This window comes from Pogoniulus pusillus, chromosome 35 (assembly GCF_015220805.1).
Source record: "Pogoniulus pusillus isolate bPogPus1 chromosome 35, bPogPus1.pri, whole genome shotgun sequence".
Classification (NCBI taxonomy): Eukaryota; Metazoa; Chordata; class Aves; order Piciformes; family Lybiidae; genus Pogoniulus; species Pogoniulus pusillus.
The window spans coordinates 6,710,969-7,193,828 of record NC_087298.1 but is presented as its reverse complement, the minus strand read 5'-3'; the positions used below and the strand labels follow the sequence as shown (position 1 = coordinate 7,193,828).

At 48.7% G+C, this 482,860-nt stretch overlaps 18 protein-coding genes and 1 long non-coding RNA gene across 40 annotated transcripts; 7 read left to right on the top strand and 12 right to left on the bottom strand.

Moving 5' to 3' along the window:
- Positions 1 to 13,105: 13,105 nt before the first annotated feature.
- LOC135190126 (uncharacterized) lies at positions 13,106 to 15,102 on the top strand. The gene has a single exon (XM_064171087.1). It carries the CDS (start codon positions 13,568 to 13,570, stop codon positions 14,930 to 14,932), a length of 1,365 nt encoding a protein of 454 aa, XP_064027157.1. The 5' UTR covers positions 13,106 to 13,567; the 3' UTR covers positions 14,933 to 15,102.
- Positions 15,103 to 15,562: 460 nt separating this feature from the next.
- LOC135190127 (uncharacterized) lies at positions 15,563 to 26,470 on the top strand. Of its 3 annotated transcripts, none has more exons than XM_064171090.1 (4): positions 15,563 to 15,829; positions 16,299 to 16,513; positions 19,125 to 19,192; positions 22,744 to 26,470. In XM_064171090.1, exon 4 carries the CDS (start codon positions 22,744 to 22,746, stop codon positions 24,097 to 24,099), a length of 1,356 nt encoding a protein of 451 aa, XP_064027160.1. In that variant the 5' UTR covers positions 15,563 to 15,829; positions 16,299 to 16,513; positions 19,125 to 19,192; the 3' UTR covers positions 24,100 to 26,470. The 3 variants fall into 3 exon arrangements, with proteins under 3 accessions (XP_064027160.1, XP_064027159.1, XP_064027158.1); XM_064171089.1 differs by having other exon boundaries at positions 15,812 to 15,960; XM_064171088.1 differs by having other exon boundaries at positions 15,812 to 16,513.
- FBXW2 (F-box and WD repeat domain containing 2) lies at positions 25,379 to 34,958 on the bottom strand. 3 transcript variants are annotated; one of them, XM_064171084.1, is made up of 7 exons: positions 34,639 to 34,958; positions 32,648 to 33,157; positions 31,146 to 31,340; positions 30,296 to 30,429; positions 29,232 to 29,318; positions 28,568 to 28,737; positions 25,379 to 26,858 (listed from the first exon to the last, which is right to left on the bottom strand). In XM_064171084.1, exons 2-7 carry the CDS (start codon positions 33,135 to 33,137, stop codon positions 26,570 to 26,572), a joined length of 1,365 nt encoding a protein of 454 aa, XP_064027154.1. In that variant the 5' UTR covers positions 33,138 to 33,157; positions 34,639 to 34,958; the 3' UTR covers positions 25,379 to 26,569. The 3 variants fall into 3 exon arrangements, with proteins under 3 accessions (XP_064027154.1, XP_064027156.1, XP_064027155.1); XM_064171086.1 differs by having other exon boundaries at positions 32,648 to 33,065; XM_064171085.1 differs by lacking the exon at positions 34,639 to 34,958 and adding an exon at positions 34,559 to 34,614.
- A 140-nt stretch (positions 34,959 to 35,098) lies between these two features.
- SLC2A8 (solute carrier family 2 member 8) lies at positions 35,099 to 44,487 on the top strand. Of its 2 annotated transcripts, none has more exons than XM_064171082.1 (10): positions 35,099 to 35,194; positions 35,490 to 35,551; positions 36,169 to 36,375; positions 37,571 to 37,670; positions 37,813 to 38,024; positions 39,494 to 39,637; positions 40,195 to 40,303; positions 41,077 to 41,250; positions 41,829 to 41,974; positions 42,113 to 44,487. In XM_064171082.1, the coding sequence occupies exons 1-10, from the start codon at positions 35,170 to 35,172 to the stop codon at positions 42,248 to 42,250; spliced, it is 1,317 nt and encodes a 438-aa protein (XP_064027152.1). In that variant the 5' UTR covers positions 35,099 to 35,169; the 3' UTR covers positions 42,251 to 44,487. The 2 variants fall into 2 exon arrangements, with proteins under 2 accessions (XP_064027152.1, XP_064027151.1); XM_064171081.1 differs by having other exon boundaries at positions 35,392 to 35,551.
- A 4,558-nt stretch (positions 44,488 to 49,045) lies between these two features.
- GARNL3 (GTPase activating Rap/RanGAP domain like 3) lies at positions 49,046 to 95,162 on the bottom strand. Of its 4 annotated transcripts, none has more exons than XM_064171077.1 (29): positions 95,037 to 95,162; positions 82,068 to 82,137; positions 79,120 to 79,194; positions 77,823 to 77,922; positions 77,267 to 77,385; positions 76,283 to 76,347; positions 73,937 to 74,000; positions 73,652 to 73,678; positions 72,814 to 72,889; positions 72,155 to 72,253; positions 71,306 to 71,409; positions 70,240 to 70,348; positions 67,048 to 67,093; positions 65,488 to 65,594; positions 64,548 to 64,669; positions 63,296 to 63,400; positions 60,821 to 60,895; positions 59,762 to 59,873; positions 58,960 to 59,058; positions 58,444 to 58,560; positions 57,573 to 57,745; positions 56,646 to 56,804; positions 55,007 to 55,073; positions 54,090 to 54,197; positions 53,582 to 53,700; positions 53,013 to 53,148; positions 51,604 to 51,813; positions 51,197 to 51,308; positions 49,046 to 49,515 (listed from the first exon to the last, which is right to left on the bottom strand). In XM_064171077.1, exons 1-29 carry the CDS (start codon positions 95,108 to 95,110, stop codon positions 49,359 to 49,361), a joined length of 3,006 nt encoding a protein of 1,001 aa, XP_064027147.1. In that variant the 5' UTR covers positions 95,111 to 95,162; the 3' UTR covers positions 49,046 to 49,358. The 4 variants fall into 4 exon arrangements, with proteins under 4 accessions (XP_064027147.1, XP_064027148.1, XP_064027149.1 ...); XM_064171078.1 differs by lacking the exon at positions 95,037 to 95,162 and adding an exon at positions 87,533 to 87,708; XM_064171079.1 differs by lacking the exons at positions 76,283 to 76,347; positions 77,267 to 77,385; positions 77,823 to 77,922; ... (1 more) ...; positions 82,068 to 82,137; positions 95,037 to 95,162 and adding exons at positions 74,781 to 74,944; positions 75,304 to 75,712.
- A 2,724-nt stretch (positions 95,163 to 97,886) lies between these two features.
- On the top strand, positions 97,887 to 100,616 carry CDK9 (cyclin dependent kinase 9). The gene is given in 7 exon segments (XM_064170941.1): positions 97,887 to 97,922; positions 98,928 to 99,115; positions 99,117 to 99,175; positions 99,178 to 99,231; positions 99,339 to 99,487; positions 100,247 to 100,282; positions 100,284 to 100,616. Coding segments are annotated over 7 exon segments (855 nt in total).
- Positions 100,617 to 103,184: 2,568 nt separating this feature from the next.
- On the top strand, positions 103,185 to 108,223 carry FPGS (folylpolyglutamate synthase). The gene is made up of 15 exons (XM_064171099.1): positions 103,185 to 103,278; positions 104,390 to 104,518; positions 104,651 to 104,704; positions 104,809 to 104,873; positions 104,955 to 105,069; positions 105,163 to 105,240; positions 105,525 to 105,586; positions 105,686 to 105,788; positions 105,871 to 105,948; positions 106,019 to 106,166; positions 106,246 to 106,344; positions 106,511 to 106,661; positions 106,758 to 106,833; positions 107,156 to 107,222; positions 107,301 to 108,223. Exons 1-15 carry the CDS (start codon positions 103,267 to 103,269, stop codon positions 107,726 to 107,728), a joined length of 1,665 nt encoding a protein of 554 aa, XP_064027169.1. The 5' UTR covers positions 103,185 to 103,266; the 3' UTR covers positions 107,729 to 108,223.
- On the bottom strand, positions 108,075 to 119,676 carry ENG (endoglin). Its single transcript, XM_064171100.1, has 15 exons — positions 119,571 to 119,676; positions 114,857 to 115,014; positions 112,771 to 112,905; positions 112,013 to 112,175; positions 111,668 to 111,824; positions 111,405 to 111,531; positions 111,000 to 111,174; positions 110,768 to 110,910; positions 110,507 to 110,644; positions 110,194 to 110,238; positions 109,975 to 110,085; positions 109,637 to 109,882; positions 109,364 to 109,427; positions 109,168 to 109,269; positions 108,075 to 108,720 (listed from the first exon to the last, which is right to left on the bottom strand). Exons 1-15 carry the CDS (start codon positions 119,626 to 119,628, stop codon positions 108,602 to 108,604), a joined length of 1,941 nt encoding a protein of 646 aa, XP_064027170.1. The 5' UTR covers positions 119,629 to 119,676; the 3' UTR covers positions 108,075 to 108,601.
- Positions 119,677 to 122,600: 2,924 nt separating this feature from the next.
- On the bottom strand, positions 122,601 to 127,720 carry AK1 (adenylate kinase 1). Of its 2 annotated transcripts, XM_064171187.1 has the most exons (8): positions 127,429 to 127,720; positions 126,622 to 126,734; positions 125,761 to 125,803; positions 124,713 to 124,748; positions 124,109 to 124,272; positions 123,789 to 123,905; positions 123,125 to 123,316; positions 122,601 to 122,820 (listed from the first exon to the last, which is right to left on the bottom strand). In XM_064171187.1, the coding sequence occupies exons 1-8, from the start codon at positions 127,703 to 127,705 to the stop codon at positions 122,755 to 122,757; spliced, it is 1,008 nt and encodes a 335-aa protein (XP_064027257.1). In that variant the 5' UTR covers positions 127,706 to 127,720; the 3' UTR covers positions 122,601 to 122,754. The 2 variants fall into 2 exon arrangements, with proteins under 2 accessions (XP_064027257.1, XP_064027258.1); XM_064171188.1 differs by lacking the exon at positions 126,622 to 126,734 and having other exon boundaries at positions 127,429 to 127,519.
- A 534-nt stretch (positions 127,721 to 128,254) lies between these two features.
- On the bottom strand, positions 128,255 to 132,618 carry ST6GALNAC6 (ST6 N-acetylgalactosaminide alpha-2,6-sialyltransferase 6). Of its 3 annotated transcripts, none has more exons than XM_064171124.1 (7): positions 132,380 to 132,618; positions 131,772 to 131,912; positions 130,790 to 130,854; positions 130,468 to 130,647; positions 129,863 to 130,260; positions 129,557 to 129,664; positions 128,255 to 129,476 (listed from the first exon to the last, which is right to left on the bottom strand). In XM_064171124.1, exons 3-7 carry the CDS (start codon positions 130,802 to 130,804, stop codon positions 129,287 to 129,289), a joined length of 891 nt encoding a protein of 296 aa, XP_064027194.1. In that variant the 5' UTR covers positions 130,805 to 130,854; positions 131,772 to 131,912; positions 132,380 to 132,618; the 3' UTR covers positions 128,255 to 129,286. The 3 variants fall into 3 exon arrangements, with proteins under 3 accessions (XP_064027194.1, XP_064027196.1, XP_064027195.1); XM_064171126.1 differs by lacking the exon at positions 132,380 to 132,618 and adding an exon at positions 132,136 to 132,301; XM_064171125.1 differs by lacking the exon at positions 132,380 to 132,618 and having other exon boundaries at positions 131,772 to 132,076.
- Positions 132,619 to 133,853: 1,235 nt separating this feature from the next.
- On the bottom strand, positions 133,854 to 137,559 carry ST6GALNAC4 (ST6 N-acetylgalactosaminide alpha-2,6-sialyltransferase 4). Of its 3 annotated transcripts, none has more exons than XM_064171129.1 (6): positions 136,689 to 137,559; positions 135,772 to 135,848; positions 135,137 to 135,307; positions 134,563 to 134,975; positions 134,324 to 134,431; positions 133,854 to 134,240 (listed from the first exon to the last, which is right to left on the bottom strand). In XM_064171129.1, exons 2-6 carry the CDS (start codon positions 135,781 to 135,783, stop codon positions 134,051 to 134,053), a joined length of 894 nt encoding a protein of 297 aa, XP_064027199.1. In that variant the 5' UTR covers positions 135,784 to 135,848; positions 136,689 to 137,559; the 3' UTR covers positions 133,854 to 134,050. The 3 variants fall into 3 exon arrangements, with proteins under 3 accessions (XP_064027199.1, XP_064027197.1, XP_064027198.1); XM_064171127.1 differs by lacking the exon at positions 136,689 to 137,559 and adding an exon at positions 136,026 to 136,274; XM_064171128.1 differs by lacking the exon at positions 136,689 to 137,559 and adding an exon at positions 136,149 to 136,273.
- A 94-nt stretch (positions 137,560 to 137,653) lies between these two features.
- DPM2 (dolichyl-phosphate mannosyltransferase subunit 2, regulatory) lies at positions 137,654 to 140,684 on the bottom strand. The gene is made up of 4 exons (XM_064171130.1): positions 140,579 to 140,684; positions 139,979 to 140,068; positions 138,907 to 139,009; positions 137,654 to 138,616 (listed from the first exon to the last, which is right to left on the bottom strand). The coding sequence occupies exons 1-4, from the start codon at positions 140,579 to 140,581 to the stop codon at positions 138,558 to 138,560; spliced, it is 255 nt and encodes an 84-aa protein (XP_064027200.1). The 5' UTR covers positions 140,582 to 140,684; the 3' UTR covers positions 137,654 to 138,557.
- Positions 140,685 to 142,345: 1,661 nt separating this feature from the next.
- On the bottom strand, positions 142,346 to 181,518 carry EEIG1 (estrogen-induced osteoclastogenesis regulator 1). Of its 4 annotated transcripts, none has more exons than XM_064171652.1 (12): positions 181,456 to 181,518; positions 179,438 to 180,068; positions 159,465 to 159,585; positions 159,136 to 159,165; positions 154,980 to 155,096; positions 154,432 to 154,478; positions 151,657 to 151,811; positions 150,416 to 150,520; positions 149,962 to 150,151; positions 149,664 to 149,785; positions 148,523 to 148,592; positions 142,346 to 147,645 (listed from the first exon to the last, which is right to left on the bottom strand). In XM_064171652.1, exons 2-12 carry the CDS (start codon positions 179,581 to 179,583, stop codon positions 147,600 to 147,602), a joined length of 1,149 nt encoding a protein of 382 aa, XP_064027722.1. In that variant the 5' UTR covers positions 179,584 to 180,068; positions 181,456 to 181,518; the 3' UTR covers positions 142,346 to 147,599. The 4 variants fall into 4 exon arrangements, with proteins under 4 accessions (XP_064027722.1, XP_064027721.1, XP_064027720.1 ...); XM_064171651.1 differs by having other exon boundaries at positions 181,257 to 181,516; XM_064171650.1 differs by having other exon boundaries at positions 181,269 to 181,516.
- A 5,703-nt stretch (positions 181,519 to 187,221) lies between these two features.
- NAIF1 (nuclear apoptosis inducing factor 1) lies at positions 187,222 to 191,127 on the bottom strand. Its single transcript, XM_064171218.1, has 2 exons — positions 190,306 to 191,127; positions 187,222 to 189,631 (listed from the first exon to the last, which is right to left on the bottom strand). The coding sequence occupies exons 1-2, from the start codon at positions 190,808 to 190,810 to the stop codon at positions 189,171 to 189,173; spliced, it is 966 nt and encodes a 321-aa protein (XP_064027288.1). The 5' UTR covers positions 190,811 to 191,127; the 3' UTR covers positions 187,222 to 189,170.
- Positions 191,128 to 191,661: 534 nt separating this feature from the next.
- SLC25A25 (solute carrier family 25 member 25) lies at positions 191,662 to 218,785 on the top strand. 6 transcript variants are annotated; one of them, XM_064171478.1, is made up of 11 exons: positions 191,662 to 192,018; positions 211,737 to 211,863; positions 211,953 to 212,040; positions 212,445 to 212,480; positions 212,772 to 212,883; positions 213,550 to 213,708; positions 214,472 to 214,624; positions 214,746 to 214,853; positions 215,084 to 215,251; positions 215,657 to 215,807; positions 216,245 to 218,785. In XM_064171478.1, exons 1-11 carry the CDS (start codon positions 191,728 to 191,730, stop codon positions 216,427 to 216,429), a joined length of 1,578 nt encoding a protein of 525 aa, XP_064027548.1. In that variant the 5' UTR covers positions 191,662 to 191,727; the 3' UTR covers positions 216,430 to 218,785. The 6 variants fall into 6 exon arrangements, with proteins under 6 accessions (XP_064027548.1, XP_064027549.1, XP_064027550.1 ...); XM_064171480.1 differs by lacking the exon at positions 191,662 to 192,018 and adding an exon at positions 202,733 to 203,381; XM_064171482.1 differs by lacking the exon at positions 191,662 to 192,018 and adding an exon at positions 208,950 to 209,310.
- Positions 218,786 to 221,265: 2,480 nt separating this feature from the next.
- Positions 221,266 to 226,443, bottom strand: LOC135190254 (uncharacterized). Its single transcript, XM_064171405.1, has 6 exons — positions 226,309 to 226,443; positions 225,659 to 225,801; positions 224,905 to 224,978; positions 224,018 to 224,128; positions 223,102 to 223,205; positions 221,266 to 221,513 (listed from the first exon to the last, which is right to left on the bottom strand). Exons 1-6 carry the CDS (start codon positions 226,441 to 226,443, stop codon positions 221,397 to 221,399), a joined length of 684 nt encoding a protein of 227 aa, XP_064027475.1. The 3' UTR covers positions 221,266 to 221,396.
- Positions 226,444 to 228,118: 1,675 nt separating this feature from the next.
- Positions 228,119 to 230,996, bottom strand: ORM2 (orosomucoid 2). The gene is made up of 6 exons (XM_064171196.1): positions 230,886 to 230,996; positions 229,644 to 229,786; positions 229,371 to 229,441; positions 228,937 to 229,038; positions 228,586 to 228,686; positions 228,119 to 228,368 (listed from the first exon to the last, which is right to left on the bottom strand). Exons 1-6 carry the CDS (start codon positions 230,994 to 230,996, stop codon positions 228,315 to 228,317), a joined length of 582 nt encoding a protein of 193 aa, XP_064027266.1. The 3' UTR covers positions 228,119 to 228,314.
- Positions 230,997 to 233,720: 2,724 nt separating this feature from the next.
- Positions 233,721 to 403,943, bottom strand: LOC135190255 (collagen alpha-1(XXVII) chain-like). Its single transcript, XM_064171406.1, is given in 63 exon segments — positions 233,721 to 235,193; positions 235,195 to 235,361; positions 235,449 to 235,571; positions 236,735 to 236,953; positions 237,706 to 237,815; positions 237,981 to 238,149; positions 238,577 to 238,642; positions 238,885 to 238,911; positions 239,243 to 239,278; positions 239,665 to 239,682; positions 240,541 to 240,576; positions 241,546 to 241,599; positions 242,063 to 242,125; positions 243,179 to 243,232; positions 245,266 to 245,373; positions 246,800 to 246,907; positions 247,273 to 247,380; positions 247,460 to 247,513; positions 249,038 to 249,091; positions 250,435 to 250,488; positions 251,419 to 251,472; positions 251,593 to 251,649; positions 256,845 to 256,898; positions 257,300 to 257,353; positions 258,736 to 258,843; positions 258,965 to 259,018; positions 274,051 to 274,158; positions 275,602 to 275,655; positions 276,588 to 276,641; positions 279,150 to 279,203; positions 281,535 to 281,588; positions 282,371 to 282,424; positions 282,624 to 282,668; positions 282,833 to 282,877; positions 283,803 to 283,856; positions 292,337 to 292,390; positions 295,513 to 295,566; positions 296,342 to 296,395; positions 299,145 to 299,198; positions 307,271 to 307,315; positions 308,724 to 308,777; positions 310,456 to 310,500; positions 312,917 to 312,970; positions 313,275 to 313,328; positions 315,714 to 315,767; positions 315,915 to 315,968; positions 316,653 to 316,706; positions 323,587 to 323,631; positions 324,040 to 324,093; positions 327,429 to 327,473; positions 332,391 to 332,444; positions 345,667 to 345,711; positions 346,914 to 346,967; positions 349,825 to 349,869; positions 352,238 to 352,291; positions 353,197 to 353,241; positions 358,392 to 358,445; positions 360,342 to 360,395; positions 366,132 to 366,185; positions 374,812 to 374,865; positions 385,903 to 387,344; positions 393,812 to 393,888; positions 403,372 to 403,943. Coding segments are annotated over 63 exon segments (5,598 nt in total). The 5' UTR covers positions 403,428 to 403,943; the 3' UTR covers positions 233,721 to 234,988.
- Positions 403,944 to 403,945: 2 nt separating this feature from the next.
- Positions 403,946 to 423,473, top strand: LOC135190256 (uncharacterized). Its single transcript, XR_010308463.1, has 4 exons — positions 403,946 to 404,325; positions 409,233 to 409,500; positions 413,616 to 413,737; positions 423,403 to 423,473. It is a non-coding gene; the product is annotated as an uncharacterized LOC135190256 (long non-coding RNA).
- Positions 423,474 to 482,860: the final 59,387 nt, after the last annotated feature.

Genomic DNA, 482,860 nt, shown 5'->3' with positions numbered 1-482,860 from the left:
ACTCTCAGACCTCTCTCACCCCATGGACTCGTTGAATGGCCTAGAGAGAGGCTGCCCCTGGCTGTGGTCCTGAGCGTGGCCAGCCCTACCCACTACACTCAGCTACCAAGGGGCTAGGCTCTGACTGCTGAGACCCCAACCCCATCAGCTGTCTTCTCCACTCAGCTCCCAGCTGCTTGTCACTGGCAACACCACCAGCCCCTGCCGTTCACAGACACCACCTGTGTGACTGATTGCCTGTGCTGAAAATGGAAGTGGCCACAGCTGCTTAGAGTTCTATGCCCAGCTTATGCCTTTTCTGAAAGAAAAAGCAAAACAAAACAAACAAAGCAAACCAAAACCCAAAGCATCAAATGCAGAGCAGGGAAGCAGAGATGTGTGCTTCTTCCTAGCAAAACCAGTGAACCTGAACCATCAAATGCAGAGCAGGGAAGCAGAGATGTGTGCTTCTTCCTAGCAAAACCAGTTGAACCCAAAGCATCAAATGCAGAGCAGGGAAGCAGAGATGTGTGCTTCTTCCTAGCAAAACCAGTTGAACCCAAAGCATCAAATGCAGAGCAGGGAAGCAGAAGGAGTGTGTACTGCAACCACTCGACAGGCTTCTTTCTCAGCAGCACAAGAGAGGCAAGACACAACATGTCACTCCAATAACAACACCTGCAGTTACAAGTGCAGCTCCTATTCTGTGGTCCAGTTCACCTCAACACAAGGCACATTCACGAGCAGTGAGAAGCGAGTCAGAAAAGCTTCTGTGTTTGTCACTTCCTCCCCTCCCTTGCTCCCCAGCTGAATTCTGAAGTGAAAGGCAAGCATAAATTCAGGTTCCCTCGGGAAATATCTCCAGATTTGATTGAAAAAAAAAAATAGAATTCAAAGATATTTAACAACAAATGTGTTTGAAATTGCTGACCTTGTGGTTCAGCTGACCAAGTGTGCTGTTAAAGAGGGCCAGAAGTTCTAATATTGAACTGAGCGAAGTCTATGGCTGAGGAAGTGAAATAGATATTAGTAATGTAATAAACTCTCTGGCTTGGTATCAAAGTTACTGATTCCCGAGGCTAGCTTAGGTGTTGGTACCTTGGTTTACTTGAAGTGGGGGGGGAGAGAAAAAGTGTATCAAGGTTTCTTAACATTACCTTTGCATGCAGACCGAGGGGCACAACCATGCACCACTAGCAGCCACACTTCAGGCAGGACGAGTGGTGGGCAGCTCTTTCTGACTGGTTCACTGAAAGGCAATACTGAGGAACTTCTAAGGCAGGTGAAAATGGCATATTTCTTCTCCTGATTTCTTTATGCATTTCCTCCTCACTGTACTGACATATGCAAATGCTCAACTGTAACGTGGCAGAGTGTGGCACTTCTCATCCTAGCAGCAGAGGAGTTTTCTCCCTTACATAAGATCATTCTGTCGCTGTTGGTCCTGCTCCCACACAGCTCAATCTATTCAGCAGTTAGCTCTTCTTGCCCTCCAAGCCAGACTATTCCTTGGCCACAAATTGCCATTGCTGAGTAGTTATAATTTGAATTTCCCCTTCCAAATACTTCTGCTGTAACCAAGCTATCTCTGCAGTTTCCCTTTTTCCCCTCTAAGACAGCTGAAGGTGTGTCTCTTTCCACAGAAATGTTATTAGAAATAACAATTGCAGGTGTCACATTTGCATAAAGAGGGAGGAGAGGCTTTATCTCTAAATAGTTACTAGAATGGGCAAATCCAGTTTGCTTCCCTGAAACCATTCTCATTGTTTTTCATAACCCCTCCTAGTTAATCCCTCTTCAAGTGATTGCTTATATTAGCCATCAATGCAGTTCCACTTCTTGGTCAAGTGTTGACTAAAGTTATATCCACCTTGTTCATACATCTGCTATGGCAGATTCAAGATTGATCTCATTAAACACTAAATCCTATGTTCTGGCCCCACAACTGTGCACACAATTACCGTGTTGACTTTGTGTCATTCTAAAGTCAAAGAGATAAACCTTAGAGAGGACCAAGTTTACCCAAAAGGTCCTCTGAGAAATGCAAGGAGCTATTTAAGATTAGACTGTTGAAATACATTAGATTACAGCTGATCAAATGGGAAGTATTTAAATCTTGAGCTAGATAGATTTCCAAGAACATACACACAGAGACCATGAACTGGGGAAAAGGGATGATCCATCCTCCCCGTTGACAAACATGGTTTTGGAGAGGCTGACGTGGTACAAATACCAACTGAAGGATGCACCATCACATTAAGCCAAAGTTGTTCAGCTGAGAGAATGACAGAACAGAAAGTAAGCTGCTGTGGTGTACAGGAAGCAACCAAGTCACGGGATTTCCCACAGGCTGTCCAAAGTGCCAGCACAATAGTAGAGGAAGCAGATGCTGGGGAATCAGCAAGGTTGCAAGGTCTCTTGTCTCAGTGGGAGCAGAAGGCAGAACTGGAGCACTGTAAAGGATGAAGCCCTAGGCAAAAAGGCTTGAAACTGTGAGTAAAAACACTGCTGTTTGACTGTAGGCATGGGTGTTGCATGGTCTGGTGAACTATGAAGACTGCATATTGCAAACATGGGTTCCCATTACGTTCTTTTTACGGAACGACTGAGAAATGCTGAGGTGGTGTCTCTGCTCAAGAGAGCCCAAGGAGGGCTATCAGGATGACTAGGGGTCTGGAGCACTGCCTGATGAGGAAAGGCTGAGGAACCTGGGACTGTTTAGCCTGGAGAAGAGAAGAGTGAGAGGGAATTTAATAAATATTTATAACTATCTGAGGGCTGGGGGTCAGGAGAGGGGGGGACAGGCTCCCTGAGATAGGACAAGAAGCAATGGATATAAGCTGCAGCACAGGAGGTTCCAGCTCAACACAAGGGGGAACTTCTTTCCTGTAAGGATCACAGAGCACTGGAACAGGCTCCCCAGAGAAGCTGTGGAGTCTCCTTCTCTGGAGACTTTCAAGGCCTGTCTGAATGTGTTCCTCTGTGATCTGTGCTAGATTGTGTGGTCCTGCTCTGGAAGGGGAATTGGACTCAATGATTTCTTTGGGTCCCTTCCAACCCCTGACATCCTGTGATCCTGTGAGCTATTTCAGGCAAAATGGGTGACAGTGTTTTGTAAGGCTTCACAAAAACAGTCACCAAAAGTGAGGCTCTTGTTGTGTGTAAGTTTCTTTTACTTTGTTGTTGTAAGACAGCTTGCAGTAAAGTGTGTTCTGTTTTCTTCTCTGTACTGCAAGTGGTATCAACCTAGACAGGCAGAGAAGTTCCAGAGTTGCTATCGTACCTTAAACTCCTCTTTTAAAGAGGAGAGGCATTTTTTTCAGTTTCAGAGAACACAAAACATCGTTTTCTGTAATAGAGACCACATATCAGACATGTTGAAAGTGTGTGGTCTTTGCTTAACACTGGAATGCCATCTTAAATGAAGGGAGGCTCATTTGAACAAAAGACAGCACAGTGCAGTCGGTACCTTTTGACTCCATGTGTGTAATCCTGGTCAGAAAGTATTGCTCTGACATTAGGTGAGGTGCTGCATTTTTAGACAATTCCATCTCAGCTAGAAAAAGAGAAACAGCATTTTCAGCCACCTCATTCAGTGGGCATCAGCTAATGGTCACAGCCTGTGGATTCCAAACGAGAGGGAACAAACCTGACCCCCAAATCATAGTTTATATTCAGGAACTGATGATGATTTCCCTTCACTGGAAAATTCATCGATCAACTCACTGCCTGTTGAGCAAGTCAAGGTGAAAGTCAGAAATGGGATGAGTGTTAGCAACTCTGCAAGTTTCCAGAAACTAAATTCTCTGAGGAGAAAACAGCAGGTTCCTTAAACAGACTGTACAGATATCTTTGTGTCTCTATAGTTTCTGCAGGCTTATGCCAAAGGGACTTGTTTTTCTCTTTAGTGTTACTTACAGTCACCATTCACACCCTAAGAGCCCTCTGGTTTCTAACAAAAAATGCTAGTTTACTCTTTTCCAGATCAAGTGGATCACAACACTTTGGGCAAGCTAAAACTGCTTGTCGATGGTCTGAAAATAAGCTGTGAGGATGAATTTGCATCGCCCAAATTGGGCAACACAGGCACAGCAAACCCGTGAAGAGAAGCGGCATTGGACGTTTGTTTGCATGTAGCCATACAGACGGACAGCAGAGTTTCACCTGCGAGATGCGAGGTTACAGCTGAGTGAGCTTCCTGCTTTTGGCAGTGCACAGAGAGCTAAGATGGAGCTTCTGTGCTGAGGGGTGCACTGAGCTCTTTTTAGGGTGGCTAGGAAGTAGTGGTGTTTCAAAACAAAGAGGAGGTGAGCGAGAGTGCTTGCCAGGAGGGGATCTGAACGTTAGGTCTGGATTGCAGGAAGAGACTGCTGCTCTCTAGCATGCCTTGCCTCTTCAAACTGCATTTTGCATCTACGTTTCTCAAGGCTAATTTAACAGGAAGTATCCGCAGCATCTTGCTGCCCGCTGTAAGGCTGACAGTTGAAAGCATATTTCACCAGAATACTGTAATGAGTTGTGCACTTTGTACCCAAAAAAAAAAACCCCAAACTCTGAAGCTTGTATTTCTGCAAATGGATGTGACAGACATGAAAGATGAGGAACGTTATTAATGCTTGGTTTCATCTCATCCTTTTGCACATTTGCTGCAGCTCTTGTGCAGCAAATCGTCCTCCACAGGCAAGTTGGCATCAGGATCCTCTGTTTTTTCTCTATTTTTATTCAATCACTTTATCATTCTCTTGGGTGAGAAGACTGGACTCATAAACTACTTTTACAACCTCATTGAGGCTATTGTACTTTATCTTTGTTACACACCTCTCAATCGTTGAACCTGCTCCTATCTCTGTGAAGGATTATGGTGCTTCCTTCCACTTGCACCTAAACCCCATCTCCAATGTGGGGAGGGAAAGGAGGGGGTGTGTGGAGGGGTGTGTGTGGGGTGTGTGTGAAGGGAAAACAAAAGCAGTGGCGCGTTAAAAACAAGAACTAGAACCCGAACTGACTATTCCTCCATATTATTGTCGGCTTCTTTTTCTTTCATGTTTTTTACTCCTGACATTTTCTGTAAGCATTTTTCAATCCCACTTCCCAATTAATGCTCAAAGGAAAAAAAAAAAAGACACTTCACTCAAATATTTTCTTTAATAGACAGGATGTTAGTCATTGTGAATGGTTTCAAATCCAAGCACAGGACTAACAGTGAGTACTGCAAGAACTTCGGTGCAAGCTGATGCCTGCTGATGCAGCTCTGCTTTTCCGTATGCAATGCAAATATCACTGCTTAGCTACTGCTGACCTTGTGACAAAATGCATATTTGAATTATATTAGTTAACTGAGGAGGCAAAATTAGAAGCATTGAAGACAGATGAGGAGGTATCTTCTGCAGAACTAACTTTAAACTTTGTGAGCATGTTACAAACCCCTCTGCACAGGAACTGGTGAAAGGGGAGGATCCACAGCTTGTGCGATTGTACAGAGAACGAAGCAAGTGCTGAACTTTATTGAACGAGTTATTAAACATGGTTTAAAATATCTTCACACATTTTCTTTCGGCCAATAGTGACAAGGAACTTTTGAGCACTGTGCTGGATTTGCAAATCACACCAGGCAGCAATGTTTTCATCACATTCTTCAAACCTACCACTCTGAATGCAGAATAGAGCTGTAACTAAAGTGGCAATTTTGTCTGTAATTAGAAAGCAGTTAATCAGCTGAGGTTAAGTGTATACAAGAGGAGAACACAGTGCAGACAATGATTAATTGCTCTGATGTGTTGTTGTGATGTCTCACATTGTATCATGTCCTCATGGCTGCAAGGTTTGGTTTGCTTTTAATTTGCCTTCAATCTGCAATCTTGATGATTTAAGCATGTGTAAATGACTGTGACTCTAAACTGAAAACCTTCACTTTGTAGAATGATTTGGTAACATCTCGGCAAGGTTAAAAAAGTTCAGTTGCGCATGTGGCCCCAGGGGAGGTTCACAATATTCACACATGGGGTCCCAGGAAAGGTTCACCATAGTCACACAGAGCACAGCTGAAATCAGCTGCTGATTTAGAACTTTGGTCTCACACCTGGGATCTTTAGTAGCAAAAGCAATTCACATTTCAGGTAATTGCAGCCACCTGAGGGACTGAAGAGGCCATCCTTTTCAAACCTCTTTCCCTGGATAATATTGAATAACTTATAATCCTATGAGGTCTTGAAAATATTTTGTTTGGAACTTGAGGATCAAGACATTGAGAGACTATGACAGGATTAGTCCTGCCCAGTTGTGATGGTTTGGGGGTTACCCCGCCCCCCCACACTTTTGAATTTGCCCCAGCTAACTCAGACGGACCCTGGGAATATAGATGAAGCAATTTATTTACAGCTAGCAGAATTTACAAGCAGCTATTTACAATATATACACTTATATACAGTTATATACAGAAATATACAAAGGATAAACAATACAAAAGCACAACTCCCCTCCCAGAAACCTGAGTCCCCAGGAGGGGCTCTCAAACCACCCCAACACCTCCCCCCGACCCTCTCAACCTTACCCCAGTTCTCAGGAAGAAAAGAGGTGCAGCCAAGAGGTTAGGGAGCAGGGTTAGTAGGAGCAGGGTTAATGAGATGTGACCAGGTCTAAGGCAAAAGCAAGAGTGAGAAAAAAATGGAGAAAAAGTCTTTCTTCTTCCCAAAGTTCTCAGCGTGACTGTGGGAGAAGTAGACACAATTGTTTTTCATTTCACTGCCTGTTATCTAGTTCTGTTACCAAAACATTTCAGCTTGCTTCAAACTAGCACAATCCACCCCTGTCTACTTCGCTCAGAGTATCGCTGAGAATTATCCAATCTAATCTAAACCAATATTTTCACTAAAATAATATATACAAGTTCAGTTCACACTTCAATCAGATGTAGGTGATTCAAAAGCTCAGAACAGGGACTCCCAGGTGATGTTGGGTTCGTGCTCACGTACTGTAGATTCTATCGTAGATTTTCTCAGTGTTGGGCGCCGATGTTACCTAGAACAGAAAACTCCTAACAGCTTAATTTAAACTCGCTCAGCTAAGGTTAAATTTCTCTGTGGAATACACTGGATTTCACCATTCTCCTGCATTACCCAGTAGGTGTGACCAGGACCTTCAGCAGATACCACCCCTCGGACAGGTTTCCCTTCGCCCGAAGGAGAAAATACCCAAACAGTTTTCCCTAACAGATTCTTCTCACGTACAACAGGAACTTTATCACCGTCTACTGTTTGGACCAAATCTGATTGTGCAGGTCCTGCTCTGTTTACTGAACCTCTACTATTTACCAACCAGGTAGCTTCTGCTAAATGTTTGTCCCAGTTTTTCAGAGTTCCACCCCCCATGGCTTTTAGGGTGGTTTTCAGCAAACCGTTGTAGCGCTCAATCTTCCCTGAAGCTGGTGCATAGTAGGGTATGTGATAGATCCATTCAATACCATGCTCTTTGGCCCAGTTTTTCACAAGATTGTTCTTGAAATGAGTACCATTGTCTGACTCAATTCTCTCTGGAGTTCCATGTCTCCACAAGATCTGTCTCTCCAAACCAACAATGGTGTTACGTGCAGTAGCATGTGGAACTGGATAGGTTTCCAACCATCCAGTGCTGGCTTCTACCATCGTTAGCACATACTGCTTGCCAGAACGAGATCTAGGTAAAGTGATGTAGTCAATCTGCCAGGCTTCACCATACCTGTACTTTGACCATCTCTCACCATACCATAAGGGCTTGATTCGCTTAGCCTGCTTAATAGCAGCACAAATGTCACAGTCATAGATGACTTGGGTGATAGCGTCCATGGACAAGTCAATTGACCTATCGCGAGCCCATCGGTATGTTCCATCTCTGCCTTGATGTCCAGATGAGTCATGGGCCCACCGAGCTAAGAACAGCTCACCTCGGTGTTTCCAATCAAGGTCAATGTCAAGTTCAGAGTTGGTATCAACTTGAGCAATCTTAGCAGCTTGATCTGCCTTCTGATTATGTTGATGTTCCTCAGTAGCTCTGCTCTTAGGCATGTGTGCATCTACGTGCCGCACCTTCACTGGAGTTTTCTCCAGTCGTGCATCAATGTCCTGCCATAGATCAGCACACCAAATAGGCTTTCCTTTCCTCTGCCAACCATTCTTCTTCCAGTCCTTTAGCCAACCCCATAGAGCATTGGCTACCATCCACGAGTCGGTGTAGAGGTAAAGGATAGGCAAATTCTCACGTTCAGCCACATCAAGAGCAAGTTGAACAGCTTTTACCTCAGCGAACTGACTGGATTCTCCTTCGCCATCTTTCGTTTCGGTAACTCTCCTGGTTGGACTCCAAACCGCTGACTTCCATATTCGCTTGTTCCCAACAAGACGACAGGAACCATCTGTGAACAAAGCATAGTTCTTTTCCTGATCAGAGAGATCACCATAGGGAGGAGCTTCCTCAGCACGAGTTATTTTCTCCTCCGGAGGTTTGGAACAGTCTGTGCCTTCCGGCCAGTTGGTGATCACCTCCACCAAACCAGGTCGGTCAAGATTACCCATTCGTGCTCGTTGGGTTATCAAAGCCATCCATTTAGACCAGGTTGCATCTGTGGCATGATGTGGTGATGAACCTTTGCCCTTGAACATCCAGTTTAGAACTGGCAGTCTAGGAGCTAAAAGCAATTGTGACTCAGTTCCAATCACTTCAGAAGCTGCTTTCACTCCTTCATAGGCTGCTAGAATCTCTTTCTCTGTTGCAGTGTAATTTGTCTCTGAACCTCTGTAACAACGTCCCCAGAAACCAAGTGGACGACCACGTGTCTCATTTGGAGCTCTCTGCCAAAGACTCCAAGTTGGACCATTGTCACTGGCAGCCGTGTACAGAATGTTTTTAATGTCCGGACCAGATCTCACAGGTCCCAGGCCCACTGCATGGACTACTTCTCGCTTGATCTGATCAAAGGCTGCTTGTTGTTCAGGTCCCCACTCGAAATTGTTTCTCTTACGAGTCACATCATGCAGAGGTTTGACAATCTGACTGAAACCAGGAATGTGTAGTCTCCAAAATCCCACCACACCAAGGAAAGAAAGTGTGTCCTTCTTACTGGTGGGAACTGCCATGGTAGAGACTTTGTTGATCACATCCTGAGGAATGTAACGGCGACCATCCTGCCACCGCACTCCCAGAAACTGAATTTCTTTGGCAGGTCCTTTGACCTTGTCTCTCTTTATGGCAAAACCTGCTTGCAGCAGAATGTCAATGATTTTGTTACCTTTCTCGAAGACTTCCTCAGCAGTTTGGCCCCACACAATGATGTCGTCGATGTACTGGATGTGCTCTGGAGCTTTACCTTTCTCCAGTGCATTGTGGATGACTGAGTGACAGATGGTTGAGCTGTGTTTCCACCCCTGAGGCAAACGATTGAACTGGTACTGGATTCCTCTCCAGGTGAATGCAAACTGAGGCCTGCACTCCTTTGCTATGGGAATAGAGAAGAAAGCATTAGCAATGTCTATTGTTGCATACCATTTAGCCTCCTTTGATTCCAGCTCGTACTGGAGTTCCAGCATGTCCGGCACAGCTGCACTCATGGGTGGCGTCACCTCGTTGAGGGCACGAAAGTCAACTGTCAGTCTCCAGTCGCCCGTAGGTTTACGCACAGGCCAGATGGGACTGTTGAAAGGTGAATGAGCTTTCTCGATGACAGCCTGACTCTCCAATTGACGAATCAGCTGATGAATGGGCAACAAAGAGTCACGGTTAGTTCTGTACTGCCTATGATGAACAGTTTGAGTTGCAATTGGCACTTCCAGGTCCTCTATGTCATGATGTCCCACAACTGCAGATTCATCAGAAAGTTCAGGTCTAACAGACAATTTCAATTTATCATCCTCAATCTCTACAGATGCTATTCCAAAAGCCCATTTATGACCCTTAGGATCTTTGAAACAACCTTGTCTCAAAAAGTCAATTCCCAAAATGCAAGGCGCATCAGGACCAGTTACAATAGTATGTGTCTTCCACTCTTTACCAGTTAAACTGATCTCAGCCTGTATCTTAGTTAACTCTTGAGATCCACCTGTGATTCCAAAGATAGAAATGGACTCTGTCCCCTTACAATTAGATGGCAATAAAGTACACTGAGCACCTGTGTCAACTAAAGCCCTGTATTTCCGAACTCTTGAACTGCCAGGCCACCTAATGAATACATTCCAATAGATTCGGTTCTCTCCACTATCCCTTTCCTCCTCCTGGCTGGAGGCAGGGCACCCCTAATGCTGAACATGGCATGTAGGGTGTACACAATGATTGGTGTTGTTGCGAGAGGAACTGCAACTGTTGGAACAACTGCAGTTGCTCTCAGGAGCTGAAGAAGTGACAGCTACTTTCCGGGCATTACTGCCTCTGTTTCTGCCACTCTGCAGTTCCCTGACCCTCTTTGAAAGAGCTGAAGTAGGTTTACCATCCCATTTGTTCATGTTCTCCCTGTATGTGTCACGCAGAAGTATCCACAGTGACGCACGTGATTGCTGCTGTCTGGGTGGAATTTGTCTCCTCCTAGGCTGGAATTGCCTTGCAGGAGGTGGGCGTCTGTTCCTGACTGCAGAAACATGCACCCATTCAGATGATGCAGGAACGGTATCCTTTACCAGATTAGAAATTGAGGTTGTAAGGTCCTCCTTCAGTTCTTTCATGGTATTCTTAATCTCTGTGGTCATAGTTTGTATGGCAGAGACTAAACCAGAATGTGACAAGCTGTCCTCAATCTGCCTGAGCTGATCAGTGAATTCACCAACAGTGAAAGACCTTCCATTATCACTCCTTGCTAGGAATTTACTGGCCAAGATGTTAGCATAGGATGAAGGAGCAAGCTTAATCAGCTTCTTCATGAGACCTGTTCCCAAAGGAATATCGTCAGGCTCATGAGTACCATGATCTCCATAAAGCACTTCCTTCACAGCAAACTCCTTCAGAAGCTTAATTCCCTGCTCAATGGTGTTCCACTTCTTGGCAGCCCATGGCAAATCATCTCGGGAAGGATATCTCATAGCCACAGCCAATAGAAGGCGTGTCCACAAGCTAACCCTACCAAGAGGACTTGCTAGGTGTTTGTCCACTCCACTCTCCTTAGTGAGTGGTCCCAGCTGCTTGGCAGACTTGTCTCCTACCTGCAGAGCATTAGCACCAGTGCCACGGCATCTCACTAGCCAGCTTAAGATTGGCTCACCTGATTCCCTTGTGTATTCCTTCCTAACTTCCCTGACCTCTCTGAGTGGATCCTTGGAGCCTTGGATGTCATCTTCCTCCTCTTCTTCCTGTTGTTCTGGTGGTGCCGGGCCTAACACAATCTTCCTCATAGCATTCCTAAACTCATGGGAACCATCCTCTCTCCTGGCAGCTAACCTCACAGCACTCCTCTCACTTGAGTATTGTTGTCTCAGCACATCTACAAGGTCTCGCAGACTAACTGCCTCCTCTTCCTCCTCTTGCTGCTGATCACCAGAGGTCCCATCTCTTACATCCTCCTGCGAACCACTCTTTGTCTTAGCTTTTGCCTTAGCAGGTGCCAGAAGGGCCTGAGCAGCAACAGACTTGGATGTGTCTGCTGGAGGATTTGAATCCTTAGGGGTCTGACCTGGAGCATTTGAATTATTGGAGGTCTGACTTGGAGCATTTGAGTTCAGATCTGCCTTGCTTTTAACAGGAGGATTTTGGTTCTGGTCTGCTGGCTGGGGGTTCGAATTGGCTGAGCTGGTGTCATTAGGATTTGGACTGACTGGGCTAGCGTTACCAGCACTAGTAGTAGTATTAGCATTAGTGGGATTATTTGCCTGTCCTCCTGGGATGCCTGCCAACCCTGACGTGTTTTGATTGTTGCTAGGGACATTCTGATTTTGGGTACCTGCCTGTCCTCCTGAGGCTCCTGCTGAACTCTGCCTGTTATCATTATTGTTTACGTTAGTGGCGGGTACACTGGCCGTGTTCCCAGCACTTGGAGAAGGAGGGGCAGAGGCTGGCAAGGGGGAAGACGATGACTGTGTTCCCTTGTTTTGCTGTGAAAGAGACTGCTTCTGAGACACAGAATTTTTCCTAGCTCTTACAGAAGCTGGTTTTGAATTTTTCACCAATAATGCCAGAATTAATATGAATATTAAAATCATGAGGCAAATATTAAAAACTGTGAGAAGAAAAACAGTTTTACAAGAGCATGTACCTAAACAAACAGTTGGAATTCCTGTCTTAGGCTGAATAACTCTCATTAGAGCCATATTTAAAGCAGAATTTCCATTGATTGTCACATTATTGACCAGAGCTCCTGTAATGTCCTTGGTAATATTCTCAGAGATATTAAAACCAGCATAACCAAGAATAAAATCACCCCAGCTCCAGAACATATCTGAAACCTTAGCTTTAGCCTTATTATAAGCCAGATCAATGAAATAAGCAACAATTTGAGCTTTTAACCAACTAAATACCAAGAAAACAAAACCAGACCAGAGCAATGCACCAACCAAATACAATAGCTGCTTGATTAGCTTCATCTTAATTCCCAGAGCTAATTTCCACTCACTGAAATATCTAGCCCCACGTTGGGAAAGCCAATAAAAAAATGTGATGGTTTGGGGGTTACCCCGCCCCCCCACACTTTTGAATTTGCCCCAGCTAACTCAGACGGACCCTGGGAATATAGATGAAGCAATTTATTTACAGCTAGCAGAATTTACAAGCAGCTATTTACAATATATACACTTATATACAGTTATATACAGAAATATACAAAGGATAAACAATACAAAAGCACAACTCCCCTCCCAGAAACCTGAGTCCCCAGGAGGGGCTCTCAAACCACCCCAACACCTCCCCCCGACCCTCTCAACCTTACCCCAGTTCTCAGGAAGAAAAGAGGTGCAGCCAAGAGGTTAGGGAGCAGGGTTAGTAGGAGCAGGGTTAATGAGATGTGACCAGGTCTAAGGCAAAAGCAAGAGTGAGAAAAAAATGGAGAAAAAGTCTTTCTTCTTCCCAAAGTTCTCAGCGTGACTGTGGGAGAAGTAGACACAATTGTTTTTCATTTCACTGCCTGTTATCTAGTTCTGTTACCAAAACATTTCAGCTTGCTTCAAACTAGCACACCAGTACAAAAGAATGCAGTTGGAATTTGTGTTCACAGCTCTTCATTTTAGGAAGAAAAGATGAAAGGATACCTCTCTAGTTTTGCAAGCATCATAGAATACCAAAAGATAAAGTTTGGGAGTTTCCACTAATATAAAATGTCTTCACTTTTGAAGTGGTTCAGATTGCACTGTATTGCCATTACTGTATACCAAACCAGCTGACACTGTTGCACTGAGCCCACCTATAAAACACAATAAAGTTCAGAATGAGGAGACTGCAGAGAATGTCACCACTTGTTATTCAATCCTGTATGCAAAGCCAGGTCTTCATTCTAAAGTTTGAAGTATCGAGACAGTAACTATTGTGTTCAGGAGAATGCAGACCCAGAGAAAACTTCCTTCTTCTGAATCACTGATAGTGTGCTTTGCTCTCTGTTTTGTTTTAGAGTAAGCGAAAAGAAGAGTGTAATGATCCGTTAAGTCTCACGATGAGAAATGCAGCAATGCTACACTGTGGAAAAAGGCAAATCGGGGTTGTTCTTGCATGCATTCTTATTTTTGCAAGCCTTTTCATCTGCTACTATAAAGATCTCCAGCTACACAATAACATAACAAGAAAAATCTTCCCCCAGGCAGCTACAACAACAGCTACAACAAAAGCAACAACAACAGCCCGTCCAGTGACTGAGCTCTGTAGGGGAAAACCTGCTCAGAACGCAATAACACCGTTAGAAGATAACAGAACTTTCATTATAACCCCTTACTTCGATGACAGAGAAAGAAAACTCACTCGTGTGATTGGGATTGTTCACCACGAGGATGTAAAAGAACTGTACTGCTGGTTCTGCTGCCGTCCCAATGGGAAAATCTACGTGTCCAGAGCAGATATTGATGTTCACACAGACAGGTTTGAATTCCCTTATGGTGCAGCAGATATAATTTGCTTGGAACCCGAAAACTGTGATCCGACACATGTCTCCATTCACCAGTCCCCACGTGGGGATATTGACCAGCTGCCAAGGTTTGAAATTAAAAACCGGAAGGCTGAGCCCTTCCCTGTGGACTTCACTGTGTGCATCTCCACCATGTTTGGAAACTACAACAATGTCTTGCAGTTCATCCAGAGCATGGAAATGTACAGGATTCTTGGGGCACAGAAGGTGATGATCTATAAGAACAACTGCAGCCACCTGATGGAGAAAGTCTTGAAGTTTTATATGGAAGAGGGAATTGTTGAGATAATTCCTTGGCCAATAGACTCGCACCTCAAGGTGTCTATTAAGTGGCATCATTCCCTAGATGACAAAGATATTGGCTACTATGGACAAATCACAGCTCTGAATGACTGTGTGTACCGTAACATGTGGAGGAGCAAGTTTGTTCTTCTTAATGATGCTGACGAAATAATTCTTCCCCTTAAGCACCCAGACTGGAAAACAATGATGCAAAGCCTTCAGCAGCAAAACCCAGGGGCTGGTGTTTTCCTCTTTGAGAACCACATCTTCCCCAAAACTGTGTCTACTCCTGTGTTCAACATTTCATCCTGGAATGCTGTGCCAGGAGTGAACATACTACAGCATGTTCACAGAGAGCCTGACAGGAAAACAGTTTTTAATCCTAGGAAAATGATAGTTGATCCACAAAAAGTGATTCAGACTTCAGTCCACTCTGTCCTACATGCTTATGGCAAAAGTGTTTATATTCCCATGGATTTTGCCCTCATTTATCACTGTCGAGAGCCTCTTCAAGCAAGCCTTCCCAGAGACTCCCTCATCAGGGATACAACACTGTGGATATACAACTCCTCATTGATCATGAATGTTAACAAGGTGCTGCACCAAACTGTGCTGTAAGCTCATGGAAGGGAAGGTGGAGAGCCAGTGTATGGTGGGGAAGCAGAGGATGCCCTTTAGAAGTCATACAAAGTTTACATTTTGAAGAGATTTAGAGGAGCATCCCTTTTGTACTGTACAAAGATAAATGCATTGGATTTTAAACTTAATAAAGGCAGCCAGGGAATGGATTTTCAAACATAAATTATCTGAGCCAAGAAGGGTGGTTGAGGCCACAGTCCACTGTTTGCTGGAGGTGTATGTGGTTGGTGATGGTCTGATAACAACGTTTCATGCAGTATATATGCAGTAAAGTTGTGTGCCATATCTCTTATCAGGGGTCCATCCCTTCGAAGATAAATTAGGTACCTTGGGCTCTGAAAGCTACCTGCGCTGGGCATGCTACAACTTTTTAAGTGCAGTAACGAAATCTCAAGCTGTTGCAATAGGAACCTAATGTTCTCCCCAACAAAACGCCCTGTATACGTGAGATAATTTATTACACACAGCAGCAAAAGTCTGTCATTCATTGCCTTCACCACTACAACCCCCCCAGCACAGAAGGAGAACAAATGCCAATGTCGCATTTGGCAGGAACGCCTGACATGGCATTTCGGGACCTGGTTTAGGGGGCACGGTGGTGATAAGTTGATGATTGAACTTGATGATCTTAAAGATCTCTTCCAATCTGATCGATTGTTTCTGTAATTCTATGATTATGAGCCTATGACTGGGCCGGCAGTTGCCACCTCCCCGTAAAGTCAAAGTGGCTGTGCAAACGCCTGGCCCTTATGGCCATGTAGTCACCCCATTGCCCTGGACTTCCCCAAGGACTGCTTCACGTTTAGCACACGAAGCCGCTCGCTCGCCTTGCTCCATTCCACGCAAGCGCAAAGCTCCGCGGGGCAGCCGGTACCGGTGCGCGGCCAAGCCCGGGGGCCGGAGCGGTGCCCCGAGACTCCAGCTCCCGGCGAGCGGTGCGGGGGCGAGCGGCCCCGCCCTTCCGGCGGCCAGCGCTGCCGCCGCGCTGCTTCGGCAGCCGGGAAGGGGTAGGAAGGCTCCGGTAGTGCCGGCCAGCAGCCGCTGCCTGTGCGGCGCTCCGGCGGCGGGAGCCAGAGGAGCAGGGCAGCGGGGAAGCTGCTGCCGGCAGGTTCGTCCGGTCAGACTGCTGGGAGCAAGGAGAGTGTCGAGGGCCTGCACCGCTCGCAGAAGAGGCAGGACAGGCTCGGGAGTTTATTTCCACTCAGGGCATAGCAAATTAGATGCTGGGCAGCTGTGGCGCCCGTTATTGCAGTGCTCGTGCTAGCTGCATGAGCGGTAAGTTAAAGCTGCACAGCCTGGCTGCTGGGAGCCTCCACCTGAACGCGCTCCATGCCTGCACTTACAGGAGGCGGCAGGGCCCTGGAGAGCGGCTTCGGCGTGTGCTGTGTCAGCCCCGGGAGGCAGCTGAGCCCCACACAGCTCCTCCCGCCCTCCCCACCCCGCAGTGGGATGGCCAAGGCAAAAGTGAGAACTCGTGGGTTGATAAACAGAGTTTGTGACGCAAAGCTCCGTGCACAGCAAAGCGAATCAAGGAACTGATTCACTGCTTCCCATCAGCAGGTAGGTTTTGGGGCATTTTCAGGAAGGTAAGCCTGCATCACGTCTAGCGGTGACTTGAGAATTCAGGTGCCACGGTACCACACCTCTGCCCCTTCCTGCTCCTTTCCCCGGCTTTCAGTGCTGAGCTTGGTGTCATGTGGTGTGGAAGAGGCTTTGGATAGGTTTAGTTCAACAGTCTTCAGCTGTGCCCCCTGCAAGCTGCTTGTGTCACGCTGCTCCTGCAGGGAGTAGGACCGGCATGGGAAGCTGAGAAGGCTTTGGCACTGTGTAAGCACTGTTCAGCAACAGCTAAAGCATCTCTGTGTTTGGAACGCTGTTTTGGTCACAGATCCAAACCACAGCAGCCTATGAGCTGCTGTGAAGAAAATTAACTCGGTCCCAGCTAAAACAACTGCAGAGTGAAAGACAAAAAGTCAAACAACAGTCTTTTAAATCTTCTTGTGCAAGTTTTATTTTGCCTGATTGATTTCTTTGCCTAGGTTACAAAATCTAGTTGGGAAAAACAAAAAAAGCAGAGGATAGAGGAGAATTTTGTCAAAAACCAGGCTGATTTGGTGGTGGTGGCTTCTTTGACTCTGGATAAACCAAGGATTGGGCTCTGTTACTGATTCTAATCCTGCATATTAATGACTGAAACCTTGCAGTCATTTCTTGCTGCTTGCCACCTATCCTCACCCTGGATTGTGAGATAAACTAATAAACTGAGAGTTATCCAAAATTAAACTCAGTGTGATTGCAAATATACAGAAAAGAGCAGCATAAGAGAACTTGCTTTTATCTCAGTGCAAACACCCTACAGAGGAAGGCTACAATGCAGAGAACATGTGGGAGTGGTTAACAATGACTGAGGAACAGCCCTAACTAAACTAGCACATTGTTCCACCTTTTACTAAGGACAATGTGCATTGTGGACGGTTAAAGCAAGATGATTAAATAGAAGGTCTGAAAATAGAACTTGTAAAGGCAGAGTAAAAGCAGCCTTCCAGTTGCAAGGTGGTACTGAATATTTTTCTATTACCAAAATTCTAAGACAAGCTACTGGAAGACCTGTTGTGGGTGGTTAATAAACGTGTCATGAGTATAATGGTAGAGTGTGGCAAAGCATAACCAATTCCTTGGTATAGGAAGGGGGGGGTGGGAAAATAAGTGTATGCAAGCTTGTAAGGACAGCCTTGCCATATATAACATTTTAGAGTAGATTTTAGAAGGGCTGTAACAAAGGAGATAAGGAGAAATGTGAGTAATTTGAGGAAGATGATCTAATGAAAGATGTCCCTGCTCCCAGCACAGTGGAACTACATGAGCTTTAAAGTTCCTGTCCAAACCAAACCATTACTCTTTACTGTGACTTTACTGCAGAAGAAAACACATTGTGTAACTGCGCTTGGCTGAAAGACTGGGTAGATGTCTTAATCTCTGTCTGATGACAAGCTCAGATGTGTCTGTGCAGTGTGAGGCATCTGTGAAAAATCTAACCCAAGCCTATGTTGAGAAAGATTTCCAACAATGATGAGAAAATTCCCATCCCTGACATGTGCAAAGGAACAGAGATTTCTGGTCTTCTGTGCTGGGTGGATAGAGGTTAATTGAAACTGGGCCAACTGTACAGCAGCAACTGGTTACGGAAGAGTGTTTCTTATGGGGTGGTATTACAACAGCCTGGCTTGTTCAAAGGGAAAAAAACAGGGATGCAAAGTAGCTGTTGATACCATTGACTAAATTTAGTATTAAAGCAAAGCTGCATAATTTGTCTTATGTTCTACTTGAATAGTAATTGGAATTAAAAGACACAAACCCAGGATTAATTATTGCTGCTGTTATTGCTGTTACAAAATAAACTCTTACATATGCTGGAAGCGTATTTGTGAAGGTAAAAGCTTGCCAAGTAGTCTCTACAATGAGGTTACATAAAAGTGATGTTCCTAATCCATCTGACTTTAGGTATTTTCTGCCTGCATATCTGTGCTGTTAATTTCAGGGGATCAAAATCCATGAGTCACATGTTGGGAAAAGAATAAATTTAATTCCTCAATTAATTTCATATTTCTTTTAAGATTCTGGGTTCTGGTGTGTCTTGATTTCTGTGTTTTGCTTTCTTTGCTTCTAGAACCTGCTGTTGGTTCAGCTCTCTCTTGCAGTGCCTCATCAGAATCTATATGTGACTATCTTAATTAGGCCTATAGTAATGTCACCAGAAACCATTTGCCCCCCAAAATGCAGGATATTTTTCTATTGAGTTTGCATCAACTGCAGATCTATCCACCTGCAGGATTAATTTCCAGAAGGAAACTTAAGCAGCCTTAAAAAAAAAACCCAACCTTGGTTTTGCTTCAACAACCACATACTTGAGTTTGTAATTTAGGTTACCTTCTGGGGAGGCAACTGTATGGTTTGCTCAAGAGAAGCAAAACTCGTTTTTCTGGTGGGTGTGGCTGCTGTTAAGGGTATTAAGGAACCCCAGTCCCATCTGGAGTAAAAAGTGCCAGACAGTGTCTTGGGTATCGTTCAAGCGGGGATTTTCTCCCTTCAGTATTGATCTGTATTGAACAGTTCTTGCAGTTTATCTTTAAAAAAAAATACTGAAGTTTTTATCTGGTTAAATAATTTGTAGATGATACCTTAGGAGGAAAATTAAATGGAGGACTGAACAGCGCTTCACTCAGCTGTCTGCTTTAAAAGGTACTTTTTTTCCTATACCAGTGTTCACTCTTTAAACTACAGTTGGAAAGGTATTTGTTTTGTTGTCTGTTATTTATAGCTAGCAAAAGCAGAAGAGGCTAAATTAAGTGTAATAAATTAATGGTAATAAATGTATTAATAGGTAATTAACTGTATTATTTAATGTTGACATGCTTTGATACTTCTTTAGTAAAATGTGTTTATTCTAGAAGACTGATCAATGTTTTAAGCTATAAATAGATGAGATTGAGTTAAAAATGTTAAATGTGATCTGCTCTGTGTAATAAGAAGGCTAAAATATACAGCAGCCTGGAAATTAGGATGCCCAAGGGGAGCAATTTGTCTGAGTTCAGAGTGCTGAATAAAAAGAAGATTAAAGTTGGTCTCAGTCACCAATTGCCAGCAGAAAGTTGTAGGACAGCAGCAGGCTCTTAGCCTGTATTTGCAGTTCTGCTCTAAATTGTAAGGACTTTTAGGGGGGACTTTAGAGACAGAAGAGTTGGTGCTGGCTGCTACTTATTGTGCCTGGGGTGACACAGTGAGATTTCTGTTGTCCCATGGTGTTTCTGGTCTGTAGAGCAATTTCCTGGTAGCTAGGAGGGGTTCTTAGAACTCTTTATCAGCCTTGGCAAATGGGGCATTTTAAGGAGTATGCTGTGGCTGTAGCTCTCATTACTCTGCTTTTTCAGGAAAGAGCAATTGTGAAAATACTGCACACTGTTTTGACAGCATGGGCAGGAGTTTTTTGCTTGAACTCAGCTGAGGTACAGAAGGTAGATTTTACTCATTGGCAAGTACCATGTTGAAGCAGAAAATCAGACCTAGGGGAATTTTTCAAGCCAAGCTGTAAAATTGCCACTGAGTTTTGGCCCAAAGTTGTGAAACCACCGAGTATGGTAGCTGGATCAAGACTGTGGGTTTAGATTCTTTCTGGGTTTGTATCTTTCCTACTTGGCAAACGCTAGATTTTTGTTCCCTCTCAAACCAGTACTGAGGTAGAGGCTCTCAAAATAGCTTTGCACGGCGTGTGAAATGCAAACCAGAAGTGTGTAACATTAGGCTTTGTTATTACTTTAGAATAGAAAAATAGGATTAGAAATTCAGCCTGTGCCTTCTCCCTGAAGATGCATTGATTACTAAGTACTTCAGTGATTTCATTGAGAGTTTGGAGAAGCAGGCAGAAGGACAAGAAATAGGAGAATCTTCCAATATCTGCTAGACGTTGCTACCTGTTGGAGCTATAAAATACATACCCAGAAACCTGGATCCTTCTGGCTTTGTTTTCTGGATCTTTCTGGCTTTGTTTTCTCAGCAGCTGGCTTCGTGCAGCAGTGACGTGCCTACCAGAAGTGTTTTCTTCATCTTGTGCAATAGCATCGGTTTATTCTGCCCTGGTGTTTTCCCCAGCCAGGGACAGTCTCCTTTCCCAGAGCAGTTTTCTGATCTAACATGAATTTGCTTAAGCTGAGTCACTTTTCTTCCAAGGATCATTGTGGTCCAAGCAGGCCTTGGAAGAGACTTGCTGTCAGCTTACTGTTTCTGGATCATACCTGGATACCTAAAGATGATATTGTAGAGGGAACTTTGAGCTCCGCTGTCAGGACTTGCTTCTGGAGAGGGCCAGGAGCTCGCCGTCAGGGATGAGCGCCTGTAGCACATGAGCGCTGCTGGCTGCTTTGCCCACCAGGCTGCTCAGGGGTGCGTCGCTGTCCCTGCAGCGCCGAGGCTAGGGCCTGACCCCCAGAGCGCATCAGGAGCTGGCGTGAGGAGGCCCACATTTAGAGCAAGTGTCTCTAGCAGGGTGGTCTTCCCTGTGAGCTCTGCTCCGTGCCGTGCTAAGGGCAGAGAATGGTAGCTGAGAATGTTTTATACCTGCATGGATTTCAGCTGTCTTCTGGTGAGCTGTGTGAAGTGACCCTTCTCTGTATGTGCTCTCTCTGGTGAGCTGTGTGAAGTGCCCATTCTCTCTATGTGCTCTCTCTGGTGAGCTGTGTGAAGTGACCCTTCTCTGTATGTGTCTCTGGTGAGCTGTGTGAAGTGACCCTTCTCTCTATGTGCTCTCTCTGGTGAGCTGTGTGAAGTGACCCTTCTCTGTATGTGCTCTCTCTGGTGAGCTGTGTGAAGTGACCCTTCTCTCTATGTGCTCTCTCTGGTGAGCTGTGTGAAGTGACCCTTCTCTGTATGTGCTCTCTGGTGACCTGTGTGAAGTGACCATTCTCTATGTGTCTCTCTGGTGAGCTGTGTGAAGTGACCCTTCTCTATGTGCTCTCTCTGGTGAGCTGTGTGAAGTGACCCTTCTCTGTATGTGCTCTCTGGTGACCTGTGTGAAGTGACCATTCTCTATGTGTCTCTCTGGTGAGCTGTGTGAAGTGACCATTCTCTGTGTGTCTCTCTGGTGAGCTGTGTGAAGTGACCCTTCTCTCTCTGTGTCTCTCCTCTCTGGTGAGCTGTGTGAAGTGACCCTTCTCTGTGTCTCTCCTCTCTGGTGAGCTGTGTGAAGTGACCCTTCTCTATGTGTCTCCTCTCTGGTGAGCTGTGTGAAGTGACCATTCTCTATGTGTCTCCTCTCTGGCAAGCTGCAGCTCAGGGAATTTATGCACTGGAGGTTTGATCTGGACCATCACGTGCAGTCTCTGGCTGTCGTGGATTTTATGACCTTGGTTTATACTCCTAAGTTGACTCTGTTCAAAATCTGTTTGAGAAAGGATGGGGGTGTGGTTTTTTGTGTGTAATTTCCGTCTATGCTATGTAGAGGAGAAAAAAACCCAACCAACCCTCAGCCATGTGTTTTGTTTTTAAAATGACTGCTTAATTACTGAATTAGGTGTTCTAAAATTTGAATTATAGAAAGTAATGGAAAGGGCCACAAAGCTGATCAGAAGGCTGGAGCACCGTTCCCATAGGGACAGGCTGGGAGAGCCTGGGGAAGGGAAGGCTCCAGGGAGGCCTTAGAGCAGCCTTGCAGTACATGGAGGGGCTACAGGAGAGCTGGGGAGGGACTTTTGGCGAGGATTTGGAGTTACATGAAGTGGAATGGCTTTAACTTGGGAGAGGGGAGATTTGGACTGGATAAAATTCTTTCCAGTCAGAGTAGTGAGATACTTGAACAGTTGTCCGAGGAGGCTGTGGATGCCCCTCCCTGGAGGTGTTCAAAGCCAGGCTGGATGAGTTCTTAAGCAAGCTGGTCTAGTGGAAAGTGGCCTGCCCATGGCGTGGGGCTTGGAACTAAATGATCTTTAAAGTCCTTTCCAACTCAAACCATTCTGTGGCTCCTTGTCCTCCTGTACATAGACCTCGATCATGTTCTCTCAGAACCCTCCACGTACAGGGAATGTTCAACACATCCACCATACAGAGGCACGGTGTCACATACAGCCTCGTCCACCCCATTAGAGGTGTGTTGTGTGGTTGATCTCTCCTAACAGCAGAGTGGAAGGGTCTCTCTTGACTTACTGCACAGTGACAGAGATATGCCCCTCACCTCGTTTGTGAAAGTCAAGCACCGGTCGTGACTCAATGTTATCTCATGCCACGTGTTTTCTTTTCTGCAGATGCGGCAGCATAAAGTGCAAGGACAAAGATATTTGCATCTACCTTTAGATAAATTCAGAATGGTATGTGGAGGGAAAAAGTCTTACTTTGCAGCTGCTGTAGGCCTCATTACCCTAACTTCGATGGTCACGCTTTCCTACCTTAGGTTACAGAGACTCCCTCACTTGCCAAAAATAATTCAAGAAAGTGGCAGATGCAAAGGGAAAATTGCCAACAGCACCATAACACCATTAAGAGATAACAGAACTTTCATTATATCCCCTTATTTCGATGACAGAGAAAGAAAACTCACTCGTGTGATTGGGATTGTTCACCACGAGGATGTAAAAGAACTGTACTGCTGGTTCTGCTGCCGTCCCAATGGGAAGATCTACGTGTCCAGAGCAGATATTGATGTTCACACAGACAGGTTTGAATTCCCTTATGGTGCAGCAGATATCATTTGCTTGGAACCCGAAAACTGTGATCCGACACATGTCTCCATTCACCAGTCCCCACGTGGGGATATTGACCAGCTGCCAAGGTTTGAAATTAAAAACCGGAAGGCTGAGCCCTTCCCTGTGGACTTCACTGTGTGCATCTCCACCATGTTTGGAAACTACAACAATGTCTTGCAGTTCATCCAGAGCATGGAAATGTACAGGATTCTTGGGGCACAGAAGGTGATGATCTATAAGAACAACTGCAGCCACCTGATGGAGAAAGTCTTGAAGTTTTATATGGAAGAGGGAATTGTTGAGGTAATTCCTTGGCCAATAGACTCACACCTCAAGGTGTCTACCAGCTGGCACTTCCTGCAAGATGGAACTCACATTGGCTACTATGGACAAATCACAGCTCTGAATGACTGTGTGTACCGTAACATGTGGAGGAGCAAGTTTGTTCTTCTTAATGATGCTGACGAAATAATTCTTCCCCTTAAGCACCCAGACTGGAAAACAATGATGCAAAGCCTTCAGCAGCAAAACCCAGGGGCTGGTGTTTTCCTCTTTGAGAACCACATCTTCCCCAAAACTGTGTCTACTCCTGTGTTCAACATTTCATCCTGGAATGCTGTGCCAGGAGTGAACATACTGCAGCACATTCACAGAGAGCCTGACAGGAAGGATGTAATCAATCCCAAGAAAATAATAGTTGATCCACGAAAAGTGATTCAGACTTCAGTCCACTCTGTCCTACATGCTTATGCCGACAGTGTGGACGTTCCTATGGATTTTGCCCTCGTTTATCACTGTCGGGTACCCCTTCAAACAGACCTTCCCAGAGACTCCCTCATCAGGGATACAACAGTGTGGGTATACAACTCCTCATTAATCATGAATGTTAACAAGGTGCTACATCAAACTGTGCTGTAATCTCAAGGGGAGGGAAGGTGGAGAGCCAGTGTAAGCAGAGGATGTCGTTTGGAGGTCACAGTAAAATCTCATCCACATGAAGTTTACATCTTGCAGCGATTTAAACTCCTTTTATGTGCAGTACAAATGTGAACGCATTCGATTGAGGACTGAGACATGGGACCTTGTAAGAGGCCACAGTGATCAAGCGATGGTTAACACAGTTCCTCAGGTAAAGTCTCTGTTGCACCTTCCCAAGATGTGAAGGCTGAGGCATAGTGAGAAGATAGCTATGTCTCTAAGTATGAAAGGGCATTATTTACAGGCCTAAAAGTAACCATGCAGAGATTAGAAACTTAATCTACTGATTTCCAGCTTTCTCTCTCTCTTTTCCCATCTTCATGAGCATGGGCGGATCTTTTTGCTAGTGCAATGAACCTGTGTATTGCCAGAAGAAAGAGTGAAGTGATTTTTGGTTATCTGTATCGTGGTGGACAAAACAAAATCCAACTTTGCTTTATGGTGCCTGTTGAAAGATGGCTTGGGACAGCTTCTCCCAGATGAAGAGCTACGTTGGCATTAACACTGTAACTCCTAATCACGGAGGCAGGGTAAGGAAATGCTCCAGAACTGGAATTGCTTAAGGGAAGTGGGAATCTGTAGCAGATCCATGAGTCATTTAATGATAGCAAGGATCAATGCAGATGGCATTACTTCTGGAAAATGTAAAAATTAGTTTGATTTCAATTAAAAATACTATTTCTCAACTGATTCCAATAATGCAAAGGGCTGTCTATAGTTTCGAATTTATGTACACAAGATAGAACTGTAGTCACTGAAGTTAACGATGCTTAATTCTTGCAGTGAGACAACAAAAGTTCTGAGAGATCATCATTTGTGCTCCAGTCAGTGTGGGTCAAGAGCTCTGAAGCTGGCTTTTAACTGGTTAAAATCCTTGACTACAAACATTTTCAGAGTAAGTTTGTATGGATAAAAGTGGAAAATTTGAGTGGTTCAGACTCTAGCCTTGTGTTCTGCTGCTCCATTGTGACTGCAAGCAGGCCCTACCACATCACTCAAATACTTTATAGGAAAACTCCTCCCTCTCCACCCCTTGGTGTAATTTGTACTGCATGTATCTGGGAACTGTGGCCTTTGTTCAGTGCTAAATAGGAAATTAGGCCTCCTTGGATAATGGGAAAAAAAACCCGTTAACAGTAGTAGTGTCTGAGCAGTTGTATCTATTGAAGGACGTGAACCAATCTTCATGAAAAGAGTTTTCAAGTTGTGGAGGAAAAAATTAAAAGACATTAAGGGGAGATTTTATTGTAAGGGAGGAGGGAAACCAACCTAAAGCGTTTCTAAAGCATGTGATGTCATAGATACAGCTTTTAAGTACATGTCAAATACCACAAAAATTCTGTGGGTAGGATTTGGCTACTGAATAGTTAATTCCTGTGTACACCAGGTCTCCTGTGACAAAGTACAAGACCTTTTTATACTCCTACACTTTTCCTCAGCCTTCAATTTATTTTTTCCCCAAAGACAGTGGCATTCTCACTGTTATTTGCCCTTGCTTCCCAAATCTAGGTGTAGCAACTACTTCAAGTGCATGACTATTAACTGCAACTTCTGGGAAAAGTGAATGGCTGCTAGACATCATTTAATGTAAGAGAGTGGCTCTTGCCATAGAGCTTGAACATCATCTTCCCCTTTGTACCTACCTGCTTACCAAGTTATACCCTCACACAAACTACAGGAAATGTGGTGTACTGGATAATGACTGAGCCATTCCCAGTTACCATCAGCACATATGATGAATACTGTCATGTTCTCTTAAGGTTAATTTCATCTGATGGAGCTTTCAATCACAAAGTTGGTTCATTCTCACTGAGGAGAGTTCACATTGGCATGTTCCCAAACTTAAATTGTTACTGGATTCTAGATTCAAGGATGCATTTGATTCTTCTATTTATTTCAAAGTATTTGAAGCTATCATAAGGGGAAAAAAACATTTTGAAGAGAATCATAGTGGAAAGAGAAAGGTTTTGTCACCTTCTCACTGGAGTTAAGCAGCCATGCACTGTAACCAGTAGTTGCTGTTACATGTACAAAAGCCTACGGTGCTAGAATAGCTTCACCTTCTGTTTGATCAACAAAAATAGGTCAGAAGTCAGGTCAAGCACTACTTCTTCATTTCAGACTTGATGGTGAATAGTGGTTTAAAAGTTACAAGCTGTGCTTCAGAGCCCAAACAGGTATGCTTAAAGATGAGTACAGACAGAAGTTTGTGGTGAATACTGTTAGCATGCTGTATTGCATTATGTCCAAAACAACCCATTCCCAAATGCCCAAATAAAAGTAAATGATTGTGCATTGCATGATGATACCATTAGGTGTGCAACTTTGGTTCATGCAAAGTCTCATTTTTTTTTATGGACACGCTGCTGACAGTCCATAGATTCCTGAAGATTCTGCATATGTGAGCTTCTCAGCCATGTTCTTTCCATAACACCAAGTGGATACTATGGTCCGGCATACTGGTGGCAAAAACCAAGCCCATATCGTTTTGACCATTGAGTCCGTTCAACCAAGACATTTCACCAGCCAAAAAGCTTGAACCTCTCTTGGATTTTCTATACTCTGGTAGAGGCCAGCGGCTTATCAGTTTTTCTGTCCTCAAGTCCATTATATACAGGTATCTGTTGTCAAACAGCAGAGCAAATATCTCTCCAAAGCCCAGCAAGGACACGTTTGAGAAGTCAGGAGGTTTGATAACCCTAAAAAAGACAACATTGTTTGAACCTCTGTTACAGCAAAGTAATAAACCTGCCTTACTTAAACCAAATCCTTCCTTCTATAGAAAATTAAGTGTTCAAACTCATCACTCTGAAAAGATTTAGAAAGAACTGGATGCAAATCTCTCAAGCAACTGAACACAGCTGCAGTTAAGCCTGGAGTTTCAGGCTTTGTGCAGTCAGGACAGAGTCTTCTGAACTTAAGTAAAGGTTAATGTCTGAAAGGGATTCTGTACAGCACAAGGAAACAAAAAAGTCTTGTTTTCAAATACTAAAGGGAAAATGTGTTTGACAGTAAATGTCCACAGGGATTTGATGTGTCAAGGTAAAAACCTCAAGTCATTCTTTTGACCATATTTCTAGAAACTGGAAATAAAGCACAGAAATGCTTTCTGCTTTCTTGTGATAAGAAGGTAAGGACCATGCTGGAGTGATTTATCTTAACAGAGTGTGTTACTGGTGCTTAGGGTAAGCTAAGCATTTTTATCTTGGGGAGAAAAAAAGTATTTGTTAGCTCCCTTGTACCTTTAGGATATTTTTGCCTTAATATATAAAACTTGGAACAGAAATTGAAGGCAATAAGTTTTCTACAACTGACTGAGCATTTGATTGATCATAGCACAGAACTGAGGCACAAAAATGGCAAATAATAATAAAAGAATTCTCTTTCTCTTCTGAAAGATGGGAAAGTAGCCTAAAGAGGTTAAACTACTCTGATACTGATAAGAAGCACTTCTCTTGGAGTAAATCTTCCTATGGTAGATAATCCACAAATATTTGTGCCATTTCAGTTCAGAGTCTGATAATACTTCTAAAAGGCTGGTTTTTTTTCCTTTAAGTCACAATCTTTGGTAGTGTTTCTGACAGATACAGCCTCCCTCTTTACATGGAAATGGATGCCATGCTTACTGCAGGCTGAGAGATTTCTCTTTCAATTCACAGTGTTATGAAAAATGACAGATCAGTAATGCTGTAAGGAAAAGTCTACAATTTCTTGTCCCAAAGGACTCCTTAGAAATGGCTGCCTGCTTCTCTATAAAGCAGTCTCCATGGCCACATGAGCTCCTAGTCACCACAGTTTCACATCCACAGCTACAGCACTGCACTCTGGTTTCAGTCTACGCTGCAACTCCCCAGCTCATGGAATGAGTATACAAAAGAGCCTGTGGCCAGAAACCAAAACAGCAATCAAATGACTTGCATTACCAGATAATGAATGAAAATTAAACCTGGCAAGGTGTGTAAAGTAAGATGTTTACAGAACTCCTTTTGGCCTACATTTAAAGGAAGTTACTAAACCCACTACGTTCTACTCATTACTTTAGGAGGGCCTTATAGCTGCCTTCTAGTAACTGACAGGATCACACAGCAGGGCTGGAGAGAGACTTTTCATAAGGGTGTCTAGAGATCAGACAAGGGAAAATGGTTTTAAGTTGAGGGAGAGTAGGTTTAGACTACATCTTAGGAAGAAGTGGTGAGACTCTGGAACAGACTGCCCAGGGAAGCCAATGGATGCCTCCTCCTTGGGGGCGTAGAAGGCCAGGTTGGATAGGGCAGCGAGCAACTGAGTCTAGTTGAGATGTGTCCCCTGCCCACAGTGGGGAGGTTGGAGTAGATGATCTCTGAGCTTCCATCCAACCTAAGCCATTCTATGATTTGAAGATGACTAAATCTTAAATGGGAAGATTTACCTGAGAATATCATAGCTGGCAAAGTCCCACTGGTACAGTCCTAGTGCTGAACTGCACACGATGTATTTTCCATCAAAGTGCAGCCTGGGCTGTAGGGAGATGCTGCGATCTTCAGAAACAGACAGTGTTTTTAAGCACTTGCAGTTTATTTCCCTTCCAATAGGCCAAATCTACAATGAAAACACAGTTGAAGACCATAAAACATTCACATTCTAAACCATTACACAAAGAGAGGCTCTCTTTAAGCATCAGGTAAATGCATGCATGTTCTTTCAGATGTATTTCTCTTCTTTGGCTAGGAACATCAGTCCTATAGCAATGTACTGACAGTACTGGTGCAGTAAGTGTTGTTTCCAGCCTGAAAAGATCCCAGTGAAAATAAATGTTTTAAAAAGTAGCAAAAAAAATAATAAACCAATCATCCAGTTGGTCAGAAATGTAACAGTTATGAAGCACTTCCTTAGCCATAAACTATTTACAGCACTCTCCAACACAAAGGTTCCCAGCAGTAAGAGTGCTGTTAAGTTCCCAGCTGCAGTTAAGTGCTTCACTGTCAGGTTGGCATATTAGGCATGCACTGAAAGCACCTGGTTTTTGCTTTACCATTGATGTGCAGCTATCACTTAAATCTAAACCTGAAGGAAGTGATACATGTGGTACATACCTTGATTTCATACTTATCTGCACTGAGAAGAATATAATCCCCAGGACTATGCATAAGAGATTTGACTTTGCACTTCTGCAAAACTACCTGGAATTGAAGCATGAAATTATTTATGTGGATGCAATTAAATAATCACACTTAACATTTGTATCTTTCACTTCAGTGACAACCTGCACATTGTGCTCCTGTATAATGGCAACACAAATGACAGAATCATGGAATGATTCTTAGAGTTCATCTACTTCAACTTCCTGCCATCAGCAGGGACACCTCTCAACTAGACTCAGCTGCTCAAGGCTTCATCCAAGATGGCCTTGAACACCCATTGGGAGGAAGCATCCATAACCTCCCTGAGCACTCTAGAGTCTCATCATGCTTGTATTGAAGAACTTCTTTGTAAGATCCAGTCTTAACCTACTTCTCCCTCCTCTTAAAACCACTCCCCTTGTCCTGCCTTCCTGTAGGATCCCTTCAGGTATTGGAAGGCAGCTCTAAGGTCCTCCTGAAGTCTTCCCTTCTCTAAACTGAACAACCCCAGCTCCCTCAGCCTATCATCATAGCAGAGGTGGGAAACTACCCTTCTCTGGTTCCTACTAGTGACAACTTACTGTATTAATAAGCAAACATCTGTACTTCACCTCTGGAATCACCCCAACACCTGCCAAGTTCTGAAATACTCAGAAGAACAATTCTGTTTTTTTTAGTTCAGAACACTTTTCAATCTTGAGTTTTGGTTCTGAAGGTCATTTAGTTTTTCATCATGACCTCAACTTCAAATTAGCTTTCTTTCAGAAACAGTTTTTGTTCAATCTTTTAAGTAAAGAAATTCCTAGTATTATGCCATCTGCTTTGAACTGGAAATGCTATTAGTGGTCTGAAAGGTTTAATTATAGCTTCTTTTAAGGATTTTTTGCCTGCTGAAATGCTGTTTTACATTGATTCCTGATGTTCCTCAGATTCTACACCTAGGGGCAGGCTTAGGACTAGAAAGTGGAAATTCAGAAGACAGGTTGCAAGTTTATTGGAAGTGTCTGGCAAGGTTAATTAAAAATTACTATTCCCACCTTGGTGACCCATTCTGTGTGTCCAGTAAGGGTGTTCAGGCACGTTCCTGTTGATAAGGCCCATACTTTCACAGTGAAGTCTGCAGAGCCACTGACCAGAATATCAAGTTCATCATTGTAATCCACACTAAAAACTACAAGCAGAGAGGGGACTAAATAAGGAATACCAGGCTCTATGCACATGTTTTCCACTAACTAGTAGCCTCCAGATGAATTTAGTAAGTGTGTAAGTGAATTATTGCACTGGACTGCTAAGCTAAGACTGCAAACACACTGATCTTTTCCTCCAAATTAAGAGCATGTACATCAGCGGTTCCAATTTTAGGAGGAAATAATTAATAGAAAGTCAATTCCAGCAGGATTAGTACATCTGATAAAACTCAGTGCTCACAGGAGAATAGATCTACAGCTCAGTTGAAGCTATTTTGCAGTAAAGGTCAGAGAAATTAATTACAAGAGAAATGCAAACGCAGATCCCCAAGTCCTCCTGTGGCCTTTGCTGTAAGCCCATCTCCAGTCTGGGGCTACAAAGCCCTGCTGTTGCCATGCTAACTAGGATTTGCCATTTTTTGGTAGATTCAAAAGTAATGATTAACCACAGCATTTAGCATCTGTTCCATGCAACTGCCAACACTACATGGCTAAGCTTTGGCATTATTCAAGGGCAGACAGAGCTAAATCTGTTCTGGCCACTTCCCCCTCCCCTCTTTTCTACACTTCCTGCCCTGCAAGGTGACTTGGTAGAGAGCCTAAACAAAACCAGCTATTGTGCTGAGAGCTAACTTGAATTATAATGTGTTTGATGATGTTAGTGCAGTGGTGAAATCACAAATGGAAAAGTTCAACATACCTGCACCAGTATGTCCTCTAAAATGTTGTGTCTTCGCCCCAGAGCTCCATTCCCAACAGGCTACTGTGTTATCAAAAGATCCTGTCACAAGCTTTTGTTCATCAAACTTCACTGCAGCACAAGTGTGTGTCTGGATCCCATATATGCACTGACCTGTGCTTACATCCCACAGTTTTGCAGACAAGTCATCTGATCCTGGAATATAAAAGAACAGGGTAATTGGAAGCAAAGAGTCAATAGTATTTCCAATCCTATACCTGTCTTCCATGCTTGTACAGTACTTTCATGGAATCACAGATTGGTCATGGTTGGATGAGACCTCTGAAGTTCGACACTTTCAACCCCCCTACTTAAGCAAGGTCACCTAGAGCTGTCTGCACAAGACTGTGACCAGGCAGCTTTGGAATGCGTCCAAGAATGGATACTCTACAGTCTCCCTGGGCAACCTGTGCTCACTGTCTCAGGGAGATATGTTTTAGATGGAACCTCCTGTTGTGTCCACCACCTCTTGTCTGTCACTGGGTGCCACTCAACAGAGTCTGGCTTTCACTTTCCTCAAGTGTTACATTGATGAGATCCTCCCTCAGTCCTCTCTTCTTTGCAATATAAAGTCCCATCTCTCTCAGCTTTTCTTCATATGAGTGATGCTCCAGTCCCTTCATCATCTTCATGGCCCTTCCTTGGGCTTGCCAGTGTGTCTATGCTTCTCTTGTACAAAGGAGACAAGAACTGGACACAGTAGTCCAAATGTGGCCTCAGCAGTGCTGAGTGAGCACCTCCCTCCATCTACTGGCAACTAAAATTCTCCTAAAGTAGCAGCTCAAGATACCTTTAACCTTCTTGCAGCAAGGGCACTGTGGTGGCTCATGTTCAACTTGGTGTGTACCTGGGCCCCCAGGTCATTTTTCTCCTAAGCTGCACCCAGCAGGGTGGTCTCCAACATATACTGGTGCCATGGAGCTGCTCCTCCTCAGGGGCAGGGCTTTAAATTTCCCCTTGTTGAACTTTTTATTAAATAGTACTTCCAAGCTGCTTGAATGGGGAATGAACCCTAGTTTTAAGGCTTAGAACTACAGCAAAGCCCCTTGTTTTCATGTTAATGAAACTATTAGATGCCTGCTCTTCCACTTTCCTAACACCTTTTTTGTGCCTGTCATACACTCCAGCACTGCCTCTGGCAGTGTCTGCTGAAACAGACACATATGAGTTTTAGGTAATAGATCACTCTCAGGTTTGCAGAGCCACTGGCATTGCAAGCTTGGGTTTGTTTCAGGTATGAAAGGAGTCCACCAAACCTCAGAAGACAGCAAATGAATATGAGGCCCCAAACCCTGCCAGCTTCCTTTTGCTCCCCCAAAATTTGACTCATGTTAAACTGTGTTAACACTGTGAAAATAACCTGTCTGGTAAAGGAAAACAAAATTGTCATTAATAATATAGATGGAGGGAGGGAAGGGGGGGAGAAAACATTGAAAGATTCTGAAGTTCTCTCTCCTTCCTACCTGTACACAGAAGTCCATCTTTATAGTAAAGTGCATATACTCTGGCACTGTGTCCAATTAAAGAGGATGTCTCAAAGGCTTCATGGTCCTTCAGTTGCTTCATCCTTAAAATAGCCTTTAGGTAAACCTTCTTCCAATGCAGAGGATCCTGAACAGAGTCATCTATTTGCCAACCCAAATTCTTACACGCAGTCTGCCACACCTCTGTACAGGCACTTATAACCTTATTCCACTGCTTAGAGACGAGGCAACACGTGAGTAAGGTCTGAGGATCAAGCCATTTTAACAGATAAAAACTAAGTTCCAATGGAAGAAGTTTGAGGAAGTCCCTCTTGAGGAGAATCTCTAGATTATTGGAGAGGTGCCTGAGCTGGACTGCTCCACTCAAGCTAATCAGGTGATCCAGAGTTTCATTTTTCTGCAAGTCCGTCAGAGAAAGAAATGTAATAGAAATGTTATCAAGCCATGCTTCAAAGTCCTTTTTCTCCATAAGGTTATGGAAAAATTTACCTGTGATACATCAAAATACTGTATTAGTTCCGTTCAGAAAACAAGGTAAGCATCACATCTTCATTACTGGTACATCAGTATCCCAAGGGGCATGTTAACACAGACTGAGGTGACCAAACACATCCTAAATATCCACAGGGTTAGGACTAAGCACTTGCATGCACCTGGAGTGAGCAGCTGTCCTGCTTCAGACTTAGAAGTGGACTGCATGGGGGTAGTGAGTGTCAGCATCCGTTATGAATGTTAACATCTTGCCCTAGGTTAACACTTCCATGTTCTGAGTCCAACAAGGTCAGGGTTAGTTTAAGTTTTAAACTCATTATAGCAAATAAGCACTGTCTTAGAGTTGACTCCTGGACTGTACTGATAAAGGGAAGAAACTAAAGCACACAAGCAGAGTGATATGGCAGAATTCACTCAACACCTCTGTCCTGAACTACTTTAAACACAAAGCAGGCAACTGTTGGTTGTTCAAAGAAGATACAGAGAGATGCCTGAAGAAGGGTGATGTTAGCCATCTTTCTATTTGTAGCTTGTGCTGGTCTAGTGTCAGGTTTGACAGGTTTGCAGTGCTTTGACCTAAACATACATACATATACTTATGTATTTAAATTATTAGGGGAGGCTCCCCCTATTTTTTTTTCAGTTTATTTCCAATGAAAATGATAACTGGGAAAATGAAGGTTTGAAATACTACCTCCTGAACTATATGACCTGTAGGTATTTGTACTACCCTGTGGCATCTAAACTATCTTGGACAAGTGATTAGCAAGGTAAACAGCAGGCAAATAGCTTAAAACCCATGACAATTTTGTCTGGAAGACCTAATTCAATTCATTAGACAGCTGGCTGAATTTAATCCATAGATGCTCCCAAACCCAAAGAATTGAGAAATCTGGGTGCCAGACCATTAGATGTTGATTTCTATGCACACATTTTACCTTCATGGAATAAGACCTCAGAGTACACCACGTAACATGGCATGGCAGTACAGAAAAGTGCAGTCTTCACTACGGCAGGCTGCACAGGGCATGCAAGGGTTAATACAAAGGTACTGGGTGTGAAATGCACAGAAACAGCTGTTCCTGTCCAGTCGCAAGTTCTTACAGTAACTCCTGCTGCTGACAGCACTTACCAGCTTCCCTCAGCACCTCTGGCAGGTGCAGTATTTTCTGTTCTAACAGACATGTGTTCTCCTTAAAACTGATACAGATTTCTAACAGGTTCCTTATGAGCAAAACATAGGTGAGCTCTAAGGCTGCAGTCGGTACAGGAAGCTAACGCTGAAACCAAGAGCTGCTGTCAGGCCCCGGAGCCCGTACTCGGAGCTACGCACACCGGGCTCTTTCCTAGGTCCTAGCCGGCCAGCCCCATCCGCTGCTCCCGCCCGATCCCATATACCTCCGCACGCAAACCGCACGGCGAGAACCGGAGACTTTCAGCGCCGCTGCTGCCCGAGTCCCGTGGGCCGCGGCGCTCACCTCAGGTAGCGGCCAGGCGTGAAGAGTCCTTCGGCAGGCAGTCGCCGCGGCCTGCCGGAGCCCGGCACGGGCTGGGGCTTCCCTGCGGCCATGGCTCCCACGGCAGGACGGGGATTCCGGCACTTCCGCGGCCCACACCACAACCCGCGGCCACCCGCGGCAGGCGGTGGCCCTCGGACGGGACTCGGGCGCCTCAGCCACGCCTGGCGCGGGAGGGGCGGGGAGAGCCCCGCGCCGCGGCCCCTGCGCCGGGGAAGCGGCTGCCGGAGGCAGGGAAAGCGCTTCCCGGGACCCGCGGCTCGCCGGAGGCAGGCAGCTTCCGGCGCGCCCCGGTGGCGTCATCACTGCTCGCCGTCACGTGCGACCCGTTTCCGCCCGGCCCGCCCCTCTGGGCGCTGCGGCAGGCCCTGCGCGGGGGATCAGGCCCGGCCCGGCCCGCACCGCCGCCCGCACCGCCCGTGGAGAAGGGGCGCTGAGGCGCTCCCCGCAGGCAGGGCATGGCTGCAGAAGAGTCTCGCCCCTTGCTGGGCTATGCCGCGGCGGACTCGTACCCGAGGTGGGTGATCGCGGGCGCCGCCTCCCGCCGCCCCGCGGGCTCAGGGACGGTGCTGCGCGCCCGGGGGCTCGGCCGCGGCCGTGGCAAGCTCTGGGCCAAGCCCTCTGGCAGCCCTGCTCGAGCAGTCCCGGCCCTAGTGAGGGGCTGGAAGCGGGAGGTGGGGGCGGCGTGATCCTTGTCGGCCTCTTCTGCCTCAGAGTGCAGAACAAGAAGTTGTACCTGGCCACGTTCGCTGCTGTCTTGGGACCGCTTAGCTTTGGCTTCGTGCTGGGCTATAGCTCACCTGTTATTCCAGAGCTGAGGAAAATCAACGATCCCAAATTAAGATTGGACAGCAATCAAGCCTCATGGTTCGGGGTGAGTCGCTGTGTGATGCATTGCCACTGTGGGATTTCATGTGAAAAGGCAGGTTAAGAAGGTGCTGCTGATACGATGAGGGTTTGCAGAGTGAGGAAAAATGCAGATCTGAATAATGTACAGGGTTGTGTCAGGGCAGATTCAGGCTGGATGTTAGGAAGAAATTCCATTCCTGGAGGTGTTTTAAGAGGAGGCTGCATGAGGCACTTAGTGCCATGGGTTAGTTAAATAGAAGGTGTTGGGTGATAGGTTGGACTCGATGATCCTGGAGATCTCTTGCAACCTGGCTAGTTCTGTGATTCTAAACGTGGTGATTGATTGAGATCTCTCCAGAATGACAGTGCTGTAATGCTCTGATAACTTTGTGAGCATATCTGGTAAATGCTTCTCTTACTTCAACTTACTCTGCAGCCTCCCCTGGGCAGCCTGCTCCAGGCCTGTGTCACTCTCATAGCAAAGAAGTTTTAACTTGTGGTAATATTTTCCCCTGTAAGAGCCTGCAGACTCCTGCATGTTCATTTAGAAGCTTCTGTTTACGTTTCAATATTACAAAAGAAATGGCTATCTGATACTTGTTTTTATATGTGTCTAATAAATGTATTCTTTGGTTTTTGTAGTCACTGGTAACATTAGGAGCTGCTGCTGGAGGCATACTGGGAGGCTATCTCGTGGATAAAGTAGGGAGGAAGCTGAGCCTGATGCTGTGCTCCCTACCATATATTTTTGGATATCTGGTTGTTATCTCTGCTCAGAATGTTTGGATGCTCTATTTTGGACGAATGCTGTCAGGCTTAGCCAGTGGGATCACTTCACTTGTTGTTCCAGTAAGTAAGATGTTTTTCTGAGGGGGTGGGCACGTGTGGTGGGGGGTTTGTATAATGGCTGGCTGGTCCTTTCTCTGTAGCAATGCTGTAGATGGTTTGGGTGAATAGCCAAAGCAGCCTGTGGAGTTAGAATGTGCTGCTTTTCATATCATCATGTTTTGCTTGGTTTTCGTTGTGATGCTGTCCACAGAGTCTGTGTGCAGATGAGCTGTGCACTCTGAACCTCGTGGAGAATGAAAGAGTTGGCACTCTTAACAATGAATTAAAAATCTAAAAGGTTCATTGCAAACAGTTCTGTTTGTGGCTTGAGCTCTGTCCAGAGAGGTGATTCTCCCTCTCTACACCGCTCTCGTGAGACCTCACCTGGAGTACTGTGTCCAGTTCTGGAGCCACTATTACAAGAAAGGTATGGACATGATGGAACATGTCCAGAGAAGGACCATGAGGAGGAGGGCCATGAGGACGAGGCTGGAGCTCCTCTCCTATGGACAGACTGAGAGAGTTGGAGTTGTTAAGTTTGGAAAAGGGAAGGCTCTGAGGAGACCTTAGTGTGGCCTTCCAGCATTTGAAGGGGGCCTGCAAGAAAGCTGCTGAGGGACTTTTTAGGATGTCAGTGATAGGACTAGGGGGAATGGATCCAAGCTAGAGGAGGGGAGATTTAGATTAGACATTAGAAAGTTTTTCACCCTAAGGGTGGTGAGATACTGGAACAGGTTGCCCAGGGAGGTGGTGGAATATTTCTAAAGCAAGGCTGGATGTGGCTCTGGGCAAAGTGGAAATTGTCCCTGCCCATGGCAAGGGGGTTGGAACTGGATGATCCTTGAGGTCCCTTCCAACCCTGATAAATCTGTGACTCTGTGTTTATGCAAACCCTGCTCCAAGCTCTGCAATGCTTTATGATGATGTTTCTTTTTGAGCATGACCAACAAAGGCAGCTCTTAGTAATGCAAGTTCATTCACCTCTGGGATACCAATGCAGTGTCAGTGTTCTTCTGGCATAGGTCCTCCCTTTTTTCCAGGGTTTTCCTATCACCAGTACCCATCTATGAGATGGTAGCTCTCTACTCACTACATTTTGCTGAGGCTTTTTCTAAGGAGAGCAGTTTCTAGGAAATGCAGAAATTAATTCCTTGTCAAACCCCTGATCCAAAATTGGATAGAAATAATCATTAGATGTTTTCTCCCTGTGTTTTAGGTGTATATATCTGAAGTATCTCATCCTAAAGTCCGTGGTATGCTTGGCTCTTGTGTTCAGCTGATGGTGGTGACTGGCATACTGGGAGCCTACATTGCAGGTATTTGGGTCGGGGCTTTAGGTTACAAGAGACAATCAGTGCATGGAATGAAAGCACTGCACTGGAGAACTGAAAGGAGATCTGAGTTCCTACACCTGCTCCATGTTCACAGTCCTCTGGTTCTTTTCCTTTTGTCACCCAGGAATACAACTAGGATGGCAGTGGCTGGCAGTGTTGGGTTCTGTGCCACCCTGCATGATGGTGCTGTTGATGTCCTTCATGCCTGAGACACCCAGGTTCCTGCTGAGTCACAACCAGCTCTCTGAAGCCGTGGCTGCTCTGCGCTTCCTGCGAGGACCACAGGCAGACCACGAGTGGGAATGTCAGCAGATTGAAGCTGGTGTTCAAGAAGAGGTGATGGGAATCTTTTACTTTTACTATAGGGATAGTGTCTGATAACCCTACAGTGTAGTTAAGGGGCTTAGTTAACAGCCTTTGCCACAAGTGCTGGTCCAGACCTGCTTCCTCATACAAATAACATGCAGAAGCAAGGGAGAGTCTTTCAGTCTTCCTCTCCCTTTCAGCTGCTGCTGTTGCATTGGCTGCTGTCAGTGTACATAAATCACAGAATCAGACAGGTTGGAAGAGACCTCCAAGATCATCCTGGCCAACCTATCACCCAGCCCTAGCCAATCAACCAGACCATGGCACTAAGTGCCTCATCCAGGCTTTGCTTGAACACCTTCATGGATGGCAACTCCACCACCTCCCTAGGCAGCCCATTTCAATGCCAATCACTCTTGCTGGGAAGAACTTCCTCCTAACATCCAGCCTAGACCTCCCCTGGCACAACTTGAGATTGTGTCCCCTTGTTCTATTGCTGGTTGCTTGGGAGAAGAGACCAACCCCACCTGGCTACAGCCTCCTTTCAGGTAGTTGTAGACAGCAACAAGGTCACCCCTGAGCATCCTCTTTTCCAGGCTAAACAGCCCCAGCTTCCTCAGCCTCTCCTCACAGGGCTGTGTTCCAGGCCTCTCACCACCCTCATCACCCTTCTCTGGACCCATTCCAGTATCTCAACATCTCTTTGAATTGAGGGGCCCAGAACTGGACACAGCACTCAAGGTGTGGCCTGAGCAGTGCTGAGCACAGGGGCAGAGTAACCTCCTTTGTCCTGCTGGCCACACTGCTCCTGATCCAGGCCAGGATGCCATTGGCTCTGCTGCCCACCTGGGCACACTGCTGCCTCATGTTCAGCTACTATCTACCAGCACCCCCAGGTCCCTTTCTGCCTGGCTGCTCTCCAGACACTCTGTCTCCAGCCTGTAGCGCTGCTGGAGGTTGCTGTGGCTGAAGTGTAGAACCCTGCACTTGGCCTTGTTTAATCTCATCCCATTGGCATGAGCAGCAGTCAGGCTCTTGATCTTAACTAGTTGGCAGCTATCTGGTTTTTAGCTTTGGTTGGCAGTTCTGTAGGATCTTGCAGCAGCTGTGGCACTGATTTCCTGTTTGTGTTGTATGAATGCACTTTCTCTTCCTCTTCTAATAGAGTCACTTAGCCTCTTATGAGACATTTGCTTAAACAGGCAGGTCTGACTGATGCAGTTTGGTTTCTGCAAACCCTGAATTCATCCATGTTAACTTTTTTTCTACAAAGTACTGTCAATTTTTGTGTAGAACCTGGGAAAAGGGGAAAAATGCTTCTCAGATACTTCAAATGTAAACATTTTTGCAGCTAAGGAACTTAGTTTTGCTGAAGGGAAGGTGGGGAACTGCCTGAGTTTGAAGAGATTGGAATGTTCTGAGGAGGGTTTGTGGTGTTTTGTTCTTTGGCTTAAAATAGGAGTTTTTTCACCAAATCATCACTTACTCTTTGTTAACAGGAACTGAAACTCTCTGAATTTAAGAACCCCTCCATCTACAAGCCACTTCTTATTGGTGTGGCTCTGATGTTCTTCCAGCAAGTAACAGGCATTAATGCAGTTATGTTTTATGCAGAAACTATCTTTGAGGATGCAAATTTCAAGGTAATTTGGGTGTGTTTCTAACCTGACAAATGTGCTGCAGTTTCAGCTTGGTCAATGCTACAGAAAGTCTGATAACCAGAACAAACTGACCCAGTAATGATCCTGCCTGTGTCATAAATAACAGGCTTTTTGGGCTGGCTGGGATTTTAGATGCCTTCTTGACCCTGCTACTGTGGTATACCTGAGTGTTCTGGTGATCTGGGGGAGAAGGATGTTGTGTTTTGCTGGTCTGAAGCTTTGATACTGACAGAAATTCCTTCCTGATACAATCATCTTCCTATTAAACATCTGTTACCAGAGTTACACATGCAGTGGTGTAGAGAAAGCAAAACTCTGGGAAGAACCTGTGGCTTATGTTAAAGTTTGTTAAGAGACCAGGGTGCTATGTTGATTGATGATGTCTTCTTTCCTTTTTTCCCTCTCCCCTGCTGCCTCCCTCACCTTTGATTTCTGTAGCATAGTCTGTCTTCTTTCAGATGCAAGAAACAAACGCTTGATAAGTGATCCTCTTACCAGCCTGAAAGAGCAAACTCTCCCTACCTCTTACTTTATTTCAGGACAGCAGAATGGCTTCTGTTGTTGTGGGGTCCATACAAGTGTGTTTCACTGCTGTGGCTGCACTTATCATAGATAAAACGGGACGAAAAGTTCTGCTTTACATATCTGGTAAAACTTGTTACTGAATTCTGGTCAGTGAGAGAAATTACTCTCTATAGTACCACACTGCTATAGCATCATACTATGTAGCAGTATTAACTGATGGGGGAATTAAGTATTGCAATGTATGCATTTTTAAGTGGTTTGCTTTAAGATTTGGTGTAACTGTAGACTCCTAAGGGGAAACTATGATGTTATATTTACAGTGTGGGTGAAACTCCTTGAAACTACCTTTGTGTCTTCTTAACAGCCAGTTTTTGTTCTGAAATAGCCATGTCACTGAGACAGTTCTTACTGCTGTGATCACTTTGCTGCTTAATAAGATTCAGTGTACCTTCTTCTACCCAAGCTGACAACAAATGACTATTTCAAAGTAATTTCTCTGTGGCTGCTGCTACTTTCATAGAATTACAGAATTAACAAGGTTGGAAAAAGCCTCTTAAGATCAGCAAGTCCAACCTTTGTGGCACATTATGGTGTTTAGTTAGACAAGAATAAACAATTATGACTTTACAAGCAAATGTGCTAGATAAAGCTAGTTCTGTTTGATAGAGCTGTTGTGCTGCACACTCAGTAGTGATGACTGCTGCCAAGGCCAGTGTTTAAAATGCTTGGCTAACTTCCACTCTTGTCAAGGCCAGTGGTTGTTTCCAAGAACAGTATCTTTTGAGAGACACTTCTGTGAGTGCCAGCATGTCTTCTGAGTTCAAACCAGCTATGTTCTGTCTCTCAGAACACCCAAATAGCAACTAGTGACAGCTTGGTTATTGCTTGCTTTTCAGGGATAATCATGGCTCTCAGTACTGCATTGTTTGGCCTTTACTTTAAAGTGGTGCTTCCAAATGGAAACAACGCCTCAAATCCTGATGTGTGGTTCACTCTAAATGCAGCATCCCCAGGGACAGAAAGCAGCATGTCCTGGCTTGCAGTGGTGAGCCTAGGGCTCTTCGTTGCTGGTAAGTGGAACAGGCTTCTAGGTGGCCTTTACCCAACCCCCAAACTTCTGATGAATGTGTTCCCTTTTGTCACACCGTTGATGAATGGAAATGAGTTATGTCTTTGAGTGACCTTTCCAGTGTCAGCATTCACAGCCCTGCTGGCAGAGCTAGCAGCTTAGTTACATCAGTTCCCTAGAAAAGTAACTGATAGCTCCTTGTGCTACCAGAAGCAGGTTAAACTGCTGGAAAAAAAACAGGCTTGTAGCATCTTAGCCATGCTGAACTCTGCCATGCTGCAAGGCAGCAGCAGGTAGAAGCAGAGTTTCAAGCTGACCAACTTCAGAACCTTTGTGGCAAGAAGTTCTGCTTGTTAAGAATATTCTTGTAATTAATTTGATGCAAAGTGCACTAGTGCTGTTCCATGCTGCCCTAAAATAGCTTAAAATACCTTCTGGGAGCGGTACTTCATTACTGGAATCCTCCAAGAATTGAGACTGCAAATTCTAGTCCCTTTACTTGTCTAACTTGGGCATCATTCAGTCTTCCCTTTAACATGTACTTAACTGGCATTTATTCTCTGCTGTTTCTGACTGCAGGCTTTGCCCTTGGCTGGGGCCCTATTCCATGGCTGGTGATATCAGAAATCTTCCCCCTTAAAGCTCGAGGCATTTCGAGTGCTGCCTGCGTGCTAACCAACTGGATCATGGCCTTCTTGGTTACCAAAGAGTTTCAGGATCTCCTAGTAAGTGTTACAAGCTGAGGGGAGTTTATTAAAGATGCTCCTGAGAGAGCCTTGAGCCGGAGTCTTCTCTGGCAGTACAGCCAGATGTACAGCAGTGAGCTGCAGTAACCTTGAGGTTTGTTGTTTCCCCTCCCTCAGGCTTTCTTAACGTCTTACGGCACCTTCTGGCTCTTCTCCGTATTGTGCTGCCTAAATGTAACTTTTACAGCCTTTTATGTTCCTGAAACAAAAGGACAGACCCTGGAACAAATTGAGGCCTACTTCAGAAGATTTTAAAGCCTACAGCTTTTTATACTGATGTGAACCCTTCCCATCATGGACTATGGTGCTATGGTTGAAACTGAGTGCATCACCTGGGGGAGTCTGTTACTAAACTTGCTACCAAATCATTTTAATGACTTTTGTCAAAGCTGAACTCTTGGGGATTTTTAAGTAGCTGTGGGGAATCTGCACATACTTCTGCATGCTGCTCCCTGTGCTTAATCTTCCTTGTGCAAGTCTTGGGCATAACCTCTTTGATTCCTGTGTTCTTTTTACCTGGTGCAGACTGACAGCAATGGCCAAGGAGAAATGTGAATCTCTTTTTTTGCTTCCTAAGGTGTAAATTAAGATCTAATTTTGTATAAAATGAAATTTTCTTTGCTCCACTTTTCCCTTTCCCTTATAGCATGGTTACAGTGAAGCCATGAGTGATAGAGTCTGGCTACTGCTCATTTTACTTTGGTGTGGCTGCTGCTATGTCTGGAATGCCTGACCGTGGAATAAGGCTTGGTCCCAACCAGAGATGAATGAGTGGCTTTCATGGGTGTGAGTGTCACGCTGTTCAGGAATGCATTTAAATCACAAGGGATGCAAGTCACAGGAGAATGTATTTTAGCAATGCTTTTTCAAAAGGAATTACAAGCTCTTGGAGGCAGCAAGCATATACTCTTAGCCAGAACAGGAGAAAAACTCTATTTTGTAGTGTTAAGGGGTAAAAGATCTCAGACTGGAGCAGCTATGGAGTTCAAAAGATGCCTATAAAACACAAACCACTCTGGATTATAGTTCTTATCAAAGATGGGCAACGCTTCAGACACAAGCACCAGTCTCACACTTATGATACAGCACTTCAAGGAATAACATCTCTGAAACAACATCTCTAAAGAACTCAAATGGAAACAGTAATCCAGAGCTATCTGCAGTTGCTATCTCCTGACTCTTGTCTGCTGAACCATTTTGGAAAATCTATTAGCTCTGCATGTGTAAAAGAAAGGAGTGAGGTCAAATTTATGGTTTATTACATATGAAGGAATAAATCATCTGTTACTCCTTCACAAAGGTGATAAATGGCACTTAGAATAGTTCCAGCTGCAATAGGACTGTTTCTATTTGGATGTCACATCTAAACCACAAACCATACATACTATCACATGACAGTAAAAACAATGTAATACATCAGCAGTTAAGACAAGTGGTAGATAAAGAGTTTTTTGATCACAAACGTAGCAACAGTCTTAACAATATGCAGTTATTAAATTACAAAGCAGTCTGCTAACATTCAAAGACTTGGTTAAACCTGGTACTCCAGGTTGATGACACTTTTTGCATAAACCTTTAGAGACATTAACATTTTCCACTTGACCAGATAAATACCTTGGAGCTATAAATAAATATCCAGAAAATAATAATCTCTTAAATCTTCTCTTCCAATCATGTGCTGATGATTTCCAGTAGCAAACAGGAGTCAGTCAGTTGCAAGTCAGCAACAGGGTGAAGCAGCTAGGCAGTATACAGCTGGTGAAACTGTGCTCAACTAGTATGACTAGAAATACTTTCTGACCTGCATGCAATGCAGATGGTTGCTGCATACTGTCATTTGAGCTTTCCTGTGTTGTTCCTATCAGGTTCTCAGGGAATCATTTGTTCCTCCACAAAATCAGGCTAAGCCTATCTGAGAAAACACTGCCTGGACAGAATGGACAAGCACTGTGCGTGTGAACAGTGACATCAAGCTTAGCAATGACATTTTCACACACAGAAGGCAACAAACCTAATTCTGAAATACCTGGTTAATTGCAGATGGGATTTCCTCAACCCCCTGGATTTACTTTAAATTCCTCTATGTGACTTTTAATCCCTTAAAAGCTGTAGGAGAAATTACAACTATATACACATACCTATGTATAGTCATACATCTATGTGTATATACTGCCAAACCAAACCCCGAGGATCATCTCTCTGCCATGCACACTAAGCCAATGGCTCTGAGCTGCTGCAGCTGCAAGCACAAGTTACAGACCCACACCTTTAGGAAAACATGCATGAAGTGGAGCTCATGACTTGGTCAGTATCTGTAGAACACCAGAAAGTAAATGGCAGGAGCAGAGACCTTGAACATCTCTTAACTGTTTGTGTAATAGTGTTACAGTCCTTGGTGCCACCAGTCCCCTGCCCTACTGAGAACTCTAAATGTTTAGTTGACTGACAGTATTAAAATAAATAAATACATAAATAAAAGGGTTTTTAAAGCACTACTCTGGCTCTACCAATCAATTCCAAATGCTGGCACATGTATAGATAATCACAGGAAGGCAGAGAGCAGACTCACTGCATTAAGGGTGCCACTGTGGCACACGTTGCAAAAACCAACCAAACAAAACCAGCCCTCAGCCCCCAACAAATTGAAACGACCAAAACAAACCAATCAGCCCCCAAAACCCCAAACCAGGAGAGGCCTGTCATCACAATGTACCATCAGAACAGTTCCTACTTGTTCCTTCAGCAACAGAAAGCTGAAAGTATCCACACATCCATTCAGAGTCCAGATCTCTCACTGCCACAATATCACCCAGCCCTCTCAAACTGCATGTGGGTCATTATCTCTCCTCAGAAGGAACTGTTCTGTTCCTTCCAAACACGTTACAAATCTGCCACTAGAAGAAAGCTGGACAAAAACAACTGTTAGGCTGCAGCAGTTCCTTAAGACCAAACTGTCTAGACTGTAGAGGGGTTTGCAGAGCCTCAGCTGTAAAAGCTGTGTATTACGCATGTGAGAGACTTAACAGCTTGTGTGTCTCAGGGCTATTAAGTCCTAGTCACACTTGAAAGCTGTGGTGATGGTTTATGCACATCCTGTGATGTGAAGAGTAACTCGGTATGTTGCATCCTCCTTTTGAACAAACTCGAAATGCAGCATGGCACTGAGCAACCTGACACTGCTGCTGTTAGGAATGGAGGTGCAGGGGTTTGGGCACTGGACTAGATCTGCAGCAGTCCCTTTCAGCCTCAACTACTCTGTGATTGCACGCAGAGGAACATGAGTATGTTCCAAATGAACTGCCTGTAGGGCCTAATGCTTGCACCAAAGTAAGTGACATTCCTACAGTTTAGTCAGACTAAGGCACAGTGCTGAAGTGGTGACAGTACCATAAACCAGAAGGGGATAAGAGCCTCACCTCCTCCAACAAATCCAGCATGTGGGACAGAGAACATTTCTTGCAGAAACTTAGATCTGAGTCCAGAATGATGACCTTAGCTTGAGAGCAAATATTCCACCTGGTACAGTTCTTCCTTCACAGAAAAGGATTTTTTCCATCCACCTGCAGCAAGATTTTCCAGTACTCCTCTGGAATACTGGAGCAACAGCCCACCTTACACAGCTGCCAAGATTAGCTTTTCTCTCATCCATGGTCAGCCAACACCGAGAATGCAGGCTGAAGGCAGCTTTATCATGAGATGTGAAAGAAAGAAGGGTTGTGCTTAGGGTGGCCTCAGCTACAACGTGAGCTCAAGACTACTTTCTAACCTGCAGTGAGGAGTTGCATCAACATGCTGGAAAAGCAGAAGGGGAACAATACGGCTCTAAGACTGGAGTGAACAACAGCAAACTGTCCATCCCAGCAGCCTTCCAACAAGCCTTGCCATCTGACACTGGTCTAAAGTAGGAGAGGTTGCATAGCTGTATAAAACCCTTGCCCTTTAGAAGTGATGCAGAAGAGTTTACATATCACCAGTTGGCGTTTGGTTTGATTTTAATTAGCAGTCTGAATGGTGTGGATCTAGAGAGAAACCATGGCTAGAAGCTAGTTCAGAGCATGCCAACTAGCTGCACCAAGAGGCATGTACCTCATGGCTGTTCAGAGCCCACAGAAAGCACATCTTTGTACAATGGGTATTTGCCCAGCTGTGCCAGCATTTTTGCCTTACTGTGTGACTGTCTTGTGACACAACAAATGGGATAAGGACCTTCACAGAATTTGGTTCTTGTGGCTTGTGTCAAACAAAACTGGAACACTATTACCACACTCTCTGCCTTCTACCTAGACTCTGGGCTGCTCTTGTACTATAAGTAGGTAGTACACTACATATACATGACTGTAAAGCCTCAGCTACCGTCTCTAGGTGTCACAGAAACCAAAGTAATGCTGCCTGGTCCCTCCCAACTTGTTCTGTTTGATCCTGTATCACCTTTACACCCCCACAAGACACGCTGATAAATTACAGAAGCAACAGCTCCAGAAGTGGCAGCCTTGTTAAGGCACTTACATTAGGAATGAAGTCAGGACATTTGTTTCTAGGGTTCAGATCCTTCCTGTCCTATGAGAGTTAGTCTGTTAGGTCTGGTAGTTCCCACTGTGACCTGCTTAATGTGTGAGATGCAGGCTGTTAAGTGGAGCTATAGCAAAAAAATCAGGTGGGAGAAGGCAGTTGCTCAGCTTCTCTCTCCAAACTATACCAACATCCTGTTGCTGAGATGTACCATGAAGCTCATCTGATCTGGTTTAGCTTAAGCAATCAAATTTAATCTGCCTTCCTTACATTCCTGCTGTTCTGTATTTGCTAGATGTCATCAATGCTGTGATTACAGGCAGACCTTCGACGGATCTCACACACTTCCTCTTGCTTTACAGCCACTGCTGTGCTTCTGGTTAAAGGAAGGATCTCTTGCCTTATGCCCCCTCTTGCTGTAATTAGGCCTCAGTTGTGACACAAATGCTACATCTATGCACGTCCTGACAACCATCACAGCAGGTGGTCAGGCCTTCCTTGTTCTTGATGTCTCTAGTGCTCCATCTCTAAAGCTTGTCCTTTCAGGATGTGTTTGTATCTTGTTCTTCAAAGTAAGTATTTAAATCTCCATACACTGCTTCACTTGAGCTATGGTTTAGTCACGTTAAATCATGCTGGAACATCTGCAATAGGTTTAAAATCTGCTATCCTAACAGTGCAAGGCAAAGTTCCCAGTTAAAACTGTATTTTAACTAAAGCCCCAGTTTTGTCACCCACTGCTACAGTCTTTAGAAACGCACACACACACACACACAACCAAAAATGTACACATCAGGAAATCTGGTTACAGAAAAAGATGGTGCTTTTGCTTTCTAAAATCATCTAAGTGTGAGCAGCGCTTCCCAAAGTGGATCCAGTACGTCCACAAAAGTGTTTGCAGCTTCCAAAAGAATAAGTAAGCACCACAGGATACTTTCGAGAGTTTTAAACCTTAGCTGCCCAGATAAATAGGACAAAGTCAATGAACACCATCTCTAGAAGTAACATTCTCGAGAAGAATGACAAAGAATTGCAAAGACTTTGAGCTGGCACTTCCTTTTAGAGGCTCATTAAGGTTCACCCCACACACCTATGGGTGCAAAAGTACTACAATAACAGTAGCCACTAGATTCTGCTCCTAGATTAATTACTGTTGAAAATATTGCTTCTTCCCTCGATCAGCCACTCCAGCTGAGAGTAAGAATTGATCCTTTCAGATAAGGCCTTGCATATTTTCTTAAGGTGGAGCAATGAAGCCATTTTTTTTATATATATATATATCTATATATACAATAAATTGGGCAAAAAGTACTTTGCAAAAACAGTTTTACATTCAGACAGAGCAAGGCTAAAGGCACACATCTCCAGATGGTCATGCCTGGACAGAAAGTGAAATTGTTGACAGGTGAATGATCTCATAAAATAAAATGAAGGATACAGAAGTATTTCTACATATAGAAGAAGAACTAATTGCTAATAAAGCTAAGATCTTCATATATAAAAAGCTTGGAAGCATCACACTTTCATGGTTAAAAAAAACCCAAAACAAACAAAACCCTTTCAAAAATTGATTTTTTTGGCATAGAGGAAAGGGTTAAAAAACAAATAAATCAGAAAATCATGCTGTAAACATGAAACCCTGTCCTTGAACGCAACAAAAGATCTAAGGTGACTATTCCATCACAGAAAACTAGCTTCTTAGCAGTGGAATCTCAGCCTGGATCCAGTCAGAAAAGTATGAGTATCTGGAAGAATGACTGACACTGTTGGTGCAAGTGCAGCCAAGAGCTAATGTTGATGCCTGCACAGGAATCTTTGTGCAGTCAGAAAGAAAATCACAGAGTGTTAGGGGCTGGAAGGGACCTCAAAGCTCATCCAGTCTAACCCCCCTGCCAGAGCAGGATCACCTATACCAGATCATACAGGAACCCATCCAGGTGGGTCACGAGTATCTCCAGAGAGTGAGACACCACAATTCCCTCTGAAAATCAGGGGCTGGCTCTTCAGCCTGTCATCTGTAGGTGCACTGCAATAGCAGTTTTCCAGTAAACAGAGAAAACCAGGGCTTTTGTTGTTGTTGTTTTGGGCTTTTTTTTCCTGCTTGCCTTTGTGATGCTTTTATTTAAAACTTCAAATTCTGAAGGAACATTTCCAAAGTTCAGTGTTTTCTATAAAAAGTCTCTCTGCCCAAGGATTCTTCACACCCAAACGGTTTTCAAGTGTCTCCATAAACAAAAAGGTGCATGGACAGGTCAGAGCAAAGAAAGCAGCATCTTCAGACCTTACCTGATTTTTATAGGACAGCCTGGATTCTTCAGTGAACACACCACAGCTGCATCATTTCAAGGACAGACTGCACTGTTTGGAAAGACTGCACTTGCAAGCCTTTTGTTTCGCTTTGCTTTGTTTTTAAGACTGAAAAACCAAAAGGAGCAATTTGTGTGTTATAAAATTCCTCTTCCCATATGACTTACACTGTTGGAAAACAACTCGTGGTGGTTAAGAACAGCAATTCACTGAGTGTCATTCAGGTACCTCAAATTATAAGGAGGTCAGAACAAGTAACGCTTTTTATTTCCTTCGGTTTCAGCCTCAACCTCTCTTTGATTACCTACTGTTAGAAATGCCACAAAAAGTAATGGTTCATTAACTGAGAAAAGAAAACATAACCTATCTCAGAGATATAAGCATCACCAAATCAGGCTGAGCTAGCCAGAACAACATGGGTTCTATAAAGATTAATCACCAATACTTCCAGCCACATTTTACCACTAGAAGCAGTGTTTGTGACATTCCCATAGAGCTCACAGAGTTGTAAGAAAACGTGAAGTAAAGAAGGGGTTTAAGAGTATCTTCACTTCAAGTCAATGAAGTCTTCATCATATAAAGAAATGGGCTGAAATGGACAGCTGGAGGGTGAGCTCTCCTCCCTGTTTGCCAAAGTGTCGGGATCTGAACTAGTGGAAAGGTGACGGCCTTCAGAAAAGCTTTCAAAGGAGCTTGAGATTATCCTGCAAAGAGAAAGACAAAGACAAATGTTACTAAAGAAGTACACAGGTCAGTGGCTACTTCTAGATTCAAGCAAGTTACCCTAAAGAGAGAGGCAGAGCATTAAAACTTGAGTTTCTTTCTATTTCACTCTACTGACAACTGTCACAATGCCAGGTTAATGAAGCCTCCTACCCAGATGGTCTCCAAGGAGTGAATCAGTGGTTCCAAGCAGTAGTGTGACATTGCAGCAGAGTGTTTATTTGTGTTGGTAATCTCAGTCATCTGTATCTTGGCTGAACTCTGCCACTACTCTAGACAAACACAGGTTATGAAAACAGAGAAAAGGAGACTTGGCAGTCAGGGCAGGCAAGCAGAGCCAAACAGACAATGCTATGGGGCTTCTCTGCAAAACTGATTCTGGAAAGGACAACACAAGAGCATACAAAGGGAACAGCAAGTGAGGCTGCAGAGTGCAGATCTAGTAGTCCAAATCCTAATCACAGAATTAAAATGTTAGGGGTTGGAAGGGACCTCTAGAGATCATCCAGTCCAACCTCCCTGCCAAAGCAGGATCACCTAGGGCAGCTCATACAGGAAAGCATCCAGGCGGGTTTTGAAAGTCTCCAGAGAAGGAGACTTAACAACCTCTCTGGGCAGCCTGTTCCACTGCTCCATCACCCTCACCATCAAGATTACAGGCCCAGTGGCAGCAGGACCTCACAAAAACCCATTTAGCCTTCCTTTGCTCATTAAAATATCTTTAGCAGAAACTACAGAATCAGAGAATTAATCAGGCTGAAGAAGATCTCTGAAATCATCAAGTCCAACCTATCACCTAACCCTTCTGATTAACTAAACCATGGCACTGAGTGCCTCATCCAGCCTCCTTTGAAACACCTCCGGGGATGGTGACTCCATCACCTCACCAAGCAGCCCATTCCAAAGGGCAATCATTTCTTAGGAGTATTCAGATGCTCTAACAAACATGTTAGCATGAAATTCACATTGTCTCAGTCAGCTCAGCATGAATCACAGAATCATAGAATCAGTCAGGGTTGGAAGGGACCACAAGGATCATCGAGTTCCAACCCCCCTGCCATGCCCAAGGACACCCTACCCTAGAGCAGGCTGCCCACAGCCTTATCCAGCCTGGCTCTAAACACCTCCAGGGACGGGGCCTCAACTACCTCCCTGGGCAACCCATTCCAGGCTCTCACCACTCCTCTCATGCTGAACAACTTCCTCCTCACGTCCATTCTGAATCTCCTCACCTCCAGCTTTGCTCCATCCCCCCAGTCCTGTCACTCCCTGACAGCCTAAAAAGTCCCTCCCCAGCTTTTTTGTAGGCACCCTTCAGATACTGAAAGGCCACAAGAAAGTCACCTGGGAGCCTCCTCTTCTCCAGACTGCACAGCCTCAACTCTTTCAGTCTGTCCTCATAGCAGAGCTGCTGCAGCCCTCTGAGCATCTTTGTGGCCCTTCTCTAGACTCACTCCAGCATCTCCACATCCCTCTTGTAATAGGGGCTCCAGAACTGGATGCAGTACTTCAGATGGGGTCTCACCAGAGTGGAGTAGAGAGGGAGAATCACCTCCCTCGACCTGCTGGCCACACTTCTCCTGCTGCAGCCCAATGACCACCTCTGAAAACATTCACAGCCTGGCAGTTTCTTCTCCAACACCAGCACACTTGTGTATTTACCTGTCACTACTAGTTGATCTTACTGCTCCCTGCTTGGGGTCTGACTGTCTTCGAGGAGCCTTTTTTTGCTTCTGTGCGCTTTCTGTCTTGGGTATAGGCTCATCCAAGAGGCCTCAACAAAGGAATAAAAGACTTAATACTCTTAACAGACAACAAAGCATTCATGAAAACACAAAGTTATCCTTCACTGCTTTGTATTATTAACTACATAGTTTCTGCCTGGCTGAGATATGGTCACTTTGTACGTGACCAGACCCCAGCTAGGCTCTCTGCAAATGTTTTCTCACAGTTCCATTGGTTTGTTTTCACTCTTTATTTAGGAATGCAGGTTGCATGTTACAAATGTGACGGTCCAAAGCTCAGAAGTTATATATTTGGCAATACACTGAAGAAGGAGGGGAGCTTACCCAGCAATTCTTTACGTGTCCTGCTTGCAATTTCTTTGATCTCCATACGAGATAAGGACAGTGAGTGAGTAACTGGAAGAGGGGCAATGCCAGTGGGTGTTGTAGTAGTGATGACCTTGGGAGCCAAAGGTGACTTCAGAGGTCGTTCAATGCTTCGCCCAACCAGATTACTGAGAGGAATTTTGTAGAGATTTTTGCATGGAATTTCAGCTGGAAAACAGAAGGAAAACAAACATGTCACACTTCAGCAGTGGAGTCAGTTCTTAAAACCTCCAAACGGAAAGTTAAGAGAGGTTGTGGAGTCTCCTTCTCTGGAGACATTCAAAACCTGCCTGGACCTGTTCCTGTGTGACCTACTGGAGGTGATCCTGCTCTGGTAGGAGGGTTTGGATTGGATGATCATTCCAATCCTTAACGTTCTGGGATTCTGTGAGGAGTTATTCTCATTGTTCTGGATGCTTTTTGACTCAAAGATTGTTCTTGCCCTAGAGATCTTTCAGTATAAAAATGCTAGGATGAGCAGGAAATCCAACCACAGTGTGCAGATTTGCAATCTGACTTTAAGAGTGCCATGGTTTAGCCCCAGATGGTAACTAAACACCATCCAGCCACTTGCTACACAAACCTTAAACTGAGAGGAAAAAGCTGGCTCCTGGTGATGTGATGAATCAGCAGCAGAACAGGGAAGTAAATTCACATGCCTTGAGGCTGGTATTCTGACTATTACACCACAACTCTGTCCTCTGTTCAGTGCTCCCCATGTATTTAATACATTGTTAGTAAATTTGAGCCTGGATTTGAGTGATATAAAACAGAACATGTTTTCCTAATCCCTAGAAGAAAAACCCAACAACTTACCACCAAATAGCACTGCCTTTTAAAAACTGAACTTATGATTCCTTTCTCCTTTTCCCTTCTGCAGCAGCAGACTGAAGTGAGGAAGAGACACACACATCTTGCATTACCTAGCTGATGTTCCCTTGTTTCTCCATTACTGTTTCCTTATAGATTGCTTGTTCACATTATGCCAGATTGATTGTGCAAACTCCTTGGAGGCTAGAATTTCTCCTTACTTTTGGTTTGCAGAAGAGCTTTAACCAACCAGTGGTATTTTGGAGGTTTTTTTACCTCTTTTTGCATCAATCTTGGCCATATTGCCAAAGGCTTATCACAGTACTGAAGCTTAACTCCTCCAGAACAGTGCTATCAGGCATTTAGCAGAGATATTAAGGGGCAGAAGCAGAGCCAAGTGCCTCACATCTGTGGATAAGCAGAAAATCACTATCTTATAGATACTCAAAATCTTTTGCCTGACCAATTTTATCTCACTAAAGATCATCTGCACCAAGATGTGAGAGCTGTTGGAATGATCTGAGATTGTAATTTGAGCTGCCTGGACTCCACATTACCTTCCAGAGAAGAAAGAGGAGATTCTGGCATTTCATGAGCTGCCGGTGTTTGAGGAGAACTCGTTGAACTCATTTCCTTAGAGCTGCTGTCAGATGATCCACTCACAGCAGCAGCAGCTTTAAAATAAATATCTGACTGAAATGACAAATTACTCATCATTAGTACACCCAGACTTCCTTACCCATCTTCCAGGTAAGAGCTCAAACATTTGCCCACTCTGTTTTATCGCCACTATTGCTGTATTGCTGCCCAGTCAACTAAGAGCTGGTCATGGAAAAGCTATCCCACTGCAAGTGGAGGGAACACCTGTAACATTGAGGATAGCATTTGCCCCATCAACAGTCAAGCATCTCAGATCTGCATTACTTTGAGCAATAAAGAACAGTGAGATCAATTCTGATTCTCTTTGTACTTGACATAAATTAAGAGCACACAGACGAACAATTACCATGGATCAAGTAGCACATGTTTCAGGTTTGGCTTGTTTGATTTTTAGTGGCAACTTTTTACATGAATTAGATGCCAACATATGACAGAAACATTCGAACATGATTTTCATGTGTCTTACCCTTGATGCTACAAGTTGAAGCTCAGGCACAACTGCTGTGTGGACTAAGTTCCCATTCACCACTAACCGGATCTCAATGGAATCCGTAGTGAAGGCAAGGATGTAAGGGAAAGCACAGACTGCAGTGAAACAAAAATCATTTGGCAAGGAGAAATGGTTAATGTAAATGACTCCTGGATATGTTCTTGAGTATCTGACCTCTTCTGGCATCTCCCTTTCCTACGAAAAGAGCTGTCTAACATACTGAGCTACATCAAGCCTAAAGAAGGCTTCACTCTCCATGCCTGGAGAAAATGAAGAACAGAAAAAAAGAGTAAGGGAAAAAGGTTCAGCAAAGGAAGAACTTGGCACTAATTATAAATTACCATATGCAGAAACTTAATTGAAGTGGCATCATGAATGTAACATGCTTATTCCTAGCACATATAATGTAACTCCACTAACAGCCAAATACGAACCTAAAGTGTACTGAAAGAACAGAGACAGATTATCTGAGAGTTTTTCTTACCAACAGCATAAGGAACTTGATTCCAGCTGAACTGGAAGTCATAGGCTGATGGCTGGATCAGAGGAGAGCCTCCATTGAAAGGATATACCTTTCTGTATTGGCAAACATCTGTAACAGAAGAGGAAAGAAGCATCCCATCACCTGACACCGCCTGTGCCAAACACCAGCGTTATGGGCAGGCTCTGCAGAAGTGAGGGCATTATGTACATAATCCAACATCTATGCAGGAGCCTCTTCATATCTGAACAGGTAAGGGAAATGTGCTTCCTCTGCAAACACAGCATCTGAGAGATGAAAAGACCTGCATTTTAATAAGTTCTCATATTTCACAAAGTAAGTGTAACTCTGTTTCAAGAGATATCAGCTCCTTATCTTGCAACTATGACAGAGGAGCAGGCAAGAAAAATCCAGCCAGCAGTGTCTGCAGAACTGCACCCCTCTGCCCTTCAAGCAACCATAGGCTAGCAGAGTTGATGTTGAAGACTGTTAAATACACAGGATATTACAGACACCAAGATTTCATCAATCATATAACCTGTGAACCTACTTCTTAGTTGCTGTAATGACTTTGAAATGAAGCCTTTCTAGGAGTCAGACATGAGTGCTGGCTTACACAGCTGCCTACTGGCAATGCAGTTAAATCCAAAAGAATGTATATTTAAAACCATGCCATGAAACACTTGCATTGGTTTAAAATACAGCTCCAGACTCCAATGCAAAAAGAATTCTATATGAAAATTAAGGTATTACCATTTTCAGCCTTTCCTAAACACTTACAGTTATAACACAACACAAGACCAGCTTCACCATCTTCATAGACATCAACAGCTTTAAATCATAGCTCCAGAATCCAATTAAAAAAGAATTCTATATGTAAGTTAAGGTATTACCCTTTTCAGTCTTCCCTAAATACTTACAGTTATAACACAACAGAAGACCAGCTTCACCATCTTCATAGACATCAATAGCTGCAACAAAGTTAACCTGCAATGATGATGGGAAAGAGTAAGTCAGAGGACAGCGAGGGCATTACTACCAGGTTCTGACTAATAAGCAATACAATCAGTTAGAGGAGTGCACAACTATAGAGTTAAAAGCACACAAAAAAAATCCAAAGTAAAAAAAAAACACACAAAACTATCGACTAAGAAGGGAGAAAAATTAATTTATGCTGACAGTAATACTCCAGAGCCTGAAAAACAGGCTCTTTCCTCTATCATGTCATACCTGATACCTGCCTCTCTTGGGAGTGATTATTAGCACATATACCAAAAGAAAAAAATCACAGAATCACACAGAATCACAGAATTAACAGGTTGGAAAAGACTTCTGGGATCATCGAGTCCAACCTACCACCTAACGCTTTCAATCAACTAAACCATAGAATCATAGAATCAACCAGTTTGGAAGAGACCTCCAAGATCATCCAGTCCCATCTATCGCCCAGCCTTGTCCAATCAAACAGACCATGGCACTAAGTGCCTCATCCAGGCTTTTTCTGAACACCTCCAGGGATGGTGACTCCACCACCTCCCTGGGTAGCCCACTCCAATGCCAGTCACTCTCTCTGGGAAGAACTTCCTCCTAATATCCAGCCTAGACCTCCCCCAACACAACTTGAGACTGTGTCCCCTTGTTCTGCAGCTGGTTGCTTGGGAGAAAAAACCAACCCCAGCTGGCTACAGCCTCCCTTCAGGTAGTTCAGTCCCTGAGCCTTCTCTTCTCCAGGCTGCACACTCCCAGCTCTCTCAGCCTCTCCTCACAGGGCTGTGCTCCAGGCCCCTCAAGAGCTTCATCACCCTTCTCTGCACACATTCCAGTACTTCAACATCTCTCTTGAATTGAGGAACCCAGAACTGGACACAGTACTCAAGGTGTGGCCTGACCAGTGCTGAGTACAGGGGCAGAAGAACCTCCCTTGTCCTACTGGCCACACCGTTCCTGATACAGGCCAGGATGCCATTGGCTCTCCTGGCCACTTGGGCACACTGCTGGTTCATGTTCAGCTACTATCTACCAGCATCCCCAGTTCTCTTTCTTCCTGACTGCTCTCCAGACACTCTGTCCCCAGCCTGTAGCACTACTTGTGGTTGTTATGGCCAAAGTGTAGAACTCTGCACTTGGCCTTGTTCAATCTCATCCCACTGGCACTAAGTGCCTCATCCAGTCTCTTTAAACACCTCCAGGGATGGTGACTCCACCACCTCCCCAGACAGCCCATTCCAATGGGCAATCTCTCTTTCTGTGAAGAATTTCTTCCTAATGTCCAGCCTAAACCTGCCCTGGCACAGTTTGAGGCTGTGTCCTCTTATTCTGTGTCACTGGGTGCCTGGGAGAAGTGACCAATCCCTGCCTGGCTACAACCTTCTTTCAGGTAGTTGTAAACAGCATGTCCTAAAGAAGAGCTTACAGAAGCAAAAAGTGATACAGGAGGATCTCTGTAAGTTACACTCCCATAAGGTCAGCACAGGATGTACAGAGAAATGATTCTCTGATGCTGTTAAATTATGGGCAATGTGGTTCTGGAAGAAAATAGTTTGAATGGTTAAAACTTACCTTGTTTGCTTCAACATGATGCAGTCTATAGGACTCCCCAGTACTCTCATTAACTAAATCAAACTGGTGCCGATACGCTACACAGATCATATTGTCACTGTCTCCAGTAGGGCCATCCACCAATGCCATCACCACTGGAGGGTCAGAAAGGCATATTTCCTAGAATACAATAACAGAATTATTCTCTTTTTCACAAGCTCCTGCTGTGGCTGCTTGTAGGTGCCCCAGGAATTCAAAGGGACGTGCTCTAAAGCACAGAAACACCATAAAGAACCTGGAAGGTTTCTTTGGCATATGTATGATGTTGAGTGCTGTGTCCAGTTCTGGGCCCCTCAGTTTAAGAAAGATGTTGAGGTGCCTGAAGGTGTCCAGAGAAGGGCACCAAGGCTGGTGAGGGGGCTGGAGCACAAGCCCTAGGAGGAGAGGCTGAAGGAGCTGGGAGTGTTTAGCCTGGAGAAGAGACCTCATTGCTCTCTACAACTATCTGAAGAGAGGTTGTAGACAGGTGGAGGTGGTCTCTTCTCCCAGACAATCAGTTACAGAACAAGGGGACACAGTCTCAAGCTACACTAGGGCAGGTTTAGGCAAAAGTTCTTGGCAGAAGTTCTGCCATTAGGAAGAAGTTCTTGGCAGAAAGAGTGACTGGCATTGGAATGGGCTGCCTGGGGAGGTGGTGGAGTCACCATCTCTGGAGGTGTTTAAAAGGAGACTGGATGAGGCACTTATTGCCATGGTTTAGTCGACTGGACAGGGCTGGGTGATAGGTTGCACTTGATGTCGAAGGTCTTTTCCAACCTGGTTAAATCTGTGATGGAACTCCAGCATGTGGCTCCTCACTTATTTCCCTGCATGCTCTCTGGCTTCCCCTCAACCCCACCAGCTGTGTGCTGCCCAGTTTAAGGTAATGAGTGATAAGATTGCACTTACTCGGATGTACTGGAACTCCTCCACGGGAGATTCAGATGAGGAGAGCAGAGAGCTGCTGGTAGAACTGGTGCATGGATTGTACTTCTTTGTGACGAGAAGCAGCTTGTTCCGAATGGCCACAACAACCCTTAGCTCACTGCCATGGTGAGTATTAATGGCATACAAATGGCAGCCTGAGGGAATAATGCTTCAGATGGTAAGTGCTTGGGCTAGGGTGTGCTTTTTTGTCCTGTATTTCTGTGATGATGAGTACAACAAAGTTTTGGTGCATGACTTAGCAAAACAGAATTGCAAACCTCCCAACAGGATAACATCAGCTTCTAGAAAAAGACAGAAGGCTGTGACTCTTTGGAAGTTTACTTTTGCCCTTACTCCTTTTGCAACTAAAGGCTAACTACATGGATTTTTGCTATTCAGCAGGTCCCAGCTTTCCAAAGCAGCCTGCTTTTGAAGACCAGAAAATGTTTGTATCTATGAAAATAATTTGCAACACTCAAACTAAATTAAACACTACCATTTAACAGAGATTTGCCAGTGTTCCCCCATTTCAAAATGCTTTTATTTCACTCTAATGTCCCTGCATAATTCTTTTCACACTCCTCAACCCCAAAAAGCAACACTAGCTGCTCTTCAGCAGCAGCATGTACCAAGTAACATGGTATTTTTATCAAGTTTTAAAACCTCTATAAAATGTCTTGCTGGACTATGCCAGGCTTAGTTTCACATATAAGCTTAACAAAGTTTGAATTGACTGTCCAGAGAAAAAACTAAAGCCAAACACTTACAACTGCCTTAAGGGAGCCAATAAGCCCCTGACAACGACAGACATTATACCAGAGTGGATGTTTCTAATATAGGATAATGAAATCACCTTTGGTTCTCTCCAGTTTATTTTCTCTGCAGTCGTATTTGCTTCTTATAATTTGCTTTGTTTCTATGTCATTTTGGACAACACTGAGTCTGAAGACAAGGACACGAGAGTCTTTCCCTGAAGGATGCAAAGAGACAGTTAAACGAGGGAAAGAAAGATGGCAGTAGTTTGACATTAGTACTTCTAAAGACCAGACAAACAGGGCCAAGATAAACAAGGCATACTGCTTCTCTGGGGATGAGCCACAAGGTCACACAAGAGTGCTTATCAACTCCCTAGGTGTTACAATGCTAGTAACCAACTCCTTCAGTTCAGTTGCTGAGCTACTCATCAGGTGGTGCTGCAGCAAAGAATATGAGCCTCCCACCCCAGCCTTTTAGAAAATAGCAGCAGCTGTCTACATGCTCCTTTAGTCCAAATGAAGCATCTCATACACTTGCCACTGACAGACACCACTGCCTCAGGACACCATGAGCCACACTCACATGAGACTCCAAGGACAGGGACCTCTCCTACCTCTGTCTGTTCGGGCAATCAAAAGATTGAGAGTTTCCAAAACATGCATCTGCTTTATTTGAAGAGTTTTATCAAATACTTGCACTGATGGTTGACCATCTGAAAAAGAGACCCAAAACACACATATTTATTCAAAATCCTGCTAAGATTGACTGGTCACCGGGTTTGACCTATTTTTGTCTTGTAATAAAAGCCTCTGCTTTTGAAAATGAAAAGAAGTGCACAAAGCCTCTACCCATACTACAGCATCACAGCTAACACTTCTTCATGGGAGAGTTTTACCACTGCCATGGATCAGATTATGCAACTGAAGCCTACAAGGGACCTTCCTTTGGAAAGGTTAAGACTTACAATTGAGAACTAACTTCATTCCCTCAGTCCTGCTGGCCTTGTATGGCACACAGGAGACAAAGGGTCAAACTAACAATATCACTGCTATGGAAGAAGCAGCCTTTCACTGTCAGCATCAGCCTTGGGCTTCATGCTTAGTACCAAGGGCTAAGAAATCCAGATAAACCATTTAAACTTTGAGCTTGGATGTTACTCCATAAGTCTTTCCAGATGGTCATGAAAACAACATCTGAAACAATAAACCATTTGGAAATCTGAACTAGCACTGGCTCCCTTTTATGGCTTGACTCTGGTGCAGAGAGAATTTCTGCAACTAGGTCAAATAAATGTTAAAAAAATTCACTTGGACTGGTGTCTGTCCCTGTAGGTGAAGATCTACCAACACCTGAGCAGAGCTTATGAACATCAGATACATAACAATTGACAGAAAAACACTGGATCATTTACTAACCATCTATCAACAAGATGCCAACATCTGTAGAAACCAGCAAGGACTGGCCCCAGGAATCTGCACAGACAACCTCATGAGGAAAATTACTGCAGAAAGATTGAGATTCCCAAGGCTATGAAGTAACATAAGGGATACATATTAAGTACACTAAGAAATACAGATCATACAGACACAGAATGTGATGGACAATGGCAAGTGACAACATGTAAATGCTTTTGGCAGGATACATTTCCAAACAATATCTTTTGAAAATATCAAACTTTAGTTAATTCTGCTTTTTTTTTATTTCCAAAGGAGACACTCTCCCTATTAATTGAGTTTGGAGATTACAAGTGTGAGACACATTTCTGAAGCAAAGGAATTAAAACATATGCAGCTGAGAGTCAGTGGAAATACTCAATATGTATTTTACACAGAAAATCCTATGGACTTACAAACCATGTACCACCATGCATGTGAACTTTGCTTACATTTTATGGCTCACTTTGTGATATTCAGTCACTTGCACATGACACAATTCAATCTGCCTTTCTCAAACCATTCTTTCATCATGTGCTCTCAGTACTAGCCTCCCAGAGTCTGTCCCTCCTCCCCCAGTTTAAATATTAGCTGAAGTCTCTGAAATTCTAGAAGGGCTTTTGAAGCTTCTGTATATAAAATGCATGCAGAAAAAGGTGCTCTGCATCTTTCACTCCCTAGTACCCTTAAACCAAATCTGGTACTACAGGAGATAAAAACACAGGTAAATTCTGGTTTAAGTCTGATGCAGAAGTTAAATGAAAAGATGACTGCATATGGAAAATAGCATTTTCATCAAATATTCTCAGATATAAAACCATCCACACTTGCTTTAACTTGAGAAGTGCTTCTGCCTCTAGGTTCACCCTTTATTAATTTGATACTGGCTGCAGAATCACTTTGACACTAGACATTTCCTCTTTGCTGCTACAGCATCTAATTACAAAAGTAAACAAACAGTATGCAGAACTGATATGCCATGCCATACTCAACAATACTTCATTTTTTCATAGCTCTCCTCAGACAGATGGGGTCACTCACCTCCTTTTTACAAAAGCTTGTGGTTGCCAAGTTAGCTGTGGCATCCCCTTTCACAGTGGTTTTCAATTTCAATGCCTAATACAAACAGATGTTTTATTTAAATTGAGTTGCTGTCAGCAATACCCATAAAGACTGTGAAGAAAGGACAATGTGGGACTACAAAGCAGTTCCAGTTTGGAATTCCTATCACATTTCAAGTAATTAGGAAAGAAATGGAATTCTGTGTATCCTGAACAAAGTCTCCATGAATCTCGAGAGGGCTGTTAGAGATTATCTGAGCCAAAATATATGTTGGCTGAGTTTATTTTGCTTTGTTTTTCAAATTGAAACCCACAATCACAAAAATTGGGTCAAACATAACAGAGGAAGGCCTCCACCTCAAATCATACAAGCTAGTCACCTACACCATTCATTCCACAAGCCAGCTGGAGAGGATCCCTCTGTCCATTCCACAAGCTGGCCTTTCCCTTGCAAAAATTAATAACACATAACTAAGTCAAACAACATATATACATTGCCAGGGGTATCAAGGACACACAGCCACAGTACCACAAATTCTTCACCCACAAGTAACCAGAAGTGAGCTGATTCTGAAAGAGTAAAGAACTCCAGAGAGATGCTGTACCAAAACAGCCTCAGTGAGATACACAGTAAGTCTGTTTAAGGTATCCCATGTATCTTCATTGCTAACCTTTACTAACCGTTCCCATGAAGTGATGACAAGTGGAACTGTCAAAGGATTAAACCAAAGGTTAGAAATTACCAAACCAGTTTTACTGCCCTGAAGTCTCCCTGCCACCAGGCATGGTCTGTGAACTGGCAGTGATCAGCTGCATGCACCATTTGCACGTTTGCATTAAGCACGGCTGTCAGCTTAGAGATGCACAAAACACTTCACTACATTAACATTTTTATTTCGCCCCATCAGTCAGCAGATATCACCTTGACAATAAAGAAATGATTTAAATGTACTGCTGAGCCAGTCATCAGGGAGCTTTGTTTGCCATCTGAAAACTCAACTGACTACAACTAAGAGAGAGACACATTCATAGAGCTTGGCATGAATGATGAAGAGCTGCTTGGAATGCCTGTCAACCTGTGTTCATGCCTAGGGTTTGTAACTTAGAAGAAAGTTCTTTTAGGGAAAGGAAAGACTTAAAAGTGAAAAGAACATTCAGGGAAAAAAACACAAACAGCTATCTATGAATTATTAATCCACAAATGAGGTTTCCCTTTGCTAAAGCCCATGCTGGGATGGAAGAAATGGGTCTCAATGAGATTTGTTACCCAAGTATCTCAGGAGTGTTTGTCTTGGGAGAGGTGGAGGGGATCAAGCTTATAGGTTTCTATATTTTCAACAACTGTGTTTTACTTTAACTTCTGTTAAATAGTTAGTGAATTTGGGGAATAAGTCACTGGATACTCCTGTCTGAAGATCACACTCACTTTTGGCTTTGGTGTGAGTCGCTATTGCAAGGTGCTTGGGGAAAGGATGGCTGAAGCACTGAGAGGCAGACTTTGCAGCTCTGCCATTGTAAGCTTTAACAGTCTTGAGATTCTTTTAGTTCTCATCCACTGGGCTCCATCCTCTACTTTTAATTGAATCTGGAACTTCTCAAACTTTTCCACTCTTATCTTACTAACTCAGATAAAAAAAGGGAGGGAAGGGAGGAGGCTTGGGTTTGGGTGGTGGTATGGCTTATTTCTTTGTTTAAGTTTTTTTCTGTTTTGGTTTCCTGCTAAGTTATATCAGCTCAGAAAAGAGATAAGCAACAGAACATTGTCACCAGTCCAGGATGAAATAGAGACAAGCAGGAAAGGACAGGGGAGCTGATGAACATGGACACTTTTTTTTTTGTTTTGGTGCTGCAATGAACTGTCAGATCCCACCAGACTATTGAAATCATCAGGAAGTTTTACTCCTCACTGAATCAAAATGCCAGTAAGCTTGCAGAAGATTGGAATCAGAATTTGGTATATTCAAAGATGTGTAGCAAACTCTCCTTTAGCAAAAAGACTGTGGATTTTTTTTCCTGGCTAAAGCACAGAGAAAATCCATGAAAGATTATGTTTCTCCACGTGCTACTTTGAAGCTAGCTAGAATGTTTTGGTGAAAACGACTAGATTACACTCCAAAGCACAGCAAGAGACAGTATTCTTCTGCTTGGAGGCAAAAAGCACCTGCTGCACAAAGCAAGCAAAGATCTTTTAGGTTTGATCCTTAGGTGAATTTTTTCCAACCTTCCTTCAGCTGATGTATTTGCTAACAATTGTCTTTGTGCTGTGTACCTCAGGTGTTAGAGATGTATATTTCTATTCATATTTTACCTTAAACTAGCTTAAACTAATGGAATACTACAAAACTACTGACCACAGAGAACTGCTTGACATAACCCTGCAAACTAACCAAATCCTAAGACCAGAGGTGACATAGTCTTTGTACAGAGAGGTGCACACCTCCTAAACCGATCCTACCTGACCGAGCCGCACAAACTCTGCCTGCCGAGCTTCCTCTTTTTTCCGTGTTGACTTTGGGGACTCTGGTAACACATCACTGAAGGACCTTCTATTGAGCATGTTCTAAAAGAGAAAACATTTTCATCTGAATCAAAAGTTCTCGTAAGCTTTTCATCTGAGTTAAATTATTGTGATAGAAATTGAATTTTTTTGATTATTATCCTGTAGGGATGAACCTAACTGCACAGCTTCTCAGAGAGGTGGAATTCCAACCCTACCAGTGCTCAAGTGCTTTACTTTACAACTTGTCAGAGTTTATGACTGTCACATTCTAAAAAGATTATAAAAGGGCCACAACCATGAATATATGGACAAAAAAAGTTTAAGCAGATCTACTGTGATACTGTGATACTAAGCTATGTGAAATAAATAGGGGGGAAATCATAGAATCATAGAATCAACCAGGTTGGAAGAGACCTCCAAGATCATCCAGTCCAACCTGTAACCCAGCCCTAGCCAATCAACCAGACCATGGCACTAAGTGCCTCATCCAGGCTTTGCTTGAACACCTCCAGGGATGGTGACTCCACCGCCTCCCTGGGCAGCTCATTCCAAAGTCAATCACTCTCTCTGTCAAAAACTTCCTCCTAACATCCAGCCTAGACCTCCCCTGGCACAACTTGAGATTGTGTCTCCTTGTTCTGCTGTTGGTTGCCTGGGAGAAGAGACTAACCCCACCTCGATACAGCCTCCTTTCAGGTAGTTGTAGACAGCAATGAGGTCACCCCTGAGCCTCCTCTTCCCCAGGCTAAACACCTTGCTAGTAGCACCTTGCTAATTTCAGAAGGACTGAATTTCTTTCTAGTTAGTTAAGAAGAAATCTTCTTCATCTAAAATGAAGCTATTTGTTAACCAAGGGTAAAAATGATCCAAATTAAGAGATAACAGAACAGTGCAGTATTTATGGTGAGGAGGCCAATGCCTGTACTTCTGGAGGCTAAATTTCCTGCCCCTTTGCTGCAGGAAGCTTACAGAAAGTAGGACATAGTCAAGCTTCTCCTCACACCTCTTTTAAGCCAGTGCATGAAGGCCTGACAAGACTGGCAGTTAGGTTTCATATAACCGCAGAACAAGCTGCGTGACAATCGGTATTTGCCCAGCATGTGCAATTCAGTGCTCATTAGGATTAGTCTATTAAAGCAAGAGAACATCAAATCTGGTAGAGAGAAGAGGAAAGCACACGTGAGGGATGCAGAGACTTCTCACTTACATTCACCTTGTGGAGATCAGGCATCATGTCTTGGTACAAAGAGCGGATCAGCATGTCCAGGGTGCGCTGACGTTTCTGAGAAAAAGTTGGAGTTTCCAAGGTGGCTTTCTCCCCATTTATTACTGAAATAGTGTGGGAAAGAAGATACATTACCTACACAGGCTTCGAAGCTTCTACCAACTCTAGATTGCCTCTGTACAAAAACACCTTCTTTCCCCTTAGTTGTCTCCTTGCATGGTTTTCAGTGAATAATTACCTTTAAACTTTGAAGAGGAAAAAAAAAGGAGTAATAGGAGAAATCCTACAAAGCATCCCAATAACCTCCTAAGTAATAGAAAATTAAAGATAAACTGCTAATCAATTGAGGTAATAAATCAATTTAAATATGCAAAATGAGTTATTAGTCAAGTTGCTGTCAGGTAAGCACCTAATTGCAATCATCACAATCCGTTCTCAGAGATCTCTCTCTCGATGATTTAGAAGGGCAAGTAAGGGTCAGAGAAGATTGGAAGAGAATCATTACAGAATTAACAAGTTCTCAAAGGTGCTGAAGGGCACCTATGCAGCATGCATTCTGAAAAGCTGCTAACCTAACATTTTCTGTTACTAAATATTGAACAGCATTAGAAATTCTTTTAGACCTCCAAGTCTCTTAAGGAAATGCAAAGCTAACTACGGCTGCACGTTGTGCAAATGCAGAAGTCTGTTTGTGTCTTGCAGCCTGGAAGCATAATTGCATGGAAATCCAGGCTGTTGCTAATCTGACTGGAGCAGTCTGATAGGATTGACATCCCACCTAGGCTGCAGATTTTGGGGAAAACATTTTATACAGAAGAGCAACATACACAAGAAAATGTGCTGATGTTTTCAGCACCATAAATTTCAATTCATGAAAGCATTTACTACAAAGGTGTTTCCAGCCAAAGAGAAAGTGACTTACATTTCACTAAGACAAAATCCCTGAATTCCTGGTGATTTGTAAACACAGGTGGGGATGGAAGTGGAGGCCCAAACAGAGGAACGCTTTCTTCTGAAAATATTTTCAGCCTATTGAAAGAACAAATCTTTATCTCTATTGAAAGTCACAGTCAAACCCCAACATTTTTACTATTCACAAGAGAGGCAATAAGTGGGTACGGTTACCTGGGTACGTCTTAGGTAAGAACTTGCAGGGGTCTTCACTTGGAATTATTCATGAGAGGAAAATTCTGGTTCCCTTATGCTAACACCAGGACACTGACAATTACAGCAGGCCTTTGTAGTTCTACTCCTAGAATAATGCTTTTAGTGGCAGTAGCAAAACCTAGTCCTTTTCAAAACAGCTGGACTAGACCAGTTCTCCACATACAAACTATTCTGCAGATTTCCACCTTACCTATGCATTCACCACACGCAGGAAGTATTTGAGTCCTTCTGAATAACAGTGGTTTACTACAGCTGAGTCTGTCTCAAGAATAGCAAATTTATCTTCACTGAGAAAGAAACAGTCAGAATCCCTTCCATGACAGCTGGACCTGCTGAGTTCTTTTGATCCATAAGAAAGCTGGCACATCAAGAATAAATGGCAAGTACAAAACCCATGCATACAACATGCTCAGCAAGCCACAGCTTCTTCAAGTGTTCTTTAAGCTTCCCTGTACTAGCACTTTGTAAAGGAGAAATAACAGTGGCAAGTCTGTCCTGTACTGAGAAGTGCAGCACACACTGATAGCTAGTGACTCTTTTTCTCTTTCCTGTCTATTTGTTCCAAACCTACAGAGAATCTCTCTCATGGGCTCAGACTATGACATCCTCCTGCCACTCTGCTTTTCTAAGACTGACAGTTATTTCTAGCATCTCACTACTAATCTCAAGACAATAGTTTGTCTTGATTCATTATTTGGTTAAGGTCTCTTTGTTAAAACCTAGGCTTGAGGCTGCAGAAATGCTTGCCTTTCAGATTCTGGCAAAACCTAACAGACTCCCACTTGGACAGCATAGATCTCCAAGTGTGAGGGTCCCAAGGCTGAAAAAGAGGTGAAGAACACATCTTTTGCCAGCAAAACTCTACTATGTTTTACATACATGATCTCCAACAGTACAAGCACTCTCTTGAGATCCCTGGAAATGAACCAGTTTGCTTAGCTACAACCAAATCCAGACCTGCAAAGATCCACAGCTGTCACTTCATCACATCTAATTACCTTCCATTACACATGGAGCTCACAATGTCATTGATCTCATCAGGTCAGAATGTTGCAGGCACACCTACCAGCATTTTGCTATATTTAAACTAAAAAGTAGTTTTGTTTTTCTCCTTTATCTTATGCCTGCTCCAGAATTTCATTTTCTGACAGTAAGAAACATGAAACTTGTTCATACTGAGTTTACAACCATCTACATCCAGGCCCACATTGCTCTTCAGTTTCCCAGGTTCATTTGGCCAATATAAAATGTTTTCCTATTATCTCTAAACCATCAGAAATTCAGTGTGAAGTTATTTGTTACAACCAGCACCTACCTGTAACTATCATTCTGCTTATTATATCTCACTAAGGCAAAAATATCTGTCACACAGTTAAGGAAGTTAAGCCAGCACTAACGAAGCTGTATTTTAATACACTTTTTTTTGCCTCCTGTAGCATATTGGAGATTTGGTAGAGGTAAAACATAACAAGCAATATACAATGCATAAATGATTCTTGACTACACACATTTTGTCATAGGTTTGTCAAAAAAAAATCAAAGAGAGTGGGGTGTATTAATTACATCACAACAAACACTGGATAACAAGTTAACCATGGCACAGCAAAGTGCCCTTGTGGCCAACATCCAGCAGACCAAGGGAGGCTCTCCTCCCCCTCTACTCTGCCCTGGTGAGACCTCATCTTGAATACTGTGTTCAGTTTTGGACTTCACAGTTTAAGAGGGATAGAGATCTGCTGGAGAGGGTCCAGCAGAGGGCTAAGAGGAAGATGAGGGGACTGGAGGGCACTGCCTGATGAGGAGAGGCTGAGAGACTTGGGACTTTCTAGTCTGGAAAAGAGAAGATTAGAGGGGATTTGAGAAATGTTTATAAATATCTGAGAGCTGGCCAGGAGGGGGGGACAGACTCTGCTCACTGCTCCCTGTGACAGGACAAGGAGCAATGGGTATAATTTGCAGCAGAAGAGGTTCCACCTCAACACTTCTGGGAGAACTTTACTGTGAGGGTCACAGAGCACTGGAACAGGCTCCCCAGAGAGGTTGTGGAGTCTCCTTCTATGGAGACTTCCAAGGCCTGTCTGGATGTGTTCCTCTGTGATCTGTGTTAGATAGTATTGTCCTGCTCTGGCAGGGCGGTTGGACTTGATGATCTATTTGAGTCCCTCCCAACCCCTAACATCCTGTGAGCCTGTGAAATCCTCCTAACAGCAGTGAGGGAAGAATTGCTCCATTTCCACTAAAGTTGACACTGTAAGAAGTAATAGATTGACTCGGTAAACTTCTCTTATAAACAATATTTAGGTTCCCCTAAGATCTAAAGATATAATTTGTATTAACTAGTGGAATACTTTTTCTTCTGGCCACTCCTTTCATTTGGAGTAAAAGAGGTTAATATTAGAAGCTTAAATCTAAACACTAAGATTAGCCATAGGTGGATGAATCTGGCAAGAAAGTGCCAATATTTAGTCAGCCTGAGAACCAGGTTTAGAGGTCATTAGCTTTGTGATTAGTCTTTCAAAAACTCAGCCACAGAGAGTGGGCAGAAACAAAGAGTTTTCTTCTTTCCCATCCATTTTTCTTCATTCCATTCCTTCTAGCCTAGGAGATGCCAGACTGAGGTCTGGAGATCACCAGTGTGACCCCACAATAATCCTAAGCAACTGGCAGCTGATTTTTGGAATCAAATTGTCTTCAAAATGTTTCCAGTCACAAAGTTTGGAAAACACAGGCTGGCAAAAATAAAGAGAATGTTGTTCACAGTCTGAAAGACGAGAAAAACACCCATCTAAACCACACAAATGCCTAAAAGAAACAGCACCTAAGCACCAAAAGGTTATATTGAGTTAATGCCAAGTTGATTCACATCTCTAACAGAACCATTGCTATGAATTCATGCTTTATGAAAATGTATGAAACTTAATTTGTGAAGGGATCCAAAGGCCTTCAATAAAAATACCATTTAAAAAAATCACATCCTTGCTTTTGAAGTTATCTTCTAAGTGGTTCAACACAAAAACTATTTTATGAAGCAGACTTAAGAGACTCCTGCTTATCAAGCAAGGCAAAGGTAAAAACATGCAGGAATGCAAGTGTCTCTTTAACATAGATTTCACTTAGAATCACAAATGAGAGGCTTCCTAATCTCCAGACTCAAGGCCTCATCCAACCTGGCCTTGAACACCTCCAGGGAGGTGTTCAAGGCCAGGTTGGATGAGGCCTTGAGTGACCTGTTCTAGCGGGAAGTGTCCCTGCCTATGGCAGGGAGTTGGAACTGGATGATTTTGAGGTCCCTTTCAACCTAAACCATTCTATTGACGCCCACCTGAAGTACTGCATCCAGTTCTGGAGTCCCTATTACAAAAGGCATGTGGAGATGCTGGAGCATGTCCAGAGAAGGGCCACAAAGATGCTCAGAGGGCTGCAGCAGCTCTGCTATGAGGACAGACTGCAAGAGTTGGGTCTGTGCGGTCTGGAGAAGAGGAGGCTCCCAGGTGACCTCATTGTCTACCAGTATCTGAAAAGGGCCTACAAAAAAGCTGGGGAGGGACTTTTTAGGATATCAGGCAGTGACAGGACTAGGAGGAATGGAGCAAAGCTGGAGGTGGGGAGATTCAGACTGGACATGAGAAGGAAGTTCTTCAGCATGAGAGGAGTGGTGAGAGCCTGGAATGAGTTGCCCAGGGAGGTGGCTGAGGCCCCATCCCTGGAAGTATCACAGTGTCACAGTATCATCAGGGTTGGAAGAGACCTCACAGATCATCAAGTCCAACCCTTTACCACAGAGCTCAAGGCCAGACCATGGCACCAAGTGCCACGTCCAACCTTGCCTTGAACAGCCCCAGGGACGGCGACTCCACCACCTCCCCGGGCAGCCCATTCCAGTGTCCAATGACTCTCTCAGGGAAGAACTTTCTCCTCACCTCCAGCCTAAATCTCCCCTGGCGCAGCCTGAGGCTGTGTCCTCTCGTTCTGGTGCTGGCCACCTGAGAGAAGAGAGCAACCTCCTCCTGGCCACAACCACCCCTCAGGTAGTTGTAGACAGCAATAAGGTCACCCCTGAGTCTCCTCTTCTCCAGGCTAAACAATCCCAGCTCCCTCATCCTTTCCTCATAGGGCTGTGCTCAAGGCCTCTCCCCAGCCTCGTTGCCCTTCTCTGGACACACTCAAGCATCTCAATGTCCCTCCTAAACTGGGGGGCCCAGAACTGAACACAGCACTCAAGGTGTGGTCTGACCAGTGCAGAGTACAGGGGCAGAATGACCTCCCTGCTCCTGCTGACCACACCATTCCGGATGCAGGCCAGGATGCCACTGGCTCTCTTGGCCACCTGGGCACACTGCTGACTCATGTTCAGGCGGGTATGAGGCTGTGGGCAGCCTGCTCTAGGGTAGGGTGTCCTTGCGCATGGCAGGGGGGTTGGAACTCGATGATCCTCGCGGTCCCTTCCACCCCTGACTGATTCTGTGCGTCTATGACAGCTCACTAGAAAATGTAGGGCAAAAGATACGTGTGAAATGAGAGCGGATCATGGACGGCTTGAAGGCTGGAGAGGATTCCTCGCCTTCCTGGAACACGATCGTGACGATGTCATTCCCAATGTGGCGCTTCCTTTCTACCTGGAAAAAAAAAAGAGAAAAGGAGAAAAGAAAAGGGGAAAAAAAAATGAAAGAAGACAGGCACAGTGACTTAAAAGACATAAATAAATTCTCAGACATAAAGATCTACAGAAATTCACAGGGGGAATTTCATCCAAGCTACACAAATCGCTGGAGTATGAGTTGTGTGTTACACATAGGAGCATTCTGCCAACTCACACCCAACTAACTCAATTCCCAGCCTTCCTAAACTCTTTCAGGTAATGGTAACTGCAGCAGTGTAGCACTACAAGTCATCTGAAGAATAGGATACTCGATCACTTCTCAGTCAATCAATTTTGTCCTTCTTCACAAGTGGGTTTTTGTGTCTTAATAACAGTGAGATGATGCATTATCTCCTAACACACACCAGCATGTTTGCAATCTTAGGTTTAATATTGAGGAAAAAATATTGCCAAAGTTGTAAGAAATACAATTCTGAAGTATTCAAAGGCAAGAAATCCTGTGGTTTATTTTAAAGTTTTAGGGGTTGTTATGGAAGAAAAGAAAGGGGAGAAAGGGGGGGACAGGGGGAAGATGGAGGGAAAAAGGAGGAAGAGAAGGAGATAAAGAGGGAAGAGAGGGACATAAAAGGGGAAAGGGGGGGGGAAAGGGGAGAAAAGGGGGGAAGAGGGGGAGAAAAGGGGGGAAGAGGGGGAGAAAAGGGGGGAAGAGGGGGAGAAAAGGGGGGAAGAGGGGGAGAAAAGGGGGGAAGAGGGGGAGAAAAGGGGGGAAGAGGGGGAGAAAAGGGGGGAAGAGGGGGAGAAAAGGGGGGAAGAGGGGGAGAAAAGGGGGGAAGAGGGGGAGAACAGGGGGGAAGAGGGGGAGAACAGGGGGGAAGAGGGGGAGAACAGGGGGGAAGAGGGGGAAAAAGCAGGGGAGAAGGAGGGAAAAGGGGGAGAGAGGGGGAAAAAGCAGGGAGAGGGGAGAACCATGTACCTGCTGTTTGTTCTCCCTAGAATATGGTAACATGGTTGAAACATGGAACATAATTTCATGACCTTGAAAAACTGTATAGATGGAACTGGTTCCTGTTGTATCATCTGCAAAGGAAGACAACATTCTCAGCAGGAATTTCCTTTAACTTTTCTACAGATCAAAAGGTGTATCAGATCCTTTCACCAAACCTTTTTTAGCCATCCTTTTTTCTGATCCATTTTAGCAAATGCTCACATTGCATGTCTGACATGGGTCCAAACCCAAGTTTGCAACCTAATCTGCACAATCACAGGCTTAAAGCCTATGATGCCCTTTCATCTAGCCTCCTCAAATCACACAGGGCTCTTCAAGCCATGAAGCTCTAACTATAAGGAAACAAGTAACATATTGGGTTATTCTTCACCTCATTACAATATAAAATGAAACTGTTTACCTTGACAACACAATTCATATAGAATCATAGAATCAGTCAGAGTTGGAAGAGACCACAAGAATCATCTAGTTCCAACCCCCCTGCCATGGGCAGGGACACCCTATCCTAGATCAGCCTGGCCAGAGCCTCATCCAGCCTGGCCTTAAACACCTCCAGGGATGGGGCCTCAACCACCTCTCTGGGCAACCCATTCCCATATAATCCCATATAAATACTTCTCAAATTCCACTCCATAGCAGTGATTTGAGCTAACCTGACCGTTTCTGGCTGAACCAGAGCATTTGGCACACACATGAGGAAATGTCTTTTGGGACTGCCTTATTTCTACAGTATATATACCACATGCACATGCAGCAAGCAAAAAAAAATGTTCATGCTGCCACTCATCCATTCTCTTGCTCGAGATGAGTTCTTACTTTTAGTGTCCAGTCCTCCTCGGTAGCCTGTCCAGCCTTTCAAAGTGATTGTGTCACCCAAGAGATGCAAAAACCTTTGAAAGCTTTCGCTCCCAGTTTCTAGATGTGGAAGGGGAAAATGTTACAATGGAAAACCACAGGCAGCAATAGAACATCTATAAAAATCCCACAACAGGAGCAGGATCAAAGTTTCAGGTGAATTAGTTTCTCCTCATGTGACCTAAGCCTTTTATCCTTACAGAAACAACCTAAGCATGCGACCTTAAACAGACATCTCTAACCCCAGCTAGAGAATGACCTCTTTAGCTAACTCCAAGACACTGTTCAGGTGCACAGAAGAAAGTGTGAAAATGCAAGAATGAAAGAGCTTTTGCAGTTAATATGAGTTGCTTCCTTCATCTGCTTCCCTTTTGTCAATCCTGCGTTGTACAGTCTATTTCTAGGAAAGGAATTTCAAGTTCTTCCACATTTTAACAGTTTCCTAAATCCATCTTTTACAGAAATAGACTCTAGACTACAGTTTTTCACCCAACACAACATGAAAACCTAACAGAGCTACTGTTGCACACCCATCACCTCCCTCCTAGCTTCCACTGTAGGGCACTGCCCTACATTTTTTTTATTCAAATAAACATTTAAGCTTTAGGTGAAGAACTCACCATTGCTGAACATTTCATCATCTGTAAGCTGTCCATCCTTAGCATAAAGGACTCCAAATTTAAAATTCACAGATCCCTGAGAAATAAAGCCAAGTATTATATGATGGACAAGCAAACAAAAGACCTAAAATGTTTTCTCTAAGGACTTTCATAACCTGCCTCTCTAAACACCCCACACATGGGAATATACATTTCAGACTGACTCCATGAAATGCTGAGGCTGCAGATACCTCATAATTTACCATTGAACTTAATTATGGACTTTGTGATACACTAAGGTGGTGATGGTATTAAGTTGCTGCCTAGAACTACTTTTAATGTTACTCCATTAAATGCTGAAGCATCAGATACCTCATAATTTACCTCTGAACTTAACTATGGACTTTGTGATATACTAAGGTGGTGATGGTATTAAGTTGTTGCTTAGAACTACTTTTTTATCTTATGTATTGTCTTGCAATTTTAACCTGAGGGACAGTAGGTTTAGACTGGATCTTACTTAGGAAGTTCTTCAGTATAAGAGTGGTGAGACTCTGAAATAGGTTGCCCAGGGAGGTCATAGATGCCTACTTTCTCAAGGCCAGGATGGATGGGATCTTGAGCAACCAAGTCTAGTTGAATAACATCCTTGCCCATGGCAAGGAAATTGGAGTAGATAATCTCGGAGGCCCTTTCCAACCTAAGCCATTCTATGACATTGCAAAAAAATACTACCTTTTTACTGCAATAAGCAATTGATTTCTAAGCTGTCACAAGCATGACAGTGCAGATATTTCACATACAAAGCTATATTTGTTGTACAGGTCTGTGTGCTAGGAGTGGTTAAGTTTACATTTACCTCTTGCTCTTCAAGAACCAATAAATCCTGTAAACAAAACAGTATCTTTAGCACACTGATATTAAAGGCAACAAAACCAAAACTGTAACATCTGTGTGTATTTATGTTTTGTTTTGAATCTGCCAGTTCAACTGATAAAGACATTTTGCTTTACAGTATCACATTACTCATCATTATACCATTCTATGATTATTAGCCTGCTACTGAAATTAATTACTTCTTTTTCTAGAATACAATGAAGAAAACCAACCAGAGAACCAAACAACAAAAGAAGTCAGCTCCTACCTTTTGTATCTCAGGATGAAAAATTTCCCTTGGGCCCTTCTCAAATTTGTCAAGACTCATAGCACTGAAATGCAAATGAAATATTTGCTTTACAGGAGGGGGTAATTGCACATTTCAACATGAAACCATTAACTGCTTGCAGTTAGAACTGGTTACAAAAGGAATTGCTCCAAAAGCCTCCATTCAGAACAAATGTTCTGTGGAATAGCCATTTCTTTCCCATAATACTGACCCTCAAGACTCCCTAAACTTCTTTTGGATTTTAAAAACGTTAATTAGTAAGACTCTGCATGGAGATCAGGTTTAAATTGATTATATTTGCTTAGAAAGCAATCAGATTTATTCCATCCCCCCTCACTTCAGCTTTATGCATTATCATTGTAAGCATTGTAAGAGGACTCAATAGTTTGTTCTATTTTGTTAGCTTTTCTTCTTCCTCAGTTCCAAAAGCATTCAAGGCAAGCCACGTGAAAAATGAGCAGTTCAGCATCAAACATGTCAGAGAATCATGCACAGAACTGAGTATTTAAATAAGAACCAAGTTCAGCTGTCTCAACAAACAGAAATATCTAACTTATAGGATATTTTCCCTAGCTTGTGTCTCCCCAGCATTAGTTGAGAGAACTTCACTGCATGTCACACTGTGCCCAACACAGTTTGTCTTGGGGCACAGGGAACTAACAGGGAGGTCAAATCTGATGCAACTTTCCATCATTGCTTGTGCTAGATCACAATGCAGACAGGATTTGGTTTAGTTTCTTTTGAAAAAGATTCAAATATTCAAATTAATGTATAAAAATAACCAGATTTATTAATGCAAACAGTTCCTGGAGATAGTCTGTACCTTGATTCACACTGGCTGTAAACAGCCAGCCAAAGGAATTTCAGTCAGGCCTGAGGAAAGCTCATGGACCATAAAAGCAAAATAATTGTCAGGGAAGAGATTTTAGTCCAAGCCCAAGCAGGCAACAGGAGATAATATCCAGCTGGTTTCAGGTAGCACAGACCCTAGGAGAATTGGGGAACATGGTCTGAAACAAAATACTGGAGCATCACAGGATGGAACACACAAGGGTGTTAGAAGAGTTAGGACCCTAGCTAATAGAAGACAAAGCTTTTCCACTCTGGTGTGCCTGACCAAAAGGTCAGTGAGAGTGCAGGGAGAGGCTGGGTTAGAAAGGGATGTTAGGAAGAAGTATTTCAGTGATTGGTTGGAAGAAATGGAAGATCAAGTGCTTATGCAGGACAGTAAACATTACTGACAATTAGGAGCAGTAGTATTCAAGCCAGTGTTGTAGGATTAGAAGTGTGGATTTAGATCATCTTGATGAGGAAGATGAAAGAGATCTAAAGTGTTTTCAACTCACCATCTTGACACTCCAAGCCAGAGACACAGCCCAGGAAATCAGAATTAAGAAGTGAGGCTCAATGGCCTGTTAGCCTCTCTGGCAAATTCAGTGATGTGGGACCTCCCAGAGATCTTGTGCAGTTGTAGGAAAATCCAGATCTGGTGGCACTGACTTCACATCACAAGTCATGCCCTGTTCCCATCTGCTCGTACTCTCTACAAATCAAAGGTTTTGAAGACCTGCAGACTGCTCATTTATCTGGTACACACTACCTGTCAGCAAATGAAGGCACTTTGTATGGGTTTCTAGAGGTAAAATCCTTACAGAAGATGCATTCAAAGGCATTTCCAAATGAGGGATTTGGGAAAACACACCACACTGTTAGATCTTATAAGCTGCACGTTAAATCTGAATGGACACTTTGTAAACAGGTGCTCTGACATCTCAGCTATTATAATGCTGAAATAAACTGAAACAGACTTGGGCTTGCTCACTTCATCTTCATATGGTGAGCATGTCCATACAGATTCTGCCTAGGGGAAGGCATTTTCTTGGCTTCACCAACAGTGTGTGCAACACACCCACAGGGCGACTTAGATGGAGACAATCAACTTAAGAAATAATTATTGGCTTCTTCCCTGCTTGCTTCCTCTAGTTAAGATCTAATGTTCCCTAGGTCTGTTTATTGTCTATCTAATTTAAAACCACATTTCTTCTCAACCACTGCAGTTGCACTTAGCACCTGTTTTCCAATTAACTTGGAAATGGTCCCTCTGCTGAAGAAGAAGTGCTAGGAATTTGTCTCCATTATAAGTTGTCACTTTGCCTGTTCCAGAACAGGCTTTAAACCCACTTTTTGTTGCCTTCAAAGATTACAATTTATAAACATGTTTCGACTGCTTTTACAAACCTATTATGAAAACCACAGAAGCTCTGAATGACAAGAAAAGAAATGCAGACAAATATCTTAAGTGATAACGTTGTCATAAATACATACCTTAAGATAGATTTCACTGACAAAGTTTTTGTGGGACTGTAAGGGAGACATATTTTCTGAGTACCCTGCAAAGGAAAAAAGCTAGGCAATATTACAGGACATAATGACTTTTGTTCAAATAGGAATAGTAATGAAACAGCTAACTAAAATTAAGAAGAACTGAGGCAACATTTCTATAAATAACACAAAGTTGCAGGCAAGAAGAAATTTACAAACACCTGGTATCACAGATTTCTGTCAGAAGGTTTAGCATAAAGTTATTTCAGATGGTTTAGTGTAATGTTATCTACAAAGCTAGTTTCATCTACCCCCCTCTACACCGCTCTGGTGAGACCCCACCTGGAGTACTGCATCTAGTTCTGGAGCCCCATTACAAGAAGGATGTGGAGGTGCTGGAGTGTGTCCAGAGAAGGGCCACAAAGATGTTCAGAGGGCTGGAGCAGCTCTGCTGTGAGGACAGACTGAAGCAGTTGGGGCTGTTCAGTCTGGAGAAGAGGAGGCTCCCAGGTGATTTTCTTGTGGCCTTCCAGTATCTGAAGGGTGCCTACAAAAAAGCTGGGGAGTGACAGGACTAGAGGGAATGGAGCAAAGCTGGAGATGGGTAGGTTCAGACTGGATGTGAGGAGGAAGTTCTTCAGCATGAGAGTAGTGAGAGCCTGGACTGGGTTGTCCAGGGAGGTCCCATCCCTGGAGGTGTTTAAGGCCAGGCTGAATGAGTCTGTGGCCAGCCTGATCTAGGGTAGAGTGTCCCTGCCCATGGCAGGAACTGGATGATCCTTGTGGTCCCTTCCAAGCCTGACTGATTCTATGATTCTATGATCTACTGTAGTAAAATCAGGGTGTTCTTATTGAATAAAACAAAAAGTACTGGTTAAGTACTGATATTCTGAAGAAAGCAGAACAATAGATGATAAAAATAACCAAAACAACAAAAAAACCCCAAACAAATCAGTCAAGAGTAGTAGTTAATTGTTTGTTTCTTACTGTTTTTCTCCAAAGTATTGAATGGTATTGAGGAACACGCTGATTATTTTGGTCAGACAGCACAACAGAGAGAAAGAAAGGGTTCTTCTCTGCATCTGTACCTATGTAATTCTGGTGAACTGTCAGGGAAAAAGAAGCAGCATTATCAACTGCAAAGATCACAGAGACACACTCATGCACACACATGTGTGTAAATATATTCATACATAAAGCCAGACAGCTCTCTACATCAATAACTATGTGTTTACACACAGATGTGTAAAACAACACCACCAACAAACAAGAGATAGGTTCAGCCTTCAAGGCCAAGGATGGTTTCTAAACATCCTCTTTTTTTGTAGCAGGGGTTCTGTTGTTTACAGAAACAAATCCTCTGTCTTCAGGTTAAAAGTATACAAAAGAAGAGCTCAGTTTTCTGGACAGGGCAGAATATTTATTAACACGAAATTAACACTCTACTTTTCTCCATATTTAAACGATAGAAATTGAGAGCTACATTGCTTTGTCACTGATCAAAAAAAACCCAACATCAATCAACTTGCAAAAAGAGAATTACCTTTCCCTAAAAAATATTTGTAGTACCATCTTGTGTGATACTCTGGGTTTTCCAAATGCACGTCAGTTCTGTGCCAAGTACCTGGAGTGTAGTCTGTGTTCTGAAAGAGAAGAGGCTGTTAGATCAAATGCTAAGTGAAAAAATGGACAACATAATGCAGGCAAGAGACAGTCACAGAATGATGGAACATATCTGGTTGGAAGAGACCTCATTCAGTGCAACTCTCAACCCAAGACTAAAGGGTCAACACTAAACCAAGTGTCCCCAGTCAGGGCAACACACTGCCTGAATACCCCCAGGGATGGTGACTCCACCACCACCCTGGGCACACCATTCAAATGTTTGATTACCCTTTCAGCGAAGAAATATTTCCTAATATCCAGACTAAACCTTCTCTGCTGCAGCTTGCACCCATTTCCTCTAGTTCTGTAGCTTGTTATCAAGAGGCTGCCCCCTCCTTGCTCCACCCTCCCTTTGGGTAGCTGTAGAAAGCAACAAGGTCTGCCTTCAGTCTCCTCTTCCCCAGACTGAGCAGCCCTATCTCCCTCAGATGCTCCTTGCAGGTCATCTGCTCCAGGTCCTCCACGAGCCTTACTGCCCTAAGCAAAGAATTACTCTGATGCCAATTGTTGTGCAGCTCAAATTAACTTTTCTCCCTCTCCTCTTTTGTTTTTCCTCTTTTCTTCCTAAGTCACTACAGCATTTTCCTCCTGCACCGCTGTCACGGTTAGCAGCTTAGTGTTCCACTGAAAAGATCTTTCAATGCAGAATCTGGAGATCAGTGTTTTTTTTTTTTAATAAAATAAAAACAGTAATAAACAAAAGTCTGTCTCCTGGTTTCTTTTTCTCAGTTCTACCTAAACTAGTTCTTAAAGACTCCTCACTAGACAACTGGTTTGGATGGCTAAGGCAAATTCCTAAGCATGTCTCAAGTTCTTTTTCACTCAGAGTTAACATACACAGAGAAAAAGGCACTCTGCATAACCATTCACTGGGTGCATTCAGAGACTCTTTCTGTGATACAAGCTCACCAGCTTTTGAACTACATGGGACTGAACAAAACAAACCCCCAGCTTTTCCCATGGAAAATTGTCTGCCAGGATTGCATACTCTTGAAAGAAGCAGCTAAGTTAAACTCTTACAGGGGGCAATGGGGAACCATAATCTCCCTCCTTTTAGATTCTCAAATTCTCACATTGTTTAGCATTTTTCAAGTGCTCTTCTTTGGTAAGGAAGCTTCTCTGGCTGCATCCTTCAGTGCTGAAGTGTAACTGAAGCTGTATCTTTAGCCTCTTACCTCGCCAGCGGAGCCGTTTTCCACGCGGAACCGCCCAGCTCTTTGAATGGCTCCATCAGCATCACTAGATATAAGCTGCAAGAGAGTTTAAGACAGAGGTTCTAGTTCCAAAAATAGCCACATGACCAGCAAACAAAGCTTACTACGGGGTTTCTTCTCCCAGGGATCACATGGCTATCCACAGAGAAGGAAGGGACGAGCACAGCTATTACTATTTTGACTACATATTTGGAATAACCCAACTGTGATTCTAAAGCGCATGAGCAGGAGGAACAGTCACTCTTTTAGTAGATTCCAGTACTAACCAGAAATTCTCCTGTCTCAGATTTTGGCTGCACCAACACACAGAATGCCTACAGAGGGACTTGTCTGCTTTCCAGAAACTGGTCTTGAAGCTTGCTCCTTTCAAAACCACAGGTCTTAAAGATGTGACGATTCCTGTCCTTTCAGCCTTGCTAAGCCTTAAACTCTGCTTGTTGGCAGTATTACCAGGCCTAGCAGGCTTTTACTGTGTTTTATTTATTGCTGCTTTCAGGAGATGGAGAGCAGTAAGAATCTCCATACATAATGCTCAGCGATGATACTGCACAACATAAGGTACAGGAGATAATCTGGTCTACTTCCAGCATTAGCATCAGAGAATATGGCTTGTCTCCAGCTAAAGACTTCAACACTTTCATAAACAATCTGGAAAGACTGCCTGCTCTATTTATAAGGGAACCCAGGGATTCCAGAGTTAAAAAAAGCTCTTTTGAGAACTCAGTAAAACAGAATAACACAACTCTGAGGGGTGCAGCAACACTCAGCAGATCCCTACAAGAGGAGAATGCTGTCAGTGATGCTGCATGTTACTCCTCTCAGAGCTGTTAAAAATGAGACTGACACATATCATACCAAACTTATGAAATGGGATCAGAACAGCAGCAATGCAGTGGTGTATCCTTCCTTGCTTCCCTCTAGCAGCCCATGTTATCCATAGAATCACAGAATGGGCTGGGCTGGAAGAGACCTCCAAAGGTCATCGAGTCCTACCTCCCTGCACTCAGCAGGGACATCCTCAACTAGATCAGATTGCCCAGAGCCCTGCTGAGCCTCATCTTGAATATCTCCAGGGATGGATCCTCAACCACCTCCCTGAGCAACCCGTTCTAGTGTTCCACCACCCTCACAGTAAAGAACCTGCTCCTAATATCCAATCTAAATTTGCTCTGCTCTAGTTTGGAGCTAACTGCCCCTTGTCCTATCACCACAGGCCTTTGTAAACAGCCTCTCTCCATCCTTCCTGTAGCCCCCTTCAGGTACTGGAAGGTTGCTATTACATCTCCCCAGAACCTCCTCTTCTCTAGGCTGAACAACCCCAGCTTTCTCAGCTTGTCACCAAAGCAGAACTCCTCCAACTCCCTGACCATTTTCATCACCCTCCTCTAGACCTGCTCCATCAGGTCCATGTCCTTCCTATACTGAGGGCTCTAGACCTGGATGCAGTACTCCAGGTAAGGTCTCCCCAAAGTAAAGTGGCAGAATCTCCTCTGTGGATCTGCTGGCAATGTATCTTTTGAGGCAGCCTAGGCTGCCACTGGCCTTCCGGGCTGCAAGCTCACACTCTGCTCATGTCCAGCTTCTCATCCATCAGCACCCCCAAGTCCTCTTCCACAGGGCTGCTTTCCATCACTCATACCCAGTATGTACTGATAGCAAGGGTTGTTCCAGACAATATTCTAGGACAACACTTTCTCCCTTGTTTTGGTGGAAGAGTTGCTGCAATATCCTGAAGTTCTCTTTTTGACTTGCCTTGAAGTGATCTGAGGCTACATCAGGAATAAACTAACATGACCAAAAACTCCAACACATGCTGGTGCCTTCTACATACTGTAAGAGAAATTATATGGATGACTTATCTTACTACTAGCAGAATGTTAAGAAAAGAATATTAGGAAATTCAAATACAAGACCATTTGTGTGACCTTACTGTGAATTCATCATGACCAATATATTTCTCTTTTCCAGCACAAGAATCTAAGTACTAATAATGAAAGATCCTCTCAAGAGAATGCAGTTCATTTGCTATGGTTTGATTTGAAACACCACATTTAATCTGTGGAATGTATGGAAAGGAAGATAGCTGGTGTCCTTGCAATGCAACTCCCAGCAACTCAGCCACCTATTTACAGTCAATTCACATACACATTAATAAACATACTATTGAAGGATTTGGAATTACAGCTATAGCTTGTGGAAAAGTAGTGGTTTCTTCCCATGGTAAGAGAGATGGACTTCAGTTTCCTTATCCCTGTCCACTTCTGTTTGCCCAGATTAAGTTTAGGTAACTTCATTATGGCCTTGTACACAGAGTGACATTATTTTAACTGCCGACTGCTCTTTTCACAGCAGAGAAAGGCTTTCTGTATGAGAATAATGAAGAAAATGAAGAATAATTTCAGATTACTCTGAAATTATTATCCTGACAGATTCTAGTGAACTGTTTTCAATACCCTTGTTTTGACTGGTTCTTTCAGTTTTAAACCCTCTGCCACTACTCTGAGGCACGTACACATAAAATCACATATACAGACATAGAGGCGAGCATGTTGACAGCATTTAACTCACTTAATTGCAAGCACTTCACCAAACAATGCCCTATAATTTTGCAAACCTCATCTTGTAGGATGAAAAAAGGCTCAGTTTCCATCTGGGGGGAAAACACATTACTTATGTAACACTTCCTGTGGTGTTATGACAACATATTTGTAAACAATGTAGTAAAACAATTTCCCAGCATGGGTCTAAAATACCTATTCTGAAGGCTCTTTTTATTACCCTACAACTTCCAAGTCCAGTTTAGAAAGCACATTTTCCAAACTAGATCCATCTTTTAACCTAAAAATAAAAAGGATTTGAGCTCTGCATTATAAGCTGCTAAAATCAAAGGACAGGCTATGCCAACTTACAAGCTCCACAGATCCGTAATGCTTTCTGCTAAACTCTCCACGTCTGCAACCCAGATCTTCAGAGACAGAGCTGGAATAGAAACACTTTATCAGTGCACACAAGTCAGCTAGCCTTAGATCTCCTGCAACACTACACCCTGACATTAACACACGCCATCTCTGCTGAATTTGCAGTGCACAAACTCATTACTGCAGGCAACCTTCCTCACAATGTGCACAGTCTCCAGCAGCCATTGCAGTCTGGCTTTCATATTGCCCCCAGAGGAAAAGAAATGTCTGTGTCCTGACTGCAAGCAAAAGCCACGATTGAATTAAATATTTAGTCACAATGTGATCAGAGTTCCAAAGCAGGTGGTAGCTTATAACCATGTTTCAAATCTGTGTTTAATCTAATGGAAGAAAAACCTTCAGCAAACTCCACATCTGGATTAGGAGAACAGCACTGTGCTCAGTATGTTGTATGTTTGAAAAAGGAGAAACTAAACCTTTAATTCAAAAGCATAAGAACAGTATTTCATAGTTTTCCCTCTACCAACCCTAACCAAAGCCAAAACTATCAAACAAGCACAAGTCTGACAGAAAATGAAGCTCCAGAGCTACACGATTTGTCACATATCTCATGTCACATTAAACATGTGCATACTCATGATGTGCTCTTAGTAGCACCAGTACTTTAGAGCCTCACCATACTTGAGATCAGAAATACACATGTTAAAGCCTGCAGTCCAAACAGCTCTGATTGAAAGTAACAAGAACTTCTCTTTTTCCTCCCATGGCAGGATAGAAAGTAGATGGAGACAAAATGAGAAGAGAAACAGTGTAAAAAACTTTGAGATACATGAATTAGAAACAAACCACGAGAGTCAGTTTCAGTAAGAAGGGCTACTTTGGCTTGCTACCAGAATAAAGCATGCCCTAAAGATGGGAGTTTTCAGTTTATGGCAGTCCATTTCTATCTGTCTTTTCACACTGGTGACACTGAGAACTTTCAGAGTCTTACCAAACATACAAAGATGAAACAATCATAACAGAGACCAAAGGAGGAAACTGTTCTTATGTCAGGAATTCTGATCACCCAGAACTAAGTTAAATCTTCAGCAATCACACACCACAGGGACTTCATATCCAACTCTTCCATACACCTACCACTACTGCTGTAGGACCTTGCCAATGCAATAGTGGCACCTTGCTGTATACAAGCTGTAATGTGGCACAACTCTTAGAGCTCCTTTTGAGCATCCAACACAGACAAGATGGCTCAGAATAGGGAAAAGACTGAATGTAACTAGGAGCTGCACAGCTCAACTTCTGCTGCAGCCATCTTCTACTTCATGTGGTTTTATAGCAATAGCTGACATGCTCAAAGGGTGTTTGAAAAGTGTCTTTTCACTCTGCTCCTACATATCATAAGGAAATAATGCAAGGTTCACATTTTATTGCATCTTTTTCCACCTTTCCAGTATACCTAAAGGGAAATATTAAAAAACAACCAAACAAAATGAAACAAACAAACAAAAAATCCAACCAAACAAAAAAACCCACACACAAATAAACAACCAACTTTTACTTCAGTATGGTTTGTCAGGAAAAAAAAGAAGAATTGAAGCTATTACTTATGACTTCTTTCAGAAGGAAACACACCTAAACCTGGCTAACCATTCTTCTCTGCAGTCATTTAAGAGTAGGTAACATAGAAGTGTTTCAAGATTAGCATCCCTACAGACAAAAATAAAGACATCAGATTTCCCTTTGCCTCCAGATAAAACAAAGAGCTCCCAAACTGAGTTTTGTACAGGCTGAATGCAATCCTTTGCCTATTTACATGTCTCAGAAAGAGAAAACTGAGCAACAATTAAAAGACTAATAATGCATGGAATGCAATTTTTAGACTGCATTTGAGATAGCCATGAAATCTGGCAGGGGTTTCATGGAAAGAGCAGATGCTCCACTTCCAATATATTTGAAGGCACTGTGTGTTTTCTGGGGTTTTTTACTTTCACAGAGAAATCAGGTAATCGTGGCAGCACCAGCATCTTCTTCGAGTGCTGCTTTAGTTCTACAAAATTCATTTCTGTGGCTAGGTGTGCTAGTTGCCTTAGAAACCACTGTAAAAGCAATTCCGATCAATGAACACTTGTCATCGTCAGTACTGGGGGTAGAATCTTATGAGAACGGCAGACAGGAGAGGTTTTTGCTGTGACTGAGCTCTGAAATTCACTCTTTGATCAAATGAAGAAGTGTCTGTGAGATGACAATTGAAGGAGTGGGCAAAAATAACTAACTAAATAAATAAACCCAACAACAGTCACCAGCACAAGAAATCTTTTCAAGTGTGGCAAAAACCAAGTCACTGTTTTGCGTGTCGGACATCAGGAGAACTCCAAACACAAACACAACACAAAGTAGAAAGTGCATCTGGCACATCTGAATGGAACCATCTCTGCCTAGATCAGTTTGAGATACTTTCATCAGCCATGTGGTAGCTCCACGAAGCAGCAGGAAAGGCAAGCTGAGGTTTACAAAGTGAAGTACTTTCTGCCTTGCAGCAAAGCTGACCTTAAAATGCATGAAACTAGAAGAAAATGCCATGTCTTGAGCTGCCTTGCAGATAAGCCCAGGGAGTTAGGAAGGCCTTTTAGAACTATCTGTATGCACACAAACTAAGATGCATACCTTAATTTGGTGATATTCAGATGAAAGTCAGACCCTACCAGGAAAAGTATGCTGAGATCTGAGCATATTAATGCTGCAGAGATAATGAAACTGGGAGCTAACAAAAAGCTTTAAAAACATGAAAACAGTGTTCAAATCCAAACACATTGTCTAAGAAATGGACCCAGGCATACAACAAATGAATGTACTGGTGCAACAAAGTACAGGTTGCTGAGATAAAGGAGAACCATGACATGAAATGCACTAATTTAGAAATACAAAAAGGCAAAATGTGTATTATGATACATTCCAGTCAGCCCAGGTAAAGAGCCTGGAAAGTGATATCCAAAGCATGGTGGCAAAATTAAGATCAGACCAGATAATCTTAATTAAGATCAGACCAGTGTAAGACCATTAAGATACATCCCAACAATGACTACCACAGTAATATTTCTCAACCAGAGAGTCACAACAAAATAAGACAATGAGGTGCAGAGTTAAGTTTGTGTTCCAGCACATAAACCTTTCTTTTCACAGCACGGAAAAGATGCTTGTTCTGCATGCTCTGCCAGGTGTACTCAACATTGCCTCTAGCAAAGTTCTTGTGGTCAGTCAGCCCAACAAAAGGTTCACCATTAAGGCTTCCTGAAGTCCAAGAGAAAGAGGATGTTGAAGAAGAACATCTGATACACAAATTGGTGTGATGTTGTCAGAGCCATATGCTCTATCACATGCACATATCCTCTATTCCAGATTCTTAAAGAAAAAAACCCTTTTGATCTATCACAGCATAGTTATTATATTTTTTAGTACTTCCACAATGATAAGCCATAAAATAGGTGCCCTTAGGAGGCACTCCCAACATACCCAAATATTTCACATTTCACCAGCTTTGCTGGCCACAGAATGACAGGGAGCAGGGCTGTTTCATAGTCTCTCATCATTGCATGATGAACAGTCAACAGCAGCATACATAAAACAACGAGACAGCACTGTCACACTCTGCAAGGAAACTGGCAGACACCTCCCACCACCATTCATCTGGTCTTGAGAAGGATCAATGCAACCCCAAAGCCTACAGTGCAATCCCATGGTCACAGGCACACGTGGAAAAGAAACACTTGACATCCATGCATGTTTTGTAAGGTGAACTTACAAAACTCCATTCCAGCCCAAAGACTCAAGACCTATCCCTGCTAAAGGTACGAAGACTCAACAGATGCAAGGTGTACTCATCCAAAGATGCAGAGAACACCAAGAGCAAGCAAGTTTCATGGGAGAAATAATCTATTTTCAGAAACTACACAATATAGATGGAAACCACAGAAAAGGCATGAAGACCAGTTTGCATGCCTGCGAAGTTCATGCTCCTGTCCTCTCCACAAATTACATTCCAGTAACTGAAGGAAATACAAGGTCTCACCACAAACCATACCCAGCTTCCCAGCAGACTAGCAGTCCTTGTAACAACCAGAATTACACCAGATAGCTAATCTCTGCTTCTCCTCAACCTACTTCGTATCACACTTCAACTTCCTATCATAATTGTCATCTGCTTTGTATCAAGCATGTAAAGCAGAATCTCATGACAACATAAACACTGCACAGACAACCTCCTGACAGTTAATCACCATAGCCTCAGTCTGTGCATAGGTTAGATTTACATTATGACACTGCTTGCGTAAGTGCACATACTCCCCAAGGAATTCCAGCCTCTTTGGCTCTCCATTCTTGGCTACCACCAAGACTTGCACTCATCACCTGTCTGACATCACACATAATCTAATTAAAAAAAAAAAATACAATATGATTGATATCAGCTTGTGTTATTAATTTCCTTCCTCGGTGCCAATCTGATCTACACCAGAAAAGGCACTGTTGCACCAGTTACGCCCATTTGAAAACAGTTTTCATCCTATTAAGCACCAGCAGAGAAAAACTTGTATGAGTTTACAAAGGCTCAGATCAGTCTGGCTTCATAATTTGAAATTTATATTGCAAAGTGATTTAGTACAGATGAGCCTTTGCTCACATGAGAAAATCAATCCAGCCTATGCACATCTGCAGAGCACCCAGGATACAGCCCACCTCGCTCTCCCATCACGTTGGGATCACAGCCGCTGAGGTTCAAACGCGCAGTTATGAGGATGAGGGGAACAAGCCCAGCTCCCTCCAATTTCAGTAGGAGCTCCTATAAACTTTAACAGTCCTGAAAAGCAACTTTAAACATATTTGCTAATCTAACCCAGGCACGTATCTGTAGGATACTTTTTGTCCCTGGCGCTGGAAAGCTCCTTACTCGGGGAGGGGGGCAGCGGCCGAAGAGAGTGAGTTTGCAGATTGCACCTGTGTGATCCCGCACAGCCCGCACGCCGCCCGGCTCCTCGCTCTCCGCACCGCCCGGAGCTGCACTTCCAGTACCGGTTAATCCGCTTCCACTGCGGCGGCAGGCGCGGCTACAGGCTCTCAGCCACCGGGAATCGCAATCCCACTCCCGCGGTACCTTCCCGACCGAGCCCAACACGGACCGAGCTGCAAAAGCAGCTCTGAAGCCGCTCGCCTGGCTCCGCCCGCGCCACCTGCAGCAGCCCCCGAGGGAAGGGGCAGCAGCCCCGGGACTGCAGAGCCGCCCCACTGCCCGAGGGTCAGCCACCCCTCCGCACCGCTGCCTCCGGCCCGGCCGCCCCTCCAGCCCCCCGGCCGGTGGGGGCAACACACAGCAACCGCCTCTCCGCCACGCACACCACGGGCCCGCACCGCATCGCGCCGCGCCCCGCCCGAGCTCGGCCCCCCCGCCTCCCGATCTCCGGTACCGCTGAGTGAGGCCGAGGAACCGGGTGGAGGCCACTTCTGCGCTGCTCAGCTCCATGCAGCCGGCCGGCCGGAGGCCTCGCCCCTCCAGCGTCGCTCTGGCGGCTCCGTCCCGCGCGGGAGAGGCGGCGGGAGCTCCGCGCACACATCCCGGTGCCCCGGCGCACGGCCGCCCGGCCCGGGAGCCACTCAGACGCCGCGCCGGCCGCCGCCAAGGCTCGCCGGGAGCTGTAGTTCCGTCGGCCTGCGAGCGGCCCGGCCCCCGCCGCCGGCAGCGAAGCCCCACCAGGGCCGCGAAGGCGAGCCGAGGCAGAGCCCCGAGCGATCGCCGGCTCGGTAAAGGCGGCCAGGGAGGGGACTCGGCTCTTGTGCAGTCGTTTCGTCGGAGCTAGGGGCTGAAAGGAGGTTGTAGCGAGGTGGGTCTCTGCTCCGCAGTAACAAGTGATGGAAGGAGAGGAGATGGCCTCAAGTTGCACCAGAGGAGGTTTAGGTTGGACATTAGAAGAGATTTCTCCACCGAAAGCGTTCTCAAAGGCTGGCATAGGCTCCCCAAGGAGGGGGTTGAATCCCCGTCCCTGGAGGTGTTTTTAAAAAACATAGAGATGTGGCACTGAGATGTAATTTAGCATAGGATTTGGTAGCTGTATCGTCGTCGGATTTGATCTTAAGAGCTATTTTCCAACTGAAACAATTCTATGGTTCAGTCTAGTAGGAGCAAACCCCTTCCCAGCTTGCTATCCACCCATGGTCTCTGCTGCATGCCAAGAGCCAGGCTGAGCAGTATGGCTCCTGCATCCATAGAGGCACAAAAAGTGGATGTCAGCCTATGCACCTACACCTAAGAATCTTTAGCAGCACAGTCATATCACAGACTGAGAGTCCTTGCCATGGATACAGAATCCCAGCATGATGGGGGTTGTAAGGGATCTCTGCAGATCTAGTCCAACCCTCTGCCCAAAGCAGGGTCACCCAAAGCAGGTTGCCCAGGATCACAATGTCCAGGTGGCTTTGGAATCTCTCCAGAGGAGACTCCACCTCTCTGGGCAGCCTGTTCCAGTATTCTGGCACCTGCATAGGAATTAAGTTTTTCCTTATGTTTAGGTGGAACCTCATGTGTCTGGTTTGTGCCCATAGGCCCCTGTCCTATCACTGGGTACCACTGATTTAATCACAACTGGCCATCACAGTGAAACCTTACTGGGGAAGTAATGGCAGCTCTGTTCAGTGTGACTTCAACAGTCAGCACATTGGGAGAGTCTTTGCCTCGCAAGCCAGCACCAGACAATTCACCACAACTGAGTCTTAAATGATCTCTGCTTACACAACTTCATGAGAGTACTGCAACAAAACAGCAGTGTTTTCCAGTGCATGAAACTCTTCCCTCTGTCTTCTCCCTTTACACAGACCTAGGCTACTGGTCTAGTTTTCAGGAAATACAGTCTGTACCTGGCACATGACATGAACCCTGGAGAGGGGTTGGAACCCCTGCACTGGGACTCAAAAGCATGGCAAAGTGACTGACAGTATTGTGACTCTGTGCAGACTTGACAAGTTCTCAGTAGAAGCTGAAACCAATGTTGCAGTCAACTGTTTTGATTAAAGATGAGCCAATATTTTGCTGGACTAGCAATTTGTATCTTGGCTAATCATAACTGGGATGACTGCATCCTGTTTAGACACATTTCTTCAATTGCTTTTATGTTTTATGATGAACTGTGCTGCATTAGTGTGTGTGATTAACTACTGCAGCCATCTGTGTAGTAAACCATAATGAGTTACTACATGATGTAATTGTGGCTATACTCTTATCTTCCTTTACAACAGTTATTACTTCAGGGAATATACTAAAACTCTACTTTGAGGTTTGAATTTAATTTAAAACTTCTCTAGTGTTCAAAGAAATTTCAGTTTCCAGAATTCAGATCATTCTGAGTCTACTTATTCTGCCAGCCACTAGAAAATGAAGAGTGACACAAGAGGGCAAAGGACACCTATTATGCAGTAGAAGCCACCAAAGAGCAACTTTTAATTAATGCTGATCTAGGCTGGACTCAAGCTGGCGATGTACTGCTGAGGAATTCTGTCAAGCATTAACCTTGCCTTAACCAATTCAGGCAACACAGAATGCTAAAGCTTATTGGAGTTAAGACTCATTTGGATCTTATGTAAGTGAAGTTTCCAACATGCTGATACCTGGGGATAGCTCCACAATGGAGCCTCTGGCAGCAATTCTGCCTAAGTGACTCTGCACCCTCCACCAGTTACTTCTCTTCCTTTTATGTCACAGCATCACCCTTTGCTGTCAATTCTGCCATTGTGTTTGATGAGTCACCCGATCAGCTGCTTGATAACTTGAGATTAAAAAGAAGGAAGAAAAAAAAGTCTTTCAAAAATGGTAGGAACAGACTCTGTGGCTAACCAGGGAATTAACAGGATATGGCTGGATTGTGAGTTTAATGATAGGGTGATATGAGCACAGTGGAAGCATGAACAAGGTGATAAAATTCATTTGGAGCATAGCATAATATAATTATGAACCTCATGTTCTCTTGTACCACCTACAAGATACATGTCCCACAGCTGCTCTGTTTGGCACAGCACCTCAGATCCACATCAAAAAATGGTACCCATATACCCTGCCCCTCACCAGGAACTGGTGTTAAGGTAGAAAAGTTTATCTCTGTCCACACGCAGCTGATGGCCCCTGGTGCTAAAACACAATGAGAATTCCATACATAGGGAATTCTTGGTGTGCTTACTCCTGCACACTGCCTTTTTCCTCAGACAGCTGACTGTAGCATTTCATCATTCTTCCAGCTAGAAATAATGCCATCAAATTTAAACAGAAACCTATACCAACTTTAGGAAGAATCTCTCTTCACTGACATTTCTATTGTGCTTTTTACTCAGTGTTAAATGTATGGACATGGGCCAATCCTCTCAGCCTGTCTCCTGACAAATCCTCAAAGCTGACAGGAGATAGGAATCTGCCCCCTGGCAACTATACATCTGGTTTTTAAAATTATATCTAAATCAGGAAAGAAATACCCAGAAGATAACTGGTGAATGACTGCAAACAACACTTTGTGCTAACTAACTGTATCACTAAATACTGTTTGTGGTTCTGAAGGATTGCCTCCCATGCATGGAAAAGATCTTCCAGGTTTGGAAATCAAAGGAAATCATTTATTTTAGCCTAGTAAAATAACACACTGTAAAGAGTATCTTCTTTGTCTGTAGTGCACCTGCATAGAGCTTATCACACTACAATTTGTATGTCCAAAGAGAAATCCAACTACATGCCTCATGAAAGTACCTTTCAACTACTAACATTGTAAACTCATGGCTGGCTGCTTACATATCAAGAAATACCCCAAGGAACAGAAGCATGAATACCCAGTAAAGTAACTTAAAAGGAACTTCTATACTAAAGAAACAAAAATCTTTATTGAAAGGTATTCCAACAATAACCCCCATTCAGGATTTTGCACTCAACCACAATTTCCTTTCTAAGTATGTGGGATGCTTTACAAGACTGCAAAAAATGAGATTTCATTTCTCTTGTTCCTTCAGAAGAACCTGCTTGCACGGAAATAATGAAACAGAAAGAGCCTCTCACTTAAAGTATTTCAATTCCACTTTAATGCAGTTGTCATTTGCCCCATTCCTCTTCCCTTCTGCACACTAGATATGAACCAGGTTAATACATGTACTCGCTCGCACCTAAGGATTTGCTCTGTGGTGCCTGTCTCCCATTCTGAAGAATACCAACTTTCAATCCACAACTACTCTTCCAATTGCAAAGAAACACACCCTGCTTCTGCAGAGGTCTCAGCAACTGCAACAACAGCTTTGTCTCAGTCAACTTCTTTCCAAGTGTCTCTACTGAAATGGAAAGCCTGGAAAAAATCTGGGCCTGTCTTATGCTGTACCGAAGTCTAACAGTGTGCTAAAACCTCAGCTAGAGTGGAACCCAAGCACAGAGCCTCTGCATGAAAAAGAGCCACAACAAATAAGATTTGAAGTTTGGGGGTGGGCTTAAGTGTTTGAAAACAAACAAACAAACACAACCACTAAACATTTAGATTGTGTGCCAGAATGACAGCACTGCAATAAATCTGGAACACAATAAAGCCCACAACATTCTTTACACAAAGGATTGCCTCTCTTATGACATGCTGCCAGCAATTCTCTTTGCATTTTTTCAGACAACAAGCACACCAGGATAAAAATGAGAAAGGCAGCAGCAAATCAGGAAAACAGAGTGTCTAAAGAAGTATGCTGCAAATGCATTGGCTTGGATGCTGTCAAACTAAAATTTGGGATTCCTGTTGGCAGCTTTTTGCAATGATGGATGTTTCTAGTATCTTGTTGCAGGATGCAGAACGTCTCTGCAGTAAGAGGCTGGCAGAGACACAAACAGTAGAACTGCCTTAGATTTACTTGTAATTACTGATGATTCTATGTCAAGTTCCATACTTCCCCCCCCCCAAAAAAAATAGAAAACAAACAAATGCCAAAATACATTTAAAAAGTATTTCATGATGATCTCATGTAATGAGAAACAAAGAGAGAATATTTAAAGAAAGGGACAAACTAATAAGTCCACATCCTATGAATTATGAAGTCTGGGAAACAGAATTATGGGAGTACTAAAAAAAAAAGAACTTATTTGATAGAAGATACAGAATGGTATTAAAACTGAAGGGTCATCAAAACAAACCTCTGCATTGTTTAATTTTCACAATTTCATCTCCCTTAATCTGGTTCCACCTCCATAACAGCATGGGTCATGCAAGTCCATTTTGTATAGCTTATGTAAAGACTGATGAAAAGCTCAGTTCACCAGACTTGTGATATCTGCACTATCAGAGATTTCAAATGGGACTAGCCTTCTCTCAAAACAAGGGCTCTTCATCATTGCTCTTGTCAAGTCATTGTAAAACAAGCTTACTTCCCAACAAACACGAGGACAGGTGAGATCTTCAGCACCCTGCAAAGGACAAAGAATCCACTTTGGAAACGACTGCAGACTCTCAGACAGGAATACAGTTGGTCTATTTCAGCTTGACAAGTAACAGTACAATTAAGATTTCAAAATAACTCTATCAATCCATTTTATCTTTTCAACTTCCTCAGAAGACCACAAACTCAGTTTTAATGACACTTTAAAAGGATGAACACTGCCTTCATAGCAAAACCATTTTGTAACTCTCCACTGGTGATGTATCTCTCATGTCCTTCTGAAGTGCACTGGACAAAGTACTTACACAGCATACAGTGATCCAAAAGGAGAAGATATGTTCAATTTCCTTTTATTAAATGAAATCAAACCCACTCATCTTTTTCACTAGATAGCTACAAAACCAAACCAAAACAAAAGACTAGTCCAAAACCAAAGTCCTCAAAAGCAGACCAAGCCACCACAACACGAGTTTGAATTGTGGGAGGGTTTCAATCTTTGCAAAAAAAACCTTGGACACATACAGCACTAGAGTAAGATGGCTCTAAAACCACATAACCATCATTTTCTATCATCTGATTGGTTTTGTCCAAGCATAAACATTTCTAGTGCACAATCAAACTTTTTTGCCATTCCTACTTCCAAGCTTCGTACTACATATTCAACAGACCTATGCAGTGGCATGAGCTGACCACTGCCTGAGCAAATTTGAGATTCTACACTCAGTGTAGCACAGTCACCATCTCTGAAAGCTTTCACAAGGCTAAAGTACAGCCTGCTTGAAAACAACCCTACAGAATGAGAGACAAAGTACTTCATGTAAGTTCTTAAACTGGACAAACATATATATGTAATTGCTTTATGAATGGGCAGACCATCAAAATTACAATGATGAGCACAGAGGAAGCAGGAAATTAGTTCATGCTTAGTGAAAGCCATTTCCAGAAAAAAATACAAAGCACAAAGCATGGGATCCAGAAGGAGCAGACCCTCATCTGCTTCTGACTACCCTGCCATGCACTGATCATGTAAATGGCCTGTAAAGGTATAACCTAACTTCAGCCATCTGTAGAGAGTTTTCTATGGAAAGCACACCTATCCAGCATGCCTGGAGGTACCAGAAACTGGTAAGACCCAAAACAGAGCAGCAGATAGGTCAGATTTACTGTAGAATGTTGCCCTCAAGATGCCATGCCAGAATGACTTCCATTCACACCATTCAACCAAAATAGCAGCTCAGCTCACAAGGTGATTTGCCCACCAGGTGAAAAGTGATGGAATCCAAGACATATCTAGACAGCATTGTATGAATAGTGTGGACAAGGTAAGCATCACAGTTTGTGGACAGACAAAATACTACAATGGAAGTTATACTTGGAAGTAAAATAGAAGCCCCACAACAGCATTCCCTGAAGTGTTGCCAGTACCACATCTGACACTAAACAGAGAGAATTTCAGTGTGCAGTACAGAATTTGGTACAGAAATGACAGTTTTGGCTTCCTAGAAATGAGGAAAAAAATCTTGCAATGACACAGCTGAGGTAAAAAAAGCTAAAAATCCAAATAAAACCCAAAGCAAATCAAGTCCAAACCTGAATGACATCTGTTAGGGAAAAACAACAACAACCACAAGCAACTCCAACACAGAGACTAAATCTCAGGGAGTATTAAGAAGACTAATACACAAAATATGTGATTTCTGGAGAAAATAAATCACCATCAAATGGTGTTTATTCTGGGATTAAAAAAAAAGGAAAAAAATGTATTCATGGCTAGAGCTAACTGTCTTCCTAAATGCCCTGGAGCCTCCACAGGACTGACTAAACTTTAGCTATTTTTGCAGGTAACTGACTGAGCCAGTCATTTCCATAAACCAAATTATTCCCAGTAACAAAAATGTTTGGAATGCCTCAGCAAAGCAGTGAACCAAGAAAAGATACTGGGTTTCAGAAGGCAACAGCACAACTTGCTTTTTAAAAACTCTCCATTTCCCAGTGGCACAATTACAGGTTTGAGTTCTTCAGTCGAAGGACAAGACTTTCCTTACCCATGGGCAAGACCTTCTTAATGGCGCTGAGAACACCTGCACAACCCTATCCGCGCAGATACACACGGACAGAAGTGCAACGGAAAACACAGAGAACACAGACGTTCAACGAAAGAAAATATGGCCTTATCAAGAGGTTGGAGGTTGACCCAGACCTCATTCGGAGGTGACTTCACAGTTCTTTAGAGACTTTCTGTTTGTTGGTTTACTCAAGACCGATCTCTGAAAGAGTTTTCTCATGATTCAGGGTCACCATCGGGCAGGCAACTGCGAAAGGACGAGGAGAACGTGCCCCTCATCTGCCCCTCCCAGGCCGGCGGCTTCGGCACCAACCGGCCTCACTGCCCGCATCACGCAGCCCAAGCGAGGGGCCGCCCGGTACCACCACGCCCGCGGCCCGCCCGCCGCCCGCGCTCCCGGAGCCACGGTGCTCCGAGCGGCCACACCGCCGGCCGAGCGCCCGCTTCTCTCGGACGCTCCCGAGCCGGGTAGTTACCAGAGGGCTCTCAGAGGCGCCGGGCACCAGCAGCAGCTGGCGGTGAAGCTGCCCGGCGCACCTGAGAAGGGCATCGAGACGCCTCCCGCCGCGGCGCCCCCACGCCTCCCGTCGGTTCGGGCGCTTTCCTGCTGACGCGGACCAGGGGGCAGGGGCTCCGCCGCGACTCTGCCGCCCTCTGCCCCTCGGCTGCAGCGCGGCGGCACCGGGGCGGTCGGCAGCGGAACAGGGCGCAGGCCGCGGAGCCCCGGCCCGCGCGGCTCGCCGGGTCCTAGAGCCCGCGGGTCCAAGGCGCCGGAGAGGGCGCAGCGTTGTACGTTCGGCAGCTCGGGAGCAGGAAGCCAAGGCCTGCTCCTGGCATTGCCCTGGTCAGGGTCAGTTCCACATCAGCTGAGTCCCAGCAGCGGCTGGAGCCGAACAGAGTTTTCTGAGCGGTCTGGAGGTCTGACTGCAAACACAGGCTGCTGTGGAAGTTACGTGCCAGCGTTCGCTACGGAGCCAGGACTAGGGCTGCTGCACTGGGTGCAGAAGCATAAACGGAGCAGAAGGCTGGGGAGGTGCGGGGTGCACCGGGAGCTGTAGTGCGGGCCATGCCGGAGCGAGCGGCCGCCGCGGCCCCGGATCGGCGGCGCTGGCCCCGGTGCTGCCGCTGCTGCTGCTGCTGGCGGCTGCCGTCCACCCGCCGCCGCCTGGGACCCGCGTACGCAGCGCTGCGGCTTCTCGGCTGACTGCAGTTGCGACTTCGGGCCAGACCTGCGACGCCATGGCGACAGCGGGCCGGGGTGTGGGGGAGAGGGTGGCCCCTGAGGTGAGGGAGGACGTTGAGCGGTGGGAGTCTGGGAGCCTCTGAGAACGGGGACTCCGAAGTCAGGGAGAGGAAGCGGGCAAAGGGGGCTTGGCAGGCAAGGGCGTCCTGGCACTCAGAGATGGGACAGCCGCAGAGCGAGACAAGGGCTATTTCAACTTGCATTTCCCACGTCTTGCTTTGACTTCACTTCAGATCTAGAGCATGAGTTGGCCACAAATCTGGATGGGCAACACCTGGTGAGGCAGGACGTGATGAAGAGAGCGAGCGATTTCCGAAGAACCGGGATAAACCCCTTGTGATGTCCTTCCACCATGACTCAACTGGAGCAGACAAATCCTACCTGAGCAACATGCTCATCTGCTACCTATTCCAAGGTGGACTCCAGAGCCCCTTAGGCTCACGAGTTCTCCAAAATGCTGTACTTACCCCACGATGGGTGGATACGGAGGACAAGGCAGGGGACATCTCTCAGCACAGTACTACTTGACTGGGGATTTTATGGTTATGTCAATCCGGATCCTCAGTACATACATATTCAGGGATGTTTCCTCAAGTGCAGTAAGAATAAAAGCTCTTTGTTTGACCCTCTAAGACAAACACGGCTGAGTGAGTGGCTCCACACACCGGCTGAAGGATCCAGTGGTAACTGATACACTCTGGCACTCAGTGATCACTTTCCTGTTCCCCACAGCAGTCCTTGCCATGATTGTGTTCTCATTCTGTAAATATTTACACAGGCCTTGGAATGCACAAACAGAAGTGCTCTGCTTACATGAAAGGCACTAAAATTCTCCCACTGCTTTCCAAACAGCTTGAGGCTGTGAAAAGCTGTGTATTGCTGGGCTTGTAATCCCTCTTCACAGACCAAGCAGCTCCCGAACAACAGTAGCTCTAGACTCTTAACAGTGCCACTCTTCCTCTTAAAGCTAAGAAAAGGAAGCAATCCAACTGTGAAGCTTAGCAGACTGGGGAGCCAGTGCACCCAGACATTTGCTTTCTGGTGTTTGGAGAAGTTATTTTGTTGTACTGTGTCCTCAAACGAAAGACTCTCAGGAAGGATCAGCAATAGTGTAGCCAACAGGACTAGAGAAGTGATTGTCCCTCAGTACTTGGCACTGATGAGGCTGCACCTTTAATCCTGGGTTCAGTTTTGGGTCCCTCACTCCACAGAAGGTGTTGAGGTGCTGAAGTGTGTCCAAAGAAAGGCAACTAAGCTGATGAAGGGTCTAGAGCTCAAGCGGTATAAGGAGTGGCTGAGGGAACTGGGGTTGTTTTGCCTAAAGTTGGCTGAGGGGAGATCTCGCTCTCTACAACTCCTTGTAAGTTTGCAGCCAGGTGGGAGTCGATCTCTTCTGCCTAGTTACAAGCAATAGAACAAGAGGAGATGCCCTGACTTTGCACCGGGGAGATTTAGGTTGGACACGAGGAACAATTTCTTCCCTGAAAGGGCTGTCGGCACGGTGGAGTTTCCCTTCTGTGACAAGGTCTCTAAATATGAGAAGCTTGCCAAGACTGGGCAGGGCACCTTTGGGTGAGTGTCCTACTAGCCTGGGCCCAGCTGCTTCAGTCCTGCAGCCCACCCAAGGACAGAGTGGCCCTTGCTTGAGTCTCCTCAGTCACTCCTCTGGCACCAGGGAACTGGCCTGGCCCCTGAGCCTGATTTTTCCCACCCTGAGGCCGTGTTCTGTTCCAGCCTCTGGGTCTTCCCTGGAGACAGGGTGGGGACCTGCTTTTTTGCCAAAAATCCTTGTGGGTCTGCGAGAGCCCTGGGTTGGCTAATCCAGTCCTGAGGGCTTTTTGTTCAAAGGGCATGAGGCCAAGTCAGACGGTGGCTGACCACAAAGCTCTCTGTGTGTGCCTTGTTTGGACGTGTTTCTGGTTGGGAGCCCCTGGCTCACTCCTTCCTTGAGCTGCTCACAGATTTCTTTCTGTCATGACAGGGAAGTTTTCACAAAATGCTACTGGGTGACAGCTGATGTTAAAGCCAGACAGCCTCTGGTCAGTCATTTCAGTTAAACACAACCAGAAGTGGCAGGAATCCCATGATAAGGTTTTTAAAACCGTCCAGTCATGAACTGGTAGAAATCTCTGGCCTGGGACCGGGAACTGGAAGTTACTCCAGTACTCTGCTGTGTAAAGATTATTGTCTGAACGGGTAGGATTACAAACATCACCAACAAGTTAATTTTTAGTTCTTTGTTTGATTAAACCAGTTGTGGTGGTGTGTCTGGCATACCCAAGGTAAATATTTTTGTAGGTGTGTCAGTTTTGTTTGAACAAAAGTTTTCATCCAAATCTACCCTGACCTCAATTTCCAGTAAAGGAGAAATGTTGCATTTGGTCTTCTCAAATTTGAGGCTTCTCACTTTTTACCTTTCTACCTTGTAAAGGCACAGCCAGGACCTCCTCTAGCAGTGCCCTCCTGGCTGGCAGAAGAGAGTGGTGTGTTTCTGTGGGGCTTATCCCTCCTTCTCTGGTTGGAGTCAGCAGGTTTTGCTGATTATATCTGATGAAAATCAGCCCTTCTTTTTAATAATGTTTTCCTGTGTGCTCCAGCAACAAGAGTGAAATCGATTGCTTCATTTGAGGTTTCCTCTTATTGACTTCAAATTGCCATTCGAGTTTTAAATCACTTTGATCCTGATCAATCCATTTTCATAAATGCTCTTTGAGGTTGGAGAAAACCTCACATTCTAATGTTCTAGTGAACAGAGTCTCTCTGTTCCTGTGTTTTCCCCAGGGCTGTCTCTGCAGGTGTCTCCTCTATCGCTGATGCAATCAGTGATAGTGCTGGGCTGGCAGCTAGTAGTGTGTGCACTTACCAGCCACAGCTTGCAAGGCATAAACCCCACAGCTGTTATGTGCTTTCCAAGATTTCCATGCCTTTTCCTTGCCTGTGCGACAACTTCCACAACTCCAATGCTTATCTCCTGTTCCTCTATTACTAGTTATATGGTCTAAGTGAGGCCTGCAGGCTGTGTCTGTGCTCCTGTGCCCTGAGGTTTTGTCTAGTGAACACTGAGCAGCAGGGTAGCTGGAAGTGGGGAAGAGCTGTGGTGGGATTGAGAGTCCTTCACTGACAGTCTCTCCTTGCTTCTCCTGTAGCCTCTCCATACAAGCTCTGCAAGAGCAGTATCTACCTTTTGCTTGACTTCTGTGAGCATGACCTTGCTGGCCTCCTCAGAAATGCTCACGTCAAGTTCACAGTGGCAAAGATTAATAAGGTCATGCAGATGCTATCTAATGGACTTCACTATATCCACAGGAATAAGGCATCTGGCAGACTTTGGGCTGGCTCAACCTTTCAGCCAGGCTAAGAACAGCCAAACAAATGCTACACCCACCAGGTAGTGACTCTCTGGTATTGGGCGTCAGAGCTGCTGCTCAGTTGGAACTGAAGGGATCTCCCCACTTCCCCGCCCTTCTTAGTGCCCCAAATAAACTTCACTGCTATCCTTGTTCTCCTGGATGACTAACACAACATCTCTGTTTAGAGGATCAGAACTATGGTCCTTCCACTGACCTATGGATCACAGGCTGCATCATGGCATAGATGTGGACCCATGGTCCCATCATGCAAGGAAACACAGAGCAGCACCAACTTGCCCTTGTGAGACAGCTCTGCAGATCCATCATGCCAGAGGTGAGGGTGAGAGTGTGGGCATGCTGTGGAGCATGGGAGAGGTGTGAAGCAGTGGTGTGGGCAGTGTCTAAGACTGGGTCTAGGCATCCCTGGGACTCTTCCCTGCCCTGTGCACTGCCTGTTGCACATTCCTGGCACTGCCATGTGCCAGCTGCTGGCAGGGAGGCTGGGGAAGCTCCCGCAAATGCTATTTGCCTCCTGGTAGCCAAATTTACAGTGGAACACTGTGCTTTCCTTGCTGCTCAGTGTAAACACAGCTGTCACCTTACTTGTGTTCAGTGTCCTACAGAGAAGAGGATAAATTTGGCCTTGCGAGATCTCCTTTGGGAGGGGCAAGTCACGTCCTTGGTTTGGAGCAGACAGGATGCTGTCTGCTTCAAGTGTGAAAGAACTGAACATTGCATGTGGGAATCTGCTGTAGCTCGTGCTTGGGGGTTGTCTCTAAGATAAATACACTCTGAATTTCTGCTTAAAGAAGAGGGTTTTTTTATTTTGTGTTGAGAGGTGTTTTGCAGAGGTCACCTTGGAAAGCATCTGAAATTTTGGCTTGTGACTTGTCATATGGTAAGCAATTGCCAGGAACTGCCCAAGATCCTAAAACCAAAGAGATACAACTAGCAGAATGGCTATAAAACTGCAGTGTTCTCTCAGCAGACCTGCCTTGCTTTGCCTGAGGGTATTCACAACAAAAATGGCTTGTTCTCAAAAAAAACTTGTCCTCCATGTGACTGTTTCCTCTTCTTTCCTCCCCTTTCCCAGGTTTGGCCAAGCATGGATAAATACAGGCTGTACCAGAAAGCTCCATCTCCCCAGAGGCCAGCAAAGCAAGGTGAGGTGTAGCCTGAAAGCCTACATCACAGACCCCTGTGCACTCAGCCTCATCAGCAAGCTGCTGGTGCTAGATCCTGCCTAGCAGATCGATAGCAATGAGGCACTGGACCATGACTTCTTCTGGTCAGACCCCATGCCCTCAGACCTCAAAAACATGCTGTCCACCCACAGACAGTCCATGCTGGAGTGCCTGGTCCTGCTGTGCAGGAGCCAGGGACACGTGCCACAGCAGCCCTTCAGTTAAGGCAGCCACCCAGCCATCACCAACCAGACTGAGTTCTTTGTCAGGGTATCTTAAGTGAGAGCTTCTCCAGTGGGGTCTTTCCATCTGAGATGGGTCTTTCTTCAAGGTGAAATGCCTGCTGGCTTTCACAGAGCTCTTCTATCTCATCATGTGGCAGCTCAGCTGCCACCAGCTATGTGACTGGGGAGGTGATACCTGTATTAAAGTCTCTTTACTGTAGAATAATTTAATAGAATGAAACAGCAGCTGGGTCAGCCAAAGCTGGATGCCACCAGAGAGGGACCTCAAAGAAAGAAATCTCAGTACCTATATACCATGTAACAGCACGGAGCATCCATGCTTTCTTCAGTGCAAACTGCAATTAGGAGTTTTGCTAGACACACCCAAGCCTGCTGCGTGCTTCCCCACAGTGGCAGCTCCATCAGGAGTTTGATGGGGAAAGGAGTTGTGAGTGGAGTTAGACCCACTGTCTGCAGGGGTTTCATGACAGTGTGGCAGTGCCAGGAACACTGCTGGGAGCAGGGTAATTCTTTAAACCCACGTGTTTCCACTGCTGTGCCCTGGAGGTCTTTGTGTGAGTCTTTAACACAGAAGAGAAGACTTCGAAGGAAGTATTGAATGGAAGATCGCTGCGTTCCTTGGGTGCAGCCAACCACCCAATGCACCTGCCACAGCTTGCAGGGCCAACTCATAGAGAGCGAGTGCTCCTTCCCAGCCTGCAGAGACAGAGGTTGTGGGACCATACAGAGCGAGTGCTCCTTCCCAGCCTGCAGAGACAGAGGTTGTGGGACCATACAGAGCGAGTGCTCCTTCCCAGCCTGCAGTGACAACTTGTGGGGCCATACAGAGCGAGTGCTCCTTCCCAGCCTGCAGAGACAGAGGTTGTGGGACCATACAGAGCGAGTGCTCCTTCCCAGCCTGCAGTGACAACTTGTGGGGCCATACAGAGCGAGTGCTCCTTCCCAGCCTGCAGAGACAGAGCTTGTGGGGCCATACAGAGCGAGTGCTCCTTCCCAGCCTGCAGTGACAACTTGTGGGGCCATACAGAGCGAGTGCTCCTTCCCAGCCTGCAGAGACAGAGGTTGTGGGACCATACAGAGCGAGTGCTCCTTCCCAGCCTGCAGTGACAACTTGTGGGGCCATACAGAGCGAGTGCTCCTTCCCAGCCTGCAGTGACAACTTGTGGGGCCATACAGAGCGAGTGCTCCTTCCCAGCCTGCAGTGACAACTTGTGGGGCCATACAGAGCGAGTGCTCCTTCCCAGCCTGCAGAGACAGAGCTTGTGGGGCCATACAGAGCGAGTGCTCCTTCCCAGCCTGCAGTGACAACTTGTGGGGCCATACAGAGCGAGTGCTCCTTCCCAGCCTGCAGTGACAACTTGTGGGACCATACAGAGCGAGTGCTCCTTCCCAGCCTGCAGAGACAGAGGTTGTGGGGCCATACAGAGCGAGTGCTCCTTCCCAGCCTGCAGTGACAGAGCTTGTGGGACCATACAGAGCGAGTGCTCCTTCCCAGCCTGCAGAGACAGAGCTTGTGGGGCCATACAGAGCGAGTGCTCCTTCTCAGCCTGCAGTGCCAGCACTTGTGGAGTAGACCTGTAGAGAACGAATTCTCCTTCTCAGCCTGACACAGTAGAGCCATTCACTGAACACCTTCCATGGCTGTCAGCTGCCATGAGGTATTGTCTCAGAGAGGCACATGGGTTCCAAGCCTTTCCAAGAAATAATGTGTTAAACATGCGATGGGTGATAACCTTTGGCATTTGATGGGTTGCCTGTTAACTCGATTAACAGCAAGAGCACACCAGTAGCATGAGGTCTCGGGAAAGCAAGTGGTGGTCGAGTTGTTCTTGGTACAAAACGTGAGGATGACACAGGACATGTACAAGGTACCTCTTTTGGTGTGGGGCTCCGAGACAGCATTTGGTTGGGGTTGGGATCATTTGATTTCTTTGGAAAAAAATGCAGCTTGTTGCAAGCCATACAGCAGGATGACTTTTGCTGGTGAACAAACACCATCCTGTTTCTGAACAGCTGGATTTAACCTTGTGTCACTTGCACCCTGAACGGACAACGCAGCTGGAGTGCTGTAAAACGGCAACCCTGGCATGCCTGATGGCAGGTTTGGGTTCAGACCTCTAACTCCCCTCAGGGGTATGCGTGGTTCTGCCTGCCACTGCGCCGTTAACGGGAGGGAGGGTCAGCGCGATTCTGCATGACCACAGCAGCACCGGTATCATGAGCAGAGGAGGGAGGCCGCCAGGGCCAGAGAAGGCCGTTAGGGGCAGCCCGGCTGCTCTGCTGGCACTAGCTGACGGCGACGCAGAGTCCGGGAGAGAGCCCAGAGCAGGCCCCGTGTGAGGCCGGGGCCGCAGAGCTGTGTCCTGAGACACCTCCAGGCGGGGCGGGCCGGGTGCTACGCCCCGGAGGCGGCTCGGCAGAGTGAGGAAGGGTCGCCGCCCTGCCGCCCTTCTCCCTCGCTGCCCCTCGCCAATATGTCGCCCCTCAGACGTGGCGAGGCGCTGCCCGTCCCAAACATGGCGGCAGGGCGGGGGGCGGGGCGGCCCCGCCTCCGGCGGCAGGCACGCGGGGACCGGCGGCGGGCGCGCGGCGGAATGGTGGCGCGGGGTCTGCGCGCGCTGCGCGGGGCGCTCCGGGCCGCTGCCGGGCGCCGGTTCAGCACGCGGCCGGCGCGTGCCCCCGACATGGACTATCAGGTACCAGCGCCGCGCGGAGCGGGACCCGGCACCGAGCGCTGCGGCGGCTGGCGGGGGGGGGGGGGGGGGGGACGGGATGGGGGAGGGCTGGGCCGCGGCGGCGGGGCACCCGGAGGCTGCACCCAACCGGGCTGAGCTGCGGGGCTCCGCAGCCCCGGCGATCCCCAGAACTCCGGAGTCGGGTCACAGGGCCGGGATGGCGCGAAGGCTCCGGTACCATGCGGGGCAGCTCCTCTCCCATAGTCCCGGGCGGGCAGTGTCTCCATGCCGCCCATCTTTCCGGTGGCCGACCGTCGCGCCGCAAACCTCTGTTTCCCGGTGGCAGCCCCGGGGTGACCATGCACCTGTGGAGACGATCCGACAACTGTGGCGCATCCCGGGCAGAGGCTGGGCTGTCCCGGGCCCACGTGGCTTCCAGGCGTCGTGGGGGCGATAGCAGTCCCCCTGCAGACGGACCCTGGGAGACGGGAGCTGTCCAGCCCCTGCCCTGCGCTCACCGGAGCTGGAAGTCAGTCCCACCGATGCCCACGCCGCTGCCTGCTGGGATGGGGTCCGTCTGCTAGAGGTCAGGTGTCCCCACGCTTGGCCATATGGTAGTGCCCTGTGCTAGGTTCCCAGTGCAGGTTTCAGGGAGCTTGGTGGCAGTGTGCCCTCTGGCAGTGGCTGCGCAGCACAGCCACGGTGTCCCGTGTGTTCCATGCACGTGCAGCTCTGTCGCTTCGTTTGCGCTCCTGATTAAGCCCTGGCGGGGTGGGTGTGCGGGCTCTGGAGCACGGCCTGCTTGCAAAGTCTCGTCCTGCCGGGGCAGGGCTGGCTGCTGGGCTGTCCCATGCCCGCCCCTCGAGGCCAAGGGGCACTCAGAGAGGGCTGGGCTGCCCCTGTGGGTAAGTAGTCTGTCACTGTGGTGTCCCTGACTCTGGTACTGCTGGTACTTCCCCTTGGGGCCATGGAGGAGATGCTACCGGCATGGGTGGAGGCAAGCACCAACGAGTGGACCGAATCTGATAGGGTGGGTCAGAATATGTTGAGCACGAGGCTGACTGGCTGTCAGGGTCCTGTCAGAGGCCTTGGTGGTGGGCACCATGCTGACCACTCCTGGGGATCTTTCCAGGATGCCATCCGAACCCTCAACACCCTGCAAACCAACGCCAGCTACCTGGAGCAGGTGAAGCGAGAGCGCAGTGACCCCCAGACACAGCTGGAAGCCATGCGGTTATTTTTGGAGAGAAGTGGGCTGAAGGTGAGAGGAAGATATTCCCATTCCCATTCCCCCTCTGTTCCCATTCCCATTCCCCCTCCATCTCACGAGCAGTGCTGCTGTACTCAGCACTGGCTGCCACAGGGGTCTCATGGGGTGGTTGGCCTCCGGCAGGTCGAGGACCTGGATCGACTGAACATCATCCACGTCACGGGGACAAAGGGCAAGGTGAGGCAGTCTGGTGGCGCCAGGAGGGTTTTGGGGGGTCTCTGACATCTCTGGCTCTGCTTCTGCACTGATGCCAGGGGGATTTAATGCTGCCGTCTCCCTAGGGCTCGGCATGTGCCTTCACCGAGTGCATCCTCCGCAGCTATGGGCTGAAGACAGGCTTTTACAGGTGGGCAGGGGGAGCCAGGAAGGTTCTGGCGGGGCTGGTGGCACTATGCCTGACCATGCCTCATGACTCTGCCCCCACCAGCTCCCCTCACCTGGTGCAGGTGCGTGAACGGATCCGCATCAATGGACAGCCCATCAGCCGGGAGCTTTTCAGCAAGTACTTTTGGCTTGTCTACAACCGCCTTGAGGAGACCAAGGTGAGGCTTGTGGGACCCCTTCCAGAGCTATGTATCCCTCTGCTGGTTGGGGACACCATCATGCCATCCCCTTGTGCTTCCTCTGCCTGTCAGGAACCAGCACATGCCAGCATGCCGGCGTACTTCCGCTTCCTCACTATCATGGCCTTCCACGTCTTCCTGCAGGAGAAGGTAGGTGGTGGTGACCTACAGATTGTGATGGGTTTTGACATTGGTGGGGACCTCAAATAGGGTGGGGAACATGTGGTCCAGCCCTCTTCTGGAGCTGAACGTGCATAGGTCAGTCCGTCACAGCTGTAACCTGTGCCAGGTGCATGGTTTCCATCCATGGGGTGCACATTCAGTCGCATCTTTGAAGGGGTGGTGGCAGGGACTCAGCTCCACATACATCCCTGAATGCATGGAGACACATGGCTGGTGGCCCTATGATGGATCTGGTGTCCCCTTATCCCCAGGTGGACCTGGCAGTAGTGGAGGTTGGCATTGGTGGTGCCTATGATTGCACTAACATCATCAGGTAGGAGCTGGTGGGGACCAGCCTGTCCCTTGGCACTACCAGGGCCTGCTGTCCTTTCAGCAGGAGGACAGCAGGGACACTGGCATGCTCTGTCTTCAGGTCACCAGTGGTGTGTGGGGTCTCCTCCCTGGGCATCGATCACACTAGCATCCTGGGGGACACCATGGAGAAGATTGCCTGGCAGAAGGGGGGCATTTTTAAGGTAGGGAAAGCTTGTCCTTGCCCTGGCTTTTGTGTTTTCAGGGTGTGCTCCCTGTAGTCCTGAGCACCCCTGTCCTTTGCAGCCCGGCGTGCCAGCGTTCACTGTGGCACAGCCAGAACGGCCACTGGAGGTGCTGAGGGACCGAGCCCAGGAGCTGAAGGTGAGTTGGGTGGCAGGAGGTTGGATGTGGGGCACTCTGTGGCAGGGGGCTCAGCCATCTCTTCCTACAGTGTCCCCTCTACCTCTGCCCGGAGCTGGATGCCTTTGAGGGGGACCACCGGACATTGGAGCTGGGGCTGGCAGGTGCCCATCAGCGCTCCAACGCTGCCTTGGCCTTGCAGCTGGCACGGATGTGGCTGCAGCGCCGTGGCTGCCAGAGTAAGGAGGCCAGGGATGGGGATGGTGGACCCCACTGTGGCCTCCAGGGTCACTCAGCAGAGTGCCTGTCTACACCCAGGTCTTGGGGAGCTGATGGAGGTGGCACCAGGCACTGAGCTGGTGGGAAGACCAGTGCCGCTGGCACCCACTTTTCATCCCACTGATGCCATGATTCAAGGTGCAGTATGGCCATGCCCTCTCTGCCATGTCACAGGGCTTTGGTGGGGACCACACAGGGCCCCTGGCCAGTGCTGCCTGTGCTGGAGGGCATAGCCTGGCTGCCTGCCTTGTGGGGGTCCTGGTGCTGGAGGGAGGGTCCCAGCCGTGCCCTGTACCCAACTCAGGCCTGCGGGAAACAGTGTGGCTGGGCCGGACCCAGGTACTGCCCCATGGGCCTGTGACGTGGTACCTGGATGGGGCCCACACCACCAGCAGCATCCAGGCCTGCGTCCGCTGGTTCCGCCAAGCTGCCCTTAACCAGGACAAGCCCCATGAGTAAGCAGGGACAAAAGGGGGCACATGGTGGGGGAGCATGGTGGGAATGGTCGTGCTGGGCACGGGGCATGAGCCACCTGCCCTTTCTCCCCACAGTGGCTCCGAGGTGCGTGTGCTTGTCTTCAACGCCACGGGGGACCGGGACACGGCGGCACTGCTCAAGCTGCTGCTGGTGAGGTTTTGGGCAGTCTGTTGGGTGTCACTGCTGGTGTGCCTGGGCTCTCTGCCTGTGCTGAGACCTGCTTTGCTGTGGGGGTGAGGAGTCATGAGGTGGAGCCGATGGCTTCTGCTGTCTGTCCACACTGCTGTCCCTGCCTCTACTGCACCTCGGTGCCCCCTCTCCAAGGGTCTTGCAGCCACAGGTGCGGTGAAGAAACTCGGATCACCCCCTCCCTGGACCCTTATAACCCCATTGCTGTGAGACTGGTCACAGTGGAAATCCCATGGGTGGGTTCAGAGGGCTCCTGCAGCACCAACCTTCACTCTCCCCACAGCCCTGCCACTTTGACTATGCTGTCTTCTGCCCCAACTTCGCGGAGGTGTCAGTGGCCAACAATGCAGGTGGGTGCTGGAGAGCTGGGGTCATCCGCAACCCCCCCCGGACACCTGATCCCTGAGCCCCATCTCTATCCTCCTCAGACCAGCAGAACTTTAACGTGACGCTGGAGAATGCCCTGACCCGCTGCCTGGAGAACCAGCGGACGTGGACCCGGCTGCTGGAGGAGAAGGAGGGGTCAGACCCCTGGCTTCCGACACCACTGCAGGCAGGGGGGCTGCTGCAGCCAGCCTCAGCTCGAGGGACCCTGCTCCTGGTCCCCCCAGCCCCACGACCCCTCAATTCCCCAGCCCTCGTCTTCCCCTGCCTGGCCCAGGCACTGCGGTGGGTGGCCCAAGGCCGGGACCCCCATCTGGCAGCACCCACTGCCACGGGGGCTCACCCCCACCCCGCTGCCAGCAGCGGGGCTGTGCTGCTGCGGGAGGCAGCTGCTGTTCGTGTCCTGGTCACTGGCAGCCTGCATTTGGTGGGGGGGGTCCTCCGGCTGCTTGACCCTGCACTCTCTCAGTAAGTGGGGGCAGGTGACCCCTTTTGCACCTCTTTTTACTTGAAGCACCTGTTTTGTCCCCAGTGATGTTCAGAGATGGCCATGGGGGGACATGCAGAACCCCTGACTCCATCCCAGCTCGGCCTTTTTCACCCCAGTGCCTTTTGCCTGTGCCCCCCGTGGGAACCCTGGCCATGGAGAGGGATGTTCCCAGCCCACCTTGGTGAAACTGACTGGGTAGCTCCTGGGCTCTGGGGTGCTGCCCCAGGCTGTGTTGGGGTCCTGGTGCCTGGTGGGGTGGGTGGTTTTGGGGGGGTGGTAGGTGGGAGCCTCAAGCCATGGCGAGGCTCAGCATCAGGACACTACTAACTTAAAATAGGAGAGATTTTTATTATTATTAATAAGAGTTTGTAACTTGGGTGGGGAATTGGGGTGGGAGGTGGGGTCTGCCCATTGCCCCACAGTGGGGACAGCAGCCCCGCACCTTCCACCCCCCCAATAAACTTCTTGCTGCTCCCAGTGGTGCCCGCTGCCTTCCTGGGGGGATGCAGGAGAGTTATGGAGGTCACCCCCAGTACTGGGCCATGTCCTGGGGGCACCTACATTTGTGCCCCCCCCTCCCCATTTGATGGGGAGTCTTGAGGGGGGCTTTAGCAATAGCTGCTCTCTCCACCTTCCTGGTGCACCCATCAGCAAGGTTCCCCAGGGGGGTTGCAGGGTGCCCTCACCCCTGGCATGGGCTGCCCTTGGAGGGCCAAAGCATTCATTGAATGAGTAACGGAGGCCCCCTCCGGGCTTGGCCTGAGATTTGGGGCAGAAAACCAGCTTAATTGGGTCAGGCTGGGTCCCCAGGTCCAGCAGCTGGGGGCTGGGTGGGCTCAGGCGGGGCTGGGGTGGTCAGGCCATGCTGCTAGTGGAGCAGGGGGTGCTCTGGGTGCTGCCGATGCTGTGGTTGGTGCTGCTGCTCTCCGAGGCCGGTGCTGTGCTGGAAACCGGCTGCAGTTTGGAGATGGGACCTGGCTCACAGCATGGTGCCAGGGGGAGAAACATCAAAGGGAAACCAGACTCAGGGTGGCCAGTAATGGTTATGGCTCCTCCCCACAGGACCTTCCAGCCCTCCTGCACGAACCCTCCCAGGCTGCTCCCCAGCCAGCTCCTGAGCCCCCAGGATGGAGACAGACATGGGGCACCATGGTGTCTCCAGGAAGCAGGTGGCAGGAGGGACCTCAAGACAGTAGGAGGACCTTGGGAAGCTGTGGCCACTCCAAGAGGGGTTATTTCCATGTGACATTGCCAGGAGGGCTGTAGAGATGACAGCAACACAGCAGCCTGGGGTCTTGCTCACCTGGGTACCTTGGCCATGGAATTTTGAACCAGGGGAAGATACTGGCAGCCCAGCAAGGGACATGCATGTAGCCCACTCCATCCCACCATGGCCGTCCCCAGCAGCAGTGGATACTCACGGGTGTGCGAGTAGATGTACCAAAGCCCAGCAGTGAGGAGTGCCCCGATGAGGAAGGCGCCAAAGGTGATGCCCAGAACAGCAGCCAGCCCCAGCCCACGGTCTGCAGCAGGATGAGGCCGTCAGCACCATTATTTCAGAGGGACCCCTTCCCACCCCCATTCCTGTCCTGGTCCACTCCCCTGTCCCAAACTTACGGTTAGGTGGCCTCCAGTTGTCCTTTACCAACACTTCCAGGACCTTCTCAAAGATAGTGTTGTTCTGTGGAGGTGGATAATGGGGTGAGGGGGGGAAGACCTGCACCCAGGAGTGGCACAGGGCTGGGAGCTCCCAGACTTTTTGGGGACCAGGGATGTTGCTCTTGGCCAGGCCTTACCACCTGCCAGTGAGACAAACACACCAGGCTGCCACTGCCTATGGTGGGGACCAGCGGAGTGGTGGCGTCAGTGTTGGGGGCTACTCATACAGACCTGCAAGCCAGCCTTGCACTTGAGGGTGGCAGAGAAGGGGACGCGCCCATCCTCAGGGACGGCATAGGTGAAGCAGAAGCGCCAGATCTTCCTGCCGTGGCTGCTGGGGGGACCCTCCAGCACAGCCACCCCGGCACTGCGTGCCTTCCCGCCCTGCACCAGCAGCACTGGCTCTCGCCCTGGCACTGCCAGCCAGCACTCCTTCAGCTGCAGGTCAGCCGGGTGGTCCTCCCACCGCATAGATGCCTGCCACAGCAGGGAGGAATAGACACTGTCAGGCTCACCAGCTCAGGGTGCCTGGAGTCTCCCAGCCCCCCACACCAAGCCAGTGGCAGTACCTGCACGAAGGCCTCCTTATTGACCTCCAGCTCTGTCTGTGGCCCCTCGAAGGCAGCCGTGGGGAAGAGGCGCAGGAAGAGCTCCCGTGGGATCTTGCACTTGAAGGCAACCTGCCAGCAGGAACAGTGCTAAGCCCCCACCCAGTACCCAGCAGGGAGCCAGCAGTGGCACTGGTACCCTTTCCCCAGCCCGGGCCTGCTGGGATATCCTGCTCTTACCCGCACGCTCTGGGGTGCTGCCCCCTTGGCCAAGTTGAGGATGAGCTGCAAGAAGGTGAGGAAGGTTAGGTCAGTTTAGTGATCCCTACTGCCATGTCTATTCACACTGGGATAGGAAGGGCATCCCATCCACCTCCCATCTTGTTCGCACCCAAGTGCAGCAGCAGGGCTCAGCCTTGGGCTGCAGCAGGACATTCTGAGCCATGCAAAAGCAAGACTGTCTCAGTGATGGAGGCCCACTGGGCATCACTGAAGCCCTCTCGGGGCGTCAGTGGGGCTGTAGTCACAGTACCCTGGCCAGCTCCTGCCTCACCTCGTTGTTGGCATGGCCCCTGTCCTCCAGCGAGGTGCCACATTGGCTGAGGGGGGTTCTCAGCATGAAGTGAGTAGCGTTCTTCTCTGCCTGGCAGCTGATGTCCCGCAGCGTGATGTTCACCAGGTCCTTGATGAGCTGGGAGAACAGCACTCAGTTTTCAGCCACTGCTGGGGACAGCCCCATGGCACCCACCCTGAGCAACTGGAGCAGGATGTGTCCCACCTGGGTGATACTGGCAGGCATCCTGACCACCCTCACCTGCAGGTGGGACCTTTCAATGACAATCTCCATGGTTTCATCTGTGCACTTCCAGGGCTGGAGCGTGAGCAGCAGCACTCTGGGCATTGAGTTGGCAGTGGGGGCTGTGGGAGTGGGCATCACAGACACCGTCTCAACTGTCTCTGTGGGATGGGAAGATGAGGAAGGGGCTGAGTGGGAGTGGTGGGACTCCCCTCACCCCTCCCATCCTGCCCAGCCCTCTGTTCCTCACCATGGTCTAGGATCTCCAGACTGATGCGGGTGCTGGCAGGGATGATGGAGTAGGAGGCAATGGCACTGCAGTTCATCTCCAAGGCTTTGGCAACAAGGCCTTGCTCTGTGTCAGGCAGGAGTGCCCCATGGATCAGGAATGAGAACATGTGCGTGAACTTGTAGCTCCCAGAGACCTACAGGGAGGTGAGACAGTGTTGGAAAGGGGGATAGAGACAACTGGAGATGCTCAAGGCAGGGACAGCTTCTAGGTTAGTTTGCCTTAGGAGGGCTTGCAGTGAGGAGGCTGCCACCTGCCCATGCCCAATGTCCACAAATGTCCTGCTTCCTGTGACACTGGCATTTCTTGGGCATCTGGTAGCCCCCTTGGAGAGGGGACATGTATGCATGTCCTGCTCAGCCCTACCAGGAGTTGGATGTCGCAGTTGTTGACGGAGAGGGACCACGTGAGGTTGGCCTGGCTCTGCAGGATGAGGATCTGGTTGCCTCTCTCAGGACAGCTCAGGGACAGGTTCACCTCTGTGATGAAGGAGCTGCAAAACCATGAGATTCCTCCCTTAGCATCAGCATCCCACCTTGGGATGGAAAGGGTCTGCATATGAGACATCCCAACCTCTTACTGAACATTTCCAAGCATATCCCACCTGTCTCACCAGCACTGCACATTACCTGGGCTTGGGCTGCATCCGGATGATGTGAGCAGCCCTGGTGCTCTGGGCATCCCCAAGTGAGCAGCTCTTCATCCCATAGAAGAAGACCTCAGCCTCAAGATGCGGTGTGGCATCGAAGTGATCCTGGGGAATGCAATCCATGGGCCTGCTGGCATCTGCAGAGGTGGGATGGTCATCAGACTGAGTTCAGTGGCTGGAGAGATGCTGGGGACCAGGGGTATCTGACCCCATAGCATCTCTCCCAGGACTGTGCTTTGCCCAGGTGGGTTTGTCACCCTCTGGGAACAGGAAGAACATAGTTACCCACTCCAGCCCACCAGTGCCAGGCCCTGGCCTCACAAACCTTCTCCCAGATGGAGCTGGATCTGGAGGGGGTCCCGCAGCTCACTGTAGGACGTGACGCCCCTGTACGTGTCTTGAGCCCAGACCAGCAGCTGCCCCTCACTGGTGGCCACGGGCAGCTCAGGATCCAGTGCTGTGGTCACCTCCTGGTCCAGGTGCGCATCCTGTGGGGCAAGCAGCAGCATGAGCCAGTGTGGGGGATGAGATGCATCCCTTCCTGGCATGGGCTGGTGTGGGGAAAGTGCAGAAAGTCCTTCCCCGGCATGGAGGGTGTTGGTGTAAAGCAAAGCCAGGAGGGCAACCCTGGAGCCCCAGCTCTGTTGTGGCTGGAGGCCACCCTGGATGAATGGGAGTTTTGGGGGCCACGAGCTGGGAGCGATGTGGGCGGCCGGCGGCACGCGGAGGGCTCAGCCCACTTTATTATTAGCCACAAACAAAGCAGGAGGTTTATTTTGCTAACAAACGCCCGGCCCCGGCTCAGCTCGCTGGAGCCAAACCCCATCCCTGACCTTCCTCCCGCCGGCCAGAGGAAACGGGAGCTTTTTCCAGACCTGTGCGTCATTCCCTGCCCAGCCAGCCCCGTGCTCAGTGCCAGCAGCAGTGGCCAGGAATGTCTCCTCCTCCCCAGGGCACCACCAGCATTGTCTCCAGGGATAGGGAGACCAGTCTTCTCCAGGGACTCCTCTGCCAGTGTTCCCGAGGATGGTCCCAGCCCTGCTGCTCCCGAGGTTGTTCTTGGCGTGGGGCTGTGGCACTCACGGTGTGGATGATCAGATCCGGGCAGGAGGAGGTGACAGTGGCAGAGCATCGGGCACACAGGAGGACGAGCACTGGTGACTGGGTGCAGGCACCGGCTTGCGGCGTGACAAACACCTTCAGCGGGGAAACAGAGGTCTGGGGGGAGAAGGGGAGAGTGTCACCACCACGGCCGCTGAGCCCCGGTCTCTGTCACTTACCTGGCTGCCCCATGGCCACCCCTCCTGCCTCTAGAACTGGAGGCAGCAGGGAGAACCCTTGGGCTGGCTCCCAGCATGAGCCATGCAGGAAGCAGTCATGGCTGGGTTTAGGGGCAGGCTGGGGGATGTGTAGCCACCCTGCAGGGCGAACAGCCCCTGGCACCTCTAAACAAGGGACCAGGGCATCTCCACCCCAGTGACAACGGTAACCTCACTCTAGGGCCCCGGCCACTGCCATACTGGGGTATAGGTACCAGGCATCCTTGTGCCTGAAACTGGCTACAATCTGCACTAGACACCAGAGTGTCACCCCACTGTGGAATGGCATGTCCCCACACTGGGGACTGCAGCACCCCTGCACTGGGCAGGGAATCCCGACTCTGGGCACTGGGACATCCACACATGTGTTTCCCAGCCCTATCCCAGCACTGCACAGCTGCTCTGGGCTTGGGACTGGCCATACCACCGCTCAGGGATACCAGGGGCACAGTGGTGGGACACACCATTCCCTGCGGCCAGCACTGCCTGGTGGCCTCCAGCCGGAAATCCGGATGGGGAAGCCAAAACATCAGGCGCTGAGTTTGGCAACTGCTGCCTGAATCACTGCTCGCAAAGTGCTGAGGCAGGCAGCGGGCAAGGAGAACCAGCTGGGGACCTGGCGGATGGAGGCAGCCACAAGTACCGAGCACAAGGCTGATGGAACGGAGCTGTGGGCATCCCTGGCCACGGCCCCATGGCGAGTGTGAGTAGCTTGGGTGGCCCTGGGAGTCGGGGAGGAGCTGGCAGCTGTTTTTCCTGCCTCGTGTTTTGCGAGGCTCCATTGTTTGGCTGTGTGAGCGGCAGGAGCCTCCACGCTGCCCCGACGACGCCTTTCAGGTTCTTTTTTTTTTGCATCGTGGGGATCTGCTTATAGAAAGCAGCTTCCAGTAATTCTTCTATAAGTGGAGACGTGTCCCTGCCCGGCTCCCCCTGAGCGCCGCAGGGCTCGGTGCCGCAGCCGTGACATCAGTGCGTGTCCACCGCCGCCGCCGGTGACAAGCCTGGGGCACCCCCAGCCCTGTCGCTTATTCATGCACCAAGGTGCCAGGACCAGGTCACAACAGTCTGGGGCACAGGGGCCCTCGCCAAACTCACTCTCCTTAGTGGTTCCTGGCCCAGGTCCTGCCTCTTCCTGAAAAGCAGAACTGGGAGAGCTGGGAGGTGACAAAGAGGGAGTGTGGTGCTGGGTGGCCAGGGCTGGGCCAAAATCGGGTGCTGGGTTTGCTGAGGCACAGTTAGTGTGAGGGGAGCTGGACTATCCTGCAGAACAACCCTGCAAGCTCATGTGCTGGTGCAAACCCACCCACAGTGACAACCAGTACCTGCACCAGCTGGGAATGCAGCCCCTGACTCATCTTCACCCAAAGTGGTTATTGCCCCTTGGTAGGCTGTGCCAACATTGATGGGCAGGTCTCTACTTGCTTGGCTGCCTCCAAGTCATGTGCCTCCCCCCATCTCTCCCTCCATCCCTCTCCTGTCCCTCCCTCTGTCTCTCCTTCCATCTCTCCCTCCCAGGGAAGGAGGTCTCCATCAGGTGCCCATGGCTGTGCCCTTCTCCTGAGCTGGGACTAGGCCACCTCTCCAGGGACACAAGCAATTTCTGGGACACCCAGCACAGGGCCAGCCCCAGCAGCCTGAGGTCTTAGAAAGTTGTCTCTAAAGACTAAAGCCCTGACAGGGCCAGAGTCACCCATGGCTATGCTGGAGCAGGAAAGCAACCATGGTAGTGGTTAACCTGAAACAGTTTCGACAGCCAAGATATCCTGTCCAGCTGGGACAGTGCTGGAGTGACAGCGATGGCATGGTAAGTGCTGAGGTGCCACTGCCGAAGTGACACCCCACTCACTCACCTTGGACCACTTGATGCTGAGGATGTGGACTTCGTGGCCGGTGCCCAGGGAGCTGCTGCTGACACAGCCCCGTGCCACCGTGCTGGTGGCATAGGACAGGGTGACGGGCGGCTCCTCAGTCACTGGCTGCAAGTCGCAGCCTTCAGCTCTCCCGGGGTCTGGGCGGAAAACGAGAGACCCTCAGTTCCCGCAGCAGAGACGTGGGGTGACAAAACACACGGGCGGGGGCTGCATCGCAACACCGGCCCCGGTGCTGCCCTCGCATCCCCGGCGTCACCACGGCCCCACTGCCGACACAACTCCCGCGGGACCATCTGCTACGTGTTTGCTCGGGACTCGCCTGCCGCTGCCATCCCCCGTCGCAATCACGTTAATGACCCCCGGATCCGGCCTTGAAAAATCCCCTGTCCGGGCTCGGCACTGCAGCGTGCCAAAACTCGCGCCTGGCCGCCCCGAACGCTGGGGCGGTGGCGGAAGCCCCCCCGCATCCCGCACGCCGCAGGAAAGCGGGAAGCACAGGTATGGAAATGGCTGTAAAGCTCATCCTCCGCAGGCGCCGAGGCGTGAGCTTTGCCCCATCCCAAACCCCCGCGCGGCACGCGAGCAAGCCAAGGGAAATCCTGAGCGCAAACAGCCCTTTGAAGCTGCTTCTCTAAAGCCCTGTTTGCCTCGGCCGCTTCCCCTGCCCGAGGCAGCTCTGGCGTGGCCAAGCTGTGCTCAAACTGGACCCTGTGCCGGGAGGTGTCCTGAGGACCTGCCTGCACCTCCTGGTGCCTCCTTGCAGAGAGCTGAGCAGGATGGAGCCCCACAACCATGGATGGGGCTTCCCACGGGAAAACAGGATCTGGGGTACCCTGTGTTTGTCTTGGAGGTGGCCACTGAGGTCCATCCCTTCGCACTGCATTCCATCCCTTCCCATCCCTGGTGACTCCAGCCACTGCCCTGGCGGGTGAGTGGACCCTACCAGGACCACTCAAGCTGGCCCTGTGGGGACCAGGGTGGAGGACATGATTCTCTGGGTTGTGGAGGCTTGGGATGTGGGAGCTGGCACAGGACCACTCGTGCCATGTCAAACCTATCACAGCACCCCTGGCCCGTGTCTTACCACTGAGATGGTGTGGCTGTGACAGCAGGGTCACAGTGCAGACCCCCCTAGTGACGCTGCCCACATATTGTCTGACGCTTCCTCCCCTCAGCGCAGCAGCTGCATGGCCGGCAGCATCGGGAGGAAGATAAACAGCTGCTTATCTGGGCGCTGCAGACTGCGGCCCTCTTCCCCTCCACTCATGCCCCGACAGCGCCGAGCACAAGCACGCGGCCCCAGCATTGCCGGGCAGAGGATGGGCAGCTCGTCACACCTCCGGCAGCATCCCATGGGGAGGTCAGGCAGGGTCAGGGGGCTGCGGCTGGCCTGACTTCTGGCGCAGGGCAAGGATGCCAGCGGAGGGGATGAAGGGCAGCGGTGCCAGGCAGGCACCGTCTGTCCCTGGGGAAGGCAGCAGCAGGCTCCAGTATTATGTCAGGATCAGATAAGGAGGCTCAGCTGGGCCGCCGGGGCGATCAGATAAGGGCACTGTTATTTTTGTACTCCAGGAAAGGGAAAAAAATAAAAGGGAAGAAAGAAAGAAAATCCACTTTATGTTTTTCCAGCCGCCCGCCCTGTCCCTTGCCCTGCTGTGGCAGAGACGGGGGAGCAGGGATGGTCCCACTGCAGCTCTTCTCTAGGTCTGAAGTTTTTGGGAACAGATCAAAGGTCTTGGACAGAGAGTGATGCCCAAAGGTGCCAGGACCGGGGGTGCAGGGCTGGGGTGGCTCCAGCAGTGCAGAATGCCCCATGGGATGGGCAGAGCTGTTCCAGTATCCCAGCATCCAGCTGGGCCACCTCAGCACTTGTGTAATAAGCTGGCCAGTCTCAGCCTGGGTCAGCAACAGGATTAGACCTCATGCTGAAAACTTAAGAGGAGGTTGCCACCCTCTGAGCCGCCACTGGCTGTTGAACCGTGTGGAGGTGGAATCAGGGGTCAGATGACAGGGCAGCTGTGACAATGCTTTGGAGCTCATAACCTCTGCCTCCCTAAGTCAGCCAGGCACAGAACAGGGACAGGACCAGATGATGAAGCACCATGCTTGCCCTGTGGGAAGCAGCACCAGGAGCTGCTGCTGAAGTGGGAGCATTAAGTCTCCTGCTGTGTCCATGAGCCCCCCTGGCACTGCATCTGCCATGGGCACCTCCAGTCTCTGGCACTGTGCCCACTGTAGGCACTCCCAGGCCCATGGTCCCTGCAAGGGAGAGGCAGCAGCTGGACAAGACACAATAAGTGTGCCACAGGTAGGTAGGACAGGAATCATATATCAGAGAGACTCAGGACAGGGGCCATATAGCACAGTTACTCAGGACAGAGACCATACGGCACAGTTGCTTAGGATGGGGACTATATGGCATCCATGCATAGTTTTGGATGGCATGGCACAGATGAACAAGATATGGTCTATACGAAAGTTGCACAGGACAAGGACTGTACAGGCACAGCCACATCCAACAAGGTCTGTATAGCTCAGCCACATGGGATGAGGGCACAGCAACATAGGCCAGGGACAGTATGGCACAGTTAGGACAAGAACCACATTGCATAGCTACACAGGAGAGTCAGCCCATAGAGCACAGCCATGCTAGTGCAGGGACTGGCACAGCCTTATAGGATGGGGACTGTACAGGACAATTACAAAGGATGCAGACTGTATGGGGCACAGTTCCAAGACAGAGATGACATCCCACAGCTGTGTAGGATGGGGACCAGATGGCACCACTGTGTGGTATAGAGACAATAAATCACTCATAGGGAGGACAGGGCCTCTCTGGCACAACTACAGTGAAGGCAGGTCATACGACAGCTGTAGGATGTGGACTATCACACAGTTACATAGGGCACAGACCTTATTGCACATATAGATAGGATGGAGACCACATGGCACAGCCATAGGATGGGGACTGCATGGCACAGCTACAGGGGACATGGCCCATATAGCAGCAAAAGAGGGGAGACTGTATGGCAAAGCTAAGGAGGACATGGACCTTATGGCACAGCTATGAGACAGGGACTGTATGGCAAAGCTAAGGAGGACATGGACCTTGTGGCACAGCTATGAGACAGGGACTGTATGGCAAAGCTAAGGAGGACATGGACCTTGTGGCACAGCTATGAGACAGGGACTGTATGGCAAAGCTAAGGAGGACATGGACTTTATGGTGCAGCTATGAGACAGGGACTGTAATAGCAAAGCTAAGGAGGATATGAACCTTATGGCACAGCTAAGGAGGACGTGGACCTTATGGCACAGCTATGAGACAGGGACTGTATGGCAAAGCTAAGGAGGATATGGACCTTATGGAACAGCTATGAGACAGGGACTGTATGGCACAGCTAAGGAGGACATGGACCTTATGGCACAGCTATGAGACAGGGACTGTATGGCAAAGCTAAGGAGGACATGAACCTTATGGCACAGCTATGAGACAGGGACTGTATGGCACAGCTAAGGAGGACGTGGACCTTATGGCACAGCTATGAGACAGGGACTGTATGGCAAAGCTAAGGAGGACATGGACCTTATGGCACAGCTATGAGACAGGGACTGTATGGAACAGCTAAGGAGGACATGGACTTTATGGCACAGCTGTAAGACAGGGACAGCTGTGATACAGGCACAGCTACCCAGCACACAGACCTTACTGCTCATCTCTGTAGGATGGGACTGTACGGCACAGCCACAGGGCATGTGACCCATACAGCGCGGTCTCACCAGACAGGGAACCACATGGCACAGCTACCAGGCACTGACCAGGGGTAACAGTAGGCAGGGATTCCATGCCAAGCCTGGCACTGGGGACATTCCAGAAGCACCCACCAGCACTGGCCTCTGTGATGGCCAGGAGAGACTGACCCAGCCAGGATGTACAGTGCTGCTGGCTCTGGCATGATGCTGTTTTCCCAGTTCCCCTTCCTCACTGGTGGGTTGCTCCCCAGGGTCCCCCAGCTTCATCCAGTATGGATGTCCCTGGGCACACTCCCCCTTGAAATTCTCTCTGTGCCTTCACAGGGCCTCAGAGTGCCTTTCATGCTTCCCAGCCTGACTGCTCTGGCGCTGGATGAGTCCTCATCTTTGTCCCCAAGGCCCATGAGGAGTTTCACAGGGTTTTTCCCATTCCATACCCCTGGCTCCTGGTTCACCCCACACAGCCCATAGTATTGGAGTGCCACAGAAGCCCCCCTGCCACCCTGAGTGCCATTGCCTCGACCAGGGCACATCAACTGGTGCCTTAGATGCCTTTGGAGCCCCAGTGACGCAGCCTGGATTCGGGGATCCTGGTGAGCAGCAGGGCTGTGCTGTTCGTCCCTTCCCACCCCGAAACCTTCTCTCCTGGGGCTGACACTTCCCGTGCTGGAACAACCGGGACCTCTCCGTCCGCGGACCCTCCATCTCTCGGCGCGACAGGGTCACTGGTGGCTGCTGCCGCCGCTGCCGAGCAGAGGATCCATTCCAGGGGTCCCCTCCCGAGGTTCCCCGGAGACTCAGACCCCCCTGCCTCGTCCAAGCCTCTCCGGAACGCAATCACGGGTGGGTGCCGCGACCGCTGCCGCCCTGGAGCCCCGTCACGGTGTCCCACGGCGGGGATGGTGTTCCCCGTCCCCAGTGCCCCCTCAACCCCACTCACCCGGGCGGCCGAGCAGAGCCAGCAGCAGCGGCAGAAGCGGGGCGGCGCGGGAGCCCATCTCCGGCTGCGGCCGCTCCTCGGGAGTCAGCGCCGAGTGCCGGGCGGCGGCGGCAGGAAACCGACTCCCTTCGGAGGAGGGTCCGCGGGCGGCGCGGCCCCGGGCCGGGAGGAAATGCCGCTGGCGGCGCTGGGGCCGGGCCGGCGGCGCGGGGGGGGGCTGCCTGCAACGGGGGCAGGGAGGGAAGGGGGGAAGTGGAGGATCCCCCCGGGATGCGCCCTGACTCAGTTTCCCCGCTGCGCGGGGACGGGCAGCGCCTCCGGAGGGTGCGCTGGGAGCGCCTCCACCACCTGCCACTGGCACCCGGGGTGTCACCAGGGACACCCCCTGCCCCGGGCTGGCACTGAGGAGCGGAGGGTGGGAGATAGAAGTTGGGGTGGTCTGTGCCCTCCAGAATGTGCCCATACACACGGCTGCAGCACAGCCTGGCCTGAACTGCGGGGAGGGGCTGCCCCGGGTGGTGGAGGCAGAGGCTGCCCCACGGCAGCAGGAGAAAGGCTGCCCCACGGCACCTCAACATTCAGCCCACACTGCCCCTAGCCAGCACCCCAGCAAAATCACAATGTCCTAGGCCAGCAACTGCCCCGTAGCCCTGGATGCCTATTCTGAGGCCACGGGGCAGCTGGAGGGCCCCTCAGCACTGCTACCTGCATTGCCACTACCTTTGGCCTGCTACAGACAGGGACTGACATGACATCCCTGCTTGGAAGGTGGGTTTGGGGATGGGAGGTCCTCCAGGACAGGGCTGTTACGGTCACAGCTGAGCATCGCCGGCATGGGAGCTAGAGAGCGGCTGAGAGAACCCAGAGAGCCACTTCTGCATCCCTGCCCATTCATCCCACATGTGCCAGCTGCTGCTGCCCAAGGTGACAGCCCTCTCACAGAGGTCAGTGGGGCTGGGAGTGGGTGCATATCCCTGGAGGTGGTCTCTATCCCGAGTTACGGCCATGGGAAGAGAGACACCAAACAAGCCGACAAGGCCTGTCCCCACCAGCCGGAATGTCCCCAGAGATGTCTGTGACCCTAGCTGGGCAGCAGACATCTCCCATGACAGAGCACTGCCACCTCCTGGGGACTGCGGGGATGGGTGCTCACCCAGGGGTGACGACAGGGATGGGGACCAGGACCAGGCACAGGCGCCCGTGGCCCTTCAGCACCTCTCTCTGTGCAGCGATACTGCGAGGAGCAAGAGGTCCTCAGCGATGGGCCCAGGAATGGCATTGGCTGCAGTGTGACAGACAGGAGACTGCCTGTGGCTGCAGAGTGGCTCCACGTGTAGCCGATGCACCCTGTTCAGCTCCAGCACAGCATTTTGCTCTCTTCACAGCTTGTGGAGCATCCTCAGGCTTTCCATCTAGAAGATGAGCATCTAAAACGCCATCACCAAGGCCATGCTGGGGATGAGGGCAGGGTGCCAAGGCCTGCTGGGCACTGCAGCATCCTCTCTCTCAACCCCACTGCCCTGCTGACCCCCTGGGGAAACCATGGCACGTTCACCACACACCCAAAGAGGATGCCTCCATGCCAGGCACAAGTGAGATGGGTCACCCAGCCTCCACTGCACAGTGTCATGCTGTAGCATCCCAAACAGCCTGTCCTCTCCGTCTCCTTATCCCCACAGGCACAAGGCAACTGCCTGCTGGCCTCAGCCTCGTCTCAGCCATGTTGGCAGCACCCCAGCCCCGGCCGGATGGCCGCATCCTTCCTGCCCCACTGCCTCCCCACAGTGCCTCAGCCCCTGCTGGTGGCTCCTTCACCTCCCAGGCATGAGGCTGACGTCGCAGCCTGGCGGGTTTGGGTTTTCTTCTTGAGGATTTTTGTTTTTCCCATTCACTTCCTTCCTCTGCTCCAGCCCCGTGGCCTCGGCTGCCCTCAGTGCTGCCACCTCCCTCGCCCCCCCCAGCCTGCTGGCTCTGTGCCTGGCTCTCAGTAGACCTAAAGCGAGTAGTGGGCCCTGCCTGGGTCACACTGCTCAGCCGTCCTCACTGTAGCTGGATAAATCTCAACCCCAAGCCCCACCACAGTCCTTCTGCTGTGGCATCACTCCTGGGCAGCTCTGCAGGTGCTAGGAAGACCACAGATCCCCATCTCTCACACCAACAGCCCCAACTGCCTGTCTACTGGGCTCCTGAAACTCACCATCTATGAGCACACCCACCCATGGACACTCAGCCAAGAGCTCCCAGGGCATCCCTCAGCCTGTCGGGACAGGGATGGATGCACACTGGGCTGAAAGGTAGCACTGATGACAGTGGGTGCCCAGGCACAGCTGGGCAGAGAAGACCTTACTCCAGGGTATAATGCCACCCTGAAATACCTCACTGCAGCCCCCCACAATTCTGACAGACAAAAGAAATAAGGAGGAAATGTTTTACACTGAGGGTGGTTAGACCCTGACCCACCCAGAGAGGTGGCATATGCCCCATCCCCGGAACCAGTCCAGCTCAGGTTGGATGGAGCTCTAAGCAACCCACTCTAGTTGAAGAGTCCCTGCTGACTGTACAGGGGGCCTGTACTTGATGACATTTTAAAGGTCCCTTCCCACCCAAACCATTCTGTTTCTATGAGGCAGCAGAAATCCCCATCCTGGCATGGCTAGGCCCAAATCCAGCCAAGATGCACACGCAGGATATGGCTCAGACGCTGCCTGCGTCCTCAGGGACACACGCCCAGAGCATGAGGGGGTTCAGCAAGCAGGACAGGATTGGGGTGAGTGGGACCAGCTGCAGGACGCAGCCACAGGCTCCTTGCAGGCCGTGGATTGAGAAGCCAGAGCATGAGGCTGAGATGCTCCCTCCCTTCCTTGGAGCACAGCATCCCACTGCCCGGTGGGATAAACACCCGCTTCCTGCCCTTAATCAGCTTCAGAGGAGCTGGGGGGGGGGGGGCACGGGACAGAGGGGAGAAAAACAAAAAATCTCTGGAAAGAAAAACTCATTTCCTGCGACAGAAGAGAAAGATAAAGTCTGGGCTCATTAAAGTGAACTTTACTGGGGAGAGACGGGAAAGAGCCAAACATAATGTCCTTGAAATTTCCTCCGCACGGCTCCGTCCACGAAAACAGGATAAAGCCTCTTCCGCTGTCTCTGCCGGAGTGTGCCGGGGGGCCTGGGGCTGGGGATTCGCCTACAGGCTGTCGAGGTGGGTGCAGACCTGCTGGAAAACCTCATCCACGGAGGCCTCTGCGTTGAGCTGGGTGGGGAGGGGTTAGCTGGGGTGGGGGGCTCATCCGAGGGCATCCTAAGCTCTTCCAGGGAAGGATTTTGGCCACCAGTGGAGAGACCGGGTTTGATTTAGAGCAAAGCAGTGCAGGGCCATCCTTGGAGGGCATCTCCATGTTGGGAACCAGAGGGGCCAAGCCCACCCCAAACAAGTCAGGACTGATTTTTTTTCCCCTTCCCTCATCACTCTCATCCATCACTTCCCTTTCCCTGGGGCCATGTGCACCCCAAGCCGCAGGGCTGGAGGTCCTGGCCTTGGTCACATCCCCGCTTACCTGGCGGACGATGCCTCTGCTCTTGTAGAAGGCAATGACAGGCTCAGTAGCCTTGTAGTAGGTCTCTAAACGCTTCTTGATGGTCTCCTCGTTGTCATCCACCCGCCCACTGGTCTCACCTCGCTTCAGCAAGCGTTTCACCATTGTCTCCTTCCCCGCATCCACATAGAGCAGCAGCGTGGGGGGGGCGATCTATGGGCAGAAGGGACATGGCTGTCACCACGCCAAGCAGACACAGGTCTGGTTTGGTGTGGGGAGATGGAGATGGTGAGCACAGGGGTCACAGACCCAGAAGTCTCCATGCCTTCTGCCTCCTCCTGCATGAGTTTGGGAGCCACTGGGACACCTCAGAACCATATGGTGAAGGGCAGAGGGACACCACAGCCAAGCCCTGGCTCTCTGCCATCACTATCAAGCCAGCACTGTGGTCAGCCTCTCTTTGTCCAAAGACACTCTGAAGAGATGTCTCTCACACTGTGCTCTGGGCACAGGCTGTCCCCAAGGCAGGGGCATGTGTTGGCTGGAACAGTGCCCAGTTTAGACCTTTTGGGGTGGGATCTTTGCTGGGATTAGGAGGCTGAGTTGCTGATGCCACCATGGAGACTCTCTGCCTGGATGGTGGGTGACACGGCACAGCAGGCCACAACATGGCATGAGTCCTCACCTTCTTCTCAAACTCTTCTCCCTGCTTCACCTCGCGGGGGTAGCCGTCAATGAGGAAGCCCTTGGACACGTCTGCTTTGGCCACCATGGCATCCCTCAGCATGTCCAGCACTGTGTCCTGAGGACGAGAGGACAGAGCTGCCAGAGCTGCTATAGGACATGCCCAGCATCCAACCTCCTAATTGCTGCTGCAACTTCTCCTGGGGGTGGCAGGGGAGTCCCCAGGGCAAATGCTGACTGTCCCATGGTATCTGGTATCCCCACAGCCACCTCTGCCTGCATGTTCTGTCATGTGGCAGCCAGTGACCCGAGTGGACTCACCAGGGGTACCAGCTCGCCCTTCTCCATGATGGCCTGCAGCTTCTTGCCCCGCTCCGAGCCTGAGCTGACCTCTGCCCGCAGCAGGTCCCCCGTGGACAGGTGGGTGTAGCCATACTTCTGCACAATCTTCTCACACTGGGTCCCCTTCCCTGAGCCAGGGCCACCTGCAAGTCATGAGGTGACACAAGTTGCTGGCAACTGGCACACAGGCACCACTACCCTGATGGCACTCAGGGTATCAGCATTCCATTGGCAGAAGAGCATCACCACCACATCAGCATCAAAGACATTTCTCCTTGACAGCACCCAGGACATCACTGCCCGGGTGTTTACTGTCACGTCACTTCAGATGCTGCCACCTTATGCCTGGCGAGAGGTCTTCTCTTGGTCGCAGCACATCCTATCGTGGCCTCAAGGAGGCAGACTAGAGCCACGGCCACCAGAAACTGCTTGGGGACAGCCTCAGCCTCCAGCCCCATCCTCCAGCCCTGGCTCCCTAGCCCTGGGCACCAGCTGCTCCACGTAGCCCCGATCTCAAGAGGTGCAGGGGTGCAGGAGGAAAGGGCTTGACCCCACAAGTGGCAGGACCCAGACCCAGACTTACCCACCACGAAGATGATTTTGTGGTGCTTGAGTTTTTCTGAAGGAGAAAAAGGAAAAAAAATACTTATCAGGAGCCAGAAAGTCCATTGAGGAGTGAGGTGTCCCAGTGGGGGGACAGATCCAGGGTAAGCACCCCCTGGGATGGAGGGGACCAAACACAGAGCGCTGCGGGGAGAAGCTGGAGGGGGAAAGAGCTATGTGTTCCCCTTGTCCTCGTCACTTGGATGGGTTGGGATGGCCAGGCTGGACATGACTGAGCACACAGACTCTGTGGAGTCTTCGCAGCAGAACTGGAACCTCACTGTGTGTGTGGGGTCCTGGAGACGATCATGGTCCATGGCTCCACTACAGGTGGGGACTGGCAACATCTATTCCTGCAGCCACCCTGTCGCTGTGGCAAGCTGATGGAAACTGTGGCAGGCTCACCTCCAGTGCCTGGTGTGACCCTGGGGATCCCTGAACCCCAGCATCAGTGCCTGGAGCTGGTGGCTGACGTGCAGGTGGCACTAATTGCCCTGTCCCCTCTCAAGCACCCAGGCACAGGGTCCCTACCACCTGCAGGATCTGTCCCAGGGCGATGACAGGTGTGACACTGTGGGGGGAGGCAGTGCTAAAAATAAAAGCAAGCTGCTCTGGGGCTGCTCTCCCATCTCCTGATTACAGACGGCTGAAATTTCAACTCCTCTGGCACCCGGTGATCCACAGGGCTGGGGACAGAGCCAAGTGGCTGGCAAGGACTGAGAAGATGTGGGGCACGTGGGGGACAGAGGGGAGTGATGTATGGAGGGACACAGAGGGGAGGTGTAGAAGCCTGAGAGAGGCCTAAAGGGGACCGAGGGGATGGATTCAAGGGATAAACGGGATGGACGCAAGGGGAAGAAAAGGGACAGACGTGGGGAAATGGATGCGAGAGAAACAAAGGGATTCAGTGGGGGAATTGAGGGGACAGATGCAAAGGCAGCTGATGCAGCAGGGGTGGAAGCAAGGAGATTGAGGGGACAGATGCAGGAGGACCAGGGAGATGGCTGCAAGGAGGATAGAGCACTCACCTGTCGACATGCTGCCGCGATTCAGGCACAGGAGCACTTCAGGCTGTGAGAGGAGAGCAGGATGAGTAACTCAGCACAGCTGGGACACACGGGTACCCAAGGCTGGGGTCCAGGGAGGCAACTCTCTCCCTTTCACGTCATGTCAGTGCTTAGCTCCATGACCAAGGCAGGGTCACATCTTTAGGACCCCAGCTTGGCCTTAAAACAGGGAGCCTGGGACCTCTGGTCCCGTGGCCATCACCTACCTGCCTCCCGGCAGCCTCCCGGCAGCCACCCGCCCACCCCATCCGGCTGCGGCAAGGGCTTCCCCATGCCCAGTGACGTGCAGTGACGTTACCAGCTTCCTCTCCTGCTCTTACCACATCCCAGTGCCTGGGGTGCCACCCCACATCCGGAAACTGGCTTGGTTTAACTGGTATCACCAGAACACCAAGTGACAGAGGCAGCATCCCCTGAGCTCCACAGGGTGATTTTTCGAGGGATGTTCCAAGAGGGGGGGCTTGCAGCACCCCACTGCACCCCTGCATCATCTCAGGATGGGATTTGGCCACCTTGCCTGTCCACACCCATGCCTGCAGTGCCTGACCTGCTTGGCTGCAGTGTGTCATCCTAAACTGGCCGGACAGGGTGCTGGGATGGGGCATTCTGTGGCCAGACAAGGCAGCAGCCACCGAGGAGGTTGTGTTACAGCCGGCAAAGGGCAGAGGCTAAGTATGGCTGGGCTGAAACCCGCACCCTGTCACGTCCCACTGGTGCTGTGGGGCTGAAGCTGGGATAGTCCCTGTGGGGTCTGGAGGGGTGCAGGGCCCACAAGATCCCTAATTGTGGGGGGTGCCGAGCTCCAAGACTGCTGACACCGACCTTGGATGGGCCACGGAGGGCTGGGGGCAGCCCTACTCTTTGCTGTGGGCTCAGGGTCTGATCCAGTGCAGTGCTTGGCCCATGGGTGCAGGGTGAGGGTGATGTGGAAGTGCCTGGTCCCAAGGAGATGGGGAGGGAGTGCTGAGCAGGGAGCCTGGTGGGCTGGGGAGGAGGTTGGGTGGAGGGGCGCAGTTGGCCCAGGACTCCCCAACAAAGGCCATTGCAGGATGCATCCGAGGTGCTCCCACCAATCTCGCTCTACCAACTCCCCTCTCCCCACCCTTAGTCCCCATCTCAGTCCATCGGCACCCAGGTCCCCATACCTTCTGAACCCCAGGCCCAGCACTGGGCTGCTCCAGCACCCCTGCAATCCTTTCAGTATCTCCATGCAAGTCCCCCAGCTTCCCATGCAAGCCCTCCAGTGCCCCCCGCAACGCTTCCAGCAGCCATGCGAGTCCTCAGCACCTGTACTCTCAGCACCCCCGGCGATCCCCCCGCTAGCCCTTGCGACCCCCCAGCACCCCTGCAATGGATCAGCTCTCCTGCAAGCCCCGCAGTGTCCCTTGCAGCGCTTCCAGCACCCATGCAGCTGCCTCGGAGCCAATGCCCCCAGCACCCCCTACAAGCCTCTTAGCATCCCCTGCAATGTCCCCCTGGACCCCCTCCAGCTCCCTCCGCTCCCAGACGGTGCTGCCAGCTCCCCTCGCGACCCCGAGCCCCCCAAACGCCGGTGCCGCAGCGACTCCCCTTGCAGGGCCAGTCCCGGGCGGGGCTGCGGCACCGGGAAGCGCCGGTGCGGGGACTGACCTCTGGGCGCGGGGCCGGGCCGCTGCCTGCGCTCCCGCCCGGCTATTTTTACCGCTATATAGAGATGGCTGCGCCGCGCTGCATGCCGGGAGCGGCGGGCAGGGGACGGGCAGGGGACGGGCAGCGCTGGGGCGGGCGGCACTGCCACCCCCGGAGCACCGGGCGTCCTCGGGCCGGCCCCGGAGGCGGTTAACCCCTGCACGGCCGAGGGGCGCGCCCCGCTCCGGCACCGCGCTGCACGTTCTCCGCTCTGCTGGGTTTGGGGTCCCCGGGACATCCCGGGGCTCCCCACGCCTCCTCCTCCAGCCCTTGAGAGGCAACAGCTGTGCACAACCCCACGTCCCCATCCTCACGTCCCGACCTCCAGCCTCATGTCCCCGTTTCCGTGTCCCCATGTCCTTATCCCCACATCCCCATCACTGTCCTTATGTTCCCACTTGCATCTCCATCTCCCCATCCACCTGCAGCACCCTGCCAACCCCGGGGAAAGTGGCAAAGCCCCAGAGGTGCAGTGGCCTTACCCATCTTTAACCTCCTCCTCAATAGACCCTGCCTCAATGTCCCTTGATCCCAGCACAGACGGCCAGGGGTGAAATGAGCTGGGAAGGCCTCAGGTGCCACCTACTCCAGCTTGGTCACCCCACTGATGGGTATGTGCCCAACCTGAATACTCTGGAACTCTTTCCACAGCCTCCCATGTGCCCTGGCCCACACTGCTGTAGGATGGGGGTTCCAAGTTGCCCAAGAGCTCAAGGGGATCCCAATTTCCTGACAGCACCAGCAGCATCCACTGCCCAGCCCCAAAAAAGCAGCTTGGAGCCAGGGCTCAAGGCAACAGACTGCAGCAATATTTATTCCTGTACAAACCATTACAAAATGCAGGTGACCCATGGCTGCTCCCAGTACTGAGTCCCCCAAAGCCCCAGACACAAGGGGGACATGCCATAGGCTGGGGTAAAGGGAGGGCTCAGCACCCAAACACACCAGACTTAGCTGTTTTTCCAAAGCACACTTTGTCAACACTGAGAAATCAACAATAAAATTCAGGGTCAGGGTGCCAAGGGGCACTGCTACCCCCTCACTCCCTGCTACATGCCCACTGCTGAATAGTTTTTAAGTGGTTAATAAACGATGAGGACCCAGGCACAGGCTGCTGGCAGCCCCTTCATTAGGAGAACGAGCAGCCTCAGCTCTCTTGGTCGGCTGGGAAATGCAAATACAAACCCTGGGAACAGAAGCAGGGAGGACAAAAACAAAGAGCCCCTTGAAGTCCCTCAACCCCCATTGCTCAGTTAGAAAAGGTTTTGGCAGTGTGCGTGTGGGGCGCAGTGCTGCTGGGAAGGGGCTGGGTGGTTCTGGGGTGCTGGAGCACTGTCACCTCTGAGGGGTCCCACCGAGAACTGTGGGCTCTGCTGAGGGAAGATGCCTGCGGACCAGGACTGGGATACTGGGGGTGGCAGAGGAGGGCTGAGCCCTAAGAAGGGGCTTCTCCGCCCAGGAGGTTGAGGAAAACAGTCTCTGTGATGGCCCCAAAAGTGATGCAACAAGGGAGTCTGACACCTCCTATGTACTCACAGAGGCTGCAACATGATCGAACCAGAATTAGGCAGGATCTCACCCCCATGCTTCCCTCCCATGGAATGGGGAGGTGACACCCCAAACCCTGCACTCACCATCTGGTTTCCCTCAAAACCCAACACATCTCAGGTGCAAGGAGCCAATGTGCACAACAGTGGTGGTCCTCTGGGAAGCACCCAGTGGCACTCCAATGCTTGGCTCCCTCCACTCCCAGGGGGATGCAGGGAACTCCAATCCATCCTAGCTTCAGGAATCCACCCAGCTGCAGGGAGGGCACCCCCTAGGACCAGGTAGGGTGGGAGAAGGTGATGTTGTAGAGGCTGGCCCAGCTGGCGAAGACCCGCTTCTCGGTGATGAAGCGGTGGTGGTTGCCCTTGCGGCTCCGCTCATTGTGGATGTAGGTTGTGCACTCATCAGGGCCCTTTGGCTCGTAGTAGTGGTAGGGCAGGCGGCGGGGTGGGGGCCGGCGGCTGCAGGGGAGAGGAAAAGCCTAAGGTGAGCTCCACGGTGAGGCTAGAGGCCCAGGCTGGGAGCTTGGGGATCTCTTTACCCGCAGTAGTTCGGTGGCACCATGCCATAGACGTGGACAGCATCACAGAGCTCCACTGCAATCACCATGGTGAACCAGCCAGTGCTGAGCCATGAGTGTGACTTCTCTCTGGTGGGGAGAGAGATGGATAGGAGGAAGGAGATGAGGTGATGCGGGTGACAAAACCTTCCTCTAGGATCCCAAACCTGCTCCAGGAACCCCCAGTCCAGTGCTACAGCCCAACCCATAGAGTGTCTGCGAGAGCCAGCTCTGCCTTGGGGACCTGGAATAAAGAGGGACACAGTGCAGGAGGTGGCTCTGAGGTACCTGTCCTTCCCTGTCTCTCCCCGAAACAGGTCATCAAACTGCTTCATGCGGCCAGGGGAGACGACATAGGCTGTCATGTTGGGGAAGGAGGCGCTGACACGCTGGATGATTTTCAGAAGGCTCTTCTGCATCTTGGCAGGTGGCCCCCAGAAGATGAAGATGGTCTCTGGGGTCTTGTTGACAAATTCCTGGGGCCTCTTGAGGACACGATAGAGGCTGGAGTGGGCCACCACACGGAAGCTGGTCTTGTTGCCCACGTCAACCTCATAGCCCGTGGTGGGAGCATCGTTCATGCGGATGGTGCACTCAGCTCCGTCGATGGCTGTGCCCAGGTGGGTGCCCAGAAGGTGGCTGGAGCTGGTTATGATAGCACACTGGTGGCAGTGCGCAGTCAGGGTCTGGCGATGACAAGTGCTGTGAGGAGGTGACTCTTGGTGTCACCACAACTCAGCAGGGAGGGATGTAGCTGGGACAGAGGACAGGGCACTGCTCTCCCCTGCAGAGCCACTGTCCCACTGCAGGGGATGACATGATTTGGCTGGATGGCAGCAGAGGGCCAGATCCTGCACCCACATTCAGGCCGGACCCCGCTGCCCAGCTCATACCTTGTTCCCACAGACGGGCAGGTACCCGCTTTTCACCCCCCACTTCTTGAGGTCAGGGGGCCGGCGGGCTCTGCCCCGCAGACGGCTGTAGGGGAAGACCTCGCTGCCACTGCCAGAGCTGTAGATGATCAGCAACATGATCAGGGCAAAGAGGACTCCCAGGGCGGCGGCACGCTGGCTCTGCAGGCAGGGGGAGAGCATCAGCTGCTGCCCCACCCCTTGGGTGTCACCATCCAGCCCCTCTCCCTGTAACATTCACAGCAGGATGCCCAGTGCGCCCAGGGAGATGCTGCTGTCCCCAGAGTGATGCCCTGGTACTCACCGTGCTGCCACTCATGTCTCTGTACCAGCCTCAGTGTGCAGCAATTGCCAGTGTCCAGCAAGCACCTGCAAGGCATGAGGTCATCTCTAGTGCTGTGCCCTCGTCACTACACTTGGGCTCTTGTCAGCTCAGTGGAAATATGGGATGAGCTGCTTGGCTATGCTGGAGCAGAGCCCCGCAGGGTGAGTGCCCAGCTGGACTCTGAGTCCCCCTTTCAGGGGGAGGACAAACTCCTGGCACTGGTGCAGGGAAGAGAAGCACTGAGGGTGGAGCCTGGGTGAGCTCTGCTGTGCGAGAAGCCAAACCTGTCCGTGGCTCATGACTGGGAGTTCCCTATGACGGCTGGGTTCCTGGAGGGGATTATCCCCACCGGCGGGGCCAAAGCTGCTCAGATCCCCGGGGTCAGGGAGGGTAAACCTGCCACTCGTGCAGTGAAATCCCATTAAAACAACCAGCCTGGGCCGAAGGGAGAAGAACCAAGACAGGCCCAACTCACCTCACATGTGGGCTCAAATCCAGACAGAGCTGGCAGGGACCCCTCCAGTCCTGGGAGTCCAAGGCATGTGGAGGTGCACAGCCCTGGGGGCTCTCAGAAATGGGCTGACTCAATTCATTTTTCAGCCCTTGTGAGTGAGCCACGGCTGCTTCTGGAGCACTCAGAGCAATTAAATGAAGAAAAATGAAGCCTCTTTACTAATTGTCAAGGCTGGGGTGGGGCATGGGATGGAAAATTATGCAGCAGCCCGGGCTCAAATTCCAGGAGGACTGGGAACCTCAAAGGGCTCTCGGGGCCGGTGTCGATGCCCGAGAAGGTGCCAGCCTGCCCGGGGAGGGAAGGCAGTAGCCTGGTGTGTTGGAGCGACGGGGCCCCACCGCGCATTGGCCGGGCAGCAGCACCGGGCGCCGAGCCGGGACTCCCTCTCCTGCATACGGGTTTGCTCCTTCCATAGCGCTCGGGCCATGGGGACCCCACGGACTTTACCTGGGCTGGAGGGGTCTCATCTGCGGCGGGCAGCGCGGCGGGGTCCGTCATCTCCTTCTGTGCCCCCTGCGTCCCGCGAGGGGCTGTCGGGCCCCTCCGGCGAGCACCGTCATGGCGGGGCCGGGGGTTCACATCGTTGCTCTGGCGGGGAAGGGCTGATCCAAACCCGCTCGCCGACGGCTCCCCAAGTCCCCGCGCCCACCCACCTGCCGGCGTTTCCCTAGTCCCGGATGCAAACCCTCCTGCATCCCGGGAAGTGAATGCGCGCCCCCGGGCTGCAAACCTCCTCCACTCTTACGTACACATCCAACCCCACCTCGCCATGCAACCGCCTCCCCCCCGGCTCCCGCGGTGCAGCACTCACCCATCCCGCGGTGCAGCTCCCGCCCAGCCTCTCTTCCAGCGCCAGCCCTTCCCCCGCAGCCCTGCTTTGCCGGAACCGGGCAGGCCCGAGCCTGGCGGCGCCCAGGCGTGGGTGAATGGGCCCTTTCCCCGCGCATCAGCACCGTCCGCGCACACCCCTCCCACCCCAAATCCACCATGCACCGGAGCAGCGCGGCAGGGGCCGCTTCTCCGGCCCATCACGGTGCTGTTCCACCCCCCCGCACCGGTTAAGCGGGCCCAGAGGGGCCGCGCCAGGTCCAAAGACCCCTCCGCTGTCAGTTGCGACGATGCCGACGCCGATGTCGCTGCCGGTGCCGCCGCCCGGACGGGTTTGCGCCGCGGGGCGCCTAGCACCGCCTGCCCGTGGACTGGGATCGCCGCGGGGGTCCTAGCGCCGCCCGCCAAGGATGGGATATGCCGCGGGAATTCTAGCGCCGCCCGCTCCGAAACAGCCCTGATCTGTCGCCCACTCCCTGAGGCACCGCTGTGGCAGCCGTGGGGAGGAAGGGATGGGGGGAAGGTGGCAGCGCTGCCCACGGATGCCTGGAGCAGCACGTGGTGCCTGGCCTCCTGTCAGACTCAGGGGCACATTTTTGTGATGCCACTGCCTCCCTCGAGATGGCTGAGCGGCCCGGGGCCCCTCTCTGGGGGGTTTCATGGGATGAGGAGGGAGCTCCAGCACTGGCAGGTACCTCCTGGCACGTTTTCAGAGGGATTTCGGCTCAGCTCTGCTAGTGATGCCCTTCCCTAGCTGAGGCTGTCAGCCGCAGCACCCGGCAAAGAGCTCCATGGAGCTGTCTGTTCACACTCGCCTCTCCTGTCCACAGCCCCAGGCTCCAGCCGACTTGCTCCTCGCTGGACCCCAGCACTCAGCTTTAGCGGGGAGTGAGCATGGCTCCCTCTGCTCTTCAGCCTTACCCCTGGTCCTCCAGATACAGCCAGGCTCACCTAAAGGCAAGGCCTCTGTTACGGGTTCAAAGAGCTGCTATGGCCACTCCATGCAGCCCTGCTCATGGTTGTGCATGTGTCTGTGGCATGCCCCATCTCTCCAGGGACACTGGCAGCTGTTCTGCCTATGACCTGGTGGCACTGTGCCCAGTGGGGATAAGGATCACCCCTGACCCAGCACAAAATCCACACCCGGCCAGTGCCCATGCTGTGGAATTGTGACTGCTAGTTCCCAAATGATCTCAGCTTTCGGCATCCTTCTCCACACTCAGGCTCAGCTCTACCCTCCCCGGCACCTCCCCCTCTTATTTATAGCCTGTCAGGGAAGCAGGACCAGCTGCTCTTCCGTCCCCGCGTCCCACAGAACAAGGGGCACAGCATGGGGCACCAGCAAGTTAAAAAACACTTTTAATGGCCATGTTTGCTTTGGTCTGAATCCAAGGGCACTTGTGAGAAGGCAACTCAGACCTCCCGAGGCACACATGGGCCCTGGGCTTCCTGCACCCCATACCCTGTGCCAGGTCGCAGGGCAAGGACCACAGTGAAGCTCAATTCCTGGAAGAGGCACTGGCTTGTGGCCATGGTGAGGCTGAGCTCAGTGTCACACTGGAGCCCAGCAGCACAAATGTTTCATCCTGCATTAAATATTCATGCCAATAGAGCGGGCAGAAAACCTTCATGGTCACCTTGGGTCCATCTGGGCAGGCATTCGGAGATGATGGGGTTCTGTGGGTCAGTTAATGACCCCTCTGCACTGACAGGGGAGGTGCAAGCCCACTCACAAGCTGGGGAAACCAGCCCTGTGCCATTGTGGAGATGGAGACTCCCTGCGCCAGGGCTTGTCAAAAAGCTTTCCACCGTGGCACTGGCAGAGCCAAGACAAGTCACTGTGGGATGAGAGCCACCCTGCCACTGGGGTTCCCCTGCCTCACCCCATGGCTCACACCCTACCCCCCTGCCCAGGATGGGTGGGAAAAGACGATGTGCTTCCTCTTGGCCCAGCGGGAGAAGATGGCTTTCTCAGTGATGAAGCGGTGCCCAGCACGGCGGGCTCGCTCGTGCATCAGGTACATCTTGCACTCATCCAGTCGGCCCTTCTCAAAATAGTGGTAGGGCACGCTCGTGTGGTTCTTCTCCCTGGCAGAAGGTGATGGGGTGAGCATAGGGCTTGGTGAGACACTGGACCACCTCGTGGCTGCCCCTGCCACCCCGTAACGCACCTGCAGTAGCTGTCACTGACCATGCCAAACACAGAGATCTGCTCACACAGCTCCATGGCCAAGATCATGGTGAACCAGCCTGTGCTCAGGAAGGAGCCAGACTTTATCCTGCAAAGCATCACAGCCATGCTGCACAGGGTGGCACAGCACTGCTGCCATCCTAGCCAGGCTGTGGGTGCCTGAGGGGACAGGTGCTACAGTGGGGGTCCCAATAGGAGCTCCTTGGGAGGCAGGGATACCTGTTCTTCCCTGTCTCGTTTTGGAAGATGTCGTCACAATACATCATCTTCTCCTCGGTCAGCGTGTAGATCTGCAGGTGGGGGTACATCCCCACCACCTTCAGCAGCACTTGGTAGGTTGACCCTGCCTTCTCCCGGTTCATTTTCTTCGCTGGCCCCCAGATGATGTAGAGGATTTCTTGGGATTGCTGGAAGAAGTAGGGCTGGTTCTTCAGCAGCAGCGGGACGCTGGTGTGTGACACCACCCGGATGGTGCTCCGGGCCCCCACATCCTCCTCGTAGCCGGCAGTGGGGGCATGGTTCATGCGCAGGACACACTCCTGCTCGTCAATGGCCTGTCCCAGGTGCGAGCCCAGCATCTGCCCTGAGCTTGACACAATGGCACAGTGGCGGCACAGCGCTCGCTGCAGCGGCTGTAGGGAGATGTACGTCAGCCATCGGCTCCTCATCCCCTCCCGCAGCAGCTGTACGCACTGCAGCCCCTCAGCCCTTCCTTAGTGAAAGGGAAACTGAGGCACGCGTGGGTCGAGCTGCCCCACCAGCCCCAGCACTGCCCCATGCCCACCACACACACCTTCCCATCAGGAACACGGCTGTACCCCTGAAAGCTGAGGATACTGGATGCCGTGGGGCTGTCCCACTGCCCCGGGACCTGGCAGCAGGGCCACAGGCAGGTGTGGAAACACAGCAGGACGTACAACACAGCCCCCACCGCCACGCACACCATCAAGAGGAACAGCCGGGCCTGGAAGCAGAGCAGGAAGGTAACGCCGGGCCTGGCCATGTGCACGAGCCCCGTCTCGGACACCAGGGGCCCCGTATCAGGCACCGGTGGCTCCGTGCTGCATGCTAACGCGCCCACTGAGATGGGGCATCTGAGGATGCCAGTGGTCGGTCCCACGTGGTATGCTGGTGGCACTGTGGGGACATGTGGCACAGGCAGTCGCTCAAAGGGAGGTGCTGGGTCGTACTGGCCGGGGTGCAGCTGGGACTGCCGGTGCCGGTGTCTCGCTCACTTCCTGCCGGGGCCACGGTCCCGGTGTTCCGTGGTGCCCGCGGGGACCAGCGGACGCTTGCCTGCGCTCTCCTCAGCACCTCTGTCGGGGTAAGCGGTCCCCCGATGTTGGCCGAGGTTCCCCCGGGCCCTAGCTCGCCCATACCCGCTGGGGCCCCGCTCCCTCCTCCCTCCTCCTCCCGGTGGCTACTCACCAGCGTCTTCATCCTCGGAGAGCTAACGGGTCGCCCGGCGGAGTCCGGGGGTCACCCGGCGGGCGGGGGCTCGCACCCTGCACACAGAGCGGGCTGAGCAGTGGCACCAATGAGTGCAGCAGAGGGGACCCACGAAGGTGGACCCCCTCGTCCCCCGGGCCCCAAAGCCAAGTGTCCTCCTCACATGACTCGCTCCAGCCCCCACCCCCGCCCCGGGGCCAAGACCTCCCCAGAATCCCCCCCGGGGCCAGGACCTCTCCATGCACTCCCAAGCTCCGGGCCCCTCGGGGTCTCCCCTTGGCCCCGTCCCGCCTCGAGGTCCCGCGGGTGCAGCTCCCCTTCCTTCCTCCGGAATGGGCGGCCCCGTGGAGCGGTACCTCCGGTGCTCGGTACCAGCCCCACTCAGCGCGCCGGGAGCCCCCACGGCCGCCGCCGCCGGCGGGTCCCGCATCCCGGCCTGCCGGCACCGTGCTGGGGCTGCGGGGCGGAGCCGAACGGACACGCCGGGACCGGGACCGGACCGCCCCTGCCCGCCCCGCCTCGCCCGGCCCCGGCTCCTGCGAGGCAGCGCCCGTAGCGCGCCAATGCCTGCCTGTGCCTCCGGGGCGGGCGCGGAGTCTCGACCCCGGTACCGCTGCACCAGGACAGATCTCGATGCCCACTCTGTGTTCTGTGGCCGGACAACCTGGTACCAGCCTTGACACCCTCTCCATGTGTCTCTGTACCGATTCCAGCATCGATCCCGTATGCCCTGGTACTGACCCTGACTCCTGTCTCTTCCCAGCACTCACCCTCTGCACCCAGGACTGACTCCAGCACCCATTTCTCTCCACACCTCCTGCTCTGCCTTCTCAGGCACCCACTCTCAGCCTGGGCACCCCATGACCCTTCCCTGTGTCCCAGAGCCCCTCTCTCACCTTGGTGCACCACTATCTCCAACTGTGCTGGATGCAGGTGAGCTCAGGTGTGGTGAGGACAATCCTGAAGCCACGATCCAAAATGTTCCCGGAGTGGGTGGCAGACAGGCCTCTTGGTACCCTACTCGTTGTCTGATGACGCTGGGAGACAGCCCCTTATGGCAGGGCCAAACTACAGAGCATCCACTAGGAATGCCCCCAGAGCAAACCGCCTGCTGTCCACTTGCCCAGTGAGAGGTACTGGACTTTCATTTTCTCTCACTGCTGACAAAGAAATATGAGAAGTAACCTTGAAGCTGGTCCCAAGGTTGTCCCCCACAGGCTTCAAGTGGGAGGAGAGGTGACAGGGGCACAGCTGAGTCTGTGGGGCACACTTGGGAGTTTCTCAGAGACCTGAGTACATTCCCCCCACACATACACCTTTTGCTGCCCCAGCTCAAACCCACCTTCACAGGCTGGGCTGAGACATGTCTATCTATCAGCAAGGAACTGGGAATGGAAATGAGATTCCTCACTGGGAGAAGGAGCAGCAGCAAGAGACTGGCCAAGGGAAAATGAGTGGATGGAGGTACTTGGCCTGAGGAGGGGAACAGCAACAGGCAAGCACAACATAGCACAGCCAGGGAGCATCCGCAAGAATCTCACTCAGGATGCCCCAAGCCACCACCATCACCTCCAGTACGATAGAAGATAATAGGATCTGCTGCTGCCTGTGGGGGGAAGTTCACAGGACATGTGGGAAGGGTCAGAGTGCCCCAAAACTGCTCTGTTGCTGGAGACAACCCAAGCCCTCAGCACAGCAGGGCCTGCACAACATGGGGTACACCCAGCCAGGTTCTCTCTGGCACTTTGCTGCCCTCAGCATGACCTTCCCCAGCACGGCTCTGAGCACTGCCAGGAGCACACAGCAGAAACTGTTTTGGCAGGTCAGTATCATCCCCTTGGCACAGAGGAAGGACAGGGACTGAGGCCTTGTGGACTTTTATTGAGGGTTATCCCACTTGTTGTGGTCTGTGGGAGCTAAAAGGACACTATGGCTTGGGGCAGCAGCTGCTGCCAGGAGAAGAAACCCCACAGGCGAAGGACAAAGCACCACCACACCTGCCCGTTTAGCCTCAGCCCAGCTGCCGTGCAGAGCCTTGTCTGGGTGCAGGAACTCAGTCAGCAGTTGACAGCTGGGATGGCAACCGCACCCTGAATACTTCCTTGTGACCGAGGGCATCTCACCACACCTCAGCTGCACGACTGCAAGAGGGGACACAGAGGGCAGTGGCGGGCACGGTTTCTGCTGCCTCTGCACAACCAGCCTCACAGAGGTCCCTCTTCAGGAATGTAGGAGCCCAACAGTACCATGGTTAGCCCTTCCAGCAGGCCAATGGGGAATGCAAGCCTGCCTTTCCCTAGCCCGAAGTCTTTCCTCCAAAACATCAAACCATTTTAAAAACCCCACATACCACATGTCAACACCAGAAAAAAACACAGAAGGAACAAGCTGCTGGACAGGGCAAGAGCAGAGGGGAAGGACTATCCAGAGTGAGCAACGGGCAGGACTCAGGGCTCTGGACCCCAATGACTCCTTCAGCCAGTGTGGACCAAAGCGCAACTGGTACGGGAGCCCCAGTTGGGAAGCAGGCCCCTCACAGTGGGGCTCTGACCCCTCTTGCAAGGAGCTCCAGAGGTCAGTTTTGCTTCCCTTTGGTCAGTAAGTTGTGAACTACAGGTGGCTGCTTCTCTGGAGGAAGGAATGTGGGAGAACACAGCTGTCTCAGTGCCAAGTGCTCTGGAGCAGGCATCTGCCCACTGCTGCCAGCAAAGTCTTTTCCTGGCTACAACGCTGCAGAGTGGGCACCTTCTTGTCTCAGCTGGGCTTCAGTCCGACTTCTTGGCAGGTTTCCTGCTCTTCCACATGATGACCAATATAAAAACACCTATCATGAGAGCAAAAACGAATTCAGCCAGAAAACTTCCAATTATGGGCACTTTTAAAACACACTGTAGTGAGAAAGAACCTCGGCAGGGCAAGCAAGAAACAAATGCACTGCCCAGAGGCTCCAACAGCCAAAGTTACACATGAACACAACCCCTGTGCCAAGCTATGCTGCAGCAGCAGCCACAGAGGGCATGTTATGAGTGTCACACGTTAGCTAAACCCCTAGCAGCCCTCTTCTCTCTTCCTAATTTAGAAGCTTCTAATTAGAATCACAGAACTAACACTCACCTATAAATAGAAGTAGCAGCAGCCCAGCTACCACAGGGATGATAACTGCATACTCCCTGGGCAAGAAGTACTGGTGGATGCCATGGTCACTGTCAATGAAGGGCTGCAGGAGACAGAGAGAGACATCAGGAGTGAGGTAAATGCCCAACACCTGCATCTTCGTGGTTTTGAAAGCGGGGCATAAATACCAGGTGTGAGAGGCAGCTGATAAAAGGGTGTCCAGACCTGCACCTGGCTCAGCCCACAAACGCAGGGACGTGGCAGCAAAGGCTTGAGTGTTCATCAGACAGGAGATGACTACAGGAGCCAGCACAGGGGTCCCGAACCCCCTAGTTGGGCACGGCTGCTGGCTGCTGAAGACAGCAAACCCCTGGACGCTGCCTTGTGGAAGGAAGCAGCCGATAGCGGCTCTGCCTCAGGGCGATGCCGCCAGGATGTGTCAGCAGAGGCCAGTGGCAGCTTCTGGACGCTAGAGGGCAGTGTAGGGACTCCCACGCAGCCCCGAGCTTCGAAGGGAAGCTGCCTGCAGTTCAGGCAGTAGCCCTGGCCTCTCATACTTGGAGATTTCACAAGGAGACGCTTCTCTGCAGGACGAAAACCATTAATGATCCCAGCTGATGTGTCCCCAAAAGTGGGCAAGCAATTAGGCTCACAGTCACTTTTTCAGAGCTCTGTATTCCTAAAGCTCCTCTCCCTACCAGGCACCAGATGTGATAAAGAGTAGTGCCTTTTCATGTTTCCTTCTAGTGTCTAGAGGACTGCAAATGTGAACATCAATGACAGCACCTCCAGAACAATGAGGTTTCAGCCGAGCCTTGAATCTGGCACCAGCTGGGTCACTATGTCTGAGAGCAGCAAGGGTAGGCAGCATGATCAGTGCTTGGTATTGCACAGGCACATCCAGGAGGTGCAACGGCTGTGCCAGCAAACACAAGAAGCTCTGCCCTTACGTTTTTAACCAGGCAGCTGGCAGGGCACACGGGCACACAGGCACACCGGCACCTGAACAAAACCCAGGCGAACACCTGAGCATGAGGGGACTGCAAACAGAATGGCCAGAGAAGACCCATACCAGTATGATGATCCAGAGAGTGTAATATACGAAGAGGACAAGGCTAAAGGCAACCAAGCCAAATCCAACCACCTGGTCTGTTGCTGTGGCCTGCAAAGGGAGAGAGATTCAGAGTAGGATTCACACGCTGTGGCACCTGGGCAGAAAACTGAAGGGGCTCCTGCTGTTCGCTCAGCCCCAGATTACATGGCGAAGTGTTGAGGGTCTGCAGCCCGAAGGGCAGAGGAGAGCCTCTGCAGCACCGCGAGGTCTGCGGGGAGAGAGCTGGACCCTGCTGCTGGGAGCGCACTCGGAGCTCCCGTCGGCCGCGCCAGACCACACCGCCGCAGCTCTGGCCCGGTCGTCCCAAGCACCGACACCCGCTAGCACCGACGCTACCCCGAGAAGGCCTCAGGAGGCAGCCGGGGCCCAGCTCCCCATCCACGGGCAGGCAGCCAGGCAGCCACACGCTGGCTCCCGGCCGTGATTCAGCCCAAGCCCAGGCGGACCCTCCACGTTAAGGGGACGAGCAAGGGACAAGTTGGAGGGACCCAGGATGGCGGAGCCAGGCCTGTCCCCTGCTCCCGGCACCCCGGAGCGGGGCACACCGACCCCACTCACCATGGCGACCAGCAGCCCGTCCTCTCCGCCAGCGCGGCTGTTCCGGGAGAGGCACCAATCAGAGCGCCGCGCTCCAACGCCGCCCGCCCCGCGGCCAGCAGCAGCCAATCAGCGGCGGCAGCCTCGCCCCGCGGTGCTGCGGGCGGCGCAGGCGCGGCTGGCCCGGAGCATGGCGGCAGGGGCAGGCCCGGAGCGGCACTCGGCCGAGCCCAGCCCCGCCGGCGGCGGCTCCGGCCCGGCGCAACACGGCTGCGGCTGCCCGGGGCTGCGCCGAGCCGCGCTAACCTCCGCTGGGGAAGGGAGAGGGCGGCCGCTGCAGCTCTAGGGCCCGCCTTTGGGGTAGAGATTTGCAGAGGGAAGGCAAGGCCGGATGGGAGCTGATCGAGCAGCCAGAAACAGCCTTTGTGGATGGGCTGTGTTAGAGGCCCCTGGCTGCCCGCCCTCCGGCAGGCGCGGTCACGGCCGGCAGAGAGCACCGTAGGCTCTATGCCGGCAGCTCCCTGTCCCTGCCTCACCCACAGCTCTTGAGGTCTTTTTCCAGCTTGCAGCAAGCTCGTCCTGCAGGGCAAGCTGAGCAGTGAAGCTGCTGACCATTACCAGCAGTGTGCCCAGGTGGCCAAGAGAGCCAATGGCATCCTGGCCTGGATCAGGAGCAGTGTGGCCAGCAGGACAAGGGAGGTTATTCTGCCCCTGTACTCAGCACTGCTCAGGCCACACTTTGAGTGCTGTGTCCAGTTCAGAGCTCAATTCAAGAGAGATGTTGAGATACTGGAATGTGTCCAGGGAAGGGCAACAAAGCTGGTGAGGGGGCAGGAGAGCAACCCTTTGAGGAGAGGCTGAGGGAGCTGGGGGTGTGCAGCCTGCAGCAGAGGAGGCTCAGGGCAGAGCTCATTGCTGTCTACAACTACTTCAGGGGAGGCTGTAGCCAGGACTCCACCCTTTTCTCCCAGGCAGGCACCAACAGAAGTAGAGGACAGAGTCTCAAGTTGTGCCAGGGGAGGTCTAGGCTGGATGTTAGGAGGAAGTTCTTGCCAGAGAGAGTGATTGGCATTGGAATGGGCTGCCCAGGGAGGTGGTGGAGTTGCTGTCTCTGAAGGTGTTCAAGAAAAGCCTGGATAGAGCACTTAGTGCCATGGTCTGGTTGACTGGATAGGGCTGGGTGAGAGGTTGGACTGGATGATCTTGGAGATCTCTTCCAGCCTCATTGATTCCATGAAGCTCTTTGAGAACACATTCCTCTGCCTTTGGTGCTGTCACCTGGTGACAAGAGAGAATGGTCTTTCACAGCACGTGCTCTGGCTTCATCTGCCACCTGAAGTCTATGAGTGCTGATGAGGTTACTCACCTTGAATGCAGCCAGCTCAAAACTAGCTCCAATGGCCCAGATACTTGGATCTCAGCCAATCCTATACAGACGTAGCCAAGGGGAAGGGCAGACCTTGCATGGCAGGGGGCAGGAGGAGGTTAAAGCACAGGCTGAGCCAGAACACCGTTTATGGGAACCCTAGCTGGTGCCCATACCTCGTGCCACCCCCCCTCCCCCTGGCTGCAGATTGTGTGGTGCTGCCAGCTCCCCTCTCCAGCCCTTCTGGCTGCAGAAAGGCTGGCAGGGATCTTTGCTCCCCGCTGCCAAGAAAATCCTAGAAGGCAAAGCCAAATCCTAGCCCCGAGCCCTGCAAGACCAGCAGGTCCCATCTCACTCCTTCTGCTCCCTTAGCAGATACCGAAACACATTTAAACCACGAAACAAAGCACAAAGAATCAGTGTGAAGTACCAAAAAACCCTTTATTTTTCCCCCCAAAACCATAACAACATTTGACATTATATTGATTTCCTCATATATGTTATTTCTCTACGTTAGGAACCAGATACAGAAAATACAAACACGATCTGTTGAATCAAAGACGGCACAGCATTCCGTTAGAAAAAGAAACAAAAAAACCCCCCAAAACTAGAGGAGAGCAAGATAAAAAACGGTGAAAAATAGTCATTCCCTCCAGCCCAAACTTTCCAAGTATCATCATCATCATCATGAAAATAGAGCAGTGGAAGTAGCTTCTCTTTCTATACGCACTTCTGCTTTTAAGGAAAAAAAGTTAGATTTATCTTTAGCTTTTCAAAAGTAAAAAAAAAAAAAAAAAAAAAGGTTAAACTATCTTTTCAAGCAACTTTGGAAGTTTGCATAGACCCATTCCCTTTCCAAAAATACCAGCCATCTCTCTATAGACTCTGATACAAATCTCGAGTGCGTGCCGCAGCCCAGCTCAGTTCGCTTGCAGGAAAATAAACCGCCGTCCCCCTTCCCCCCCAAAAACAGGGGCTCTGCTTTCTGCCTGCGTTCGAGGCAAGTCGCCAGGCTCAGCCACGCCTCTCGCTCACAGCTTCAGCCAGATTCCGTTTTTCCTTTCCCAGGTGTCCACGTCCGCTCCCTCCCCGCAGGGCAGGGGCAAAGCGACGCGGAGCTGTGGCGGGCGTCAGGCTGGGATGGTGCGGGTGGGCTGACAGACGACACAGCTCTCAGGAGGGAAGCGGGAGGGGGCTGGGGGGTGGAACTTGCGTTCGTTATCCCCCACCGAGTGACGAAGTGGCTTTGTAAGGACAAACATCTGCGACCAGGCAGTGTTTGCAGGAACTCGCCCCTGAGGACCAGCCTTGTCCAGAGGGCTCAGTCACCGGAGCAAGAACTCGCTCAGGTAGAGACTAGGGCGGGGGCAGGAGGGGCAGAGAGTGAATTTGCAGCTCCTGGGTAAGGCAGGGAGAAGGGGAGCGGGGACCCCTCTCCGGGAGGGGGCTTTCACCTAGGTGCTCTAGCGTACCTGGAATGAGGTTTTCCCAGAGGTTCACAACGGCGTGTGCAGGGTCCAGCCGCACAGCCACCAGTTTAAAAAGAAACAGCAACGACAAAATAAATTAAAAGTCAACCCCTCCTACTAAGATGAGAACCAAACAGGTATTTGTCAGGTCTGGGCCTGGCTCGGAACCCTCTGAAAATGGGAGCAGACATTTCCAAGGGCTTGCTGACTTTCTGCGGGGGGCAAAGCGATGTGGCAGTGCAGGGGGAGAGATCACACACGTCTGCTGCCCGTCGCACCGAGGGTCAGGACAGCAGAAAGGCCCCCATTTAAAGTGCCAACCATGCCAAAGAAGAAGGAGGAGGAGCAATGTTCCTCTCTCCCTTTTCCCATCACAATTTCCAACTGAAACCCACCTCCTTCACCAGGTCACAACCAAGCCTATTCTTTTGGACATTCACTCAGTTTATACTGGTTTAAAAAACAAAGTTAGTAGAAAAGTTACACTGAATGTCCCAACTCTTTGCAATGGGCTTCCACCAACTGAAAGTCCAGAAACTGGGAGAGCAGAGCCCACACGTTCCACCTGGCCCTGAGCTAGAGCAGAGAGCCAGCTCTGCTCTGCAGGGTCAGCCAGGCATGAGCAGCTCTGCTCGCCCGCATCAGAGGCCCCGGGGACACAGAGTCTTGCCAATAAATGCCTTTTAACTTGCTTAAGCCACCTCTGAATCCTTTGAGAAGGGGAACAATCTAGGAAAGAAAGTCTCCCCCTCAGCCCCCCCAGGAATAAAATATCAATGAAACAATAATGAAGAAGTTGAAGTAACTCCAGCCTGCTGGGTTTACAACAAAAAAAAACCAAACAAAATGTATTCAACGAACTTCACGACAGAAGGAAAAAAAACTAAACACAACAAACCCCAAAGGAAAGCAGCCAATGGTCTGGGTCTGGAAACTGATTCACTTAAATGTACTGAGTCCGACAAGGAACAGATGGCAGCGATGCCACAAGGGAGAAAGTGCTCACCAGACACAGCTGCCCGAGAGGCGGCAGTAAGTCCGTGGGGCAAGGACCCCACTTCCATCACCACCATCTCCTGTGCCCAGCACTGGCCAGGGACCACTGGGCATCACTTGTGATGGACGAGCAGCAGGGCTCTGGGTGGGATTTAGAAACGGGAACAGACTGCTGCTTCCTCCCTCTGGGTCTGCTGTGTCTGGGTGCTCCAGCCCTGGCCGTGCTGTGCCAGGCTTGAAAGGCCAGGGCTGCTCTCTGATTCACAACGAGGAGTAGGAGAGCCAAAAGGCTACATAAAGACCAAGATCTGTGGAATCAACAATAACATGGAGACAAGAAAGAGATACCCTATGGGACAGAGCTATCAAAAACACAAGCAGTGATGTGCCAAGCCACTCGAAGAGAAGCAAGCCAGAGACATGCCCAGGTCGGCCACAGCTACTTGATAGAGCAGGTTACACCTTTGCCAGCCTGGGAAGATGAGACCAGCCTTCTGAAAAGCTCAGATGCCTCTCTTGCTTCGCTGGGAAGAGATCCCTCCCTTCTCCCACTAGGGATTTCGTGACAGGCTGCGCTGCCAGTGCCTTGGAGCAGCTGACTCTTGCCAATGGGAGCCCAGAAGTAAGCCTCGAGCTCCCAACTGCTCTGACAGTGACTGTCATTGTTTTTCATGGGAACAGAAGCAAAGTAGAAGTAGTGAGCCGAGTTTTGGCCTCTTTCCTGGTTTGTTTTTTTGCTCCTTTCAAGTCCTAGTTGGACCCAGTTTCCTGAGAGTCTTCAGTGGCCCACAGAGAGCTGCAGACACTCTGTACTGGGGAGCAGCCTGACTCTTGTGGCCATCTACAGTCAGGGCAGGGACACTCACTGCTGTCTGAGCCTGCTTCTGCCCTCACTCTGACCTGAGCGGAGGGGTCAGGCCAGGCCTGGCTTTCTGGCAGAACCCCAGGGAGAGAGAAAAGGGAGCAGTTCTCCCTTTCCTGCAGACACACAGCATCCTAGGAACAGGGCAGGATGCTGACCAGCCTGCTAGCGAGTGCCAAACCTACCCAGACTGAATTTAGAAGAGATCACCATTAAAAAACACCACCGAGTGTAAAAGAGCTTTTGTTCTAGACAAACTCAAAAGACCCAATGCTTCTTCCCAACACTAAACCAAAGCAAGGTGTTATCTGTAGCTCCTTCTTATCATAATCCAAATTTAATTTCCTTTAAAGGGAAACAGTGAAAGAGATCTGCAACCTACAGGTGGTCTGTCCAAATACAGAAAGAAACCTCTTGACTCAAAGAGAGAAACCATCGCAACAGAGGAAGCAGTTGTATAGCTTTGCCACGCTGCCTAGCACTGTCCTCATGCAGCCAACATGAGTTAGCAGGGCAAGAAAGAAAATAAAATCTATAAACCATGGCCCTTTCATTCCTTGTTTCTCATTCTGCCCAATTCCCTTTTCCAGTAGCTCATCTGCATGCATTCTGGCCACAGAGACCATAATCAATCCTTTTTTTCCCTCCCTCTCCTTTAAGGAAAAGGCTTTACAAGAACCAAGGATTTGGACACCAATGTGACCAGTTACAAGTCTTTTCCTTGCTGAGTGTGTGCCTGTGCCTGCACACGTGTGTCAGGAGGGCATGTTCCCAGCCATGCCCAGGATCATGCCACTGCTCAAGTGCTTGGCCACTGAGTGCTACTACAGTACACTGGCAAAAGAGGAAAGGGCACCTCACAGAAGTAGCTTATAGGCTGGGAGTCCCTGTACAGGAAGGGCTGCAAGCACAGCCTGCTGACAGCCCAGGGCAGGACTCTGCCTGGATCCTTGTTTGAAACTCAGCTGCCAGGAGAATCTCTAAGTGGGAGCTGAAAGGGACCAACATCTCTGCCACACACTGCAAAGAAGAGGCAGCTGAAGTGTCATCAAACAACTGCAGAAACCAAACCCAAAGAACAACATTTGAAAGATCAACCAGAAAACAGTTTGAAGCCTTGTCAGAAGAGTTCACTTGCCACAGAGCAGGTAAGAGCAGCTGCTGTGGCTAATGCACCAGAAAACACCCATTCTGCCTCTGAAGGCAGGGACAGTGGCTTCTCCCCAGCCCCAGAAGGAATCAGCTCAGGCACAGATCCCTGCTGACAGGGCAACAAAGGCTAGCCAACACCAATCCCCTTACTGGCCCAGGCCAGGAGAGGCAATTTTTAACCATTGCCACAACAGAATGACCACCACAGCCAACCGCATCCTGCTCTGGCCCAGGGGAGGGCTATCAGAGAACCAGATTATTTCACAGTCCAAGAAGGGCAGCAGAGCCCTTCCTGAGCCAAAAAGGAAAACAACAACCCACCCAAACAAAAAAAAAAAAAAAAAGAGGCTTTGTATTCCAAGCTCCACCAGTGACCATTTGCTGAATCAGTCCAGCAAACAGGGAGAACGCTTCTGGAACAGCAGGTAGAAGCCCCTTCCAGGTAAAATCTGGAACCTCTAAAGTGCTCCTGCTAATGCTAACAGGTGAACGCTGCCCTTCCATGCCCAGCAGTGGAAGGGTGTAATGCAGTTAGTGGTACAACAGCACTAGCAGTTAACCATTGATCAGCTCCCACTTGCATTGTGGTAGTCTTCTGAAACACACTTTTGGGAGCTATTTCCTATGAGAAGAGGATGTCTGGGGATTTGAGGGTGAGGAAGGTGAAGTGCACACCATAGCATACCTTGTTCAGTTAAACCGTTGCCTTGGAAGGTGATATTCCCTTGCAGAGTCAATGGAATAAAGCATCCTGCAAGTGGCCATTTCACTGTGTCACCAACAAGCAGCTCTTGGTTTGGTTAGAATGGTTCCCCCTCCCCCAGTGGTTTGAAGAGTTCACAGTGGTATAAACCCAATGTTCTGGGGAGATAGAAGCTGAGAAGTCCCCTGTTGCAAGTGAATGGGTGCAGAGTGGGATGAAGATGAGCAACATCCTCTAGGACATCTTGTGTCCAATCAGAAACAGGGGGAAGGCAGGCACTGGAAGAATTGGGAAGCAGAGAAGGGAAATGCCAACACAGGGAAAGTGCATGATCTGGAGTGGTCTCAGAGTAGTTCTGCAGTGCAAACATATGGGGAGGGGCATGGAGAAATCCCTTCTGGAATGCTGGATGATGAGAGGTAAAGGTTGGCATCCATGTGGCAGCGGACTGGGTAGGGGGCCTGTTTCCAGCAGCTCTACCCTGTTCTTCACATTTAGTGGGTTTCAATCACCACTGGCTCGTAAACTCCAGATGAGACCCTGGGGAGGCAGAGAGGAGGAAGATGAGCAAGCCAGGTTGCTTTCCTCAGTCACTTAGAGCAAGCAAGTCCTTACTCAGACCTCTCCACTGGGAACCACCTCCCTCTAACCCCACACAAAACACTGGAAATACCAAGGCAGTGTGGCAAGAAGTCAGCCCTCCTAATACAAACCAGGCAGCTACGTGGCAAGCTAAGCCTAGAGCTCTTGAAAGAGTTGGCTCTAACACATGAATCCTTCTGAAGGACAGAGTAAAAGGAGGAGTATTCTGAGCAAGGAGCCAGTGTTCTTGGCTTTGCTAGGCTCCCCATTTTGTCACTAGCTTGACAGACCTTTACATCACCATTATTACTTTTCTCTTGTTGTTAACCTCAAAAGGTTCTATAAAGGCTCAAACACAACTAGCCAAAACACTGTACTAAGAGCTACTGTGGCAGGAAGACGGTTTAGTTGTTTAAAAGTCTTTTATGAAAGAACAAGCCCTCACGGATGGTGGAGGGGGGACAATAAACCCGAATGCTGCTGTTCTGCTGCAGGCCAGCAGGAGGCAAAGCTCTCTGCCTTCAGCTGGGCACAGGAGCAAACAGGAACCAACTTCTACCATTTTGTCCTTCCACTCCTTACTTCTGTTCTTGAATCCAATGACTAGGATCATGTTATCTCTCTGAGCTCCTGCTGAGAGCTGCATTCGTATTCCAGTGCAGCTGTAGCCTGTCACCAAAGGGATCCCAGGGGTATAAATGTGGGAAGAACACCACTATGTAGCAAATGATGTTGAGAAATGTCTCCTGTAGCAAAAGGTGAAAGTTTCTTGGGTACAAAGAGCTAACTAAGCTCTCTGGAGCCCTTCTGTCTGCCAGCCTTTCAGGAAGCCTACCTGTTTCCCAGCTGAATACCACTCAATGTAGTTGTTCCATCTCTGCTCACAAACAATCTCAGGTTACTGTCTGCAGATAGAAAAGGAAGACATCAAAATCCAGAACCACTGAGGGCTGCCAGGTGCTCCCCTCCCAGGTGCACTACACAGTGCTCAGCACGGGAACAAGCATGTTTCTGTCAATGCAGGTGCCTGCTTTCTGGGGTTCCACAATAACAGAGCCTCATGTACAAATCACCCACACCATTAAGCTTTGGAAGAGTAGATGCAGAGAAATTAATTCAGTGGTACCCCACCAGCTGCTTCTTTTAAGGCAATTCCATTGATGCAAGCTCTTGGTGAGCTTAAACTCATTCGAACAGATGAGCTGTGAGGCTTCCTGCTGCTTCTGTACGCTAAGAGAAGAGGAGACTCAGCCTGTTCTGCTGGTGGGAGGTGGCTACATTGAGTCTAGTTTTAACCCATGCTGAGTGAGGTGCACATCCCCACAGGACAAGAGTGTTGCCATGAGCAACCATCTATGTGAGTAACAGTAAACTCTAGAATAACAAACCTGGCTCAAGTTTATAACTGATCAAAAAACCCCAATTAGATGAACAAAAAATTATTTGTAAGCTAAATCAGAAAACAAATGCAGGAATATTCTTTGTTTTCTTTAACAGATGCTGTGACTGCAATGGAGAAGACCCCTCCTCAGCTCCTCAGACCTGACCACCAGCACATTGGGACCCATCTTTCTTCAGAGACTCGATTTTTACCCTCCAGTTGTGCTCTCTGGCTTTAATGAACACCCTTGGGCTGACCCTGGCTGAAGGCCACCAGAGCAGCACAGACTGCTGATGTAACTAATTTCCACTGCACTGAGGAATCAGTATTTTTCTGCTCTCACCCTGTGCATTTGAGCTACTGTCCAACCTCTGCTGTGGGGTGCAGAACAGCTGCAAGTGCTGTTTGCTAATGGATGTGCAGCTTTCAAATCCATGTGGTTTGTTTATCTACCAGAGGAACACCTAGCAAGCGCTGAAAGCAAACTGCTGTCAAAAGGGGAAGGGAGCCCATAGCAGGTCAGATCTGACTGTGAAAGCCTGGCAGCCTTGCTAAAGGATCAGTCAACAGCTCCCTTTGAGACTCCTCCTCTCACCTTCAGTATTGCTGACATCTGTGAAGTCCTGACTCTGCATTATTTTTTCCACTATGTCATCAGCATCGATCCTGGTGTCATCCACTCGGGTTGGGTGACTCTCCACCGTATCCTTTTTCCTCCTGAGGAGAGAAAATAAAGGGAAACCTTTTCAAGATGCAGACTTTCATATACTGTCCTGCTTCTCTTGGCAAGAGCCACTTGCCAAAAGCAGCTACAATCCAATCTACTGCTGCATTAAGACAAAGGATTCTGTCTTGCCCTGCCAGAGCAGAGGCTTTGCTCTACTGTTGCTTACCGGGAAGGTCTATCCATCAGAAGGGCTGGTCTAGGGGGGCGAGGTGGCTTCTCCGGCTTGTGGTCCCGCTCCCCCTCGGGACACTCCACCGTCATGCTGAGCCCTCCGGACGCACTGCTGCTGGTGGAGGTGTTCCGGCGGTGCGTCAGGTCGGACATGCTCGAGGAGCGGGAGTGCTCCGTGCTGTAACCTGCAAACGTGGGCTGGTTACAGACCAGACCTTCCCCCCTGCCCTGCACCACAGGCAGCCTGGGCAGCTTCACACCAGCATTTCTGCTCCCAGATACAGAGGTTTAAATGTACACCTATGAGCTCGTCTGTAGAGACTGAACAGGAGGTTGATGTTACAGAGCAAGGTGAGAGAGGCAGCTGCAAATCACTCTCCCAAGAGCCTGATGTAGGAATGTGAATGGAGGAGGCCAATGCTGGCAGAGCTGCCTGCATCAATAGTTACCAGAGATCTTGGACTGCTGGCTGGCGTAGCTGGAGTTCCGTGAGTGCCCCGAGTGGAAGACTTCCTCTGGGCTGGACAGGTTCTGATCTGGTTCTTCTGGGACACCTGCCAAAGAACAACAGAGCACTCTGTAACTGTAACCAAGCCAGAATATTGCCCACCAATCCCCTTGGACTGGAGGCCGATTTTGGGATGCTAGAATCTGCAAAGGGCAAGTCTGCTGGCAGAGCCCTGCTGTTCAGACAAGCAGCTGGAGAGTAGGGAAGACAACAATGAGCTTCTCTGTCAAATTTATCACTCATTCAAGCATCCAACACATGAATTTCTAAGCACCTCTGGAAGCTTGAAGGATCTAGAAAGACAGGTGGTATCTGAAGCTGTTCATAGTTAAATGCAGTAAGATAAGACAAAGAAAGCATCAGATGGCTACTGGCAGTACAGTAGTACAATCTCTCTTTTGGTGCTTCTCCTGTTACTCCTTTTCCTCTTCCACTTCTTAGAGGACAGCCCATGCCATTTATGCCACATCTGAGCTTGATGCAAAAACCTCAACATAAGCTCTGCTCCATTGCTACTGCCCCTGCTTGTGTCTCCTACAGGAAGCTTATCCAAAAGCACACAAGTGGGACACATCAGGCAGCTTTTTAAGAGCAGCACTTGCACAGTGTGCTAAGGCAGTGAGGTGATGAGCCTAGAGTGCTATTTTGGTGCAGTCTATCTGCCTGCACATTCTGAATGTGCTAGGAAAGGAAGAAAAAAGCAGCTATGGGAAAATGCAGTGCCCTTGAAAATGGACTCAGAGAAGCCAAAAGAACTCTGCATCAGCAGCTGGAACAAGGCCATTAGACTGCAAATCAACCTCGAAAACCTTCAGAGCAACTTTTGTAGAAGACAAGTCTGAGCCACAGAAAAGCTGAGTGGAGAACACTGTTAAGTGGCATTGCACACAACAGAAAGCAGAGGTAAGTGCAATACATGAATTATTAACCCCCCAGCAAAAAGAACAAATTGTTTTGTCTCCACTAACAGAAATATGCATGTGGCAAAGACTCCTCCTTCCTCTCCTCAGCTGCACTTAGATGGGTTTGTTTTTATCAATTTTCTTAATGAGCAAAGGGGTGAGGATGGGTGTGGAAAGAGACAAGAAATTAAAACTTTTCTGTGTTTCCAGTTGCTAGGAAAAACAAAAGAGTGTCCAGGCACAGCCAAGGCTTGCATGGCTCCAGGGTGGGCATTCTTACCCGAGCTGAGAATGGTAGCTCTTGGCTTGGTCTGACGCAGAGAGCCAATTGTGGCTGAACTGCTGCTGCTGCTGGTGGTTCCCTCACCCTTACAAGTCAGCTGCAGGGTAGAGTCCTGTCCTGGTATGGTGATGGATTTGGCGGTGGAAGGAGGCCTGGAATCAGAAGTGAAGAAGATTACAAACTGGCAGGCAGGGACCAGGAATCACCCCACTGGCACTGGCAATTCCCACTCTATTGAGAGGATTCCCCTGCCTGCCTCTACCCTTCATGGTGGGGGGAAGCTGGCAGCTCTCTGTGACCAGCAAGGCAGGGTGATGCTGGAGGGTTTTTTCCTACATGTGAGTCTCTCTGATCTTCCCTACCTCATCCTGCATCTGAACTGTATCACAAGAAAAAAGTAAGTTTTGAGGTAAGTGAAGGCAAAAAGGAACCATTCAATCACACAGGACAACAGACTCAGAGCCTGTACTAGCTTCCAGAAGATCACCCAGAACTGCCCTTTCACTCTAATAAATATCCAGGCTTCATAAACAGAAACCAGTTTGCTGTTGTCCAGCTCTCAAGTTCAGTGCCCTTCCACTACACCTTTCTGACTCAGGTCAGAAATAAATCTTTTATCTCAGCAACTCTGTCCCTTTGTGCCAGTACTTTTACAACCATCAAATAACCTTCCCATTTTTCAGCTGAAGATGAAACTCCTTTTCAGTGAGACAAAAGTGATTTTCCAGCTGTCAGAATTATTTTTCTGATTCTTCTGTGTGCTCCAAACATCCTTTTTACATGCTGACTGCAGGGCAGAGTGCCTGCAGCCCCCTCCCTTCCTCCAGAAGCGCTTTTGGGTGGAAGCCACAGCATCTGTAGCGTGGCAAAGTGAATACTCCAGTTGAGGCTCTAACCTTCCTGTAGCCTGAAGTATGAACTGGAACTAATAGGTCATTTCATACTTTAAGTGAGGAGTGAGAAAGGAAAACTTTTACATTTTTTCCTCTTGGAGTTCTGAGGGAAGATGGTCCATAAGAAGACCTCTGCAGGATTTCGGGAGCTGAGAATATTCTACATGGACAGCCAAAGAGCTATGCTGTAAGGGTTTCAGAAAACCCAGAGCATGCTTTCACAAGGGAAAAACCCTCCCTAAGCACGTTATCGGTGATTTACATGCACTGGCTACTTCGGGGACTTTGCTCTGCAGGTTAATAAGGCCTTTACAGCCTTAGTCAAACAAGCTGTTCCTGCAGCAGCTGTGGGAGCAGCCTGTGACTCTGTTGGCTCAGGCTATTCTGCCCCCCCCACCACGACACCCAGGAGGAGAAGGTTCATCTGAGCATTGCAGAAAGTCAGTGCTCGGAAGTGATTTCCCAGCACAGCTTAATTCCTGCCTAATCCCCTAATGAGTGCCATTTCTCAGAAAGCTCTACTGATAAAGAACTATTCTACAGGCAAAGCTGCCATTTTTGGACACATGCACACCATCAGCATAAAAGGGAAAAAATAAACCAACCCAAAAACCAGGGCAGATTGCAAAATTCCTTCAATAAAAGCAGGAGGTTTGACTTTCAGCCTGACCCCACTTCAATTAAATGGCTATTTATAGCCAATTCTGTATCACTTTCAGCCACCCTGCCAGTGGGATTTGCTTCCACAGTGGAGAAGCAACAGGTATTTTTGTCAGACACATTTACTGCCAGACATCCCAGTACCCTAGATCTAAAAACATCTGTTCCTGTTATAAAGTTATGGCTTCAGATAGCCAAAACTTCTTTCTTACAATTCCTTCTGAAGCAGAACTGTTTCAGCATGAGATGACACCGCATTTAGGGTTTGAAAGCCTCAGAAAATGCTGCAGCACTACAAATTCCATTCACAAAATAAGCCTGCCAAAAATCATGCAGTGCTTTATAACAAGAATGCCATCTAATCTATACACTTCAAGCCAGCTCCTAAAATTGGACCTTTTAGCTCACAGTATCACTGCTGCAAAGAGGTGGCCTCAAGGTAAAGCTTTCTTCTGCCGCTCTGTTGGGAGCCAACACAAAATATTTCCATCAGCACAAGGCAGTCCTGCTGTGTTCAGTCACAGCTCACAGCACACCACTGCAGGCTGGTTTGGACTGCAGAGGCTTGCAGCTCTGAGCTGCAGCAAGAAGACTGATGTTGCTGGGATGTTTGTTAGCTCATCCCTCAATATTTCTTCAAGCAACAAATCTGCTTTATAGCTTAACTGCGCTGATTCTCTCCTTTCACAATGCGTTTTGAAGTACAACAATGGCAGTTTCTCTGCTAATTAATACAGATTGTGAAGCCAGGCCCCTATATGACAAGGAGAATTAAAGTATTTCAGCCTTGCAGTATTTTTCAATTCAAGATCTTCATCTTGTGTGATTTGTGCTGAAGTGTGTTCATTTCCAAGCCTGTTTTCTTCATTGACCTTTCCCTTCTCACAGGTCAGTGAAACCAAGCCCAGAGGTATGAGAAATTCTATCCTTTCATGAAAAACATCAAGTTTGTCATCAGTGTCTTTTGGTTTTCAAAACCTGACACTAGCAGAGGAAAAACCTGTCCCCAACTGAGAACCAGGCTGGGAAAAGCAAAGTAGAGAACAAACCAGGCTCGCTATGCTCTTCTGGCTGACTCCATCTAGGCTTTCAACCTTTGTACCTCCCAATATCAAGGGCACCTCTTCCTCTCCCCATCAATTTTAGTCTCCAGAAGAGAACAGCAAAATCATCAGATGTCCTGGGCTGGCCAGAACAGAGCAAGCATCCAGAAACTCACGTTTTGAAGCAGGGGTCCCCTGAGAGCAGGGACATTCCGATTGTGACCTGGGGAGGGGAGACAAGGCACATTGTTAGCCATGCTGCAGGGAGCTCCTCACTTCACAGCAGCCAGGAGGTCAGGGGCTGGGCGTAAAGATTAGCAAGACCTAGAGCCTTTCCTAAGGGAATCAACTTTAGGGATTTAGCAAGGTATTTCCCTCCCTGCCTCAAATCACTGCATCAATAACTAACTCCAAGTTGCAGTGGCTCAGCAGGACACCAGCTTGGCCACCCCGACAAAGCACTTAAACCTTTCCTCCCCCTCCTATTTGTCATGTCTTTGATGACAAAGAATGCTGTCAAGGGTCATTGCTTGGCCAAATGGATGCCAAGAAATCAAAGGGCAACTCTGACAATGAGAAGCTTCCCAAGTCAGACTAGAAGCATAAAAGCAAAATCCTGCCTCTTTACATAACAGGACCTTCTTCGAGGCCTGCCACTGCACTCTGGCTGTGATCTTTCCCAGTTCACTGGAAGGATTTCCACTGGCAGTACTAGCTGCTGTACCTTCAGGATGGAGTTGTCCTGTCGGGTGTTCTTCGTGTCATATCCCTCCAGCAAGCAGCAACGCACAGTGGATCCAGAGCCTGCAAATTCTGCCAGGTTTAGGTCAGCAAAGCCCAGCTGTAGTCAAGGAAACAATGGAGGGAAAAGGGAGAGAACAAAAATTATTCACTGAAGGCATGTGCAGTGTAAGGCTGACCACAGGAAGAGAGCACATCTGTGAGGAGGGGCAGAAACAGGAGCTGGTACACAATGCCAGGGCTGCGAAGCCCACCTTCCCTTGAAGATGGGAAGGGTCTCATTCCTAATTCCAAGCCAGGTAGACACTAGGAGGCCTTCAGGAAGCCAGCCCCACGTGGAGGAAGGATGCACAGCGGTGCTGCTGGCCAGGACAGTGTTAACCAGCCCGCAGCCGTTGCATAACCAAGGACATGGAAGGCACCAGGTCAACGATGTGGAAAAAAACAGAATCACACATACACAAACATAATAAGGCACTCTTTGTATTGGGCCATCCCAGAACGCAGCAGAGCATGTGAACCAGGGGATGAAAGGATATTGTTACAGAGGAAAGGGACACCGTCCCAAAAAACAAACCTGAGCCTTTGAGTACAGCAAGCTGGAAGCCCAGAGCCTTGCAGCAGTGCCTGTGCCTCACCCCCACAGATGCAGCTGCTGGGCTGGGGAACTCCTGGAGCAAAGTTCCCTCAACACCGCCAAGATTTAACTAGGAAGTTGTGTGCTTGACAGGCAGAAAGGAAGAGAAATATTTGGAGAGATTTAGTTGTGAGCTCTCTAAACCTTCTCTAACAAAGAGGAAGCAAATAGAGGAGGTGACAGAAAGCTGAAGATCACAGGAATTCTAAGAGGTTCCTGATGCCTCTGAAGACAAACACAATAGAGTACTTTTGTTTTCCTGCTCCAGTTCCTGCCATATTAATGCAGCATTTCAAGAAAAGGTTACAGCTTCTTTTACATTGAGCTTCAGCAATGCAAGCCAGTCATGGCTCAGCTAATCTGATCAGGAAGAGACACTGTACCCTATACTCAGCCAAACCGCCCAAGCATGGCAAGTTTGCATCACTTACATACAGGTCAACTTTCAGGAGAACACAGAGAGAAGGTGGAGAAACAGCAGCTCATCCTGAGCTGTTCTTCTGAGCACTATGGTATATTTCTCCTGCCTTTGTGCTGGCAGCCAGATGATAAAACTGAACAGGGAGCCCCAGACAGCAGAACCATCCCAAAGAGATGTAGTGCTCTGTCAACTGTGGAAGCTGACAGTGAGTCACAGAACAAACCAGTCACTGTTGTGTGAACCCTGGCCCCCACTGTTCCAAATCAAAAGTCTAAGCCATAGTCTGCACAAGACATGACTCAGGGAACCAGGAGAGAGTCCAACAGAGGGCCATAAAGATGATTAGAGGGCTGAAGCACCTCTCTTACGAGAGATCAAGAGACCCGAGGCTCTTTAGCCTGGAAGAGAACAGACTGAGAAGTGATCTTAACAATGGTGATCAATATGCAAAGGGTGGAGGCCACAATGATGGGGCTAGGCTCTGTCCAGTGGTGGCCAGTGACAGTAACTGTTGCCATGTCTCCTAACTAGAACACAGGTGGTTTCATCTGGATTTAAGGAGGATTTCCTCTGTGGGTGCCAGAGCACTGGACCAGGCTGTGCAGAGAGGTTGTAGAGTCTCCTTCTCTGGAGACTTTCAAACCCACCTGGACAATCTGATGTAGATATACTTGCCTTAGCAGGGTGGTTATAATAGATGCCCAGAGGTCCCTTCTAACTCCTACCATTCTATGAGCCTATGATTCAGGGGAAGATTAGCATAGCTGCTTCCTCTATCCCATTCTCAAAGGGGAACATGAGAAAAAGGGGGGGGAAAGTGTGGGACAGAGCAGGGACCTTTCTTCAGCAAAAAACAGAAGGAAAAAGACCCCTAACATTTCTCTCTCTACCGCCTCTTTAAGAATTCCCTTAACACCAAGTGTTTCTCCAGCATTTGCTGTAGACATTCTTCTTTCTCTTCTAGCCAAGGGCTACACTGCTTGCTGAATATTCCCTGATAAGGGAAGAACAGTGAATTTTTATCTCTCAGAGATAAACAGGATGGGAGAAAGCCACAGAGGGAGCTGCAATTCATCACTGTGACAAAACTGGAGGATGGAGGAGATGCAGCATGACCACACCAGAAGAACAACATGGCACAAGAGCGTCCCAGACCAAGATCTCTCTTCCTCCACCACAGCGTTAGCTTCTCTAGGATCATCGACACCAGAGGACAGTGTGGGAGGACTGCTCAGCAACCTATAGAGTGTGCTGAGGTCAGAAGCTCTTCTCAGGAAGCATATTCCCAGTATATAGAGGAAGGATCCCTTAACAAAAGGATGTTTTCAGATGTAACCCTTCAGAATAGTTTCCTCAGTTTTCCAGCCAGCTGATGGTGTTTCTTCCAGCCTGGGGAAAGAGTTTCCGCTGTATCAGTCCTTCCTGCTGGCTTCCTCTCCATAACCCCTGACACTGAGGTGACATTAACGTCACACCAAAAGGTGCATGAGTTGTTGGAAACTCTTGTCTTGAGCACAAACAGTTCCACCACTCTCAGGCCTTGCTGAGGGGGAAGCAGGTAGAGAGGACACTCATTAGATGCCTTTTCCTCTGCATCTGCTGCCATGATTGGAGGAGTTTTCAGCTGAATAAATCTAATTTTAAAAGGTTAAGACTCATTGTTTAGGATAGGAAAATTAGCTGCATGAACATACTCCACAGGCTTCTGCCAGAATCCTTAGGAAGTCAGTTCTGCCACCAGAACCTGCCTGGAACAAGCTTGGTCCTCAGGGCAAGACTGCAAAGCTTAAGCACCCTGTCTGGTGTGACATTCCTCATTTCTGAGCTACTGAACTGCCAGGAGAACATGTCTGTGCTTTTCATGAGAGACTAGTCAGGATACCAGCCCTGGAGATGACAAGTACTTGAGCTCTGGTCTCCAACTCTGGGCTGGAGCAACTGGGTCTCTATCAGAATGTCACCAGACCCAACTGGAGACTGAGTGAAAGGGAAGTAGGTTAGAATGTGGCCTGAATAAGAGCCCAGATGAACTCCACCATGAAGACATGCCTTCAGGCTTCCTTCAGCTCTGCATTCCCAAGTACTGTGGGCACCCTGAGGATGTGCACTGCAGGAAGAAACCAGATGGTGCATTTGCTTTGTCTCAGGGGCATGTCTCTTTCTGCAGCTATGCCGGCCTCCCTGGGCAGGCAGCTTTGCAGAATGGAGGCATAACCTCCCTCCCCTTCAGCCTGAACCTGGTGAAAAGGAAACTGATGGCCCTAGAGACCATGACCTAATTAGCAACAAAAAAGCAACGGTGTGAGCAGCCACATTGCTCAGTGACAGAGCACAGTAGTGCATAGGCATGAGTGCAGCTCACCCTTCAAAGCCTCTGCAGTCTCAGGAAAGGTATTGATGAGAAGAAATTCTTACAAGGTCATGCATGACCTGAACATCTGTTTATTAGAAGCTAGCAGCAGTGGCTCATTTTCAAACAAACACGGTTTCAGGCACTGTGAGAGCTCAACTTCTAAGCCAACATTGTTTCTTGATCCAGCCCAAAGTGGAGAAAGGGGTGGCCTGTTGTCTCTCCTATAAGCACAGGCAACAACACAGTGGGGAACAAACCACAGCTAACATTCCTGCCGATCTGTTTGGGTTTTGCCTTGGTGTCCTCTGCATGTTGGGAGGGCAGAGGTTTCTCCTGTAGTTTCTGCCTGCACTCTCAAGGCAGCGAGGTGCCCATCCCGGCCACAGCTGGCTGCTGTGTTCTGAAGAACTGGAGTCTGTGTCTTTATGAGCCAGACGCTGCCAGAAGCCAGAGAGTTCACATCTGACTCAGAACTTCCCCAAAGTTTGAAGACATGCAGATCATCTTCCCAACCCCCTTCTCAAATCCACATCCAGTGCAATCTGGATCCTGTCCCAGCAAGTCAGATTTTCTTGGGAAAAATCACTTAGCTCAAGCTTAAACTAAGAGCTAATGACCCTCTCTCCAGACTGCCTCCCACAGCAGCCGCTGGTTTCTAATGGGTGGGAAGCACTCACAGAAGACAAGACCATGGCCACTCTGCCACATTTGTCCCTCTGTGCTCTTACCTTTGAGTAGGTTTTTCCGCCCTTCAGCTCCTATAATGGGAGACAAAACAAACAGGAAAAGCAGCTATTATGTGTGCTGGGGAAACAGAGGGAAAGCCATTACTCAATCCTGGAATCGGCTCTCAGGATTTCACAAACCCCCTGGTTGCTCCCACCCTCCATCAAGTACTCTTGCTGGAGAGAGAGGCTCTATTCCACCCACATCCTGGCCCAGAATGATCTTTCCTTCCAACCACTGCCCATGCACCACTTCTTGCTGCCAAAAAAAAGCAGCTAATGACCAACACCAGTGCCCCACTACCTGCCAGAGGCAGAAGGTAGCTGCTCACCTTGCGGACAGACACTCGGCAGATGCAGGGGTCCAGGAGTCCTGTGGCCGGGTTGGCACTCATCTTGCACACAAAGGTGAATTTCTTCTTCCAGCGCACACAGTTTTCCTGGACTTCCTCTCTACAAGAATGGAAACAAACAAAAAGAACTCTTCAAAGAAAGGTACAAAGCTAAATCAATCCCAACTATTATCCTTTTTATCTTTTAAACGACTGGGAATGTGGCCTGTGAAGACCCTCTGCAACCCAGCCTGGCTGCAGTGTGGCCTGTAAAGACCCTCTGCAACCCAGCCTGGCTGCAGTGTGGCCTGTAAAGACCCTCTGCAACCCAGCCTGGCTGCAGTGTGGCCTGTAAAGACCCTCTGCAACCCAGCCTGGCTGCAGTGTGGCCTGTAAAGACCCTCTGCAACCCAGCCTGGTCCACAGCACCTGAAAGGGCACCACATGAAGGTGTTAGGTTAGCATCAAGCTCTTCACCAGGCAGTACAGGTAAGATCCACTGAGGTTCCAGGAAAGCCAAACCATCTCGTCAGCAGAAGCTGCCTTTAAAACTCTCCCAAGCTCTCAGACATTTCCTGCTCAGCCAGTTTAGCTCATGTCGACCAGCCTGGATGGAGCCAGCCTCTGTCACCGAACTGGGCTGAAGGTTTGCACGCTTATCTTCTTAGGAGGTGTCTGTTTTGTACAGCCTCTGTACAGCAAACATGCTGTGTGTCCCAGACTGCTTGTCCTTCCCAGGCAGCCATCCTGCTTCTCAGGCTGGGACTCAGCCAGTGAGGAGAGGCAGCTCAAAGGAGGACAGAAGTGCACGTGGACATGCTCCTAAGTGCACGCAGACAGGACCATGCCAAGCAAGCACTGTGCTTCAGATTGTGGCAGAGGTGTCAGACCATAAAGAAATCCCAGCCAGGGAGGAGGTGGTTTTCCTTGCATGACCTCTCACCAGCCTACCCCAGTCTCCAGGGCAAATGGAGGAGTCCATGGCTCCAGCACAGCCTGAGCCACAGGAGGAAGAAAAGAATCCTTCCTGAACACAGGAACTGCTTCTGCTACAGCCTCAGCAGAGTTACCAGAAGAAACTGGATTTCACCCTTCAAAGGGGGATGGTTCAAAGGAGCCTGAAAACAAGGTTTCCAGGATTCTTCCATGGGGGTGTTTCCCCACTGATCCTCTGCAGGGCCTGATCGGTTTATGGCTCAGAGCCTGGACCTCAGCCAATTAAGTTCTCAAAGTAATGAGGCTTTGTGGGGGGGAAGGGAGGGCACTTTTGACAGCTATGAGCAAGCAAGTTTGTATCTCGCTCTTATCTCTCCTCTTAGCACAGGACAAAGGGGCAAGGGCACTTGATAAAGTGTTTGCTTTAGCAGGGAAAGGGAGGCTTCCCACCATCTGACCCAGGCACAGTGCAAGCCAGAGGGATTGGTGGCAAAGGGGAGAACAAATCAGACTTGCTACTGCCTCAGCTCTCCCAGGAAGGAAGCAGCAGAAGCTGGTGTGCAGCCCAACAAGACAGATACCAGGGACTGGATCCTGACCCAGGAGCTCCCTGCAGAGCTCCAAGCTATTCTGTGGGGCCTGAATACGCTGGTCAAGACAAACAGAGAGCAGAAAAGGGGCAGCTGACAAATAACTGAAACCTGTAATCGTCTGTAATGCAGATAAGGGCTGATCATCCCTGTTTAAAATGTGGGAAAACAGAAGGCAGCAATTCCTTCAAGGCAGTGAACTCCTTCCAAACAGAACTCAGGCTATTGAAGTCGCTGAAAAAGTGAGATGTCTGAAGGCTGAAAATACCTCTGAATCTGGGATTAATTCAAGATGAGATCTGGTTCTCATTGCTCCACTTTCTAGCACTTCAGAGAGGAGAAGAAACACTTCCAGGAGGATTAAAAATGTTTTACTTATAATAAAATACTCACTGAACAGCTAAACAAGCCAAGTCAGATTTCACATGTGAGGTGCCTTAAACCTGACTCAACAGTAGGTATCTCAAATGAGCTAAAGCAAGGAAAACTCAGATACAGATGAAAAAAAAAGGAGTCCAAAAGAAAAGAAGAAAGCTTGCAAAGACACATGCTTCAGAACCAAGGAGGGCAGATGGGATGCACAACACACCAAATATTTTAGCAACATCAGTCTTCTTTAAAAAGGAACTGCAACTAAAGACATCAGAGCTTGAAGCTGAACCTTGGCAGGCAGCTACAAGTGAACGATCCTCAGATACGACAGCAACAGCAGCAAATTGCTGCAAATCTCTCTCACAAACACGGCTCAGAGCTCTAACTCCGGTCACAAGCAAACGCTTCAGTGACTCAGTTCCTGCTCTTGGGCACCCATCGTATGCTCCCCGCAGCTACTTGGTCAGGGGGATCAGTAAGAATTGCTCTAGCACACAGCTTTCCTTACTCATGGGTTCTCACTCATATTACAGTGCAGCCATGATTAAGCATCTGCTGTATGGCTCAAAGTCCAATGAAAGTTAATTACTTCAAAACGTGTCAAAAAGTACAGACTAGAAATAAAGAGCTTCTTCAGAGCTAATTTGCTTTTAGCACAAGTTCTGCTAAGAGATATTCTGACCTTGAATCACAGAATGGCTTATGTTGGAAGGGACCTCAGAGATCTTCTACTTCAACCTGCCTGCCATAGGCAGGGGACACCTCTCAACTAGATTCAGCTGCTCATGGCTTTATCCAGACTGGCCTTGAACACTCCCAGGGAGGAGGCACTCACAACCTCCCTGGGTAGCCTATTCCAGAGTTTTACCACCCTCATACTGAAGAACTTCTTCCTAAGATCCAGTCTAAGCCTACTCTCCCTCGGTTTATAACCATTCTTCCTTGTTCTGTCTCTAGAAACCTTTATGAGAAGTCCCTCTGCAGCTTTCCTGTAGGATCCCTTCAGGTACTGGAAGGGAGCTGTAAGGTACTCTCCGGAGTCTTCTCCAGGCTAAACAACTCCAGCTCCCTTGGCCTGACCTCACAGCAGAGGTGCTCCAGCCCTTGAATCATCTTTGTGGCACTCCTCTGGACTTGCTCCAAGAGCTCTGTGCCCTTACGATAAGGACACCAGAACTGGACACAGTGTTCAAGGTGGAGTCTCAGCAGAGCAAAGGGGCAGAATCACCTCTTACCCTGCTGGCCACACTCCTCTTGGTGCAGCCTAGGATATGGTTTGCCTTGTAAAGATGCACATTGGCTTTCCAAAGCTGCTGTAAATACCACATAGCAAGAGGGATTAGGGAAAGGATTTGAGGAGCAATGTTACCCACACTACTGCAAACACAATCCCGAGCTGCAGATGCATAGCTTGGGGATTTTTGCATCTTCAGGATAGTCTGCACAGGGCAGAAAGGACTTTACAAGATAAAATGCAGAGCTGCTTTCCAGACACAAGTTTCACACTCATTCAACAATGACTTCCCTCATTCTTTTTGCACTTTTTTTGTGGCTTTTAAGGGTGAGGGCTGGAGCTATATTGTGAGACAAGCAAGTGACAGCACTCTTGTTTCAAGCCAAATGAAGAAATTGGTTCCACATTTCCAGAAGTCACGTGGGGAAGTGCTGGGCTTTGACTCTTCACCTCCCATCAAGCTATCCTTAGGCTGGTAACTACAGAACACCAAAATAGAAAAGAGTGGCCTCAGATTTGTACATAGCCCTAGAATATTCTCTGATGTACAATTAGGAGCCATCACACAGACACCAAAACCACACAAGAAGTGTGGTGAGGGCTGTACTGAGAGGCATGTATCCTTCCATCCTAATCACAAGGCTCCTAAAAGCAAAGCAGAAATTAACAGCTTAAAACCAGAAGTGTCTAATTTTAAGTTTTACTCTGTATTTGGAGAGCCAGAAATAGACCAGACCAATGCCTGGTGCTAGATGCCAATTCAACTCAACTGGTCCTCAGAAGTTTTATTCTAAAAAAATCTGTCTGTACCATTTTGCAAGAAGACTCCCAGAAGGTTGAATTCCTGCCAAGCTAAGCTTTGCCCTCTTCTCACTTGAGACTTATTCAAAGATGTGTAATTACTCTTCCAGACCTAAATATACCTCCTCAGAATAAACCAATGCAATCCTGAAGCAGCTTTTGTGAAAAGCAGAGTTCCACAAAGAGCTTCTTGGGGTCTTCCAATGCTGAGGCTCCTCATCTACCTCCAGCTCTCTGACTGGCCAGAAGGGACAGTTCACTGCATCCCCCAGCCACCAACCTACCCTTTGAGAGAAGATTTACCAGAAAAAGAGCAATCAGAAGATCTTTCACCACAGATGGTACAAATCCAAGTAATGGGAGGGATGCACAGCACTGACCCACCAGTTTCCCTACTTTTACAGAAACAGCAGTGTTGCTCAATGAAGCCACCAAGGCCTCCCTGAGTTTGGGTCTCAGGCACAGCCTTGCAGCAGCTCTGGGGACAGGTGGAGAAACATGAAACAAACAGATTTTAGAAAAGCAGCGTTTACCAGCTGTGATTTTAGTGCCAGAGCCACAGCAGCACTGTTAGCAAAAGCCACAAAGCTCACCATGAATGCAAATTAGCTAAAGCAAACACATTCAGAAAGAGGCCATGTATACAGTCCATGCTATCTTGGGCCTCTCTCCCACATGAAAACCTTGCTAATGAAACACCAGAACAGAGATTAAACCCTTCTATTTACAGACTGCAAGCTGAGTTGCACCCAACTGGGTATCAAGCTTCAGCCACCCACCCTGCCGCAACGGCTAGAAGAGCAGATGTTTCACTCTCACTTATGGCAGCACTCACACATGAGACAGCCAAAAGTCTGAAACATCAAAAGGCCACAGCCTTACTAGGAGGGCAAGGACAACAAAAAATAGCTTTCCAATGCCAAACATTTCAGCAGGGCAATGTGTCTCAGTCTGATGCTTCATGTATGGGAGCAGATGCGAGCAAACCTTGGGCAGAATGAGACACCATATAGATAAGCGCATACAAAGAGCTTCTTATTCATAATTCTTCCTCCTCATCCACACAAAGGAGGAGGGCAGGGTTTCCTTTTTCTGATGCCCAATCCACATGCTCACTGTCCCCCCTCTCAGATGTGGATCTGTGTCAGATCCTTCAAGCAGAACTAATCCTCCTGCCTGCTTGCAGCAGACGGTGCTCTACATCCTCCTCCCTGGTTCACCACCGCACTCAGGAGCACATCACTGAAGCAATAACTCCATCTGATAAGGCACAAGAAAGATAACTCCATTTTAAAGAGGACACAGAATGAAGTCCCATCTTAGATTCATTTAATGTGACACTGAAAAGCAGCTCCCAAAAGAGGCCTGACACATGCCAGCAGTGAGTCTTTTGGGGAGGAAGGTAACACAGCCTCAGTGATGCAGGTAGAATCCTCTCACTCACAGAGTGGGGGTGGGCTGGGGGAAAAATCAAGTTATTTCAGCAGAAAGGTATCTTCTACAGCATTTCTTACGTAGCTCTGCTTTCATCTGCAGAGACTGTGAAGACAGCCTCGTCTTGTCCTCAGCACTTAGAAGGCAAAGATGGAATGATCCTGCGTTATACCCCAGAGAAGACAGTTACTATTTTAACAAGGTTATCAAGTGTAAAACTGGAGGACAGACCTTTAGTAAGGGCAAGGAAAAAGTCCTTGAAAAACCTGTTTTGAAGCTGACTTTCTAATATTCTGGGTCAGTAAGTGGCACTCACACCACTGTGCTGGCATGCCAGAATTTGTACCATCCTACAGACACAGCAGGTCTTGCTACAAACAGAGCCTAATCGCTGCCTAGAAAGCACAGAAAATGCAAAGGTGGTTGAACATATGTATAACAGAAAGCAAGCCTTCATTTAGCCATTAGCTGCTTTAGATATGTGATCCAGAACCTGCAGGTATCCCCAAATAACAGGCTTAGGACAGGGCACTTCACTGCTGCAGCACATCTATTATTAAAGAAAACTGCAGCTGCAAGGCTTTGCCATCCTGCTGCCTGGCAAGGAAAAGGAGAGAAATCAACAGCAAAGAAGATGCACCATCAGCAGACATCACAGTAAACAACATTCAGGGAGCCTATCACACCAACAAAGTCCTGAGCTGCCATCTTTTCATGTCTTGTCAAGCTCATGCAGACCAAGCACAGCAGAGGCAAACACGATGCAGCAATAGGTGCTGGGAAGCTCAACGGAAATGTATCCCATGAATCAGAGGTGACACACTATATTCCTCAGGGAACACCATACAGGATCATAAAGAACCACCTGGATGAATGGAAATCCAAGGTAGTTTATTCTGGAGGTGTACAACTTTACAGCAAGTTGTTTACTCAGAAAGGGGTTTTGCCTTCCCTGACCAGAAGAGACAGGGCTGCAAGATGCTCTCAACAATAAAGTTACTCTGTTTTGCCTGGGCTTACATCACTGAGCAGAACAACTGCCAACCAAAGAGCTGAATGTCTCCCCCACTGCAAACAACCCTGTATTCTCCATCTGACAAGTGCTGGTTGTTGTGTAGTAGACATTAGCAGTTATGATGGAAAAATGGCTCAGAGACAGATGATGCAGAGTATGTCACCAAGAGAACTAAAGAAGCCTTTGTCATTTGAAACAAGTCTTACTTGCAAGTGTTTTAAACAAGGACTTCAGTGGCAGGGTCATCACATCTACCACCTACTTGTAAAGTTCACTTCTGAATTCCAAGCAAACCCATTCCTCAAGGCCCTCAGTGGAGAAGGGCACCTATCCACAGCTCCCTCTTGGCACCAGCTTACACCTGGTAATTCTGTTCTCCATTCACAACAGAGGGGGGGATCCCTACGGGCTCTCTAAATGCCAAATTTTGAGCATCAGTGCTTTCAGAATGAAGCATCCACACAGCTCAGCATTTTTTAGGGGGCACATGGCAAGCTCCAATAGTTCTGGAGGGCTTTGTCATGCTTGCTCAGTTCTGCTTCACACAAGGAGATGGACATCCACCTACTCCTGCTGTTTGCTGACACCTGGGGAGGTGGGAGAAGAGCTAATAGGGAAGAAAGAGCAGGAGAAAGTCAGCTCGGGGAACCAGGTTGCACTTACACAGTTAACAGCACAGCCTTCAACTGGACAGGAAAGAAAAAAGGCTAATGGAAGAAAATTTAGCCACAGTTGAGAAATCATGGTAAGGAAGAGTCAAGACCATTTCCCTTGGGGACAGGGGACAATGATGACAGCACCAAGTATGTGAAAGGCAAGAGAGGAAAAGAACTGGAGCAAAAACAATGAAGTAGCATGAAATAAAACCAGAACACAAACAATGATTTTGTAGTCCTCCTTAGGAATAAGCTGGTACCTAGCAGGCAAGTGGTTGACTTTTTATGGCTTTAACTTTATTTCCAGCAGAAACCTATTTCCGCAGAAGCACAGCTTTGGAAGTGCATATCACAGCTCCTCCTCCAAGGCAGTGATCAATCTTGATAAAGGTGCACCAGTACAAGTCAGGGAGAGATAACACCTAGTGGAGAATGGGGGTGGCAGTCAGTCACCAGCAGCAAACTCTCCAGCATCAGCATTCCATGTTGTGTATTAACAGCTCCTTTGCAAGGCAGTAATTCAGTTATGTCTGGACTCCAGTCACATGCATCCAGACATGTGTCTTTTATAAGTGACAGACATGAAATCCAGCACCTCATGCAGATGGTCACATAGGCAAGAGCTTTCCAGCACAACCTGTCTCGTGTACTCCAGATCACTGTGCTGGGCAGCCACACACTCCAGTACACCCAGGGCTTCTAAAAGCCAGCACTAGGGTTTATTTGGGAAAGAAACATTTCCAAATATTCCTTGTACCCAAATCTGAAAAGCTTTATGAACATCACATATGTCAAAAATATCATGCAAAACAATGACAGTTACTAAAACCTAGCATGCAGCTGGTGAGTGCTACAGCAGAATGCAATGAGTGCTACAGCAGAATCTGCATAAAGAAATGTGCCAAATGGAGGAAGAAAGTTACAGAATAATGGCCCTTCAAAACTTAAGTTATAGAACAAGTCAGATGAGTTTCTGGAAGGGTAAGCAAGGGTGGAGCAGGGAGAAGGCAAGGGGAAAGAATTCTAAGAGACTCAAATGATGAGCAGCAAGGGAGATGTGCATGGCACTGTACAGACAGGACATGCCCAGCAGAACCAGTTTGCTGTGAGGAATTGATAATCTACATGTTGGTATCTTGAAGCAGAGAAGAAAAGCCACACATCAGGGAAACAAGGACAAGAAGAGACTGTAACAGTAAATGCTGTGCAACACATCTGCTCTTCCACACTGCACTGAAGACAGAGCAAGCCAAAGCAGCACACATCCAAGGACTTCTTGCCACATCTACAGAGCATGAAGCTGTTTGGTCACAGGCCAGGGGTGCGTTCCAGGACCAAAAACATCATAAGCAAAGAACCACCAAACTCTTAAGTGTAAAGAAAGGCATAACTGGATAGATGACTCAGTCACAGAAAGCCAAGGCTGTAATAATGTGCGTATTGAACGCTGAAAGACGCATTTGCTTTTTTTGAACTCTGATCATACACTGAGTCACCAAACCAACTCCTACTTCTATTGTTCTGATAGACTACGCTGGAGCTGGATTAGCTGAGGACAAACCATGTGCCAGGCTGCCAAGCCCACCGTCAGTGCTTTCCTCTCTTAAGCAAATTCCCAAGGATTCCAGTTACAGAAGAAACAACAACAGCTCTGCACTGTAGCTCTCACTTGAGTTTGCCCAGCTCAGCCACCAGCTACTACACTTGGGCCACTATGTTGGTGCTGTGTTCTGCTTGTCTCAGATGTGTTGCTCCTTTTGCACCCATGGCTGCAGAAGTATTCTTCCTCTGGCCCCCATGGTTGCTCCATGCTGCATAAGTCTGGGCTATCATGCAGTTTACACACAGCACACTCTGAAGAGCTTCTCTAACTCCGGGCATAAATACCTTTTAGATCCAGTTTTCCACAGGTATGATCACTTCATCAAATCTTCTCTATGCATAAAGCAGGCACAGGGACAACTTAAGTAAGAAGGGCTGGTGAACTCTTACCCACACCTCCAGCCAAGTCAGATGGAGTTACAGAGGACGAGAAAACCTAAGCTGAAAAACTTCCATGGAGGATGAAGGACACAGAGGGAGTGGATGTTCAGGCAAAATGCCAAGTCAATAGCACAGTAAAACACACAAAAGTTAAACAGTCAAAGGTGAGGGGTGGGTGGGATAAATAAAAAATCCTGACTCTCCCAGGGCTTGCCTGCCCTTTGGAGAAATCACAATTCAAATTTGTAACAGACAGAGGAACAAAATCTTCAGAAAGTTCCAAATGCTGCAGAAAAACTCTAAGGTTTGTTCTGTGCAGATGCTTACAAGATTAAGGTAGATCAACCCAACATGTTTCAGAGTCAATGCATGCCTCTGTATCCCATCATGATCCAGGCTTTCTAAGCCTTTCCCCTTCTGGCAGACTACAGATGAAAGATGAAGAGTCACTGATTATCTGTTGCTGATATATTTATAAACTTTCTTCATCCCCTAAGTGTTAGCTGTCATTCTGAGAGACTCCAGATTTGCCTTTTGCTGACTAAATATAAACTTCTGGTAAGGAAAGACAGGGACATAAACTGCAGCAAGAAGCAACTCTGATGATATCCCTACCCACACAAGGTACAAGACATAGCTACAACTCCAAGAAAGCTGAGTTTGTAAACAAGATGCTCTTACAAAGTAAAAAGAAAGCTACTTTCTGAAACAAAAGAATACACCACATAGGTCCCCCAAGATGAGAAAAATCAAGACAGCTCAGTATTCCAGGGCTTTGTGGGATATTAAGCCTGGAAAATGAAAACCCTGAAGGGAATCTACATAAGACTAGGAACATCCTTAACACAAGTGATGTACACTTGCACACAGAGACAAATCTTTTTGCCTCTGAGGCAGACTTATAGCCCATTAAGACATACAGATGTCAGAACAGTTAAGTGACATGGTTTTGCCACTGTCAGCCCTGCTTCATCCAGGAGAGTTTAACATTGTAACAGACAAGTCTTTTTAGAGCAAATTAACCTGCACAAGAGACCAAGTTCATTTCTGGAATACTTTCATTAATATCATGTGATGTAACATCCCTACAATTTGGCTCAAGTACACTGAAGAGCCCTTCAGTAAATAAGCTGCCTGAAGTCAACCCTGGTGCTAAAAGTAGACTTAGTTACCCAAGAGGTAAACACCCTGCCGTGTCCAGACGTGTTCCCCCATGAGTCACTTCTATCTGATACACATCTAGTCAAAACCAATACAATAGCACAGGAGAAAGCCCTTTGTATGTTAACAGCAGCTTTTTCATTCTGTGATGAATGCAGCTGCTTTACGATGGTTCCTTTATAAAAGCACAGTTCAACAGCACAAACCAGGTCACTGGTTTTAAGGACAAGGTGCAAACACATTCTCTCTGAACCTCAGTCTCCTCTGTCAGCATTTATCACTGCTGGGATTTAACAGCAAAGGTGGTAAACAGCAGAAGAGGTTTGCAAATTAGAAGAGGCTGTTGAATAAATCCCTGACTGGTCCCATACTGGTGGTGATGGGCTGGGATTTTTAGACCCCAACTGTTCAATGCCTCTCTTCCCTGCAGCCCTGACTCTAGAGTGTGACAGTGCCATGCTGAAGTGTCAGAGCCAGCAAGAGGTGAGAAGAACGTGGCGGAGCAGTCAGGACTGCTATTGCTCCTCTGGAGCCATAGATCCAGACAAAAGCAATTGTCTAAGAAATATTTCTCATGATGCAATTTGTCCTAATCAGAGAAAAGTAAGTTCATAAATCACATCTTGCTTAAAGGCAAAATATGGCTTGGCATTTTGTCAGTGCTTAACCAGTCAGCTCTGGTTAAGCCCCTGGGAGATATAAGCAGAGGCTGCCACCGCTCTGCTGCCAGAAGCAGGTGTCTGAGGATCACAGACTTTTAACCTCCCCTGGAGCTGCTGCTACCAGTTGCATTCAGACACATTCCCTTGATTCTCCCCTACTGAGAGCAAAAGGACATGGGAGATGTGTATGCATCACTTCTAGAGGGAAGACAACATGTGGATTTGCTTTGAAGGGGCAGATACACTTGCAGAGAAAGCAGGAAAAACCACTGCTATAAACCTGCGTCAGAAATGGCCCTTAAAGAGAGCAGTGGCCAAATAGAGCACAATCAGCTACTCCCTGTACAGCAGGAAAAGGGGATTCAGCAAAGCAGAAAGGCAGCAAATGTTAAGGAACAGTTGTAGGAAATACACTCCTCCACAAGACAAAGTTTCCCTTGCGGCAAGGAGCGCTGCAGGCTACTGAAGGCACAAGATGAGCGGCACTGCACTTAAAAGGAATTCAACATTTATGCAGATGCAATTGCCTGGTGTGATGGAAGTAGGAGATAAACCATAAAAGGCTGCTGACAGAAGCCAGGAAAAGTGCTTTCTACGGAAGGGTAACAGCATAATTAATCTGTAACAGAGGCAAGCCGACCAGCTCTGAACAGTCCTGATTGCTTAGCCTGGAAACAGGACACTTGTACTAGCTGGGGCTGACCTGGTACAGCAAGTCAATGTCAAAGTGTGAATGCTACTGGCCTGTTCCAGGCCTATGGAGCATTAACAGATCTGGAAAAATGACTGAATAGCCTAGACTCTTCCCTTGTATTCTGTGACATGCAAGCACATCCTAGGCAATGATGGAAAGAATGGGAATTATGAGGAGAAACAGAAAAAGCACAATGAAAATGTAGCCAAGCTGGTAACCCTCTCCTCAGCCTATACAGGTATGAGCAAAAATCCATTGCAAGCCACCATACCCCACCCAGCTTCACCTCTGCTTGTTTCAAACATAGATAAAACCTGAAAGAATCTGATGCAAGGCCAGGGAGAGAAAGAATTTCTAAGCCTGAGGTTTTTTCCAGACAAGCCTTTCCTTCTCCCTCTCCTGGTCATTTGCATTTTCATTTTGATGAGCAATACTGTCCGATCTCTTAAGGACTGGAAACAATAACAACTGGACAGAGAACAAGACAATTGCGAACCTTCAGCAGGGTTCAGTCTGTTCTCTCTATTTTGTACTCTTAAAGCTCACAACTTGCATTTCAGGAGGAACAGAAACTCCAGCAGCAGGCAGGAGCACAGGTAGGCATGTGCTGACCGGTCTCATGTGGCAGCTGGCTGAGGGAGTCTGTTGATCATTAACCAAGTATCCATTAGTGAAAGATCGTACCACACTCATTTCATATGAAATATTGTTCTGGAAGCAAAATGGAAGTATTTGACTACCCCAAATTGAAATCCTGAGGCCATATCCCTTTCACATGGTTTCCTATTACAGGTCCCTTGATCCCCTTCTCCGCTGCAAAGCCAGACTGGAGCATAATGCTTGGTAATTACTGAAAGGCACTAAACAAGGCCATCTTTTTGTTTTCCACATTTGGTACACTGAATGGTAAAAGAAGGGACTTGCCTCTCTGAGACAATCACACAGCTCTAGGAAGCTGCAACCCCTAAAGAAAGTTTTCCAGATGTAGTTGTTTATTCCAGAGCACATTTTGGGCTAGTCACCAACTACATGCAGGGGTGACAGTTTCTGCAGGTCTCTCAAACTGCATTGCTAATTAGTGCTGCAGCTTTCCAGCCCTTCCAATCCATGTACTGTTTTCCTTCCTCCCATGTAAGCACCCTCAGTGCTGTCAGGCTGAACAGACAAGGGTCATTTCTTATTTAGAATACAACATACAGCACTAAAACTAATTTTAGCTTCAGTCGCATCTCCGACAGGACTCCTATGGGATCTCCTTCAAGGTCTCCTCTCTCCAGTGGACTATGACAACTTCAAAGGAAAGGCACAATCCTGCCCCCTTGACAGCTCACCTACTTTCCATCCATAGGGAAAGCAACCATTACACAGACTGCACATGCTGTTGCTTATCTAGAACATCCTGTCTCTTCCACACTTGCCTCCTCTTGATCCTCTGCTCTCCATGTGCTTCCTCTTCATTTTCTTCCTTACACCCAGAATTTCCTCAATCTTTTCCTCAGCCTTATCAACTGAGCTGCATAAGAGACCCAGGAGAAGCACGTGAAAATGACATCCATGAAGATCAGCAATTTTGAACCCTGCAGAACAATTCCTTTTCTTGGTCATCAGATTAAAAATACACCAAACAAGGAGGCTGTTCATCTAGCGAACACAGGCACAATTGTTTGTCTAGTGGGAAGTGCCTTCAAATCCAGGCACTAAAATGAGATGCTGTGTCCCACTGTATGGTACCAAGCGAGCTCGTGATGCCAAATCAGGATTACGATGGCAGTGTCTATCGTGTCTCCCAGCATATGCTCAAAGGCAAAATATGAACAAACTGCAAGACAAAAAACAAGCCTCTCATCCTGCAGGGTAAGCAGCTGGTACTGGGGTGGGGCAACACATCCAGCCACCTGAAATAACACCTTTACAGCAAGGATTACTGATACGAGGTCACAGGCTGCTAGAGAAGAAACAGGCAGATCCGAATGCTGGTTCAGGGCACTCCTAAAGGCTACTGGTTTGTTATACAATAAGCCAGGGCTACAGAATAATTCCCGACCCATTTCAGAGCAGGCTGTGAGCCCAGTGCAGAGCCAGCAGACCACAGAGGATGCAGAACATATCCTGTTTGAAAGAGGGAGGCTGCACATAGCGCCACATCCGCCCGTCCTCGCACGGATGAGACCTCACAGAGTCCAGTGCAGGTGGATGCCGTGCGATGAGCTCACCACCCTGCTTGTGAGCTTACTGACTTGCCCTGAAGTGAGGGAGGTTTCTGATCTGAAAAGAGACACTAGGTTCTTTCCTGAAACACTACCAGATGTAGCTTCCTGCAATAAAGTAATAATGAGAAATAAATCTGTACCTACCTCATTTATCTAGAAACTGGTACCAGAACAACTTGCCATTGGCAACTCAGGACCTATTAAAATACCAACTGCTGTGCAGCAAGACCACAGGCTCCCGAAGGCATGCAGGAATTCCTCAGAAATACAGCTACAAAGCTAGAGTCAACACTGATGGCAGGTCAAGAGCACAAAGAATAAACAGACTGGAAGCCATTTAGATTTTCCTCTGTGTTTCAGAAATAAAGACATGTCTTAAAGGGTGGGAGCACCCATTTCTGCCCCCCCTTGCCCTTGGTCAGAGCTGGTGGCATTGCCACCTTGCAAACCAAGAAGGCTGCAGGGTTCTAGTCCCTAAGCAAAACGTTAATTTCCAATCAATTTTTTTTTTGAGCCAGGGGATGCTGAAACCAAACAGATAAGGCTGTTGCTAAGAGTTAGCTGTCAAAGCAGTGCCAGTTCAGAATCAGTGGGTACAGGGAAGTTTGAAAAGCTGGCTGTATCCAAACAGACTTACTGATGCTGTACACACAGCGTATCACTTACAGGGCTTTAGACCACAGCTTCTGGGCAACAAAGCAGCCCCTGCCTGAGCAACAGCAGGCAGAAAAGGAGGCAGAGCATGAACAGAGACTGTTCTTAACAGGATACAGCCTCTGTGGCAGCAAAGTTTTAACGTAATTCTGCTTGTCTTATGACAGGCTCCAGCACTGTGACCAACGACAGGAAGAGACAAGTCCAGCATGAAGCAAACCAACCCACCCCAAAGACTCTGGTGAGGAGCTTGCAGATGTACCAGGCACAGCCCAGAAAAGGTGACAGAAATACTCTGCAAACATGCATCTTAAGGTTGGTTGCTCCAGCAACCTTGCAGTGTTCTATCACTTCTGCAGTTTTTCCAACCCCCTCAGCTTATCAGAGGTTAAAACCCATCCACAGCTTCTGCTCTCACAACTTTCACCTACATTTAGCTACATGGCAGGAATGAAACCTCTTCTCCTCTTTGCTGTCTAGTTTCTCTATATTTGAAAGGACAACCCGTGCAGTACTGTGCCTTCATATTATCTTGAACTAGGTTATGTTTTACTGAGAATCATTTATAGAGGCTGCAATCAAATGCCTCCTCTGCTAACACACTCAGCCCACTCCTGAGGCTGCAGCATCTGAAGCTGCTCTGGAGCATTAAAACTCACTCTGTTGATCCATGTATTAGGGATGTATGTATACAGAGAGCAGGTTTACATCTTCAGACACATTTGCAACAAAAGTACTCTTAAAATAGGTCAGCACTCCACAAGCTCTAGCAGAGAGTAGAGCCAAGCAGACTTTGTCTGAAAATATGGAACTAGAACGGTTTAGAGCTGCATTTAAGTTCCTTTCTCTACTAAACCACGGCAATCTCACACGAGTTAAGAACTTGATCAGCAAGCTTCTACTTCCACTATAGCTGGTCTTCTTCCCTCTTGGGGACACTGAACCTAGAAGAAGCTGTTTTGTTACCTAACTTATGTTTTAAGGCAGACAGCGCTAAAGATTTAGATCTCAACTGGGCTGAATCTCTGATTAACTGAACAGTTAACAATTTTCTACTCTGAAAGAGCTAAACTGTTGAATGTAGTTACCTGAAGGATCCTATAATATCAGGCACAGGGACTATTTACATGAAAACAGTGAACTAGTTGGTTTCTAGCTCTCATCAGGGAGATACAGATGCATTTCAGGGGTGTTCTGACTTGCCCCTCCCTTAAAGTTTCTGAATCCAGAAGACTAGCCAAGTGTGAGCAGGGCAACACTTCTCCTCCTTTATGTCCTAGAGAAATGAAACAGTTGTGTACACCACTAAGACAGAAGATACTCTGCACCCCTCTCAGGAAAGCAGGTAGTTTCAGTTCGGTACCTCCATAAGCATGGCAAAGCCACGCTTAAACAAAAGCTGACCTCAGTCCACAGGGAGCTATCAGGATGAAGTGCCTCCCAAATATCAGCATTTCCTTTGGCTTTCTGGATACAGCTTTACACCAAAACCAAACTGAACAAAGCATGCTGAGCAGGAAGTGGCCTTTCACACTTACTCAGTTATAAACTGGAAGGATAAGAACATTCTCGGTCCAGGCTTATGGCACCAAAATACTCTGAGGTGGGACCACCCTAACAGGGTCAGCTCTTCCCAGATCAAGCCTGCATGCAAACAGCTGCTAGGCTGCAAGAAAGAAACACTGTTCTTTAGTTCAAACCGGCACAGGAGGCTCAGAATCAGAAAACCAAGCTCAAATGCTGCACGTGCTTGGAAAAGCACAGTCCCAAACAAAATCCAGTCTGAAGTGTCTTCAGAAGACAATGAGGAAGGTGAGAAATGCCCTCAAAGTTGCTGTTCAAGTCGTTCAATACACCCTTTTCCCTAGAGTCAGCCAAGGGCTTTTGGAGTACAATCCCTTCCTTCACATCCAGAAATACCTGAGCGAAGCTCGGCATGCTAACAGAACAACTTGGCAAGCTAACATCCAGCAGTGTAGGATGAAGTGTCAGGAGTCTGTGGATAACACCTGGCTTTTCACTTCCTTCACCATCATGCACTGACAATGCTCACTGCCAGCATACAGCCAGAAATCAATCAGCAGCGAGGTAAAGAGCATCTGGCTGTCACTCAACATTAACTGACACTGTAAGCAGGGCGGGTGGGGTGTGCAATTTAATCAATTTAATCTCCTCTACGATACCCAAAAATGGGCATGTATGTATTACATCAGTCTGCAGCTTTAGGCACACATTTGGACATCCAGGCTCCTGCCTGCACTGATCAACTAATCCCAAACCTCTCCACGAGCTTATCGTTATCATCTCTCTAGGAACAAAGACACACATCCCCAAAAAAGCTTCAAACTGGTACACAATACAGCAGCCCATCTGCTTTGCAAAAACGGTTGCCATGAATACATCCCTGCTGCTCTCTGCCTGCTATTTTTAAAGATACTTGGGAGGCAACCGAATTCGCTGGTGGTTGTGCTATTTCAGTATCTGGATTAATGCTATTCAAGGAATACATCAGGATTTCTCCGTGGGGAAGCAGAGCACCTGCCTGGCTTACACCTGGCTCAGAAGACCAATTTCTGTAATCTAATGGCAGGGTGATAAGATCACAGACAATAGCTGCTTTTCAGACAGGGCACTGTAAGCTGAAACGGGTGAGTCTTATCCTCAAAAGCCCCGCCACAGTGTAAGAAGATTTTAGAAAGGGAGGGAAAGGACCAGCAAAGGGATGTTTACAGCTGCAACTTTAGTCACTAAAATAAACCCATGTTTTACAGCAAGGCCTGAGCACAGCATGTGTGGGAAAAGGGTACCTGTCTGCAAGGAAAAACCAAACCAAACAACCCAAGAAAGGGAGATCCCCTAAGCTGAATATGCTGAGAAGATCTGAAAACCTTTCCAGAGTGCCTTGAACTCTTAAGAGTGCTAAGTCTTCAGACAGGATCCCCTCCAGCCTGGGCAGAGAAAGTGTGAGCAGCTCACAACCTGGGTGGTCCCAGCCTGGGCTGTGCCCCACTGGACCCATGGCACCAGGCTGCAAGAGGTACCTTCAACTCATTTGGAAGCGGACTTGGAACCCGGACGGGCTGATGGGAGCCAACAGCCTTCCTCTCTGTTCTGCTCACAGGTCAAGTTAATACAGTTCCACCTACCAACTCAGTGGATAGATCACATCCCCACTGCTCGCCACAGACCTGCATGAGCTGTCAACTAAGTCTGCTGCAAATACCTGAAAGACAAGGCTGTCTCTGGGGATTGCTGTGTTCTCAGACAATACTTCTTTCCAAACAATCAGTCACTTCAGAAAAAAGGAAACTGATTCAGTGTGTCCTATGAAGTGTTCTTCTACCTACTTTATCCACTATTTACAGACTCCAAATGACACGGGACACCTTGTTGGTATCAGTTCTTGCCCATATCAGGTCTCTGAAAACTCAAAGGCAGAAAGAGCTACTGATCTGCGTGATCACAGCTGCACAATTCCTATTGCCACAGACAGCAGAAGCAGCCCAAATCGATTGCAGAGCAAACATCAGACTTTTACGCAAGCAGCTCACACAAGATGCCCTGATGGGTGTTACAGCATAAAACACAAGTGTTCTTGGAAGTGGTTGATTCCAGAGGACAATCACAGATCCTAAAGAACATGAAGACTTACAACACGGACACAGCTTCTGCTTCCCTTTAAACTTTCCCCAGATCCAAAGAGTATCATGGAAATGGCTAGAGGAACACAGCTGATCTTGGGATCCTCTCCACTCAGTCATCTCCTCACTGTTCCTGGCAATTCGTCCCTCCTGAAATTTCTCTAACTGCAACAGGGGAAAATATTTGGGAAAGGTCAAATGACTCAATACCACTGAGACTCGTAACTTCTCAAGCAGGAACAGGTTTCCATGTGCTTTCAGTTAGAGCACAGACAGGTTAGGGGAAAGGCGGCAAACCCAAAAGCCAACTTCCCCTCTGCTCGTTTAGGAGCAATCAAGCTGCTTGAAAGTAATGTGTGTGTTTGGTTTAAATTACAGATGATTGCACTGCTGGAACACATCTGCGACGCACCGCGCAGAGCGCACTGCTGAACCCCTGCCAGCTCAGCAAACAACCCAGCGCAACCCCAGCGGCTGGCAGCAGCAAACTCCAGCCAGGCTCCCTGAAGCTGCTTTCAGGGATGACAAGGAGAGAGAGAGGGAGATGGACATTTTGCAGCATAGGCTTTTCCTCAGACCCTGTAACTCTCCAGTTCCACTCATTTTATTACTACTCCAGGAAGCAAAGGGGTTAATTTCTCTCCAAGTTCACATAGTATTTGAATTCCTTAGATAAGCTGCTTCCACCAAACCCAAGGATCTAGCCTCAGGGGAGAACACTGTAAGGAAAAGCTCTTTTGATAGATTTTCTTCAAAAGAAAAAGTATTCAAAGACCATTTTGAGGTGTTCCACGCCCACAGCTTCTATAGACTTCAGACGACTTTGCATTCTGCCTCTGGAAGAAAAAACAAGCTTTGAGCAATCCTCTACCACTTCCATTTGCAAGACAAAAATGTTTTACTCTTGCCCAATAAAATCTTCTTTCCTGAAAGGAGAAAGCTCAACGTGCAGCACCACAAAGAGGAAAACCAGACCAAACCAGGCTTTAGCTCTGAGATAACGCAGTTAACAGCTAGGACAAACTAATCCTGTATCTTTAAAACTGATCAGTCACTCAGGAAAGCAAAAAAACAAGTCCTGAAAGCCGCTGAAGGTTTCCTTCACATCTTGAGGCAGAAAGAAAGCAAGTCTGGGCTGTTATGGAATTTGCTTTGCATAGTGCTAGTGATAATCTATGTGCATAGCTGGAAACAAAGCAAGGTTTTATTAGCAATTAGTAACAGGAATGGGGATAGACCTGCCTGAAGGAATCAGAGAAACGCCAATACATGATGGATGAACAATTTCATAAAGTGTGCAGCAGAATAAGCACACAGGAAAAGAAAACACTGAAGCTGTAAGCATGGAGATGTAACAGGATCAGCTCAAGGTAGATAAACTGTGCCTTTAACACTGACAACTTTTGACTCCAGGCAGCATTTTTCCCTGGCACAGCAATCTGCAACGCAAAGCAAGTTACTTCCACTCTTACCAAAAACACTCATTCTCAAAGAAAGTTGGGAAAGGTTGGTTTGCCTGGATAAAGTTTCCTACAGAGTTCACTTTCGAGTCAGTGTGAAAGGAATAGAGTATAGGGTCTGAAATAATGTGAGCACTTGGGCAAGGCAGGGAAAAAAAATCCCCACAAAACTTAGGAGGATTTAATCCACAACCCCCAGTCTCCACCATGAAACATCCCTCCTGCATCCTCCCTACATCTCTGAAAAGTTCAGTCCAGCTCTGATCAGCCAACACCACCCAGACACACAGCTCTCCAGCTCTGTTCTTCCCCTGCTCCAGAGAATGATGTGGCATGTGGGGCCCTACAATAGGACTATTAAAATCTCATCAAGTGGTAGGCAAGTGGTGGCCATATGCTGAACTGCACAAGTGAAAAATAACCAGGGAAAGAAGCATAGCCAGGAAGCAAGCCTGTAAGCAGCTTCTTACCTGGTAGATAAGCTTGCAAAGTCTCCTCCATCTAGCAGCCTAATTTTGCAAAACAGAACCCCATTCACAAAGGGGACAGCAGTCAGCTCTTCGAGGGTGAAACTTGTCTGAAACTTGAATTTCTTCTTCTTCATCAGGAAAGCCATGGGCAAATTCAGCGTGGAAGGGCCAGGAATTCCAAACAAGACCAGGGAGGAGCAGCTCAAAACACACACACGCAAGCAGAGGAACGGCACTCGTTCCAGAAGCACAAGCAGGGAATAAATTCCAGTTCAGTTACAACAACGGCCCAGCTTCAAACACACAACTCTCCTCTCTTTGGTGGTCGGATCTGGCTGTGGGATCATTGCCACGGTAAGCTTCAGGCGAGAAGGTCAGATTAAATCTCTGCAACATCTCCAAGGGAAAAGCGAGGGAGAGAAGTTGGTCTCAGCTCCAGACCAGCAGGAGCTGTTCCAGTTAGAGGCTGCAGTGCTCAGTCTTCAGCACAAGCCCTCCAGAAGGCATTTCTTGTGGGAAGTCATTTTGGGTCTCTGAAGAAGGCTTAAGTCTGTGGGCAGCACATTCATAAAGGTTCCAGTTTCTATCCCCTCCTCTTGTGCAACAACTTGATACAGGTCTTCAGGTCAGCCTTTGGGAGGGAAATGAGTAAATTAGTCCCAGCCAGTCTTGGGCTCCTCCTCCTCCTCTAAAACCTGTTTGGATAGGTAATATTCAGTCCAGACTCATACCACCACTCTTAAGAGGTATGGCCCCAATTAGCCTGGCCCTAACATCCTCCTCCCCCTTTTTGCCTCGGGCAACCTTCACTGCTATCACCCCCTGCGTAATGTCTGTTTTGCAAAGCAGCTAACACAAATCTTGCCTATTTTCACCCATCCTTTTCAGAAGCAGCTTAGAGAGCAAGCTCAGTCTAACATGCGGTCTAATAAGAGAAAGCAAAAGCCAGCTCAAGAAATGCCAAAGTCTGCTTCCTTTCTGTATTTCCTACCCGCCCTAAGCGTTAGCACCTGTATCTCACAACCGGAGAAAAGAGCACCGAGCAAAAGCAAGCAGGCTGCTCCGGATTACACAGCCTAACAACCGAATCAGGTCATCTGACTGATCCAAAAGGCAGGCCCACAGACGACGCTGCCTTCCCCAGCACCGAGCTGTGCCCTGCAGTTTTGGGGCTGGAGGCGGTCGTTTCATTACACATTTAAACAAAACCAAAGGCAGAGAGGCGAGAGCTGATTCGCATCTAAAAGAGAAGAGGTTATCGACACCAGGCAGTAAACAATCCTCGCCGATACTCAGAAATAATGACTGCAAGCCAGCGCAGGCAAAGTTGCTGCCGTTCAGGGGTGCGCGGTTGAAGACCCTCTCCCTCTCGGGCGGCAGCGGACGAACCCACCAGGCTCTGCCCTCTGTGCCACGGCCCGGGCACCTCTGCAGAAGCATCGCGGACTGTACACCAAGATGTGAACAGGTCTCAGCCCATTTCCGAGCCCAGTCAACCACATACCAGGCTTCACGGAGGTCGCAAGCCCATTCCCTGGCATCTCTGAGCCATGAACTAAGCTGTGGTCAGGTCCCAGCTCGCTTTTCGAGCCATGCAGTGAACGGCGGCCAGGTCTCAGCCTGCCTCCCGGCCCTACGAACCACACAGCGAACTGCAGTCGAGTCTTAGCCCCTCTCCCAGCCCCAGGGGCCATGTACTGGGCCGTGACCGGCCCGCAGCCCAGTTCTGGCCCCACGAATCGCGCATCGAGCTGCAGCCAGGTCTCAACTCCCCTTCTCAGCTCCCCAATAACGAAAGGTCTCAGCCCCATTTCCTGACCTCTCCACCGACCTGCGGCCCGGTACCGGCCAGGTCCCCGCTCGCACCGTCTGCCCTCGCCTCGCACGGCCGCCAAAGCCACCGCTGCTCCCCGCCACAGCCGCCGCAGCTAGCGCTACGCCAACTACGGCCACTACGCCAACAACGTAGCCAACCACAAGGCACAGCAACACCCCCACACCGCTCCGGGAATACCAACCCCGCACTACGTAATCTCCCTCCCCGGGGAGGGGTGAGGGGAGCGCCAGAGTGCCGCTGCCCGATTGGGCAAGCAGCAAGGAAGAGGGACAGTCCGAGCACGACTTTTATTGGCTCTTCCAGCAGGGGGCGGGGAAGAAAGCGCAGCGATTGGGGGCGGGTGCTGTCTGTTTGGACTAGGCCCGCCTCCCGGATGAGGCGGTGGGCGGGAAGCGGGGTCTATGCGGCTCTGGTGCCGGCTCAGCGACGAGAGTGGTGGCAGCGCTGCTCAGTGTGGCTGCAGCTTCGGTCAAGTGGCTGCAGAGGATGTCCCTCGGGCTTCCCGCGCCCCGGGATGTGCTGCAGCCCTTCAGCAGGCTGAGCAGCACGGGGTGGCTGAGGGGATGGCAGGCCTCAGCCCCTGGAGCCTTCAGTCGAAGAGTCCCTGCCTCGAGATGGTGGCAGAGGCACCTTTGACAGACTTGGGCTCTCTATGCATCTTGCTGAGCGCTGCCCTTTGTCCTGTCCCTGTGCCTTCTCTGCCCAAGCAGCATCCACTGGTATCACAGTGGTACATCACACAGTGCTCTTCAGACAGGGCTGCCTTCCGTGCAACAGTGTGGCCACCCTTGCTGTGTGCCTCTGGGTACCACAGAGCGGACTGTGGCTCAAGTTGACCACGGACACTTAGTCTGGTTGTCCTGAAGCAGGAGGGAGGCCCTGTCACCACACATCCCTGCAGGCATTGCAAGGCTGTTCCAGGAGCTGGAGTCTCACTCTACATGTGCCAGATGTGGCAACCAGTTAAACGCATCTCTTCATAAAATGGTGCCCTGTTATTATGTGCTGCTGCTGTGTCCTGTGCTGTGGCTGGCACCCCTGGTTAGACAAGATTCCGTCGTTCAAGGGCAAGCGGAACAAAGTATCTCTCCTTGTCCTGAAGCAGTTTGCAATCATGATTTGCCTAGTTTTTAAAGTCATGGATGTGCCTAAGAGTCTCTGTGGCAGAGAAACTGAGGCTCGTACGGGAAGAACTTTTCCCAAGGCTGATTTGCATGTCTGGCAAAGCTTAGATGAAAGCCTGGGACTCTTCACTCTCTGCCAAGCTTTGATGCCCAGACGCCTTGCCTGTAATCTTTGCCATCTATACAGACAATACCAGAGCTATCGAATAGTTCTACCACAGTGTGAGCCTCAAAAAAAACACCCAGAAACCAAACAGGGAGGGCTAGGAAAAGTATATGGCAATGTACTTGGATAAAAGTTAACAACTGGATTCAGCCAAATGCATTCTTGTGATTCTTGCTTACCAGGTTAAGCAGACACACAGATCTTTGTCTAGGAAAACATTTCATACTGTCACGGTGAAACTAGCACAGGAGATACCAGTCCTCACACAGAGCAGGGTTTATGGAAGCTGCTTTTAAAGGCAGGGCTTGGATCATTCCATCAGTGGATATCTGGTGCTTTCAAGACCTTGCAGTGTTGCTAGCGATGGGCTGGGGGGTTCTTGTTTTCTGTCTCTCATTTATGGTGAAAGAGCTCAGTCTACTAAATATTCAGTATTAATCAAGCTGAGATGCTCAAATACTGGAAGCATCTGAAGGATCCAGCCCAGTCCTTCGCACTTGTTCCCTGAGCACACTGCTGAAAAGACACAGCGATCTTTTGCTTCCAGCACTAGGTGAAGGACAAATGATGCCTCTCTTTGTGGTGTGGGAGGAGGCCATGTGTTATCTGGTATGATTCACTGATAAATAACCTCCTGGGAGGACTTACGTTGTTTATAGCAACAACCTCGAATGCTAGAGTTTACAGAGATTTTAATCCTTGCTGTTCTCATGCATATTTACCCTGCAACTTCATCAGAAACATCTCTTGAAAACCTCAGTGTTTTTATAATTAATTAAATAATGTGACTGATGTTAAAAATAAATGGATTTGGAAAAATGCCCAGTGAGCTGCTGAACAGTGTGTAGTATAGCAACTGGATTCTCAGGGGTATGTATAGTTTCCTCACAAACACAGTCTTGTGACTTAGAGATTAAATCTTTATTAGTTTGAAATTCACCTTGTCATTTTTTTCCCTGTGTTTATACTGCATGATTGCTCCTGAACAAACTGACATATTTTAAGGGGATAACACTCCTCCAAATGTGTGCCTCTGCTGACCATGGAGGGGTGGGTTAGCCTGAGCCCCATGGAGGCACCACAGAGGGATTGTGGGCACAGGGTACCTCTGTCCCTCTACTATCCCACTGGCTTTATATAATTTTCTGATCTAGATCAAATCCATTCACTAAGGGGGAATGGAGTTCTCTGACATACATTGGTTCTGGCTACTCCAGACTCAAAAGCTGTTAATTCCTCCTCTCTGACCTTGTCCCTGTTGCACCAACCTCACCTCTGCTCTGTGGACTTCAGCCATATCACTACCCTATACTGTCCCTGACCTAGACCTTTCCTGATGCTGCTCCCCAGTGCTGCCACCACTTCCTCAACTTTTGCTGGCTCAAGGCATCATCTTATCAGTCTGGGAGAATTTATCAGTGTGGGCTCCCCAGTTAAGTCTGGGCCTCACCTCTGCTATAGCCAGAGGTGTGTCTTATTGGCCAGGGCTGGAATCTCTATGCTCTGCTAGCTTGGAAACTGCAAGTGAGCAGGGATAGAGAAGGCTTTTCTTGCCTCCTCCCCCCATGCTGTGAGGACCAAGATAGAGCAGCAGGGAAGAAACAACGCAAGATAAATTCAGAAGGGACAAAACTCAGTGAGATGAAGTGAGATAGATTCTGTAATGCATTTGGTGAGCCATCAAATCCTATCTCTTATCCCAGGGGAATTCCAGAGACACGAGCAAATTGTCAGGCCCTGCAAACTACATTATCAGTATCTTCCTCTGGAAAACATCATCACAATAATCCATTTGTGCTAGCAGCCAAATGACTAAAGTTTGAAAACTAAATTACACATGTTGCTGCAAAAACAGTAATGGCTCTGCTCTATTACCTCCCTCCCCTTGGCTGTAAGAGCCTTAATGAGCTTCCAGCCTACTTCAGCCTTATCATCTGAAAGGAAAAGATGATCACACAATGTTTTATGCTATAAAGGTATTCTTCACACTGCTGGTGGCCAAGCACCTACAATGCACCCGCTCTAAGGAGCTTCATGGGAGATGAAGGTGCCTTTTCCAGAGTTGCAGGGTAGACCCAAGCCAGGGAGATCCCAAAATGAGGCAGGGGGTGCAGGACACTGCAGCAGTATGAGCTCCATCTGTAGCGTGCAGGCTACTGTGAGTGGAGTGGGCTCTTCTTGCCATTACACAGGATTGTCCTGTGGTGTGGAGCTACTCTAAGCTTGTGGCTTCTCACCCAAATTTAATGACAGGCTGTGAGCTCTGCCTTGATCTGCTTGTATTTTTCACCAAACTCACACTCATAAGGGCCAGAACTGTTTCACTTTCTGTGCCATGCTGGGGTTCCTGTTGGATGTGCATAAGACACGCCTTCCTGATGGGTTGATGACCTGCCAAAATGGGAGATCCTGTTATCCACAGAGGCAAAGAGAGTGCAGGAATCTGGAGTCGGTGGATTCCTTTTCCCGAACATGTGGGCAGACCTGAAAATCCAGCTGCCTGGCTTTTTCTGTTTACTGGTTTCCATGTCTGCTCCAGTATGTCCTGGGAATGTGTGATGGGACTCTCCACTGCTTTCCTGGAGGCCTATCATGGAACTGGAGCTGGTTTTCCCCTTTCAAAACTTGCAGCCTGAAACTCACTTTGCCTGGAGGCCTTTCGTGTTTATGAAGTGTTATCCTGTGTCTGTATCCATCCCAGGAATCACCTTAGCACTCTGATGGCTGGCCACAGGCTTCCCCCCGGCTCTGTACTTCTGCCTGCAGCCCCACAAATGATGCTGTTACACTGAATGCTGCAGAAACAGCTGTAGGTCTGTGGTTCCCACTTGACACAACCTCTAATTTGGGATCCCAGGCAGAAGAAGTAACAGAAACTCTCCCTGCTGGGCCTGGGCTTCTGCCTTGAGTTAATCACCTTGTGGGGCTGGTACTCAAGGATTGGTGAGCCCAGTTTGCAGGTGATGTGGACTGTGTTCCTGCCTGGAAGCTGAGACCTTTGGTGTGAACTTCTTGTCAGATGCTTCCAAGAAACACAAAGAATTTTAAATGCTTTGATTTCCATACTTAGCAGACCACACTTGTGCTGATCATGCTAGCAGTGATCTCTCAGATGGCAACAGGAAAACAACCTCAAAAGCCTTAGAAAAATACTTTGCCAAAACAGGCTTGACACACTTTAAAAACATGCAGGGGGAGCTAAGGGTTGTTTGGGTGAGTGAAATCATTCTGTCCCTTGGCATTGATTTGCTCCCAGAGCTGCAATGTGGCTATGGCAGCACACTGCACCTGGGGGGGCAGGGGGGTCCTAATATATTTATGTGTGATCTAAAAACTTAAAAAAATATGTCTTTATGCTTATAGTAAAAAAAATCGTGTGGGTTTTTATCTTGTCCCTGCCCATTAGTCTCTGCATCGGACTCAGGCCAAGGAGAGCTGTGAGCTCCCGACACTTCAGTGTCCTCTGCCTGTGTTAGTGGGAAGCGGAGGGACCTGGTTTGTGTTCCCAGGGGTTGGTTTGTGTTTCTAGGGGTGCCAGTGTTCCATGTCGCTAGGCTCTGCCTGCCGATTTTCTTCCTCTCCCTGTTTTCAGTCTTGAAATGATTAATCAATGAGAGCAGCAAGAAGGACCACAAAAGGTCTGGACCACAAGGGTCATTTCTGCCTGGGTCCTGCAGTGCTGCAGCTCAGGACGCCTGTGCCTTGCCCCGTTGCGCAGTGCCACCTCCTGGAAAGCCGTGCCTGAGTCGCACACATCACAAGCAGGGTTTTGCTGCTGAAGCAGCTGGTGATGCTGCAGGCAGCTCGGCTGCTGCTAATTGCTGCAAACTTTATCTTCTGACCCACCGAGAGTCCCTCACCAAACGTCTCCTCCACTGGTACAAAGGATGCTACCTGTCACCCTCATCTCCCAGGTACCCTGTGGAAGAACATCTTTGTGAGGCTCATTCTCACTCTGGATGTTAAATACTAATTTCTAGGTATAAAGAGATTAGCACAGATTAACATCCAGGTGTTACTCCTCAACTTTTGTTCTGCTTAGTCTTGTTCCCTGTTAAATTGAATATCCTCTGTAGATGTTCACCCTTTTAATGCCCTGCTTACCTCTTCTCCTAGTTTGGACTCTAAGGGACATTTTTTTCTGTCTTCCTCCCTAAGCTTGATGATTTCATCATGAGCAATAACCAAACCCCTCAACCCAGTGCTTACCCTATGTTTAAAATGTTGCTACATCTTTTTAATGAGACAAAAAACTGTGTGCAGAACTTGGAGCTGAATGCTGCAGCCTTGACTAAGCTCTGTATTTATCCTGAAAAGACAAGCAAAACGGGTGGGTCAAAGGGCAACATATTTACTCCTATGAAACAGCAACACAGCCTGAGTGCTTAGTCACTGAAAAAATGCACACTGAACTTTTTTGAGCCAAAGGCTGGCACTTCCTGCATCATTTCACCCTACTGTGAGTCTTGTGAGCAGCTGAGAGATTGGTACTCTTCAGGAATTGGCCATACCCAAGGAAACAAACAATGCTTCAAGGTACGGCTATGAAAGTTATTATTTGAAACAGCCCATCATTATGTAAATACAAGGCCACAACATTCACAATCAGGAGAAAAACCTCCTGTGACCCATAGCTGCTCATGGCCTGCTTTGCCCCTTTCACAGAATTGTGTTGTCAACCTGTCACAAACTCACTTTTGCCCTGGAATGTATCAGTGAACTGAAATGGCCTCTTTACTAAAAATGTTTTTTTTTTTACTAAAACTTTTATTTGTAAAGGAAAGATCATTACACAAATGAGGTAAACCAATACGTATGACAGAGTTTTCACTTAAAAAATAAATTTCAGTTGAACAACTGATTTGATTTCTCCACATATGCTGAGATGCCGGACGAGGAGGAGAGACGCGGCTGATGCTGCCCTGACTCAGTCGTCAGGGCTGAAGCGTTGGGATTCTTTCAGGGGCTGAAGCCTCCTCATCATACTGTTCTCTTCCTCCCGTCAGCTTTATAGATGAGAGATAAGTAAAGGCTGGAGATAGGCAGCAGTAGCCTCTTCACCTGCTGCTCTACCCAGAGGGCCCCCAGCAGCATGCCCCCATAATGCATTCTGTAAAGGCTTAATTTGATTTTGCAAATTCATTCCCTGATTCATCAGTTGTCACTCACCACATCTCAGCCCTAAATAAGAGACACAACAGAGAGCAAACACCAGCTCTGAAAAAGTTCTATTTTAAAAGCAGTATCTGACAAGCAACAAGCCTGTTAAGTGTGACACACTGCAAGGTACAGTAAGAAGGTTGTGCTCCCTTCTTTTTCTCTTGTTTTCTTTTGAAGTTTGCCTCCATGCATGCGCAAGTGGAGCTTTTAATCTAAAACTTTAAGAAGTTACTGCAAGTCTGCCAGAATCACATTCACCACCCTGTGAAATGAAGCTTTCTCACTGAGGACCAAGGCCACAGCCTTAGCACCTTAGAGAAAAGTGGCTGCAGTTGTATTCTGTATAATGGTAAGAAAGTAGTGAGGTGAGCCTCAGACCCATGTCCAGCAATGTCCCCAAAGGCAGCTCACAGACTAACAATGAAGGGCTGCACTCACTTCCAGCTCCTAACAAGTGCAGGACAAATACCATCATCACCAGCAGAAGCAAAGAACACTCCAAAATTCACTCCATTACATCAGTGGCTGAGAAACTCCCAGATGTTAGTAATTACTGTGTGGCAGAAACTCTGCATTCTGGGTCCACTTGATGAATTACGGAGGTGACAGATTATGCAGAGGAAAGGAAGATGGAGTTTCCCCTCTTAACACCCACCTGAGTGAAACTCATCCAGGCCCTGATGTATTGACTGTGCTGGGAGAGGTGATATTTTGCTTCCAATACATTTCCAGGACAGTATCTAGTAACCAAGACATCAAATTTTCATCACATCTGACAAGTTTATAGTGACATATCATGACTGCACACAGACAGACCATGAGCTGAACGTACTATTTTAATCCCATTGATATCCTCACGGAATGTAGGTTGGATTTAAACCACGTGTAGGCTTTGTACTGGTCTGCACAGGCTAGATGTCACATTACAAAGGCAGTATCCATAACTCTTGGTGTAGAACGAAGGTTCTACCACATCGATACCACGTTGCCAGCAAATGCTTTCAGCAAGAGACAGCAAAGCATTCATTGCCATGTGCTACAGTTTATGGTCAGCAGCACCTTGGCAGCTGGAAGACTGTGGTATCACAAGACTGTCCACGTCGGGAGTCAGATAAAGGCTATTTAGATCTTGAGAGAGAGGTCTCAGGGGAGGTTTTTTCCAAACAGAAATTAAAAAAAAAAAAGTCTTTTTAAAAAATAAATCTATGGTTTGAGGAACTAAAGTAATGTTAAGTTCCTGGTTTATTTCACATCCAGCTAGGGCTCTGTGAATCTGAAAAGGCAGATTAGCATAAGATTAGCAAAGAAATAAAGCTATTTAGGCTCAGCAGGACTCCAGGGCGAGCCATTTTACATTGAAAAGAACTAGCACCCCTCATTCCTCGTGTCCAGTGGCAGCACGGGCAGATTTCTTCCAAAGAAGACATCCCATCACTGTTGCTTTCACTAGATCATGCTATCTTGCTGCCCTGACTGGTTTGGGTCAGCAGCGAACGATGAACTGGATGCACTGCTCTGCAAAAATCGACGGAAATCTTTAATCAAGGGGCGGAGGACCTGGATGAGTGCACTAAGCGCTGCCTGTGTTCCTTCCATGGCTTGTGCCTGCCTTTCCTGGGCACATGCTTGCACCTCCTGTGAGCGACGGATCATCTGAAGCAAGTCATTCTGCTGCTCCAGGTGCTGGGCAATCTCCTTCACGTGTAGGTTGGTCACTCGCTGTTCCTGCAAGAGCTTGGCTGAATTCAGAGCGATTCGGTTTTTCAGCTCCTGGGGTTTTGTAGGCACTTCGGGTTGACGTGCCATCACCTCCAAGGGGGCTTCGGCAGTGACTGTGGTAGTGGCTTCTGTTGTGCAATATTCCACCGTTCTATCCTCCAGATTCTGGTAGGCTGCTTCTGCAGGAACTGAAAACAAAGGACAGAAAGGGGCTATGAAGCAGTTGTGATATGGGGATTTTCATCTACAGGACTATTCAATGAATATCACAGGAATACAGCCTGTTCAGTGAGATAACATACAACGAACAGCAATCCACAAAACTACCTATTTTAAGTCTACTCCACCCTCACTTGAGCTTCTTTCTAGGCTGTACATTCCAAAGGAACAGGACATGCCTTACTGTCTAGACAAAATAATTTCTCAGCCTCCAGCTCAGAACAGTCTTTGCATGGTACTAACCAACCAGCATAAGGGCAAAGACAAGACCCCAAACGGCACTTGTCAGAACATCTGCTCCCAGTTTGGGGCAGACTGGGAAATTAGCATTCCAAATGTTCCTGCCCTGCTTTTGTCCCCAGAGGAGGACACCAAAGAATTTGCAGGGTGCAAAGCACACTTGTGCTCCATCTTTTGAAGGCTGAGCCCAGCTATCAAAGCTGGCTCTCGATAAGTGCACACGTTGCAGCCACTCCCCTAAGCAGGAGGACATGCTGGGAATGGCATTTTCATTACAGAGATGCAGACGTTTCTTTTTGCTGGAGGCTTCCTCTGCACGGGGCCTCCTCACAAGTGGGTGTCAGGACTCCCACATAGCATTCCACACTGAGAACAGAGCATCTTCAGCAGGTGCAGCACTCACTTGGGGTCAGGGTGACTGTGGCAGTTGAGTCAGTGATGGGTATCTCAGAACCATCACCTGCGCTGCAGTCCCCACTTGGCAAACTGATGATGGTGGCTTCTCCCAGCAGGTTGCAGATGCGTTGCTGCATGGGGGTGAGGATAACTGGGGCAGTTGCAGCTCCCGTTGGGTCTTCATTCTCTGGCCCATTGTCATTGGCATTTTGGTTCTCACTTCCCCCTTCCAAAGCAGCCCGGACTTGGGCCACTTTGCGTCGCACCTCGGTCTTGAGGTCGGACCATTTCTTCTTGACCTCTGGCAGCTCACGGTGGCAGGTGGCAACGGCGTTAACGCGGCACAGGATGTCGTGCCAGGCAGCGGCCTTGGTGGCTAGAGGCACGCCTGCATTGAAGTGGTTGATGAGAAGGTGCTTGCCTCGCTCCAGCTCCTCCACGATAATCTCCACCTCCCGCTCAGAGAAATTCGTCTTCCGCTTCTTGGGTGGGGGCGGTGGGGGCGACGCCATGGCCAAGGGGGGCACCGAGAAGGGGGCACTGGGGAACACCTGGAGGGTAAGGGGGGCTGGCTAGGCCCACGAGGCGCTGGGAGAGTCTAGATAGGACCGAGGAGCGGCAGGGACCCCCCGGGCCCGCTCACGCCCGCGGGTGAGGACAAGGGGAGCCCGAGGCCCCTTGGGGCCCGAAGGTACCCGTGCCCCCCAACTCCCGCTTTGGAACCGCCAACGATACGCAAATTGCGTACCGAAACCACTCAACAAACCCCTCTCCACGGCCTCCACGCTGCGACACTGGCGTAATGGCTTCCAGAATCAGCCCACCTTCTTGCCTCTTCTGATTGGACAGCCAGGATGCCCGTCAGACGGCGATCTCGCCTCCCGCCGGCCGCAGCGAACTGTCATTGGCCATTCGCAATGTCCATCAGAGGGCCAAAGGCGTCTCCACCTCGCCGCTTGTCTCAGGCCACTGCGCCTGCGCGAGGGCTCTGAGGGGCAGAGCTCACGCATGAATTTCCTCGCTCAAATTCTATTGGATGCTTCTCCCGTTCGTCAGCAAAACGCGCGCCCGATGTCGGCAGTTACCGGATACGTGTCACGTCCATCAAGGTCAAACCGACTCCCGCTTCTCGATCTGATTGGACACGTTGTAACTTTGCTCCCACCTCCCCGCAGAGAGCGCTTGCCCCGGGCACTTCTGCCGCCCCCTTCCGCCCCAGGTGGCGTTCCCTTCCCGTTGGTGCCAGGGAAGGCGTTCCCCTGCCGCCAGTGCCGCCCACTGGGGGCGGTCGGAGGCGTGGGCGCGGGCCGCTGCCATTGGCCGGCCGCGGTGTGTGGCGCGAAGGCGGAAGCGCCCCGTGTCGGTTCCTCGCGGCGGAAGCGTCGCCATTTGCCGGCGTCGGCGCGTGTGAGGAGCGAGCGGTCGGACGATGCCGGGAGCGCGTCGCTCGCTGGCCTCTCCGGTGGTGAGCGGCGTGCTCTGTCCCTGCGGCTCCCCGCGGGCCGCCGGAGCGGGACCCGGTACGGGAACGGAGGGTGGCAGCGGCGGTGGGAGCACGGGCTCCTGCGGGCGGTCTCTGTGCGAGGCCTCCGAGCAGGACCGGCGCCTTCGCGCCCTCTTCCAGAAGCTCGACGTGAACCGCGACGGTGCTCTCTGCATCCACGACCTGGCCGTGGGCCTGGGCCGCCTCGGTCTGCACCGTACTGAGCTGGACCTTCTGGTGAGCGGCGGGCGGTGGGTTTCTGCCTGGTGGAGTTTGACCTGGCGGTGCTGAGCCGCGCCAGTTTCTGGACGTGCTTTCCTTGGGGGTGAGCGGGCGTCTGGCTGCACTTCGCGTCCTGTGCCCTGTCTGTGTCCGCTCCTCAGCGCTAGTCCGTCTCCGGATCTCGCCTTCATGCTGTGGAGCATCATGCTTGCCAGTTCTCGGGCGCGGGAGGTGGGCTCGGAAGATCCTTTAACTGTGCTTCGGCCAGGGCAGTGGTAGCAGCAGGCATCTGCTTGTTGCGTGCCAACGCTTGCATCTAGTTAACCTTCCTGACGTGCGGCCGAGAGGGCCCTGGGTAAGAAGAAGCGTTTGTGCGATGGGAGACTCCACCGCTCAGCTCTACACCGCGGAGAGCATTTAAGCGTTTCTCAGTGCTGGTCTAAAAGCAGCCCTGCTGACCCGAACGCAAAACCTGGAGGAATCGGCAAACTTACTGCCTGTGGGCATGTGCGGTATTAAATGTGGAAATTTGAGATTGAAAATTTACTGCTTGGACAGGAAGAACCATAAAGAAAAATCCCTTTTTTTCAGATCCAAGGACTAGGAAATTTGCCCACTTACTTAAATTTGTGAAAGGTTTTTGGAAGGGATAGGTGCAGTCAGGTTGTGCAGTTTTCATTGCATCACTGTGTTTTCTTACATTAGTCTGTTTGGCACCACGTTGCTACTGAAGTTTCTTGCACAAAGTGGCTTTACCTGCCAAATTTGTGTATTTAAAAGTGTTTGAGATATCATAAAGTGTATGAAGGCTGCTCTGTTTGTGCACTTTGTATGTAGTATGTGCAATGTGCATTCTACTTCAGTACTGGGAGCTGTGCCCCTTTGTGGTCACACAGCTCTTTGTGTGATACTGTGCGCTGATGATTCCAGGCTTCAAGGTTCTCCATGATGTTGCTGTATTTTACTGTAATTAGTGCCATTTACATCGGTGTGAATCAGAGTAATAGGCTTGTCCTCAATACAGTTTGTCCCTGCCAAGTCTCTTGTATTTTATACTTGAGGACCATAAAAAAAGCTAAGTCTCCTGGGAGGAGAGTAGATAAACACATGGGTGCAGTCAGACATGCACTATCTTGGCGTCCCTCACTCCTGCAGGAAGGAAGAAGAGTTTAACGATAACTTCTGAGTCACTAAAAAGACATTAATTCAAGTGACAGTTCTTATTCTCTCCCTGTTTTGGGAGTGGCGCCCCAGTTTGAGTGTTTTAATTGCACATATCTATCCTTTCCAGATTTGCTAATTCACTTCTAACTTTGAATCTTCAACACTTTAACGTTTATTTTTGGTTGGTATCTTCCTTGTTACTGTAAAGCATGAGCATTCTTTGGCAGCATGGGGATCTTGCGAGTGCTTCAGTTGTGCTTCTAAAAATAATAGTGCCATGGTGATTCTCTGCTGTGAGCAGTTTAGTTGTGAGACCTGGTTATACCCCTTAAATCACCAGTGCCTGCTCCATGAAATGTTGACTAGATGCCACCCTTGGGTACCAAATCCTTTACCTCTGGCAAAAGCCTCCTCCACCAACATGTTCTGTGTATGCACCCATGCTTCTCCTGGTTTGTGTTCCCTTTTATTCCCAGGTATGTTATTCAATCCAGACTGACATTCTCCAGCTTAGGAGGATGCATGATAAACCAAACCACATTTCTCCTTCCCAGCAGATAGTTTCTTTGCCTGCCACGGTGCAGGAGTGGCAGAGAGGAACCATTCTGCGGGGACTGGAGCTGGCTCCGTTGGAGGGAAGCACTGTCTGGATCCAGCTGCTTAACAATCCTGTCTTTCTGCTCAAGCCCTTGTCAGTCAGTATTGTTCTTCAGCCCTCTTCCTCTGCCAGCTCTTCCGCTGTGCAGGAAGTGGCTGGTTAGCTGAAGGGTGTTTTCACAGCATTGTTGGTGCTGCAAAGCATCCCCTTCGGCAGCATAAGAAGCGCCAGTTAGGAACAAGGATGCAGAGTTCAAAATCCTTAAGTTCCACTTAAACATGTGGGAACCAGCCTCAGAGCTGGCGAGAAAACTTCCGCATTGTGTCAGTCTTAGGGAAATCAAATTAACTTCCTGTTTCCCAGGCAGTTCTATTAATAAGTCTTTCTTTTTTCTGCCCCATCCGTAGCTAATAATGGCACCTTGACGCTTGGGGTAACTAATGTGAAGTCACGCTCAAGTAAAGTGCTTAAGCATCAGGATGAAAACCTTTTTGATCTATTGGATGTGGTGTTTGGAGACCAATTTAGGCATAAATCACATGGATTGCTTGTGATTAGTAAATTACTTGTGGCTGTGGTGCGTTTTATTTTTCCTTCCATGTAGCACTTGATATGGGAGTTACCACCTAATGTTTGGGAGACAGATGGAGAAAATATTAGACTCATAATGTGAGGTTATCGCCAGTCTTAGCTGGGAGTTGCTAATCTCTTTGCGTCAGTAGGCTAAAAGTCCTTGTGGTAACAATAATAGTTTTGGGCTGCAACTTGAAAACAAAATGAGCAATATTTTGGCTCCTTCAATGCTTGAGAGTTCTTTCTGAGATAAAACCTTTTGTAGTGTTCTTGGAAAAATGCTGCCTTCTGTTTTAGAGGTGGCCTTCTGGGGTGCTGGAGAGAAGGGCTTGTACTTAGATGTCCTTTGAGGTGGAATTTGCTTGTGTAAACGATGCATTTTTTTTACCCATGCTGTTATCTTTAAACCATTTGACAAATACAGTGTGCCAGACCAGCGAGCCTTCCAAAGAAACCCTTGTTTGTGCTGGTTAGCATGAAGCAATCTACATACTTCACTTGGCTTGAGCAGTAAATTGATAACCATGTGAAACATTTTTTAAAGGCTTTCTTGCTCTGCTGTGCAGAGGGATTGTCTGGCATTATCTTTTACTGCTGAATTACATCTACCTCTGGAATAGCCAGTCTCCTGTTATTGCTGCTTTCTGACTTAATTCAGAAAATATGTCATGAAACTATTTGTGTAGACTTAATGAACGGGAAATATGCATTCCTTGGTAAAAAGGGTGTTTGAACTGGGACTGTTTTCTCTGTTCTTTCTGGAGATACGTACTCTTGAAAGGATGTGTAATGGCAGTATTTGTCTGTTTGCTAATGTACTTGTTTTCCTACTGATCCTGACTGACTGGAGGGCTGGAGAGTTACTCTAAAACCTCATCTCTGCTGCTGAAGTTCCAGACAGTTTGAACTGGTGAAATTAATCCCAGCTGCCTAGAGACAGCCTGAAGCAGTGAACTTTGTCTGCAGCTACCTCTTCTGTGGTTGGTGCTGAGCATCTTCTGCTGGACTAATTTCTCTCAGCTTTAAGAAACAGCAAATGTAACCCTTCTCTGGTTTCAGTTACAAGTGTCTGATTGCCTCTGCTGTAATGAAGATGCCCTCCTTGGCCTTGTGATACGTTCTTCTCTCAAGTTCACCTGTGTGACAGCCTATTGCTCCTTCAGTATCAGCTTCCCTATATGCAACTACATTAGCTCCCGTTCTGATGACATCTTCACATCTGCTTTCATCACTTTTCTTAACCTGCTATCTCCTCTTTCATCTCCCAAGTTCTGGCTGGCTAAACTCCCAGACAGGTTCTGTTGTTCAGTTTTCACATGTCCTGAAGAGGCATACCTGTACTGCTTCAGCCAGACTCTGCAGCATTCTGTTTGCCTCAGGCCTCTCTGAGTGATTCTGCTTTTTAAGTGTGTCTCTGGACCCTTCCAGCTGTCAGAGAGTTCTGTATCTGCTGTTTGGTGATGGTTGGCCAGTTAGCTCTTTCACAAGTGGCTCCATGGGTGGATTGTGAAACTTTCTATTGTAGCAGCTGCAATCATAAGAAGTTTAATCTTGCTTCTGATCAATACTTTATCTTCTGTCATGATGTGATTTAATTCTTCCTTTTAAACTATTTCTGTAACTGTTTTACTTCAAGACTTTTGTATACTCTCTATTATACTGTGCATAATGTACTGCCATTCTCAGCCATTGTATGGTCAGAGGAAGCAAGGGAATCTTTTCTGTGTCATGCTTTCATCTGTTTTCCATTCACATTCATCTGAAAAAGGAGGACCTCAGTTTTTACTGTGCTACAGAAGTCTGTTTATGGTAAAAAGAGTAAAATTCTAGTACTGTTCTGTAATCTAGACTGGAATATCTCTCCAAACATGCATACATTTATATGCAACAGTTTCATTGGTTGTATCTTAAATCCTGCTGGGGGCATTTGTGGAACTTCTAGCCAGGCCTTGGTAATTCATCATGAAGGATTGAGCAACACAAGGTTCTATCAAACAAACGAAGCAGTGTTGCAGGTTGAAATTCCACCTGATACCCTTCCTTCTGCTGAAGGGTATTTTCCAACAGCTTCTCAACTACCCATCTCCTGACTAATCCCAAAGGACAAATGTGGATATGCTGAAACAAGTGAACACAAGGTGAAACTGCTTTCAATAACATGTTAAATAACTCCACACATTTATGTATAATGTGTATTAAATAGCAAGCTACAAGATTGTGTTTGCTGGGTCTGTAGGGAGTGGAGGCCTCTTGTTCTTTGTAAATGATGAAATGTGTGGTTTGATGCAGGGCCTGCTCTCAGGCACTTGGGGAACCTTGTGCAAGAGCAGAACTGTAGGTCAATGATTTAATTGTAGATAAAGCCTTCAAATCTGTGGTTAAGTGGATGAGTTGCTGTGAACTGGGGGTTCTGCTGTCTTCTCTGAGTTTGGCATGCTAAAGAAACAAATGAACTCTTTGTAATCAATCAAATGAGTTTTTGACAGCTTCTTTGAGAAGAAACAGAGGGATTTGCTTTGGCACAAGGAAACTTCTCAGTGTAGTGTGGGTTATTAATAGCCTTGGCCAAAAGCCTCCCAGAGGGAGAACTGAGCTGAGCTGCAGGGCATGTGGTGACAGTGAATGTCAGGAGAGGCTGCTAGCACTCTGGCTGCCTGTGCCTGTCACTCTGCCCCAGCTTGGAGGTGAAGGAGAGGGATGCTGGGGGCAATCATGGTAGTGAAAGCCTACTCAATCTCGGTTTCTGATCATCAGATCTGCCTTGGTGCGATTAATGTGTTAAGCTAGCAGGGCATGTCCACTGGGTGTTCAAAGGGGTGCATCGGGAGTGAGATTTTAGATACAAATACATACAAGAGAAACTTGCTCTTGCATAAGTTTATCTTGCATATGAACAAACAAGGATGGATTAGGCAAGTGTTGCATTGTGTTCATGTACATATAGGACCAGGTATATGACTCCCAAGAGATGCAGTCTTGGGACAGATGTTCTTCCAAGGTCATTTTTGTTCTACCTGGCAGCAAATTGTAGAATCCTGGTGGTTCTCAGGTTTATGTAGCAGAGACCTTTGTCCTGAGACCTTTTGGGAGAGCAAGATGCAACTTTGAATTAAGCATATAAATTTTAAATGTTAATGTTGTCTGACAGCCTTTTTTTGTAGAAAGGCATCCTCTATGACACTAATGTGGCCTTGCAGTGTTAACATTTACTGCAGGATGGACATCTTCTGAACTCTGTAGTGAAGTGAGTGCCTGCAGAGCCTCAGTGAATTGTAGTGCTGTCTACAACTGTCTGAAGGGAGGCTGTAGCCAGGTGGGGGTCGGTCTCTTCTCCCAGGTAACTGGCGACAGAACAAGGGGACACAGTCTAAAGTTGTGCCAGGGGAGGTGTAGGCTGGATGTTAGGAAGAAGTTCTTGCCAGAGAGAGTGATTGGCATTGGAATGGGCTGCCCAGGAAGGTCTTGGAGTTGCTGTCCCTGGTCGTGTTCAAAAAAAGCCTGGAGGAGGCACTTAGTGCCATTGCCTAGTTGATTGAACAGGGCTGGGTAATAGGTTGGACTGAATGATCTTGGAGGTCTCTTCCAACCTGGTTGATTCTATGAAACAACAAATGATCCAAAGCAAGCTATTATGCCTGTGTAGAATCTACAGCAGTGTGGTGGTTTTTTTTTCTTTTTTTTTCACATGTGTTCTGTGGGGCATTATTTAGTGACCAGGGCTAGATGCCTTAGTTAAGTAGTGGAAAATGCCTCCTTATCCTCATCCACACTGGATCATTAGTCAGATTACTGAGATAAGGATAGGTAAAAAAACCCCATCAGTTCAGTAGGCTTATTGTTTCTTCTAATTTTTCTTTTTAAAGAAACAAAACCAGTGATTAATCTGGCTGAATCTTGAGCAGAACCTTTAAATAGCTGAGGAGTGCAAATAGAAGTACATCAAAGCCATGATAAGCACTTGGTCTCCTGTTTGAGAGCCCTGCAAAACAGTGATGCTGCAGTTCTGTGCTCTCTGTTGCATATATTATAACATGATATGGTGTTGAGACGAGTAGGAGGGGGAGGGATGTCTTTTGTTTCAGTCCTACTTGGAGCAAATGGTAAATAAGTCTTTGTTCTTGTTCATGACCTATTGCTATATTTGTCCCGCTGAATGTGGGACATGAGTGCACTTTAATGATGCCCCAGGCTCTGTCTCTGGTGGAGAAGTATAGCTCAGATAACCGATGTTGGTGGGGAAAGGCAACGGAGACGTTTTAGTTGGAGTCATGTGTAGCAAGCTGCAGGGGAGCTTCTGGCAGTTCCAGTGGCTTACAGTGGAGAATTCTGCTATAAGAGAAATTGTTGGAATTTTTAGATCATGAGTTGCTTGGAAAGGCAAAGCTGTTCGGTATGTGAACCTGCATTGTTTAGCCCAGAGGGATCAGGGGTGGTGGTGTGAGAGCAGGCCTGGACCTGGACTGCTGGAGGGCTGTCATTTCTCACTGGCTGTTTCCTGGTTAACTTTCTAATGCCATGAGGCATTAACTTTCCGATTTCTGAGAACTAAGGATGTCTTTTTTTCGTGGTCAGTCCCTGATTCTTCATCTGGTATGATGCGACTTCAGTGGAACTCGCTCTTCCGGGCAGTGATTGCATATTTCCCCCTGCTTGGCCAACTCTTGCTGTATTTATATTTGGCACTGGCCCCCAGCTGCCTTAATATATCACCTAGAATAGCTAATCACTTCTGCCAGGGTTCCTATAATGAGGTGACCTGGGTTTCTTTGTAGTGTTCACTGAACTATGCTGTGTCACCTTAATATATTAATGTAACTGAATGTCACTTAGGCAGTTTAATTATTTAAGCAGCGGTGGCCAAGACATTTAGATCTTATGACATGGTGCAAGAAGCATCATGCAGGGTTAGCTTTGGCTTTCTAAACTAGGAAAAATTTTATGTATGCTTTTTTCTTTCTGAAGTTACATTTGAAAAGATAAGAAGTAACAGAGTTGTGGTGGCCCTTCTTGGCTAGGGCAGGCTGGCTGCTATCTGGGTTGCACACGTGTAGGCAGCGCTCCTTGAGGTGCTTCCATGAGAGCTCCCAAAGGAGGTGAGTCACTGGTGATTTGCATGGGGTCACTTAAGGATCTGGAGTCACATAAGGAACTGGAGATGATGACCGCAGTGTCAGCCCTTCTGTGCTGGAGGAGGGGATAGGTTATTGCTCTGAGCACAGCTCCTTTCTCTGTGCCTCCCTTTCTTTTACCCTCCCTCCTGCATTTTTTACGTGTTAGCTAGCTGTCTGGTGATGAGACTCACATTCTTGCTGGAAAACGCTGCACATTTATTCAGAAGTCTTCTAGAAGCCATCTTAAAGCAAATGATCTGAGTTTGAATTTCAACCAGGTACTACCAGGCTGGAAGGGGCAGGTGTCTGTCTGAAAATTGGAGTTTGACTCAGCAAGTGCTAAGTCATGGCCTGCGTGATGTGTATCTTCAGAGTTTGGGTTTGCGCCTTAAAACAACCTCTCCCTGACATCCTGCAGTACTGAGGAAAATACTGGTTTAATTAAGCAAAACACATAAGTCTCTTGCTCTTTCCTTCCTCTTTTGTCTCCATTTGGATAGATTACTCGACTTTATTGTTGGCTTCTCCTCTGGCTATCTAATGACTATCCATTTCGGTGGTGTAGGACTCTGAGGCCAGCTGCCGCAGGCGCCTTCTGTCCCCTCTGACTGGTGTGCTGGCTGAGAGCCAGTTTTCAGATCAGCCCTGGTGCTTTTCTGCTTTCAAAAGCCTGGATTTGGTTCAGAGAAGCTGCTGGAATTGAAGGGCTGACTGTCTCCTAGTGAAACCTGGGCTGAGACAGCTGCTGCACTGTAGCCTCGGTGTTTGTTCAGGATTTCTAGAGAAAGTGCATTTTCGTATTTTGTGTCACTGTTCAGGCTGGACTCAGAGTATTTATTGTATCTTTTCTTATATGTGAATGACTGGCTTTGTGGAAGGGCAGTACCTCCCTACAAACTCCCTGTTGAGCAGTTGTCTTGCCTCCAGCGATAATCATCTTGCAGTTGTTAGGTTTATTATTCTGACCTAATAAAATTGCCCACTTGGTAAAAGAAATGTCCTTTTTTTTTTTTGTTAAATATGATTAGAAAAGTCTGTTCTCGAGCTGTGTGGATTAGTGTGGTGAGAGAATTCCTCTGAAGTTTCCTTTACTGAGGACAAAGGCCATGGAAGCATTGCTGAGTTTCTGCTTTAATTGCACCCCAGGCATGTTTTTTGCACAAATTATTATTTGAGTGTGGAATGGCTGCATGAACAAAGATGGGGTCCCTGTCATGCACTTACACTAAAGCTAATGCTTTGCAAAGAACTGTGAGCTGTCGTGTCAGGTAAGATCAGCTGATTTAGTGAGTCCTTGTGAGTAGAGCCCAGCTGCAGCAGGCAGCTCTCATGCCCTTTCTACAGGCACTCATGCTTTCTTGGACCTCACCCATCAGTGGCCTCAGCTAGTTACCATAGCAGAGAGCCCTGTAGTTTTTGGCTGGGTTGATGAGTTTGTCAGAGGAGCACAGGAGCAAGGTAAGCTGAGGTAGGTGTGTGAGATGACCTCTTTTAGTGGCATTAAGCTTCAGATCAGTCCACTGCTTCTTGTGAAACAGCAGCCTTAGGCTAAGAAAAACTGATTTTGAAGAACTGTGCCTGGTTCAGAAAATCAGCTTTGTTCCTCCTCTAGCTTGAGAGTATTACAAACTTTCAAATGTCATCTTAAAGGATCTGAATCATTCTGCTTTAGAAAGTAGTTTAACTTCTGTGCTTGTAGTTGTGATGATTGGCAGCAGCTCAAGGTAATCGAGGCATGACAAAATTCCACTCTTCTGTTTGTGCCTGGGCTTCTGACTACATCCCAACTACAACAGGGCTCTGCCATTCCCTCTGAGAGAGACAGAAGTTGCCCCTATCCTCACCCCAGTGTTACTGCCCCTGAATGTTTTTTTTTTTTTTTCTTCTGTTATTTTGTTGGTGTGTCAAATTTTAAGGTAAGCATTTTTGTTATGTACTGTATGTAGACCTTAGGATTAAACAGCATTTTTTTCTTCTTAAGTAACTGAAGAGTAGTTGCAGAAGAATTTAATGTAGTATCTTTTATGTAGTTGTCTCTCATTTTTTCCATTACTCAGGTTGGTTAAAGGAATTTCAACATTTACAAGCTTCCAGAAAGTGTGACGTTTCATATTCTTCCTCTCAAATGTCTTTGGAAATTGCCTTTCTAAAGCTTGAAGGCCTTCCAGGTTTGGGATTGTATTTTCATAGCCAGTATCTGTTACACAAGTTTCCTAAAGTCTGTCACTCTCAAAAGCTGAAAGCAGAGATCCTCTGCTTACCTTGCTGTGCTGCTGTGAGAGCCTTGAGTGATGGAAGACATGGTGTGTACTTGCTTATCCTGCACGTTAGAAACCCCAAACTGTTCTCTTACGGAGTAAGTTTCATACTTTGTAAAGGGAAGCATGCAGTGCCCTCTGTCTGTGGATGCAAAAGGCAGGCTAGAATCTAGGGCTGCAAAGGAAGTTGTTTCTACTTTAAAATGGAAATTGAGGCCCTGCTGTTGTACCTGCCAGATGCAGGCTGCTGGGTACCACTAGGGTGGGATGACTTTTCTGGTGGTGCTGTGATGGAGAGGCTTATAGCCACAACCTTGCAGCCGGAGCTATGAGGGAAGCATGGCATTCCTTGTGGGAATTCAGGGAAATGTCCCGTGTTCTGTCCTTATAGATTGATACATACTTCAGTCCTGCTCTGGCTTGTCCTGCCCTTGACTGTTAAAGGCACCTTCAGCCCAACTCGGCCTGTTTGATCACAATAGTTTAACCACAGGGTATTAGATGGTGCACAGATGAATACCCATAAACGCTGTGCAAGCGTGTCGCTGCGTTGCAAGCCAAATGGCAGGAACACAATGCAGCACCAAAGAGCTATTGTAATGACGGATGAGACTATAATAAAGCAGGCAGAGGCGGCAGTTAGAGGTTAATTTAGCCATGGCTGGGAAAAGCCGTGTCCCCTCCTCAGAACCATCTGCTGCTCCAACAAAGAGCTGCAGCCGAGGCTGCCGAGCCCCAGGAGCAGGGTAGCTAGATGCTTTTGGACAGTCCTGCGCTGCCAGACTGCCTCGGAGCCATGGTCCCCGCGCTCCGGACGCGGCCCACCGAGTCCGCCGCGCCCGTACCCGCCCGGCGCCGCCGCGGGCGCGCTCCTCTGCGGGCCGCCTGCTGCCCGGCGCGCTCCCGGGCGGCCGCGCGCCGCCGCGCTCCGGGCCCCGCAGTGTTGGGCGCCAGGATTGGCTGCGCGCTGCTGCAGTGGGGACGCAGCCTGCCGCTCCGCCGCGCTGCCGTCAGGGTGAGCCGGGACGCGCGGCTTCGCTGGCGGCGCTGGGCAGCTTCTCTTGGAGAGGTTCATCTTTAGCGGTCCTCTTAAGCGCAGAGTCTTGGTTTCCCTGCCCAAGCAGTCTGCAAAGCTCAGCGTCTCGGCTTCTCCGTGCCAGGGGTTTTGTGCTTTGTCTGTTGCCGTCAGCTTTCTGAGGCACTGGTACAATGAGCTGCTTGTCAGGCCAGGCACGACTGCAGTAGCAGCAATTTCAAAAGGCAGGAAGCGTCTGCAGGAGCGGTCTGTAAAGAATCTGAGCCCGTGGAGTCGCTGGGTTGAACCTCCCGCTGGCTGCCGTGCCGATTCCCGTCTTGGGGGTGCTTGGTAGTGCAGTCACATCATCCTTGGCAGCCGGCAGCTCCCGAGCACGCAGGGTTTCCTTGCCTGGGATGCTCGCTGGAGCAGCAATGCTGCAGACCCTTTGGCATTTTCTGTCTAGCTTCCTTCCCAGGGCCATATGTCAAGGTCCTGCAGATGAAAAAGACGATGAGGCCAGAAACACCACCCCACTTCCAGGCCCCGGGGAGAAAGGGCCAAAGATGGTGGGGAAGCCACAGGACAGAGGGACTGATCCTACTGAAAGGAGACCAACTATCCTACTGGTGGTTGGACCCGCAGAGCATTTTCCAAAGGTAACGGGATATCCAGGGGCCTGAGGAGGGGCTGGCGCACATGACAGTGGAGTGTGTGGTCTGTCGGGAGTAGGGGTGTTGCAGGAGGAGTGTGCAAGTAGCTGGGGGGGAGAGTGTGTGCGTGTTTGGGGAGAGGCACAGGAAAAGAGCAGAGTCCAATGTGAGTGCTTGCTAGAGGGGAAATGTGGGTGAACACAGGGAATGGCTGTGAGGAGGTGATGTATTTAGCCTTCCAGACGTGATGTGTGAAGTGTGGGGAAATGGTGTTTAGGGGCAAGGGGGGGAATACGGGGTCTTGAAGGTTCCTGGGCAGCTTGGAAGAAGCGTAACCGAGAGGGCAGAGAATGATAATGCAGGCTAATGGTGAGTCCCAGCCCTGCACTAGAGACCAGCAAAGGATCAAATAGATGCTAAAATGTTCTGGAGTCAGTCTCTCGGTGATCTGGCAAGCCTCCGGGAAAACTAGCATGTTTTGAGCAAATGAGTAGCTGGCTGTATTATTTGAATGGCACAGCCCAAAGAGAGTAAAGCCTGTCTCTGGGGAACGGGTGGCATGAGGCGCAGAGACTGAAATCTGTGTGAGGATGGGAACTTCCTGGGGGGGTGGGAGAGCAGGAACCGGTGAGTGAGCACAATTGGCAGAGCAGAAATGGTGAGGCTTTGTCTGGAGGGAGGTGAACAAAAGCTGCTTTAGTTCAGTGCCTGGGCTTCTGGCACAGTGCTGGCTGACTGCAATTCTGGTTTAGTTTTGATGGGGAGAGAATCCTGCCTGTCTCTCCCGATGATGGAGTGGTTGGTCCCAACTGTTTGTGGCTTAAAACCAAGGGCGTGACCTGGGATTAGGGCAGAAGGAGTCAGGCATATAACCCTTTTGCGTGATGGGAGCTTGGGATAATACTGAAGGGATGCAGCAGCGGTAGAGGTGCATGACTTGCAGGATTCAGCTTATTTGAGAGGGAAACAGGCATGGTTGTTGCTGTGAGCTTTCTCTCTAAAATAGGGGATGAACAGGTTTAAATTGTAGAGGGGATTAATATCTGTGCTGCTGCTGATTTGAATGAAAATAGGCAGAGTGGCATTTTGCGTTCTGGGAGCAGAAGCCACTCCCTGCTTGGATCAGACTGAAAAATGTGCAGGCACTTTTGCCTTCCTCCCTGTGGTTAGCAGTTCGCCCTGTGCACTCTCTTCAAGGAGATGAGCCTGCGCATTTTGAGGAGGACTTTTGTGCACAGAGGGTGAAGAAGGACAGAGTCTGGGAACTCAAGGAGGTTGTGGTGAAAATCTTCTTAGAATAGAGCTGAAAATCTCTGGTGTCATTCAAGGAACAATGGCCCCTCAGTCAGGGCGAGTCCGTCTGTTCACACCTGCAAATGAAGCCTTCGCCGAAAGCTGATACCAGTCTCCTCTTTTCTGTGTGACCCTGGGAAGTTGTGCTGCATAGGAACCCTAAAATTGGCTAGTGGAGAAATACCTAGAGGACAAGGATGTGGTAAAGTGAAGTTATTGCAGCTTAGGAAGTAACTGCCCATCTGCTACGGGGTTGTGACTGTAATTTTAGCTTGCCCTGATTGTAAAGTAAAAGGCAGTGTAAAGCTCTTCTGCTGAGGATTATGGAGATACATTTTACCTTGCAATTGAAGCTGGCTAATGCTGCAGCCAGCCGCCGTGGCTCAGCTGACGGACAGTAACTTGTTAAGCTGCAATGACTTGTTTGTGCTTGATCAGATATCTGTGTTCTAATTACCCCTCTGAAGGAGAAGTGTTGCAAAAAGTCTGGTACAGCCTTAGGGATAGATTATAAACCACTGCGAGCAAACAGCATTATTTGGTGTTCAGAGAAAATATGTGGCACACACAGCTTGTGTTCACTAATGGTCTGTGACCTTGGGAGAGGTCTGCTGACTGGGGTGTCACTTTGTTTTCTAAAAGCTCCTGTAACTTCTGCATTTGCTAAAAATACACAGACTGCCATGCCCAGTGCTAGTAAGGAATTGACAAGTATCAATAAACTCGACCAGAGGTGTTTCCTAGCCCTGGCCCTTCAGTCTGCACCTTGTCATTGGTGTGTTTCTGCTCAGCTTCTTGCCTGAAGGTAACAATTTCAACATGAGGCTGTTTCTGCAAATGTGGGAGAAAATACAGGTTGCAAATGTGATGTGTTGGCCTCTGGGTGTGTTTACATGGAAGAGCAGTATGATCTGCCCCTGATGTCACCATTTGGACTTGTAACTTTGGATCCTTGTGTTGGCAGTGGAACAGGTCACCTTTATGTCCAGTACCATGCAATGTTGTCTGCCTATTTGGATCTGTGTGTTGTCAGTGGAACAGGTCACCTTTCCTGGTTACCTTTACATCCAGTACCCCACAGTGTTGTCTGCCTTTGTCCTTCCCCTTGTACAGCCTTGGCTCTTCATTCTGCTGGGGTCTCTTAAATGATTAACTCCCCTCTTTCTTACGCTTTCCACTTGTTATTTTGTGTGTTGTGAGGACTCTCTGTACTGTACAATTAATTATAAGCTAGTTTCTAGAAATAAAATAATACCCATTCAGCAGAAGCTAGTGAAAACTGGGAGCAGTAGTGGTTCTCTTTGGCCCATGGTGTACTTGTCCAGAAAGATCTTTTGCTTGAGAAGGAGGATGTTAGTTATGTGGCTGTGACGCTCACTGGCACTGGGTATTTTTAGAGACTTTTTTTTCAGCAAAGTATATTCAAAATTAAATAGCATACTTTCCTGCTCCTTGTATGGCTGCATCCTCCCTTTCTTTGGGAGGTACCTTCTGGAATTGATGTAGCAAAGCAGTGATGAAGCAGATGCCTGGAAGGATACAAATGACTTGGAAAGGCTTGTGTTGGAATGTCAGGGTATTCACACTGGTACCTTGTGCAGCATTTAAATAAGACCAAATCCTTTAAATAGTTTGCAGCTTCCTTGATGGCAAGCAAAGCTTCACGGGGGCCACTGGACCCCCTAGATAGATCTAGTGCTCCCTTTAACAGGGGAGAGGGTAATTTAGCTAGTCTGGCTTCGCATCAGCCACAGACATATAGGTCCAACTCAGGCTTCCCTGGCAAAATTGGTGAATGGAAGAAGTATCAGGGAGGACTGACTTGAAAACCCTGACTTTATTTGGAGCTTTGTGCCCTGTCCTTGGTTGGATCAGGAATAGACTGTGATAATGACGGATGTACTGTCCACAGCTCACGTCTGAAGCCCTAGGGTGGGTGTGATGCTGTCGGAAGGGGCTGGAGGAGCTGGGACAGCTCTGTCCTGAGACTTGGGCAGTGAACCTGTACTAATTGTGTTCCCTCAGCCAAGGTTCCAGGCAGCTCTGGAAGGGGTTCAGTTCTTCTAAGTTTGCCAGGATTTTTTAGGTGAAATCCAAAACCTTCTAAATGCTTAAGTTCCTTTTGTCATTATAACCAGAACTGCTGGTATAAACTTCATTCATAATCTCTCTCTCCCCTTCTTAGCTTGCTGTCCTGTAATTAATACCCTGCTTAAAATCCGCTTTCTTAGCCTCATTACCTTTCTCCTTTTCTCTGACGTAGGTAGTAGGGCTTTTTTTCCTAAAATGTGCAGATTTTGCCTTTTGTGTCTAGCTGCCAGCTCCAGAGTTTATTAGGAAGATCTGCATCATGTTGGCATAGCAACTGAGCTGCCAAGCAGCTATAACAGTGATGCTTGGCAACTCGTGGGAAGGACTGTGGAGGATCTTGAGGCTTGATGGGGCAAATCTGAGTTACATTTGTTCACTCACTGTCTGGAGCTGGGGGGAGAGCTGCCCATCTTGGTCAGGCTGCTGAAGGTGTTTGCTTTTGCCTTGTGGTCTACGTAGCATTCAGGTGCTGCTTACAGCATAGGCTGCACTTGGTGGGAAGGTTGGGGTGTGCTGCTGGCATGCATGTAGTGAGCTGCTGCAGCTGATCTTTAAGAGGATCTGGAGTCACTGAGAAGATCCTGTTTTCGTGCAGAGAGACGTCAGCAGGGAGTAGGTTAAGCCTGGTTAGGTAACGAGGCAGTAGTGCCATGGTAGGTGAAGTGTCTGGGGGAGGGTGTAGGAAGCCGTTGCAGGTCACGGTTCTCAAGGGTACCGACTTGCTGCAAGTCGTGATCTATTAAGCTCTCAAAAAACCCCAAAAAATCCTTGAAATAAAGCCCCAGATTAAATATTCCAAATTTGTGTGATTGACTTGCAGCTCCACACACAGCTTACTACAGACCTTGGCTTTTCTTTCAGTCCACAGAAGATGATACCACGGTAAAGACATAAAGGCCCCTTGTGCATCCGAGGAGGGGAGTACTTGCTGGACTTTGCACTGGCCAGGCAGTCTGATTAAACACAGCAAACAGGAAAATATTGCTGTGTCTGCAGTGCTGGAGAAGGCTGTGTTAGCTGGGCTGGCTTAAACTGGTGTAGCAAACACTGTTTCACTTCAAGTGCAGGCAGGATTATAGTGTTTTGGTTATTGGCTGTGGCTTTTTGCACAAGCTATCCTTGTGTGATAGCTTCTCTTTGGCAAATATTAAGACTATAACTTCATTTTGAAATTCATGTTGGCTCTTAGTAATCTGTGCAGAGCAGCATTGTTACTTGCTGCACTTGTTACTCTCACTGTAGTGCCTAGGTATTATCCCATACACCAAACTCCACTAAATGCTCAGAAGCCTGTAATTATGTCCACATTAAATAATGTGTGTGCCACACTTGCTCTTCAGCCTGCCTAGCTCCTGATAAAAGCTCGGGAACTTGCTTACAAAGTGGTTAAATTGTAAATGGTGGAAACTGGAAAATGTTGTTCTGCCCAGGCCACTTCTGGTTCTAACACATATCCAACTGCAGTGTTTAATTGTAGTTGGAAGAGGAGGGAAAACTATTAAGCTGATGTAACTGCTGTGGTTGCTTAGCTGGGAGGCTTTGAAGCAGCTGGGTTTGTTTTGATTTTGCCCTTGATTTTGGTGGTTTTCTGTGTATTTGGCACAATGGCAAAGCTTCTCCACAGGCTTTGCTGCTGCTTGTGTTAGTACCTGCAGAGTGCTGCAGAGGAGAGAAATCTTGGTGAGCAGGGGTTTTGTGCTCCCGGCTGGCACAAGTATGTTTGGGAGAACTTGCAGCTGAAGCCAATCAACCATGGCATGCAAAGTAACCTTAAAAAAGTGGAATTTCAAGGCTTGTGCTTAAGCTGGATATCCCAAACACGTATGACTATAGCAAGTGGCTGGCATCCTGCTTTTCCTGTGTTCTGGAGGAAGAATTTGTGGGAAGAGAATGACAATCCTCTTGTATTGTGTGGTGGGAAAGGTTATGATCAAGACTGGTCCCTCTTGTGCTGCACGTGTAAATCCCCAGATGGGTGAGAACAGGATCAGAAAGTGCTGATCGGATCGAGGACCAGCAAGTGAGCTGTCTGGGACGTTGGCCAAAGCCTCTTGGGTTAAAAGACATGCCCAGTAAGAGTTAACTTGTGGTGAGCGTGATGTAAGGGCTCTGGGCTTAATGGTAGTCTGCTGTTGAGCAATGGGAGCAGCTCACATGCTTCCTCCTGATCCGCTCTCTGGGTGGGACTTTACAACCACTTCTTCCCTTTTAAGTAGAAGGGCAGGGCTTGTAGAGCCAATCCCACCGGAGCCGGCTTTGCTCATAGGCATGTGTCATGAGACTTGCTGGCATTTCCTTTCCACTACGCACTGAAATTAACGCCGGGGAGTAGCTCAGTCCTACTTCCATTCCCGGTCCGTCTGAGCAGGGCAGTTGAGTCTCCAGCTTAGAGATGCTCTGCCTCTGTCTGTATGTGCCAGCTTTCGGGGAGTCGCAGACGGAGTTTCAGTACTTTGAGTCGAAGGGGCTGCCAGCTGAACTGAAATCCATCTTCCGCCTTAGCCTCTTCATTCCTTCCCAGGAGTTCTCCACCTACCGCCAGTGGAAGCAGGTATGGCCCCGAGAGAGGACGCGAGCTGCAGAAGGTGCTCTCCAGCACCGTGAGTGGCTGGCTGGAGGGGAGAAGTTCATGATGTGTAGCTGGGTACAGCATGGGCATGCTTCTGTTGCCCTTGGCAGCGATTGCCAAAGCAGCGTGGGGTGGATATTTTTCTTCTTGCTTCTTTTGTCTTGAATCTGATGAGATCTCAGTGCCTCTAAAACAGTTTAAACCAGTCGACCTGAATGGAAAAAGGGGGTTTTCAGACTATAGATTCCTCTGCTTTAACTGGGCTTCTCAAACAGGTTTCACATCCTCTTCCCTTTCCTTTCCCTTGTGCTCTTCCTGTTACCCCGCTGCTCCTGGGAGATGAGTAATCTGATGACAGCTTCACAAGCCAGTGTGGGCTTGAGGAGCCCTGGTGCAGGTGGGCTTGGTAGCGGTGAGTGGGCTGAGTGGAGCAGGTTGTGTGGAGGGGGGATGCAGTAAGTCTGTAGAGCACTGTCCAGCTCTGTATCAACCACAGCCCTTGCTTAACCTTGCTGCTACCAGCATGATTTTCATGACGAGGCTCTCAAGAGCCCAGATAGCTGATTACTAAACACAAGTGGGGGGGTGTGTAGTGAGGTTAGAGACGTGTAGGGTCCCAAAGCAGGCTGCAGGCACAGCGTGTTACGCAGGTGACCATAGAAACGTCTGCAGCCAGCATAGCAGTTCACAAACAGCTCTGCCTATGAAGTTTTTATATTTGCTGGTAAAGGTGAAGTGCTGCAGGCAGATATTTGTTCATCTTTGTGGAGAAGATGCAGGGAGCTTAGCTTCCTCACCCTTCACACTCGTTGCAGGTTACTGGTCAACAGGCTTACGGTGGTTTTGCTTTGTGGTCGTGGAAGAAGGCCAGCAGAGTCAGGCAGCTTTGATCAGCTGCAGTCTGTGACTGCTCACTGCACATCTCTGCAGTGGTTAGGGATGTGCTGAAAGGGTAGGAGCACTTGCAGAGTCACATCACACCTACAGTGTCTCTGAATTATTCCTGCCTGTCAACTGGTTGGGGGGTTGCGCATCAGAGGAAAGCCCTGATTCAGCTGTTCAAGACATGTGAGGAGCGTTGGTCTATCTTTAGCCTGCAAGTTGAATGTGGGGTCATATCTGAATTTACAACAGTCATTTGATAAATGACAGGTTGAGAATACTGGGCATACCTCAAAGGTCAGGGGCAGCTGGGACAACACTTTCTTATTTAAGATTCATTAAATGATTAGGCATAATCCTCACAGCATTAGGCCTAGTGACAGGACTCGGTGAGGTGAGACAGAGTGGATTTTAGTAGTGAAGTATTTAGTAGTGAAGCCATTTAAAGTGGTGTTGAAACAAAGACTGAAGGCATGTGAAGGTGGCAGGACAAAGTATCACAATAAGCTTAGGTTTGCCTATTACCTTTGAAGCCCAGATAATGAAGAACATGTTGATGAGCGGAGAGCCAGCCTAATATTTGCTCTTAACTCAGAGCTTCCTTAAGGCCCTGCCTGCTCTTCACAGAAATGTTACAAGAATTAGAACAAGAATTTAGGTGATGCAGTAGACTGAATCACACCTCATTTAGTATTGCTCACTGATTCATGTTGAAAAAAGACTTACAGGCTGTCAAAGGCAAGTGACTGAACAAGAAGGGGAGTAGGGACTCCCTGAGCCACATTCCTGCAGTCTGGAAATCACCTCTCCTGTCAACAAGTAGCCCTTAGAACAGTCCCATCTGCTCTTGCCCCATGCTGGAGCGAGTTAATGAGTCGTTTACCTTGTCCTAGATGTCTGGCACAGAGTCTGATCTTGATTTGGCTTTATCTCACTAAAAACCTTTTCTTGTTCTATATGCATCTCATGGAAACTTGTGTAATTAAAGCACATAGCTCTAGGGTGCCTAAACCAGTTCATAGGGGTTTTTATCTTTGTCTGTGTCCATTACAGCTGGACAGGCTATTTCTGGTTGGAGTTAGTTATTGCCAGAGGGAGCTTACTTCTCTGAGGATCATAGTAGACATGAAATTCCTTCTCTTGTTCAGGGGTATTTAATTACCTAAAGTTTTGTGATTCACTTCTTATGCAAATCTGTTGCCTCATACTTAGTTCACGAACCTCCACAGGGGCTTTGTAAGGTGTCAATCAAGATACAGGGCTGGGATTAGACACATGATACTCAGTGTATCCTTGATAAAAGCAGGAGGCATTTCAGCTGTGTAACTAAATTTGGGAGACAGTTGCCTGGAACCAGGTGATTTTCTACACTACTGCTTTGTTCACAGGAGGAGTTATCAGAAATCTGTTGGCTACTTTCTGGAGAAAAGTTAAAGCTGTACAGATGATCTTCAGATGTGGTAGAAGGGGCAGATCTGTCTGAATGAACAAAGGAGCTGACAGGCTTTGATTGTTTTTTTGAACAGAAAATTGTGAAGGCTGGAGACAAGGACTTGGATGGACAGCTGGATTTTGAGGAATTTGTTCACTATCTCCAAGATCATGAAAAGAAGCTGAGACTGGTCTTCAAGAGTTTGGATAAGAAGAATGATGGTAAACACATTTCTCATGCTCACGAGTAGGCTGCTGCACGCACTGGCTTTGTAATTCAGGTACTTGAGCTGTCTGGCTTATCTTGGCAGGCCGCATTGATGCCCAGGAGATTGTCCAGTCTCTTCGGGACCTGGGAGTCAAGATCTCTGAACAGCAGGCTGAGAAAATACTGAAGAGGTGAGGATTCAGATGGCTTCTATGTTTTGCTGTTGAGGCAGTTGGAAGGGAATGTAGGGACATGAAATCCATCTCCTCTTTCTACCCTGTATGCACTTTCCAGACACTTCAGCTCCTCCCTTTTTGCCTATTACTCCTTGTTTTGCATTGTGGAAGGTTATTGTCAGAATCTCTTCCTGACCTATTGTGGGGTAGTGCTTGCACCTGAGCTGATTTGCATCCCTGTCGTGACTGTCGTGTTGCCCCAAGCTTGCTGCTTTGGAGAAGGGCTATGCAGTTGCTCTTTGGAAATGCTAAGTGCTTTGTGCATGTGGCACTAACACATTAACAACCACTTATTTGTGCTGTTTTTTCCTCTTTCTTTCCTCTGCTACCTTCCCTCTGTCTGTTTGCCTCTGTGTCAGAATAAGGACGGGACATTTCTGGGGTCCTGTCACCTAGTAAGTATGATTTTCCCTTCAGTGTCAGTTATGTTCCTAAGTTTGGTAGTGGGGATGTAACTATTCCTGCAGTTAAAGGGGACAGAGAGGGGACGAAAAAGGGAGGCTGCTTCTACCTCTCTGCAATGTGTGAAAATAGATTTCTGAGCTTCATCTTGTGTCTCTTTAGAAGTCTTTTGGTAGTTGCTTTGCAAAGCTTTTTTGGTGTAGGCCTGAATAGTCAAAGGGATGGGGAGGAGGAATTTGTTACCCAGTGGCAATTTGTGCTCATGTAGTGACAAATCTTTTTAGCATGGATAAAAACGGGACAATGACAATCGACTGGAACGAGTGGCGAGACTATCACCTGCTGCACCCAGTGGAGAACATCCCTGAAATCATCCTGTACTGGAAGCACTCAACGGTAAGAAATGGTTCCTCTGCATCAGGTCTTGTCTGCTGACCCCCCAGGAGCTGCTATCAGCAGTCCCTATCTTTCTCTGCATGGTTCAGTGATTGTCTTGTAGCCCTAGAAGCCAAATCACTTCCTGTCCTGTTATCTTGCCACCTATCACTTCTGCAGGAAGATGAAAGTGTTCACTTGGCTCACACCTCTGAAACCTGGTACCAGTGGCCAGCCCCTGCTGGTTCAGGACCTGTTAAGACTAGAAACTGATTTGACAGGCAGCCATCCTTCCTGGAGATATTTCAGTGTGTGAAAATAGCATGTAACAAGATTAAACTGGCTGCCAGCTTGGAAGGTTCCAGAGAGGCCCAGCTCTTTCAGCATGCCACTTGCCAGCAGTTGGTCATTTTATTTCTTTCTACCAGCCACAGTCATTTAATGCAGGCAAACATTCAGCAGTTGCCAGCTTCTTTGACAGAGGTCTCTGAATGTGAAGTTTCCCCTGTGACATGCTATAGCAGTGGCAGTTCCTATAGCCAGGCACAGCAGTTAATGGCTGTAAATAAGCTGTTGTCTTGGAATAAGCATGTGCAGTACTTCAGCACTTAGTGCTAGCACAGAGCAATAAAACTAGGGAAGATCAATAGCTGAGGAAACATTTCTCAACACTTTTTACCTTTGCAGATCTTTGATGTAGGAGAGAATTTGACTGTCCCGGATGAGTTCACGGTGGAAGAGAGGCAGACAGGGATGTGGTGGAGACATCTGGTTGCAGGCGGAGGGGCAGGTGCTGTGTCCAGAACCTGTACAGCTCCTTTGGACCGCTTGAAAGTGCTCATGCAGGTACGATGGAGCAGTTCCAGTTCATGTACCCAAGCAGATTCCTTTAGTATTCTGGGATGCTCAGAAGATGGTACTGTTCATCTGCACAGTACCACACTGTGGCCAGGCTTTATCTCATTGTTCTTTTATTGCTATTTTGGAAAGCTTTTTGGGTTACTTAAATGATCAAAATCATTTTAAGAAGGTACTCTTTGTTGACAAGAAAAAGACAATCTTGTGGGAGGTAGACACGTGAAAGCTGTTAATGGCTTGCGAGCTTTGTGGTCTCAAGCACCGGAAAACCTGGGGTTTGGTGAAACAGGTTCAAGTCTTGTGTTCTCTTGAGAGACACTGAGGCCACAAGAGCTGAGATGGTTGCAGTGCTCAGCTAGTGGAGCTAGTACTCAGTATAAGTATTGCCAGTGTTAGAAAGGAGCTAGAAAAACTTGATTTTGGCCTGCTCTGTCACCATACCTGCTCTTGAGCCAACTGAGAAGCTTACCCTGTATAGCTGCTCCTACACTAGCTGTGGAGGGGGGGGGTCGCCTATTTAGCCTCTCTGATTTCAAAGGGAGGTATTGATTAGATTCATTAGTTCACATTAGACTTTGCAAAAACGAAAAGAAGCTTGCCTTCCTATTGTGGAAGTTATCTGGGAGGGATTAAAGCCTTGGCAGATCTCTGGGTACATAAAAAAGTGCCCTTTTGTCCCCGGATTATGGAAAAACGTAGCACTGTCGTAATCGTGGCTGGAACTGATCCAGGCTGCCTTGCTCTCTCCTAGGTTCATGCCTCCCGCAGTAACAACATGTGCATCATCGGTGGCTTTACTCAGATGATCCGAGAGGGTGGCACTCGGTCACTGTGGCGAGGGAACGGCATCAATGTGTTGAAGATCGCACCGGAATCTGCCATCAAGTTCATGGCGTATGAGCAGGTGAGTCAAAGGACACAGACAAGTCTGGCTGCAGAAGGGTTTGCAGAAGGATGAGCTGACAGAAAAAGGTGGCTGGGATAAGTCATTGAGCCTCAATGTTTGTCTGCTCTGGCTTCTGCAGATCAAGAGGTTCATCGGCACTGACCAGGAGATGCTGAGGATCCACGAGCGGCTGTTGGCTGGGTCTCTGGCGGGGGCCATTGCACAAAGCAGCATCTATCCGATGGAGGTGAGGCAGGTGGCTGATCATCCAGCCCATGAGGGTCATGGCAAGGTGCTGAGGTGGGAAACTGTGGGTAGAACACCAGTGCTGTGGTAGACTAATGAGTTAGTTTTCAGAGGTGCAGTCAGGTAATACCACTTGCATGGCACTTGCTGTAGTCCTGACCATCGTGCTCGTAAGAATGACATTGTCTGTACGTTTTTCTTCTCCTCATGGTGTTTATTTTTGTCTTCTAGGTTCTGAAAACACGGATGGCTTTAAGGAAGACAGGACAATATTCAGGCATGTTGGATTGTGCCAAAAACATCCTTTCAAAGGAAGGAATGGCTGCCTTCTACAAAGGCTACATCCCAAACATGCTAGGAATCATTCCATATGCTGGTATTGACCTGGCAGTCTATGAGGTATGAAGCTGTAACCTCCTGTAGGGCTGTGCTGCTGGTGTAGCTTAAGCTCCTGTACTAACAGACATAGCTCAGTGATAAAATGATTCATCAAAACTTTTTTTGTGAGTCTTATGGGGCACCCAAAATGGCCTAAGGAGAATCCAATACAGTCATTTTCCTTTCCTAGTCAACATTGTGCGTAGTCGCTCATTTCAATTTGCTAATGAGAAACCTGCAGCAGGAAATTACAGAAGAGATTTTTCCCCAGGAGTTAGAGTAGCAGTAGCTCAAAAAGATCTGAGAAGCCTGCTGCTTCTGGCTGAATTTGCACATAGCTTTCTGGGCCTCTGTGCTAGATCTTTTACGTAAAGTGATACTCTGTTGATGCCTCTGCCCTGCTGACATCTGGCTTGTTCCTTACAGACACTGAAAAACACCTGGTTGCAGCGCTATGCTGTGAACAGTGCTGACCCTGGAGTCTTTGTTCTGCTGGCTTGTGGCACCATCTCCAGTACCTGTGGACAGCTTGCCAGTTACCCACTGGCTCTTGTGAGGACACGCATGCAGGCCCAAGGTGAGAACTTCTGTGAACCGTGGGAGCTCCTGTCACGGTCTGTGAGCAGGGTAAAGGTCCTCTAGTGTACACATTGCAACAGCCACCTCCGCTGGCCTGTGCCGCCGAGCAGTGGGCTGTTTGCTGTGCTGCAAGAGGACAGAGGACTTTGTGCTGCCCTCAGCATCTGGGGCCAAGCACCTCCAGTACAGAGGTTTTGTTTTGCTCAGATCAGAAGTTTTGGGCTGAGGATGTCTGCAGAGCAGTTTGGGAAAATGGCTCTGATGTACAGCACAGCCATGGCTTGCTGAGAAGTTAAGTGCTGTCCCCCATGAAGTGTCTTTGCTCTGTGATCATCCACGGGAAGCACGTGAATCAAAACTGCTTTATGAGACAGATATCACCTTAGTGTTTTCACCCTGTAGGCTGCATTATGTATTGTGGCTTTTCTCTTGCAGCTTCAGTGGAAGGTGCTCCTGAAGTGACCATGAGGGGACTGTTCAAACACATCCTGAAGACAGAAGGAGCGTTTGGTCTTTACCGGGGTCTGGCACCAAACTTTATGAAGGTGATCCCAGCTGTAAGCATCAGCTATGTGGTTTATGAAAACTTGAAGATGACTCTGGGCGTGGAGTCACGGTGACCAGGAGATGCTGAGGCCCTGGAACTCTGAAATCTTGGGGTGCAATCCCAAGACGTACAGCCATCTCTCATTCTGTGAATGTGTTGACACTAAGCTGACTAAGCAAAGCTGTGAAATCTTCAGATTGTTTGTGAGTCAGTAAGGGGGAGGGGAGGATCTGGTGTCCTATGCCATCTTGCTACTCCGAGCTCCACATAAACCATCACATGGTCCTTTTTGTTGGGCCTTTTGGGAGACCAGGAAGTGAACTTCTGGGAGAGTCTTAAGGCATGAGCTGCCAAGGTCAGTCCCCAGCAGTATGGCAGAGTAGCAAAGGTTTGAGTAACAGGTCTGCTTTTGGCCTGTTGCATGTGCAGAGCTGTTTGCCTGCAGATGAGCACCTTCTGACTTGCTGAAAGAGCTTTTTCCATTCAAAGAGCTTCTTTTTCCATTCAGTTGTTAAACTTCCTACCCATTATTGAAATCTGTACAAACCTTGTGTAGGAGCTGCTGCCTCACCAGGCTTGTTGTTATGTTTACATATACTCCTTTGGGTAGGAGACATTCATGTTCTGCTTCCAAACTTGACATGAAATGTAACTTAGAACTGTACTGGTTTTGAGGGCTGGTAGGCAGTGGTTTATCAAACAGGTTGAAGGTTACTTAGGCCAGCCTAATGAAGAATTAGGATTATTTATTTTTATAGGTTTAAGTGTGTCTCATAAATCCACTAACAAGATGCACTTACTAACAGAAGCAGCAGACCAGAGCCTGCATGCCTGTATCCTTTGCATGCCAGATTGGCTTGTCCTATACTCAGCAGGGGCTTGGAAAGGAGGGCAGGAGAGCCCTGGGTGAACTGGCACCTCGATGCATGGCTTTAGTGAACAAAAGACAATATTTCACAGCTCCTGTGCAGTTGTGCTCCCAACATGATGTGAGAGCCCCTGTGCAGTATTGCATGGACCTCTGAATTCCATTCTGCCTGGTGCTGAGGGTAGCTGGTGGACCTTTTCCAAGCCCCGTGCCTATGCTGCTATCTATCTCTTTAGACCTCTTTGTAGATCGATGTTCAAGTTTGCATTGGCAGGAGGGAGTCCCCAAGCCAGGAGTTATGTCTGCTGCGGGAAGGGGTGTTAGGCAGAGTCACTGGGAGAGGTGAGCTTTTGGTCCTGCAGACGTGCTTGCTTTTCTTTCAAAGGGTGCTTTTCATAAAGCTAAGGGAAAGAAACGGCTTTAAAATTTCTCTGACTGCATTCTGGGCTGCTTTAGTTGCTAGGATCTGGCTTCAGAGGCCTTGGGAGATCCTCACTCAACTTTTCATTTTGGGCAAAACGGACCAGCGTTGCATTCCACTGTTTTACTGCTTAAAGCATATTTATTTTGTATTTATTTGAACAGAGTTATGTCAGACTATTTTTATAGACTTGTTTAAATATTGTTACTGTGCTTCTATTTCTCCTGTCTTGAAAAGTTCTCTATTTGTTCTATTACGTCACACGGCTGAGTTGTGTGACGCTCAAGTCGCTTGAGTACCTTCCCTCTGGGGCTCGAGCTGCCTTTTGCACGTCTGGGGTTGTTGCTGGAGGGACCTCAGCCCAGAGAAATTCTGTAGCAAGAAGCCATAGGAGAGCAGGGAGCTGGTGAGGAAGCAGACCCTTGGGAAGAGGGGAGAAGGGTGCGCTGTGAGGCTCACCTGAGTTTGGAATTGTCTCTGTGCGTGGCTGAAAGGCTTTCAGGTGGATGGCTGAAGTTGGGAAGTAGAAGGTCTGTGTATGTTGCATGTCACAACGACTAATTGAGAGGGATCTTGGGAATCTTTAGGTAAAAGGGGAGGGGAGAAATCTCAGGGTCTAAAGAAAACACAAGTTTCCAGTGTGATGGAAGGAAACTTACACTTAAGACACAAGCTGCTGCAGTTGTGCTTTGAGGCTAAATCAGCAGCCCCTGCTGCTGACCCACTGCTTTTCACCTGCAGATGGGCACTTTGGAGATGTGAGAAATCAGAGAAGGATTTGGTAGCACCCAGCAGCTGCTTTTTTGCTGATAGATTTTTGGTAGTTCATGGAGAGCCTTCCAGGTGAGGCTCTGCCTTGACTATCCAGTGCTGTCAGTAGTTAGCCACGTGGAAATCTAACAAACTTGGATATTACTGATCTGATTTTTTTCCCACCCCCACTTCTTGAGACCTGTCATAAATTTTTGCAGTGGCTCCTTCCTACCAGTGTGGCCTAATGGGAATATGAATATCAGAATGCAAAAATCAATGCAAAATGACAACCATCTTTGTAGCTGTAACCACAAATTGTTAAAATGCAAATCTAACTCAGATTCTTCATGTAGGGAACAGTCTGCTAATAAAGGTCTATCAAAGAGATACCTGTGTCTGCCTCTCTTTCTCCATGGGTTTATTGGTGCTCTTTGTGGCCAGACTCTTCTTGGGATGGGTTTCTCCAAGGACACTGTCACTGGGAAGTGTCATGAAGCTCAACAAGAGCAAGTGTAGGGTCCTGCATCTGGGACAGAACAATCCTCACCATCATTACAGGATAGGGGATGAGGTGTTAGAGAGCAACCCTGTGGAAAGAGACTTGGGGGTGCTGGTGGATGAGAAGCTGGACACGAGCAGACAATGTGAGCTTGCAGCCCAGAAGGCAAATCATATCCTGGTCTGCATCAAAAGAAGTGAGGCCAGCAGATCCAGAGAGGTAATTCTGGCACTTTGCTCTAGTGAAACCTCACCTGGAGTTCTCTGTCCAGTTCTGGAGCCCTCATTATAGGAAGGACATCGACCTGATGGAGTGGATACAGAGGAGGGCCACGAAAATGACCAGAGGGTTGGGGAATCTCTGCTATGAGGACAGGCTGAGGGAGCTGGGGTTGTTCGAGCTGGAGAGGAGGAGACTCTAGGGACAACGACCTAATAGCAGTACCTGAAGAGGCTACAGGAAGGAAGTAGAGAAGCTGTTTACAAAGGCCTGCAGTGACAGGACGAGGGCCAATGGGTCCAAGCTTGAGAAGAGCAGATTTAGATTGGATTGGAACAAGTTCTTTGCTATGAGGATGGTGGAGCACTGGCACAGGTTACTCAGGGAGATGGTTGAGGCCACTTCCCTGGAGACGAAGCCTGAAGGGGCCCTGGGTGACCTGATCTGGTGGGGATGTCCCTGCTGACTGCAGGGGGACCGGAATAGATGACCTCTAGAGGTCCCTTCTGTCCTGGACCATTCTGTGATTGTCTGAGGACCTGGGAGAACAGAATTCTTAAAGCCAGTAACCCTGGGATGGAGCCTGCTGATGGCTGTGATGAGTTGTGGATGTTCAGATGCAGTTAACCCCTCTGAATGTCGCTGAACTTTGCTCAGCTGTGCAGTATCTGTAACTGTTCAGAGAAGTAAGCTTCCCAGAAAAGCTGGAAGTTCTGCAGTCCAATTATGCCCTCAAAGGAACTTGGCTTACAGAGTTTTCAAAACAAAGGCTTTGTTCAAGTTTTTTTTCCTTAAATAAAAACGCAGCCAGGAGAGCTGCCCTTGAAGGTCATTCAGAAACCACAGCTGGCAGCACAAGTGGCCTCTGATTCTGGTGAACAAAATTTGCTGTGGGGGCCAGACTGGGTTTATTGGTTCCCTATGTCTCTGACTGCAATTCAAGGCTTTTATTCAGCTGTAAATCTACTCGTGAAGTCTGTGTCCCTGTAATCTGAGCTGCTGCTCCCCTGTGGTGTCAGCTGAGATGCTTATTGACGCTCTGGACCGCAGTGCTCAAGGCAGCTGGCAGCATCCCCTCTCCTGGCCTTTAACTGTCTCACTTCTCGAGGTTATGTTGTGTGTCACAAAAGAATAAAGATGTGTCTGAGGCAAAGGCTGGCCAGGTACCTGTGCCCTGAGACCAGGAGGCAACTGGCTGTGCTCAGCCTTTTAAAATTCATGTTTGTTACAGGAATGGGGCCAAAGGCTCAGCACTGAAATAGTGCCCAGGAAATGCTGCTGTACAGGGACAGGGCACCCTGGTGCCACAGAGGGAGGAGCAGGGCTCTTGTCCTCACTCTCTTCCCTCCAGCTCTTCTATTTTTCTGCCTTTTTAAGGAAGAAAGATTATTTTCAGTGTTTAATTACTAGATTAGAACTTGAAACTGAACTACTCTCCAGAAACGCATCAAAAATAGTTTATTTTAAACCTCCCCCTGCTCTAACAAGTACAGTGACAGTGTTCTCCTGCCCTTGGGGCTGGGGGTGTGATGAAGGCTGTGTGTGAGGTGCCCCACAAATGCAGGGGTGTACTGGAGGTGCAATGTCAGTCATGGCACTTGAACCTCACCTCTGGGGTGCCAAGCTTTTTTGGAGATGAGGAAACACGACCTTTTCTCCTCTGCAGAACTGAAAATCCAGCCTGGCTTGGGCTGGCTCCCCCTCCCTCGCTGGCAGGAGGGTGATTTGTCAGTGTCAGCCTACCATGTTGCAAACCTTGCTGTGGATGTACACTACTGAGAAGCTTCTGCCCTGGGTCAAGGCGTTTGGGCAGGACCACCTGCCCCAGCTGGGCTACGTCCAGCAGCCAAACTGCTGTCAAGAGAGATGCCTGTTTCTAGCGAGGCACCTTCTTGCCAGCTGTGCGTGGAGAGAAGTTTCTAGCTTTCCGTAGCTTCCTCACCCATCAAACGCTTGGCACTCCCCTACAGTAGTTAATGATTGCCCTCTTCTGGTTAGCCTCCATCACTGCTCCGCTTAGGCACTGGTGCTGTAGCAGAGCTCGGGGTGAGTCAGCCCGAGAACCTTCCACGTGTCCCCTTGTTTTGCATCCCTCGCTGCTTACGCCTGGCTTTTCCCAGCTCCCGGTTGAATTACACAGGAGGTGAACTGGTTGTTCCATTTGTGGGTTTGTTTTTTATTGAAAGCCCCGTTTCTGCTCCCTCCAGAACCTCTGCTCTCCAACATCTTGGCGACAACAGGAAGCCAGTTTGAGCAAGGCACTTACTGCCTCGCACGGGCTTAGTTGTCTGTGCTCCTGGGCTGCTGGGTACCTGGAGGAGGTGGTGCTGTGCCCACAGTTGTGGGCTCCATGTGTGGGCTGTTTCCTTTTCCCATCTCTTTCACTTGACACAGCTCCTTCCAAAGAGAACAACAACGGTGTGAAACCAGCAGTGCACCAGGAGAGAGCCTAAGAAACAAGTATTTTCCTTTTTGTCTGTTTGTAAGCCTAAGGGGGGGTAGAGAAGCTACAGCCTTCCCTGCCCTGCCCCACTCACAGGTGCTGCTGCCATCTGCCATGCCTGTGCTGTAAGGAGGAATCTGGGTGTCTGGGCCAAAACTGTGCTATGTTGGGGGGTCAGGGAGTGAAGGAAAAGGGGAGTCCAGCTTCCTGAGAAATCAGGATCAAGCTCATGCTGCCCAGGCACTCAGGAGTTCTGCTGCTGCCTTGAGGTATGTGAGCCTCTGCTCTTGTGCTCTATTCATGTCCATCTCTTTCACCCTGATGAAAAGGTCCCCAAAATCTGTACTGCCTTGTTTAATTGGTTTCATCTTACTGCCTTTTAGCTGGGCACAAACCCCTCCTCTACTAACAGTGATCACACCAGGCTCTGTTCTGGCTGATTCTGCCTATCTTGGCCTTCTCTGAATACAATTAGTACTGCCCAAATTTAGATGTGAGCCAGCTGGTGATTTGGAGGAGCTGGGCTCTGACACACAGGTGCTGCCCATTGCAAAAGAGGTGACCTGACCCGCCCGTGCCCCACCATGAGGGTTTTAACCTGTGCCCAGGTCCCTGTTCCCACTTGCTCTAAAGCTGAACCTGGAAGTAATAGTTTTAATTGAAGTCTCTTGAGGCTGGGGCATGTCTGGAGCTGCACCAGGTTCAGTCAGGCAGCTCAGAGTGGGGTTTTGAGCTCCACTGGAAGCTCAGCATCTCCTATGAATAAGTAGACAGCCAGAACAGGAATGGAGGGACAAGATGGGACAGAAAAAGGTAAGTTTTTTTTTCACCCCTCACTTTGCAGAAGGATGCCCCATCAAGCTAACTTGGGAACTGGGTTGTGTGCAGGATAAAACATCCCAAAAGAGGTGGTAGTCTGATGAAAAATAGAAGGAAAACTAAAGGAAAAGGTCTAGTCAAAAAAAAGACTGGCTGAGGCACTTAGTGCCATGGTCTAGTTGACTGGATAGGGCTGGGTGCTAGGCTGGACTGGATGATCTTGGGGGTCTCTTCCAACCTGTTTGATTCTATGATTGTATTTTAATGAGATTGGCTGGCATTGACTCTTCTTTTGATGTCTCCTGGACTGGAAGCTCAGAGCTGGACCCCAGCTCAAAATAAGGGACCCCACCCTGCCATGCTAAGATGAGAGGAGGACTGGCTTGTGCAGTCCTGAACCCCATTTACAGACCAAAATCCTGTGCTGTAGCTATCTCTTCTCTGGTAGGGGAGGCAAACAATTACCAAGGTTCCCCCTGGAGATTCTCAGGTGCAAGTATTTGCTTTGAGGAACCACCTAAGTGCACGGGGCTGTGACTGTAATCCACCATCACTGTCAAAGCAAACTTGCATTTATTTACTCCCCTGAATCATTTCCACCACCTTGAAAACCTCTCTCTGAGTTCCCAATTTGGCAGCTTCAGCATGGGATCTGTGAACCCCTGTCCGAGGTGAGGCCACGGAGGTGCTGCCAGCCTCGGTGCACGCCGAGCAGCCACCTACCGTGCTCCAGGGCGCGTACACGATCGCCTCCGCGCCCAGCCCCTGGCCCCTGGCGTGCTGCTCGAACGCTTCCCGGTGCGAGGTGCTCATGCTCAGCTGTCGGGCTGGAAAAGGAGCAGCATTTGCCAGGCATTAGATAGGGAGCAGTGGCCTCAACGTAGCCCTTTGTGCTGTGTCCTTGCCCTCAATGCCTCACTTCCCCGGGCTACCAGTGAACGCTTGCTGTGGATGTGGTTTCTGCGGGGGTCTCTCGCCCCCACGGTGAACACCTCTCACCAAAACCAGCCTTGGGCGTTGCTTTCTTAAACTCTCTTTACAGTGAGCTCTGCTTCTGCCTGCTCTGAAGGGCTGTAGGGTAGATACTCTCAGGGCATTGGGAGGGACCAAGGCTGTTGGCATTTTTCTGTACATGCCTTCCAACTCTCTTAGGCAACTACTTCGCAGCTTGGAAGGGCAATGGGAAACCTTATCAACCCCCTTATCAAGGTCTAAAAACCTTATACCTTATCAACCCCCTTATCAAGGTCTAAAAACCTTATAAAGGTCTCAAATGCTGCTTCATGGGGTTGTGGGTAGATCTGATCAGCCTTGCCTGTGCTGGTATCACAAAGCCACGTGCTCTGCCCTGGGAGGCAAGTACTGAAAATATTGAGATTTACAACGATATCGATGCTGAGTTGTGTTTGCTTCCTGCTGAGTATTTGTGGCGTCAGTGGGTTTTGTCTTTAACCTGCTCTTTCTCCTCTGCCAAGAGGTTGAATGGGATTTGTCAATCCTCTGTGACCCCTGGCATGGTGGCTGCAGGAAGATCACTGGCTGTGAATCAAGTTCCTGTGTGGCTTTAGCTGAGAATTTCGTGTCTGTGTTTCGGTGTCTTGTGATAGCTGTAAGATATTTCAGGGTGGAGTTTGCATACCGTAGAGATACAGTCCCAGATATGTCCTTTCTCTCTGCAGTTGGTGCTGGATGAGTAAAACATCTTCAGTGCTGAGGTTCACCAGTGTCCCCACAATTTGTTGGGTCTTGGCTTTGAGAAAACAGCGTTAGGGACAGCCACAACATTCAGTATTTTCAGTACTGCAGCAGTGATAAACCATAGCCTGGGTGTGAGAACCAGCTGTAGCCATAGAGTCCAGCCCTTAGCAGCAGGTGAGGATAAATGTCCTGACCTGGGGTGACTTGTTTGGCTCTTGGTTTATTTGAATTGCATTTCTTAAATGTGAAGAAGCCAGGCTTGCCCAGCTCCTGTCCTACTGCTGCCACATGCTGTATGGTGTGGATTGCTGATGTGGCTAGCTCCAAAACCTACGGGGCTGCAAAAATAGGGAGGAACTGTCCCCTGCTCATGGCAACGCTGTCTTGGCTGGGTCACTGAGAGGGTTTGTAACTCCTACCCCAAATGGCTCACCCCATTTCCTCAGTGAGGAGAAAACAATTTGTAATGGTAGGCTCCATTAATTTGCTGAAACCTACTCTAAATGTTCCCTTCCTTTCCCTGAGGGATTGTGAAATGACTTTGCAAATGTCTCCTACGAGGCTGGGAGCAGTTTCTTCCCTTGCTCCTGGCATGGCTTTGCCTTGTAGGGTTTAGTGTGGTGAGATCGTGTGACCACAATCCCCAGGGTGTCCCCAGCCCTGGGGAGCCATTTCAGAACCCACCAAGGCTTCAGACAGACAAAGCAACCCGGGAATGAAATGCATCAGATGATGTAAAACGTGGACACGAGCTCCTTGTGTCTCAGCCTGTGCAAAAAGTGGGAGTAGCTGATAACCCTCCTAGCTGCACCTGCTGGTGCTACTCACCGTGCTTCACCAGCGTGCTGTTACCCGTGGAGATGTCAAAGTAGGTGGAGTTGTTGGTGAGACACTGGTCCCCCCTGGAGAGAGAGAGAGAAAGGGGGACAAGGAGAGTGGCAGAAGAGACACTCACAGTGGGCCAGAAAGGACCAGCAAAGCCCCAGACCTGGGCCTGGCACTGCACAACACGTGTGCCTCCAGCCTTGGCACACAGCTGTGGCAGCTCCTCTGCAGGGTTAACTGCTCTCACTGTCACAGTGAAGCATTTCTCATGTATGTTTGTCTGACCTCCACCTGCGGCTTGTGGTCTTAGCCTTGCCCTGGCTGCTCGACAGCAAGGCATCTTCCACACTGAAATACCTGAAACTGTGTGATGGTTTGGCCTTCAAACTAGCACAAACTGCCTGCATTGGCACAGAGAAATTCATCACCCTAAAGTCCTGGGCAGGGGGACACAGCTTTTGGTGTCTGGCAGAGCCAACGACTATGGCACAGGGATTTCTGGAGAGGTCTTCTCCTTTCCTGCATCCTGCAGGGCTTGGTGTCTACAAGACCTCTGCACCCTGCAAAACTTGTCTAAATGTGGGAAGTCTGGAAATTGAATAAACAAAAGGAGAGGTGAAGAAAGAGGGGACAGGAGAGCCTCTCTTCTGGTAAATCAGTCTGAAACTCTGCTCCTGTTGAGTGCTGAAGTGGCTGCAGGTGCGGCAGCAGGTGCGAGGAGATAGGCTGGGGCAGAGACTCGAGGGCTGCATCTCACACTGCGACGTGCTGGGTGATGAGCAGCTCCTGCCCCCCGGTGTGGGGCTCCACCTGGAGGTAGCCGTGGTCGATGAGCAGCATCTCCAGGAGGTGCTGGGGGAACTGGGCAGCCCCAGCCACGTACAGCCATGTCCCCAGCAGCTGTGGGGAGACAGAGGCAGGGTGGTGAGAGCTTTGGGGCTTGCAGGGTGGGTGTTCGGGAAGAAATTTCCGTCCTCCGCATAGCAAAACTGTTACCTTTCACCTTGGACCGCAGCAGCAACCTGAAACCTGCGCAAACAAAACCAAACCAAAGCAGCTGAAGGTGAGGATTGGGAAGCGGTGCTGGTGCGGACCGCGGGTGCCCCTGCGCGGTGCAGCTGGGTGAGGACAGCCCCGTGCTGCCCGGAGGATCAGCACCGAAATCCACACCCACCCAGCCCCCAGGCTGCGCGGACACCTTGCTGCGGGACCACCAGAAAAGTGGGCAATCCCAGCTGCGGGAAAGCAAAGCTTTCCTCGGCGGCAGGCAGCTCAGCAGGTGTACCGGCGGCGGGGACAGGGACAGAAGGGAGGGAGGGTGTCCCCCTTTCCCAAGGGGCAGTGACGCTTAGCAGAGCACCGACGCGCTCAGTGCAGGCGTGGGGCAGCCCCCCGGGGCTCTCCTACCTTGGCTGCAGTGGTGTTGTCTGGGTGCGGGGCAGCCGTGGGCAGCAGCACCCCAAGGCTGAGCAGGGCAGCGCCCACGGCCGTGGGCGCTTGGAAATGCGGGGCGAGCAGAGCCCTGGACAGACGGACGGACATGCTCGGCCGTTTGAGTCCTGCGAGGCGGGGACGTGCTGGTGACGCAAGCAGCACCTCGTGGAGGCACTGCCCGGAGCTGTGTACCCAGCCCCGGGCGTGCTGCGTCCCTGGCAGCAGACCCTTGGTGAGATGATGCCGATGGGGTGTCTGCTGCACCTAAAACTAAAGTCTGCCCTAAGTTTGCCTTTTGTGTTCCTAAGAGCAGCCGCTCCCTCTTACTTCCCCATCCTTCTCCCATCTCCATTGGGTAAGGCAGGACCTGCTCTTCTGACTTTTTTTGTTTGCCCTTTGCTCCCTGGTACCAGAGCACCCTCACTTGGGCCCTGAATCATAGAATCAAACAGACTGGAAGAGACCTCCAAGATCATCCAGTCCAACCTAGCACCCAGACCTGTCCAATCAACCAGACCATGGCACTAAGTGCCTCATTCAGTCTTTTCTTAAACACTTCCAGGGATGGTGCCTCCACCAGCTCCCTGGCCAGCCCATTCCAATGCCAATCACTCTGCCAACAACTTCCTCCTAACATCCAGCCTAGACCCCTCCTGGCACAACTTGAGACTGTGTCCCCTTGTTCTGTTGCTGGTTGCCTGGGAGAAGAGACCAACCCCACCTGGCTACAACCTCCCTTGTTGTACACAGCAATGAGGTTTGCTCAGAGCCTCCTCTTCTGCAGGCTGCACACCCCCAGCTCCCTCAGCCTCTCCTCATAGGGTTTGTGTTCCAGGCCCCTCACCAGCTTCATTGCCCTTCTCTGGACATGTTCCAGCACCTCAACATTTCTCTTGAATTGAGGAGCCCAGAACTGGACACAGCACTCAAGGTGTGGCCTGACCAGTGCTGAGTACAGGGGCAGAAGAACCTCTCTTGTCCTGCTGGCCACAGTGTTCCTGATCCAGGCCAGGATGCCATTGGCTCTCCTGGCCACCTGGGCACACTGCTGGCTCCCGTTCAGCTACTTTCTAACAGTACCCCCAGGTCCCTTTCTTCCTGGTTGCTCTCCAGCCACTCTGTCCCCAGCCTATAGCACTTCTTGGGGCTGTTGTGGCCAAAGTGCAGGACCCTGGGTAATGTGTTTTTTCCCCACCCTCTCCTCTCTCCCTTGTTGGACCCCTGTGGAAGGCATGATGTTACCCTGTGTCACCCTACCCTGCCATGACCCCTGCTCAAGCCTCAGGTGCAGTGGGAACTTTGTGGGATTTGCTTGAAAATTCACAGTGGGATTTTGGCTGCTAAAACCCCTTTGACTGGTCTGACCTGTAGTGGTGGAGACCCACAGGGGTTGGTGGCTTTCTACATCCACCTGTGGGGTTCAGGCTGATGAATGGATGCTTCCATCACTGTGTCCTGTGCCTGATCTAGTTGGAGGTGTCCTCTGTTCCCTGCAGTGGGGTTGGACAAGATGAGCATTGAGGGTCCCTTCCAACCTGGTGCAATCTGTGAATCTGTGGAGGGAACTCACTGGGTAGGGTGGCCAGGAGGGTCCTGTGCCACTGCAGAACTGCTGGGGGGAAGAAGCATTTCCATGCCTGCTGCCATACTCGGTCCCGGTGGGGTTTTGTCCACGGCTTTTCATGCTTCTCAGTGAGATTGGAGATGCAGCATCGTGGGCAGGACAGGCAGGAGGGGTCCTGCCTGCCCCCAGTGGTGAGGATGTATCAGGAGCAGCAGCAGGTTGTCACACAGGGATTTATTTTGGGTCTGGGTGAGAACAGGGAATGCAGGTGATGCATCCAGGAGGGAAAAAAGAAAGCCTCAACACAAAGCCTTGAGACTGAGCTGAGTCCATCTGGGCCTCTAGGCATGGATGTCCCTGAGGAGGAGCTGAAGGAGGATGGAGTGGCTGACTCAGCCTGAGTGGGTTATCCCAGCTATGACTCTGTGTCACCTTCATCTGTCTTCTCCACAGGCAGGGGACAGGCATACTGCAGGAGACAGGGAGAGTGGTTGTTGGTGCCCCATTTCCCCCAAACCATCTGAAGAGCCAGGGGTGGCCTGGGAGAATGCTTGGGGAAGAGAGGGGATGTGCAAAGGGGCAGCTGTGGTGGGACACCAATATTAGAACACTTCCCCCACCCCTCCCAGCTGGTGTCAGCAGCTGGCCCAGGCTGGGGCTCTCCTGCCCTGAGGAGGGGTTTGGACCTGTTCAGAAGTGAGGAAGATCTCCTCCTCGGTGAAGCCCAGGCAGTGCAGCTGGGCTCTGAACTCCTCCAGGTGCTCCTTGCTCACGTTGGGTGTTCGTGCTGTTACAGAAACAGGGTGGTGAAAGGAGGAAAGGGAGTGGGCAGGCCAGAAAATAGAGTTTTAGAGCATGGGCTTCCCCTTGGTGGTCCCTGTAGTGTTGATGGGAAGGTCACTGCCTGCCCACCTTCATCTTTCCCCTCTCCATACCAGTGAAAAGGGGCTTTTTGCTGCAAGGTCTGGGTGTGCCAGTGCCTATTGATGTGTCTGCAGGCAGAGCTGGCCCATGGATCCAGGGCAGCATCCACTCACCTGAGAGGCTCAGACCTGGGAAGTTGTCACTGGAGTAATTCAGGATCAGGAGGTCTTTGTCACTTTGGATAAGTTTGGCTGTAGCAGTCACATTGTTATCGACTGCAAGACACAGAGAGACCAAGGTCCTCATTAGTGAGTGTCACACTGTGCCAAGGTTCAGCCTGGGCAGAGCTGGAGGGGGCTTCTCATCCCCTTTACTCCAGGAGCCTCATCCCAGCGGGGACCAGTCTGGTCCCACAGTGCTGCTGCACCCATTGCACAAAGAACAAAATCCACCTTCCCCCCAACCCAGATGTGGTTTTTTGGTGTAAAAGGGCTTAGTGCCATGGGCTCAGGCTCCCAAATATCAGGGGATGGAGGCAGGTGGGTATAAAGTGCAGCTGTGGTCATGTCCCCATCTCCAGCCCACTGTGCCCTGGCTGGGTCTTTACCATGCATCAGGGTGGAGTTTTCCCGAAAGACCTGGATCTTGCTGCTGTTCCTCGTCACACAGGTCTCATTCCTGTGGGGCACAGAGGTCAGACAGGGCAAATACCTCCCCCCAAGGCATTCAGAGCCCGAGCTGGGCTGTGAAGCTGAAATGAATTTGACAGAGCTGCTCTCCAGCCCCAAATCTGTGAGGATGTCTCAGCCCGGAGGGTGGTGCCAGCAGATGGAAATGCCTGTGGGGGAGCTGGGTGAGGGGGGCGAGTCCCCATCCTTACACTCTCATGACTTCCACGACGTCGAGCTCATCCTCATGGCTGCCAGGAGAGAGGATAAAACCTGCATATTTGACCACTTTAATCTCCTCCAGGTGGGGTGGGTATTTGGAGGCACCGATGATGTAGAACCATTTTCCCAGGAGCTGCAGAGGGAAGGGGAGTGGGCAGGGGTTGGTGGGGAGCTGTGCTGGGGCACCCTGTCAGTAAAAGCAGATGCTCTGACCTGCTGTGAGCATCCCAGGTAGGTGGCCACCTTGGGCAGGGTTCAGGCTGGGTGAGGGGCTCTTGGTATTGTCCCTTCCCAGCTAAGGCCATGCTCCAGCTGCCAGCTTGTCTCTGCAGCCATGTCCCTCTGCCTGGCTCTCATTGCTCTCCTCCCACTAAACGTCCCCAGGGGACTAAACACTGTTTATGCATTGAAGGGTTTTGAGGATGGAGGCTTGAGACCCGAGTACCCACCACTTGAAGGACTTAAAATAGAGTAGCAAAGCACTGGGAATGGTGCTGCCCAGCCTGGTTTGCATGGGCAGATGGAAGCCTCACCTCAGAAGGTGCCTGCTCACGAGAATGTGGGCACAGAGCTGCAAATGCTGCACAGCAAGAGCTGCAAGTGCTGCACAAGTGCTGCACAAGAGCTGCAAGTGCTGCACAGCAAGAGCTGCAAGTGCTGCACAAGTGCTGCACAGCAAGAGCTGCAAGTGCTGCACAAGTGCTGCACAAGAGCTGCAAGAGCAGCAAGAGCTGCAAGTGTTGCACAAGTGCTGCACAGCAAGAGCTGCAAGTGCTGCACAAGTGCTGCACAAGAGCTGCAAGTGCTGCACAGCAAGAGCTGCAAGTGCTGCACAAGTGCTGCACAGCAAGAGCTGCAAGTGCTGCACAAGAGCTGCACAAGAGCTGCAAGTGCTGCACAAGAGCTGCACAAGAGCTGCAAGTGCTGCACAAGAGCTGCACAAGAGCTGCAAGTGCTGCACAGCAAGAGCTGCAAGTGCTGCACAAGAGCTGCACAAGAGCTGCAAGTGCTGCACAGCAAGAGCTGCAAGTGCTGCACAGCAAGAGCTGCACAAGAGCTGCAAGTGCTCCTCTGGAGATGTCTTGTTTTTTTTTCAGGAAAATGAGCATGGGGAGGCAGTGAGCCAGGCCTGAGCTGCCAGCTGGCTTCACAGCCTCTTCCTGGCCCCATAGCAGCTGGTGATGCCGATAGGAAAGGAAAGGACAGGAGCCCTCACTGAGGGCAGGGCTTACCCTAGGGATGGTGCCATTGTCGAAGGTGACTGGGATGAGCGGGCTGCAGGTGGGGGTCTCGGTGGTGAGGGCGAGTGGCAGCCCCAGGAGGAGGGTGAGGGTGGCCAGCATCGTCTGGCGGTCCGAGGAGAGGCTCCTGCTGGCGGGGATGGCGCTGAGCTGCATCCTTATATACGGCTGCCTGCAGAGCTGAATGTCCCCGGCCCCGACGTGCTTGTTCAGCAGCTGGGCTGTTTGCTCAGGCATGAAGCAATAGTGGGTAGGGGAAATTAAACTTGCAACAACTTGGATTTCTCCAACAGGAAAGATGAAAAAAAACAACCAAACAACAAACCACATTTCACCAGCAAGGGCTTTTGTTCTGGGAAATGGCAATTAATTTTGCCTCTGCCTGGCAGAGAGCTCAGCCAGCTCCAGGTGTGTTTGGAGGCCTGCAGGGAACCGAATGACACCTGGACTTGGCTTTCCTCCACCGGGCAAATAAACCCCCATGGTGGCAGTTGGGTGGTGACTGCTCACTGGCAGGTCTTTGGGGTCTTTGGGTCTGCACCTCGCTCCTCACCAGTGCATGGAGGTGGTGCTGGGCTTCATGTGGTTTCTTTGAGGGAGGAGTGGGGTGGTGTGGATGCTGCTTGGGACAGGGCTCTGCAGGTTGATGCGCACAGCAGGATTAGGCTCCTTACAGCCTAAGATTCCTTGGCACAGCAGAGACATGGACCTGTTGGAGCAAGTTCAGAAGAGGTCACAAAATTGATCTGAGGGCTGGAATGCCTCTGCTGTGAGGATGGACTGAGAGAGTTGGGGTTGTTCAGCCCGGAGAAGAGAAGGTTCTGGGGAGGCCTTCTGGTGGCCTTGCAATACTCTAAGGGGTATCAATAAGAAAGAGTGGGACAGTCTTTTTAGCAGGACATGTTGTGACAGTACAAGCAGTGATGGTCTGAAACTAAAAGAGGCAGATTCAGAGCGGAGAGAAGGAAGGAATTTTGGTTTTTACACCAAGGGTGGTGAGCCCCTGGTCCAGACTACCCTGAGAGGTGGTGGATTCTCCATCCCTGGAAACATTTCAGGCCAGGTTGTTTGGGGCTCTGAGCAACCTGCTCTAGTTGCAGATGTCCCTGCTGACTGCTGGTGGGTTGGACTAGATGACCTTTAAAGGTCCCTTCCCACCCAAACCAGTCCATGACAATTAAAGCCCAAACCCCAACACCCACTATTGCCTTCTTGTCCTCAGTGGTGCCACTGTCCTGCCCCAGTGCCTCAGCCACCCCTACAGCAGCTGAGAGGGATCCCTTAAGCCCTGAAATCTGGGGGCTTTGCCCCTTCCAGCTGAGCTCCCTGTTATGCCTTATCTCAGTCCACCTTTGCAGTCTTAAAGTGGCCTTTGCTCTGTGGCTGCTGACAAGGATCATAGCTGATTATTTTAAGTAATCAAAAATAATTGGCAGCAACTTGTTTAGTAAGTCCTGGCTCGGGGGTGGGTACTCCACTGACCAGTGCCCTCTATCTCCTCCAGCTCTGGCCCCATAATTAAGTGCATTGAGGTCCTTCTGAACCGTGTTTGTTTTCTCCCTGACCACAAGCCATGTGCCCCGGGACCAGCTGGCTCACCTGCGAGATGGTCAGCCCCATCCGTGCCATTTAACTGCTGCCAAAGCTGACCTGGCACCAGTGCCCAGCTCCCTGCAGTACCCAGAGCAGGGAGTCCCTTGGCCCCTCCAGCTGCCAGGGCACTGCCGGGAAGGGCAGCAACACGGTGAGCAAACAGTGCCCAGCCCCTTCCCGCTGCCTCTGATGCAACCTCGCCCAGCCAAGGCACTCCTGTGGCTCAGCCTGATGGGGGGTGTGGGGACCACTCCTGTGTGCCCCTTCCTGGCTCAAGCCCATGGGGGCTTCGCTGTTGTCTCATATGTGACAGATGCAGTCACAAGAGTTGAAGGCTGGGGCTAATCTGGGGCCTGGAGACCTCCTAAGCAAGGAGCAGTTTGGTTTCAAAGCTAGCTTGAAGCAACTGAGATGTGATTTGGGCTTCAGCAATGAAAGAAGTCAGCTCAGCTCTTCTAACTTGCAATTTTTTTTCTTTCTTCTTGCTCCCTGACATTGTCTCAGGATGGGGACCTGGATGAGAAATGGGCTGGTGGCAGTGGTGGGGTGATGTACAGTGGGGAGGAGTCATCAGGATCCCAGCCTTGTCATGCAGTTAGTATCATGCTAAAGGTTGGGCAGGTCATGCTGTGACTGTCAACAGAGGGTGGGTGGTCTTGTGGTGGGAGCTGGGCTTCCCAGGCCACCTGGGGGGTCTCTGGGCTGTCACACAAACACTCATCATCCTTGAGCAATGGAGTATTTTCCCCTCTTGCCTCTTTAGTTTCCCTTGAAGAAACAAAAAACATTATACCAGTCCTGTTTCATTGCCTCAGTTTTAAATATTTATTTAAAGTCCCAAAATAAAACAAAAGGGAAAAGAAAGAAAGAAAAAGGATTAAAGAAAAAGGATAAAAAAAAAAAGGAAGAAAAGACTCTTTAATGAGAACAAACAGTAACTCCAGAAACACAAAACTGATGGTCAGAGGATAAGGCAAAAACCCAGGAGTGTGTGCAGGGGCAGGCAGCAAGCAGCAGATGAGCGATGGAGGTTTAGGCCGGGGGGGTGAGGGTGTGCCAGGGTGAGCTGCCCTGGGGGGTGAGGTATTTACTGAGCAGAGGCAGGGGCTGCATGGAGGGTGAGGTATTTGGGACAGAGCTGGTTAACCTTTTCTGACAGTTGTTGGAAACCAACCAGCAGGCAGTAGTTAAAAAAAAACAAGAAGAAGAAAACCCAAAATGATAGACAGAGACTCACAGATAATCATTTCCTTTTTTTTTTGTTTGTTTGTTTTGTTTTCCTCAAAAAAATAAAATCCATAGCTCATATATGAGACATGAACACTCCAACCAGGCACTGAAGCATTTCTGATACAGTACAGCTCTGATTACATCAATATTATTCCTTATATAGAATTCAAGATTACCATAATTATCCTCTTTAAAAAAAAAAAAGAAAATCCTCCAAATTTACATACAGAGACTAAATTTCTACAAAACTTAACAAAACCAAACCCCTCTAAGCCTGCCAGGTCAGTCTTGACGGAGGGGCCAGACAGAAAGGGTGGCAGAGCTGGGTTTAAATAGGAGCTTAGCCCAGGGAACGGCCGCGCAGACGGAGCCGGCAGGGAGGCGCGGCCGCAGCAAACTCGGACACGGCAAACTGACTCCGCAATAGCTCTCTCTGAGGCTCAGTGCTTCCAGATGAGCTCTATCACTCACTCCCCTCCCAAAGCAGTGAAGTGCTGGTTAGCAACAACAGCAACAGCGACAACTCAGATTGGCTTTTTAAAACATCCCGAAGGTGATCGCGGACACGGTTGGGGTCGTTGCACACCACTGGCATCCGCGGTGAATAAAGGATCCCTTTTAAAGGTGGCTGTTCCTCTGATTTAGCTGAAGGTTGTGACCTCATCTCTTCCTAGAGACATGATCCTGTGGGCTTTTTTTTTTTTTCTCCTTTCCTTTTTTCTGGGTCTGTGGTGAGACACTGTAGCACCTTCACATCCTTAAATAGTTTAAAGTCATATATATAAAATAATACACTTTCTTTTAAAGAGCACCAGAGATTTCACAGTGAGAGGTAGAAACAAATCAGACAAGCCCATCCTCTCTCTCTCTCTCTATTTTAGCACCAATCTCTTCCCCTCCTCCTCCTTCCATTCTCCTCTCTTGGCTTCAGGACTCTCTCCTACCCCACTTCTACACATGAGAAGGGACACTGATGAAGCTCACCCATGGAAGGAGGAACTTTGTTTGCTTCTTCCTTTTTTTCTCTCTCTTTTTTTTTTTTTCTTATTTTTCTTTTTTTTTCCCCTTTCTTTTTAAATCTTTTGCTTTTTTTTTAAAGTTCTTTTTTTGTTTGCTTTAAATAATATAATATATATATTTTGTCTCTTCTAGTATTGCACATCAAAATGCTTCCGGTACACAGAGCAGCCAGATCCAACTTGCAGCTCCACCTGGGAGACCTGATGCAGCACGTGGCCATCCAGAAGGCAACAAGCTCTGAGAGGGAAGCTCTATCCTTTAATTGCTTTTTGAAGGGAAAGAACATTTGGTAACTCAGGAACCAGGTAAGACAAAATGGGGAGGGGGTGGGGGGGGAAAACCAGCCCCAAGCAACCACACACCGCATGTCGCTTGAGGCTTCTCTCCATCTTTTCTTTGGTCGCGAACGAGCTTCGTGTGTGGCACTGCTGCAACCTTAGTCCCCTGATCCCTTGCGTTCCTCACGTCCAGATACCTGCTTCCCCCACGTCCTTGTTAGTCCTTCCAGCAATCTGCTGAGTTCAGTAGATCACGGGTTGCTGGAGCCCTGGAGCCGAGGGCTAGAGCAAGAGTTGACCCAGAAGATACAGCCCAGCTGTCCTTGTGGCAGAGAGGTGGGAGAGCCTGTGTGAAGACATAGGCCAAACTGGGGGTCAAAGCCTTGCAGCCCGGTTTCGATGGCTTTGTTCAAAGGAAGCACACGGGGCCGACCTCGAGGTGGTATTGCTTTCCTGGCTCGGATGGGGGCAGGTTGTAGATGTTGACAATTGGCAGCTGCTGGGGGTCCTGTGTCCGGAATGAAAAGAGAGTCCGATGCCAGCGTCCGTCCTTGATCTGTGCAGCCAGGGGGGAGAGAGAAAAAGCTGTTTAACAGGAGCATGCCTCATGGGGGGTGTGCTGGAAATGCCCTCTGTGAGGCAAGAGGGTGCCTTTGGGCTGGGCAGGTCTGCAGTGAGGCTTAGAAGGCATTTTGGGGAACTCTTTATCAAGATCAGATTGATGGAAACTGGATTTGAAATGGCATCACCAAACACAAGCTCCTGAAGCAGTGAGGCCAGACTGGACACTAGGCTGCCAGCTGAGCAGGGCATTGGGCTGAGCCTTTGGGTGACAGTTCCCCTTCTGCCTTTTATCTGCTGCCACAGAACTTTGGAATGTGATTTTTTGCCTTCTATTTGAAGGCCACAGATTCATCATGCATTGGGTTGGAAGGGACTCTCTCTTGTCCTGCAGTGAGCTGGGACATAGAATCATACAATCAGCCAGGTTGGAAGAGACCTCCAAGATCATCCAGTCCAACCTAGCACCCAGCTCTATCCAATCAACCAGACCATGGCACTAAGTGCCTCAGCCAGGCTTTGCTTGAATATCTCCAGGGATGGCAACTCCACCACCTCCCTGGGCAGCCCATTCCAATGCCAATCACTCTCTCTGGGAAGAACTTCCTCCTGACATCCAGGCTGTACCTGCCCTGGCACAGCTTGAGACTGTGTCCCCTTGTTCTGTTGCTGCTTGCCTGGCAGAAGAGACCAACCCCATCTAGCTACAAGCTCCCTTCTGATCCAACTACATCTCCAACTAGATCAGGTTGCTCAGGTTTGCTGCAGTTTGGGCTTGAATGTCTCCAGGGATGGGACCTCCACCATATCTCTGGGCAACCTGTTCTAGTATTTCACCACCCTCATTGTAAATAATTTCCTCTGATGTCCAACCTGAATCTACCCAGCTCCAGTTTCAAACCACTGCCCCTTGTCGTGTCACCACAAGCGCTTCTAAGCAGTCCCTCCCCAGCCTTCATTGAGGTCCCCTTCAGATACTGAAATGCATCTGCTTAACAGGAGCTGCTGCAGCCCCCTGGCCTGGAGGATGAAAGTGGAGAACAGCTAAAGCAGACCCTTCCTTTTGGTAGAATAAGAAGCACAAGGTGTGGCTCGAGCCTTGTGTGTGCCCTGGGTGGGCTCAGCCTGGCGTTTCTCCCCTGTTGTGCAGTAAGGTACCTTGCAATCATCAGCTGCCACTTCAGGCCTGAGCTGCCCATCTGCCGCGAACACCTGCCCGTTCCAGGCCTTGAAGCGCAGGGCTTTGTCCGACGGCCTCTCCGCTGAGCCCTCCCGCCAGACAGAGGTGTTGAGGCAGTGGATGGTGATGTGCTGCACCACCTCCGAGCTCAGCAGCCGCAGGAAGTTCATCTGGACTCTGCCGATGTCAAAATCCAGCTGCGAAGGTGATGGAGATGTTAGATGTGCCCCCCTGCTGGGGCTGGAGGGAGGGGGCAGCAGGGTTAGTGCAAGCTGTGGCAGCAGAGCTGGTCCCTGTGCTCTGCTTAGGCTGAGCGTGGCCGTGCATGGGTGGCCAGAGCAGCATGGGCACAGGGGCCAGGTGCCAAGTCAGCTTGGAGAGCTTTCAGGAGGGCACAGCAGGGTTTTTCAGAACCAGCTGGCAGGTCCTTGAGTAGAAAGAAAATCATGTGAACTCTGCATGCAACACACCTCTGCAGAGCAGCAGGTTCAGCTCCTCTGCAGGTGAACCCAGACATTGCCAGTGGCATTTTTTGGCACCAAGGAAAACCCTGTGCCATGAACTTTGCTGGAGACTTGTGTATTTAAGCTGACCTTACTTTTGCAGGTGGCAGAGAACAATGTGCAAGGGTGACCTAAACATAAATCAATTCAACAAAGCATTTGAGAGCAGTGTGTTTGTGGAATTAGGGGCCTCTGTTAAGGCTTTGGGCTAGTTAAACATCTCTGGAAACACTCTGCTTTGTCTTGACAACAGTCAACAAGTCTTGGAGGTGCTTTTTAAGTGCACAGGAGCAGTTCTGAATGTTCAGCTACAGCAACTCTGCCTCGAGGAGGAACCTGCTGTGCCACAGCAGTCACCATCTGGTGTCCTGGGACAACAAACCCCTGGGTCAATATTTTGTAATAGTAGTATGGGAAATGCTGTGCTGGAGTGGAGCTGTGTGTACCTTGGAGACGGTGATGGGGCTCAGACAGGTCTGCCCTCCGTTGGTGAAGTTACAGATGACCTTTATGGTGTCTGAAGAACAGCCAAGATTTGGGTCAATCCAGTAGGTACCTGAAGAAGTGGAAGATTTGGGGGTTAAGAAGGACACTTAACCTTTTCTGTGAATGAGAAAAGGAAGTTTTCCCTTTCGACATGGTTTGAAGGAAGGAGGCCCCTCAGGGCTGTGTGAAGTGGCCCTGTGGAGGAAGCAGCCTTTGCACACTGAGGGCTTCCTACCATCGTTCATCTTCTGTTCACAGTTCATGAGGTCTCGACAGATGCGTGCAGGGTTTTCCTTGGTTCCCAGGGGTCTTTTGATGCTCTGAATGAGGTTGCTGAGGTAGTGTAGAGTCTTAAAGATCTCCCCTCCATGGTCCAGCATGAGAAGGTCTGGATGTTGGTAACCCTGGAGAGAAAAGGATGCAAGGTTAGGTATGCCTTGGGGGACACCAGGTGCTGTAACCACAAGGGTTTCTGCTTCATCTGTGGAAAAACTCAGAGGGTCAAAGACAGGCTGTGCTGGCTGGGGTCCAGTGAGCTACAGCCCCTGTGCTGTCCTGGACAGGACATCTCTTAACTTCTGGCAAAGTCATAAGGTCTGGACCTTCACAAATGAATAACTCAGCAGAAGTGTATCCTTTAAATGGATCTTTGCTTGCACAGACCCCAAGACCCCAGATACTTCAGGATAACTGCAACAAACCAGAGCAGTTAACACACAAAGGTGGTAGAAGCTTGAAGCATGCAGAAAGAGCAAGCAGCACTGTGACCATTCCCATCCTCCAGCCCCAGCAGAGACCAGTGAGTCCAGAAGTACCCTCCTGCCCTCCTACCTCTGTCTTGAGCGCGATGTTTGAGTCGATAAGCGTCTGGAAAGCTGCCCCAAAGCCATCTTGTTGCTAGTGTGGGGTGAAAAAGACATGATCTGAGACTGTGAGAAGCTGAACATGCCCTGATGCAAGCAAACGCTTCTGGGTCTGGGGCTGCGGTTCAAGCACTGCTCTGCTAACACAGCATCTCTTGCTGGACCTGAGCGTGTGTCTTCAGGCTCCCAGCAGCTCTTTCTGGATGTCCCATCAGCACCTTGGCTCTGCAGGACTTATTCTCACCATTAACAACCACACAGAAAATGACAACTTACAAAGGAGGCTGCAATTCCCGGCGCTCCCTGGAAAGCAAAGCAAAACAAGGGGCGTTAGTTAGCCAGGGGCTGGGCAGTCGCAACTGCAGACACAGTCAAGGCCCTTTGAAATGCTCCTTCCCCTGCAGCTCCTCGGTGCAGATGAGGGGGAGGCAACAATGCTGTCTCTATAGAGTACTGGGAGGTGGTTGGGGCTCAAGCACAAGAAACACTGCTCTATTCACACACCCACTTTTGCATACGAGGAAGGGGACTAAGCTGTAACTTCCCATGAGTGGAGAGTCCCTCTGGAGGGTATCACAGCAATCATTTTAGCTCGTTTCAATAAAGGCTTTGAGCTCTTCCCACATATACATACCGGAGGGCCAGGGTGTCCTCGTGGGCCTGGAGGACCCTAAGGACAGAGTGGCATCAGTTAGTGAAAGAGTTTACAGTTCTGCTTCTCATGGTTGTCACCAGCATGAATCTGTTCCTTACTAAAATCCTCCACATTTTGGACATCTTGCAGCATCTGCTCTCCCAGACCCTTCAGGAAATAGGAGGTGGCCCCAATTTGCCCATCTCCTAAATCTGGGTGCATCTGTCTGCACTTGGTCCATTCCCTACTGCATCCTCTGTTCCCAGCTTTAGCTCCTTAGCTATCATGAATGCTACAACCCCAGGTACTTACCACGTTCCCTGTGTGCACAATTACCCACTCTGCAGCTTTACATTTGCTAAAAGCAGCTGTTGTATTGAAATATAAGATATTGGTCAGAAAAAGTGGTTTCAGATACTTACCCTTGGTCCTTGCAGACCCTGCAGGAAAAAAAATCAACACAACAAACACAAAAGGAAGAAGCTGTCAGAAGATGTTTGTAAATAACTCCAAATCTCTCTCTCTAGCTGTGTGCTGTTCCCAAGCTGCCTGCACAAGGGCTGGGTGCTCTGATGGAAAAACAGTAAGAAAAGGGTCCCAGCATTGTCTGCCAACAGCAGTCAGGGTTGTGGCAAAGGATGCTGATGGCTTTGCCACCAGCAAATGCTTGCTCTGGGGCTCAGATCCTCATCAGCCTGTTGTCCTCTTCTGTGCCCATGCAGGTGGGAAATGGTGAGCAAGAAGAGCCAGAGGCAGCACCCTGGCTCGTTAGAAATGTTGCTCTTCAGTATACTTCACATTCCCTCTATGGTGACAACACCAAGGAGCTATGAGAAGGTGTAAAAGTCCATCAGAGTTCCTGTAAGAAGGAGCCCAGAGGAGGAGCAGAAGGTGAGGATGTGCTCTGGCACATTCCTCCCACTATTCTGGGGGCTGCACCCAGGCAACACTGCTGCTCAGATGGGTCCTGTGCCCCTGGCCTGGGCAGTGTGTGGCTTTTTGAGCTGCCACTCGCTGTGGTTTGCTCCTGGAGATGCCATGGGTCATAGCTAACATGGTAACCTGTCAGCCTTTGCTGTGCCATTGGGTTAAGAAATGTTGACAGCAAAGTGGGTGCCTGGATGCACACCTGGATGTGCATGCACATGGACAGATGTGTATTGCCCTTGCGGCAGCCTGGTGCCACCACACTGAGCTGGAGCACACACAGGTGCAGTGGAGCCCAGCATGACTCTAGGGCTGCTCAGAGGGACCCTCCCAATGGCAGGAGATGCCCAGGGCTGTGCACCAACACTTACCATTTCTCCACGGCTGCCTTTGTCTCCCTTGGGCCCCTGGGAAAGCAGACAAGGCTGTGTCAGTGACTGTTAGCAAGCTGCACTGCCTTTGGACACAGGCATGGAGTGACAGGACAAGGGGTGAAGATGTAAGGAAGAGATTCCTTGTTATGAGACAATGGAACAGGCTGCCCAAAGGAGTTATGGATGTCCCCTCCCTGGAAATATTCAAGGCCAGGCAGGATGAGGCTTTGAGCAGCCTGGTGTAGAGGAAGGTGTCCCTGCCCATAACAGGGGGCTGGAACTACATGGCCCTTAAGATCCCTTCCAACCCAAATCATTCTATGATTCCCTGTGTTGCCACCCAGGAGCTGCTTGCAAGGACCCAATGAACAAATGAGCTCAGGTTGCCATGAAAGCCTACCCATCCCAAGGCAAAACCCAGCCACTACTGGGTGCTTTAGCAAAGTCCAACTTCATCTTCCTGCTCCTCATCTCTGCCACTGGTGGTCCCTGTACTGGACTCTGGGCAGGTTCCTGCTCTTGCCTTTGTGAAGCCCCAGCCTGATCTCTAGCCTGTGTTCATCACCACTGGCATTTGGGGGCAGGCAGGGATTTCCAAAACTTCCCAGAATGGAGCTGTTGCCAGTTTAAAACATTTATCACTTTGGGGGAGTTTTTTCTCCTGTAGTTTTTTTTTGTTGTCTCACTCAGGCCAAGTTCTTTGGGCAATCTGGCAGCTTGCTTTTGAAAGACTGCAATCAAATTCTTGTCTTTAGTCAGAGCCAATCTCTCCAAACACGTGCACTTAGCTTACTCCTTACTCCTAAGCTGATGTTGTCCCTACAACTAGATAAGCAGCCAGAGGCTAAACCTGTGCTTCAATCAAGGTGTTCATCTTAGAGACCATTTTTTCCCCCTTGATACAGCAGGACTTGGGATTTACATCTGCTGGTTTCAGGCACCCCAGATCTCAAACATGATGCTTTTCTAAAGGGGCAGGCAGCAAAAGGCACAGATACTTACTGGGCTTCCCGTGGGACCTGGAATGCCAAGTGGACCAATAATCCCTTCTTTTCCCTAGAAAAGAAAAGCTGTGAGTGACTCATCCTGTGGGAACTGAGGGTGGATTTTCACCACGGCAGGCACTGAATCTCTGCTGCTTTTCAGCAGCATGGTGGTGGCATTTGCTGTGGTTGAAGTAAAACTGGTTCAAAACGCAGGTCCAGAGACACAAGGCCTCCACAGTGTGGCTGCCAGGATGCATGTAGAACCTCAGAAATTCCAGAAAGAGGAAGATTTCAGTGTAACTGGAGTGGTCTGTGCAGTGGTCAGAGCAACATGACTGTCTCCATGGCAGGAGAGACCCACGCAGTGCACGTGTGGCTGCCTGCAGATGTGCTTGGGTGACTCAGAGGTGGTGCCAGAGGCAGCTGATGAACAGTGCACTGTGCCCCTTAGAGCAAGCACTCTGGAGCCTCACACAGACAGGGCATGGAGGAAGAACATTCTCCCAAACCAAAGGAACTGGAAAATCACTCACCATGAGACCAGGTGGTCCACGTGGTCCCTGAATGCCCTTGAAACCAAGGTCTCCTGGGGGGCCCTGCAAGCAAAAATGAGATGCCAGATCCCTTCAGCCATGCCCCAAACGTATGCCCTTGCTTACATCTCTGCTGCAAGGACAGAGGTGCTGCCTCGTGGGTGGCAATGGGAAGGTCCAATTTTAGATAAACTCATTTTGCTTGGAAGAGACCTTTGAGATCATTGAGTTCAACTGGTAACCCAGCACTGCCAGGTCACCACTAAAACACATCCCTCAGCAGCACATCTACATGGCTTTTAAACCCCACCAGGGATGGAGACTCCACTGTTTCCCTGGGCAGCCTGCTCTAGGGCTTGACAACCATTCTGGGAAAGAAATTGTTCCTCATGTCCAACCTAAACATCTCCTGGTAGAACTTGAGGCTGTTTCCTTTTACTGCTCTTTACCTGGGAGAAGAGGCATCTCCCCTGGCTCCAACCTCCTTTCAGGAAATTCTGGAAGTTGAGAAGGTTCTCCTCAGCCACCTTCTCTCCAAACTAAACAACCCTAGTTCCTTCAGTCACTTCTCACAAGACTTCTGCTCTAGACCCTTCAGCAGCTTCAAGGCCCTTCTTCAAATATGCTCCAGCACCTCAATATCCTTCTCTTAGTGAGGGACCCATTACATTCTAAACATCTAAAGGTGTCCCTCTTCACCTGAGGGAGGCTGGACAAGATGACCTTTAAAGATCCTTTCTAATCTAAAGCAGTCTATGATGCTGTGATGAATTTAATTCAAAGGCTTTCAACATTAGGAACAGGAATTAATGTCTCAGGTACAAACTGATGACCAATGCAGGACACCTGAAAGATGTTTAGGTGAAGAAACCTGCTCCAGAGTTTATAGAGAGCCTTTTTTCCTCTATCATTCACCCATTTTAGCATGAATAAGCTCCAACAAAGCACATGCAAGCACACACTCCTTTAGCAAATGAAGAGGCATGGACTAAAGGTAGCTGGAACCATGATGCCATTTCAGTAGCTTCTGCAGAGCTGCTAATAGAGTCTGCAGCAAATATTGCATTGTCTGTGCCCAGTAAAGAGAGACTGGAAAGCCACAAGGCAGCCTCTTACCTTTGGCCCAAACAGGCCCATGGTCCCTGGAAATCCTGCCTCACCAAAGTCCCCCTGCAAGGAACAGCCAAAACAGACACAAAGGACAGTGGTGAGCTCATATTGAGCAGCTTGGTCACTCAAAGACATGGCAGGAGTTCAGCAGCCACAGAGAAAGAGGAGAAAGAAGTATCAAAGGAACTGGAAAGAGGAATTACACAAACATCAGGCTAGAAGCAGCTCCAGAAGATCTCACAGACCTTTAGATCACTTAGATCTCATAGACTAAGCCTTTTTGGCCCCCAGATGGGAGATGTACTTGCACTACTCCTAGCAGATGCTTGTCTAGCTTGGACCACAGTCAGCAGAAGGGCTCTGATCTTGGAAGTTCATGTTGCAAAAAAAACAGCCTCAAAGCCCATTAGGACAAACTCTCCTTGGATTGACCAACTACTACAGGATCACTTCAAACTGTGCTCATTTAAGCTGTCAAAAAAGTGCATGCTCCTACAGCAACCTCCCCTGGAGCCCAGGAAAACCACGGATATCCCTGAAGGCTTTTCCTATTCAACCCTGCAGGGTTTTTTGCTCCATTTCATAAGAAAAACAAATAATAATAAACTATTTGGAAGGCCATCAAGCTTAGATGAGCAGATAGCATGGCCTCAGATTCCAGAGGCCCCAGTGAGCAGGGTGTGCTTGCTCCAGGGGCCTGATGCAGCAGCTCTGGGGTGCATGTCCTTTGGTGTTTCTGGGCAGCTCAGATGTCAAAACCTGAAATGACTCCACGTCAAAAACATCCCTGGGTCACAAACCAGACACAGAGATGATTCATCTGCAGCCTTAGGAAGATCAGAGAGGGAAAAGGCTTGTTTGGACTCTCAGCAGGACTATGTGACCAGTGCTGGATTGCACTTTATGGGATGTTTTACAATGCCCAGTTATAAATGACTCAAGCGCTGGGGTTTCCGACACCTCTATTGCAAGGCTATTCCAGAGTCAGGCTGGAGACCTCACTGCTAAGAGACCTCTTCCTGCCATGACAATAAGAAACTGCTTGGCAAGAGAGGGCTTGGTTGGACTCAGTGGAGCATAAGAAACTTTCCAAGGATACAAATTCATTTAGCTGCCCATTTATGGATCTTGGAAAGGACAACTGCTACTAAAAGAGGCATAAGGTCTTTCCTGTGTTAGAAGAACCAAGCAAGCCCTCTGTCTAGAGGAACCTCAGACAAAAGTAGATGGGAAATCAAAAGGGTTTAGGTGCCATGAAGTCATCTCAGCTAGGAGGGCCTGGTCTGTAGCTGTGCATCAGAGCAGGCAATGGCAGCACTGGGCAAAAGAACCTGTCCCTTGTGGACATGAGGCAAGATGATGATGTTAGTGTGTTGCTGCTTGGGGTTCATCTCCTCCTTTCTTTTGTATGACTCCTAATCTCTTTTCCTCATATTAGTTTCACACCTGTGGCCTAATTAGACCCTCTGATGGTGGTGTCAATCTAAATAGGAAAAGAATTCTCACTGTAGCCTCAGGCTGCCAAAGTGTGATGCTTCAGTGCTAATCTGGGCAAACCCACCAGCACAAGAAACTTAGGCAGTAAGGACTGGGAGCCTGCTTGGAGGCACCTGTGGGAATTGAGCCTCTGCCTCAGCGTGCTCTGAACTCACAGCTCCACTGCCCTCAGAACTGCTCCTGCACCTCCTACATGTCCCAGTGGAGCCACTTTTGGACAGCTTGGAGTGCTTAGTTCTCCTCCACTCAACGCTTCCCACAGGCTCTGTTCACCACTCTTACAACAGCTCTCCCCAGAGACCGTGCTGAGGGGTGTTTGAAGTGGCTCTGCAGCCTGGCTGCCAGCACACACCGCGGGCAGGAGGATGGAGTGAGCACTGCTGCTGCCCTGGGGAATGCAGGCAGGGCTGAGGCATCTCTGAGCACGGGTGGGCAGGGAGGAGCAGGGAGATGTGGACACCTGAGAGAGCTAATAGGGGGGTTCCTCTGTAAAAGACACTACCAAGGTTCGACCTGATCTTCCAGCCTGCAGGTCTGCTCCCTCTCCTGCAGAGACAGCTTGGAGCCAGGTCTGATCAGCTCTGGCCGCCACTCACCGGCTGTCCTTTGGGTCCCGGCTCGCCAGGGCTCCCTGGAAGGCCTGTTCCTCCTGAGGATCCTCTCTTCCCTGTTTGGCCACTCTGTCCAGGCAATCCTCTTTCACCCTAAAAATAACAGAATTCAAGTAATTCTGAAGGACAGGAGCTAAATATAACAAGGCTCAGCTGAAATAGCCATAGATGGAAAGCTGGGGAGGAGTGGCTCATGGGGAGAAGGAATGTGGCTTCATCAGGTCTGCTGAGGAGGGCTGCTGCAGGATGCACAGCATGAGGCTGGTGATGGGCACGGCCACGTCTCCTCCTGAGCTCCACATGGAGCAGGAGCTCCAGCAGAGTTGTACTGCCTGCAGCAGGGCTATGGACAGCAAGGGGGTGAAACATCTTCTGTTTGCACTTCTCTGTTGTCTGTCCTGCCCTGCAGCTTCTCATCTCTTCCCCCCAGTGGGCTGGCAGTTGATTAATCTATCTGAAATGTTGAAGACACGCCAAGACTTCAGCTGGAAGACTTCAAATCAGAGTGCAAAGTGCACTGGTGCAAAACCAGTGCTTTCCCAGCACCTACTCCACAAGTAAAGACAAGAGAGTGGCTTCTGAGACCAGCATCACATTTTGCTCCCCATCTCTTCCCCTTGCCAAGCACCAGGAGCAACACAAGCCCCAGCTACTTGATCTGGAGCAGACTGGGAGAGAGAAGCAAAGACAGCAAGAGCTTAGAAAGTCTGAGCAGCTGTAAAAAGGGGCTCGGGCTGAGTGTCATAAGGACACAAGGGTCTGTCAGTCCTTTCTGGTAGCAGCCTGTGATTCTACCCAAGGCAGCTGGAGGGCAGCAAGTGACAGTCAGTGATGTGTTAGGGGAGGCATGATTTAAATCAGACCCGGTTGCCTCTCCAAACCCAGCTGGAATCTTTCTATTTACAGAGCCTTTCTACAAACAGCTGAATTTCTGTTGGCCCACTTTAGATCCTGTGGCCAGCCTGGAGCAGGGCAAGCACCAGGAAGAAACTCCAAGGTCACTAAAGAAGCTTGTCCCTGCTTCCACTTAGAGTGATGTCCAAGCCCATACTGGTTCCAGCCGTTCCAATCCAGTAAACATTTGCTCAAAAGCAAGCAGCAGAAATTTCCTTTCAGCAGTTCAGGCCTCACAGGGCCATAGCTAGAGGACACCCGAACTTCCCGTGGAGTTGGTCCATCCTGGACATCCTACAGACAGGCTGCAGCAGTTCTTTTGCAACTTCCCCAAGGCCATGTGTTTTAATGAAAGAAGGATGAAGCATTTGCAGTGTGTGCTGTGCATCTGCTTCTGAGCTCAGTGAACTCTGACGAAGCAGGAAAGGTCTCTGGGACGTTCAGCTGCTGTGAATGTCATGAAAATGGATGGATGGATGATGGGGACAAAGATTCTCTGAGCTTCCAGATAAGCAAAAGATGGCAGCAGGTGATGAGAGTTTATTAGACCTTGGAGAAGCTCTGGAGACAACAGGCTCACAAATTGGAATGCTCGTGGTAGTATATGAGGGAGTCAGAAACATACCTTGAATCCTGGTGGTCCCTGTGCTCCAGGGAGTCCTGGTATGCCAGGGTTCCCTCTTTTGCCTGACATCCCTGTCACACCTTCTTCCCCATCATCACCCTGCTCTCCCTAGAAGAGAAACCCAGAAGAGGTTATTAAATAAGGTGCTCTGTACAGTTTCAGGGTGGGACAGGGGTGCAGTGTGACTGCCCTCAGCAAGCACCATGCATCTGAGCACAGTTGCCTTGCAGAGGTGTACACAAAAGTCTGTGCAGGCAAGTAACTGCCAGGCTGGAAACAGCAGATCAGTAGAGACTTGGCCATGCAAAGGCAGGTGCTGCCCCAGTGTGCATGTGAGGTGTGAAGAGGAGCCTATGATCTGCTGTGGCAGCATGCAAACTGGAGTATCTATAGCTGCACAACAAATGTTTCTCCTGGGCTACCTTTTAGCTGCTTTTGTTCTTGGTGCTGTAAGATTACGACCACAAACTCACCAGCACCCCAGGCGTGCCGTCCTTCCCAGGCACTCCGTCCACTCCAGGGGCACCCTCTTGACCCTGTCTTCCTACCACTCCTCGAGGACCTGGGAGCCCAAGGATGCCCTAAAATCACAAGAATGTCAGTGTTGGAGCTCCCAGGCAACGTTTACTGGGAGGTGCTGAAAATGGAACCTTTACCTACCGGTGAGCCTCTGCTCCCTGCATTGCCCCTGGCTCCTTGCTTTCCTTTTTGACCCTGCAAGTGGAAAAGAAGAAGACATCTAAAATTGCTGCAGTTGTAGCACAACTCTACTTGGCAGCTTGCCTTCAGGGTGAGCTTTTGGATACTGGTTGGGAAGAGTTTTGTAAAAAGGAGATGTACAAAGTCAGTTGCTGCAACGCTGGGGAATGAACTGCTATTTGGTTTTATTGCAAGTGAGTCTTCATATGTCTTGAGAGTTCTAGGACAGAAATGAGTAGCTAGGAGGCAAGGACCTACATTTTCCTAATAGAGAGCAGATGAGGACAAATAGAGCAGAATGAACTCAAAGGAGGACTCAGTGCGCTGGCAAACATTAGAACAAGATGCTTAAAACCTCCATCCTCTGTCAGTTCATTGAGAGCACAGTGACAAGTCCTCTGCAGGGCGTTCAGTAAGAGCTCTTCTCAATGAGGTAGCTCCCTCTGGTTTAGGAAGTTAATGGGAATGCAAAGGGTATCTGTGTCTAAGATCTGCAATGCTGCTTTGTGAATAAAGACAGTAAGAAGGAAAAAAGAATACTCCTGAGGCTTATTAGCTGTGAAAGGGATTAATTTCTGCAGAATGAATGGAAAACTCAGCCTCATCACCTTCATGAAGGCTCTCTTGGTGAGGTCATGCACTAAAGCACTTTTACATTGAAGCACTGCATATTCTGTGCATTGTTTCTCCATCTGCAAAGGACCAGGCAAAGAGTCACTCCTGGAGGGGCTTTCTCTGCTGGTCATCAGACCCAAAGGCAGTTCCAGATTGTCCATGGATGGGCAGAGTTCATTTATCTTCTTGCCTGGTACACACTTTTGCCAAGAACACCTACTGTTGGTTAAACTATCCTCTGGCATTACCCTAGCTGGGTCAGATTAAAGACCCTGACATCTGCCAAAAGGGAGCAGGAATTTGCTGGATATTGTAGCCACATTCTTATGTTTTAACAAATGAAGTCCCTGATCTGTGAGAATAATTAGTAAGCTGCCATTATAGCCAGATGTGGAGGTAGGAGTAGGTTTGAGGTGCCCCAGTGAACCTTGAAGGACCCATGTGCACTGTGCTTTCTGGCTCAATAAAGGCAAGATGTTAGAGGGAGTCTTCCAAGAAAAATAACTCTCTGGATATATGGACATCAAATTTGGAAGGCTTCAAGCCAGCAAAATTTATGGTTCAAGTGGAAGAGAGACACTTGCCTGGCTCTGACCTCCTTAGGGACAGGCAAGCCAGCTGTGGCTGGAGGCATCACATACAGGAGGATGGGAGAGAAACACAACCCATGGCAATGGCTGCAGACCTGCCCGAGATTCACCCATCATGCTGCAGCTGTAATTGTCTTGATCTTCTCCAGCTCCACAAAGCCAGCAAATGGTTGGGTTTGAAATACATGTTTACAGCCTCCCACTGGGATCTCCAGTCTTTTGAGGCACAGAGCATAGGCCAAAGGACACATGCTGGCAAAACCCACAACAGTCCTCTTAATTAGACATCTTCTTTAGACTTGGGACACTGTAAATCCACCCTGCTGAAACCTACCACATCACCTTTGGATCCCTTTGCTCCTGGCTGGCCTGGTGGTCCAGGATGCCCCTAGAAAGCATAAATAAGAAAAAAAAATCAGCTTGAACTTCTCTTCTGGCACTATCTTGCACAAAGCACAAAGAACAGCATTTTTTGCACCCTAACAATGCTGACCGTATGGAAACAACTCAGGGCAACAGCCTGTGCTCAGATAGGCCTCCTGGGGAAGAAGGAGCAAGGAGCTGTCTCCAGAGAGCATTTAGCAGGGTGTCAATTGGAGAAGCAGCAATGCTGCCTTCTCACTTGGGTGGTGGTTGTATTTGTGGAGATCATCCACTGAATTCCAGATGGTGCCTGGAAAACGGCGCTGAGCAGTGGGCAGGGAGGAGCCTGTCTGGAGAGAGGTGCTGCAGAAGCAAGGTGCAGAACAGCTTGTCCACTGACTCCATCTCTAGTGCTGGTACCACCTCTCTCTTGCAGGCTGCAGCCCTTTCCCTGCTTTCACCTGGATGTTAGAAAGCTACCTAAGGAGGAGTAAAGCAGAGAGGCTATTTCACTACTCTCTTAGTGGTCTCTTGCCCGAGACATGTCTCCATCTTTTAATTTGTCCAGCCAGGGGGTTTGATTTGTGTCTGTTTGTGTCAGAGGCCATTTCTGGACTAATGTCAAGTAAATGTAAATCAGGACACACTTGTAGAGCTCTCCTTCAGCTGCTTAGCTACCTGTTTCTGATGAGCCTTTACTAAAGACAATCCAAAGCTCCTACTCTCATCTGAAACACTGACATCAGAAGAAGTCACATCCCCTGGGGAACGCAGCCCATTTCTAGGCCATAGGACAGAGCACTAAGATTTTACCCTCCAAAACAGAACTTGTTCTTCCCAGCAGCTCTACAAAGAAGGGGAATTAATTGAACAAAGACCATTTGCATTGCTGCACTCAGGCTGCAATCATCTCATGTACAAAGTAGGTGCTGCTGTATGTAGCAAGGGAATAAAAAGTTCTCCCCTTAACTTTGGATTTGACCCCATCTTTCATAACTGCACTGGGCTGAGAGGAAACACCACGCAGGCAGGACACCACAGTCTCACCTCACACTGGACCAGCTCTCACCAGCAGCAAGGCAAATGTATCATTTCCAAGCAGATCATCCCACGGCCATCTCCCACTGCCCATCTCTAGTCCTTCTTGGGTCATTCAGAGAAGAGTTTTGGAGATAGGTTTCTGGGAGTGCTCCATTTATTAGTCCCAAGATGTGACTCATGTATGGCCATTCTTTAGGCCAGGCTTATGGGAATGTTGCATTTCACAGCTCACCACAGATTCCCTTCTTCAGCCCTTCCTACCCTCCTTTTTGCACCTGTCTTTCTCATGCACATGACATCAGCTTACAATAAAGCAGCATCTCTTACAGGTAAGCCTTGCTGTCCAGGTTTTCCTCTTTCTCCATCAAGCCCTTCTTGACCCTGAAATAATAAAACAACAGAGTTCTTGGTTAGTTTTGTGGCAATGGGAAACAAAAAGTGGCTGTACCATGTGGGGCAGAAGATGATTTAAGTATCTGCTAATATAGCAGTGTTGAAGTTTGAGTAGTGCAGATGCTCCTGTGGCTACACACTGGAAAAAAACCACCAAGAGGAACTGCTAACCACCACCTAAGCAGTGAAAGTGACTTTCTAACATGTGCCTAAATGCATACAGCACTAAAGTAGAACAGTTAGAAACTGCTGTCCTACAAAATAAGGCAGCAGCACTGCTACCCTGGTGGAGTTAAACTCTTCTATTGCTCTGACCAGCTGCTTTTGCATGGAGGTAAGACTCAGTCCACAGAGCCTTTGCAGATCAGCTTCAGCCAGCTGGCATCTCCTGCAAAGAGGCAATCAAGAGCACAGCAGAATAATTCCTAGCCCTGGTCTTGCTTTTGAGAGCAATCCCAATAGGATTTTAGGAAGCTTCCAAACCTCCAAGGTGAAAGAGATATTCCCATGTAAGAATCTACAGCTACTGGCCCATCAGTCTTGAATTTTGTCCAGCACTGGCATGGCTTTCTTTGGACACATCTTTCCCAGGCTAAATCCTTGATCATCACAAACCCTTCTGGTGAGATGGTCCTGCTTAGTCTTTCAGTCTAATGTGCTCAGGCAGGTGCCTGGCATAGTGAGATGCTGACCTGCAGGGCCTCCACTTGACTTCAACATAATTTGTAAGCACTTGAGGCAGATCTGTCTGAATTCCTCCTTGTCTAAAACACAGCCACAGACAGCAGCTGGTGAGGGACAACTTGGTTACAAATTGTGGCTGCTGGGCACAGGGTAGACCTTCTGTGGGCTGATGCAGATTGGAAGCACCTCCTCAAGACAAGTATTTCTGAAGCAGGTATTTAGAATAAGACTTACAGGATAACCAGGGTCTCCAGGCTCCCCTCGATCTCCTCTGTCACCAACAGGGCCCTACAGCAACATAACAAATACCTCAGTGGCTTGGGGGTGTTCTACAAGCAAGGAAGCAACACCTAATTCCCCAGCAAAAACAAGGTCAGGACTTATTGCAGAAGGGATGCAACATCTTACTCTGTCTCCAGGTGGTCCCTGTGGGCCTTCTACCTTCCCATCATCACCTTGTTGTCCCTGTGAATAAAAATGCTGGCATTAATACAAATTCGAAGGCAGATGCTTTTGTAGAGACCTGACCCAGACCTCCCCTATCCTGGGCTCCTAAGTCAAAGCCTCTGTGGAATTTATTGATTTTTTCCTCCACAGAAAGTCTAAACAATTGTGGTTTGGTTGTGTTTCACAAGCTGGAGGACATCCACTCTTCCCACTGCTTTCCTGGTTCCTTTGGTGGTTGGTTGTGCCTGGCCTGACAGTCTTCCCTCAGGAGCCAGGTGCAAAGGGCTACTCTCAGCAACTCCCCAACCAAAGCAAGAAGCATGGAATTACAACAACACAGGGGATGGTTCTCTGCTGCTGCATGTTATTGCTGACAGGCAAAACAAACTCTGGAGCTAAGCATTTCCCCACCCTCACTGAGTGCTGCCCAGGCTGCCATGGGAACAAGAGTGGTCTGGGTGGCCTCTCTAGATGTGTGCCACCATTGTGGGCTTGTCTTTCACTGACGAGGTGAGAAGGTCAGCCCCTCACGCACTGATTGTGTGAGAGCAGCTCCATAGCAAGAGCTCCTTTGATGTTGCAGCTACTGGAGAGAGGAGGTCTGGAAGGTTCTGCCCCGGCGGAAGCTGCTGCTGGGAGTGCTTGGGGTGCTCCTAGAGCCTTGAATATCCCGATCCATGCAAAGGCAAGTTTTCCACAGACTTCTTAGTTCTCAGTGGCTGCATCAGCCCCTCCTGATGTATTTCCAACTCTCTTTGACTTTGTCTCTAGGCTACTCTGATCTTCAGTTCAAACTGCAGCTGCTGATAGTAAGAGTGCTTGGGCAGCTTCACAGAGGTCCTGCCTCTTGGAGAAGACATCTGGAGTGCTTTGCTGGTATATGATGTTTGGTAAAGGCACATCTGGAGCAGTGAATTACCTTCAGTGAAACAACTCAGGCAGTGAGGCCAACCTGGAGGAAGTGAGCCACAGCTTGGAATCCGGGCATTGGCACAGCTCAGAGGGACATGCTGACCCACACTGACTTCTCACAGGCTGAGCACCACTATCAACATTGACAGCTTGCCAGAATGAGGTTCAAAATTTGGTAAAATCCCTTGTAGTCAACCTCAAGAGGTAGCAGAAGGCTCCGTGCATCTCTCTCCATGACATGCTTGATGACAGTGACATTTTCTCCCTCTGCTGCCATGGGTCTTGGATGGATGTTGTCAGCATTTCATGTATGCTCACAGGTTATGGCCACACTGTCCTTGAGATCATGTACTGGCTGGAGGACTCCAGCATACTTGTCTGGAGTTTTGGGGGAGGTATCATGGTAGAAGAATTACATAGAGAGAAACTGTGCCAGGATGGCCTGAGAATATAATACAGATGGAGAAATCTGGGTGGCACAGTAGGAAGAAAGGAAGGTAATGCTTAAAAGGCTCTGCCAACAGTTTACAGTGCTACTGAGCTTGCTGGGTGAAGTCAGCCACAGAATACTTGGCAACTGGTTTGCTTTCTCACCGCTACCAAAAGAATGGAGGCCAGAAGGGAAACAAAGCCTCCACTTCCCAAGTCTCACCAAACCCCAGTAGTAGCCCAGTATATGTGTTACTATGCAGAAACCTTGGCACTGATTGCTTCTTTCCAAACAGGATGGGCACACTTTGCCATTTGGGAGGTGAGATGAGGATGATGAACTCAAAGAAAGCTCTTAATTCTGGGGACCCTTGTAGAGCATCAAGACTCACAGACTTCCTTCCCAAAGCTGAGCTGTGGGTCTTTTTGTCTCCTTGAGTCTAATTCCCACCTTGTCCTTTGTCTTCTGACTGACAAAATCTTTCAGCCTGGTCACTTCTAGGTCTCCAAGACTGAGCTCCTCTAAGACTTCCTAATGCCTCAGCTGCCCAAGAGGGAGATGAAAGGTCTGCACTAATTCTTTGGAAAGTTGCAGTGCAAAAGAGTTAGAGTAAAGGGCAGCAAAGTAAACATGTTGGAATACAAATGGAAAATGCATGGAGAAGAAGGGAAGGCTTGTTGTTGTTGGCTCCTGTCCCAAAGTGAGATACTCCAGTTTGTAATTTTTAAAAGGATCCCATCTGGACTGCTTTAAGCAGCTGCCAAGTGCAGGCGTCTGCTCCGAGCAAGGCCTCTTTGGGAAGCTGTAAACGTATTAAAAGCGGAGCAGTATGTGGCTGGTACGGCACAAGGGAGCTGGATTCCCCACAGCTGCCTCTCACCACGCTGCTTTCTTCTTGGGGAGAGGGAAGACCTTCCCCACCCTCCCCCATGCTCCTCCAGCACAGCACAGCACAGCACAGGGCAGTCATGCTCCCATCTCTGTTCCCTCTTCATTTCTGATGATTCAGGCTTTCATTTTCCTGTTTGCATGCGTGCAGGAGGTTACAGGTGTCCAGAGGGAGGGAATCTGTGTATCCTTAGGCTGGGCCCAGGACATTCTTAGCAGATAAGGAAGGATGGATAAGAAAACTTATATGGAAGTTTTTTCTGGAGCACTTGAATGCTGCAGGGATTGGTGCTAGAGGCTCAGAATGTGCGATGCTGTGCTCTGCTCATTCAGCTGGAGCTGCCCCCCAGTAAGATGCAAGCAGATCTGCTGACCTTCCAGGAAGATAGGAGCGAGGTCTGTCTGTCAAAGGTCTCTGACAGACCTGGCTGTTCTCAGCAGGACATGTTAAATGCTTTGGTGTTTGTCAGGCTTCAGCCTGGACACTTGCAGATAGAATTCATTTTACTACCCGTGTTGCTATGCTCTCATGACACAAGATCCAGATCATCTCCAAGGGAGTGATCTTCTAGCATCCATTTGCAGAAGAATATTTTGGTGGTGAAGGGGAGCACCAAGTGCTTCAGCTTAGTAATTTGCTACTGAAGCAATGAAATGTTGAAATGATGGGAGCTTTCCAGAAGGTGGCAACTTACAGTCTTTTAAAATAGAAAACCATAGAATCATAGAATCAACCAGGTTGGAAGAAACTTCCAAGATCATCCAGTCCAACCTAGCACCCAGCCCTAGCCAGTGAGCCAGACCATGGCACTAAGTGCCTCATCCAGGCTTAGCCTGGACATCTCCAGAGATGGCGACTCCACCACCTCCCTGGGCAGCCCATTCCAATGCCAATCACTCTCTGGCAACAACTTCCTCCTAACATCCAGCCTAGAGCTCCCCCAGCACAACTTGAGACTGTGTCCCCTTGTTCTGTTGCTGGTTGCCTGGCAGAAGAGACCAACCCCACCTGGCTACAGCCTCCCTTCAGGTAGTTGTAGACAGCAATGAAGTCTGCTGAGCCTCTTCTGCAGGCTGCACACCCCCAGCTCCCTCAGCCTCTCCTCACAGGGCTGTGCTCCAGACCCCTCACCAGCCTTGCTGCCCTTCTCTGGACATGTTCCAGTACCTCAACGTCTCTCTTGAATAGAGGAGCCCAGAACTGGACACAGCACTCAAGGTGTGGCCTGACCAGTAAGAAGAACCTCCCCAGTCATGCTGGCCACACTGTTCCTGATCCAGGCCAGGATGCCACCTGCTGGACTCCATCCCCTCGTCCAGATCATCGATAAAGATATTGCACAGTACTGGGCCCACCACTGATCCCTGGGGCACATCACTAGTGACAGCTGCCAGCTGGATGTGGCACCATTCACCACCACTCTCTGGGCTCTCCAGCCAGTTCTTGACCCATATCAGAATGAAATCTGTAGCTCTGCAATTTAAACCAGAGACACATATCTGCATCTCTCTTGTTCCTTCTGCTGTAAGGCCAGTGCCTGGTCTTGCTTCTGGTTGTCACAGCTCTCGACTTGTTGCCAGGGTGTGGAAGTTTGAGCAATGGGACTGTGAGAAACTTCTGGCCAGACTCTCAGCTGACAGTATACTTGGTCGTGAGCTCTCACATTGTTATCCTGGGCTGGCTGTGCCTGTTATCCTGGGCTGGTTAACACTTGCCACTTCCTGCATGGCCACACAGCAGAGCACACTTGAGGGGGAAGGCTGCTCAAGTCTGGAAGGACGAGAGGTGCAGCTTGGGACGTGGATGAGGCAGTGTAAGAAAGGCTGGGGGTGGAGAGGAAATTCATCACGGCAGTGAAAGAGATGTGGAGCAGCAGGAGCATCACCAGCTGTTCCAGCAGCAGGAAATGAGTGGGAAAGCAGCATGACCATTGTTCATCCCCAGAGCTACATTTCTAATGCGTGTGAATGTCTGAGTTGAGCACAACAGATCACTCTGCCCCACTGACTCCTGGCCACCAGCACAGCGATCTGCTGCTGCACGCAGGGTCTCCAGGCACGGCACAGAACAAACCAGGTGTCCTGACCCCCAGAAACCTGAGCTGAGAGATTCAAAGCCACAGCAAGGCAAGCCCTTGGCATCTCTGTCCCACACACAGAGCTGCCATCACACCTGTGTACAGAGGGAAGGCCAAAGCTCTTGGCCATAAGGAGTGGATGATGAGCAAAAAGAGTTCATCTTTCCTCTTCCCGGGGACTCCCAAGATTGACCAGTCCCAAGTATCATCATTTCCCTTCCCACACCGAGGGAGGGAGCATCACTGCCGCCGCAGGAGGCATGTGTGGGGCTCCGGCAGCACAGCCAAGCCCAGCTGGGCCAACCTCGGAGCGGAGCAGCCCGACGGGAAACCATTAAAGTGTGAGTCACTTCTCCGGCCCGGGCTGGTTACGGCTGTGCTGACTCAGCAAACCGGGAAACAAGCTCCGAGTCGGGGCAGCAGTAGCAAGGGGCTTCCTTGAGGGGAGGAGGGGATGAGCGAGGTCAGGGGGTGGCAGGCGACGAGGCAAACAGAGCAAGGGTGATGGAGAGGAGAGCAGTTCCGCCTCACTCGCTCTGTCAGCTGAGTGAAGCGCAGATGCTGACGATCAGCTCCTTTGTGCGGAGTCTCGCTCTGACTTCATCGCAGAACGCTCCTGCGCCGATTGCCTTCGGCCGGGGGACTGAGCGGGATCTGTGCGACGCAGGGCAAGCCGCTCCGGCTGGCTCAGCCGCCAGGGCCGAGGGCACAGGGCGTCTGCGCAGCAGATGTCGGTGGCACCGCTGGCTCGCAGCGGGAGAGCCGCAGCAGCAGGTGCGTGGGTGGCCACGCTGCAGACGAGGCAGGTAGGGAGGAGAGCGCAGACGGCAGCGGGGCCATCATCCCTGCGGCAGCCCAGCTTCCGTGCCAACAAAAGAGGAGACAGCTAAGCTCCATCAGCTTACCTTTTCCCCCTTTGGTCCTGGTGGTCCGATTGGCCCTGGTGGTCCTGCATGTCCCTGTGGAGAGCAGACAGCATGTGAAGGGACAGGAAGGAGCTGTTTGACTGAAAGTCCTCCCTGGTTTCCTGCCAGATCTCTCGAGCCCTGTGTCATCCATCCTAGTTTAGAATCACAGAATCACTCAGGGTTGGAAGGCACCACAAGGATCATCTCGTTCCAACCTCCCTGCCACGGGCAGGGACGTCCTACCCTAGATCAGTTTTGGAGTGGCATAGGAGTCATGGCAGAGATGAACCAAATGCATCTGCACAAACGATGGTGGCAGAAGCAGATGATAGAGAGAAGCTAAACTGAACTCAGGATCAGAAATAAATCAGTGTAAGAACAATTTTGCATCCTGGAGTGGCAGTTTTATTGTATTTGAGATTAGAAGCTGAAGGATGAAAACGAATCCTCACCTGGTAACCCTTTAAGCCGGGATCCCCTTGAGCACCCATCCTTCCTGGAGCACCCTGGAGAGGCAAGCACACAAAACCCCATGAAAGTGGCCTGTGATTACTACCCTACAAGAAGAAGATGCATTGGGCTATGCAAAACACAGCTCAGCACTACGTGGGAGTGCAGCCACTGTGAGCTTTGCTGCAGCCATCTGAGATGCTCTTGCTTGGCTTTAACCTTTCACACATAGAGACTGATGCAAGGAGTCCACTCTATGTTTTTGCCAGCCTATAGCAATTGTGTCCTCTCCTCATCTGAGTTTCTGGGTGTCTTTACATCCAAATCAGCTTTGTGGTAGGGAGTCCACCAGTGAGACCGTTCTCATGCATGACCTAGACCTTAACTGCTGCGAGGAAAGCTTTCAGTGTGAGTTCTGAGGCCAGGAAAGGAGTTTTCTGTGGTGTGATGAGGGCACTGCAAGTCTTTAGCAGACTGAATGGTTTATGTCAGATCATTAGATTAGAGAGAATTGCAAACTTTGCATATACTCCCATTTAGCATGGGAGAAAGCCCTTCCCACAGGACAGAGATGTGGTTGATCCAGTAGCCTGCTGCTGAGGTACTGCTTTGCTTCCTTGTGACATAACCCATGGAGGCTGTGCCAAAGAAGAGGAAGAGACAATATAAGGAGAGGCTATAATTTTTCGTGCAGGAAAATGTAGAACCATTACTCCATTTGCTACTGTTCTGAAACATCACCACAATTCCTTCTTCATAAATCACTCCTGCTTTTACACTGAGTTCTACCAACTACAGTGCAAGAAGTTTCCTCATCGGGCTGTGATGTGTGAGGATGGACTTTTTACCTACTGCTGCTCTCCTAATGCTTTTTGTCTCACGTGCCTAAAGCAAATTAGCTTTCTTCCCTCCCTGCCATACTGCTGTTCTCTCTGAAAGCCTCACCTTCCACCCCCATCTCAGACCCTTTCCCATGCTATAGTTCTTCTTGCTGCAAGTGTTTCAGATAAGTAGATCAAGAGTGGGTGTAGAAACAGGGCAGAAGTCCAAGGCAGAGTCTGTTACGACAAGACAGTTTGACTTGGAAGCAGCTCTTGCCATGAGTGTGCAGTCTCAAAGGGAAAGATCTGAGTGAAAAATAGCTTATCAGGCTCACTTCCTTCTCAGGACAAATGCCCAGCATTTCAGCCCATCTGGGGAGCTGAGAGGAGTTGTCATGAAGCAACGTGAGCCGGGTTCACGGGGCACCCACACAGCCCCCAGAACAGAGTCTCTTGGGTGCTGCTCAGAGCAAGTGTTCAACTCTTCTGGCCATCCAGACCCATCTCACATCATTTCTGCTCCCTGTCAGGCTCTGCCTCACTCAGGGCTGTGCCCACCACTGCTAGTCACACGTCTGTGTGTTGTGTTCAGCCATTTGCAGAGCTCTTCTTCTCACCATAGGTCCCAGGGTACCTCGGGATCCTTTAGGGCCTTGGTTCCCCTTGGGCCCTGCCTTCCCTGGAGATCCCATCTCGCCGAGCTGCCCCTGGTAGCCCTTGCTGCCCTGCAGAGCAAAAGCACTGACATCAGCGTAGGACACAACTGCTTCTACAGACAGATACCAAGGGTGAGCAAGGAAAATGAGATCCAGAGGAGGAGATGTTATCAACAGGAAATGTGCCTACCTTCTGGCCAGGCCTGCCTTTTTCCCCCTGTTTTCCTGGTTTCCCTTCTGGTCCCTAAGGAGAGCAAAAAAACCTGTTGGAATGGGAAAGTGAAGAAATCCAATCCCAGCCACCCACTCCCAGGCCCCTTCCCTTGTAGACTCAACCCTGGCAAGTATCCTCACCTGTTCCCAAGGGAGCCAACAAGAAGGCTGGGGAGTCATACAGGTAAGGTCACAATTCACAAGGTACTAGAGCTCTTTAGGTGGGAAAAGACCCCTCAGATCGTGGCTTCCATCCATGAACCCAGCACTGCCAGTCACCACTAAACCATGCCCCTTGGCACCACATCTACAAGACTTTTCAGTTTCTCCAGGGATGGGAACTCCACTGCCTCCCTGTAAAGCTTCTTCCAGGGCTCAACAACCTGTCTAGGGAAGAACTTCTCCATAATGTCCAACCTAAACCTCCACTGGCACAACTCAAGGCTGTTTTCTTGTATCCCACTGTTTGTTAATTGGGAGGAGAGATAAACACCCACCTGGCTCCAACCTCCATTCAGGGAGCTGTAGAGAGCAAGGTGGTCTCTCAGCCTCCTTTTCCCTAGTCTAAACAACCCAAATTCCCTCAGAAGACTTCAGCTCTGGACCATTCACCAGCTTTGTTGTCTTTCTCCTGGACATACTCTAGCATCTCAATGTCCTCCTTGTGGCCCAAAACTGAACCCGGTACTCGAGGTGCAGCCTCACCAGTGCTGCACCCAGCGTGGGTGTCTCAAAGGGAGCTGAACCTGCCAGCCCTCCTTGCACACACAGCACAGACATTAGCTGTGGCTGACATGTGAGTATAGCCTTCTCCTTAGGGAGCCCAGGGAACTCATTTTTTGAGCATCTGACCCCACTGGCTGCATGCCTATTTTGCATTTGACAGAAAGAAGCAAAAGAATCACTGAGGAAAATGCCTCCTGTGTTTTGACAACTGTGACCAACTTTTCAACAGCATCTACGCCCCAGCACAGCATCCTTCCCACTGCTCTCCCACCCAGGAGATGTAATTTTCACACCACGATGTTGCAGCCTCATCTGAACAAAGGCAACTTATCAGGTTAGCTGTTTCAGAAGGTTTTCACTCTGATCTGCAACACGGACCTCATAAGTGCCTGCTCTTAACACAAAGAAGTGATTCAGAGTTACTGCAGCCCTAAAGAACTGTGCCAGTTCCTCCCTTCCCCAGAGGGAATTGCTCCACTTTACCTAACTCAAACATTTCCAGAGCCCACCTTGCCAACACTATCAGAGCTCCACAAAGAAGAGTCCTTGCTGAGGAGTCCTGCTCTGTTGTCTCTTCTGCTTGGGGTTTTTCTTTGCTATTTTTTGCTGCCACTTTCCAAGAGATCACTTTTGGAATTATTTTCCCACAGATGCTGAGCAACCACAACACAGGAGGAGCTGTGGGTGCCAAGCCTCCAGCGTCACCCGCGTGATTTACGCTTCTGACAGGAGCACAGAGAAATCCTTCCCAGTGGCAGCATCAGCCTGGGAAATGGCCATCCCCATCCAGTTCTGCAGCTAGCTCACCTCTGGATATGGTACCAGCTCCCTCAAACTCCTACTTCTGGGTTGAGACCTGTGTAGCAAAGCGGCAGTAACATTTGTGGACCCTGCTCAGCAGCAATACTCTGATGTTTAGTGGCTTGAGAATTTGGAGGGTGAATAGAGGAATCCCTCACAAGTTTACTGTCAAAACAAGACATGAAGGAATAAAGACACAACTGGGATTTATAATGAGTTGCACAGTGTTTTCCCATCGGTCTCACTGAACTGTGCACTAAGATCTTTTGGAAGCATGGGCAGGAGATGTTTCTTGTAAATGGGAGAAAGACCTTTTTAAGCTAAATCTTTTCCTTGCCCCAGTGATAGTCAAGGCCTTGATCTTCTCCAGCAGAGTCACTTTGCCCGCTCAGATGTGCTCCTGAATTGCTCTGCTCTAACACTCTTGAAACAAACACTTCCATAGAATCATACAATCATAGAATCAACCAGGTTAGAAGAGACCTCCAAGCTCATCCAGTCTAACCTATCCCCCAGCCCTGTCAAATCAACCAGACCATGGCACTAAGTGCCTCATCCAGTCTTCTTGAACACCTCCAGGAATGGCGACTCCAGCGACTCCAGCACCTCCCTGGGAAGCCCATTCCAATGGCACTTCACTCTCTCTGTTCCATGTTACAGTTCCATCCCCAGGATGTGGATCATTACACAGTGAAAAACACAGACACCAATGCACTGAGGAGATGCTCCCTTTTGTCATTGTTGGGGGCAGATGGATCCCATTCACAGGGGAGGTCATGAGGATCCCTTGTCTGCTTCAGTGGAGCTTGAAGTACAGCCTGGTTCCCCCACCTAGACACATCTCCCATGGAAGCAATGACTGAAACTTCTGCTTCTGCCCAGCACTGGGAAATCTCTCTGCTTTTTGAGAACAAAGGTTCAGGCCTTAAATCTTCCCACGTGAGAAACAAAATTTCCACACTGCTCCTAAAATCCCCCAGCTCTTGAGCTCATGCTTGTAGCCATGATTAAGTACAGATACAGGGCTAGAGTCATCTGGGAAGGAGAAAAAACCCAAACTGCAAACCCAGCCTTGACAGCTCAGGCACTGCTCACAAAAATAAACTTGCTCCTCAGAAGATTGTGCCGTGTTCAAACAGTGCTGCAGCTCTCTCTGAGCTCCTCCAGCTTGTCTTTCCTTGTTGGTGGAGTTCAAACTCAGATGTGGGCTCCCATCAACTCCCTGTACCAGTTTGTCTTTTCAGGACACGTTGGCCTCACTGAGCAGGGCTGTTCGTCTGCTCCAGAAGGCTCTCCTGGGTCCTCCAGCTGGGGTGCGGCTCCTTTTTCATTGCTGGAGAAAAAAAATTGGCAGCATCTCCAACTCCTGTCAGTGATAGTGAGATCAGCTGTCACTTGCTGATCTTCCTTTGAGCCTCCCTCACTCCTCATCTGCTGGTTAAAAGCTTTGCTGGTATAAATAAATGGGTCAAACTGTGCTGGCGACACCATCAGCAGAGACGTGGCTTGGATTTTGCAGGCTAAATCATCTCCTGGATCTGAGCAAACTCTATCAGCAAAGGATATTTCCCTGCTCTACCAGAATGCTTTCTAGGACTTTGGCCAGCAGAGCTCTGCTGGTGAGTGGGAAGCCTACCATATGTGTGACTTTCCTGGATGTGCTTTCTCCAACTGCGCAGGAATTCTGACCAGATGCACTTAGAGGCAGCTCACCACTTGTCTGGGCTTCCCAGATATGTGGTATCTCTACTTGTGATGTTCCAGATATGGTTGCTGCTTGTTGCAATCCCAGATGTTCCCAGGACACATAGGCAGTGGTTTGCAGAGTTCCCAGAAATCCCCCCACGTTACACAGGCCTATTGCCCAGCAACAGCTTTGGTACCATTCAAAAGAGGTCAGACGTGGGTTTGTCTCTATTCTTCTGACTCATCTGCCCAGGGATGGAAAAGGCAAGGCCATAACAGGGGGGAAAAAAGTAATTTAAAAGCATAAAAATAAAAATCAGTGAGATTGTAACTTCATCCAGGGTCTCCAAGCACATCAGGAAGCTGGAATCTTTCACTGCAACGTCTGAAGCTCTTAGGGTTCCTACTCTCTTTAGCAGAGGCAGCAATGAGGGGCAGGAAACGTACAAAAGCCTATACATAAAAATAATTAATTCCAAGTTCTCTTTGCTGGAATCGAATCAGTTGGGTTAGTGTGCCAAGACACTGAACACTTGATGCTTTTATCCTTGGGTTTGTACACATTTTGTTGTTATGCTTTGGGTTTCTGGTTTGCTGAGAAAACAAATCTTCTTTCCAAGCTTCTTCTGTGCGTGGAACTGTTTTGAAATGGTGATTTCTCTTTATGTAGTGAGCTCCTCACTAGCAAAGTGTATCAGCACCTCCAGAAGACATTGATGTTTGGGACAGTGGAAAGCAGTGGGTTTATGAAGTCACATGCCAAAATATCCAAGGAAAGCAAAACCTCAATCATCTCAAGCCCAGCATGTTTAAAATGTCATTGCCAGCATCAGTAAGGACCTAATCTCCTCAAGTTTCTAGTTATTTATTTATTTACCTGAATTTTAGTATGGCCTTAGCTATTTTCCCTAAGGGAAAAGCTGAATGGTTCATTTTCTAATGCAAATTCATTAATTTTTAGGGGGAAAAAAAAAGAGGCTTTCAGCTGCTGCTGGCCTTGGAAAGCAAAGGAAGGTCTCTTGCACAGCACAGCACAGCAGTGATGTTTGTTGGAAGCAAATAAATGAGCAGCCCAGCTTTAAAATCTCAAGACATCAACAGTTGCAATCTATGTTACAACAACAACATCCAGAAAAACAAAATAAGGAAGTTGAATGAACTGCAGAGAGATATGGCCCAAATGAAGCCAAGCAGCAAAGAGCATTAACATCCAGACTCAAACTGCCCCCACATCCAGCGATGCTCTGCACTAGATCTGGGGAAGTGGTTACTGAGACATGACTCACTGCCCTGGTTTGCCTCAAGGGTAACTGTGGCTCTTAGCACTTCAGAGGACAGACAAGCTCCTGCTTTGCTTGCAGGCTGACAGGAGGGAAGCTCTGTGAGAGCACAGCACTGAGGAGAGAGCTGCCCAAAGCCTGTCCTGCACAGGTTCAGGATTGCTCAGGGCTGTTGTGGAGCATATTCACAGGTTGCATTGGGTTGGAAGGGACCCTCAAAGGTCATCTTGTCCAACCCCCTTGCACTCAGCAGAGACACCTCCAACTAGAGCAGGCTGCCCACATCCACATCAAGTCTGATCTTGAATCCCTCCAGGGCCTCAAACACATCTCTGGGAAACTTTTCCCAGTTTTTTACCATCCTCACTGCAGAGAACTTCCTCCTTTTGTCCAACCTAAACCTACCCTGCTCCACTTTCAGACCATTGCCCCTTGTCCTGTCACTACAAGCCCTTTGAAACAGTCTTCCTGTGGGTGCCCTTCAGATAGCTCTGCAATTCCAACAGCCAACCCATATTCTTGAGTTTGTTTTGACTGTCAGTGGGAGAGGATCTGAGGTCACTCTGCTCTACTAAAAAACAAGGCAGGGAGAAACAGAAGGACCAGAATTCAGCTGAAAAAAAGAAAGTGCCAATGGTGATGGGGAAAAAAACAGGGGGGAAAAAAAAGCAACCCAGGTGCTAATTTGAGGCACGGGATGTAGGCAGGGCAGAAAAGCTAAATCCACAATAAAGTTGGGAAGCACAAAACATAGGATGACCATGGCCATGACCATGTTGTTCAGGGCCCAGCCAAGGAGCTCATTAAAAGGGAAATGAAAAAGCCCCATATCATTTCCTACTGCTCAGCAGCTTCTCCATATGAGAACTTCTGCTTAATAAGCTTTGATGGAGGAAAGCCTCCCCCCATGCAGGACAGTTCACAAGCACTCAGGAAATTAGTGGGATTATTTGGGCCAGGCATTTGAAGACATAAATGTTTCAGATTTATAAGAAACACATTTCATAATCACTCTGCCTCGCAGTAGTTTGGAAGGGGAGGAGACAGGGCAGCAGCTCCTTGAATGAATATGGGGAAAAGAAAGACTCAGCTGTTCTGGAGAAGAAAGACCTGATTGTAGTGGGGTTCAGAGGGCTTCACTGGGATCACTGGGAAGTAATGGGCTCCTGGCCTGCTCGTGGAAACCTGAGTGGTGAGTGTAGGTAGAGCTGGGTAAATGCAAATTAAAAACAAGGTGGGCAAATTCTCTGTAAAGGTCTTGGCTGGCAAGACTCCAGCCAGTGTCACTATGGCTTGCTTTTCAGCTGGGTTCCTCAGCTTAAAATGCTGATCCCAACCCAAAATCTTGTATCCCAAGCTCTCTGCTTTAGTAAAACTTCTTATCTGCACACAGGTGTTGCTCCAAAACAGGCCACTTCTGGGTTTGTGGATAAGGAGGTCTGTTTAACTGGGTAAGCAGTCACAGTGCAAGGCAGTAAAGAGGAGCATGTACAGAGCAGGGCTGTGTGCTCTGAGCTTCTCTGGTTTGCTCTGATAGCCCTGAACTGCCACTCACTTGTTTCTGGGAGCCTCTCTGCCTCTATTTCTGGGCCTCTCAGGAAGCACAGGAGACAAAAGTGCCACCAAAAGGCTTGATGGGTGGGTGAGAAGTGCAGGAAAAGGACAAGCCCTCATTCCTACTGAGCTCTGAAGCTTTCATACACGATGACACCAAAATGCTCCTAAGAATTATTAGCCAGTGATGGAAGCTGACAATTGGGGAGAAAAGAATGAACAGAGCACTTGGGCACTATAACTCCCCCTTACACTGAGTGCAGCTTAATCTCTTTTTGTCCTCCCCCAAACACTAAGGGTTAAAATCTTCCTTTTGAAGGACACAGATGCCCTGGGGTTGTGGAAGAGGAGGGGAATGAAATCCTCTCTTGCAATAAGGAGGGGAATCTTGAAGTAACTGCCCAAAAAGTGCATCTCCTTCATCTGAGTCAGGAAAGAAACCGTGCCAAGTCAATGGGATTTATTTCAAATTCTGGCTCGTTTTGACTCCTATTAACTCTAAACAAAGACCAGCTGGGATCAGCCTTCCCCAGCAGCCCCGAGCCCAGGCAGAGCTGGCTGATGCACTGTGAGGGCCAACGGCCCCTCGGCTGAAGGGGAGCAACCTTGGTCGCTGCAAGTGGTGGTTCCCTGGGGATTAGGAGAGCCCTGTGATTCCCAGCAGGATTCCCAGGGCACGCAGGCAACCTCAGCCCACTGTAAAGCTTGCAATGGATTTGGTGAGCTGAGTCAAAGCTACCAGAAAAAGAGACAAGGGGTGGGGGTGTGTGGGGGGAATTCCTGCAATGAAATGTCCCAAGCAAGAAAACCCAGCACATATCACTCCATAAAATGGGATATTTGGACTTCCACAGATGAGGCTGAACCTGAGCCCATCAGTGGTGCACTGAGTATTAAAGCAAAAGAAGGAGAAGCTAATTCATCTGAGGGCAGAGCAGCCCAGGGATGACAACATGCTTCTAGAAGGGGAAGCAAAGAGCTGTGGAGTACAGCTGCAAGAGGCACTGCCTTGCTCTTGCCCTACTCAAAGCAAGGAGTTTAAGCATGTTCAGCTACATTCCATTTGCCTTTGCTTTTTGATGCAAGGCAACTACCTGCTTAAGGCTTTGCTGGGTATTGGTCCTCATGAGTGGTGATGCTCCAGGCTGTTACACAATGACACATGGTGCAGAAGGGGTAGCTGTGGCTTGAGATGAGGATCCTGCACAGGCCCAGGAGATATTTGGCTCTGCAGCAGAGGGACCATGCCCTTAGACAAGCACATCTGTCTCAGGAAACAGCTACTGAGATGTGTGTGGTCTGAGGGTCTCCCTCTGCCACTGACTGACCCCCCTGCATGACCCTGAGCAAGCCACTTTACTGCTTTGAGAATCTTCTGCTAACACATTATTCCAGGGCAAGATAAGGAGTATCAAAACTCATTTCCTAGCTGAAGAGTGTGAGGAGCTACTTGTTGCCACTGACACGTTGCTGGGGCTGCCACTGCCCTGCCCTGCACACCAAGCCCAGTGTTCTCCAGTCTTTCCACTGCTCGGTCAGAGGACAACCTCATGCCCTCCAGTTGAGGCAGTGTCAGAAACTTCTTTCAAGCAAGAGCTGCACAGACAGCCCATAGACTGGGGCACGAAAAGCAGCTTTTCCAGGAAACAACAGCTCAGTACACTATCAAAAAGAGGCAAAGATTCCTGCATGGAGAGCAGAGATTAAAACCAGAAGCGACTCCAGGACTGTCCTTCGGCAGTCTCAGTGTTTTCAGGGAGCTGAATGCCATGCAAGTGATGTGGCATTGCCAGCTGTGGCATTGCCAGCTGTGGCTGAGCTCATGTGCAGGGGCTGAATGGCTGGATTCAGCGGCAGCAGAGCGAGGGGCTTTGTTGCAGAAAAGCTTTGAATTGTGTTTTCAGTAGCAGGAAACAGAAAAGAACAAAGAACAAAACACCACTCTGGGACAAATTCTGCTCTGAGTGGTGTTTGGGTAACTTTGTAAGAGCAGTGTGCTGGAGGAGAACAAGCTCCTGCTCTTCCCTTGCTCTACAGCACCCAGAAACCTGCCCCATCTCAGCTGTCACCACTGCATGCTGGTTCTGAAGCAGGGCTGCTAGCTCAGAGCAGAAGGTCCATCCTGGCCAGAAAGTCCTCCTTTCCTCTTCATGGTTGTAGGATGGTGGAGAAACAGGAACACGATGGGAAGGATGCTCTCCTCAGGCCACCATCCAGCACTGCGTGGGGAGTTGCTGCCTCTTTGGGGAGAGATGTGTCTGAGACCACAGTGCTGTAGCTAAGAGGCACAAGTTCATCCAGCTCTCTGTACTAGGCTGGATAGAGGCTTTATCCTTGAAGCAGTTCAAAGAACCTTCTCAGATCTCCACCCCAGTCCAGCTCTATCAAGCTATCCTCTTGGAGAGCAAATGAAAGAACTTTGGACCTTGTTACATCAAAGCAGAAGGGTTTACCAGCCCTTTGAGTTCTTCTGGTCTGTTGGTGCACATCTGCATCATGCAGCAGGGCAGGCACACGCAGCCAGATCTTCTCTGATGTAATTGTTTATGGTGATTTGTACCACTGGAGCATCTGGCTCAAAGCTCTCCGAGCCCTGACATGGCTCGAATGACATCGCAGATTGGATTTCAGGTTAGAAATTAAGTGGAAAGGAAAAAAATGTTCTGCTGCCCAAGGAAGGATTTTCTTGTTTCAGAGCGTGTTGGACCTCATTACCTGCAGTTGCTTTCCTGGAACTGTGCAAGCTTTGCTATCAGATGTCTGCCCTGTACCACAACCAGCACGTTACAAAAACCACAGTGCATAGCTACGGAGCGCAGCTGGAGCTCCCTCACCTCCCTCCTGCCAACTGCCTTGGACCTTCTGCACAGCCACTGCTGGGCTGGTTGACCCCCACGGGAAGGGCCACAGGGCTGTATTTTCTGTAGATGAAGCAGAGAAGCAGTAGAGAGGAGCAGTTCTGTGGGGCTTCTCTAAAGGACCCGTGTCCAGCTTGCTTGTTGCGCGCTGCTGGCTTCAGCCTTTGGCTCATACCATCCTCTGTTGGGAAGCGCAGGACTGACTGGCAGCCAGACCTTTTCCAAACACATGTTGCTCTCCATCAATGCTCCTGTGGCACTGTTTCCTCAGACAGTTACAGGTCAGCAGATACATCACCTGTTTGTTTATGCAAACTACACCATGGCACTTGCCTTGCTGATGGATGCCTTTCCAGGGTTCAACAGGCTGCTCTATCTTCCAGCCTCCTCACAAACTGCAGAGGTGTATCCTTGCCCTGCTTTGCCCATGCAGAAAGTCTGGATCTCAAGTGGGTAACACCTCCTGCTCTTGACACAAATATTTCCACCCAGTCACTCTGAATGGAGATGTCAAAAACCTCCTTTGTGCCCTGCAAGGGCAAGAGACCTCGGGCTCTTTGCTGCTCAAATGGCCAAGTCCAGAAGAAAGTCAAGATCAAGTGAAGGCAATAAGTTTGTATTAGAAGATGGAAACCACTGAAAGGAGATATGTGAGACAGAGCTCAGCAGAGGTGCACATCTCTGATGTGAATTTTGCAGTCTCAAGTGGATCTTGCACTTAGCTGTAAGTGTTTCAGGAGCTTTGATTTCTTTTTTAAGACCAGAGGGACAACTGGCCCATCCCTTGGCTAAGCAGGAGCTGGAATTGAACAGAGAGCAGTGTGAACTTGGACAAAGTGACCAAAAGATAGAGGATACTTGTGTATCTCAGCTCCAGCTGCCTTGAGTGCTGCCAGCCACAGCTGTGAGACTCATGGACCATCTCAGTTGCCAGGTTTGTTTGCTGAAATCCACTGGCATTGAAGTGTGTACAAACTATCCCTGGAGACTTGGCTGGGGCCTCCCTGCTGCTTGGGTTGGAGATTTAAAACCACAGTGAAACCCAGTTTTCAGATATGTTAATACTGGAGATGGCTGAGCCAAGTTAAAGCTCTTTGAAATATGTTCTTTGAGCACCAAGGGAAGTTTGGTTGTGCTCAGCTGGTGGTGTTGCATTGTAACCTTGCTCAGATAAGTCAGACATGTCCCTGCTCTAGCACTCGATTGCTGGATGAATGTCTCTCTTCTGCATGATCCTGAAGGGCAGCACAGAACCTTTGTGCTGCCACCTGTGCGCCTGTCGTGTTGAACAGGCTGCCCAGAGAGGTGAAAGAAAACCCATCCCTGGAAACATTCAAGATCAGGTTAGAGAAGATTCTAAGCAACCTGATTTAGTCAAAGACATCCCTGCATACTGCAGTGGACAACTCTCATAGTCCCTTCCCACCCAAACTGCTCTATGATTCTATGATCTGCCATCATGCAGGGAGCTCTCTGACTGCACAGACTGAAGAACTGTTAAGCTCTTTCCATCCCTTGTGCTGGCCCATGGCCATGTGGTGTGCAAGCTGTACATGCTCTGCCAAGTTCCCCAGCTTCTACCTGCTCTGCAGCTACATGGGACACTGCCAGCACCAGGCCTTTGCCCCAGGCCAACATGTGCAAACTGGGCTGAAGAAGTAATAAAAGCAGATCATTTCAGAGCAATCAGACACCTCATTTCCTATATATGTCAAGAGGACACTTGATAGTGAAGTGTCATGTTCCCTTAGACATAAGCAAAATAAGGATTAAGACTAAACACGTCCTTGGTGCTAAGGAAAAAGTCTCCAGGAAGTGGTGTGGCTGCAGGGAATTGTGATGGAAAGCATTTTCCAGAGACCACTGCAGTCCGTGGGGGATCTGTTCCTGTGGGTCTCCTCTAGAGCCAAGGCAGAGGGCAACACAAGGCCAGGCCAAAGCACAGGAGAAGCTTGTCTCTGTGTCCATGACTGTGCAAGGGCATCAGCTTCCCCAGGCTAGCCTGAATCTCTTCCAGAAGCAGAAGATGAGTTACACTCCCAGAGGCTGGTTTGTTGGCACAGGCAACTTGACAGGTTGTTGTGTGTGCCTCTCCCACTGGCAGCACAGAAGAATCACCATCTCCCCTGTCCCTTTGCAGGTGAGCAGCTGAATGTACCTGAGCAGAAGTGAAATCAGTGGATCCAGACAGGGATGCAGTGAAGCATGGATGTAAGGACTCCTGAGTGTCATGCCAGGAGACACGGCTGATGCAAATGAAGAGGCAAAGCTGAAGATGAAATTCTCTGTAAAACCATCCAAACTGAGCCCTGGCCAGCACAATACTATCACATCAGATGCACTAACCCCATGTGCAACATGTGATGTGCAATGTGTGATGTGCACGTCCACAGCCATCACGTCTCCTCCCACCAATGCAAGTGCCTCCACACCTTCCCAGAGCAATTCCATGCCACCCTAAAGATTCTGGGCAGGAGCTCATCACCATGCAACCTTGGCATTTGCTTTGGGTGAATACGTCCAGAATGTTGCTTGTCTTTGTCCAGCAGCATTAAAACTCCCTTGTCCATCCTATAGGTTTGGAGTGGGCTGTGCCTGAGGTGTCTTTTGTGGCATGTCTTGCAGAGGATGGGTTGACTTCATGTTCCAGCTTCCAATGCTCAGCTGCAGAGGGCTGCAGTCATCTCTGGTGGTTTGCATCTCTGAGCTGTTAACTTTATCTTGACAGAGGTCACCAATATTTGTACATTTCCTCCATGAGAAGGTAGGATAAAGGTCTCAAAGGTGGAAAATGGGAAGAGAGAAACGATTTGTCCTTCTGCCAGAGGACTTCCATCCTTGCATTACCTCAGTGAGCACAGGACCACCAGCTGGTTAGGTAAGGGCTGGGCATTTGACAGGCGAGGCAGAGCTAGCTGGAACCTGCAAGGCCCCTGAGTCTGCTTGAGTTTGGACATAAGGACATAGAAAGCAGCACATTAAAACAGTAGATGGAAATGCAGCAGTAGGCAGTAAAAAGGAGTGATTATGAGCAGGAATCTTGGCTCTGTTGACTCTTCTTTTGAAAAGCTAAACCAGAAAATGGCATCATGTTCCCAGGGGCAGATTCTGAGAGAATCCATATTTCATATGCTAGAACTTAATATGGCTTTTGCATAAGTTTAGTGTTTTTATTGGTTCTTAGAACATTCACAATGTAAACACGTGAGCCAGCCAGAAGCACAGCCTGTGGAGGGCTGGGCACTGAGGGCAGCTGTCCAGCGGTGCCAGCCTGCAGCTGGGAGGGCACTGGACCACCCCTTGCCTGTGGTACAGTCCCAGCCCTGCAAAGACCTTCTTGTGGGTACAGAGACCTGTGGTTGAAGATGGCCTTATTTGGGGCAGGTCTACAGCCCTGCTCTGCACACTTATGGAGCTGTGCTGCAGTATTAAGCTAATGTTTCCACTTTCTAGTCAAGTCAGCACTCATATCCCAACCTTGGCCCAAAGATAACATAAATCCACCCCCTTTGCTGCTTCCATCCCCTCACACTCTTCTCTCTTCCCTCCTTCTAGCCAGCTCAATGTCACCAAAGGGAAAACCAACACATTTGAAGCAAAGAGCATCCACCCAACTCTCTGAGGTACCTGTTTGCCCTGCTGCCTCCCACCTATCCCAGGCAGAGATTTCAGAGCTGCCATCAATCTTGCTCAGACTTGGGCTGCTCATTCCTTCTGATGTGCTGGGGCTACTCCCATGCCACCTGGAGATGTCTGGTGTGGAAGCCAGAGCGTTCTTTGGCTGCATGAGCAGCAAGACTCATGGTACAGGTGCATGGCCACTCTGGTCAGACTGGCTGCATCCAACTTAACCAGGCTATGGCTTCACAGAAAGGGCCTTGCAAGTCCATCTCTCCATAACTCTGATCCACAACAATGATTACAACAGCATTGTTTTGGTTGGAAGAAACTGTTAAGATCATTAAGTCCACCTGTCAGCCCAGCACTGCTAAGTCATGCAAAGCCATGTCCCTTAGCATTGCACCTAGATGGCTTTTTGATCCCTCCACTTCTTTGGGCAGCCTGTTCCAGGGCTTGACAACCTTTTTTCGGGAAGAAATTGTTCCTCGTGTCCAACCGAAACCTTCCCTGGTGCAACTTCAGGCTGGTTCACTTAATCACAGAATGTTAGGGGCTATGGAAGAGGTCTTGAAAGATCATCTAGTCCAACCCCCCTGCCAGAGCAGGATCACCTACAGCAGATCACACAGGAGCACACGATTTGCCCCTTTCCCATCCCATTTCCCTCCCTGTTCTCCCCAAACTCAGAGCACCTGGACTCTCTTAGAGTCTCCTCCCACTCCAGGTGTGGCCACTTTGCCCTCCCCACCCAATCCCCCTTTAAATTTGGCCCAGGAAAGCAGCAGCCCCAAGCTGCGCCCATCTGGGCAGAGGGATCCTCCTCAGATCGTCACCGGTGAGTCCTTGCTGCGGGCACTGGGTGAATGGTGGAGGGGATTCAAAAGGCCGGGGGGCCTGGTTGGCCCCCCGGTTAGTTAGGGCATACATCTACTCCAACATCACCTGTGAGTGCTGCCTGAGCTCCTCTGTGTGGTATCCCAGCTGCTTGAGGGTCTTGCCCTAGGCTCTGGGATGGGTGCAAAAAGGGTGGTGGTGGTGGTGGAGCAGGAGCTCTTGTCCTGTCTCAAGGACAAATCATGTCATCCAGCTGGTGAACCACTTGCAAGCAGGAGGGTCTGACTTGGCTTGCAGAGCAGCCCACTGGGGCACTGGGCACAGCTACCCTCCAGCTGGCACCAGAAAAGAGACCTCACCCAACTCCTCTGACCCCACAGCTCTCATCTCAGAGCCAGAATCATTTTGTTTTTCTCTCTGTGGCACTGAGCTCGAATTCCAAGTGAGCCAGGTGTGTCTGTGATAGGCACTAAAGAGTCAGAAACAATTTTCTGCTAACCTCTATTTGTTTTCTATATTTAGGGGGAAAACAGAAGTAAGCAAGTAATCATCAACCAGCAGAAAGTAACAGCTGGGCAGTTCCAAACTCCAGGCCAAGGGCAACCGTGGCAGGGGAAGCTCAGCTCCCCTGTATGTCATAGAATCAACTGGGTTGGAAGAGACCTCCAAGCTCATCCAGTCCAACCTAGCACTCAGCCCTATCCAGTCAACCAGACCATGGCACTATGTGTCCCATCCAGGCTTTTATTGAACACCTCCAGGGGTGGTGTCTCCACCTCCCTGGGCAGCCCATTCCAATGTCAATCACTCTATCTGGGAAGAACTTCCTCCTAACATCCAGCCTAGACCTCCCCTGACACAACTTGACTGTGCCCCCTTGTTCTGTTGCTGATTTCCTGGCAGCAGAGCCCGAGCCCAACCCCACCTGGCTACATCTTCCCTTTGGGTAGTTATAGACAGCAACGTGGTCTGCCCTGAGCCTCCTCCTCTCCAGGCTGCACACCCCCAGCTCCCTCAGCCTCTCCTAATCACAGCAGTCACATCTTGGATGGTTTCCTGCCCTAACCAGCATCATGGTTCATTGCCTGCACCTGCCTCTCAGTTTGCCCACAGGTGCTTTGCTGCCATGTGGCATGCCCTCTTACAGTAAGGTTAATGTCTGCAGTAATTGCTACCCTTGTCAAAAAAGCACCCATAAACTCACAAGCAAAGAAGGGGGGGAAATAGAAAAAGCTGCAACTGAGGAAAAAGAAAGAAGCCTACTTACTTCTTGCTGGGGTATAAGCACAGTCCAGTCTCCCAGACACAAGACTGCAAACCTTATTTTGCTCACTTGTTGCAGAAGGATCCCCTCTCCAGAGGAGCTGCTTTGCCTCCTGCAGCTGGAGCTCTGCATGCCTGCTGTGCCCCATGCTGGAGCTGGGGGACAGTGACTGCACCTCCTGGCCCATGCTGCAGCCCTCGGGAAGCTTCCAGTCAACCTGAACACAGATCTGGGCAACAGCAGGGAGCAGTCTGCTGATCCTTTTGGGGCTAGATGTGACTGCTGATTTGGCAAGCAGAGTGCAGGTGGCCCTGTGGAGGAGCTGTGCTGGGGTGATCTGAGATACACACGCTGCTGCCTGGGCAGCTTGGGAGAAGAGCTCTAATTCCCCTGGGAAGCCCACGGACCAGCTGTGGGCGAGCTGGGCTTGCGGACTCACTCGGACACCTGTGATGCCGGGATAGCCTGGAGGCCCTTCCTTCCCCTTCAGTCCTTCGTGGCCTTTCTCTCCTTTCTCTCCTTCCATGCCTTGCTCTCCTTTGTCTCCCTGTGGAAGAGAGGAGGGCAGGAGCTTTTCACACTCGCACAACACAGGGGTCGCTGGCTCTTGAGAGGAAAGAGCCCAGCAGCTAATGAATAGTTCAGGAGGCTGGGAGCAAGGCAGCCTGTGAGCAGAAGGATGAATGAGGGTGACTCACAATACACTTGACATTTAACAAACTCACCAAAACCAGGTGGGTTTGGGTTTTTTCAAAGCCTTTTGGCTGGAGGAGAAGGATCTCCCCTATCACACAGGGTAACCTGAACCCCTTTGCTTCTCTTGCAATACAGCCTGAACCTCCCACATGAAGCAGGCAGGCAGACAAGATCTTAAAGTCACCCAGAAGCTCTGAGCTTGGGATGCTGAATGATTTTTAATAGGATGGGTTTGTCTGGAGCGGCTGAGTGGCTCTTGCTGCCAAATGGGAATCAGCCCAGGGCTTGAATCAGCTCTCTGTGCAATGTCATCCTGCCCCTCAGAAGGACTCACAGTCCAGGCAGTAGGCATCATATCAGGTCACTGTTCTTACAGCTGGTGGCAGGAAACCTTGCTGAGACAATCAAAAAGGCCAATTCTGTACTGACAGCAGCACCTACACTTGTGCACCCAACCAGCTTTGACAGAGTCATTTTGCCACTTGCATTAGGGACAGCACAGCAACATCTGATCCGCTCCCACGGTGAGCAGCTGCTTGTCTGCTGTCCAGAAACACAGGTTGAGAAGATGTGGTTTGGTTCAAGAGCTCTTAGGCACAGTCAGCAGTGGCAAGAAAACACAAAACTCTTTAAGGAAGAGTCTTTAGGTCCAACAGTCAGAGATAAGCAGCCGTAGAGACACATGGCAAATAGCTTAACTAGAGCAGAGCAATAAACTGCATTGTTGTGGGACTGGCTGCTTTTTCTTTCCATGGAACAAAACTGTTGGCCTGTTTGGAAAGGCTGGCTGTGCAGGGACAGAAATTAGAGTCCTGAGCCAAAGGCAAGGTAGCAAACTCACAGCAGTGAAATACTCAGCACAGTGCAAGCCCTGGGTGAGCACCTGAGGCTTTGCCAAAGAAGAAGGGGATCTGATTTCTTCACTTGCTAATCGTGTTCTGGTCAGCCGTGCAGGGCAGTGTGATGGACAGTTCCTGATTTCCCTTGCCAGGCCCAGGAATCCCTGATGAGTAGGAAATTTAATCTGTAAAGACTCCACTGAAACAGACAAATTGTTGGATTTTGAAGAACTTAACCATTTTGGAGCTCTGAGTGGATGCCAAAAATGTGGGTAGAGGAGTGAAACAGGAGGAGTCCATTATGTGTGCTTGCAGAAACAAGAATGCTTAGCAGGAGCAGTGCAGAGGCTCCTTGCATAGGGTAATCAATAAAGCCCTCGACTTCAGCCTTGCCTGGGGAACCATGGGGGCCTGAGTGCATGAGAGCTGAAGCATGCCACAGGAGTGAGGTTTACCTTGGCACCATCTGGCCCAGGTGGTCCATTGTCCCCTTCCAGCCCTGATTCTCCCTGCAAGACAGAAACAAGCACCATAAGGCTGTGCCCAAACCTGCTTTATTCTCTTGCTTTCTGCAGCTGACTTAGAATTGCAGAATCATTTAGACTGGAAGACATCTTTCCTATCATCGAGTCCAGCTGCTAACCCAGCACTGCCAGGTCACAACTAAACTGTCCCTCAGCACCACATCTACAAGGCTTTTAAATTCCTCCAGGGATGGGGAGTCCACCGTTTCTCTGGGCAGCCTGTTCCAGGGCTTGTCAGCTCTTTGGGTGAAGAAACTATTCCTCATGTCCAACCTAAGCCTCCCCTGGAGCAACTTGAGGCTGTTTTCTCTTCTCCTGTGCAGGACAGCAAGTTGTGGCTGCAGTGGCAGGAGCCCCACACTGCCCTTCGACATGTGTCCTATCCTATACCCTAGTGTTGGATTAGCTTTTCCTGAAGCAAGAGTAGGAATTCAGCCACTTGCTTGCTCTGAGCTATGTTTTTTTTCCTCTATGGATCCTGTTGCTATCCTGCAAGCTCTTCTTTTCTGTGCTGAAAAGGGGACTCAGTCTATTCACTTAACCTGGGACTTCCCATCCCTCTCCAACAACTGACCTTAGTCCCAAGAAGGGACGAGAGCCACAGGCAGCTTCAATCTCTGCATTCATCCTGTGCCTGGCTGCCTCCCACAGGGGCACAGTGCTTCCCTGCTTAGTGCTGTGCAGGCTGTAACCTCCTGGTGAACAGGACCAGTGTTCCCACACTGCCCATTTCACACAGGGGGTTGTCACAGCAGCTCTGCAGAGGCTCATGTGGGCTGGTGAACTCCACCAGACAGACTCTGCCAGGAAAGTCTTCCCATCGCTCAGAAGCAGCAAAGGTTATGGCATAACCAGGTCAGGGTCTGTCAGGGAACTGATAAGGCAGAGAAGATCTACTAGAAGATGATTGTACTTACTCTTTGGCCAATGAGGCCTTGCTCTCCAGGGACCCCCAGCTGGCCAGGATCACCCTAGAAAGAAGGAACCACAGACATGGAGATGAGCTGTTGTGCTGGTTTGAGGCCAACTGGAATATTTTAATAGGAGGTATTAAATTATTTGCTGTGAAGAGGAAACAATGGTGATGGCTACTGCACTCACAAGCTTGCTGAGGTGTATAAACCCAAGGACACAAACATAGAGAAGATAGACTCTATCTGTTGGAGTTCAGTGTCTGTGCTTTCTCCCTGGGCTTCTACTGCTCTGCTTGGATCTGTGTAACCCAACTAATGATTCTGCTTCTACTCCACCTTGCTGATCCTCCCAGCTCACCTTGCATGTAAGGCAGATTCTGAGATAAGAGTAGGGGTGGATAGAAGGTGGAAGGGTGGTTGGGAGCCCCTTCAGGGGACTCTGATTTCTGGGAGGGCTGTTGTGTTTCTGTATTACCTTTAACTTGTATATAACTGTAACTATCTGTAATACATTGTGAATATCTGCTTGTCTATTGTGCTAAGCTGTGAACATAAAGCTTCGTTCCTTAACTTCCAGCCAGCTGAGTACAGTCTGGGTGATTCCATTACGTGTGGGGGGTGGGAAACTCCCAAACCATCACAGTTGTTCACCACCAACAGCGAGTGAGCAGGGACCACTTCCTGTTGCAGCCTGCATTTTGGCTTTTCCTTTCCTTCTTCTACACAAACACCTTCACTTCGACTTGCAGGGAAGCCTTAGAGTAGAGGCTGGCATCACCAATGCCTCTGCTCACACAGAGCAATCACACATCTTACAGGCTCTGTTGCAGTGATCATACAACCAGAGAATACCAGGTTGAAAAGGACCTCATCTGGTTCAACCTTTCTTGGCAAAAACATGGTCTAGTCAGGATGGCCTAGCATCATGTCCAGCTGATTCCTGGAAGTGTTGAATGCTGAGCACTCCACCACTGCCCTGGGGAGATTGTTCTAATGACTAATTGTCCCTGTGAAAGTTTTTCCTCCTGAGTCCAACTGGAAACTCCCCAGGAGTAACTTGCACTTGTCTTTAACATGTAACTCCTTGTAGAAAGGGAATCTCCACCTTCTTTGTAGCCACCATTTAAATACTGGAATAGTATTTAAATGGTACTTGACAAAGGACAGGGATTGAGGAGAGAGGTTTGTGCTGCCTGCAGTGGCAAAGCCAGAAAATATTCCCTTGGCATGGCCCTCCAGCAGAAAAGTAGCAATGCTGGGTGCAATGCAGTGTTGCATCAGATACAACCAGAGCCAACAGTTCTTTGAGCCTCAGCATGACTGAGGAGGGTGGAGAGGAACCTGAACCTTTGATGACACCAAGATGAGAGTGAACAGAGGCGATGGAGCCTGGGAACAAATGGCTCTTGGTGTTAGGCTATGAGTTTGCAGTTTAGCACTGGGAGTACAATGGCCTTAGGAAACTACCTCCCACAGGTCCCCATCCAAGCCAACAGCTTTGCAAGGAAGAGAGCTCAGGAAATGCAGAGATGTAAGAGGAAAGAGGTTTGACCCATCCATATGTCTCATCCTGCAGCAAACTGGTCTGCAGGTGATGGCTGCCCAGAGCAACCCCAGTGTGTCCCAGCACCTCCCAGCTTAGGAGAAGGAGCAGCATGGGAGTCTTGCTCCCTGCCTCCTCAGCAAGGACGTGTGCCACTGGCAGCAGGTAAAGGGGTGTTTGTGCAAGCCACTGAATCCTGTGGCTGAGGAGGGCAGCCAGGAGCACAGGAGCTGAAACACTCGTGCAGTATCAGGATGCCAGAGACACGGTAGCTCCAGTGAAGCTTCAGAAGATTTGCCAAGGAAAACATGGCAAAGGATGGAGCTGGGGATGGGGAGTGAAGGATAGCAGAGAGGAAATTGCATTTAATTCCCACACAGAGTCTGTTCAAAAGCTCTGCACACAGGAGCAAACCTTCAAACCAAGTGGAAAGGGGGTTAGGATAAAATAACCTCCCCCTCTGAGCTGCTCAGCACAGGGATCTTATTCAAACAAAGAGATGGTTTTTATAGGCCTTTCCATGTGGACAAGAAGGTGCATTCATGGCTGTGCAGCAGGGCATCCTTCCCCCAGAACCAAGAGAAGAGTTGAGTCCCCACAGAGCTGAGGCTTGGAAACTGTGGTGGACCTTGTCTGAGGGTATTTTTGAGTTTGGGTGCTTCTAAGACTCTTCTTGTTTCAAATTAGAAGCTGCCTGGACCTCTGGGTCTTGAGGACTCGTCACTCAGATTTTGCATCTGCAAAGCAGTAGAGCTTCTTTCCCAAGGTCTTTCAGAGCTCTAGGGGCACAAGACCTCTGTGACAGTGCTTCTCCTCAGCACCGAGATCCTTCCCCTCCAGATGGGGCTCAGGAATTTGTAACCAAGGGCTTGAAGTTAAACTGATTTTGTTTCTCAGACTTTATCTTTTGTCTGCATCTGCTGCTGGAGAGTGAACCTGCAATGTTACTCAGTCCTGCAGGAACAGAAGTTGCTCTGATGTCCCTGTTCTGACTGAGAAATGGCACTAAAGGTTTTTCTTACCTTCATGCCAGGTTCACCTGCAGGGCCAGGTTGTCCTATTGAGCCGGGTGGTCCCTGGAAAGAAAAAAGGAAGAATAATGAACAAGTCCATTGTAACCAAATAGAAAGCAAGATCAAAGACATAATTCCTTTAGCAGAGCTCTCCTGGGACAGCAGAGCCCTGGTTGCAATGTAATTACCTCCCTGGAGCTAGCTTGGGGTACACAGCATCAAAGAGGCCCAATTGTGTCTGGTTTCTGCTTGTCTCTCACTCCTCTTCCCAGCCCCACAGCAGCCCCCAACCTCCTCTGCCAAACACCTTCCAACCTCTCTGCTCTCTGATGTTATTAACCATGCCAAGGAGCAGCATTGGGACTAGTTGGGGAAGAAGGGGAAAAGGTCCAGAATTAGCCCTTCAGAAGGGTCCAGCAGGTTGGCTGGCAACAATTCTCAGCTGTGCTCTTGCTCCTGCTCCCTGTGAGTGTTACCACTGGTGTGAGAACATTGCCCATGCTACTGGTCTCATTTAGGTTAGGGCAAAGAATTACACAGCCCCAGGGTTTGCAGGCACATTGAACTGTCCTGTCTTTGCAGAAGCAGATGATCCAGTCTAGAGCTCAGCTACTGGCCCCATGCATCCAGAAAGTGAGGGGCACAACAGTGCTGCCTGCTCCAGGACAGCTGAAGGGAACCAAGAACAGCAAGGTTACACCAAAGACACCAGCACAAATTTTGGCTTAATTAAGCTTGACATCCATAGCTCACTTTCTCTGGCTGTAATGGGGCAACAAACATCTTAATGCCAACAACTGGGCTTGGACCAAAAATGCACAGCACAGGGCTGTCACCAGGCTGAAAACACTGTCTGGCAGATCAGATGATGTGGCTTATCTGTCTGACCACAGACTCTGGTAGAGGGGTTTGGCATCCCTCAAAGAGTCAAAAATGAGTGAGGAGCTGGAGAACTATGGGAAGGAAGACAAAGACAGTAGATGAGAGAATGACCTTGCAAACTGTTCTTACTCAGTGTCATGTGCAGCCTTGAGCTAGAGGGGTCAGGTTCATTTGCTATCTTTAGTACCAAGATCAGTTGGGAGCTTTAATCTTTGTACATTTGCTACTACCTCTGCATAAGGAATGAGACTTTGTACCACAAGGCCAAAGATGGGACAGCAAAGCTTGTCTTTAAAGGATTTGAGTGGTTTATTTACTCATGGTATTTGCTTTCTGGACAACAATCTCCCTTCTCTTTACAGTGGGGAATAAAGGAAAAAAATAGAGCACACAGTCAAGGGAGCAGTCTGCTGCCCAGGGAATAAAGCCAGCTCTTGGCTTGCTGAAGTGGATTCAGGGAGAGGAGGGGGAGCAGGGTGTGCATTGGGTTTATGAACAAATGGTCAAACCATGCAATGAAAAAATGGAAGCTCCAATGAAAGCAAAAATCCTGCTTTGGTTTCTCTAGAGGTGCCAATGCAGAGAAAGGCTCCTGGAAGAGTCACAGAGTTGAATAAAGCTCTGTACTTTCTTGGTTGGCAGCATCCAGAGTGGCTTGGTAGCAGTTTTCCAGCTCTCCAGTGTGGTTTATCATGCTGAGAGCTCACTCCATGCTGTCTAGCAGCCATGAGAATGGAAACTTTCATGACTCACACTTTGCAGAAGACTGCACTAAAAGCCACCTTTGCTGCTGTTTTCACAACGAGTGAAACTCCACATCCATATTACAGCTCAGGACCCAAGCTACCCAAGGGGAACTGGCACACCTGGCATAAACAGTCAAGGCTATAACACTTCAAGGGGAAAGAAATCAAGCCAAGGCTGCAGATGAGTCAGGAGGAAACCACGGAGGCATCTCCTGCACTCCATCAGGGCAGTTGCTGCTCCTTTGGTTGTGGTGTGTTTGTGCCACCGCTTCATGGCAACGGCAGCCCAAGAGCGCAGTCAGCAGCAGAGGTGCTGCTCTGAACTTTCTCCACTGGCTGGAATGGCTTGTGATGGGACTGTCATAGCAGTCCAGGAGGGCTGACACAGGAGTGTCTCACCAGCAATGGCACCAGTTTTTAGTCTGAATTGCTTTTTGGGCTGTTTCTGCACCCCAGAGCCGAAAGGTGTCCTTGCTGTGATCAGAGAGCCACGCCTGGGACATGCTTGTCAGCAGGATCAGCTTTGAGGTGTTTCTGTTGTTGTGAAGATGGGTCTGTGCATCTGCCAGCTGGGTGTCTATGGCCTGTGATGAAAACCACGCTCAGATTTCTGATTGCCACTGTTTTCTTTGGAAGTTAACTTTCAGACTTGAGGGGAATCCTTTGTGCTCATGTCCCCACGTGTGGAAGGATGTGCCTCTGCACCTCTACTCCTGCCTCAGTCCTGCCACTGGTGATGCAAGGGGAAAACAAAGATCAGACCTACCTTATGCCCAATTTCTCCTAAAGGTCCAGGTGGTCCCTGTGGTCCTTGTGGACCCTGAAAAAGAGAGACACAAGGCTCTTTTCATTACAGCTGTTCTCATTGGTGAAGTGCCATCACTTCCATGGCCTGCAAAGTAAAACAACAGTTCCTCCCATGTCACAGTGGAGTTATACAGCATGCAAAAGAAGGCTGGTGAGATGGAGAGGCTAGCAGTGGGTGTGCTGAGGCACCTTAGCAGGCAAACAGCTCAGAAGGTTCTTCATCTCTGTGGATTCTGTCTAAAACAACTGTAGTTGGCAACCTGAAAATGCCTGATATATCCTCTCCCTTCAGAGTCCAGCTCAGTGCCCACAGACACAGCAGAAGATGATCTCTCATTCTGCTCTGGTGCTGCTACTGGCCCTCCTTGAGGCCTGTGTCTTCACTTGTCACTTCCCAGTGCCTCCCCCAAAGCTGTGGGTTCAGTTCTGACACTATCAGCCTCCCATCCAGTGCCCCCTCTGCTTTACCTACCAGCCCAGTCCAACCCCCCCTGTTACATCTGATCCAAACCCAACCCTGCCTTTCTTTTCTCCCTTCCCTTCTGAAATCCATCCCAGGCTGCATCCTACACTCTCCCTGGCTGATCCATGGCCCCCTTTTACTTTCCATGGGTCTGACCTTGTCTTCCTCATGCCTTCTAGGAGTCTAGCCAAGTCTTTCACATCTCTGACCACACTGGAGTTGGCAAAGACAGAAAAGCTGGGAATGGGAATCAGTGGTGGGGAAGAAACAGACAATGAAATGAAGTGTCTGAGTAAGGAGCATAGATGAAGAGAGAGTGATAAGACACTTGCCGGGTCGCCTGGAGCCCCTTTTGCTCCCGGAGGTCCAGAAGGTCCTTGGATACCCTAGAAAAATCAAACCCACCAAGGTCAGCTGCAACTCCCCAGCAATCTTTCCTGCCTCTCAGCAGTACTGTGCATCTCATGAAATGCTCCGGTAAAAGGAGTGGAGAGGTGGCCCTGGATGTGAGACACCATCCACACTTCTCCTCCTGGACCAGGACTGAGAGGAGGCTGTGCCAAGAAGCAGAGGGGGTGCACTTACCGGGAAGCCTCGCGCTCCTGTCTCCCCGGGCTCGCCCAGCTTGCCCTGTGAACACACAGTTACAGCAGTCAGCAGCCGAGAACACACTGAGATGCCTGCGAGGCTTTGGCCAGCAGAAGCTGCAGTTCCCTGGGCACTGTGTCTGTGTGGGTGTCCCCAGGACTGACACCCTGCCAGCTCTGGCACGCCCTGGCTTTCAGAGTACCTACCTGCAGCCCGTTTGGCCCCAGCTTGCCTGGCTCCCCTGGTCGACCCTGAAGAGCAAGAGAACACAGACGTGGTGGCATGAGCAAAAGGTGTTGGGGATGTTCTTCTGCCTCAGCACATTTGCTCTTGCATTTTTGTGCACCAAATATCCCCTCCAGTTCTCTGCAGCTTTCGAGATGCCAAACGCCCAGCATCCTGCCCTGAGGAACATTCCAGCCAGCAGAGAGCACGGACAATGGGCTGCATGACCTAAAGCTTTTGGAGCAAGACTGTCAGGGCATGGAATCAGGCAGATTCTCCTCTCAGATTTCAACCACAGGGCCTTGTGTACCACGCAGGGGATGGAGTTTGTGATGTTGAATGGTAGGAAAAAGGTCCAGCTCTGCCATTCTACTCTCACATCAGGCTGATGCCAAAGAGAGACATTCTGCCACGCGCTCATCTCAGCGCTGCTGTGGAGCAGGCTGGGTGGGGGTCTGCTTGGGTAGGGTATCTGCCTCTGGTTCTCTTTTCACCAGGCTCCTCTGGCCCTGCATTTTTACCCTATTAACAAACCAAATTAACAAGAAACACATTAGAGCAGTTAAATATTCCCCCAGGCCATATTTTACCATTCCTGTCAAATTGCTCTGATTCTCATGCCACGTTCAGACATATCAGGCAGCACATTCACTGCCAGTTGAGCTACTCCCTTTTCCTGTGAGAGGCTTTCTTATTTCAGCAGAGGTCCTCTCACATTTGTGGACTTTCTCTGTATTTAGGGCCTCAGACCCCAGCAGCCAGGGCCCTGATGCCCACACTGGACAGATTTTACTGTGGCTGCACAGAAGACTCATCGTTGCTGGTTGATCCTCACAGAGCAACTGAACATCCTCTGTTCCTAGAGGACAACATGACCTTGATCCTGCTTGGAGCATTTCACAGCACAGCTAGGAGCAGCCTTGATCAAGCTGGCCACCTCCTGGCACTCACCTTGACACCTCGTGATCCTGGCTCACCTACTGGTCCATCAGGCCCTCTGGCACCCTGGTACAAGGCAAAAGAGAGGCAAAAATAAGAATGAAGGTTGTGTGTCTCACTGGAAAATACAGCAGCCAGCCTAGCTTCGGCCACCAGCAAAGCCCATGAGATCAGTCAAACCCATATTTGCTTGGGTTGAGCACAGCAGCTTGGAGCCCAGGACTCAAAAGATGCTTTCTGTGTTTTGTTGTCTCATTTCTCACCATTATCAGCATGCAGCACCAAAAATACTTTTTATTCCTGTTAAACCAATTACCAAGCACAAACCAGAGGAGAGGGGCAGGCCAGGAACAACCTTATTTTCAGGTGACAGCTACACAACAGTTTTGCAACATGCAGACTTGCAGGCCTAGCCTTATTGTTAGCAAACCTCTTCCTTTCTAGACATCTTGTGTTGCCAGCTGCCCCTGCCCTTAACTCTTGTCTCGCTGCTGTCTCATGGCCACGGTCAGGGCAATAGTTACAAAATAGAGACAGAGAAGCCCCCACTACAGAGTACCTTCACAATTGTGTTGGGCCTCATGCTGCTCCCAAAGAACAGCGTTTGTTTGCTGGCAGCTGAGCTCCAAGCCTCCAGCTCCAGTTACCTGCTATTTAAAGAGCTGGCTGCTGCTAAGGATCAGGCAGGTGCTCATGCATATGCAAGATGTATGCTGAGAGAAGAGCAGCCTGGCTGCCTGCTTTGGCACGTCTGCTCCTATGCCCAGCATCTGCTCCTGGCTGTGCATGCAGCAGGAGCCAGCCACTCAGGAGGTGTGTAGGACACAGCAAATGCTCATGGCACATTCGAGAGTTCAGGTGAGGAGCCTCATGGAGACGATTAGCTGAGCTGGAACAGTTCTCCTTGCACTGCTAGGGGCTTCTAAGCGAGGAGAACACTGGGAAGGGGGGAGAGCTGTGATCTAGCTCCTGGGCTAACTTCAGAAGAGCTGAACACAACCCTCTGCACTGCTTGAACCCCCGCAAACAGTGGGACACACCGACAGAATAAACAGAGCTGTGGGCAGGGAAAACAAGAGAACAAAAAAGGGCTTATCGAGAGACTCTATCATGTTCCTAATCAGGCTATGAGCACAGTTGGGACTCTCAGGCGCTACTGCAATATAAATAACAAATAAAAACAGAGACCAGTGCTAGAATGTAGTGGTGAGAGGAATCCTGAGAGCAGGCCAACGTGGAAATAGAGAAAACAGGAGCCAGTGCGCTTCATCGGGATGCAAACCCAGTGCCAAAAGTAATAACAGGGCTATGGAGCCAATGCGTTAGAAAAGCAACTCCAGTGTGACAGGCAAAGGGAGAGAGAGACTCACAAAGAGCAGCAGTGTAACAGCAGAAGATGTGTGGGAAGCTCAGCCAAATTATTACAGCAGGCAAACATTGTCAATATAAAATAATGCAAAACCTTCTACTGTGCTTGGCAAAGCTCTGTGCTGCTGAGCGTACCAGAGGCTGCGCCTGCGCTGTGTGGCAGTAAGGCACAGCTCTAAAGAGTGCTCAGCCTGGTCTCCAGGGCAGACAGAGAAGGACTGTGCAGCAGATGGGAACACCACAACCAAGTGGGATGTTTTGCAGGTTGGTGCTTCGCTACGCTAATGTGATGGCAGCTCTCAGCAGCCCTGGACCCCGAGCACCCTGCTGATGTGGGTCTTGAGATCAGAGAGCAGTAAGGACAAAATATTGTATTAATCCATGTCCCTGTAAACCTCAGTGCACAATGACATAAAGCAGAAGGTCATTTAAAAGCAGGACTACTGGCAGCTCAAGTCAGACAGGACTGGAAGCTTGAAGGCGTGTGAGGAGCTGTCTGGGAAGACTGGGACACCCAGCAAGCCAGCAAAATGCACAGACCTGTCCTGGACTAGGTACTGGGCTGCCCAAAGAGAAGGGAGATGGCAGTATGTGCATGGCACAGGAACTCTGGGAAAACACCTTGCCACCCAGCTTCTCACCTTCCCTAGAAAACAAAGTGTTCCCCTTCTCTTTGAGCAGCCACTCAGATATTCTGTGCAGTTACATCTTTAGTACTCGAGCTGATGGGGTGAGCTGCTTGTGAAGAAGAGGATGTATGTGCAGAGGGGAAGGGTTCAGTAGTACAGCCATGGTATGTCAGAGACTGCAGGGACCAGAGGCAAGTGGGACATGGAAACAACAATGATAACCCAGGTTAGAGGTTTCCAGGACAGATGTCACCAGGAAAGGAAAGTGTTTAGCTCCTCCACACTCATCTTCTGGGGCCTATTCTGCCCTGTTCAGCCCCTTTGCCAGTGCTGGGCCACTCTGAGCTTGGTGGAGGCTGTTGAGTGCCCTCAGCCCTATAGCTAGGGCAGTGGTGGCTGTGGTTCTCTGGTGCAGCCCTGCATGGCTGGCTGGGGACGTGTCTATGGTATCCTCCTTTCCTCCAGCAGAGCCCTGTCACCAGCATCACAGGATCTGCCAGGCCAATCTCACTTTCCAGCAGCCACCTGCCTAATCCCATCACAACACATCTCATCGGCATTTGACCCAAAGAAAGAGAAAGTGACCCTGTAGTTGCAAACGCATGTGGCAAGCTTCATCTTCTCCAGCCTCCTGGGCTGAAACCCAGGATAAAGGCTTCCCCTAATATGCTCTGACAGGAAAGGCTACACTTAGTCAATTAGTTAAATCTTTAAAACTCTCTTTTACTGACAACGTTGGTTAGAGAAGAGTGAGCAAGGTCCTGGCAGCTCTCCAGGGAGCATCCCATGCCAAATGCTGTGAGACACAGCATGGTGCCCTTCCCCCTGCAGGCCTGGCAGCTTGGCCTTGTAGGCAGGGCTTAGCACAGCTCCCCGGGCTCCCCTTGGGCCCTCTGTGCTTCAAAATGAACTGACCAGCCAGGCATGGCAACCCTGAGAGCAGAGCAGAGCAGAGGGAGCAGTCAGTTGGACAGGAATATGCGTCTCAAAAGCATTGCCATGTCCATCTCGAAGCAGCTCACCTGAGGGGATGCAGTGAGTCACAGCAGAGGGACGTGCCCAGGCAGTCCCACTGCAGCACAGGAGCTACAAGACCAAGTGTCATCACTCATAGCTACCTAGGTGAAGATATTCCCCTTCTGGCTGTCTAGTCAGGCAGGAGGAGCCACACTGGTACTGTGCAGGAAATGAGGGCACTGGTGCTCCAGCTGCTGTAAGCCATGCTTGTGCTGAGCTCCTGGATCTCAACAGCAGCAAGGCACTCGGGGCTGGGCAGAGCCCAACAGCTTTTAAATTCTGATATCAACATCTTTTGTAGGCACATTTCTCATGGTCACCCCTCTGCTAGTCCCCACAGAGATGTGTAGGAGAAACCTGCTATTAAGTCCTGGTAAGTCTCACCTGCAGTCATGTTTTGCCTACTGTAACCACGACTTATTTCCAGTGGAGGCTCCAGCAGTGGTAGCAAGCAGGTCCCATTACTACACAGGTCAAGAGTTGGTTTCCCTCAGAGACATGGAATACTGAGAGGCACTATCCCCCCAGCAGGGGAATTCAGCTCCAGGCTTTGCAGCTCAGGTATACTGCCAGTTCATGTGAGGTGACAGAGGTGCACCCTGCTGCTAGAGCAGAGAACCTCCCTGCAGAACAGAGCTGCAATACTCAACAAGGTGCTTCCCCAAAAGAGTACTGTTCAAACAGACACTCACAGCCCAGAAGCAGTAACCAGCTTCTGAAGAGCAGAAACAGCAGCACAAACAAATGGACAGTAGCTCCTTTCCAGAAATCCTTATTCCTTTATCCAAATATTGATATTCCATGGGCCAAATGAAAAGCAAGCAGATGCCTTGACTGAAGCTGAAGGGACCCATCACTGGCCATAGATCTGTAGCTAACATTCCCTTAAACAATTCTAAAGCATCTCCAGCTGAGCAGAAAGATCCCTGGGAACAAAACAAGAGACCTCTGCTTTTTCTCCATGAGTGACTTCCCAGCTGGGCCTGGAAGTTGCAACAGTGTCCAGGTTTGTTTAGATAACTCCACTTTATAAATCCCAGACATTTACAAATGCCTGCAGCCAGCAATGATGTGGTGCCTTGGGTCTGGGTGGCAGACACAGTGGTCCTCTCCAGGCCAGAGCAGCAGAGTGCTGGGAGAAGAGGTGGCCATGCCTTACCTTCTCTTTGCAGGCTTCACCTGGACAAGAGTTAATGCAGGAGCCTGCTGAAGGAATGGCATGGTGGAAAAGAGAAATATGCTTTGAGGTTTGAAAAGCTCCTCTGAATTGCCTGAGCCAAAACCCAGTGACAGGACAAAACACTGACAAACACCTTAGAATCATTGAATCAACCAGGCTGGAAGAGACCTCCAAGAGCATCCAGTCCAACCTTCACCCAGCCCTGGCCAGTAAACTAGACTATGGCACTAAGTGCCTTATCCAGGCTTTTCTTGAACACCTCCAGGGACAGTGACTCCACCACCTCCCTGGGCAGCCCATTCCAATGTCAATCACTCTCTGCAACAACTTCCTCCTAACATCCAGTCTAGACCTCCCCCAGCACAACTTGAGACTCTGTCCCCTTGTTCTGTTGCTGGTTGCCTAGGAGAAGAGCCCAACCCCACCTGGCTACAGCCTCCCTTCAGGTAGTTGTAGACAGCAATGAGGTCTGCCCTGAGCCTCCTCTTCTCCAGGCTAAGCGAAGAGCCAGAAGAACAGCGCAAGGTCAGCCACTTCCCAGCAGGATTCATGATCTGAGTGGCAAAGTCATGGCTCCCATTGATATTTAACCTTTTGGTGGAGATTCCCAGCCACTATCTGAGCTTTCTGATGTCACTGTCCTCAACAAAGGATGCTGGGGGCCACAAGTTCTCTTGCTGTGAGGAGCTGATTATAGCAATGTGCTACTGAATTCAAGCGAGATAGGGTGAGGGACTTGCTGGATCAGCCACATTTAAACCTTGATTTGGTTAAATACTTAGGTTTAAACATGTGCATAGCTGTCACTAGAGGAATATTAGGCACATATCTAAGTGCTACACTGAGCACAGACGAAGGGAAATCAGCCTAAGTTCACAGGTCCAACTTTCTTGTCCTTAGGGAAAGAGGAGAGGGGAAATTACTTTGGTGGAAGATTCAATATCGGTTCGCTGAGCTAAAGAAAAGACCTGGGAAGGAACAACAGCCCTGCAGTGATTAAAAAGAAGGTTACCATTTAAGAGGGGTTTTCCTGTTAAAAAGTGTCCTTCTCTCCTGACACTAGGAAAGCTATCACGACATAAACACAGAGCCCAGAAAGTCTCCATTGTTCCTCACAATCGAAACCATGTTCGCTATTTAGGTTTCCTTCAAAAGCAAAACGACTTTAATGAAGTATCCACAAACACAGCTCATGGAATCCACCAACATCTGGTGGAGGCTGCATTCATGTTTCCACTCTGAATTGCATTACATCCCTTTCTTTTTTTTTTTTTTCTTTCTTTTAAGCTAGGACAGACAGAGGGTAATGTCTGAAATTACAATTGGGGGATCATTTCCCTAGCCTGAGAAAAGCAAGAGCCGGAATAGCAGGGCAGACTAAGCAAACAAAGAACTCTGTGTGTGCCTGGAATATCTTCTGAGAGCATGAGGAGAAGGAAAACGTGAGAGAGGGATATACAAACCAGAAATCCTGCAAGCAGGAAAGCTGCTGGTCCTCGTGGTACCGACTTTCCCACATCATATCCACTGAAATCTGTAGGATATCAGAGCAGCATCCAAGTTCCTCCTCTATTCTGGGCATCTTAAAAAGGATGTCTGTCTCTCTGCCTGTCTGTCTTGCAAATTCTGCATGGATTCTATTACTGTGGAGCTCAAACACACTGAATCTCCACCACGCCATGGTCCAGCAGCCAGTGTTGAGGGCAGGATCAGTGAAGGGCACCAGCAGCAGATCCAGATGTTTAGTATCCACTGACAGAGGCTTACCCCTCCCTGATACCAGTGTATTTAGGGCAGGATCAAGACCTTGGTGTACTCTTTTCACTGGGTGCTCCCTCCCATTTTACCCCCACACTCTGAACCTCCTGGGTGATGTTTGCAGGGCTTTGCCACCAGCTGGGATAGAGCTACTGCTGCCTTTCTGTTTTCCAGGGCTGGGATGCCCTTTGAAGTCTGGGTTTCCTCAGCAGAGGAATGTCCAGGGGCACAGAGGCTGCTGGACTCAAGATCTGAAGAGGAGGTGGAATGTCTGCACGCGGTACACAGTTCTGAGGACAGTGCTGGCAGCAGTTGGTGTCCTGCAGGATTCCTTCTGAGGCTCTGGCACCCTCTCTCAGGACCTAGCTACACCCAAAGCAAGGTCCCTGCCATGCCAGCCAACATCCTTTCTCAGGAGCCTAAGCCAACTTTGCCCTTGGCTTTACCTTGTGTAATACCACAATTCCACCTGTACAACCTGATCTAGGTGACCACGCATTAGCAGGGTGGTTGGACTAGATGCTGGGTCACTTCCAAGCCCCACCATGCTGGGTTTCTGTGATTCCTGACAGCATAAATGGAGCTGGGAACAGCCTGGTCAGCTGTACTTTCCTTGTGCATTGAGGACTTTAGGCCAATGCAGATGTAGGAAGCTGGAGAACATTTATGCAAGTGAATCTCACCCAACCCCAGAGCCAAACACTGCAGCTGCACATGGCTGCCTGCTGCAAGGAAAGGCTCAGTGCCAGGGGATGTGTCTGGTATCCTTGGCTGGCATGTGGGAAGAGGCAACACTGGGACTTCTTCACTGCACACATTAAAGGCAGTGGTAGAAATGTCTGATCCCCTGGGAGGACCCACCTCTCCCAGAGCTCACAGTTGGCAGCCTGTATTCCTACCGGAGGAGTTTCCTGCTCAGCTCTGTGCTGTAGTTTTACCTTGAGATATTTTCCCACCGTCCATTCACAGCCTCCCATGAAAAGATGCCTCCAGCTTCTCATCTGTCATTGTCATGGATGCCCCAGACAGCTCAGTTAATTGCTGCTATGTAGCACAGAGAAACCTTGCTCCCTTGGGACTCTCTGAGAGTGGAGCTGGAGAGCAAGGTCCATAGGCCTTCCTGCTGAGGAGAACAGAGCCAAGGAAGCTGTTTTTCCCAGCCTCAAGTTAAAAGCTGAGCCCTGATATGCATCTGCTGGTCTTCAATACTACTAGTGCCCTTGTAGCTGTGCTTTCATGCTTAAAGCAGTTCCAGGATACATAACTCTGTGGTTGTAAAGCTTTCTAGTTGGTTATTCCATTTCCCTTTGCTGGTGTCAGCTACCTGAAGAGAGTATTAGCTCTGGTACAGAGAAACAAATGTAATCCTTGGCTCTCTTGAATTCTCCAGGCAGCAGTTGCAGGAGAAGCAGAGACTGGAGGTGGGTAAAAAGGATAGTTTACTGCAGCCTATGTTTATGAAAACGAGGCCTGGAAACAGATCTCCTAAGGTCCTTGGAGGGAGAAATGCAAACCATGTTGTTGTTGGGACCTGCAGCAGAAGCCATGTGCACTCCCTATTCATACCTTGGAAAGCAGCTGGATAAGGAAAACCAACCCAAAGCAGGGATGCTCCTGCAATAAATGTACCACTGAAGAAGAAAGATTGAGGAGCTCAGTGGGACATGGGTTGGATGTCAGAGGCAGGAAAACAAGCAGCTTCAGCAGGTCTAGAGGTCACTCTGCTGTGGGCTGTCACCCAAACAGAGCAGGAAGAACCACACATGAGCTGACGCAGAGTGATAGTGCAGTATTTATGCAGTGTACCATGGGCTTGGAGCACTGTCAGTGGTGCTGGTTAGTGCCATTACCCAGGACCAGGCTGGGGGTCTGCTCTTTCTTGGCAGAGTGAGTGTTCACACATGCTTCACAGCATGGTACTGTTTAGAAATGTAGAGATAAAAACAAGACCTTGTTTTATGAGCTGGAAAAAACCCATGGAGAGACAGAGGACATGCTTAGGATTTTATCTCCTGACAGTGCAAACCACACCTTTCTCTACCAAAAGATATTAATCCTGTAAGATTGAAAGGGAAGACATCAGAAGAGGAGGGTGTCTGGCTCCTTGCCAGCTTTATTTCTGCCTTCTTCACTTCTTGATTCTTCTTTGTAGTGTAACGTTTCCTGCTCTATCTGCTGCTGGTTAAACCACAAGACTTCACATCCCAGCTGCTCTCCATCCCTTGGCAGCAAAGGCACTTTCAGTGGTCTTCTACCTGCACCCTTTTTCCCAGCCCAGATGCATTTTTGGGTGACTAAGCCTTCACCATCCTCACCAGCAGTGCCCCTAACCACTGTTTTGACACTGCAGGTGGCTGGAAAATATGCACTAGACCACTTCCAGGGTAAGCTCTACGCTTGGAACACCTTCTGCCCATACACATCCCCTGCATTTGCAGCCCTTGTAAGACTTGCCCCAGTGACCACAGTCTTTACACACAGCAGACACATAGCTGTGGAGGTGCTGCCCAACTGTTGCTCATCTTCCCCCCCCCGAAGTAACCCAACCCACAGCTGAAAGAGGAGAGAGATAAAAGTTTATGGAAAGCACTCACCCTGCGGCCTTTCACCCCTCTGATCCCTGGTGCACCACGGACTCCTGCCGGACCCTGCAAGGGGGAGAAGGGAAAAGAATTGAAGGTGGAGAAGAAGGAGGAAGACAGCAGATGTTGATAGGATCCCACATCCCTGTGTGATCTGCAGGGGCCTCAGACACAGACTCTTGACCAGCAGGTTGGTTCAATAAACTCTTGCCAAAGACATGAGCAGATTTACTTGCCTGTAGATGCTCTCTCTTTTATTTTTCAACTTGATAATTGTCTTTGGATTATGAACATTTAGCCTAAGGAATCTGCCTGTGGTTTGTGTGCAGCTTGTTGTCTAAGTGGTGTGACCTGAAGAGAAGTTGAACATCCAGAATTCCCTTCAAAGCTATTAAAAGCAGCTGTTGCTCAGTATCTGTACAAAAATAGTAACAACCAGGATCTGCTTTTCAGTTGTTCAAACACAAAATCAGACACCTCATCTTAGGCATCCAAGTGTGACCTTTTCAGTCAAATGCTGATTTTATCTTCAAGTAACTGTTGCCCTCTTAGTGCTGGCAGAGATGCGAATTTTGTTTGGCTTCTTGGTGTTGTGGCTGGTCCTGCTCTTACATTTACTGAAAGGTTTCAGGTTTTCTTCTGACTGGGATTTGCACACACTTGAGTCACTCATGTGAGTACAGAAAATGCAGAAGAAAATGAAAAGCTTTTTTTTTTCCCCTGTTAGCATGTTTCTCAGAGTCAAAATTTCAAGGATATGATCAATTACCAGGACTTATTTCTACATTATGACTTAAACCCCATTCTCTTTAAAGTTAGTCTCTTCCTGCTGTCAGAAAAGAAAAACTGAAATTGCCACATTCCATTCTTACTCTCTCAAACATTCCACATCAAGCTTTGCTATTTATGCACTAATGGTTTTTACCAACTGTCAACCCTGTCAAAACTCTACCAAGGATCAGAACGAAACTGGACCTTGATCTTCCTGCTGCTTCTACCACTAATAAAGATTTCACTTTTGGAATGGAAGCATCTTTCAGCAAGTTCAGCATACAAATGCTTAGCTGTTCTCACTCGAGATGGAAAAGTGAGGTGCCAGTAACTGTGCTTGCAGTCCCAGTAAACCTTGGGTTTGCCAGTGAGTCAGTAGCGACTGGCACAGACAAGCAGTGGATGTGTCAGATGCCTGTTTTATAGAGATTTTTATGATAAGCTCACACTGAAATGAAATTCTTTGTTGGTATTTGGAATATCCTCCTGGAAGTCTCAGCCTCTCCCAAATGCCTTATTAAAACACACGCACGGCAATATTTGTTCTGATGGCAAAATGCAGAGGAAAGTACTAGATATCATGCTGGGAATTTCAAGGAACTGTTTAGGAGAAGATGAGTGACCTTTAGGACTGTTCTATGTGCACAGCATTTTCAACACTCTGTGTTAACAGGAAAGATGAGCCAGGGTGGTGAGCAAGAGGAGGGAAAAGGAATTCACGAGGCTCAGTGCGCTGAAATTAAGGGCAGAGTTTCCTGCCATTGACTCTGCTTTTGCTTCCCACTCCCAATCACCCTCTACTGAATTAATCAGCCATTGAGAGCTTGCTAAGGCTCAAACATTTTAACAGTTCAGGACAAACAATAACAGCATGCCTCAGGTCTGGCTTGAAAAGCAAATAATGAATATTTGGTGGAGAAATAGGCAGAAACAGCTGGAGTTAATGGTTTGGGATCTGATATTAGGAGATTATTTGATTTACTGGCTTTGTGGGGAAGCTTGGCTTATTGAATTATGACTTTTTAAAATGCAGTCTTGGAAGAAACATTTTGCTTGGATGAACTTGCTGTTTGCCTGCAGGAGAACAGGGAATTGAGGGAAGCAGCAGGACCTGGGGACACTCTCTGCCCTAAGAGTGCTGCACAGAAGTTTCAGCATCTTCCCTCAGAGCTAATGTCTCAACTCATACTGCTGGTGTCATGCCCCAGTGAAGTAAGGAAAAAACACAGCTTCAACTGAAGTGGTGCAGTAACCCCAAAGCTTCTGCCACATCTGCCCAGGACACACTCCTGTCTGGCCCATGCTCACAGACATGGAGAAAGCAAGGAGCTTCCCTAATGCTCCAGCTGCCAAAGCCATGCAGCAGCTAGTGTGCTAAGAAAGCTGCCAGGAAAGGGACACTAGAGATACCCACCTGCCTCCTAGACTTCTGCCAATGGCAAGTACTGCTGTGAGGGGCCACAGAGCAGCTGACGGCTGTGGGCAGCATCTTGCTCCTTGCATAGTAAGGGCCTGGCCAGTGCCATGATAATGCTTGTTGGGCAGGGACAGGTTGCCCTGAGGTGCTGCTTGACCTCAGACCTTTTCTTGCTCTTATGTCCATTGACTTGTAGCTGTGAAATCTCTACCCAGGCAGCAGCTGGCTGCAGCTGGTGGACCAAGAGCATCCCCATAGCTCCCTGCAGCGGGCAGAGCTGCTGCTGATCTGGAGGCCAAACATTTGGCACTGCCCAGGCCTTTCACTGCTGTGATCTTCCTCCCAATTAACAAAGCTGTGGGAATTCACACACTGAGCAAAATCCATTGCCTGTCTTTCTGTTGGTTCCAGCAAAGGACACGTAGTGGTGTTTGTGCTGCTGGGAGAGCTGTGCAATGGCTGTGGGAAACTGCAGCCACACGAGAATCTAAGTCCACATCAATTGCACGCTCCAGCCACAGCTGCACATGTACCAGATGAGCCCATCCAGATGGAGGATGCACCTGGAGGCAGCTGCTCTGCTCCTCCTCTCACTCCACTGAGGGGCTCTGAGAATGCCTATGACAAAGTCACTGTGTGCTGGGCTGTGATCTCCATGCTGCCAGCAGGAAGAGACTGCCCTGCAATAACAGCTTGAGCTGGTGAGCTTGTGCTCAGCTGGAAGATGGAGGCTGGATTGTGAGTTTTGGATGCTCTGTTAGGGAAATGGACTACAAATGTTTGAAATCACACTGCTTCTTTTCTCTTCATCCCTCTTTCATCTCTGTCCATGTTGTCCCCACACATGCCCCATTCCTTCCCCCATATCTCTTGTATATATCACACTCTAACTGGGACACTACTGCCTGACTCAGCTGTTTGACTCAGCCTATGAGTGCCCAGGATACGAGAGGCTGATTTTTATGTGTGGCATTATGAGGTGGTGATAGACTTTACTTACTGTTGGTCCAGGGATCCCAGGAAAACCTACTCCTCCTGGTATCCCTGGGTGCCCCTAAAAGAGAAGGAAGAAGAAAATTCCTGGTGTGACTTCCCAGGATTCAAGTAGGAAGGCAGGAAAAAAGTCACAGTTGGTTGCTTGAAGGGTCAGGCAGGTCTGTTGTTTGTCAGGGTGAAATTGCTTGGGACAGGTGGGTCAAACTGCCAAAATCCCAGCTGTAGTCATGCTTAGGAGTGTAAGCATCTAGCTTTTCTGAGCAGTCCAGAAAACAATGGGCTGAAGTAATATAAAACTCTGTCTTTGGGTCTTGCCCTGTGGTAGACAGGAGGTGTCAGAGCAAGACAAGATCTTGCTGGGCATCCCCCAATGGCAGTGCACATAGCACAGCAGAACACCAGAACTGTGCTGGCCAAGCAACTTTGCATCTCCAGCTACCCCTGGCAACATGGTGGAATGTGACCAGCAGATCCCTGTTCCTGGACTCTGCCTGTTCAGTAGCCAGGATGCTTGCAAACAGGCAGCCCTTCAGGTGCCATAGCTTGCAGTTCCTGGTTACACCTTCTTGACACAACAGGTCCTCAGCTGATGGCACTGCAGAATGTGTGTCAAAACCCAGTGTTTCCTGAGGGGCAGACTGCTGAATGTGAGTGCTGGGGAGAGGTTATACCTCAATATCCAGTCAGTCAAATGGCCATTCCCACCCCACCAGAGACAGGATGAGTTCTGCAGCTGTTGTCATGTAACCAAAAGACCAGGTGAAGGTGCACCCGTAGCTAGGGCAGGGAGAGAGGCAGCGGCAAGAGCGAGAGAATGCAGACTTACTCCTTACCATCGACCCCTTGACTCCTGGAGGGCCTGGAGGTCCCACCGAGCCACGGTCACCCTAGGAGAGATACAAGTATGGGGAAGAGTGAGGACATCTGCTAACAAGTATCTGAGCTGGAACGACAGAGATCTAGAGCAATGAGACAACTAGAAGATCCTGGACCTGCAGCCTATGCTGTAAGATTTCTAGCAGAAAGGCTTGCAGTAACAAATGATCCTCTTTCATCACCCATCACCCTCTTTCAAGTGTCCATCTCATCAGAGCAGTTAAAGGACTTCAGCAAGAGCTAGCTAATCCTCCATATCCCCAAAGAAGGGACTTTACTATTGCCATCAAACCAAGGAACAAGAAACAATGCACTCAAGAACACCTTCAACTCCATACAGTGCCAGGACTGGATCCCAGGAGATCTCCATGCTTTCCCACCCAAGGAATAACATCCCTCTCTGTTCTGCAGTTCTGATCCCTATGGATTCTGGCATTTTTAGAAGTATGAATGTGAAAGCTGTGATCATGAGCTCCTGCTGAGAGCAGGCAATCAAGATGGAAAAAGCCAGAAGTGTTGCCTGAAATAGATGGCTGCTGCTTTCAGAAGACTGTAGGTGTCCTGGGAAGACTCCCTGTCCTGCGGCTCACACTGAGACCATAGTGCAAACAACCACTATCTGGTGGCCTGTCTTCAGGAGGCTTCTAAAGCAAGGCACCATTTGGCATTAAAAAAACTTTAACATATCAAAAAATCACTTTTTCATTCCAAAAGCAGAACATCTCCTAGACCCTGCAACCCATCCCACAAGAGGAGATGAGGTGAGCACCATCACAACCTGCTGATGAAAGGACAAGCTGAAGGCGTAGCTCTAGCTACAGGACATCAACTGATCCCTTTTGGAGGCAGTGGCAGTTCCCCACCAGGGCTTTGTGTACTCTGCCTTGCAGCCCCAGTAATGCACTGGGAGTTAGGTGTGTTAAGTCGTGTGCTTGGGAGGATGAGGAAGGAGGAGTTAGCAAATGGTGCCAAGTAGTTTACGCCCAAAATCTGACCTACCTTCCAACAGCCACAACGTAAGGGGAAATGTTTTCTGGGCTCTAAGCAGCTTATTAGAAACAAACCCCAGAGTTTGTGTTGTCACCAGTTGGCCCTTGTAAACCAATGTAAGGGTTTTTTTCCCCTCCTGAATGCATGGATTTTATTAAGTCTGTATTAAGTGCATTGTTCTCTTTGATAATCTTTGGATTCTACTGGCTTCAACCTTAAGTTTTGCAGCTCTCAAGACAGAGATTGCTGACTCAGCTATGTCTAATGGAAGTGTATTTCCCACTTCATTTATCTCATAGGAAGCTGCAGGATGCTATGCCAACTGGAGGCCTGGTTGTGGTTTTGATTTGATGATAGTTATTTCTGTCATCCATAAGTCTGTCCTGGTAGAGAAGTGGTCTGATGCAAATCACAGCTGTGCAGAGGATCTCCTAGGGCAGATTTTCAAAGGACAGCCTGGGTTTGCCTTAACACCGGTGTAATCATGGTGTTACAGAGCCCATCTGCAAGATGAGCAGAGCTCATGTGCTCAGGTCATTGGCATGGAAGTCACAGGGCCAGATGTGAATTTGCTGGAGCAGGGAAAAAGATCTTCCCACGTCTCCTGCATGGCAAACTCCTTATTCCTCATTCAATTCATGGCTGCAGCTGCCATTGAGACAGCTCACTCAGGCACCAATTTTCTGTCTAACCAATTTGGACACATCACAGACTCCTTATCCCTCTGTTTCCCTTCTGTAAAACGCAGCCCACACCATGTCAGTCGTTTTAGTGCTTTTGTGCCTGCTCCTGCTCCACCAGAGGAGTGCAAAGGGCTTCCCAAAGGCTGCTGCAGACAGGCAGTAAAACGCATTTGCAGAGAGCACACTGTAACTGTCACAGAGTCCTGACATCATTACCCAGAGGACAGGGCTTGAAGTAATAAAAACACAAGAGAAAACTGATGTGCAGAACGCATCATTTTATGCTCTTTACTATCTTTATGGCTGGACTGTGAATAATTAAACCACCAATGAAAACCAGCAGTCTGCAGATGAGACCCAATGAATGACATAGATGATTTGTCTTTGGAAGCTCTCCCTGAATAAAATTTGACACTCTAACAGGAAACAAATTAATGTCCATTTACATTTTTTATGGAAAATAAAGCCATTTTTCTTCCTGCAAGCAGCATGCATCTGTACTGTACACAAGAGGGCACCAGCCCTTAGTGGTGTGCCCGGAGCAACCATATGGGCAGCCGGATGGGATGGTCTTCATCAAACGAAAAGGCAAATGCTTGGACCAGCTTCTGCTCAGATAGGCAGGTGGCTGCTCTCTTCTACCTTCTCTGTACCTGAGAAATTGCTGAGATCTCCTGTTCAGTGCAGGCTCAGTCCCAGTCTTGTGTGACCCCAGTGGGCAACTCAGCCTGGACTTGTGAGCACATCTCTGCACAAGTCTGTCTGTAACCTGAACTACTTGGACTCCTCCCCTGACCAGGAACACAGTTCCCTCCTTCCCAGAAAGCCCAGGACTGTTCAGTACAAGTTTTCTGGCAGATTATGAATGAATAAAGCTGAAATTTCCAGAGAATATTTGATAGCATCTCCTTGGAGGGCAAGTGCATACTAATTCCTAAAAGTGAAGTGAATGACTTTTGCCTGGCCTGAGATGAGCTCAGACACCTTAGATGTGCTGCATTCCCAGCTGGGAGGAAATTTAAATCTCCACAATATTCCTCCCACCCTGCAGAAGTTACCACAAGCAACTCATTGTGAGCAATCTTACCTTCTCTCCTGCTATCCCGGGCTCCCCTACAGGACCAATGAACCCCATGAGACCCTGAGAAAAGAGAAAAGCACAATTAATTTTCACTTTCATTTGCTGAGAAAGTAAACCAGCTTCTCTGGTCCAACTTGCTGGTTGAAAGAGCACAGCATCCCTTCTACAGCGCTCAGTAATTCCTACTGGCTACCAGCACGGACAGAGTTGCTCCCGGCCATGGGAATGTCTCACTCCACAGCTGGTTCTGCTTTAGGCGCCAGCTGGAATGGCAGTGCTGGGATCTGCTAGAGCAGCCACGGCACGTGGGATCGGGGATGAGTGAAGCACGTTTGGGAGCAAGGCTGAGGCCACAGCCAGGCTTTCCCCTAGACATCAGCACAGCTTCCCCAGCAGCATCGCTAGCAGCAGCTCCTGGGTTGCACAGTCTGAGCGCTGCCATCGTCTTCACTGCTGTACTGGGCAGATTTCCTCTGGGCTAACCTGAGCTGCCTCAGACTCTCGTGCCAACTCATTTTGATCCAGAAAGGGTCATGCCATTGGGATGTCAATAGGAAACACAGGTCTGCAGACACAGCCAGTGGGTCAGCAGGGCAGCAGATCCATCACACTGCTCAGAAACTCTCTTGGAAAAAAACCCTCAGTCTAAGCTCAGGATTTAACAGCGTTTGGGAAAATGAAGAAACAAACAGACTGCTTTTAATTAGGAAGATGGGAACAGATGCAATCTCAAGATAAGATTCCTGAGAATTAAAACACAGCAGCCTCCCTACCAATGGCAGTGGGTTGCTGGCTCTAGAGATGTAAATCCTCCCTGCCATAGTAGGTGCCCTCTCTCACTGCAAGACTCTCACAGCCTTGTCTCTAGACCCAGCAAGGGTCCCCGGGAGTTAGGTATCTGTATTTAGTTCCTCCAATGAATCTGCAACTAAAAGGATTCATCTCCTGTAAAACTCTTCATAAGCTGCCCCCAGCTAGTACAGGGATGACAAATGAAGCTAGATCTCAGCTTGTTTGATTTAGGTACCAGGAGGTGTGCTGAGCACAGTGGAGAGAGGAGATGGGTTCTCCAGTGATACCACCCTACTCCTCCTCGTTTTCAGAATAACTTGAAGCCTTCATAATAAATTGCAAAGTTCCTCCATGGAAATGCATCTCCTCTTCTCATTTCAACATCAAAGAAGTTTTTGAATGGCACACTCAAGAAAACATTCAGCATTAACAAACACAATGAGAAAAAAGCTACACTAGCAAGGCGACTTCTGTAGTGTGGTCTCAGAAACGGGAGAGCTTTTCACCTTGCTATCTCCTTTCTGGGGACCAGCAAGAAAGGAAGCAAAGGTTCCCTCTCCACTCCTGCTCCGCTGCTTCTTCCGTTTCCAGCTGGCCTGACACATTTGCAGTCTGTGCATTGCTGCAGTTCTGTGCCTGGACAAAGCGATACCAGGGGGTCACAAGGGGAGCATCCAAGCATCACAGCGAAGACTACTCAGGTTGTGCATCGTCTCCTGTCACCAAAAGCCTCTCTCCCTTTATGAAGTCACACTCACAATGTAAAGCTGTAGCACAATACAACCAGTCCCATTGCTACTCCCATATGTGTGAGGCTCAGCAGATCCATTCAGAGACACAAACCACAACTGGGTCACTGTCCAGTGACTTTTAGAGGGCACAGTTTCTGACGTTGACTCCAAACACCAAGAGACTTCATGCATTAAAATTCCTCATGTGATGCAATTAAACAACATCCTTTGAACGCTAGTGGAGAGAGGAGATCCTCAATGAGGCGTGCTGATGGGCTCAACAAAAGCATCTCTTGTGTGGATGCTCAGCTGGCTTCACCTCTTGCAGGGAGCAGCCACACACGCTCTGCTCTGAGTGGCTGTTTACGTCTCAACATGTGAGCAACATCCAGGTGAAAAGTACGGGGGCAAAAAACTCATGAGAGAAGGCAGAGAGCTCAGTGGCTATGCTGGAGCTGGAATTAGATGCCTCCATTAGAAATTCATCCAGAGATGATGTCCCAGGAAACTGGCTTAATGGAAATACTGACTAACCTTGGGAAGGCAGCTGCTGCCAGGAAAGCTCTGCTATCCCATCAGAGGCTTGATGTCACCAACCCTTCTGACATCAGCACTGAAATGACCTTTGCTGTGTCTGAAGCTGAAGCAGTGCTGGTGCACAGGTGTGCTACAGTGGTCAGGCTGCATGGACAATACATGTGTGGGAGCAAAGCAGCAGTGAGCTCACAGCAGAGTGTGCAGGCCAGGAGCCAAAGGGAGAGCAGGTAAATTTGCAATATTGCATGTCAAGGCTGCCACTGGGTGACACTGCTGAAGGCTGCTGAGTCAATTACCCTTTCCTTGGACACAAGGCAGGTTTAGATTGGATATTAGTAAAAAAATCTTTACTGAAAAGGTGTTCAGGCATTGGAACAGGCTGCTCAGGGAGGTGGTGGAGTCGCTGTCTCTGGAGGTGTTCAAAAAACATGTAGACATGGCACTTTAGAACGTGGTTTAATGGCTGTGGTGGTGTTAAGTTGATGGTTGGACTTGATGGTCTTAGAGGTCTTTTCCAGCTGAAACAATTCTATGATTTTAAGTGCAGATACAGAACTGAAAACTGTATCCAGTTACTGGAGTTTTGCAGTAGCTCAAGGCCATAAAGAAGGTAAATGTTAAGGCAGAGGAGAGAACAGTAAAGCAATGAGATGGAACAAAGAAGTGCACTACTAGGCAAAAACAGATACTAAAGCAAGAAAGACTGAATTTATTCCTGTGTTTCCAATTTCTCAGAACTGCCAAGCTCACTCTCTCTCCCTGAGAAGATGCTCTCTAAGATATTTCTGGGTTACTTGGGTCAGTCCTTGCAGAAGAAAAGAGATTTGCTCTTGCAGCAAATGTGGCCATTGTTCAGAACAAGGCTCTTTCAAAAACACCATTGAAAGGCAAAGAACACTCAAATGTGGCTTGAAATTACCCTTCTGGTACCCTTCATGGCAGCACCATCTCCCACCCTACAAAGTGTCTAAGGAATCTGGATCATGAAGCAAGACATACTGCTTGTGTTTTCTAGCCAGCCCAAGTGGTGCTCTAGAGATGGTTCTTAGAGCACTGATCATCCCCAAAGCAGCCCCCAAGCCCATTGACCTCCTGAGACCCCTCTCACTGTCGTGGGTGTGCCATCTGTTATCACAGCCAATGCGAGCTGGGTAGAGGCAAACACTGCAGGGCATACATCAGGATGGGCGAGGAGCACAGCCCAAATTTCTGGCCTGGTTTTCACTCCAAACCTGGGGAAAATTCTGTCTGTCTGTCAAGTTTCTACTCAAAAGATGTCACTACTCTCCACCTATCCAACAAGAGGAGCATCCCATGGTGTGACCATGATGGAGTTGGGACTGAAGTGAGACAGCAGAGCAGGGACCCTGTGACATGGCCAGGCTTCCAGCACAGTAGCTCCATAGTGTTTGCAGCCAATACTGTCTGCTCTGGGCAACATTAACTAAGATTGCTGTGTCTGCAAGCAGACACAAATCGAGATAGATATGTCTAGGCAAAAAAAGTCTCCATAAATTATTGGGAGTGTATGAAACAACTGGGAGAGATTGGGTAATGATCTTCTTTGGCAGCCAAAACAGGATAGACACTGAAGGGAGCACAAACAGCAAAAGATTCAGCTTTCAAGAACCAGAGAAGTCACTGGTGGCAAACATGAAATCACAGCAGCCCTGAGTTGTGGCCATCACACTAAAATGGCTGTGGCAGAACACATTTTGCCCAGGTTCCCAGCCCTGCATGGCACAGCACTGCAGGCAGCGTGTGTAATGATGCTCGCCAAGTCCCAGCAGCGGTGGCTGCCCGGATAAAGGCCCACACTGTACAGCAAAGAATGCAAAACGTTTCTGTGAGAGGGGGGAGTTCAGCATGTCGCTCATGATTCAGTCTGCTGCAGTCCCCGGCCAAGGGCACGGCGGAAAAGGGATGGAGACTGTTAAAGAGTTGCTGGGGGCTTAGAGGGAAGGAAAGGGGGGGACCGGAGGGTTGTAATTCCTAACTCTGGTCTGGCTTACTCCATTTACTGTCCTGCTCTGTCATAATTAAGCCCCCCCCTCTTGGCTGCATCAACAGAGGGCAAGTCCGCAATGAAGCCTTGCATAAAGCATAGCCCATTTGAGCGACAGAAGCGAGGGGCGAGCGCAGCGTGAGCAGGGTCTCGCAGGGACGGCACCGCCAGTCGCTCCCAGCGGGAACCGAGCGCGGCCTCTCTCTCTTGCTGGTTCGCCAGAACTCAAAACAAAACAAACCCGGGACAAAGGACGGGAGGGAGTAAATGTACAATCCTCCCATTCAGATGAAAGAAAGGGAAAGTAAAACAGTAAATATCGCAGTTTAAGGGAGGACGCTCTGACCCGCAAAGAAAAGCCATCCGCTTTAACCCTCTCTGCTCCAGGCTCCCTTGCGGCCCGGGGCTGTGCCGGGGTCCCACTGCCCTCTGAGGAGTGGGGGATGGAAAGGTGGAGACGCGTTCAGAAAACACGGAGCAAGAGGCTGTGTGCACCACAGTGCCTGCACATCCCTGAAGGAGAGGTCTCTGCAGGGGAATGCATGGGGAGAGGCACTGCTCGGGGAGGTGGGAAATGCTGGTGCAGTTCCTGGTGACTCGCTTGACCTCGATCAAGTCAATCCACATCTCCACACGTCAGACCCCGCCTGCGAAACTGGCACTACAGCACATGCTTTGTAAGAGCACCACGAGGAGGATGCTCGAAGGATGCAAGTGATGGCCTTGGTTTCCTTTGACAAATGATTGCAGAATAATTATCTGGCAGAGTGGGACCATCTGCCCCTTCCTGGAAGGAAGAGATACCCCCAAGGGGCCATGGAGCCCCTGCCCTTTCCAGCACAGTGCGAGGGGTGCGTGGCTGACCCAGAGATCACCATGTGAGTGAGCAGGGCTGTCACATCCTGTGCAGCAGGAGGGATTTTGGCTATGCCAGGACCACCTCATTGCCATTGTGGACATAGCTCAACTGCAGCCTCTCTCAGCTCTTCGCTAATATTTTCAGCCTCTGGTGCAGAGCAGGAGGGTCCATGGCATGCTTCCCCAGCTTGCTATCCTGTCTGCTGTGGGGTGTTGCTTCTCCTGCAGGACTGCCTGACCTTCAACATGGACATTTTGGTGGTACCTTCTTGCCCTACCTTCCCAGCTCTAGAAGAGCCCCATATTCGTCTTCATATTCTTCTGCTTCCATCTACTGGCAAGGAAGGGTTAAACCACACATTTCCAGGGTACAGGGGAGCCCAACAGCTGGAGTCCTTCCAGCATATGAAGACAACAAGCATCTTATGAATGAACTTCCTGAGACAGTGTCCTTGCAATGGAAAAACAGCACATCAGGGACTGCCCTGTCTCATTTTTCCAAGTGAAAGCTCAAGTGCTGCTGGCAACCTTACAGAAACTCCCAAGTTTGCCTAAACAGATATCCTTAAGAAAGAGAAGGGAGCTTCAATGAGAGGGATGGCTGATCTTTTCTCCTGCTGAGGGTTTGCTCTCAGAAGGAACCCCTACTGAGGGCAGAAGAGGAAGTCTGAAAAGTTTGGCCACTGTTACTCGTTCCCATGGACTAGAGAGCACCAAGGGCTCCTCAAGAGAAAACAGGAGCAAGGGGAAGGTGTATTTTAGTCTCAGGTGACCTGGGTAGCTCCACCTCAGACATCTGCAAAAAAACAACCCAGCTCCAACACCAAATGCTTAGGTGGAGGCAGGAATGAAAACCCAGCACTCCAACGTTGCTCAGCAAAGGTGTGATGGGAGAGGAGGTTAATTTCTCACTAATCTGGTGTGAGATTTTTTGTTCTTGTGACTTGACTGCTACTGAAATGGAAATTCTTTTTGGGTGATATTCCTAGACAAAGACTAATTGACTAAGAATAATACAAGCAGCTTTCACACTGCTGTGCTGATTTTGGTGTCAGCAGAGGCCAGCTGTGTTTTCTTTTTGGTGAGCAGTGCCTACAGTTTTAGTCCAAGGTCAGTCCTGAGGGACGTTAAAGAATAATAATCCTAATGATGCTTTGCCCTGCAAGGACAATGTCTTATTAAGGATCTTAATGCACTTCTAAACTACTCGTTTTTAACTGTAACAGTATCCACAGATGCCACCTGTGGTGGTAGGCTTGATGGGGCAAACGTGGGCTTGTCCATGCCCAGACATGTTTGCCTGCCCCCCCTCCTTCTGTGCTGGGGAAGCAACCTTGGGAGGGGAGGGCACAAGCCCTGGCTTTGCCTAATGTGGTGAGGCCTGGCACAGTGCCATTCCCATTGGCTAATCGATGCACAATGCCCCACTAGTCGTGGGCTGGATACTGATAAAAGGGATGAGCAGGTAGCAGGAGGCTGCTGCCCCTCATTTTGCATCCCGAATTTGCCTGCAGAGCTGACCAGGAACAGGCTCCAAATGCCTGCACATGGTCGCCTTGCACAGCCCCCAGCGTGACACTGTGTTGGGACCATGCACACCTCAGGACATCCTGCCTGCCCCTGAAAGTCTTCCTGCTAGGACTGCAAGTCCTGGAGATACACAGATCATGAGAGGAGCCGGGGACAAGGTCAGGGATTGTCTGCCTCCTTGCAACAGAAGCCTGGGAGAAATCAAGTCTCAGTGGCCAATGGGACAGACTTCCTCCTGCTTTGGGTGCTGTCTGATTTATAATTGTGTGAGTAAATACTTAAAAGCCTCTTCCAGTACAATATTTGCCTTTGCCACTGTAAGAAATAAGTGATCCAGTTTTGCCTGTGCCCTGCCTGTACACATTTCCAATCTCTGCATTGTTTTGAACCTGTGAGTAAGTTTCTGGGGAGTTTTAATGTTAATAAACAGTTTTCATAGTTACTAACAACCATTGCCTGGGTAGCAAAATTAATACAGATTGTTAATTTTGCATAGTCCTGCACACCAGCTGAAATCACTGCTCAGAGCTGTCTCATGCTTGCCACAGAAGGGGAAACTCAGTCACAGAGCACTGCAAGGTGTTGCCTGAGATCATGCAGAATCTGATAGAGCTGCAACTAGAACTCAGATGTGTGGAAGAACTTTGCTTCTTCATCTGTTTGCTCCTTATGCAGTTAACTGTTAACCACAAAACAGAAACAGCTCTAATTTCCACACAGGAATTACTGTTCTTGATAGGTACTGAAACTTATCAGCTTGCTGGAACTGGAAGGGACCCATCTTGGGTTTGTGGATGTGCTCGGTCAGAAACTCATGGAGGAAGCATGCTCCATCGAGGGGAAAGAAGAGCCAGAGTGGCTGACAAGCTAAACAAAATCTAACCAAACTTGTTGACCACTGGTCAAGGAAAGAGCAGCTGTGTCATGAAGCAGCCAGGGCCAGCTGCTGCAGCCAGCTTGGTGTGGTCATTTAGGAACACAGAGAACATGTTGGAGGTTCTGTGGCTGCAATTTCAGGGCTGGTGGTGGACAAGTTGGTTGCTTCAATCACAGAGGCATGGGGACAACTGTTTCTTTTTCCTTGATGCTTGTGGTTCCCTAAAACCTACAGGGCTGATGCACATTTCCTGCTACCCCAGCAGCATGTTCTCTCTTGCATGACAACGACACTCTGTGCCTCTCTTTTCCAGGGCCTGGTTTCTTCATCTGCCATCTCTCATGCTCTCTAAAAAGATTCAGTGGGACTCAAAACAGCACAGCACCCAAAGCAGAGGATGTACTGTAAAACCTACATAGGCAAAGCCTGGAAATTGCCCTTTTAGAGATAAGAGCAATACACAGACATTCAGCCTCTTTCCTGACTGTGGGTTTGCCTCCTTGAGAAGCACAGCCAGCTCTAAGTGCTGTCCTGCTGCCAGGACTGGCAGCACATCCACCTGCACTGTGACTTTATCACAGCACTGTGACTGTGCAGAAACCTTCAGTTTAAAACAGACACCATGGTCACTATCAGTGCTCTTCACCAAGGGCTTCGGCCAGACTAGAAGCACCCCAGCTGGAGCACCAGGACTATGGACAGGTTTGAGGTGGCCAGAAGCCCCTGGCCACTGCCCTCTGATCATCTAGGTGACATTGTCTGTAGGAGGCTATCCAAAAGACAAGGAGAACAAAGAGTTTACCTGCTCACCAACTTTCCCCGGTCGGCCACGGTTTCCTGGCTCACCCTGCAAGGAGAGACAAAGCACACAGGTCACTTGGTGCTCCCAGCCAGACTCAGTAGATGACTGATTCTTTGCACACCCACGATCTGGGCTGCTCAGTGTGAGTCATGGAAAATCAGGGAACCCCCAACATTTTGCAGACCCAGCTGTGGCTTGAAAGATATTCCAAAGCAAGAACCACAGCTGACACAAACATGAAGCAAACACTTGCTGCTCTGGAGCAGAACGCCCCAGAAGCAGCTGGTCCTGCTGTGGTGAAAATTGCTTCATAAAACCAAGCTCAGGTAGTGAAACATAAGCTGTCCACTTTCTTGTGGCACATCCTGGTTGCTTTATCCCCATGTTTAATAAGGCCTGAGTTCTCATCAGAGATATGCCTGAAGCTGGGGTGCTTCTGACCCATAACATTCCAACCTGAAAGGCCAAGTAAATCAGACAGACGAAGACAGAAGTGTATCAGCAGCAGGAAAGAGAAGGAAGGACTCTGATTATCCAAGGGATATGAGGAGCACCTAGGCAAAGCAAGAGTACAGATGCCATGGGGAGGTGTAGATCCTGAATGCCAGAGGAGAAGGGATCCAAGAGAACTCAGGAGAATAAAAGACAACCCAAACATTCCCAGGAAGTGTTGCACCCTGATTCTGCTCTTGCAAAATCTAACACAGGCACATTACTCCCACATGAAGGCCAGAGAAAGCACCTATTGTGAGAGAAACCACGGTGCAGGATGAGAGAAACTCAGAGAATGAGAAAAGTGAGAGGTGAAGAGAAAAGCAAGAGAAGAAGGAGAATTTCAAACCCACATGGGATAAGGGCAGCTGTGGCAGCACACGAAGGCTGGTGGAGCGTCCCTGGACAGGCCATCCAGAGACCACACTCCCTGCTAACCAGTATTGTCTCTGGGTGATGGCAGCTGCGTTTTCTCAGTAGGCAGATACTCCAGATGTGCTGCCAGACCACATTTTTGCTATTTACTGTTTGAAGAGGTTGTTTTTGTTGGGTTTTCTCTTTCCTTTTGAGTGTGGGTTTGTGGAGCACGCTGCCCTGGCTCCTGCTGCTCGTTAGGCAGCAGAGATAGGAATGATGTGCATTGTTTTAGAACAAAACCATGGAGAAGCAATGGAAAATAAGATGAGCTGATGGAGGGGCGAGTTGGTTAGTATCAAAGGAGGGGCACACTTGTTTATAATAAAGCACATGGCTTAAAGAATGCACCATCATTCTTTTGGCTGAAGAAACCAAGCAGAGACCTCAAAATGCAGAGAAAAGGAGAAATCCTGAGTTCCCCTTGTCCTCTGTGGAAGAAATACCCTAGGCTTGAAGCACTGTAGAGTTGAGAAAATGTATTTCCCTCTTCCTCTCGTCTCTTCTACCCACTGCTTCCCTGATCATGAACGAAATGTTTCCTTACCTTCAGACCATCTGGACCAGGTCTTCCTGCAAATCCCTTGCGGCCAGATCGCCCCTGAAATACATGGAAACCCAACAAACATGGAAACCCAGGAAACATGGAAACCCAACAGACATGGACACCCAGCAGACATGGACACCCAACAGACATGGACACCCAGCAAACATGGACACCCAGCAGACATGGACACCCAGCAAACATGGACACTCAGCAGACATAGACACCCAGCAGACAAGGACACCCAGCAGACATGGACACCCAGCAGACATGGACACCCAGCAAACATGGACACTCAGCAGACATAGACACCCAGCAGACAAGGACACCCAGCAGACATGGACACCCAGCAAACATGGACACGCAGCAAACATGGACACCCAGCAGACATGGACACCCAGCAGACATGGACACCCAGCAGACAAGGACACCCAGCAGACAAGGACACCCAGCAAACATGGACACCCAGCAGACATGGACACCCAGCAGACATGGACACCCAGCAGACATGGACACCCAGAAACATGGACACCCAGCAAACAAGGACACCCAGCAGACAAGGACACCCAGCAAACGTGGACACCCAGCAGACATGGACACCCAGCAGACAAGGACACCCAGCAGACAAGGACACCCAGCAAACATGAAGAGCTTGCAGCTGCCCTCAGTCACCGCAGGGTGTCTATGAACCTATCTGATGCAGCTTACAGACTGTTCCCCATGATATCAGGCTAGGAGAGGTGGTGTAGCCCTTACATTCTTATGGGACTCCATCCCTGGTATTCAGAGAGGATTTAGGTGTAGGACTGTCCCTACAGTGAGGGAAGCCAGGCTGTCATTAAGAGCTACAGTTCAGAGAAGCAGAAATGAATCTGCAGACCAAAAGGTTCATGCTGAGTCTTCCCTTTGGCTAGAAGAACACTCATGGTGCTGGACCCAGGCACTGAAGATCTGAATTTATTACACTGCTTCAGAAAGGAATAAAAGCATCTACCAGAAGACAGTGGAGGAAATGCAAGATAAAGCATTTATTTTCTGATCCACCTAGGAGCTCCAGCAGTCACCAATTTTCAAGCTATCTTCCTCTCCTGCAATGACAGTTGCTGTATGCTACAAAACCCTGAGCTGGCCAGCCCAAGGACATGAGAATATTCTGTGTTGTGCTTCTGTGAAATGTCACTGTGTTCAGAGTCATGTGGAGGTTGGAAAGGACTCTCTCTGGTCTGTTTTCTTCCCCATGCTTTTCTCTCTAACCATTGAAAAATACCACAAATCAAGGAAGAGACATCAGGGCTGATTACAGAGATGGTTTCCAGTCAGAGTGCTCTACTACTGAAATGCTAGGTGAGAGTTCAAGGTTTGAGGCTTTAAGCAAGTAATAAAATCAGAGTCCCTCTCAACACTCTGGACAAGACACTTCCTCGACTTTCAGCCATCCTGCATCAAGCAGTTGTATCAAGCCCTGGACAAGATTGTTTCTTAGAAGGGAGGTAGTAGAGATGCTGTCCCTGAAGGTGTTCAAGAAAAGCCTGGATGAGGCACTTAGTGCCATGGTCTAGTTGATTGGATAGGGGTGGGAGATAATTTGGACTGGATGATCTTGAAGGTCTCTTCCAGCCTGGTTGATTCTATGACTCTATCATTCTCTAAACCAGGAGGTCTGAAGCTTAATGTCAACTGAACGACAAATCCATTGCAGGGCCAACAGAACTGGTAGTAAAGGACTGAAACCTACCTCTGGGCCAGGGACTCCTGGTGGTCCTAAGGGTCCTTCATCTCCCTGAGGTGAAAAGGAATGAAAATAAAAGACTTAGTAGTGTCAAAATTTGGAGTCATCTTACAGCAAGAACAAAAGGTCTGCAGTATGAGCAGCAGTTAACCACGGGCTGTGTGCTCAGCTGTCACATTCTAACCACTGAGCCCTTCTCAGTCTTAGAGCAGGCAGCTCAGCATCTCTGAGGTTTCTCACCTCCCTTCCCCATCTCAGGAAAAAAAATCTCTCATCAAGTCCTGCAGTAAAAGCTATTCAAAGGTTGCCCAAAGTCAATGTCAGTGCCAGCTGATTGTGCCTATCATGGGCTGGAGTTGGCCTGTGTTCCCTGGACACATTCACATGGCTCTGCTTCATTTGATTTGGCACAGATGTGAATGCTGTAGAGCTTCCTCTCTCTCTCACCCACCCTCCCTTCCTTCCTTCCTTCCTTCCTTCCTTCCTTCCTTCCTTCCTTCCTTCCTTCCTTCCTTCCTTCCTTCCTTCCTTCCTTCCTTCCTTCCTCCCTCCCTCCCTCCCTCCTTTCTCTCTCTTTCTCTTTCTTCCTTTCTCTCTCCTTCCCTTCCTTTCTTCTTTCCTCTCTTTCTCTTCCTTCCTTTCTTCTTTTTTCCCTTACTCTTCTCTTCTCTTCTCTTCTCTTCTCTTCTCTTCTCTTCTCTTCTCTTCTCTTCTCTTCTCTTCTCTTCTCTTCTCTTCTCTTCTCTTCTCTTCTCTTCTCTTCTCTTCTCTTCTCTTCTCTTCTCTTCTCTTCTCTTCTCTTCTCTTCTCTTCTCTTCTCTTCTCCCCCCACAAAAAGGGTGTTGCAAAATTTCCCACAGAACCATTTGGCAACTGCATGAAGGTTTCCCTTTTGCTTTCAAACGGGACTGCACATGCTGCAGGATGGAGCTATCTCAAAATCTCACGCAGCAGTTGGACTCGGTCCTTTCCCTTGGCTCTACACCAATTTCTAGTATGATAGGATCAGATCTACAGTTTCTAGGAGACCTTCAATTAAGCCTCACAAAAATTATCTCAAGTGCCTAAAAGCAACTGCCAAGAGAGAAATTAAAAGCGCCCTTGGCAGCCGCAGTTCTGGCTGTTCTCATTTAGGTGGTCAGCCGTGGTAATGAAGTGGCACGAGCTGGCAGGATGAAGATGGACTGGAAGTCAGGAACCCAGCTCAATGAGCTCAGACAAACCACCCACAATATGCCACATTTCCAAAGAAGGTGTAATCCACAGCCCTGTCCTTGGGTAACAGCAGCGGTGAAGGCACAGCGGTGTGGTCTGGTACGCACTTAAAAGTCCTTCAGCACAGCTCTTGTCAAACTCCATGTCCATGTCTTCAGTCTTACTTTTTACACTCACTAACTAGAGTAAATTGAAGGCAGCTTGGTCATGCCTGCCTGAACCTGGAATGCAGGGCTTGCATTCCCTTTGTAAATAGCCTAGAATAATTTCCCCCCTATTTCAGTGCAAATAAATGAGCTAATTTGCACTAATCCTATTTGGAGAAGCAAAAAGAGTTCCCAGGAAAAGTTAAGAATTATCAGTGCTATCAGAAGGAGCTCCTGCAGTCAGTGCTAACTGCACAATGTCTCATGGCTCTGGACAAACAGCTCACACTGAGCTGATAAGAAACTGCTCAAGTTGCAGCAGGACAAGCAGAGGACTCTTATGTCTTCTCTGCTGCTATGGAATACTTGCAGCTAGGACAGGCAGAGGACTCTAATGTCTTCTCTGCTGCTATGGAATACTTGCAGCTAGGACAGGCAGAGGACTCTTATGTCTTCTCTGCTGCTATGGAATACTTGCAGGTAGGACAGGCAGAGGACTCTAATGTCTTCTCTGCTGCTATGGAATACTTGCAGCTAGGACAGGCAGAGGACTCTTATGTCTTCTCTGCTGCTATGGAATACTTGCAGCTCCAGGGCTATTAAATCAAAGCCAATTGTCCTGTCTCAGTGACTGCCAATGGAATGAAGCTTCAAGTTTGCAGGTGAAGTGGTTAAGTGAAAGATGTGAGGTGCTGGGGCACAGGGATCTTTGCAGAACAGCAATCTCGGTTTCTGTGCTTTTTGTACAAACACTTTAAAGTGGCAGAAAGCAAAAGCCAGGTCAGGACATGCCTGTGCATGGAAAAGGGCACTGACACCCATCCTTGGTGTGTGTGGGTGGGGAGGAGCAGACTTTAAAAGAAAGGCCAATGCAGAGTTCAGGGTCAGCAGATGCCAGAAGTGATTAGAAGCAAAGATCACAGAACTGCAGCTTTAGGGGAAGCTGCTCCTCTGCTGGTCTCTGATCATGGAATATAAGCATCTGCTTGCAGATTCAGAGGGACTGGAGGATTTCAAGTCACAGGCACTATTTCAGCATGAATTCATCTTCAAAATTCAACATTATTTCTTTAAATCCAATCTGCCTTTGGTCTGAGGACACTCACCTCTTGTCCAGGCAGTCCTCTTGGGCCAGGTAAACCTCGTGCTCCTGGCTTTCCCTGAGAAAGAGCCAAAGGAAAAGACACTCAGAAAATAGACACCGAGCTCAGAAGGGCAATGAAAACGAGAAAGCCTCTTTCACAGCCACGGGACATCATCCAATGTCAATCTAGTTAAAAAAAAACCCAACAAACTGAAAAAAAAAGAAAACCCTGCACTTGGAGGGACCTCAAGCCAAACAGACCAAGTTGAAAGGTTTGCCAGGACAATCTTTAGGAATCTCCAGGGCTTTTTCTCTCCCCTCGTCCCACTGTTTTCCCTGGCTGCTTCCCACCCCACGGTGATCTTCCCTGCTCCACTTACCTTCAGGCCTTCAGGACCATTTTCTCCTGGTGGGCCAATGTCACCCGGGAAGCCCTGAAGAAAAGGAGAATCGGTCAGGGTGCAGAGACGCACTTTGGCAGCCAGCTTCAGAGGACAGCCTGAGTGAGGGCAGTGCCTGTGCGCAGGACACCGAGCGGCTGCTGGAGGCAGCGGAGCAGGACAAGGGCAGCAGTGCTGCTATGGGCTTGCGTCCGGAGCAGCCTTTCCCAGCAGCTCCCTTCAGGTCCATCTTCTCAGCAGCTTCATTGCTGCCAAGGCCTCCCTGTCATCGCACAGCTAAAGCCGGCAGTTTGGGTTTTAGTTAATCTTTGTGAGTCAGCGCATAAGCGCCGAGCTCCGCAGGGGGACCGCACGCCGCGGCGCAGGGCAGGCAGCTCGCAGCTCGCAGAGGCGCTGACATGCTCGCTAGCTGCTGCCTTCGGCCAGGCAGGGGCTCCCTGCCACCCACCAGCCCTGCGCCGAGCAGACAAAGCAATCCGTAGTTACTTCCAACAGCAACAAAGAGGAAGGATTGCTCGGTGGCAGAGATCTTCCAGACCCAACGACATACCGAACACTGAGGAGGGGAGCAGAGATCAGCAGTTGTGCTGGAAGTGGTTCTCCAGCATCTTGCAAATGTTGTCTGGTTGCTTATGAGGGAGAAAAGTAATGATGTGCTGGGGGAAGCTGATCCTCCCACTGTGGCAGTTTATTTGGTAAGGGCAGTAAGAGTCTTTTTCTACACGAAACAGGATTGGAGTGGGGTGGGGGAAGGAGAATTTGGGGGAAAAAAAACCAAACCCAAACCTCTCCACAGTATCCAGGACAAAAAGTGGAAGGAAAAAACCAGGAAATCATGAGATGCAGAGTCATGAACCCTTCTTGATCCTTCCTACCTCATCATTGCTCACATACCATCATATTAGAATCATAGAATCAGTCAGGGTTGGAAGGGACCACAAGGATTGCCTAACTCCAACCCCCCTGCCATGGGCAGGGACACCTCACAGTAGATCAGGCTGTCTAGAGCCTCATCCAGCTTGGCCTTAAACACCTCCAGGGATAGGGTTTTGACCACTTCCCTGGGCAACTCATTCTGGGGTCTTACCACCCTCATGGTGAAGAACTTCTTCCTAACATCCAATCTGAATCTACTAATTTCTAGCTTTGTTCCATTCCCCCTGCCCTGTGCTTTCACTACCTGACAGCCTAAAAAGTCCCTCTCCAGCTTTCTTGTAGGCCCCCTTAAGCCACTGAAGGTCACAACAAGGTCACCTCAGAGCCTTTTCTCCAAACTGCACAGCCCCAATTCCCTCAGTCTCTCGTCACAGGAGAAGTGTTGCAGCCCTCTGATCATCCTTGTGGCCCTATTCTAGCAGGGAAGTGAAACCCTAGGCTGAGAAGAGGAGGGTAGGTGGGAATTAAGATGTAAGATTCATGAAATGAGTGTTCTGCTCTGCAAAAGCAGGTGAAGAACAGGGCCAGAGAGTAATGTGATGAGTACAAAGACCAGTGTCTGCAGAGACTGGCTGGTTTCTTGGTGACTTGGAGACAGTCTGGGGCTCTATTCCACTAGCTTTTGTCACATCTTTTGGAAGCCCCTTTTATTTTTCTAGTGGCTTGAGATCTTCTGTCTGCAAAATGACAGGATGCTCTGCTTTGCAAAATGGGGAGAAGCTGCTGGTAGTGATAAGCTGTTTGCCAGGTTAGAGGCAACCTTTGGGAACTGACCTTTCTAAGCAAGAATAGAACAAGCTGTTACACATAGGGCTTTTACAAGAACATTGGGAAGAAAAAGGCTTGGAATGGTAGTTGGAGACTAGGAAACCTGAATGCAGGGTGGTTAGAGGATACAGTCTCCCAGTTTGAACAAAAGTGGACCTCAGTTCATTAAGTGACAGCAAATCCTACAGCACAGCAAAGCTGTTCTGCGTCCCTATTGTGCCACTGTCCTAAAGCAACCCATCTGGCTGTTGTTAGCAGAGGCTTTGACCCCAGAACACACCAGTTTGGGGTAGGTAAATGCATCAGGTGTCATGGTGAGCAGTAGCAGTGGCAGCCATCCCCTCCCTCTGCCAAGCCGGGTGGGTGCCCATGTGGGAGGCACCGTTTGGCTCCTGCTCTCTGTGTGAATTAGCAACAGCTCCATGCGTATGCCTCCTAGCCAAAGCCCTGTGTGGGCCTGTCTGTGCACGGCTGGAGAGCTGAAAACCTCCAGCAGAGAAAGGAGATAGGCATCTCTGACAGTCTCTAAAGTGCCACATGGGTGCTTATCAGAGAACTGATTCTCAGCGGGTGGCAAGTGGCAGACATTGAATAACTGCTGCTGCAGTGGCAAAACGAGAAGGGAGAGGAGTTACTGTGTGGGTGTGCTGGAGAAAGGGTGCTGCAGAAGTTACAGCAGACAGGAAACACACGAGGAGCAGGTGTGGGACATACCTCAGGGCCAGGTGGTCCTGGAAACCCAACAGGACCTTTGTCGCCGACTTTTCCCTGCAGAAAAGAACAAAAACCATGGAGAGGAATGAGCTGGCTCCTGGCTTGCCTGTCGGAACAGCACACCCCCGCCAGGCTGTCTTTCCAGCTGGGCACTGAACCTTTACAAAGGGAGATGAGGGAGCAAGATGCTTGATGACTTACCAAGGGGCCTGGCTTCCCTCGTGGCCCAGGGACCCCAGGCAGACCCTGGCTGCCCTGAAAGACACACATCTTCTCAGCAAACACAATCGATCATGAAAAGAACCCTCAGTCCCCCAGGCTCCAGCTCCTCTGCAGCAGAGAGAGGACCACTTTCTGAGGGCTGCACTGAGCCCTACAAGGAGCTGGGCCAGTTGCACCAATGTCAGCGAGATGTTTCAGCTAAAGCCAGGGCTGCATTTAGCCCCGAAGGACACATGAGCTGTTGCAGTCCGCTGTGGCTCAGAGCCACGTCGGCCCCAGAGCAGCACTAAGTATGCTGTTAGTCAGCTGAAGGCAGTATCATGTTGTAGTCACAGGGGAGAAGTCACTTGCTAAGAAGTTCTACACGGTGTTAAGTGCTTCACTGGGTCAGGGTTTAAGTTGCTGCACCCAGCAGACAAAGCCTGCAAGTCTGCAGCGCTGGACCACACACATTGACACCCACCCCTATCGGTCCCAGCCCATCCCTGCCCATTTCTGCATGGAGACATGGCCCCTTTCACAGAAAGCCTCCAGCAGCAGTGGGCTGGCATGATTCTGTCAACTGGCATGGCTTTCATAGAGGCTCAGCATACCCAAAAGAAGAACTACCTGACAACAGGCTCCAGCTCCTGGTGGCTTAAGATGAGCTGAGAAGCTGGTGGCCATGCAGACTGCTGTGTAAGGGGTTAAAATGATGGAGCAAAGAAAAGTAATTACCTTGTCTCCTTGGAAGCCGATATCTCCTGGAACACCTGCTCCTCCCTGATCACCCTGGGTACACATCACCAGAGAGTCACAATAGGCAACAGCAATGGCCACAATGCCCTGGCAGATGCTAGATGGTGCATTGCACAGCAAAAGTCTCAACACTGTCCACATTCAAAACTGAACTGCTGCCAGAATGTAGATGATATTAACTATAACAACAATCCTGAAGGAAGTATTTGCCTCCCAACACTGATTTTAAAGTGAGAAATGGTACTGTAGGAGAGAGAAAAATATGAATTCCTAAGCATTGTGTTTCTACAGGAGTTACAAGAAGAGAGACAATGTTCCTCTGGCTAACAGCAGCCGTGAAGGTGGTGAAGTGTTAAAATTCAGCTGAACAGAAGAGCTAGTTTAGCTTTCAGTGAATGGACCTCTTCTCTCACAAGGCTCTATAGAAAAGAAAACAATACTCATGGATTCTGTGAGCATATCCTGGAGTGCTGGCATCAAAGATCAATGCTCTTCCATAAGAAAACAAGAGTAACTTCCAGGAATGCTTTAGTGTCATCTCGCTGCCAATATTTAGGCTGAGATTTCCTCACAGGGGTAGGCTGGAGTTCACTGGGATGGGGATCCCATCTTTGAGCACACCATCACTGACAATGTTGTTTAAGCTATCCTTCTTACCTCTCTTTCAAGCACTGTGACAGATTGTGACTGCCTGGGTAGAAGTGTCCCTGCAGGCATTGTTTGGAGCAGTGGGCTCTCTTGCATTGCCTCGCAGCCCTGTTGTGAGCAGGCTGGTGGACAAGATGACCTCTTGATGTCCTTTCCAACCTCATTTATTTAATAACTTACTTAAACAAAGGAGAAGTCAATGAGGGGGCAGAGAAAGGAAAATTCTGCTTGGGAAGTCAAAGGAGGAATGGCTATAAAAACTTGTCCAATGACAAGACCCAACAGAAACAGCTGTCAGAGGAGCTCTGTCCCATGCACAGCACATGCCTCTGAACTTGGCTGCCTAGTAAGAGAACAAGCCAGACCAGAGCAGAGAGCTATATGCTTAAACACAGTCCACATGGAAGACATATGGATCGCTGCCACAGAGCCAAAGTCTACAAAGAGACGACAGAGGAAGTCTACTGCTATTCGAGCAGAACCCACCCAGTTGTTATCAGAGAGCTGAAATAGTTCTAACTACTTCAGTACCATGCAGGACATAATGAAGATGTGGATGGTTGAGGCTTGTGCTAGGAAAAGACTTTCTGGAGACCATTTTCTCACAAGAAAGATAATGACCAACTCTGCAGAGTCAACGATGGAAACGTTCCATGGAGTCATGCTAAATCTGCTTGAATATTGGGGTGGATGTTCCCAGGACATTTCATTCAAAACAAATCTTTTCCAAAGCAAAATGGAAACATTGCTCTTACAAAAAGAAAAAAAAAAAACCCTGAATTCATTTTGCTCATTTGGGTTTTAACCTAAAATATTTTAATTTGAGTCAAACAACCAATATTTTGTTTCATCTAAGCTATTTTCCATCCATCCTTTTTTTTCCCCCCCTTCCTCCCTCTTTTTTTCTTTTGGCAATGTGAGCAAATGGAAACAATCAGCTATTTGCACAGCTCCAGTTCAGATGAACCTCAAGTATGAGATACAATGGAGAAGACAAAAAACCCTACTGTATGACCCAGTTCATTTCCACCATTGCCAAATGTCTCTCATCTTTTCTGATTTTTCTACTCATTTTATCTAGTCCATGGCTTAAACCACTGAAACCCACTCTAATTCTGGCTCTTCTCAGAAGACAGCAGGAAAACAACTTTTCCTGAGAGGTTTGCTCTGAAAACTCCTTCTCAAAGGGTCCAAACAGAAAAAGAAAGCATTTTAGTAGTTTTCCATGAAGTAATTTTCTACCTGGACAAAATAATTGAGCACTGAAATACTACTTTAGAAGAAATAGCTACTAGAAGGAAAGAGTTTCTGGAGCAGAGCAATAGGCAGGAACAAAGCTTTAACCCTGACCTTTAAGTAAAGTGGGATAGTGACCACATGACAAACAGTTTTCAAACAACTCTGAGATACAGGCACTAGAGAGGTAAGAAGGAAGCAGGAAAGACAAAACATCTTTATCTTTAGCTGAGCTCTACTCAAGATGTTCACATGCTGCTGCAGTAGCACGGCATGAAGGATCCATCTGCAAAGGCCATTAATATCTCAAACCAAAACTGAGGACTGGAGCATCTCCTTTCACCTGCCTTGAGCACAGTGAAGCTGTGACCCAGGGGGCATGTCTGTAAGGTGAGGGACAAAATAAGGAGGAAAGAGGTCAGGGGTGTTTGAAAAAGTGATGCAGAGATGATGAAAAAAGACTGCAAGGACTTTCCTCATGGGGAGGAGGAGGAATGCACAACCTGAAATTACGAACAGGCTCTGCCCAGGGGATGTTGCCTGTGTCATGTTTCACCTATAAAAAGAGATGCAGCTTTGGAGACCCTGAGGCACTTCTTAACACCAGGCACAGAAGAGGGGCTGGGAGGGAAGTGACAGATTTGCAAGTGCAAGATGTGTTTGCTGTCTGTAGTGTACAGATGGGCAAAAACCTCATTTTACTCTTGTCTGGACATCTCTTTTCCCAAGACTTTCTGCTTAGCAATACAAAGAGGAGCTAACACTGAAAAAATACTTGAGGTATTTTCCTGAGCTCCATCCTTCACAAGCTACAGATGTCCTGATTCATAAAACTCCTTTATGTGAACAAGCAGCTAGGATTTCCTCCACTTCCTCCACCTTTCCTCTGCACTCATCACATCACATGGGCTGTTTAAGGCCACTCCTTATTTCAAGGTTATGCAGTATCTCAGAATCCCTGCAAGCTGGGGGTTGGAAGGGACCTCTGGAGGTTGTCTGGTCCTATCTGCCCTGCTAAAGCAGGTTCACCCAAAGCAAGTTGCCCAGGATCATGTCCAGTTGGGTTTTCAATCTCCCCAGGGAAGGAGATTCCACAACCTCTCTGGGCAGCCTGCTCTAGGGCTGCAGCACCCAGTAATTCCACTTCTCCCTGTAAGAGCAGACACAACCCTCTCTGCCCCTCCTCCTTGCCTCCATAAACACATTTAACTAGACTCAGAAGGATGACACATTTTGTGGGCAAACCAAAGCTGTGAAAACATCCTTCAGTTCTGCGGTACCAGGCTTTTGTGGGGGACGCTGATGGGGCTGGTGAGCACTGGTGTGCTCTGTACTTGTCTGTCTAGCTGCTAGATAGAAAGCTGTGATTTCTCCAGGAGGAGTGGGAGAGTGTCCTGTGTTCAAGTCTATGCCTGGCCTCCACCATGTCATGCATTGGGATTAATGAGCTGCACCTTGCAGAGCACTGAGCAAGGCTTTCTGCTGTCTGGGCTCTGTCTCAGCTCACACAGCATGCAGCACTCCTGGAGAATGCACTGTAGGAAAGTAGCACCAGCTTGGAAGTCTGAAGCAATTTGATCTTCAAAGAGAGCTCAGGGAACCTCATATGCTCATAGAGTGGAACACTGGCATAGGTGTGCTTGAGACATGATGATGTGTGGGGAACAGCTTGCTGCACAGCGGCTGGACTGTCAGCCCCCACTAGTTAGCTGAATTCACCCTTCTAATTGCATCTTCAACATCCAGCAGAGAGGGAGAGAGGGGAACTCTGTCACTTGCAAGGTGAAGAGGCAAACTGCATACAACCATGGTCTGGAAATGCTTCAGGAATGGCAAGAGGCAAACTTCCAGATCCACAGACACAGGGAAGAGGGACAAGATTCAGGCAGGCTGTTTATGTTTCTGGTCATAGCAGTAAGACTGTTTTGTCTGAAGGAGATAATGCACAATTATAATGAAGTCACAATATAATGGACAGAAAAAGAATAGTAGGCAACAAAAGAAAGCTTTAAATATGATGGCACAGCCTAAAAACAGCAGTAGCAGCAGAAACCAAAGTGACACAACTGGAGCCTCCAACACAAATCAATCCCTCTGCTCCAGGCAGGGTCTTTCCTGTAGCCCAAGCCCCACTGGGCACTAAGTTAAGAGAGAGATTCTGTCTCTGCTTTCCCATATGTTGGATTTCCTTAAGTCAGGTATTTTTAAGACAAACTTAAATTAAAAAGCATGTGGCAAAACCAAGGGAGGCAAAGAAAGATTTATGATGGAGCTTCTTAGTAAGGGCTGAGATAAAAATCATTTTCATTGAGACAAGGCAGGTGACAAGAGGAAAGATGATCCTGGCAAGGAATCCAAGAGGCCAGAGTGTATTTCCCATCTTTAGCAAAGCCTTCCTCAGTCACTTTGGTGACTCAGAAGCCCTTACATTACATGAAGGTCTTAAAAGTTTCTTCCTTCATCCAGACCACAAGCTCTTTGAAGGCAGGGTTTTCCCTTTGCTACAAACCAAGCCCAAGCAGCAAGACCAGATACCACTGAAATTTCTTAGTGGTACCAGAAAAGAAACACTTCAAATACAAATGTACACAGGCTCTAAGGAGGGCTGAGTAGTTTTGCTCACAATGCCCAAATCCAAGTGAGAGAAAACAGAAAGGTTTAAAGGTGCCATTCACAGAAGAAACATGGGAGTAAGCAAATGCAGCAGGCTTCTGATCAGCTGCAGAAGGAATCGGTCATAACCTGGGCCAAACAGATGAAGAGCAAGACCAACAAATCAGTGAACCAAGTAACTGAAAAAAAAAACCTCCCCAGAGATATTTCAGGCCAAATCCTCCCCAAATGTAAAGAGATTTGATGAACTTTGTCTATAGTTATGCGAAGGAATACAGCAGACTTGGATGCTTTGGCTAAAAGCAGCAATGTCAGATCTGTGTGTCTAGAATATCATAGAATAAACCAGGTTGGAAGATACCTCCAAGATCATCCAGTCCAACCTATCACCCAGCCCTATCCAGTCAACTAGACCATGGCACCAAGTGCCTCATCCAGTCTTTTCTTGAACACCCCCAATGTACACCTGAGCAGGTGAGACCTGAGGCCATCAATGCCTAGGGAGGTCTGTTTTTCCTTTGCTTTGCATTTCCCAGCCCTTTGGCTGTTGCATTGCTGGGAAGGGCAGACACAAGCTGTTTGGAAGCTATCTCTGACCCTGGAATCATTGTTGGTTTGACCTGAGTGTTTGATTGCATCCAGGATATTTGATCGTAAGTTGACTCATTAGGGATGGAGAAGGTTTGAGGAGGAAGGATGGCTTGCCAGTCTTGGATCAGGAAAGGGCTGTAATGAAGGGCTGTTCTAGTGGGAGATGTCCCTGCCTATGGCAGGGGGTTGGAACTGGATGATCTTTGAGGTTCCTTCCACCCTAAAGCTTTCTATGATCCTATAAAAGACAGCGAGGAAGTCCACCCCATCCAAGATAAATGCAGTGGGAGAGGTAGCTAGGGAGGGAGAAGACCATGGTTTTCTGCACCTCAGGAGAGAATCACAGAATCATTCCAGTTGGAAAAGACTTTCAAGATCATCAAGTCCAACCATTATCCCTACTCTACAAACTTCATTCTAAAACCACATCTTCAAGCACTTTTAAACACATCCAGGATTGGTGACTCAACCACCTCCTTGGGCAGCTCGTTCCAGTGTTTAGCTGCAAGACTAAGCATGGGGTTATTGGGGAAGGATGGATAATTGTGCACTTGGGAGTAATGTAAGGAGAACTGTAGTGAGAGCTTCAAACCATTTGGCTACTGTGAGAGTGATGGCTGGAGAAATACTGGAGATAAAATGAGGGATACTAATGTCCAGGAAAGTTGGTTTTGCTGAACAATGATTTAAACATTGGTGATTCTTAAGATACTCAAGCATTTACTCTAAGGAGCAAACAGAAGAAAGTGTGGGCTATAGGAACTGATGTTGAGTCAAGAAACCAACTACCATATCTCAAGCTTGACCTACAGAAAAGGTCCTTCTCTTGCCTTGTCCCTCCCCTCTGCACAAGTGCAAAGCTGCTACTGTGGAGAAAAGGAAACTGCAGACACAGCAGCCCTGGCAAAGAGCTGCTGTAGCATAAGGAAAGTGGAATCAGCTGGCTTGATGTGACTTCCCCCTTGTGCAGCTTTGGGCTGCTAAATCATTCTCTAAAAGCAAACACCTAACAAGAGAATAAGACAGCAGACAGGAGGAGGAAAATACAGTTAATGGTCATTTTCCATTGGCCTCCTGAGCAATCAGAGCCAGCAATAAATGATTGCAACTCCCACTCTTTCAGACTAAATAAACTCTGCAGCTGAATATCTGTAGGAGGATGGTTCTCCTGACACGGAGACATTTACACAGTTTCGTGCTGGTTTAGCTCAAGCTGCATGGTTTTGTGCCAGCAGCACTAAATCACTGCAGTCAATGCCCTTCTCCTTTTTTCTTTCCCTAAAGTGATTTATATCAATTTGGTATAAGGCAATTTCCTCTCAGCAGGAAGCTGAACTGAGGTGAGTTTCTCCAAACACGTGCAGAGGTGCCTAACACAGAAGAGCTGTTCCTGGGGATCCAGCTGGCTGGCTTGATTCAGGGAGCTGTGCTGCTCTGTTGTTATGTGTTTTCCCCAAACACAATAACACAAACCCACTGTCAGTATTGGTAGGTCTTCATCCTCCTCCACATCCCAACATGTAACCAATATAAAACCATGGAAGCTCAAATAATCTTAACAGTTACTGTCATTATCAGTGGGAGATAGAAGGTCCAGAGGGGACCTGAGCATAACTGATCTATACTCCATGGAGAAGAGGAAGGGGCAGATGTCATAAAAGAAAGAAAAATCAAAACTAGAGTGTCAGGGAAGGAGGAAGGGTGGGAGACTGGGAGCAAAGAGCAGCCAGAGTGGAACCAGTACCATGGTGCTGAATAAGAAGCTAGAAAGGGGATTTCACATGCAAAATTAAAACACAGTGCAATAAGGGAGTATTCAGATCACCTTATCACCTTTCAGTCCATGCTCTCCAGGGTTTCCTATCAGCCCCTGAAACACAAGAAAGTTCAGAGTGAGCCTGAGTTAACTGTGAAGTCTTGCTCAGGTCTATGACATCGGTATCCCTGATGGGGCTGGTGGCTTGGATCAGTAGCATTAGCCTGGCACAGCCCCAAGGCCAAATGGCAGGCTGATCTCAAAGCTCCATCCTATCTTCTTCAAACACCCTTCATGGGCTGGAAGCATGCAGGGAAATGCCCCTGGGGTTCTGCACTGACCTGCACCTGCTGCCAACCACCAGTGGGGTGTTATGTTAACAGTCTTGGGGCTGGGCAGTGTAGGAGCATTACTGCTCACCTTCTCTCTCAGGACAATGAGCACTGCCCAGGGGAGGAGCAGAACAATCTTCAGCCTTGTCATGGAGGCACACGAGCTCACACAGCTCTGTTATTGTCTCACCTTTAAGCCTTTTGGTCCTGGATAGCCAATCGGTCCAACGGAGCCCATGTCACCCTAGTGAGAGAAAGAGAAGTACCAAAGCCATCAGGTGAAAAGCCAACAGGTGTGGAGTGAAATTCCTCTCCTGGCTGGTCTCTCAGTATCTCTGGCTTCAGCAGAAGATAGGAGGCATCTCATCCTGGCAAGGGGGCACAAGACTTGGAACATGTAGATAGTCTCTAAGGAAGAGAAGCAGAAGGGCTTTGCCTGGCGGGCACATGAGGAAAGAAGAGCAGCTCCTGCCTGCATCCTGCCCTTGCCACAAAGCAGAGGCCCTAAAGTGCCCCTTGACACTAATCACTGGAGGTGTGAGCTGTCCCCCTTGCCCAGCTCCCCCAGCCTCACTCTGCTGCAGCTCCCATGGCAATTGGGTAGGGTGCTGGGTGCTTGGAGAATGTGTGACCCTCCTGCTCCTGCACCACAGATTAGGGTGCCTGGGAGTGTGCTCAGGCTCCCAAACCAGGAGCCTGGATTTGCTAAAAAAACAAACAGATAAGGAATTCTGGCTACTAAATCAATGGGAAAAAGGGGGAAAAAAAGGAAAATTAATTAAGAAACCACCTTGAAGTCTGCTACTGGAGTAGGATCTGAGGAACAGCTTTTGGAGTGTTCTTCCTAACTTATGCATGGATGAATTTGCCTGTTCCACTGTTTGACAATTCAAAATACGGAGCTGGTTCAAGACAACCTTGGAGTAGATTCCTTTTCAGTGATGGTTCCAGACAGAACCTACCACAGTATTCAAGTATTCAGTGTTCAAGAAAAGCCTGGATGAGGCACTTAGTGCCATGGTCTAGTTGATTGGGTAGGGCTGGGTGCTAGGTTGGACTGGATGAGCTTGGAGTTATCTTCCAACCTGGTTGATTCTATGATTCTGTTCCCGAGTTCTGCAGAGGAGATCTGAAGGTGTGTTAAAAAGGACACAGACCCAAACGTGAAAAGGCAGTAGTCAAGAAATTTGGGTCACTTCTGAGCTCTGGTATCTGAAAGTGATATGGGGAGAAGAGAGAACAGGAGGTAAAGCCAGAGCTGTCCCATAGCATGGCTGTCCTGCTGCAGCAAGAAGTCAGCAGGGCACTGGATACTGGGACTTGTAGGATAAGCTGCAGCACAGGAGGATGCTGGAGCTCAGGGTTGTTTCGTGTGCAGGCACAAAAGAAGCCTTCAGTAAGCAGCATTTAAAGAGGCTTTGACTGCTCTCTGCCCATGAAGAGAGTCAGTGATTGGGTGCAGCAGCCTTGCCTGCAGTGTGTAAATAAACAGGGCAGGCTCTGCTGAAGGAAGGCTTCTCTGGTCAGCAGTCATGGGCCCGCAGCCACACTGGGAGCACTGGGCTGTAGCTGCCTGAACAGATGTGCTTTTCATACCTCCCCACATAAAGGCTTCTTGTAGAAATGCATTTACTTAAAGCTTTGCCCACATAGCTAATTAGGAGAGCAAGAGGCTTTGGCTACTTCTAATTCTGCTCTTCAGCAGTGAATTCTGCTCTTAAAGTGTGAACCCAGACACCTGTGGGGTGTGTGGAGGCAGTAGGGAGCCCAGCTGGTCCCCAAGGTGGCTGTAGCTGGGAAGGAAGGAAGCAACTGAAAGGGAGTCAGACCAGAGCAAACACCCAAACACCATCTCCATGCCCTGCAGTGTGAACCCCATGCTGCATACCCCAGGGCAGGAGTCTGGTGATGTCCTACAAAGATGACAAGGCAGGAGGGATGCTTGGAGGAGGATGTAGGAGGTCAGTATCAGCTCAACCTCACCAGAGATGCTTCAGCATCCTGAATTTAGGAGTTGTATATTACCCTGAGACACAAGATCTGACTCAGCTGGACCTAAATCTCATTAGTTAGTTGGACCTGAATCTCACTCTGAAATGAGACTAATGTGGAAAGACAGCAGCCAACTGCTACTGCTGCAGCAAGTGATTCCTGACAAAACATCACTGCAAAGGACCAACTTTTTGCCTTAAATGTAGAGCTAGAAAGCAGCTCCCAACAGGAATGACCATTTCTTCATTAGAAAGAAGGGAAGGCAGAAGACAGGCCAGGCTTAGCAACAAGAGGAGAACTGCAAAAAACATGAGCACTTGGGATGCCAGCAGAAAGCAACACAGGACAGAGAAGGTGACAGACTTGAGCTATCTGGTGATGAAGTTGAAAGGTGGTTTAGGACATGGAATGCTAGATTTTGGGATCAGGGCTAAAAATACAGTTTAGTTGTATCTCACACAGAATTTGGGGCCATTTAGGTAGCTGTAGCTAATGTGGGACAGAAACATCATGATCACAAAGGCAGGTTAGAAACCACACACTGCCTGTCCTCATTTCAGATTAGCTCCAGGCAAAATCCTTCCTTCCTGGCCCCACTGATCTACCCCAAGCACAAATAATCAGAGAATCATTAAGCTTGGAAAGGACTTTTGAGATCATTGAATTCAACCTTTGATCTATATTGCTAAGTCTGCCACTAGACCATGTCCCTCAGCACCACTTCTATATGGCTTTTAAATCCCTTCAGATATGGGGACTCTACCACTTCCCTGGGAAATCTATTCCAGTGCTTGATACCTTGCTAGAACCTCCTTTCAGGGAGTTGTGTAAAGTGAGCTGTCCCCCCTGAGCCTCTTTTTCTCCAGACTAAACAACCCCAGTTCCTTCAGATGCTTCTCATAGGACTTCTGCTCTAGACCCATCACCAGCTTTGTGCTAACAGAACCTACCACTTTATGTGCACAGAAGAAAATCTCTTGAAACAAGTACTGAGGTCTAAAAATAAACCATAACACATTCAGCTGGGTATTCACTAACCCCCAGCACAGCTGCCAGAGGATGAGTTGCCACCCAGCCTTACAGTTATTTATCTCCTGCTGGGGAAAGGTGTAATGAAACATGGAATGTGGCTGTGTGCATAATTACCTGCATTAGTGATGGGATGGGGAGAGTGCACATAAAAGTCCTGTGTGCCCAGAGGACAGAGGGTTCCTGCCCACGGTCCCTCTGGTGAATGAGAGCTGAGTGTCCTTGGGACACTGCTTACAGGGCCTTGCTCTCTGAGAGATGGCAGATCCTGGTGTGCAATGAATACTGTGTCTTTGGAGAAACACCCTGGTAAGTGCTATCAAAAGGGTGTGTTATCTAGGAACAGAGGCGCTACCAGCAAACTTTGGTCTGCTCCCTTTTGCTTAGGAAGAGTTTGCCCTTCTTCTCCTCCCTGTCCACCAGCCAGCCTCGTCTCTGCCCCATGCAAAAAGTCATCCTCTTCACTGCCCTGCCACAGGAAGAGGAAAATCTGTGCCTAGTTATGCATCCTGAAAGGGTTAAAGCCGAGAAGCCAGATCTCCATGTTTTCGTACTTACAATGAGTCCAAGGACTCCAGGAGGACCTGGGGCTCCCAATTCTCCCTAGAAGGAAAGACAAACCGACATGGTTATGGGCACTTCATAGGCAAACAGAGGCTGAAAGGCCTCTCAGTGTTTCAAGAACTTAAGGGAAGGGCAAAGACCGTTCCTCCCCCTTCCATCCCCACACAGCCCCTTCCCCAGCCAACACAACCCAGAGCTGCCATCTCAGGAAGCGCTTGGGAGCGCAGCCTCCAGACACAGGGCTGCTTGTTGCTTGCAGGGTTGGCTTCCCCTCTTGGGAGCAGGCTGGGGAAAAGGAGCATTTCACTGCGCAGGAAGGGGAGTGGGTGGGAGCCTGCCCCAGGTGAGATGCAGACATGGACAGGGTCAGAGCATGGTGAAGGATCAGGAACAACACCAAGGTGGAAAGAGGAGGAGAGCTGCTGCTCAGTGTTGGAAAGTTGAGATTTTGGGGAGTGGTTAAAGAGCAACAAAACCCACAAGAAAAGGAAACAGAAGTGGTTAATTTAGGGAGAGGGTATGCCAGCCTCTGGTGCTGCTTGGTGGGTCCTGGCAGTACCCTTGATAACCAAGGTGCTCCGAGGCTGCTCCTTCTGTATCTAAGAGCTGGTTTAAGGTGGGGAGCCAGCAGCATCCTCTGCACTCTGCCTCATCCAGCAAACAGTCATGTCTTTAATTTCCTGGCAAAGCCCCTAGCCTTGGGACAGCAGCTTGCCTGCAGGGAGGTGGCTCAGCACTTCTGTCTGAAGCAGGGAGCTTTCTGCAGGGACTGCCAGCACTTGCTTAGGGGATGAGTCACCTCTGATTGTGTTGTAGAGAGCAGCAGATAGACCAGAGAGATTTTTGTCTTGCACTCTGTGCCCATTTGCCATCTCTTACAGACTGTTCCCAAGCAGGGCATTTTGGAAAGCACCAGCTCCTCTTAGAGGCACCTCAGGGCTCACTGTTCAAGGGACTCACTATCTGGATTGTGGAGCTGGAGTTCGCAGCTCCACCACAAACTTTCCAGCTTTCCAAAGACTTGCACATGCCAGGAGTGCCTGCAGGTGCCTGATGGCATTTCCAGGTGAAGTGCAGCAGAGAAACTGTGTCAGACCCTTGAACACAAATCTGTTCAAGGAAAGACTGCATGAGGCACTTAGTGCCATGGTCTAGATGACTGGCTAGGGCTGGGTGCTAGGTTGGACTGGATGAGCTTGGAGGTCTCTCCCAACCTGGTCTATGAAATCGCTGATCTAGGACTCCAGGCACCTTGGCAATCGTGTGATGCTCAGCCTGTCCTGTGTCTCCCTAGGTGGATCACCTGCTCCTTTGCTGCACTGACAGTGGATTGCTTGTCAGGGCAAGAACCTGCTCTTACATGCCTCCATCTTCAACAGGGCCTCTCAAAACAAGTGCACTGGAAATACTAAACTTCCCCTTGGCTCAGCCAACTCCACCCCTGCTCTGGATCATGCTGGCTACTTCCTTTGACAGAGCAGTTGAGTTTATGGTGCACATCTGGTGTAGTCACCCTCAGTGCAGTAAAGCTCCCCTTTTATGGAAAGATTTGCCTAGTGAAAGAGAAGGGGACACAACATGACCAAACGTGCTCAGCCTGCCTGGGTAAGGGGTTAGGTGTGTTTACTTTATGGGAAGTGGAGTAGGGGACTGTTGGGCAAGCTCACACAAAAAGCATTTCATAATCTCCACCAGTATAAAATTGCTTTTTTATGGCCAGTTCCTTTCCTGCATACTTGGGACATCTGTGGAGCAATTGTTCCCCATGGGTGGGATTTCTGTGTCCTCAAAGCTACTGTAATAAGGTCTGCTCCAAGCTGTATGTAAGTTGAGGCCTGACACTACTAGGCTCAGCAAGAAGAGGGAGTATCCTCAGGAATGCTGAGAACAGGAGCTGCACAGTGGCCTGGGGCTCCCAGTAAGCTCTGCAGGCTCCAAGGGTGACTGGGATGGTTGGCTCTTGGTCACAGGATCGCAGAATATTAGAGGTTGGAAGGGACCTCCAGAGATCATCAAGTCCAACCCCTCTGCCAAAGCAGGATCCCCTAGGGTAGTCCACACAGGAATGCATCCAGGCAGGTTCTGAAAGTCTCCAGAGAAGGAGACTCCGCAACCTCTCTGGGCAGCCTGTTCCAGTGCTCTGTCACCCTCACTCTCCTCAGGTTGAGGTAAAATCTTCTATGTTCAAGTTTGTTGCCATTGCTCCTTGTCTTATTGCTGTGGACCACTGAAAAGAGATTGGCCATTTGACACCCACCCCTTAGATATTGAAACACATCAGTGAGATCTCCTCCCAGTCTTCTCTGCCCCCAGCAGCTGCAGGAAGGGGCTGCTGAGGTTTCTGAGCTGCATCATGTGGGCACTGTTCAAGAAAAAGTAGATGTGGAAATACATAGCCTCACATCTAAGGCAAGAGGATTTCCTCTTGGAAGAGGAGGTGGACTCCCCTGGGAGATGTGGACAGGACTTGTTGTTAATTTGAGTCACTGGATGGCTTGGGGCATGGAGGAGTTAGAGGTGCTGGTCCCTGACCTGTGAGGCTAAGCTGGGCTCTATTCTCCTGTCTTCAGTGCATGGACTGGGCACGGGGACCAGAGACAAGGAGATGAATCAACAGGCCTTTCCCATGGCTAATTCCTGTGATTAAGAGACTAATTGGGGTGGCTAAAGTGCCCTGGGAGTGGGGATCTGGAATGTGATGGCTCAACAGCTCTCAGCACGCTGGTAGGAGGGAAAGGCAGAAAGACGCTGCTGTGGCTGGGACAGCCTTTGCTGTGTCTGGAGGGGACGGAAAGAAGATCAGAGACCGTCAGCTTCTGCCATCCCCATGCAATGAAGGAGGCAGCAGCAGCCTAAGTGCTCCATGGATCAAACAGAGCACGGGCAGCTCAGGCCCCGTGGCAGCCTGCCTACAACTCAGCTGCATCCTCCACCCAGCGAACCCAGCATATTTGTGTGCTCCACAAACAGACTTCTGGCATTTTTCTGCGTCTGTGACTCCACTTGTGACCCTGTGAACCTCCCTTCGAGTCAGCTGAAGCAGTCTGTTTTCATTCTACAATCTCCAAGGCACATTAATATTGAGAAGCCCCTGATAAGATGAAAGAAGAGCAACCCTTCGGGCCGAATTAACGGAAGGGCCATGTGCTTCTTTCCGATGTTCTGGGAACTGGCATTCAGCTAACACTGAGGACATCTTCTGAATGGGGCTTAGAGGACTTGCAAGTTCAAAAGAAAGCAAAACAAGTTATCTGGGATAAAAACATCTTTCTGACCTCCAAGACTCCTGGTCTTCCTGGTGGGCTGACTGGAAATAGCAATACAATCTAGAGAGCCTTCTACTTTGGGACTACTGATTCCACTCTGACCCATGGCTTAAGCTGACTGAAGGATGGGAAAAGTCCTGCAGAAGCATTCCTTGGGAATCTAATCCTTGCAGTTTGCTGCAATTGACACTCATATGCTGAATTCCCACAAAGGCTGGAGTGTGGCTGAGCTTGGCTTGGTGCTTACAGTCCTTTGTGAAAATGACTCTAATGCTGTATATGTGATGAATAGGAATTCGAAGACACATGTGGAGTGGGTTACTTCACAGAAGTCATTCCATCAAACCCCAAGAGCAGCACCATCCCTGGAGGTGTTCAAGAAAAGCCTGGATGAGGCACTTAGTGCCATGGTCTAGTAGACTGGATAGGGCTGGGGGTTTGGACTGGATGATCTTGGAGGTCTCTTCCAACCTGGTTGATTCTATGTCTATGTGAATAACCAAGAGAGCAGGAATTTCAAAGATGATCCAGTGCTGCTCACATGCTCATTGAGGGAGAACCAAAGTAACTCAGGAAGTAATTTACAGTAGTTAATACATCTGAGGACCTCTGCAATCCACAAGGGCACGTTTTGTGAGCAGTGGAGAAGACAGCACATGGGAAATTATTTGGTATTAAGTGCTGCAAGAGCAGAGCAAAAGAAACCTTATCAGCATGCAGCTGCTTAAATGGTCTGTGTGACCATCCTGACCCAATTCCCAGGAGGCACATCCCATTCTTAGAAAGTCAGCAGGGGTCAGATGAAGACCGGACAGAGGCCAAGAACTCAGGATCCTGGAGACTTCTCCCACTGCAGTCCCAGGGCAGGCTGAGGCAAGGGGCAGAGTAGCAGAAGCCCAGGCTATGGAGTCTGTCCCAGTGCTCCCAGACACCAGAGTGGGGAATCTGGCACTTCTTGCACCACTGTTAGTAATCACTTCAGATAAGGAAAGATGCTGAGCTTGGAGTACTTTAGAGGCTTATCTCTACAGGCTGCTAGATGCAAACCAGGTTGCTAACCTGCATTACAAAGTGAGATGAGTTGAAAGGAAAGGAATATGTCTCCATCTCTATATGCCTCAGAACCTCTACACAGCTGTGCACATGGCCTGCTCCTCTGAGGGTTCACATGCACTCAAGTGGTGCCTCGTGATGGTACACCACTCTGTATGTGGGCCCAGGTCTCCCTCCTATGTTCATATGAACCTTCATTCAGAGCACAATAGTCAATAAAGTGATTCCTGCAGCTCTCAAAACCTTTTCATTATGCCCTACAGTATGGACAAGCTCCAGCAACTGCCCACTAATCAGGAGCAACATCCCTACCTTTCCTCTCCTGATTTATCTCCTACTCACACCCTTAGAATGAGAAAACATCAAGTCTAAGGTACAAGAAAGATGGAGATGGAAAGCAAATAGCAACAGGATGACCTGGCAGTTACAGAATGTTTATGCAAACACAGGAGTTCACAGCATGCTTGACCAGGGCAGGGATATATGTTTGTCTTCCAGGAGGAACATACTCAAGATGCTAGCAGCTGCTTCAAAAGCTTCTTTCAGAGCTGATTAACTGAAGTGTGCTAGTGATGATGCAGTACAATGTGCTGTCTACTTCAACAGGAAGAAAGAAGGAATAAAGCTATCAACTTACTGGGTTCCCATCAATGCCTGGAGGTCCTCGTTCCCCAAAATCACCAGGAAAGCCCTGAGGAGAGGAGACAAACATAAGTATTATTGATGGATCCTGGTGTAAAGACAGTCAGCTTAAAAACTTTTCCTCTGGCACTCAGTGCAGCACTTTGGTGGGCAGCAGGTCACGAGGACATGTGGGCCAAGAGCCCTCTTGTTCTCTTCCAAACCATTCTTGCTCCACCAGCACATCCGCTCAGCAAGAAGTCCTGCAAGGCCAAAAGCTCTGATTCATTGCTCTCTCCTGGGGCCAATGAAGGGTAACCAGAAGTATACTTTACAGGGCTCAGTCATGAGCTGCACATTTACTAATGGGAGCCTTGAGAGGAAGAATGAGCAAGGAGACAGGAAGGCTTTTTGCTTGGCCATGCTATGAAAAGCACCCAGTGCTGAGGCTGCTGGATGTGGCTGGTTCACACCTTATCTTGCAGGCTATGCCCAGCCCTCAGTCAGCTGTGCCTTTTCTTACCAGGCTGGGCTTCACATGACAGGCAAGGCTTTTGCAGTGCTGAGTAGAAAGACAACGTGAGTGTGCATAGCAGAGAGAAGGGGTGAAAAATCAGTGCTTCAGTCTTCTTCTGGCTTACCTAAGTACTCTGATATGGCCAACAAGGAACATGCAGCCCTGAAGATTGTGCTGTGCAACTTACATGTTAAATGATCCTCTGGCATTAGAAAAACCAAAGCCTGTATTTACTGCTCCAGTGCTTCCTATCCTCTCTCAGGAAGTAATAACCTACTGAGGGACTCTTCCTTAAAGGTCAATCCCGAAGCTCCCATGTTCTGGAAGAACACATAAACCTCACTGCAATGACTATCCTCAGGAATGGATTGTCAATCTGAATTATTTCATCCTGCCTACTAACACAATCAGTTTAACAGTACCCCCTTCTCAGAGGATAGCTGAACAGTGTCATGTCTGTTGGAGCCCATGCAGATGCTTAATGGAGCTGATCAAAGATGCGTAGTGAATTCACTCCAATGCATTCACGACCTTTCAGCTTGCCAGAGGAACAAACGATTCCAAGCTCATTATGGTCCACACCCCAGAGCTGTGAAAGACCATGTTTACTACATGAAAAAGTCACCACAAAAGACTTCTTCATCATCTCATTATATCTGATACAAATTTGGAAGACTTCAAACAATTACAGAGAAGGGAGCAGAAGTACTGAGCCAGAACGCGACGGCTGTGACATGCTCTTGCTCGCACTGTTGGACAGACCCCGTGCTCCCCTAAGCCCCCCCCAGCTTCTCTCTGCAAACAAATCATACAGCAGCTTGCTCTTCCCTGTCCTGACATGCTCCATCTCCCTCAGAAGGAGCTCAGCAGAGAGGTACACCACTCCTGTGGTTAGTAAAACCTCTTAAGTCACTATGCCAATGTTTTCAAGGAGGAAGCAGTTGAGTTTAAGATGGATTAGACTCAGTTTTCCCCTGAGCTTGAATTTCATTCAGCAGTGGACTGATGGGCAACAGCCTGTGAAAGCTAACAGGGACCAGCTCAAATATCAGCAGCTTCAGGGCTACTCTGAACTTTGGCTGCAGTGGAAGGTGCTTTGGGAAGGTTGCAGTATTGCATTAAGGGAGTGCTCTGACTCTCCATTTCTTTTACTTGCATGGCACTTAAGATGGAGTGGGATAAAATATGACACATCATCCACCTCCTGTGACTCTGAGCTAGAGGGGAAGTCATTGCCTGCTAGAGGAGCTCCCCATAGACAGGATACGCAGAGCCTAAATCCCAGGCTTTGACTCCTGGACTTGGCTAATTCAGCCAGGGCTAAAATCCTACCGGGCATGAGGATGGAAACCCAAGGAATATATTTACATATAAAAAGCTTCCTAGCCAGAGCATCTGCCTCTGTGCTTCAGTTCAGAGTGGGAACTTGCGAAGCAAAGTTCAAATCACTTCTGCTACCACTTCTGTTTATGGTCTTAGAGAGTAGCAGTATTGCTTAGATGAGACTGCACCAGAAGATGTGCTCCAGACACACCAAGAAGCTTCAACTGCCAGTGGGTGCAGCACTTCTGACTCAAACTAGGAGTCACAGTAAAAGTGCCTTACACCCTTCTGGGCTCCACCAGACCATGAGATACAATGGACATCACAATCATGTTGTGGGCTAGCTCAGAGCTAAAGAGATGGGACTGGAGAAGATAGAGAGAAGATGGTCCTTGCTGAGCCAGAAAGATGCTCTCTGTATGGTGCAAACACTGATTACCTCGGAAAAGCAAAGCTGAGCCAACAGCAGCACGTGATCTGGAAACCCACCAGCAACTCTGAGAACTGAAATGGTCACAGTGGACAGAATAGAAAACTACACTGGAAAGCTCTGCAGCCAAAGTTGTCACCCAGGATCTCCCTTCACATTTGAGAGTTTACAAGTTCAAGTCAACAAAGCCAGGTGAGAAGCTGAAGGCTTAAGACAATCAGATCTTTGCCACTGACTTCAGAGCCAGCATTTCACCTCTCCTGTACCAATTCCCTCCATCCTTCAGTAGGCACTCCTGAATGGACACAAGCTATTGCTTTCTTGCTTGGATTCAGTACTTCTATTTTATGGGCATCACCATGAATGGGAAAGTTGTCTGCCTTTTCCTGTCTGGGTATTACATCCCTCAAGCCTGAGCACGTGCCAAGAAGCTGTGGTAAGCAACCACTGGAAAGAGCCTTCTGCCATCTAGAGACAAAGACATCAAATATAACAGGAAGGTGGGGTGGGGACAGGGGGGTGCTACAATTTTCTGTAATGAAAAAAAGGGGGAAAAATAATTCTGCTACATGTTGAATCAATAACATCAGAACAGATATGTGTAGGGAAAAGTCATTGCTCAGGCAAGACAAAAAAAATGGACTGCCTTGGAATATTTTGCTGTTTACAGTCATACAAGTTGCCAAGGAAAATACAAGTGGACACAGACTGATACTGTACTTATGCTCCTCTGGATTTCAGTCACAGCCTTCAGCACTTGCCCAGATGCATCTTTCCTTTCTCATAGGGCAGAGCTGAGCACAGAGTGACCCTTGGATGCCATGGAGCAGCCAGGCCCTGGGGCTGCCGAGGTGCCTTCTGGCAAACTAAGGACTTGCCAGCCTGGGAAGGGTTTACTGCTTTGAATAGTACAATCATAGTATCAGCTAATGGAACACTTGCTCCAGACTAAAAGCATCTTCTAAATTGAATTTAAATCTCATCCAATGTGATGTAAACAATGCACTCCCCTGCCAGAATAAGAGTCCAGATAAGGAACTATTTTATTTTGTATGTTTCCCACTAATCTCTTTTTTATGTCTCAGTTTCCAGTAGTAATCTTGCTGCTTAAAGGTAGAATCATAGAATCAAGCAGGTTGGAAGAGACCTCCAAGATCATCCAGTCCAACCTAGCACCCAGCCCTAGCCAGTCTACTAGACCATGGCACCATGCCTCATCCAGGCTTTTCTTGAACACATCCAGGGATGGTGCCTCCACCACCTCCCTGGGCAGCCCATTCCAATGCCAATCACTCTCTCTGCCAACAACTTCCTCCTAACATCCAGCCTGGACCTCCCCGGCACAACTCGAGACTGATATCTTGCGGTATAGGAGATGAGGCACTTGGTAACATAGTTAACACATCTTTTAGGCAAGTTTTCCAACAGTAGATCTCCAAGCATTAAAAAAGCAGATTATTGATGTGTTTTGAAGGCAGGGAGCTGAGCACCTGATCCCTTAGCCAATGCTATCCAGTAGGCGAGAGACTGAACAATAAAATCCATTCACAACACACTGTGATTCTTCCCACAGTGTCAGGCTTTCTGCTTGTCTTCAAAAGGGGATGGAAAAGAGTTAAAGTGGGAGGAAATAGAGAAGAAAACACAGACTAGCATGGGCTGGCACCATTGTTACCACAGCCAGGCCCAAAACAACATTCAGCAGCAAAGCCCTGTCCTCGCCAACACCTGATTGCCCTTAACACACCATCTGCTCTGCTGGCATGAGCACCCCTCCCAGCCCAGGTTCACAGATCTCTGGGGTGCTGGGTGGTCCTCTGGTACTTTTCAGCCTGAGCTGTAAAACAAAACCCAGAAGAGGAGACAAATGGAAAGAGCAGGTTCAACTGAACTAACCCCAGCATCCTAGACCAGTGCTGGTGCTTGGCACATGAGTAGTGAGAGTCCTTTGCACGTTAAGTGAGACTAAGGCTGGTGGCTGAAGGAGAATATTTCTACATCCACACAGTCTCCAAAGACAAAACCCAGGTTGTGAAACTTGTCCCAACACAGTCCTGTGCACAGCAGGAAACAATCAATCTTGTAAGCCCCTAATAAAAAGAAAGCACTTTCTTTCCATGGGGTAAGCAATAGCAGTTTAAACCACAGCAAGAGTTCCAGTGACCACAGCATCCTAATTTATTGGCTCTCACATGTCTGTAAAAGCTATTTTTTCAGTGCCTTTCTCCTTCTGCCTGAGCATAAAGGACAGAGATGTTCCCCAGGAACAAAACTAGCAACCAAAAAACTTCAACCAAAGCAAGCAGCCTAAGAATTACAAGTGGACTTTGTTATTCCATCCATTTAATTCCTGTCAGCAACAGCACCTCTGCTCCTCTCCCGTGCACTGCTCCAGCAGCCCCAGGAGCCCAGACACATGGGGCAGGAAGCTCATTTTACGCTGCTAGTGGACAGGCAGGTCACAACTGGCAGCCCATTACAGGAGATTTGTGAAAGAGATTAAAGGCCACAGCACATTCAGAGTCTCTTGACCTTCCCCAAGTGGGTTCAGAAGGGATTTTGGTGCAGAAAATCCACCATTTGTCAGGGTGCAGCTCTTTTTGCAGGCAGACTGGTCCCTGGAAGTTATGCTCAAGAACTGGGATGGCAAAATAAAGCTTCCTAGTGAAAAACATCAATGGTATATCCTAGCTACCCTGCAGGAGGGAATGGACATGTAGAGAAAGACTAGGACCAGGAAGGAATGGCAAATAGCAGCAGAGCTAGCAGGACAATGCTTGACTAACACGTTCTGCTGGCCAAGAGCTGGTGGGGTGCTCCTCTGCAGTGGCTGAGGTCAGGTATGACAAAACTCTTGGCTCTATCTCTCGACTGGGAAATACAGAGAGGAGGTGGAGAAAAGTAATCCAGCTGAATGGATTTCACATTGTCTGAAAGAGAAGTTCAATGAAAGGAGCCAGATGAAGCTTGAAGAGGAGATGGAGAAAACCCATGCAAGCAGATGCTCTGCTTTCAGTAAGATCTGGGTGATTCTTTGCTCTCCTGTCCCTAAGCAGAGCTTTACTGTGGCTGTTGCAGTTTGTTCTCATTGCATTCAGTGGAGCTGAGGAACTACTGATAGAGAAGGAACTGAGGAACTGAGGCACTGAAAGATACAAACTGATTTATCCCAGCAATGAGAAGTCCAGAGCTGAACTAGTAGCTAAATCTCTATCTTTGTGATGATCCTACAATAGTCCCTTAATTCCTTTTCATTCACAGTCCCTGCAAAGGACTTCCTTTCATACACCAGGAGCCTCCTGCCGAGAACAACCAGACCTAGACAGACACTGGAACCAGCTCCTCCTGCAGCAGGGGATTACATCCTCCTCCCCTCCCCTTCTTTTCTTCCTCTGCTTAGAACAAACAGAGCAGCAGACCCTTTCTTGCTGATGTCAGCCAAAGGGATACTCGGTCTAAGCAGATGTCACCACTTCTTGTCTCTTGTCCCTGGAAGCAGCTGTCCTCAGGGAAGGGCAGGCCAGTGGGATGCACCACGTCCTTTGCTTCCTCAAAGCCTTTTCAGGTGTGTGCATGTGGGCGTGTGTATTGTATGTACACAACATCTGAATCAGTTTAAAGCTCTCTCCCTGATGGAGTAAGGGAGGCAGTCTGGCAGCTGCTGCTCCAAGGAATCCTGGCAGGTCTTCACGCCAACAAAATCCTTCTCCAAAAATAGGACTTTATTTTCCTGTTGGCTGAAGGTGAAGCTGCTCAGACCAACCAGCCCTCCTGTCTTGTCTACAAAAGACTCTATTTGCCAGTTGGCTCTGGCCAGGTGAATCACTACCCAAGAGTTTCCCCAGGGATGGAGCTTTCAAGTCAAACAATTTCAACAATAATATTAAAAAAAGGTGGTGTTGGAGAAGCAGGGCTGAAGGTGAGAGAAAGCATTTACTGGGAAAAAAAAGGAGGAGAGTAAAATAAACAAGTGCAGCTTGTGTTGGCAGCTTGCATCTCTGACAGCATTCTTGGTGGAGAGAGCAGACGTGACCCCCTTGGCAGGTGGGCACAAAGGCAAACAGGCTGCTCAGACCCCATGCTGGTTCCTAGAGCATTGAGAGCCACCATAAAGGGAGCCTGGCAAACCCCACACTCACTGGCTTTAATGCACTCTGTGATGTGGGAGCATTTTCATCCTGCTCAGTTTAGACCTGGGGCTGCGACAGTTTTCATCCCTGTGAGGAGAGGAGATGTCACACCCAGCTGGGTATGGGTACTGTTGGTCCTGCTGCAGGTCTGTTCCTTTGCCACCCAAAAGGGAGGTTTGCTCTCTCTCCCCAGGAGGCTTCACAGTTCTGTGTCACATCGTCTTTGGTCTAAGATTTCACGGAGTTCCTAATCACACCTCTGCCTGCAGCTGTGGGAGCACAGCCCTCCCGGGCAGCCCATGCATCCAAAGGCAGGCAAACGTCCCCTAAAGCCCTTTCAGCCAACATCACTGACATTAACTGACAGCCTCTCCACCCTCTTGCCCTTTTATGCCTGTGTATGCCTCTTCCTCAGTCTGGGGGGGCCTAACAGAGCGTAGGTTGCTCAGCCCCACTTAGCTAATGCTGAAGAGCATTGCATCTGCCCCCACCCCTCGTTATTTATGGCCCAGATTTCCAATCCAAGCAGCCTGCAATGTAAGAAAGGCAGGCAGCTTTGGTGATCAGAATATTTTCAGGCTCAAAAACGGTAGTGCTTTTTCCTTATATTGCTAATGAAAATAATTCTGAGGCTTGGATCTGATTTATGAATGAACACTTTCCTGAAGAGAGAAAGATGAGCTCCTGTTTAGGAGACTTTGGTTCAATTCTTCCTGAGTTTGGTTTTTTTTTTTTGAATGACAATGGACAAGCCACTTAGGGACATCCTTGGGAACAAAAGATCTCTGAGTTTGTTTCTTTTCTTTCAGTAGAAATGATGAGCTTTGGCACCTTTCAAACTCTTTTCTCTCTGCTTTCAAGCTCTTTGGTTTTCTCTCCCTGTAACAAATCAAATGTGTGCCAATATTGTCCACCTTGCCAGGTTATTTGGCTGATGGAATCATGAACATAGGAATGTGTTCTGATAGCAGAGTGATAAGTAACCATGCAAGAACCTCACCACAGAGATTTGGGAAACTCCAGACATGTGGAACACTTCTTGGGCCAAAAAAAGAGATGGCAACATTTGCTCTGGGCTTGTGCCTGCATTTCAGAGTGGTGAACCAAATCCAGAGGGGAAGAGGGATCAGCTGCCCAGTTTCAGTGTCCAACATAAGCATGAAGAAAAAAAAAAATCATCAACTGCTCAAAACAAATCTATTTAAAAATGTAAGTTAATAAAAACTATAGCAAAGAACTGACTCAGGTGGCTAACAGAAAAAAAATCAATTCACAGAACCACAGAATGGAAAATATTTTCAAAATCATTGAGTCCAATCATTAGTTTCACACTGACAAGTCCTTGACTAAACCAAATCCCTCAGCACATCTAATCACTGTGAATTGCTATGGTTGGAAAGGACCACCAGGATCATCCAGTCCAACCTTCATCCCAGCATCCTTCATCATTAGGTCATAGCCTCAAGTGCCACATCCACTCTCCTTTTAAACACCTCCAGGGATGGCAACTGCACCACCTCCCTGGGCAGCCCATTCCAGTGCTTGACCACCCGCTCAGAAAAGAACTTCCTCCCAACATCCAACCTAAACCTCCCCTAACACAACTTGAGGCCATTTCCTCTTGTCCTATCATCAGTAATTTGGGAGAAGAGACCAGCTCTCTTCATGGACTAAAACTCTCTCAGTAGCAGAGTTTGGTTGATTACTAATTCTCAAGACCTCCTCTTGCCTTTTCATGCAAACAGGTTGTCTAAAAGCATGGCTTGTGGGCACTGAACGGCCACCCAGTTGGGTGGGACACCACTTCAGTCCTACTTCCTTAGAAAATGTTCAATTGCAATCACAATATTTCTTTTAAATGTTTCTCTGAGAACTACAACTCCATCCTTTCTCACTCTTCTTTTTTTTTGCTTAGGTTAAGAGGATCTCAGGTACAAGAGAGACATAGCTGGACCTTTAACAGTCCTTGTTGAGCCATGATGCTCAGTTCTGTAGGTGAGAGCTCTTGGGGTGTATGTCTGTGCCATGATACTGATGAGAAAAGGCAGATGAGCTGCCACTTTGCAGCGCCAGTGAGCTCACATGAGTCAGCTGGAGTTTGGCAATCACTTGTTAAAGAAGAGGTACTTGAAATGCAGTTATCTGTCTCTCAAATCACAACTTGTGTGGTGCAGGAGACTCTCGCTTGGTTCACTGCAAATGCAAGGAAGGAGCTCAGCTGTATCCAAAGCAGAGAAAAGATTGGAGCAAGAATAGAGAAGCTGTTTATCATCTCAGTCTCTAGGGAGAGGAGCAAAATTTATTTTCTCAGTAATTTGTGGTTATGCCAGCCTTGCCAGACACATGGCAAAACATCTCCCCCATTGTTTGCATGGACAACAGCTGAGCTTGAGCAACTTGGCAAAGCCCCGCGTGCTTACTACGCTCTCCACCAAGTTATCTTAACCACATATCAAAAGGCTGGGGGAAGCTGTAAAATGAAACCTTCCCATCCCAAAGGCAGCCCTGTCTTTGGTCTCTGGTGTCTTCCACAAGGTAATGTCTTTTCACACCATGCCACAGCCTACCCATGCTGCTGGGCAGTGCAGGGGTATCACAGGCACTTCTAATGACTTAACAGAGGAAGGAAAAAGAATACTTTGAGACTTGGTGTTCACTGGAGGCAGCAGTCAATAAACAACTTTGTGAGTTAACATGGAAGAAGACAGCAGACATGAAAAACAGCCTGGCAAGAAGGCCCTGCTGTGTTCCACGCTGCGAGCTGGCACAGGGGACCCTGTCTGTGGTCAGCTCGTGGAGAGCGATGCCAGATTCGGCAGCTTGCCACCAGGCTGATGCTCACAGCAAGTGCTGAGGCTACGTTAGAGTGGCTGCCAGATCGCTGCTGGCTCTCACAATCTCCATGCTGTGGTTGACAGGCAGAGGGAAGGAAGGCTTCTGAACTCACCTAGGCACTGCACTCTAATACTTGTCCCCACGCCCCCTTCTTGACATCTGTGCAGTAATCCTTAGTATTTACATGCCAAGTTTCAGCTGCTAAGCTGAAAGGTGAGCTGAGTGTGTAATCCATGTTTCACATTCAGTCAAGAGTGGCTAAGCAGCTTGTCTGATGTGGCATGCCAGAGAGAAATCAGGTCACATAGCCTCTTCCTCCTCTTATTCATTCACCAAGCAATGCAGCATCTCTCCACTTTGCCTTGGCAGTCTCCAGCTGTTCTCACAGGCAGAGATGTCAGCCTTCCTGGCCATGCATCCTGAGTGCCAACCATCCCTTTATGCCTGCTACTTACATGGTCTACTCCACCTGTCAAGCTATCACCTCAGAGCAGCATGTTGGTGCTCGCCAAAGGCTGTGCAGAGCCTGAAGACAAAGCCTACGCTGTCAGGAGGTGTTTGCCTCTCTGGCCTGAGGTTGGCACCCAAGAGATGGTGGGACACAGCTGTGTATTGCTTACAGCTACAGGAAGACCAAAGACATGAGCACAGTACTGAGGAGCACAGCTGGAGAGGCTGGGAAGCCCAAATGCCTACTTGCGGTATTAATGATTTGCTTACACTATTGTACGTCTAAACCTTCCAGCCCTGGGGATGGTCTGATCCAGTGCTGATTTGTAATCCAAACTGATGGACTCTTTGGGCCAGGGCTTTTCTTTCATGAGGTGTTCACTTGGTACCTGACACAGCGAGGCTTTGAGTGCTGCTAAGCTCCAGGCATGGAACCAGCAGCACCAACAGCTTGTCAGAAAAATATAAGGAAACCTCAGTTATGTTTGGCTAAGCTGTGAATAGACCTCAGACAAACCCAAGAATTACCAAGTATGTCTTGGAACTAAACTTTGCTCCTTCCTTTTTATCTCTTTTAAAATATTGCTACTAACAACACACATTGTATGCAAAAAATCAGGCACAAGAGCTGGTGCAGCATTGATACTCTACATGAAAAAAAGAGATACAAGCACAGATCAGTAATGAGAATGAACAAAACAGAACTCAGACTCCTTTGGAGATGTTTCCTGAATATGTCTATAAAATTAAGTTGCTTTCTCTAACAAGACTTGACTGCTGAAAACATTGCACTATTTGAAGCTTAACACAGTCTGCAGTGCAGACACTTCTGATTGTAGCCATCCATCTCCCACAGCATAAGGAGACTGTAGCACTTCCAGCTTTGTGCTTCTGGAGTGATGGCTAACTGTATCTCCTCTGCCTGCAGGTTATCTCCCTGGGGAACAGCACATCCCCTTTCAGAGGATGAAGCAGGACCAGGACATTGCCTATACATGCCAAGGTGGAGGATAGCAACAGCTCCTGTCAGTCCTTCCTTACCCCCAGCACAGTGCAGACCACAGCCCTGCTGCCCTCACAGCAGTGGGGGCTTTTCTAATCCTCTCGTTTATACTTTCTGCCAGCTGCTTAACTGAACACTAAAAATCCACAACCCCCCTGTAAGAAGCTGCTCTTTTCAGTCACTGCATCGGCAAGGCTGAAGATTTAAGCAACCAGCTTAAACCAGCACTTCAGCTTCAGGCCTCCAGTCTACCTTCTAAACCAGGCAGCAGATCCAGAGACTTACAGCCCCGTGTTATTTCAGTCTCCCTAAAGCACAGTGCACAGTGCTTTAATCACAACTCTCTCTCAGCCCACCCCCAACCCTCTCCTTGCTCAAGAGGTCTCCAGGATCCACATGTTAGGAATGCCCTTGCCTCCTGCACTGCTGGGGCTCTGCAGGAAGAGCAGAGTGGGAGGTGGAGTCAGCTCCTTCCACGACAGACTCACCATGTCCCTCACAGCTCTGTGAAACTTAACTTCCCTGGAAGGCTTTCAAGATCTGACTCATGTCCAGCTCTTCTATTTTAATCGTTCCCTCTTACATCATTCTCAGAGGCCCACAGAGTCACATGCAAACTCCCCCAGTCCACTGCTCCCCTTCTGCCCAGCACTTAATCTGTTGCCTACTCTCATCCCAAACAAAACTAAGTAAAGAAATCCATTTGATACCAACTTCTCTGCTCTGCACAGTATTTTCCAGCTTTGGGTGGCAGCTTCCAAGAGCTCTCCTTTGCAATGACGACACTGAAACAGAAGAGCAGTGGTAGCCACACCAGCAAACCCAGCAATACAAGAGACCAGGAAAACCACAGCAGGCTCACTCACACTGGCAACCAGCCTGGGAGATAAGTGCTGGGAAGGGACCAAGTCAGCTGGATCCTACTTTCCATTCTCCCAGTGACTTCCTGAATCACTCTGGGTGTCACTTAATCTTTTTGTTCACGCCGGGAAGCACAAACCATCAACATCAGCCCACTCAAGATCTCTTATTAAACCTGATAGCATGCAACGGGGAGGGAGCCAAAACCCTCTGAAAGAGCTGAGCAGAACCAAGGTGCTGATGTGCAGCCCTTTAATCCCTTCTCTAGATCCCAGCCGAGAGAGATTCCCTGCTGATCTCAGGGGAGCCCCTTCTTTGTAACAGTGACCGCCAGGAGAAAACTCTTGCCTGGAAGATTACAAACCCTAGCCAAAGAACAGCTGGAACGCTTGGAGCCTCCAGCCTGCTCTGTGCAGAAACAAGGCAGAGAGCAGAAAGCCTGCACCTAACGACTGTTGCTTTGTTTGTTTGACTCTGGTCAATGACTCATCCTTGCAGCCACTGGGTCTCTGCAATTATTCATCACAGAAGGTACTGGTGCAACCAGTGCCATACATAACTATAGGATCTGCTACAGATTTCCATTGCTGCCCCCTCAAAACCCCTCTCTCTCCCCCCTCCATTCCAGGGAGAGAAGAGCAGGCAGCTGGGATGAATGTGGCACTGTTGGGACGTTTGCATGGCTATGGCTGTGAGAACAGCAGCGAGCAGTAGGCGTGGGACTCCTGGAAAGCAGGCGTTCGCAGGCGAGGGTGACAAGGAGAGCACTGGATGATTCCGTGTGTGGGTGAGTGGACATTTTGCAAGGAGCATGTGAGTGCAATGATGTCAGGAGGTAGACTCAGGCTAACATGACGGGCAAGGTGCAAAGGCAACAAGACAGCGCAGAGCACAAATGTGCTTGATCTGTTCTCTCCTCTGACTCCTGGAGCCAAAGACTTTCTACCTTTTGCTGAAGGCAACAGGAAGAACCTCTTGGAAGAAGTTTTCTTTCTGTCCTTTACCTGTTTCCTCAACTCCTTCCAGTACTTTCCCCACCTGCTGTTATTTTGCTTTTTGCTACGGTCAGCACAAATCCCTTTCTTCTTATTCACAACTCTCACAGTTTCCACCTTGTTTTCAGCCCTACCTGCAAATACCTCTTTCTCCTGGCCAAGCTCTCAAGTCTCCTTGCTCCTCAAACATGTCTTCATCTGATCTGTGTCTGCTTTAACTCTGTGCCACCACCAAGGACAAGAATGTTTCTATACAAAAGTGCACTTGCATATTGAAATAGGATGGAGAGAATCACAGCAAGGCAGGAAATGTGATGGGACTGGTGAGGGCACAGAGCAGTGGAAGGAACACCAAGTGCAGACACCTGGGGTGCAGAAATCATGGTGGAGAATTAAAAACTGCTTTCAGGTAAGAGGCTGGAGGATAGAGTGGAAGGCTTTGCAGAAGAGCATCTGAAAAGTGTAAGATCCAAGGAGAATCTGAAAAGTGTAAGATCCAAGGGAGAGTGGAGACAGGGAAGAAAGGAACAAAAATGCCTGTGAAGTGAGCAGGGCATGGAAGAAAGGAAGAAAACAATATTTGTATCTTCAATTTTCTTCCCACTTGAGAAAAGAGACATGGAAAGGCTTGTTTGATCTCCCCATTTAGTTCCCATTAGAGGATATGAAGGGACTCAGCCGACAGCCAGAAGTTTTGTTTCCAGTTTCACTCAACAAGGTCTGCATAATAGACGAGGAAAAACTTTACCGGCCTACCCATCTTGCCCCTCTTCCCAGGAACTCCAGGGATCCCCTGCAAGGAAAACACACAGAGAGAAAAAATAATAGGTCTGGTTGAGAAAGCAAACAGCCAAGCAACAAAACAAAACCGGAGGAGAAAGGGGAATGCAGAACAGGCTAATGACTACGGCATTGTTTGGGAATCAAAATGTCAGCTACTAGCAGTCAGCTGTGAGAGCAGAAGACAATTAACCTTCACCCACTAACTATGGCCCTCCCCGAGGAGGACACACGCAGGCAGCATCCACACCCAGGGCAGCAGGCTGCTTAGCAGGAGCAGTCATTAAGCTACTGGTCTGGAAGCGAATGAAGGCCACTGCCGAGGCACTCGCTGGAGAACTCATGTTTATGTTTCTTATTTAGTTATACAAGCATTAAATCAGCGACTGCAGAGCGCAGGGCAGTCCCCTTCCAGGCAGGCACACACACACTCACTCACTCCCACATGCTCCTGGGGCCTCGATCATTTCTGGACCTTGCATTTGAGGGAGAAAAAAGTGGAACCAAAGTCTTCATCTCACAGTGACCTTCCTTGCGGAGGGAAGAAGGGATCCCTGGATGGGTAGAGATCAGGTAGGTGGGGGACATGGAGAAGAAGAGCAAAAATAGGAAAGGAGGTCCTGCAAAGCTCTGAACATATGAGTTTGGAGAAGGCACAATCAAAGGAATGGGAGGAAGGGAGGACACATGGGAACAGCAGTCACAGCTGCCCATCCACAAACCCCAGTCTTGACTTCCCAAATCAAAGCAAATGAAAGGAAAGCTGTTGTCAGAAAGACCCAGGCATTGATCCTTCCAAGAGTCAAGCTCTTTCCAGGCATGTCCAGTGTGGACACCCAAAATATTGGGACACTGTGGCTGGGATGTCATTCCTGTAAGAGCAGGGAATTTCCAGGTATGTGCAGCACCCCACTAAGAACTAGTAAGGGGGAGGAGGAAGGCAAAATTCTAAGTGAAGGAAGATACAGGAAAACTCCTCTCTACTCAACATTGAGGTCTGAGGATCCCATCTGAAGTTAGGTTTTCCTGATCTGAATGTGAACTTCCTACAGGGACACAGGTCTTCATGCAAGAGCAGGAGTAGGCTAAAGAAGGCATGGCTAAACACAAGGCATCCTTTCCTCTTTTCAGGAGCAAGGGATACAGAAGGTTACAAAAGGCTCTGTAGAACTGCATTCAAGCAATATACCAAGGCTTTCTTCATAAAATACTCACTCGTTCTCCATCAGCCCCTGGGAGACCAAACAATCCTGGGAGACCAATATACCCCTAAAGAAAAGAGGAAAGAAGCAGTCAAACACACTTCTCCTTTGTCAGCCAGTCAGTTTGCCTTGCCTGAAGAGCAGAGCATCCTCCAGCGTTGGTCAATGGCAGACGTGATGAAATAAACCTTGAGGCAAGTGTATATGCCCATGGACTGCATGGTGCTGGCTTCCACGATGTAGTCCAAGGGCACATACCCTCACACCAGGGATCATGAGGACTCCAGGCAGGAAGAGGCCAGCAAGAAGAAACCTTACCTGGGCTGGCTCTAAGTGTACCTGAAGGAAATGGAGCTTGGTTCAAGGTTAGCAAAAGTAATCCAGGTTCCTACACCTCCTTTCGTGTCTCCAAGGGCTCTTTGCCTGCCTTTCACACTCATTCTCCACTGTGTTGTGAGAATGTCCTGTTGCATCAAGCCCCTTTTGCTTGTCTTACACCACATGGTGGTCACACAGCCAGCCCCTTCTCATGCAAACACCTCTCCTTGGCACACAATGGTGCCGTGCACCCTGCTGCTGAGAGAGGAGCAAGTCCATAACGGTTCTGCCTGAAGCCTTTACCTGCAGATCCTGTTGCACTATCAAAACCTCTTGCAAACCTTTTATCAACCTGAGCACCAAGGGCTTGGTGAGGCAGGGAGAGGCTGAAAGTGCCATTTCACAGGCTCTTTGGATCCAGTGTATGAGGCTCAAAATGTACATGCAGAGACAGCTGTAAAGAAGCTTTCTTTACACCAATGTATTTCACAAACTCAACAGCAGGCAGCACATTCTCAAGGATGCTCTACATCCTTGAGAGCCTGCTCAGATAAGACATGCTGCATAAAACACCATCTTTTCCTTTGTTGAAGCCTTGTGTTTAATTCTCTTTGCTCAGTGGTTAGGACAGAGTTACCTTGTGTGCTGGTCCTTTGCAGAGGACTAAACTGTGCCAAACAGGCAGAATCAAAAGGAAGTGAATTTCAGCAGGGGGCCCCCTCAGTGGCACCTCACTGTTACAAGAGCCAAGTGTTAACACCGATTTTCTCTCATCTTGCTTTCTCCATCATCACTAAATGTCTTACTGTCAAGCCCACCAACGTTTTTCACCAGTCCATCACTCTCTTTAGGGATAATTCCCAGCCTGGAAACATGACTACATTAAACCCATGCTGTCTGCTTTTGCCTCCTGAACCCCATGACAAACCATGTAACTTCTGAGCTACTTCCTGTAGAAGAAAAATATAGAGGTGGGGTGTGAAGAAAAGTCCAGAGGTGGCTCCCTCAATCCACAAGGTGCAGATAGCACAGGATGACAGGATGTTAGGGGTTGGAAGGGACCCAAGGAGATCATCAAGTCCAATCCCCCTACCAGAGCAGGACCATACAATCCAGCTCAGGTCACAGAGGAACACATCCAGGCAGGTCTTGAAAGGCTCCAGAGAAGGAGACTCCACAACCTCTGTGGGCAGCCTCTTCCAGTGCTCTGTGACCCTTACAGTAAATATGTTCTCCCTTGTGTTGAGGTGGAACCTCCTGTGCTGCAGCTTCCACCCACTGCTCCTTGTCCTATCTCAGAGAGCACTGAGCAGAGCCTGTCCCCACCTTCTGACCCCCAGCCTACAGATATTTATAAACATTGATTAAATCCCCTCTCAGTCTTCTCTACTCCAGACTAAAAAGCCCCAGGTCCTTTATCCTCTCCTCCTCAGGCAGTGCTCCAGTTCCCTCATCATCCTCTAGCTGGACCCTCTCCAGGAGATCTCTGTCCTTCAGGCAGTACTCAAGATGAGGTCTCACCAGGGCAGAGTAGAGGGGGAGGAGAACCTCCCTTGATCTCTGAAGATGTCTCACCTTAGCAACTAACTCTGCATGACTGCATTGGATTGGAGAAATGGTTTTCTTGGGCAGCTGTAAATATTTCAGTCCTCAGCACTCAGGACTGCAAAAAGTGGGAAATAATTTTATGTTCTGCACATACACCACAGGACAATTCCAGGAGGTCCTGGTTAGGCCAGTCAAACAGTCACCCCAGGGCAAACTTCATCACTTGCAGAAGGGAGGTGAGCAGGCCTGTGCTACCTCAACCTTCCTCTCTCTCCTGCAGGACACCGAATGTGCCATCTCCCTTCCCAGCTCAGGAGTACTGCGAGCTACAGGGTCAGTGTTTGTTTGTTCCTTGCAGTTTTCCTAGTGATGAAAGCCAGCTGGTTGGGTTTACAGGGAAAGTATCACATGTTGGAGAAATGGGGGATTTTATTGGCTCTGAATCTTATTGTGAATTTATAATTGCAGGAAAAGAACAAACTGTGATTAACAAGAGCCCTCGCTGGTGAAAAATAACAATCCTCTGCAGTGAGAATGAGCCTCCAGCAATTCAGTTTGGTGAGAAAACCCAGGCAGAACAGAGATATTAATGTTTGTATTTGCACATGGCTTCAAGATGCTGGCTTGCTGTTCTGCATAATATAAATCACTCCCAAAGCCAGGACTGTGCCCAAATGAGCCCATATTCAGCGTGGCTGAAGACTGCTGAACCACACTTAGTGGAACTAAAGAGGCCTTTGGGAGATGGAGCTTGCAGTAAGCTCAGATTTTGGTCTTTGGTAGGAATTTGTGAGCTAGTCTTTCCTCTCCTGCAACGTGAGCTCTGAAGGGGTTGACCTTCTATCAACAGCACTATTGGTGAACTTTGATCTTGGCGCATTCCACATTTAATTGTAAAAGTTTGGTAGTGTTTCAGCTAACAAGTGGTGCACAGCTCAACTCCCCTGAACCCAACACAGGAAAGCAACTAGCCTCAGGACTGCAAAATTAGGCACAAAGTTCCTGGAGAAGACTATGGTAAAAACAAGCAGAGAAAAGCCAAACAAAAGGCTACTTACCCGAGTGCCTTTTGGACCAGCTTCCCCTATGGGGCCAGGTAAACCCTAGAGCAAAGCCAAAAACAAAGACAAATGTGGACAGGCTTTCACTCAAGCTAGCGAGCAGTGCCAAATCCCCAGCACTGTCCCCGAGTGGTTTCAGTGCCGAGTCCAAGGCGTATCAACAAAGGAGAAAAAAAGGACAAAATGATACAAATAACAAATCTCCCTTTGTTGGGCAGCTGGCACTCTGCAGAACCTGAGACTGCTGCACGTAGTGAGCCTTCCCTGGGGCTGAAGTAGAGATTTCTGATCAGAAAGCCCCAAAAGGGTACTGCAGCAGGGTGCAGGGGGTTGTGTTACACTTCAGATGCGATGGACAGTGATGCTCTGTACCCAACAGCTCTTGGTTCATTTTCCTGCCCAGCTGAACACAAGCATAGCAGATGACAAATGTACTTCAATCCTCGTTTAGGGAGCACAAGTGGACCCTGATGCAGTGAGAAAGTGCGTCTAATTTCTACAGCCTACAAAGCCACTCAGCAGTGCAGATACTGCAGTATCTATCTCAAACTCTTTCCAGCATCAACAGCTATGGAAAGAATTGAAAAAGCATTCCCCATTTCACTTCCATGCTTATTTCTGCTTACTAAAGGTATTGTGAAAAAGAGCCCTGTAAAACTGCATCATGAATTTTACATGTTTATTGTCTTCTAGCAAGTTCCCAGGTCGATTTTGTCTAGTTCCAAATGTAGTTGAGTGTTTTTGGAAAGGGAGATTATAAAGAAAGGCTAAATTGGTGTTTTCTGTAGCTGGCAGCACTGCACATGCACCCTGGGATCTGAAAGTCAGGTTGTGCTCTTCCCTGACTCATGCATCATTGCCGAAGATTTCAGCCGTTGGGGTGAAGTTAAGAATTCTGCTTGTGATGCACAATCAAACCAGAGCCAAGTTCTCTCTCCCGTCGTGCTGCAGAGCCAGCACAGCTGACAGGAGTAACAAGTAGTAAAATCTCAGCGAAGTAAACAGCTCTGATGCTGGATACACGCAGCCCCCAGAGGCGCTGAAGAAAGCTGCCTTTAAATCCTGACCCAAATCACATTGTAAGAAAGCACTTTTGTTCTCGGTATGCCGAGGGCAAAGATTTCCCTCTGCTTATCTGATGGGCAGCACTCTGCTGGGAATTGCTGCACAGCCTTCTTTAGCCTTGTATGTCCAACAGAGCTTGGGCCTCTGTGTTAGTCACCTCACACACATCCATACCTGAGAGGTTCTCTGATGTGCAGATCTCTAAGAGCCTTTCAGAGCATGAATGGAGCATTTAGTCAGGTGCATAAAGCTCTCATCTAGCATCTGCACTCTCCAGCGTGCTAAGCAAGGTGTCCACTTGATTTTCAGCTTAAAGTGGATCAGTCATTCTTGATAGTCTGAAGGAGGGGGATGCAGACATGTTCTGCACATCTAGCTCATGTTTAGTCCAATGACCTGTGCTTCTGGGTAAGAACTTGCATATGAACTCAGACAAGTCTGAGAGTGCCTGGGCTCTTTGACATCTGTCTAGCCCCTCAGGTATGTACTTAAAGAGAAAGATGATGAAACACAACATTGCTCTGCCTAGCTTAGAATCATAGAATCAACCAGGTTGGAAAAGACTTCTAAGATCATCCAGTCCAACCTATCACCCACCCCTGTCCAACCACCACGAGCTCATTTCACATCAGAACTTTACAAAGGCCCTTCAACAGATTCCATTTAGTGTCTTATAAATCTTCTCTTTTCATTTTCTTCCTACTACTCAGCCTCTTACATCAGTAAGACAATAAAGAGTCCAGTCTCGATCCATCTCTCTTTGCACACTTCTTCATTCCTGAAGTTTCTCTTGTTTGAAAACAAAGACTTGATTTGCTTTAATCATCTTTGCTTTTGCAGCTGCAGATAATGTTTTTGCACATAGCTGTGGTCCATGCATGTTCTATGTGCATAGCTATATGATTATGCTAGTGAAATGTACTAGTGAGAACTTGTGTAAGTATTTTCTTTCACTAGTACACTTTCTTTCTGTCCCAGGTTTCTAACATGCTCAACATTAAGTGGAATTTGTGCCTGAAAGTTTGCAGGTATGCTTCTCTGCAGTGCTTTTTAGTTATTATTGTTTTCCTCTTTGCCTCCTGTCATTACATTGAAGGAAAAGATTGGTCAGCTTTTGCTGCAGAAATTGAAGTTTTATCTATCTGTAGGTGTAAAACATTTCCCAACAAGCTTAATGTCCCCCAGAGCTGAAAGCCAGTGACATTGATACAAGATCTTGGATGGGGAAAAGGGAAAATATCCAAACACATTCTAGAGGTCTGCGCTGTCTGTAGTGGGGCATGTATTTAGCTACCTGCACACCCAAATCCCTAGTCTGTGCACAGCACGATGAGATTTACTGCACCTGCCTGCCAGGATAACCTTTGGCACCTGGGCTTCCATCTGGTCCTCGTTGGCCCTTTGGAAAGAGAAAAGAGGCACAGTAGGTAAAGTGAATGTCACACTTGGGAGAGCTTTTTAGCTGCTTCATTCTTTAAGATGGAGGGAAAGGAGGATGGAATGGATTAACCAGGAGCAATATAGAGAGGAAGGCAATATTAAGGGTGGACAGCAGAATAAATAAATGAGGGGGGGAACACACAGAAGTCGAGTCAATAAGATCCCTGCATTAAGAAAGTGTTGCAACTTCTCTTTCTCCCTCCATCTGCAGAGAAAGCAGCAGATAGCTTGAAACAAGGAGGCTAAGAGAAGGTGTAAGGCTGCGTGTATGTCTGGCATATGGAACCGTTTTACTGGTGGAGAACCACTGCCAAAATTCTTCAGAACTAAATGGATTCATGTATAATATCCTTTAACATCATTGCTAACAGGGCCTGCTATTCATTGCCTTTTTTCCCCCCCTGAACTGCAAACATCAGACTTAACCAAATAAAAGGCAGGGGGAGAAAAAGGGAGAGGGGGAGTGGGACGGGGGAGGGAGTTTCATGTTAGTACTTAATACACTGTAGTTAGTAAACTCCAGGTGAAATGAATGTGGAAGGAAGAATAAAGGGGGAGTAGGGCAAGGTGGTTATTTCTTCCACCACATAAACTTAACATGCTTGGGCAATAAAAATTAGCAATTAAATTTAGAAACTCCAGGACAGTCTCCTCCCACCAAGCTGCTGATGCTTGGTCAGTGTGTGTGCAAGGCTGCCGGCAGCAGGAGAGCTCACTGCCCATCTCTGTGTGTGCCAAGCCTCCCCTGGCAGGAGAGGAGCTGGCTGTCCACACCAGGCAGGCTACACAGGATCCAAACCAGCATCAGAGTCTGCAAATCCTCCCCCTTTCAAACGTTCAGTGCTGGGAACTGGGAAGACTCACCTGGTCTCCAGGGTGACCTGGTGGTCCAGGGTAACCTTTATATCCCTGTTGAAGTAGGAAGAAAGAGACAAATAATAAGAAGAAAACCCTGAGTAATGAAATAACCTGGTTTGAATTTACAGGTGGGACTAGAGTTCTGAGGAGAGGCAGGCTCTTAGCTATGGGATATCCCTGCAGAATCACACCAGCTTTTATCATGTTGCTTTGTGCCTCCATCGCAAACCCTGCTGGGGTCTCGCCTAGTGGTTACCCGAGAAGGAACTTGCTCCATGAGTAAATGTGACAGTTCTATCCACACTCAGATCTGTCTCTGATCTACACACTTAACAAAGCTACCCTTAATCCTTAGGAAACCACAGGCTTGCATGGTGAAATGTTGGCTTTGGGCAAGTTGGAGAACTCCATGGGTCACATTTCAGAGCACTCACTTCTGCTTAGAATGCCACAGGAAACACCCAAATCACTATTTACTGTCATGGGAAACCTCAGGGGGGTTTTAGCTTGAATTTGTCCAGCTTCCATCTGTTCTAATCTAACTATTACAAGGTATAGAATCATAGAATTGTTGTGGTTTGAAGAGACCACTAAGACCATCAAGTCCAACCTCCAACCTGGCACCACGATGGCCCTAAAACCATGTCCCAAGAAAGACAAGATGCAGAATCCTTCATTATGCTTGCCTAAAATGGGGAGCAAGATGCCTCTTAACCTGCTCTTTTTCTGCTGAATGAGTTAGAAGTTTCTTAATCCAGTTTGCCTGCTGGCAAGTGTTGCAGGCTTCAAATCATTCTCACAGGTCTTTAACAATCCTCCTTCAGTTTTGCACTTGTTTTTTTTTTTTTTTTTTTTTTTTTTTGGGTTATTTTTGAGATTCAGATGCTGGAGCAGGACAAAGGTAGCCTGTTCCACTGCAGCATGTATTCTACCAGAGTTTGCTTCCTCCAGGATTTACCTTAAGCTCTCTTTGAAGGCAGTAAATTCTGGAAATGACAGGCACTTCACATCCACCACCCCCCCCACACCCTTTCCTTTATTATCTTGCTTCAGGTGTTTAAAACAAACTCATTTCCATCAAGTGGAATCAGAGCAGGTTAGGAGGTAAAATTCAGTCACAGAGGTGACTGTTCAGCTGAATGTTTTTGAAAGGCAGAAAAGGTAACTTGAAACAAATGGGGAGAGAAAATAAACAAGAATCAACCCTTGCAAAAATACTATAGAGATCATGAAGTGCTTTCAGGGTGGGTTGCAACTGCTCATTGCAACTCAGCCTCTGTTGCTCACCCTGTCCCCAGCCAGGGCTCCCAGCACACATCACCTGCCTGCAAAACTCACAGAGGAGCATCCCTTGCTCTGGAAGCCATAATAAAGCCCTTGCCAAACACTTGGCCTTTTGCTCCACTCACTAGATGAACCCAGGCCTGTTTCTGCTCCCAGGTCCACACCTCTGCTTAACAGCCTTTTTATTCTTCCCAGGGGCTATTCCAGAGCTACAGCCTAAGCCTTTGCTGGCAGAGGTAAGCAATGCTCTCAGCCATCCTGGCTACTGCCCGCTCCCCTCTGCATTCCTCCTTGCTCGTTAGTGCAGACACTTCGGCTTGGGAAGATGCTGATTCCCCTTTCACCAATTCTCTCCTCTCCAACCTTGCTGACATATCATGGCCCAAGCTTTAGATGAGATGCACCTCCTGAGAAAGTGGTGGCTGACCTGAAAGACCATTTGGCTACTGCCTGGCCCTTTTTTGAACCACTTCAAAGGTCCTTTCTCTGACTGCTGCTAGTACCTTTCAGTCAGCAGCTTACTGGAAAGGCCTTGGAGCTCCTGGAGCAGGACCAGCAGACAGGATTCCCTGCCCCTGTCCAAGAGTATGCCCCATGAGATATTCTCTCGCTTATCCTCTCCCTGGCTCTTTGGCAGAAGCTCAGCATCAGCAGAAAGGAGGGAGGATGCTCCACCCTGGTTAGGTGTCTGGCCTGAAGGTGAAGGCATGTTGTGAAGGTCTAGCCCCACCTGAATGTTCTGGCCAACCCTCCATGTCTTCCAGAGATAGCTGCCAACAAAACAGCCCTGGGTTCAGCATCTCCAGACGTGGCTTGAGATTTAGAATGGAGCCAGTGAGGCCTCTGCACAGCTATTCCAGCCACAGCCTGGAGCAGGAACTACCTTTGTGTCCAGACAGCTGGAGCACCTACTTCCATGGACACAAACACTTACAGATGTCTCTCTCCCTCCACTGATAAGAAGGAGGTACTTAGCTTGGCTGCTCCAAGCCATTCTACTCTGATTGGGTTCCTGCAGAACAGCTATTTCAAGCCTGCATTGCCCACCTAGAGCAGGTGGTTATATAGTAGCCCCTACAGGTGCTGAAGCTGAAGTTTGTGCCAGACACTGCACTGCTGCCTCTAACAGTAAGTGAATGGCACTTCAGTTAAATGCTTAGACATTCCACTACTGTTGCATCCTATTAAATATCCTCCTCATATATAGCAAGCTCTAGGAAGCTTTGGATATGTGTTTCTTCAGAGTGTGCTGCAATATTTCTGCCTCAGGTTAATTACAACGAGGAGAAACCAGAAAAGCTTGAGTGTGCTAAAGCTGGCTGCAATGTGAAAGTGTTTACCTGCTAAAACCTTCCTCAAATAGCACTAAAATGACAGGGCAGAGGGTATGAAAACAACTCTATTTGCTCTTTTATCCAGACACTTCCTGATGATTGCAGGCTGCTCAATACAAAGCACTGTGATTTAGAAAGGAAATTGCACTCCAGTGAAGGATTTACTCATCTGTGATGATATTTATAATCCCAGCTAGCCTAGCTAAAACTGGATCATCCTGCACTTTGGTAGGAAATGTGCAGATCTTCAGGGAAGGAGATCTGCATGGCAGGCTGGGTTTTGAAGCACTGAGCAGTGCCCAGCTCCGGCTTTACTCTTTCAGTGACTTCAACAAAGTTGTTTCTCTCTTCCTGTTGCTGTCTTCTACACTCATGCACTTTATTACAACCATTTTCTCCTCCACAGCACTTGATGCTGGGAGCAATGATGTGCTCTGCTGAGATGTATTTGCAAGGCAGCTGTAGTCTGCAGCCTGCTGCCAGAAGCCAAAGTCCTTGTAGGCACCAAAGGGGACAGTCAAGTCCTGCCACTGTTCCCAAGAACTGGTAGGCAAAAGCAACATTTGCTGTGTGGAGAGGAGAGGAATGAGATCTGCTGCATGAAAGACAGTTTCATATACTCATAGGTTGGTGCAAGCAAGATTACTTTGGTGCTGCTGAGATCAGCCTTCAAGCCTACAAAGAGCAAAACTCTGTTCACAAGGCAGGGGCTGTGGTGTGAGCCACGCTAGCCAGGGGCAGATGCTGCGTGGTTGTGGCTCCAGCTCATGCTGCTGAGCCAGTTGTTTCATTTAGTGAGAAAAGTATTTTGTTTCCTCTGGTGAAATATTTTGCCTATTTGAAAGTTTCTACAAGGTGTTTTCAGATCAAAGCCTTCTGAGCTCCTTTCACAGTCCCTCCATGGAGTGAGCAGGAGGGATGTCCATTTCCAAGGCATTGCTGTTTTCTGGTAGCCAAGATGTGTTGCACACCTTCAGCCAAACACCAGCATATTTTCACTGGGAGAATGCCAGCAGAGAATCCAGATTAAAAAGGAAATAAAAAATAGATTTTTTTTTCCAAACATTTCTCCAACATCTGCATTTTTTTTTTTTCTTACTGCAGGATGCTAATAAAAGCCAGGTTACACCAAACCCACTGCCAGAGCAGTGCTTCTGGGAGGTGGCATTTTAAAGCTGCACCAAAGGAAAAATCTCAGCATCCAACTAGCTCATTACTTGAAGAAACAGAAGCATACCCCTGCTGCTGCCCTGTCCTGGGGGAGCAGAGATCAGATGTGAAGGCCATGTGCTGGACACAGGAATGTTTGTTCAGTCTCCTATTCCTTCTCTGCTTTTTTCACTACGAGTCCTTGCACTCCTGACATTGCATTTTGCTGATCGTAACCACAAGGTTTTGTTTTATGAGCTGTTACAGCAAGAAAATGGGATTCTTTGCACCCTATTGGTTAGAACTTGTTTGTGACAGCAAAAGGTTGGCAATTAATCACTTGATTGCTCCTAGCTCCACACAGCACCCCAAGCCACACAGCACCCCAAGCATGACCAGTCTTGGGATGAATCCAGTCCCCTACCCTTGGCAGTTTTATTCCGATATAAAGCACACAACCAACAGTCAAGGAGAGGGAGGGTTTGTTTCAGCCTCCTCCACACCTTCTTTCTCTCCCCAGAGTCTTAAAGCATACCTGAGTAGGTGTTTGTGTGGAGCTAATTGGTCTGAGGAACAGTATACCTTCAACCACTCATTGACTGATGAAGTGATTGAAACAAGATGCTAAATTTAACTGTTCAGCTTAGTTATGTCAATATCGGCCTGCTGGGGAGCCGTGCTCACTGAGCCCAGCTCTCAAACAGCTCCTTGCAACAGGTCTAGCTTTCAAAAAACCAAACCAACCTACCAACACAACCTGGAAATGGAAAGTCAGCTGAAATGTCCTCGATCTGTGGAAGTTATGAGCTCACTGTATGGACTGCTGAGGTATTGCTGAGCAGACTTGAATGCAAGGCTCTGAGCACACGAACACTGCTGTCGCGTGAAGGCAAGAATGGATCTTGTGCTCTATCCCTATGTACCTTTTCCTAGGCATAGGTGTGCTGTTGGTGATGTTAATGATGTTGGAACATCAGCATGAAAGGAAATAAAGGAAAACCTGACTAGTGCTGTCAGTCTCCAGGAGTAACAGAGAGGGCACAGAGATATTTTGTTTGGAACATACTTTACCAGGAGGGACAATCACAGCTTCCTCAGCATTGCTAAGTCTGTTCTGAATCCAACCTTTGAATACTGATGCTGGTTGTGGATTCACTTAGTTAACACACTGGCTGAACCATATCTAATTTCAGCTTCCTAATAAAGACTTAGCCTCAGGGTGCTGTTCAGTGGGACAAAGAAAGAACAGAAACCTGGATCCAGAGTTTCATTTCATACTCTGACATAACCTTGCTGGTACAACCTTTCTACACCTGCAAATCAGGCATCAGATTCTTTTTCTTTTCCTGGGTGCAAGGACTTGTAGCTTGAGTTAGAGAAGAAACTTTCAGAACAAAAAGAGTGATCTAATTCATTAGAAAAGAATACTCTTACCTTCCTACCAGGTGGTCCAGGGAAGCCAGTCAAACCAGGTAAGCCCACATCTCCCTGCAGGAAGCAAGTAAGTGGAGTTAGTTTTCCCTATGCCCAGTGCACTCTCACTGCAATCAGTTTTGCTGACAGCAGGACCCAGCTATTAATATTTCTGATTCTACTTGCAACTCTTCAAAAACTGCCTGGGTGAGAAGTGTAGATTTAAACAGCATCTCTATTAACTGGCTTGTATAAATAATAAACCCAGTTAATTAATGACAGCTGCTGCATTTTGCCAGCAGAATGGATGCTTTTGTGCTGTGCAGTGATCTCATTCAGTCACATGTTTCCCTTGCCTTTCGATAGGCATTGCAATAGCCAGGGCAAGGAAATTTTGGCTTTTAGATGCAATAAGAACAATAAGCACCTCCTGCCAAACCCAAACCACTCTGGCCCAGCCCGTGGTTCCAGTGCTGATGGTACTGATGGGATAAATATTTAACCTGCCTATAGGCCACGGGTTGAACCTCTGCAGGCTGCTGGTGTGGGAGCAATTTTCAGTGGCCTGTCCTTTTGAGAAGGGATTGCATCACATCCCAGCTAGCGTGGCCAAATCATTGTAGGAACAGAGAAGTGCACTCCTCTGCAGCCTCCCTAATGTCCAATCCCTTTGCACAAGCACATTTTGGCCTCCTCTGATTAGGATCAAAACCCCCTCTAAGGTCTCTAACACTGTGCTGTGCCTGCTTACTGAAAATGCATTTGGAGTATCTAGCTTGAAAATTAGGCATCACTCCAAACTCTTGCTGGAAACTCCTCGTTTCCATTACTGCTAACAGGAATAAAGCCTTGTTAACATGAGCTAAAAGTGATCTGGATCTCCCTTTCTTACACTGAGTGTGCTTGCAAGCAAATGGTTCCAGACTCGGCGGGTGGATGATTTCCATTCAGTGCCATTCCCACCCAGCGCACCAGACATTTCAAAAGGCTTCTCGTGCTGGTTAAGTTAAAAGCAGCACTTCAGACTTAGCCTTCTCAGTGTTTTCTAGATCTGCTCTCCATCTTGCATTTCTGTGGCTTGCTGTGCTTCATGCAGGCATCTGTTTTCAACTGAAGGGTCTTCATGGCTGATGCTTTCTATTAGCTGTGCATTTATAGCCAGGCTTATCATGAAAGGAAAGGAACCAGGCTGCTCGCCCTGGACATGAGTTCTGAAGTATTGTGCAGGCACCACTGAAAGAACTAATTGAGGTAGAAGCTATGGAGCCTTGATAGCTCTACTGTTCATTGCTAGACTTCTGTGAAGACCTGTTGCCTCCATAAAACCTGCTCAGTTGTGAAAGAGCAGAGAATTAGCAGAACTCTGATCCCTAATATCTGCTAAATCAAAAAACCAGCTACACTTGGCATTGATCTGAGCAGACCCTGGTGGGAAGGTCTCTGGTTTTCACGCAGCAGGGATCAAACATTGGCAGAGCTATGGTCTGATCAGCCTCTCTTTATCCAGCAGTAGGACATCAGGGCTGCTCTCCCAGCAGCCATCTGCTGTGTGCTGCATGTGTGACGTGAAGCAAGCCACTGCCTCTCTGCTCCTCGACAGGAACATCCTTCCCTTTGCCTTCAGGGTTTTCAGTGCTTACACTGGCACTGCCTGTTTCTACAGCTGCATGCCCAGAGCTGGTAAGGTGTGGCTGTTCCTCTTCTACACCAGATCAAATGCTTACGTAGCCATGTGTCAGCAGCAGCAGAGGCTAAGCTTGGGCTGCAGATTGTGCGCAAAATGGAGAAGCACTTTGACAACAGAAAGCTCTGGCAGCAGGCACTGCAGGGCCAATATCTTAGCTAGCTCTCATGGGTTTGAGTGTTGATTTTTAGTCTTAAGCCTACATAAGTAGTTGTGAAGCTTGCAACTGCAGGATGGACTCCCTCCCTGTGCATGCATGAGGCTCAAAGCACAGGTTTTGACTTTACCTTCTGTCCATTGCGAGCTTTGCCAGGAGACAGCCCAGGATCACCTTTCTGACCCTGAAATGAAAGACTTGAGTTAATGACATAATCCAGCCCATAGATCATGTTCTGCTTCCACCAAGCCTCCAAATTAGAGAAACGTTTTGTTTTCTCCCTGCCCTGCCCCAGCATCCCAATTGTGTTCAAGTGGCTGGGTATAGCTGCTTTGCTGGCAGTGGTTTTGGTGAGTGGCTGCTGCTAAAGCAGTGAACTTTAAATTGTATTTGACAGTATTAAATTGACTAGAGACAGGATAACTGGAAGAAGGCAATGTCAGGACTTTTGAAACTTATTAGACTAGACAGCTGTGATTTCTTTCTTCCCTACAACTACCACCCCAAAAGTAATTACCAAGGTTATCACTGTGACTAAACCATCCTCATGCAACTTGCTAGATGCTGTTGCTCTTTTAAACTGTGGGCAATGGATGAAACTGCAGAGAAAGTTACATTGATTAGATACTACCAACAGCCAGAGCAATTGTAAGGCTTTTGAGATGGCAGGGGAAGGAGACTCAACTTTATCTTGAAATGGCAGAATTCTTTATTTTTCCTTTTGAACAACTGTAACAAGAGAAATTACAGTCTAAGACTGTGACCTTCTGATGAGCACAGGCTGAATTTTAGCAGTGTTTGAACATCTCGTTCCAACAGATTCCTTTGGAAATCCCAGTTTGTCTATTTAGAAGGCAGAAAGGTAATGTGTACAGCTAACAGGGTGGGAGATAGAAGTAGGGAAAAGCTAGGAGAGGTTTGAAGCATGCCAGATTCTTTTGGCAGAGGAGAGGTGAAGGGTAGCAAACAAAGCAGGGTAGGTCTGTATAACATCTCTTCTGGCACAGCCAAGACACAGGTATCCCAGTATCAGGCAGTGGCTGTTTGACACCCTTGGGATGATAAACCTGTCACAACATCTCTGTTGCCACATCGGCAGCACAGGATTCAAAACCAACAGGCAAGCACAGGACAGCTGTGAAGACTAATTAATGGCTTTCAGGTGAAGTGCTTGGAATCACAGAAACATTCTGGTTGGAAAAGCCCCTCAGGATCACCAAGGCCAACTGATATCCCTACTCTACCAGGTTCGCTCTAAACCATATCCCCAAGCACCACACCCAAACGACTTTCAGGCACATCCATAGTTGGTGACTCAAACACCTCCCTGGGCAGCCCATTCCAATGCCTGACCTCTCTTGCTGTGAAAAAAAAATTTCCTAATGTCCAGTCTAAACCTACCCAGTCACAGCTTGAGGCCATTCCCTCTTGTTCTATCGCTGATTACCTGTGAGAAGAGAACAGCACTAACCTCTCCCCAGTGCCCTTTCAGGTAGTTGTAGACAGTGATGAGGTCTCCCCTCAGCCTCCTGTTTTTGGGATGGAAGGTGAGACCCTACAAAGGACTAACAGTATTTATAAAGTGCTGTTTCTCACTGGCAGCACAAAGGTCTGGTTTTAGGGAGCTGGGCAGCTTTTCCACATAGCTTTACTACAACTGCATCCAACACACACTTTCTGCTTTGCTTTTTACCTTACTGCTTCTCCACCATCCACCACAAGCTGCAAGGGTCAGAGAGTGAGACTATTTGGCTATGGACTGTAGGGAGCAGTGCTGATTCAAGGCAGATGCATCTGCACAAATTGTGAATGAAGGCTGTCTGGTTTCCAAACAGCCTATGAAGTCATGCAGATAATCTTGCTTTGCATGCAGCTGTTATCAGGGCAATTCTCCCACTGCTGTGAGCTTCAGAGCAGTCAGTGGGTGCTACAACTGCTTGGAATAGATTAGAGCAGTCCTCAGGATCACAGAGTATTAATTTCTACTCTGCAAAATGAATGTACTGCAGCAGATAGACACCACCACCTTGCCATGTGCTCAGTGATGGAGCAAACCTTGTGAAGGAACACAAACCTCTAGCATTTTTCTCTAGGAAGCTCCAGATCCCATTAGCAGGCTGCTTTGCAATATGGTTTTGTGATCAGCACTGCAGATGTGGATGCACTGTGTTCATCACACAGATGGGGAACTCAGTCATGGGTAGGACCCTCAGATTAATCAGCAAGATGGCACCAGGGCCAGAGAGAATAGAGGCCTGGATGTGAGGGCTGTAACTGTGGATGAATTGTCCAACTCTTCTCACATAGAAAGCACAGCATGGGAATCAGCCTGAGCCTTGTCCATCACTTAGCCAGTGCGCCCTGCCCACAAGCTTCTCTCTGCCTGAGCACTCTACTTCCTCTTGTAAATGAAGACATTTTTTCTCTGTTTATTCCCTACCCAGGAGAAGTCCAGAGCCTAGAGTCTAGAAGTCTAGAGAGCCACTTAAACACCTCAGCTTTGCAATCCCACTAACAGTATTTTAAACATCAGTGATCCAAACTGCTGAGCTACCTCAGGGTGAAATCATGCACAACAAGGAAAACTCAGTTTTTCCTAGCGTGATAAGAAGACAGGTTTATCCAGAGCAAGCCATACTAACTTCTGATGCCAAAAGCCTCCACAAGGGAGATGCAAACCCAACTTTTAACTTCTGATAAAAAACAAACACCTTATCTGACAGCTAACCCTCCTCCCAATCCCAAATTCCATTACAGCATCCTTGGAGCTACAGCAAGCCATCAGCACCTCTCCTGCCCCTCCAGTAGCCTACAGGTCAACGCAGCCAGCCCCAGCCTCAGCCCAGCAACTGTCTGCAACCATTAAAGAGGTTACCTACTATAATCAGGTTTTGCTAACTAGCAATTCTGCAGCTGCCAAGGACAATGAGCAGAATGCAGAGAGGGGCAAGAAGCCCCCTGGAAGCAGCTGCGCATTATAAATGGTTGAGAAAAGCGCCATGGGCTGAATTCTCAGGCGGCATGAGTGAGAGTAATGCCACTGAAGGCAGTGGAACCATGCCCGAGCAGACCAGCAGGAATTTGGCTCAACAGCCACACACAGCTCTGTGCAAAAGATCAGCTCCCTAAGCACCAGGAGCTACAGGATAGAGATGCAGCAGTCTGGCACAGCACTGGTGCTCTCCAATGCAACACAGCTCACAAGGGACATGCACAAGGCACCTATCTCTGCAGCTGCAAAGCCACATCACATCCCTCACATGCAGCTGATGCCCTGACCTTAGGAGTGCTCTGTTAATGCAGCTGATAAAAACTGTGCTCCTGGGTTCCTTCCCAAGTGACAATGACTTAGTGTTAGTCATTGTTTCCAAACTGTATCTATCTAGGAAACTCCTGTTTCCTTGCTTGGAACGCTTGTTTTCCCCTGGTTTTAACAGCTGTCTGGGTAAGACCTAGTCTAGAAGCCACTTGAACACTCTCAGCAAGAGAAGTTCTAGTGGGGGCTACTTGGGGGCTTTCACTAGTTCATAATTTAGGCCAAGGGCTGAGTGTGCTACAGAGATAGCAGGTTGCAGGTGCAGGCTTGCCAAGCCTGCTGTAAGAGTGTGAGGATCAAAAACACAAGGGAGTGAAATATCACTTCTTTTGTGTGTGTGCATTCCACCCTCTGAGACTGGTGTAACACCAGGAAGATGAAAGGAAGGAAGTCAAAACTCTGAGATCTGATAGACACATTCCAAAAAGTGCTTCTGATGCAAGATCTTGTGATCATTTAGCAGATCTCCCTGCTAGAGTTGAAGTTATACCCAGGTCGGGGCAGAGCCACAGCTCTCACATCCCATTGCAAACTTAACGCTTCTTTCAGTGAAGCATCCTTAGAGTCCAGCAAATGGTGCCACAAACCAATGGCACCAGACCTCTGCTGCAGACTACTACAGCTGTCCATCCACTAAGGGCTTCCTGCTGCCAGGTCATGCATCAAGATGGGGGAAAAATGTTTACAGGAGGTTTTTGCATCTAGTAAATGCCAACTGAACACAGCTGTACAGCTAAATGATGGTTTCTGACAAGGGGTTAGGCTAAAAGCATTTAAAAGAATTCCTAAAGCACAGAAACATTGTTTTGACTCTGCAGATTGGACCAGGCTGAATTTGCAGGACTGGAAGTTAGATAAAAGAACTTTGATTTGACTTATAAAACTCAACAAGTGCGATCTGGAAGTCATTGATGGAGAATAAATGCAGAACACTACGATGTAGAACTTTTACAGCTTCACTTTTCAGGCCATATAACTGCACTTTGGAATTTAAAACAGCTGCTGTTCACCAGCATGTCTCCAGTGCTTAATTTTTAATCACATAGAGGCCATCTGCCAAGTTTCCAGAATCTTTTTCCCAGAGCATCAATAGTGCTCATAACATCTCTGCCTACTGATGAGATCATGACAAGAAGAACTCTTGCTTGCACCTTTATGTTTGGCTGAGACATTCTGCAGCTTCCTTGGTAGTGACAACCTTTATTAAGTACTGCCTTTTGAAACTCCACTGTTCACAGAATGGGTTGGGTTGGAAGGAAACTTTCAAGGTCATCAAGTCCAACTCCTCTATCATGAGCAGGGAGATCTCCAACTAGATTAGGTGGCTCAGAGCCCCCTCCAAGCTGAGCTGGAATGCTGGAATGGTTCCAGGGATGGGGCATCTATCAGCTCTCTGGGCAACCTGCACCAGTGTCTCATGAATGTCAATGCAAAAAAACCTCTCTCTTCTATCTAGTCTGAATGTCTCACCTCTTAGTTTAAACATATCATTCCTTGTCCTGTCACAACAGGCCCTGCTGAAAAGTCTGTGCCTATCTTCTTATAGACCCCTTTATGTACTGAAAGGCCACAGGAAGGTCTCCCTGAAACATTCTTCTCCAGGCAGAACAACCCCAACCCTCTCAGCTTGTCCTCAGAGGGTTACAGTCCTCTAATCATCTCTGGTTATTTTTATGGCCCTTTATTCCCAGGTAGGAGTTATAAAATGTGAATCTATTTCTGTAAGCAATCTCTCCAACACAATCCAAACCACTTTCCTAGGAACTCCACAATCTTTAGGTGACACAAAGCCTCATGCACAGGAACAAGTTGGGAATTAAAAGAGCTTTCTGAAGGCTTTTGCAGCATGCTGGGTCAGCTTCCCTCTGGAGCCACCTCTGTGTTAAATTCCCATACTAGGGAAGGTGGTTTGGCTCGGTGGGTTGACTCCCATTCAGCAGCAGCAAACCAGGGGGAATGTGGGCACAGGAGAAAAGGACAAAACACAGGGCTCCTGGCACTGCAGGAGGAGGTTTGAGACACCTCATGGGGGAGATGAGAACATGTAGAAGAAAGCAGTGGGATCAGTTTGGGAGGACTGATGGGGATTACTGTTCTCAGGAACTCTGGAGAGGGAAGGAGAGACAAGGGAGCTTCAGGAGGAGGGCAGAAGAAGTTCTGCCAGCTCACTCTGCCACTGTCGGGACCCTAAGGTGGAGGAACAGGCTGCAAAACCCAGAGAAGAGGATTGAGAAAGCAGAGAAATCCAGAGCTGCTGAGGCTCTGGAGTGGGCAGATTGCACTACCCTCCTCTCAGCATAGCAGTTTGCCTCCTGGCACAGGCACAGCTTAGGCAGAATCCTATTTAGGCAGTCTGTAAAATGAGGGAGAACCCAAAACTGAGGCACCAACCAGGACTGAGGCACACAGCAGAGCCTCTCTCAAGCACAAGAAAAGGTTTTGTTTGTGCTGCTGGAGGGTCTTTGTATAGCAGAAGGGAGAAAGGGAGAAATGGCTTCTGTCACTTGTCATATTGTATGGAGAAGGGTGAAAAATGCTGCACTTCCCCTCCGGGACATCCTCTCACACAGGACAGCAAAGCTCCTCACAGCAGCCAATACTTACCTTCAGACCTGGGGGGCCAGGTGAGCCAGGGTTTCCATGGGGACCTGGAGGACCCTAAAACCAGAACAAACACAAAATGGAGTTAAAAGGAGTCAGTAGGCATCTGACTAAGTCTTGGGAGCTACAGAAAGCTGCAGGCTGTGGCCAGACCTGAGAGCACCCAGAGCCGTCAGTGGCAGAGACAGCTCCAGGTGAACCCTTGGTAGTGCCTTTGGAGCTGTGAAACTCGGCTGCTGGATCCCAGCTGCCTTCATGGAAAGGGATGTGTGTCTGTCACCACAGACTACATCATGATAATGAAACTATTTGGGTACAACAAATATTCCACTACTGGGGACAGAAATAACCTGGGGATTAGGGGAGTCACCGTCTCTGGAAGTAGGCAGGGGAGGGCAGGGGAGAGCCAAAGTGAAAGAGAGCAGAGGCCATTAATAAAGGGAAGTTGTTCAACTCATTTCCTCTACAAGGCAACCAGGTTTTGACTTTAAAGGTTAGAAAGAGAATAGGTGGCTAGAGAGTAAAACAGAGGGAGCAGAAGTAAATCTATGTCTAAGCCATTTGTATTTCTGCATCAGTCTCCCAGGCCAACGATACTGACAGAGTATCTACCCCAGGGCACACAGCACAGCCTCCTTCCACATCTGCCCCAGGGCACACACAGCACAGCCTCCTTCCACATCTACTCCAGGGCACACACAGCACAACCTCCTTCCACATCTACCCCAGGGCACACACAGCACAACCTCCTTCCACATCTGCCCCAGGGCACACACAGCACAGCCTCCTTCCACATCTACCCCAGGGCACACAGCACAGCCTCCTTCCACATCTGCCCCAGGGCACACACAGCACAGCCTCCTTCCACATCTACTCCAGGGCACACACAGCACAACCTCCTTCCACATCTACCCCAGGGCACACACAGCACAACCTCCTTCCACATCTGCCCCAGGGCACACACAGCACAGCCTCCTTCCACATCTACCCCAGGGCACACACAGCACAGCCTCCTTCCACATCTGCCCCAGGGCACACACAGCACAACCTCCTTCCACATCTACCCCAGGGCACACACAGCACAGCCTCCTTCCACATCTACCCCAGGGCACACACAGCACAACCTCCTTCCACATCTACCCCAGGGCACACACAGCACAATCTCCTTCCACATCTACCCCAGGGCACACACAGCACAACCTCCTTCCACATCTACCCCAGGGCACACACAGCACAACCTCCTTCCACATCTACCCCAGGGCACACACAGCACAACCTCCTTCCACATCTACCCCAGGGCACACACAGCACAACCTCCTTCCACATCTACCCCAGGGCACACACAGCACAACCTCCTTCCACATCTACCCCAGGGCACACACAGCACAGCCTCCTTCCACATCTACCCCAGGGCACACACAGCACAACCTCCTTCCACATCTACCTCCTGCATATTTTCCAAAGACTATTTAAGGAGTCCTCTGGAATAAGCAGCTAAGAACAGTTTATGCCAGGAGTGTATACAGTACAGAAGATCTACAGAAGATCTATTAACCTTTCAAGCAGAAGTAATAACAAGTCCAAGTTCCTGGGAGATGAAACAACCTGAAGATTCAATCCCAAGGACTCCTGTTCTGCCAAGGCTGTATGTGAGCTTTACACTACCAGGAGGAGCACTTTGATGTACCCTCCAGTTAGGAGAAGTGCAGGCAAGGGGATGAAAAGGCACTCAGACACCTTCTCAGTAGGCTGTAGTATTTCCAGTGAGCATTTTAGCACATGTGGGGCCAAAGTCTTCAGGGCCTGATTTCCAAGGAAAATTACTGCACTTAAACATGCGACTGCCACCCAAGTTCAGTGCCCTTGCTCTCTTTGGAGAGAACATGAGTGCACTGAGATCTGCTCAGTTTGGTTTTCACTGCCCTGTAATAGCAAAGGACATTTGTTTATTTAGCTATTGTATCCTGAGGCACAGACAGTTGTTTACTGCTCAGTGCTGCTATTTCACAACACAGGATGCTCCACTGTAAGAGGCTGCTCAGTTAAAAGGCTGAGGATGAACTTGTCAAATGGCATTTTTAACCCAAAGGTTCCAGTATTAAATTCCTCTCGAATTTTCAGTCTGAATTTCTCCAACAGTTTACCCTGGCTGTGAATTTCCAATGAAACTGGAAGCACTTTCACTAAAATTGAGCTGTTTGAGTATCAATTTATCAGCTGAAACCCCATCTAGCTGCTGTAACCACAGTAACTGAGCACTGAGTAGTCCTAAATAAATTCATCTTCCCAGCAAACTGTGGCATCATCTGTTCACCTCATTGAGTGGGACACTGAGATGGAGACTTCATGTGCTTCTTAATGTAATCCAGCAAGTCTGTGGTAGCAAAAGAACTTCAGCCCAAGTCTTCCACGTCTCCAATATGTATGAAAATGAATATTAAGTGACAGAAAACAGAACAGTAAAGTCTCTATAAAAGATGAGTCCCTCAAAAGCTCTTACACGTAAGCAATAATCTAGGTAGCTCTGAACAGGGTTCACAAATCCAGACTACTGCTAGATTTGAGGAGGAAATGCAGCTGTTACTCAGCTTTGGAGCCAGGCAGCTTGGCTCAAAGCCCATTTCAATGCAGTTAGTTGGAATCCACACTCCACTACAGCCTGGAGCAGGCTTAAACCAGTGTCAGACTGGAGGGAACAGCATGATTTGGTGTGACTCCTAGCTAGAAATGATAGTTTCCAGGAGCAAACCTGGAATCACAGCTGCTGATCAAGCACTCCTGGATAAGAGACTAATCACACCTCTGGCATAATTTGGTGCAGGCTCTCCCAGAGCTAAACCAAAGCACAGCAGCAAAATTCACACAAAGCCTTAACCAAGAGGGAAGAAGAGAGAATCAGTCTAGTCCCAGTATCTGGTGACCAAATATGACCTTGCCATAAACTGGAGCCTTTCCCACCAAATTCAGTGACACTCATAGCATGTAGTCCAGGAAAAGGAAGGTCAGAGACTCATCAAGTTCCTAAAGACCAATGTGGCCTAGTGAGAAGTGGCCACATTCTGCTAATGAAGTGACAGTGGGAAGTCCAGTCTGGCACACAAGAAACTGCTGAAACCAAGTGTGGGGCTTGTGCTAGCTGCTTTAAAGTGCTCTCATAAACATGGAGGCAAGGGTGTAGTCTGGCAGGAGTCCTAAAAATGCTATAACATAGCTGATCCTGATGTGTTCCAACATGGTTAGTCCTGAACCTGTGATTCCACCCACGTCCTTGGAAGAGCAGGGAGATGTGGTGTGGTACAGTTAGATGGGCTGAGTAACAACGGGTAGAGGACAGCATCTGCCTCAGGAGGTGTTAGCAGCACAAAATCTGAGCTGGCAAGCCTCTCACAGATTAATCCACACACCAATTTCCAAGCCCCACTAACCCTCAGCACGCCCCAAGCTACCCACCCTTTTTTTATCAAATTAAGTCCAACAATCATTTCTTTTCTCCTACTGTGCCCAGCAGAATTGCCTATTTCTAACCAGCACTCCCAGAAATAGTTCTCTTTCCACAGAGAAGCAATCCAAGACTTAATTACTCTCTAATTCTACAGTTAATTGCTATATTTTACTCAAGGTATCCTGGATTTCATTCAATTTCCCACTGCTATACAGAAATGTGGATTCTTCTAAGTGTATTTATGATCAACACATTCATTTTGATCCTCTTTTATATGCACAGGGTGGGACTGTGAGGAGACCACTGCATAGAAAACTCCTCAGCACATGTTACTGTCTGCACATGTTCACCCACTCCTTTTAGCTCCCTTATAAGCGCTGAAACATTCCAACCTAGCAGCAAAGCAAACTTGCATCTGAAATCTTCCAGAGCCTTGCACCAGAAATTCCAAGGAAAATGTTACCATGGGACAGCAGTAGCCCAAGATTCAGTGGCACAGAGACCAGAACAATCCCTGAATGTGTTCTCCAAGTGAGGGAGGGTTTCCCAAAGGTGACAGGGTTTGTAATCTGCCTGGAATGTCCTTTACTTGAATGATGCTACTTGAGAACTGTTCTGTGCCATCCAGTTCATCTCGGTGACGTGCCTGGAGATGGGACCCAGCTCACAGAAGCGCTTTTATGGCCAATGGTTCACAGCCCTCAAAAATTAACAAAAGTGTAACTGTGCACAGCTCTCCCCAGCCCTCCAGTATTCACAAGGAGGGGGGAAAAATCCTCTGACCTCCTGCAAAATGCTAGAAAGCTTGGGTCAGAGAAATGGCCACCGATTCAAAACTCCTTACGCCTTGGAGTTTCACCGTGTAAAGCAACTGTTTCTGCTCCTGACCTGCAGATCCCACTCTGACCTCTGGCTTGCTGGAAAAGGAGCAAAATATTTGAAGTGAAGCCAAACAAACTGTTTCTTTAAACAGTTCTTTCCAGGAACTGGAAAATCTTCCCAATGAAATGAGGATACCAGGGAACCTCTACAGCTGACTAAGTTGGTGCTTGTTTTGAGGAGGGAAGCCCTGCATTTTAAAGGGAAGGGAGATTCTTTGCAACCACAGACCAAATGTAACAGGGATGTGCTACACTGGGACCTTGCAAACTTTGAAGCTGCTAAGGTTCACAGGAGGATGCCAAGGGCACCCCAAAGCACCAGGGAGTGCATATACATTCTAATGACCCATCCATTTGGATGGCTCCTGGATTGGTTGAATAAAGCAGGAGCAGTTGCAGCACACCAGGCTTTTTATTCTCAGTTCTATCTCTGATCTGTTGTACAGACATGGGTAAAACACTCCCCTTGTACCTGAGTATGCTCACCTGTTAGAGAGGGAGGTCAACTTCCATGGATTGTGGCTTCCTAAGTTACTTGATTTGGAAAGTTTGACCACAGCTCTTCTCTTGCTGATCTGGGAGAGAAGCCAACAACAAACTCCTGCCTGTCACGTAGCAGCTTGCTGCGTCCTTTGTGTTGGAGTGGAACAGATAACTGAGGGTTACACTGTGCTGGTCTGGAAGGCAGCATTTAGGACCAAGTGTCATGGTTCACAGCACATTTCTGCAGACCTGATTAAACTGTGGGTAGCTTTTTGGTCTGTCTATACCAGTGAGGAGTGGAATGAATCACAATTTGTGACCAACATAGAGGTGCTGGCAAAAGCTTTCCCTGCAGACAGCATGGGAGTGAAGCTAACCGAGCCTGGGTGAGGCAGGAATAAGCTACAGTGGTTCAGAAGTTATTGCTCCACTGGGATCTCTTTGCTGACAGTTACTTGTAGAGCTTGTTAGCACATCTCTGCAAGCAAACCCCAGCCCCCGTGGCTGCCTCCCCACTAAACCTTGATGTTTGAAGAAACACAAAGGTCACCTGCAGAAATGATGTGCAACACACATTGCTGCCACAGAACTGCTCTGCTTGGGCTGCTGTGCCCGTACCCAAGTGCCACCACTCACATCCCCAACCACGGAAAAGCTGTCACACTGTATGCTTTCACATGGCATAAGGCTGGGGAAACCCTGCATTGCTAAAACTGCCATCTCCTTCAAGAGGCACTTCAGACCTTACACAAACACTTGCCAAGGCACAGGGCACATTTACTGGAGGAGGAACAGTCTGGACAGATCTCTTGCTTATGCCTCTAATTCTTTACTGAAGACATAATGGTAAAGCTGCAACAATCCTAGCTGGGTACAGAGATAAAACCTCCCTGTGAAGCACACATGACCAATGCAGAAATATCCACACAGGTTTGCAGAGCTTCTGAGGAAGGGTTGTTAGCCAGAAAGTGTTCAGTCATCAGAATCACAACACTTTCCTCCTTCCCCTTGGAATCCCTCATGCCATGAGCAAAAGGAAGATCAACTTTCACTTGTTATATATCTATACCTTCCTAGTCACAGAGAGTAGAGCCTGAATCTCCTTCAGTAGGTGCAAAATTAACTCCATGCTCCTAAAAATGGAGATTGGCTTTTAAAAAAATCAACAAATTCGAGTTTTCAAGAAGACTGCCACTATGCCCTTAGCTCCCCTGCCTTGGCCTGCAGGTGCTGGGATGTGTGCTGAGCACAGCCCTTTCCATGCTTGTGCAAACCTTTTGGTATTGCAAACCAGGTGGCATTGTCTACATGGAGGAGCAAGATTCAGACTGCACAGGCAAGTCTGTGTCTTATCTGCTGGAAACAAGGAGGAGGAACCGTGGGATCAGCCAGATTTTCTTACCAGCTGTCACTGATTGCAACCTCACCCGCAAAGCCAAAGCTAACCAGGGCTTTTAGTGTTCCCTGATCAATATCAGGGAAGAAAAGGAAATAAACCAGAGGGTGTATGAAAGTCAAAGGAGTGGGAATACTGCACTGCATCAGCAAGAGAGCAACTTTATGGATTTCACAGAAGATTGTGAGTCAAATGCTGCTACTAGATTTTCAAATGAGCCGAGTAATTGTATAAGCCTTGAGAATGCAGAAATTATGCAAGATGTGAGGGCAAATATATCTCATGCTTCAGACCATAAATTGCATTGGTGACAAGAAAATATTCTTCCTTTCCCCTGGCACCCAGGACTGCACACTTACATGCAATATTCACCTCCCCTCAGGAGTCTTGGGTAGGAACTTCATGGGAGATCTCATAGGTTCTCCCTGGGCTGGGCAGGAGCAAGAACTCTGCAGCTGCTTTGTCAGAGCAGGAGGTTGGGCAGAGGTAGCACAGTATCCCTGCAGTGTTGCACGTTTATTCTATTTTGCACAACAAAAGCAAAAGTTGCAAGAATTCCCCTAAGCCTCTCTCACTTTCTGGCAGCTCCTCTTCTTTGCAATGAAATCCTTAAACCCCAAAGAGCCACAAGGAAAAAATACGAGGAGAAACACGTTGCAAATCAAAACAACTCATGCACAGAGTAGTTCTGTCCCAAGTGCTCCAGGCCAGACATTTAGAGAATGACCCTTTTGCCCCCTCCCAAAATTAGCATAGCCTCTTTGTAGAGGTCTAAGCCAAGCCAGGCTCAGCTGTGCTGAGCACTTCCTAACTGGGAACTCTTTCTTGGGCTGATTCTCAGCACCTCTGGCAGAGACTGAACTCAGAAATCCTCTGTTGCTTATTGAATTTCAGAGGTTCATCTTAAATATAGGATAGAGATGCTACAGCTGGGGACTAACACAGAAAGTTATAACACAGCTCTCACAGAACTGCTCAGCTTTTGGTGGGTAGTAGGGTTTGGATGTAGAGCTGAGATTTGGTCATTCCCACAGCAGGCAGGGGATGCATCTAGAGTCTCCAGACATGGAGTGAAGTTTGCACACAAGAAGACTGTAAAAGGTAGCACCAAATGCCTCTTGCAAGCAGTGAACTGGGCTAAGAACAAACTTTTAGCCTTGATGGGAACTTAGTAAGAACTGCAAAGTCTGGGCAATTTGCTGCTGTGGTTGCTGCTCAGGTATTTGTAAACAGAAGATGCCAGGACTGTAAATCCAGTCCTGCTGATGTTTCTCTAGACAGCATATCTCATGTGGAACAGTTTGTCCTGTCTATAAAGCCTAGGAGCCTGGTGCCTCATGGCTCAAATCAGTGTTCAGGTCTGTGGATAGCCATGGGAGGTCTTGCAGAGCTTTTGTCTTTTCCTGTTGTAGAAAGGAGGTGTATTTATCCTTGCTGGTTACTGTAAGATTTCACAGCACTGCAACAAGTGTCCTCAGGGAATGCACAGCCTTCTAGCTCTTAGCCTTTCACTTGTTCTTTAAAGACATTACATTGGGTTGAGTTTTAGCCAAGTGTGTGTGAGGAAATGTCCCTCTGCTGCCAGGCCAGGATGCTGCCTGGATCACTGATCCAAGTATGCCCTTCTTCCATCCTCAGACACTTGCATTTTTTGATTCCCAACTCACATGGGTTCAGTGGTCAGGAAATGGCCTTCACAGCAGTACCTTGTGGGACACCACCATGCTACCATGAAAACAGTGCCAACAGGTAACTGTATCCAGGTCAGGCATGTTGCCCAGCTTTGGAAGACTACTTCTGTAGCCTGGCCAAAGCAGAAAGCTTTTCTCTCATCTAGCTGCACCTCTTGGCACCAGAAGTTTGCTCATCATAGCACTCAGTGTTCAAAGATCTGCATCAAAATTTAATGTGAGGAGGAAGAAATGTTGGAATTTGCAATGGATTTTGTAGAACATGTAAAACAGTTTGGGTTAGGGCTTGAAATGGAGTCAGAGAACAAGACTGAGCCTGGGTAGAAAATAAAAGTTCACCCCTGTGTGTTGAGTCCTTAAGTCCTAGACCATGGCAGCACTAACAAGGGCAGTGCGACGGTGAAGGATCTTGAAGGAAGTAGTTTGGGAAGTTGGTGCAAGTGAAGGACAGAACAGAAAGCAGCCAAAAGTAATGTTCAGCACTGGGTTTGTAGGAAGGAATGGATACTGGAAACAAAATGAGACAGACAGAGCTCATTCTTATGACTGCCATTTGGAAACATTTATCCCCAGCCTTTGCTGGTGCCAAACCTTAGTGCAGGGAGGCCACAAATCACCAGTGTGGCCCCTTGAGAACTGTCAACAGGGAATAAGAGAGAAGAGGAAGGCCAGACCTCAACAGTGGGGCCTGAAGCAATCACTGCTCAGCCATAGGACCATACAACAGCCCTTGGAGCAGCAGGACAGGCAGATGCAAGTACAAATGGATAGAACTTCTGAAACTGCTTACCCGGGAACCTCTCTTGCCAGGTGGTCCTGGTAAGCCTGGTAGACCTGGTGGACCCTAGAAAAAGAAAAAGAAGCATTAATGCCAGTTCTGTAACAGGATGGTGCTCCTGGCAGTGTTTCAGAGAGACCCCTAACACAGCCTTTTGGAGATGACCTGGTGAGAAGGGCCACTAGTAACACCACAGCCAGAACTTCCCTTCATCTTACACTAGTAATCATAGAATCAACCAGGTTGGAAGAGACCTCCAAGATCATCCAGTCCAATCTAGCACCCAGCCCTATCCACTCATCTAGACCAACTATAAAGCAATAAACCAGCACACACTATAACAACTGCAGAAGCTTGTGCTTTCATAAAGTAGAGACAGAGAATTCACATCTTTCTGATGTGGATCACATTCTCACTTCCATTTCCTACACCTGTTCTGTAGCACTGGGGTAACACAACTGCCTCTCCACTTTGGAGTTTCCTGCTAGATGCCAGCACATAACAGAAGGGATGTGTTGAAGCTAAGTGATGTGTTCCTTGGTGAGGAAAAAACACTGTGTGTGGTAATACGTACGGGCTGAGGATGTGTAGCTTTTGGTGTTGCAGGCTGCTTCATGAGTTATAGTCACATCCCAGCACTTCATATTTTAAAGCAGAGTGCCATAAAATGTACTAAAATAGTTGTCAGTGGAAGTTCTTTGATACAGCTCTTTAATGTAAGAGAAGGCAACTCATACATGTCAGAGCAGGGGGGGGGTGGTTCTTGGAAGAGGATGTGAACAAAGTGGAGGTATCAGGCACCCAGCTGTGCACTGATCTGAAACAGGTTAGGCAAACACACTTAACCAGTGAGGTTTGAACTCCTTTGAATTTATTAATTTATTTATTCTTTTTTTTTCCCTCACTCCCAATGGCCTGGAGAATTCAGAGTTCTGCAGAGCCATTTGCAACTCCTCATGATTCCTCAAAACTTCTTTTCCCCCAAGCCAAGCATGTCTAACAAGAATAACTGTTAATTAAAGCGTCTCCCAGAGGATTGGTATTCTAGTAGCTTGTTAGAAGAGCTTTCATCACATCCAGGGGAGAGAGAGATCCAGAGAAGCAGGCTGAAGGATACTGGAAAACAAGCTGAGCTCCCCCAACCACATGGTGGGCAGGAGAGCAGGTGCCAGGAGCCATGCTGTGTGGGGAAGATGGGTACCCTGCAGGGAGCGGGCACAGCACATGCCCCACAGCCACACTCTGGCCCCAGCACGGCCTCCTTCCCTCCTCACTGGGTCATCTCTACAGGACCTCACACACACAATGGCCCCGAGTAGAGCCTGCTGAAAGGCTGAGGGATTGCCAGACTGCTCAGGCTCTGCAGAGTGTTACTGACCCTGAGGAGGAGTGAATGGTTTATGATCTCTACAGCGGTTTTCAGGAGTCATCAAGTGTGAGATTCGGTCACAAAAACAATCTCTGGAGCTCCCTGCTCAGTATCTCATGCCCAGAGTAAGATTTTGAACAGAGTAAACTTGCCAGAACCAAACAGATGAATAAGCATTCCTCTAATATTAACCAACTCTCCTGTACATAAGCAGCAAATTACTATGCATTCAAATGATCATTCTAGTGGGAGGTGTCCTTGCCTATGGCAGAGGGCTAGAACTGGGTGATCTTTGAGGTCTCTTCCAACCTAAACCATTCTATGATTCTATGATTTTTAACAGACGCTGATTCAAAGTGAGTACAGTAGGAAAAATAAATCAGGAGTCAGCAAAACTCACGAGTAGGTCTCTCTGTGATACTAATTTCTCAGGACACCACATTAATCATAACATCATTGTTTGTTTGTTGGTTTGGGTTTTTTCCCCTGTAGTTAATTCAATCTGCAGTAAAGATGTCAAGGAAAGAACTGCTTTGCAAGTGTAAGAGCTTACACAGCACAGGATAGCTAATGTCCCCCAGAGACACACGGGGAGGGATGGCAACCACCTTGTCCCTCACTGCTGCTACCCAACACCGCTGCCTGTCCTGGAGACTTCCAGCCTCTAGAGCCTGGAACACTTCATCTGACCCATTGCAAGTGGCTTATTGCTGGCTAACACAGTATTACTGGTCCTTGCATTAACAACCCACACTGCTAGAGCTGACCCTTGTTGTAGCAATAGGCAGAGCATTGTAACCTGCCATTGTGCCAGCTCAGCGCCCCGTGCCTAACGCAATTATACAGCGGTGCAGATCGACACGGGATTGTAGGGCTTTTAAAGGCTCCTGGGTAGCTGTGCTCCAGAATCCAAGCTTTTATGACCAAAAACCCCTTTCCCTCTTAGTTGAGAGAATACCTATCACAACGTGGATCCAACACAGTGGATGCAGTGTTAATAGAGTTTACCAAAGATTAATTCAAGTCCTTAACCTCTTCATCAAATCTCATCCCCATTTTCCCCCTAAATGAAGTAAAAGAGAAGATGCAATTGTCTGAGAACTGTTCTCTTTGTGTAGCAGAATTGAGGTGACCTTTTCCACTTTCCTGCTAACAGCAGCTGCAATTGTACTTGGCCACTTGAGTAAAAAACTTCTCTAAAAATCTGGGCTGCTCAGAAGAAAATAAAACTAACATAACAGAGAGTTAATACCTGAACTGGACTGGAATTACGGAGTTAAGAGAAAGGCATTTAGCTGGAACAGCATAAAAAAAAGCAGTACACAATTTGGGAGTCCCTGGCACAGAATCATGGAATGGTTAGGGTTGGAAGGGACCACCAAAGGTCATCCAGTCCAGCTCCCATGCAGTGAACAGGGACATTTTCCACTAGATAAAATAGCCCAGAGCCCCATCAAGCCTGACCTCAAATATGTCTAAGATGGGGCTTCAACTACCTCCTCCCTGGGCAACCTGTGCCAGTGTTCCACCACCCTCATAAAGAACTTTAACATCCAACCTGAATCTCCTCTAATTTCTAACCACTGCCCCTCATCCTCTCACTATAGACTTTTGTACACAGTCTCTCTCTATCCTTCTTGTAGGTCCCCTTCAGGTAATGGAAGGCTGCTGTTATGTCTCCCTTCTCTTCTCTAGGCTGAACCACTCCTGCTCCCTCAGCCTGTCCTAGTAGCTGAGGTGTTCCAGTCTCCTGTTCATTTTCATGGCCCTCCTCTGGACCTGCTCCATTGAGTCCGTGTCCTTCTTGTGCTGAGGGCACCAGAGCTGGACACATAATCCATGTGAGGTCATTCCAGAGCAAAGTGGCAGAATCACCTCTCCATGCTTCTTTTGATGCAGCCCAAGATGCTGTTTGCCTTCCAAGCTGCAAGTACACACTGTCTGCACTTGCAGCTTGGAAGGATGGAGGTGGACCCACCTCTCCAGCTTGTCTAATTTGCTTTTACCTTCAGCCTTCCTCCTCCCTGCTTCTGATGAGTAAAAGGAATAAGGTGACTGTGGGTAACTGCATTAGGCAGAAGTATGACCATACATAACTTAGTAGCCAGCCAAGGTGGCAAGGGGGGTATCTGGATGAACATAAGTGGTTGTGAAACATGACACACTGCAAGACCATGTTGCAGCTTCTCACACAGTTGTGACTGACTGGGATGTGTCCTGTGCCTTCCTCCTAATTCATTTCTGCTCTGCCCTGTACCTGTGCCTCTGCATCATCCAGCTGAAGCTCTCAAACAAGAGGCCCACGTCAGACAACTGCCTGTGCCTGGGGAGAGCAGTACTGAAATACGCACAAAGAAAAATGCACATCCGCAGAGGCAGCCAAAAAAGAGTAAGACTGGAGCAGGGCCCAGCTGCTTAGTGATGATGGATGCAGTCCCACTCACAATGGAAGGCTCTGAGACACAGAGAGTGAGAGACATCTATCAACGGATCACCACGCAGCAAGCTGTGAATCTGCCAGGAGGTTAGGTCCATGCCGTGCCTCTGCTCGCCAGAGACACCTCTGCCTTCACCTCTAATGTAGAGGCACAGGGAATAGTTAAACTGACCACACAGAGCCTGCCTGGACCTTTGCATTGTACCCTTTGGAACATCCCTGAGGAATTCCATAGGGAGGCAGGAAAGTTTCCTTTTCCTGGCAGCTGGAGGAAAATGTCACTTCTCTGCTCCTGCCCTCCCACTGCACAGAAGCCCCATGGGATCAGCAGAGCTGATGGCCTCCTGCAGTGAGATATCACACCAAGCACTTGGGTTCTTGTCTCCCTGGCTTCTTGCCTGCTCCCTTCTGCAAACTGATGGCAGAGAACACACTCTGTTACCACGCAAAGCAAAATCAGAGGTCAAGGAGAAACGTAGCAGAAGAAGACTCTCTCCTCAAGCCAAACAGCTGAATTGTTAACCAGCCTGTACAGTTCTGTGAAGCAGCTAATGGCAGCCACATCAAAAATTAACCCTTCTCAGTTCTCCCACGGTAGCATTAGCAGCAATGACTGATCCCACCAAATGATTATAGGATTTGTTCTAAGCTGCTGCAGGGAAACTTTCTGGTGCAAAGGGGCCTTTTGTCCTTAGCTTTTTGAGCTTCAAATTGCAAATGGAAAATTAAGCTAAGTTGTCTGAAAGGAAAATACATCAGACCCTGAGGACAAGAGAAATCTCACTGTTTCCTCTTGCTGTCAAGATCAGCCAGTTTATACCTCTGCCTCTCCTGCATCGTGACCCTCTTCAGGCTGCCTCTCTGCTCACAGCAGCGCTGCTGGCAGCTAAGTGCCTTCAGATCTCAGAACCTGAGCAAGGCTGAACCTGTTCTGAGAGGGCCTGAAGGAAAGTGCAATCAGCAGAGGAATTGGTGCTGCGATTTGGGAAGTGACTTGCTTCCTTTTGGGTGACTCCCGAGTTAGCTAGCTCAGAGAGCAAACTGTTCCTGCAGTCCTTTCTCCAGAGGCAAGCATGCTGCCTAGTAACAAATAGCTGATGATTACTCAGGTCACAGTTCAGCTCAGATTCCACACTGACATATCTGCTATTTAGGGTCCTTTTGACTTCTGGTTCCCCTGCCCTGCATCCCTGTACACCTCTAGTGGCAGAGTTCTCCTCTGCTCCAGAGGTGGGCATCCTGCACTGGTGCAAAGCACTGCAAGGTCTGAAGATGGAAGGGAGAACATTCTTCTAACATTCTTCTTTCTCAGATGTGAATGCATGTGGTAAAAGCCAACTTAAAAGGGAGCTCAGAAAATGCATCAAAATCTTCTCCTCAATCTGACATCAAGTCCTGAGCAGGGACATTACTCCTGCAGATGAAGACTCTGGCTTTGTTTTCGTTCCAGCAGACATGTTTCTCGTGCAAGGCCACTGCCACTAATCCACCATTTGGCCTTGTACATCTGGAAAGCACCAGCACACAGGGACTGAGCAACTACAGGGACAGTACTAGAATTAAAAATCCCCTGCTCAGGAGAATAGAAGAGGAGCAGAAGACCTCATCTCTGCCAACTCTACTTCACCTCACTGTCCTTGCTGGGCACTGCGCAGAGGGAAACAGGACCTGGCTTGATGTACTGCCTAAAACTGTACTGCAGCTGGGGGTGGAAATCCAGCACTTTGGTTACTTTCTTTTCCAAGGCAGACTTATCATATTAAATTTGGACACATCTGGGTTTCAACCAGCTTAAAAAAGAAAAAGGCCTCATAATTCTGGCAGGCACTGAGACGCTGGTGGAAAAAAGCCAGTCTTGTAATACAATTTCCTCAATAGACACAGATGCTTACTCTGGGCTTGTGCAACACCTATCAGAGAAAAGTCCTTGTCTACAACTGGGTTCCTAACAGAGTGGCAACACAACACATAACAAAATATTTGTATTCCAGCCTGATGAAAGCAGCTTTTCTACAGAGACATCTCAGGAAGAGTCCCTGCATGAGGCACTTCAGGCTCTTGAGCAATCCTTCCTTCAGGAAGGATGTCTGAAGGAGTGTGAAGACTTAGAGGAATCCCACACTCTGTCACTCACTGAAAACCCAGAAATATTTATTGCAGTTCCTGTATGTATTTACACAATGCAGCCCTACAGCCTTGGCAGCACATTGATCTCAATCGCACTTGGAACTACTGCTCTTCAAAATGAACTTTTGGTTTATGCAAATAGAGCTCCCTGATGCTTAGTCATTTGCCTGCAAAAAGCCTCCCCTTTGGGGACAGTTCTGGTTCAACTAGCAAAAAAAAAACCCCAACAAAACACAAAACCAAACCAAAAAACACCCTAAAAAAAATCATGATCTAACTCTGTGAGGTTAAAACTTTTCCCATGCACTACACAAAGCATGTGATTTTTTTCCCCAGTTGTATTGATATGATTCATTCATTAAGAGACATTCAAACATGTTGTCTGTTCCTTCATTTATCATAGACTGTCAGCTGGAGTAGCCTTTTCTGGTACGAGGAAGACTGGAAACAAGCACTTTATATTTTATCAGTGTTCCAAATCATCTCTCTCACCTATCCACTGATTGAATTGGCAAGGAGTGGTTCTTTGTGGAAGGAACTGGGCTCCAAGACAAACTGCTCGTGTGGAAGATGGCAGCTGGAGCAGTCTAGACTCAGAAACACATCTGCCTTTGAAAGGAGGCTGCCTGCCAGGGTGACACCAAACCTTTGGCTGGGCTTGTGGCCACCAGGGTTTGAAAATGGGGCTCCTGGCCATGCACTGCAGTGGGTGGGTGGGAGCTGAGGCTGCTTGGAGCATCCGTCCAGGGACTCTTCCGATTTGGGCACCTAGGGAGCCACTGGAAACATGCTTACTCCCTCCTCACTCCTCTTGTGTTACTCAGTGCTTCCACAGCCTCGTCATGAACTCAGATTTTCTTGCTCTAAAAATAAACCTTAGACACTTGTCAAGCAAACCAATATGGTTTTTGTTTGTTTGTTTGTTTTGCAGGGGCCCAAAATCTAGAGAATGAAAGCCTTATTAGATAGGAGGAGCTAGGTGAAAGGCTCAGCTTGAGGTACACCATGGTTAACCCAGCTAGACCAGCTTTGCCAGGTCAAGGGGTCTGAGCAGCTTTACCAGGTTACACAGAACATGCACATCCCAGCAGGTGTCCCAGTGCTGATGGGCAATGGGATGGGCTACAGCTCCCTAGAACTCCCATCAGACCTGCTGCTGGTATAGACAAGCAAATGATATTCCATGTACTGAAGGATCCAAACACCTATCACATCACAGCCTTACAAGGGCATGAAGGCTTGACAAGCTGGCAACAGAATACTAGTTTGCAATACATCTGTTTCTTCTGTGAGTGTCCAAGCTGCTCACTGGCACGTGCTGAGGACAGGCTGTAAGCTGAGTGAAGGCTGCTCAGCCATCACAGGCACAGGAGATCTTGATGGAAAGTCAGCTGAGGTGCTGCAGGCAGCCTTGGGAATGATTCAGAGGGACCTTGGCCAGCTGCTGAGTCAGGGCTGTGTAAGTGACTTAGCATGATGTTTGGGTGTTCTTTTTTGCTCTTCCCCCGCCTCGCAAAAGAAGTTTAGAGCAGAGATCCCAAATTCTTGTGGTTATTAATGGTTCCCAAGGAATGGTTTCTTTTTCAAGAACCTATTATCCTCCCTCCTCCAGCCTCCCAGCAAACCCAACATTCCTGAAGAATTATTGCTCTGTCATCAGTTGCATGTGGAACACTGCATTTCCATTTCCTGTTGCTCAGCACTGTGGTGGTCTTTCAGGACAGATCAATCCTTTCAAGACAGCATGGAGGGTGCTGCCTTTTATTGCTAGGTGAGCAGATCTTTCTAGCCCCTTGCTTGAACTCTTCTAACCTTGGAGGCACCTCCTTTGATTGTGAGGGGGAGGCCACTCTGCACAACCAAGATTAGTACTACCAGGCAGTTAGTTTGGTAGCATTCACAAAGCCAGAACTACAGAGAGACCACAGTGCCTGAGTCATTGCTGCCTCATACCATAGCTGTCACTCACATCTTGATTTGAGGATGGTCTGGATGAGAGAAGGTCTTTTCTTTCAGAGTGGAAGTCAGCCAGGTAGGATGCTGCCCATAAACCACTGCCAAGGTGGCCCAAATCCTTGCTGAAAAGGGAGCCAGCAGTTTCCTACACCCCTTCAGTGCCTAAAGTGACAGTCTTCTTGAAGAGCCCGTGCATCACAACTGGGGAAACTAATTCATCACTTTATCCTTCCATCCATGTGCCAGAGTGGGGATGATGTTCCCAGCCCACAGCCTGCCCTGTCCAGGGAAAGCACCAGGCTGCCATATCACAGAGCCGAGCAGGAAGGGCTCTACTGACCTCACCAGAAACGTCTGCCCAGTGAGGCGAGGACGGCGCCAGGTAATTACTCAAGCACACAGCATTTATCAGCACTTGCTCTGAAACATGCTGGCCTGCCCATAGAAGTGCTACATTAATTTCTTAATATGTCATCCCTGCTCTGGTCTTTTCTCCTCTTTCTCTTCCCACGTCAGAGTCATCCAACAAAACATGGCAGAGAGATCGAGAGAGCCACAGGAGCTATCAGCACAGCAGCCAGCTCCAGCCAAGCCATAACCTTTCCCTCCCAAAGTGCCGACTGTTTCCAGCAGTCAGAGAGGAGAAGCCAGACAGAGCCTCAACATGTTCTCCTTTCCCTCAGTTCAGGACTCCATTTGTTCTCAGACAGGATGGAAAAATCCTGCCATCCCTCCCCTCAGGCCTCCACAGCCTGAATCCATTTCTCTGCTGTGATTCACAAGCTGAGAGGGATTTTCCACTCCAGTTCCATAATAAGCTCTTTACATCGCATAGGGAAGCAGGAGGGTTGGGGCCTGGTCACTGCTGTGACACTTGCAGGGCAAGGAGGTGGAAAAGGCTGGGATTTCTCTGGGCCCAGGGAAGGTCACCCAGACTTACCCCTTACAGTTGACTGGCAATACGCCTGAAATGACTCTCCATGAGACACAGAGGATTGCCCAAAGACAAAATCCACTCAAGCTCATTCTGTCTTCTCAGGGGGTTAGCAAAATATCTCCAAGTACACAGCCCACATGAGAGACGTGGGCCTGGGAAGTCAGGCAGGAGCAGAGGTCTGTCTGCGCTGCTTCCCACTGCCCAGGGCAGTGCCTTCTCTTGTCACAGAGCTCACAGAACCCCAGCATGGTTGGAAGGGACCTCTGGAGATCATTTAGTCCAACCTCCTGCCAAAGCAGGGTCATTTGGAGCAGGCTACCCACAACTGTCCTGGCCTGCATCAGGAGCAGTGTGGCCAGTAGGACAAGGGAGGTTATTCTGCCCCTGTACTCAGCACTGCTCAGGCCACACCTTGAGTGCTGTGTCCAGTTCTGGGCCCCTCAATTCAAGAAGGATGTTGAGGTGCTGGAACATGTCCAGAGAAGGGCAACAAAGCTGGTGAGGGGCCTGGAACACAAACCCTATGAGGAGAGGCTGAGGGATCTGGGCCTGTTTAGCCTGGAGAGGAGGAGGCTCAGGGGTGATCTTATTACTGTCTACAACTACCTGAAGGGACACTGTAGCCAGGTGGGGGGTGGCCTCTTCTCCCAGGCAACCAGCAATAGAACAAGGGGACACAGTCTCAAGTTGTGCCAGGGTAGGTATAGGCTGGATGTTAGGAGGAAGTTCTTCACAGAGAGAGTGATTGGCATTGGAATGGGCTGCCCAGGGAGGTGGTGGAGGCACCGTCCCTGGGGGTCTTCAAGAAAAGCCTGGATGAGGCACTTAGTGCCATGGTCTAGTTGATTGGTTAGGGCTGGGTGCTAGGTTGGACTGGATGATCTTGGAGGTCTCTTCCAACCTGGTTGATTCTATGATTCTATGATTCTATGAGTTTGGAGTATTTCCATAGGAGGAGTCTCTACAACCTCTCCAGGGAGCCTGTTGCAGTGCTCTGACACCCTCACGAGAGAGAAGTTTTTCCTTCTAGGACCCTTTGAACAAAACACACTCCTCAGTGACTCCCCACCCGAATTACAAGGAGCTCCACACTGCTTTGAAAGGGGACAGGCAGGAAATTCAGACCTTGCAGGGAAGCACCCATTGAGGGCTTAGCAAAACAGCACCGTTGCACTTCAGGTGTTATGCTCAGCAGCGAGCAGCACATCTGCAGACACAAGAGCTGTTGATCATGCTCCTTAAGCCAGACTCAATCTTTCCATTGTAAACCCTCCTTCCACTATTTAAAGCAGTCAGCTGTAAAAATTTGCTGGAGGCTGGAACTTGGCAACGAGAAGCTTGTGTCTGGGAGAGACTTACTTTACATGTACAACCCCTCTCTCATGTACACAATATATGGAACAGCTCGGGTTGGAACACCAAATCCTCCCAAGAGTTGGCCAGTTTAAGGATCCTGTTTGCATTCTTGCATTTGAAAAAGTCAGGGGTGGGGTGTGGGGAGGAGAAAGCCAGCAGATAAAGCCTCTGGCCTGACTGCTTTTAGCATTACCAAATGTGTGTATACTGCTAGGACAGCCAAGATACACACCTCCAGAGTGGTTATTGTGTGTGGAACGCAGTAGTTAAATTTATAAAGGAAACTCTTTGCACGTTTTAGGAGGTGGCTATGGGAAATTAAAAAAAAAAGAAGAAAAAGATAAATTAACTTGTACCATGAAAACTGAAACAAACCCCAATCTCTGCTTGGGTTTGCTGAAGCAGGGTGTGCTGGTTTGAGCCTAGCTGGGATATTTTAGTGAGAGGAATTAGATGATGGACCGTGAAAAGGAAACAATGGTGATGGCTACTGCACTCATAGGATTGCTGGGATGTATAAAAACAAGAATACAAACATAGATAACAGAGTTGTTCTCTGGCTCTGGCTGCATGCACTTCTCTCCCTAACCTGCTGTCTATGTAACTAATCCTTCTGCTTCCTAAGCCCCCCTGGATGATTCTCCAAGCTCAACTTGAACACAAGGCAAAGTCCTGGATGTTGTGATCCTGAGCAACCCACTCTGGGTGACCCTGCTTGTGCAGGAGAGTTGGACTAGATTATCTCCAGAGGTGCCTTCCAGCCCTCTTTCTGGGGTTCTGTGACTTGTACCAGTGTTTGGCTGCTCCTGCAAGCTGTCACCCTCTGCTAGTCTCTGTAGAACCTCTTGGAGGTTATGGTTTGCCAACCACTTGGCTGAGCTGTGATTAGGAAGAGTTAGCATTAAGTGCCTGTGAACTTACCTGAGGTCCTCTCTCTCCTTTCACTCCTGGATATCCAAGTAGAAATGGAAATGGAGTGGGTCCAAGGAGGTCAAAGATCTGATAGGCATCAGTTGCAGCTGGGGTTGTGAGGTTGAAGGCCTGTGTCCTGGCCCTTGAGGTGGGACGGGCAGATCCCAGGGGCTGTTTGGTGTGCATCAGAAGGTCGTAGCCAGGATCCACTTTCCTGGTGGGGGCTGGCATGTTCTTCCTTGGAACAGGCCTGTTGCTGGGGCTCTGTGGGGTTTGCTTGAGGGTGACAAAGTGGACATTGCTGGTTGTGTTATCAGTCATCCTCCTCAATGGCTTTACAGTATTGGGTGCTTCAGAGGGCTCAATGGTGGGTTTTTGGTTGCTCTTCTTTTTGGTGGCTTGCTTAGACTCCTTCCTGCTGGCCGTGGTAGGGATCTGGCTTGTTGGTGAGGCCTTTTTTGCAGTGGGAAAGGGACTTTTCTCCATGTGTGTGCTAGGAGTGGGTCGAGACACCCTGAGGGTTGTCACTGTCCCCCGAGGAGGAGAAGGGGTGGGTGGCTGTGTCATAGTACTGGATGGAACAGGAGATGGGGCCACTGTGACCTTTGTGGCTTTGGTTGTCAGTCTTGGCAGTGATGGTGGGGATGGTACTAATGTGATGACTGCTGCACCTGACCCTCGAGTCTTGAGAGGTGCAGTGACCCTGCCAAACTCCAAGGATGGGGCAGCAGTGGTCAGGTTTTTCAGACCCTTCAGCGGGAGCTCTGTATGCTGTGGGGAGCTCGGGGAGGCGCTGGGATCCCTGGGCAGGAGGGGCACGAGGGGAGGCAGCTTTGGCCTGTAGGTATCTGCTTGCCTGCACTGCTTTCTCAGGTATTTACAGTAATGATGAGCTGCCTTGGCAGAAGGATAAATATCGAACTGGCAGATGGCTCCTTCAAACTGTACAGAGTGCTGGTTTATCTTCCCAAAGAGGAAAGAGCCCTGTGGGTCCAGTGCCTCGTCCTTTTTAAGACGCAGGTCCGCATGTACTCTGCGCTTCCCGCAAGCAGTGAATAAAGTGACCGCCTGGCCGCGGATCTGGATGGCCACATTGTGCCACTGCCCGTCGTGCACGTTGTAGTCGAAGTACACAGAGCGCCTGTGCCCCACGTACACGATGATCTTCCCAGGCACAAACTGGACCCCCAGCTGCAGTTTCTTCTTCTTGCTCTTGACAGCAAAGAGAAAAGCATTGTTGATGCGGTGGGAGCAGAGGCTCAGCACCAGCAGCAGGTTGGTGCTGGAGCCCGCAGGGAGGATGGCGCTGAGCGGGGCTTCGATACGTGCTCGCTGCGTGAAGATGACCCCTGATTTGAAAGGAATGACTCCTTGAGGAACTGGACGTGATGAGGACCATCCACTCGATGGCCTTTTCCCTGCCAGGCCAAGTCTTTGAAGAACATCCACATCTGAAAGGGAAGCACAAAGAAAATGAGAGGTGCTGGGAATCCAAGGGCTGGGTGGGTATGGTTGGAGTCATAGAATTGCAGAATCATAGAATCAACCAGGTTGGAAGAGACCTCCAAGATCATCCTGTCCAACCTATCCCCCAGCCCTAGCCAGTCAACCAGACCATGGCACTAAGTGCCCCATCCAGTCTTTTCTTGAACACCTCCAGGGATGGTGATTCCCTGGGCAGCCCATTCCAATGGCAAATCACTCAAACCAGTCCATGCAAAAAGGAAACCTCAACTATCTTCACTCAATTATACATTTGGGCAATCAGAATGGAGAGCACATAGCTGTTCTGCACATTCTGGAGGAGCAAATGCATACTCAACTTGGTCACCAGCAGTTGCCAAAAGGCATTGGCCCCCTGGTTCATCTGGATAGTTATCCTGTCCTACCAGGAAACAGTTCCAGATGTTCTGGAGGGAGCTGACCTCAACACAAGGAAATTTCCCACTGAGCACCAATACCCACTTCTCTGGGGTTTAATTCTGAGTACTGACCACACAGCTGGAAAGGAATTTGAACACTAGACTGAATTGGGATTGCAAAATTTTACATCCCCAGAAGGCAAGTAACAAAACTTTCAAAGGGAGCAAACCCTTTGTAGCTGCCTCTCTCTCCAAATTAGTAAAGAAGTCTCTTTTGATCTTTGAGGCTCCAGAGAGTTTAGGGAAGTGTAGGTGCCCCCCAGAATGAAAAAAATTGCACCTAGATTTCACTGAACCACTTCAAGTTCTCATGAGCAGCACTTTTTTTTCCCTCAGTGGATCATCTGACAGCCTTAAATTACTTTTATAGGTTGAAGGAATCAGACTAGGTTGGAGAAGGGCTAAGAAATTAGTTATGGCTGTTGCTGGGCAGCAGAGGCAAGACCTGCCTCCAGCAGTTGCCACCTAGGAGCCAGGTGCCTTGTTCCAGACTGAATGAGGAACTGATGTCCAGAAGCACCTCTCTCTCCCCACCAACTGCAGATGAACTCTGCAGTGGGCAGTCAAGCAGAATGCTCTGGTTTCTGGCCCCAAGGTCTAACAGGAGTCACACACAGCCCAGAGTCCAAGACAGATTAGCAGGCAACAGCAATGCAACCTGGAGCCAACTGGCCAGTCTCTGCTGAACAGCTTAACTGGGAAGGATGCTGAGGTCTACGTGAGAAAAGCTGCAAAGCTAAATGTCCCCAGACCTGGGAAATATGCTCAAACACCCAAAACCTTGTTCTCTTACTCCAGCTCAGACATTTGCTCTAATACAGGATGTTACCTACGTGGTACAGACAGATAAAGATAAGGCTGTAATGATTACCATGACACTACTGCTGCTGGAAATGAGGCAGGATACCTGCATTTCCCTCCCTTTTTCCTGCCCAGAGGCACCCCCATTACTCAATGACCAGCAAACTCTGAAGTGCTGCCTGAGGCAGCTAGTCTGGGATGGACAATCCAAACTCTGACCCAGCAGAGGAAGAATTTGACAATCAGATATCTGGCAGTGCCAAGCGTGGCTGCACATCACCTAACACCATGGGACTGCAGCTTTCTTAGGTTAAAAGGAAAAGTAAATCAAAGGCTGTCCAAAGGAAAAACAAGCTCCTTCTCTAAAGGGGCCTTGGACTTTTGCCTCTTTCACCCTCAGCTATGAAATATTCAGCACAATACCCCATATTTAGAGAACTAGTACTTGAAAGAGATCCTCAGTGTTGGCCAGAAGGGTTGTAGGCTCAAGCCAGTTTGAAGCTTGTAATGTGACCAGCCAGGAAGGGAGAATAACCAGAAAAACTCTGTTCTTTGACTTTGGCAAACCCCTTGGCCATTTTTGTATGTAAGGACAAGTCAATCAATATTTACTTTGTCTGAGCCCAGCTTTATTCCCACCTCCCTTTTTTAAGGCAGCAGAGACTACCCTGGGGAAGCTGCATCAGATGTAGAAGGGAATGGAAATTTCACACTCTATGCAGAGAGGACAATTCCTGCACAGTGTGTCAGTGTTGCTGATGGAATTGCTTTCATGCTGTGAAATCCCAGTGTTTTCCTGCCATATTGCCCAACAGGACTATCTGTCACTGTAGCAAAGGTAGAGCCTTCCCCTCTCTGCACTGACTGAGGGAATCACAGTAGCATCTTCACAAATGATACTCTCCAGAGCCTGTGAAACAGCATAGGGCAAAGACTGGCTTTAGCAAAGTCAAGTGGGACCCTTGCCACAGACTTCAAAGGCATCACGATTTAGCCCTAAGGAAATAAATTTGCCACATAAAGGAGGACCTAGACTGCAGCTTCCAGCGTCTCCATGTATTTTGAAGTCCTCTCCCAGAGACAGACAGTGCTGTGTCTCTGTTGGGCTGAGGTGCTTTGCACTCCAGGAGCTGCTCTCTGCTCAGAGGATGCTGCTGCTGTTTGTAATACCAATCCAACTGCCTCATTAGCAACTGCATCCAACGGTGCTTAAGGACAAGGGAAAAACAGCACAACCCAACCACTCCTTTCCCTCGGAACCCACTAAGGTAGAGCCAAATTCGAGATGCCTACGCAAAAACCCGATTGAAAGAGACCTCATGCAGGACGTGTACGTGGATTTTCCAGCACCAGGGCCAGGCACACAGAGCTCCTGTGCACCCAGCCTGTCTGCCTCTCAGTCCCATGCTGCCTGTCCTGGGCTGGTGGAGCACGTCCCTCGGGGATGATGGGATGTCATCGACTAACATAAAATGCAAGGTAATTTCGACTTCCTTAAGTAGCTCCAAGTTTAGCAAAGCATTTTTTCCTCTTCAAATTTTTTCCTCTGTAGCTTTTTCCATCAAAACACATTATTTAAAAACCCCATGCCCTTAGAGCTGCCTGGGCCCGGGTGCCTGGAAGCCACTTGCAACATTTGAGCAACTGGGAAAATCTCTCCTAGCAGACTCTGTGCATAAAGTGAGATGCACAGAGATTCCTGAACAACCACATGATCATCTCTGAAAGAGGGGATAAAACCTTTTATTGCTTCCCTTCCCATCTCTTTCTTTCCTTCCCCACACAAAAAGTTTCATAAGGAAAAGAAGCCAGAAGGCAGGAGGGAGAGAAATAACTTGCAGCTTGCTGAGATGTGATGCCCACAGCTAAAGCTCAGTTGAATGAACACCATATTTCCCAAGGTTACTGCCTGTCCCCTTAATCAGTGCACACCATAAACTCACAAACTCCATGATCTTTTATGTTTGTAACACTTACAGAAAAACCATCCTCTGCATGCCCTGATTTTCCAGCAGGCAGGATGACTCTTAAGCCTTACAGCAATAACTGCAGTGTTTGCAAAAGCTCACAGCATTGGTTTAGTTTCATCCTCACACAGATCTAGGAACAAACTCTTTCCTGCCTTTGTAAATCTCATTTTTGAAAATCCCAAGTAATAACACAGTCTGAAGTCACCAATGTTTCCTCACAACCTTCACATCTCCTTGGAAGGTTTTGCTTTCTGGTAGGCAGATGAGCAGCCTGTGTCTGCCTGAGGAAACCAAGCAGGATGAACAAAAATGCCTTTATCACAGGGGAAGTCCTCTGGTGAGTCTCTCATCAGCAAGTTTGCAGATGACACCAAGCTAGGAGCAGGTGCTGATCTGTTGGAGGGTAGGAGAGCCCTGCAGAGGGACCTGGACAGGCTGGATGGGCAGATGCCAATGAGATGAGATTTAACAAGGCCAAGTGCAGTGTTCTACACTTTGGCCACAACAACCCCAAGCTGTGCTACAGGCTGGGGACAGAGTGGCTGAGAGCAGCCAGGAAGAAAGTGACCTGAGGATGCTGGTAGAGAGTAGCTGAATATGAGCCAGCAGTGTGCCCAGGTGGGTAGCAGAGCCAATGGCATCCTGGCCTGGATCAGGAACAGTGTGGCCAGTAGGACAAGGGAGGTTATTCTGCCCCTGTGCTCAGCACTGCTCAGGCCACACCTTGAGTGCTGTGTCCAGTTCTGGGCTCCTCAATTCAAGAGAGATGTTGAGGTATTGGAACATGTCCAGAGAAGGGCAACAAAGCTGGTGAGGGTCCTAGAACACAAACCCTATGAGGAAAGGCTGAGGGAGCTGGGGGTGTGCAGCCTGGAGAAGAGGAGGCTCAGGGCAGAGCTCATTGCTGTCTACAAGTACCTGAAGGGAGGCTGTAGCCAGGAGGGGTTGGGCTCTTCTCCCAGGTACCCAGCAACAGAACAAGGGACACAGTCTGAAGCTGAACTGAGGGAGGTCTAGGCTGGATGTTAGGAGGAAGTTGTTGCCAGAGGGAGTGATTGGCATTGGAATGGGCTGCCCAGGGAGGTGGTGGAGTCATCATCCCTGGAGGTGTTCAAGAAAAGCCTGGATGAGGCACTTAGTGCCATGGTCTGGTTGATTGGCTAGGGTGAGTGCTAGGTTGGACTGGATGATCTTGGAGGTCTCTTCCAACCTGGTTGATTCTATGGTTCTAAGTATCTCAGAGGGGAGTTATTCACCACCCTAAAGTTATGCAAACAGAGCAATGTGAAGGATTGGTGGCAACAATCAAAAAAGCACATAGCACTATCCCATAATTATCATAGGAGTACAAGGATGGATAGAGATGAATCTAAATATCATATTAAGATCTGCTTTAAACAACAACAGCAACAACAACAAAAAGGCAACACCAACACAGAGTGTTTATTCTGCCTCTTTCTGAGCTGACATAAAAGTTTGCTCTGAAAAGTGCTTGACTAAGTAATTCAGCCAGATGTTCACCTCTTCTGCACTGAAGCAGAAGTTGGAAAATATTACATTTGTCCAAACTGCTGATGGCAGGGATGTGTTTTTTTGGGTTCCCCCCCCCCTCCTGTAAAAAGTGCTCCATGGGCTGCCTGACAGTTGAGCAATGCCCAACTTTCTCCTATTCCTTCATGTTCTGGAGACTGAAAGGGGAGCCCTGGAGCCTGCTAGTCCACTTATTGTTGTCTACTGATTGCAGAGGAAGCTCTTTGGTTCCAGCATATACCCCTGTAAAGCTGCCATGTGGAAGAGGTGTTGCTATTTTAAGAGGACATGGCTCCTTTACAAACAGATGTTGCAGACATGCTTGGCTCCCACTGCTAACCGTAACAGATGAGTTTATTTTTGTTGACTGAAGATTTCTATCTCCTCTCGTGAGGTCAGTCATTACTATACCCCCAACCTTTTGTCCTGTTCCCATCAGCGCTGGGAGGGGATGCCAAAAGAAGGGGCAAAAAGACAGGTTGAAGGTACATAATCACTACAGAATGCTACCCCTGCCACGCAGGGACTGAGCCAGATGTATTCATTCTACTACCATAGAATCATTTAGGTTGGAAGAGACCTTTAAGATCGTTGGGTCCAGCATTGCCAGGTCCCCACTAAACCATGTTACTCAGCACCACATCTAAATGGCTTCTTAGTCCCTCCAGGGATTGGGACTCCACCACTGCATTGGGAAACCTGTTCCAGGGCTTGCCAATCCTTTGGGGGAAGACATTTTTCCTCATGTCCAACTGAAATCTCCCTTAGCACAACTTAGGCCATTGGCTTTTGGCCTACTGCTTGTTATTTGAGAGAAGAGACCAATCCCTACCTCACTACAACCTCCTTTTAGAAAGTTACAGAGAGTAATAAGGTCTCTCCTGAGCCTCCTTTTCTCTAGGCTAAACATCCCTAGTCCCCTCAGCTGCTCCTCACAAGACTTCTGCTCTAGATGCTTCATCAACTTTGGTGCCTTTCTTTGGACATGTTCCAGCACCTCAATGTCCTTGTAGTGAGGAGTCCAAAACTGAATCCACTATTTGAGGTGTGACCTCATCAGTGCCTAGTGCTAGGGGATAATCTCTGCTCTGGTCTTCTAGCCACACTAGTGTCAATACAAGCCAGGATGCTGTTTGCCTTCTTGGCCACCTGGCCACACTGCTGGCTCATACTTAGCTGCCTATCCACCTCTGTAGAAGTTTTCTTCCTTACATTTGCTTTTACATTTAGAACTCACACCGTTTCTGTGTGCACCACATCCTATGTGCCCACACAGGCATGGTCAGGCTGCATTCAGGTCAAGGAAAAAACCTGTCTGCCAGAGACGCTTAATTCCTTAATGCTCCAGCCTCAAGGGGCACTTCCCAAAGGCAGTTAAGTCCTAGAAAGCACAGGTAGATGCCAGTGACATTTTAGACACATCAAAGTGCTTCATTCCCACCAGTTCCACCAGACAGACAAACACTTCTGGAGGTCCTGTGGGACACGTAATCACCTGTAACAAACTGGTCCTTCTGTCAGCTGTTAACTGCATCATCTGTACCACCACTCCTGCAGTGATCAGCAATAAACACATTGAATTCTCTGCACTAGGCTCAGATCTTACTAAATTGTGGTCCTAAACTGCCATGAAAGAACTTGGCTTCTACTTTTCTTGAAAGAGGAGAGGAAAAAAGAAATAGAAGTGTAGTTTACCTTCAGAATTTCCCTGTGTGAATCCCAGGAACCAGGTAAAACATAACACAGTCCAGAGAAAGCAGAATCCCCTACAACTGGAAGAAAACAAGAGAAAAAAATGATGAGTTTCTACACCACCATTAACAAAAACTGATGCCCCTCCCCATTAAGGGTCTTCTCTTGGATCACAAGTCCAGTGAAGCCAGTGGCAGTGTCTGTGTGTCCCTGGGGAATGAAGAACGGACACTCAGCAGAGCGGTGCTCGCTTCTGACTGAGATCTCACTTTGCTGCTTTAAAGTCATCTAAAAGTCGCTGGATCCAGTGGAAGGTTTTCTCTCTAGTTTTAGGAGGTGTTGATCAAGCCTTGAACAAGGACCAGACCATTGTGTTGAGATGCAGGGTCATCAGTGCCAGGTCAGCAGTTCTTTTACTACTGCTACTCTCTGGCACTTGCCCTGTCTAGGACAGAACATCAGAAATACAAGAGGATGGAGAAGTAATTCAAAATTGGAAGGGTGAGGACATGCCAGGAGAACATGTCTGTGAGGACATGGGTGGGAAATGGTCTGACATGCAGTGGCATGGCACCAGGATCTCAGCAAACAAATTCAGAGTTCTTATGCTTTACCTACATGAAGATATTCTAAATGTATGAAACCCTACATGGCTCTACTCCTGCTTTTACACCCAGACACAAAGATAGGGGCAGCTTCTGCTTCTAACCACTCAGCACCTCATGCTGTTGCCTCTGATGACTTTCTCATTAGCTTGGTAGGGAAATTTTAGAAGGTGCAAGAGCTGCAGAATCCCCAGGCAGTGCTCTCCAGACCCTTTCAGCACACAGAAGGAAAAGGACAAACCTTTCACACAGCTCAGCTTCAAGCCTTGGAGTGCCACTGAAAACAGCAGCAGAGGGGAAAACTTTTAGCAGAAAGGTAGCTGAAACTCCCCCCCCTCCCCCCCCCTCCCAACTTCCTTGATTTGTAGCCAAACAACGAACACAGGAAAGTCTTTGGGCAAGCTCACTAAAAACTGTCAGTGGAAAGTTTGAAGATTGAAATCCCTCATTTTGGGAGATGGTGTTTAACAGCTTTGATCAGCAAGGGCTGCTGCAGAAACAGAGACAAAATGCAAGCTATACAAAGTCCTCGGCCAGAAGAACGCTGTGTGGGACATCCACAGGTTGTTCTTCACTTCAGCCAAGCCAGTGCAAACACTGGGATATGCAGAGCAATGCCAAAGTGAAGCTTGCTCCTCTCTTTGGATCTGGCAAAGACAACTCATTTCTCAAATGGGATTAGAGACCACTCTTCTCCTGACATTGAGCCACAGCTTTAGCACAAGAAAGCATCCTCTGAGAGAATGTATTGGCCTGGGGCAGATCCTCAGCCAGCACAGGAGACCCTTTCCCACAGCTAAAACAAAGCCACAGTGATTTACACATCAGTGGGGAAACCTGGCCTTCACTGGAAAACTCCATGCAGGAATCCAGCCTCTTGTTTAAAGCCTGAAGGGATGAAATACTGGAGCCGCTCCGTATCGGTCTGGAGACAACTGAGATGAACCACATCACTATGCTGTTTCCATTACCCTGACACTGGGCTGCACATTTCAGGAGCTTTGGGGCTGCTTTAGGTTATGCATGGAGAAACAATAGCTTGGAATAGCTTGGAATCAGGGTATTCACTCAGCATGTCATGTAGCTGGCCACGTGCTAATAAAAAAAGCTTCACTATGGTCAGGAGACCTCCAGCTGAGGACACCTAGAATCATAGAATGGTCTGAGTTTGAAGGGACCTCCAAAGGTTGTCTAGTCCAGATCCCACTGCAGTCAACAGGGGCATCCTCAACTAGACCAGGTTGCCCAGAGCCCTGCTGGGCCTCACTTTGAGGCCTCAACCACCTCCCTGGGCAACCTGTTCCAGTGTTCCACCACCCTCACAGTAAAGAACCTGTTTCTAACTTGGTTGTCTTCTCCCTGTTTCATCTCACATGACACAGCATTGGGCTGGAGATGCTGCTGAGTCCAAGGAGTTATTGTCCCAGTGCATTCAGGGGATGTAGGAAAGGAAGGAGAACATGATGATTCTTCATGGCCACTTCTAGCAGAGGTCTTGTCAGGACTTTAAAGAGGCTGAAACCCATTTCATGGGCTCACCTCCAGAGAACACTTGTGCTTTAAGATGAGACACAATTCTATGCATGCATGGAACAAAGACCTTGCTGGGTATCACCAGCTGGGTTTACCTGCCTGAATGAGAGCATGGGAAGATGAGCATGAACACCAAGGGCAGCAGGAACCCCATCATCAAGATCACCTTTTCCCCAGTGAGGATCACGTTTGTGTCACCATGTACGAACACTGGGACACAAAACACACCTATCTGAAGTCCATCTCTTTTTCTGGAAGGTACCTTCACAGCCCATATTTGCTTCCAAACTTCCCACTGACCAACACAGTGAGGGGAACAAGCCTTAGGGGAAAATCCAGCACGTAATTTCATTCCAGTGACACTGACGGGGCTATAAAGGAGACGAATGTGCAGTGCGGGATCCAGCTGGCCTCAGCCAAGCTCCTGGACCCCTTGCAATACCATAAGAGCTGAGAGCAGGGCCCAGTGCCAAAACACTGAAGAAAAACACTTTGGCAAAATTCACCAACTTAATGGAAAAAGCAAAAGTGGCTTCCAAATGGCAGCCCTGTGACTGATGGGGCTGTTAATTATCGGGGGGGTTTATAATGCAGGCTCTTTTTCCGTTACAACTCCGCAGCGACAGGATTGCATAAGCAGCTTGAGCAGCAATAGTAAAGGAAGAGTTTTCTCCTTATATAGAGCTATCAAACCCACCTTGCCTTTATCTCAGCTTCTTTCCACAGCCAGCAATTTCCACAGAGACTCTATCACATGGTCTCCACTAAAGGCAGTTATTGCTTGTATTGCACAGAGCCTGTGGATACCAGAATGAGAACCCCACTGCTATAGTCACTAGGTGAAGGAGGGTCCCTAACCACAGATGGTCTAAGTTCATGGGAACCCTAAAACTTTTCTACTTCTTACAAACTCTCTTTACAACAGTGTGAAGCTACTGACTACTGCTTAATTTTGCTTTGCTACTTTTCATGAACTCCTGTGATCCAGCTGTGGGGACTAACCAATGCCAAAAGAGGAAGGCAAAGGACACCAGAGAGGGCCAGAGCAGCCCAGTGACTGCTAGTAACACTTCAGCATCTTCTCAGTGAGGACCATATGCACACAGGTAGCAACCAAGAAAAAACATCCTGAGGAGTTCCTACAAAAACTGTAGGTACTGTTCTGTCCCCAGAACAAGGGAACAGAGTCTTGAGTTGTGCAGGGGATTGGCATTGGAATGGGCTGCCCAGGGAGGTGGTGGAGGCACCATCCCTGGAGGTGTTCAAGAAAAGCCTGGGTGAGGCATTTAGTGCCATGGTCTGGTTGATTGGCTAGGGACGGGTGCTAGGTTGGACTGTCTGAGAGTGGAGGTCTCTTCCAACCTGCTTGATTCTATGATTCTATGAAAAGAAACCAGGAGGTCCAGGCTCTGTTTCTGCTGGTGCCTCAGGACAGGCAGTTGGTCCCTGCACATGGTGGTAGGCAGCAATTCAGAGACCTGATGAAATCACAACTTCTAATTAGCTTACAATTACAAAATTATGTCTTGTGTTTTCAGGTTCCAGACTCATTTGCTGTCTTCTTACTGAGCACTGAAATATCAGACTGCTGAGAGTGGCAAGTTGTGGCTTAAAAACTAGAGAAGAGTTCTCACCTCTCTAAGTGGCTTGTGCACAGTCTCTTGCTGTGATAGCCCCAGAGATGTCATGTTCAGGGTGGCAACCTCAGTAATAAAAGGAAAGGGTAAGTTCTGCTGACCATATTTGTCATTACCTGACAGGTAGTTGTAGATAGCAATGAGGTCTGTCCTGAGCCTCCTCTTCTCCAGGCTGCACACCCCCAGCTCCCTCAGTCTCTCCTCATAGGGTTTGTGTTCTAGGACCCTCACCAGCTTCATTGCCCTTCTCTGGACATGTTCCAATGTCTCAACATCCTTCTTGAATTGAGTAGCCCAGAACTGGACTCGGTACTCAAGGTGTGGCCTGATCAGTGTCGAGTACAGGGGTAGAATAACCTCCCTTGTCCTACTGGCCACGTTGCTTTGATTGGAAAAGACCTTTAAGATCATCTTGTTTGCTTATTTGATGGATCAAAGCTGAAGAAATTGTTACAAGGGCTCAAAGTAACATTTAAAACAAATGCTTGTTGTTCTTTCCTCCTTAATTTACAGTGGGGAAACGTTTTTGAATCTGCAAGCATCCTTGCAGTGTGGAAAAACGATTCCCCCTCCCCCCACTCCATTCAGGTGCAGTTTCCTTTCCTGCCCAAAAGACCATAAAGCCAGCTGGATGCTGAAAATTGCTTTTCAAGAAAGGCAAATCTACGTTTCTAGCTGCAGGTCAAGCAGTGTATCCTAAAAGCAGAAAATGTGCTGCTTAAGAGCCTTTGCACATGATGGGAGGTGATATTTTACAAGACTCCAAAGCAGTTCTGATAGCCAACAGGAAACCAAAGTCACAGCCTACATACTGAGGCGTTAAACTGCACCGTGACATCGATTCCACTCCCAGCTTTTTGGGGTAGGAGTCTTATTTTGTACTAGTGTCACCCCTTGCATTGCAGACATCTGGTCTCTTGTCAGGGCTTATGGAAACCGTGATATTTCTTCTCTCACCCTTGGTTTCTGGGGAGATCAATGGGAACATACAGTTACATAGATGTCACTGTATCGACCCTGCTGGACCTCTTCTGCAGTATAAAGCAGCTATTGATTCACACCTCCAGTCAGAGACTTTGTCTGATGTATGCAGGCACTGTGCACAGCCCAGCATGCTAAGGGGAGAAGCTCTGAGATGACTGAAATCATATTCATTTACAACCCCCATTAGACATCAGAAAGGAGAAAGCAGATACAGCCCAGATGTAGCCCATTTCCACCGGCACTTAACAACGCTTGAGAAACCTGTGATCTAGAAACTGACAATATTAAGTGGGGAAGGATGAGATTCAGTACCCTTCCAAGATTTCAAAGTTCAAATATCTCCCTCAAAATACTATCCAGCATCAGGTACAAAACCCATTCAGAATCTAACCCACTGCTTTTAGGCACAGGGTGATCAAAACCGATTTTCAGATGCAGCTGTAATGGAGAGGATGCAGTGGGATATCTGCCTGGCTGCCTGAGCTTTACCAGTACTCTGAGCAGAGTACAAAGCAAAGGATGCCACCATTAACACTGGAGACTCCAGCAGCCCAAATGAGGAAATTCCCTTGGATGGGAAACTCTTTAGACCAAACTTCAACCCATCCTTGGGGTGATCCTGGGCAGGAATATCTGAATTCCCCTCCACCTCACCCCAGAGTTTGGAGTGTGTGTGCATACCCATAGTTTCCCACAGTTCCTGTGGTGCCATTTCTGCCAAGTCTAAGCTTCATTCAGGATGAAAATGCCCTCAGTGCTGTGCCTGTAGAGGTCTATCTCAGGCCTTTGGCAACTGTGGTCCAGAAGTAGCTGCTGCTTCCTTTGAAAGGCCTTGGCAGAGAGGAACAACTCACTAGGGCCTGATGAATGGGAAGAACTCTGTTTACAAAGGGGATGGACCTTAGCTGTTGGCAGTGCTACAGGAGCTAGTCTCAAGGAGCTTTCCTCTCTTAAAAGGCTGCATATCAGCCAAGGTCTAGATGTGGAAGACCTGATGTTTGCTCCCTCAGCAACTATAGCTCCTCTTAGGATTTCTCCAGCAGAGAATGCAGATCTGCAGCCCGCAGATGAATTGTCAGTGTGGTAAATCCTCTCTCCTGCAGACACCTTACACCTTGTTCTTTCAAGCCTTTATGCTGTGGTCTGCAGATAAGTGGCTGATGGGTTTCAAATCACTGGTCCTTGTGCTCTGAATTGGGAACTAGAGCTCATGCTTTCATTGCACAAAGCTGGCACTGAGCTCACCAGCTCCTTTGAGCTGCTGCTGGTGACAGCCCACTTCCTCACCTGCTGACTGACGTTGCTGTAACACCTTCCCAGAAATCTCCTACAACAGGGAATCTTTCCTGACAGCCCATCACTTGGTCCCCTCTTTGGTCAGTCACCACCCCTGTTTGTCTCGATTATTGACTTTGCTGCTGTTTGAAATGACCACACTCGCTACTGGCCCTTGCCTTTGTGCTCTCAGTAACTGGAGTCCTCAGCAAACACAAGTGCTAAGCATGATCTGTCATCTAACTCCTTTTTTTGTCCTTCCAATAAATGCCTTTACATTCCTTCAATTTGTGAATGGGGTTTGGCAGAGCCCTTACAGAATTCCCCCTTGCTTCCATTTGCACTTCAGTAAGAGTCCATCATTTCTACCCTGACCCCAAATAAATTGGCAAAGACAGAACAAAAAACAACCCCTACATGCTCTGTGCCTATTTCTGGTCAGAGGTCTCCTCCAACCCTTTCACCACAAGACCTGGGCAACCCTTGGTCAATAACATAACCTCCATAAAACTTGTTTTCAAGCAGTGTGGCTTTTATCCCCTCAACCCATTGCAGGGTGGGGATGGAGCTAGAGCTTTATTAAAAGGACATGCTGAGACACACATTGAGGCAGCAGCAGTGGGGAGACCTGGACACTGGACTTCAACTTGTACCTCGGCTGTGACATTGTCTTTCCCCTTCTGGGACACAGCTCCAAGAGGCTGTGTAACTGCCTCCTTTCTATGCTACGCACCCAGCCCTCACACATCATTTGCCTGCCTACTGAATTGGTCCAGCTGTGCCATACTTTATCCTCAGATCACCTTCCCACCTTGAATCCGATGGTCTTATCCTTTTAAAACAGGAGCCGTGCTGTGTGCAGCTTCGTCATCCAGCACGTGAGCCAGGCAGACCCTGAGAAGCACCACACCAACAACCCAGAGCTGTAACAGCAACCAAACACCCATCAGCAGCCTCCAGAACATCAACCAAGCTGCCTGCACAGCCAACAAGGTGCACTGGGGCTGGAAGGGGCCAAGGTGGCACAACCACAACTGAACAGCACAAGTGCTAAGGTTTTGACAAATGCTCAATTCACAGCTGAATGTAAAACCCTCTTCTGTGGCTCAGTAAGCCTCTGCTCACTAAAACTGCGTCAATGGAAATGATCAAGAGGGGCATTTTAGGCTTGCAGTGCCTGTAAAACTTTGTGCTCTTCTTGTTTTACAAGCTTTGGTTGCTTGAGCCAGGACAAAGCTTCAACACACTCTGCAACTGCTTGTCCTTCCCTGGTGAGCCAGCCCTCCCACTCCCATCCATGGGTCTCTCCTGCATGCCTGGCAGCTCTTCCTCTGGAGGATGCTGCAGGAGTGCTGGGACAAGCAGGACCTCCAGTGCCACGTGGTAGCACACCAGTCCCTTCCCATTACAAGCTGCCTTCAGGAAGCACAACCCGCACCCAGCCCGAGGAACAAGGCACAAAGGTGGCCTAGTGAGCCCAGGCACAAGCGAGCTCTGGGCTCAGAGGCCCCTCTCCAAAACTAACAGCCTCAAGAGGAACATCCAGCTGTGGGGATGGTGAGATGCACAGCACCGCACTCTGCCAAGCAAATCAAAACCCGGCAGCGGAAAGCCCATGGGGAGATAATGCGAAGGGGAGCAAGCGACCTCTGCTGAGGAGGGACGGAGCAGCAGCACGCTGGCGAAGCAGCTAAACCAGAGCAGATCCTGGGAACAAAAGGCATGCATAGTCCGAGTCACCAGAAAAGACCAACCATAAATTTCTCCTGGCACAGCCGCACTCGAACCCTGTGCAGCCGTGCACAGCGCTAGCCTGTAAGACCCAGATGCAAAGCCAGGTACACTGCCTTCTCCTGGGTCCCCATTCCCTAACCCTGTCTCCAAGAAACATCCCATTTGCAGGGATCAAGCAGGATCTCCCTGTCCTCATCTGTAGCACGATTGTGGGCAACTTCTCCATCATGAGAGTGCGTTAAGTGGGTGCTCTGTGTAGCAGCTGTGCCTCATACCGAGTATCCTCAGCATCGGGTCCCTCCCATCACCTCATTGCTCTACATTTTTGAAAGGAGTCTTTATCTGTCTGCTCCCCTTTGGACTTCTCCGTTTGTGACAGTCACCCTCACACGGTCCCAAGCAGGCAGTTCACTCCACACCATCCCCAACATGAAAACAGTGCAACTGGGAGGCACTCTAGTTATCAGCATCTCCAGACGTGCTACAGCCACATCTGTGCAAAAGAATTAATAACATCCTAGAAGCACTGCAATTCAGTCCTTGTGAGTACATAAGCACAGACAAAACTCAAGGGGAGCTGGTTGCAGCCCTCGGGAGCGGTTCTGATCTCTGTGCAAAGCTTCACAGGCTGACACAGAGCAGAGCTTGTGCTGAGCCCACAAAGGAGCTGCACGTCCACCCCTGGCCAGGCTCTGCGCTCAAAGGGCAGCTCTCGGAGCGGGGTGACCCTCGGAGTGGAGCTGCCCCCAAATCCCTTCACCCGCTTTCCACCCTTTCACCCCATCTCGCAGCCCAGCCGAAGCTGGTAGGAGGAGAGGGATCCTGTACACAACTTTTTCAAACAGCCAGGCAGAAGAATCCCAGTCCCTGCAAGGGAGTGTCGGTAAATCATCATTACATCCGAGAACGCAACCAGAGGGATTGTTAACCCTTTGCTAGTCCCCGGGAAAATAATAGCAACAACAACGACCACACATTTCACCACGAAAATAGCGCAAGCTGATCCTAGCCGTGTGAGAAAGAGGTCGGGCAGCGTGTCTGGTTCTTTTCTATCTAAACATAGACAGATAGCAAGAGGCGTTTGTGCGCGGGAGCGGACTCTGAGCACATGAGGCACATGCCGCAGGGCACCCGCCAGCCGCTGCCCCAGCTCAGCCCTCCCCACGGCTCTCCACTGCCTGAGGACCGCGGTGGCCAGCCCCAGGTACTCGTGTCCCCACGGTCCCGCGGGACAGGAGCAGGGAGTGGCATCCCCCCCTGCTTCCAGGAGGGACTGGGGACTCTGCCCGCCAGGCCGGGAAGGGTGCAAGTGTGCGGGGTTGGGGGGTTTGGGAGTTAGGGGGGCTGGAATTGCCCATCCTTGCATCTCGCGTGGGTGCAACACCGGCGCCCACCCCCCGGACCAGTTCCCGGGCTAGGAGCTTCTTCCCCGGGTGCATGGGAATGGGGGGCGGGGGGCTCTCTCCTGCCCTTCCCGGCTCCGAGCCCTCATCCCCTTCCAGTTCTCATCCCCTTTTTGCACACCCCAGCACCATTCCAACCCTCCTGCTGCAGCGTGGCCTCCCTTCTCTCCCAGCCCATTCTCCTCTGCAAGCCCAGGAGTTTTCACATCATCCCCTGGCAGAAGGAATGTCTTCCCCCCACCCCATCCCCAACCACCCGGCAGCGGAGCTCCCCTCTCGGGCCGGCTCTCCCCTCCCGCAGCCCTGCCGGGATCCCCCGGCTCCCCGGGCACCCCCATCCCCGCCCGGGACGCCCTTTCCCAGCGCCGGGAGAAGTCGGACTTTGTACTCACCCCCTGCCTGCTGCTGTAGCTCTGAGTCTGGAGACCGGCTCTGATTCCGGCTCCATCACGTTTAGTGCATTGTCTCTTTCGGGCAATTTTTGCGGCAATCCATCAGAAAAGGGGGGACAGGCTGGTTTGTGGGTACATCCTTCCCAGGAGCTCAGCTCTCTGCCTCTCTAAGGGGCTCAGCCGTGTCAAAGACACCCCCTGGCCCGGACGGCTCACTCCTTCCTCCTTCTCTTCTGGGTCCTTTTGCTTACACAGATCTTTTAATCCCATTTAACTCCCTCTCGGCAGACTGCAATTACCTTGGGAAAAAGGAGAGAGAACAGAAAGTACACGCTAGGAAGCCAGGCTGGCCCATGGTCTCTGGATTTCTTGCCTCTCTCTCTCTCTCTCTCTTATTTTCCCTCCTCCTTGTTAATAGCACAATTTCTGTGATCTCTGATTTCCAAAATCCTTGATTGAAAGTGGTTTGCTTTTTTTTCTTAGCTGTTACTTTGCTGTTGCTGTTTAGTTGTTGGTTGTAATTATTGCTTTTATTTGCAGTGCAGATGTGCCTCCCACCACCTCCCCCCAGGATCTCTCCTCTAGACTTAGAGAGAAGAGGAAAAGGCAGATTTCGAGAAATGAAAATTATTTAAGGATGTCCCTGCTGCCTCTCTCTGCTGCCCTCCTCTGTAATACTGAAGAACTTACAAAAAATAATACAAAGTAAATAAATAATTAAAGAAGAAGTAGAAGGAAAAAAAAAGGAAAAGGAAACTGTTTTGGCCTGAAGAGCTGCTGAAAAGCAACTGAAGATCCCTTCCAGGTTCCACGGAAGACATGCATAGGCCTCTGGTCTGAGGGAGGCTGCTTGATGGAGGTCCTTTTTCCTCTGCCCTCACCTGCCAGAAGCCCTCTGCCCAGACTGGCTTGGACACACCTCACCACAGGCTGGCGAAGGACTCATGTTATGAGGTACTTGACACAGCTTTTCCTTTGGGCTCAAGGCTTGGTGGGGGGCAGCTGGGTGCCTGTGGAGGGGACTCGGGCTCACAGAAAAGCCTCCCCATGCCCCTGCTCCTCTCCTTGCCCTGCCCTGCTTCCACTGAGCACTCAGTGTGAGGCATCTCCAGACCTTCTCTCCTGCTGGCACCAGCTGGTGGCAGAAGCTGCAGCCCCGGAGGGCAGGGAAAGGAGCATGAGTTTTCCTATGCAAGGTCCATCAGAGCAAATCAGACCCCAAGTCCCTTTAGCCGGCTCCACCTGAAGAGAGGACTTTTGCATGTGGGTAAAACCTGCATCCCTGCGCCCTGTCCTCTCCCAGCTCTCGCTAAGCCCCACTAAGCTGGGACTCAGCCGCTCTGCGCACCCCACGGTGACCAGCAGGTCCCTTTTAACCACAGCAGGACACAGCAAACCCCTGAGCTCTGTGAGATCCTCTCAGGCAGGTGAGTGCAGCCCACCACAGCGAGACCTCCCACCTTGTCCCCGCACCCCTGGGTGCCCCTTGGCCCTGCTCCCATTCCCCTGGCACAGCGTCTCTGCCTCGGGCACTTACTTTGCAGGCAGGCGAGAGGCACCTTCTCCTGGCAGCCCTGCGTTCATTTGTCCCAGCAGCTTATGGTAATTTCTACTATCCACTGACAACAATAAAAGCAAGAGGAGGAAAAAAAACCAACTCAAACCCCCCTAGCGACACAACACCCCTAAACAGCAAACCCCAAGCCCCTTCCTCCCTTCTTCCCCTTCAGTCTGAAGGCGTCCCCTGTGCCGGGGGCCAGCGAGCGCAGGCTTTCTTCTCCTGGCAAGCCTGACGTTCCCTCAAGCTCAACAGATAATCCTTCCCCAGGGCTAGTGTGGGCAGGTCCCACTCGGGCCGTCGCTCCCCTCGTGGGTCACGGATGCTGCAAAGATCCAGGAGAGAAGAGGGGTTGGGACCAGGCACTGGGAGGGACATGGATGTGAAAGCGGTGGGAGTTCTGAGCCTGCCCCTGTCCTTTTAAATAGCTGCAGCCAGGGGACTCCGCCGGCGGGCTGGGGTGCTCCAGGTATCCGGTTTCAGCAAACAGCAGCTAATGAGCAGAGACCCAGCCTCCGAGGGGCAGGTTCAGGGCTGCTCTGCAGACAGGGGGGCACCCCGGGCATCCTACCGGCGAGGGATGGGGCAGGGATGAAGCTGGAAGAGGGAGGTGAAAGCTGAGGGTGAAGAGCTATTTGGTCACTGCTGCTCCAGGGTGGAGGGCAGGTTGTAGCTCCCTGTAGCAAGTCCTGCAGGGCAAAGGGCAACTCCTGCGAGGTGCTGAGTATCCAGCACAAGGCTGAGGCACCAGCCTGGATCTGGGTGTCAAAGCTGAGCTACCCCAGTATCTTGCCATGTGATCTAAAGGCTCTTTTTCCAACCTAAATGATTCTATGCTCCAGTGATCATTCCCCAAGACAGGGTGAAGGATCAAGCAGAACTAAAGCACCTTGAATGTGGATATGGCCACTAAGCTTACACACACCCCATGACAAAATTAGAGCCACAAGTAGAACCAGTGTCAACCCAGCAAGTACCTAAACTTGAAGCTAGAGAGGAATGATGCTATGCTTGGAGCAGAAAGTTCAGGATCCACTGGCCTGACTCAGCAATGCAAGTTTTACTCAGAAAACTGACCTCAGAATGTGGACAAAAATTAAGGTTTCCACCACAAATCTGATCTCCCATCCACATGACATCTATTACCATGCATGCTAAGGACTTCTCTCTATGAGTATATTTGACTTGTGGTTGCTTTCCAGGACTGTGGTTTTGTGCCTCCCATCTTCTATAGGCATAAGATTTTGTTCATACCTTTGCTGTTGAGAAGCTGAAATTTGTCTCCTCGCTTGCTGCAACAGATGAAGCTTTAAGGAGCAACAAAAGAATGTGTTGTGGCTGGGGTAGATAACTAACAGCCTGCTGTCCTCAGGAGAAACTTGAGAGTGCAACCCAGTTACACATTCAGATGCTTGTAAGGAACTGGTCTGCACAGACAAAACTGTCTCAAGGCCCAGGAGCTCAGATGGCCCATCCAGGCCAGCCACTGGGACTTCAGGGACAAAAGGCAGGCATGCAGTTTGTCAGGAGTCACACAGGATCTCTGTTTTCCTTTGCTGTTTTCCCCCAGCTGTTTCTCCTGTGTTTCTCAGTCATGCATTCCTCCCTGAGAAACGTGTTCAAGCCAAGCCTAAGTGTTTAAGATAAAGCTTTAATCTACTAAAAAAATGCTTTGCAAAGAAGAGCGTGGGAACTGCTGTGCTGTTGAATACACCTTGTATTCTGCTCTCCTCTACCTTTTCTCTCCTCCAAGCACACCAAGGGTTCAGTAACCTCCCTCCTGCTCAAAAATCCCACTCTGCCAGGAAAGAACAAGGCTCTGGCTTCCCAGGGTGAAACACAGACTAGAAAGGGGGGGTGGGGGGGAAAGGATGTGCTGCATCATTTTGCAAAGACATAAGCAAATGGGATGCGTAGGGGTAACTGACTGGTGAGCACCGGCAATACTTTGGGTCCACAGCACTGTGCCAAGGGCCACCGCAGAGCACGCTTAGAGCCCCATCCTCAAGCACTCTGCACATACTTAAGTGTGCTCAGATGAACACTTTCAAACCAAACCAGTGCACAAAAGCTTTTGCTAGCATGGAGACAGAAATGTAACTCAGCAGTAGGAAAAAGGGAATTAGTTTAAACAAAAGGAAACCCAGCACTGCTGAAGCCAAGACTAGTGCCAAGCAAATTCAGGTTCAAAAACTAGACCTCATTCTTCAAAAGGAGAAAAGCCACAATATATGAGCTGAGTAGAAATATATTTAGCAGATTTATTCTTTTCCTCCTTCCAAATTTAAATAGAAGCCATTTTCAAACACTAAATAAACTGAAGCAAATCAGCACAGCGGTGAAATGAAAAATAAAAGAGGGGAGGGGGTGCTGAAAAAAGTGAATTGGAATTGACTGTTCTAGTTTAATTAGCCAAAATAAGAAAAGTACAGGGGAGGAGGAAATGCCACCACACACCACACAGCATTGGGAACAGGGACCAGAGGAGTTGCTTTTGACAAAATGCACCTCTCCAAAAAAGCAGCATGTCATTACTGCCTGGATAAATACAGCAGCTGAAATATTCATCCCTATTTAGCCAGTTTCCAGAAGCATCAGTACCCACCTCTCCTCAGGATCCATAGCATGCTTAAGCACCAAGGCTCTTATTAATATAAATGTGTCTCTTTGCTCCTCCTGGAAATCCAAGCTTGGAGGCAGCTAGGAGCCATGGCGAGCACGCCTTACAGCTGGGCTACATGACTCACATGCCCAGCTTCACTGCCCCGAGGGACCCCAGACACTAACCTGGGCTTGGCCTCTCGTCTTGGCTCAGCTTAAGGACAACACTGAATTGCAGTTCAATCATTTTCACCTTTTGCACAAGTCAGAAAATCATCCCAGATCGCTGGCTGCCCCCAGAACTCACAAGGAATTACAGGGATATGTTTGGATATATTTAGCTAAATGCCCTATTCAGACTGAAGCTGTGGCACGACCAGACAGAAGGCACAGGCAGCCTGAAACCCAAGGCACCGGGAAAACTTGTGGGAGGGATCAAACAAACATGTGAAGGAGAGGTGGGATAAAGAGCCTTTCACTGCCCTCTGGGCTGGGGATCTGCATCCAGCCTGCATTGGGAGCATCTAAACTTCACACCTGGCTAGGAGTTTGTCCTGGCCTTGCTGGGACACAATCATGGAATAATTTTTTCCTTTTGAGGAAAGCAGTGTATTTGAGGACTGCAGCACCCAATTCAGTGTGTCCAGGTGGGCAGGAAAGCCAATGGCATCCTGACCTGGATCAGGAACAGTGTGGCCAGTAGGACAAGGGAGGTTATCCTTCCTCTGTACTCAGCACTGGTCAGGCCACACCTTGAGTACTGTGGCCAGTTCTGGGCTCCTCAATTCAAGAGAGAGGTTGAGGTGCTGGAAGGTGTCCAGAGAAGGACAATGAAGCTGATGAGGGGTCTGGAACACAAACCCTATGAGGAAAGGCTGAGGGAGCTGGGGGTGTGCAGCCTGGAGAAGAGAAGGCTCAGGGCAGAGCTCATTGCTGTCTACAACTACCTGAAGGGAGATTGTAGCCAGGTGGGGTTGGTCTCTTCTGCCAGGCACCCAGCAATAGAACAAGGGGACACAGTCTCAAGCTGTGCCAGGGGAAGTATAGGCTGGATGTTAGGAGGAAGTTGTTGGCAGAGAGAGTGATTGGCATTGGAATGGGCTGCCCAGGGAGGTGGGAGTTTTGCCATCCCTGGAGGTGTTCAAGCAAAGCCTGGCTGAGGCACTTAGTGCCATGGTCTGGTTGACTGGATAGGGCTGGGTGCTAGGTTGGCCTGGATGATCTTGGAGGTCTCTTTCAACCTGGTTGATTCTATGATTCTATGATTCTGTGACATGGCACTTGGGTGTTGTTTGTGGCCAGCCATGCTGTGTGGGTCTCCACAGCGGACAAGGTCATTTTTAGCAGTTTTGAGTCAGCCAGGAGCTAGAGCCAGGGGAAGTGAAAGCCAGAGCAGGTCACAAACTGGACAGAGGTATCCCATGCCATAAACACCATGCTTGCTATGAATTAAAAAACTTTAGTGGGCAATCTCTTCTAATGCTGACTATCCCTGGGGAGTGCCACCCATCATTCTGCTGCCAAGGTCTGCTCCTCTGTGGCCATTGTGTTTTCACTGGAGCTGTGGTGCCCACAGTACCTGGCATCCATCATTCACAGCTGGGAGTGTGCAGCTCATGACCACGATGAGGGCTGAGTGTAACTTTCTCTTCTTTCTATTGAGTTATTGTTTTATGAAACCTGTTCTCATTTCATCCCACAGGGCTCCTTTCCTTTTTCTGGGATTCCTCTGCCAGGAATGGGAGTGTCATTGGGTGGCAGGACAAGAGACTTAAAGAAGACAGAGTTGCTAGATCCATAGGGAAATGGAACCTACCCTATGGGAAGTGCCACTGCCATGGAGGTGTGACAGTCCCTGCCATCATGGGAGGACACAGGTCTGTGGAGCTGGGGTTGCTCAGTCTGGAGAAGAGGAGGATGAAGGGAGACTTTCTCCTCTCTACTGTTACCTAAAAGCAAGTGGAAGCCAGGTGAGGCCTGGCCTCTTCTCCGACGTGACAAGTGAGAGGCTAAGAGCAAATGGCCTCAAGTTGTACCAGGGGAGGTTTATATTAGTTATTATGAAAAATCACCTTGCTGAAAAGGTCATTGGGCACCAAAAGGGGCTGCCCAGGGAAGTGGAGAAGTCACCACTGCTGGATATGTTTGAAAGATGGATAAGGAGCTCAGGGACATGGGCTAACAGTCGTGTGCAGGGAGATGCTGAGTTATGGCTGCACTCAATGACCTTAAGGTCTTTTCCAGCCGGGTAGTTATATGATTCTTGTTCCCAGTGTGTGCTTTGGAGAGTATTATTTTTACAGGAGCTGTGGAGAAAGCTCAGAATCAGGGAAGGAACCAAAGTCAGTGCCCCAAAGTGCTCCTTCCCCCCTTCTCTGCAGCCTTTCTGGCAGCCTGTCCTGTGCCTGCCACAGGCCAGCGGTGACATGTTTGAACTCCTGCAGCCGTTTGATGTAAAATGCTTTAAATTCCTTGTGGGAACACTGAAGGCTTTTGTCTCTTGACCAGTGCCGTGGGGATGCCACGGCTGCCAGAGACTGATCTTTCTGTGCTTTCCAAGTACTCCCTATCACACCGGGCTGCCCAGCCAGCCGAGAGGCAGCAGTGGCTGTTAATCATTAAACTGAGCCTCTTTCCCATTGCAGTGAAAGGAAACACAATGCAGCCAGGCGAGGCCAGGCTTGCCCTTCCCAAGGAAGTGCTGCCTGCTGATTACAACTCTGACACACTTCTCTTTAGAGATTTTGAGAGCTTTGGCCTTACAGGATGGCTGTAAAGTGTTCAACTGGTGTTAGAAATGAGCAGTGGTGGAGTCACACATCAGCATGCTTTGACAGGATTCTGGCTCCTACTTCTTCATTGTCTTTAAGATATCAGGCAAAGGCTGCCTGGTTTTGCCAACATAGAGTCATAGAATCAACCAGGCTGGAAGAGACCTCCAAGCTCATCCAGTCCAACCTAGCACCCAGCCCTAGAATCAATCCAATCAACCAGACCATGGCACTAAGTGCCTCATCCAGTCTTTTCTTGAACACCTCCAGGGTGAGTTGCTCCACCACCTCCCTGGGCAGCCCATGCCAATGGCAAATCACATCACATTATTTTTGCTGTTCCTGAGCTGCATTCAGTGAATTCTTGGTTTAAAACCGATTAAAGCCATTGGTGCTACTTGGTAAGAAAGAGAGCCAACAATACTGAGTAGGTTTGAGTGTGACCTCCAATCTCAGAGCGAACCAGGCTGTTCCACTGTCCTTGGCATAGCGTGATGATCTTGTGCTACATTTTGAAGTGCCCAGCAGAAAATCAAGGCCAGTTTTCCTCTTTTATCAAGGAGGTTAAAAACAATCCATCAAACCATCAAAATCCCCAGTGGTCTGCTGCACACAGAGCAGCAGTTCTTCCAGCCTGGGGGTTTGCTAGTTAAGTGTAGTAATGCATCAGCGAGCACAAGTGCTTTTCCCACTGGTGTGCCAAAGGACCTTGTTCAGTTAGAGGAGATGGACGTGTGCTGTCCTGGGTGAGAGCAGGTAACATGATCTTCCTCTAAAGAAATAGCACATCTTTTCTTCCTGAAACAGAACCACCCTGAGAGCCTCTGCTCCCGTGGCAAGGACAGACATTGCACCTGTATGCAAAAGTGCCTGATGATCTAAAACATTTCCTGCGTGCTGAGGGACAGCTTCCACCATGGTTGCTGCTACAACAGCACATGACTACAGCAGGAAGCACAAAGCAGTGTGTAAAATGTAAGCCTGAGTTCTGCAAGACACACATATACAATGCTCAGGCACCACTGCCTGCTTCCAGCATGGTCTGTCAGCTTCCCAGAGATACCAGTAGCACTTGGTGCCTGCATCAATGGATGAACACAGAATTGATGTAGGTAGGAGCAGTGAGCCTGACCTGTTCTGAGCATGTTGGACAACGGTTAGGTAGATGTAAGCAGCAAACTTTGGAAGATATTGACCATGAAGTCATATGAAGTCCTTTCAGGGATGCTGTTCACTCTGTAGGTGCAAGTGCATAAATGCGTGGATGTGATGTTTTGGCAACTGGACCCCACAGCCAGCAAGCTTCAAGGCTGAGTTCAAATGGGAGGCAGAAAACAGTGCAAGATTATGGCCTTCAGGAGACAGCACATTACAGTGCAAATGCCTAGTACAAAGATGTTTTTGCAAGACAAACAGAAATTAAGCCTGGACCAGATGCTAAGTAGTTTCAGTGGGAAGGGGAAAGGAAGAAGAGCTCAGAAAACATCAAAACAGCTTCTCATTATGAGCAGCATTTAGGGCAATACTATTTAAAACAAAAAGAACAAGTTTTTAACAAGTAAAACAAGATGGATTTTTTTGGTTGTTGTTTTGGAACTGAGAGCTTTTGGCACATTGTCAGTTCCAGCTGCTGTGGGAAAGATAATTGTCTGCTGGTGCTGATCAGGCCTGCAGGAGCATTGTACTGGTTGAAGAGGAACCGTACCTGCCCTATGTGAGGAAGACACTGAAGTGAAAATGATAAGTCCAGAGCAAAATGAAGGAAGGATGAGACTAGAGAGAGCTGAGATGAGCATCTCCTGGGCTCCACCCTGCACTGGGCTCACTAATGACACCAGAAAAGATTAGTATTGACAAAGATGAGACACCTCTTCTGTGTACACATGAGTGTATGTTAAGCAAAAGATTTTACTCCACTAAATTCTGAGGTATCAGCACAGAAAGAACCCTGCAACCTGATTTGTGTCCAAGAGTAACTCAGAGATCCAAACCAACTGTATCCCAATTGCTTGTTTTAATCTAAGCTGAGATGTACTGCTCTGACACCATTTCTTTCAGTAGTTGCATTCAGCTGTTTGTGCAACCAGAAATGTTCCTCACCGTTTTGCTGACAAGTGCTGTGGCTGGTTAGATGGGGAGAGGAATCACCTCGTTTCTTACAACTGTTTGGTCCCAGATGCCTCACACTGAGCCAGCTGCTCTTCCCTGCTTGGAGGCAGCAGTGTCCAAAGGCTCACAGGCTAACCTAGATCTCAGCAGAGCTTGGGTTTGCTTTTCACTACTCCAGTGACCTGCAGGGTGACCTGAAGCAACTTAAACCATTGCCTTTGTGCCATTATTTTCTTGTCTCTAGAGAGAAGCTTGTGATATAGATCATCTTATGCATAAAGAGTTTTAAGAGCTCCAGACATCAAGTGCTGCCAGTAAACTGTTACTACTTTGCTATGTAGCTGGCAGCAGCCTCTGCTGCAGGAGAGTGCACAAATCTATTTCCCAACCAGCTCTTCTATTCACCACAACCTGCCACCGTCCAGATGCACACTTCACTGGGGATCACTGCACTTTATCTGCTGTAAAGCCCTGTGTAAAAGAAACAAACCCTGCTGATTAAACATGCAGTTTAAATACATCTTCTGGAGTGCAGCAGACAGTTCCTAGGGCTTTATCTGCACCGACTGAAACAGAATCCTTGCTGCTCAGAGCAGAACAATGCTCAATTTCTTCATCCTTTGCCTGAATTGTTAACACATAAAGCAGAAACACAGCCCATTTTCACTGAGAAGGTCTCTTCTGACATACTCAGTGTGTTAACCAAGAGTATCCATGCCTGCTTCAAAGCTATTAGCTTTTTTTTTCCTCCCAGCAAACACACCTCTTCATATCTGCACACTCACACTCTCCCTCCACTTCAATAGCAATAGTATCTGGTAAAGCACTCCAAGCTGGAGCCACAGCAGAAAGACAGTATTTGCCCATCTTGGAGTAAGAACTAATAAGAGACAGAGTTGAGGCTGTTCTTCTAATTCCCCCCACTTGACAAAAAGAAAAAGCCCCCCCCAAAAAATCAAGTCAATATTTATACACCCACTGGTGAAATAAATCCCCCAAAGAAGTGGGCAATAAAGGGAAGGGATTGAAACAGAGTTTCGTGGAAAGGGACTTTGTTGGCTTACTTCTTTTCAGATCTTGGGAGATACTTGGATGTGTTTTGGTGTTTTTGCTTGTTTGTTTGGGGTTTTAAGGTTTTGTTTGTTTGGATTCTTTTTTTCATACTTTGAATCTTTTAAAATGAATTTATTGTCATTTAAATGCAGCTGTACTGTGCAGAGTGCATCAAAGCAGCTTCACAGTGGGACCCCTCATTAAGGACCATAAGCTCAGGAGCTCTTGCATGCTGCTAGACTTCATTACTGGATCTGGTGGACACAAGGCTCAGGTATGTCAGGGCTTGGAGCATCTCCATTTGCACTAAACACCCTCTTGGGATGCACTTGGCTCAGCCTAGGTGAGGCCACACTTGCTGAGCGAGAAGCAGTTAATGTTCCAGCAGGTTCAATACAGTATAAACAATTTGATCAGCATTGTCCCAGCCTTCCCAGCATGGAGACTCCGGCCAAAGGCTGTCAGGGCCAACAAAAAGACTCATATTGACTTCCCAGATCACCAGAACATATTCTTGTGTAGGGCTTGTATAGACCCACAGCTAACTCCAGCACTTCTGATGCACAGTTCTTTTGAAAAGGAATGACCTGCCAGTAACAGATTTGCTCTTTGCCTGTCACAAGCTGCTTTGCTGGCCTTCTCCTTCCACCCACATTAAGGCCCTTGGGCTTGTCTGTTCCGTGTGATTCATAAATCCCTTTGCTAAAGCAATAATCAGTGCATCAGGGACTCTGATCCCACCAACATGCCTGTTGAAGGTAGTTTCCCTCTGCCAAAGGCAAATCCCCTGAACTACGCACCTGGACTGCATCCCACTCAGCTCTGCAGTGCTTGAATTTCCAGTGTGAGCTACCACATGGCAGCCAACCAGAGCATTATGTGTGCAGTGCGATTGGCCTCTCCACACCATCCATCAGGAAAGCCTTTATTTTAGTTAGGATTTTCCTGCCCCAAGTATCCATTCTTCGATCCAGCATAATGAAATAGACAGTCCTATCGTTACTGTTTTAAATAAAGAATTCCAAATCCTTTTACACAAGATACCTCAACTTCTTACAGAAGAGAGAGTCACTGGGATGCATTTCACTGAGCTGCTGAAAAAATTCTTTCCTGGGCTAACTGCTCCAGAGCAGGCAGCACATCAGCATTCCTAACATGGCCTGGGGGGACTTAAACTGCCAGTCTCGTTCTGGATATCAACTGAGAGTGCCACAAACTTCAGATGGGCACCTCCTGTTTGCCATCTAGAGACCTGGGAGCAGATTTCCAAACATTTGGAAACAAATAAGCAGATAAATACTGCCAGCACTCACTAGCACCCTCTCCATGCTTTCAGGGGAAAAAAAAACAACCCAACCAGCCAAACACAAACCCAAAGAGTGAATGTCAGCAATGGAGTGAAAATGCTGCATTTCCACTGCTCACTCTCACAACAACAGAACTGCACTGGATATCTGTGAGCTCAGCAGAAGCTGGTATTTGTGCAACAGCACAGAGAGTTTGGCCCTTAACCATGTCACAAGTGTAGCTGAAGGTCTAAGTCCTTATGTGCAGCATGCAGTGGCATCACTGGAGAATAGGAGGCTCAGGGCTGACCTCATTGCTGTCCACAACTACCTGAAAGGAGTTTGTAGCCAGGTGGGGGTTGGTCTCTTCTCCCAGGCAACCAGCAACAGAATGAGGGGACACAGTCTCAAGTTGTGCCAGGCTGGATGTTAGGAGGAAGTTGTTGCCAGAGAGAGTGATTGGCATTGGAATGGGCTGCCCAGGGAAGTGGTGGAGTCACCATCCCTGGAGGTGTTCAAGCAAAGCCTGGATGAGGCACTTAGTGCCATGGTCTGGTTGACTGGATAGGGCTGGGTGCTAGGTTGGCCTGGATGATCTTGGAGGTCTCTTCCAACCTGGTTGATTCTATGATTCTATGATTACTACAGAGGAGCCATTTTACAGAGCAAATCAAGAGATTTTTAAAGCCTGCTTCCCATTTCCCTTTCCCCCAAAGACTCTGAGATCAAAGGAGAGCCTTGTCATTGATGAGGGTTAGTTCAGGGTCAGTTCTACGCTCCAAAAACCAAGGCAGAACCTCTGTTTACTCTCCCATTTCTCAGAAAACAGTCAAACCCTTCTTCATATGGAACATCTCATTTGTGTGTCATCAGCAAACTTTTCCACTGGCAAACTCGCCATGCTTCAGCATTTGCTTCATATGTAAATGAAATTCATGCTCTAGCAGTGTCATCTCCCTTTGCAGCCAGCCTGAACACTTTCTTCTCTCATACTGTTTCTCTTTGGCATTTCTTTTGTATGGGCTAACATTAAACTATTTCTTGTTTAGATTAAAAAGGACAACTTTTAATCTTATTCCATTGCTCATATCTTGAGATGCTCTTCTCCAAACAGCTCTGACTGTGCCTCCTTTCCCTCCAGAACCCATACTTAGCACAGCAGCCAGACCAAACCTCAATGCAAGACTTGCACTAATCAGCAGAATGGAATAAATGAGACTATTTAGTATTTTACATCTTCAAAGTCTTGACTAAGCAACACTACTTTGTTAATATTCTTGTTGGTGGCTATGCCCCAGGCTTGGAGCAGGTACAGTATTTCCTCTGTACTGCTGCTGCAATGCACCTGACAGCCTGACTGTCAAATGGCTAAGGCTGCCTCAGCTATATATTGATGTGGGTAGTGTGGCTCCCACCTTTGCTTTCCTGCAAATAGCACACAGAAAACACCCAAAGCAGCCTTCCCCATCAAACATGATGAACAACTCGACGGTACAAAACCCACTTTGATGCCTCTAATATGCCTTTCATCACAGCATCCTACAAGCACTTTGCAGTTATTAATGTGGTGCCTCATTCATCCCTCACCCACCCACCCACTCATGTGTGTTTTCCCTAACTCACTAGCTAGATACACAGAAAGCCCCAGATGCAATTCGGAAAGTGCTGGCTGTGCTCTCACATTGCCTGTGATCTCTGGGAGCTGTGCTTATAAGCTCCACTTCAGGAAAAAAACCCAAACAATCAGATCATTAGTAACTTGGCCCATCCTGATAAGGAGAACTCAGTAATCTGTCCCCACAAATCCACAGAGCCTCCCCCTGACACGGTTGGACTTGCTAAGTATTGCAAACCAGGCCTGTCCTATGTATGCGGTCAGCAAAGGGACCTTGTGAGGACATCAAGTTTCTCTGTACTCTCCATTCCTCCGTCCTGATCTGGTTTTGTCTTTTCTCTTTCCCTGACATATCATTATTAAATATCAGGAATAAACTAGTTCCTGGCTAAAAATGTCCCCAAAGTGTCTGAAAGGTAACCAGAAATGCCAAGCTGTCCATTTCCCTCCTTCTTTAAAAGGGAGGGGAAAATATCAGAGAATTTAAATATTCCTAAATGGTTCTGATCTGCATTTTATTTTATAGCTTGGATTTTTAAAGATTTCTTTTCTTTCAGTCCAGAGACCACCCTCTCACCCCTAGCAACACTGGGAGGGGACTATGCTGAAAATTACAGATTCCAGAGTTTGAAAGAGAACTATGAAAGCTTAATTATAGTTATTGACATACCAAACACCCACTGAAGGCTGCTTAACCTTCCCTTGGCCAGAAATAACCACACAAAGTGAAGGTAGCAAACTGGCATCAAGCCACCTCAGCTAGGGACAGCTTTCCACGGGCTGGGGCATGAAGACACTGTGCTCACCTCCTCTCACAGCCTGGGGAGATATCGGTGGGAGCAGCTGTCACTCTCAGCCCACTAGCAGTATCGACTTGGTTTGTCTAGGGGCTTTTTTATCCCTCGAAGAACACTATTGGATGAATTTCCCTTCCAGATGTCTTTCTCCTAGAACAGATCTGAAAGATGTCCTGTGTCTGCTGTGAGATCCCATACCCATGTTCAGCACTATTAATGCACAGCGCATCCCAGACTGTGCAGGTGCACCCATCCCAGACTGTGTAAGTGCCCCCATCCCAGACTGCACAGGTGCACCCATCCCAGACTGTGTAAGTGCACCCATCCCAGACTGTGCAGGTGCACCCATCCCAGACTGTGTAAGTGCCCCCATCCCAGACTGTGCAGGTGCACCCATCCCAGACTGTGTAAGTGCCCCCATCCCAGACTGTGCAGGTGCACCCATCCCAGACTGTGTAAGTGCCCCCATCCCAGACTGTGCAGGTGCACCCATCCCAGACTGTGTAAGTGCACCCATCCCAGACTGTGCAGGTGCACCCATCCCAGACTGTGTAAGTGCACCCATCCCAGACTGTGTAAGTGCACCCATCCCAGACTGTGTAAGTGCACCCATCCCAGACTGTGCAGGTGCACCCATCCCAGACTGTGCAGGTGCACCCATCCCAGACTGTGTAAGTGCACCCACCCCAGACTGCACAGGTGCACCCATCCCAGACTGCACAGGTGCACCCATCCCAGACTGTGCAAGTGCACCCACCCCTGGCTGTTCAAGTGCACCCATCCCAGACTGCACAGGTGCACCCATCCCAGACTGTGTAAGTGCACCCACCCCTGACTGTGCAGGTGCACCCATCCCAGACTGTGCAGCAAGTGCACCCATCCCTGACTGTGTAAGTGCACCCATCCCTGACTGCACAGGTGCACCCATCCCAGACTGTGTAAGTGCACCCACCCCTGACTGTGCAGGTGCACCCATCCCAGACTGTGCAAGTGCACCCACCCCTGGCTGTTCAAGTGCACCCATCCCAGACTGTGTAAGTGCACCCATCCCAGACTGTGCATGTGCACCCATCCCAGACTGTGCATGTGCACCCATCCCAGACTGTGCAGCAAGTGCACCCATCCCTGACTGTGTAAGTGCACCCATCCCAGACTGTGCATGTGCACCCATCCCAGACTGTGTAAGTGCACCCACCCCTGACTGTGCAGGTGCACCCATCCCAGACTGTGCAGCAAGTGCACCCATCCCTGACTGTGCAGGTGCACCCATCCCAGACTGCACAGGTGCACCCATCCCAGACTGTGCAAGTGCACCCATCCCAGACTGTGCAGGTGCACCCACCCCTGACTGTGCAGCAAGTGCACCCACCCCAGACTGTGCATGTGCACCCATCCCAGACTGTGCAGCAAGTGCACCCACCCCGACTGTGCATGTGCACCCATCCCAGACTGTGCAAGTGCACCCACCCCTGACTGTGCATGTGCACCCATCCCAGACTGTGTAAGTGCACCCATCCCAGACTGTGTAAGTGCACCCATCCCAGACTGTGCAGCAAGTGCACCCACCCCTGACTGTGCAGGTGCACCCATCCCAGACTGTGCAGGTGCACCCACCCCAGACTGTGCAGCAAGTGCACCCATCCCAGACTGCACAGGTGCACCCACCCCAGACTGTGCAGCAAGTGCACCCATCCCAGACTGTGCATGTGCACCCATCCCAGACTGTGCAGCAAGTGCACCCATCCCAGACTGTGCAGCAAGTGCACCCATCCCAGACTGTGCAGGTGCACCCATCCCAGACTGTGCAGCAAGTGCACCCATCCCTCTAGGTACCCTGACAGAGGGATTGCAGGGAAGGAGCCTTCGGCTGCAGGAACACTCTGCAGGTAGGGGTGTAACACTCCTGGGAGGGAATAAATGTCTGGACTTGGTCTGTCCCAGCCCAACCCTCTTTGCTCTGGGGCTGCGCTGGCAGGTCCTGAAGGAACAGTGCTTGTGGGCAGCTCGTTGCCCTCCGGGCAGACTCCACGCCGCCAACAGCTGCAGTCACATCAAAGCCTGTGTGTCTAACGCGATGCTAAAAGGGTTAGGGAAGGCGGAAGGTCGGCCGGGGTGCTCGCAGGGAGCCCGCGGAGGCTGCCGAGCATCACTGCCTAGGGCCGCAGGGACGGCGGGCGGGGGCGCTGCCGCGGGCGCTGCTGCGCGGTGCGAGCGGGGCCGCAGCCCCCAGCCCTCGGCCGCCTGGGGCCTGTCCTGCTGCGCTGCCCACGCACAGCCCTCGCACCGCCAGCGGGACCTGGTCACAGCCTGCGGGACCTTGTCATAGCCTCGGGAACACAACCAGGGGCCTGGAGGAGGCTCAGGGGTGACCTTATTGCTGTCTACAACTACCTGAGGGGTGGTTGTGGCCAGGAGGAGGTTGCTCTCTTCTCTCAGGTGGCCAGCACCAGAACGAGAGGACACAGCCTCAGGCTGCGCCAGGGGAGATTTAGGCTGGAGGTGAGGAGAAAGTTCTTCCCTGAGAGAGTCATTGGACACTGGAATGGGCTGCCCCGGGAGGTGGTGGAGTCACCATCCCTGGGGCACTTCAAGGCAAGGTTGGACGTGGCACTTGGTGCCATGGTCTAGCCTTGAGCTCTGTGGTAAAGGGTTGGAGTTGATGATCTGTGAGGTCTCTTCCAACCTTGCTGATACTGTGATACTGTGATACTGTGGCCTCGTAAACCAAGCAGACGTGGCGAAGGCAGCAGCGAGGACTTGGTCAGACACAGCCCAGCCATGTGCTCCCTTTCATTTCTGTCTCAGCGCTGCGGGGAGTCCCCTGCTTTGTCCCCACAAAGCTCAACATGGGTTTTTTTGAGGGGCTGGGGAGGGCTGTTCAACTTGGGCTGTGTTTGCCCCATGTGCTGCACACCTGTCACCTTCCACTGCAGTCACACACCACATTTGTGCAGAGGTTCCTGGCTCTCTCCACAAATAACAACGGGCTGGACCACAAAGCCCTAATTTAGAATGGAGCAAGTGTGCTCATGCAAAAAAAACACAAGGAAGCTTTTGGGACCTGTGGGAGTAAAGAGCTGGCCACAGGAGCACAGTTTTCACCCTCACACCCAGCACCTCGCGTCTCTCACATGGGGCTGTTAAAGAGCACATAAGGAGAGACCAAGGGTTGGATGGACCCCGTGGCAGATCTGGGCTGCATGGTGCTCGAGGGTTGTGGCTATGGGTGAAAACAGTTTAGGCAGGCTTAACGTCAGCTTGCATTTCTTTTCCACCAAGGGACGTTGTCTCATGCACTGTACAGCATGGATGTTACTCAGGCTGCTGCAGCACCAGTCCCCTCCCAGCAGCCTGTGGGTTTCCACACTCTATCTTATGGTGTTCAAGTCACAGGCTTTGATGGAAGCTGTTCCCCAGCCAGTGCACAGGGTAGACAAAAAGCTTTTGTAGGGAGGGGGAGGTCAGAAATAACCCTTTTCTGTAGGGAACTTCATGGCATGTATGTCCAGGAACTTGGTCCAGCATGGCCCAGTGCTCAGCACATTGCCTCTGTGGCTGACACCTGCAACCCCAGACACCACCAAGGAGTTGTAGGAAGATTTCCTGAGAAAGGAGCTGGCTGGTGTTGAGCAAAGCAGAGACCTTCCCAGGAGAAGTGTGATACCAACACCTAAGTATGCAGCTCTAGCAATACTTGGAACTCTCATTTACAAGAGCGATAAAGAAATCTCCCTAAATCTGGAAGCGAGGAAAGAAATGGGATGAAAGCTAAGACTGAATGGGCTAGTTATTGAAAACACCAGTAGTGTACTTATTTATTTCTCCTCTCCTGTGCACCAGCTTTAGTGCACTGAATAGCTACAGAATTCACTGGCATTATTCCTAATTTTACAATGATTTGGGAGAAGAGGGGACAAAGGCAAGCAAACAAAGCTAATTGCCTTCAATGTTTTGTTTATCTGGTTTTTGTTCAGCCAAACAAAGAGGACGTTGAGGTCCAAGCTGACTGTGGAGCCACAGAACTCTTTTGCTCGGCTGGTCTGTTTGAAAACAGTTTGCAGTTTTGGCATCCAGCATCTTCAGCGGCTACCACTAGCACGTACTTTCTTATCTCCATCTGGTCACTGTAGAAACTCTGGTTACTTCAGCCACTGTTTCTACAGATTAATCAACCTTGCAAAGCCCCTCCAAAAGAGCAGGAAGTCCTCTAAGAGCCAATGCCTTGGTCATAAACAACAACAAAAAAGTAAAGCCAAGAGCAAATTAATCACTGGATGCTATTTCCAATGCAAAAGTCCAAGCAGGAAGAAAGTCTCAATTTTAATACCAAACTATGTGCTCTAACCCATCCGTACCAAGATGCTTTTGTTCTTTGTGCCAGAGAGGAGCAGACTGAGCAGAAATGTAAATAATATGGCATGCTGTACAGAGAGAGCCTGCTGCTGGCAACAGGGAGTGGAATATGGATCACTCAAGCCACAACCGACCAGTTCAGCCAGCCTGGGTTGTCTTTGCTGCCTGCTTCGGCCAGCAGCTGAGATTTCCCAGCGCAGTCTGAGCGAGGCAGCAGGATCTGCAGGCACCAAGCAGAGGAGCAAAGCAAAGAAGGGGGAGTTTCGGTGGGCAGATCCAAACTGCTGTGATTTCTAGTCAGGGGTAAAACATCTTGTTGAACACAGATGTGCCAAAGATGCTGAGAACTGAAGTCACTTAAACCTTTAAGAGAGGCTCTAGCAAAAGAAGGTCATCAGAGATTAAGTAACCCAGCAAAAACAGGCACAGCGATCTCCAGATGTCTGTTGAGGAGACTGCAAATCTGTCTCACTGCTGCAAGGTGGGAGTGGACAGGCTTTGAGCAGCCACCCAAAAGAGAAAGTTGATTCTGAATGGTCCTAAAGTGCCAACTGCTCTCTGCAGCTACCTGAAGGGAGGTTGCAGCCAGGTGGGGTTGGTCTCTTCTGCTGGGCACACAGAGACAGAACAAGAGGACACAGCCTCAAACTGTGCCAGGGCAGGTTCAGGCTGGACATTAGGAAGAAGTTCTTCACAGCAAGAGTGGTTGGCATTGGAATGGCTGCCCGGGGGGGTGGTGGTGGAGACCCCATCCTTGGAGGTCTTTAAAAGGAGGTTGCATGAAGCACTTAGTGCCAGGGGTTAGTTAATTAGAAGGGTTAGGTGATAGGTTGGACTTAATGATCCTAGAGGTCTCTTCCAACCTGGTTAATTCTGTGACTCTGAGATTCTATGATGCAAAGGGTCATCAGTTCGTCTTAGACCTTGCATCTTCCCAAACAGGGAGCAGTAGTTGCAGGGCAGGTGTTAGGATCAAGAGTGGTCTGCTACTGACTCTTAGGAGCATGCAACAGTAGTGGTTTCCTAAATTCCTGGGACTGTAAGTATCCTTTTTTGACTCAGAGAAAACTGAGTGTGTTTCTAGAAATGTGTATTTCTAGAAGGAAAAATGAAAACCATTTGAAAAGACAGCTACTAAAACAAAACTGCAAGCCAGAAGGCAAACAAAACCAGCCCCAAATCTATTATCTTTATTATGACATTGTGAGCATGACCTTAGGCCATCTGGAAACTGGCATCAAATACCTCCCCAGGAGACACCAACACAACTCTTCCTGAGTCTCAGCAGAAAGAGCAGTTGGGAGGCTCAGGGCAGCATCGCTGGTACCAGCATGGAGCCTCCAGAACAGGCTGGTGGAGCATGTCCTGCCCATCCCTCACTTGTGCCTCGCTGCTGGCAGCAGCTCGTGGAGCCACTAACACCACCTGCTCCCATCCTGGAAAATAAAGGCAACCCTGAACACTGGCCTTTGACTCAGGGACTGGGTTTCACTATGCTCTCCCAGCCCTCGCTGTGCCTGCTGCCTTTAGCACCTTTCCCAGAGGAGACTTTACAGTAGGAGTTTAAATGCTTCAAGTTACAAAGCTTGGGATTTTGGGAATCATTCTTAAAGTCAGGTTCCTCAATGCTTTTCTGTTTCTAGAGCACAATAGGCTGCCCTGTGGCACCAAGTGGAGGATGGATTTGGATGAGCACTTTACAGTGTCTGGGAGAGACCAGCCAAAGGGTGCCTGACTAGCTCAGGGCTTGTTGCTCAGTAACCAGAGCTGTTACAGTGCCCTCTCTACAAGAATTTGCCATCACTCCTGCCAGCTCAACTATAATAAAGCAACTCTTCTATTATATGATTATTTTCTGTTTACACAGTCTTTTTTTTTTTTCCCTCAGAGTGGATGCAGAAGGAGCAAGGGAAGGTAAAAACCAAGGAGAAGCCAATGCAAACAGTCTGGGAAGGACCCTTTGAAAATCAGGCAAGTTTCAAAGATTTCTCTTTCGAGTGTCCTTCACTCTCCTCCATCAGGGAGGGAGCACAGAAGAATTAGGTCACAGAATCTGGGGAAAAGTCAAACAAGCAAATCTCAGCTGAAACCACTGAGGTTAGTATGTCATGAGCCTGTTCCAAAGGGGAGAGTTTCTGCTCAGTTCCACTGAAATGCAGGCAAAATGGGCTTAGACTAAGGGGGTGGAACACATTAATGTCTGCTCAAATTGCTTTTAAATATCAATGAAAATGAGAAAGAAACTTTTCTTCTAGGGCTTTGGACAACTAACCCACCATTTTACACTGGGAGGAAAGCCAGGAGAGGAAAGGAGAGCAACAGCCCACTCTAAAGTCATGTTGGCCATGGACCTGGGCCTGACAAAGGGCTTTTGGGTCTTATTTATAAGGCTCTTAAAAATGAGATTTGGTTAATATAACGGAAACAAAGCTCTTAATCTCGGTCTGTAAACACAGATGGAGGCTGACAGGCTACTGCCAACGATTTTGAAACATGACTGCTTCAAGGTGCTTCCACTTTTGTAACCCTCCTTGTGATCCCAGAACAAATCCCATTGTTTCAACATCTCTCCGGAAGCACTCCCAGCCCACACTCAGAAATTCTCCTTTACGTAGCAAAGGGTTTCCTACACCCAAAAGTATTCATTTGATGTGCCAGTGCTTTCTCCACCTTTTCTATTCCTCACCTTTTTATGTCTTCTGATTGTAAGACACTGATTGATAAGTGCTGGGCAACGTTTGATTGTTTGTGATTTGAGATTCTTTGTTTCTGTCCTTCGTGCAACAGGCAGAGAAGCTTAGTGCTTAGGTACAGGCTAAGTAATTTACAGGCTTGTGCTCAGCTTGCTGCTCTGTTCCCCTCTTACAAATTACCCCCAAAAGAACTGGATGCTCCCCCTGGTTTCACTGGTGTGGTGTGACAACAACTGCCCTGATAAATGCCTTGGCTGAGTTTGGAAGATCCCTGCTCCCTCCTGGCTTTCTGCCCTCCCTTTAGCCACCAGACAAACACAGGCTCTGGAATGAAAGAGACTTTCACACAAAGCAGCAAATCAAGCTCAATTTTCCACATTCTCTGCACCTTCAGCTGCCAGCCTGTGAAGCTGCCATGGAACCTCACATGCTGGACACACTGCTCCTTCCAGGCTGTCTGATCCTCGCCCTCCCCAAACCCAGCATGAAGGTAAAACTAACAGCATTTCACACTGTTTGGTTCTGGGAGTGTCCCAGGACATCAGAGCACACTCTGAAGTGGCTATCTATCAGCTGCATTTCAGCCTGACACCACACAGATGTTTCCTCAGCACAAGGCTTTGGCAGCTGAGGATTTGCAAGCTTCTTCCTGGTTAGAGCATGCCAGAATGAGCATTGGCAAGGTTTGACTGGAGTTCAGAGATCACATGGGACAGCAAGAGACATTCACAATGGATTTGGGAGGCTCAAAATAGAACTTACAATTCTTCCTGGTCTTGCAGGACCAAGGAGGGTTGCTTCACCACCCTCCTCTTTCTCACTTCTGCCTGTTTGTGCCTTTTTTTTCTTTTAACACATCTTTCCCTCCCATCTTTGAACCACAATAGATGTATTTTTTCTTTTAACATTCTCTATATCATACACATCTTGTTCTGTGCAAACCTCATGAAACCTGAGCAAGCCTCATGATGTTCAACAAGGCCAACATCACAGGTTAAGTTGGGTGGCAGAGCACTGGAACAGGCTGCCCAGAGAGATTGTGGAGACTCCTTCTCTGGAGACTTCCCAAACCCACCTGGATGCATTCCTGTGCAGACTACCCTAGGTGATCCTGCTTTAGGCAGGGGGGTTGGACTTGATGATCTCTGGAAGTCCCTTCCAACCTCTAGCATTCTGTGGTTCTGTGACTTTGGGTTCAGCAGAAGTGATTCTTTTCCTTAGGGCGTGTGTGTGCATACAGCAAAGTATATCCCCTCTACATTGCACCAAAAGAAACCTGGGCATGTCCACCCTCCTGGTGTTAGAGGAGACCCAAGTGAGGCTCTCACTGTGCTTGGACTGGGCAAGGGCAAAGAGACTGATGCCAGCACAGAAGACTCCACAGTTGAAATTTTTAAGTAAAGGTGAAAAGAGCCCCAAGAGGACACTAACCCCAGGTCATGTAAGCTGTGAATTTCACCTCCCTATCTCACTTCCCATACTTTTGGATGAAGCAAGCTTAGAAATCACCCAAGATTGGAGAAGCTGAGCAAGCCCTGCCCAGCACATTTTCCTTTTAGTACACACCCCCCCCCCCCCAACTTTCTCAGGCCGCTCGAGAGTATCATATCAGAGTGACTATTCCCTGTTTAAACATCATTAGGCTGTATGCATGCAAGTCTGGCTTCAGCCATGTGCTGAAGATAATGAGTTGCCACAAATTTGCCAATTTATTTTTGGAAAGTGTCTGATGGAAGCTGATAGCTCCAGCTTTGACCCATTCGCCCAGAGAAAATCTTATTCACAGTGGCCAGAATATTTAAAGAACGCCACCACCAACAGGGGGGAAAAAGGGCACTCAAATAGAGACCTAGAATTCACTCCAGCACCACCACCACCACCAAAATTCAAGCTGCTGCAGATGTGAGAGGGGTGCTGTGGACAGCAGGCATGGCATTAAGCTGCAGATATTAACTGCACCTTCCCGTGGAGCTTGTGAAGGAGCTTTTGGCTCCACCGCAGGTTCATTTACTGTGGAGACAAGCATGGAGTTCATCTATGCTTCCTTGCCCATTACACATTCCTCCCTCCATGTTCCAAATTAATGAGAGTTTCTGCTCACTCAGCAGAAATTAGATTGGTCTGCTTTAAAAAAAGGGCAATTAGGAACCTCTGCTTTTGCTGGGCTTCTCGGGTGCCAGGTGAGAACAATAGGAAGAAAGCAGAGAGGTAGGGCTGTGGGGTTACAGGAGCCTCCAGGCATCCACCTTCTACAGCTATCTCTCAGTGGCAGGAGCCAGGATTTCTTCCCCACATAATGCTTCCTCTCGTCTCCTTTACCTTGTGGTGCAGACATCCAGCAGCAGCAGAGCAGCAGCCTCTAGTTGTCTGTGCCTGGATGAAAGAGGAGGGGGAGCCTCCAAACCCCCACTGCAAGGCTCCCGTCCTTGCTCCTGCTCCCTGACCCCTAGGGCATGCTGCAGAGCCTCTCTGTTTGCTCAGCCTTTTCCTGATCAAAGAAGGGGAAAAGCTCTTTCCATTCTTGGAGCAGGGGAGGAGGAAAGAACTACGAGTGCTGTTGGCGCTGCTCTCCGCCACAATTCATCTTTTGTGTGCAGAGTCCCTAACGCTGCAGTCGTGAGGACAGCCAGGGGTGGGTAACACCGCAAGTGCAGGTGTGGAAGCAGCACAAGCCAGGGAGGAGAGAGGGCAGAAGATGGGGAAAACCATCCAGCACCTCCGGACAAGCTTTCACGTTAGACATGAGAACATCCTCTTACTTACTGCAGGACACAGGGGGATAAAGGTGCTTGGCGCTTTAGGGAGTTAGGGATTCTGAAAAGAAACGGAAACATTAAGGCAGTGATTCAACCCACTGGGAAGCAGCAGCATACTTATGGGCTGGATGTTAGGAGGAAGTTCTTCCCAGAGAGATTGGCATTGGAATGGGCTGCCCAGGGAGGTGGTGGAGTCGCTGTGCCTGGAGGTGTTCAAGGGAAGATTGGATGAGGCACTTAGTGCTATGGTCTAGTTGAGTGCATAGAGCTGGGTGCTAGCTTGGGCTGGATGAGCTTGGAGGTCTCTTCCAACGTGGTTGATTCTATGTTTCTATGGGTATTTTGAAGTCCTTACATGACTGTAAAAAACCCCATAAAATTCTGGTCTGCTACATAAGCATCCTAAGAAGAAAATCACTAGAAAGCTTCATTCTTATCCTTGAAATCTAATTCCATCCCTAAACTGCAAAAATCCAAGCCTGTCTTTAATTAGAAAGGAGTGTCTCTTGTTAGAGTAATTGTGTTGAACTTCTCACGAACTAAAAAGAGTTCAAACGTTGTCTGGAGAAAAAAAAAAAAGAAAGTAGTAAATCTAAAATGCCTAAAAGGATCATTTTAATGACCCTACCTTAGTAGTTCATTGGTTTAGCAGACTTCAGTTAACTCAGCAGGCGAAGGGAAGTGCTTTAGGATTCCTCTTCACTTCTCTACGAGAAGGAACTAGAAATGTTCTCACCTTGGCAAGACTCGATTTCTGACTACCAGCTTCGTCCCCCTCACCCAAGGAACCAGACGCAGCTGCTGCGTGAGAGTGAGAGGAGACCCTGCAGGACACAGAGGCTCCCAGGGCTTGATGGACAACCAAAGCTTTAGCCATGGGTGCCCCCTTGTGACTTGGTGAGTAATTGTGCACAACCCGCAGAGGCGAATTAACGACTGGAGAATCGTTTTGGTTGGAAAAGTCCTTTGAAATCGTCGAGTCTAACTGCTAACCCAGGACTGCCAGGGCATCACTGAACCACGTCCCTCAGCACCACAGCTACACTGCTTTTCAGTCCCTCCAGGGATGGGGACTTCACCATTGCCCTGAGCAGCCTGCTCCATGCTCTGACAGCCCTCTGTGGAATTGCTCCTCATGTCCAACCTAACCTTCCCCTGGTGCAACCTGAGGCCATTTCCTCTCGTCCTGTTGCTCCCTGCTTGGGAGAAGAGACCAAGCCCCACCTCACTACTACCTTTTTTTGTTTCCTGAAGATCGTTCATGTAGCAGTGCTGCAGACATTGGGCTGAGGTCTGGCACTGTGGAGGGCTGCTGGTGGACATGGCATCAGCTGGCAGCCTCCTGCCATGGAGTATTCATCTATCTTCCATAGCTGCATCACTGCATTTCCTTACTTTCCACTTGCCCATTCTTCTCAAGGCCACAGCCATGCCTGCCAGCTGGGTAACTGATCCTGCTGCTTCATCCTCCCACAGACACATCTCTGAGAAGCAATCAATTTGTTTCTAGGTGCAAACCTCCACTCTTGAGGTAATGCAGAAGGGATGTGACACCTTGAGACATCACCGAGCCAACAGCCTGCCCAGAGCACCCCTGCAGGGATATTTCCCAGATTTCATCTTCCCTTCCTAAAGTCAAAGGAAAGTTGAGTCAGCAGCTGGAACACGACTCATCTGACAAGTCAGGGTGAAGATGAGCCATATCCATCCTCAGCCTGCCGTGGGACTACACAAAGGTTGTGCTGAATGTCTGCCTTTCTCACAACAGCATCGTTCAAGGTCTCCAGCATTTTGGCACAACTAAAGATAGATTTTTCTGTTTCCACTACTTGGCAGCTCATTGCCTGGAGCTATCTGTCTCTGTTCTGATATTGCTGCTGCAGAAGGGCCAGTATGAGAACTCCTAATTTGCTCTGCTTTGACTATCACAGCAGAAAGGGGCAGAGTCATGCTGTGCCTCTACATCCAACAACAGTCACTTCAGTTCTGAGCCTCAATCATTACTTTAATGGGCCTAATTTTCTAGCTTTTGATCAAAATGTCTTTAGAGTGGCACATCTTCAGACATTGCCTCTGGAAATAAGCAGAAAGAACAAGATAACCTTTGTGAGCCTTCACTCCCTAAAATCTATAGCCAAATCTACACAGCCTCTTTTTATTATCTCCTTAACCCAGCCTGGTACCCGAGAGCTGGGCAAAGCTGAATGTGAAATAACTTCCTAACCAATCTCTCCATCTGCTAATTATCATTGTGGCAAGGCAGGGCAGTTCCTTCATCTTTGGAAACACAAATGGCTATCTCATCTCTGAAAACCCTGCACAGCCTGCAAATCTGACAGTGGAGAACTGAAGTCCAAGCTGAACTTAGCTGTGACCAATTATACAAGTGGTCTGGTTTTGCTGCTTAATTAAGGCAACTCTTCAGGATGGTACCAAAAATATAAAGCCACTCTAAAACCCCCAAACCATTCTCCTGCTATTTGAATCTCTCTACACAGCCAAATCAGAGAAAGGGCATCAGGGATTTTAAAGCAGCTTTTATTGTTTGTTTGTGTAAATTGCACTTATAATCTGTTCAGTTTTAACCAAACAGACTTCCTTCAAGGTTGACAGTTGGACTTGGTGATCTTGGAGCTCTTTCCCAACCCTAATGATTCCATGAAGTCAGTGCTAGAGAAAACAGAGTTGCTTTAAGAGTAACTTGGAAAGATTATCTGCACTGAAATCTGAGTTAAAGTGTAGTTAGTTCTCTGTCTCCTGTCACCAAAATTATTGCATGTGTTATGTGGTTTTAGTTGCTATAGGACTTGGCAGAACCTCTCCAGGCTTCGTTGCTCTGGTTCCAAAGGTGCAATGAGAAGTCTGGGGAAACCAGTTTTGAGATCCTATCAATCAGCATCACTGTTCTATAGGATGTCTGCTTTCCATAAGCACTTGTTCAAGTAAAACAGCCTTGGTCACATCAAATTAACACAAAGCTGAAACACTGCTTCAGAACTGTGGAAGTGCCAGTGGAAAAGATTTCCAGTGGTTAACAGCAGGTCTATAATGCAGTCAGGCTCTTCTTGCAGCTGGCACTGAAGCTGAGAACAGGCAATACTCTGGGTACCATGAAGCCTCAAGCACTTAATGATGAACCCAAGCTTCCTGATCACTCTTCAAGATTTGCTTCTGAAAAATTCTGGAATGCAGAGAGGTAAGAAATCAGTGTGGAAATGCTAGAGAACACCTCCTGGGTTTGATTCAACTTTTCCTTCTCCAGCAGAAAGGAATTAGAGGTAGGCAAGATTCACAAATGCCTTCTGCTGACCTAAAGTGAACAGCTTTTAGCATGCAAGTGATTGCTCTGGAACTCTTTGCCCACTTCTGAAGATACACATTTGCAGATGTGCCTGCAGCAAGGAAGAAACGCCTGAGGTGGAGGATATGCTGCTTACACACAAGGCTCTGGACCTGTGTTGGCAGCAAGATCATATCCCTGATGCTTTGGTTTCAGCTCTGAGTCAATTCCCAAGGCACAGCTGATGCCTGGAGCCTAGAGCAATGCTGCTGGGCCAGAAGTCATGTTTGTGTGCATCTCTGTTCTGTTTGGTGGGGACATCAAGGCCATTCAAGAGTCCCTATCACAGGTCCCTCTTCCACAAAGGCCTTGTTATGGCATTTGCTATTGCTCTCCAGAAGAGCAGCATCAGCACAGGAGACTGTGATACCAAAGGGGTGCCAGGACTGTTCACACATTAACAGTTAACTATTTTGGAGCAATTTTGGAGATGTACACACAGATTTCTGGTCCTCATTAAAATTAATGAAAGGTTTGTATTTGAATGCCTATGCTGCCTCAGAAACCTCAGTCATTATGGCTCAGAAGCTGTCTCTGTCATACAAAACCTCCCAGGATGATTTATGGAGCTGTACATCAGTTAGTTATTATATTCAAAGTCACAATTATTATTTAAGGTTAAATTCAGTATTGGGGGGGTAAAAAAAGCCAGAAGAAGAAAAGGGAAAGAAAAGGCTTTGGGGACAGACTGATGGAGCAGAGCCAATAAAAGGGAGCAGAGTATTGTAGAGGCTGAAGCATCAATAGCACATGGGCATAAAAAGCAAAGAGAGTGAAAGCAGCTGGACCAAGCACGGAAGCAGACAAGACAGCAGGGACTCTTCTGAGCTGAGTGCTCAGATTTTGTTTTAACATTCACAAAGCTGAGAAAGAAATGAAAGAACAGCAGCAGGAATAGTGCAGCAAGTCCCTCTTACACTCAGGGACTGAAAGCACAGCTTCAAAGTTTTATATTAACCTTGTCTTTTAACACACAACCCTCATTCCTCTCCCCTAGATGATCAGATTTTCATAGTCATCATTTCTCTGGCTCAGTTGCCAAAACCTATTTTACACCAAGCCTCTGCTTTCAGAGACAGTGCAGAGCAGAGTATGAGCAAAAGGAAGCAGAGTCAGGCTCCAAAGATTGCCATTACCTAATCCTGTACCATTACACAAATTTATTTGTTAGGAATATTCCAGGGTTGGGGGAAAAGGCTTACAACAGCTCACAGTGTTCCTGCTGCCCACCACGGACTCTGCCTTTACCCATAGTGGAACCACACTTGCACTCCTACATGGAAAAGACAGGGAATTACAGCGAACCTCAGAAATGCTGAGGACAGATCCCTCCAACCTCTGAGAAGACTGGCTTATTATGTTATTACAATTCCCTGAGAATTGCTACATACTCATCACTAGAGCATAAAATTTCATCAGGAGCCTCTGAAACATTCCTGCCTATGTGTTACAGGAGAAGTTAAAGGAGCCTTATTACACAGAGGTTCACAGAAAAGCTATTATCCATCTACGGCACCAGGGTACTGATCTGTCAGCACAGAGCTTCTTGGAGGCTATTGCAGCCACCCACTAAATGGGTTTTTGATTGGCTACGTTGTTTGAAACCACCACAAACTTTCATGCTAAGCACAGGACTGCCAGGCAAAGGGTCAGTCCCAAGGCTTCAGCCCAACTTCACAAAATTCTTCCACTGGTTCTGGGCTGGAGTTCAAGTGAACCTCTAGATGAGGAGATGGGTTTAAGTTTAAAATTGGCAACCCTGCCTGATTTTATCAAAGTCTCATGATACTTGGCATAGTGCTTAAAACCCCAGCTCTTGGAACCTTGTGTAAGACATTCAACTTCTGCTTAAAAATCCCCAACCCTCTGTTCCATGTAAGGGTTCTGCAAACCTGAGCCCTCCAGAGCTATACATGACGTATCATTTCAGTCTCCTTAGTTTTGGGAAACCTATTTATGACTTCTAAAACCATCTGGCATTAATAATGTGTTTCTGAACTCCTAACATGGCCATTTTCGTTCAAAACGGTGACTTTAACTTGTCTGCTTTGAAATGCTGGGTCTATTAATTGAAAGAAAAATGCAAAAGGACTAGAAGGGAAATGAAACAGCAGCAGACATTCAAATGTCTTTCAAACCAGAAAGAACTATTTCCTCTCTAAGGCAAAGCTACTGCACCACTTCTGCTGTGCTTTGTGCCCTGCAGAAGCTATGGGGTCGGTCAAGGTATTCCTGACTGACCTCTGGGCCATGGTGAGTTGTGCATGGAACAGGACCTTAGACTAAATCCATCTCAAAGTCCTAGTCAATAACTTGCTTTAAAGCTGCATATTGACTCCCAATAATCCCACAAAATCTTCACCAGCAACCATACCTGAAGCCAATTTGTGCACAGTGACTGCAATTTAGAGCCCAACAGAGCTGTACCTGTGATCTTTCTGGCTTCTCTAACACCATTTACTTTCCAGCACTGGTATTATCTTTCTCTTTTCATCCTTCACATCTCTCCCTCCCTTCTCCCTCTCACACAGTGGCTCTTTCATCTGCTTTCAATAGGTGCTGCTCTACCTAATTAATTGAGGACTTAACAAGTGCACTTTCTAATTAATGTAAATAAGCCCATGCTTGGAACAGTGGCTCACAGTGTTACCCAGCACTCCTTCCTCAGAACAGGATATTATGAGCTCCACCTCCTCTGTGCCAAATTAATGCATTAAACTAATAGAGCAGAAGCAAAAAAAGTCTCTTGAAGTGCCATTTAGAAAACGACTCCAAAACAAAAAGCCATTCCCAGCCTCAAACCCCAGAAGCCAATGAAATCCATAAGATCTGGCTGAAGATCAGACTTCAGGAAGAGGGGAGGGGAAAATGAAGCACCTAGATATTAAACCCAGACTCTTGTTTGGTTCTCCCAGTGTGCTGACTGGAGATGGAGCAGCACATGGGCTGGGAGGAGGCAAGGGGAAGAGGCAAGAGAACGGAATCACAAGGGATTAGTTCTGTCATCTCTTCTGGTGCCTAAATGACTTTAACTCTGTTCCATTATAACACCCAATATTCAGCTTTCCCTCCTTCTCCAGTGTTTCTGTGCTGTGAACCTGAGATGAAGATTTAGAGGGGCTGCCTGGAAAGTCCCCATCTTCCTCAGCCTTGTTCCATATGTGCCATTATATGCTGCTCTCCATCTCAGTTATTAAACTCATGCCAATAACCTCCACACACACACACAGAGACAGACAAATGACTCTCAGCAGACAGATTCAGAAGAAAACTGATTATTAAACGACAGCTTCCACTAGGTTAAGCAGGAGCATTCACCATCCCTCTCACGGGAGAGCCCAGCCTGCAGAAGTGTCTCCAAGAGCTGTCAAAGTCTGCGCCTGTGACTGTCCTACTTGGTGAGAGACAGCAGGGCTGGCTTTGCACGCTGGAGCAAGACAGAATATATAGGCCAAATACATCAGACAGTGTTTTGACAGGGAGGAAAACCATTTTTTTTTTAATTCCCCCCAGTACAACTAGTTAAATGAAGCAGCAGGGGTTCTGGGGGTAGGGTGGGGAGTTGGCATCCAGCTCTATGGCCTCTCACGCAGCGGGAGCAGGGCATCAGCTGCACCATCTGCAAGAGCAGCCTGTGGAAACCCAGGCAAAAGGTAGATGCCCCAAACAAAACAAAATCAAATTAGCCACCATCTTCCTCTGTTACTGAACACTTTTCTCTAGCAGAGAGGACAAAACCAAAATTGTGAGGATTTCAGAGTATTCTGTAAACAGTGAAAAGTGCTCCCAAGCCAGCATTTGAATTTGTTCCTCAGTTTGTTTCCACAGATGGGTTGGGAGCAAGACTGTGTTAGTTTAGGCTTTACCTACCTTAAGTTCATTAAGTCAAAAGAAACCTTTGTGTTTTTTCAGTAGTTTTTGGATGAGTTTACAGGTTTCAATAGCCTGGAGAAGAACTAACAGGAAAGAGGGAACAGAGGTGTATGGAGCAATGAGTGCGAATAGAAGGTGGCAAAACTGCATTGTACATCAAATGATTCTCGGCTTGTTGTAAGCTCTTGGCTTTGAGCAATTAGTCCAGAAATAAAGATTTGTTTGTATTTTCCCTGTTGTGGAGACCAGGCAGCCAAAAAAAACCCCAGACAATTAGAAAGTGTGCTCTTCCCACTGCATCTCCTTCAGCAATCAACAACTTCTTCATTTATATATATTTAAGACAACAGCCACACAAAAGAGCCAGGAAGCTGCTGCTTAAATCTCAGTTAGATATGTGAACGTCAGCCTGTGTCCAGGCAGAAGAGCTGGGCAGACCAAGGTTATCTCTCTTGTCTCTAAGAGAAATTTTACCTCATATTCTTCTGTGGTTTTGTCTCACAAAGCAGTGTGAAAGTGAGTGCCCTCAAAACCGAGTCGAAATTGGGATCAGCGCGGCTGCCAGAGCCTGTCTGTGTGCCAGCCACAGAGCCCTTGGAAGGACTGCTGCTCCCTTATGCCACACGCCCTAGATACTGTCAGCAGTTAGGAGCACAGATGTGCCCACTGAAGTAAGTAATTCTTTTTTATTCTCAAGGAATCAGAATTTATTTTCTCTGCACAAGGCTCTCAGGAGCGCTCAGTTTTCCAAAGGGAAGCTGCTGTCTATCAGCAGGTCCAGAGCCCCAAGTTACCCCTTCAAATATGTGGCCACTTGCCTTTTTGTTGGCTAGAATTAAAACCAGAAGAGAAAATAGAACTCTGCTCCTGCCTGACATCCTGAGCTGGAGAGGAAGAGGGAGGTGAAGCAGCTGAGCAGGGAGTACAGTTACATTCAGACTAATGACCAGCAGCTCCAGAAAGTCACTGGGCTTTGTTATTGTGCTAGCACTGGAAGCATTGCACAAAAAGCAACATTTCACTTGCATTATGTTATTAATTTGGCTAGAAGCCATTGCTTTTTCTAGATGGTCTTAAAATAACTCTTCTCTACTGAAATAGCTTCCTTTCTCTGCAGCCAGATAATAAATGTAGTTGGGTTTGGGGCTGTGGAGTAGAAAAGGGGCCCAGGGTGGTTTGCAGTTTTTAGACCTATGGAAACTTAGCAAGACCTCCACAAAAGCCATGGAAGTCCGACAGGCCTGAGTGTTTAGTGTTTGTTTTGGTTCCCTCCTGCCAAAGCAGTGGCAGCTGCCCATTCTTTCCTTTCAGCCTGGCAAACTCACCGCTAGTAGGACAAGCCTCTAGTCTTGGTACCTACCACCGGGCGTTGGCATCCGGTCACCGCTCTGCTGTCCTGAGCTGATCCTTTTATTCCATGGCATTCACCTCAGCTGTATTTCAGCTGGCTTGGTGGCCTTGCTATTAAAATAAAACCCTGGATGAATCACCTTCAGTTTATACACAGAGAGAGTCACAGGCTTGCTGCTCCTGTTAGCCTCTGGTTGTCCCACATGCCAAGGTATCCACCCGCTTCTGGGTGTTTCAGCCACCAGAGTCACCAAAAAAATCCCTTCTTAATCAGGGTGGGCATTTTGAAAGTCTATTTAAGCCTTTAAAAGAAAAAAAAAAAAAGAGAATCCTGACTGCTCCCTGTGGACTTGCTCCTGAGAGCAGCCTTGTCACTAATTTTGCTGTCTAAGTTCTGCATTTTTGGAAATGCTTTCTGCTCATTTGATGCTGAAGCAGGAATTCTTGGGTTAGTTTTGTTCTGTAAACAATGATACTTGCTCCTGCATTGACCCCAAGTGTGATGATCTGCTCTTAAGTGAAAAGAAGGTCAGGAAAGATGGGAACTCAAGATATGCTTTGGGTTTTGCTGCTTGAGGTTTCCTCATCAGAGGCCAAGACGGCTCAGATTCTGTTGTTACTATTTGAAGCCTGACAAATGATTTGGCTAAGCCTGATCCTGTTCTTCAGGTTGTTGTTCCTGCTGCCACTGATACAAAGACTTATAATCACATGGAAACATGGTACAGAGGTCAATGAAACCCCAAAGGGTTTTGTCATCACCTTAAACAGAGCCAGAATTTCCCTGAAAATCTCTGTAGTGGAAATAGAGAATTGTTCTGCTGACAGTGAGGCTTGGGGCTGGTGGAAGAATCATAGAACCATAGAATCAGTCAGGGTTGGAAGGGACCTCAAGGATCATCTAGTTCAAACCTCCTTGTTGTGATGGGCAGGGACACTTCACACTAGATCAGGCTGCCCAGAGCCTCATCCAGCCTGGCCTTAAACACCTCCAGGGAGGAGGCTTCCACCACCTCCCTGGGCAACCATTCCAGGCTCTCACCACCCACATGCTGAAGAACTTCCTCCTAACATCCAATCTGAATCTACCCATTTCTAGCTTTGTTTTATTTCCCTCAGTCCCATCACTACCTGGCAGCCTTAAGAATCCCTTCCCAGCTTTCTCGTAGGCCCCATTAAGATACTGAAAGGCCACAATAAGGTCACCTCAGAGCCTTCTCTTCTCCAAACTGAACAGCCCCAACTCCCTCAGCCTGTTCTCATAGCAGAGGTGTTCCAGCCCTCTGAGCATCCTTGTGGCCCTTCTCTGGACACATTCCAGCACATCCACTTCCCTCTTTCAATAGGGGCTCCAGAACTGGATGCAGTACTCCAGGGAGGGTTTCACCAGTGCAGAGTAAAGGGGGAGGATCACTTCCCACGACCTGCTGACCACTCTTCTCTTGATGCAGTCCAGAATCAGGTTGGCTTTCTGGGCTGTAAGAGCACACTGATGGCTCATTCTGAGCTCCTCATCTACCAGCATCCCCAAGTCCCTCTCCTCAGGGCTTCTCTCAAGCCAGTTATTGCCCAGAAGAGAGAATTGTCAGTAACATGTCAACAAAGCCACTGCATTAAGCAGTGACCCCTGGCCAGGACCCAGTAAAGGTAAAAATGTGGCAGAACAGGTAGAATAGCGACACTATGTGAATGAAAAGCTGTGAGCTCAATGCAGCAAACATTCACAGGGTCCTTCCCACCACATTAAGCTGTTATTGATGCACCTAAAGGTTTGCATCCAATGCATGGACTAACAGCTCAATGACATCAATACAGGTCTGCAAAGCTCTGGCAGTCTAACAGCAAAGGAAGCAGCCCCACAGGAAAGCACAGCACACAGCCAAGCTGTGAAACCCACTGCTACAGGACATCATGGAAAGCAACTGGAAAAATCTGTCAATGGGTGTTAAATTCAAAAGGCAGCATCACCAGCTAGACTGAAGTCACTGGAAAAACATACATGGGGGAAAATGATCACTCTGTATTGACCATTATCCTCCTCCCTAGCTGTTACTGCTAGGGCCAGCAGCACGAGGTTGGGCAGAGCTACACTGTGAGTCCTCCTACATTCTCAGGGTCTTTGACCCCGGGACATTGCCTGCCTTCCCTCCAAATTAGCAGTGCTGATTTTCCTAAACAAGATTAAGGTCAATGTGCAGCTTTGTGCTCTTCTCATTTGACTTTGAGACTGCTTTGCCTGCACTTAGACTTCAAAGCACAGAGGAGATCATTGCCAGGTAAGAATCACCATAAAGAGTGCATTTGCACATCATCTGTTAAAGCTTTCTGGGCAGAGCATCCTGCTGGCACTGGCAGGTCTGACATCTCCCATGCACTGCCCGGGCATCGGGCTGGAGCGCAGGTGTGTCCCTTTCACAGTGCTTTCGACAGCCCTGCACTTGTTTGCTTCTTGTCCAAGCTAAGAAGCTCTGTCCCAAAACAGTGAACAAATGCATTGCCTTTTATCTAATATATTATATAATGTATTATATTAGTGTTATATAGTTTATATTTTAGATATAGAATCATAGAATCAGTCAGGGTCAGAAGGGACCACAAGGATCATCCAGCTCCAACCCCCCTGCCATGCCCAGGGACACCTTACCCTAGAGCAGGCTGCCCACAGCCTTATCCAACCTGGCCTTAAACACCTCCAGGGATGGGGCCTCAACCACCTCCCTGGGCAGCCCATTCCAGGCTCTCACCACTCTCATGCTGAACAACTTCCTCCTCACCTCCAGTCTGAATCTCCTCACCTCCAGCTTTGCTCCATCCCCCCAGCTCCTGTCACTCCCTGATAGCCTAGAAAAGTCCCTCCCCAGCTTTTGTGTAGCCCCCTTCAGATCCTGGAAGGCCACAAGAAGGTCACCTGGGAGCCTCCTCTGCTCCAGACTGCACAGCCCCAACTCTTTCAGTCTGTGCTCACAGCTGGGGGAGCACTTTTGTAAGCACTTCACTACTTCAACGTGGCACAACAGTTCCAGGTGGTGACTGGATTGGCACTAGTCACCCCCTCTTCCTACCACTGCAGCCAAGAGAAGGGCTGATCCTCTGATGGCTCATGCACCCACCTGCAGAGCTCAGCCCCCCAAGGACCAGTCTCCTCTTCCAGCAGCAAATTCCCATGTGCCCTTCCTAAGCTGTTCTGCCTTTGAATCTTCTACTTCCCAGAGCCCTTTAAATATATATTTTTAAATTCCAACCAGATTCTTGGACTTGGCAGATAAACTGTGGGTCCCATAAGAGTTATATTTTCTTTGAAAGCCTTGAATGAAGCCTTTATAAAAATACTTCATTAATATTGCTACCTATATGCCTGCTCCCCACTTCCTGTGCAAATCCAAACAGATTCTCCACACAGAAAGGCTTTTGAAATTCGCATATTTACTTCCCCTAAACAGGGAGAGTGTTACTGAGGAGCTTGTGGTAGAGTTGGTCCACATGTGTGTTGTCCTGCTGGACTTTAAGAAGATGAAGTCTTCCATTCATTGGAGATTTTAAAAGTAGATGCAAAGGGGTGGGGGGGTGGAGGGGGAGGATATAAAGCTGGGGAGTTTAAGGCTCTGGAGTTTTGTGCTTTGGCTTTGTGCCGTTGGCAGAATTTGGTCCATTCTGGCAGTTCTGTGACAGTAAAGAGTCATTACAGCTAAGGCAGTGCAGTATGTGCAAGGGTGTTAAAGTTGCTTCTGCCAGAAGAGTCCAAATTAGTAAAGGAGTTGTCTCAAAAGCATCACTGAACTTTGGGTTGGCTTTTTTTGTTGTTGTTGCGGTTGTTGCTGGTTGTTTTGAAAACAGACAAAATGGTTCTGTTGAATTTAGTCAAGGAATTATCAGTGTGAAGCTAATGACTGGAGCTGATGGTCTTGAAGGGCTTTTTCAATCTAAGAAATTCTGTGCTTCTGCTGAATTCTGCAAGCTGCAAATGCAACCCCCTGGCTTTCAGCACAGCATCCACTCAGGTCCAAACAGCACCTCGAGAAACTATGCCCAGAGAGCAGGTCCTGCTCCTTCCGAAGTTGCTGAGGAAGGGGCTGGAACACAGCTGGGACACAGAGGAAGAAGCAAAAGAGTCTATCAGAGCACAACAGAAATCCAAAGTTCATAATACTCCTGTTTTTAAAGTCAGCTTCTTCCAGATGCCCTGCTCCATCAAGGATTGAGTAGCAGCACCAAGTAGCTAGAGACAGAAAAGGGCAACAGGCAGGCAGCAGGATGGATAAGAGACAGATGGACAGACAGCAACCAGACCAGAGCCATCTGGGACATACCCCAGCTCTGTCATTTACCACCCTTTCAGTTTCCCTTTCCCACTGCAAAGCCAAATGATACGTAACTGTTCATGAAGAGCTCTACATGCCATGACATGCAAGTAATCTCTCTGAAGACTACTTAAATGTTTTCAGTTATTCAGGCTTTTAAACACATCTCAAGGAAAATGATTGGCCCCAAAGCCAACAGAATCTGTCAGACCTCTACATCCACCACACTCAGTGTACAGCTGTCTACAGGGCTAACCAGCCAGGTGTGCACACTCTTAGGGCTCTCAGCAGCTAAAGATCCTCCCTTTGTAGATTGCTAGAGCCAGCACAATGCAAGCAAGAGATGCCCAAGTTGGCATCAAGCTTCCTACCCCTCTAAAGGACTTGGTGCCCTCCTGGTCTAGTTGACTGGATAGGGCTGGGTGCTAGGTTGGACTGGATGATCTTGGAGGTCTCTTCCAACCTGGTTGGTTCTATGATTCCCTTTGACCAGGGACACTTTACTGATGGATTTAGGAATTCTCTTTTGACTCAAACTGTCCAAATGTCTGTCCTGGAGTCCTGTACCCCTAAATTCCTCTCCTGCCCGGACTTCAGGGGGAAAGGGGAAAAGCCGCCTGGTTTCCCCCCCCCCTCGCCTGCCCTGCAGCCGAGAAGGGGGCGGCGACTGCCCCGTGAGTTCCCGCGCTGGAGCCAGGCTGGGATTGGCCGTGCGCTTTCGCGCCTAAAGTGTGGTAACTCTGCCCTTTGTCTAGCGAAGGGTATAAATATTGGGGATCTTCCCGCCTTTGGGGTTCCCGCTTTGGATTTTGCCTGTGCCTGGACGAGTTCGCTCACTCTCCTGTGCCTGCACTGCAGAGAGACCAAAGGACTTGCCTTGGTGTTAGGCACACCTTTGTCTGCCTAACGACCCTTAACGACTCTTAACGACTCCTGCAGCCGCTGGAGGAGGAAGACCGACTGCACGAGCCAGCCTGAGTGAGTTATTTGGCTTAGCTTAATTTAGTAAGAAACCGCTATTAATTAATAGCAGAGTCCTTTTCCAAAAACTGACTTCCAAATATATATAGTCAGATTATTAATGGTATCCTCGTAGAATTCTCATGCAACTGAACCTGTTTATCAAACGAAATTAATCTTTGTATATATAGTTGTGGGGGCGGGTTTTGAAAAAATAAAAAATATCTATTTTTGATAAATTTTCTTCTCGGCCACGAATTATTACTGCCCTCCGCAACAATGTCCAAACTCTTCATGTATTTGGGCAGGTGTCTGGAGGGGGCCGCAGACTAAGTCTGTGGGGGATGTTTCAGATATGTCAACAGGGCTTCTTTAAAGAGTAGTTTGCTTTAAATTGGGCTGCCTTAACTAAAAAGTGGCAAACAAAGGAAAACAGGGAGGGGGCTGGGGGTGGAAATCCATTTGAACTTAATCAGAAATCCAGTTTTCCACTGAGGAAGATTTGTGTGACCTTTAGTTCCAAAGGAACATCAACAATTTCTGAACAAAACCCAAAACATGAAATATCTCCTGGGAAGTTGTAATCATTTATTCAAAAATCCCCTTGCTCCTCAACAGGCAGCATTCCCAGGCACAGAGCATCCCACACAACTCTACTGCTTGGAGCTCCCCATGACACTTGAACCAAGACAGGAGTGCATCAGGGAACACCCAGGGTGAATAAGGAGACCTCCCGAAGATCCTGCAAGAGCACAAAGTGGCACAGAAGAATTGGAATATTCTGGGTTTGAGATTTCCCTACAGAATTCCTATCAGAAGGAAAACATTTTCCAAACAGTTCATTTTTTGGTCAGGTTACAGCCCACTCCAGTTTTGTTTGGTGTAAATAATCAAGATCAGGATTGCATCAGATTTTGGCTGCAGGAGAGAGATAGAGAGTAGCTGTTTGAACAGGGTGGTGGGAGAGCTGACTCCCTCCTCCAGTGCTTCAAACCAATTTGCTGTTCAGCTTGAACATGCTTTGCTTTTGCACCATGTGGCTGCAGAGGAGTAACCTGCCCTGCTCTGCCTGGCAGCACACCCATGCTGCAAGTCTCAGGGACAGGTGCTGCAATCCCTGAGCATGGTTTGTCATGGAAGTGCATAAGAAAGCCACATCCACCCCTGAAGGGAGGCTGTAGCCAGGTAGAGATTGGTCTCTTCTCTCAGGCAACCAGTAACAGAACAAGGGGACACAGTCTCAGGTTGTGCCAGGAGAGGTCTAGGCTGGATGTTAGGAGGAAGTTGTTGGCAGGCAGAGTGGCACTGGAATGGGCTGCCCAGGGAGGTGGTGGAGTTGCCATCCCTGGAGGTGTTCAAGCAAAGCCTGGATAGGGCACTTAGTGCCACGGTCTGGTTGATTGGCCAGGGCTGGGTGCTAGGTTGGCCTGGATGATCTTGGAAGGTCTCTTCCAACCTGGTTGATTCTATGATATTCTATGATATTCTGGGTTCTTAGTGACACTTATATGATGTACAGGTGGGTGAGGAGGTTATTTCGTTGGCACTTGGAGAGCAGTCTGGGCTTCTTCTCTAGAAAGCCCACAGACTTATAGAAGGCTGGTGGAGCTGGGGACTTGCCTTGAAGGCACTCTTTGCTCTGCTTTAGGGAGAAACACAACACCATCTGGCTGGAAAAGACCTTAAAGTCATCGAGCCCAACCATATCCTAACACCTCCCTGCACACAACTGTTAGACCATGTCCCTGAGAACCTCATCCAAATGTCTTTTAAACACCTCCAGGGATGATGACTTCACCGCTTCCCTGGACAGCCTGTTCCAGTGCCTGATGACCCTTCTGGTGCAGAAATATTTCCTAATATCCAATCTAAACCTTCCCTGGTGCAACTTGAGGCCATCTCATCCTATCACTTGTTGCCTGGGAGAAGAGGCTGCCCTCCCCCCTAGCTACAGCCTCCTTTCAATTAGTTGCAAAGGTCTCCTTCAGCTTCCTCTTCTCCAGGCTGAGCAACCGCAGCTCCTTCAGCTGCTCCTCACAGGACTTGTGTTCAAGATTCGTGTTCAAATGAGTGTGTTGAACTGAGTGTGAACACCTGAGTTAAACGAGGAAGCCTTTCTGGGGCAGAGACTCCATCTCAAGGAGAACCACAATACCTCCCCGTGGCACATGCTGTGCAATTGGAAATAACACATTTCACTTTGAGCTGCTGCAGCTGAGGATCAGTGTTCAGCTTTTAATGGGAACCCACTGTGATGGGAGAGAAAACTCCAGCGCTGGTTAGTTCTTTGAAAGGAACAAAGGCCAGGAACATCCCAGCAGAGAGGAGGGGAAGGGTAAATATCCATGAGCAGCATAGCCAAGGATCATTGTTTGAAAGTCCTTTGCAGAACAAATGAAAGGCTGAAATCTTAAGAAGTTTTTTCTTTCTTCTTCCTTTCTTTTTTTTTTTTTTAAGGAAGGAAGAAACATCTGTGGGAAGTATTTATGAGACACAGAATGCACCTCACATAGTACCCTAAGGGCCATCTTTAGAGTGGAAATAAAGCTTCCATACTAGGAGTTTGTTAACGTTGTGACAGGAATCAGATGCAAACACAAAAGGCTGCTTGTTCTCTAATGACTTGCCGAGATAAGTGTCCCTTATCAGCAATGCTGTTTTCTTTTGGAAAGGAAGGGACTCTGTGTGTACAAGCAGGGGATGGAAGTCAATGAAAACAGAAGGCTGGAGAGGTCTGAATGGGTATTTTGTGCTGTAATTCTAGCTTGGGGCTGCTTTTTTGGGTGTGGAAATATCAAACACTGACCTCCCACTGATGGTCCTTGGCAGTGGGATAAGTCACTCATTTATTTACGCTGGGCCACAAAGCTGCTGTGTAACATGGCAAGGTCCTTGCAAAGTTACACAGGCTCGATACAGCTCCCAGGCAAACAGCCTGCACCCCAGCACCGCCGCACCCAGCCCTCACATGCCCCTGCTCCAAATATCACCCAGCTCATGCCCACAACCAGGTAATCCCCACAGCACTCATCAGGCAGCTCTTTCAGTCTGGGAAGAAAAGAGGATTTGTGCAGATGAAGGCTGGGGTGGGAGAGGTAGAGCCACTTAAAATATCCTTCTGCTATAGCCAACAAGGCCTTCAGAGGTGATGCCCTGCTGCTTCTGCCCTCGAGACCCCAAATACATCCAGCTGAAATGAGCTGCATCAAAAAAATCTCACACACAGAAGTGAGGTGTGCAGAATCTTCTCTCTATCCAAAGCAGTCACAACATTCTTTTAAACAGGGAGGAAAAGGAGAAGGAGAGGGTTTGCAGAGAGGTGACCACCTCCTGTTTGAGACTTGCTGGGCAGGAAGGTGGCTGTGGACTGTTCTCACTCCTGGCTTAGGCTTGCTGGCATTCACAAGGAGTTTTGTTTTGGTGCCACTTCAATAGTGGAGGATGCTCTGTTACATGAATGAAGTGAGAACCTACAGGGGATTGTTGGGCTCCTCTCTTGAGCAGCTCAGACTCAGGAGTTAACATGTGGCAGCAAGATTCGGGGCAGAGCAGAACCACAACAGCAGGGAGCTCTAGTTAAGTCCGATCAGAACACGAACAGACTTGACATCTCTGCTGGCAGGAGAGCATTTCAGACCTCTCTGCTGTACCAGGGGTTCAGCCAAACCCTAAGTCACCACAACACCTGCAGTGGGCTGCACACTGACATTTTGTAGACCAAGCCCTAAGTCACCACAACACCTGCAGTGGGCTGCACACTGACATTTTGTAGACCACTACTGTTTCATGGCATGCTCAAACAGCAGCACAACCTCTGGTTGTATGGCCACCAGATCACCAGAGTTTTCCCCTCCCCCTGCACTAGCTTGCTTCCCAGTAATTTAATTGGCAGGTCTGGAGGCAGAGCTGTACCATAGTCTGGATAGAAAAGCATGGGATCCATCAGCAGGATAAATCAGCAGCACTGAGTCAACAGCCCATGGCAGATGATGCAGAAGCTCACTTGTTTCCAAGCACGTCATCTCTCCTACAAGACACTAGCTCTGCATGGTCACACGCTGTTCCTTAGACAGAGGGAGGCTGGAAAGCCTGGATTAAATAAAAGGAAAACAGCTCTGATAGCCATCAACATGGCAGTTAGTGCTGTGTTTCCACACTGACTTCTCCTACACAAGAGGGGAAGGGATCAAGACTAGAGGAAACTTCCACCGTTGTCATGGATGACAGAAGCCAAGGTACGGAGGAACAGCTGTGCCACCAGGTCTCACAGCCATGTCAATGTGGATAACTGGACAATATACCCTTGCTAAGAACATTGCCTTTCATTTTTAAGGCAACCCAGCTCAGCCCCACTCTGCCTCCAGAGTGATCCAGGCTGGAACATCCTCTGAGCAGTCATGAGGACATCATTTTTTGACCTGTGCCAAGTATTGCTAAAAATCCAGTTTGACACTGATACATTTCTGCTCTTTCATTGCTAATTCAGCCACTAATACCTACAGAGACTCTGCTCCATAAACAAGTCTGAAACTAGACAGGGGGGATCAAGGGATTTCTTGGGATTCACATGCTCCAGCCAAGGAATGCTCCAACACCAGCCACCAGAGACCCAAAATTAAAAAGGCAAGTTCAGGAAAAGACATCTACCAGGGAAGAACTCCTGTGCAAAAGAGTGGCTTGAGGTTAAAGCAGCTGCCACCTCTTCTGCCAGGGGTACAACACTGCTGCTCACCATTAGCCAGCCATGGAAGGGCAAAAAGTCATCACCACAGAACTGGGCTTCAGTAAACAAAGGCTGTTTCCCCAGGATGGAGATCCTTCTACTCAAGCCTAGAAGGCTTCCATCAAAAGACTGACAAGCACACTAGAGTCCACATAATCCCACCTGAGGTAGCCAGCTGGATGGTCACAGGGAGCAGTCATCTGTTAAGGCAGAGACAGGGGATGGGGGGAAGCTTTCAGACAAACCCAGCAAGGTCTGCTGTGCAGCCAGCGTCAACTGGTGCAAGCTGAAGTGCAAAGCATCTGAAACCCACATGCTTCTGGGCACCTTGTTCAGTTGCTTTTTTACAGGCAGCTTTGTGGAATGTGCTGGATAAACCCTTCCTGCGGGGACAAGTGGGCTGACAGGAGGTTTTCTGTCTGCTGTCTGGCATGCTGCAAGATGGCTTTTTGAGGCCTTCTGGCTACAAACCAGGAGCAACAAGGAAGTCAGGCGTTTTGGGGCAGACTCACTCCCTTCAGTGCGAAATTGATGATGAAAAATAAGGCTCCAGGCTGCAGAGGTGACAGGATCTGTGTCTGTGCACTTTGGGATGGGCAGCGGAGGAGCTGGGAATAGATGTGCAGGTAGTGCTAAATACACAGAAAAATGTACTGCTGTCTTTGCTAGAAACCAGCCAGGGCACGTCTGGCTCTGCCATTGATGCACTAGAGTTTGAGGCACAGGACAAGAGAGGAAGGCAGGAATGAGCTAGCTCCTCTGTTCCCAAGCCGCTGGCATCTGCCTGGAGGAATACCAAAGGTTGGAATAGTTCATCTGTGCTAAATTCTAAAATCCCTACACTTGCTTAGCCCTGGCTCTGTAAAGCAAGGCTTCATGGGGGCTGTGAGAGGTTTTCGTGGTGTTTGGTAACTGTGCAAGAGACATTTCAGCAGATACACATGGCAGTGGCCTTTGCACAGCGAGTTTTACTACCTGAGGCGCAGCATTTGTGTTTTGCAGCCAGTTAGTGAGCAGCAGTCAGTCTGCACCCAGGCAGGCTAACATTTCTGCCTCAGATAGAGGCACAAGACTCCAGGTGCTACTGACACAGGAGGAGGTTGCTCTCTTCTCTCAGGTGGCCAGCACCAGAACGAGAGGACACAGCCTCAGGCTGCACCAGGGGAGATTTAGGCTGGAGGTGAGGAGAAAGTTCTTCACTGAGAGAGTCATTGGACACTGGAATGGGCTGCCCGGGGAGGTGGTGGAGTCGCCGTCCCTGGGGCTGTTCAAGGCAAGATTGGATGTGGCACTTGGTGCCGTGGTCTAGCCTTGAGCTCTGTGGTAAAGGGTTGGGCTTGATGATCTGTGAGGTCTCTTCCAACCCTGATAATACTGTGATACTGTGATACTGTGACACCATCACTAAAAACTTGCAGGAGCATCACGAGTTTTGTGTGCAGTGATGACATTGCAATCATCATTGCAAAGCTGGCTGCAAGCAGAGCTCTGGTGATGCTCTGCAGAATGGCATCTCTATTCATGTTGTTAAACAGACATGAAAGTAAGCAGTAATATCTTCTGCCATGAGGAGATATGCACAAGAGGCTCAGGGGGGACCTCATTGCTCTCTACAATTACCTGAAGGGAGGTTGTAGCCAGGTGGAGTTGGTTTCTTCTCCCAGGCAACCAACAACAGAATGAGGGGACACAGTCTCAAGTTGTGCTAGGGGAGGTCTAGGCTGGATGTTAGGAGGAAGTTGTTGGCAGAGAGAATGATTGGCATTGGAATGGGCTGCCCAGGGAGGTGGTGGAGTGGCTGTCCCTGGAGGTGTTCAAGCAAAGCCTGGCTGAGGCACTCAGTGCCATGGTCTGGTTGATTGGCTGGGGCTGGGTGCTAGGTTGGACTGGATGATCTTGGAAGTCTCTTCCAATCTGGTCTGGTCTATTCTATTCTGTCCTATCTGTTCTATTCTACTCTGTTCTATTCTATTATAACATTAACATGTCCTGCCCTAGGCTCTTCTAGAACAGTTCTAGAGACCATAATTTGATTTGTCTTTTAGTGGAAGGTTGCTTTTTCTTGCTAACAGAATTATAAAGTAGCACTTCCTTGGATACCTCATGGAGCTACCTCAAAAGGAGACCTTTCTGGGGGCAAATTTTATTTCACTCTGCCCTACAAATGCTCAGAAGAGACCTCACTGACTGGCACCAGCAGACACACCAGACTAATCTGTGTGTGAGGGAGGTGGGTTTATTTGACTTATTACGGGCTGATTTGAACCCAGCTTTGCTTAGGTCTTAGAAAACAAAAGAAGAAAGAAGAGATGCAATCTGATTCTCTTCAGGTTTCACAAGGCAATAAACTGCTAGTGCACAAAGAAAACATCAAGAGAAGGAATGATGACTGCTCTGAAAATCCATCACTTGACATTCACCCTTGCTTGTCTCTGTGGGTAGATTTGAAAAGCCTCCCAGGCACAAGCAAAACAGGGATTTTTTACCTGTGATGCTCACCTGTGAACCACCTAACTTCAGAACAAACACCCAAACCCCACCAATCACATTTTTCATAACTCAGATATTTCAACCCAAAGCCATTTATTGCATTTAAGCAAAGGTGAGCTCAGACTGATACATTTTGCACTCAAATTCAGCTTCCCCAAATGTAAAAGTGGCATTGAGGTTTACATCTGAAAGAAGCTGAGACTGAAATCAGCTTCCCTGAATTCCATTTGCACTGGAGTCTGTTTCTGCACTGTTAATGCTGCATGACAGCTGCCAACATCATCCAGACTTAACTTGTCTCTTGGTGGGTGAAAATCTCCCACAAGTTCCTCTGTCTCTTGGGGAGAGCAGGGCAGAGCCACTTCATCACAGCCTGCAAGGATCTGGAGAAACTCCCAAGCAGCAGGTGTAGGGAATTCAATCCTAGCAGCTGTTCATCAGAGCAAATGCAGGTGAAGACACCACTGTCACCTCCCTGGCCAAGCACAACAGCAAGCAGAAGCAGAATGAACTCTGGCCGCCAGATTAGAGCATCCTCCTGTCCCAACACTCCCACCAAACAACATGAGAGCTGGAAAAGCCTCTACTCATCCAGGCACTCCCATAAGCTCTTCCCAGTTTTTAATGTAGTGCCTTCCCTTTGGCCCCCTTCCTCTCTCTTGGTAGTTTCTGAGGACCTTCAGGCAAACCCAACACCTCTGGTCCTTTCCCTTGTTTGCCTCAGGAGTTGGTTTGCCCTTGGTTTAACCTTCAGCACAAGTTCAAAGCTGGGTTGGTTTATGGAGGTTTTGCTCAAGAATGTAGAGTAGGAGGAGGCTTCACAGAAGATGCTGTGGTGTATGCCTCCCAGCATGGTGCTTAACCTACTCCCTCTCCTTTTTACAGTAATCCTATGAACTGTTTATAATTCACTGAACTGTTTTTTTCAGGATTGCAGTGGCAAGTTCTTCCCTCCTGCAATCCCTGAGTGAGCTGCTCCCACTTCTATTCACTCTTCTTTAGAGAAAAAGTCAGGGTTTCTTTCTCTTTTAGAAGAGATTCTCTCATGATCAAGCTGAATCCCATCTTCCAGCATGGTTGAAGCCTTTCCACTCTGCTGCTGCCTGCAACTTTCAGAAGACTCTCATGCATTCATTAATCCCTATATAAAGTGGTCCTAAAACTCAGACCAAGCACCACTCCACTGTTCTTGGCCTCCTGGTGTCTGGAAGCTTTTTCATAGCTCCAGTTTGGTGATATTCTCCAAGGGTGACAAGGAATTTGGAAAAATGACCCCTTGTTATACCCCTTGCCATAATCTGTCTCATGTTTCCCTAGCTTGTTTACAAGAATACCAAGTACCAAATCATCAGATAACTTGCCTACACCATCTGCTGTTCCTCCCCATCCACAAGCCCTCCTTCCATATCATAGAATCATAGAATCAGTCAGGGTTGGAAGGGACCACAAGGATCATCTAGTTCCAACCCCCCTGCCATGGGCAGGGACACCCTACCCTAGATCAGGCTGGCCAGAGCCCCATCCAGCCTGGCCTTAAACACTTCCAGGAATGGGGCCTCAACCACCTCCCTGGACAACCCATTCCAGGCTCTCACCACTCTCATGGTGAAGAACTTTCTCCTCACCTCCAGTCATATCACTGCAGCAGACTTGTTTAATTTAGCAGGTCTCATTTTTGACAAGGCCTTGTTATGCCTTGGCCAGCCACAAGCCCTTCCCTTGTTCCAGAGACCAGAGGTGAACTACTCTGCTCTGTAGCTCCTGCTTTCCTCCCCTACATGTTTTAAAGCCTGGTACTAGGTTTGCCCTTTCAGTTATGTGTAACCTCACTCTTCTTCAGGAGTTCTCAAATGAAGCCAAGAGCAAACTGCTGCTCAGAAACTTCTTTGGCACCATTCTGGATACTTGAGGGTGATTTTTATCCCAGCCAGTTACCTAAGTACCTCTAGTGTGAGCCCATACCATCATCAATGCCTGCAGAGTATCAACTGGAACTGCAGTCAGGCAGGTTTTGACAGACCTGCTGATGTCCTGAGACATTCTGGCATCTTTAACATTAGCTTCTCTCTGCAGCAGGCAGAGGACAGCTGCCTGTTTGGTCTCATTCACAATGATTCTTCCTTCTACTGCTTTTTGGAGCCATGCCTATTTGTTTGATCTAATTTCTACTTTCTTTTGTCTTCCCTTTCGGAGTACGAGGGCATTGAGCAGCTCCCAACTCAGCTGAGCTGATCTCTTGTTAGACTCCCTCTGTTTGCTTTGATCAGGATAATTTGTGTTTGTGTCCTTCATAAGCCAGTCTTCAACACATTACAGCAATCTACTGATCTGAGACAAACAAGACAAAACTTACTGTGTTCTGGGAGGGATGGGAAGATACTGGAGGCCACATGTTCCCATCCCCAAATAGGATGCAACTTATGCTTTCCATCACAAGTTGCTGCTATAGAAGCCTCTTTTATCCAGATTAAACCCAAGTAATTTAAGTCTCTCTGCTCCCAACTAGAAGAAAGAGGCCAGCACCCCTCAGCTGGAAAAAGGGTGTGATCTGTGGTCAGGGAGGAGCAGGCAGGACATGCCACAGGCACAGCCCACGTATCCCATTCAGACCGCAGCCATGCACGCAGAAGCTGTCCTGTGGGATACAGGCTTTTGAAAACCCAACTGCACAGTGACAGAGAGCTTCTGCACCCTTCACTTTCACTGTGCACCAAATACCCCACTGAGGGATGGGGATGGATGAGGTTGGGTGTTTTCAGCCTGGTCTGTGTGCCTGGGTGAAGGCCAGCACTACCCCCACACTTTCCATAGCTCATCATCTCACTCCTATATTAAGGCTGAGATGAAACCTGCTTATGAGTGGAAGAATAGTTTGTAACCATCTCCAGCAACATTTAATCCTTCTTATCTTCATGCCTTGTGGGTCATCAAGCAATTTTAGGCTGCTTCTCTTGCCACTGAATTCCCACCTATGTCCTCTGGTGCACAGAGTCTTCAATTCAAGAGAGATGTTGAGATACTGGAACGTGTCCAGAGAAGGGTGATGAAGCTGGTGAGGGAGCTGGAGCACAGCCCTGTGAGGAGAGGCTGAGGGAGCTGGAGGTGTGCAGCCTGCAGAAGAGGAGGCTCAGGACAGACCTCACTGCTGTCTACAACTACCTGAAGGGAGGCTGTAGCCAGGTGGGGTTGGTCTCTTCTGCCAGCAACCAGCAACAGAACAAGGGGACACAGTCTCAAGTTTTGCCAGGGGAGGTCTAGGCTGGATGTTAGGAGGAAGTTGTTGGCAGAGAGAGTGATTGGCATTGGAATGGGCTGCCCAGGGAGGTGGTGGAGTCGCCATCCCCGGAGGTGTTCGAGAAAAGCCTGGATGAGGCACTTAGTGCCATGGTCTGGTTGACTGGCCAGGGCTGGGTGATAGTTTGGACTGGATGATCTTGGAGGTCTCTTCCAACCTGGTTGATTCTATGATTCGACTCAGCCTTATTCCAGGTAAAATTCTTCATCCTTCTCTCCTCTGCTCCCACCATATCTTGGATTGCCATGAACCACCACCACCGTCCCAACCCTCCTACCAACAACCTGGCCATTGCTTCGGCTCGCTCCCTGCTCCTGGTCTAGACCCAAGCAGAACAGCCACATGGGGTTTACCACTCCAAGAACATGGCCTCTCCTATTCCCCCACCCTGCCGAAATCCCCATCTCCACCCTGCCAAAATCCCTCTCCAGGTCCATGCATTAGCTCATAGATTACTGAGTTGCCTTTCCTCCAGCCTTGGCAGGGGCTTCGCCTCGGCGCGCATCTGCCTGGAACAGCACCATCAAGATTCCTTTTGCTGTTTGCCTTTCCCTTCTGTAATTCCTCCTTTTGCATTTATCTTCTGATTTTCCTGCCCCAAAGCAAAGCCACTTCTCTGCTTTTCCAAGGACCCTTCAGAGCCCCACCAGGGAGCAGCAGCAGCAGCAGTGTACCCCTCTCCTTTCTTAAACCTTTTGCAGCTCATGGCTGCTTCTGTAAACCACAGTTTGCTCTGTTGCTCTCGGTGCTCCCATGCTCATCCTTGCACACTTTGTGGGCACCATGGCTTTGTTCACAGCCCCTTTCAGCCAGAGCCCTCCTTACTCTGCATTCAGAAGACTCATGCATCCAAACAACCTCAAATTTCTTCCATCTTCCTTGTAAAAGGAAAACTCATCCGATGCAATTTCTTTTTACAAGCCCAGCTTTTACAGACCCTCCTGCTCTCCTTATGGAAAATAAGTGGAAACTCCTGGCAGAAGATTATACTTTTTTGTTGTGGGTTTTTTTTTCCCCTCTTCTTTTTAATATATATGAGCAAAAGTGTATGTTATGCTCTGCCTATGCAGGCTTTGCCAGCAAAATATGCTGATGCTTGCAAAACTATAGGACAGTTGTCCAAATGCCTGCCACTTGCCCACACTCATGAATTGTCCTTCTTGCTGACAAGTTAATATTGCATCATAAGCTGCCCACATGAAGTTTTGTTGCTATAACACATGACTGAATTCAATATGTCAGAAAGATGATTAATTGCCCCAGAGATTTGGATCTTTAAAAATAGCAGAAATTCAAAAGCTCACTGTTCTTTATTCTGATGCTGGTGGAGTTTGCATCATGGTTAATACAGAACAGGCCTCCCTCAGAAATTAGGTCATTAGATTGTTCTATTTGCAAACATAAAATGGCCATCAGATGGAAGTGGCAGTGTCTAGGATACATAGGCTAGACAACAGTAACATCTCACATGTTTATGGGGGTCAGTTCAAGGAAATCTTGGTTTGATTTTCAAGTGTTTGCAAGTTTAGGTTCTCCAAGAGCAGGGGTGAAATAATGCTTTTGAAGAGGAGAAAGGTTCTTTCCAGCAGCTCAGGTTTGTACTGATTGTAGATTTGAATTGATTGTACAGTTGTATCTTAGGATACAAATGCAGGGTTCTACACTTTGGCCACAACAACCCCAAGCAGTGCTACAGGCTGGGGACAGAGTGGCTGGAGAGCAGCCAGGCAGAGAGGCACCTGGGAGTACTGGTAGATAGTAGCTGAACATGAGGCAGCAGTGTGCCCAGGTGGCCAGGAGAGCTAATGGCATCCTGGCCTGGATCAGGAGCAGTGTGGCCAGCAGAGCAAGGGAGGTTATTCTGCTCCTGTACTCAGCACTGGTCAGGCCACGCCTTGAGTGCTGTGTCCAGTTCTGGGCTCCTCAAGTCAAGAGAGATGTTGAGGTGCTGGAAGGTGTTCAGAGAAGGGCAGCAAGGCTGGGGAGGGGCCTGGAGCACAGCCCTGTGAGGAGAGGCTGAGGGAGCTGGGGGTGTGCAGCCTGCAGAAGAGGAGGCTCAGGGCAGAGCTCATTGCTGTCTGCAGCTCCCTGAAGGGAGGCTGTAGCCAGGTGGGGTTGGTCTCTTCTCCCAGGCACCCAGCAACAGAACAAGGGGACACAGTCTCATGTTGTGCCAGGGGAGGTCTAGGCTGGATGTTAGGAGGAAGTTCTTGCCAGAGAGTGATTGGCATTGGAATGGGCTGCCCAGGGAGGTGGTGGAGTTGCTGTTCCTGGAGGTGTTCAAGCAAACCCTGGATGGGACACTTAGTGCCATGGTCTGGTTGATTGGCTAGGGCTGGGTGCTAGGTTGGCCTGGATGATCTTGGAGGTCTCTTCCAACCTGGTTGATTCTGTGATTCTCTGATATTCCAAAAGTTAGCATATCTCCTCAAAACAGACAACACGTGGCTGACCCAGGTGATGTAACTCCTACTGTGGCATCCACCTTGCCAGACAAACTTGGACTGGCAAATTCACCCCTGTGTGCTGCTCACTGACCCTGAGACAAAGGGATCTGCACTTCTAACATTTGAGATTGCAACTGCAAGAGGTTCTTCCAGCCTTTGTGTAAGCTGTGCAGCATCATGCTGTGTGCTGCTATTCTCCATGCATTTTGCTGCCTTATATGTAGCTGTGATGCATAAGGACACCAGCATTAAAAAATGGCTAATTCCAGACCTGAACACATTATCCTGAGCACTCCTCTTTGCTGCTGCTCTGGTGAGCATGGCCATAGAGCAGCATCACAACCCCCAGCCTGCCTTCCCAGAGCCACTAAGTGATTAGATATTAACTTGGTTATTGCACTGTAACCAAGTGATTGCAGACTTGCCCACCCCAAACGTGAGTTCTTTCCCCAGCACATCAAAAGCCACCCAGCCACAACACAGATGACCTTTGCCAGTGCTTTACAGCGAGTCTGCAGAGGAAAATGCTTCTGGTAGGATGCTCAGGCAAACCTAGAGACAGGCAGGAAGGGGCCACTTCACCCTTCCTGAGCCAATTCTCACTCTTTCCACATACCTCTCATGCCCAGAGAAGTCTTTGCAGACCCAGCACCCCACCAGCAGCCTGGGAAGAGCTGCTGTTGCCAGGAGGCACATGGAAAAAGAAAAGGCAATTATAAGTGATGGCTGGGCTGACAGCAAGTACTTTTAACACAAGCACCACACACCAGTGCCAATAGACTGGACTGAATCCTTTTCTCCTCAGCCCTTTGTGTGCTGCAGACTATCAAGGGCAGCACGGCCCCCAGCATGCCAGAGCCTGACCTCAGGACTGCCTTGCCTGCAGTGTGGGGTGGGGGAACTGGTGCAGACAAAGATCAGCTGGGATGTTATCAGTTTGCTGGGACAGTGCTTTCTGTCTTGGTTTCATGTCTCAGAAGCCTTGGCAATGGAGGAGGACTCTGCTGTTCCCCAGTGTCAGAGAATGCTTTGGCCACTCGGAAGAGAACAGACTGCTTTTGCTAACAGCACACCTATTCCCAAGAGCTCCAGGGGGAACTGGCACACAAATGGAGTTCCTTGTATGGCTTTGTTGTGATACAGACCCAGGCTCTCGTTGAGGGAAGGGTAGCCCCCAGGGCCTGCATGAGACCTTGTTTCCTGCAAAGGGCCATGGAGCATCCCGTGGGGACAGAGGGGAGCTGCACACAGAGCTCTCCATCACTTTTACCCCATCCCTGGGGCTCCCATAGCAGCTGCCACATGAGCCTTGATGTTGAACTATGCATCTGTCAGTCTGCAGCCCTCTGCTTGTGCTTCAGCAGGGCTTCTCACAGGTGATTGGAGACAGAACAAGGGGGAATGGCCTCAAGCTGAGACTGGGGAGGTTTAGATCATAGAATCATAGAATCAACCAGGTTGGAAGAGACCTCAAAGATCATCCAGTCCAACCTATCTCCCAGCCCTATCCAGATTGGACATTAAGGAAAAGTTTTTCATGGTGAGAGTGGTCAGGCATGGGAATGAGCTGCCTAGGGAGGTGGTGGAGTCACCTGGATGTGTTTAAGGGTCGTTTGGGTGTGGTGCTTAGGGTTATGGTGCTTAGGGATATGGTTTAAGGTGAATCTTGTTGAGTAGGGTTATAGGTTGGACTTGGTGATCCTGTGGGGCTTTGCCAACCTGCATGTTCCTGTGATTCATACAGCAGAGAGCAGGACCCAGCAGCTCTTGGGCCAGAGGGCTCTTTCCCCTTTTCTCTTTCAAATGCCTCCCTGCTTGCCCCCGGGGGAGGAGGGTTGGTAAATAGAGAAGCACAAGCCTGGCCTGTACCTAGCTTGTTTTTGCAGAAAGTGCTCTCCACTGAGGCTTTTCTGTTCCCTGCAGTCTCCACACCAGGACCCCAGGCTTTGGCCAAGCCTCTGCTCTTAACACTTTTTTGTTTTCTTAAATGGACTGAGAAGTCCTTTCATAAAGTTCACGTGGGGAAAACACATTCATCCCAGGGTCCAAGCAGGTTTCCAGCTTAGGCTCTCACTCACATCAGCAGTGAGCCCATTGCAGGACAATGCCTAGGCCTTGAAGAAGCACATCCCTGCACAAACCCACCTTTCTGTGAAGCCTTTTTGCATGCATGGGGTTGCTATGGCACTACAGCAATTCTCTGGCCACAGCTCTCCAGCTGATGGGACACAAATATGAGGCACTCCCTTGGCTGGCTGCAGAGAGCCTCCACCAGCCTGCTGCTGCTGCTGTGGTCTCTGGAAAACGTGGCATTTGAGACACTTCCCCTCTCTAACTTCAAGTCTAGGTGCTTAAGTGTGACTGTAAGTATCTGTTTTTGTGAGTGCCCTCTAGTTTTACCAGCCCTGGAAAAGTGATGAGGGCAATGGATGTTAGGAGGAAGTTGTTGCCAGAGAGAGTGATTGGCATTGGAATGGGCTGTGCAGGGAGTCGCTGTCCCTGGAGGTGTTCAGGGAAAGATTGCATGAGGCACTTAGTGCCATGGTCTGGTTGATTGGCCAGAGCTGGGTGCTAGGTTGGACTGGATGATCTTGGAGGTCTCTCCAATCTGATTGATTCTCTGATGATTCTATGATGAATGGTTAAAAGAAGGGTAGAAGCATTTCTGTATCCAATTAATGCTTCAGACCTGGGTTATTCCACATTATAACAACTGTCCTCTATCTGATTGTTTCTTTTCAATGCTTCTGCAAGTCCTTCTGCCCAAGGGCCTCAAAGCTTTGTGTAATAGTAGCCCATCCTAGCACCATCAGGTGAACATCATCTGCTCACACTGATGACTGGGAGGGCAAAACCAGGCAGAAGTGACACTGAGAACTGAGATGTGTTTAAGGGTGGTTTGGATGTGGTGCTTAGCGATATGGTTTAAGGTGAGTCTTGTTGAGTAGGGTTATAGGTTGGACTTGGTGATCCTGAGGGGCTTTGCCAACCTGCATGTTTCTCCATCAAATCCAGCAGCATCTTTTCTGCAGGTCTTCTCCAGAGCCAAGTGTCCTTTTTACAGAGCTTGGTCTTTTATATAGGTTGGGAGAATCATAGCAGGAGAGACCAACCCTAACCTGCCCAAGCCTTACACCAACACAGTCTTACACTACCTTACAGTCTGACACCCAGATGGTCTTCTGGGCCTCCAACACTTTTAAGACTGCTCACTCTTCTTGGACCCAGTTAAATACAGAATCAGAACTGCCATTGAAAACACAACACTCCATGTCCTATGGTTTTCCCAACCCAACACACCAGTAGAAGATAGCTTGGGAAACAAAGGAACTGCCACACTCTTCTCCTTTCCTTCCATCACTTTTATCCTAGGCACTATCACTGCAAGGTTTATTACTCAACATGCAGAGCCCTTCTTAACACCTGACCTCAGGTCTCATCCTAGTCTCTTAGGCAATAATGTTGCTCCCTCCCACACCTTCCTGCTTTTGTGACTATTTTTGTAAGAGTAAGTTCTCACTGCTGCTGGAGGAAGGCACAATAAAGTCCAACAGTTCTTGTTTTACAGGGCAACACATCCTGACTCAACCAACACAGCTTTTAGGGCTAACTCTGTCTCCATTCCATTGACCTGGAGAGGCAGCTTCTTCATCTGTTGTGTTAGGTGTGCATCAAGAGTTGAGTGCTGAGGAATAAGAAGAGAAAGGAGGAAAGAGGCAGGAAGGGAATATGGATACACCTGGAAAAGAAAACATTAACTCAATTCAATGCAGTCACAAATAGCCCAGTAGAATGAGTTGTCTTTCCTGGCTGTCCAGTCAGTCACCTCCCAGGGTGTAAGAAACATCAGCATGGGATCAAGATGGGTTTCCAGAAGCCCATGTCAGAGGAGACAGGGCATAGAGGCAGTGTCCCAGAGGAGCTGCTTTACCTACTGCTCCAAAAGCTGACCTTACAGTCCTCCCCACTCAAGGGGAGGCCTTAGCATGAGAGTTACCAAGAACAGTGGGAGATGGGAAGGGGTAGATTTAATAATTAGTGTGAGTTTCCCTCCCATAAGGACAAGTAGGGGACCACAGGAACGAGAAGTGAAGCTCAACACAGAGGTGGAGTCTGCCTGAAACGAGCACAACACTTTGCTGGGCTGAGAGATTTCAGTTTTCACATGCTCCATTTTCCCAACCAAAAAAGATGAAATTTTCCACAGAAGCAGATGCTTTTCTTGAAGGATTTCTTTGAGTAGAAATGCCAAATTCTCCATCAGGAAACTGTTCTGATGGCAGCATTTTCAACGAGCCCCATTCGAGGTCTATTTCAGGACTGGCCTTTGCTGGCCTGAGTCAGTTCTTCAACTCATCATGGGTTGTTTTCCCTGCCATTACGTACTCTGAAATTGAGAGTGTCTCTGTTTCAACCCAGCTCCTGCTACTGTTTAAACCAGCTCTTGTTCTGACTCAGGTCCTGAGTGCAGCAGCTCTGGCACGGCTCAGCCTGGTGTGACCAGAGGCTGCTGGGCAGCAATCACCTCCTGGTAGGGAACCCCTTTACCAGCAAGAGGGTGGCTGTTGGACAGAGATTGCTCATTCAACCACAAGTGGACACATCATTTCCCCCCTCCAAACTCCTCTTCTGAAAATTTGACCATTTAAACCCAGTGTTAAGGCATATTCAGCCTACTCCACCCATTTCCAGAGTGATGTCAGAAGAATTTAAAACAATTGTCTGGTTCCACAGGATCATTTCATAGAACCACAGAATCAAACAGGTTGGAAGATACCTCCAAGATCATCCAGGCCAACCTAGCACCCAGCCCTAGCCAATCAACCAGACCATGGCACTAAGTGTCTAATCCAGGCTTTGCTTGAAAACCTCCAGGGATGGCAAATCCACCACCTCCCTGGGCAGCCCATTCCAATGCCAATCACTCTCTCTGCCAACAACTTCCTCCTAACATCCAGTCTAGACCTGCCCTGGAACAATTTGAGACTGTGTCCCCTTGTTCTATTGCTGGGTACCTGGGAGAAGAAACCAACCCCCACCTGGCTACAGCCTCCCTTCAGGTAGTTGTAGACAGCAATGAGCTCTGCCCTGAGCCTCCTCTTCTGCAGGCTGTACACCCCCAGCTCCCTCAGCCTCTCCTCATAGGGTTTGTGTTCCAGGCCTTTCACCAGCTCTGTTGCCCTTCCACTCACATTGGCACTTCTGAGCTGGGAATTATTCCTTTGCTCTCAGTTTCAGCTCAATATTGTGCTGCATTCATATAGCATCCCCTTGCCCTCCAGGTGAAGGAGAAGAAAGGTGCCACGAAGCAGCAGATGCCACCAGGTCTGGCATCTGGCTCTTCACAGCAAACAGCCTGGGATGCTCCATCATGTTGCCAGACCTCACTTCAACATTTGGTCACCGTCCTCAGGGACTTTTGCAAGCAGTAAGTTCTACTAAGAAATGTATTTCACAGCTTCAATTTCAGCCACTTTTCTGCTTTGGATATTGGCAGACACTAATTAGCAGGGCAGAGTCCTGTAGCACTAACAGCAGCCACCTCTGCCTTGGTCCACAAGACTGAGAAGCAGCCAGCAGGCATTTAACAAATGCCAACGACTTGCTCCCTGCAGAGAACCCCCCCTGCAATTAGCACTGCTGCATGCAGCCCTGTGGACACCCACAAAACCCAGTGCCACAGCCACCCTCCCTCTGGCAGGTCCTGCTTTGCACCAGGGAGCTGGTGGCAACACTCTCCACCATGTCATCTTTCCCGGTGCTCCTACCAGCTTCTCCCAGGCCTGAGCAGAGGATCTATGGCCTCGGCTTGCCCTCTTGTGGTGCAGCTCAAAAACACTGCAGCAGTTGTCAGTCTTCCCCACTCTGGAAGCACAGATCTCCAGAGCGTGCCCTGGGACCTGTGGACATCAGCTCCTTTCCCTCGGTTGCCTTCTGGGAGCGCTTGGAAAGGATGCACAGATGGGTGGCTGAGGCTGGCTGTGCTGAGCTGTGCTCGTTGTGCAGCTTGGATCAACATTCTCCCACTTGGTGCTGGCTTTCCCAGAGACAATTACAAAATCTACATGTAAGAGGATTGCATTTCCAATGAAATCTCAAGCCAAAAACTACTTTAAAGTTTGTTTCCTTAAAAATAAGACAAATCAAAACAAAGCCTGCTTTAGCCAAGAACTGAACCCCAAAAAAAGTTATTCTTGTCCCTCCACCAGTAAATCTTATGAAACAGTAGATCCTTTCAAAGCAAAAACACAAGCTGTACCACAGAAAAAGATCACTTGTTTTCACTTTTATCAGTTCAAGTTACAAAGATGTTTCACCTCTTCTTGGCCTGGCTTCTGCTCCCAATTCAGTTTGCTCTTTAAATAGTAATATTGTTCTCTTCACTCAGCACTGTAAGTGTTCTAAGGTGTGGGACTCACTCAGCACTGTAAGTGTACTAAGGTGTGGGACTCACTCAGCACTGTAAGTGTTCTAAGGTGTGGGACTCAGCACTGTAAGTGTTCTAAGGTGTGGGTCTCAGCACTGTAAGTGTTCTAAGGTGTGGGTCTCAGCACTGTAAGTGTTCTAAGGTGTGGGACTCACTCAGCACTGTAAGTGTTCTAAGGTGTGGGTCTCAGCACTGTAAGTGTTCTAAGGTGTGGGACTCACTCAGCACTGTAAGTGTTCTAAGGTGTGGGTCTCAGCACTGTAAGTGTTCTAAGGTGTGGGACTCACTCAGCACTGTAAGTGTACTAAGGTGTGGGACTCAGCACTGTAAGTGTTCTAAGGTGTGGGACTCAGCACTGTAAGTGTTCTAAGGTGTGGGACTGGTACTGTCAGCAGTGCTTAGACTCCTCTAGGTCTGTCTTTTAGAATCATAGAATTGTTTTGGATGAAGCAGACCTCTAAGATCATTGAGTCCAACCATCAACCTAAGACCACCACGGCCATTAAATCGTGTCCCACAGTGCCATGTCCACGAGTCTCTTGAACAGAATCCAGTCTTCTTTAGGCAGGGAGTTTAATTCACAGCATTACCTGGAAGTGAGTCAAATCTATCTCCACTGAGATCTTCACTATCTCACTGGATCTGCATCTCGTGATGCACCGCTGCAACCAGTGCACTGCATCACATAGGTCACCTCAGACTCACAGAGCTTCCAGGGGGGGTTTTCCCAGCACTGTGCCAGACATGTTTAGACTTGAGGTCACACCACTGAGCTGGACAACCTTCAGGGAGGTCTCCTACACCCCTGAGGACCTGCCACACCAGACTTCTTCCTTATGACCCTTCACAGGCAGCATTAGAGGCCAGAAGACTTTCACTCAAGTGTCTGCTGTGAGCTGCCACCAACCCAACCAACAAACACAGGACTAAAATCAGCAAAGGCTGCACATTTCAGTTACAGTCACAATTCATTGTGGGACACTTAATCAAGCAATCCCTAAAAGGAAGGTCACCAGATTGCTGTCCATTCCCCAAAATATCACAGTCTCTATGCAGAAAGGGACCTGCTTTAATCAAACTCTACCTCAGTACAGAGCCCAGAGGGCAGAGCTGCATGGCCTGTGTGGTAGGATGGGTGAGAACAGATGATTTAATAGCTGCCTCCAGCTCTGAGCTCTGCTGTTAGACCTGGAATTTCAGGAGGACAATACTCCCTGGAAAATCAATGGAAACACAGCTTGGTGAATGGATGAGACATAAGAGGCAGCCCAGATTTTGAGCAGTGCATCACAAGCACACCAAACACTTCAAAAAGCCATCAATAGCCTGAGACACAAAGGGAGCAGAGGCAGATTTAACCACCTGAGGTGCGTGGGAGCCAGGAGAGCTCTGCTGCCATCTCCAGTGCGCAGGGGAACAGCACACAGAGCAAACCTGCCTGTGCCTCACCTGCTGGTGCATGTCGCACACGGGCTGCAGGTTAGGAAACCCACCGGCAGCTTCCCAAGGGCGAAGATCAGTTCACATGAGATTTCCTTCAAATGATCTCCCTAAGCTGCACCTCCTGCTTTTACTGCTGGGGACTCCAGTCTGACCCCCCTGGGGCGTTTCGTGCTCCCTAGACTTGGACACTGTCTTCTCTGGTCATGCAGTCCGACCCCCCTGGGGCGTTTCTTGCTCCCTAGACTTGGACACTGTCTTCTCTGGTCATGCAGGAGGTCCGAAGAGATGCATGTGATGTGCCCTAGCACAGGCAGCTACCTATGAAGCCATACAGAGAGATCCACCCAGCAGCTCCTCTCGTGCACAGGCAGCTCTGAGATCCCAGCAGGAGGACACAGGTGGCTCTTGCCCGAGCTTCACCCATGAATCAACCAAACAAGGCATCACGTTCAGTGACACAGATGTGACACTGCAGCTTCATCCTCCAGACCTCACTAAGCACACAAATAAGGCTTCAGTGTGCCCCAGGCGTCACACAGGCTCAGTGCTCCTTTACCCACAGAGGCAGGAGGCGAGGGGCAGGACCTCTTTGCACCCTTAGTTATTAGCCACTGAGATGTCAGCCACAAGTGGGAATGAATGACAGCCCTCAACTTTAATTGGCTCCTTGCATGCCCTGCCAGGGATATGGCCGATTTGAGGAGCCACATCCCTCCCCCCCAGTGCTGAGTGGATGCTGCACTATGGGAAGGAAGTTGAGGTAGGGACAGTTTTATCTTGGTTCCAGGGACCTTCCTGAGATTTACACCCACCACAGCAGAAAAGCCTCACTGGAAAAGCACCAAATTGAAAGGCTACAATGCCTAACAGAACAAACCCAAGCCCACGAAGCAGGTATGGCTGCTGGGGACCATCCAGGAAGCAGTGGCATGAGCAACTCACCAGCTGCGTGTTGCACTGCTGCCAGACCCTTCCATGTGCCACTCTCTAACTGGACGACTTGGTCCACACCAGCTCAGCCCACCCCTCGGGACCCTCTACTGCACTCCGAAATCCCCACTGCCTCCTCACCCAGGTCTGCTGGAGCAGGGAGGAGGCTGAGTGCCACCAGCAGGCACTCCCTGCTGGGACAGGACCACCCAGCTGCAGGAGCTGCCCGGCGCCCGCCCGCTTTAATTCCTGCCCTCGCTCTCAGCCCCGGGAGCGGATGGAGGCCAAGTTCTCATTACTGCAGATCATTAGCCGGGCTGGATGAGAAGAGAGCCTCCCCTTATCGCTTTCCCACGTTGACACTGAAAAAGCTTTGTCGCTCTGCTCCCAGCAGGAAGATCTCCTGGTTTAGGCTGAGGTGAGCAGCCTCAGGCTGAGCTTAACCTCAGCCTGAGAGCAGAGCATTAACCCTTCCTGCATTGATGAAACACATTATGGCTGTTTTGGACATCACTCAAGACCCAAGAAACTGCTAGACTCAGAGGGCAGCCAAGCAGCTTGAAAGAGCAGGAGCTGTGCATGTTTCTCTGGTATGTCCTCAGGACTGCCGTGGCTGACCCAGAGTAAAAAGCCCATATGGAAGGTGATTTCTGTCAAGCAGAAGCCGTGGCAGCTGCTGCCATCCCTTCCATCCTCCTCCCCCCATAGCCAAGCCACGGGGGGGTTTAAAATAACTGATGGAAAAGTGTTGCTCAGCCTTCATCACAGAGCAGCCTCACAGCTGTGAGTGCCAGCATGGCTCAGGGGCCAGTGGGGCAGGTGTGAGGTGGGGGGAAAAGAAGCTTGGCAATGCCTGCAGTTTGACTCTTGCCCCTGTGTGGTATTTATTTAACTCGCTGTTTGAGAGCTCATTCATCAGCAAAGACTTTTGTCAATAAAGCAAACAGGGGAATCTCTTCACGTTAACAGAGCAGGAGTGCAGGTGACCCCACTGGTGACTGAAGCAGAGAAGCCATCACTACCCTTAGTGACACCAGAAACCACTGAAACGGAGAAGGGCAGGTCCCTACTACCCCACAGCACATCCCTCAGCCAGGGTAGGAGGATGTTCTGGCCACTGGCCTGCACCTCTCCTCTCCCCCTTTCCCCACCTGGGACCTGCTAGCCTGAGCAATTGATCATCCCCTTGGTTTTTGAAGAAGGGCCTGTACTGGCACCGGTGCATGTCACTGCAGCTTCACCCAGTCGAGGCACCCCCACACCAGTTTCAGCACCCTCATGTGTGCCCCAGGCAATCCTGCAGACACCCATGCTGCAGGGAGGTGATGGCTGAAGCAGGGCTGCCAGAGGAACCTGCCTGCCCAGGGCATATCTCACTCTGAGACTACTCAGAAGCAGGTGTTGAACACCACAGCAGCTGCCACCAGCCGTTGTCTCCAGCTCAGCTGAGCTGGTGGCAATTCACCTCTAGACATCCAGCACAGTGCCAGTTCTCTGAAGAGCCTCCCTGTTCCCACTCTTGCAGTAGCCATTGGGGTTCTGTTTAATTCTCCCCTTGGGAAAGCGAATTCTCACCAGGGGATTCAGGATGCCCACGACAGAGGCTCTGGTCTCGTGTCCAGCAGCTCTCATCTTCCCAAAGGACAGGTCATTCTCTCATTCCCAGCACCATATGTCCTCCCTGCAGCTCCCAGGACACCTCTCTTTTCCCTTCTTTATCCCCTCCCAGGTATTTCCTAGTGCTGCACCTGCTGGTTTGGATGCAGTGACTTTGCAGCACCCACCACACAGACCCCACACAGACTGCACTTCCCACAGCCTCTCCAGGCACTGCCTGGCCTCTGGCGGGGATCTGTGACCAACCTACCGACTAATTAGTAATTAATTATTGGCACATCTCTGCCACCTCCTTTCCAGGCTAGCAGAGCACTTCCCAAGCACAGAGGAACTAAACCTCCCTGGTCCTCCGAGGAGTGCAGCACACTGAACACTGCTGTGCTGCCCAGAGCTGCTAGGAAGCTGCCGTTCTGGGGCCTGAGCCCAGATCCTGATGTGCACCATCCACATTCCTGAGCTGTGGGCATTTCCTACAGCTCCTCGCAGCCAGCTCCACCTGCCAGAGCCACCTGCAGCCATATCTCCTAGAAACCAGCAGTAAACACCAGCAACCCCTTCCCCCTTTTTTCCCCCTCTAAACCAAGGGAGGCACTGAGCCACAGCTTCAGCCCTGAACAGCAGGATTTAGTGATCTAAGCAGCAGAGAGAAGCCAGCACAATTTTCACACACACCAGTGAAGACTGCAGTATGTGAGGGCTTTGAACTCCCTCAGAAGCCTCTCTCGGCTCCCAAGGCTGCAGAGGGAAAAAAAGCAGGACTCCCACAACCTCCTCAGCAGCAACAGTGATGGCATCCTGGCTGCATAACTCTGCAGCTTTGCATTCCCTTGGCCCTCATAAATAAGAGGAAAAATAGACCCAATCTTGCTTTACCAGAGGACTGGACATCAGAAGTGAGCTGTCAGAAAAAGAAACCTCTCACTGCTTTTCCCTACAGAATCGAGATGCTTCTGAGCTCTCCCTGTGCTAACACCAAAAGCCCCACTCACCAGTGGAGGAACACTATGAACTTTGCAGGAGCTGGACCTGCAAGTCCATCAGAGTCACTCCCTCTGTGCTTTGTGCCCCTTTCATTTAGTTCGTGTGAAGTCAACAAAGCTTTCTCCAGCATATCCAAATCCAACACACAGCAGACAGTTACATGATGAGGGGTAGGGCGTCCAGTATGGATGTTTGCTCCTGGGCCAGCTGCCCTCCAGGACCACTGTCTCTTGCAGGCACTTATGGTAGGCAAAACTCAGTGAGTACTCCCCAGAAATCCACAAGCTGCAACTGTTGTTAACCTGCTCCAGAAAGGCCATTTCTGAGTTTTCACAGAGATTAAGCCCTCTAGGTAGTTTCTTGGGTTTCAAGCAGCAAAACACAGCTAACCCAGGCAGGTACCTGGATCACCCTGGGTCATAGAATCATAGAATCAACCAGGTTGGAAGAGACCTCCAAGCTCATCCAGTCCAAACTATCACTCAGCTCTGTCCAATCAACCAGACCATGGCACTAAGTGCCTCATCCAGGCTTTGCTTGAACACCTCATAGGACAGCAACTCCACCACCTCCCTGGGCAGCCCATTCCAATGCCAATCACTCTCTCTGACAAGAACTTCCTCCTAATATCCAGCCTAGACCTCCCCCAGCACAACTTGAGACTGTGTCCCCTTGTTCTATTGCTGGGTACCTGGGAGAAGAGACCAACCCCAGCTGGCTACAGCCTCCCTTCAGGTAGTTGTAGACAGCAATGAGGTCTGCCCTGAGCCTCCTCTTCTCCAGGCTGCACACCCTCAGCCTTAGCCCACCAAGTACTGACAAAAGACTCAGAACCAGCCTGTTATATGTTGGTGGTTATCTCCTAAGTAGTCCCTGCTCAGTCATGCTGCCAAAGCAGATATGTTATCTCATCCCCTAGGCTTCCCTCCTCTCCTCACATTTACACCAGTAAAGAAGCTTCCACAAATGACCAGAGCTGATGCAGGGCTTAGCAGAGAGCCACAGGGCTTCATCCAGTGGGGTTGCTCCTCTGCTACTATTTTTGAAAGGAACCAAACCCAAATTAGCCAGAGGTGGTGGATCCTGAAACCAAACCTCTGCATACACATGTACAAAAGGGGAGTGGGGCAGGAGACATCACCCCTGCCCCCATCCCCATTAGAAACCATTACATCCAACAGAGACCATAAGGGGCCCAACCTACCTGCCGGTCCCTCTTCTTCCAATCTTCTTTAAGTCTTTATGAGCCAGATTGACCCAAGAGGCATCATCTGAAGCTCCCTGTCCCAAGATTCCCCTTTTTCTCTGGTTTCTGGCCTCAGCCCACCTTGCCCACATCAAGCAGACGGTGCCCCAAGCCTCGTGCTGGAAGTGCTGTTGGCCCAAATGAAGCGTAACGTGATGAGCTGTCCCTAACAAAGGGGTCCTGTGTTTGGCTTTCCCATGAGGGTTATTATAGCCAGCGTTTATTTTGGACGGGTTCCAAAACATGCATTAGTGTTCCTCACCCTGTGGAGTTCTGTGTACAGCAGGAACGAGTGCAGGAGGCTTGCAGACGCCACGCCAAGCCAAAGGAAAGCTTTTCCAGGAGGTTAAAGTCTTCTTCCTAGACGCATCCTGCTAAGAGAAATGGGCTCCAGGCATCCCTGCATGCTGGCAAAGATACAGACTGGCCCCATCCATGCCCATCCTTGCCCAGTTTGGTGTGGGACAGTGAGAGGGGCAGGCTTGAGGATCTGCTCCACAGCCCCAGATGCACTGCTAGGATGTGGAATAAGTCATTACTCATCTTGGGATAATGATACTCAATTCCTTTCATAAATAGTTCCAGGATTAAATGAGGAAAGCAACAAGATCCCATTGTGCTGGGAGGGTGAATCTGCAGGTGTTGAAGGGATATTCCCATTCTCAGTGCTGTTGGGCAAAGGTGTCTCTCTACACTGTCCCCCAACCTAGACTTGAGTTGCTCAGAGAAAGGAAACTTCACTTCTTCCCTGCAAACCTCACCTCTTCCCTGCAAACCTCTCCAGCAGACCTCCCAGTCAAGATCAGGAGAAGCCCTTAAGCTGCATTTTGTAGCCGCTAAGGAAACACCAGCATCGTGCTGGGCAGCAGTGATGAGTGTCAGCAGCCCCAGGTCGGGTGCCTGCTCCCTGTAGGCTACACCACTGCTGCCACCACCGGAGCTGCTGCATCCCTCACTCTCACCGTTTGCTCGCTGTGTTTTCAGCCTGTCCTTCACTGAATTGCAAACGTCAGAGTAGGCTGCATCTGCTCCCTGTGCTGTAATTAGGAAACAATATTATTAAACCCAACTCCCACCCCTGCTTTCTTTTCACTTCCCCTCCTTCTTGTTGTTCCTCTATTCTCTTCCCTTTGCAGGCTGTGGCCTTTGGACTGAATGCTGATGAGCTCTTGTTTGGTCTAATCTGCAGTGCTTGTTAACTGCGTTGCTAACGTAGCTTCTAACCACCTGCTCTGTGGTAGCTTCCCCCACATCCCTGTCTCCGAGCCAGTTTAGTTCCTTGGCATCAGAACCTGGTTGTTGCTCTTTTTGAATCCAGATGCTCCTGGGCACAGTCTTTGCCACCCACATTGAGACTGTGCTGTGCCCAAGTTCGCCTGCTTTGCTGTGAAGGGCCAGCACAGCGCTCTGGAGTGGCTGTGCCACACTGATTTTTTGGGTTACATCACTGCACAGAAGCATTGCCTATAGTTTTGAACTCGGCCATCTACCCTTCCCCACAATTATTTGCTTGGCCAGAGCTGGTGGCAAACCCTGTGATTTCTTCTAAGCCATCTGCTCCCACCCAAGACATCCAGCTGCCAGCGTAGGATGCTGGGAGCTTACCATCATGCTTTGCACAGTAAGGATTTTACCTTCAATTCGTGCATCTTACAGGCAAATTTCAAGTCTAAAGTGTGGGCACAACACCCACAAACACAACTACCTCTGTCAAAGGAGTTGAGTGGGAAGAAGCAGATGGGAGTTGGGGAGGAACGGGGCTGCAGGAACAGACAGGGAGAGTCAGGTGACCCAAGAGCTGAGACGCTCATGGAGCTGAGATCTTATGGAAAGCAAGGCAATGGAGTCTCCTGTCTGCAAGACAAAGGATGACACACTTCTTTATTAAATGCTTGGAGCTGGATGGGTGACAGCAGGACTGGAGGAGTTGAGCACTATACATGGCACCCCAGAGCATGCCAAGATGCCATTTCAGCACAAGTTCAGAGATGCATCCCCCTTGCTTGTACTCTGCAGCTTAAGAGCAACGCCATCTCAAGCTCCATGTTACCCCAGACCCAGCTCCTGCATGGAACTGGGTATGGAAAGTGGCTGCATATCACTGCTGGGGAAACAGCTGGAAAAGATCTACCACCTGTCAGACAGAGCACATCTGGAGTGTGAGAGAGAGCACCATTCCATTCAAAACAAGGGCCAGATGCTCAGATGGGTCAAATGGACTTCTGCCTGGGGACCAAGCAGAGCGTGCTCTTTGCAGCAGATGATGTAGGTTATGTTTTGGAGGGCTCTCTCATTTTAGCATCATTTTGAGTATAGAAGTAGAAGGAAAGACCTAGGATTCAAGGTTACTTCCAAAGGGGAAGCTAATAGTCATGTAAAAGGGTAGCAAAAGTCTATTGAAGATATCTCTACAGTTTCCCTACCTCATTTTCTCCGTTTGCTGAGCACGTTTAGGTTGGGTGATAATGTCAGTCTCCATCCCATGTGCCATCATCTGTTGGAGACGTGTTTGCTGGGAGCTGCAGACAGTAATTCGCCAGGCACAATGCCGCCTTTGAACCTAGTACCTTGCAGACAATAATGCTCTTTTACATGCTAATAGATAGCATTGTTCTTCAAACGCCTGACATTTACAGCAATATCATATCTGAAAAGCCAGGAACAGGCAGGGCTTCCCAAGGCAAGCGTTGGGGAAGCAGAGGGATGGAACAGGAATTAATACACAAGATTTGTGACTGAATTTCACTTCCCATTTCCTTCAATTGCTGCTGTTTCCTTCCTGTATTTCAGAGCTGATGACTTCCCTGACAAGTAATTCACACACACCAACACAGACCAAATCCCCAAACCCAGTGTAAATATAGCAGGAAGGGTAGACGGGCTGTAAATCAGCACCATCCACCTGGAAGCTTTGCTGGCTGGTGTCCAAACAACAGACCAGAGCCAGGGATAAGGAGCCCTGCCTGACATCAGAGAGGCAGGAATGACTGTCTGGAGAACATATCTGCTCCAAACAGATGAATAAACCTGTTGTTATTTATTATTGTTCTTAACCAGCCTGTCTCACTGCAGCTGTTAAAGTGGATTTCAGAATCTCCTTATTATATGTAACAAATATCTGTGTCCAGATGTGAAGTGAGGAGATGTTTCTCTCAGGACCAGTACCCAAATCCCCAGTGAGGGTTGTGCAGAGAGGAATCCATGCATGTGGGGCGGTGGGTAAGGGATGCCTGCATTACTGTCTGCATCCCTGCCCAGCAGCAGATACTGCTTGTCTGCTTGGGTCACACAAAATCACAGAATGGTTTTGGTTAGAAAAGACCTTTAAGATCATCAAGCCCAACCACTGACCCAGCACTGCCAGGTTTCCACTAAACTGTGCCCCTCAGCACCACATCTCCATGGCTTTGCAACTCCTCTAGGGATGGGGACTCTACCACTGCCTGAGGCAGCCTGGGCCAGGTCTTGACAACCTTTTGGAGGAAGCGTGGTGGCACCACAGTCATCAGATGCAAGCAGGTGAGGCTGGCAAGAGTCAGGTGACTTACTGATGGCCAGCCATGCTGTCAGAACACCTATGGGGAGATGACATGCAGCAGCTCTAAAGGGGATGCCACAAGGTGAGACGCGCGTGGAGGGAGAAGGCAGAGAGCAGGGCTGGCATCTGACCCAAAAATCCAGGTGATTCCTTACAGCCCTGCCATGCATCCAAAAATCTTCTCAGCAACCTTCCCAACAGAGAGGAGGGCTTGAAGAACAGCAAGCCTTGCGTTCTTGGCTGAGACAGGAGCAGAATGTTGCCATGATGTCTACTGAATAAATCTCTGCTACTGCTGCTCTCGTTTGTCTTTACAGTTTTGGAGGAGATGCAGATGGCCCTTTAAATACTTGCAAGGCCTGCAACTTTTCCAGGGTGTTTTTCCCCCTCCTTTTTCCAAGCTACTTGGCTCCCTGCAGTAATTAATATTATCTAATGGGATGAAAAGCAAAGCAAAGCCTTCATATTTGAGATTATTCACACAAACAAAAAATGTAAACAGCTGTCTAGGAGAGAGGGAAGAAATGAGCTCTGAGGCAGGACCCTACAGGAACAAGCTGCCTGGTGCCATCTCAAGCTTGCCCCAGGATATTGGATGCCCACTGGGTACAGCTACAAGAGAGAGATGCTGTGAAGTCGTTTCCTCACCGCGGGAGGCCACAGGCACCTCCAGGGGACTCCATCCAGGGGGTTTTACTCCCTGGAGAACCTCAGTTCCCATAAACCCCACTCCCTCCAACACTGCTCTGCTGAGGCATTGCCATGCTCGGCCGAGCAGCTCAGCCTGGTTGAAAAACTTCAGGGACTTGGGGAAGCACATGGAGAAAAAAATGCCCTCCTAAACTGCAGCCACTTAGTTCCAGATCTTTTCCTGGATAACATAACAGGATCACAAAGCCAGGTGATCCATGAAAGGAGCAGCAGAGGGGCAGATCATTAGCTTGGCTCGGCTGTGGCAGGTGGCTCTGCTCAAAGGCAGCCCTAAGAGAGGCCCCAGTAGAAGTGTCCCTGGTTCCAGAGAACAGCTCCGTAATGACCTGGGCTCCAAGCTGATGCATTGTACCCTTCTGGAGGAGGCATTAGCTTTCAAACGGAGCAGATAACCTCAAGAGGAGTTAATGAAGCCTTTCCCTTTGTGCTCCCCTGCCTTTGCCCCTTCACTTACCCTTTGGGCACAGGACCCCTCTGCTCCTCTCCTGCTGCTGTGCTGTTTGTCCTGACTTCTCCTAGGTCTTGTAACGAGGCTTTTCCTCCCACGGCGTTTGTAAAGATACAGTTGCTTTTTTCAAGGGATTTCACAACAAATTTTTCTGCTTCTGAGGCTGTGGAAAGAATTGTGGAGTTGTTTGGCCTGTGCCTGTCTCCTACCAAGCTCTTTGCAGGGGATGGGGATGGGAGCAGTGGGGTGGTAGCAGCTGGGGAGAGCAGAGGAGGAGAAGGTAACCATGGAGAGATTGTTCCAAAAGGGCTGGGAAACAACATGGGAGTCTGCCTGTAGCAGAGGAAAATGTCTAAGGGAGAGCTGAAAGTGCTGACTGCTAACAGGGGAGGCTGGATTTGCTCAGAAACATGTGGCTAGATGTGGCTCTGGGTGAATTAATGAGTGTGAGCGCCGCAAGGGGCTGGAAGGAGCCTGTTACTGCAGGGAGGGAGGATTTCCCCACGCGTTTGATGAGGACATTGCTGTTCTTTGGGCAGTGAACATCTGAGCTTGTCAACCTCAGGGCAGCCTCAGATTCAGGGGAATGGCAGAGCCCTGTGCTTGCATTAAGCAGAAAGACAGAGCTCTGGCTGTAAAACCAGAAAGCCTCACTCCCCTTCTTCCCTCTGGGGTGGCTCAGCCATCAGCAACTCGATGGCTTCGGTCCCTCAAACACTTGAACACAGCAATCAAATAACTCATAATAAGTCTTGTAACTCAAGGTGTTCAGCAACAAGTGTCCTGCTGTTACTGCCTTAGACACAGGCAAAAGACAGAGAGAGGCTGGGGCAGAAGAAGATGCTGTGCACTCCTCAGTGTGGCAGAAAAGCAGCAGCAGCAGATTATCAGATACTGGCTTGTTATCAGAGCTCTTCTGGCCAAAGTGGGTCACCAGACATAGGAGCTGCTTTTCTGCTTGCCTTCCTTGGTGGCTCAGCTGTGCACATGCTCTGCTGGGCTGGCAGCTAAGCCGGTTTGAAACCATATACCTGTGTGTACTCCTGATGTGCTTTGTGTGCCTTGCTGGGTTGGGATCCTTTCTCACATTTTCCCTTGCAAGCCCTCACCATGTGAATGCACAAAGTAAAGAATAATGCACAAAGTAAAGAATAATGCACAAAGTAAAGAATAATGGTGAGCAAATCTTGGGAATATCATCCAGGCAGTTTCTGTGCATAAACACATCCAGTTTTGTCACCTGGCTGTGAAGCCAAGGTTCTTGGCATTGCAGGACTGCTCTTGATGGGAGTTTTGGCTGGAAAAGTGGTCCAATCCACCCCCCCCCCAGCACATTCACAGCACCTGCTTGCTCCTGGGAAATAGCATCCCCTTCTCTACCCTCCAGCCTGGCTCATCACGTGGCTAGCATGCAGATGAAACAACTTTCTGAAGTCACAGAGGACATCTGGGACAACATCAGGAAGAATCCAAACTTGAGGAGGTTTTGCTCCGAGCACAAAGTGCTGAAGATGCTTTGTGACAATAAAACCAGGACCTCCTTTTCAGGAGTGCAGCTGATGATGACCCTTGTGTTGTCACCCATCCAAGAGCTCCGTGCTTCATGAGCTCTGCAGAGTAACACAACTCATGTGCCCTGTGCTGGTTCTCACAGCAAGGATGAATTTCATCCTTGGTAGCAGTGCCAGGGGATTCCAGTGCAGTGCTGTGTTGGTTGTGTTCACACATCTCCTCTGTGTCTGCTGTGGACAGAGTGGTTGGGTATCTGAGATCTGGCAAGGACTTTTCTTCCAGCTGGGAGAGACTTTGGAAAGTTCCAAACTTCTCTGTGAGAGTTAGGCTGGAAAAAAATGCTTTGTGCTTGGTCAAAGAGATTTTAATAATTGAAAACATTTTTGTTTTCATGTTGATTTATTTTATGTTCTAAAATTAGATGTTAACAAAAAATCACTTCAAAATGGAAAACCTCAAGATGACTCATTCCAAAAGTTTGGAAAGAGGATGTTGTGGCTTGATAGCAGCAGTGTGTTTCTCCTTCTGTCCCTGAACTGGTGCTTCTGTGGAATGGCCATGAGCTTTTGATGGTTTTATTTTGATACACTTGCCTTGTCCAACAGAATAATGGCTCTGTTTAAGTGCTCTTTCTCCGAGCACCTGCACCTCTTTAAATCAGAGCTGCACTTCTGCTCTTTGTGGGTGAGAAGCCGTGGGCACCATCACCATGGATATTCCTTGCACAGGCTCCATGGTGCCAACAGACATTGTTCATTGTAGGGAATGTGCTTTATATAACTTCCTGTCTCAGAGATCATTTCCCAAGCTGATGTTAGAGCCACCAAGCAAATCTCTTGGCTGCACAGAAACATCCATGTAATACAAGGCTGGGGAAGGGAAAGCTCAGATCCAGCTTAGACAGCACAGTGAGCCAAACTGCAGCCAAAACACGGGGCAGAGCTTCAAAACTACTGCAGTAGCTGTCAGGCTGGGGCCTTCTGCTTGCTCTCTAGCACCCATAAAGTAGTCTGCAGGTTCATTCATAAGTGCAAAGCTGATACTTGGAGGATTCATAGAGGTCAAGCTCATCAAGAGTTTGGGTAAGAAAGGCTTGCAGGACTGTGCAGGGCCTAATTTTCTGCAGTCTTGCTCATCACACAACAGTTCATGAGACTCCAGGCCTGTTTGCCAGTGCTGGGTGATGCACAAGACCCTGCACAGGCTGAGTAGCTCTCTTGGCATCTCCACAGGCTCTCCGCATCTCTGACTTCAACTCTAGCTCAGCAGTGCAGCCCCACATGGCCATCCCTTCCCTGCTTGCTCATACTTGTGGTGTGAGTAATCTGCCCCCACTCCTCCCCAGCAGGTCACAGAGCCTCTTGGGCTCACCAGAAGAGGGTCACGACTTGCTGCTGCCTTCACGGCTCCAGCTTGATTGCTCCCTGCTGCGGTCAGTCCTGAAGTGAGCCAGGATTTGGCCTGTCGTCTCCCTGGAGCTCAGCAGTGTTTTGTGGATACTGCTGTAGCAATAGGGTTCCAAGGAGAAAAATGGCTGATTAACCCTCTTCTAGGGCAGCCTGTGTGCTGAGGCTGTGATGGGACACCGCAGCACTTTCTCTACAGGGCAATGTCCATGCCAGCTGCTGGGCTTTCTCTGCAACAACTGATGTCATACAGCAAGCTCTAGTGCTAAAGCTGAACCACACACAGAAAAGCCTCAAGCTAAACAGCTGACAGCTTCTGGTCATTCCCTTGAATCCATGTCCCTTTTACAATGTCCATGGTTTGGTGGCTGCTGTCTTGCATTGTCTGGGCTGGTCCTGGGAGCTCACTCCAGGGAAGCAGTGAGGATGAATCTCAGCTGCAGGCACTGGAGATCTCATGAAGACAGGTATTAAGGAAATGCTACCACTGAGAGACTTGACAAATAAATCCTGAGGACCTTCTCATAAGGCTGGAAATTTGCCTGCCTCCTCCTTTGTTTTAGACCAGAAACCAAAGCACAAAGAAGCATTGCTGACCTAGAGAATGGATTCTCCTCCTGAGCCTGACACTGGATTTGCTGAACAAAGGGTGAGGACATCTCCTGAACTGAGCTGGCTCACTTCATGCCTGGTGCAACACCTGGACAAGCCCTCCTGGCTGTTTGTAAGACTCAGGCATACAGCCAACAAATCTGCAGCCTTTGAATTCAACACCCCCCTCTGCCTCCAGAGTCAACAAGGGCTTTGTTCATTTCTGGACAAATGAATTTCCACTATATAAACCCAGGCCCCCCTCCTGCCCTGGTGTGAGGCACCATCAGTGCTGTTATTCCACTAAATCAGAGCAGGATTGTTATCTTTTGTTTCCCTTTCCACAAAACCACAGGTCCCCCCCGGCCACCTGTGGGGTTAGTCATGGACCTGAGTCTGCAGGTGGGCATCATGTTGGGTTCCCAGAACAATGCTTCCTCTGGCAGCCGTGCCACCTTTCACCTTTTCCCTCACACCTTTAATAAGCACTTCTTTGAGGTGCTGTACACAAGGAAGTATGTTACCAAGGCAATGGAAAATCCAGACTGCAAATGGCAGATTTCTTCTCCATCAAGACCTGGAGGGGAGGGAGTCAAAAGCCTGAGTAACTGCTGAATTCAGCAAGGGCTGCATGAGACTGGTGTGGAGGTCTGAGTACCTCACACCATTAACTCTGGCAGTAACTATTCAGCATGCAGGCATTTTGTCTGTTTTCTGTGTTACTGGAGGGTTTTCCTGAGCAGCCATGCGCAATCCCAGTGGGATGCTCTGTGTAACATCACTTCTGATCCCAACCTGGTCTAGTGGAAGGTGTCCCTGGCCATGGCAGAGGGTATGGAACAAGATGATCTTTGAAGGTCCCCTCCAACACAAACCAGTCTATGATTCTCTGATTCTGCCCTGGGCATTGGCTGAGCTGTGTGGGAAGGCTGTTAAACTGCAGACCCCAGCAGTGGACCCACAGGTCTTGGTACTACTATTCAGTGGAGGTGCAGCAGCAATGCCTTGTTTTATGTTGGCTTTGACTCCTGAATCTGGCCCCCGGGGACTGGGAATGTTAGGTGACCCTTTACCCTCGCAGCTGTGCTGAGCTAGCCCCTACAGTGGGATTCAGGAGGGTGCTGCCTTTTGCATGGGGCTCAAGAGGCGAGTGAGATGTGTCCCTGCACGCCAGGATCACAGTCCCATGGGTACTCATTTGCTGGGATGCATCCCGGTCAAAGACCCCACCCTTTGATCCCTCGGTGGGAGCCTGGCACCATTGTCCAGCCGTGGCACACAGAGAGGGCTGCCCACCTGCCACATCCCCCCCAGGAAGTGCTGTCACATCCTCCCCAGAGCCCCGCTCCCCCCAGGGGCGCTTTTGTTGCGAATGGGTTCGCTCGGGAGGCGGAGGCAGATGTTGCACATCTGGGCGCGCTGCGTGGAGCAACACTGACATGCAGCGGTGGGCTGCTGCCATCTCCTCCTGCCCACCCACCGCACAGCCGCAGCGGCGAGACGGACACCAGCCAAGCCTCACCTCATTTCCTGAGCAAGAGCAATTCCCCGGTGGAAAAAGCGTCCCGAAAATGTGCTGGCCACAGAGAAATGGGTGAAGAGGAAGGAACCGTCGGCAGCTCTCCAGCAAGAAGCTTTTCCCAGGGTGTTATTTAGATCTCTTTAAATACCAATGCTTATAAGTGACCAGACTGCTGATGGACAGTTGTTCCCAGATGGAGAAGTGTGTGTATACTCTGTAATGCTGGACTGGGAGAGGAATAGAGAGGTGAGGAGAAGAGTCTCAGGTATTTCAGCTCCCAGGAGCTCTGGACGTGGTGCTGGCAGCTATTTTGCCCGGAATAGCTTGGCCTGACCATGTGCCCATGATGAAAATCTTTCCCTTTTACCAGTGCTGATCTCCTTTGAAACCTGGCCAGGGAAACGGCATGAGGTTGGGGCTGCCCTGGCTGCCAGGGCTCCCCAGCAGTGTCGCTGTGCTTGCTGCCCAGTACACAGCCAAGATAATGTCAGCACTCATGGTACCTGGATATGACCCAAGTGTGGCCAGCTGGCTCCATCCTCTGCTCTGCAAGGGTCTTCAGACTTGAGCCCAGACACAGATGGATGTCTGCCACCCTTGAGAGCCAAAACCCAGGAGTAGTGATGACAGGGAATGGGAGACAAGGAACAACAGAGAACTAGTAATATCTGATTGAAAAACCTCTCCCTTGTCCCAGATTATAGGTCAGTATTCAGCATGTGTCAAAGACCAAATGATGCTATGATAGCTTAAATACACGAGGAACACCTAGGAAAGAAGAAGGAGCTCCAGCCTTAGCAAAGGAGTCCTCTGGTCTGGTTTGGCTGTATATAAGGACTTGAGGAGGGTTTGTAGTGGAGCATCAGCTCAGTGGAAGCTTCCTGGCAATGTGTGATGGCTTAGCCAAAAGACTGAGTGAGATTCTTGGGTGGTGAGAGGGGAAATGGTGAGTAGGAGCTGGGAGAAGATTTTGCCTTTTTGTGGGACTAGGCAGACTGGGAATTTTGTATCCAGCTCAGGTGTCTGCATTTAAGAGAGGCTGTTGGAGAGTGTTGAAAAGAGCTATAAAAGTGATTGAAGGACTGGAGAGAAAAAAAACCTTAGAGGGGGGAGAACTTAAAGACCTCCATCTGTTTGCATTATTAAAAAAAGAGGTTGAGAGGTGACTTGATGACAGTGTAGAAATACCTTCATGGGGAGGAAAGGCTGAGCAGTGCAGGTTCTGTAATCTAGCTAATCTAGCAGAGGGGGGAAACACAAATGGATGGCTGAAGTCAATCTGGAAATTAATCACCTTCATTGTTTAAAAAAAAGCCCTAAACAACCAATGGGTTCAATAGTTTGGATCAAATCCAAAGGAAAATGGTGGTGGGGGGTGTGTGTGTGTTGCATTTTTGGTGTCTTGAAATGAAGACTGAGGCCTTTTCTGAAAGATTTGTGTTAGCTAAGGCACAAACTAACAATGTGCAGGGGCCAACGTGGAGATCACTGGGTGTAGATGATTATAGGCACACACTCAGAGTAAATGACTGCATGCGCACACTCGGTGATGCAGTGACATCCCAAAGGATGCTCTAGTGCTTACACTTGGGCTTCGAGGCAGGGCTAATGAAGAGCACTAACTCAGGGGCAAGGATGCAGCCAAGAAAAGAAACAAACTAAAAATCCATCGTGGGGCTTTATTTTGCTCATTGGCTTTTAGGAGGGGAAAAAAAACCCAACCCTGGCAGTCAGAGGCAAAGCAAAAGCGACCTCTCAGCACAGATATCTGCACGCCTGGCCAGGGTACAAGTGGTCAGAGGAATCTGCTCCAAGTCGGTGCCCGAGTAGCTGTCCCGACTTAATGAAATCAGTTTAAGGAGGGTTTTAGCTGCGCTGGTGCAGAACGTACTGGTAATGAGAGCCTGGAGCCCCTTCCGAGTGGAAACGCCAGAACTGGCTTTGGGAGGGTGGGATTTTCCCTACCCTGGGCGCACATCTGGTCTTTTGTTCTGGACAATGGGAAGGCCCCTTCCTCTGCGCTCCCGCCCTCGCTGCCGTGCCTGGCCCTGCGCCCACCAGCTCAGCCGCTCCCGCTGCCTGCTCAGCCTCCTTCCAGCCACCCGCTCGCCTGCATCCCCCACTCCTGCCAGCTGGGAGCAGCTGGCCACGGTTGGATTTTGGGATGTGGTGGTCCCTGGTTTCGGCTTCTTGTGGTGATAGAGCTTGGTCACAAGTCCTTGTCGGAGAAGCAGAAATCATAGAGCCATGGAACTGTTTTGGTTGGAAAAGACCTCTAAGATCATCAAGTCCAACAGTCAACCTAAGGCCACCATGGCCATTAAACCATGTCCTCAAGTGCCATGTCCACATGTTTCTTCAACACCTCCAAGGATGGTGACTCCAGCGCCTCCCTGAGCAGCCTGTTCCAATGCCTGACCACTCTTGCAGTAAGGAAATCTTTCCTTATGCCCAATCTAAATCTCTCCTGGCACAAATTCATGCCATTTACACTCTTTCTATTACCTGGAATAAGAAGTTTTGCTTTGTGGGCTGATGGAATAGCCAAAGTTAGAGCTGAAATGGCCACTAAATGTCTCACCAGCACCTTTGTGATTATCAAAGACCTTCTGTCCTGCATTCACGCTGAGCCTCCTAAATCGTGCAGGGGAATGCAAGCTCTGGCAGATGAAATGGCCTAATGCTGATGGCATCTCAGCCCAAATGCTGCACTTAGTTGGGCTTCAGTCCAGTCTGATCGCAGCTCCAGCTGCATCTCCCAGCTCCATTCCTCATGTGGTGCTGCAGCACTGCTCCCCACTGTCAGCTGGGATGAGCCACAGCCCCACCAGAACCTCCTGGGGGTCCCTTAAAGCAAACATGTGGTAAAGCTCAAACACCAAAATTAGCCTTGAGTATTTTGGGAAGGAGCTTGGGCTGTGGGGAGAGCACCTGGCTCGGGATGGCCAGTTGCCTCATTAGGGAATGGGGGAGGAGTTGTTTAATTTGATCCCTTATTCCCTTCCATCCCACATCCCAGGTCTTAACATGCTTGCAGCACTCAGTGAAAAAAAAAAAAGCTGAGCTTTGGAGTGAAAGGCAAAATGTGTGTCAGTGACAGAAGGCAGGAGAGATTGCAAGTGTTAGCAGTGCTTTAGGGTGGGTACTAGCAAGAGATTTGCTAACAGGCTCTGGAAGAAGAGCCTTTTATCAAAGGAGTTGTATAATCCCTAGTAGCTCAGTGTCTCACGCTCAAGGACTTGCCTCCTCGGTCTGCCGTCAAACAGCGAGAGGATTTGCTGATCTCTTCAGTGGATGTGTAGTATGCAAAACCTTTCCACACTGCTTTTCTGAATCTTGTTTGAAGGGATGCTCCTCAGCTCCCACCCAGTGTCAGGATTGTCCCTGCTTTGTGCCACACATTCGCAGAAGCAGAAATAAAAAGGGGAACAGAAAGCACCTGCCATGGAGTGAGGCCCCTCAAAGTCAGGAGTGCAACACCTGTAGAGCCAGGAACTGGAGAGAGACATCTAGATGGAGGGTGCTGGGGGGATGCATTCGAGAAGAAATATCCAGAGGCTTGTTTCAGACTGTTTCAGAGGCCAGAAAAAACTTCTGGGTGTGAAACAAGGCATGCATGATGGGAAAGAGAATGGAATGGTGTGCACAGCGAGGACTCTGTGTGTGTGCACAGGCATGAGATGTTGTGTGCAAAGGGGAATGGGAAGGAGCATCTACAGGTGGGAGCCTGAAGCAGCTGCCTGTGGCTGCACATGGGTGTGGCTGCAGCCATACCAGCTTCCCGGTGCCTCTCAGAGATGCACTGGGGCTGGCATCCCCAGGCTTGGACCAGCTCCAGGGGGCTTGCCCCTCTTTGCAGCCCCGTGGGGAGCTCAGCTCTTTTGGCAGCAGGAAGGGTAGGAAGGGTTTCAGTGGAAGTGCTTGTAACTGGAGACTGTGGTTTTGCTGAAATCAAACCATTTTGTGGGATCATGTAGGAAATTATTGATGGAGAAAAACATCTGAACCATTCGTTTTGACCTTCAGAGGATAATTCTTTTCCCAAAGCATTTCATTACAACAAATTGCTCCATTTACTTTTCATGTTCCCACTCAGACTGATTTCATTGCAATCTTCCATGTGTGCCAAGTGCCAGTTCCTGGGCTGCATCCTGAGGCTGCCCACAACGCTGTGCTCCAGCTGCACCTGAGGCACCTTCCTTGTCTGCTGAGCTTCAATGCAATTCTTCTCGCTCAACGCTTCTGAAAACCTCCTCCAGCAAATCTGGGATGGACAATAGGATTTGGAGATGAAAATACATCTTAAAGTGCCAAAATTGCCCATGGAACAGAACCATAGAATCACAAAATTGTTAAGGTTGGAAGAGACCTTTAACTTCATCGAGACCAACTGTTAACCCAGCACTCACAAGTCCACCACTAAGCCGTGCCCCTCAGCACCACAACTACATGTCCTTTAAACCCCTCCAGTGATAAGGATTCCACCACTTCCCTGGGCAGCCTGGTACAGGGCTTAAAACCTATTTTGGGGCATAATTGTTTCCTAATATCCAGCCTAAACCTTCCCTGGCAGAAGCGTCTGAGTGATCAGGGTCAGTAGTGCAGAGTTGTCCCTCCCTGGTCAGCTCTTTTGATCTGGCCTCTCAGAGAGCAGCAATAAACATATGCTCTGGCAATTTATTCAACCTTTTGCATTTGCAGGACGTTTTTGATGGGAAAAGGAGCTTAGCTTTACATTTGTATGACCTTGATGTGCTTAAAGTTAAGCTGCTCTTTAAGTAGGCACAGAATTGGGACCTACTAGTGGCGCACATACCACCACTGTGTGCTCCTCCTTGCTGCCAATGTTCACCCCTGCAAGAGAGGGAGGTTTGGCTGTAAATTGCATTCGAGATGTCGACAGACCTGAGCTAAGGCTGGGTTTGTTTATGCTCGCAGTAGGAGCGGCGGCTGCTGTGGCACGTGGCATTTTGCAGCCCTCTTGGCTGGGGACATGACTTGTTTTTGCTGTCTGGGAAGTTGCAAGAGAAACACCAGACTTTTGCTCTTTCATCACCGCAGTTACTTTATGCAATAGAAACAAAAGTTGTGTGAGACCTTCAGAGGCTGCAGGGTGGCTCATTGCCCGGGTAGAGGGATGTCCATTCCCAGCTGTGCCCACAAGGCTCCTCCTGTGATGGTTTGCAGAGAGCCAGAGGGAGGGATGCTCAGCATCACGGTCATGGGACTGTCCCGGGCTGATGCCAGGAGCAGTCAGCCAAATGCACTTGTAAAGCAAAGTCTTTGTGGGGACACATGCAAGGGTAAGATCCCCAAAAGCACAGCGTACAAGGCAAGCAGACCCCAAAGAAGGAGGAATTTGCCACCTCATGGAGGCCCAGACATGCTGCAGGTACTCTTTCCTTGTGCCAAGGTGGGGGTCCTGGTCTCTGCTCACTGACCCCCACCACCAGCAAGCACATGCCTGCAGAGACAGTTCTCTGAGCTCCATTTTTAATTCACTCACTTCCATTTATATTCAAATCAGAGGAAAATGTAGGCACTTAGCTCAGGCAAGGCTGCTGCTTCAGAACAACCACACAGAAGGGAGGTTGTTTTTAATATACATGGAGAAAGAGATGAAGCCGCAAAGCTCTGCACTCTAGCTCTCATTTTCTGGTTGCTAACGTTGGCCTGGTCATGAAAACAGAAGGATTTTAAGGTTCTTTGCTTCCCAGCACAGACACTGTTTACTTGCCTCCAGCAGCGAAAAGAAAGCCATGACTCCTGCTTGTGTTTTAAGTCAGTTCCTGTGTCTTGTGTACAGGTTTGCAGAGGTGCTTCTGAGGATTTTGCCTCTCAGCCACTCTGATGAATGAAATGATAAATGTGCATGTGGAGTAATGCAAATATTCACTGAGAAGGCACAGCCAGCTGATACATGCATCTCCCTCAAACCCGAGCAATGCCTGACAGGGCTTTGCAAAGAGAGGGGAAAGCATCCATCTCGGAGGCAAAGATGCGTTGGGCTGAGCTCTAAAATGAAGGTGGAAAAGTTTCCAGCATGGTGTGCAGCTCAGACTCCCACGCTGGGTGCCTTGACAAAGCACACGAGGGTCTCACTAATAATTCTTTGCATTCAAAGCATTGTTTTGCCCTAAACGACAATCCTGACGTGCTTACAAGTGACAGTGCCCTTTTGCAGAGTGATTCTGAAGCAGCCACATGCTACCACCTACACTCACTGGCCAGGCTGTGATTTAGCTTTGCTCCTTGGTCCCCACGGCAGATTTGTGCAGCTCCATCGTTTCTGGGCTCTTCCAGCCCCAGAGCACAGGAGACTGTTGAAAACCACTTAATACAAGTTGACTTAATGGGAGTTGTGCAGCAAAATGCTGCTGGGTGCTTTGAAAACGAAATCTGTGGTGAGGATTCATTACTCCTGCATTGCAATTAATGATAATTAAAGAAAAAAAAAAAGGGTTTTGTATCTTGTGTGCCAGAATTAACAACTCATTGAATTATCAAAGCTTTCAAGCAGTGGGTGGTGGAGAGAGCGGCTTGGGGCTTGCAAATAGGTCAGAGAAAGAGCTGGTTGCTAAATATCTGATGGAAACCTTCCACCAGGGAAGGAAATCTTGCTGATTTGATGGAATAAGAACAGTTCTGGGGAGGGTGTCGATATCCTTAAGACTTATGAAAAAAAGCATCTGCCTGCTCACAGCCTGGGTTCTGTGACTGGCCTGCTCGCTCCCCGAGGATCCACCCTG

What these genes read in the sequence shown, in the direction of transcription:
- LOC135190126 (XM_064171087.1), top strand. Translation starts at nt 13,568, where the DNA reads ATGAGAAATGCAGCAATGCTACACTGTGGAAAAAGGCAAATCGGGGTT.
- LOC135190127 (XM_064171090.1), top strand. Translation starts at nt 22,744, where the DNA reads ATGCGGCAGCATAAAGTGCAAGGACAAAGATATTTGCATCTACCTTTA.
- FBXW2 (XM_064171084.1), bottom strand. Translation starts at nt 33,137, where the DNA reads ATGGAGAAAAAGGACTTTGAAGCATGGCTTGATAACATTTCTATTACA. An exon ending in TAGAGGACATACTGGTGCAG is followed by an intron (nt 30,430 to 31,145) that starts GTATGTTGAACT and finishes CTCTGCTTGTAG; the next exon opens with TTTTTAGTGTGGATTACAAT. An exon ending in ACACAGAATGGGTCACCAAG is followed by an intron (nt 29,319 to 30,295) that starts GTGGGAATAGTA and finishes CTTCAATTCCAG; the next exon opens with GTAGTTTTGCAGAAGTGCAA.
- SLC2A8 (XM_064171081.1), top strand. Translation starts at nt 35,136, where the DNA reads ATGGCTGCAGAAGAGTCTCGCCCCTTGCTGGGCTATGCCGCGGCGGAC. An exon ending in ACTGGGAGCCTACATTGCAG is followed by an intron (nt 37,671 to 37,812) that starts GTATTTGGGTCG and finishes TTTGTCACCCAG; the next exon opens with GAATACAACTAGGATGGCAG. An exon ending in AAGAGTTTCAGGATCTCCTA is followed by an intron (nt 41,975 to 42,112) that starts GTAAGTGTTACA and finishes CCCCTCCCTCAG; the next exon opens with GCTTTCTTAACGTCTTACGG.
- GARNL3 (XM_064171077.1), bottom strand. Translation starts at nt 95,110, where the DNA reads ATGCCCTTCTCAGGTGCGCCGGGCAGCTTCACCGCCAGCTGCTGCTGG. An exon ending in CTGATCTCCACAAGGTGAAT is followed by an intron (nt 63,401 to 64,547) that starts GTAAGTGAGAAG and finishes TTTCTCTTTTAG; the next exon opens with AACATGCTCAATAGAAGGTC. An exon ending in TGGCATCTTGTTGATAGATG is followed by an intron (nt 59,059 to 59,761) that starts GTTAGTAAATGA and finishes TCTCTTTTTCAG; the next exon opens with ATGGTCAACCATCAGTGCAA.
- FPGS (XM_064171099.1), top strand. An exon ending in ACCGCCTTGAGGAGACCAAG is followed by an intron (nt 105,070 to 105,162) that starts GTGAGGCTTGTG and finishes TCTGCCTGTCAG; the next exon opens with GAACCAGCACATGCCAGCAT. An exon ending in AGAAGGGGGGCATTTTTAAG is followed by an intron (nt 105,789 to 105,870) that starts GTAGGGAAAGCT and finishes TGTCCTTTGCAG; the next exon opens with CCCGGCGTGCCAGCGTTCAC.
- ENG (XM_064171100.1), bottom strand. Translation starts at nt 119,628, where the DNA reads ATGGGCTCCCGCGCCGCCCCGCTTCTGCCGCTGCTGCTGGCTCTGCTC. An exon ending in GGCTCTGCTCGGCCGCCCGG is followed by an intron (nt 115,015 to 119,570) that starts GTGAGTGGGGTT and finishes TTTTCCGCCCAG; the next exon opens with ACCCCGGGAGAGCTGAAGGC. An exon ending in TCAGCATCAAGTGGTCCAAG is followed by an intron (nt 112,906 to 114,856) that starts GTGAGTGAGTGG and finishes TTCTCCCCCCAG; the next exon opens with ACCTCTGTTTCCCCGCTGAA.
- AK1 (XM_064171187.1), bottom strand. Translation starts at nt 127,705, where the DNA reads ATGTCCCGGGGACCCCAAACCCAGCAGAGCGGAGAACGTGCAGCGCGG. An exon ending in AGGGCGAGCTGGTACCCCTG is followed by an intron (nt 123,906 to 124,108) that starts GTGAGTCCACTC and finishes TCTCGTCCTCAG; the next exon opens with GACACAGTGCTGGACATGCT. An exon ending in GAGAAGAGTTTGAGAAGAAG is followed by an intron (nt 123,317 to 123,788) that starts GTGAGGACTCAT and finishes TTCTGCCCATAG; the next exon opens with ATCGCCCCCCCCACGCTGCT.
- ST6GALNAC6 (XM_064171124.1), bottom strand. An exon ending in TGCCCGTCTGTGGGAACAAG is followed by an intron (nt 130,261 to 130,467) that starts GTATGAGCTGGG and finishes TGTCATCGCCAG; the next exon opens with ACCCTGACTGCGCACTGCCA. An exon ending in GTGCCACCGAACTACTGCGG is followed by an intron (nt 129,477 to 129,556) that starts GTAAAGAGATCC and finishes TCTCCCCTGCAG; the next exon opens with CCGCCGGCCCCCACCCCGCC.
- ST6GALNAC4 (XM_064171129.1), bottom strand. An exon ending in GCCGTGTTCCTGATGGGAAG is followed by an intron (nt 134,976 to 135,136) that starts GTGTGTGTGGTG and finishes ATCTCCCTACAG; the next exon opens with CCGCTGCAGCGAGCGCTGTG. An exon ending in AACGAGACAGGGAAGAACAG is followed by an intron (nt 134,432 to 134,562) that starts GTATCCCTGCCT and finishes GATGCTTTGCAG; the next exon opens with GATAAAGTCTGGCTCCTTCC.
- DPM2 (XM_064171130.1), bottom strand. An exon ending in CTCTCTGGATCATCATACTG is followed by an intron (nt 139,010 to 139,978) that starts GTATGGGTCTTC and finishes TGTCTCCTGCAG; the next exon opens with CCCTTCATTGACAGTGACCA. An exon ending in GCTGCTACTTCTATTTATAG is followed by an intron (nt 138,617 to 138,906) that starts GTGAGTGTTAGT and finishes CTCTCATGATAG; the next exon opens with GTGTTTTTATATTGGTCATC.
- EEIG1 (XM_064171652.1), bottom strand. Translation starts at nt 179,583, where the DNA reads ATGGCTTTCCTGATGAAGAAGAAGAAATTCAAGTTTCAGACAAGTTTC. An exon ending in AGGACAACTCCATCCTGAAG is followed by an intron (nt 154,479 to 154,979) that starts GTACAGCAGCTA and finishes TCCCCTCCCCAG; the next exon opens with GTCACAATCGGAATGTCCCT. An exon ending in AGCTACCATTCTCAGCTCGG is followed by an intron (nt 150,521 to 151,656) that starts GTAAGAATGCCC and finishes GTTCTTTGGCAG; the next exon opens with GTGTCCCAGAAGAACCAGAT.
- NAIF1 (XM_064171218.1), bottom strand. Translation starts at nt 190,810, where the DNA reads ATGGCGTCGCCCCCACCGCCCCCACCCAAGAAGCGGAAGACGAATTTC. An exon ending in CACAGTCACCCTGACCCCAA is followed by an intron (nt 189,632 to 190,305) that starts GTGAGTGCTGCA and finishes CTTTGTTTTCAG; the next exon opens with TTCCTGCAGAAGCAGCCTAC.
- SLC25A25 (XM_064171478.1), top strand. Translation starts at nt 191,728, where the DNA reads ATGCCGGGAGCGCGTCGCTCGCTGGCCTCTCCGGTGGTGAGCGGCGTG. An exon ending in AGTTCATGGCGTATGAGCAG is followed by an intron (nt 214,625 to 214,745) that starts GTGAGTCAAAGG and finishes TGGCTTCTGCAG; the next exon opens with ATCAAGAGGTTCATCGGCAC. An exon ending in GACACGCATGCAGGCCCAAG is followed by an intron (nt 215,808 to 216,244) that starts GTGAGAACTTCT and finishes TTTCTCTTGCAG; the next exon opens with CTTCAGTGGAAGGTGCTCCT.
- LOC135190254 (XM_064171405.1), bottom strand. Translation starts at nt 226,443, where the DNA reads ATGTCCGTCCGTCTGTCCAGGGCTCTGCTCGCCCCGCATTTCCAAGCG. An exon ending in ATCACCCAGCACGTCGCAGT is followed by an intron (nt 224,979 to 225,658) that starts GTGAGATGCAGC and finishes CTCTCTCTCCAG; the next exon opens with GGGGGACCAGTGTCTCACCA. An exon ending in TGTACGCGCCCTGGAGCACG is followed by an intron (nt 221,514 to 223,101) that starts GTAGGTGGCTGC and finishes TCTCTTTGGAAG; the next exon opens with GAGCTGTGTCAAGTGAAAGA.
- ORM2 (XM_064171196.1), bottom strand. Translation starts at nt 230,996, where the DNA reads ATGCTGGCCACCCTCACCCTCCTCCTGGGGCTGCCACTCGCCCTCACC. An exon ending in GTCGTGGAAGTCATGAGAGT is followed by an intron (nt 229,442 to 229,643) that starts GTAAGGATGGGG and finishes TGTGCCCCACAG; the next exon opens with GAATGAGACCTGTGTGACGA. An exon ending in CCCAGGTCTGAGCCTCTCAG is followed by an intron (nt 228,687 to 228,936) that starts GTGAGTGGATGC and finishes TTTCTGTAACAG; the next exon opens with CACGAACACCCAACGTGAGC.